Source organism: Myotis nattereri, assembly GCF_964212035.1.
Source record: "Myotis nattereri genome assembly, chromosome: 17".
Classification (NCBI taxonomy): Eukaryota; Metazoa; Chordata; class Mammalia; order Chiroptera; family Vespertilionidae; genus Myotis; species Myotis nattereri.
The window spans coordinates 4716013-5179656 of record NC_138092.1 but is presented as its reverse complement, the minus strand read 5'-3'; the positions used below and the strand labels follow the sequence as shown (position 1 = coordinate 5179656).

Genomic DNA, 463644 nt, shown 5'->3' with positions numbered 1-463644 from the left:
TGGGAACAGAAGCCAGGTGACACCATCATACATGCATGTCATTTTAAAGTCAAATACATCGAGAAAGCTCATGAGAAAAGGGATCAGTAGCCTGCTGCCCTCATCCTCTCTACTCCTGGTTTCTAGTTCCTGCTCTTTTTTCCTTATTTCATCCATGTTTACCTTCACATCCCTCAATTTCATGTTGATACTGCAATGATTTGATTTTTCAGATTCAAGTACATCTAGTCACTTCCTCTTGTTGATGAGGGTTTCATTTTCCTACTCTTTATAGGAGCCAAAGCAATTGATAAAAAGGTAATACTCAACTCCAACCTCTTCTGGTCTTCCATGCAGGGCAAGGGCATCATCCAAATCTAGTTCCCTCTACCCTCCTGCCACATCCAAGAGGGGAGAGAGAGCACTGAGAACCTCTTGTGAGTTCACAGCCTAGGGCACAGGCTCACTAAAAAAAGGAAAATACTGGGACCCATCCATAGGACTATAGAGTGCTTCCCTTCTCATACATCTACCGCCATATCACTAAAGGCGGGTTTACCAGAGTTCCTTTATCACATGTATCATATCCAACTTTCAACAAAAGCAAAAATTACAAGGCATATTCAAAGGCAACAAACAACAGTTTGAAGAGACAGAGTAAGCTGAGAATCAGACTCAACTGTAATATTGATGTTGACATTCTTAGACCGGGAATTTTAAACCACTGTGATTAATTTTCTAAGAGATCTAATGGAAAACATAGACAAAATGTGAGAGCAGATAGGTAATATAAGCAGAGAGATAGAAAGTCTAAGAAAAAGTAAAAGAGAAATGCTAAAGATATAAAAATACTGCAACAGAAATAAAGAAATGCTTTCTTTGGCTCATTAGTAGACTGGACACAAGTGAAAGAAAAACCTCTGCACTTAAGGAAATCTCAACAGAAATCTCAAAACTGAAAAGCAAAGAGAAAAATGACTAAAAACATGAAACATAATATCCAAGAACTGTGGGACAACTACAAAAGTTGTAACATACATATAATGAGAATATAAGGAAAAGAGAGAAATTAACAGAAAAAATAATATTTGAAGCAATAATAAATAATGATTTTCCCCAAATTAATGTCAGACACCAAACCACAGATCCAGGACCCATGAATTCAAACTGCAGAAAATGACAGATAAAGAAAACATATAAGAAGTCAGAGGATATTGAAGGAATTCAGATACTTCTTTTTTTTTAAATAATTAAATATTGTTCAGATTATTACAGTTGTTTCTCTTTTTTCCCCCCATAGCTCCCCTCCACCTGGTTCCCACCCCGCCCCCTGCCCTTACCCCTTCGTCCTCCCGCTGTCCTCATCCATAGGTGCACGATTTTTGTCCAGTCTCTTCCCACATCCCCTCCCACCCCTTTCACCTCCAAGAATAGTTAGTCCACTCCCTTTCTATGCCCTTGATTCTATTATAATCACCAGTTTATTCTGTTCATCAGATTATTTATTCACCTGATTTTTAGATTCACTTGTTGATAGATGTGTATTTGTTGTTCATAATTTGTATCTTTACCTTTTTCTTCTTCTTCCTCTTCTTAAAGGATACCTTTCAGCATTTCATATAATACTGGTTTGGTGGTGATGAACTCCTTTAGCTTTTCCTTATCTGTGAAGCTCTTTATCTGACCTTCAATTCTGAATGATAGCTTTGCTGGGTAAAGTAATCTTGGTTGTAGGTTCTTGGCATTCCTCACTTTGAATATTTCTTGCCACTCCCTTCTGGCCTGCAAAGTTTCTGTTGAGAAATCAGCTGACAGTCATATGGGTACTCCCTTGTAGGTAACTGACTTTTTTCTCTTGCTGCTTTTAAGATTCTCTCTTTGTCTTTTGCTCTTGGCATTTTAATTATGATGTGTCTTAGTGTGGTCCTCTTTGGATTCCTTTTGTTTGGGGTACTCTGCGCTTCCTGGACTTGGAAGTCTATTTCTTTCACCAGGTAGGGGAAGTTTTCTGTCATTATTTCTTCAAATAGGTTTTCAATATCTTGCTCTCTCTCTTCTTCCGGCACCTCTATAATTCGGATGTCGGTACGCTTGAAGCTGTCCCAGAGGCTCCTTACACTATCTTCGGATTCTTGGATTCTTTTTTCGTTTTGCTTTTCCGGTTGGGTGTTTTTTGCTTCTTCGTATTTCAAATTTTTGGCTTGATTCTTGCGATTCTCTAGTCTGCTGTTGGAACTTGCATAATATCCTTTATTTCAGTCAGTGTATGCTTAATTTCTAGTTGGTCCTTTTTCATACCCTCGATGGTCTCACTAGATTTCTTGAGGATCTCACTACATTTATCGGTGGTCTCACCCATCTTTTTGAGGGTCTTACTAAATTTGTCAGCGGTTTCTAGAAAGTTCTTGAAAAACCTTAAGAGTGTGGTTTTGAACTCTGTATCCAATAGTTTGCTTTCCTCCATTTCTTTCATTTGTGACCTGTTTCTTTGTCTCCACATTTTGGCTGCTTCCCTGTGTTGATAGAGTGGCTTTGTGTGCTTGGTGTCCTATAGGGCCCAGTGGCTCAGTCTCCCCAATTACCTGAGGTGGGCACTCCTGGTGCACCCCCTTGTGGGCTTTGTGCACAGTCTTGTTGTAGTTAAGCCTTGATGGTTGTAGGTATCACTGGGAGGAATTGACCTCCAGGCCAATTGGCTGTGAGAATCAGCTGTGTCTGCAGTGGGAGAACTTCTGTGCTAGAGACACCCCTCCGGGGCAAGACTTGCTTCAGTGGGGCTTTGGTGCTCACTGACTCTGCCCCCTGAATGTGTCCTTTATGGATCCGAAGAGCTGCAATCTGGATGGTCCCACTCTGACCACTGGACACACTTGCTCCTGGATCTCCAAGGAGGTGCTAATCTAGCCTCTGCCTGAGGCTATCCAGTAGGAGCCAGGTGTGAAGCAATGCAAGTTGCCTGGGGCCTTGGGCCAGCTGCAATTTGTTAGGTAATTTTCAGATTGCAAAGGGCCAGGCCTTTCATATGCAAAAGCCTCCTGTGCGTGGCTTGGCTTGGGCAGAGCTGGGTCCCAGGGGATCAACAGGGCGGAGCACGCAGCTATGGCTGCCCTTAGAGGCCCTGCTTCTCAGTGTCCTGGCAAACACTGCAAGCACCTCTGAGAGAAAGCCACCTTCGAGTTCCCACCAATGCCAGACAGTCCAGTTTCTCCCATATGAGTCTGGGTCCCCAGAGACTCTCCTGGAACTGGAGCTCAGAGCTTGAGACTCCCTCCCAATTGAAAAAGAAAACCGTGTCCTCAGCCGCCAGCCCTCTCCGCATGCACCTCTGTACCTCTGTACTTCCACGTTGCACCTCCTCTGAGTCTTAGTATGCTTTTCTCTTTCCTTCTAGTTGTAGAATTTCCACTCAGCCAGCCTTCCTGTGGTTTTGGAATGTCCGTTCAGTCTTTTAGTTGTATTCTTGAAGTGGCTGTGCGAGGCAGCAATCTCTGGTGTTTACCTATGCCGCCATTTTGGTTCTCTCAAGTCAGATACTTCTTGTCTGCTGTTGTTTCAAAATTTTTTTTTTTTTTTTTTACTTTATGATTTTATACCTTGTTCAAGTGGAACATGACAATAAGGTATTTGAGGATATAATTAAGACTCCACATCTTGCAATAAAAGAAAGATGTATTTTAGTTTACTTGAATTTTCTTAAGCTTTTTTGTTATTATGTAGCTCTTCCATTTAGTATCTATTGTGGTAAAAAAAAATGTAGTGTTTCACCCATTTTTATATGTATAATATGGTACTATATTTCATTTTCATTTGTCTAGAGATATTTTCTGATCTCCCTCGTGGAATCTTCTTTGACTCATGGGAGGTTCAAGAGTATATTTCTTAAAATGTCCATATATTTGTGAATTTGTTAGTTTTTCTTTTGTTATTGATCTCTAGTTTCATTCCATTGTGGCCAGAAAAGATATCCGGTGTAACTTCAGGCTTCTTAAACTTGGTCAGACTGATATGGAGGCCTCACATGTGAGCTGGGCTGGAGAATGCTCCAGGTATGTGGGAAGAACACATGTGCTACTCCACAGCATGTTCTGTCTATGTCTGTTAGGAAATATAGTTCAATTAATCTACATGGCGCTGCTCAAGTCCTCCGTTTCCTTACTGATCTTTTGTCTGATTGACCAAAACAAAATTGATGCAGCCATGACCCAGAGGTGATATGCAAACTGTTTAATGACATCACAGCCCATGGCCAACACTTAGCACCCAGCTGGCTGGGAAGAACTGTGACAGTGGTGGCAGAGTGGGTTGGGGAAGGATGACACAGGATTGTCCTTTGTTCTCAGAAAGCCAGTTTCCCAACCCAAGCAGATGGAAACCCAAAGTTGAAGGTCAAACACCTTCACATTGGAACAATGTTTCACTTGTTCAAACTTCCCTCCTCAAGACAAAATCACCGACCTTGGGGAAATTAGTTCACAATCCCATTTTTTTTTCTCGAGTTTCTAATTCTTCTAAGTGAGGACAAACTACATATAAAATGTGTATAATCATACACCCTGAGAGGAGACTCCATCCACAAAAGGGACAAACATTCAAGACCCAACTACATCAAAAGAACCAAATATCTCAAGTAGAGGGCCTCCGTAGAACTCCCAGTCCAGGAGACATGAGAGACTACACCATTGGATCCCACAAAACATCTAGTACATAAGACCAATTCAAAAAATCTGGGTGGCATAGCAGTTTGATCTAATACAGTGATGGCGAACCTTTTGAGTTCGGCTTGTCAGCATTTTGAAAAACCCTAACTTAACTCTGGTGCCGTGTCACATATAGAAATTTTTTGATATTTGCAACCATAGTAAAACAAAGATTTATATCTTTGATATTTATTTTATATGTTTAAATGCCATTTAACAAAGAAAAATCAACCAAAAAATGAGTTCGTGTGTCAGAAGTGTCATAGGTTCACCATCACTGATCTAATACATAGAAAAAATTACAAAAGAACAGCAAAAAGGAGGAGATAAAGAAACAACCCCCAGAAGAGTTCTTCCAGAGAAACCAAGATGGCACCATAGATAAACACCAGAAATTGCTGCCTCGCACAACAACTTCAAAAATACAACTAAAAGACAAAGCAGACATCATTCAGAACCACAGGAAGGCTGGCTGAGTGGAAAGTCTACAATTAGAAGGAAAGAGAAAAGCACACTGAGACTCAGAGGAGGTGCGGAAGTAAAGTGCAGAGGTACGGAGGCACACATGGAAAGGGCTGGCAACTGAGGACATGGTTGTCTTTTTCAATCGGGAAGGAGTCTCAAGCTCCTGACTGCTCTGAACTCCAGTTCCGGGCAAGTCTCTGGAGACCCAGACTCATACTGGGAGAAACTGGACTGTCTAGCATCAGTCAGAACTCAAGGGCGGCTTTCTCTCAGAGGTGCTTGCAGTGATTACTGAGGAACAGTGAGACCTGGGTCCTCTTAGAGTAGGACTGAGAATCAGCCATAGATGCTTGCTCTGCCTAGTTAATCCCCTGAGACCCCGCCCTACCCAAGCTGTGCCCAGAGGCTTTTGCACATGAAAGGCCTGGCCCTTTACAATCTGAAAATTACCTAACAAACTGCAGCTGGAGCAGAGAGACACAGAACTTCCAAAAGAAGGCCCAAGGCCCCACAGCAGCTTGCACTGCTTCACAGCTGGGCCTCATCTGGGCACCTCCAAACCCCAAACAAAGAAGAGGAAGCTGAAGATCTCTCCTGCTGGGTAGGCTCAGGCAGAGGCTAAATTAGCACCTCCTTAGAGATCCAAGAGCCAGTGTACCCAGTGGTCAGAGTGGGACCATCCAAATTACAACTCCTCAGATCCAAATGGGACACACTCAAGGGGCAGACTCAGTGAGCACCAAAGCCTCACTGAAGCAAGTCTTGCCCCAGAAGGGTGTGTCTCCAGCACAGACGTTCTCCCACTGCAGACACAGCTGATTCTCACAGCCAATTGGCCTGGAGGTCAATTCCTCCCAGTGATACCTACAACCATCAAGGCTTAACTACAACAAGACTGTGCACAAAGCCCACAAGGGGGTGCACCAAGAGTGTCCACCTCAGATAATTGGGGAGACTGAGCCACTGGGCCCTATAGGACACCAAGCACACAAAGCCACTCTATCAACACAGGGAAGCAGCCAAAATGTGGACACAAAGAAACAGGTCACAAATGGCAGAAATGGAAGAAAGCAAACTACTGGATATAGAGTTCAAAACCACACTTATAAGGTTTTTCAAGAATTTTCTAGAAACCGCTGATTTATTTAGTGAGACCCTCAATAAATCTAGTGAGACCCTCGAGGTTATGAAAAAGGACCAACTAAAAATTAAGCATACACTGACTGAAATAAAGGATATTATGCAAGTTCCAACAGCAGACTAGAGGATCGCAAGAATCAAGTCAAAGATTTGAAATACGAAGAAACAGAAAACACCCAACCGGAAAAACAAAAAAGAATCCAAAAATATGAAGATAGTGTAAGGAGCCTCTGAGACAACTTCAAGTGTACCAACATCCGAATTTTGGGAGTGCCAGAAGAAGAGAGCAAGATATTGAAAACCTATTTGAAGAAATAATGACAGAAAACTTCCCCTACCTGGTGAAAGAAATAGACTTCCAAGTCCAGGAAGCGCAGAGAACCCCAAACAAAAGGAATCCAAAGAGGACCACAGCAAGACACATCATAATAAAATGCCAAGAGCAAAAGACAAAGAGAGAATCTTAAAAGCAGCAAGAGAAAAAAGTCAGTTACCTACAAGGGAGTACCCATATGACTGTCAGCTGATTTCTCAACAGAAACTTTGCAGGCCAGAAGGGAGTGGCAAGAAATATTCAAAGTGAGGAATGCCAAGAACCTACAACCAAGATTACTTTACCCAGCAAAGCTATCATTCAGAATTGAAGGTCAGATAAAGAGCTTCACAGATAAGGAAAAGCTAAAGGAGTTCATCACCACCAAACCAGTATTATATGAAATGCTGAAAGGTATCCTTTAAGAAGAGGAAGAAGAAGAAAAAGGTAAAGATACAAATTATGAACAACAAATACACATCTATCAACAAGTGAATCTAAAAATCAGGTGAATAAGTAATGTGATGAACAGAATAAACTGGTGAATATAATAGAATCAGTGGCATAGAAAGGGAGTGGACTGACTGTCCTCTGGGGGGGCGGGGCGAAGGGGTGCGGGGGGGGGGGGGACGGGAAGAGACTGGACAAAAATAGTACACCTATGGGTGAGGACAGTGAGGGTGGGGGGTAAGGGCAGGAGGTGGGGTGGGAACCGGGTGGAGGGGAGCTATGGGGGGAAAAAAGAGGAACAACTGTAATAATCTGAACAATAAAGATTTAGTTTTTTAAAAAAAGAAAGAAACAACCCCCAAATGAAAGAAAAGGAGGAAGCACCAGAAAAGGAACTAAATGAAATGAAGTCAAGCAATTTGTCAGAGAAAGAATTCAGAGTAATTGTTATAAGGATGCTCAAATGTCTGGATGAGAAATTCTTCAAGATGTGTAAGAATCCAAGGAAATGAAGAATGATATAGCTATAATAGAAGATTTCAACAGTAGACTAGAAGAAGCTAAGGACCAAATCAGTGTGATAGAAGACAAGGTAGAAGAAAACACCCAGGCAGAGCAGCAACTGGAAAAAATAAAATAAAAAGCAAGAGGAGAGTTTAAGGGAGCTCTGGGACACATGAAATGAAACAATACCCACATAATAGGGGTGCCAGAAGGAGATGAAGCTGAGCAAGGAATAGAAAACCTGTTTGGAGAAATAATGACAGAAAACTTCCCTGACTTTAGGAAGGAAAAAGTCACTCAAGTCCAAGAAGCACAGAGAGTCCCAAACAAGATGAACCCAAAAAGACCAACACTAAGACACATCGTAATTAAACTGGCAAACATCAATGACAAAGTAAGAATCTTAAAGGCTGCCAGAGAGAGACAGAAAGTTACCTACAAGGGATCTCCCATTAGACTATCAACTGATTTCTCAACAGAAACACATCAGGCAGAAGGGAATAGAATGAAGTATAGAAAATGATGCAAAGCAAGGGACTAAATCCAAGAATACTCTATCTAACAAAGCCATCATTCAAAATCAAAATTGAAATCAGATGCTTCACAGACAAACAAAGGCTAAGGGAGTTTATTACAACAATGCGAGAAATGATAAAGGGACTACTGTAAAAAGAAGAAATAGAAAGGGAAGAAGGAACACAGGAATAAAAATTAAAAATGGCAACAAATAAGTTCCTCTCAATAATAACCTAAAATGCAAATGGGTTAAATGCTTCAACCAAAATAGAGTAGATGAATGGATAAGTAAACATGATCCATATATTTGCTGTCTACAAGAGACCCACTTCAGAATAAAGAACTCACATAGAATGAAAGTGAAGGGATGGAAAAAAAATGTTTCAGGCAAATGGAAGTGAAGAAAAAGCTGGGATAGAAACACTTATACTTGACAAAATTGACCTCAAAGTGAAGGCCATAACAAGAGATAAGGAGGGCCACTTCATAATACTAAAGGGATCAAGTCAACAAGAGGATATAACTCTTGTAAATATATATGCACCCAATACAGGAGCACCCAAATACATAAAAAACACTTCTGGAAGATATCAAGGGAGAGATTGACAGCAATACAATCATAGTAGGAGACTTTAATACCCCATTGACATCACTGGATAAATCTTCTAGACAAAAAAAAAAAAAATCAGCAAAGAAACAGCAATCCTAAATGACTTACTATAACAGGTAGAACTAATTGACATATTCACAACATTTCACCCCAAAGCTACGGAATATACATTCTTCTCAACTGCACATGGGACATTTTCAAAGATAGACCACATCTTAGGACACAGCCTAAGTCTCTACAAATTCAAGAAGATTGAAATCATATCAAGAACACAATGGCATAAAATTAGAAGTCAACTACAATAAAAACAATCAAACACATGGAGGCTAATTGCATGCTTTTAAACAATGAAGGGGTTACCAAAGAGATCAAAGAAGAAATAAAAAATACTCTGGAAACAAATGACAATGAAAACACAATAATCCAAAATCTATGGGACACAATGAAAGCAGTCCTAAGAGAGAAGTTCACAGCACTACAGATCTACCTCAGAAAAAAAACAAAACAAAAAACAAACTGGTAATTAGTTATCTAACCCTACAACTTAAAGAATTAGAAAGAGAGCAACAAGAAAAGCCCAGAGTAAGTAGAAGGAAGGAAATAATAAAGATCAGAGTGGAAATAAATGACATAGAGACAATATATATACACAAAAGATCAATAGAACCAAGAACTGGTTCTTTGAAAGGATAACAAGATTGATGAACCTCTAGCCAGGCTCACCAAGAAACAGACAGAGGACCCAAATAAACAAAATCAGAAATGAAAGAGGTGAAGTAACAACCGACCCCACACAAATACAAAGGATTGTAAGAAAATACTACAAACAACTCTATTCAAACAAACTGGACAACCTAGATAAAATGGAAATATTCCGAGAAAAATACAATCTTCCAAAACTCAATCAGGAAGAATCAGAAAACCTGAATAAGCTGATAACTACTGATGAAATTGAAACAGTAATCAAAAAACCTCCAGCAAATAAAAGCCCTCATCCAGACGGTTTCACAGGGAAGTTTTACCAAACATTCAAAGAAGAACTAACACCAATCTTCCTCAGACTATTCCAATAAATTCAAGAGGAAGGAACACTTCCAAGCTCTTTTTATGAAGCCAGCATTACCCTAGTCCCCTAACCAGATAAGGACACTACACAGAAATAGAATTACAGGCCAATATCTCTGATGAACATAGATGCTAAAATCCTCAACAAAATATTAGCAAATCACACCCAGCAATACATTAAAAAGATTATACACCATGACCAAGTAGGATTTATTTGGGGGATACAAGGTTGGTAAAATATCCGCAAATCAATAAACATGATACATCACATAAACATATTGAAAGACAAAAACCACATGATCATATCAATTGATAAGAAAAAACAATTGACAAAATCCAATACCCTTTTTTGATAAAAACTCTCAGCAAAGTGGGATTAGAGGGATCATACTTAAGCATAATAAAAGCCTTATATGACAAATCTACAGCCAATATCATACTCAATGGGCAAATACTAAAACCATTTCCCTTAAGTACAAGAACAAGACAGGGATGCCCACTTTCACCACTCCCATTCAACATAGTACTGGAAGTGCTGGCCATAGCGATCAGACAAGAAGAAATAAAAGTTATCCAAATTGGAAAAGAAGTAAAACTGTAATTATTCACAAATGAATGATATTGTACATAGAAAACCCTAAAGACTCCATCAAAACACTACTAGATTTAATAAATGAATTCAGCAATGTAGCAGGATACAAAATTAACATTCAGAAATATATGGCATTTTTATACACTAATAATGAACTCACAGAAAGGGAAACTAAAAAAACAATCCCATTTACCATTGCAACATAAAAACTTAAGATTTTTGTTAGGAATAAATTTAATTAAGGAGGTAAAAGACCTGTACTCAGAAAACTACAGGACATTGAAAAAAAGAGATAGAGGAAGATATTAAACAAGTTTCAAGAATATACCATGTTCATGGATTGGTAGAATCAACATCATTAAAATGTCCATACTATCCAAAGCAATCTATAGATTCAATGCAATCCCCACTAAAATACCAATATTTCACAGACTTAGAAGAAACTCTCCAAAAATTTATATGGAATAAAAAAAAGACCCCGAATAACTATAGCAATCCTGAGAAAGAAGAACAAAGTTGGAGGGATCACAATACCAGATATCAAGTTATATTACAAAGCCACTGTTGTCAAAACTGTTTGGTACTGGCACAAGAACAGACATATAGACCAATAGAACAGAACAGAGAACTCAGAAATTGACCCAAGCCATTATGCTCAATTAATATTTAACAAAAGAGGTAAGAGCATACAATGGAGTCAAGACAGTCTCTTCAATAAATGGTGTTGGGAAAATTGGACAGATACATGCAAAAAAATGAAGCTAGACCACCAACTTACACCATATACAAAAATAAACTCAATATGGATAAAAGACTTCATTGTAAAATGGGAAACCATAAAAATCTTAGAAGAATCCATAGGCAGCAAAATATCAAACATATATCATAGCAATATGTTTACCAATGCATCTCCTAGAATTCTTACCATTTGCAACAGCATGGATGGACCTGGAGAGCATTATGCTAAATGAAATAAGCCAGTCAGAGAAAGATAAATATCACATGGTCTCACTCATTTGTGGAATATAATGAATAACATAAACTGATGAACAAAAATATATCCAGAGACAGAAGCATTGAGCACTCTGTCAAACCTCAGAGGGAAGGCAGGGGAGGTGGTAGTAGCGGGGGGAGGGGAGTAAGAGAGCAACCAAAGGACTTTTATGCATGTAAATAAGCATAACCAATGGACACAGACAGTAGTGGGGTGAGAGCCTGTGCTGGGGTGTGGGGCAGGCTATTTATCAGATAGTGTGTGTTTATAATGTGCTTTTACACTATATATATCTACACTAATAAAAGAGAAACATGCAAATTAGTGTCACTCTGCTACGCCCACCAGCCTATCAAGATGAGTATGCAAATTAACCCAACAAAGATGATGGTTAATTTGCATATGCAGGCACAGAGCAAAGACTGAAGATGACTGAAGACTGAATAGGCTTGGCTTCTTGGCTGCAGCCGGAGCAGAGAAGCCAAGCCTCGCTGCTGCAGCCGGACCAAAGAAATGGGTCCTGGGTGCCGGAGGAAAACCAGTGCCAGCAGCTAGGGGAAGGAAGGCCTATTGTGCGAATCATCATGCAATGGGCCTCTAGTATGTATGTATGTGTGTATATATATATACATACACACATACACACACAAATATGTATGTGTGTGTATTATATATATATATATATATATATATATATATATATATATACACACACACACACACACACACACACACACACACACACACATATACATGCTAGAGGCCCAGTGCATGAAATTCCTGCACAGGTAGGGTCCCTAGTTGCTGCGGCCTCCTTTTGTTTCGCACCACCCCCTGATGGTCAGTGCACCTCATAGAGAGCAATCCAACTCCCAGTCAGTTGAACTCTCAAGGGGACACTTTGCATATTAGGCTTTTATATATTAAGATGATGTATATATAATGTGTAAAAGCACATTATAAACACACACTATCTGATAAATGAATTTACTTTATAATTTAAAATACTATTGTTGGTTTTTGTGAGTTATATCAATCCTATAAGCCTGAAGACATTTAAACCTCCCTCATCAATTCTCCTCAGGAAGCCACAGCATTTAGGGAACTTAAACCACTGAGGTTTGGTAATAGGGGTCCCTCATTTCTTCCTGCATAAAACTGAACCTGTAGATAGTACGGCAGCCACCCCTTTAGATTTGTCAGAATCCATCCTTTACCCAAAGCAAATGTAATACCACATAATTAAATCTACTTTCTATTTTATTGATCAGGGTCCCCACCTCATACCTTGACAAAAATATTCAGAGGGAGGGAGAATTTCCCCGAGATGTTCATGCTGCTGAGATCCTGCAGCACAGGGCTGTTGCGCAGCTCCACAGTCTCGGTCACAACATACAGATTCACCCCTGCTTCCCGGCACTGCTTCAGAAAGTACGGCTCTGGGTCCGGCAGTTTCCTGTGGGGAGGAGAGGGTCAGAGTAGGAAGAGATGCCTTCCCGGTTGGCCCTGGGTCACCCTCCTCCTCAACACCTGGAAGGGGTGTGCCTGCCACAGGTAGAAAGATCCTGGCACATGGGGTAAGTTACCAAGGAAAGCGAAACATCTTCTTTGCTACACAGAGTGGAGGGGCCCCCATTTTCTGATAGGGGCGTGGGAAGGAGAGTACGCAGGCCATATTGTGAAAGGCATAAGAATTTCCCAAAATTATATTGGTCCTGTTAGAGGGCAGTTTATAGATGCCCAGTGCCTGGGCCTCCCACCTGAAGAGGCCGGGAGTGGACAGGTCCACTTGGTTGACAACAGTCCCCAGGGAGCCTGACCATTGTCCAGAGGCATAGTGGGATGGGCTGGGGGCAAACAGATAAACATGATGAAGCAGGAAGTGCTGGATGAGTTTCCAGGACAAGCACATGGGGATGTGGACAGAGTAACTGGCAGGTGGCTGGGAGGGCTACCGTGAAGATGCAGGTCTGGGTGGGGACATGACGGGTTGAAAGTACTGAAGACGGATTTCATCTGCATTTCTGTTCTCAGGCTCAAATCTCATTCCACTAAAGGCCCCACTGGGTTGGTGCCCTGTATAAAACCGCGGGGAATACTGAAAGATCCTTGCATTGCTTTTCAGTGGAGGAGGTCACAGCCTCCAGTGTGAGTTTTCCCGTCGCCCTTTGGAGGAAGTCAAGGCCCTTACCGTGTCTCTAAGATGTTGTGTCATCTGACATTCACTCACCTCCAAGCCTCACTTCTGTCACCTTCATCCTGGTTGGCTAAGCTCCCACCTCACTGACTTCCCACAGCTTCTGGAAACGCCAGGCTGGTCCAAGCTGGTCCTGGTCTAGGCTTCAAACCCCTCATCTGGACCACTTTCCTCCTGCTCTTTGCTCCCTTTAGTCTACAGGTCTCAGTTCAACTGTTAGCTCCACAGAGAGACCTAAATAGGCCCCTCCCTCCAGCCCCTCTTCTACCAGCTCCTGACACTACCCACATCCATTTACCAAAAGTGACTTTCTTTCACTGACTTTCTTTTCACATTTCAAATTGTCCTCAGAAATAGTATCCCTGAAATTGGAGCCTCTTAAACTGCTGAAAAAATTATAGGACAACTTTTATTTTCCTGCCACATACTCTTTTATACCATAAAGTCTTTGTAAGTGTTAGTTCTAATGAAAGTCTTACAACACACCAGAAATACAGAAACAGTGCCATGCCCTGTCAAAGTAATTTTCAGTCTCAATACCCTGTGATTTTTACTGGTTGCTTACTTCAGTATTTCTTTGCACTGACAGAAATACTATTTGGGCCTGGTCTGTGTGGTTCAGTAGTTGAGCATCAAACTCTGAACCAGCAGGTCACAGGTCAATTCCCAGTCTGGGCACATGCCTGGGTTGCAGGCTCAATCCCCAGAAGAGGTTGTGCAGGAGGCAGACAATCAATGATTCTCTCTCATCATTGATGTTTCTATCTCTCCCTCTCCCTCTCTCTGAAATCAATAAAAACATATTTTTTAAAAAGAAAGAAATACACTTTAAATTGAAATCTCTGTTTCTAAAAGGTCTTTTTTCACAGGCACTGAGGTAAATTAAGTCCTAGGACATTAGGTCATACTTTGTTTAAACAAAGAGTTTCAGAGCCTTTGCCTCACCTAAATTAATAATTTAACTTATTCTTTATTGCTTATTTTTCTCACTCACTGTATGTCCCCTGCCCCAGTAAATACGTTTTAGGGCAGGGATTTTTACGTCTTGGCATTACCCTATTCTCTCCAGAAAACAGCATCGTAATGAACAACTGCAACTTTAATGAAGACTTATTAGATAACTCATCACCACTCGCTGAATGAATGAATGAATGTGTGAATACCCAAGAAGGGCGGCATGATCTGGGGTGTTATTTTCTTCATTGTGAGCCTCTTTGCCCACAAGGAGACCTCCGCATGGGGCCCATTGACCAGGTCCCTCCCCCTGTCCTCACCTCTTCTGAAGCTCTGTCCAGGTTTCGTGTGGGGTGCTAACAATCTGGTACTCGAGGGAGGACCCTCGGCACACAGCAGTCTCCTCTGAGAAGCCCGCTTCTGCCCCAGCATTCACGCTCCCAGCCGCCTGCTGCTTCATGACCTCGGTGTCACTGAAGTCGGCAGACACTTCCACAGCAGCGTCTGGAAACAAACAAGGTACCTGAGGTTCAGCCAAGAATTCCCTCTGCAACAGCTTGGAAATGGCATGGAAATGGCACGACTGAGCCCTAGCTCGCCCCAGCTCTCCCACTCAACTGAATCTCAACTGAGAAGCTAACTCATCAGCCAACATTTTGAGTGTAAATTACTCCTGAGGACGTTTGAATCCACCCAGGAGCTGGATAACAGGGATACTGTCCTAACCCTAAGGAATGATGAGGTCCCCTGGGTGGGTGTCTCAGCAAGTCTTGTCTGCTGCACCCCTTCTCCCTGCACCCTTGTTTTGCAGCCCCTGTCTCCTATGCCCCTGGCTGACAATACCTGGAACCGAAGAACCTGGTTCAAGGATGTGCATGAGGGAAACATCAAGTGGAACATCAGGTAGTTGCCAAAACCGAGAGCGAGCCTTCTTCCTCTGTATAAGAGAAAACCGGCGTATCTTGGTGGCGCTCACCAAGCATTTGACAGGTCTGAGCTCTTGGTCTCCGATCTCTTTGACCAATTTCTTGGTAGTTCTCCCAAACATGGAGGGCATGTTGCTAGGGACAGAGAGAAGGGAAGCACGAAGATGAGGTGGGTCTTACAATGAGATTAAATGAGTTTTCATGTGTCATTCAGAGAGTTGTCAGTGACTTGACTGTGTCATAGGCCTTGGTCATATATTCACAGTGAAGTCACATGCATGTGCAAGTGAACCCCGTTAGCTTTAATGGGCCCTGGGTCTTTCTTAAATAGCTGTCCATCAGAATGGTCTTTAGTGAACAGGTGAGATACTGAGACCTGAGTCCCTGCTGGGTCAGGGGACCAATGAGCACTTGCTTAACTTGTTAGAAGTGCCAAAGAGGAGGGAAGTTCCCCTCCAAAACCAAATGTACGCACTTCCTTATGCCACCACAGTTCCATCAAGCTGGCCACACTGTACGATGGTTAGTCCCCCTGGAGGAGTGATTGTTAGTGTGTGAACTACCTGTGTTCAGTGCTGCAAAGCCCATGCTTTTTAAGTTCTTACCTAGTTTTGCTGTGACTGAAACAGAACAAGAATGTGGCCGTCACAAAGGTGGGCATGAGATGATTAAATAATGCACAGACGCCTGCATTGTTGTGCTAAGTGGACCATGATTCACCAGAAAATTATGAAATGCCTCATTGCTAAGTGTCAGGAGCTTTGGATGGGTACTCATCAATCTGTACTAATCAACCTGTACTTGTCAACCTATAGTCATCCACCTGTAGCCATCAACCAGTACTCATCCACCTGTAGTCATCCACCTGTAGTTGTCAACCTGGATAACACTCTCATTCTGATTTTAAACACTTTCCATTTCAAAGATTAATGACAGTAGAATGGCAGAACAGGACTTCTCAGCCCTCATCCCTCCACGGAAACAACAGCTCTGACAACTACTTGTGGATAAGAGTTCCTCTATGGGTGCCTAGAGTCCAGCAGATCAAAACCTCCAGGAATAAATGCATTTAAGAGTGGAAGCAGAGCAGTTTCACTTCCCCATGTCACCCCTCCTCCAAGGCAGCATAATTCAATCAAGACTAACCCCAAAGCCCATGCTTCTCCCCTGGGAATAGAGCACACGGAGCCCACTCCCCACCCTGTAGGACACTCCTAACCCTATGGCCCAGGCTTCTCCCATGGGGGAGTGAGAGCAGTCAGCCCACCACCCCCACACCCCTATGCAGGACACTCCTAAGAGGCCTGCTTCTTTTTCATCCCACCCACAGCGCTGAGGCGGGTTGGCATGGCTGAAGACTCTGAGGGCAGGTAGATGGCACTGATAGATGAGTGGGTAGAGAAGATGTACATTTACACAGTGGAATATGACTCCACCATAAAAAGAATGAAATCTTGCCATTTGTGACAACATGGATGGACCTAGAGGACATTACACTAAGTGAAATAAATCAGAGAGAAAAAGACAAATACCATATGATTTCATTTATATGTGGACTCTTAATAAAAAAAAAGAATAAACAACACAAAACAGACCCATAGATACAGAGAATAAGCTGATGGTTGCGAAAGGGAAGAGGGTGAGGATGGGTGAAAAAAAGATGTGTCAAAGACACATCCCTTCATCATACCTGCTTGTGTGTTGTTACCCAGAATTCTTTTGCATTAGGAAGAATGGTAAGAAATGCTGATTTTTTTTTGGGGGGGGGGTGGTGGTTGTCAATCTAAAACAAACCAAAAACATCTCTACCCATTTCTCAAACCTATTCTGAACATTTCTCTCTCTATAGTATTGTTATTGCCGAAATGAGCTAGTTAATATCAATAAAGGGAAAAAAGTGAAGGGAAGGCCAGACATTATAACATGGTTATCTGGGCAGCTTCACCCTCCCTAGGGAACCACTCCCTGCAGGTCACTGGGGGAAGGTATAGAGCAAAGGGGGAGATGGGCGCCTGTGTAGTAGAAGTGGGGGGATAGGGTGGGTAGGGAGTGTAGGGGGGTGCTTGCCTGTCAGTCTAGCCTGGGGAACAATGGATTGGCTAGGGGGTGACCCCATCAGAAGCATGTGAAATCTTGAAGAGTTAATTGGTTAGTTTGGAGAAGCTCCTGGTTAAAACCCCAAAGAGTTCCCTCTCTCATTCGCTCTTGTTCTTTCTCGCTCTTGCTCTGTGACCCACCCTCAGCCATGTGCTCCCCTGTTCTCTCTTCATAGCCATGTTGCCTTACACAGCCCCATGGTCCATGCCATGCTGACCTCACACACAAAATACCCAGCTGGGAACACAGCTAAGCTAGCCAGGTGCTGGATTGGACTGGACTTTAACATGGAACAGAAATTCTGGGCAGTGGCCTTGATCCTAGCCCTGCTGAAGGCAAGAATGGACTTCTTCCATGACAAGACAAAAATGGGATCTTAGAGGGGAACCCCCTTAATTTTACATCATCAATAAAGCTTTCCATGAAGCCCCATCCTCCTGTGGGGGCCTCAGGAAATTCTTTTCCTCACTCCAAGAACCCCATTTCCACTTATAACAGTATCTTTTTATTCATCCCCTGGTCCCTGGTTAGAACTTACCAGTTGTATATTGTCTTGTCTTATAGAGAAAGGCTCCAATGCGTAGGGCTTCTTCCAATCTCCAGAGCGCCTGAGGTCAAAATCCAGAGAACAGAGAAGTGCGACTGCTCGTTGTGTTTTCTTCCCACCAGCAGGTCCCTGACAAGTTCCAGGGCAATATCCTGTAAGAAGCAGCAGATGAAGCCCTCATCTCCTCCAGACCAGGTCTGGGGCTGAGCTCTGGATCAACCAGTCTTACCTCTCAAGTCCTTCTCAGGCAAGTGGAGGCTAGAATCTGGCAGGGTTTCTATATATACTGTATCTGCCAGCTGTCCCATAGGACAGTAGATAGGATCTCCAGAAGCAGAGCGTGTCTGTTCCTGACCCAGAGAACAGCCTGAGCAAGTCTGATTTGTGGGTTCATTCACGGATGAATGATTGCTGAAACAACTTATTTGGCTACATGCCACCTTAAACACACTGTGTAAGATGTGGCCGTGTGTCAGCAGGAAAGGTAGGAATAAGCTTCAGGAGAGAAGAAGAGGTACATGCAGGACCCTGGGCAGAGCCTTGGTTCAATCAGAATTAATGCTACCCCTCCTGTGTGTCATGTGCTGTACAATCGATCTTACAACAATCTTTAATGGTAAAGAAAAAGGAGATTTTTAAAAGGACAAACCAACCTGCCCCAAACCCATTTACTTTCTAATTACTTTGTGATCACTCCTGTGGCCTCATGGACAAAGGGAAATGCCTGGCAGAGGGGAGCCTGGGGAGCAGGCAGTCCCAGCTCTGATGCTCAGAAGGGCAGCTGAGGGTGCTTCACAAGGCACTTATCCCCTCTTCTTCCATCCACTGTTCATGCAAGTCCCACACCTGTCCTTCCCCACCTGGGGAACGGGACAACCACTCCATGCGCCAGAGAACTCACGGCTGTGCTTTCTACACGACCCACCAACCCGAAAGATTTCCCCGAACTGAATTTACTTTCTATAATTTGCATTGTAAAAACAACAGACTCGAAATATACAGTTTTGTAGGTGCATATACCACTGTGCCACAGGCCAGCACCTGAGAGCCCTGCCCTATTATGTGACATTCTAGAAGCCAGGAAACGTGACTCAGCTGTTTGGGGCGAGTTATGTGAGTCCAAGGAAGCCTGCAGGTTTTAGTAGGCTTCGTTGAACCAGCATCACCATAAGCAGCTGCTAGCTTTCCTTTCCCAGTTCCCTGTTCTCCATCGGGAAGCACCTCCGATATCCCAGAGGAGGGATATAAACGGGAAACCTGGGGCAGTGAGTGCAGCCACAGCTGAGCACCCCTGGTCCTGCACTGGGAACAGCCGCCAGTGGGGAAGCAGCGATCCTGGAAAAGCAGAGAAGCTCCACATTTCTCCCTGCAGTGTGCAAGCAGCACCCAGGCCTCCCTCCTGGCAACCTCGCACAGGGTCTTCTGTTTGTGCCCACGTCACAGAGAAGTGCTTGGTCCCCTGCGTAAGAGTAAGCGACGCCAATTTCCTTAAGGTTTCAGGGGAGACTGAGCTCGGGTGGCCATTGCCCAGCATGTTATCTTCTTGAAAATTCTCCACTAGCTCTTTTCTGGTTGGCCCTGTTCACAGGTTTTCATGGAGACTTTTCTCAGCCCCTCCCTGCCTCACACCTGCTTCCCCTCCCCCTTTCTTCCTCCTCTCTTCCTCCTTCCCCACCCCAAGGCCTTACAGGTTTCAGTCATGCGCTTCCAGGTTTCTGCTCCCCCGCATTCCCTCTCCCTGTCCTTACACAGAACAATGGAAGCTTCTCAGAGCCCCACCCTTGCCGAGCCAGCCAGTCGGCCAGCGAGTTTCTAGGTTTTGGGTCTACACCTTCTACACATTTTTTCAATACCAGTGTTGGGGTAACAAGGGCAGTAAGAGAGTTCCCGACTCCACAGACTATTAGCTTTAGTGTGGGGACACCAACCATGCACCTTCTAAAAATGGAAGGTAAGCCTGTCCTTACACATTCCTTGAGAGCACGGTGACCTATATTTCTAGAATTTCTTCCCTGGAGGCCTCCACGACAGCTGCCCCAATTTGCACCACTCATGCTTCCTCCCTCTCACCTCTTGCTTCTTCATCCATCACCTCACTCCCTACCAACCAGCCCATTTCAGAATTCCTTTCCTGGTTCCGAGTGTCAGAGCTATAGGAAGCCATGTCACACCACTCTCGTAGACATTAACTCTGCCAGGGTCTACCTGATCGCTTTTCATCACTTCCAGGACCAACAGCCTGCCCCACCCACTATCAACACTTAACCTGGGTTATCCCAATCCCCTAACTAGACTTCCTGCTTCTGCCCTGTCTACTGTCCACACGGCAAAGGCATCTTTTCAAAAGTGCATCGAATACCTCCCTAGGGATCTACCTTTGTACTACCTGCCAATCCCACTTCAAGTAAAAACGGTCATGATAATGACCAACAATGGCCTGCATGCACTTGACCTCACGTTCTGATGAATTCTGACTCATTCCAGCTGTTCATATGGCAGGAAATTTCTTCCTTTGGTTAGTTCCTCTACCTAGAATCTGTCCCCCCAAATAGCTACAGAGTTCACCTTCTTTTGTTTCAGTTTAAGTCTTCAAGTCACTTCTAAGGCTTTCGCTGTCAAATTGCAAACACACCCATCACTCATTAATTTATAACCCCTCCTAACCTTCCTTCTAGGCCTCCCTTGGTTTGAGTTGGGGCAACACACAGGCTTTCCATTGAATCTCCAAACGGGGGTCAGGGCTCAGTAGGGCCCAAAGTCTAGGCAAAGAATCTGCCCAGCCTGAAACTCACCTTCTGCAAAGCGTGTCTCCTCCTCACCATCTGTGATGTGAAGAATGTCCAGGTGGGAAGAAGCCAGGTCAGCTGAGCCGAGGGTATCCCTGCTGGAGCCTCTCACATCCCCGCACCTGCAGCCCCACACTTCCTCCTCCAGGCCAGTTGTGCCAGCTTTGCTCAGGGTGCTGTGGGGACCCCTTGCATCAGAATCACCTGGGACTCTTATAGAAACTGAGTCCCTGACCTCACTCTATCTTCTGAACAATATCTTCTGAATCAGTCTCTAAAAGGGAAACCTGGAAGCTTATTTTATTACTATACTTTTCCTATTTATTGAGATATTATTGACATATCACTCATAAATTTAAGGGGTACAATGTGATGATCTCATACACACATGTATTACAAAGTGATTACAAATTAGGTTAACACCTCCATCACCTCACAAAATTACCCTTTATTCTATGGTGATAACATTTAAGAATGACATTTGGGCCCTGGGTGTGTGGCTCAGTGCTGAGAGCATCAGCCCATGAACCAAAGGGATGCGGGTTCAATTCACAGTCAAACGCACATACCTTGGTTGCAGGTTCGATCCCTGGCCACGGTCAAGAGCAGGGAGCAAGCAATCAATGTTTCACTTTCTCTGTGCCCCCTCCTTCCTTCCCTTCCCCTCTCCAAAAATTGACAGAAAAAAAAATCCTTGGGTGAGGATTAATTTAAAAAAAAAAAAGACATTTAGTTGTCAAATTAACTTGCTCTTACCATTAGAGGAGGGGTCAGCAAACTTTCTGTAAAGGGCCAGACAGTATTTTCACCTCTGAGGGCCACATGGCCCCGATCACAAGAATTCCCTTCTACTATCGTGGCACAAAAGTAGCCCAAAATGATACATAAATAAACCAATGAGGCTGTGTTCCAATAAGATTTTATTTATGGACATTAGAATTTGAATCTCATGTACTTTACACGTGCCATGGAATATTGTTCTTTTGATTTTTTCCAACCTTTTAAAAACATAGAAATGCTTCTTAGTTCACAAACACAGGCAATGTGGGCAGGCTGGCCCGCAGACTAGCTGGGAACCCCAGTGCAGAGTTAGTTCTCCCCAACACGCAGGCGTGCACTGGGCTGGCGGCAGGACCACAACAGTGATCCTTGGTCCCGGCTGTGTCATTCTTGTTTATGCTTGTCCACTCAGTTCACTTGTCCTGCCTGAAATTTGTGGATGGCACAAGATCCTCAGGGTGCGGAAGGAACATCACCCATGGCCATTCTCGAGTTCTAAAGATCAAAAAAATTACCCTGAAGGACGTTATGGAGGGGGGCTGGTGGAGATACCTGTCCTAGTTGCTCCTGGCTGCCATAACGAATTCCCACGAGTGGCCTAAAGCGACAGAATTTATTCTCAGTCCTGGAAGGCAGAGTTTGAGATCAAGGTGTCCGCAGGCTTGGTGCTGAGGCTGAGGGAGAATCTGGCCTGTGACGGGTTCCTTGGCTGGTAGCCGCACTGCACCAGCCTCCGCCTCCATCTTCACGTGGCCTCCTGCTCTGTGCCTGTCCCCTTCCTTCTTCTTACAGAGCTGACGCTAGATTTAGGGCCACTCCAATCCAGGGTGACCTTAACTATAGACTTTAGTTTCAGCTACAAAAACCCTTTTTCCCAATAAGGTCGCATTAGCAGGTTGCGGGGGAGCATACCTTTTGGGGGGTTCACGATTTAACCCAGGACAATACTCTTAGAAGGGCCCAGAAGGACCTGGAGAATGCTATCCCCAAGGCTGGTGCTCGAAAGATCAGGTGGATGAGGGAGGAAGATGACAGGCTCAGGGCCACTCGACCAGAGCCATGGACATGGGACATGGCATGCAACAGTCTCAACAGCAAACGCAGAGGCGGCTGGGAATGGGCGAGCATGTGCTGAGCCGTGAGGCTGCCAGGCTCCATCGTAAGGGCCACCACTCCTGAGCTGCCCTATTGAGCCAGGTCTGGACAGAGCCTCCAGGAGCCGCACCCACAGTTAACCCTTTTAATGGTGTCAGAGCTTCAACACTGTCCTCATTAAAGCACCAGCCTGCGTGGACTAGACAGCCTTTAAGCAGCATCTCGCACCTGCACATTCACAAAGTAAGGTTTTAGGGCCTTGAACGACAAGCATGCTCGTTTTCTCCCACGCAGGGGATCGGGGCCTTCAGCTCCTCCTGGGAAGCCCCTCACGCTCACTCCCCTCCCCGCATGAAGGCTCTTCCTCCCACTCTGCGTCCTGCTGCCCATCCCCCTCGCTCCTGGGAAACCAGACCACGCAAGAGTGGACGTCCTGCAGTTACTCCATCCACACGACGTAAGCAAGGCTAGCAGTCCATCATCGCTGGTCTTACTGGCCTCGGCAAGCTTAGGAAAGCAATGAAAACGGGGTACACACAGACAATAAAGAGAAAAATGCTATTCAAAAGACCCAGCTCTCTCCTAAAAGGGAAATTGTGTAATGTGTACATGCATTTCATAAAAACACAAGGGGAGAGCCCTGGACGCCTAAAACCAAACCTCAGGAAACCAGGCCACACTTAGAAAAATGAAAGCTGATTTTTATTTTATCATCAACAGCCATTCTTTAAACATGAACATGCATACGTAATACTCTACGCACACATCACAGTTTTAACGTTAGTTAATAAAGGTTAAACACACAACATACATCCTTACAAAAAGGTCAAAATGCAAACTTAAAACTTTAAACAAAAATCTTACTAATTTAAAAAAAGTTTGTGTTGGGTACCATCTGTACAACACAATTAATTTAAACATTTTCATTTGGCTGCACATGAAAAAAAGCGGCAGTAGAAAATAAAGTCATTGAGGGCTTTTAAATAGCAGAGTAGGCAGTTTCGCCATGCAGGAGAAGCAATATTAAATATTAGTTTTCAAAAAAAATCCACATTTAAAAATATTTAGTTCAAGTCATAGAATTTCTCTCAGTGGAGACCCCAATGCGATGCATGATTAGCTGCCTCAGGTGGCCTGTCTGAAAGGCAACCCCTCCAGGGTATAACTTGACTGATTTTGGCACAGAAAAGAAGTCTTAAGAACAAGAACATGATTAAAAAAGAGGGCAGAGGAACAGAGGGAAGAACTAAAGCGAGAGTAAATGAGAGAGTAATTGCAATCACTCAAAACTGTGCATCCGAGTCACTGCAGGCGCTCGCGCTGGAGTGTCACTGCAGCATGGACTTAATTTGCTTGGAGGTAGTCTCATCGTTCAAATGCTTTGTTGTGTACCTAACGGGAAGAAACACCCATTGCAGGGAATTAGAGAACACACATCATCACTGGCATCGGCTCTACGACAAGCAGAGGGACTGGCCAGGCAACATTCTCCCAGTCAGGCCTGTCCCTTCCGGCATCAGCTGGCTCAGGCTCCGCACTGGTCCTCCCATCGCCTTTCAGACGCAGAGCCAGCAGCTGGGAAACTGTTAGAACTGCCCTGTTGGGAAGATCTGGTTAAATTCTAAAGTAAACAACTGACTGTAACTTCTCACTCAGAGGAAAATTGTTGTTCTAACTCAGGGGTCGAAAAATTGTAGCCTTTGAGCCAAATCCAACCTACTACCTATTTTTGTATGGCCTGTGAGCTGAGCATATTCTTACATTTTTAAATGGTTGGGGGGGGGGGCATCAAAATAAAAGTAATACTTCATGTTAACATGGAAATCATACGAACTGAGTTTTTAGTTTTACTGGAATGCAGCCATACTGAGTCACTTCAGCATGGCTTATGGCTACCATCTCACTACGAACGCAGCGTTGAGGAGCTGGGACAGGGCCACGTGGTCCACAGAGCCTAAATCAGTGATGGCGAACCTATGACACACGTGTCAGAGGTGACACACGAACTCATTTTTTAGGTTGATTTTTCTTTGTTAAATGGCATTTAAATATATAAAATAAATATCAAAAATATAAGTCTTTGTTTTACTATGGTTGCAAATATCAAAAAATTTCTATTATGTGACACGGCATCAGAGTTAAGTTAGGGTTTTTCAAAATGCTGACATGCCGAGCTCAAAAGGTTCGCCATCACTGGCCTAGATCCCTGCTTCCTCGCTGCCCTCACAGAAAGGGCAGCGGCCCTGCTCCACATACTCAGCTTCAGGACAGTCTACCTACCACATCCCGTGTCCCAGTTCTCCAGGCGCCTTATTTCCAGGCAGGGGTGTTTTGCTCTAAGTTTGTAAACACAAATTAAGAATCTAAAAGGGAATCGCTAAGAGTGGTTCGTATTTTAAAAGAAGATTCATGACAGGATTCCTGTCAGAAGGAGCAGAAATCCAATAAGCAAGCCTACTATGTGCCAGGCGGCTCCAGGAGCTTACAAGCAAGCAGAGGGAGAGAGATGATAAGGTACCTGCATGCAGAAGGGTAACCTGGCTGCAAAGGAGGGAAGCCCGAGCCGGGACCGACCAGCTCACCCAGAGGCTGCGGGCCAAGGGCGGAGAGTGGGGATTACTGAGGGCAGTGAAAGCCAGGGCAGGACACGAAGCAGGGGGGCGATGTGTGACTTCACTGATGGTCTGAAAGGGTCGCTCTGGGCCGAGGGAGCAGAAGGAGCAGCAGAGGGACAACCGGGGTGCTGTCACGCGGTCCAGGTGACCAAAGCTCAGACCAGACGAGGAGCAATGGGAACAGGCTCCCCAGGCTTGAACGTGGGTATATTGTGGAGCTATCTCAGGCAGAATCTAACGCTGTATCAATCTGCCTTATAAGAATTTCACATAGACAGCTGCTTTAAGGAACGTATCATTTAAGCAGGCCCATACACAGTCTCTCCGAATTAAAGAAACTTAAACTCCATTCCTATTAAGTTCATTCCCAATCAATTTTATCTGCACTCAAGTAAATGCTTAGAGAGGTAAAGAGACAAACATATGCTTCCTAGGCAGCTGAAGCAACGTTACCAATAGGAAGGGGATCTTTACATTCCTGAGTGAACATTTACGTCCACAGCCTTGTGCTCCTCCCACTCTGAAGCGCGTTCTCACACGCACTTTTCCAACCCACGTGTGCCCGGACACACACCCACCTGAGAGCATTGAGAAGACCTTCTACACTATTAGGAGGCTGGTCCTTAAGAACTTTGATACAACCTTTCATCTAAGGAGAAAAGAAAACAGAAACGGTGAGACATCTTTTTTTCAGCTAACATGACTTTCAAAACAGTAATATTTACACTAGCACCACAACCACAGAACTCACACTACAGATGTAATTACTCTTAAACAGAAAAAAAAAAAATCTTAAGTCTTATTATTTTCAGTTTGTCAAACAAAAAAAATTTTTTTTTGTCAGCTTGCTTTTCTTTTCTTTTTTTAAATTTTTTAAAAATTGTTTTATTGCTTAAAGTATTACAAAGAGTATTCCATATGTCTCCTTTTTTCCCCCCGCCCTTAATAATCCCCCGGCTTCCCCTACCCCCCCAGTGTCTTCAAAATTTTTTAAGAACCAACTCAGTCAACCTGAAGCGCCACCAATGAGAAAGCCCAGGTGAGCTAAGGAAGGACTTCCTAAGGGTGCTGAGTGGCCTTTAAAGGATGACACACACACACACTGGCACGGAAAGGAGGCCCCTCTAGATAGACACCCCTGGCAACGTGGGCTCAAAATTCCCAAATCCTGCTCACCATTCACGAGCCATTGTATGATTTCATTTCCCTAAACTTCCTTTCTCTTAGGAGTATTTTCCGAGGTAAATGAAAGATTAAGTGAAAAATTCCTGGGACACAGGAATCACTCAATAAATGAACTCACTTCTCTTTCCATATGATGGGCACTAATGAAGGCAGCCAGCAATCCAGACAGGAGGTGCTGAGAGCCTGCCCCGCTGGGAAAGGGAACCGGAAGACAATTCCCACCCAGCCCTGGTTATAATTCTGATGAACCAGATGTGAGAGGGCGAGGAGAGAAGTTACAAAACAGAGAAACCCAGGCCAGAGCCCCAGATTATTAGAACTGGAGGAGGGAAAATGCATGGTCTTCACCTTTATTCACTGCAGCACCTTTACTGGCGCTTCATATACAGGTGGGGCAAAAGTAGGCCTACAATCATCCGCATGGAAAATAATGCAATTAACTAATAATTACTACAAGAATAGACTCTGTGTTTCGTGTAATTATAAAGCGAAATCTACTTTTACCCCACCCTGCATATTTAGATATAAATCTTTTGTCTCAAATAGCCTTTGGTCAAGAGAATGACAGGATACAATTTTTTCTTATGTCTGATTGTTTATATTGCCCAATGTGCAGGAGTGTGAGGTTTCCCTACAAGGATGTGCTCTAAGCGACAATACTCCCCCGGTCATTCTCCCGCCGGTACACAGGCTGTAGGAGCGCCGCCCGAGGAGGCCAAGGGCCCCCAGGTCACAGACTAACGGTGCTGCCTGCCGGCTCTTAACGTGAAAAAGCCTCTGGCTTTCGGTTATAGCAAGTGTTGGGAATTACATAAAACAAGGTCACTTACATCAATTTTTGAGGTTTTGGCAAATGCTCCCACGGGATGTACATGGTCATAGAGTATGATGACGCCCACCATTACCCTCAAGCAGAACGACACTGTCTCTTCGTTTGTGAACCTGCTTCTGTATTCCCTGGAAGGCAGAGAAGACATGATGCATGAGGCTCATCACAAATGAATGAGCTGATTCAACTCTCAAGCTGACGCGGGAAGACGCACTGTTAACCTGTAAGAGGTGCTAACATGAAGCCGCCCCTCTCCCCTGCCATGGCGCTCCCAGACAGGTGTGTGCAGCAGTCAGCACTTTCCTCCCATGGTCTCTCTATGCACCTGAGTTTACTGCCCATTCTGCTAGCAAAGATCAGACCATTTTTGAGAAACCCCAAGTAGCCCCAAGTAAAGGTTTGGGAATAAGTGCTATCACCAATATGATGAAAAAAGTCACTAGCTTAACAGAGCGAGTGTGTCTGGGCTGATTTATCTAAACACATTACTGTATTAGTGGATTTTAATTCTCTAAAATTTGATTGTATTATTCTCTCATTTGTCCATATAAAAGGCACCATGTCCCAGCAGAAAGAGTCCCAGCCCGGGATGAAGGGTCCAGGCGTGTGTGGGGTCGGTCACTGTGCACAATCCCTTCACTCCCCAGGCCTCACTCTCCTAACGGAGGAGGAAGAGAGGAAGGAGGGCGATAGCCGCCCTCTTGCTTGTAAGGTTTTCCTGGGAGGCGGCATACAGAATAGGACTCTGGAAAATGCAGAGCTCCACTGAAACGACAGTTATCCAGTAAGACCGTATATTCAGGATCCAGGTGGAGTCTTTCTGCCCATGACAACAGGCGGCAGACATCCTGAACGGCGTGAGAGGAGAAACCCATAGGGGACTCAGGCGAGTGGTGAGAAAATGAAGACTGAGAACTCATACTGAGAAAAAGGGGTCAGCAGAAAAATTCAGGAGAGAGAATGTATGAAAAGCAACACTGAAAGAGCGTTAAAACTCCTCCCCTTAGCCCCAAAGCACCAGAAAAATCTCCATTAGGAAGAGTCTGAGTTAGTCTTGCTGGTCTCAGGCATCTTAAAAGCAGCTGGACTGACACTTAACCAGAAGTTCCATGAAGCTGCCAAGTTATTTTAATTTTGCTCACATATTACACTGGTTGCCTGGGATCGCCTTAATTCCCACCTTACAATTAAGACATGTTCCCATCTGGACAACCATCCCACAGGATTATGAAAGTGAGAGACCAGCCGACACGATACTCACGGCGTTTCCAGCATCACTCTGCACACGCTGGCCATGGTGCTCAGACAGTCCGTGGTATTTTCTATGGGTAAGTTTTTATTCTGTAAAGGTGCACGGAGAACAAAGAGTAAAAGTGAATTAGTACATAGGTGTAAGCTAAAACCTAGCATAACATGAAAGACTGGCAACTTTAATATTTGGTTTCTACTTTCAATTTTGTAAAAAATGCACTAGATTCTAGGTACTGCTCTAAGCTCTGGGGAAACAGCTACCAGCCAGGCAGCCAAGGCCTCTCTCCTGAGAGGCGTGCAAATTGGGGCTGGTGGAAAGAGCGCAGCACACAGACGGGGGCCTAGAGGCTCGGAGCTAGGTGGATTTCATCTCCAGGGAACTGGGAAGTCACTACAAACATGTAGAGCAGAGGAAGGAAATGAGGTTTCTGTTTTAAGAAGACTTTGCTGCTCTTTGGAGAAAGGACTATAATGGGCAAGAGTTCTTATAATGGAATAAGAACAGTCAGAACATGACTGCAGTAATCCAGGTGAGAGGGAGGTGGGCTCATGTGGAGAGGTAGCAAGAGAGGGGTTCAGTTTTCAAATTCAGCATTTATTTTGGAGCCAATAAGACTGTCTGATGGGGCGGACAGAGGGGGTAAGATAAAGAAAGGAATTTAGGATAATAAGTCATAGTTATTTGTATAGGACCTCGGAGATACTGCGGGTTCGGTTCCAGACAACCACAATAAAGCGAGCCATACTCTTTTGACTGGTGGGAGGTCTTGCCATCAATTTGTAAAGAATGCAACATTTGTGAAGTGCAGTAAAGTGACGCATAATAAAACAAGATCTGCCTTTACAGTGGTACTCTTTTTTTTTTTTTTTAAATGTTTTTATTGATTTTAGAGAGAGAAGAAGGGAGAGGAAGAAACATCAATGGGAGAGAATCAACATCAATCAGCTGCCTCCTGCACACCCTATAACAGGAATCAAGCCCTCAACCTGGGCATATTCCCTGATCGGGAATCGAACCACTGATCTCTTGGTGCGTGGGTCGACCCTCAGCCAGTGAGCAACACCAGCTGGGCTACAGTGGAACTCTCAACTGAGACAGGAGAGACTGGGTCAAAGGCAGGGTTGGGGGAAAATCAAGACTTTGGTTTGGTCACAATACCATTGGGGTGTCAACCATACACCCAGAGGAAGGCTGCAAACAGGTGGGTCCTTGTGCACATGTGGGCCTCAGGGAAGGGGGCAGCACTCAGTGCACATATCTGGGAGTCTCCCAGCTTAGAGCTGGTATTCAGAGTCTCGGGACGTGCTGGGACCATCATGTCCACAGACAGGCAGAGGAGCGCCACAGAGAAATTCCAGGCAATGCTTACCTCTGATACAAATTTTGTTGTGGCATCACTTAAGGTTTTCAGCATCGGGGTTGCCTCGGCATAAAACAAAGACATTCGATTTGCCAGTTCATTATTTACTTCATTTTCTCCTTCTGCCTGCATGGAAAATAAGAGCACCTGACCATCAGCTCAGAGATGATTACATAGGGTCTCATTTGTACAAGGACTGAGGCAGTGTTGTCTCATTCATGCTTGCGAAATTAGTTTAATAAATATTCTTAAACTATATTTTAGACTTTCAAGTAGTCTTCAAAAATAAAGATTTAAAAATGACAAAAAGAATTTTTTTTTAAATAACCTCTTTAAAAAATACAGAGTGGGACAAAAGTAGGTTTACAGTTGTTCTTATGAGAAAAAATACACTAATAATAATACAAAAATAAGCTCTTTTTGCATAATCACAAATGTAAATCTACTTTGCCCCACCCTGTATTTTAAATGATATTAAGCAGTGAAATAAGATACTGACAGGCTGCCTTCTGGGCACAAGGGATTACTCTACATTCGAGAGAAGACAGGAAGGTGACTATGACATCGCACCCTGACCCCATTGGGAACACACAAGCATCCACAATAGCATGGAGGGTGAGAGAGACTAAGTTAGACCAGAAGAAACTAAAATGGACTCATAGAAGGGTTGGGCTTTGGTAGACGATGCTGGGCAGGTTCACCCAGTCGATGCAAGTGTATTTCCACGTAACTGAATGCGTTCAGGGTACTAAGAGGCAGCAACTAGTGGAAGACAGGCTGGGAAGGAAGGTGGGGTGGGACATAGAGGGCCTTAAATGCTGCCTAACATCTTATCTGTGACGGTGAACCATGTAAAGCGTCAGAGAAAAGGAATGACAACATCCGTGTTCTAAAGAAAGCTAACTGATGACCGTGGGCAGAGTGGACCATAAAATAAAAAGCCTGCAGGTCAGACAATGAGCTCTCCGGCATCAGAATGACTGCTGAAAGGAGAGTGCGAGGGGCTTTCACCTGGGATGCAGAGTTAGCAGATGACACGGGGAAGCGCTTGGAAAGATGCTTCACTCGACAAGGACCGGGCTGACTTATAACTATTGACGGCGAATGACAGTGAAAGGTGACTGATGTCTCTGGCCTTGAGGGATGGCTTTCACAGAGCACTGAGTGTTTTGCTTTTACTTTATTTGCAGGTGATACGGTGATCTCACAGCAGGAACTGGGCTCTGCACAATCTAACTAATGCAAAGGCACAGCTGCTTCTTGGAAAAGAGATCTTCCCCCAGCCCAGGACCTGTCTTAGGAGCAACCACCTCATAAAACACTCATTCAATAAAAAAGGGGGAAAAAAAAGAATGGTGTCCTTTGGTATTTTTTAACCTCTGATGCCACTCAGCATCTTTACATATTTATGTAGTATTTCTTTATTAAACCATCTACTAGAGCAGCGGTTCTCAACCTTTGGGTCGCGACCCCTTTGGCGGTCAAACGACCCTTTCACAGGGGTCGCCTAAGGCCATCCTGCATATCAGATAGTTACATTACGATGCATAACAGTAGCAACATTACAGTTATGAAATAGCAACGAAAATAATTTTATGATTGGGTCACAACATGAGGAACTTTATTTAAAGGGCCAGAAGGTTGAGAACCACTGTACTAGAGGCTAGGGCTGATCCTAGAAATTTCTCTCTTTTCCACACAAGGTAGGCCCTCAACATACTGAGAAAAAGATATTTCTTCAAATTTAAGGTTTTACTCATGACAGACATCTGACTCCTTGGCGGTAGAAAGGGTATGAAATCGCTAAGAGGAGGAGGAGTCCAGAGGCTCACAAGCCTGAAGAAGGCAGGAGCGGTGCTCTGCTAGGCAGGAGCAGGCGCAGAAGCCACTCCCTCAGCCAGCCAGACGCAGAGCCCATGACTCCAAGGCCACGCTCTCCCCTCTGCCAGCATCAGTACCACCCCCCTCCCAGGGCTGGTTCCTCCTCGGAGTATTCCATTCGATGAATATGGGACAAACTCAAAAGCACCAATTCACAAATTGTTATGTCGTTAAAATGAGACTACACAGAGAAATCCGGTACTAATGTCACACAGACAAAAGTAATTTTATTGTAGTCGTAGGAATTTAAGGGAAAAAGTGTGTGTGTGTGTGGGGGGGGGGGGGGCGGGCAGGTTGTTCAATACCATATGGTTTCCTACATTTTGCTCTTTCTTCCCACACCTGTGGTTGCCCACAGCTTACTTACTAGCTTTAATTTTATCAGAATGAATGAGCAAATGAACAAATAAAAGAAGAACTTGAACTGAGAGATGAGTTATTATTACCACCCCTAAGTCAATGTGTTAACTTACTGGAACGTTATTAATCCGCATACGACTCAATGTTCTTCTATAATAGCTGAAATCATTCTGTATGGCAGGATTTGTCATCTAAAGAAGACAGTTGTGAAAGAAAAATGGAGTAGATACTAAATGATACTGAAAAAATTAAGTGAAAATCTACTAAATACAGTTTTAACTAATGAAGTAGCATTCCCAATTTGTAATAACATTTTAACAAATAAAACTGGTATCACCAAGATGGCTTTTTTGCACACATATCATGTTCACAATGCAGTCGGTCCCCAATGAACATATAAAATGTACAGATTGTTTTTCAGTCATGGTCAATAAGTTTCCCTTCTTTTTCTCAATAATTTCACGTAATATACTAAAAGGTGGTTTGCCAAAACATAAGACGAAAAGAAGAAAAACTCTGCAGGCACTTGCTTTGGAATTACACCAGAAGTATGCACGCATGGTCAACAGGACAATCTCCAGACTGACTAACATTTTGTATGTAAATCATCTGTGCTCCGAATGTTAATAAAAGACAACAGTTGTCTAAGATTTCATCATAAAACGCTGAAGTTAGAAATCCTGCTCTTCCATTTTCCAGGCAAGGTATCTGAGACCCTGAGAAGTCAAAGGGCCTGCTCCCAGCTGGCTACTGTGCAGGGCCCAACGTGGAAGTCAGGCTCCTGCTGGGAGAGCTAATGCTTGTTTCTACTCACACTCCTCCAACAGTAGGAGGTAGCAGACAGGCAGGTAGGTAGGTATATAGACAGGTAAACTGAAGGGGTTGGAAATACCTGAACATTTTTACATAAAAGAAAATTGAGATAAACTGGGTGAGCAGAAAGGAAAAAAAATATATCAGAAAAGGTCAATATTCCTTCAAAGATCTTTTTAAAATGAAGTTAAATGAAGGCTGAATATTGGGTAATGTGCTATGCGTGTATCAAAAGGCATGCCATAATTTTTATATCCAGTTTTCCATTTTTGCTAAGGACATCAGACATCACTTAAGCACATTTCAGCTAGGTCTCCAGGCGTCCCTCCTGGTGCTCTCTGAAGGACTCGTGCTTTCATACAGTCAAGGCCAGCAGGAATCCTACCTTGAGTTCATCAAACCGGAGTGTGAAATGAAGGATTTCTGCAAACTGCTTAGCGAGAGCCTGCTCTCGCTCTAGGTGCTGGGTGGGAGAGTATGGGGTACTTGTCAAGGCTCCCAGAAGACCTCTTAATGCTGCTTCTAAAGAAAAAAAAAATTTAAATGTTGTTTGTATCTTGTGATATTTGTTAATTAAAAAGTGAACAATTTATAAATGTTGTGATTTCAAATCCCATGAAATTAAGTTCTCTTTAAAATCCAGATCATCTAGCCGAAACCGGTTTGGCTCAGTAGATAGAGCGTCGGCCTGCGGACTGAAAGGTCCCAGGTTCGATTCCGGTCAAGGGCATGTACCTGGGTTGCGGGCATATCCCCAGTAGGAGATGTGCAGGAGGCAGCTGATCGATGTTTCTCTCTCATCGATGTTTCTAACTCTCTATCTCTCTCCCTTCCTCTCTGTAAAAAAATCAATAAAATATATTTAAAAATTTTTTTTAAAAAATTAAAAATAAAATCCAGATCATCTAAATACAATCACGCAAATTGATATTATTTAATAGAATAAAAACCTTAGAGAGACTAATTCAGTTTTGTAATCTATAAACTCAAATTCAAAGTAATGCAAAATGTAATCTGAACCAGGATCAGAGAGCACCCTTTACACTACATTTACCAATCCGCAGAGTTGTCAGTTATGAAATGTCATTGTTACCTACAGCTAGGTAACTTCTACAGTGGCCTTGTGTCCACACGGTCAAATCTGTCCATGGCTATGAACGAAGGACCAACTTCTCATACTTTGAATTTGCTGCTTATTTATAAACAGAAACTGCTTTCTTTCAGTTACTTAAGGAAACAAAATCTTTGATTTAATAATTAGCTGAGTTTAAGAAAAATGGTCCCTATAAAATAAGTGCTACTTTTGGAATCCCAAGTTAATAAATACTGTGTTTAAAAACGTAAATAGTTCATTCAAAAAAGTGATAGATATTACACTAATTTAGATTACAGAATCAAAAAACAATGCTAGATTCTATTCTGAATAAAAAAAGCTTAGAGTCAGATGGTGATCGGAAATTAATGAATAAATGTCAGGTCAATAAACAAATATTTCTTAATGATTATAAATTTATGTTAGATCATCAACCCTTAACTTAAAAAAATACCAGCTCTACTATTCATGTAGACTTAATGGTGAACCAACACCCATCCTGTGAGCTTAACCCACTCTCTCATTTAACTTTCAGCATCAATTCTGACATGGGTATCACGTGGATAAACTGAGTTTCAAAGAGATTAGAGCCCAAAATTGTAGCTAGTAAATGCCAGGTGTTTCTGACTTTACAGCCCTAGTCTTTCTACCACATTAAGCTGTCTCTCAAATAAAGCAGCATTCTACCTAGCCATCTGTAACCTCATAAAATATTAATCTGATTACTACCAATCGTACATACTTCTTATGTATCTATTATGTGCCAGATACTGGGCTAGATACTACAGACATTATCTGTCATCCACACAATAACTCCAAATGGTAGATAGTATCCTTTTTATAATAAGTAAAAAAACCATATTGACTGTCTACTATGTGCCAGGCACTAGAGAAACAGGGATGAAGGTAGTCAGCTCCCTATTGCCACAAGGAGCCTGAATATATAGAGAAGAAAGAGAAATTATTACATTTGTGATGTGTGTTAAGAAGAAATACACGGTATAATGAAAAGGTATAAAAATAGGACCTCACCTAGTTGAAGTTCAGAAAAAGACCTCCCTGAGTAAGTGACATCTGAGCTGAGAATGGATTGTCCACTAAGGATGAGGAAGAGTGTGCAAACAAACAAGGCCGGGACCAGAGCATGACATAGTACTCATATTGCAATACCAATACCAGTGGATAGAGCGCGTGGAGATTAAAACAATCTCTCTCTATATATAAAAGGCCAATATGCAAAGTGTCCCTCCAACCATCCGATGTCGCTATGATACGCATTGACCACCATGGGGTAGACGCTCAACGCAGGAGCTACTGTGACATGCACTGGCCATTTACAAAGAAACAGCACTGTGGACCTGGTGCCAACAAAGCAACACTTGGCTTCCCCCAAGTGGAACACAGGCCCCACCACCACCCTGGAGTGACACCCCACCAAATTGCAGCCAATCCTGCTGAGACCCCATGGCACAAAATGCAGCCCATAGCCCAGCCCCAGCCCAGAAACAGTCGCTGTGGGTGCCTGTTAATGACGTCACATAGCAATGCCCGGCTTCCTCTCCCTAGCAACTAGCCTCCTTGCAGTTTCTTCAGCCCAGGAACACGACTTGCTTTATAGCCAGGTGGAAACATTTCACACTTTAACCAAATGTCTGTGAAGCGTTTTCCCATGCCTCATCTCATTTGATCCTCACAGAATTCCTGGAATAGGTAGATAGGAGACTCCGTAGAATCCTATTTTATTTTCATTAGCCAGAAAACGGAGATTTAGAAAGTTTAGAAACTTGACCCAACTGAAAAGAAGTAAGAAATGGTGGAACTTGAAAATGACTTCAGGTTTTCTCACTGCGCAGAATACAGTCAAACACTGCTATAGTTAAATATTTTCACCCTTTGTTCTCCCTGCATGATCTATAATAATAATCTGCTTCATGTTGATATTTACTGCTGTGTTGCTGACAATTACCTGAAAGAGAAGTTGGAATACTTCACTGGGCTAGAAAAAGTTTAGCTAAATCAGAAAATAGGTCTAATTAAGCAAGTTTATCTATATATATAAAGCTCTCGCTGGCGCCAATTGCACATGTGTGTTTCCATCTGTCATTGTTGACTGTGAATTTGGTTGACCCTTCTATTATAGAGAAAGGGCGAATATTGATATTAAAACATTTCTTCTAATTAATTTCCTTTCAATGTGCACAAATTTGTGCACCAGGCCTCTAGTATGCACATAATGTGTGTGCCATATGAAGCATCCTGGCCTTGTTATCCTGATATCCCTGAATAAACTATGTAAGCAGGGGCATTACAGGTTAGCATTTAAATTCTCCACCTCACCTGCAGTGTGGAGAATGGATTGTAGGCCTATGGCTGGCTCATAGAGCTGAAACATGGATATGAAAAATCAATCAAGAGGAATAACATTTTTTGGCTACTCTGAAAAATGGTTTATTTCTCCCAAGATTCATTCTGTGTGCCAACATTAATGTAAGTAGAAAACAAAGTCTGAGAGAGATGAGAGCAGGAAAAACCACTTAAGAAAACACACCCACCAATATTATAAAAAAACTGGACTGTTACCAAAAAAATTTGCATTTACTAGATTTTATAAAGTCTCAGGGTTAATTTCAGCATTCAAAGCACTCTACCACTCTGGTAGATAGGAGACATTGCCCCCTAGCGATGGAATCAAGTCACATGGCTGAGTTCGGATGGCCAATGAACTTAAGAGAACTTCTATGCATGGCTGAAGCTCAGGACCAAGAAGGGGAGGCCCCTGCAGAAAGTTCCCCTTGAGAGACAAGAGCCATTTAATCTCACCAACTGCCATCCACCTACTATCAAAGACCAGTCACTGAATCCTCAGAAGAGAACCCAAAGGATGTGGTCTGTGGGGGATTTAAGACAGCCAGCCAAGAGACATGACCGTAATTACTGTGGGCACTTTGGGACCTTTTAATAGATTTTGGTAAATTTAGTCCAGTGACAAGGACTCAACGTGGTGCATAAACTCACTCATTATGACCCTTGGACGTGGTCCCTGTAATAAGTCCCTGGAACAGGAGGAAGACCGAAGAGAGACAACACAGTTTGTCTACTGTCTGATCACGTAACCTCCCTCAGGTTATGTCCCAACCAGGAAGGCCTGACACCAACAACCAAGAACAGGGTGTTTCCCAGGCCAGCAAGGTTAAGGGCTATGGACAAAGCTCAGTATCTTCCAAATTATTCAGTGACCCCTTCCCTGTCCCTCCATAAATAAGCCACAAGGGATCAAGGTCCCTCTTCTGGAATGCACCCGTGGTATATCTGCAGTACACAGGCCAAGCCACCCTTTCCTTGAGATTGCAGGATGCTGAAGGACCATGCTCATTTGATGCTTGTGTGGTACTCTGTGTGTTGTCTGTGGTGTTTATCCTCATCTCTGGCTCAACAGTGAGGCAGGAAGAGACGAGACTAGAGAGGTTTAGTGGACATAAAGCAGAAGACTCAACAGACTGGAGGGCCAGACAGGATACTAAAGTTCAGAGAATTTAAGTGATGTGGCCAAGACCACACAGCTAACAAACCAGAATTCAAACATAGGCCATTATGCCACCAAAACCTAAAATCCATTTATTGCTTCTCCTAAATACCCAACACCCATTTGATATAGCAGTTATGTATATTCATTAATGCATCATTCATTCAACAAACATTGAGTTGCTATGACAGGCAAGCAAAGATATGCATCCTGTAAGCAAAAAAACTGGAAACATTACTAGTCAGGTTACTGGACAAGACATGAGGAGTAAGCCATCAGATCTTAAATGCATACTTTGCTCTTAACTTTACAGAGGTCCCCAGAGTACCATGATGAAGGCCCAAGGCTTCCAGGTGACAGCATGGAAATTGATGCTCTTTGCTATTTATTACCTGTGTTACCAAATGCCTCTGCTGAAATGGAACACAGCACCCACGATGAACCCATACCAGGAGCCTGATTCAATTCCAGTAGATAAAACATAAGAAAACATGCAAGCCTGACTGGTTTGGCCTATTTTATAATTATTCTTTTCTGGTTGGTAAATGTTGAGACTAGAATGAGCCTTAATAAGACGAGTGCACCATCTAAAGCAATTCAACTATAAATGCAGCCAGAAACCAGCAGCACAGAAAACTCTCTAAATATGAAGGAGTCATAACCACCACGATTACAAGACCAAGGCCTGTGGTCTGAAGCTACCAAGCTACAGACTATGTAGATATTTGACTGAAAGGCAAATGGCGTGAAAGAGCTGACTGCTGTGCTTGGGAAAATAAATTACAATTCTTATCTTTAGTAAGAAAAGGATAATTTACCAAATACTTCTATCTCAACTATTACTTGTCTTCACATTTAACAGTGCATACTGTATCTAAGAAAAATAGCAATTCTCTTATTGTTTTAAAAACATAGGTTTTTTTTTAAAAAAAAAAGAACTCCCACTTTAAAGGAAAAGTTACAAACACAAATGGCCAAGTAGCTAATATAAAAGAATATGAAAAGCAAGATATAAAAACTAGGAAGCCATGGGAACCTACTAAACTAGAAAGCACATGCTCTACGTAATAAACAGAGATGCTTGTCACTTAGCTCCGGCCAACTGAATGCAGATCAGCTGACCAACTGGTGCCTACGCTACTGATTTTTTTTTTTTAAATATATTTTATTGATGTTTTACAGGGAGGAAGGGAGAGAGATAGAGAGTCAGAAACATCGATGAGAGAGAAACATCGACCAGCCGCCTCCTGCACATCCCCCACCGGGGATGTGCCCGCAACCCAGGTACATGCCCTTGACCGGAATCGAACCTGGGACCCTTCAGTCCGCAGGCCGATGCTCTATCTACTGAGCCAAACCGGTTTCGGCTACGCTACTGATTTTATTAAGCAACTGGAGACTTAACAACAAAACACAAACAGTTACCACTTTTAAACCTGGCATCTGATGAGGAATTTTTTTAAACTATGGCCAAAAGAAATCACATCTCAGGCCTAAACTTAGCTCATGAGTTTGACTCTTATCTTAAAGCATGGTTTCTTACCAAACTGCACACATTCATTTAAAATACATGACATGTTTATGAGAGTCAAAACTCAAAACTATATAAAATATGTGTCAAGAACTTCAATTTAAGTTTTTCAAATTTCAGACATACCTATCCTGCTCCTCCCGTATGGCCACAATTTCACACAGAAAGCCCTTCCAAGGTACAGCTTTCAAATTACACCAGCAGCTCGATGTCTAGATCTTACTTTGGCCACTTCACCAAAGAAGGGAATTCCAACTGTGTTTACTGGTTGTAGTGAAGGCACAATTCGGATCTCACAGTAGCTTTTCCCATTGGCTCCCTAGTGCTCAACTTGTAGTTTTAGATACATGAACTAACTGATCCTAATCAGCAATAATTTTAAGAACATCAAAATCTAAGTATTCCAGAGCCTATGGATAAGTTCCTGCATGTGGGAGAAGGTTTGCTGGAGAGAACTTCTACCAAGAGGTTTCTCTCGCTAGTATCCTTTATACTGCATTGAAATCAGAGCTTTCCTTATGGAATAATGTGTCGAAGACAACAGTCTAAATAAAGACGTAGGTTTATGCTGTAATATCCTACAGTCTAACAAACTTGCTTCACATATGTAGCACATTAATATGGCAATGTGAACATAAAATACTCTAAATTACTTCTGGTGGCATCAACAAACGTATTTTTCACTAGGGAAGTCATAATTACAAAACTTTCAACTTACCTAACCTCTGAGAAAATTCATAAAATTTCTTTAATTTGCCTACTAGTGGGACAACAGCACCCCATGCCTTCTCTTGTAACTTCTCATCTGCTGGATGCTGGATGGCCTTCAAAATCCAAAGGGAAAAAAAAAGTTGAGTTCTAAAAGTCACAGCAGCATTCTTTTTACATTAAAATATATGTCTTAGCAAATGTTGGAAACGCTGGTACAATCTATAAAATACAGAATAATGGACCCAGGAATGCTGAGAGTGGGCCTTCTCAACTCCCTGGATACTTAACCCTATCATAACACACTTTTAGTTATCCTTGCAATGGACATGGATATAATGAACTAGGATGACACAATACATGCTTGTTAAATATATTACACCTTGATACCTTTTAGAGCCACAAAAAGAAACCATTGCCGTAACCGGTTTGTCTCAGTGGATGGAGAATCGGCCTGCGGACCGAAGGGTCCCAGGTTCGATTCCAGTCAAGGGCATGTGCCTTGGTTGCAGGCACATCCCCAGTGGGAGGTGTGCAGGAGGTGGCTGATCGATGTTTCTGTCTCAATGTTTCTCTCTCATCGATGTTTCTAGCTCTCTCTCTCCCTTCCTCTCTAAAAAATCAATAAAATATATATTAAAAAAAAGAAAAGAAACCATTTATATTGTTTTGCATATCACAGACAGGCTTTCTTAGCAGTTTTCTTTCAAAAAATTATTTTAGTAAAATAAAAAGAGGCCAAAAAGTTAGGTAATGAATGAAATAAGATGCCAACTGTGGAACAGGGTATGAAACTTTGAATAATTCCAATTCCAGGGTCCAAAGTAGCTTTAGGAGACTTACCAAATTAAGAACCAAATCAACCTGAAAGAAGGGATTCAAAAATTGTCACACTTATTTCCTATAACTAAAAAATACTATTCTGGAATCCAAGTTTTCTTGGGTTTTCCCGAATAAGAAGGTAAAAAATAGTTTCAAATCGGAAAGGGGAGGAAATAAACCACAATCTAGAGACCCTAATATAATATAAAGCCTTTCTCTATGCCCAGTCCTTCAAACCACTAGGCAATCTTTTATTAATTTAGAGGGTTCTTCCCAAAGAAATGTATTTTCTTGTTTTCATCTTTATTTTGCTTATAGATGCTTTTCTTAACCCTTTATGAAACAATCTTTTTCAGCAACCTGGTTTGCTTTCTCTGACATCTTCAAACAAGCTAAACACACCATCTGAAAGCTGAAACTCACACCCATGGCGGGGCGTGGGAGCTACTCATAAACACGATCAGGAGGTACTGATGTTTAGATTTTCCCAAGGCGCTAGCACTCTAGCTCTGTCTACACAAAACCAAAAAACAGGAACACAAACAAAAATTGAAACCAGGTAAATTTAGAAGAAGCTCTGAATAAATTAGCTACGAACTAAATAAATGGGCTATGTATTATTTAAGCAATTTGCTTTATAAGCTTACCACTATATGCAAATGTCCTTGATTGTTTAACATAAAAATTTTAAATGATACTTAAACACTATAGGAGTCCAAAGTAAATTACATTTATATGATAATGTAGAAATATTTTAATGTTAAAAATATCTGACAATCTTTATTTCATATGAATATTTCAAAGGAACTATAATATTATCCTGCTGTATATGAAAAATCCTTTTAGCCTCAAGCCCAGTCTCAGTAATGTTTTACAGCAAGTAGAAATTTGTTTATTTTATTTATTATTCAGGAAATGAGCAAATAGATAAAAACTTTAAATTTGCTTTCTTCTCTTGAGAAGCCTAGCCAACTTTTCTTGCAAGGATCTAAAAATGATATTTCAAATATCTGCTCATTCTCATACTATCAAATGCTCCAGCAAATGCCACCCATTGTCACAACCGAGCACAGTTAACTGTTTCCTGGCCTTGCTGGATTCAGAACTGAAGCCAATGGCTGCCCTGCCACGACAACATGTCATGGTTCTCCTTAAAATGCTGGTTCCTTCTCCTTTCACATCAGCGTTACTGCTGCTAGAGAACGTTTTAGTACAGCACCAATCACAGCCCAACATGCACAAGGGTGCTTGGTCACTGTCAATGTGAGGGTGTCATGGAGCAGGTATTCTCACTCTCATTTCCAAAAATATTGAAACCGCCAGCACATATATCAATTTCCATCTCTAGTAGTTTATCCTAGAGAAAAGCATTGTTTATTTAATAAACTGTATCCTAAATGAGGAAAAGAGGCTACCGTGGTCGGCAAACTGCGGCTCACGAGCCACATGCGGCTCTTTGGCCCCTTGAGAGTGGCTCTTCCACAAAATACCACATGCAGGCGCACACATACAGTGCAATTGAACCTTCGTGGCCCATGTGCAGAAGTCGGTATTTTGTGGAAGAGCCACACTCAAGGGGCCAGAGAGCCGCATGTGGCTTGCGAGCCGCAGTTTGCCGACCACTGGGCTAGGAGGTTTCTTTGTGTAGAACAGGACAGATGAGTATGTGTTTATGCTGAGGAGAAAAAGTCAGTAAAAGAGAAAAAAAACCCAGATGGAATTAAGAGAAGAAAGAATTGAAATTCCAGAGGAAAATGGAGAAGAATGTTAGAGAACATAGTCTTGGGAAGAAGGAAAGAGACTACGCTTCTCCTAAACAGAAGAAATGGAAAATGAGATGAATGGGAAGAAACCTGGATCAGGTCAGAGGTTCGGGAGAAGCAAGTGGAGGGAGACCACACTGAACATTTGCTCTGTAGGGAAAAGTCAGACAGAGTTGGGGAGTCCAGACCACAAGGATGATTTCAGCGTTTCCCAGGGAAGCTTAGGAGGAGCGGGAAAAACAGACAACAGAACAAAAAGCTAAAGAAAGTTGTGTTCTCTCCTCCCCTCCATAAAAGTACCAGTAGGCCCCCCATGGGTACAGTAAATTTCAGGTGTGAGAGCAACCAATAACACACAATTTTCTTTAATATACATAAACTACATATTTATAGAACATTGTTTTCCTTTTACCCTTATATTGTGCAACCACTTTTGAAATAATGCAAGTGATCTTTCTTTAAATACAATTTTTACTATGCACTAGAGTTCTAAAGTATAGAAAACGAGAGAGATTAAAAAGAGGGCGGGACACAGTGCATTCTATTGACTGGAAAATGGGCGTGCTTTACCTCTCGGATTTCATGGCCAGCTCCTCTATATGACTGCAAGTCCTCCAAGATGCCTTCTGCATCTTTTAACACTACATTCACCTGATTATAAATTTCCTTCTCGGACTCTGTAGGCTGGGCATCTAAACAGCAGGAAAGCACAAGAAAATTCACAGTCACATGAATTTTTTAGTACACATAAAACTCTAAATCCAAATTTCTAAAGATGACTAACATTTTATTCATTTAACTTTGCACTTCTTGGAAAAGATTGATAATTTTTCCATAGTTCTATACTTGAAGTAGCCTCAAGTTTGTAAATATCACAAAGCAGCAAGGGAACACCAAACATTATTTATTGTAGATACAAATAATGACTTGGTATGTTAAGTGAATTTGAGAATTATCATTTAAATTGTGATAGCACGAACTGCCTTTTCATTACAGTCGTCACTATCAGGAATGACTGTAAATTCATGAGTAATGATCTATTTTAATGCAAGAGAAATGAAAGGCCTACTATAGCTTGCTAATCTATGTTTAAGATGAAATGACTTTATTCTCCTATAAAGTTCATTTTAATGACTGAATATTGATATAAAAACTTTTAAAAGAATCCTTTCTAGATGCTGCCCTTTTCTAGGACCACTTTAAATTCTGTACCAAATGAACTTCTCTGCTGATGAACACAGGGTCAAGATTCCAGCGCAGAAGAGTTCAAAGTATGAAATTGCTCCAGAATCACTGGGCCGCTGAAAGCTAGATGCTTCAGCTGCAATGTTATCACTGAACTTTTTAAATGCTAAAGCAAAAACTGCGCTCCTCCGTCCTTGAGGATGAGTGAGAGAAAAATGAAGAATTACAGTTACAAAAAGCATGACAAGGAACACAAACATATGGGTATTTCCACCACCTGCAGTGTTAGCCACAGAACATATGTTAATGTGACTAAATCTAGATTTCTCTCTGCTAGACTCGAGGTAACAGAAATTCTGTTTTTAATAACGTGGTCATTTTTTTCCTAAGGATAAATCTTTTTATTTAATACATTTCTTGGGGAGAAGGGGTCGGCACTCTGTGAGGAAACAGAATTTTTCTTGTATCTTTTCAACTAGGCCATGTTACTACAGATAAGGCATACAGCACTTAAAATGATAAACATTATGATTACCATAATGTTTTAGAGAGGAATTATGCTGGCAGGATTTCTCCCTGCTATATTTTCTCTTATGAGGGTAGGGGAGGAAGACCAAATTTATAATATGAATTAAGAACATTTCTGATCTCTGTTATATAAAACTAGTACTTAAGAGTTTTCTGTACCCTACCCCCTCCCCACAAATACACAATGATCTATATTTATTCCTTTCCTTAGAAAATTTAAGAAAACTAAGTTGACACATGAAACTAGGACCCCAGATGCCTAACTACTGTAACTTTATTTTGTGCTTGGGACAAGTCATAGTTCAATCCCACTTATTAAACCTGCCAACTAGTCAAAAACATACCACACATTTTTAAATCAACAATTACAGTACCAAATTTTAATTTCAACATATTTAAGACAGTACTACAAAAACATAACACAGTAACATTTACATGCAAAGCCAACTTAACGATTTGTGTTCACATCTGTTCCCTTATTTTTCAAATTTCTTTTCAGAAATCATGCACTTTTTGAATGAAAATTCTATTTGACAAAATAATTACATAAGAGGAGCCAATTAAAAACTGTGTCCAAAGCTATACAGGTATTACTAGGAGTGAATACTGATATTGTAGCTAAATGACTTTAAAAATCAGTCTGTCATTTAGCAGTAATATCCTCTCACATTTAGCCAGACCTTGTTCTCCAAAGTCATGGTTAGACACACACTTTTAAAAAGTACACCTTGTAACTTTTATACTTACACCAGGTGCAGCAGAGAAAATACTCTTTACATGCAAAAACAGTCAACTTTATACTTTTTCACGTGGGTTGTGAAACTACAGACAAACACCAATAGGAGACACATAATTTAAATTCATGAAGAGGGAATTCATGACAAAGGACAATATTTTGACTGTTAGAGACCAAAAGGTATTTGTAAAGTTTGCAATTACTATGTATTTTTGGTGTGGTGACTAGTTGTTAAAAGAAAAATGTGACAGTGAGACTTACAGACAAAGAAACATTATCAAGTAGATTTGAATAGACCTTGGGAGTGATTCATGATTATTAAAGATTTAATAAATAACAAGAAACTTAAAAAACAAAGGCAAAGACTTCAGTTTCCCCTAAGGGTGGGACAGCCCCCAGCACCACACTGATTGAACAGTTTTAGACTGCCACAGGAGAGTCACATTGATAATTTTGAAAGCTGCTGAAGACTGCTGTAGAAATGAAGACAAACAGAAAATAGCAGACAGGTAAGCACTACTTTACTGAGAGCAAGTCATGCAAAAGGTGAGATACTAGGGAGGGGGAAAGGCTATATAAAAGAAAGCATTTGTTCAAAAAAATGGTATCATATAATGCACCCAAGACTTGTCACTTTGATTTTTCAGAGCAAAGAATTAAAAATTGTATTAGTTAAAGGAAAAACCTGCTACTTAGCCGGCTAACAAAGGGATAGTCATTTGATTGCAAAAGGATGTATCTACTACTGGGAGTAAGCACAGTGCTAACTCACCAGGCTTATTTAAAAGCTGTTCAAGGGCAATTACAGCATGTTTCCGTTGCTCTTACTGTTTGAAGGTAAAAAGTAAATACTGTAATAATTTCACCCCACTTGCCTATAAAGAGTCACTGAAAATAAGTGTTAATATTGAAGTCGGGCGGGGGGAAAGGGGAAATCTGTAATACTCTCAACAATAAAGGTTTTTTAAAAATTGAAGCTGTTATGGTACAAAAAGAGGCAAAGATCAGTTACAAAAGAAAAAAGATAAAAAGCAAATCACATAAAAATGATAATTGTGATAAAGGGTCTATCTGCTTTAATCTTGCATCCATTCATTCATTCGCTCAATAAATATTTATACTCTAACTCCATAAATATCATCAAGGCAGGGAGCTCAATGTATAGTAGATACCACTGAATGGTATGCAAACTCAGTAACTAGCAGATTTTCTATAATAAATATTTGTGGCATGAATGATAAGGCACAGAGATGGTAAATATAAATATAACTCCAGCATGAGTTAAAGGACACCATTATGCATTTTCATGTTTGAACAAATAAAATCCTGTATCATTTTAGAAAAAAAAAAATAAGGAAAGACCATAAGAATAAAAATATTTCAAAGTACAGAGCAAAAGCAATAGAAAATATACAGAAGTTAAAATGGCAAATAAAGTTAGACTAAAGAAGTGGGTATCAATAGTTGTAAAAGATGGAAAGGAGGGGAGACAGGTAACACAAAAGACAGAAGAATTAGAGGAAATGTATGATTAAATGGAAAGGCACTAAAATAAAGAATCATAGGAAGTAAGGTTCTATTTCTCATTTACAAACATTCACCTATTTTTACTCTCGCACTGTGGTCTAACTGAAAATAAGTGAATCAAGAGTAACTAACAAACACTGAACTCTATCATTTACAAAGCACTATATAAGATTGGCAAGGGTCATAAAAATAAAAGTCCCTCTTCTCCTAGGAACCACAGATGAGTGGAGATACACACACACACACACACACACACACTAGTTATTTGGCTAACAATTTGTCATTAGAATGACTAGTATCTTAACAATGTCATTATAAAATAATTCCACGAACAAGAACAGAGTATACGGGCCCCATCTCAGTGCTTTTTATATATGCTGTCATTACCATAAGTGCTGCCAAATTTTATGGGGCAAATCGGAGCTTATATGTTAATGGAATCGTTATCAAGAATTTCATATAAAATCTTATCCTATAGGTATAGCTTGTTTTAAGAAAGAGACACTCTTTCTAGTACTTCAAGAACAGGTAACAGTATGTTACAATGAACATGGATTGGCATTTCATGCCTTAAAGGCCTTTATAAATACTCCTTCTTCAATGTCCTTCACTAAATTTGCCTGAAACGTTCTATTGCACCTCCACAACACAACTCAAACATCACCATCAGAAAGTCTACTCCCTGCAAGGTAAAGTCAATCCCTTCCTGAGCTATACCTGGGATGTAAACTATGTAAAGATTATTATTAATTTGCATTTCTATCTATCCCACAAGACTGAGAACTCTCCAAAGGTAGGAGTTGTATCTTTGCATCTCCGGCACCTACTTGTCGGCAGGCAGGAGGCTCAGCATAAATGGATGTTGAACTGAAGTGAAAAACAGCACGTGTGTGCACATGCTAAAGTTAAGAGAGTAATGACTTACAGTAAAGACAGTCTTTATTTTGTACCTACAGTCTAAAATAAACCTAAATTACAATGGTAACCTAATATTACTGTTCATCTAGAAATAAAAATGTAGAACTTGATATTTTATTCAATAAGAATGTGGCTTTATTCTCTGTAATCATAAGGAACTGGCACATCAAATATGTTGCCCATTTTTGACCCATCTCATGGGTCACTCTAGTAGCCAAATCATAAGGTAAACTTTTACCATAAAAGTTTTTTTATAAAAGACAAATGAATGAAAGATAAAACTGATTAAGTTAGAATCAAAAGAAAACATATTTTAAAAATCTAAATAAGAAATAACAGGCAAACTCTGGCCTAGGATACAGAATGTTTTTACTAAATTGCACTTACAGTATACCAGTAAGTGTCAAACCAAAAGTTCTACATTGGCTGATATAGGCAACAATGTCATTCTTTAACTTACAGCTGCCTGTAAGAAGTTAACACTTTACATGTAGTTCTTCATGATTGGAAATTGTTGTTGTTAGCAATTCCGACCTTTTCCTGGCACTAAATTAACTATTTAAATTTAAGGATAACGATCCAAACCTATCCCAGATTAGGAAACCAAGACCAAATAATATTTTAAACACTACAGTAAACTCATACTTCTCACTGGACCACAACCTAAAGCTTGGTTTATAAAAAGATCAAGTGCCAAGTCTTGAACAAGATCTTGACTGTGTCAGAGCCAAGATTCTGCAAATGTAAGGAATTTGAGACAGAGTAAAAGGGAGACAGAATAGCAGAAAAATATACAAGACCAAGTTTGAAATAGATGCAAATAAACTAAAATACAGCTTTAATGTAAGTTGCCTCATCTGAAAGAATAACCTTCAAGTCAGCAATCTGCTCAACATCCCCAAGCTGATTAAAATTCATGCTAAACATGCACTTATAATAGTCTTGTTAAATTGTTGAGAAGGGTCAAGAAAACCAGTATTTATTTAACTACATGTTCCCCTAAAAACCCACAATTTATTATGGTCCTGATATTAGCATTACTACTCTTTGCTAGCTTGCACACACTACCAAACTATGAATAGAACATTGATAGAAATGTAATAAAATTAGAAAAGTATCAGAGACCATAAATTATTCCATAAAATGTAGAAGAACAATAAATTAATGTGTGCATAGGAACTGTCCTGGTTTTAAGAAAAATATTTAAATTATTCATAAAGTAGCATGAATTGAATAATATCACATAAACTAAACTGAAGTTGATGAAAAATGCAGTGACTCTCTGGGGATTTATTTTCAGGGATTTATTTTGTTTTTAAAACCAGAAAAGGTCTTAAAGTTTAAGTACTTAAATACCTGTTCAAATGTTTTAACCTTAGTGGTATTTAAGAATTCGCATGATTTACAATCTAAGGCTCTCTCTTCACCCTTTCCTAACAATTTCCTAATGATCAGTTAAAATAGCAACATTCACACTAAAACACCAATTTAATATCATTGTTCTTGATTTGACAACCAGACAAGCTAAAGCAATACAGACAGACAGCCAAAAAAGCAAAAGCTTTTCAACATGCATGGGGTCAATGACACTTACCTGCCACCCTTAGACCATATTACAATAGGTCATGCAACATAAAACAAACAGAAGGCAAATTACTTAAAGGTCTGTGAACCCATTATTTTCTTTATAGAGTTAGAAAAAAATTAACTCCTGAAATAAGTACATATAATGAGTTTCTTAACTTTTCAAATTAATTATATACAAAGATTAAATAATTAAGGTTCACACTTACCTTTTAATATTATGCCAATACTAAGCTTTGAATGGCCTTCAAGAACCAATTTGTATTAAAATACTTCAATAGTACATGGAGTTAATATTTAATTTTCCTAAACTGCAATAATTCCCCTCAAAAATTGCTTCTATTAACAAATTTCCACCAAAATTTTTATAGAAATGTTTTCATATGAGAATCTTAAATGTTTTCATTTGAGATCTCAAATTGTAAAATAATGCTCAACTAAAGAGATATCTCTTGTAACAATTCAAATAAAAGCATTTTACAATTTAGTCTATAAAATAGGATTTCCAGTTCTAGAAGGCACCAGAAATTTTACTCAAACAATTCATAGCTCAGTCATGCAAAGCAGTTAAACAGATGGCAAAGTGGAAACATTCATTTAGTGCAAGACAAACGCAGTCTACTGCAGGCAAAGAGAAATAGATATAAAATCATCTTCTCACTTTCAAAATCAAGGAAAAAATTTGGCCCCTGCTCAAGGTCTGTGCATGTCAAAACTTTAAGAAGATTCCCCATGTTAAGGTACCTGTCAAGACAAGAATGAGAAAAGAGAAAATATCCCTTTATGAAAAAGAACATTGGAAATGGATTTTTTGTTTCAATAGCAAAAGGGAAAATGTTCATTAGGCCATGAATTCGTCCTTCAGGTTACCCAGACTGTGCTCGGGCGACAGCAAACCGGGCTCGCACGGTTGATGTGGAGGACCTAGAGGTGAAATGTGGCTTCCTGTACATAATGGCACAACTGTTGCTCTGATTCTTCGCAAAATTCTCCCAAGACAAGTCTCATTAGTGGCCTTATAATGAAAAATTCTCTAAGTATTCCAACAGTGCTAGTATTCTGGAAGAGAAATTTCTGATCAAGAATTATTCACATATAATCTTGTTCAAAATTGCGCCGAAAAACAACAATTTATTTCAAAGCCAAATATCAAGAATTTTGGCCACAGCTCACCTTTGCATTTCATTATAAAGGAGTAGAATGTTAAACTTACTTCCTGTATGCCATGAAATAAAGCGGCTATTTCTATCCAAATTTGGATTTGTAACTGGTGGCAGTCATTTAAGTACTGATTCTGATGCGTAGCACACTTCGACGGTATCCAGCCGCCGATGGCAGGAATGTGAGCATGTCACCAAGGCATACTAGTAGAATGTTCATCATAAGGCTCCTTGCTTCATGGACTAATGAAAGGACAGCACTGGCTACAGACTCAACATGATTTTAGCAAATGAAAAACTAAAGAATTATATGTATGATGGTGATGTTTGCCTACAATTAGGGAAAAAAATCATGCAAACTTTGATTCCCCATACTTCATTAACAAATGTTCTGGCTGGCCTTCACTGTGGTGTGAGGATCATTCACCTTTCACCTTTACCATTATGCACCAGCTGTGAAGGGCTAAAGAGACTTACTTTCAAAGTCCAAGAAAAAATGTGCTGCATTGTGGTCTATGTCCCTGGTTAGCACCTTAATGAGATTACCCATGCCAGCAAACCTAAAAATAAAAATGGCAACATCATTTAGTTCCAGTAAAAAAGTTTAAGCAGAGGCCTGGGGTTCGGCAAAGGCTGGCTTGCTCGGAATTACCAACAGGTGCAGGTCTATGTGCTCCTGGCACTGAAAATGTGGCACAACAAAAGCACAGGTGGCTCTGAGTTTACAGCTCTTGTCCTCTTTTCCACAGATCAAAAAAGTTACATACAGCAAGTTGGAAAAAGATCAGATTTTTACATATAACTTGCAATACTTATATTTGGCTAATCTGTGGTAGGTTACTTCTTTATAACATTTGAGGCATATATTCCCAGTTTAAATGAACATCAAAATAGATTTCTCAAGTAAGTAAATACTGAGACCATATTTTTAAATAACAGGGGTATTTTCCTTCTGTAGATCAAATCCTTTGGGAATACAAGGAAAACAGTATTCAAACCATATTTAACCATTCAAGACTAAAGGCAGTTACCAATAACCTACTTAAAAATTTTTACCACACATAAAACAATATTTCTTACATTTTCTATACTCCGAAAATTAATCAAACATTTTATTGTTTAACTCAGACTGATTATTCAACAATATTAACTAGATACAACCATACAATGTATGTAACTTAAAAGTTAACACAGCAAACCAGTATGAAGGATCCAGAATTACCATAACTTAGTAAGTTTGCAGAGGAAACAGTAAAAATAAGGTATTGGCATAGTAAATCTTGCACGAATTCTCCATGACTCAGTGTGGATGGATGTGGAGGGCGGTGTCAGGACCATCAGGAAGCCAGATTCAAACCTGGAAGTGGCAGTAACTACTGGAAGTCAGACTACAGTGCACAGACACTCCTCCACCCCCAATCTCAATACTTTTTCTCCAAATATGGAACTGCTGGCAAATATAAATGAAACAAAACATAAAAGCAACAATATTTTTTAATCAATGAAAGGAGACATCTTATTATTCATCCCCATACAGGAAGTTTGAAAAGAGTCAGTACTTCTGGCCACCTGTGCTGATACCTCTTCCTCTACCTACTCCCCAGACAATGGCCTATGTCCCTAACTTTAAACTCCACAAAGTGGAAATAACAGTACATGTATAACAGTTATTTGTTGGACTGACACACACATTTCTTAGACAATTTTAAGGACAATCTAATTTATTCACAAATACGGTAAATAATGAAGGGTCTCCTTTCTTTCAAAACAATCTCCCAATGGGAGAGGTAGAGATCTGTCTTATTTTTTATATCAAAATCCCTATGACATAGAGGTTCACTGGAAATAGTTTGTACAATGTTTTACACAAATGGATTAGCTGAGATCAACACTCAGAGGGAACTGTTTAAGCTTTAATTCTCTTATCTATCTATCTATCTATATGTAAAAAAGCCTAATATGCAAAGTGTCCCCTCGGGAGTTCAACCAATTGGGAGTTAGACTGCTCGCTATGACGTGTGCTGACCACCAGGGGGAGGTGTGGAATGAAGGAAGGCCCTAGCTGGCAGCAGAGGAAGGGAGGCCCTGGCTGGGAGCCAGCAGCCACTAGGGACACTACCTGTGCACAAATTTTGTGCACTAGGCCTCTAGTACATGATAAAAAGTTTAATAATACCAAACTTTTACAGTAAGGAAAATATAAACACTGCTCCAAAATCATCAATCACATCCAAACAATTACTTCAAACTGGCTACTAAATTTATTCAATAAGTTTTAGGAACCATTTAGAAATAACCTATTTCACAGCTTTACTTTTTAAAAGCTTTCATATATATATGGAATTTCTGTTTCCAAATACATAAACTCTCTCACTAGAACTGAGACCAAATATACAACAGATTACCCTAGTCCCGTGGTCGGCAAACTGCGGCTCGCAAGCCACATGCAGCTCTTTGCCCCCTTGAGTGTGGCTCTTCCACAAAATACCATGTGGGGGCGCACTTACAGTGCAATGGAAACTTCATGGCCCAAGCACAGAAGTCGGTTTTCGGCCTGGGCCAGTCTATTTTGAAGAAGTACTGTTGATATTTGGCTCTGTTGACTAATGAGTTTGCTGACCACTGCCCTAGTCCTATGAGACCATCAAGAGGTGCCGGAGGAAGAGAGGAGGGAGAGATTCCTTTCCTTACCTTTTTACTTGTAAGCCACAGGTGATTCTCAGAGAAACACTGAAACTAGCCAAGTTTGTCTGCTCCACCTTCTTATCTCCCCTTCACCATTTAGTCCTACTTTCGAGGCGTCCTAGCCAAATGTGACCCTAACCCCTTGTCACCTGGCTTCATACTTGGTCTGATCTATTCACTCTCCCCAAGTACTCAAAAATTTAGCATTTCTTACCTCTTCAGTCCAAATAGACAGTTAGATCTGATCAAATAATGGAATGATACCCTCTCCCCTGGGAAACTGACCGTTAGCCCATTTCACAACATTCCCTTTCCTTAGACCGCGTTCTATTTGCTAAGACCATTATCTTTCTCCTCTGGACTTGCCCAGGATCCAGACTGCCTAGAGAATTCCCCTCCGAAAAAGCCCGCCTAGTGTCCTTTAAAATCTCTGACTCCCTGGTCCCAAGCTGCTGGCGCCATTTTGGGATTCAGCCCACCTGTTTCCAGATGACCTAATAAATTCATAATTATTTACCACTTTTGGCCTCATGCGTACCTCCTTTGGCGACCCTAATAGACTCTAAGTTTGAAATGGCCCAGTGTATCTAGTAGTTTCACAACCTCAGCACAATTAAAACTGGGCCTGTCTCACATTGTAGGACCCTTAGCAGCAGCATCCTGGGCCTGTAGACACTAGAGGCCAGCAGTAACTCACACAACAGGTTGGAACAACTGAATATAACTCCAGATATTGCCAAATGCCACAGGGCAACATCGCCCCTGGCTGGGAACCCCAGATGTAGTACAACAGCAGCCCCATGCACCCATGAAAGATGCTGTGCCATCACCCATACCATGTGTGTCTCATTTCAAAGATCTGAAAACAGTTCATTGTGTTATCAGCGGTCATATCTTTTTTTTATAAGGAAAAACAAAAAAAAGTAAAACCACATCCTAGTCTTGCACTGTTTAACTCTTCAGCCAAAAACAAAACAAAACCTTCCATCCCCTCGGTGTGGCTGATTTCAATGAATACGATATGGTGGCTAATTGTTGGTTCTGGTCCATTGTCAGACTGCCTGGATTCAAACCCTAACTCTGTCACTTCCCAGCTCTGGGACTTTAGTCAGGATTCCTGACTTCTCCACGTCTCATCCGTACAATGTCCACAATAATAAACATCACTGCAGAGGCTTCCTAAACTGACAGGGGGGTACAGGAAGCCTGGCATCTACTTGCTGCTGCGGTATGGCCACGGCAGAGCTAGAGGATCTGCTCCAACAGCAGAGCCGGCGGAAAGCAGCTCTGGAGGGAGTGGCAGCCTTGTTTCCTGCACACACACACTCCACACCCCCAGCAGCCAGGCAGTCACATAAGAATGACGCCAGCGGATGTAATACAACAGAGGCCCCATGCAGAAAGCCCCAGAAGGTGTCCTCAAGTCCTTGGTTTGTGATTCCATTCTTTCCCAGGTTCCAGCTGCCATTTCCCTCAGTTTAGCTGCTAGATTTTCCTCAGGTTTTAAGATACCCTCATTTCTTTCAACCAACTTTCCCTTTACCTGTTTAGCTGATCTGGGTTTCGGTCATTTGCATCTAAAAGAGTTCTGAATAATAAGACTTCTAAGCTTCAGATGAATACATAAATCTGATGCAAAGGATAAAATATATATAAAAGAACTTTCCGATTCTATACAACTTGGTCCAAAATGCTACTGATTTATTCTAGAGGCACTATTTCAAAGTAATTGATAAATATATTTAGAACAGTAAACTGCGAGTCGTACGATCAGAATTTAGGAGGAAAAAGCTAAAGAATTTTCTTTCAGTTTACTTTTTATTGTAATTCTTGGATTCAAACTAAATATTGTAGATATTCATTGAGTAAGCTAAGGAGAAATTTAATACATAGAAACCAAGTGTAATTTATAATTTACTTCCAGTGTTCGTGATATTTCTGGTGGGATTTTGTGGCAGTGAGCTCTTACGTTGCATGTTGGTTTCAACACTGGCGATGCATCTGGAGAGGAACTCGCTCTTCCTGGCCGGCGGTCTGCGGCATGTCTGAGCTCACAGAGGCACTTACTAACTACAGCAGACCATTCCCCACAAAGCACTTGAAGTTTTCGTAATTAAAACAGAAGCCAAAAGAAACACAACTCTAAGCTCTGCACTACAGTTAATACACTAGTTCTCTCTAGAAAGTTCCTACCAGGTGCAGTTGCTTTCTTTCCTCTTTTAAACTCCAGGCTTACCAGTGCTGTCTCCTCTGCCTGGAGGCTAGTCCCATGGCAGGCTGCTCCATCCTTCCTGGGGCCTTATCTCAAGTGCCCTCTCCAGAGAGCCTTCTCTCTGACCATCTTATCAAGGGCAGTGGCACCCCTGCCCGTTATCTCCTACCACATCCCCCACTTACTCTTTCAGCACCCACAGCACAATCTGATTCACTCTTTTGGCATCAGTTTTCTTCAGTTCAGTTTATAAACTTAATATTTCCAAGTGGGGGATGAGAAGGAAGCAAAACTCAACAGTGACTAGCTTCATTCTAAATCAGGATTTCTTAAACTTGGCGCTATTAACCTTTGAACCACATAGTTCTTTTCTGTGGGGTCTGCCCTGCGCATTGTAAGCTATTTAGCAGCACCCGGGATTCCAGGTTATCTCCCCAGCACCGGTGTGATAACCAATAATATTTCCGGATTCCAGGTACTGCCAAATAGCCCCTGGGGGCACAAGTGTCCTCCTATTAGGAATCAATACTTTCAATGAACATCCTGTTTTGTCCAGTGATCCTGCTACATACCTCCCATCAACCTCCTCTCCCACTCTGCCAGGTGACCACTCCACAGGCTTTTTTTAAATCGCCTCAAACCTCCAACAATTTATCCTCCATGTGTGAAATGCCTTCATTACATTTTTTACCAATAAAAGAAAGAAAAAGAAACAACCACTCCTGGTTTGAAATGCTTTGTCCATAGACCATCAATGACAAGCTAATGAACTCCATCCAGCACACTGCTCCTCTAGACCACGCATGGAAGGCTTCCCTGACCAACCCATCTGTCCCGTCCCCTCTCCCATCACCGTCACCTTCCCAAATGGATGGTCACCACACTCTAACACACAGTCACCCCTTTGGTTACCTGTCCCCCACGGCCGGGTGAACCTGAAGAAGGCAGGGCTTTGCTTTGTATAGTGCTCCATCCCCACGTCCCAGAACAGTGGTTGGCTAACTGCGGCTCGCTGGCCCCTTGAGTGGCTCTTCCACAAAATACCAACTTCTGCACATGGGCCACAAAGTTTCAATCGCACTGTACGTGCGCGCCCGCAAGTGATATTTTGTGGAAGAGCCACACTCAAGGAGCCAAAGAGCCGCATGTGGCTCACAAGCCGCAGTTTACCGACCACTGTCCTAGAACAATGCCCAGGATGTTGGAGGTAGCCACAAATGTTTGTTGAATAACTGCATGATTAGAAATCCGCACAGAAACAAAACTTGGTAAAATTATAGGAGTGTTCCAAGGAGGAGAGAGGAAAGACCAAAATAAATACTGACAATTGAAAACTAAGTCTTTTTTAAAAAGGCCTTAGAATTTTAAAAGAGCTCACTGCCTTCTCAATAAGATAGATGAAGACAGCCTCTGTCTGTCTTTCTTCCTTTCTGTAAAAGCCATAAACTTTGTGTACAACTATTAAGAATTTTCAAAATGTTGATTATTAGGGAAATCTGCCCTTATGTTGTATGTTCAGAAACTACAACACACTGTAATATAATAAAATATATTTTGCATGAGCAAAAATAAAGTGCATCACTTTCATAATTCTTCTTCCAAAGACAAACTACCAGATATACAAGAGATGCTGGAATTGCTTTGTCATATAGTCAGCCAAGCAGCTATTACAGGTTAAAAATCTGCTTTAACACTTAAAAAAAGTATTGATATTGTACTCTGAAGATAATAACAATGCCAACACAAAAAATATTACTAATAGGCAATGGTGCTTTCAGAGACTGTAATTCATCTGCTGGAACCTGCTGAAGAAATAGCCAAAATGAGCAATTACAGAAATATCACATGGCACATGCCAGAAAGCTCCTTCTGATCAATCTACTACACAGCAAATAATGCCAGGAGGTGAATGCAAAGTTGAAAGGCAGGTGGGAACTTACAGTTTTGCTATCTGGAAAGCCACTTACATAACTCCAATTCCACATTTTTAGATCTCAGGTGATTGCATAGAGCAGCAGGTACAAGCTGAAACAGTAGAAACCTCCAAAAAAATTCAAATGATACCAACAATCTCACATTAGCACATCTGCTTCTGAAAATATTCTCCTTCCCCAAACATGGCACAAAGCCTTACTGTAGAACTATTTCTATGAAGCTGCAACATCACCTTCTGAAAGCACAGGTGGATTTAATATTGCATATGAACAGCAGAGTGACTATGAACAGGAGTGTAAAAACAAAAAATGTTTTAATATGTCCAACCTTCAAAATCTGACTATTAAAATTAATAACACTGTAGTCATTAAATTTTGATAAATTTCCAGATTTATTAACGTATCTGAAAAGCTTATTCTATGATGACTTTGGCCTTGGTCTTAGCTGAATATTGACTTGACTGGCCCAATGTGTATTTGGTGCACCTCTGCTACAAGTAAATCTTCCACAGAGTGCAGAGTAAATGTCCAATAAGAACCTACTGAATTAACTTCATACCTGTACATAGTGGGATGCAGTGGCACCACTTTTCTGAAGGATCAGCTGGGTACACAATTACTTAAAGGAGAGGCATAATCATACTTCCTTCCGAACTTCTGAAACGGTGCGACTCACATTAGGAACATGGCAGCTGAAGGTAGTGAGTGGACTAACTTCAGGGAAGGCCTTTAACACCACCAAGAGGTGAGAGCCAGAATAATGGAGATAACCACTCAAGCAAGCCTAGTAGTAAAGCATTTGCAATAGCTACCTGACAATATGCTGTTGTCTCTAGTGACTACACCGCCAATGCACATCACACCTTAGCCTTCTTCCCACACCCACTTCACTTCCTTCTTTCCCCTTTCTTCTCAACAAGGGAAGTAACTAAACAGTACCTTCTGTTCTAGCACAATGACCAGTAGGCAGCAAGTATTTGTTCATTAAGTGGCATAACCAAGATCTCCCTTCTTCTCTTGCTCTTCTGTTTTCTGACTTTTGTGTGGTCAGCGTGCTTGAGTAGAATCTGAGCCCCCCAGGACTTCCACTCTCTCCCCACTCATGGTTCCACTGGATGTGATAAAGTGAGCAGACGTGACATCCCCTCCGGGACTCCATATTCCCCGGGGTTTTCCTCTACCTGTACCCCTAGACAATCTGGGCAGGAGCTATCCAAGAACCAGAACTCTGAGAAGCAGCATGAAAATGTCCTCACTGTTATACATGTATAAGTGAGTGCTGAGTAGTCAGAGGTGGACTGTGACTTACTTTTCTATTATCTCTCACCCCCAAGCCTAACAGCAGATTGGCAGGTGAGAACAAAGAAGGTCCCCCTCTCTCTGTTTTTCAAATCCCATCAGCATTTCCTGTCAGCAAAAGACAGGCATGGCTCCAGGCTCTGGCTTCCTGTGAACTGGAGCAGCAGTGCAGGACCTAGCCCAGCCGTGGGCAGGCCCAAAGGCTGGATCCGGCCCTTTTGAAATGAATAAAACTAAAAAAAAAAAAAAGATCGTACCCTTTTATGTAATGATGTTTACTTTGAATTTATATTAGTTCACACAAACACTCCATCCATGCTTTTGTTCCAGCCCTCCGGTCCAGTTTAAGAACCCATTGTGGCCCTCGAGTCAAAAAGTTTGCCCACCCCTGGCCTAGCCCTTCAGAGGTCTGAGCTTCCAGACTTACGGGGTAGCCCTCCTCCTCCCTTTAGTTCCCCTGCTTTAGAAGTGGTATTTGCTTCCTGTGGTTACCATTAATATCTAAGTTACCTCAAGTGACTAAAAAAGAACTGTATATTTGGTCTTTAATCCCAGCTCCTCACACAAGGCTCCTAATCCCCTGGAATTTCCTGGGTGACGGAGGCTCTCATTTTAATGAGGTGACTCTTGGCAGGCCCCTAAATAGCTTCAGGATAGAGGCGCCTTATCAGAAAGCATGATCAGAGGGAAGGAGCTTTCAGCCCCAGCTCCTGGCCTCTGGGAAAGGGAGAGGACTGAAGACTGAGCTGATCACAAATGGCCAATGATTTATAATCAGTCCTGCCCACACAATGGAACCTCCATAAAAATACTTTTTTAAAACCCTAAGTGACAGGGTTTGAAGACGGTCCAGGTTGGTAAACACATCTGCATGCTAGAAGGGTGGCACACCCCACTGCACAGAGCTCCTATGCTCAGGACACTTCCAGGCCTCACCCGATGGACCTCTCCACCGAGCTGTTCATTTGCATCCTTCATAAAAATCCCTTACAGTAAACCGGTACTAGGAAGTGAAGTGAGCTCTGGGAGCCATTACAGCAGATTACTGAACCTAAGAAGGAATCATGGGAATCCCCAATTCACAACTGTCTGGTCACAGTGCATAGGTCTAGGACTTGTGGTTGGCAGCTGGAGTGGATGGCAATGTTATGGGACTGAGCCCTGAACCTGTGGGGTCAGCACTAATGCCACGAAGTCAGTGTCAGAGTCAGAGTGAATTGCAGGACAGTCAGCTAGTGTCCTGAGAGCTGGAGAACTGGCTGGGGGGGAGGGAGGCGGGGGGAGAGGGGAAGGGGTTATCCCACACATTTGGTGTCAGAGGTGCTGTGAATACACATGCTCGGACCTCAGCATCCTCTTTTTGCTCAGGCTTCCAATGCTCATGTGTATCAATCCATATGTTAAATCCCCGATTGTAAAAACCTAGCAAGGTTTCTGCTTTCCTGGCTGAAATATGACTGACACAGAAATTCTAGACATTAGCTGAACTTTTAACCTTATCAAAAGTATCTATTGTCATCAGGTACTAGTGTAGCTATTAATCAAGTGACCCGTTGATTCTCCTTCCATGGCAAAATGGACAGGAAGAGATGCAGGAATTGGGCATTACTGGGTGCCCAGCTGCACAGCATCATAGTAGCACTAAAACCTCTCCATGAATCCCTAGCACGTGTCAAGATCGACATATTATATTAGTCTAGTAACTATATGGAGTTAAGCTACTTGCCTTACAGAAATGTGACCTAAATGAACAGTGCAATGGAAACTGGGAGACTTGACTTCTAGTCCCGACTGTATCACAAAATATGTGACTTCACACAGGTCAGTTTACTTGTTAGACTGCATCTCTCACAGCTGCTGGCTGTGACACTACATGCTACGTTGCGTCTTTCCTAATGCTGACATCTAGTGGATATACTTAGAGTTAGTATTTTAAGGGAAAAAATCTTATTTAAGCTATTTTAAATAAAGACTCACTGGAATGTGCAATACATATAGTAAACTAGGAGGCCAGTACCGCCCCTTACATAGAAGTGAACCATAATAAAATAGCATTACATCAGACTGTTGCAACATCTTTGACAGATTCAGAGATTACTAATACTAGTACTCTTCCATGCCTCTAGCCATTAAAAATTAAACCACCAATGCAAATTACTGCCTCAGTTGAAAATTTAGAACAAGAAAGCAAAAAACTGCTTCCTGCTATGTCTCCCAGCAGGTACAGGCACAGGGTATGAGAAGGTCTAGTACAAGGTTCCAAGGTAACTAATTTAGGAGTGCGCAGAATGGTGAGTGTCGGAAATAAGGAAAAACAAGAAAAACTTAACATTACCCATTTCACAAGAATTTATTATGAAGGTTTCCCTTGGAAAAAAAAAAGATTCGATTATAAACAATCACCATTAAGTGCTCTACTTTCAAATGACTTAAATTTTAGACTTCAGTCAATTTTTAGAAACCAGCCAATAATAAAATAATGCACAATTAATCCAATATACATCTTGCCCTCACGAATCACACAAAACTTGTATTAAGCTGAAATTCACCCACTTGTTAATTTCTCCTCATTGGTACCAGTTCTCACTGGCCTCCTAGAACCAAACAAAACAATACCTGTGCCACCTGAGAACCTATTAAATATTTGAAATACCTTACCATATATTAAACTGAGGTCAAAAGAAAGTCATCTATCTATCAGACTAAATACATACACTCATACATGCAAAAAGTTACAAGCAAGCTGTCTCCTATCTAGTAATTGTGAGGATTAGCTTCTGAAAGAGAATAAAGTTTAGGGGGAGTTATTTAGGAAATACTCACTATAAGGACCTTCTTAAACAGAGACTAAAGGAACTAAGGGCATAGAACCAGCTTTCCTGGAGTTGGACTATAATTTCACCTTTGTAACCAAAGTATCTGACAGAGGGCCTTGGATGCTGTAAGCACTAAACGAAAGTAAAAGTCAATGAATGAGATCTTACTGTGTGCCACATACTATGCTAAGTAGTATATGCACAGGATTACCTGGTAAAATCCTCAACCATTTTATGAGGTTGGTTAGCATTACAATCCTCATTTTACATCTGAGCAACCTGAAGATCAGAAGGATTAAACATCTTGCTTCAAATTCACTCCAGCAAATCTGGGTCCCAACAATTCTCTTAACCATTTTGCCATACTGCTTCCTACTCATAAATGAAAATACACATAACTCATCCAAAAAGTTTTATAATATTTCAATTGTTCCTAACAGAAATTAATTCAACACCAGTATTAAAATTTCTAAAGTAGAAATAAAATTCTGAGAGATTAAAACTTTAAGAAAAAAAAATGATGACTAGAAAAGATGACAGAGAGTACTACAAAATGTCCTTCAAGGTTTCCCTACCAGGTCTTTGTTTGAGCCTGGCACACTAACGGAATTCATACAGTGACATCACAGGCGGTCACTGCCACATGTTTCCCTTGCTCCTGAACTGCAATTAAAATCATTCCCTTAAATATAACTCCTCCAGGCTCATCACAATCAAACAGATCACAGAAGCAAAATAAATTTTCTCTTCTTGGTAATCATATAGTTTTTAAGATATGTACTTGAATAACTCTACATTTATAAATCACTATCTTGTATTATGCTTAAAAGACTCTAACACAGGTCATTACATTTTGATATTGCAGAAAAGATGTAATTATAACTGAATGTTTTCATTTTATCATTTTTAAAAATACTATTTTACTTCAGTTGGACAGTGGGGACAGATTCCCTGTGTAAATTTAAAAAGCATACTCCATGACTATTTTCAAAGGATAAGGCTGATACCTTTCACTAAGTAGCACTGTAAGCACCGATTCACCACCAATCCCCCCGCAAAAAAACTAAGATTAACAAAAAATAGGAGGTATTCCAATGTTTTCCTATAGTGGAGCTTATTAATTTTAAATGGATTTTTCAAACCATTAAAAGAAATACAGAATACATGTATCACCAAGTTTTCTGAATTAAATGTTATCTAATAATTATAGCTTTGAAAGCGCCACACAAGGACAATATTTATTTAAACCAAAGTTCAATTCACTGAACGACTGTGAATATTTTCACCACGTGTCTGAAGTACGAGGAAGGAAGTGAAGGGAATGAGAAAGGATACAAAATTCGAGCCCAAAATATAGGGTTCATGAAGTGACTTGAAACCATGTAGCTCAATTCTCTATAAAAGAAAGAAACTGAGGACTAGAAAACTTGGTGACTTGGGCGAAAGCAGCAAATTCGTTTTTTGAAAGTAGGGCTTAATCCATTGACCTTGGCAATGCAGCTTTTGAGAACATCTTTAAAATATGGCATCAGGGTAGGATCACACTGATAGAACCAAAACACCCAATAGCCGGATACTCACCATGTTCCCTTCGAAACAAAGATTAGTGCTATCAACCAAATTTCAATAGATCTGCCATTCCCTTTATTGGTAGTTAGCTACAAGGTGGTGAACACATTCAAATTTAGTGACACCACTCTGGGCTCTTCCTAACTTAGGCTGGCACATCGTCACTGTATAGCTCTTACTGCAGATGTAACTGAAAAACACTGATGATGTTTTACAAGTCTTGACCTTGATGTGTGTGTTTCTGTGGTAGGCAATTAGACAGACATGAGCAGAGCAAGGACCATGGACCAGGTTCAGAAGGTCACCAGGGTGGAACGCTCAGGGTGCCTAGCAATAGGCAAAACTGGGAAAACAAGGACCTTGCCCCCAGCGTAACCTTTCCTCCCCTAGCATATCGCTGGTCATGCAGTTCAGACCTCCTGACCTTTCATATCATAGCTGGTCATGAGGTTTGGATCCTCCCCTGACCTTTCCTCCCCTGGCAATTTGCTAGTCATGGGGGAACCATAAAAGGGGTCACAGAATAGCTCTTCAGCACTAAGCTCCCAGGACATGAGGTTCTGACCCACATCAAATACATCTAGGCCTCAACTGTGTTTCAGCTCCAGGCCCAGAGAAGCAGCAACACCTGACAAGCCCCACAGTGGCTGACATCAGGACCAGATGCATGGACTAATGAACCCCGCCCTGGCGCAGACCAATCAGTGGAGGCCAAGACCTGAAAGTCCTGCCACCTGGGAAACTGATGAATATTCTACTGAGATCCTTCCCTGGGACCTCCCCTAAAACCCCCACCCTTAAGAGCCCTAGGGCCTTAGGGAAAAGCCACTCTCCCTCTCCCCTTTCTCTTCCCCCAGGTGCATCACCGTAATTTACCTTTCTCTCTCCTAAACTCCAAGGCCCTTCTTGTGCCTTTGTTACTTTCCCTGGGCCCATTTCTACTAGGCTCACTTCTACCTCTGTGATTTTCTAAATAAACTTTCTCTTATAGTTTGAGTCTGGGCTCTAAATTCTTTCTTGGCCATAACTCAAGTACTGAGATTTTGGAACCAAGATCCAGTCTGACTCCACTGGTGTAACCTTCTGGTGCTTGCCAACATTTCCACAACATAAGCATCAGAGCACTTACCATCTGCATCCTCCCATGGAAACAAATGATGGCATTTCTCTGGTTAACTGTTGGCATCTTGAACTATTTTATGTTAACACTAGAGGCCCGGCCTATGCCCTCTTGCAGTGTGGGACACCTCGGAGGATGTCCACCCCAGTGGACACCCTCACCCCATGGAGGTTTAGCCAGCCTGGGTGAGGGGCTGATGGCTGTTTTCAGGCTGGCCACACCCCCATTTAGAGTGGGGGGTCCCCACTGGGGTGCCTGGCCAGTCTGGGTGAGGGGCTGAGAGCCGTTTTCAGGCTAGCCAAGCATCCTGGCAATGTAAGCTCCCAGCCTCTCCTTTTTTTCTTTTTTATTCTGGGATTTATTTACCTTCTATAATTGAAACTTTGTTGCCTTTAGCGGAAGCCTGCGGAAAGCTTGGCTTCCTCTAGCGCCAGGGGCAACCCACTCCTGCTCGCTCCAGCTCCGTGGCCACAGCTAGCTGAAAGCAGGTATCTGGGGTTTGTTTACCTTCTATAATTGAAACTTTGTTGCTTTCAGTGGAGCTCAGAGCCAGGCCACGGCAGGCGGGGAACCTTGGCCATCACCGGAGCAAGCAAGCCTCCTGCTCACTCCAGCTCTGTGGCTGCTGACCGCCATCTTGGTTGGGTTAATTTGCATATAGTTGCTCTGATTGGCTGGTGGGCGAGGCTTAAGGCATAGCGAAAGTATGGTCAATTTGCATGTTTGTCTTTTATTAGTATAGGATGTGTAGTTCATGTTCCTGAAACTAGAATGTGTGTTCTTCGGAGGCAGGCAAACTCCAAGGCTTAACACATCATCTACACCATTTTCCACAGAATGCTGTTTCTGTGATTATTAACCAGCAAACAGAAGTTTCTTCAAAGCTATTTCAAAAACTTCTAGCCCACACCATCAGGATATTTCTTAATGTATGGATGTGTAGTGCTACTTTTTTAAGATTAGTGATACAGAACATAGAAAACTGCACTATCAAATACAACAAAGAATTTGTCTGGCTGATTTTCACTAACAGGAGTCCTTAATCTGGGGTCCAGGAGGAGAATTCAGTGCCTGTGAAGTTGGATGGGAAACTCTCACTAACCTCTAAGTCAGTGGTTCTCAACCTTCCTAATGCTGCGACCCTTTAATACAGTTCCTCATGTTGTGGTGACCCCCAACCATAAAATTATTTTCGTTGCTACTTCATAACTGTAATTTTGCTACTGTTATGAATCATAAATATCTGACATGCAGGATGTATTTTCATTGTTACAAATTGAACATAATTAAAGCATAGTGATTAATCACAAAAACAATATGTAATTATATATGTGTTTTCCAATGGTCTTAGGCGAGCCCTGTGAAAGGGTCGTTCGACCCCCAAAGGGGTCTCGACCCACAGGTTGAGAACCGCTGCTCTAGGTGGAAGTTAGCAATCCTTCAAGCAAGATTCTAGGCAACAAACCAAAGAGTATTAGAAATACCTCTGAACTTGTCATCCACAGAAATCAGAGGTAATTTCAAATTACATTACAATTACAACTGCAAACTCATTACTATTTAAAATTACAGTATTTAGCAGAATTGTCCCCTAAGCTTATTTTCTATCAGAAGCATAGATCTATCAAAATTTTGTATTTTTAATATTTGTTAACTATTTCAATATTATCTGGTTCCTTTTTTAATCATATGTATTTTACTTCATAAAATAACTGTCAGAATCACTATTCTGAGAAGGGATTCAGAGTTCACTGATGACCACAGAGGTCATGGTTCCAGAAACCGTGAGAGCTCCTGCACTGCGGGCCAGGGCGCAGGTGAGGGCTCCAGTCCACAGGACCATTACAGAGCTGTCACAGGGGCCTAAGAAAAGGCCAGGCACCTTCTGAAAGGAAGTATCTCTACCTATGACTAGGAGGAGCACCAGAAGAGATTTAAGCTGGTCATTTTCACTTGAACGCAAAGAGTCTGTAGAAAAATTACACTTTCAAATACCCATTGACTTGTTAGAATTAAATTAATTAGAGGACTATAAATGTTTGAGTACTCAGGACCCATTTTAAAAAGGACCAAAACCAATAATTGGTAGAATTCCCATTAAGAAATATGTAAAAGTGTTCTCCCTTCTTCCAAATAAATACATAAATTAGTAAATAAACATACTAGAATTATGGCTTAGACCTCTTCTGATCAACCATATTGGTGATAGCTGAAATGACTTAAAAGGGAATTTGCAAAACAAAACACATACCTCTACTATGAAAAGCTGTAAAAAAAAGGTCTAATTAAATTTACATTTCCCCACTACTTCCTAGACTAAGCCAGAAACTAAACACTACAGGGTGTTATTTCCTAAAGACATTTTTTAGCAATACAATATATGTATAGAACATTTCCTTATATTACGTTTAGCCAATGTAGTTCTTAATTTAAATCATGATGTTTGTTGCATTTGAATAATCATTTCCCCCAAAGACATATTTACCTTCAGCCAGTGCTGGTGATTCTGCCCTCGTCCCTCTACCTGTTTAAAGAAAGAAAGGAAGAAAGTCTAAAACATTACTATACTTTAAAACAACTTTATTTTATTAAAACTAACAATAAAATTCATGAATGCAACTACATATTATAAGTATATGCTGTGTGTGTGTGTGTGTGTGTGTGTCCTTGGATTAACTCAGCAACTATTTACAGAGGACCTACTAAGAGTAAGGCATTATATTACACTCTGGAAAACACCAATAGCTGATAAAACACTATAGTTGTTACCCTCAAGACACTCAAAGACTAATAAGTGTACTAAGAAAAGTACACTATTCTCATTATAGCTTATGAAACAAGATAACAAGGGAAAAATTAGTAATTCTTTTTATTCTTGTAACAGGGGCTTAAAATTATTAAAAGAAGCATCCTATATAATAAAGAGCTAATATGCTAATTAGACCGAACAGCAGGACGACCTTCCAGATAAAGCCAGGGCTGCGAGGGCCGAGCCCCCTTGCACGAATTTCATGTATGAGACCTTTAGTATTTCTATCTTCTATCACAGTTTAAGGTCCTTCAGTTTCAATGCACTAGTAAAATGTCAGGTTTATTACAGGTGTGAAGATTATATTCCATGACAATAACCTATTATTTGCCAGAGGCAAATCTCTGCAGAACTCTTCTCTCAAACTCCCTAAATGCTAACATGCCCCAGCTCAGTCCAGGTCCTCCCCTCTCCATGATCTCACTTCATCCCATGGATTTACGTATCATATATCTCAAATGTATTTATTCCGTCTCAACATTTCTCCAACACCATACTCTCATACCACTGCCTGCTCAGTACATCCACTAAGATTTCTAGTAGATACCTCAAACTTAACCTGTCCAAAGCTGAACTCATCTTCCCCTCTCAAACCTATGGCTGCAGTCTCCCCATCTCAGCTGATGGACCTCTCTCCTTCCAGTTGCTCAGGTAAAATCTTTGGATTCCTTTACAACTTCTCTTTCTCACACATCCCATATTCCACTCAAACCCCCAGTACCTGGAATCTTCACGCCTCCTATTCTATCTCCTATTAACTCAAAGTTGAAGGTCAGCTGCATTTTCAGCATTAGACCTATTACTTCCGTGTTCAAGAGCCTCTAGAACGGATTGCAAAGTGAAACACATATGGGGTCGGCAGGAATCAGGTTGCAAGTGCCAACTAAGGCAAATAAACATGTATGCTTAATCTTGGGGGGCCCCTGCTACTAACATGCCCTGCTGCTGCGTATACTTGTAAAAAAATTTTAAATGTTATTAACTAATTAAGTAAATTTTCTAAACAGTCAGGAAGCCAAAAAAAAGTGTCAGGGGGCTATACTTGGTTAATGAACCATCATCAGTTTAGAACTTCTGCTCTAGAACTTTGCATTGTCTATAAATTATATTTAATCATCCTAATTTTTCACTTTTCTCTACTAGTTAGGAGATGAATCGGAGCTGTTTATGTTCAAGACCTAACCACTCTGGTTTTCCTCAAAAGCTCCTCTTGGATCAACGTTACTACAAATGGAATGAATAAACACTTTTTGCTTTTTCTGCCAAAGGAAAACTTCCTTCCCTAAGGCTGACTGCAGCCACCCAGAAATAAACAAAACAAGTGGCTTGGCTGGCCACCTTCATACTTTCATAAACCACAGGGGGGAAAACCGGTGCCGCTTGCATAAAACCGTAGAGGAAAAATCCAATTTATCCTGTCTAATTCTTAATAAATCAAGAAATAATAAGACACTATAATTATTTTCATCCTTCTTAATCAAATGTCAGGGCATAAACAGTGGTTATTAGATAATATGTAAATTAGATAATCCAGGCATCTAAAAATAAAATTCACAAGCCCAGAGGTTCTTCAAATAAGTGTTAAAAATTTTCTGTCTCCAGCAAAACATAAAACGTAACAGTTATGACTTCAGAACATTCTGTTACACATGGACAGCTCTGCAGTGTTTCAAATGATGGTATAGAGATCCAGCTGGTTATGCAACACAGACCGTTCCTTCTTTGGTGTATGATAAAATCGAATTCAATTCCATTTGTTTAAGTTCTTGACATATGCAAAGCAATCTCAAAAACCATCTTAGAAACAGAATAAAGCACTTGAATTTAAGAGCCTATTGACCATGTTTCCAGATCAGACAACATCATAAAAGTGCATTATTATATAATTCCAACAAGTACAGTCTCTGGGTTTTAATTTTAGACCTTCAAAAGGTTATTCTATATCCATTTGAGGAAAAGAAACATACAAGTCTATGAAAATTTTCTGGGGGAAAAAAAACACAGAAGAGCAAATGAGAGGGATCAGTCCTACTCACCAATAATTAAAATTGTGTGGAATTGATATATATATATAGTGTCAGGGGAAGAGAACAGAGAAATCAGATTAGGTCCAACTGTGCATAGGCGTAAAAAAAGTATAACCACCAAATATTTACCGGAAAGTCAATTATGTACATAATAACAAAGTAAGTGCCTAGGAGATGCAGCGATGAAAAGAGCGTGCTCTCTAAAGCATGTAGCCTTACTGTGGCAATTAACATGTTCAAGGTAAAAAAGAAGTAGTGTGGCCTAAGCGCCATGGCAGCTGAGAGGATTCAGCGAGGGGCAGAGCATGGAGGTCAGGTACTAGGAAAAGGCTTCATGAAGCCCTGGTAGCTGACATAGGTTTTGAAAAATAAACAGGATTTGCACAAGCAGGAAAAGGAGCTAGAGGTTCACAGAGAATATTCCACGTGAGGAATGTATAAAGTAATCATCACAGGGCGATGAAGAAAGAAAATGTTATTTAATGTAAATAAATGGTACTGAAATAATCCCATGGAAAACTGAGATGAAACCTTCTCAGCCTATAGATACTAGATAGATTAGAATTTAATTTCTCAAAACTAAATTGCAAAATATAGAAAATACTATCTTACTGATCTTTAGAGGAATTATCTGAAGCAGTATATGAAATTTTAAAAGAAAAGACAAGACCAATCATTAAAATTTTAGATACAGAAAATCCAAAATGTTTCAATAGTTCATGTAAATGCAGATAAAATCACACCAAGAGAGGAAAAGATTATTTTGGTAATTTGTAAGAGAAAGCAAAACAGTAAATATACATGGAAAACCTGACATTGTTTCTGGAATGAGAGAGACCTGGGTTGAGTTTCCACTTTCTAAGTTCTCTGAGCTTCTGTTTTGTTATTTGTAAAATGGAGATTTCCACTTATTTAAAGAACGTTATCTAAGCACCAGTTTCCTTTACTAAAAATAAAAATCCCCTCAGAGCTTATGTGAACATTATGGAAATGCCAGGCTGCGGAGCAGGGGCACTGCCTCTCTCTTACTGCTCCATCCTGACACTGCCTAGGCCTGGCCAGGACACTGCAGCGCCCGCCCGCCCGCCAGCGAGGAAAACACAAAAAGCAGAGCCCCAATTCCTGCGTCACGGAGGCAAAATGCCCAGGATGCTCTCAAACCACCGCCCTCTTTAGCCGCACACAAATGGCAGTTTTGTGTGTTGGTTGCTCCACTGTTCTGCCAGCCAGCAGGAGGAAAAGCAAGGCTTACAGAAGGATGCGCCTTCAGAAGGAAGCACTAAAGGCACCTCGAATCAAGATGAGTGGGGAACCATCCCAATCAACACATTGTGGTGGATAAATAAACAAATGAAATGTATCCGTTAAATAAAGAACTAAAAAACCGTGCTTACAATGCGTTCTCTCTGCAATGGTGCCTTCCTTTTGTGTGAGATAGTCCACACTGCTCCACGCACGGCGATGAAAAGGTCTCCTCTGGGGTCTACCTTTTCTTTAGGCCTCTAATTCATATGCTTCCTCACTAAACACTGACACAGCAGTAAAACTACTTTTCATTACTTCTGAAAATCCTTCACATTTCAAATCAAAGGTGAAATCCTTAGCTACACTAAAACTACCATTGCTTACATCCTTGATAGTACCCTGTAGTCATACTGAACCCATTAATCATTCCGTATTTTTAAGGAATATATTTAGAGGAAGCAAAACACATGTTAAGGAGAGTCAGAACATATTTAAAACTATAGGAAACACTTGCTATAAGGAGGGAAGAGGGTTATTAATATTTGTGACTACCTACTGTGTATCACACATTTTACAATGGACCATAACTTTTCATAACCACCACAAAACAGTTGTTACCCTATTTATAAAAAGTAAATGCGGAAAATCAACCTCAAAAATAACTTTACTTGTCCACATCAGTGCTAATAAGAGGTTGATCTGACTCAAGCACAGATCTGCCTAGTCCCAAAGTTGATGACACTTTATTCATGACAAAATGCCTCAATGGACACATTCTCCTTATAAAAATTCATTTTCATTGATATTTTTCTCATTAGAAAAACAATTGTAACCATTACCCTGAACAAGCAGAATCTGTGGGATGTAGCCATAATGCAACATTTTGTCCTACCACTGTGCTCTAAAGTTATTCTGTGGCAACAGTAATGTCCCTGAACTCTTATTTAGGCAAGACTAGGACACTGGTCATTTTCAAGTTATAAAAATGATCTGAGTTTAGATATTAAGAGACCCAGTTTAGTATAACCATAAGAAGTTTTCATCCAAGGTTCCAGCTTCTCCCCGTCCCAGCCCTGCCTGTGGCAGGCTAGCCTGTTCCTAGTCTAGGTGGCACAAGGAGGCTGCCTCACCCCTCCCCTTCCACCTCAGGTGTCACTAGAGGGCACAGGCGCTCCTCTTGGCTGGGTGCCAAGTGTTTAAACCTGCTCTGTCAGGGAATGCTTTCAGGGATTCCTTGCATGCTCTCACCACTCCAGCCAGGGGGATCTCTTACTACAATTCCTGGCCCTGGGGATCTCTCATTGCAACAATTCCCATGATGCAGAAAGACACATCTCCTCTGGGAAACCAGTCATTTCTTTCTCTAGCGCCATCATCCCACCCCCGTGCCCATACCACCCTGATCCTGTGGGCTTCCCCTCATAGTGGCCCTCATCTGGTCTATGGGGAACATGTACTCTTGCCCCAAAGAACTTCAGGAGGACGGGCAGTGCCCCCACACAGTAACCTTGCTGTGCTGTGCTGTGCTGCCAGGACAGCCAGCCTTTCTTACACCCAGGCCCGAGGGAGACAGACTTCCACCCAGTGCCTCCTAAGCTCTCCAAGTCATTACCATAAAGCCCCTCACTTGGGGGGGAGCACTCAACTGGGAGGGAGGGGGATTAGGGGAAACACCAACAACTTGGTTCAAAAACTCTTCCAATTTACAACAAATCACTTCAAAAACTCTTCTAATTTCCACTTCCTGAATCTTTATACCAGCAGATGGGATGTTAGAAGTCACAAGATCTATTTTCTGCTTCTTTCTTTAAGCAAGACTTGCAAGGTATTCTTACAACTCACTATAGAAATGTGCATCTATTGACTTAGGGCCAACTCAGAATAAGAGAGTTTCATTTTTAACATCTTATTACATAATATACTATTTAACATTTTTCTAAATTTTCCACAAAAAGCAGAAGAAAAACCCATAACCCCACCACACAGTCAGCTACCATTAACATGTGTTTACCACTTTCCTTTATGTAAAGAGTTCATTTGTCATCTAAAAATTTCTTAGTTCAAGTTTTAATTTTTTAAATCTTGTACAAGAAACCTCATTTATATAATCTCATTGGGCAAGTAGCTTCCTGCACAATATAAGCATGCCTTTTTCAAACACTAAATTTCCACTAAACCGATGGGAGGATGGCTTTCCGAAATCTGACTCATTGTATCACTCCCCAAACTCACAACCTTTAATGTCTCCCCAAAGCTGGAGATTAAGCTCCAACCTTTTTAAATTAAGTGTAATCTATAATAATAAAAGCATAACATGCTAATTAGACCAGACAGCCCAACCCCTTCCGGACGAAGCTGGGCCTGCGAGGGCTGAGGCAAGCTGCTGGGGCTGCCGCTGCAAGGGCAGAGCTCCCTGCATGAATTACGTGCAATGAGCCTCTAGTCCAGCCGTGGGCAAACTACTGCCTGCGGCCGGATCCGGCCCATTTGAAATGAATAAAACTATTGGAAAAAAAGACCGTACCCTTTTATGTAATGATGTTTACTTTGAATTTGTATTAGTTCACACAAACACTCCATCCATGCTTTTGTTCCGGCCCTCCGGTCCAGTTTAAGAACCCATTGTGGCCCTCGAGTCAAAAAGTTTGCCCACCCCTGCTCTAGTCTATAAATAAGAACTCTTACACCTATTGCATCTCTAAATGTGATTTTAAACCATGTATTCATCATGAAGAATGATACTATAAGAAAAGGTGAATGTTAGGGGAGTTCCTGGTTTTGACCTGCTCTTAGAGGAGAAGTGTTTCAAAGTTTGGTCCCAGTCTCATGATGGCCACGGAGAGTATCTCGGGAACAGTCTCCACTAGGGTTACAAGACTGAATTCACAAAGTGCAAAAGAGCAAAGGTCGGTCCTACTTTGTGAACACAGTGAAGTCCAGCCCCTGTGGGATCAATCCCGTATAACTGCAAATGAAACCCTCTCACAACACACACATTTACTGGCTCCACACTCACCACGACAACTGCCAGAAGTTAATCTAATACTCAAGAGCAGATTTATGGAAACTTTCAATGTTTAAAAGTGGATTTAGGGATTAATTTTGTTAAAGTTTCACACATAATTTGCCATCCAGTTGAAAAGCAGCCATTAAAAAATTTGTTTTAAAGTTATCTTTCAGCAGAGGAAGTGAGAACTAAATTCCATTTACCATGCTAGCAACGAAAAAGCGTTCATAGTTCTTACCCAAAGAATTTTGTTCTTCTCACAAGTCTATGTCAGTAAAAACTAACGGGATTACAGAAGTGCCTGAAGAAAGCAAATAATCAGTTCTCTCTTAAAGCTGACAATAAACGTATTCACTCAAAAAGAACACAAGAACAATGAGCGTGGGCAAATACTGATGTGTCTTTATGTGTAACTGTGAGGATATGTATGCGCTCACACAACATGCATGTGTGTGCAGAAAAGCTAGAAAGATGTCCCCCAAAATAGTAACTACTTAGATGGTGACTTTTGCTTTTACTTTTTCTATTGTTTCAATTTTTTATAAATATGAGGACATATTCTTAAAAGAAAAGAAGAATGCTATTTGTGAAGGACTGGATTCCACCAAAATTCAAAATCCTTGCACCTCAAATAATACCATTAAGAAAATAAAAAGAGCCCTGGTCAGTGTGATTCAATGATTAGAACATCAGCCCACACACCTATGCACCAAAGGGTCATGGGTTCAACTCCTGGTCAAGGGCACATACCTAGGTTGCAGTCCGATCCCCAGCTGAGTCAAGATGCATGAGGGAGTCAACCAATCAATGTCTCTCACATGGATCTCTCTCTCTCTCTCTCTCTCTCTCTCTCTCTCTCTCCCCCCTCCTCCTCCTCCTCCCCTTCCAATCAATGGAAAATAATATCCTGGGGTGAGGATTAACAAAAACAAGCAAACAAACAAAAAGTTGCTTATAAAGAAAGAACTCAGAATATTATCTAAAACTAAGTCCTTAAAAGATACATATTTAATAAGCTAATAAACTACCAAGAAGGGGTCAGTGACACATACCAAAGACAGAACCCTGGCCAGTTGTCACCATGACACATACCATAATGGAACTTTGGCACACCCATTTCAAAACGTTGCCAACCCTATGCTACATAGTTTGATACTGCTTCAACATACTGTTCTATAAATAAAAAGGAAAATCTTTAGTTTAATATATCCACATTTTTAATATAGTAAGTCCCAATTATCAAAGACTATTTCCAAAATGCTACAGTCCTTGATTGTGAGGCATCAACCTGCCTTTACCCACTAGCAATTCAGAACTGGCACCATCACAGCTAGATTATTTTACATCTCCAAGTCTATAAATTCATGTTCACTTTAGCTCAATAAATGGGGGGAAAAAGAAGCTGACTTACCTGTACTTTAAAAAACAACTTGGTAAATATATTTATGTAACACCAGAACATATTAAATATTTAAGTCAAAACAGGTTCAAACGTAACAATCTTCAGCAAGTAAAGTTAGCTTTCAAAATAACAATATTGGATGCTTATTTACAGAAAGTAACTGGAAGGTTGGAATTAAATGGCACTAATCCTATCCTATCCTATATAATCAAAGGCTAATATGTAAATCGACCGAATGGTGGAATGACCGGTCCCTATGATGTGCACTGACCACCTGGGGGCAGACCCTCAAAGCAGGAGCTGCCTCTGGTGGTCAGTGTGCTCCCACAGGAGGAGCGCCGCTCAGCCAGAAGCCAGGCTCATGGCCGGCGAGCACAGAGGCAGCAGCGCTAAGGATGTCTGACTGTGGGGAGCAGGCCTAAGCCATCAGTCAGACATCCCTCGAGGGCTCCCGGACTGCAAGAGGATGCAGGCTGGGCTGAGGCCCCCACCTCCCAAGTGCATGAATTTTGTGCACCGGGCTTCTAGTTGATAAAATAAAGCCTTATCCTTTAAAGTGCGCACACATATACATATACACACGTGCAAGCACACACACACACGCATGAACTTACACACAAGCACACATGTGGAAAACTGCAAGTTTAAAACTCTCCCAGCTAACTATGCCAGCCTCTCTTACTTCCCAGGTCTCTACTGTCCCAAGATCTAAAGGAAAAGAAGCCTAACTTTAAAATGCTGGGCTTAATTAACATTGTCTTGTATGTTAGAATTTGCCAGAATTTTAAGTAGAGAACTTTAGGTAGACTGATATAAACAAAAGAAAAGTAATCTCATACCTTGCAACCCAAGGTGGTTTTCTCATATTTCACTTTAATGTTCCTGAAATTCTTAAAAGGTCAATATAATTTTTTTTTTCAAATCAAAACATGTCTAAACGTGTTAGTCATTACTTTTTGAGTAAATGTCATTACCACTTGCCTTGGAGAAAATCTCAAAATTCCAACAAGATCACTACATTTAGGTTTGCCCCACCCACCCCCAACAGATCAAGGAAATGAACAGCAATAACACTGTGTATTGCATTCTTACTATGTGCCAGGTACTTTTTTTGACTCAGATTTATTGAGGTATAATTCACCTCTGTTGGGAAGGAATTGTCCATAGGTCTGTCGTTTCTGAATGTGCTGCAAGCTGAGAGTGCCGACTACCCTTTGCTCTGGACTACATTCTCAAGGGTATCTATTTAGCAAACAGCCTTGAAAGACACAGTGTCTCACTCTGGAGCAAAGGACAGGCATGCCTAGGGTCTGGTATGATAACACACTACACTATAATATAAGGCATCCTTAAGCAAAGGACAGGCCCACTACAGCTCATTACAAAAGATTTGGGTTCCCTAAACTCAGGGCTTCTCTCCAATAACACAGTCCTCTATGTGTGCGAGTCTAAACTCAGGGTCCAGAAACCAGCACAAATGCTGATACTCTGCCTACTGCTATTACTGAGAGGAATAAATGGTCCTTCATCTCTTCCACGGGAGTCTCGTGGCTTCACCAACAGCCATTAAAATGTGGCCAGGTAACTTATTAGCTTGTAAATAGGGAAAGATCTCAGACAGACATGGTTCTGGAGAGTGTGGGCAACAAGGACAGGACATGGACAGAGCCATGACTTTCCAGCAAGGAGGAGAAAGGCCCAAGGGCAGAGTTCTGGAACAGGAGACATCTGGGATCGGAGAGCTACCTAGTTGGGGTGGGGAAAAGGATCCCACTGTACTACCAGTTCATGAACTGGGAGTCGAATTAATGTTTAAAAAGTAAGCATTGAGAAGTGGTCCTTCTCCCCTGGGCTGGCAGAGGGAGGGATGTGTCATGGCGTTGGGGCAGCAAGCCCTGGGTACACATTCGGGGTGAAAGGCAGCATGGCCGTGACTGCTGAGCCAAGGAATCCCCAAAGCTAAAACAGATTGTGTAAGTAATCACGGCCTTCCTGCCAAGAGAGAGCTTTATATAAACCAAAAGTATCAGAAGTTCTTTTGGTTGAACTACGGGAGAGTGACCAAAAATGACTGATTACTGGTACAGAGTTCCTCTCTCACTCTGTGCCCCTCTCCATCCCTCCATACATGCACCTCCAAACTCTTCTGCTTTACAGAGAAAAATAGGAAGGAATGGGGCTGAGGTCTCCTTGACCCCCAAGAGGGACTGAAGACCATAATACCCCTCTGAGGCTATTCAGAGAACCTTAGAAAGGGACTCAGAAGTTTTAGGGCTCAGCCCTAGCCGGTTTGGCTCAGTGGATAAAGCATTGGCCTGCAGACTGAAGGGTCCCAGGTTTGATTGTGGTCAAGGGCACCTGCCTGGGTTGTGGGCTCCATCCCCAGTAGGGCGGCATGCAGGAGGCACCCGATCAATGATTCTCATCATTGATGTTTTTATCTCTCTATCACTCTCCCTTCCTCTCTAAAACCAATAAAAATATTTTTTAAAAAGTTTTAGGGCTCTCTTGGATATAGGAACCCTGGTGATCACCACCCTATCTGACCCCGTGGAGGGAGAGGACATCCAGACTCAGCTAATACAATTTGGACAGGATTTACAGTAGGAAAGGGAAATTAAAGTAACCGATGGATGGGGCTCTTTGGGGCAATTCAATGTCCTCTTGTAGCCTCTACATCCTAATGTGTAATAGGAATCAGTGTTACATGGTTGTACTTCCTCCTCCTGCAAGTTCACAGGGATTCTCCCAATCAGGAAGGGCTGCGGGTAGAAAAGTGTTAGTACCCCCTGAGCCTCACAACCATAAGGACCATTTTGGGTTACAAGTGACAAAGGGAGGAAGTGTCCTCCTGGCGGTGGCCCTGAGTTCTGGCCTCTGCCTCCCGGACACAGCCATCAGGCACATCTCTGCTGTAAGGCAGCTATTAGCTGCCTACTGGGCTCCTGGGGAAATGGAATGCCTGACTCATGGAAGCCTTGTGAGTGTCCAGAGTGATATTTCCACTTTGGGGTTGGGTCAACTCATTCTCAATGACTAAAAATGTGGGGAGTCAAGTAAAATGCATGTTTGTGAATACGACTGGCTTTGCCTTTGCCCCAGCCGCATCTCGACTGCACATGAAAAAGTAGTAGCAAGCCTTCTGGGGAAACGTATCCCCTACTCTACCAGCAGAAGCAGAGTTGCTGGCTCAATGGAGCCAACATCCAGTAAATCATCAAATCTTATAGATTTAACATCATCCCTCCATTGTCAATACTCGAGTACTGAACACTGTCAATTCTTTCCTGGACGTGAACAACAGCCTTTTAACTCGCCTACCTGTTATTCTATCTTCAGCCTCAATCCATTCTCCAAAAACTGAGAGAACAATCTTTTGAAAAGACAAACTTGCCGAAACCGGTTTGGCTCGGTGGATAGAGCGTCAGCCTGCGGACTGAGGGGTCCCAGGTTCGATTCCGGTCAAGGGCATGTACCTGGATTGCGGGCACATCCCCAGTGGGAGATGTGCAGGAGGCAGCTGATCGACGTTTCTCTTTCATCGATGTTTCTAGCTCTCTATCTCTCTCCCTTCCTCTCTGTAGAAAATCAATAAAATATATTTTTTTAAAAAAAAGACAAACTTAGGTATTTCTTTTTATCCCCCCTTAAACATCCTATAATGGTTTCCCCACAGAGTTCAGTCAAACTGACCTGAACTTAACATGACTCAAGCAGCCACCCTTATGGCTGGCTTACTGTCTACCTCTTTCCCAGACCACATTACTGACATACAGAACCAGAAACCGTTTCTAAAATGTACACGACCTGTCTTACTTCCAGACTTTGCCTCTCCCTCTTCCTAACTCATGCCTTCTCCCCTTTGCCTGGGTGGCTACTGGTTCAATCTCAGTTTAGATGGCATTACACACACCATGGGCTTTTATCCTGACTCAGAATATTAAGTATTTGTGGGAGACACACCATCACTGAATTCACATGGTCTATTCTTCTGTCTTCTATTCCAGCAGTCGCCAACCAGTGGTCCGCGGACCACTGGTGGTCTGTGAGGTCCGAAAGGTTGGCGACCGCTGTTCTATTCTACTGTAAGAAGGGACCACTAATATTTTATTCACTCTTTTATAAGCCTGCTTATGTGCTCAATAACTGTTTGGGTGATTAATGGCAATCACATACCAAGTATTGTGCCAGATGTAAAAAAAAAAAACAAAAAAAAACCTCAGGTGATCAAAAACAAACAAAAAATTGATCATTTGACTTATAAGTGCATTAGATTAATAAATTATATTCTGCCGAAACCAGTCTGGAAGTGGATAGAGCGTCAGCCTGCGGACTGAAAGGTCCCAGGTTCGATTCTGGTCAAGGGCATGTACCTGGGTTGCGGGCACATCCCCAGTAGGAGATATGCAGGAGGCAGCTGATCGATGTTTCTCTCTCATCGATGTTTCTAACTCTCTATCTCTCTCCCTTCCTCTCTGTAAAAAATCAATAAAATATATATAAAAAAATACATTATATTCTGCACTCCCTATTACACTGCACTGAAATATAAAGATTTCACAAGAGTGTTGTAAGGCACATAACACAGACATTACTATTCCCCTCTTACAGGTAATCTGAGAATCTATCAGACAAGGGCAAACCAGGGTTTAAGCACAGTGTTTCTGTCCATAGAACTACAATTTCACAATGAGCAGAATCTCTCACTAAGAGTATGAGTCAACAAACTACAAAGTCCACTTCAAGACCCAATAAATCTCAGATTTCATTTAAATCTGTGCTTTTAATTCACTATTACCCTAAGAACAGAGAAATGACATAAATAATCCCCAAATAATATCTGCGAACAGTCATAATTTTTCTCATAGTGTTTTCTGTAATTATGTGACCTAAATTAGTATTCAGGTTAATTTGGGTGATCTGAGAACATGCCAATTCATGACTGGAAGAAATATTCTAGGCAGAGTGAGTGTCTGCATTAGTCTACATTTAATATACACCAGCCACATCACACCAGGAGAATACACCAAGAGATGATGTGTGTGGCAGAAAATGACTCTACAGGGTTAAAAGCTTCGCTGTGTTGCACACAATGGTACCACTGAACATTACCTTTTCAAAATAAATTAAATAGCTACAAAAATATATCTTCACATTAAGTATTCTATTTAAACAAAATGACCCAATATCTTTGAAAACAGCCACTCTCACCCAAGGTGCCACCATCAGGATGTAGGATGCATCATAAGAAATGTACATATTTAAAGAATTGAAATTCTAAGAATGGTTTCCTTGTTTATAAAGTTTACAAATGTCACTCATTTGCATTCCAATATGTTGGCATGAGCGGGTAAGGGGTGAGCTACAGTTAGTGAGCAGGAAATTATAAGCTTTATAATGCTCCTGAGAGTAGGGAACAAGCAAACATTATCCATCCTGTGTTCCAGCTGAAAAAGCTTTGAGATTTGCTGTTTTAAGTATGCCTTCTAAATATATATCAAATGTAGGACCTCAAATTAGTACTTTGAAACAGAATTTTAGTAAAGACTACAAGTCATAGAGGTCTGGGTTTAAATGACAGCCTTCCTCATCCTACGTGGGAGTGCACTTGGACAAGTCACTTAAAACTGTCACAGTCTTTCTTTCCTGATGCTAATTAGGAATTAATAGGAATTAACCTACATCTTGCAGGGTTGTCATGTGTTTGCTATATTACAGCACAATGATTAAGAGCCAAAACCCAGTTCTATCACGTCGTAGCTGTGTCATTTTAGTTTAACCTGCTTCCAAGTCTGTGAGCTGGGAATACTATTACCTACCTGACAATGTTACCATAAAGATTAACCATCTTACAACACTTCCTGGCAAGTAGTAAACACTACATAAGTGCTAGTTACTATTAACGTCATTGTCTTCATCACCACCCCTGATATGTTAAGTAACCATTGCCACATGATTGGATTACGCCTTCCATTTCTGCTATGTGAAACATTCCTTGAAAATTTACCTAGTTTAGTGAACTGATCATATGAACACATACATCCAAGAATTTTTATCCTGACTTTTAGAAACTTTTATTGCACAAGAAATTATCTGAATTAACTATTGCTTAGGAATGCTGACAAGATCCACATATCAGATACCCATTCTAAGTGAACAAATCCATTCAATGCACTAGCGCATAACCCAAAATGACATGTCTATTGTCCTTTCTCCCCCAAAGGTCTCAAAGCATTTAAATAATCAGATACAGCAATCCACAAAATATACAAGCTAACTGAGAAAACTGCAGCTGAGAGTAATCAAAACTTTTAACACATAATTACAAAATGATATTATAGTGGAAAACTCTCTGACCTTGCCATTCACTCAATTATTCAAAATATTTATTAAGTATCCACTGTGTAATAGGCAGGCATTGTGCTAAACTCTGGTGTAGCAACAGAAAAGGAGACCAAAAATAACAGTGGGCATAATATATAACTAATGTTAACATTTACAAATATTATAGTTTTGTTTTCCTTAAACAGTGAAGGAGCACATTATAGGCTCTAGCAGTTGAGTGCATCAATGCTTAATGAGTTAAGTAACCTCATCTACCAGTAAGTGGCGGTCCAGTATTTTCCCCAGGGAGACGGAGTAAAATGAAATAACTATTGCTCTAGACTCCTCAATTACTTACTAAGTAAAGGTAAGTGGCCATTTCTAATATGAGCCAAAAAATCTCAAGAGTGACACTATTTAACATACAAGTTCATTCTTATGTACTAAGGATGTCAAAAAACAAACTAACAAAAAAACACAGTACTGTCCTCTCACTTTATGAATGTCCACCGGACAGTTTTAGTTACTAGTAACTGCAACATTTTACAAACGGGCTATCAAATACGCCCCAGTTATCAAGCTGTGCTAGGCACCAACTTTCCTGTTTTTATTATTTAATACAATTACTAAAGAACTAAGAGGATCGGTGCGTTTTCCTCGAGGTGCATTAGTCTAAAGTGATTTGCAGTAAGTCCCCGAACACCCAAGTGAGTGAAATTCCTTCCGCTGTGCACCACACTCCCCTGGAAGGTCAGTCCGCCAGGCTTGCAGGGCTGTAAGCACACAACACGGACTGCCACACACTTTCCACATGAGGGTTAAGGAGTAAAGAGATCGCAACCTCCATGCATTCACAGGAGGGGAAAACAAGTGCGAACAAATTCCAAAAATCCGCCTTATCCAGAATGGCCCTTTTTGGTACGGCAAGAATCCTGGCAATTCAAGAATCCTGGCAATTCGTCTGGACTCCGCACGCCGGGGGAGGGGGGACGACTCAGTAACTGCTGCTGACAGATGAGAAAAAGTCTCACCAAACAAACAGTCTTTACAGGTAATGTTGCCAATCGGGGGAGGAGCGAGGAGGAATGTGGGGGAGCAGCAGCAAGGGAAACGAACAATCTGCCAGGTTTTACATTCAGAGGAAATCCACCATAGATATTCCTCTAGGGGAGGGAGGGAGGGAGAGAGAGAGAGGAGAGAGAGAAGAGAGAATATTTGGTAGGGCCCATAAGGAAAACGCACACACACAGCAGTGGCCACTGCCACTGCCGTCGGACAGTCTCCGATGTGGGTCATTACAGGGAAACTGTGTTTTGGAAACACTAAGACCAAACCCTGGGGCTGAGGATCTGGACTTGAAATGCCGGGCATTCAGAGGTCAACGCAGGATGGGAAGGAGGCGCACAGGTGGGAGGAGGGGGTGGCCGACGGGACACCAACTTCGACGCGGTGCCCAGGCGGCTGGGTGCTGGGTGCTGGGCGCCGGGTGCCGGGTGGGGCGTGGCCGAGTCCGCGGGAGAAGGGGGTGTGGACCGGGGGCCCGGCCCGGGGAGAGCCGGAGGGAGGACAGGCGGCCGCGCGGAGGACAGAGCGGTGGGGGGCGACGCGGGAGGAGGGCAGGGGGGCCGGGGAGCCTGACCTCGGGGGCGGCGGGCACGCGCGCGGAGGTGCGAGGGGAAGGAAGGGGCGGAAGCGCGGAGAAGCCGAATGAATGGGTGCGGGGGCCGCCGGGCGGGCGGGGCGTCCGCGGAGGTGCAGCCGCAGCGCCGGGGGTGGGCGCCGAGGCGGGCCCAACACGCGGGGGAGCCGGGGGGACCGGGGAGCCCCGCGCCGCCGCACCCGCCTCCCCGCCAAAATGGGGTCGAGGCGCAGGCCAGCGCCGGGTGCGAGGGAAGCGGGGAAACGGTCCAGAGGAACCACTCACCCTGCGCTCGAGCCTCCGGGCGCTCAGCCCCGCTCCTCCGCCCTCCTCGCGGCGCGGCGGCGGCTCCTCAGCGGCGCTAGGGGGAGCCGCGGGCCCGGAGCGGGGCGGCGGCGGCGGCCGGACCGGGAGCCCCTCCGCACCTGCCCCTGTGGCGGAGCCGCAACGAGCCAAGCGGCGGCGGCGGCGACGGCGGCGGCTCCGAGCGGGGAGGGCAAGTGACCCGGATGTACAGGGTAACAGCGAGGAGGGGGAGGGGGGAATGCCAGGAAGTGAGGGCGCCGCGGACCTGTCCGGCCGTGCGCATGCGCCACGAGCCCGCCCCGTAAGGTAAGCCCGGCCCCGCCCCCTGCCCCCGCCTCAGCGAAGGGGCGGGGCGGGGCCAGGCCGGAGACAGGTGGTCGGGCGGCGTGGTGAGGAGAGGAAGGGGGCGCGGCCACCGCCTCCGCGCCACCGCCCTCCTTAAAGGAGCAGCACCTCCGCGCGGAGACAGCATCTGGGTGGGTCTGAGTCTTGCAGCCTTTTCGTTTTACAGAAGGGAAACTGAGCTTCTGAGGGGACGGTGACCTGCCTCGGGTCAGCGAGCTCAGAAATGGCAGGCACTGGACCCCGGGACTCGCAGACGAGGACTCAGTGCTGAACCCAACCGAAGTTGCCACGGCCGACCCTCCAATCCTGTAATGGCGGGGGTGGTGGGCATGCCTTGCCCCCTCCGCCAGGTACTGAGCCTTGTCCACTCTCCGGGGACGCGGCAGATGCGCTTGGCAGGCTCCCCGGCGGAGAGGTGCACCGTTATCCCTGCGATGGTATCTGGAGACGCCCTTGGGAGGTGTTAAATGATCGCTCTGAGAACAGAAAGCAGGCGCCACTTGAGACTTGCACCGTGCCACGCTTAGCTCTTTCAGATAAATGAGACTTTGTTCTGCAGTCTGCTCTGTGCAAAAATGTCTGATAGGGAACTTGCATGTGGCAGAGGGCGCAGACTCTTCCTTTTCCCCTAATTCCCCTTTCACTCTTAGAATATAAATGCTCCCTCTCTGCGTACAAAACCGGAACATCCCATGTAGCTAGCTCATCCTAACGCTCTTCTGCAACACTCAAGTGTAAATGGTTACAATGTTACCTCTCCTGGGGAGTATTTTCAGTTGATTGCTGGGCAGATCATTACTATGGAGATAAATGTTTCTGAGCATTTGGGGGTCAAGAGCCCCACTGAAAAATCCCCTGAAAGTATGGTCTTTTCTCCCCAGGAAAATGCACATAAGCACACAAATTTGCGTGCAATTTCAGAGGATTTATGCGTCCAGAAAGCCTATCTATGAAACCCTGATTATGAACTCTTATTTCAATCAAATAGGATCCCAGGAACGATCTGGGCCTTACCATATGTGGCCAAGAAGTCACTCCTTACGTCATATACAAAAGGGTAGCTTTTTACCATATTTAGCCTTTTGTCTTCCTCTTGAGTTACATGGAGACCGAATGGTATTGGCCATATCACAAAGAAATGTGTTGAAGCACACACTAAAGTCAAGAGTCCTAGGCCTCAGATTTTTACCCTAATATTTTAGGATATCATTTTAGGATGATCTGGGGGATTCTATACTATATTATAATCTTCATCAATTTCAATTAAACTGAGGGAGCTGGTATTTATACTGCAAACATTAGTGCTGATAGAACAGTCTTTAAAAACAAAAGAAAGAATACACTTCACAATCCAAGGACTTTGGTCCAATTTGCCTGACACAATGAAACTCTTAAATAACCCTTGTTCAGCCCCGGCTGGTTTGGCTCAGTGGATAGAGCATCCCAGGTTCAGTTCCAATCAAGGGTACATGCCCGGGTTGTGGGCTTGATCCCCAGTAGTGGGCATGCAGGGGGCAGCCAATTAATGATTCTCTCTCATCACTGATGTTTCTATCTCTCCCTCTCCCTTCTTCTCTGAAATCAATAAAAAAATATATTTTTAAAAAATAAATAACCCTGGTTCATAAAGACCCAGTGTCCTCAATTTGAACCAGAGGAAGAGTTCACACACCTGCCCAATACCATGAGCTCTGAGTAACCACACACCTCTAACCCAACCTCCCACAAAATGAAATCTCTTCCATAGTCTCCTCAACACATCAACATGCAGTGTAGCTCAGATGTTTACAATCATGGGGAGCTCATTATTGCAACTGTCGGCCTCCTTTCATTGTCAGGAACCTCTTCTTTTACGCGGAGAAGACATCGGATGCCCAACAATTTTCATTCATTGGTCCTAATTTTATCTCTGAGGAGCAATAGAGACTTGATGCCAGTCTTTGGGGAACGTACAGTCCAGCAAAGAAAAACAGTCCACTGAGGAATAATAACTGTAAAAGAGGTTGAGTCCTGTGAGGAGTCCCTTTCAAAGGCACCTTTCTCCTATCAGCCCTAGCCCCATGCCCGTGCAGGAACCCATGAGCAGGTTCTGCCCCTACCTCATGTCAGATGTCCTGAAAGAGGCACCGACAACAAGACCCCTATGAGAAATGCTGCATTTCTTCTTCCTCCAGCCTTTCTTCACCATTCTGCATGAATGTAATCACATTTCAGCTGAGGTCAAGCTTCCAATGTTATGGGTTGAGAAAAACAAGCAGAAGGACGGGGGGGAAAAAGGAAGTTTGCTAAGACCACTAGGCCCTCGGTGATGATTTAGTCCAGTGGTTCTCAACCTTCTGGCCCTTTAAATACAGTTCCTCATGTTGTGACCCAACCATAAAATTATTTTTGTTGCTACTTCATAACTGTAATGTTGCTACTGTTATGAATCGTAATATAAATATCTGATATGCAGTATGGTCTTAGGCAACCCCTGTGAAAGGGTCGTTCGACCACCAAAGGGGTCGCGACCCACAGGTTGAGAACCGCTGATTTAGTCCCTGCAGCTTGCTGGCATCTTTTTGAGTCCTTACAATGAACCAGGCACTAAACTAAGCCCTCGGCTTGCATTTCCTCTTTTGCTTTTCACAACCACCCTATATGGTCTTATTATCACGTCCATTTCATAAATGAGAAAACCCAGGCTTGGTATGAGGCATCCAGAATTCAATCCCAATCTGTCAGATCCACAGTTTGTCTGTTTCTCCATCTACACTAACTTGACTCTGTCTGCTTTTATAAATCTTAGAAGACCCTGATGCTTTCTTTCAATGCTGTTTGACTTGAAACTTTTATTTATTACGAAAATCAACTTCGAAACATTATAAAGAACCAGTTGTTTCATTCAGTCATTGATGTGTTCAATCAGCACACATTTGTGCTCCTTTGCTACGTCCTACGTACCATGCTGAGGGTCTAGGATGGAGGGACAGTAAGACGTGTGGTCCCTGCCCTGAAGGGGCTCAGAATTTGGTGAGAGGAAGAGTTGTAACCTCACAATTACTAGAACAACACGGCATGACTCGTAATTTAGGAGGGTGACGGAACCCACTCTCTCTGGGACACCTGTGAAGACTTCAGAGAGGATGAGCTTGGTTTTGAAGAGATAGGGGAAGGGCTGAGAAGAAAAGGCACCAGAGCAGAGGAAGGGGGGTTCATGGCGTGCTGGGGGTAAGACCAGGGTGGTGAGATTGTAAAGGACCTCCTCTTACACCACGCGAAGGAGTTTGAACGTGCCTCCTGATGGCAACAAGTAAGTGGAACCTTCCAAGAAAGGTGACATGATCAGATGGGTTTTATAGCAAGATCACTCTAACCACAGTGTCCAACTGGGACCCCGGTGGGAGAGAGAATGGAGGCCAGCAATGAAGGTGTTGTGGGGCCCAGGAGAGAGAGAGCATGAGCCTGGAAACTGGCAGGAGAGAAGAAGAATGGGCCCCAGAATTAAGATACTTAAGAGTTTCTGACTTGTTGAATCTGGGGGAAGCAGCAGCAGGAGCTGTGGGGCGTGACCCTAAGATTCCCCAATCAGCAGCCTAATTGGATGGTGACCCCAGCCAATCCCAAGACCTCTACACAGCTCTCACTCCTTCTCATCCAGCCTTTCTGCACATGGCTTCCGCTGGAATCTTCAGATCTGTGCAACTCTTCTTTCTCAAGACGCTTTCCTATTTCTACAGTCCCATTTATCATTTTAATGGCTGCGGAACATTTCATCGTGTTGAAATAGCTCCCCTTCCTTCCGTTGCCGAAGGTCCACTCCCGACATGCCTGGTTTCCCCTGGACTTGTTCAGCTCTGGGCGTTTTGCAATGAATGAGTTGAGCGAGGAAAGAGAGCTTTGAGGTGAAGGGTGGTGGAAAAGTGTAGCCTCGAGGGCCAGCGAATCAGCAACTCTTGGGCAACTGGATCGCATGTGGAAACGGCAGAGCTCTGGAAAAGAGCCCAACAGCCATGGGAATCCTGATGCCTAACTCTCCGTAGAAGCTCGTTGTCAAGTCCTAACCCCTCTCTAATCCACTCGTTCACTTATTCACGCATCAGCAATGAATTCTTGTGAAGCAGAGGGCAACAGAAAACCGCTACAACGACCTCAAAAGCTCTGGATTTAGCCCTGCTCCGGCCTCCCCAGCCCTCTGAGTGACCTGCAGGGTTGAAACCTGTTTGACAACTTACGCAAGTTATACAACCGGCCAGGACTCGGTTTTCCCACATGTTCACTGTAAGGATTAATTCAGATCAGACGTGTGAAATACGCGCACAGAACCAAAGCATACATTAAGTCCAATCATCACCTTCCAACTTGGTTCCTTCCCTGTGCTCCCTTGACCCCCAACATTTTCTTGAGTTTCTGAGCAAACCCACCAGGCAACAACCCATGTGCTTGAGTTCAGATCCTGAATCTGCCAGGGTGAACCAGGCCACCTCCCTGATCTCTCTCACCTTCCACTTCCCTTCTGTGAAATGGGCCTAAGGACCGACTTCACAGGAATGTTGTGAAAAACTCTCCTAAATACTGTACAGGAAAATACGTTCAAAACCCCAAAGTACTATGCCTTTATGGACCATATTCCTGCTGCTATTTAGAGATATCATTGGTCTCCTGGTTTCTCCTCCTTAAAAAAAGAAAAAAAAAGAAAGAAAGATGACCTCAGCATAAATTCCCAGGATTGTAATTACTAGGTCAAAGGATCTGACCATTGCTACGGTTTTTGACTTGTATTGCCCAACTGCCCTTGGAGAAAACTCCGAATAGTTGGTGCCATTGTTAACTCAAATGCACTGTGTAATATGTCGAACGCCTAGAATATAGTTTTGGTTGCCTGTGTACCCAGGCTCAGTCCCCAATCTAACATTTAGGGGCTTCTGTCCGTTGATCCCTCCTCCTCTTCATGGAATGAATGAATATCGACTCTGTGAGGAGAAAGGCGTCTTCGCAAACATTCCAGCCACAGCCAGCGGTTCAAGGTTACGGACTAAGACTCCAGGGTCCCTCCTCCTGCAGGCGCACCCAGTGGGTGAGCTGAATGCGTGCAGGAGACGGGGAGGAGGAGGCCCAGGAATCCCGGCCTGAGGGATGGCATCGGAGCTGCTACTGAAAAGGAGCCCAAGGACAGACAGAGCCGTTCGCACCCAGCGCACTCCTGCCGTTTAGCAAAATATAGTCACCAACCTCTCAGGACCCTCAAGTGGCCCTGATGGCCCCAGCTCCCCACAGGCGCAAGATCCACCCGTGAGCCTCAGCGCATTTCTGAGTGGGACACGTTCCTCACGGTGGACAGAGCAGGCTTCCCCAGCCCTCTGCGCGACCCGCAGGAAGGAAATAGCTCCCAGCGGCCCTTCCCTGCGACTCCACTATGCTTTCCGGCCTCGGCCTGTGCACGTCGCTGTTTCTCCACCTCCAGGTTCAAGGGCTGCCCCTGAAAGGAGTCCTCCCTCCCCCTCCCCCTCCCCCTCCCCCTTCCTAAAGTCACCCACCTCCTTCAGTCGTTCCCCAGTATGTCACTGGCTTTTTTCTTTTTCCTTCACAGCACTTATCACAACCTGTAATTATTTTTCTTTTTTAGCTTAAAAATGTTGTCCCTAAAAGAAGCCTCTCACTAAAACATGAGCTCGGTGAGGGCAGAGGCGAGGGCTACCTGCCATTCCAACACCTGTCACGGTGCCCACCCAGCTCCTGGGAGACCCCCAATGACTATGTAGAAAAGAGAGGTTCCTGGCCCCCCCATGCCATTTTCACCCAATTATATGAATAATACATGTGGATTGCAGGAAAAAATAATTGAAAACACAGATAAGCAAAAAGAAAATATAAACCTTCCTGACCCAACTTCCCAGGCCATGTGGATAGCCGACCAAAAGGTTTTGTATGTCAATACAAGATGTAAAACTACTGCATATATTTCTATAAAACTGGCTCATATGCTGAATTGTATTCTGCTGTCTTTCATCTCACGATCTACCTTAATCACCTTTCCTTAATGAAGGTGCTTCGGCTACCTCGCTGTTCAAGGCGACATACATAACATTCCGCTGAGTAGCTGCACCATGAAGTATCTAACAGATCTCCCCGTGCTGAGCCAAAGGGGGGTTTCTTCAATGTCAATAACAGTAAAACGTTTTAATCCAGCACTTCCCGCTTGACAAGCTTCCCATTTTTTTTCTCAGTGTTTGTATTGCTTTAGAGCTTATTTCTACAGAACTGCACTCCCCACCGCCCATTCACCACCTGGAGTTATTAGAGTCCCAAAAGGAAAGCAAAAAAAAAGAAAAGGAAGGAAGGTAGGAAGGAAGGAAGGAAGGAAGGAAGGAAGGAAGGAAGAGGGGGGAGAGAGAGAGAGAGAGAGAGAGAGAGAGAGAGAGAAAGAAGGAAGCAAAAACGGTTTGCAGCCGCAAAGGCTGAAGTATGAGGAAGCCAAGACGATGCCTAGGAGTTCAATTTGGGACTCTGTGCTGATACAGGCAAATGAAATAAAGAGCATGTTTCCTTGCCAAGATTTTAATGGTGAAAAAGAGGAAAAGAAAGACATTCTGCATCTTTCACTTTTCCCTCCTGAGGCAAGTTTCTCCCAGGAGGGCCAGGCTGGTCGCTGGGGTCACCTGTGTTGTAAGCAGTTTGCAGCCCGAAGCCCACTGCCCCCCCACAGAGGGGAGCAGGCTGCAGAAGAAGCCATGCGGTCACAAGCAGCACTTCTGGCCCGCTGTGTGGTCAGTCACACAAAGGACTACACCCCCCTGAGCATTTGGGGCAGGAACAGTGGCTCCCCTCCAAGGAAGGGCCTCCCCACACCCACCTGGTGAGGCAGACCCCACTCCAGCCGGACTGCTCGGTGTCCCCGGGCGCTGGCCGCCTGTGCCTACCTGCCCACCCCACTTCAGATGGAGGGCGGGCGGTCAGGAACAAGAGACGCCTGTGTGCCAGGCAGGGGCCTAGCCTGAAGGAGGCAGCATTGAGCCCAGCAGGTCAGACCCCCTGCTGTGAGGTCTTGGACCCTGGGGGGGCCCTGTGCTACTTGCTGGGTTAGAGCAGAGAACAGGATTGTAATTAGAGGGTGATTTCTTTCTGTATTTCCTTAGCTCTGTGAGTTCCATGAGGGCGGAGGCCATGCTGTTTCGTCACCAGGGATCCCCAGGGCTAGCAGAGAGCCTGGCACCGTGCCTGGCACAAGGCCCCCACCCAACAGTTGCAGCTGGTCAAAGAGAGGGCATCAGTCCAGCTTGAGTGAACCCAGGCCTAGGGCCCTAACCCTACGCTGAGGCCAGGGAATCAGATAAGCAGGCGAGTGAGATTTCAGTCCTCCCCCAAGTAGCCAAAATGCTTAGGTCACTAGCCGTGTGACCCGATGGCTGAAATACAGAGCTGTAGACAGAGCCATGGGAATATCAATCATGAGCCACGTGCAGGGGAAGAGCTCTGAGTTGGGGGCCATGGAAGAAAAGATATTGGGTGAGGTTTAAAAGACATCTTCCCGAGAGAGAACCAACATGGTCCACGTGAAGCAGCAGCTTAACAGGTATCGCTAGCATCCTCTCTCAAATCCCGGTGCCGAGCGCGTGTTAGAACACAGGGTTAATGAGAAAGATTTGCCCAGTTTTAAAGCAGAGGCGGTAGGGAGGAGGACGCTCAAGCTCTGGTCTTGTCCGAACCCACAGACTCGGAGAAAAATACCCGTGGTGTCCATTTCAGCATTTATGTAGCATTTTTACTGTATAGGCCACTTGCGTTCATGAGTTTCTGAATGAATCGCCTCATTTTAGACGAAAAAGGAACCTCAGAATTCACCTTCAATCCAACATTTTACGCTTAAGAACATGGAGGGCCCAAGAGGGGCGCAGGGGGGCTCGCAGGAGCACAATCCCCAGGCCTGGCTGGGTCCCGAGTGCGGGTCACAGGGGCTCCTGTCTACACTGTCAGGGAACTACGAGTTCATTTCCACAGGTTAGTCTCGAACACCAGAGCCCTGTAAGAACTCTCTCCTGGCGCGCAGTGTGCAGCATCTAGCATCGTGTCTGGTGCTCGCTTCCAGGGCGAAGGAGGCGGATTACAGCCATGTGCTTATCTGGCCCTTCATTACACACCAATCTCTTCCAAAGTAAAACAAAAAAAACCCAAAATGTTAGGAGGCATGTACACCAAATGATGCAGCAACAAGTAGCAATGCAGGTCTCATGAGTCTTCCCAATCACCCATGCGCGTTTGGGGATGGTTTCTTTCTTGGTAGTAATCATAATCTGATTACGGAGCTCCTGCAAATACTATTTCCTGCCCTTGTGCCTTTTGCCCATGCTGGTCTGTCTGCTCTGAACTCCCTTCCCGACACTCTCCACCCTTCAGGCCAAACTCAGACCTACCCACCAACGCTCCCGTCAGGCATGTCTAGGGGCGCTGGATAAACGTTTCAACATCACTTCGTTCCCGCCTGTACCTCATGGTACCACAGAGCCCTACTCACGCCCGGCAGTCCTCCTGGGATGAGTGCAAAAGACTGGCAATGCCGTGAGGTTTGTATAGCACCGGGCTCCCCGTGGAGAAAAGCGCTCCAGAAACACAAGGTCATGTTTTATTAATTGATTTACCCTGACTCCTTGAAACACACAGAGTGATTTTGATGGATGAATCAACCAGTCCAAGATTAATAGCCTGGTTTTCTACACTCGTTTCTCTTTCCAAGCCACAGGCCAAAATACACTCACCCTCGATTTACACCTTTGCAAAATGTGCGTTTGCATATTGACTCCTGAATCCACTGTGGTTACTGAAAGGATGGCTACATCCGCCAGGTTACACTGTGGTAACAAACAACCCCGAAATCTCAGCCCCAGTGAGGACCACGGTGGCCACGCTGGGGTCAGCGACGAGTCGAGCAGCGCCATCTTTCTGGCCTTCACCTGACAGCCTGGATTAAGCAAGTCTGGAGTTAAAAGATATGACCCCTGTTTTCCTTCTCCAACCACCTAGGCCGTGGTTGGCAAACTGCGGCTCTCGAGCCACATGCGGCCCTTTGGCCCCTTGAGTGTGGCTCTTCCTAAGTCTTAGAAGTACCCTAATTAAGTTAATAACAATGTACCTACCTATATAGTTTAAGCTTAAAAAATTTGGTTCTTGCCCTGACCAGTTGGGCTCAGTGGATAGAGCATCGGCCTGCGGACTGAAAGGTCCCGGGTTCGATTCCGGTCAAGGGCATGTACCTTGGTTGCGGGCACATCCCCAGTGGGAGATGTGCAGGAGGCAGCTGATCAATGTCTCTCTCATCGATGTTTCTAACTATCTCTCTCCCTTCCTCTCTGTAAAAAATCAATAAAAATATATTTTTAAAAATTTGGCACTCAAAAGAAATTTCAATCGTTGTACTGTTGATATTTGGCTCTGTTGACCAATGAGTTTGCTGACCACTGACCTAGAAAGCTGTCCGGCAGGTGAGATGTCAGGATGTTTATGAAACACCCAGGATGGCCTGGCTGGCGTGGCTCAGTGGTTAACCATCGACCTATGAACCAGGGTCACGGTTCAATTGCCAGTTAGAGCACATGCCCTGGTTTCAGGCTCGATCCCCAGTGTGGGGTGTGCCCACCAATGATTCTCTCTCATCTACCTCCTTTCCTCTCTGAAATCAATATAAATAAATAAATAAAACACCCAGGAGTCTTCCTGAAAGCCATCGGTAAACAATAATGATGTCTAATACCAATGTCATTACCATTATCTCTACTCCTCTTCAAGTAATACTGGTGACACTATTATAATTCTCATAGACCAGTGGTTCCTGAACCTGTCCTCACACTGGAGTCACCTGGAGAGCTTAAAAACTACCAGTGTTTGTGTCCCGCCCCCTGAATTGGTGAATTCACTCAGTGTGTAGCCCTAGTTTTGGAATTTTAAAAATCCTCTGGTGATTCTAATGTGCAGCCAAATTTGACCACTGAGGCAGCAAGATTCATATCTGCACATACACGTATTTGAGGCCAACACGCATACATACACATATACACACAAGCTGGCCTGCTCCCAGGTTCCGTGAATCCGGTGCCTCTATGACAGCGGTGGTCGCTGAGTTAGGTTATGCTGCAATAACAAAGAACCCCTACATTTCAGGCCTAATAACAACCGCAGTGGTCACCCTGTGGACTCAACAAGATGAACCAGCTACCCTGCTGTTCTGGTTCTGACCCAACACCAAAGCCCATGCATTTTAGCCTCTGGCCTTTCTCTTTTCCTCTTTACTTTTACTTCACACCTTTTCCAGGTGCAGCTGAACAAGTTTGCCTGGCCCAGCATAAACCAGGACCAAAAAGTGATGCTGGCGTGGACAGACTCGGAGGATCTGAGACTGGGAGAGGGTCACTGAAGGCTCTTGGCCATTAAGACTGTGCTTTGTTCAACTCCTAGCCCCAGGACCCAAAACTCAGCAGACAACATAATAGAACTTGGGAATGTAAAGTCATTATCATCAATTAATAACCTCAAATAATAAACATTAAAAACCGACACAGGAACTCAAAAGGCACAGCATCTAAGCCCTAGCCGGTTTGGCTCAGTGGATAGAGCATCAGCCTATGGACTGAAGGATCCCGGGTTTGATTCTGGTCAAGGGCACATACTTCTGTTGGGTTGCAGGCTCCTCCCTGGCCCAGGCCCTGGCCAGGGCGCCTGCAGGAGGCAACCAATCGATGTGTTTCTCTCACATCAATATTTCTCTCTGTCTTTCCCTCTCTCTTCCACTCTCTCTAAAAATCAATGTAAAAATATTCTCGGGTGAGGATTAAAAATTTAAAAAGCACATCATCTAAGTTGTGCTTATGCATCAACTTGTCATCAACCACTGTTTTGATTTCCCCATTTCTGCTCGTTTCTCCCAGGATAAAATGCCATCTGCCGGGTGGACGTGAGTGAGGTTCTCCTGACAGCACGCTTTCACCTGGGAGCGAAGCGCAAGGCACGCCCGGTGGGTGCAGGGAGCAGTATGACACAGATATTTTGCCACCAGCACAGAAATGATTTCCAGCAAACCATCCCCTGCTCTGTTGAAGATTATGTCTCTACAGAGTCTGCAGAAAACCTGAAAACCCAGCTTGTCTGCCCTTGTTTGGGCGTTTAATCTAGGAACCATACTGGCTTTTCCATAAACTCTTAACCCCCAAAAATGTCTTCTGTATTTCAAACCTGTGAGCTCCCTGGAGCCCCAGGGGAAGGAGCATTGTGTAGGATTATATAATAGTCACTCTGTTGCTTTAAAACTCAATAGTAGCCTCGGGCAGCAATGTTAAAGGAGAGAGGAATTTTGGTAAAATTATCTGAGTGCAACCATCTCTTCTGATGCACTGAGTGAACAATGGTTCTGCTCTCAGAATCTCATTCAATTGTCTGTTGCTTATCGAGACCTGGGAGAGGCGTGTTCCTCTCATCCAGCATTGGTTTAGAGAAAAAAGCAGGCAGGATTCCGCTAATAAAAGCTTGATGTGGAAAGCAGTAACTGCTTCCGGTGGAGAAGTCACTGGAAGAACCTCTGTAGGGTCTCTGGTGACGATCTACGTTCGCCATGACCGTCATACGGAGGAGAGGAAGGAATGTGTGACCTACAGCCTCGCTGTCCATCTCGGCATGTGACTGCCATCAAACAACGTGACCTCTCTGAACTTGTGTCCTGCTCTGAACTCGTACGATGGAAAAACTGATCTGCTAGAGAGAGACATCGTTAGAACTGAGAAAACCTATGTAAGGTGTCGAGCACTCAACAAAGGGCAATGTCCTCCTCTGATCACTGCCAACATCGCAGGAAGCTCACTAGAACGTGAGCTTTTGAAGAGCAAGGACAATGCCTGCTCAAATTTCAACGTTCAGATCCTACACACTGACCCTTTGGACCCCACTCCTCTCCTACCAGGCGGTATCCTTCGGTCTCCAATTCCAGGGGTAGATCCTGAATGGCTTAAGCCAGAGGGGAGGAACATCTGGCCCGAGGGCCATATAAGGCCGGGGAAATCATTTGGTCTGGCCCTGCCAAGACATCGGAAATGAGTTAATTCAATGTTTGACCCAATATAGCAGGCTAATATATAAGTTGATAATTTTGTATGGCCCTCGAATGACCTGGTAAATATCCAAATGGCCCTTGGCAGAGAAAAGGGTCCCCACTTTGAAAGCCAATCGGTGTTATCTCATTTCCTCTGCCACCATGATTGATTGAGAGATAGGGTTGTGTCCCTGATATGATCCAATCAGAGGGAAGCTAAGACACAGTAGCTCTTTCCCCAGATCTGAACAAACCAGTATGTGCTCTAAGAGTTACCCCACCCAGACCACCACATGGGACAGCTCTCCTCCACACTTCTCAGAGCAGGTGTATTCTATGTGCAGCCACCTCCCTGCTGTGAAGACAGTCAACCTGAGAATAAAGCCAATAGACAGAGAAGCGCAGAGCCCAGAGAATCACAAAGAAGTGAAGCTGGAGCCCTGATCACAGTGTGCCTGAAGCCCACCCTACCTCTCCACTTTCTGGTTATGAGAACCACTCACCTGCTCCTATCAATTATCCAACTTGAACTGGGTTTTTAGTTCCTAGCAACTCAAGCATCCTAACTGGCACGTCCTCCTGTGTGACCGAAACACCTAGCAGGGAGGGGGTTGTACAGAAACATCATTGCTCTGGCAGCCATTGAACTCAGAACTCAGCAGGCATCCTCATCCATCTTGGTCACCCAGTCTCTCAGGGACGAAAAGGGTTTCTGGATACAGGCCCTCAATAATCCTTTTTAAGGAAGTGAATGGAATGAAACTTACCAAATCACCCGGAGTTTCAGAACCTTTTAAAGCCCCATCACCCAGAAGTGTCTGGATCAGAGGAGCATGAATTGGAAGCTCATAGGACCTGGAGCCACCAGACAGTTCTGAACTCAAATCAGCTCGAACTGAGGTAAGCAGGTATAAATAGGGAGAAATGACTAAAAGAATACATACCAAAATACTAATATCAATTAGCTCTAGAGCAAACATGTCAAACTCGAGGCCTGCAGGCCGCATGCAGCCCACAGCAAATATTTTTGCGCCCCAGCCAATATAACGGTATGCGAGAAACGTTTTAATAAAAATTTGTAACTTAATTTTTACAATATCCTGTTATACATAATTAATAATAACGAACTACAACATTCGCTAATGACTGATGACTATAATCGTGCTACATTCATTTCCCTTACGCGCCTTACACACAGACGCACCATTTCTATCAAATATTTTAGAAGCCAATGCCAAGTCATTAGTCTTGGACTGACTTGTTGGGTGTGCGCAACAGGAAATATTTCGCGTTCGGCGAACAAGAAAAATAGGTTTATTTGCATTACACTTATTAACTTGTGCAGTTATTCAGTGTCTGGTAAGTTAATGTTCAAGAAAAATATTCATTTTTATTCAAATGTTCTATTATTTTATGTGAACAATGACTCATTTATTTCAGCCCTTGGTATTCAGCATGTCTCTATCGAAATAAACCTACGTTTCTATGAAAATTGAAGCTTTTGTGTTTTTTTTGGCCCACATACATTTAAACCTTGTTTATTTGGCCCGTGTTAGCCTTTGAGTTTGACATGCTTGCTCTAGGGGGTAGGATTATGGGAAGACTTTTCTTTTTCTTTCTTCTGTGCATTTTTTCGTTTTCTAGAATGAACACATATTGGTTGCCTAAAAAAATGAAGATAAAAGTGGGGTAAGATCACTCCAAGTGTCTAGTCCAGCTCCTATGATACAAAGTAGGGACCCAGCAAACGTTCCATCTCCAGGAATGCCCTTCCGACACTTGGAAACAGCTCGGGTGTCTCCTGTGTCTCTTCTTAAATATTTCAGCGCAGTCATCGCCACCCTTACATGACTTGATTTCAAGGCTCTCTTTTATCCCTCCTCTCTGCAAAGGCTCCATCTGTTAAAGTCCCACTCAGGGTATTGTATAACCAGCTCACAGCATCGGCAGCAAGCTCCTGGCTGCTCATTCATCTGTTCATTCATTCATCGAGTAAATGCTGATTAAAAACCTTCTATATTAGACATCCTGGCTTTTACATAGCTCCCCCCCTCCCCCCGTCCCCACCCCCCCAGCCCAATACACAAATGGTTTTCAGATTTTCTTGGGAAAGGTCTTCTTCCCTCATCCTCAATCCTTGTGCTCTGGGAGGTGCAGATAATACTCCAGCTTCTCAAGGGGGCGGGCATTTGGTCCAGGTGGCCAATCAGAGCATTGCATTTGCCTGGCCACAGGGATTAGTTCAGGGATGAGCAGGTTACCCAGAGGCAACCAATCAGAGACATTGGGACTCAATTCTGAGATTTTGGTCAAAGTGTTGGAAAAATGGACTTTTTTTTTTTCCTTCTGCTAGAAATGCTGACAGCCATGTCGCCACCACAATCCAAAAAGAAACGGTAGGCAGCGCTGAGAGATGGAGAAAAACTATGAAGCCTGAGCAACACCATTTAAGCCTTAAATTCCATCCCTGGACTTTTCAATGACAAAAAGCCAGCAAATCCCCTTTCTGCAGAAGCCAGTTCGAGGCGGGGTCCTGTTTCAAGGTCCACAATCCTGAGTAATGAGACTTGAAGTTCTGTGACATATGCCACCCGCAGGCCATGCACAGATGAAGCAAGAGGATCCATGCCATCTTCCCCGGCACTCATTCTGATGTGGAGATAGCTAGAACAACTGCTCTTGTTTAAAGCCAATAAGATAACTGCTTTAATTAAATTCCACCCAGTGCAACAGGAGCACAGGGAGGGGGGAGGAGGAAAGGGCTCCCATAAGAAAGAGCCTTGAAACCAACTCTGTGTCGGCTCTCAGGCAAGAAAGGTAGGATTACTGTTGGGGGGGGGTCAAGATAACACTGCTGAGGCGCATTCCTCTCACAGTAACCCAAAACCAGGACATCCCCCACTGCACTCGGGGCAATGGACTTGAAGTGCTTAAGGACACTTTCTAAAAGAACCCACAAAATACCGTTGGAGAGATGGCAGATGCCCTGGTTCAAAGAGCCAGTGCAAAGACAAATTTCATTGGCGCCCTAGCTGGGTTTCTCAGTGGTTAGAGCATTGGCCCTCAGACTGAAAGTTCACAGGTTCGATTCCGGTCAAGGGTCCATACCTCAGTTGCAGGCTCGATGCCTGGCCCTGGTCAGGCATGTGGGGGCGGCAACCAATCAATGTGTCCCTCTCACTTCAAAGTTTCTCTCAGTCTCTTCCCCTCCCTTCCACTCTCTCTAAAACTCCACGGGGGGGAAATACCCTCGGGTGAATTTCGTTCGGATGGGACAGGTGATGTCACACTCTCAAGTCATGCTCAGGTGAGTGTCGGTGATTTTGACTCTAGGAACTTCATTTTTCACCCCCCTTTTCTCGCCCATTTGGATTACAGTTGGTTAAATCATAACAACATCTTTGCAAAATGAATAACCTACTTACTGAACTTGTTACCAAATGATGAAAAGGGAGAGGAGAGAGAGAGCCTCTGGTTCCAGGAAACATTTTGTGACGGGTGAGCAGCGCGCGGCTGATGGCAGAAAACAACAACGACAATGCCAGAAGCACCCTGGGGACATCCATTTTGCTGAGAAAGGCCCTGAAGGTCAGTCTTTTCAAGTGAACAGAGCTCGCGTCTCCTAGACCTTTGATGGTGCACACTCCACAGGACAGCTGTGCAGACAAAGTCAGTCAGAAAAGGAGGACAAAGTCTCCTTGCCTTTGCGGTTTCAAAACACATCAGCGATTGATTCGGTCCAACAACACAGCTCCAACTGTCCAGAGCAAACAAGCGCACCCTCGGGAAAGTTAATATGGACAGAACACGCCCGTGGGGCCTCGATAGAGGAGGCAGAGATGCGTGGCAGGCGGGGGAAAGGCTTGAGATGCCGTCCCAGTAACTTGAACGTCTAAAAGGCAGCCCCGTGGCCCCCGTTTCTAAAACACGTCTAAGATGGCTGTCGAATTCCACTTCTCTACTTGCACGACACGCGACTTTGCAAGACTCAACTTTCCCTCTTCATGAAAATGGGGTTATCATTTCTCATACCTGGACTGGGCAGCTCAGGGGTCCAGGCAGGGCCGAGCGAAGGAGAAAGTCACAGGGCATGGGCACCTGAGGACCAGACCATGCCGGAGTGCCCGGTGCTTGGCACATGCTCAGTAAATGCTGCAGTTTAGCAACATCACGGAGACCTGCCAATCTCGTCTAAAAATAAGAAGGGCTTTCATGTTGAAAGCTCCCAAAGTACAGTTTTTTTTGGTAATTAGTTTGGGTTTTTTTTAAATTTTATATTGATTTCAGAGAGGAATGGAGAGGGAGAGAGAGAAACATCAATGATGAGAGAGAATCACTGATCGGCTGCCTCCCGCACGCCCCCTACTGGGGACCGAGCCAGCAACCAAGGCATGTGCCCTGACCGGGAATTGAACTGGTGATCTCTTGGTTCCTGGATGGACGCTCAACTGCTGAGCACTAGTTTGTTTTTAACAACAACAACAAAAGCAACTATATGCTTTTTATATATTATATGCTTATGTTTGAAAATGCAAAGTATAAAAGGATATACAGTAAGATATCTTCCATCTTAGACCCACAATCCTTTTTTCCTCCAAAGAGGTAAACAGTATTCCCACTTCTTGGTTCTTTCTAGCCAGAGTCCAGGCATCACCATGCATCTGTGTGTGTGTGTGTGTGTGTGTGTGTGTGTGTGTGTGTGTGTAAGCATGTATACCTCCCTCTGTTTTTTTCACACACAGGGGTATATCACATACACTTATATGCATACTGCCCTCTTTTTAACTAAAAAAAAGTAACCTGGAGAGCATTCCTTTTGAGCATACACAACCTGCTATTTTAAACAGTGGCCCCGTATTCTACTGTAAGAAGATACCATGTTTCAGTCCATTAGTCCCCAAGGAACACACATTGCAGCTGCTTCCAGGGTCTGCTATTAACAAACATGCTGCAATAAACACGCATGTGCACAGACATGGGCAACTACAGGGCAGGTGGGGTTTACAAGATAAAATCCTTAACATGGAATTGCAGGGTCAGAAGGTACAATGCACTCGAATGTCGGTAGATAGCACGGAATTGCTCTGGGAAGATGTTGTACTCATTTTCACTGTCACCCAGAGTGTAACAGTCTCTCCATCCACATTTACACACAAAATGACTTTTAATACAAGGGAAGGAAGGGGGCAGAGCTCCACTCTTGCCCCATTGTCTCTCCCTGCCCCTGTGATATCACACGTGGCATTCCTACTCCTGAAAATTCCACACTTGGATGCCCAATCCAAAGGTCAGAGTTGAAACGAGAACAAACAACCCAGCCTCTGGGGTGCTGGAGCCGGCTCACCAGTTCCAGCCGGCTCACTGCCTCCTGCACACCCCGTACTGAGGACCAAGCCCCAAGCCCGGGCATATGCCCTTGACCGAAATTGAAGCCGGGACCCTTCAGTCTGCAGATCAACGCTCTACCGACTGAGTCAAACCAGCTAGGGCTCTCTCTTCATTTTTGACAGTCACAGACTTCCCTTTCTGATGAGCTCCCAGGTTATCATTCATATATTTCAGTCAACTCTGCGTTCATATCAGGAAGGACTCATGCAAATCAGCACCACCCACCATGTTGTCACATGTTCCAAGCCACCAAATCTGTAATAACCTCTCACCCACATGAGTTCTTTCCACATCACAGCTGCCTCTTACTCAAGGGTTACCTTCTAAAGTCAGCATCCTATATAATAAAGAGGTAATATGCAAATTGACCCTCACGCTGTAACTGTCACAAGATGGCGGCACACATAGCGGGAACAGGGCAGCAGGGACAGGGCCCAGCGGCTGCTCCACGAGGCCCGGAGGCGGGGCATCGAGGCGGCACTCCAGGATGCGAGGCCGTCCCATGGTGCAGGGGGGCGGGGTGGGTCCCGGGTCTCGCGCAATTTCGTGCAATAGATCACTAGTGTAATATGAAAATGGAAAGGCGTCAAAATTCGCCTTGAAAAATCCCATAATAAGGTCTCACCATGGAGACTAATAAACCCATCTCCCATTGAAGTCCAACAAGGCCCATTTTTCTTCAGTCTCCGATTTGGTTTCTTAGGTTGAGCACCAGGAGACATCGCTGGCGTGGGTTCCAGGGCCATGTTGCATGATAATTAAAATCTATAAATACGAGAAAGGCACTCGATGGCACAAGATGCTCACGTTCTAAAAAGCCACGGGAACAAAGACCGACAGAAGGAACAGAAGGTCTGTGTCTCTCTTTCGCGCTCACTCCAACAGAGACGCCAGTTGGGTGGAATGACAGGATCGCCCACGCTATTGAACGCGTTATTTTTATCTCCACTGGGTTTTGTTTTTGTTGAGCAAGTATATTTGGATCTGGACGAGTTAAAAGCAGGAATCTTTGATCTGACAGAGATATGACTTCCCTAAGTCTCAACAACAGTGACTGGCTCTGGGGGCAGGATGAACTCAAGGGAGCATGAGGGAATTTGTAAGCCCTGCTTTGGGTGGCAACATGGGTGTGACATATTCAAAGCTGGTGTGGCTCAGTGGTTGAGCATCGACCTATGAACCAGAAAGTTGCAGAATCGAACCATGAGGTCACGGCTCGATTCCTGGTCAGAAATCAGGGGCTTGATCCCCAGTGGGGTGTGCAGGAGGCAGCCGATCAATGATACTCTCTCATCATTGATGTTTCTCTCTCTCTCCCTCTCCCTTCCTCTCTGAAATCAATAAAAATATATCTTTAAAAAATCTCATCAGGTTGTATGATTGATATGATTTGTGCATGTTATAGCACGTTAAGTTACACCTCAATTACAATAAAAGTTGACAGTATGCGTGAGAGACGGCTGTGTAACAGTCATCATCAGTTGATCGCCATTCTATGGTTCAACCTCCCAGAGGCTCCTCAGCCCAGTGGAGAGTGGTGAGGAGACCAGGGAGTCTAGGGAAAGAAGAGGCAGAAGAGGGAAGTGCCCTGTTGTGGGCAGAGGGCACTCAGGCTCCTGCAGCGGGTCTGACACAAGGAGCCTTAACAAGAGTGATACATTGCCCAGCCAGTGTGGCTCAGTGGTTGAGCGTCAACCTATGAACTAGGAGGTCACAGTTTGACTCCCAGTTTGATTCTCTCTCATCATTGATGTTTCCAACTCTCTCTCCCTCTCTCTGAAGTCAATTTAAAAGGGGAAAAAAAAGAGTGACTTGTTTCCAATAGTTAAGATCACTGGTCCCCTGGCCAGACCACTCAAAGGCAAAGACTAGCTATATGCCTGCAATAGACTGTTTGTGCTCCCGCAAAATGCATGCGGGGAAAGCTAAACCCCAATGGATGGCTTCTGCAGGTGGGAACTTTGGGCGGTGATTAGGTCACGAGGGTAGAGCCATTATGAATGGGATTAGTGTCCTTATAAAAGAGACCCCAGAGCCCTAGCTGGTGTGGTTCAGTGGAGAGAGTGTCAGCCTGCAGACTGAAGGGTCCTGGGTTCGATTCCGGTCAGGGGCACATGACTGGGTTGCAGACTCAATCCCCCTGGGTCGTGCAGGAGGCAGCCGATCAATGATGCTCTCTCATCGTTGATGTTTCTATCTCTCTCTCCCCTCTCCCTTTCTCTCTGAAATCAATAAAAAAGATATATTTTAAAAAAAGAGACCCCAGAGGGAGCCCCCCAGGCCCCTCTGCCCTGTGAGGTTATGATAAAAAGATGGCCACCTATGAACCAGGAAGAGAGCCTTCGCCAGACCCCCAATCTGCCAGCACCCTGATTCCTGGACTCGTCTGCCTCCAGAACTGTGAGAATTACATTCTGTTGTTTACAGGGTCCCCGTCTGTGGTATTCTGCAACAGCGGCCCAAATGGACTAAGACAACCACTTGCTGGTAGAATGAACTTGGGCAAATTCCTTCTCTTATTTCAACTTTCTAGGGCTGCTGTGAATTTAAACAAGATAATGCAGACAAAGCTCTTAGCACGGGGTGTGCTTTCAACAGTATTCAATAAATGTTAGCTGCGAGGATGAGTGATGACAGGGGGCTGGGCGTGTCTTCTTCCCTCCAGAGGTACAGTTCTGATGGAAATTAATCACCTGACCTGATAACCTTGTAGGATCTCGATAAATATTCACGGAGTGGACGAAAGAACGCACGCGGATTCAGATTTCAACAGAGACAGCTCTCGTTTCTACGGAACTGAAATCTACGTCCTGGCTAAAGTTACCACCCACTTTCATTCTTCGCCATAGTGAAGGGGTCAAGGGCACCGGTCGCAGCCCAACGGCCATGGTCAGCGAAGGCTCCGTTACTTACCAACTTGGTAACCTTGAACCAATTACTCAAACTCCAGGCTTCAGTTCCTTCTCCTGCAAAACCAAGGCAAAGCGAGGATTAATTAAGGAAGTCACAACAGACCTCAGCAGACTATACGCCCCAGTATATCCTCTAGCCACCATTATTTTTCCCAATACCAAAGCCACGGCCAGGAAATGAGAAATACCAACTCCGAATTCCAACACTTCAGACCACAGAGTTCACAGAGCATGTTTCCCAAACATTTTTTTTTTTTTCATTTAATGTGCACAACAGTCTTAGGTATTACAAATACATCACTGGAGATTCAGAGAAGTTGAGTAACTGGCTGAAGGTTGCACAGCAAGTGAAGAGCGAACGCCCAAACCAAACTCCTATGACTGAGGGACAGTCTGGCTGGACTGCTTTGCCCCAGGGACAGAGGGAGGGGCCGGGAGTCTAAGCTAAAGGATGCTGGGACTCCGGGCTCCCGCAGCCTTTGGTCCCAGCAACATGCTCCGCTCCACTTGGCTGTGAACCGATGTCAGTCATTCTACCCCTGAATCACTTCCTGTTCGGGCTTCTGCAGGGCAGAGGAAGGAAAACAAACCCGCACATCGCACCACCCTTGTCACTCCCCCATTTTCCAGGGAGATTCTGATGAGAAACTTATGAATCAAAGGGCGCTTTCATGGGAACCACGGGGAACACCCCATTCGAACCCACGCTCCGGCATTTAGTGTGAAGACAGGGGTAAGGCCGGCGGTGTCTAGAGACCCTCCCTGTTGCAGCGGAGAGAAAGCGGACACCTCGGTGGCCTTTCCTGGGATGCACTCTTCAGCTGCCTTGTGCGCTCTCTTGGCTTTTCATGAGGTGTTGAAACTGCCAGAAGCCACTTAACCTGCCTCATTTTATTCACAAAAGACCTCGGGCCCTGCCTGTCTGTGTGTCATGGCAGAATGCCATCGCGGATCATCGCAGTCGCTTCTGCTGCTTCTGCCCCAACACGTTATTTTCCGGTTTTCTTTTCTGTGGTTTAAAATTCCCTTTTAAATAATAATCACAGAGCTGCTCAGTGGCCAGAGAAAGTGGGGATCCCATTTAACCATCATCAAAGCCAATGCGTGCAATACTCCCCCTCCCCCCCGCCCCCCCCCCCCCCCGCCGCATGGGTGTGTGCACACCACGCACACACGCGCACACGCGCACACACAGATGCCCAGAAACATGGTTACAGTTCTCCTGACTCCTCCTGCTCTGAGGGATTTTTTTTCTTCCTTTCTTTCTGATTTTTTGACCACATTTACAAAATTGAAAATGGGGAGAAGTTGTTCCCTTAGGAAGAATTTTAGGACCTGGGGCCAAAGTTCTAGAAATGAGATTAAGTGCACCAGTTCACGCTCACAAAACTCTTTTAAGAGCACGAAGAGTAAGCTGGTCACGGCATCGCTTAGAGGTAGCCCCAGGGGACAGAGTGTAGCTCCCCTAGAACAGTGGTCGGCAAACTCATCGGTCAACAGAGCCAAGTATCAATAGTACAACGATTGAAATTTCTTTTGAGAGCCAAATTTTTAAAACTTAAACTATATAGGTAGGTACATTGTTATTAACTTAATTAGGGTCCTCCTAAGGCTTAGGAAGAGCCACACTCAAGGGGCCAAAGAGCCGCATGTGGCTCGCGAGCTGCAGTTTGCCGACCACAGCCCTAGAAGAAAAGTGGTCATCTCCACCAAGGGTGACTTCCATTCACTTCTGCCACATGGGCAGAGAGACCCGGACTATGGCTCCGGAGGCTGGAGCCGATCTTGTCTCCTCTTTAGACTCCCACCAGGGGCTGCAGCCCCTGCTCGGTCTCTCAGAGCTCTGTGACCTTGGCGGGTTCTCCTCTCTGCGCCCCTGCAGCCCCTGCTGCCAAATGAAGATACTCACTCATTCAAGAACGACCCTCAGAACAGAAAGCGATTCAGGGGTAGAATGACTGACACCAGTTCACAGTCAAGTTGCACGTGTGCCAAGGAGCACCTGTGATGCACCAAGCGCGTGGCCATGGAGAGAATTCCAGGAATGAAGCCATCCCAGCCACCCCGGAGCTCTCACCCATTAGTGGGGCAATGACAGGCAGACGAGTAATTACAATGGAGAATGAAAAAGTGATACAACGGGGGGGGGGGGGGGGGGGGTGTACACGTATTGGGCGGTCACAGAAAAGGGTCTTCAGTTACTTCTCTAGGAAGGTGATATCTCAGCTAAGCTCTAAAAGACAAGTTAGAATCTGCCCTGCCAGGCAGGAGGAGTCCAAGGGAACCTGCAAAGGCCCACAGAGACGTGCCAACTCAACACTTCTCCCCACCGCTCTCCAGGTGACACCGGGGCTTTGTCTCCCTGAAAACAGACAACCCCCTCATTACACCAATGAAGAACCCCAAGTCCAAAAGAATGATAGGGCTTGCCTAAGGTCTCTCAGCAAATGCGATATAATGTTTTTAAGAAGTCACGTTCTTCAGTGGAAGGCTATCGCGTCACCCTTACAGAGCAGTTTATTTTAGGGGGAAGTGCCTCGTGCTGGCGGGTCTAAGGCAGCTGTTCTCTATCTGACCACCAGGCAGGACCCAAAGTTCCCAGGGACGCAAATCTGTTTAGGAAGATGCCCAGGAAGTTTTTTTAGGGACTGGATATGTTTTTGATGATGGATCCTTTTTTAGGTTAATTCTCTACTATGGGATCTAAGGCTCTAACAATTTTTCAAAGGAAAGTTGAGCTCCCCAAACCATTTGCTTCCTTCATGGTTTTTTTTTAATGGTTTGATCTGAAACAACTTTCCTACGACATCAAAGACGATTTTTAAAGAAGCCATTTCAATCTGTAACCCCTGAACCCAAAGAATTCTTCGTCGTTCCCTGTGTCCTATTAAATATGAAACCCTTTTAGGCACAGATCTGTACCCTGTGCATGTGTATTCCATTAAAAGGAACTACTTCCAGTGCAGATAGAGTTCTCTTTTCTGGAAAAATACAACACACACTTATATTGCAAGTCACTGACATGTTTCTGATAAATATCACAGCAAAACCCAGGCGACAAATTAAGTGCATCTGGAAATGCGGGGCCTGAGACCTGTAGAGCACCATTTTCTAGCCCACTTCGTTCTAGAATTCTACACTTCCCACATCCCTGTTCACAGGACACAGACAAGGAAAGCGGGCCCACCCAACCCAGCAAACTCCCTCCTGAAGTCTGCAACAGTTGCTTTTTTTTTTTAAATATATTTTTATTGATTTCAGAGAGGAGGCAGAGTGAGAGGGAGATAGAAACATCAAGGATGAGAGAGAATCGTTGATTGGCTGCCTCCTGCACAACCACGTGCCCTGACCGGGAACCGAACCGTGACCTCCTGGTTCATAGGTAGACGCTCAACCACTGGGCCACACCAGCCAGGCTGCAACAGCTGCTTATGGCCCTAGAGCTCGGGTCGACATGCTTCTGCACGTGAAATAGCCTTTCTCATGGTCTGAGTGTTTCTACCTCTGCAGTCCCCAGAGGAGGGAGGGCGAGTTTTAAAAGTACTGCTCCTGGGTCCCGACCTTGCACAATTAAACAGACTCTCTGAGGACCGAAGCCCAGCACCAGAGTTCCCAAGGCTCCCCAGGTAATCGCAGCAGCAAACGGGACTGGGGAGCACTGGGCCGGGATGGATAACTCATTAGTCAAGGGAAGCCCATGGGAAATCTATCTGGAAGTGAAAGACTCGTTGTAATTAAATAAAATAGCAGATGCAAAACTACCTAATAGTGCCTGCTACCCAGAAGGCACTTAGTAAGTGTTAATTAAACAAAAAGTTACAAATCAAATAATTACTCCTCCGCAGTCAATTCATCTTCTAATTTTAGTAGCTTCTTTATTATTTGCTGGGTTTTCTTAGCCATAATTCCTTCTATCCCTGTTTATAAAATTATAAACTTACCCCCATAACCCCATTCAATTACAAGAACTCTGTAGTATTTCCCACAATCCTTAATCACTGTTTTAATACAATTTTCTCCCAGAACAGTGGCTAATATAAGCTAAATTCTCAATAAATGTTAGCTATTTGTAATCATTATTTCACAGTATCATGATCTGCTGCCTATACATTTTAGACAATGTTTTTTCATGAAGCCGTAGTACTTGCAGCTCTATGCCCAAGTGAAAAATTTGCCTTTACCCTTATGAATTCTCAGCGATTTGAGGGGAAAGGAAGATGCTACATGGTAGAGTGCTTAACATATTGGTAAATATTCAAAATAAATATCTTGAATCTTTAACCAATCATCTCTGTAAATTAATAGCATTGTCATTGTGTACTATTACCTTCCTTTTTCAAGAGAGACATGGAGAGAAACACATTAACAGATGAACACAGTGAAGATGGTATTTCTGAACTAACAGAGAAGCGATTATCCAACAAACACTTTCTGCAAGTAAGGGTGCATCGTCTTTAAAGACACGTGAGTATTTACTTGAAAAAGTGCCATTGGCAGATGTATATATAGACTATTACTTCGGGGTATCTGGTCTACCTGCCTGACTTGACAGGTGAGTGAAACCGCAGTGCGGAACGAAGGGAACAGCCTGGGGTCAGACCGTCAGCTCAGCAGAATCAGGACCAGTTACCACGCTGCCAGATGCCAAATTACCCAGGGACGATCATTTCGCTTCCTCCCACGACCCAACTCCTTCACCTGGCTCACTGCTTCCCAGGCGTCCGCTCTCAATTCAGGTGCCCGGCCCAGAGGTGAGTCGGGTAAACAGCTCCAGGGCAGTTCCTGGACATCCTCCTCAACCCACTGAACTGCCAGGTGGTGAATCCATTGGGCAGATACCTGTGTTTCTGCGGGGCGTGGGCAGATGTTGTTTGCTGAGCTGCACAGTCTAAGCACAGCCATAATGGAACGGAAGTTCCAGACATGAAACCTCACAGAACCCCAAACTCCACATTTCAGTGATCGAGAGACAACTCTGCCTGTGGACCCAGTGTTAACACCCTAGTTCTGTGGGTCCATTTCATAAATGAGATTCCTAGCTGTCCTTGTCGCTATAAAGCAGGATGTAAACAGTGCCTAATGAATGTATTTCCTTAGGAAAACTGTTGTAAAAATTTTTATTAGGAAAGAATTCCTATTTACTTAACACTGAACTTTGGCCTACTTTGTGGCAGACTGTAAAGCACACAAATTGAGGGGTCGCTGTTTCTCACTTCTCTATCTTGAAAATAATTGTGTCACAGTGCTTGCCTGCTACATACTATTAATTTATTATGAAAGATTTTTAAAGCAAGAATTTCATTCTGGAATTAAAATGTATTATAAGTTATGAGTGGTGAAATTGTGAATTTAATTTTGTGAAAATTATCTAAGTCAAACTTTGTAGAACCCTAATTACAACCCGTGTGCCTTAAAGTGCCCCCCAATGTGCCGTTGACAGTATCTGGGCAGGGGACCCATCACAGACCCCGCCCGCCACATTGCTGATCAAATCTATTAAAACTAGAGGCCCTGTGCATGAATTCGTGCATGGGTGGGGTCCGGCCAACCTGCCTGGCTGAGGGGAGGGGACGTGGGCGGTTGGCGGGCCCCGCCCCCTGGTCAAACTCCCAGTTGAGCTCCGAGTTGAGGGGACAATTTGCAGATTAGCCTTTTATTATATAGGATATTTCAAGCCCAGTTAGTGTGGCTCAGTGGTTGAGCATTGACCTATGAACCAGAAGGTCACAGTTTGATTCCTGGTCAGGGCACATGCCCAGGTAGCAGGCTCAATCCCCAGTGTGGGACGTGCAGGAGGCAGCCAATCCATGATTCTCTCTCATCATTGATGTTTCTATCTATACCTCTCCCTTCCTTTCTGAAGTCAATAATAATATATTTTTAAAAAATAAAATTAATAAAAATAAGTAAATAAAAGCTGCACTGTTCACTACATAGCACCTGCCCACGTGGCAGCTGAGCACCTCCACTCCCACTAGTGTGACTGAGTTTATTTTATTCAAATTTAAACTGAAATAGCCACCCGTGGTGGGGGGCCCTGTACTGGACAGCTCAGGTCTGGTTTTACGCACATGGAACTGGACTCCATCCCAGTGCACAGGAATGAGGTCTGGAGTCTCAAGAGCTTGGTCCAGTCCTGCCCAGTCGTTTGCTACTGTGTCTTGCCGCTCTGGCTGTGATCCTCACCAATTTACCATGAGACTGTTTGGAAAGTGGCCGGTCCATTGCAAAACTTCAAGAAATGGGATTTCTTGCCCTAGCCGGTTTGGCCCAGTGGCTAGAGCATCGGCCTGCGACTCACGGGTCCTGGGTTTGATTCTGATCAAGGACACGTAACTTGGTTGCAGGCTAGAGCCCCAGTCCTGATGGGACGCATGCAGGAGGCGACCAATTGATGTGTCTCTCTCACATGGATGTTTCTCTCTGTCTCTTCCCCTCCCTTCCACTCTCTCTAAAGATTAATGGAAAAATATCCTCAGGTGAGGATTAACAAGACAAAAAACAAAAAAGAAATCGGATTTCTTTAGAAGCAGCAGCTAAACCAAATCTGTAAAAACGCTAGAAAAATCGCATTCGGAACCGAAGAGTGCCCTGGTGACATCATTTCTACCAGATCACCAATCTCAGCAGGTGTACATCCTGACTCTAAACTGCCCTGGCCGTCCTGCTGGGCTGGGCTGGCCATGCCTTGGTTTCTGCCCTGGCCGGCGCCTGGCTGTCACCGAGTCCATCAGAAGTTGCTGGGGGCGGGGCGCTGTGCAGCAGCTCCTGAGAGCGTGGCCCTCCTCAGCCCGGGAGGAGGCTGCGCAGAGCAAGCCTGGGGTCCTTCTGCGCCCACGTGCGCTCCTGGGAGGCCAGCAGCACCCAGGGGCGACCCACGGGGCACTGGGGACCGGCGAGCCCGCCCTGCGCATCTGCAATGGACCCGCCCCTTGCTGCCCCCCGGGGCGGGATGCTGGGAGAGGGGAGCTGCGGCTGCGCAGCCACTGCGGTGAGCTCTCCGAGCCTCTCCCGGCCCCGATGAATCCATCTCCGGCAGGAATGGGCCGTGGGGCCCAGGAGAAGTGAGCTGCGGCTCAGAATCACCCGGGGAGCTTTTTAAAACCAGCTTTCCCAGGAGCCCTGTGTGCTCAAAGCTCCCAGGCGACCGGGCCGCCCAGCTCGGGGCGGGCATCGCTCCTCTGCAGGCTGGGAAGGTGATTCCCACCAGCGGGGGAGAGGGGGGGGCCGGGGGGTTTGGGGGGAGGGGGGCAGGCACCGGCTGAGAGAGGCCCGGTGACAGCTGGAAAAAGGAGTCCTCTCGTTAACGGCCCCTCCCTCGGGAGGCTGGGACTCCAATCGGATGGCTGCAGGGCTCGCAGCCACAGCTGGGACACCAGCTGCCCAGGTCCCTGCGCCCCCAAAGGCAGAGCATCCTGCAGCTCCCCAAACTTCGGTCCAGCGCCTCCCGTGCAGCACTGTGGGGAGGGGCTTCCTCCCACAGAAACCCTGAGCAACCGAGGGCAGGAGCCCGAACCCAGGCGGCTTTGGGTCCAGTCAACCCAGGGCTGCTGCTGGCACCAAGGAAGCCCCATTACACGCTCCTGCTGTGGCTGTTACCCTCGTGTCCCTGAACAGGAAACCAGCTCCGAGAGGTGGCATGACTCAGCCAGGGTCCACCAAGCTGCAGGCCGGCAGGGCAGGGCAGGGCAGGGCCAGGCCAGGAACTCTGGGCCCATTCTCCTCCCCATGCTGTCCATCGCTGCCCCCTCCCTCGTCCCCACACACACCTTCTTCTCTCCCTCTTCCAGCCACCGTGCAGGCTCCGCCATCAGGAGAAAATCTCCTCGGAGTCTAAGGGCGATCATTTGTAGGGTCCCACCTACACTCAAGACCAGCCGGGAGGCCTTCTCAGAACACCTTGGACCTACAGGGTGAGTGGCTTTGCACACTTCGGAGTCTGGCGCACACAGGTGGCTGCTGACAGCTGGGGGATCTGGGACACATTTCACGCCTGCCTGGGCTCAGTCTTCTTGGCTATAAAATGGGGATGATCATGTTTACCAGGAAGAGGGTGAGGAATATTGAGAAGGCCACCGTGGCCGGCCAGCAGGGGCGTGGGCAGAGTCCTAACAGGTGGTAGCGATTACTCAGGCGGAAGGCACCACCCTCATCACCCACTCCACACCCCAGATGCCGGCCCGCCAAAACCTCCAAAGTTTACACCCTCTTGCCTTACTCACCCCCTTCCTGTCCCCACAGGCTGCCCTGGGCCAGCTGGCCCACCCTGGAGGGCCAGGTGACCTTCGATGTGGCTGGAGGCACCATATGAAGTCCCCACCCATCCCAGGGTCCCCCAGAAATAATTAACAAGAAGTAACTCTCCTATTCCTCATCCCAGATTCCTTAATTAAAATCAAATATTTGCATACGAAGGCCTATAAACCTGCATTGCTCACGGGGGAGGGACTGCTTAGCAGTGGTTCTCAACCTTCTGGCCCTTTAAATACAGTTCCTCATGTTGTGATCCAACCATAAAATTATCTTCGTTGCTACTTCATAATTGTAATGTTGCTACTGTTATGGATCGCAATGTAAATATCTGATATGCAGGATGGTCTTAGGCGACCCCTGTGAAAGGGTCGTTCGACCGCCAAAGAGGTTGCGACCCACAGGTTGAGAACCGCTGGCTTAGAGCAAAGACAGTGAGTATGGACAGAGGTGGCCCAGTCCCATCCCAGAGGAATGACCTTGAACTTGCACAGCACCAGGGGTGAGCAGGGGGAAGCCCGTTTCCAGAGCAGTTTCCCCTGCTTTTCTCAACCAAGAACCACGAAAGTCAATGGCCCATCCCCTCTGAGTGTGCGAGTGTGAGGGGGGTGGGAGGGATGGAAGTGCGCAGTCTACCCAGCTCCACCCTGCCAGCAGGAAGTGACAGGCTGCTCCGCGCCAGCGCCAGCGTGGCTGCACCAGTTGGTAAAACACCGAAATACTCAAGCAGGTTGGGAAGTAGCTGCTGTGCAGAGCCCTCTCCCTCCGCGGCCCTCCTCCAGCGCTGCCAGGCGCCCCCCAGGACCCAGCCAAAAGTACCCTGAAAGGTGCCCACAGTTACACCTGCTGATCATCACCCCTGGGCGGGGGGGAGGAGGCATGAAAAATGCAAACAAAATTCTGAGGGATTCAGAAGAGAGACAAGGACTCAAATGTTTGCTGAAGGAGAGAGAGGGAGGGGAGGAGACACACTGAGGCATGTGGCAGTGGCTCCAAGGGCATGTCCCTCCCTCTGGGCCACTCAGGTCACCCCTGCCACCGGCTCCTCCCTAATCAGGTAGAAGGAAAGTTAGTGCCAAGCTCTCACCTTAGCCCCAACTGGGCAACAAGAGGAACTCAGGGCTGAGCTCCCTGCAATGCCCCCAGATTCCATGTCCCTTCTAGCAAGGCACCCCATTTTCCTACGGGGCATCCTCAGCCCTCCCTGCAGGTGCTCCAGGGGGCCAGCACGTTACCTAGGGTAGGGCACTCAGCACCAATCTTCCAGAACCAATGGTTGCTTCCAGAACAGTCATGTGACTCTAAGTGGCCAATAAGAGTCTTCTTAAGATTCAAGAATGGGCATGTGGTGGCTCGGCCAGTGTGGCTCAGTGGTTGAGAGTCAACCTGTGAACCAGGAGGTCTCCATTCCATTCCCAGACAGGGCACAGGCCTGGGTTGCAGGCTCCATCCCCAGCAGGGGGCGTACAGGCGGCAGCCAAACACTAATTCTCTCTCCACTTTCCCTTCCTCTCTGAAATCAATAAAAAATATATTTTAAAAAAACACACTGAGCCATGTCAGCCACAGGGCAGCTCTGAATGTTCTTTCTGCATTTTGTGCTGCATCTCACGGGTGTCTGAAACGGGGCATCGTTTCCTGACAGAGTGAAGGGAGCTTCCAGGCCTCAGACCGGCGCGGTTTCTCACCCCCTCCACCGCCCTCCACAAGGCCGAGGCTGGCGACACAGACAGTGGCAGCTGCTGCTTGTGCAACAGGAGGCAGTCCCTACTTCCTGGCCCGACCCAGGCAGAGGGGCTCCTTGTGAAAACGCCGTTCTCCCCGGGCCCAGCCAGCTGCCCCGAGGTGCGTTCACGCGCAGTGTCGTGTTGTTTTGTTTGTATCTCACTAAGGAAAGAGCATCGTGCAAGCGGACGAGGATTTCAGGAACAACCTGGAGTCTGAATTTCTGGCTTTCACTCACGGCGTGGCCTTGGCCAAGCCCTTAGCCTCTCGGACCCTCCGTTTTTTTCATCTTCACAAATGGCAGTAACACCGTCTGCTGATCAGGATCTGGGTCCCTCAAGCTCACCTGTAGGGCTCGGCCACTCTGCTGACCATGGTCATGGCCTCCGAGGCACCGAGCCTTTCCCTTCCTCCCAGCCACGTTCCTCAGAGACGAGGCTCAGCCCAGCCAACGCCACCCCACCCATCCCACCCCGGTGCAGGGCAGGTCCTAGCTGGCTGCCTGCCTGCCCAGGGTGACTGACCGCCCCTTGCGCAGATGCCCTCAGGCCCCGCCAGCCCCGGGCTCCTGCTCTGCAGCCTGGGCATCGGGTGTGGTCTGGGAGCCCCATGGTCAAGGTTCTTCTCAAAGGCCTAAGACCTCCAACAGTCACCTTGAAATTACTCACTGTTCCTCAGGGGATCAAACAGGACTTTAAGTCACTCAAGTCCCTATGGCCCTGTCCCGCATGTTGTGACAAACAGAATATGTAAGGCTCACAAGACTCCTTTACTGTCCGATCTCTGTCCAAAATTACACTTGTGGCCCACGGACTGTTGTCAGTGAGGGACAGAGTGGCCTGCTGCCCAGGTAGAAGGACCAGGCTCTCCATCTGGACCCCGCCCCCGCCAATTACACCTCCCCAGCCCCCCAGGTAGGCATCTGTCTACAGACCGAACCTTCTGTGTCTGCTCCAGCCCCTCTCCTCATCCCACCCAATGGGGAGTCTAGACTCGTCCAGACAAGGGGGAAGCGGAACTCCCAAGCAAAAGCTGGGCCCAGGAGGTGGCGGACCTGCTGGGGGAAGACAGGCCTGGCAGGAAGCCGAGACTCACCCAGTGTCTCAGGGCTCCAACTTCCTGCCTCGTGGTTTATATTCCAAGTCCCACCATCGGGTCTCACCATGCAAATGCCCCCCACACACCCGGTGAGGAGAAGGCAGGATGGAGTGAGGCTCAACATTCTGGCCCTCCATGACTATTTATGCATGGGCTGGGGGGCTTAGACTGCAGAGTCTGGGAGAGTCCCTCCTCCAGCTCTGGTGGCTGCAGCATTCCCGGGCTGCTGCGCCTCCTCCACCTTCAAAGCCAGCCTCTGCAGGTCTCTGCTTCTGACCCTGTGTGTCCCTCAGCGCACCCCCTTCCCTGACTGTGACCCTCCCGACCCCCTTTTACAAAGACCCTTGGGATTGTAACGGGCCACGTGGATGATCCAGGAACTTCTCTCCCTCTCAGCATCCTTAACTAAGCCACATCTGCAGGGTCCCTCCTGCCACGGAAGGCAGTGTATTCACAGGTTCCAAGGTTAGGACAAGGACATTTTTGGAGGGCCCTTATTCTGTCTGCCAGATACCTCAATAAAGCCGTTACAAAACCTAAAACGTCGCCCGTGTGGGGTGCGGCCAGCACGTAGGGCTCATGAGGGTGATCTGTCTGGAACCCCCACCGCTCGAGCAGCCCTCAGGAGCCCCGTCCCAGGGCCCCACACCCAGCACCAAAGAGCTGAAAGGGTCCTCATATTGGCTTCAAAACCTAGGAGGGGATGACAGATCCTAGCAAGAAGACTCAGATAATTACTCCAGTTCAAGATGAGAGAGGGGGAGGGGGAGGGGGAGAGAGAGTGGGAGGGGAGGGGGAGAGGGAGGGGGAGGGGAAGTACTTTTCATTTTACTGTTCTGACTATGTCAATTCCACGGGAAAAGTTTCCTGCCTGCATGCATCTAAGGCCCTGCCCTTGATGTTCTGAAATTTCCATCTCATCAATTATTTTATTAAATTTTTTTATTTTTATTGATTTCAGAGAGGAAGGGAGAGGGAGAGAGAGAGAAGTAGATGATGAGAAAGAATCACTGATCAGCTGCCTCCTGCACACCCCCTACTAGGGATTGAGCCCATAACCAGGGAATCAAACAGTGACCTCTGGGTTCATAGGTCAACAGTCAACCAATGAGCCACGCTGGCCGGGCTCATTGATTATTTTAGAACCCAAATTAAGTTAGTCCGCGGACGATCTCTGACTTGGGCAAGCACCTAAGTCAGTGATGACGAACCTATGACACGCATGTCAGCGGTGACACACAAACTCATTTTTGGGGTTGATTTTTCTTTGTTAAATGGCATTTAAATATATAAAATAAATATCAAAAATATAAGTCTTTGTTTTACTGTGGTTGCAAAGATCAAAAAATTTCTCTATGTGACACGGCACCAGAGTTAAGTTAGGGTTTTTCAAAATGCTGACACGCCGAGCTCAAAAGGTTCGCCATCACTGCCCTAAGTCGATATGTTAGGAGCCACTCTGAGCCACTCCCTCAGCAGGACCGCGGCCAGACTGTCCTCTTCGAGGTAACGTAATGTAACGGAGGAGAGCACCGCGGACTCACTCTGCTCTGGGAGCAGCCCTGCTGCCCTGTCACCCATCACTCCTGTGCCAACGCTGCCTCTGCCTGGCGCTCATCAGGGTGAGGCCTCCCCAGCATAGAAGGGGGCTTTCTCCGCCTCCATCTCTTCCACGGATCAGTGTTCTCCCAAGTGCCTAGCCCAGCGTGGGCACAAAGTAGGTGCTGAGGAAAATTTGCACATGCAGGTATATGCACAGCCCAGCGGTTCTCAACCTGTGGGTCGCGATCCCTTTGGGGGTCGAACGACCCTTTCACAGGCGTCGCCTAAGACCATCGGAAAACACATATATAATTACATATTGTTTTTGTGATTAATCACTATGCTTTAATTATGTTCAATTTGTAACAATGAAAATACATCCTGCATATCAGATATTTACATGACGATTCATAACAGCAGCAAAATTACAGTTATGAAGTAGCAACGAAAATAATTTTATGGTTGGGGGTCACCACAACATGAGGAACTGTATTAAAGGGCTGCGGCATTAGGAAGGTTGAGAACCACTGGCATAGCCTGTATGGGCATGTTCTATGTATGTAAGCCGTGGACTCAGAGGCTCCCCACGCTGGACACGAGGAGGCCTCTGTGTCTGCACCGCCCCGGAGCCAAGTGCGAACAAAGGAAGTGTTTCTCCATCTTTCACCACGGAGAGCAAGCACCAAGCAGAATTTCAAGCCTCTGCGATTGCAAAACATCTGAAGCAGTAGCCAGAGGTCACGTCCAGGCATTAGGCTTCAGCTAAGATCGGGGTAACTGAACCGCCGTCACCTGAAGTTCGTTCATGCACCCATTCCTTCTGCCAACTGCCCTACACTACTGTCTTCCCAGGGCCTGGCACACAGTGGGAGCGGAACCATTGTCTTAAGTCCCAATGGAAACATCTGGGAGGATGGGGCCCATCCGGAACCAAAACCAAGGGCAGGTAAGACTCTTAGGGTGAGAATTTGGCCTTATCATTCCCCCTCAGCATCTCGGTTCTCAGAGAGCTTAGGTGACTTTCCCTAGACGTTCTTGCCGATCAGACCAGCTGGGCCTCTACTCCCACTCTCTTCATACCGACTTCTATCCCGACTCGACACCCCAGCCAGCTTCTGGCTCCCCCTCTCCCCAGGGACCAGAGTTCCACCTGCCTCCCTGTGATCAACTCACTGTTGGGGACCTCATGTAATCTGTCTTTTCCACCCCCCCTGGGGAATGTTTATAGGATCTGATGAAGATGTAAGCCTGTGATGAAAACAAAGAATGGGTTCCTAATAATGGAACGCCAGGTAGTCATTCATTCATTAAACAAGTATTTCCTGAGCACGGATGCCATGCTCCATCTAAGACCAGACACGCAGGCATGAACACAGGCCAATTCACAGCCCTCTCAGGGCTGACCGTGAAACAGTGTTACAAAAAGGTGGTGTCCTTGTGGTGGGTGGATGGATGGATGGATGGATGGAGTGCCAGAAGGTGTGGCTCAGTGGTTGAGCGTCGACCTATGAACCAGGAAGTCATGGTTTGATTCCCATGCCCCGGTTGCAGGTTTAATCCTCAGGGGCATACAAAGAGTAGCCGATCAATGATTCACTCTCATCATTGATGCTTCTGTCTCTCTCTCCCTCTCCCTTCCTCTCTGAGATCAATAAAAATATTTTTAAAAAGGAAAAGAAAAGATGGTGTCCCTTTGGTGAATGAATACATGGATAGATAGATGAATGAACTGCAGAAAAGATGGTATCCCTTTGGTGAATGAATGGATGGATGGATGGATGGATGGACAGGATCCATGGCCTGTTGGGAGGAGGGGTGGCCATACAACTCTTCACCCCCAGGTCACTCTGTTAGCTATTGGGGAATCCCTGCCTTCATTTATTCTCCTTTCGACATCCATGGGGCATGAGCAACAGAGGGAATGAGCCCCCTTTTCCAGTCACTGCTGGCTTCCTCGTTAAAGTCAAGGATTTGTGTTTACTCAGCATCTATGAACACAGAAGCAAAAAAGTGTGTAAGAGAAAGCAGATGAAATGTGGGTAAGGACCAGCTCATAAAGTCAGGGGAAAGGCTGGGAGTTTTTAACCATGACTCTGATTAACAAACGTGCAGAGAACTAGGGCAGGGAATGTGCCGCCCGGGGCTTCCAGGGCACAGCGTAACCGTGACTTCCTGCAGAATTAATTGGTCCCCGATGAGAGGTCCGCGCCGAGTTCCTCCGGACCATGCAGCGCATGTGGTCTTCCCTCCCGGCTCCTGCCACTAGGCTGTCACATGGCTCCTCAAGACTGCACTGACGCCCTAGCCGGTTTGGCTCAGTGGATAGAGCGTCAGTCCGAGGACTGAGGGGTCCCGGGTTCGATTCTGGTCAAGGGCATGTACCTCGGTTGCAGGCTCGCGACCCCCAGCCATGGTCGGGGAGCATGTGGGAGGCAGCCAATCGATGTGTCTCTCTCACAAAGATGCTTCTCTCTTTCTCTCTCCCCCTCCCGTCCACTCTCTCTGAAAATCAGTGGGAAAAAAGTATCCTCGGGCGAGGATTAACAACAACAAAAGACTGCACTCAAAGTCCCATGGACGTGTGGGTCAGTGGGGGACAGCCTTTGGAGAAAGACTGTGTGCTGGGATGAAAGAGCCTCCCTAATGAAGGGTCAGACACGGACACTTCTCAAACATTCAGTGTCATCTTGCCTTGCAGGGACTGTCTCCTCATCGGGCCACTGCCCTAGATACTGGCCAAGGCCCCCTCCAATGGCTGCTTCCCCCAAACCACACCCTTCCTCGGTCCAGGCAGGAACCTGGGGTGTCGAGAAGCACCTCTCTGCTGAAACGCGGGAGTCGGGGCTGAATTGGAACATGGGTGGCAAAGACGGCGGCGAGGAGCCCCAAGGAACCCCCAGGAGTTGCCTGGAAAATAATGGCTTCCCAGAGATCAAAGCGGGAAATGAGGGGTGACGCCCCGGGCCAGCCCTAATGGAACCCTAATGAACAAGTTTCCACAGCGGAGGACAGCAATGGGAGGGTGAGCAGCGAGCCCGGAAAACAGCCCGTGTCTTTGATGAGGCGCTGATGAAACCCCCATCACTGCTTTCATCTGGCTCCCCTGGGACCTTCACTGGCTCTGCACCATTTTCAAAGAAAATGTTCCTGAATATACATGATTCCCCAGCACCCCACAGACAGGTCGCCCTCCTGCCTCCCCCCTCCTCCTCGGAGAGGCAGCGCTTTCATGTCAGACAAGGCGGCAACCTGGGCTCTCTTCTGTTCCAGAGGCTTTCTCACCGCGTCTGCATGGGCAGGTCCAGCGGCTTTCTGCCACTGAGGCTGGAGCCAGTCTCCTCGGCCTGGGGCCGATCTCACAAGCTGAGGCCCCAGTAAACATCAAAGAGCTCTCTGGAAACAGACTGGGTTTTAACACCAGAGTAGAGTCCACCCTGGGTCAACTCCCAGCCGGCCTGGATCCGCAGCCATTCTACACATAAGTGATCAAGAGCAAAACACACCAAAGGACTGCTCCGAAGCTGAGTCCATCCCACTCACACCTTGTAGTTCCTTGAATGCTGGACTACCTATTTTGTTGTTGTTGTTGCATATGCTGTTCCCTTTCTCTAAAATGCTGTTCCCAGCATTGGCCTTCAAATTCAGTTGAAACAGTCGCCTTCTCTATCAAGCCTTCGCAGGCCTCTCCAGAGTCCAGCTCGACATGCCTGAGTGCATGAGCCTGGCCGAGCCTGGTGCTCAGCTAGACGCGATGAGGAGACACGTCCGTATCTGGCTGGACACCCTCCAGGCTAGCGTCTCCAATAACCTCTTGCTCCCAACACTATTTTTAAAACGTTACTGTGCAAGATTTAAGATGTATAAAAAGTACCTAAACAATAATCAGACCACCTCTTATCTCACCACCCAGCTTAAGGAATAAAGTAGAGTGGAATAGCAAGTCCCCTGGGTACCCCACCCCCACCTACCCCTCTCCCCAGTTCCCCAGAAGTAAGCACTGCCATGCATTTCTTTATATTTAACTACAGCTGACTGTGCCCCCATAAATAATGCATATCATTGTTTTGCAAATTTTAAAATTTTCATAACCTGAGCACGTGGTGTGTTAATACAACGGCTTGTTTTTATGTCCATCTCCTCCACAGTACAGGGCCCTCTGCTTCCTGCAAATGGCACCCAGCCCAGACCCCGGCACACGGCTCATGCTTACTGCACGCGTGTAGGAAATGCAGGGCAAGCCCGACTGCTGTGGCTCAGTGGTTGATTATCGGCCTATGAACCAGGAGGTCAAGGTTCAATTCCTGGTCAGGGCACATGACCAGGTTGCAGGCTCAATCCCCTGTGGGGGGCGTGCAGGAGGCGGCCGATCCATGATTCTCTCTCATCATTGATGTTCTCTCTCTCTCTCTCTCTCTCTCTCTCTCTCTCTCTCTCTCTCTCCCTTCCTCTCTAAAATCAATAAAAAATATATATATATTTTAAAAGAGACAGACCTATTACCCAGGGCCTCACACACACCCAAGTGCATCCTCCCCACGCCTAAGTGATGCCCTTGAAATAACCTGGTTATTACTTAACAGAAGAGGGGTGAAAGGGGAAACCAAAAATATATAGGCACGCCATTCACACAGCTTTGCCAGGAGGGAGGTTCAGAGAAGCGAAGGGACTTGCTTAAGGCAAATGGCAGGGCTGGTTACACACCGCAGGGGCGAGGCCAGTGGGTTCCCGCAGCCCCTGGGAGCAGCTGACACCCACGCCCGCAGGTAATTAAAACCCTGGAGCTGCCTTTTCCCGCCGCGCTTAGCACCCGGTGGGCCACCGGCAAGGATTTGCTGAGCTGAGCTGATCTCGCTGGGAGGTGGCGATGCGGAGGATTAAATGAGATGATGTGCGCGGTGGGGGACCTCTCCCACCAGCAGCTCATGTTCTGCCTCTGACCCTGGAAACGGCGAGGGGGAGGAGGGGACCCTGCCTGACTCAGCTGGGTCAGCCCGGGGCCCGCTGGGCCAGTAGCTGGAGCCTGGGTCCCTCCCTCCCTTCTTCCTCCAGAACCGCAGGACAGCCTGACTTACACGTCGCCTCCTCTAGGGGCGCTCAGGAGCGCACCGCCCAGACACCGGACAGGAGAACAGATGGGGACGGAATGGGGAAGAAGAAGGATTTTCTGGACATGCAAAAAACGCCTATCTGAGGTGCTAAAAATGTGTTCCTCTTTCACATCTAATCATAGGAACACATATATACACACAGTCAAATTATGAATCTTGGCAACTGAAATCGCTTAAAATATGGCAATTTCCATTTTCCGCCCAAAGCAGAAAATGAATTCATACCCTTATTCATCAAAGGTACGTTTGGCGCCCACGCACCCCGGCGCCTTTCAGGATTCTGTGCCTCTTGAACATGTGGCTGAGGAGAGCTGAGCCCAAACCTCTCCAAACAGCAGGCAAAGGGGAGGAGTGAGCCGGGTGACTGCAAAGACCCCCTCAGAAAGCAACATTTTATTTTTATTTTTAAATATATTTTTATGATTTCAGAGAGGAAGGAAGGGAGGGAGGGATGTTGGGAGGGAGGGAGGGGGGGAGAGAGAGAGAGAGAGAGAGAGAGAGAGAGAGAGAGAGAAACATCAATGATGAGAGAGAATCACTGAAGGGCTGCCTCCTGCACGCCCCACACTGGGAATTGAGCCCGTGCCCTGGGCATGTACCCTGACCGGGAATCAAACCGTTTACCTCCTGGTTCATAGATTGATGCTCAACCTCTGAGCCACACGGGCCGGGCCAAAGCGACATTTTCAATACCATACAGGCTGTGTGGAGCCTAGTGCTCCCTTAATGGTCGGAGCTCAGCCACCTGCCCAGGTGCCCTGTCCGCTCCTCTGGGGTTTCTCAGCACAGGGCGCAGGCAGAGGGAGACTCTGCCTCTGCTCCATGGAGGTCAAGTGCACCCCTCTCTCTGGACGTGCAGAATGGGGGAGACCCGAGTGCTGTGGACATGAGGTTACCTGTCTCCCCTGGGAACACACAGGACAGCAGCTCACCACTGACCCGGAAGCTGCCCTCTGCTGGGACCCTGACCTAGACAACGCCCCCCAAACAGAAAACTACTATGCTTGCCATGGCCACCAGTCCGTAGCTGTCACTCATCCTACCTTCCCCCAGAATAACGTCCAGAGGACTGGAAGAGAGTTGCCGGTATTGGGGTCCCTCTGGATGCCCTTCGCCCCACCAGCTGCTAACCAGGAGGGAGTGTTTGATTCTGGAAGAGGCACGTGACCTCTCGACCCCACGTGACCTCGTGTATGAGACGCTGACAATAATGTCTTCTCGTAGGCCCAGCGGGGTCTGATCCCTGACAGCTATTGTGTTTAAGAATTGCTAACAAAAAAATAAAAAAATAAGAATTGCTCGCTCTCTCTCTCTCCTGTGGCCTTGGGGCCGGCCTGGTAGCATGTGGGCCTCAGGAATGCCTGGGTGCTGTGTTGCTAAGTCTGGTCTGTTTTGTTGCAGAGCATTTACGAAGGGATCCGAATTCTGGTTTCTTCCCTTCCCTGGAAACAGTGGAGTTCTAGGTTTCTTAGAAGAGAAGGGAGCCGAGGAGAGAAGAAGGGACAGGAGTGAGTGACAGAACAGCATTATAGAAAACATGTCAGAAAGAGAGAAAGGAAAAGAAAGCCGTCGGCGTCCACGTCGCCCTGCCACCACCTCAACACCATTCTTGTATTTCCTTCCAAGCTTTTTCCTATAAATGACTGCTTTTCTCAGCTCCCTCCCAGCCTCCGCGGCCCTCACACCGAGTAACAGCAGTATAACTGATGCAAGAATTCAGTTACTGCCAGACACTTCAGTGGTTTCCAATTTCTTTTGTTATTGTGAAGATCTTTTTAAAAAATATATTTTTATTCATTTCAGAGAGGAAGGGAGAGGGAGAGGGAGAGAGAGAGAGAGAAACATCAATGATGAGAATCATTGATCGGCTGCCTCCCGCACACCCCACACTGGGAATCAAGCCCGTAACCTGGGCATGTGCCCTGACCGGGAATCGAACCGTGACCTCCCGGTCCATAGGTCAACGCTCAACCACTGAGCCACGCCAGCCAGGCATATGGTGAAGATGTTGGTGCAACCCTGTGTCATTGTCTGTCGCTCCCTTAGAGAAGTTTCCCAGAAATGGGTTCTCTGGGCTCTTGGTGTGAATTGGGCGGCTGCTTTTAGAGGACCCCAGTGGCCACCGGCAAGAAGACGCAGGTGCCTGCGTGGGTGACACCTTTCACAGGCGCCCGCCCTGCCCCGCAGCGAGCACAGCAGCCCCGCTGGGTTTTCTCTGGCGCCAGCTCTAAGGGAACATTCCCGACTCTGCACATCAGCACTTCCAAGTCTGCCTTCCTGGGTGGCAGCTCAGTAACGCGCAGGGCCAGCTCCCTGCGGAGGACGATGCCCAGCCTCCTGTCGATCAGGAACAAAAGATCGGGTTTCCTTTCTCTCCGTGTTCAGTGTCCAAGGTCTTGGGACAAAGATGTTTATGTGGAGAGAAGCATTTTCCAACCACACTCCGGTCACGATCACAGGCAGGCGCCTGGGGGGCGGGGGACGGGGGACGCTCTGAAGGCCAGGCCTTGTTTATTCCGCATTTACTTCTGCGAGGGTCAGGTCAGAAGTATGCAAATGTCTTTCTACACTTCCCCTGCCTTTCACCAGTTTCACCACTGAAACTGAACCGTTGAGAAAGGGTGCTTAGGAAAGAGGCTGGTCCCCTGGAGGCAGGGCCTCAGGGCAGTGGGTCACCTCCAAAGGCTGGGTCCCCCCCAAACCCCCTGTGGGCCCAGGAGCCCCTTTCAGATCAACCCCAGAAAAGGGCCATCTCCCTGAGGCTCAAGGACAGGCATAAAGGTTCGAAATAAATCTAGAAGCTGCTGGGACCAGAGAGACTGCTTTTATTCAAAAACAGCGAGTCAGACCTCGCCAGGCCAAGGGCGGCTGCGCCCTTCCTGTCCGCTGGGTCTCCCAGGCTGGACAGCTAGGCCCCCCCAAAACCCCTTCCAAAGTCATCACACTCAAGAGGGGAGACCCCAGAAATCACTACAGCACACGTGTCGGATTTGTCACCCGACACTGGATGGGGCAGCTGCACGCTCTGAAGATGTCCCGACGAGCCGCAGGTACAGTGCAATGCCGTCGCCCGCTCCTGGTCCCTCGTACTTTCAACAAGTGGCCTAGGAGACCTTTCAAACTCCCGTGTGACTGGGCAACGCACACCACCGCTCTGGGCCTCCGCTGGCTGCCTGAACAGGTTCCCGCCTCGGACGAGAACCAGCTCCCCAAGGGGGATTCCTAGAAGGGGTGACAGTGTGTGGAGATGCTGACCACTCAGCACTCGGGGCGGGTGGCCCCCGGGTCAGCCCCCTCCAGCTGGGCGCCCTTCCCCTTTCACCACTCATCCTCCAGCCCCCGCCCTCCAAACTCCCTCCCCCGTGAGGGCCACGGATGGAAGAGGTGGGAAGGATGGGACTGGGCGATCCTCAATGTCCCTTCCGTCCCAGACCCACCGCCCAGGGTCAGAAAGAGGTCGTACACGGGCAAAGGACGTCTGTACTGGTGGCTTCTCTAGCCGGGTCCCACGCACAGGTGCCACTGCGTCGGAATCACGTGCGAGCGCTCGCTAGCATGGCGGATTCCTGCCCCTCCCACCCTGAAAGCTGAGCAGGAATACTGGGAAGGGGGAACGCAGGCACAGAATATTCTGGCAAGTTCAGATACTGCAAACGGGAGGAACGCTGCTGGCTGAGCTATCACTCCTGTATCGACCTTAATTTCTCAAGTCTATAGGAACCCTTATCCAAGCACTGGGATGTCCCTTTCAAAATCAGTCTCCCCAAAGCATGAACCCACAGCACCCTCTCCCCGCCACATCTTTCCATGTGAGGCTACAGAGTAACGCACAGGATGCTACACGTCCCAACACCAAATGCTTCGAGGTATATTCATAGCGTGAGTCAGCTTCACACTGAATTCACCAAAACACGCACCACTCAAATTAGCCCAAGTAAGCGACTTGCAAGAGTAACTTATAAAATCTGAACCTCCCTGGCTGACCAGTTTGCGAAGGTGGCTGGCAATTCCGGTGGCCGAGACGCCCACCCCCCGCCCCCGGAAACTACCCCCCTCTTCCAGCTGCAGCCAGGGCACCGCAGCTGCTCTTTGGTGGCCTATGTTTTCTGGCGATTTTTCCAGCTCTAAGTTTTCTCAGCCTCCTTGTCTGTAAGACAGGGATAAGGTTACCTGCCTCACAGACGTGTTGTGAAGGCAAGAAATAAGATATGCAGTCCTGGCTGGTGTGGCTCAGTTGATTGGGTGTCATCCCAGGCACCAAAGGGCTGCCAGTTTGACTGTGAGTCAGGGCATATGCCTGGGTTTGTGGGCTCGATCCCAGGCAGGTGGCGTGCAGGAGGCAGCCAATCGATGTTTGGCTCTCACATCAATGTTCCTCTCTCTCTCTCCTTCTCCCTTCCTCTCTCTCCAAAAACCAATTTAAAAATCTTAAAAAAAAAAAAAAGATATACGAAGTAAACATTGCTCATGCTCAATAAGGAAAACTTGTTATTTATATAGGGAAGACCAACAGAAGTACCCCAAATCACAAAACCCCACAACATGATGTTTATGGGAGCTGTGTTATCAGGGAGGCTTTGGTCTGGGCTGAAAATGCCTGTGCAAAGGGGTCGGAAATGCAGCCTCACTCCCAGTTCCTGCTCCTCCTGCATCCACCGGCTGCTCTGTCCTCTCTGGTGTCCAGCGAGCTCCCTGCTATCTCCAACCCTAGTCAGAGGGTGTCTCCAATTCCTGAGTGACGAGGAAGGGCCGAGAGGGGCTGGGCTTGACTGAAACAAATCCAAGATCCTTCCTCTTCAGCCCTATAAGATGTGCGTTGGGTAGCAGTGGGACTCAGTAGTCATTCCCTACCTGGACCCATCACATCGTAGGTACTCAGAGTAGGGCCTTGCACACAGTAGGTACTCAATTACGGTTGCTGACAAGCAAGGTGGACCTGATTCCTCCACAATGAACTGAACTCAGCACAGCCAGGAAGGCATGTTCAGAAAAGACTGCAAGAGACCACTGTGCGCTCACTCGCAGGACTCTTTGATCTGTAAGTGCCTCGCGGTCCCTGGGGCCCCAGGAGCTCAGAGCACTACCCAAAACCAGAGTTCAGAGCAGACATTTTAGGATGTTATTGCCCGAGTTTCACTTCCACACTGACTTCTGAATTCTACTTCAACTCTGGTTTTGAGCAAAGCTGGGGCCAGTGCACAGACCTGCCTGAGTCTTCAGGCTCCTCTCCTGAGTCCCAGGCCCTGGGGCTGCATGGACCCGGGGACTCCAAGCACTGAGCCCCTAGTAGATCCCAGCCCTAAGCCAGGCACATGCAGACATTTTCTGAGTCAAGAGCCACAACAAGCCACAAAACAGGTACCTGGATGCCATTTGCAAAAGACTCCACAGTTAGGTAGTCGGGTATGAACGGAGACATACCTGGCCCCAAGGCCCATGGTTCTGCACCCCACCACAGTCCCCTTTCAGAGGAGAACCCCAGAGGGGCCAGCCCTGGGGTGCAGGTTTGCAGAAAGCCACACATTTTGACATTATCTTAAAGAAATACCTGCCCTGCCATCATGTTCATACCCCATAGCTCTGCCAGAAGGATAGCCCTGGCCTAAAATTAGCACAGAACAATCAGTTTTCGCCCACCTGTGACTATGTCTTGGGGGAGGGGATATATTTTTGGAGAGTTTTTGCCAGGGGCTATGCCAGGAGCTTTCGTGCATATTATCTCACCTAGTCCTCCAAACATCCGAGAGGCAGGTGAGATCAGCCAGTGGCAGCTCCGGCTCACCCAGCTGCCGTGATTTCCCGAGGTCACACAGCCAGGGAGCGGCAGGGCCAGGGTCCCTCAGTGACTCAGTCCAACAGTATCTGCTGAATGAGCTCTGGGTTGAAGTGGCCAGCCGAAGACTCGCTGAAGCAGATGAGTCAAGGATGGCACTTTCTTTCCCTTGCTGCCCTGCCTCTTCCCATCCTTAACTGCTGGGCAGGATTGCACCTCACTGTCCTCCCTGCTTCTTCTTTTTTTTTAAAAATATATTTTTATTGATTCCAGAGGAAGGAAAAGGGAGAAATAGAAACATCAATGATGAGAGAGAATCGTTGATCAGCTTGCTTCCTGCATGCCCCCTACTGGGCATGTGCCCTTGACTGGAATGGAATCCAGTCCACAGGCCGAAGATCTATCCACTGAGCAAACCGGCTAGGGCTGCCCTCCCCGTTCTTATCCGAGGGCGCTGGTGGGGAGGGGAGGCCCTTAGTCTCTGACATGGTGTCTCTCTTATCCCATGTTGGGCCTCCTTTTCCTCCGTGGATTTAAGGGCTGAGGGTCCTGCCGAAGGAAGGGCAGGAGCAGAGGGATCTTTTGCTCTGGGGAAGGAAGTCCCGCCCCAGCATCCCCTTGGCCTCAGAGCCTCATGGGCAGATACCATGGAGTCCTGTGAAAGCCTGGCTTGGAAGGCAGAAGACCTGGGTTCCAGTCCTGACTCTGCTTCTTGGGCAAGATGCTTCCCCCTCTGGGTCCCAGTTCTCTCATCGGTTAAATTAAAAATACTGGATGCCTGCCCGGCCACTGTGGCTCAGGGGTTGAGCGTCGACCTATGAATCAGGAGGTCACGGTTCAATTCCCGGTCAGGGCACATGCCCAGATTGCCTGCTTGATCCCCAGTGTGGGGCGTGCACAAGACAGCTGATCAATGGTTCTCTCTCATCACTGATGTTTCTCTCTCTCTCTCTCTTCCTCTCCCTTCCTCTCTGAAATCACTAAAAATCTATTTAAAAATAAAATAATGATACTGGATGCCTACAGCCTGAAACTGTGGGCACGTGGTGCTCACTCAGTCCTTCCAGACCACAATCACGTGGGAGGCCCCGTGGGCTCACGCTCCCCCCCTTCTTCCCCGCCTGCTCCGTCCCCACCTCTTGGGAGTGTCCTGCAGGGCTCAGCAAGCAGCGCTGGCTGACCACGGAGGCGCTCCTCTCTACGTCCTCCGGGTTCTCCCCGTAGTCTGTTGAGACCTCCAGCTTCTCGTCATGCGTGTCTTGGACGTGTCTGCCTCCTCCACAGGCTGAGCCATCAGCTGCCTCAGGAGCCCCCGGTGTCATATTCAGATCTGTATCCTCAGTGTCCGTCCGGGTCCCGAATGAAGGCGGGGAGTGGGGACCTCGCAGCTCCCCCTACTCCGAGTGTGGTCCACGCACCAGAGCGTGGGAAGAACGCAAACTCCATCACATGGAAAAGTGTTAGACGTGCAGGAACTCGGCCCACCCCAGGCCTGATTCAGGGTCTGCAAGGGGATCCCCAAGGTTTAGGGGATGGTACCCGCCAGTGTGGGAAGCACTGCTCCAAACTCCCTCCCAGCTCTGAGGTGTCCCTACCCCACATCCCGCACACTGAGTAACCACAAAGCCTCCCAGTGCACTGGCCGGGTTGCTAAATGGTTAGCGCATCATCCCATACACCAAAAGGTCGCAGGTTCGATTCCCAGTCAGAGCCGGTGCAGGAGGCAACAGATTGATGTTTCTCTCTCACACTGATGTTTCTCTCTTCCTCTCTCTAAAAATTAACAGAAACATGTCCTTGGGTAAGAACTTTAAAAAAAAGCTCCCCACTTCTGGGCCATCGCAGGGCTCAGGAACCTTCTAGAAGCCTGACACTAACTCACAAGCAGGATCTGAAAGGTGCAGCCCAGGGTGATTCCTGGCCCGGGGGACCCACTGGCCCTCTGAGTCTCAACGGGGCCTAGACAGCTTTCAAAAATGTCGCTTTGCAACCAACATCAGTTTCCACCCTTGGTTCTGTGGGTTTGGCTGCCCCCACCTTCCCGCCCACCAGCCCCCATACACGAGGGGCTGCACAGCTGCCAACCCCCGACAGCAGAGACAAACAGCCCGCGCCCACCTGCCCCTCCTGGGCCTGTGTCTGCGTTCAGAATGGCTCCTCCCTCATTCTCCACCCTCGAGATCCCTTCCATGGGGAAAGAAAAGGAAGCCTTCCAAAACACAGTTTCGGCTTTTTAATAAACCCTGCCATTCCTCTAATGGTTTCAGATGATCTTAAATATTTATAAAAATCACTCTCAGCAACGCTTCATTAAACAAATGTCCTCGCCGACTTCGATATTTATGTGTTCATGAACGCGAGGCTCCTCCCCTGAGCAGATGGCAGCTAGGAAGTCTTTGAAAAGGGGGGGAAAGAAATCAATGGGAGAGAGCGTAGACTCGGGGACGCCCCACTGCCTCCACCTGACAGCTCTGTACCGTGATCTTTCCGTCCCAGGAAGTGCTGCCCTGCGACCACCAGCCAGCAGTGGGGTTGGAAAAGCTTGGAGGCTTGAACTTGAATCTGGGACGAAGCTGACAGCCATGGGCTTGACTCCCAGAGGGGACCAGAGCCCTGCAGGTGGAGGGACAGCCTGGCCGGCGTGGCTCCGTGGTTGAGCATCGACCTATGAACCAGGAGATCCTTCCTGGTTTGATTCCCAGTCAGAGAATATGCCCCAGTTGCGGTTGTGGATTCTATCCCCAGTAGGGGGCCTGCAGGAGGCAGCTGAGCAATGGTTCTCTCTCATCATTGATGTTTCTATCTCTCTCCTGCTCCCTTCCTCTCTGAAATCCATAAAAATATAAACATTTTTTAAAAGAATAAAAACATTTTTTAAAGGTGGAGGGTAGGACAATGGGACTGGGGTAGGCACCAGAAGAGCCCAGAGGGTAGGAGAAAAGTAACCAACACTTGCTGAGCACCTACTACGTGCCATGTGCTGGGACCTACTATGTGCCATGCACTGGGCTGGGCGGATCTCCCTCCTACCTCTGGGTTGCTCTTCACTATACCCTTGCAGGTGCAGATTATTCGTCCTCATCTGAGAGGTGAGAGGCCCTGAGAGAGAGTATCTTGCCCAAGATCACAGAGCAAGTAGCAGCAGAATCAGAATGCTGCCTCCAGCAGTAGAAGCGGATAAAGGAAAATACAATGGACCTTAACCTCATGTGTCGTGGCTACAAAATCATCTTTCTCCCAACCTGCTAAGCCAATCACCCCTTCCCTTTAAGATTGCCAGACTTGCCAAGCCAGCATGGCTCAGTGGTTGAGGACCTATGAACCAGGAGGTCATGGTTCGATTCCCAGTCAGGGCACATGCCCAGGTTGTGGGCTGGATCCCCAGTGTGGGGCCTGCAGAAGGCAGCCAATCAATGATTTTTTTTTTCTCTCGTCATTGATGTTTCTATCTTCCTTCACCCTTCCTCTCCGAAATCAATAAAAAATATATTATTAAAAAAAAAAAAAGACCGTCAGACTTCACTGCCAAAGTTCTTTCTTTTTCTTTTTTTCTTTTTATTTATTGATTTAGAGAGAGAAAGAGAGGAATGGGGGGGAGGGGACAGAGAAACATGGATTTGTTGCTGCACTTATTTATGCATTCATTGGTTGATTCCTGTATGTGCCCCAACCGGGGATCGAACCCGCTGAGCCCAGCCAGAGCCAACTGCCAAAATTCTACGGAAGCGACAGAAACTTTGTCCATATGAGAACCTGGGGGCGTCAGGCCTCAGCTGGAAGGAGTCGCTGTGAATGTGATGAGAAGATATGACGTGAGTGTCAGACACATGAAGAGCTGACTTTATGAAAGAGAGGAAAAGGGACCCTCTTCCCTCAGAAATGGATGAGGAACAGGATCGCGATGATTCCTTCTTCATCAGGCCGTTAGCACATGTCCCCAACAGGGAGCAAGAAAAAGAACAAAATTGCCCCCCAACCCTCCAACCCCCACTCTATTACTTCTCTGGAGAAGGTCCAGTTCAAGTTTACGGAGGGAGGGATGGTTCTGGCCTTGGCAATGCTTGGGCTCTAGTTGAGGAAACAGTGATAATTACTCTTTTTGTTGTTATTAATCCTCACTCGAGGACATTTTTCCATTGATCCTTAGAGAGAGTGGAAGGGAGAGGGAGGGATAGAAAAAGAAACATCGATGTGAAAGAGACACATCCATTGGTTGCCTCCCACAGAGGCCCAGGAAGGGGATGGTTGGGGTGGGGGTGAGGGGGTGCCTGGGATCAAGCCTGCAACTGAGGTAAGTGCTCCTGACTGGAATTGAACCCAGGACCCTCCAGTCTGCGGGCCAATGCTCCCTCCACAAGTCAAATAGGCTAGGGCGCAATAATGACTCTTGATGATAATAACAGTCACGATGACGATAACCATTTACGGGGGCCTGTGCTAAGGGCCTCACTCACTCTACCCCAGTGAGCAAACCACCCCACCATCCACCGTCCCGTCTCTTACTGGGAAACCAGTGAGAAGGCGGACGGGGTGAGGTGGGGAGTACTGCGCCTGTGTACAGGTGAGGGGGAAGGGCTATGAGGGGCTGGTGACCTGTTTAAGGCTTCCTGGCCAGCCTTACAATCTAAAGGGTAACAGTTTCAAATATGACTTCTCTCCAACACCACGCTGCCTCCACGAGGTTTGAAGGAGGACGGTTTCCCTGAAGATGGCCGAGTCCCAGACGCGAAGCCACAGGCAATCAAGGAGACCAGGGAAATGCTGAAACTGAGGCCACGGCTCCTGGCTCCCGCATCGCCCAGGGGTCCCTCCTGTCACGGCCCTGGACCCTGAGGTAAGAGCTGGCAGAGACTGGGGTTGCACAAGGAGGAAGCTAGACGCACTTGGGAGGAACCGCCAGAGAACAATGTCAAGGTCACCTACAGGCCAGTGTGCTGACCTTGGGGTGGAGACAGAATGTCCCTCCACCGAGAGCAATGGGGAAACCATCCCTCTTTTGCTCGTTCTGCCAGAAACCACGTACATGTCCAGTCTGTGCCAGACAGCCTGCCAGGTGCCAGGGAAACACAGAGGCCATTCAGATGGCAGCAACGTCCACAGGACTCTGCCCCCTACTGGCTGAGGGTCCTGGGCCAAACCCTGCACTCTCTCTGCACTCTCTCTAAGTCTCACCAAAGGAGAACAGGCTATTACTCAGGTAACCATGGCCACACCACTTCTTTTTATATATATACTAGTGGCCCGGTGCACGAAATTCATGTGCATTAAAAGGGAAAAGACCCAGACCCGGCCGGCCCCACCCCCATTGGGCAAGACCCAGACCCAGCTGGCTCCCCCCCACTCCCCCCTTCCCCATCAAGCCCCACCAGCAGGGGACGCAGCGTCATGTCCCCGCCCACCTGAGTGCACCTCGATGTGCACACAGCCTCCTGCTGATCTGTCGTTACAGCATGAGGGTGTCATGACCATTAGCATATTAGCTCTTTATTATATAGGATACATATTTTTTATTGATATCAGAGAGGAAGGGAGGAGAGAGAGATAAAAACATCAATGATGAGAGAGAATCATTGATCGGCTGCCTCCTGCACGCCCCACAGGGGATGGAGCCCACAACCCGGGCATGTGCCCTGACCGGTAATCGAACCGTGACCTCCTGATTCACAGTCAATGCTCAGCCACTGAGCCACGCCGGCCGGGCACCACGCCACTGCTTAAAAACGAATCTGCACTTGCTCCAGCTGCAGCTGGCCGGGCAGAGGTGCCTGCCATTGCTGCTCACAACGAGTGGCACTCAGGCTCAGCTCCTGCCCTCCAGAGGTGACAAGCACGCAGCTGGGGACCCCAAAGGGGCACAGAAGCCTCTGGGAGCCGAGAAAGGACGGCTGTCGGAGAAAGTGAAGTTACTTGAAGATCTTCCAAAGTGAAGGCAGAAAGGCATACCGGGCCTTTATCTGAGGGCCATCCCAACAGCCACTGTGCACGAAGGCACCCTAGCCTCCCGCGGCCCATATGCTCTGTCCCTCCCAAGGATCTAGAAAATGCAAATTACAATGTGCCTTTCCCCCCTTGGCTCCCCCCAGCCCCGCACACACAGGAAGAAAACCCAGGCCAGCTGACCACTTCTGCATGCCCCACCGAGGGAAAACCCACCTCGCCCAGCTTCCTCCACACTTACAGGAACCCCTGGGCCTGGGAACGGAGCCCAGCTGTCAGCCCTGGCGGCCCGCCGCAGCCTCGGCCTGGGCCAGGCATCTGGCCCCAGCCATCAACACGATGCTTCCCTGTCATTTCCACCGAATGCCATCTCCCAAGGATGGGAGAGGCTGGAGTCACTGCAAGCTCCTTTTCACAAGGAGTCTCTCTTTTCACCAGATAATCCTCCGTGGGCAGGGAGGGGCCAGTCCACAGACTCCAGGTGGCAAACCTGGCTCTGCGGGGATTGTGGGATGCAGATGACAGAGCAAGGAAGCCAAAATATGTGGAACCACACCCACTCACCTCTCGAAATTCACATCCACTTATTCATTTCACAAATATCTGTGGGGAACCTCCCATGTGCCCCAGGCAGCCCTTCATGGCTGTGGGGAGGCAGAAGTGAACAGTGCCTGAGGAGGACACTTTCCCTGACTGCGCCCCTCCTGGTCAGGAAGTCCATGCTTACTTTCTCTAGAGCCAACTCAAGGCAGCCCATTTTACAGACGGGGCGCCTGAGACTCAGAGAGGGCAAGCGACTTGCCCAAGGTCACACAGCTATTCAGTGGCAGAACCAGGAATTAAACCAGAGGGGCAAAGTCCACCTGACACTCCCCCGCACCAGCACCTTCCACTCAGTCCCTCCCCCGAAGGCTCCATTTCTTGCAACAGGGTGGGGATCAAAGACCGCCCCCTAGGGCTCTCGCCAGGGAAGTCCTGGGTTCCTCTTTCCTCCCACCCCAACACAGGACACAGGTTCCAGACCCAGAGTGTGTGTTCAAGCCTCAGTCTAAGAGCCCTGTAGGCTACAAGGGCAGCCCCTGTAGGTTGACACTGAACTTCCATTTAAAAATAAAGATAATGAAAAGATAAAGGGCAAAGAGGAAGTGCTCCTTAAACAAGGCGGGTGTTCACCCCAGGAGGAAGTCCTGAGGCCAATGGAGATTCTGTTCACCCCTCTAGTTCCTCAATTCTGAGTGACTGGCCTTGCAAGCCCCCAATGGAAGTTCGCTAGGGGCCTGACCTGCGCCCGGGGTCAGACCCTGCGCCCTCACCTGGCTGGCAAGGGGGAACAGGGGGGGGCGGGGACAGCCACCCGGAGCCCCCTCCATCCCGGCGCGGAACTCCGCTGCGCGCTCCCCGCGGCTGGGTGGATCCGGCGGCCCCGGCGTGCGCCCCTCGCGTCCTCCCGCCCCCGCCCAGCCCAGGAGCATCCTCCCGGTGCCCCCCGCGGGCCCTCCTCCCTGCGGCGCCCCCCCCCCCCCCGAACCCTAGCGGCGCCCGGCGCGGCCCGGCTCGCACCCCCACCGCTCCCCGCACCCGCGCCCTCGCCGGTACCGATCGGCTCCAGGGGCGCGCGGGCGGAGCGGGCGGCGCGGGCGGCGCGGGGCCGGGGCCACGTACCTGGTGCGGGCGGAGCGGGCGGCGAGGGAGCGCGGCGCTGGGCGCAGGAGCCTCCGGACTCGGTGCCGCCGCCGCCGTTTCCGGGTTGGCGGGTCGCACGTCACCGCCACAGGTTTGCGAGCGGCCCCGCCGCGGCGGCAGCAGCAGCAGCAGCGGCCCGGGCGGGTGCCAGGCGCGAAATCGCTATAAAAGGAAGCGACGCCGCGAGGAGGAAGAGGAAACGCTGTTTACCTTCGCGGAGCCCCGCCGCCGGCGCTCGCACAAAAGGAGGACGGCCGCCCAGCGCCTCCCCCCGCGCCCGGTCCCCGCGCATCGGGCCCCGCGTCAGCGCGCGCGGCGCCCGGGGACCGCCCCGCGCCGGCCCCCACCCCAAACCCGGCGGCGGGGCTCGGGGCGACCCGGTGCCGATGGCTCGTGCGCCCCCGAGCACGGGCGCCGTGGCCCGGGGCTGGGGTGACCTTGGGCGAGTCACAGCCGGCGAGCCCGCGGCTGCGTGGGCTTCGCTAGGGGCCCGTCGCCCTCCCGGCGTGGAGGGGGACACCCCAGCTCTGGGAGGCGCAGACAGGGCCCGCGGTCACAGCGTGCCGGGCGGGGCGCCAGCTCGACCCCGAGTCCCCTGACCTTCGGGCCAGCCTGTTCCGTGCCAGGTCCGCATCCCCCTCACCTGTAGGCTGGGAATGATGGTGATCCGTGTCCAGCCCGCCTCGCAGCGGGGTCAGTGAGAGTGTGTGCATCCAGAACATTCACTCAGCCCCCCGCCCCCCCAGACATGCACAGAGGGCCTACCAAGTGCCGGCGGTTCTAGGCCCTGGGGACGAGGTGAGGGGGGCAGCAGTAACAGCGGCGTTGCTTAGTGCTGGGAGGAAATAGAGCTGCACCGGGAGGGGGTCTGTGCTCTCGGAAGGGGCTCCCCCAGGACTTTTAGGCCAGAGATTCCCGGACAATAAGCTCCTCGCTGTAACTACAGCTTCCGGTATAATGGGGACCCCATCTTTCCCCGTGTCTGTACCAGCAAAGATTGCACTTTCCCCACCTAACGGACCGCCTAGGGGACGAGGACTTCCCTCTGCCTCCCTCCCCAGCCCTCAAGCCCATCCGGTCACTCTTGAAATTCAACCAAAATTTCCCAGGAATACAGACAATGTCCTTCAAAACACCTTTCCACTGACCTCCATCCGGCAGGGCAAAGAGTTCCGGGAAAGCTTTCGTAATCTCCACCTTCCACACGGCTCTCCGGCTCTCCCGCTGTGCCAGGGTCGTGCGTGGGTGGGCGTGCCAGGGAACACTGCCGGCCGACTTGCCTGATGGCAACTCACTGGGCTCTTTAACAAACATGGCCAAAGCCCTGTCTTGCCCGGGCGCAGGGCCAGGAGCTGGGCACTGAGATGACTTCCGAGGGGCGCCTGGTCCTGAGGGCCAACGGGTGCCGGTGGCTGCGTCAGTAGGAAAGCGGCACAGAGGACAGAGCGGTGAGGAACTGGAAGGAGGGAACCAAAGAGGGAGCAGGTGATGGCGATCAGGGACCCTTCCTCGACGTTCTGAGAGGCATTGAGGCAACGTGGGGAAAAGAAGCACCTGGAAGCCGGCTCCAGCATCGGGCATCGGGGCTCTCACGCCTGCGAGGGGAACCGATGCCCACCTTCGCCTGCTGGGGCGGGAGAGCGCAGCAGCTGGGTCTGGAGCCCTGAACACGAGGAGAAGCAGGAGCAGGGCTTGGAATCAGAGCTGAGCTGAGTCTCTTTCTTGGCTCTTACCGTGGGCAGTAAACATTCCAACCATTTCTGAAGTACCTACAGGTGCCAAACGTTGTGCCCACCTGATTGAATTCTCCTGACAGCCCCGGGACGCAGGTTCGGCACGCCCGGAGTTACACAAGACGCTGGAGCTGGAAGAGAGGTGGAATTTGCTAGAGGTCAAGCTCATTCCATAGCGGTGGAGCCGGGCGTGGACCCCGGATTGTCTGGCCCCAAACCCCAGCTCTTAGCCACTCTGAGCCTCAGTTTGCGCGTCTGTGAAATGGGATTAACAAGAAGGACTTCGTTAGGTTCCGGGAGTTAAATGAAATAGCCCGTTAGTAGGAGCCAGGGGAGAGCTGTCACCGCTGCTGTGATCACAGCGGTATTTGAAGGCACGGGGGTGAGGGACTTCTGGGACGCCGGGGAACTGCAGACAGATGGGCGTGAACGGAACAGTGTCAATGTGGGGGCTCAGGGAGCAGAGGAGAATGAGGAAGGTATCGGCAGCGGCTGGAATATGCTTACCTTGCGCTCCAATCAGAGACGCCTCAGCTGAGGGCCCAACTCCTGTGGACGCATCTCGGGCTCTGGTCTCGGCTCATTCAACCAGGGCCCGGCAGGTTGGGCACAGTTAAGCCAAGGGACACCCGGGGGTGATGCCTGGGAAGAGCTCTGGCAAGTGGCCACTGCAGAGACCTGCTCTGGTAACAGAATCCCACGGACCGCGGGATTTAAGCAACAAACATTATTTCTTGTGGTTCTGGAGGCCTGGAAGCCCGAGGTCGAGGTGGCAACAGGTTTGGTGTCTGGTGAGAACCCACTTCCTAGGTCGTCAATGGCATCCTTCCCTGTGTCCTCCGAGGTGGGGAGGGAGCCCGCGGGGGTCTTCATTATAAGGGCGCTAATCTCACTCATTAAGGCTCTGACCAGGAATTGAACTTTGACCTCCTGGTTCACAGGTCGATGCTCAACCACTGAACCACACCAGCCAGGCATGAGTTATGTTTTTAATTATGAAAGTAATTAGAGAAAAGACAAGGAGGCTGATGGGGGTGGATTCATCTGCAGCATGGCGCTGGAGGAGAGCGCTCCGGAGACCCTGGACCAGACCCTGGACCGCCAGAGAGAGGGACAGGCAGGTCCCGGAGCAGATGACGCCTGAAACATCGCTGGAGGCAATAATGACAAACTGAAGCCGTCCTACGTCCTACTGTGGGCGCACCCTGAGGCGCAGGGCTCTTTGGGAAAGACTGTCATGCTGGGAAAATCGACGGCGGCAGAAAAGAGGAAGACCACGTCGGAGCTGGTGTGATTCCATGAGAGAAGCCACGGGCAGGAGCCCGCGGAGCCGAGCTGGCAGGAGGACAGGACATCACTCATCCCGAGGGTCGCCAGGAGATGAGCTGACTCAGCGGCATGTCACACACACTTAGTCATTTACCTCTTTTTTTTCCTGACGTTAACTGGGCCCCAAAAAATGTGCGTGCACACACACACACACACACAGGAGTTGGCTGAGGGTTCCAGTTGGAAGCATTCTGGCTACTTAGAATCTGACTTGATTTGCTTTGGGAAACAGGGCCTGGCACTCACTCCCCACCGTCCCTAAGCCTCAGTTTACTGGTCAGTAAAATGGGGACAACCATAGTCTAGTTCATGGGGCCTGATGAGGACCGCATAGGACAGCGCCACTCGAGTCCTTAGCTCGGCACACGGCGCACGAGGCGCTTGCTGGCGAGGTCAGGGGTCGTTCCTCTGTCACTGTCACTGTTGGGAAGTGGCAGTGCCGTGTAAGAGTCACTCATGCAAAAGCAAAGCCCCTGAGGCTCTAAGAAAAGGGATCAATAGTGAAAGTTTGGGTGACACATGCAAATGAAAGCCAAGATGTGGCAAATGGGGCAGAGAATCCTCAAAGGGTTCATGCCACCTACGTTGGTACAATTTACCTTCATCTTCGACACACATGATTTCTTTCAATATATTGTCATCGCTTCTCATTTCCATTCATGATTCTAAGCTGCTTAAGCCACTTCCGGCTATTCCCCAAGCACCAGCTTTGTTTGGCTGATAGCAGTGCGGGCTGTGAAAACGACTCATAAAAAAGACCGGACAATTACCTGGGGCTTTCGAGTTCACAGAAGGATTCTACATACGTTCTCTTTAACCCCCAAACCCTGGTCCCCGAGGTGAGGCAGGTGCAGTGACTGCCATGAGTCCAAGCTCCCTACCCAAAGCCATCTGCTTAGTGGCAGAAGCTGAACTTGAACCCAGGCTCCGGACTCAAAGCCTGTGGTTCGCTCCAAGCTTAAACTCTGGAATTCAAACTCAGAATTATTACCTAGTAATCAAGGCGCTGGGAGACGCCTGAACATGGCAGCAGGCATCACCACCAGGAAGAGACTTTGCCAATAAAAACAGATCTGCTCAGCCGCGTGGCTCAGTGGTTGAGTGGCAACCTATGAACCAGGAGGTCAAGGTTCGATTCCTGGTCAAGGGCACATTCCCTGGTTGTAGGCTCAATCCCCAGTGTGGGGCGTGCAGGAGGCAACCGATCAATGACTCTCTCTCATCATTGATGTATCTCTCTCTCTCTCTCTCTCTCTCTCTCTCTCTCTCTCTCTCTCCCTCTCTCTCTCTCTCTCTTTCTCCCTCTCTCCCTTTCCTTTACTCTCTGAAATCAATACAAATCTATTTAAAATAAAGATAAATAAAAATAAAAACAGATCTGAGGGAACTTATAGCCAAGATAGAGTAGGTGACAGGGACTGAACTGGAAAAAAAAAAAAAGGGAAAAAAAATACTGTTTGGGGACGTTGTAGGCAGCAAGGCCGGTGAATCCTGAGAGAGGACGAGGAGGGTCAGGCCCTCAGCCTCCCGGCCCATTTGGGACCCCTCTCTAGCCCCCGAAAGCCCAGCCCGCCATCACCAGATCCCCCGAGGGTGCGCGCTGAAGTGATGTCTGCTCTGCCCGGGATTCCTACAGCGACGCGTCTCGCATGGCATGGATCGTTCGCTGCCACGCAGGTGCCATCGGGGACCCGATGGTCAGGGGACCCGGGCAGAAAGGCGTCTCCCATCACCTCCCGCCCCAGCCCAGGCACCACGATCTCCAAGAAACGGGCCCCGAATCATGCCTGGGGAGAAGAAGGCCTCATTCTTTCTGTGCCTTTTATCCTTAGAAAGAAAAGAATGTCTTTACAAAGAGTGAGGTTGGTGCCCATGACACTTCTGTTTTACAGTTTAAAGAAAGTGAACCGCTGGCTGCGCCGGCTGATTGGCGGGAGGAAGGACCGCCCTCTTCCTGCGAGGCTGTGGTAAGAACAGGGAGAGCGCTGATGCTGTCCCCGGAGGAACAGCTCCTGTGCATAAGTCACGCTCCGGGCACATCCAGGCAGCGTCAGAGGAGCCCACAGGACAAGCGAGGCCTCCCAGCCGCTCACGGGTGGAAAAATGACACTGTCTGAGCCTCAGCTCCCTCTTCCTTTGGGAAAAGAGAATCATAAACCTAAGACAGTATTTTTAAGATGTCTTTTTAAAAAATATATATTTTTTATTGATTTCAGAGAGGAAGGGAGAGAGAAATAGAAACATCAATGATGAGAGAGAATCATTGATCAGCTGCCTCCTGCACTCCCCCCACTGGGCATGGAGCCTGCAACCCAGGCATGTGCCCTTGACGGGAATCGAACCATGACTTCTTGGTTTGTAGGTCGACATTCAACCACTGAGCCACGCCAGCCAGGCTAAGACACACTTTTTTTTTTTTTTTTTAATATATTTTATTGATTTTTTACAGAGAGGAAGGGAGAGGGATAGAGAGTTAGAAACATCGATGAGAGAGAACCATCGACCAGCTGCCTCCTGCACATCCCCCACTGGGGATATGCCCGCAACCCAGGCACATGCCCTTGACCGGAATCGAACCCGGGACCCCTCAGTCCGCAGGCCAACGCTCTATCCACTGAGCCAAACCGGTCTCGGCTAAGACACACTTTTTTAATAGACGAAAGTTCGTTTTAAATGTTGTTGAGGGAAAAGCCTCTACGTTACCCTGGGATGACCTAGTGACACTGTCGGCTCCCCTTGTTTCATGTTCTCCGGGACATCTGCCATCAGATGTTATTTAACTGACTTATGCTCCGTTGGCCCTGCTGAGTGTAAGCGTAAGAAAACGGGGGACTTGTCTACCCCGTTCCGAGCACCCAGCGCAGGGCCTGGCGCCCCGCAGGTGCCGGTCAGTGTTTCCCGGGAGACGGACAGCGGAGGCCTCCCTGAGCCCGGCTGTGCGTGTCTCAGGGCCGCCTGTGCTTGACGGAGGTCCCAGGCACTCTCTCACCACCCTCGGGCTGACACTGCACAAGGAGGGGATCCGAGAGAAAGAGGGAGAGGAAGAGGAGCGCATTGACCCGGCTGAGCCCGGAGCGAGGAGGGCGGGGAGCAGGCCGTCCTGACCACGCGTCTGTCCAGGACAAAACCAGTGGGTTTTCATTTCTTTCAAGTTCTGACTTCGGCTCGGCCCAGGGATGGAAAGAACGTCGGTCTCTGTTCAGGCAGCTCTTCACTCCAGGAACTTCACGTCCTTGCTCTTCTCGCCACCAAACTCAGCACATCATGGCCCCCCTCCAGGGCCAGCTCCAGTTCCGATTCCCACCCACTCAGTCACGGCCGATGGTTAGCCATGTTTGCTCCCGATCTTGTCCTTCCTTCCTTCCTTCCTTCCTTCCTTCCTTCCTTCCTTCCTTCCTTCCTTCTTCCCTTCCTTCCTCCCTCCCTCCCTCGCTTTCTTCCCACCTCCCTCCCTCCCTCCCTTCTTTCTGGGAGGAAAGGAGGCCAGGAAGCACTGTGTCACCTCCCATGCCCATCACCCCCTCCCACCTCCTAGGAACCACTAGGCTGAGTGTGGAATTCATCATCCCTGCGTCTCCATAAACAACACATAGAACTTTGTAGCTTTAAAAAAGCCTCCTGTGCATGGTTTCATTTCGTCTGACTCCTTCTGCAACTGTCTTTTTGGCCCAACACCCTTGGTTCCTGTTGCCACACGTAGCCCAGGCCCATCCGTTCAGTGATTCACGGCTCACACCGCCAGTGCGTGAACCCTGAGGGGTCCCGTCCCTCCAACTCATTCCCTACACCCCTCCCTGGAGGGCAAGCTCCACGGGAGCGGCATCGCCTTAGGCACCAGCACAGCCCCCCCAGTGTGCAGCCGTGCCCTGGAAACCTGGCTAACTCGGCCCAGGAATTCATCAGCCTGGAGAGTAGTACTCCATTGTGTAAGGGAACATGGCTGTTCTGCTTCTGCCTCGGGGGTGGCCTCTGCCTTTAGTCCAGTATTTCCATCTTTAAAATATATAATATTTTTATTGATTTCAGAAAGGAAGGGAGATGGAGAGAGAGATAGAAACATCAACGATGAGAGAGAATCATTGATTGGCTGCCTCCTGCATGCCCCGCACTAGGGGTCAAGCCCGCAACCCAGGCATGTGCCCTAACTGGGAATCTAACTCTGACCTCCTGGTTCATAGGTCTCCGCTCAACCACTGAGCCACCCCAGGCCCGTATCTCCACCTTTCACAAGTGCCTGTGCAGGGATGTTCTTCTCCGTGCCTCCTTGAGCACGGGGAGGAAAGAGTCTCGGTGTGCCCAGGCGCGCGGGGCTGGGAATGGGCGGGCGGTGCAGCTTCCACCTCACTAAGCATCACTACTGCTTTCCAAAGCGGTGATGCCAAGACTCGTCCCCACGTTTCTGACATATTTTATATAAAATATGTCCTATAATTGCAAAAAGATTACACATATTTTATTTATATTATATATAATATGATATATACATTTATTATACAATCTATACAGATATCACAATTAAAAAGCACAGCTGTATAGTTCTGGCCTCAGAACTATGGCACTCAAATCCTTCTAAATTTTTTAGAAAACATATTGTTATTGATTCCAGAGAGGAAAGGAGATGGAGAGAGAGAGAGACCAAAACAAAAACAGCAATGATGAGAGAGAATCCTTGATCAGCTGCCTCCTGCACGCATCCTGCTGGGGATTGAGCCTGCAACCTGGGCATGAGCCCTGGACCAGAGTCAAACCCAGGACCCTTCAGTCTGCAGGCCAATGCTCTACCCACTGAGCCCTAGCCAAACCAGCTAGGGCTCAAATCCTTGTAGAATTTTTCCATGTATAATCCATGTACGTAATAGAAATCTTTCTCTTTTGTCACTTGGAGACTTTCCAACTTCTTCTTTGTGACAACCGTTAGCATTTCGTTGCCTCGATGCACCACAGTCTTAAAAATCAGTCCCCTGTTGGTGGTGGTTAGGTTAGGCCCTAAAATATAATGTATTAAGCACATTTGTGTGTTCTGTAGTTCTGGGTGTGTGTCTGTGTGTGTGTGTGTGTGTGTGTGTGTGTGTGTGTGGCTACATATAATTTATTGGGTGGATGGACCATAATTACCTAGTCACATGTATTTTTAAAATAACAGCATAGTATACATCTTTTCTTTTTCTTAGGAAAAATTCCCCAGGAGCTGGGATTTTGGTCAGCGAATTAATACTAGTATTTGTTGTGTCTCTTATGTATTGCCAGGAGGATTACTACCATTTAGACTAACCCCCCTCTTGGAAACGGCTCTATTTAAGTATTGTGGGCATGGGCTTTGCTGACTCGACTCTGAGTGGGCACACGGGCACGGATGGTGTTTATTATCCTCTGTGTCCCTGGGCCTGGCACATAGTAAGTGCGCAGTAAATGCTCCTTAGGCAAGCAAGGCTCCTGGGAGGAGAGGCACCGACCAGATAGGAGTCAGTGACAATGACCAGGTCACCACCCAGGCTACTTCCACCTCAGCGTCCTCTTTGCTTTAATAGCCACATGTTTTTGTTGGTTTTTTAAAAATATGTTTTTTATTGATTTCAGAGAGGAAGGGAGAGGGATAGAGATAGAAACATCAATGATGAGAGAGACTCATGGATCAGCTGCCTCCTGCACGCCCCACACTAGGGATCCAGCCTGAAACCCGGGCACATGCCTTGACCGGGAATCGAATTGTGACCTTCTGGTTCATAGATCAACGCTCAACCACTGAGCCACGCCAGCCGGGCCCACATGTTGTTTTGACTTAAAACCCCCACACAGTGGAAACCCATAAAGGTTACTTTCGGAAGGCCCGTCCATCCGGGACCGCCCACCCCAAGCCACCTGGTGGATGCGCTACGAGTGCAGATTCCTGGCCCCACTCGCTCCACAACCGACCGCTGACTCGGCACCTTGGGGCCGGGCTGCCAGGCGTGCAGGTTTCTTGTTTTATTCCCCCGAAGGTGAAGCAGAAGAAAAACAAGATGCAGGGATTGGACAGAGACGAATGGGTTGGTTGGCAGGGGAGCAGGGGGGCTCCCCAAGGACCTCCTGCCTCGAGGGCATCCGGGGCGCTGGGGAGCGGGCACCTGGCCCAGCTGGGTGTGTCTGGGCCCCGGAATCCGCCTCCGGGAGGGTCTCTGGGCCAGGTGCCGCCTAGCAGCTGTCAGCACTGCCGGGCCTGACTCACGCAGGGAGGGGCTTACCGGCAAGGGCCCCAGGGGCACAGTGAGGAACCTCGATGGAGTTTCGCTTTTATTTTCACTCACAGCTCGGCCTCTGGCTGTGTGACCCCGACTCCCCCATAAGCCTGTCTGTTAAGGGGAGCCCAGCTTCAGAACCGCCAGGCCCCCAGCCCCCAGGTTCTGAGACCACCTGCCCCTCCCTCCAGGCCCCTTCGCAGCCCGGCTGGGACGCACACTGGCTGTGGGAGTCACCTCCGTGGTGGACCCGGGGCAGTCCAGGCCCCAAGGCTCCCGGGACCCGGGAGGCGCAGCGGGGCTCCCTCTGTGGGTGGGGTGCTGGGTCCTGGGGGGAGACGGAGAAACTTGCTGGGCCCAAGGGCTGTTTCCTCTCGAAAGCAGAGAAAAATGCACTTTCTTTGGTTTCAGTGGTTGGTAAAGTTCTTATTGGCCCAAGAAGCTGAGAGCATGTCCGGGCGTCTCTTTTTTAATAAAAATAGAAAAAGCAAGAGCAGCGGCACGCAGCCTGGACCCTCCACGCTGCCCTGGAGGAGGCGGGCTGGAGCCCCCACCACGCGCTGCTGCTGCGCGCCACCAGGACCCTCTGCAGGTGGAGGGCCCCGGGGCCGGCCAGGCTCTGGCATACACACAGGGAGGGCTGCCCTGTGTGGAGCCCCTAACACAGCAGTTCTCAACCTGTGGGTCGCGACCCCATTCGGGGGGTCAAACGACCCTTTCACAGGGGTCGCCTAAGACCATCGGAAAACACATATATAATTACATATTGTTCTTGTGATGAATCACTATGCTTTAATTATGTTCAATTTGTCACAATGAAATTGGGGGTCACCACCACATGAGGCACTGTATTAAAGGGTCGCAGCATTAGGAGGGTTGAGAACCACCGCCCTAACGTATACCAGGTCTGGGTCTTCCACTTTATTATTTAAAACAGTCACCAAAGCAGAATGTGCATGTAGTCAGACATTCCACGGGAGGGTCTCTTCTCCAACGTTCCAGGTTAGCCCTAGCTGGTGTGGCGCAGTGGATAGCACGTCGGCCTGTGGACTGAAGAGCCCCGGGTTCGATTCCAGTCAAGGGCACGTGCTCAGGTTGTGGGCTTGATCAGGGTGTGCAGGAGGCAGCCAATCAATGATTCTCTCTCATCATTGATGTTTTTCATTCCCTCTCCCTTTCTCTCTGAAATAAATAAATAAGTAAATAATTAACAAACAAACAAACATGTTCTGGGTTGTCTGTTCGCTGTTCACCTTGCAGTAGCCCCACATCTCACCGCCCAGCACACTGGGGCTCAGAGCGGCCGGCCGACCCGCCCACATTCCCTCAGCCATGCGGGGGCCATGCGGCATCGAACCCGGGGCCAGAGAGCCCAGGTCCACATCCATGACTCCAGAGGCCGCAGAAACGCTCGGCGTGGCCCAAACTGCTACCCGGGAAACACCCACGGCCGCCTCGCACACTGAGCTTCCTGGCGTGGCTTCTGAAGCCTTGGGGGGAGGGCGGGGGGTGATTCTGAAAGTCCCATCGCCTTGGAGGCATGTCCACCTTCAAAGAGTGGAAGGAGGGGGTAACCGGAGAAGGGAGAACAGCTTTGCAAACCATGTATCTGAGAAGGACCCGAATCTAGCCCAGTGGTTCTCAACCTTCCTAATGCCGCGACCCTTTCATACAGTTCCTCATGTCGTGGTGACCCCCAACCGTAAAATTATTTTCGTTGCTGCTTCATAACTGTGATTTTGCTACTGTGATGAATCGTCATGTAAATATCTGATATGCAGGATGTATTTTCATTGTGACAAATTGAACATAATTAAAGCATAGTGTTTAATCACAAAAACAATATGTAATCATATATGTGTTTTCCGATGGTCTTAGGTGACCCCTGTGTAAGGGTCATTCAACCCCCAAAGGCAGGGGTTCTCAAACTTTTTAAACAGGGGGCCAGTTCACTGTCCCTCAGACCGTTGGAGGTCCTGACTATAATTTTAAAAAAAACTATGAACAAATTCCTATGCACACTGCACATATCTTATTTTGAAGTAAAAAGCAAAACGGGAACAAATACAATATTTGTATTTGCATGTGGCCCGCGGGCCATAGTTTGAGGACCCCTGCCCAAAGGGGTCGCGACCCACAGGTTGAGAACCGCTGCTCTAGAACATAGAACAAACTGCTCCAACTCGATACCAGAATTTCAAAACGGTCCCAGTTTCTGCTGGCGGCGTCTCCAAAGAAGGGGCACAGATGGCCAGGGAGCACATGGAAGATGCTCAGCATCCCGGTCGCCAGGGAGATGGACCTCAACACAAGGAGCGGCCGCTGACACATTCACACCCGGAGCAACACGCGTCCGGAAAAGGGCGGTGGCAGGGGCGAGCAGCGTATGAATTTGCACAACCGCTGGTGGCCAGCGCCCAGAGAAAGAAAGAGAGCAGTATCTGCCCCCCGCACATCCCTCTCCCCAGCAGCCCCTTCAAGCCCCCCTTTGGGTAAACACGACGCTGCCCCGTAACCATAGAGATTCCCTATTTTTGTACAGTATGGAGAATCCAAGGTGAATTATTTCGAGTCTGGCTCTGGCGCCGACATGGTGTGGGACAGTCGTCCGTGCGGCGGTGGGTGGTGGGACCGTGTGCGTCCTGGTTACTGTGGACACGGTGAGAAGAAAGACCGATTTGCTCAGCCATCCTACTGGCGATGGGCACTCGGGCTGTTCTCAGGTTTCTGCTCTCCCAGGTGGTCCTGCTGTGACATGGACGCGCCCGCACATCCCGGCCTGGGCGGCCCGGGCTCTCAGGTGAGTTCACTGGACGCGGCTCCTGGTCTCTGCCTCTCGCCCTGCCCTCAGCTTCCTTTCTCCTTCCTCGCCAGCCGGTCACCAACCGGCACCTTCCACTTTGGCGTGACCCCCGGAGTGGGCACGTGGACCCCAGGCCGCCGGCACGAGTCCGGAGGGCGAGCGGGCAGCCTGGGTGCGCTCGCTGCCCCGTGGGCTCCAGAGCTGCCTCCCGGCGGCGGGGGCGACAGGAGCCCGGGCAGGGGAGGCGCGGACTGGCACCCGGAGCCGGCCCGGCCGGGAGCCCTGGGGTCTGAGTTTGCCAAGCGGCTCCAGCTGAGCAGGAACTGAGCTTGCCCGCCAGACAATGCGTTCTTGTGGCCCTGGGCTCGCCGCCCGTGGAAGAGTCCCATTGTGCGGACGCCTGCTCACGGGCCGGGAGGCAGCCCTGTCCCTTCGAGTGGACAGAGCCGCTGGGGACCGGCTCCGGCTCGGAACCTCGGCCGGTGGGTGTCCTGGGCCTTTGAAAGTGTGATGCCCGCCCGGCCGGCGTGGCTCAGGGGTTGTGCATCGACCTATGAACCAGGAGGTCACCGTTCGATTCCCGATCAGGGCACAGGCCCGGGTTGTGGGCTCGATCCCCAGTTGGGGGCGTGCAGGAGGCAGCCGATCATTTCTGTTTCTATTTCTCTCTCTCTCCCTCTCCCTTCCTCTCTGAAATCAATAAAAATATGTTAAAAAGAAAGAAAAGGAAGGAAGGAAGGAAGAAAATAAGATGCTCCCCGTGCCATCACCTGCTTTCAACAGCGGGTGCTCGTGCAGATGCTTCCACAGGTGTGTGCGACCACTGACGGCATGTCAGGCACCGACCAGATGGTGACTGATCTCTCACTTGTCACCAGGGACGGTGACGTTTAAAGTCCCTGAGAGGACAAGTGCTGAGAACTCCCCTGTGCTGCCAGGAGTCGAGCATCAGGGGCCACGCTCTCTCCCGGCACCGCCTCGTTATTACAGGATCCCCACCCTCACTCTGCACCGATATCCCAGTGGGCAGAGGACACCGAGGCTGGGGCTCGGGCTCAGTGCCATGGTCCTCTGATCCCCACACCTGACCCTTAAGCTCCCCCCATCCTGCCCCCCTGGGCAACAAGTGGCCATGATGTGCCAGGCCAGGCCCCAGAGCTGCCACCCTCAGGGGCGGGCAGAACTGTGGAGGCAGAGGTGGGGGTGGGGGGTGGGCACCAGGCCCTGCTTGCTGGCTCACACTGGGCCGGGGAAGCCAGAGCTGAGCCTGGGGAAATGCACATCGGCTTTTAGGGATGGGTGCCCCCGCAACTGCTCCCCTCCCCCAGCACCCGGTGGGCATCTGAGCAGTGCTGTATCCGCAAGGCCATAGCCTCTGCGCTCTGTGCTGCGTCTAAGAACCGGTGTCCCCAGGTCACACAGGGAGGGGCCGTCACAGGAGGCCTTTCCACGCCTGCCCACGGGACACATTTGCTGGTAAGCAGCCCAGGGGAGGGCGTAGGGGAGGGGAGCGGCCTATCCAACTCCAGATCCCCCATCCTTGTCACTGCCCCTTAAGGTGGCAGGCGAGTGGCGGCTGGAGGTGTGTGGGGCTGGGCCATAAGGAGGGGCTCACCATTATTAGCAGGACCCCGGGCAGAGTTCTGGACTCTGGGTGACCCTCCCTTTTTTGGAGTCAGTTCTAGATTCTTAGGGGCTGAGCAGTGGTCCGGGGAGGACCTGCGCTCCTGCGTGCCTGGGCCTCCCCTGGGGATGCTGCGAGACCCCAGGGGCAGGGTCCGGGAAGCCGACTCTCATACCGAGGCCCCAGGTGATGCTCCCAAGTCTGAGAGCTTGGCCCTGATGTGGTGTCAGGCCAGGGTGCAAGGAACACAGTGACCATCCCTTGTCCTCAATCTGCTTGGACTTACCTGTAAAGCAAAACTCAAAATTCTGTCCTCAAGAACGTGAAGCCGAACCAGGCTTGTCCCTGGCGGTTTGGCAGAAGGTCACCGCTTCGGCCTCTGAGCCTCTGCTCGCGTTTGCTGTGTGGTAAGATTTTTGCAAAACAGCTGCTTCTGAGCTGTAATTCCTGCTTCCAGGAGCTTAGCAGCTTCGGCGTCTGCCTACTGTGCTCACGGATGACACTCGCTCACTGGCTGTTCTCCTCGGTCACATCCTGCAGGTGCAGGACACCCCGGTGCCAGCCCATCTGGCAGATGCTGTGCCTTCTCTGAATGGGAAACGCCACCGTGTCCCGTGGTTTCCACTCCCCCGGCCGGCGGACCTGTCCCTGGGAGGGTGACCGGCTTTGACCCCGCTTTTCCTCAGAAAGGGAAGCCCAGGGTCACAGCCGGGAGCCGCGAGGGCCCGACCTTGGGGTTCAAGTCCAGCCTCTGCCCTTCACGAGCAACTTGACTTCGCCTTGGCTTCCCTGAGCCTCAGTCTCCTAAACTGCAAAATGGGGGCAGTCAGAGTTCTACCGCGAAGCGTTGTCCAGGAACGCGACCCTGCTGACAGAGCCCTTGGCCTGCTGCCTCGCCAGCTGTCCCTCCGCCTGCGCCAGCTGCTTGCCTTCACCTGCTCCCCCGCAGGCCTAGGAGGAGCGCACCCAACTTCCTCCAGCAAGCTCTCCGGCCCCTAAGTGACTTAGTCACCCCCTTGCCCCACCCACAACCTCCTCAGGAACCCAGTGCACGGCACGGCTTTGCACCCACAGTCTTGGCAGCATTTCAGCAGAAAGAATGTTCAGGGGTAGGCAGTGTGGCTGAGCTGACCTCACCTTCACCCGGCTGTGGGCTGCGAGGCCAGGTTGGAGGTGTGGCACCCATCCCTGTGGGGGCGGGGTGCACACCCTCAGCCAGGCCCTGGCTCGAGGGGTGAGCCCATCGGCAGACTGCAAACAAGACGGCCATTCAGGACAGATGAGGACATGTGTGTTGGGCAGGGGGGGAGGGGAGGCAAGTACAGCATGTGGAATTACCCTAGTAATTATCACCTCCACCTACCCAGCCACAGGGACACCCACATCCCCGGAGAGGGGGGGACACAGGGTTAGGGGAAGAGCAGGCTGGGGAGGGAGTGGGGGGAGACCAGGGCTGCCACTGCCCCAGGACTTACTGTGACCGGGAGGTCACTCCAGCTCCGTGAGTGATCTCCTTACCTGAAGGCGTGTCTCAGGAGGATGTTACCTCGTGGAGGACTGACGTATGTACAGGACACGAGGGAGAGGGCTGTGTGTGTGGGAGGGGGGGCCAGAGGGGCCTCACGCACTGGTGGCTGCCTTCCAATGGTGTGTCCATCAACTTCACAGAGATCCTGTCCCAGGTTTGCAACATGCCAGCATGGTGCCCTCGTGCAGTCAGATGGACACCCCGCTGCCCCGCTGCCTGCATTATCCAGGTAATCATGTCGGTCTCTCCCTGTTCCTCTCCCGGTCCCGGCCCAAGCCCTCCTCCCGGCAGCATGTGCAGGGTGGGTCCTGCCCACTTGTTTGGAAGGAAACGAGGAGACCGACACTTCAGCCTGCCGTGCCCTGGCCCCATCAGCTCTCACCGCTGTCTCTGGTTAGAGCGCTGTGGTGGGGACTGTCTCCATGTGGCAGGATCCCTGTCTGGGCTCCTGACTCAGGTATTTATTAACCACTAGAGGCGCGGTGCACAAAATTCGTGCATGGGTAGGGTCCCTAGGCTTGGCTGGCGATCAGGGCCCATCTGTGGGGCGACCGGCGGGGTGATCGGGGTCCCCCACTCGCACCCACCTTGGCCGGCCTGGTGCCGCCTGCTCGCCGGTCATCTCCCTCTGTGGGGCGACTGGTGGGGCGCCCCCCTGGCATTCGCCTTGGCTGGCCTGGGGCCTGCAGGCAGCTCCTGCGTTGAGCATCTACCCTCTGGTGGTCAGTGCACATCATAAAGACCAGTCGGTCCACCGTTGTCAATTTGCATATTAGGCGTTTATAATATAGGATGACGTCTCCTGCCGGAAGTGAACTGGAGCCTAATTTACCGGCTCCAGGAAGCAGAAGGCTCCTGCCTCTCATGGGCTGTGAGGAGGATGCAGGCAGGTGTCCAGCCCTGGGTCTGCTCCCCGCAGGGCAGCCCCAGGCTAACAGCAACTTACAGCACGTGGTCTGAGCAGGCACCACCCCTCCCTACCCCCGCCCCCCATAAACAGGGCCATATGTGGGTGCTGGGGAGGTGGGAGTGGGAAAGGGGGGGCAAGATGTGGAGGGCCATGTTGTGTAAGACCAGGAAACGGATGCATATATATATATTTTTAATTCTCACCGAGGACATTTTTTTCCCATTGTTTTTTTTTTGGCGAGTGGGGAAGGGAGACAGAAATACCAATGTGAGAGAGACACATTGATTGGTTGCCTCCCGCATGCCAGAGTCCGCAACCCAGGTACATGGCCTTGATGGGAACTGAACCCGGGACCCTTCAGTCCGCAGGCCGATGCTCTATCCTCTGAGCCAAACCAGCCAGGGCCAGATGCACATTTTCACGCATCCAAACTGAGCTTTTACACGGGAGCTGCAAGGCCCTGTGTTATCTCCACCCCCACCACACAGCCCAGGGGTCCTGGTCTTCTCCAATCGGAGGAGGAGCGGGCAGCTCACAGAATGGCCTGATGGCAGATGTTCGGGATCAACTGAGAATATGTTTATTTAAAAGCAATTTTAAATATTAAAAAAAGTAGAAATGAACACATACAGTACTGAAAAAACACTGTCACATTAAATACACGTGAACGGACAAGAGTACTGATGTCCGAGGGAAATGTCCAGGTGGGAGTCGGGATTTACCGAGTGGTCCATGGGAGGCTATACAACAGGCTGGAGTCCTAGGCAATAAAAAAATAAATAGCATCGCTGTTCAACAGGAAAATAAGACACGCTATTTGCAGAACACACCGTTCCCCTCTGGGGGAAGAGAGCACTCATTAGCTATTTTTTCCCCCGTAAGGTTCCACACCTTCAAAATACTATCTCACGTACAAAACTGCAGATAGTGGCTCACCGAGTTTCAGAACAATGGTCAGATATCAACTCAACTAAGACCAGCAGAGGCGCCCCAGGGCCAGCGGGCTGGAGAGCGCTCAGATTCCTAATGGGAAACGGAGACAAACCCGAAAGGAGAAAGGGTGCTCACGGTGCTGGGAGGGGGAAGAGCAGACATGGATTCCCCGTCATCTCAGACATCTAGTCTGTGCGTGTTTTAAGAAGCCAGTTATTTTGAGATCAGTTAAAACACTGTGGGCTGCAAAGATGAGTTTTTTAATGCAACTGAAAACGTGTAACTGAACCGGGACACTGAGGGACATGGGAGGGTGACTTCCTGCCCTGACACCAGGGTGGCCTACGTCCTGAGGCTGCAGACACCGCCGGCCACACCCCAGGTCCCTGGCCGCGGGAGTCACAGCTGAGGGGGGCGGCCGGCCTGCCACGCCGTTTCCTAACCCAGTGGTGGCCCCAAGCTCTCTTGGCGACCATGTGCGCGGAACCGCAGTGACGGTCAATGACGGCTTTCCCTAAGGGCTCAGGAGGGATTGTGCTTTTGTGAAATGAACACGCCTCACTCACTGTCAAGATGATCTGCTTAAGAAAGCTGCTTCCTGTGCGCTTTGCCAACCGAGCAGTTTAAGCGAATGCGATGGCAGAACAACACACGGGCCCTGGTCAGGGCACAGCCCCACCGGTGGGGGAGCGAACCCGCTGTATTCTTTACAAATTCCTGACTCACGCGAAAGGCCGGCGCAGCCGCAGCGTTCCTGCCGGTCTGAGCCACGCACTGGGTGAGAAGGAAACCGACAGGGGCCTCATGGGGGGGAAGAGCCTTCCCCACAGTGGGGTGACAGCAGCCCCAGGACCTCGGTGATGGGCTGACTTGGAGTTGATGTGTCTACCGAACAGGGCTTGGGGCTGGGGACTTCCTACGATCAGGGTTTAACCAAGAGCCAGGAGGAAGAAAAGGTCGGTTTCAGCACCTGGTTCGACGGTGGGAGACCGAGGGCAGCGTGACTTCTAATCCGTCCTCCTCCTGACTAATCCCTGAAGGGTTTAAATGTGTCAGGGACAGAGCTCCGAACATAATGTAGATGGATGCATGAGATGCTTTCACACGGGAAGGGTGCTAAATCATAACATGACGGGGAGAGCCACACGCGTGAGAGAAAGCCACGGGGCTGACTAGACACAAACATCGTCGCAACCTTATCATCTCTGCTTTTAATGGCAATCAGGTTAAAGTGTGCAAGCCACCGGCTCCGCGGTCCTTTACGGAAGGCAGGCTCCGGAGGCGTCTAACGCATGCATGGCGAGGAGGCTGAGTTCCTGGCAGCCCTCGGGCCTGAAAGAGGAACGTCACCGAGGGCATTAGCTTCTGTCCGAATCGTCATGAAGGCTACGTCATCTTTGCATAATGAGGTAACGTCTCGGGCGGGGACTGCTCCGGGGACGTCTGAGTCCACTGGCCGACCTGCGCGAGGGGTGGCGCCGTGCGTGCCCCCGAGGCTGGGGTCCTGACTGTTCTGCTGAAGGGATCACACTCACGTTTAACCGAGCACTTGCTGTCATAGATGCCCGGTGGGCGCTGGAGCTGTAAACTGTGAACACAGACAGCAGGCGGCCTGTCGGAGCTCAGGGTCTCCCCAGAAGACAGGCCGCCCGGCGACCGTGCTCGCTCAGTAACGGGGAGAACACCGCCGCTGGGCACAGTCCACGCTGTGCCTTTGGGTGCAGCTGAGACCACTTCTGTTTGCAAAGCCGGCGGTTCCTAGGCTCCTGCTTGCTTGGAAAACGGCAGAGAGAGATGTAGGTGCTAGATGCCAGGATGGCTTTGGCAAACCAGGAAGACGCCGGTCCCAGGCTCCCATTAATACTGGCAAAGGCGGAAGATAACAGGGCATTTATTTACAACACACACCACGCTCCCTCCTGGGCGCCCCGGGCGGGCCAGGTTCTGTAACAGCAGCTATATACACGTGTGCACAGGGCGCCGCGGAGACGGCGTCAGCCATGAAGGGTATGGACAGTCTCAGGTTCTCCTTCTCGCTAGTCGGACAGGATGTGAACAAAGGACACAGGAAAGACACCTTTCCTTTCGGGCTCTCCCTCGATGTGGCCGATCTGGGGGGAGAAGCAAGAGGCGTCAGGTGGAGGCAGGCCCGCTGGCCCAGGGCCCGGCAGCCCGCGGGAATCCTCACTGTCTACAGCAGTGGTTCTCAACCTTCTGGACCTTCAAATACAGTTCCTCATGCTGTGACCCAACCATAAAATTATTTTCGTTGCTACTTCATAACTGTAATGTTGCTACCGTTATGAATCGTCATGTAAATATCTGATACGCAGGATGGTCTTAGGCGACCCCTGTGAAAGGGTCGTTTGACCGCCAAAGGGGTCGCGACCCACAGGTTGAGAACCGCTGGTCTACAGGAAGGGACCTGGAGAGCCCTACGCTCAGTGAGAGCGTCAGTCAGAGGGAGACAAGCACCACAGGATCGCTCGCATTTGGGGAATCGCATGAACAAAACTAACAAAACAGACACAGGCTCAGAGACGGAGAGCAGGCTGGCAGCGGTCAGAGGGGAGGGTTGGGTGGAAAAGGTGAAGGGACAGAGCAAACACATAAACAAAACACTCACAGACACAGACCACAGTGTGGTGATGCCAGAGGGAGGGAGGCGGGGGAGGCAGTGAGGGGGAAGGGGGTAAAAGGTGATGGAGGGAGACCTGGCTTGGGGTGGTGGACACACAGGTGGGGGAGAAACCAAGAGGCCGCGTGCGTTAGAAACAGAATGAAATGTGTGCTCTTAGGGGCTCGGCTGCTCTCCCTCTGGGCGAGCGGGACCCAGCGTGCTCAGCCTCCTGCCTGTAACACGGGCTAAACACCCTTCCCTCGGCTGCTTGTGAGATGCCAGAGAACGCCCCGCGTCTGGGAGGGCTGCTGTGGACTGGGCCTGTGTCCTGGCTGCTGTGGGGGAAGATGTGTGCAGGTTCGAGAGCACTGTGGCTCCGGCAGGTTCCCTGGCTGCTGCCTGAGCCTTGGCCTGTCTCGTGCAGAAGCTTCTAGCTGTTACGTCTGTGGGAGCTATTACGGGAGGCCCGTCGTGGGAAACGTAACAAGACCTGCACGCGGCTCCGATGACCGAGGGGACGGGCTCTGAGAGCCCGGCCAGGTCACCTGTCGGTCCCTCCGTGACGGACCTGCAGCACAGAGGGCCTGGAGCACGGCTGTGTCCAGCCCACGGCAGGCGAGCACCAGGCTCGGGACTGGCACTGCCCGCTGACGCGCCACACGCCTCGGGCAACGTGTGTTTCCCAGAGCTCTGGGTTTGCACCGGGAAAATGTGAAGAATCCCCCAGGTGTGACCACGGCTGAAGCGCATCCCACGTGAACTCCCTGACCCACAGCTGCTCTGGCAGGTGAGACAGGGACTGATGGTCCCCACCAGGAGGGCAGGGACCCGGGGTGCAGGGCACAGCTCCCAGCAGGGCGGGCAGGGCCCCGCGGGTGCAGCCCACGCCTGAGGGAACCGGGAGGGGAAGGAACGGTGCGGTACGTACCCACCACTCCTGGTCCTCCTCCCCGGTGACGATGATCACCTCGCCCTCGATGAAGGTCAGCTCGTCGTCGTTGTCGGCCTGGCAGTCATAGATGGTCTTCACGCGTCTCACCTTGTTTTTCCCCTGCAGCACAGAGACGGGCTGTGAGCCACCAGGCCTGACCAAAGGGAGCACAGGGCTCGCTGGCCATAGGCAGGGGCGGGACCTCCCTGAGCCTCAGTTTCTCCGCTGTGAACGTGGAGCAGGTCTGCCATGGGCTCCGTGTACCGAGACATCTCAAGATGCCACAGTCCCTGTGCCTTCCCCTGGCATCAGGGGAGAGCCCGGCCGGGGCGAGCGGGCATCGGCCATCACTTTCTCCATGAGGGCAGGGGACAGTCCGGCTCCACCAGGGACACAGCACGCCCCCCCGCCTCCCCCGGAAGGCCAGGATGACGCAGAGTCTAAAAATGGATTTGGGAAGCATGATGCAAAGCAATCTGCAGCTCCCGCCACTCGACGTGCAGCGCAAACACATTTCCCGGCTGCATGCGAAGCAGCGTCAGCAGGAGCTGGCCCGGCACCGGCACTTCCCCAAAGCTCTGAGGTTTGACCACCCTGACTGGGGCTCTGATCTGCTGAACTTCCAGTTCTTTGCAAACAGGAAGATGGAAATGGGGAAATGACCTCGCAGAGGACGTGCTGGGCGCCCAGCGCAGTCAACAGTCAGCCACAGAAAGAGCGGCCCTTCCTGTGGTGCCTGGTTTCTCCCTCCGTGGCCTGCTGACCCCGCTCCTGCTGCCTGAGCCCCCTCCCCCACACCCCGGTTTCGGACCCACCGTGTTGATCTTCCTGGGCAGCGGCACGGGCATCTCGGGCGTCAGGTCATTGGAGTCCTCGGAGGCCTGCTTCTGGATGGCGTCGCGGGCTGGCACGTTCGGGGAGAGATCCACCGAGTGCGACTTCGGGGCGACGTCGGAGGGCGAGGCCTTGGCCAGCAGGTCCGCCAGCTGCGGTTTGGGAGGCAGGTCCTTCATCTGTGGTTTGGGGGGCAGGTCTGAGAGGTGGGGCTTGGGGGGCAGGTCGCCCAGCTGAGGCTTGGGGGGCAGTTCTCCTGGCTTAGGTGGCAGATCTCCGATTTGGGGCTTGGGCGCCAGCTCGGTGGGCTTCGGGGGCAGGTCTCCAGGGGGCTTCTGGGGTAGGTCTGCCAGCGGCGCTGATTTCTGGACGCCTTCGGGCGGGATGCTAGCCTTGTCCAGGGAGAGGTGGTGGCTGGTCTCGGTCTTCCGGAGTGCCACTGCGGGAACAGGCCAGAGAGGGGGGTCACGGGGCGGACAGGGGGCACCTGCTGAGCACGACCCACGTGAGCACCTGGAGCTCTTTTCAAACAGACAGGAGCGGGAGCCTGGAAGCCTCCCACGTCACAACTCGTGTTACACTCAGGGACGCAGGAAAGGATGTCAGAACGAGTCCACAATTAAAAACCGCACAACCATGAACAACACAGGTGAAAGTCGGAAAGTACAGAGTTCAAAGTTCCCAGAAGTCCATCACCTAACTGTAGCCATTGCAAATAGGTTTATGTATTTCCTTTTTGACTTTTTAGTGTATTTTCCAGACATAAAGCTTTTCTCTGCTTTCATCTATACACTGTTTTGCAAGAGCATTTGCCAGCTAATAAAAACTCCTTAGCGTCAGTAGGAAGAGGTTTCTCTCCCCCCACCACCCATCACATTTTGGGGACCCAGGTACATGCGCTCATGAATAAACATGACGATAAACCATAAACGGGACCACAACATCTACACTGTCTGCAACTCTGACTTATTCTCCACTGAATAGGTTTGGGTGCATTTCTAAGTCGGTTCCTCCTCTTCCCTTCGGCGCTGGGCTGCGTGCCCACCACAGCCTGGGACGGGTGCCCGGGGACCATTCCCACAGCTCCTGGCACAGCTCTGTCCCGGAAAACTCAGGACTGAGGACACGTCTCCGAGTCCAGCTCCACCACTTACTTTCCAGCTGTGTGACCTTGGACACTCACACAACCTCTCTGTGCCTCGCCTTGCTGCCTGCTAACACGTGAGTTACTCGAAGCAGGAACTGGCCAACGGGAGCTGGCAGCTCTCAGCATCCCACTAGAGCAGTGGTTCTCAACCTTCTGGCCCTTCAAGTACAGTTCCTCATGTTGTGTGACCCCCAACCATAAAATTATTTTCGTTGCTACTTCATCACTGTCATGTTGCTACTGTGATGAATCGTCATGTAAATATCTGATATGCAGGATGGTCTTAGGCGACCCCTGTGAAAGGGTCGTTCGACCGCCAAAGGGGTCGCGGCCCACAGGTTGGGAACCGCTGCGCTAGAGCATCTTCTCACTGTCAGCCAGGTTTCCCGGAGCCAGGATTCGCATTTTCACTCGTTTGCAGCCCTGGCTCCTGGCGCAGGGGCCAGTCACACAGGGCTCAGCAAGAACACAGCTGACTAAGCACGCTGAGTGAGTCAACGAAAAAGCTGTCACCCTAAGAATCCAACTCAGTGAGAGAGACAGTTGTAAAATTAAAAAATAAATAAATAAAGGAAGAAAAACCCAGAGCAGCGATGGACCCTGGCCAGGCACCCTGATCCTAGAAATCCACCCCAGAGCAGGGATCTGGGCCAGGCACCCTGATCCTAGAAATCCACCCCAGAGCAGGGATCTGGGCCGGGCACCCTGGTCCCAGGAATCCATCCCAGAGCAGGGATCTGGGCTGGGCCGGGCACCCTGATCCTAGGAATCCATCTCGGAGCAGGGATCTGGGCCGGGCACCCTGATCCTAGGAATCCACCCCAGAGCAGGGATCCGGGCACCCTGATCCTAGAAATCCATCTCAGAGCAGGGATCTGGGCCGGGCACCCTGATCCTAGGAATCCATCTCGGAGCAGGGATCTGGGCCGGGCACCCTGATCCTAGAAATCCACCCCAGAGCAAGGATGGAGCCGGGCACCCTGATCCTAGGAATATATCCCAGAACAGGGATGGAGCTGGGCACCCTGATCCTAGGAATCCACCCCAGAGCAGGGATCTGGGCACCCTGATCCTAGAAATCCATCCCGGAGCAGCGATGGAGCCAGGCACCGAGATGTCTGTGCTACCATGTCAGCACGGCACTGTTTATGGTGAAGAAAACCCCAAAACTACGTGACCACTAAGTACCAGAGACTGCTTAACATATCCTGGCACCAGGCAGTGGAATACTAGGCAGCCAGGAAAAGTGACCCGTTAGGCAAATGTGTTTTATGTACCATGTGAAACGTTTCTGATTTACCAAGCAACAAAAATCAGTTTAAACGGAAACGTATGGGAAGCACAGAAAAGTGAGTAAAAGGATGGGCCCACCAGCTTGTCTCGGTTGCTTGCATTTTCAGGTGGTTTTTATGTTCTCCTTTTTGCTTACCTGTATTTGTCAAATCTCCTAGAATGAACAGGTATCACTTTTGTAATAAGAAATGTATAATAATATTTCACGCAGAGCTGCAAAGGAGTGCAGGGAGAAAAGAGATGGTCTCTCCGCAGACAAGAGAGGCCTTACCTTTCTGAGGTAGTTTAGGCAGAACTCTCGGGCCAAGGGCAGACTTCGCGGAACCGGTGCTAATTAATAAAAACAATCAGTTAGGACCTAAAAGTGTCATAATATCGGTGGTGATAGGTTATTTAAGGAAATCGGAGGCGGTGCTGAACCATCTAAGAAACCCTTGCCAGATCTCTTTAGCAAAAGGATACGGTCTAGTTTCCATCAGTCAACGTTTGCCCGGCTGGGAGGGTGTTTCTGAATGATTCCGACTAACTCCTCCTCCTCCCAGCCTTTTCCTAGGGCACCTGCCGCAAAAGCAGCTGGTCCTGTCCCCGGCCACCAGCCCCACTGTCAGAGGAGGAGACCGCGGTGACCAGCAGAGGCCCCGAGCGCTGGTCCCCGAGCGAGGCTGGTGGGTGAAGGACATGGAAATCCAGACGCAGCTCTGCTGGACTCAGAGCCCTCACGTCCTCCTAGATGACCTCCCTCCCCTGGGCTTGGCGCCTCTGGGAGCCCGTGCAAACGAGCAGGAAAAGGCCCAGGCCCCTGCGACAGGAGGCCACTGGTGTCGTGCGAGGGGTCAAATGTTAACCCACGGCCTTTAAGTGCCGGCGGACAGGGGGCATCTATCATTGGGACCACTGCTTCCGTTTAAGACGGGGCCGCAGCCACTCGGGACACAGGAGCGCCGGGCCCAGAGCGATAGCAGCCACACGCCATCGACCCGCCAGGAGCTGCTTTAACCTCCCGCTCCTCCCGCGCTGCCCGTGATGTCCCCAGAACTGGCTTTTCCCTCCTATCCCAACTGCCTTTAGAGAACAGGGAAAGCCAAGCCAACAGGCAAAGACCGGGGCTCAGAGAGACGACGTGCGCGCGTCTCCCATGCTGGCCCTCGGTCCCCGGGGCCCGCGCGCTCTCAGCCACCTGAGGTCCCACCCGCCTCGGGCAGGGTCCCACTGTCATTGCGATAAAGCCACCAGGAGCTGGAAACGGTGAACGCCAGCGGGTTTGCTTGGCACGTCTGGGCAGTGATTTCCTCAGGTCCTGCAGGCAGGGCGGGCTCCAGGGAAGGGACCGGGGAGGGAGTGCGCAGAGCCAGGGTCTGCGTCCAGCGCTGAGACCGCAGGCCAACAGTGACCCTCACCTATAAAAGTGCGCCCGTGCTGAGCGGCCCACCTCCCAGGTTGCCAAGACAAAACCAGTGGCATTAAAGAAATGCAGGCTTGTGTTTTAAGCCTTGGCTACACTCTGGAAAGCAGTGCCCACACACGCCAGGTGACTTTCTCCCTGATTTTGGGTCCGGAAGTGGCCTCGTGTCCTCATCTCAGCCCGGGCCTCTAGCGGAGCCCTCGCGTTGGGACTGGGCAGTGCTGCCCACAGACAATGCTCCAAAGCACCTAGACTCATAGCCCTAAGCCCGAGGACCTCTGCTGTCGGTCCCATGGAGGACTACCTTTCATCCCCACGCCTGCAAAATGGAGCCCAGAGAGCAAGTACCAGAACAAAAAGACTTCAGGTGGAAAACTGAAAATAAAAACTCATTCTGGCAGACTGACTCCGGGACGTGAGGGCTGTCTCACCGGGAGCCGGATGGAGGTCGGTGTCCACTCCCAGCCCGCCGGCAGCACCAGGCCCAGTGACAAGGGGCCGCGAATGGCCAGGCTGTCGCCGTGACCAGCACAGCTGCAGGCCACGTGGAGGAGACCGGCACTAACGCCCATCTCTGTGATTCTGCCCCCGCAACCACACGCCCAGCAGGACAGAGCTGGCTTACCTCGCCTGCTGAGACAGCCCCTCAAACTTGTTTGTGGTCTTACTTGATGAGGATGGACCCATATCGTTACCTACAGGGAAAAGAAAATGTGGAACGTCGCAGCCTCCGACAGAGAAACGGAATATGGGGATGTGGGTTTGGCAGACAAGCACCCCTGAGGTTCCAGAAGGAACTGGAAAGACTGACTCCCAGGTCCACCTGCTCTCCGTGGCCACCACCGCGCCCCAATGGTAACAGAACCATGGCAACGACCGGTCACTGAGAACTTCCTGTGAGCACGGTTCTGTGCTAAGTGCCTCACAGTGATCTGTTCATGGGACACACAATACAACCCACCACCCTCCTTCTTATAGCGGAAGAAACACACGCAAAATACAGTCAAGCCCCAGGTCAAGGAGCTGGTGAGGGTCAGCGCTGGGACACGAGGCCGAGCAGGCCACATGCAGGGTCTGCCACTCCTGCCCCCGAACCACAGGGCAGCGAGGGGCGGGCAGAGGGCGGGCTGGGCCTCGCGGACAGAATGTTCTCTGGCCACCTGAGGTGACCTCCATCCTCCAAAGACACTGTGTGTTCACGTCTCTGTCACTCAGCCCTCTCTTCCCCCTCCCTGCTCACCTGTCTCACCTGTCCCACCGCCCCCGCAACACCTGTCCCCTCCCTGCAGCACCTGCCCACCCCCCCCAACACCTGTCCCCTCCCACTCGCGGTAAATTCTTATGCAACCTTCAAAGCCCATCTCCAAAGCGGGTTTCGGAGCACTCTTCCCCAGCCATTGCGCTCGCTCCCTGCTTCCTTGGTGCCGTGCCCACGGCTCACAGGAGTGGTGATGGTGCGCACGCTGGAGCTGGACAGGCCGGCTTAGAATGCCAGCCGTGCCGCTGGCCAGCGGGTCTGAGTGGGCTACATGGCCTTTCCTGCGAACCTCAGCTCCCCGACTCGGTGACTTACCCCAGGTGACTGCGCCTTTGTTGGAGGGCCCGTGAGGTAGTGGGCTGGGAGGGTCCGACAGCGCTCGCTTGTGTCCAGGTGGTGGTGGCGGGGGCCGCTTCTTGGACAGGGTGGAGGTGCCGCCGGAGGTCTGCATGCCGAGGGGGAGCGTTGAAGGTGGGCCAGTGGGACCTGGAAAGGCACCGAACGGGCAGGAAGGTCAGTCCCGGTCTCATCGAACAGCCGGTGTGCAGTCACTTCACACATCGACGGCGGCACGACAAGGGGAGGGACAAAAGCGCAGGCCGGAGGTGGCCCATCAGCCCAGTGATGCCCAAACAGGGTTTCTAAAAGTTGCTGGTGAGAAACAGTGACAACAAAGGGGAGGTGAGTGTGTCTCTTTAAGAAACAGGAGACCAGTGAGCATGACATGCCAATGCGTTGAGATCACTTAGGTCCAACGGGAAAAAAACCACACACTTTGAACAATAAGTCACTGGAATCGTGGCGGAAGCTACTGAGGAGGCGGCACTGCCAGGGAAATCAATGAGCCAGAGCAGAACAGGCCGCTGCCTCAAGGGCCGCAGGCTGAGGCTCGAGGCCACAGAACAGGACTCTTCTCTCCGCCACAGCCTTGCCTTTAAGTCCGTAAACTTTGCCCAAGTTTTCTTTTTTAATATATTTTTATTGATCTTAGGGAGAGGGGAGAAGGAGAGAGAGAGAAACATCAATCTGCTGCCTCCTGCTGCCCCCTACCAGGGATCGAGCCGGCAATGCAGGCATGTGCTCTGACCGGGAGCGGAACCACCACCCTCAGGTCCATGGGAGGATGCTCAACCCAACTGAACCACACTGGCAGGGCCCGAGTTGTTTTTAATGACTTGTTTAAATAATGGAGGATGCTGAAGTAAAAAGAATTACTCAGAAGAAAAAAGAAATCCAAAAACTCTTTCTTCCTCCAATTCTGATGATTGTTCTGGACTTCATAAACCACCTATTATATTAGAAACTCAATAGGTTATATACATTAGACATTGGTTTCTATAGATTTAAAAAAAGACTCAGGTTTCTTCAGAGACAAAGACAGGCTAGTAGTGATCTTATGAATATTACACACACACACACACACACACACACACACACACACACCATTACTGCAAAAATGTTGACTTATTTAAACTGATGTTTTAAGAAAGAAAAAAAAGTTTGCTGTTAGTTTTGTTTCTAGAGAATGACACTGAAGTGCTGGTGGGTCCCAGGCAGTACCTGCTGGGCACTGGGCACATGTCTCTGTGACTGTCACCAGGCGGACATTTTAACTGTGTTCATGAATAACTGCTCCCGCAAAATTAAAAGTCAATAAAAAAGGAGAGAAACAAAGAAAAGCGGAGAACACGGCCACACCACATGTGAACACAGGACGGGAGGTACCTGCGATCCAGACAGGCTCCCAAAGAGCTTTCTACAGTCTGCGTGTCAAAGGGAAGCTCAGTCACTGCCGGCCTCCGCCTGGTGACGTAGCACTGACGCTTCCCATGATCAATTACCGATCAGTACCGACATCCACTTAACCATTTTCTCAGTCGGTAACTGGTTTCTCGCTTGGCCTTTGGGATTCAGTGGCCCTCTATGTACTTTATCCTCTCAATCCGATGATGCCCTCCATCTCGAAGCCTGCCGTTGCCCCAGATCAGGGCAATCCCAGGACCACTTTATCTTTGAAGCGCAGTCACTGTGACTGCACCCCTGCACTTGTCTGAAGCTTTCAGTTTCCCAAAGTGTCTGCACAGGCCATTCCCCTTGCTTTTCATAAAGGCCCCGTAAGGAATGTGGGTGGGCAATTACGGCCCCCGCTGTGCAGCCAGGAAAGTGGGGACCTGGAGACTTTAGGGTGGCAGGCACACGGGGCGAGCTGGGACCACACCCCAGGCCTCTGGGACAGGGAGGCACTCACCCCCTCCCGCAATGCTGCAGTTCCCCAAAGCCAGGGCAGCAGCGAATGCAGTGTGAGGAAGTGCAACTTCCTCCTGGAAGTAAACGGGGACTGGATAATGGACAAGTTCATCGCTATCGCCACCTAGGGACGCGCTGGGGCACTGCATCCGAAAGGTCATTCAATTGGTTCCAAATCCTGTCAGGAACCACACATCACCAGGCAAAGTGCTAAGGGAGCGATGTCTGAGCAATGCTGCCTGTGTGCGCAGGCGATTTCAGGGGCCATCAGGCCAGGGTCGTCCCGTAACCACAAACCGAGCAAAACCGAGCCTCTGGGATCATTTCAAAGGGAAGAGACCGGTGCTCCTCATACCATGTCAGCCTTTCTTCCCATCAGCTACGGCGTCTGTGATGACAGCTTTGTTTACGTGCAGATGGCCTGTCTTGCTTGCCAGGCCACAGGTTCTGGTGTACAGTAGTTTGGATCTAGTAATTTAACACTGAACTAATGGATGAATAGTTTGAGTTCAATCTCCCCCAGTAAGGCTCCATCTTTAAAAGCCAGGAAATCTATCCACTGAAATCCAGAAAAACTGCCCTGAAGTCGTTCAACTACACCCACACATAGATATTTTAAAAAATTCATTCCTAGAATCCCAACCAACATGCCTGTCAAACCTCCCCCTCCATTCCTGAGTCCCGTGGAGCTCCCGCGCGTTCACCACGCCACCTGGAACCCACCTTCCTGCTGCATTGCCATCAGAGACCGCGGCTTGGAGCGGAGGACAGCCAGTCCCTGCAGGGAATCAGCTGAGGGACTCTGGCCGGCTCAGCGCCACCGCAGCCTCCAGCTTCTCCTCCTGGGAGGCAGCAGTCCCTTCTGATGGGAGCATCCTCCCCGGTCAGGTGGGCTCAAAGGTCATCTCAGGACGCCTCCTGGGACCCAGCCCTCTGCCCAGAGCCATTGCTTTTATCTCTGACCTCCCACGAGGACCGACGTCACTAGCTTCTCTGCCTGCTTTCCTGCCGTCAGCTTCCTGCGGGCAAGATCCACAGGCCTTCCCCACTGCCCGCACGCTCTGGGCTAAGGAGGGTCCGTGGTGGAAGCCAGGCGGATTCCTTTCCAGAGTCCTCATACCTCTGGTTGTTGGTCAAACAGAAAACCCAGGTCTTCCATGCGGGGAGACCAACTGAAATATAACTTGTTCAAAGGAAAACAAGACCCAGAAGAGGGCTTACAACTTTTCCTGGCACTCTCTGTGTAACTTCAGAATTCTAACACGCCACCTGTGTGTGAACGACACGGGTTGCATCTGTACAGCTGTGGACAGTGCGAATGACAATTTTCCCACTTTCCCATGGTTTTCACAGTATAGAGCTAAAGAGTAGAAACTTTGTTACTTTACAGGGTAAAGACAATGGGTTCATTCAGAGAGGAACTGCGCGTGGGAAGGCAGGCGCCGAGGTGGGGAAACGGGCACCTCGAGCTGGAGTGTGCAGACAGACGGACCCAGCGCAGACCGACCAGGACCCCACACAGCAGGGGGCCCCAGGCCAGCAGCACGGCGCCCACGCAGCCCTGCCACACGCCAGGCTGAGCTGAATGCCCCCTTCCTCCTCACCAGTGTCCACACCTGTCCCAGCTCAGCTGCAGTTTGGCCGCCGCTGTGAGAGGCATGGAGTCGCACACTGGGAGGAAGAGGCAGGTCCATAGCTTACCGTTAATGAAAACCCGGTGAAGCTGTAGCACTGGTGTCTGTTTTCAAGGGCCTGCTCTGGGGGACAGTCTCATGGTGCTCGCCACACTTTCCAGATTCTAGGGGCCCCCAAAGCTGCAGCCCAGCAATCCTAGCAGGAGCCCCCCAGCAGCCCGGGCTCTGCTCTCCTAGAGCCTTTCTCCTGGGTGGTCGGTCTCTCTGGGTTCTGATGGCAAGTCCACCAGGAGGGCAGAGGAGATGGACCGTCTTCCCCGACACACAGAGGGAGAATCTAGGCGATCTGGTCGGACAGGTCCTAAGGCCCATTTCAATTTTCTGTCCCATCGCAGCCACCGAGTGACCTCAAGTCCCTTAACCTTCCCTGGGCTGTCGCTGTGCAATGGGCTGTGGACTGGCCTAACCTTTCAGCACCCTCTTGCTCTCAGATATCCTGGTCCTATGACCTGATTTTAGCTGAAAGATGAAAGACGCAGTGATCCTGGCGAGCCTGGGAACGTCTATCACAGCGGTTCTCAACCTGTGGGTCGCGACCCCTTTGGGGGTTTAATGACCCTTTCTCAGGGGTCGCCTAAGACCATCAGAAAACACATATATAATTACATACTGTTTACAGTAGCAAAATTACAGTTATGAAGTAGCAACGAAAATAATTTTATGGCTGGGGGTCACCACCACATGAGGAACTGTATGAAAGGGTCGCGGCATTAGGAAGGTTGAGAACCACGGGTCTATCTAGTCCTCAGGAGCGCACAGTGGGGTGGGAGCTGCACTTAAATCACGGCTCTGACCTCATCCCGCTGGGCCTCCCACCGCAGAGGGGGAGCCGCCAGCGCGCCTGTCTAGGCTCCAGGACGGCGTAAGGGCCCTGAATCGACGATTCTGCCGCTGCTGACAGCTCTGCCCGAGCACAAGGAGGCTTTGCTTGGAGGCAATGAGGTCAAACTTCCTTGCATTTTGATGAGGCAGCTGGAGTTTCCGGAAAATATTCCTGAGCTGGATTCAGAATGATTCCTCTTTCCCCACTCAGTCTGAGGATTGGGGGACTTTCAACTTTAGTGTCCGTCTCCGCCTCCCCCGAGCCGGCGCCCTTCAGAGCCTGCCTCACTCTCAGGGCAGGGACTTCTGCCAGCAGAGGCCTCGGCGGGACGCGCCACGGAAGGTGGGCAGCCCGAGCCACCCAGGCAGGACATCCTCGCTTTCATGTAAACGTGTCTATTGGTTAAACAGAATGAAACGGGGAAAAGTAAGGGCCACAAGCCAGGGGGAGCCACCTCCGCACTGTGCACCAGCCGATCTGCAACTACGTCCTCTACGAACTCGCTCTGCGCCTGACTGCTTCCCAAGTGCACGGCATGTGAGCGCAGCGAGAGGCGGGACGCAGCCCATGCTTCGGGTCCCTTCAGCTTCCCGAGAAGGCCGCTCCCCGGCTGGGGAGTTTCACATGATGCCCGCACAGCCCAGGGCTAAGGCCCAATCCATCGTCAGTGGTTTACAGAGGACGTGGACGCCTGACTTAGGTACGTGCCAGCAAACGTGAGGAACAGTAAGAAACACACCGCTGGTGAAACTTCTGGCTCACACGTGCTGTCACGGTCACGGTCACTGGTTATCTTCGATGAGAACTATTCACACCAAAGCCTCCCTTTAACTTTTCTCCGTTACGTTATGATCTATGAGGCCATTCGGGTCTCTAAGAACACAGCTCCCATTTATAGCACCATCTCAATGGAGAATAAGCTCTGAAAAAACACTGTTTTGAATAAAGCTCACATTTCCCAGAAAATAGCCCCAGTGTGATTGCAATAGGCCCGCATTGTGTGCGGAGAGGCCTGGAAGCGCGTGAGCCGCTGCGCTGCGCTGTGCAGGGGGAGCCCTGGCTGAGAACAAACCCCAGGCTCCGGCCCGGGGCCTCTCGACTTCCCCGGCTGTGGGACCCTTTGATGTGGGCATTTCTGGGCCTCATCTGTCCCCGTCCCTGTGAGGGAACACGCCGACTTCCTGCACAGGATGGTCTCTGTGGACCCAGGGGCGCAGGACAAGCACTTGTTGCTAGAGAACAGAGCGGTGGCCTGGCATTAGCCTCTCGGGGGCATCCGACACACCTGCCAATCACCTCCTCCAGGGAGGATTCTGCTGCACGGCCTGCCTCGTCGAGGGACGGGAGGATGGGCTCAGGCCACACAGGGCCTGGTTAGCATCTGCACAGCCGAGACCGGAGGTCACATACTCAGCGTCTCTGAACCACTGTCCCTCTAGTCCCCACAATGCCAGCCACTGTCACACCCCACTCACTGTGAACAGGAAATGAGAAAGACTGGGTCTAGGGCCTCCAGGGCTCCACCTGTAACTAATGCTGCCGCCACACTGTCTCCAGAAGAGAGGCATGCTGGTCTAGAGGAAAGCCACTTTCACAAACAAGAATCCTTACGAAAGAGGAAAGAGCCCAGGTCTTGGACCCTATGTGGACCTCGGATTGAATCTCAACTCTACCACCTACCAGCTACATGACCTTGACAAGCCACTCTACCTCCCTAAGCCTATTTCCATATCTGCAAAATGAGTATGAAGAGCACACCCGAGACAGGACTGCTGTGAGGTTCACACAGAATGTGTGAGGTGTGCCCACAACACTGCCTACCTGACTGCTGGTGCTGGCACCCCACTCCAGACTCTGCCACCCACGTGCACCTGGCAATTCTACCTCCAGGCTGCGTAACTCCTAGCCCTGAGGACGGAGCCACGAGGCCCTTCTCAAAGCCCGTACCTTTGCCGGCGTTTCGAGGAGGCAATGGAGGTGCCTCCGAGGTGGGTGACGTGGGGGAGTCTGTGCTCGTGGAGGTGAAGATCTGGTTGGTGAAGGCGCTGTAGGAGAGCCGCTGCTTGTCCCGCTGGGTGCCGAATCCCGGCTGCGCCAGCTTGTCCTGGGGGGAGATGCTGGAGGAGTGGCAGAAGCTCTGGGGGCGCGGCGAGCGCTCCTTCTTGATGGGGCTTGGCTGGAGGGAGAGAACAGTGCAGAGGGTGAGACAACCATCCGGACGCCACTGCGGGCGGGCTCCAGGGGGAACCTGGGCACCCACAACCCTGGCCCGAGAGGACCACACAGGACAGGGAAGACCTTACGCTTCTGATCCTCGTGTCACCACTGCCAGGGTCATGTTAGGGAAACACTGGTTAGGGGTCAGCAGCGGCCAGAAGCATAAGGTCCCAGTTAGGTTTAGCCTTTAATCTGTAAGTCCCTCCGGGTGCAGGCCATGGCCACCAGCATTTGAAGAGAGAACAGTGGCCACATTAAACGCTCCTTTGTGGTCAGCCATTTGAAGCCGAGATTCTCAATCCTACCTCTCTTCTCACTTGCATCCACGTAGAAGTAACCTCATCCACACCCCTGGCTTTGACTGGCCCCAATGCTGACTCAGACCTGCAGGCCCAACCCCACCTCCTGGATTCAAAACCATTTTCATGCCTGTGAGGTGCCCTGGGTCTGTATCCTGGTGACAGCTTTAGCATCCACTGCTTTCCGAGTCAGGACCCTCCGTGTCTGCCAGTCACTGGCTGTGCATGGAGAGCTCAGGGACGCCCCTCGGACTGTGTGCACAGGACCCTTCAGCTCCCACAGGAGCAATGGCCCCTGAACAGCCCGATTCCGTCTCGTTCAATCCGTTTTCCACACAGACGCAGGCAGGTAGGAAACATGCCCTTCCCACAAGAAATCTCTGTTGGCTCCTCACTGCTACTGGTTGTTAATTTGAAAAATTCATTGGCTTTTCCAAAGCCGAAAGGTCACATGTGGCCCACAGAGCCTCCCTGATCTGGGCGGCCTGACCCTGCGGCGGCCTCCTGCCTCTCTCCACTCAGCCCACATGCAGGTTGCCTCACACACGGTGCTTCTAACCTTTCCTCAGACATCCGGGCTCCAGCATGACCCCCAGGCCTTTGCACATGCTGCTCTCCCTTCCTGGAAGAATGCATTCCTCCTCCTCTGCCCGGCAAGCTCCTCCCTACCTTAGGAGCCCATCTCCACTGCCCGTCCTTGATGGGTCTTCACTGCTGTGTCCTCCGAGCACTCCTCAGCAACCCCCCAATTCCCATTATTAGGGTTTCCACTGTCGCTTCTAAATGTCTCCTCTAAAGTGGGAACGCCTCAGGGCACCTTTGTCCGGCCAGCTCTGGCCATTCCTCACATCCTGCCTGGGAAGGAGCATCGCCCCCACACGCCCAGTGAAGGGTGCGCAGCCAGCCTCAGAGCTCGCTGAGAACGACCTCTGGGAGCTGGACAGAAGCAGGTCAGACCGAGACCGCCTCCACCAGCTGACACTGCAGACGAGTTGCAAAATATCCGTGTGCCAGTTTTCTCCTCTGCAGCAGGGACAAGAGCACAGTGGGCGTTCCTAAGAACAACCTGGGGGAACACGGGCGACATGCCTACCGCTGCCCAGTCCACGTGCGAGTGCTCGATAAACAACAACTTATTCTTTACTCGTCAGCCGTTTTGAGGGCTAATTTTATGTGTCAACTTGGCTAAGCCCTGGTGCCCAGGTGTTTGGTCAAACAGCAGCCTGAGAGTTGGCTGGGAGGGTGTTTTTTAGTGTGGTTAACATTTAGATATGGAGTGAAGGGGATACCCCCATAATGGGGTGGGCCTCAGCCAGTGAGCTGAAGGGCTTCGGAGAAAAGACTGAGGTCCCCCCACCTGCCCCCTGAGGCTCCAGAGGCCTTCGGACTCAAGATTGCCAGGATTCCCAACCTGCCCATACATTTTGGACTTGTCAGCCCTCAGGTGCATGTGAGCCAACCCCCTAAAATAGATTCCATGCTCTCTCTCCAGGGATACGCGTCCCATTGGCTCTGTTTCTCTGGAGATCCCTGACTGATGCAGCTGCTACGTGGGACCCAAAGGAGCACCCGGTCTGAGCCAAGAGAACGGCGCTGGTGCATCAGGTCCTAAGACCAAGCGACCCCACTCAGAGTCCTGTTAGTGCAGAGAAACGGGGGGATGCACTCAGAGCCCCAGAGGCCGACTCACTCACCTTGTCGTCCAGGTCGTCGTCGCTCTCATCCATCTCCTCCTGTCGCAGGTTCCATTCGTATTCCACGTGGACGTGTGGGTTGAACTTTCCGGACTTAGCCTGGGAAAGCTGAAAGGAACAGCGGGAGCAGCCACTGTCATTCAAACGCCAAACACCCCAACGTTACAGCAGCATTGAGCAAACCCCACCTATTCCCGGGTCCCAGTTAACCACCAGCAGCAGCTTTGGAAGCAACCCCCTGGCTGTCCACGCTGGACCAGCAGACAGCTCAGAGAAACCGCCAGGAATTCCACGCATGGTCTATTTTAGTTTGACAACGTGACTTCTCTCCAGGATGTAAAGCTTTTTAAAATATTATTAAAATGGCCCTGGCCGGTTTGGCTCAGTGGATAGAGCGTCAGCCTGTGGACTGAAGGGTCCCAGGTTCGATTCCGGTCAAGGGCATGTACCTTGGTTGTGGGCACATCCCCAGTAGGAGGCGTGCAGGAGGCAGCTGATCAATGTTTCTCTCTCAACGATGTTTCTAACTATCTCTCTCCCTTTATCTCTGTAAAAAATAAATAAAATATATTTAAAAAAAATATTATTAAAATGAGTCTCAAAACAGCAAATTCTTGGCTGGAAGGCAAAAGCACAGTCAGGGAAGTGCGAGGGGTGGGTCTTTCAAGTCAGACAGTCCCAGTTCAATCCATGTTCCCTGTTCTTATTCACACATGGGGGCGGGACACCCAGACCTGCTCGGAGGAGTCTCGGAGGAATAGAAAAGCGCCACAGGGGCCTGGAGCTCGGTAAGGTAACCTACCTTTCCTATCTCAACCTTCCCCAGGTTATGAGCACCGTGTTCCGCTGCGGCCTGGAGCTGTGAGCAGGGACCAGTGGGAGCGGAAAAGGTGAGTGCATGCAGGGACGCGAGGGGGAGAGCAGCGTGCTTAACATTTAAAGACCATCGTACTCTGCCCTTGGCTGGCCCAACTATTTGGCTTCCCAGATAGGTCTTCCTGACCGGGAGCCACAGAGAAAGCCGGATGACCATGACCCGTAAGCCCGGGTGGTAACACCACCTCTCACCCGCCTCCCAGCTCCTCATCACAGCTGCCCTCCAGGGACAGGTGGATGACACGTTTATTGTGTTTTCAAATGCAGCCAGAGTGCTTGTCGGAATTTCTTTAGCCAAAGTTAAAAAAAAAAAATTGCTTCTTTTATCTCCAGTTCCAGTTTCAGACAATGCCACTTCAGGGCAGCTGATGTCTATTAGCTTGCTTACCACATTTTTTTCTTTCATTTTTTAAAATATATTTTTATTGATTTCAGAGAGGAAGGGAGAGGGAGAGAGATAGACACATCAATGATGAGAGAGAATCATTGATCGCTGCCTCCTGCATGCTCCCTACTGGGGATCGAGCTTACAACCAGGGCACGTGCCCTTGACTGGAATTGAACATGGGACCCTTCGGTCCACAGGCTGACACTCTATCCACTGAGCCACACCAGCCAGGGCTGCTTACCAGATCTTCGCATTGGGTGGCTTTCAGTCTCTTTGCAATGTCGAGGGCAGTCTCTCCAGCCTGGTTCACTGAAATGGGGAAGAGACATGTGCACGATTAGGACAGGCCTCGAAAAGGCAGAGACCATGATCAGATTACGGGCAGCAGGCAAGCTCGGGTCCAGCCACGGCTGCTGAGCCCCACGCGCGCGTGCTCACCCACGTCCACGGTGGGCTTGCTCCGCAGCAGCAGCTTCAGGCACTCGGGCTTGTCGAACAGGCTGCAGTAGTGCAGGGCCGTGTTCCCCTGGGCCGTCTGCTTGTCCAGGTTCCCACTGAAAAACCAGAGCGGCGGAAAAACGGCTGCCTCTCCCACCAGCACTGCGGGCGAACCCCTTACGTCTGGGCTAACAACGGAGTCCAATTTCAGACCCATCTATCATAAACGCAGGAGGTTTCTAACATTTCACCCAAATTCACAAGCAACACAGGACGCCAGTGGTCAGCGCTGAGTGTACTACGAGACAGCACTGCCTCTTAGCTTTCCACCTGTCTTAGCTCATGTAACCTTCACAAGATGCTACTGCAGAGAGGACACCGTGTGTGCGTGTGAGGTTACCAAGACACGGATGATGGAGCGAGGATGTGAACGCAGGCAACGTGTGTTCTTCACCAATGGTCTTGACCACTGCACCTCTAAGGGGCCTGGGCACTGATACAGCTTAGCTTGGGTCACTTGTGGGTTCAAATGTCCTCATGAGCAAGTCCAAAGCCCCTGTGCTGACTATTACACTCCCATTAGCACGTCCCAAGTCTGAATCAGCGACCGAGGCAGCCACACGCGCTGCTGTCTTACAATGAACATCCTGTGGACCTGCCCTGTTAAGTCTTTTCTTTCCCAACCTCCCAAGTGCAGAGGTTTTGGACCCAGAGACAGGATTTTACATTTACGTAGACCAGGGGTTGGAAAACCATAGCTGCAGGCCTTCTCTGGCCCTCCATTTGTTTTTGTAAATAAAGTTTTATTGGAACACGCCCATGCCCACTCATTTGCATACTGCCTTCATAACTGGCTGCTTTCAGAACTGCAATGGCAGTGTTGAATGCGACAGAGACCTCATGGCCTGCAAAGCCTAAAGTAGTATCTGGCTCTTTAAGAAGGGTGTGCTGATTACTGATCGCGGCTGCTAACAGCACTGGTCTGTGCTAACTTACAAGGCCCATTCAGAGCAAACAGAAACCATACCAGTTTTGGACAAGGAAGTCAACCAAATGGAGAGATGTCTGGTCTGCAGTCCGGACTGCAAGATGAAGGGCGGTCTCCCCGAGCTCCTGCAAAGGACAGGCAAGTATAAAAAATTATTAATAACCCCCCTTCCCTCTCAGATTGTCCTGATTCAGACGGGGCACTTGGTGTGTTACAGCCTCATTATAACAACGAGCCATCTTTGAAACGGACTGTCCACGTTCCTCTCGACCCGATGATGTCAGCGCAGCCTCACCTGCCCGGGCTCCAGCAGTGGCTCCATGAGCTCCACGCCTTCCGCGTAGACCTGGACGAGTGCAAGTAAGTCCCGGGACCTCACGGCTTCCAGCAATTCGTTCAGTTTAGCTGACGGAGATGAACAGGTCTTCCGCGAAAACCGATGATCCACATACTTCGCCGTGATATACTCCTTCCGTGCCGTCCTAAACAGAGCACGAGACGAAGGCTCGTCATTTCCCAGGGCTGAGAAAGGGTTATATCTTTGCAGACCAACACTTCTTTCTGAGAAGAGTTATTTTAATTAAGAGACTTCATTATAGACCTACTGGGAGATCTGATGATGTCAGAGTGGAAGAAACGTGCTCCTTGGACGTGCCCCTAATAGTTTTGTGAACTTGGTGCCTGAATAACCACCCAGAAGGGGCTGGTCTAATCTTTAGGCAGGCGTCTGCTTCACAAAACCTTTGCTGATCGTGAGAAGAAAGAATGTTATCTTTCTTCCTAGTCACCCACAGTATTAAACAAATTTCAAGTGCAAAGTCAATGTAAAAATTTTTGAATAGTTTTAAAGATTCACTTGACTCAAAACTAAAAATGATACCAGAAGGTGTGTATGGAGGAGTCTCACAGTCACACCACCCAGAGCAAACACATAAGTTTGCTGGGTATTTCCCGGGTTTCGTCAAGCAAATATGTCAAGTAAGCGTATCTTTATGTATTCGTCGCTGTCCAAATCCATTTGGTGCCTGAGTCCAGACAGTAAATTGTGAGAGTTCAAAAGTGAGGGATAGATCAGCAAATATGCCCGAGATTCAGTTCCTGAGTTTGGATGGCATGTCTGTGACCAGAGGGATTTACGCACTCATTCCCACGCCTCCTCCTCCCTCCCCAAGCCAGGCAGCCAGACATGAGGTACGTAGTCAGATGCCTATGAACAGTGATGGCGAACCTATGACATGTGTGTCAGAAGTGACACGTGAACTTATTTTTTTGGTTGATTTTTCTTTGTTAAATGGCATTTAAATATATAAAATAAATATCAAAAATATAAATCTTTGTTTTACTATGGTTGCAAATATCAAAAAAATTCTATATGTGACATGGCACCAGAGTTAAGTTAGGGTTTTTCAAAATGCTGACACGCCAAGCTCAAAAGGTTCGCCATCACTGCTATAGAAGGACACTCGCTTTGTCCCTCATCTTCCTCCATGACACAACAGGAATGAACCCCCAGAAGTGGGGCTGCTGAGTCACAGGTGAACACACTTCTGATGGTGACAAATACAGCGAGCTTGCTCCTCACGGGCAGCGTGCCACCTGGATCCCCACCAGCAGCGCCAGGGACCCTGGGATGGCTGCTTCCCCAGTCTCGCCGCGGGGCTGTCACGCATCTGGACCTTTGCCAACCTGGCAGGCGTCTCCCACTGCTGTTGTGTCTCCTATTTATCACAACAGGCGCGATTTAGAGAATCGTCTCATGAAGCTTCACCCTCCAAGCAGACGCCACTCCCGAGGGGGAGGTGATGCTGAAAATAACCCGTGCGTTCCAGAAGCATGTTGCAAAATACGTTTCTTTGCTCTGCCTTTTCCTCATAATGGGGTTTCCTCTTGGGGGGGGTGGTACTATAACCACGAAGATGTTTTTGGGGAGGGTTGAAAAAACAATGATAGGTGGTAAAGAATTCAGTATGTTAGAAGTACTTACATGTCACTCATTGGGGTAGGTTTTGGTGAGGGGCTGGGTAAATTTGCTTCCATAATATCATTGAAACTATTGTTCCCAATAGTCTTGGCCAACTGTAACATAAACACAACATAGCAAACTCGTTACTACTGGTTTAAAAGTTCCCTATTATTGCTGAATATGTACCTTCCTTCACTTGACTCAGGATACAAGCCATCCATCCATCTCAGTGGTTCTCAACCTTCTTAATGCCGCCACCCTTTAATACAGTTCCTCATGTTGTGACCCCCAACCATAAAATTATTTTCGTTGCTACTTCTTAATTGTAATGTTGCTACTGTTATGAATCGTAAATATCTGATATGCAGGATGTATTTTCATTGTTACAAATTGAACATAATTAAAGCATAGTGATTGATCACAAAAACAATATGTAATTACATATGTGTTTTCCGATGGTCTTAGGCGACCCCTGTGAAAGGGTCGTTCGACCCCCCATAGGGGTCGCGACCCACAGGTTGAGAACCGCTGATCCATCTGGTCAACAAGCATTTGCTGAGCACTTACTACGTGCCTCACTTTTGGTTGAGGGGTTTACTCTAATTGGACAGAAAAGAATTTAGAATTCCTTTATATTTGTGATACAAATTAAGATGCGGCCCTGGCCGGTGGTGCTCAGTGGTTGGAGTGTCAGCCCACGAACCGAAGGGTTGCGGGTTTGATTCCCAGTCAAGGGCTCATACCTGGGTTGCAAGATCATTCCCTGCGCACCACCCGCCCCCCCACCCCCGGCCCGGTCAGGACATGAGTGGGAGGCAATCAATTGATGTCTCTCTTTCTCTGCCTCCCTCCTGTCCTCTCCTCCCTCCTTCCTCCCTTCCACTCTATCTGAAGGCAACGAAAAAATATCTTCAGGTGAAGATTAAAACAAACAAACAAAAAAGATGCGGCAGGCAACTAATGAAGAAGCTCCACGCTTCTGGGTTCAAGAACCTTATAAAAAAATTTATCCTGAAGGCCCTCTGGTCATTCAGATCATGTGGGCATCAATATAAAGTGTAAGAACGCTCATTACAGCCATCTCTAGGGAAAGGCGTGAGTTCATCATATGGCGAGTGTTTAGCATGTGGATTCTTCCTGCTCCCAGTTATCACCCTGGGCTTCATTAATCGAGTCAAGGAGATGGGGTGATGCCGTTTCCACACTAAAGGAGGAAGTTTCAGGTGCTGGCCCTGAGCCTCTCCCCTCCAGTCCTGAGTGACTGGGGAGCCGGTATCAGAATACTTCCTAAGTTCCCTGCTCCCTAAATCGAGGGGCTCCCACACCCAAGACAGACCCCGTTGCTCACGGGGTGCTCAGAGGACACGGCTGCCGGCTGGGGGCCTGCCTCTGGGGTGCTGTGCACCGGACAAGCGCCTGAGGAGCTGGGCTTCCGGCTGTGGGGCCCAGGCTCGCTCAGGGTTTGCTCAAGGGCCTCGGGTCTGAGACGGAGCCTATGTCACGTCACTCGCTTTCATTGTTACAGACCAGTTGGTATAAATCCAGGCCACCAGGTTCAAATTTTGCAAGACAGGGCTTCTGACCACAGGCATTCTGGGAGATGCCCAGGGGGCCTTCCCAACCGGATCTATGTACTGGGGGGACCCGATAAGGCTCCAAATTTGGGTGAATCATGATGGGAAGGGTAGGTGATAAGCTCACACCTGCATAGTCCTTCCCTTACTACCTAACGAAGTCAAGGCTTAGGAGTGACTGGTTTTAGGGCAGGAGCTAACAGGCTACTCGCAATTCACGAGTACTTTTAGAAACAAACAGTAAAAACAGAAAAACTCTTAGGTCATTGTTTCGGATAACATGAGCCCATAGGTAAAGCGAATGTGGGAGTTCAGCGCTTACCTCCCTTTGTGCTTTTCAGTGAGTCATGTACGACTAATTCTGAAAGAAAAAACAGCTTTGAAAAAGCCCACCCAGGAAAGAGAGCCAGTAGCTGAACTAAGTATGGAAATGCCTGACTCACCAGCTCTTCGCACAGGAAACGGAAACAGTCAACATTACATACCACAAAATTCACATCTTAAATAACGATGCAAATTAAACAACATTCAGGAAGTAGAAGTCTGTGTACTCACCAGAAACAGAAACCTCAAAGCAATATGCTAAATACATTCACGACAATAAACGTATAAAGTTTTCTTCCAAAGTACAGGCCACTACTCACCAAGAGTTCAGAAGTTCCCAGTTTGTCTAGTTCCAAAGACTGAATGCGGGAAACATGGACCCCCATTTCCCTGTGGATTCCAGAACATTCTATGCAGGTCAGAATACCCAAGTTGGTTGAAAGCCAGGTGGGTTCTGTGGAGAGGATTGTGAAGACAGTGAACAAAGTATCTAATTGTAGTGTGCCAACTACAGAGGATGCTAAAACAACAGCGGTAAAACGTGAAAGAATTATGGGGGAAGACTTAAACGGAAGACATAGATGCTTGCATTTGGCCGAGGGCCTATGATAAAAACCAATAGCTTGTTAGAGAGCAAAAAGTGTAACAAAACACGTTTTTAAAAAATTTCCTTTCAATACTGGATTGAAAAACCACATGAAGTTCTTTATTCTTGTGAAGCGTGGGAAAGACTTCCATGAGGCCTTTGGAAACACCTGGAAGCCTGGTGGGGGCGCTCCCTCCGCACCTGCACCCTCCCCGACAGGGACAGTCCAGCACAGGGACAGGCTCTGCAGCAAGCATGTCAAACTCACCGCCCGCGGGCCGCAGGTGGCCCACAATGAATGTTTTAGCGCCCAGCCAATATAACGGTATGTAGGAAACATTTTAATAAAAATTTTATAACTTAATTTTTATAATATCCTGTTATACATCATCTACACTAATAAAAGAGAAAAATGGTAATTGGTGTATGGCGATACTGTTTTCATTGGCTAATCAGGGCTATATGCAAATTAACTGCCAACTAAGATTGGCAGTTAACTGCCAACAAGATGGCGGCTAATTTGCATATGTAGGCACAATGCAGGGAGGCGAAAGGGAAAGCAGGAAGAAGCCCCCTGCCACTGACAGTGATCTGAAATCCAGGGGGGAGCTAAGAGCTGGGGGGCAGGGCAAAGGCAGCCCTGGGGCCACCTTTGCCCTGCCCCCCAGCCATGATCGGAGAATCAGGCGCCTTTGCCGCCCTGGCCAGTGATAGCAGGAAGTAGGGGTGGAGCCAGCGATGGGAGCTGGGCACGGTCGAAGCTGGCAGTCCCGGGATCTAGGGGTCCCTTGCCTGGGCCCAAAGCGAAGCCCACAATCGCGGCGCCCCCCCGCTGCCACTGTAGGTCCCCACTGCCTGGGCCGGACGCCTAGGCCAGAGGCGTTAGGCCTGGGCAGGGGCGGAGCCTGCAACCGCGGGGAACTCGGGGTCCCCTGCCCAGGCCTGACACCTCTGCCGGAGGCCTCAGGCCTGGTCAAGGGGCCGATCCGGTGATTGGTGATCGGAGGGTGATGAGGGTCAACTCCTCTGGCTGAGGCATCAGGCCTGGGTGGGGGGCGGAGCCGGGGATTGGGGGGATATGATGGTCCCCTTGCCCAGGCCTGAAGCCTGGGTCAGAGGCGTCAGGCTTGGGCGGGGGGTGGAGCAAGCGATCAGAGGGAGATGGGAGTCCCCTGCCCAGGCATGATTCCTGGGCCAGAGGCCTCAGGCCTGGGCGGGGGCCAGAGCCAGTGATCGGGGGGAGATGGGGGTCCCCTGTCCAAGCCTGACACCTCTGGCGGAGGCGTCAGGCCTGGGCAAGGGGCCGATCAGGCGATCGGAGGGTGATGGGGGTCAACGCCTGAGGGCTCCCAGTATGTGAGAGGGGGCAGGCTGGGCTGAGGGACACTCCCCCCCCCCCTCCACACCCAGTGCACGAATTTCGTGCACCGGGCCCCTAGTTGGTAATAATGAACTACAATGTTCGCTAATGACTGATGACTATAATCGTGTTGCATTCATTTCCCTTATGCGCCTTACGCGCAGGCGCACCACTTCTTTCCACTAACACTAGCAGTGACTATTTTAGCAGCCAATGGCCAAGTCATCAGTCTTGGACTGACTCGTTTGGTGTGCACCAACAGGAAATATTTCGCTTTCAGAGAAGAGCATAGGTTTATTTGCGTTACACTTCTTAATTTGTGCAGTTATCCAGTGCCTGGTAAGTTCATGTTCAAGAAAAAATATTATTTTTATTAAAATGTTCTATTATTTTATGTTAACGATGACTCATTTATTTCAGCCCTTTGTATTCAATATGTCTCTATCGAAATAAATCTATGTTTCTATGAAAATTGAAGCTTTTGTTTTTTTGCGGCCACATACACTTAAACCGTGTTTATGTGGCCCGTGTTAGCCTTGGAGTTGACATGCCTGCTCTACAGGCATCTTTAACCCCGAGTCACAACTCCCATGAGCCCATCATCTCGGTGACGGCCTGTCCACAAGTGCCTGTGGGTGAGAGCTTAGGCTCTCAGAGACCTTAGGCTTCTGTTTCTACAACCGAAAGGCTCCGGAACAGCAGGAACAAACATTTCTATTACCCGAACCTGCAGGGTCCTCCCTGTGGGCCAGCTTCCTTTCCATGGGTCAGTGCCTGGGCATCTACACTCCTCTGCCATGTCCTCCACCCAGGGAGTGCCTAGCCCACACATCACGGGAGTGGCAGGAAACGAGTCGTGTCTCTGAGGGGCCTATGCCATGTCGGACTGAGAAGCCCATTTTCACAGGTAAAACATCATGGGTTGTAATGTTTACGAGCTACAGGTTTGCACCCATGTTGTGACCCCTCCTAGATGTGTGACCTTAGGCAAGTCACTTCCCCTCTGAGCCCCCCATTTCCTTCACTGTAAGATGGGGATAATATTAGCATCTTGCTCACAGAAGTTCTGTGCAGATTCAATAAGATACTATAAGCAAAGCAACTAGCAGGGTCCTTAGGAAGCCCTGAATGACTGTGAGCTACTGTCAGCTTCTAGGTAACGCAGGTGCTATTTGGAAATAGAAGATTCCAGGTGATACGGAGGTTGGGAGGCTTCACTAGGCAGGAGGAAAAGTGATGTACCACGTGTCAGCCCCATCTACACGATTTCTTTAAGTCTTTGTAAGAACTGGGGTTTATGATCCCATTTTTAGGATGAGGAACCTGAAGATCAGAATAGTGAAGGGACTCGGCGTGAGGCTGTCCAGGCTGCGAGGGGCAGGCTGGCAATTCAAAGCCGGGATGATGGACTCCAGGTCCAGTGCTCCCCCATTCTGCCCATGGTGCCATTTAACTGGACCTCACTAGGAAAGGTAGCATTCTGGCTGGGGACCACGTAGGGAGAGCAGGCGGGAGCTTTCTAGGTACAGCAAACAGCCCGGTCACTCACGCTGGGAACCGTGTTGGGTGTGTCCGTAAGGAGGCAAGGGTTTTAGATTCCTAGCTCAGGCATCTTCCACAGGAAGAGGAAAAGGCGTTTAACAAGCCAGCTCTGCTTTGGGGACACAGACCTGAGGAGCCGCAGTCGCAGCAGACGTCGTTGCCAGGCAGCCGCTGGACGTCCTCGATGATGGCTTTGGTCAGGTCTTCCAGGCTGTTCTCGCCCGCGCTCTGCTCTCCACGGAAGGCCATGGTCAGGGCCTCCTCTTTGCTGTTTGTCAGCACTGATATCCACCTGTGGTCAGAACAGGGGAAGGAGACACTGTTTTCTCCTTGCACTGCAACCAATCTGACTTCACCAAGGAACACCAGGAGACACCGCTCCCCCTAACAATCAAGTAGGAAGAAAAGGAAAGCAATTAAACCTAAAGGAAAGAGAATGAAAGGATGGAAAGCAGCGAGCCAGAGAGAACGGCAGATGAGAGGACAGATGAGGGAGGCGGAGGGCTCTATCACCGAGGACCTGCAGGGACATCTGGACACAACAGAGTGGACGTCAGAAGGAAGAGGACTCAGCGAGGGACCAGCCCAAGGTGAGGATGAGAAAGAACTGGTGACAGGAGGCAGGAAAGAGCTCAGCAAAAGGCACCAGTCCTCTGGAGGCCAACTCAGTGAGGCCCTTGACATGGAAACAAACAGGATATTTCATTAGAAGTCGAGAAAAGTTATGCTCAGGAGCCCTGGCCGCGTGGCTCAGGTGGTTAGAGCACCATCCCCATACACCACGGTTGTGGTTTGATGCCCGGTCAGGGCACATACAGGAATCAACCAATGAATGTGTATATGGGTGGAACAGCCAATCAATGTTTCTCTCCCGCTGTCCCCCCTCTCTAAAATAAATAAAAATTAGAAAAAAAAATTTATGCTATGAAAAAGGTATATTAATATGGAAACATGCTGGCATTTTAATATAAAACAAAAAGTGAAGGCTATTAAATGACATATACAGTATGATCACAGTATGTCTTGAACAAAACACATTTGCCACCAACCTGTGCATATGATAACCTAAATGCCCAACAACAGGGGCTAATTAAGGCCAGAAATAACCCAGCTACTGAAATTTAATTTTTTCTAATTTTGATGACTTTGGGGAAATGCTCACAATATAATATTTTGTGAAATAAACAGGAAAATTGTTGCACGATATAACCTAAAATTAAAATGCATGTACGGATTATATATTTTTGTTTGGGGGAAAAATGGCTAGAAAGAAATTCATAAAATATTAATACCGCTTGTTCCCGAGTGACCTTCTGTAGGAAAATGGAGATGGATGGCCTGACTCTGTGCCTTCCTGTAATTTTCCATCTATAGGGAGCTTGTATCACTTTCATGGATGAGGAAAAAGAGCCAAATTTATTTTTTTAAGGAGAAAAGAAAAAACATTTCCCAATCACAGTTTATTCTCACCGATTGCAGAGTCAGGTAGTACCTATTCTCAGCGGAGAATACAGGGGTCCGGAACGGAGTCTGTATTTTTTTTTGTGTGTGTGTGTCTTGTAGGATCAAATGGATATGAAACAAAGGACTATCTACAAAAGGTTTTGAATTAGTAATAGAGACAGCAATGGGAGGGAAGGAAAGGACAAACCAAACTACGTGGAGTCCCTGAGGTGCAATTCATACCTTTGACTCCAGGTGGCGCTCACCTTAAGTTTGTTGTGAGAAATGCATTTGCACAGCTTTAGCTTTTCTACTGCGATGTGGAAAACTACACCTCAAAACCAACACTCTAGGGATGGGGTGTGTGTGTGTGGGGGGGGGATGTCACTTAATAACTTTTAAATTAAACTGCATATTTTCTATCATTTTGTCTCAAGTTAAAAACTACAAATTGATTTGTTAAAAACAGTTTAAGAGACCGGACTCAATAGGACCGGACACCACATGCTACCTTTGGCACTGAGCTTACTGAAGTTTCCCTGGCTGCAGGGTCTCTGTTCTGCTTTCCTTAAGCCTTCTGATGTCCTGCCTATTTAGTATTACAAACACCTACTATGTGCCAAGTACTTAGAATTTTTTAAATGCAATCCTCCATCCCGCCTCCCAGGGCCTCCAACACCTTACACATGAGGAACGTGAAGCCCGAGAGGCGAACCCACTTGCCCGGGTCCACAGTGGACTGGTGTCCAACTGGGACAAAAAACGCTTCTAATGGCTCCCTTTTTCAGAGTTCCTTCCATTATGCCATTTTTGCCTCTTTATTCGAGAGCTCATGACAAGTAAGGAAATAAAGAAGTCTGTCATGAAAATCAGAAAATACGAATATAAAGGACAATGAATTCTCTGGAGGAACAATTCAAATTTGGTGAAATGGAATGGCTGCATTTCAAAAGGGTGGAGAATCATAACAGCTACTTCTGACAATTAAAGAAAAAAACCTTTAGATTATTTTAGAGTAACAGGCATAAAAAATGCAAGAAAAAGAAGAATGCATGATTGTATTTTAACACTTTCAAAAGGGCAGAGCCGGGACCAGGGGTCAGGCCGGCCCACCTCGAACATGCAGCTGCTCTTTTTACTGCCCCTGAGCCCTTCCTCGGTGAGAAGTGATTTCTTTGTTCAGTTTTACTGGACACTTTCCTCCGTGTAACTTGGAGGCGAATGAAGAACAGAGAGAGAGCAGTGTGGGCTGGCTGGAGGGGAGAAGCTAGCGTGGGGAACCGCCAGGGGCGGTGCTGAGTCATAACGGAAATCCTTACGCATGTTGTACAGGACGGAGGCGCGCGCGGTGCCATTAGCTCAAAACTACTTACGCTACGTAATCCTGCTCATCTTCTGCCTGAAAGTGATACGTCCTATTATCTAAAATACAAAAGAGAAAAGAACGTGAAACCTTAGAAAGCAGAATACCTTCAGGTCTAATGTAAATTTTGCAAGTTCCTAAAAACAAACAAACAAAAACCCACAGTAAAAGTAGGGTTTTAAAATTATTTTGTTTTTACGCCACTTTGTTTTAGCAGTTACACAGTTCATGTTGTCAATACTATTTTTCTAAAGTGCCCAGAAATGCAATAAAATAGCTGCCAATACCACGCCGATACCTGGCACTTAGGAAAAAGAAGTGGGAGGGGGGTGGTCCTACCTGCCCGAGTGGGTTCTAGCGACAGCTGCAGAATGCCCGCTGCCAAGGCAGTATTTTACTTTTCATTCTCAACGTGCCTTTTATTGTGTTTCTTTTAAAAAAGACTTTCCTTTTCGGAAATAGTTCCTAACTTGCAGGGCAGCTCTGACAGCAGGGCTCAGTCAAAAAGCTCCCCGCTGGGCTGCTCTCTGTGAGGATCAGCTTCAAGAAAGAAGGCCTGACCTTGCTCGATGGTCACCTTCAGGCCGCTGCCCAGGGAAGGAGGGCGTGGCCTAACTTCGACAGTCTGGGCAGGTGAATATAAGGGAAGCTCTTGCTTAAAATTCAGAATCCGCTAGAACGCTTCAACACAGTCAAGTCAAACTAACCTTCACTCAACGAGCCAGCCACGCACTATGTGGCCGCTCCAGGCTAGGCATTCACACCCCCGCCTCCTGGAGATGGTGTTTGTGCCCAAGAACACACTATGGGCAGTAGAGCCCAAGGGTCTCAACTGAATCTCTGCTTTAATGCTGTGTGACCTTGTATAAGTAACTGAACCTCTCTGAGCCTGTTTTCTGTCAAACAGGAACCAATGGGGCTTTTGTGAGGATTGGCAATAACATATATAAAGCACCCAGCACACACTGGATGCTCAGTAACTGGTCAATCACCTACAGGTTCTGAAATGGAGAGGTCTAGGCTTTTTGAAGTCATCTTATAAATCTAACTTCTCACTAATAACCCAAGAAACCTCTTCGTCATAAAATCAGAGGGGCTCCGAACTTCAATAGGTGCTCCAGAATCCAGCTCAGGTGCCCCGCCAAGAGCCTCGCACGCACCAGTCCTTGGGGATGGAAATGGGCAACATCAGGATCCACAGGAACTGACCCAGAGAGAAGAGGGACTCACGTGAAATCAGGTCAAAAGACTTCTTGTCCTCGGCGTTTGGCTTCACCTGGCAGGTGAGAAGGTTCAGCTTGGCTGGCTGCCTGTTAGCCTGGAACAGAGAAAACGGAATTGTTACCTGCTGCACCGTACCCCCGCCTGCCAGGCCAGTGCCCTGCGGGGCAAGCATGCGGTTTCAGGCAGCAAATTTGATAAAAGTCTTTCCCCCCTTCAGTTCGTTGTTCCACTTATTTCTGCATTCACTGGCTGATTGTTGCATGTACCCGAGCGAGGAGTGAGCCCGCAGCCTCGGCACACTGGGCCAACGCTCTAACCAACTGACACCTGGCCAGGGCCGAATGTGATAGTCTTATTCGGACACTCAGGATTCTGAACCTCACTAAAAAAGAAAAAAATTCTGGTGGTCTACTAAATGTCTGTTAGCTGTACATAAATACTATATTGGTGATTAATCAGAATGGAACCAGGAAAATCCACCTTTAAATGAGTGGGCACGGCCCATGGAAATGTACCTTTCTGGACCCCATGCACATCCAGGCCAAAGAGTCGGCACTTCCAATACCGCATCCAGCTGTGAAATGTAGTGGAGCACATCTCATTCATTCATTCATTCATTCACTCATTCATTCAGAATGGCCCCAGTCAACAATCACCCCAACCTGGTGTCCCAGATATCCACAAGTTTTGGTTGCAATGTGAAATGTACAGACCTTCTCTCAAGTACAAGGACAACTACCACCCTCGAGACACAGCTCAGTGAGCCCCCACATCTGAAGACAGACAATGTAGCCAGGATTTCACATCACAGATTTATCAGCACATCTCTTGGTCACACAGATAATTTACACAGACCCTGTGGTGTGTGCACAGCCACGTTAATTTAGGCTTCGCCTACGTGGAGCCTTGCCACGCAATCATTCTGGTCAACACTCGTTCTTGACCTCCCGCCTGCATCTGTTCAAGGTCACACGCTGGCCAATGCTGAGGCCAGCCTGCCTGCTTCCTGCAGGAGCTGACCACGGACTGAAGCGTCTGAGTGCCCGGGCTGGGCGTGACCGGAAGCCCACTGACGCTCATGATTCTCAAAATCCCCACGCCAGCAACTTTTCCACCCAAGCACCCCAAGTTTTTAGAAAAAACAGAGGGCGGGAGGTAGGGAGACGTCGCAGTGACCAAGTGAAGCCCTGAACCACAGAGACGGCGTGTGTTCGAGGCGATTTCAGTGACACGCTGCAGTTCTGGCTCAGCGATGAGCAACGGACACTTCACCTCCTGTCCACCTTCTTGTGGTCTCTGGACAGTTTTCGAGATCTTCCTTCTCTGGGGTTTCAATGAGATTCGACACAGAAAACAAGCCCCTTGTCCTGTGCCCATCGGCTCCAAAGCCAGCTGTCCGGGCGGAAGTGAGAGCCAAGGGATTTCAGGTTCCTCACACGTGCGTCTGACGTAGACATGGAAACCAGGAGAGCCCTGTCAGGAGAGTGTTGCCTAAGAGGAAACACACTGGATGCCAGATCCCGAAGGAGGAGGCGGGCCATGGGACTGCCGCTCTGCTTAGAACAGACCTGGAGTCTGGGCTGCCAGCGGCCTCAGACTCCTCACCAGCGGCTGCACCCACACCCAGGCCCCGCCGCTGTATAAAAGGAGCTGTCGGTCCTGCAGCGCGTCTGTTTGGATTCCCAGGTGGACGACAGGGCACCTGATGCCCTGAAGGCAGCCATTCTAGGGAACGGGCTCTCTGGGGAATGCTATGCTCCAGTTTGGCATCCACGTGTCAAGGAGGATGTGGAAAAGCTTAGGGAAGACCGAGAGATGATTAAAGGACTGGCAAATGGGGACTTTGAAGATGGGGAAAGGCACTATTTAGCCCAGAGGAAAGATGGCGAGGGAGCGACTTAATAACCATCTTCCAGCCCATGGGGCTGTTCTGGGCAGGTTGGCAGCTGTTTTCCATCTGCTCAGACCAAGAAGAAAGGCACTCGAACTGCAGGCGGAGGTCGGAGCCAGACGCAAGGAAGGACTTCCAAGCTGAAGCTGATGAAGCATAATAAGAGGTTTCAAGTTTCTGAACCGAAGGAGAAATCTCTTTGAAAAACCTAAGGATTTTCTAGACACATTCACCTCTGAATGTGGCAGAGGGTTAACTAGACGGTTTCTTTTTTGTCCCCAATCCAGGTTACTCCAGTGTTTCTGAGCAACCTTAGCGACAGATACAACCAATACAGACAGAAAACTTAAAGAAAAGGAAAAATATTCCAGTTCAGCGTTCACTCATTCAGGGGAACAACACAGCACCACTCATCTCTACGCACAGACTCCCTCACAGCACAGCGCCTGAAGCCTTGAGGATAAGGGCTTGATTCAGTTTGAGCCATTTCATGATTGGATTCCCAAGGGATGGACTTTGCGGCCTCCACATGAACTTCAGGGACACAGACACAGCCTGCCTAAGCACAGTGCTTGTTCTCCCCCAAGACAGCTGACAAATGACCATCACCCCAAGTGTGACTTTGAGGAGCCAAAAAAAAAAAAAAATTCCACACAATTCTGACAATCTGAGCAGCCGGCACAGCCAGTGCCGAGCCGGGAATATGAGAAAATGGAGTGGGTGCTCGACCTGCGTCCCTGGACCAAGGCACCAGGAGGCTCAGGGGTTGTTACTCCTGTAATAACAGTCATTCCAGATTTGTATAACTTTCCAGAATTTCAAAGCACTTTCTCGGGGTCCAGCACTAATTTGTAGGCATATTGATTAAAGCCGGCATAACCTCTCCTGCTGGCTCAGCAGGCGGAGAACAGAGTGAGGCTAAAATGACTCGCCCTGGGATTCATCAGAAACAGTTCAGATGAAACAGGAAAGAAAAAAGAACCAGAAGAACGAGGAAACATTTGCCAAGACCTTCCTAAAAACCTCTGCATGTGACCGCCAGGCTCCTGTGGCCACTTACTCTGCTGCTCCCCCTGCTGGGCAGGAGGGGCGCTGGCCTCCACCTCCTGCTCCCTTCCTCCAGGTGGCTCAGACTCTGAATGTCCTGAGTGCTTCCTGGCCTGACCAGCCTCCCCTCCTGTCCTGCTGCATGACCTTCCTGGCTCTTATTACCCCGTATTTGCTTCGTGTCGTTCTTCCCACTAAAAGCACACATTTCTCTGTTTTGTTCACTAAACCGTGCCCGGCACACAGCAGGCACTCAATAAATATTTCTCGAAGGAATGCATTCCAGGGGCCTTACATATACGACCTGTGAGAGAAGTCTTTTCAGTTTCTTTCACTAATTCCGATGAAGAGAGGGGGTGGAGAGGTTAACTAACGTTCCCACAGCCACCCAGGAAGGAGACGGCAGAGCCTGAGCCTGAACCAGGTTTGAGGGGCCCAAAGCCCCATCCCTCCTCCTGCTTCAGGGCAGGCCCGGGAAGCCAGCCACACGCTGTCCCTGGAACAGCGGGAGCCAGGCACGTGGGAACGTCTCCTTCTGAGAGGAGTGAGGGTTAGAAACAGAGCAAGGGTTAGAAATATATCATATTTTAATATATTCTCTGGTCATCTGATTTCCCCTCATTTACTTCCATAATTGATGAAAAAAGAAATTTCAGAAGGCTATTTGAAAACCTCACCCACTCATTCATTTGATAAGATAGCGATTAAGCCTCTGCCCATTCTAAGCACGCCTGGAAAGCACGTGGTCCAAGCCAGCAAGCAGCTACGGGAAACAGCTGACCACGGATGGACCCAGGACGTGCTGGGCCTGAGCTCGAGCGCATTTCAGTAAGTGGTATTTTCTTTCCTCCTCAAACAGCGGGAAATCGGAACGCGGCTGTGAATACTGAAAACCTGCCGATGGACTACAGGCTCGCATCTCACTTCTACGTCCTGTGGGCAATGAACTGGAGGGCACCGCCTGGCACAGGATGCTGGCGCGCACCCTCGCGCCTTCTCTCCGCCTGCAGGGGCCTTTGTCACGACCTCGGTGCTCTGCCATTTCCATTCCCGCTTGATACATCTTCCATTATGGTTTTTAAAAATTAAAAAATAATTCCTTGCTCATTTTAAAGAGCAAAATTGTGATTCCTGGTCTCACTGTGGATGGCTTTGACTACCACCAAGAGGGAACCTTTTTTTTTTTTTTTAATAGATGGCGTTTTATTTATTTTTTAAACATATTTTATTGATTTTTTACAGAGAGGAAGAGAGAGGAATAGAGAGTTAGAAACATCGATGAGAGAGAAACATCGATCAGCTGCCTCCTGCACACCCCCCACTGGGGATGTGCCCGCAACCAAGGTACATGCCCTTGACCGAAATCGAACCCGGGACCCTTGAGTCCACAAGCCGACGCTCTATCCACTGACCCAAACTGGTGCTGGCGAGGGAACCTTTTTGACAAGCGTATGGATTTTGTCGAGACAGGACTTTTAGTTGGAAATGGGGGATGCAAAACAAAAATAAAAATTCTAGACAGATTCTAGACATCAACTGTAAGGATGCAATGTGTATGTATATACGCTGACAATCTGAAGATAAACAGAATATAAGTGATAATAACTTAGCTATTTTCCACTTTCTATTAAATTGCCTTTGTTACTAAAAAATGGGGAGTCACTATTGAGGCAATTTTATTATTCACGGTTATACTTATAGACCCTTTAACATAACGGTGGGCTTTCTGAGTAATTTAAATAAACAGTAACAATGAAAAAGACTGGACATATTTTACACCCGTTGTTTCACTTCCTACATTACCTAACTAGTGCTCTGCAAAGAACATTCTCTGCCATCTTTGTAATTCAGAAAAGTAGGCTTTCGCAACAACCAGTATTATCTCCCAAAACATTGGATTATCAACTAAGAGAAGACCTGATTTGGTTTGGGAGAACAGACAAAAAGTCCTGGTGGAGCCCTGGCTGGTTTGGCTCAGTGATTTGAGCATCAGCCCGAGGACCAAAGGGTCTCGGGTTTGATTCCCGGTCAAAGGCATGTACCTTGGTTTCAGGTTCATCCTGGGTCCCTGTGGGGGGACATGTGGGGGGCAACCAATCCACGTGTCTCTCTCACATCGATGTTTCCCTCTCTCTGTTTCTCCCCCTCCCTTCCACTCTCTCTAAAAATTAATGGGAAAAATATCCTCAGGTTAGGATTAACAAACAAACAAAGACCTGGTGGAGTGACAGAACAGCAGGGCCGACACCGCAGGACAAGACAATATCCCACAGTATCTGACCCGCCTCCACACGTAAACGTGCCTGGGGAACATTCTGGCGCCGTGACAGCACGTGTTTGCCAGTTTCTAGTCCATGCGGCCCAAAGGCAGAGCCGGCGAGCGTGCGATCGCAGACACACTTACTGTGGCGTGGGAGATGGTCAGCATGCCGTTCTTGACCGCGCACTTCCTCCTCTGCCACACTTTGCGGATCCTGCAGAGCCAGGCAGACAAGCTGGTTTAGGGTCCGTTCACTCGGGGACACGTGGTCACACAGCGTCATACGTGTGTCATTACAGCACAGAACCACCCGAGCCACAGCAGCCACACGCTTTGGCTGCCCCTCACTCTCCCAGGGGGAGGGACTCGGGAGGAGGCCTGCCCAGGAGGCTCACGACTGCACTGGTTCTGGTCTGAGAGCAGGAGGAACTAAAGCACCACGGGCACTTTCACACAGAGCATTCTGTACGAGTTTAGAAGAAGGAAGTGTGTATGTACTCACATGTATGTGACTTGTGTAGGTTTCTAAGGCATATCGCTGATTGAAAAATGCAAGCTGTTTTAAGATAATTCAGGTATGATCCTGTATTGTTTACAAATAAAAACCTCACCCAGGAGGTCACAGTTTCGATTCCCAGTCAGGGCACATGCCCAGGTTGCGGACTCGATCCCATGTGGGGCGTGCAGGAAGCAGCTGAGCAATGATTCTCCCTCAGCATTGATGTTTCTATCGCTCTCTCCCTCAAAAACACTTGAGACTCTCTGGGTAAAGAAATATGTGTATGAACACACAGAAGAGAGCCTGGAGGGCCTCCCAAAGGTGACAGGAGACTCCTCCCCTCCCCTAGAGCGGGACAGCAGAGACGGCAAGAAATGTACTGTTTCTCGTTAGAAATGGAAGGGGCTGCTGCTAAGCGGGCTGTGATGGAAGAGGGAAGATAGGAGTCAAGGCTGACGCCCAAGGTTGGGGTCTGGGCGGTCAGGTGGGCACCCCAGGCAGAGAAACTGCAAGGAATAAAAGCGGGGGGTGGGGTGAGGTGGGTGGGGGGTCAAGAAGTCAGACCACCTGCTTGCTGTACGTCCTCCTCGGTTCCTGCCTTCTTAACACTGCAACACTGTGCGTCACAAGTCTCAGGTGCCACACAGAGACATCGAACAGCCACTGCTTCCTCAAGCAGCAGGCTCATCTGGGACTCACTGTAAGTGTCTTTCCCCCATGGGAGGCGGGCAAAGCCCGTGGGTAATCTGACCTGACGCTCGGGAAGGGAGCTGAGGCACCCAGGGCACGAGGAGGGGCTGTACGTACCCGTCACTCTTCTTCAGCAGGTACCCCTTCTTCTCGCTGCCATACTCCTTGTTGCCCTGGAGCTGGTGCATGCTGTATCCCCCCTGGCGGCTCTGGGAGTCCTAGGAGAGACGAGTCACAGGTGAGTCACACGCTGGAGACGCCTCTCAGGTCCCTGCCTCTGCTCTGCCTCTGAGCCTCAGCCCGTGGTGGTCAGGTCCTTGCCTTTATTTTACAGGAGGAAGCCAGGCAGTCACAAGCAAGTTCAAGGCGGAGCTGGGGCCTGGGTCCGGGCCTCCTAGCGCCAGTTCAGATCCCAGCTCGGCCTCAAACATGCGGGGACTATTCTATGGCTACCCCAGGTCACACCGGCAGCCAGGCAGGCACGCGGAGGACCGCAAATCCAAGTCCATGCAACCGGAAGGTGAGTGCTCTTCCCTGGGGGTACCTTTCGTCCCTGCGCACGCTCTGTGGGGTGTGGAACACCCACGATAAGAAGCGCACCTTCTGAGTAAGGTAGTAAGAACTGTTAATAAAGTTCTTGCTCTGTAACTAACTAGTGCTCTGCAAAATACACTCACAACCACGCTTTTAATGAAAAAAAAAAATGAAAAAGATTGTATTGCAGTGACAAGTGTATTGTGTAATTAAAAGGATGACAAGGGTCGAGAACAACATGGATACCACCGAGCTTGACTTAATATTGGGGCGCCACTGAGCTTCCCGGGGTTTTTGTAAAGACGGCACCACCAGACCGCCGTTACTGGGGAAATGCAGGGAGTAATCTAATGTGGAACTAACTGTACAATGAGAAACGGGTTGCAAACAGAAATAGGACAACACATTCTCACAAACAGCGGTGACTTACTCTCCTAGACTTCGATCAGGAAGGGCAAGAGCAACAGAGAAAAAAGGCAGAACATTTGAAAATATAGTTAATTTCATTGACAGTCTTATCACTCATAATTTAAGCACTTTTTATAACATACAGAGAAAATATTATAAAGGTGACACTAGAACTCATATGCACGCATCTTTAGAACCATGATAAACTTTGGCACAATAAAGTATCTATATTAATTAAATTTTGAGTGAGAACAGAAAAAAGGCAAAATAGAGAAACAGGAGGTACACATTCCCAAGATGACACGGTTGACAAACCTCAAAGTGTGTGCACAGAGAATCAGCACCCCAGTGAGACCCAGTGGGAATTACTTAGGAAATCTAAAAAGAGCCACCGCTCAGTTGGTTGGAGCGCTGTCCGGAGCACCAAAGGGTCCCTCCGGGCTTGATTCCCAGTCGGGGCACATACCCAGGTTTCAGGGTCGATCTCCGGTCGGGGTGCGTATGGAAGGCAACCGAATGATGTTTCTCTCCCACATCGATGTGTCTCCCCCTCTCTCTAGGATCAATCAGAAACATATCCTTGGGTGAGGATTAAAAAAAGAAAAGCCACAACAAATTTCAGAAGGATTCTTTTTGTTTTGCTTTTCCGAGTGAAGAGAACTTAATATATCCAGTCCCTAGGCAACCCCGGACAAGGGTCGGAGAGGAGGGGAAGCTCTGAGCCCGGGTGCCTACTGATGGCTGGTGCACAGCAGGCCTGAGGGCAGGAGCCGCTTTCTGGCCTCAGTGAGGACAGCGCTCCTTTAAGGCTGTTCTACATGTGACGAGTTCTGTGCTCAGAGGCGCATCCCGAACCCCGACAGCCGGGCACCGTGCAGGCCCTGAGGGCACTGCCCGGGACACAGCCCGTCTCTGAGGCGGGGACTCACTCTGCACTCACTGTGCTCTCCCGAGCGAGGCCACGAGGCTGCCTGCGCCTTTCTAGGCAGCTGAGTCTACTGAACAGGTTGCAAACTCCAGTCATTCTCTTAACCCGAGTCACTTCTTTGTCTTTAACCGGCCAGATCCCCTGCAGCTGAGCCTCCCCAGGGCCCAGAGCTGGGGACTCCACGGGACTTGGCTGGCGCTGGCCTCCCTGACAGGCGTGCCCAGGCCTCTGGCTGGAGAGCTGACGGAGGGACAGCAGAGAGCAGCTTGCCTCTAGAGCGCCCCTAGTGACAGTCCCAGGAACCACAGTAGGGACACAATTAGGACACAGAATGGATGGGGCTGGAGAGGGTGGGGGCGTGGGACAAAACACAAGGCCAGATACTGCAATCCACAGAACTGGCTGCCTGAACCTGACGAAACCGTCAAAATCGCTCCGCTGTGGGTTTGGACTCGGGGATTTTCGCCATCTCTCTGCCTCCAGAACATGAAGCACAGAATCGAAACTCTCCTTGGATCCCAATTCTTATTAAAAGTTGGCACCCTTTCACCAAACTGCACTTCTCTGTGTCTGCCCACGTAATTCCTGCTCTGTCGGGATTTAAAATTATGATTGTTCCATTTGCATTTAAAAATTATGCCTCTCCAATCTCAGTCCATTTGCTAACCTTTAAAATAAGTCCTATGCTTAAAAAATGAAAGCGCTTACATATTTAACAAGAATTTAGATGCTGATAACTTAGGAAAACTACTATATCCTGTAAATGTGCCATTAAGACTTCCCTTACTTATAATTATTACAAGCCTAAATACACTCTAGATTCTGGACAACAAACATATCGCATGGGCCTTGCTTCACATTAGACAAAGATGCTTTTAAAGGTAAAGGAAGTGGCTGAACTCCAGGCTTTGACCTCAGAACATTATTCCATTAACCCGAACAGGGAAGAAGCAATCTGTTTCAGAAGTCTAGCATGAAGCAATCCCAAATTAACTGCTAATGAGTTTTATGGCTTAAGAAAGTCATACAAACGATGCTTTCTGCACTTTGAGAAATAATGGTCATTCAGCTTGCGTAGCAGGGCACACCAGATACGTGAAAAGAGGGTTTTCTTTTCTGAGAAAGAAAACCTTGGAGAACTGTTAACACTAAATGAAAACAAAAGAAAACAAAATTGAGGGAATGAAGTAGGTGCTGAATCCTTTGCCAGCATAATAAAATTCAACATGTATTCAGGAAAGAAAATGCAAATGAAAAAAAAAATCATTCAGGCAAAATGAAACAAAACTAAAAACAATGAATTTAAAATAAAACCTTGGGGAAATTGCATGAGGTGAGCCAAGAAACGTAAGCTGTAGAATGAAACACGATATCATTTTTTAGTTCAATTTCCCATTCTCTGTTAGCAGCACAGATTACCTGACTTTATTAGAAAACCTTTGAATGCATTATTAAGGAGAAAAATCTCCAGTCTTTTTAAACTGCAAGCAATTACACACTCATTGGTTTAATGGGGTCCTAAGAGTTTCTGGCACCCGATCTGAGGACAGACCTCTGTTAGGGGAGCTTCATCTCTACTGTATGAATGGGGCGGGCACAGGCGTCCTTCTGTCTCCGTGTACTAAATATTTACCGAGCAGCTTTGGTGCCCGGCAGTGTGCCAGGTGCTGTGAGGACAGATGAGTCAAGCCCAGCATCTGTCAGACACCTGCAAACCCCAGGACGGTGCGCTATCGAGAGGGGCTCACACAAAGCTGGGGGTTTGGGGATAATTTATGGACATCATCTTCAAAAATAAAACATTTTCATCTCAAAAAATACTCATGTAGCAAACAGTTCTTCGGGGAGGTTGCGCTACTATAAAAGCTTAAGATGCCTAATTCCATAGGACATCTGCCACAAGTCATTAGAGAATTTTATTTTCACGAGAAAAAAAAATATGAGTCTACCCCAAATCTGGGAGTCCTAGTTACAACACAAGTTCATGAGGCTTCCTTTAATTGAGTGGAGTTCGAGCCTGGTGGTGGGGTGAGGCTGTTCAGTGATTTCTTGGGCCTTACTTTCTCGGGCCAGTCTTTAGATGACTTTACACGCTCTGGAACTGGAGAACTAGGGTGAGAAATCTCTGGCCGAAAATTTCCTTTCATGTTTAACGGAAATCATTAAAAATCACTACCTTCTTAACATAGCTTGCAACGAGAGATGATAAACAGCATGAGAATGGACTAGGCAACTAGGCATGCTGTGAGAGATCAATTTTACTTGTAAAATACTCTGGACGCGGTGCTAATGAAAACTCATCATTGAGCGATTTGGCACGAAGTTAAAATCAATCAAGCCGCGTGTGTGCATTTCCGCATGTACACACTCCTTCGGCTTGTACTGGTATGCAACTTTTCCTTTAGTTATTAGCATGAGCAGAATACACCGGTCTCTATGCACAACCGAGAGCCTACAATAGCTTCTTTTCTTTTTCAAGAAAGCTTCCATATGTAGGAAGTAATCCCTGTGGCAAAACAGGTAGGAAGTGGTTAAGTAAGTACAAGTCAGTACAAAACCTTGCAAATTTCTCTAGACAGAGATCTACCTCTTCCCCCACAATCTGGATCTTTCTATTGCTCTTATGCTGAGTGGTCGCACCCTCAAGGTGGCCTGCGAGGCCGGTGCAGGTGCTGGCCGAGGCAGCTCTGCATGATGTGAGCGCACAGCACACACGTCACCCGGCACTGACACCTGTCCACAGGTGAGCGGGGGCAGAGTTAAAGGGCTATGGCCTCCTCTCACTTCACAACGCCCAGCGAATGTAAAACTGGAGGCAGAAGCAGCGAGGGCTCCAGTGGCCCAGTGAAGCACCTTCAGGACTGGTGCGCGGGACCAGGGGTGCTGGGCTGGCTTCCCACGCTCGAGGGGGCTCACTCTGTTTTGTTTGGACTCATGAACACCTTTCAGAAATTTCAGATGACAAATAGTTGGCCATTGTGAGATAATATCAGAATTAAAAATATTAAAAATGCTATATTTTATAATTATTAAATATTGCATTGAAGAGATCACACTTAAATTCAATGCATAATAATGTCACGATCCAAATAGGCACGTTTCTACCTTCTCCATGTGGCAACTGGGGCTATTTCACTTACTCTCAGCTCGAAGCCCGTCCCCTCCAGTGGGCATCCCGGGTTTTCTGCCCATAAACCACATCTCACGCCTCCACCCACCTTATCCCAAACGTCGCCCGCTGGCGCTGCCAGGCAGTTCTGCATCTCTGCAGCTTCCTCTCGCTGGCATCTCTCCCACAGTGTCCACGCCACTTAGGTACAACTCCTGTTCACACGGCTGACACTCTCCACTTTCTACCAGATGACGGCCCCCTTAACGGACAGGACTAACGCTTACTGCCTAGCACAGCTGCTGGCACACTGCAGGTACTAATTAAACGTTTGCACAACAAATGAACAAATACGATTTATGATTAAGGATCTGAGCAGCCATCTAACAGCTACCATGCTCCGTATACTCCACACCTCAGTATCCAAAGACTCGCTCCTCCTTTTTCCTAAGTGGGGGGCACAGCTTCTACAGGGCTGTGACTCAGACTGTTTCTCTATTCCCCCGCCCACCTGCGGCTGCCCAGAAAGAGAGACGAGCTAAGGAGCACAGGGGTGTGCGCTGCCCTGCCTCTCCCTCCACAGCTGGAGAAGACACACGCCTGAAACACACATCTGCAAAGCCAGGACAGAAAGCCGAGCCATGGAGCGGTAGGCTGGGGCTCAGGACACCTTTTCCGTAGGAGGGAAGGGAAATGAAACACGGCTTCTAGCCTGGGCAGTGCAGTAGGTGCACGTGTCTGGTGTCTCGCCTGTCGCACCCCACCCTGGCAGGAAGCTGTCAGCACCCTCGTTGCAGGTTGGGAGGCACCCACACCCCACCAGGAGCCCCGCCTGCCCGGCCAGCCCTGCTGGAGACGCTGAGCACCTACTTCTTTCTGATCGAGCTGAAGAGAGGATTTTATTAAGTCCCGGAGGGCAGTGAGCTGTTTCTTTTCTTCATCCTGGGTCTGTTTTATCTACAAGAGAAAAAAATTACTTCTGTCACTTATCTTTTATATGTTTATGAACAGCGTTTCATTCACCCTGATATACCACACATCGAACTACTCAATGATATAGCCAATTTCCTTACTCAAATCCTTCACATGGTCTCATTTTTTATATAAGAGGCACAATTTTCTCATCTTATGAAGGTTCCAGTGGGTTTGAAATGAGTGAATAATGCAACATGCTTTCTTATTAAATAATACCTCTAGGCTAGATAATTAAAGTTCCACTTTAAACAAAGTTAAGAAATAACACGGAGTTATTTGCTTCTGGTTTTTCCAAAGGCGGTAGTGATACCACGATGACCTTGAAGGCCCAGAAGAGAGCTGGGGACTGAGGACCAAACCTACGGGCCCACGCACATGTGAGGGCAGAGCCCTACCCGCGGGCAAAGGCTGGCTGCTTTGTAAACACGGGAACCTGATCACAACCAGAGCCACGTTCGCTAAAAGAAAAGCAGGAAAAGTACACAGCTATATACTTTCTAAAGTTATACAAAGACACACGGTATTATCTGTAACGCTAAAAACCTCATTGGAACATAAGTAGTTGCACTCATAAAACATATACTTTCACGACGATTCATTGCCAAGTGGTTTATGGGAATAAAGGTTGACCTTTATACATATGTATTTAGTATCTTTCCTCAAAGAAGTTTTCCTTTTGCTTTTATAAAAGCAAAACCTAAACATGAGAAAAAAAAGAGAGGAAATATAAAGCAAGCAAGCCCCCCAAATCCATAAACTTGCCTACTCAGAGGCAGTTCATTTTATCCTTTCACAACCAAAACATTCCTTTTGCGATTGCTGACGGAAGGGCACCGTGATGTGACTGAACCCTGAACAGAGAGTCATCTAGAAGCAACCGTTAGACTCTCCTTCCCGCTCCTCCCATGCTCCCCAAACACACTCTGGAACATTCCATTACTGACATCTGAGTCAAACTGAAGGTTTATCTGTCTTTATTGGACACATCACTTAACTGGTCTTCTTGTCTTTAATACTCTTCTAATACAGATTTCACATTTCCTGATACTTATCTACAAAGCAAGTTAAACGCATGTATTTTATAAAGAACTTACATTATATAAGTCAGCAGCCAGTTTTTCAATGTACTGTTTCAATTTGTCAGCCGTTTTCAAGCCATCTTGAAAGAAACTACAATGGAAAACATCAGAGACTTACCCGCAGTACAAAAATGAAATGAACCATAATTACCTAAAAAAATCCAAAAATACAATTTACCCTCTTACCATGTATCTACACAAAACACGTATAAAACGGATTTCAGTGTTTTGTAAAAGATGTGCCAACACACATGCCTGGGTGCTACTGCCACATGCCAGCAGACGTCACACAGACAACGCACTGCAGTCGCTGTCACCGCACACTGACAGCTCCCCTGGTTGTGCCTTATTTGAGCTCAAGAGAGAGAAGAGGACACACTAACTAGTGGGGTGTCATGGGCCCCAACTGGACACTCTAAGGAGAGAGGGATGGGACCAGAAATAGAGGCCAGAGGAAAGTCAGTCCCCACACGCACCGAGTCCCCACACGCACGTGAGGCACGGGATGTGGGGTCAGAGCACCGATGACCCGGAAGGCTTTATCCTACCACGGACATAAGCGGTGCCTTACTGCACCCTGAGGGGTAGCAAGCCTGGCATGGCTGAGCACTGACCACACGCCCAGCACGCTTGGCACTTCACATAAACTGTGTTTTTTTTTTTGAAAAAAATACATATTTCTTTATTGATATCAGAGAGGGAGGGAGAGGGAGAGAGAGATAGAGACATCAATGATGAGAATCACTGATTGGCTGCTTCCTGCATGCCCCACATTGGGGATTGAGCCCACAACCCGGGCATGTGCCCTTGGCCAGAATCGAACACGGGAAACGGGTACATTTTCACGTAAAAATTACCAGAAAGCCCACAAAAGCGAACCCGGAAAGGAAACAAGGAGGGAAAAGGCAAACGTGGTGTCGCAGAGCCTCAAACGTCATAAACAGGGGGCCTGGCCAGGCGAACAAACAAAAATGGGGACCGTGGGCGCCTCTCACAATATTCCAGCAACCCAGGCACAAGTGCAGAGTTCCTACTGCCCGAATGATGGCGTTCACCTGATGCAGAGGGTGAAAAATATCACAACCCCCCAAGCAGGAAAATGCGGTACAAATGACGCTGTAACCGGTGAGATGCCGAGGAAGGAGGGAGGGAAGCGGGGCACTGGGAAGGCCTCTCAGTAACAGGGACAGTGTCTGCAGGAGGGGCCGCAAGGCCGTCACAGTAACGCCAGCCTTTCTGAGTTGCAGCGTTTCCAGGAGCCAAGCAGCTGCACTAATATGAGTGGCTGATTGATAGAAAACACTGACTATGGACAAGACCACTCACTGCCTATGACCTGGCTGTGGGAGGCCTTCATGTCACTATGCAGTGACCGAATGAAGACCAGAGGAAAGAAGCAAGAAAACCGAAGTGCGGGCCCTTCCTCGGCTCCGAGTCACCACGGCCACCTGCCACTTACTTGCACTGCGCGTGGTAATACTTGATGAGATTCTGCAGCAGGTCCACGCCCTTTTTGGTCTTGATCTCGTTGACTTTAATGAGATACTGTGGGAATAAAACAGAAGTGGATGCTGTCATTGCCGACAGGGCTCTCTGGGCAGGGTTTCGGGGGGCAGCCCCCCCGTGTGAATCTGCACCAGGTACTGGCCTCGGCTATCTTCAGGGTGTGTGATCGGCACAGGCACTAGTAGACATTGGTTAGCACGTCAGCATGTTATAAACACCCGTGATTAGTTTACTAGACAAGCAGAAATCAACACAGCAAAGCATCCTGGGATAGCTGACTTATTTCCTCTGGTGCAGTGGCTCTCAAACCTAGGGTTCACAGGGTCAAGACCTGCAAGATGGGCTATTCTTGGCTGAAAACAAGGGAATCAGCGTGCTCTCGAAGGGATATGCCACGAGGCATTAAAACTTTGAGACAAAGGAGGTGAGTTAGAATTTTTGCTAATAAAAATGAAAGGATGAAAACAACGCTTTCGTAACTTATGCACCAAACATCACAAGCTCTGATTTTCACAACTGGCCGAGGATTTCTGCCAACACTGTTTGCCTCTTGTTCACGTGTCTCATTGTGTGGGAGTGTTCATGAGCAGACAAGTTCAAGAAGGAGCCAAAGGTTTATTGGGGTGGGGGAAAAATTAAGGAAGGAAACCTTAAAAGTGAGAAAATCCTATCCATTTTCATAGTTTCCCAAAAGCACAAAAGGAATCCCATGAGTCAGTGTCGGTCAAGGACGCCGGTGTCCAGTGGGAACACAGTTTGAGAACCACTGCTCTAAGTTGAAGGCAGCATGCTTTTCGTTGCATTTTTTTCATGAACTCAGAGGCGTTCTCAATGACCCCTGCATTTAAGCTTTCATTCAAACTAGACACAGGGTTAAAAACAAACAAACATGCTCGACACCTGTACCAGTGAAACCTAAGATTCACCCGTGTTACCAAAATTTGCCTTTTCCACACTCATTCACAGGCAACAGTGAAATTCTCACCAAAGAGTCCTGCTTTGGCTTAGAGCCCCACAGGCCCCAGGCTCAAAACAGGAGGCAACAGTGACAGGGCCGATCCCAAAGGCTTGGAGAAAAATGAGATTAGAGTCCTTAAGTAACTGTCCCTCCTCTCCGGGTCAGACACAGCCGCTCTCAGGCAGGAAGGCTGCTGCCCGCAGGAGGGCCCCGCTAGCGAAACTCCGGGCGAGGGGCTGAAGTCCCTCCGCACCTCGCACATCTGCAGCTGGAAGAGGCGCCGCTCCTTCTCCATCTCCTCCGCGATCTCGGCCCCCGTGATCTCCGTGCGGATCATCCCGTGCTGCTTCGCATGCTCTCTCTTCTCCTTCTCAATTTTCGTGCTGGAATGGAAGCAGATGCCACCATTAACACACACGCACATGCACACACACGCACGCACATCTTCCTTTCGATGAGAACCACGTGATCATAAGAGTTAACATGCAGGATCATCTAAGAACTCTTTATGTTCTAGGACCGTGGTTGGCAAACTGCGGCTCGCGAGCCACAGGCGGCTCTTTGGCCCCTTGAGTGTGGCTCTTCCACAAAATACCACGTGCGGGCGCGTGGTACAGTGCGATTGAAACTTCGTGGCCCATGCGCAGAAGTCGGTATTTTGTGGAAGAGCCACACTCAAGGGGCCAAAGAGCCGCATGTGGCTCGCGAGCTGCAGTTTGCCAAGCCACAGTTTGCTGGCCACTGTTCTAGGATATTCACAGTACTGACCACCAGACACTTCAAGGCCTTCTATTTCTATGTAACTACTGTTGTACCATCCAGATCTGCAGTACGTCAATGGACAAAGCACATCTTGTTTTGTTGTTCCTGCGTCCCACAGAGGAGCTATACCCCACAACAGGTCTAGAGCAAGTGTTTTTCTCCCATTTTGTGAACTCACACCCCCTTCGTCAGGCCTCAGTTCTGTTTGGGCCAAGTGCACGCCGCCACCTGCAGGCAGGGCAGTGCTCGGTCCACCCGTGAGCGTTCACGCCCTGCCCTCAGAGAAGGACGAGGCGGCCCACGGCCTCCATCTACGGCAGCGGGCCACGGCCAGAGCCTTTCTTCCCAGCTGCATCTCTAACTGTCAGTGCACCACAGTCCTCCGAAGACAGCAAGGCTCCGACGATGCAGTTGTTACTATTACGTCAGCAATCATGAGAGTAGTTTCGGAGAAAAATATTTAATCCTCAATGTTTCTTTTGCTTGTCATGTTGCTGTTACTGCCGCCTTCGGAAATGCTTTTATTCTGTTATGTTTATAGTTGTCGGGTTTTCAGCCAAGGTTTTTATTAAGTGCTGTATAATATATTCCTCCTCCCATCCCCCGCACAGCCCGGTGTCAGGCGACTTGGGATCATACTAATAAAGGCACGTGCAACGCTCCGCGTGGAGGTGCGCCGGGCCCACATCCAGGGCTCCGCGCGTGGCCTCCCCGACCCCTTACAGGAACCCGCCAGGCAGGCCAACCTTTAGCCCTTACAAGCAGGCACGACACAAGTTTTTGTCCCTGTAAGTTAAGGGCTCTGTCCTTTACCCAGTCAATCTTTTTCTTAGGAAAATCATGACAATATAAAACAAAGAAAAAAAACAACCACTTACAACTTTGTCTCATAATCTTTCCAAGCTTTGTCGAATGGCTTCTTGAGATCCTTAGAAAAAAGAAAACGAAACTGAAATTAAATGTACTGTTGTTTAAAGGCGAGTAAATAATTCTGAAATAACATCCTAGCAAAACCGCTCTCCTCTGTGGGACGCTGGAAACTTTATACAAAAGCCACCTGCACACACATCACACCGTTATTCCAGCGAGAGGCTTGAGATCGGCAGGGCGCGCATCCTGGCCACACGCCAGCGATGTGGGACCCAGGGGGCCCGCGGGTCCAGCAGTGAGGGAGCCCAGCCCTGCGCCACCCACCAGGGCCCTCCGCGTTTCCTCCAGTGTCTGGTCTTGTTCCTCGGTCAGTAACATCATGTGAAGTGGCACACTCTTCCGTGATCCTTTTCCAACAACACTTTTTTATGCTAAAAATGTTCCAGTGCCTTTCAAATACAAGTACCCCTATGATCTTAAAAGAGAAAAAAACCCCAATCTTTTCAAGTTACAGTGAAAATCAGATTCCAGACACTCACTCCTTTGACTCCCTTCAGGTCTCCTTTCAGCAGGGAGTCCAAGGTGAAGATCACATTGTGGCTCAGCCCCTGGAGCTGAAGACAAAGCAAAGGTGGAGCCGTTAGAGGGAGCGTGCAAAGGGCAGGACGCCGCTACTGCGGGCACTCCCCACACACCAGTGCCAGGCAGCAGCTGGGGCACCTGTCGGGGGGACGCCTCCAGATCAGGCGGCCTCGCTGGCCCTTCTACATCTCCTGAGCGGAGAGCTGCTGCCTGGATCCAGGCCGAGTGGCTGCAGGGCCTGTGCTTTGAACGGGGTGCTGCAGGGGACCCACACTTGTACAAACGATGCCTCGGATCATAGCTACAACTTTCCTGGCCCCTCCTACTGAAATGGCAGATCTTATTTTTTTAAAAAATATACATTTTTATTGATTTCAGAGAGGAAAAGAGAAGGAGAGAGAAATAGCAATAGCAATGATGGAGAGAATCGTTGATTGGAGCCCACAATCCGGGCATGTGCTCTGACCGGAATCAAACCGTGACCTCCTGATTCATAGGTTGATGCTTAACCACTGAGCCATGCTGGCCGGGCAGGCAGATCTTACTTTGACTTTTCTTCAAATGCCTCAGTCAGAGCAAGGAGAAGGTTATATAACTGGCGTTCACTTCCTTGCTATATTCTTAAAAAAAATTTTCCTTTTTATATTCCTTTATGGCATTTACCATGATCTAAAACTATCCAGTTTGTTGATGTGTGTATTCTGTCTCCCTGACCAGAACATATAAGGTCAACGCGGGCAGATCCGTGACTGTCCTGCTCACAACTGACTCTCAGCGCCCAGATTTCGTGAAAAGGACAAGGTATTTAGGAGGCGCCGTCTACAGCTGGGGTGCAGCTTTCGTCACTGTTCTGAGCCAGTGCCTGGGTCTCTTGGATTTAAGATGGTGCTGACTCTACAGAGGAGAGAGATGAAGCTTGTCCATCCGAGGGAGGGATGGACAGGTGCAGGCAGAGTCAGCAACACCAGGACTGAGATGGCTGTAGAGTACACTCTCTTCAAGGAGCTCCCAGTACAGTCCGCCCGCACTAACAGCATCAATGAGTTCTGCACCTTGAAGCGAAATGAGACCGCGAACCCACGTACACCACAGGCTAACTGATCTAAACAAGGGTTAGGTTCCCACAGCATCCCGTCAGCATTAAGACAAGATGGACCTGTTAAATCGTGGAGAAACCAGTTTTAGTAGCATGGAACCAAGACATCATCCACCATTTACCAGGTGCCTATTCTTGGACACCCTCTGTCCTAGGGGCTGGGGAGGAAAGCCAGATAAAACACCACTGCTGCCTTCAGAGACCTCGCACCCCAGGGACGGGCAAGCGCAGGCAGAATGCAGTCAGCAAGGCCTCTTCCGCCTAAACCCCGCGTGCTGCAGCAGAGGAGGAGGGAGAGGCGGTGTGAGAAGGCCACGTCACTAGCGGGCTTTGTGAATGCCCCACCTGACATCACCTCTACAGTGAGAGATTCTACCAGCGGTTCTCAACCTGTGGGTCGCGACCCCTGAAAACACATCCTGCATATCAGATATTTACATTACGATTCATAACAGTAGCAAAATTACGGTTATGAAGTAGCAACGAAAATAATTTTATGGTTGCGGGTCACCACCACATGAGGAACTGTATGAAAGGGTCGTGGCAGTAGGAAGGTTGAGAACCACTGTAAGCTGTCCTGCCGGCTGCTGTGAGGACGGAATGAGCAGTGCACGTGGCAAGTGCTGGCTTACTCCCCGCCACTAGGGAGCGCTGCGCACACGCTTGTCTGTAAAGGCTCTGCACAGAGAGAACAAGGTATTTCTGAAAGGACATGGCAAACCGCTGAGGCCAGGTCCCTCCGGACACTGGGTGGGCAAGGGGAGAGGGGCTTTTCACTCTGTACTTTTCTGCACTTTTTAAAGGTTTGGTAATACGCACTATATTGTTTATTCACAAAAAGTAAAACTTCTAAAACAAAAAATGAAAAGATAGCAATTATAAACCATTCCTTTTAAAAAAATATTTTCATTGATTTCAGAGAGGAAGGAAGAAGGAGAGAGAGAGAGAAACATCAATGATGAGAGAATCATGGATCGGCTGCTTCCTACACACCCCACACTGGGGATCGAGTCCTCAACCTGGACAGGTGCTCTGACCAGGAATCGAACCGCGACCTCCTGGCTCATAGGTCGACGCTCAACCACTGAGCCACGCCGGCCGGGCTATAAACCATTTCTAATGCCAGGTCGCCAATGCCTCAAATCCTCTGTGAGATGAAGCAGAAAAAACACCACCCCAGAATGCCATCGCCGCCCTGGTCTGAGAGCTGTGTGAGAAAGTAACGGCAGAATTATGAAATCCCGTGGTCAGTACTGAACGTGGGGTCTGAAGGAAGAGTCCCTCACCAGCCAGGGCCTGACCACACAGCGAACACATGACACACGTCTCCACCTCGCAGTGGCGTCATGGCGCCGGCTCGGGCAGGGCGGTGGCTGCAGGTGCCCTGGTGGGAAGCCTCAGGGGCTGAGAGCTTCCTGTGGTTATCCACACACACTCAAGTGGGGCTGATAAGAAAAACCCAGCAGGCAAACCAGTGTGCAGTATAGATCCAGTGTCCCCAGTGACAAGGACACAACTCAGAACTCACAGAATCTTCCCAACCTACTCCCAGGAAAAGCAGGTTCATTGATAAAAACTGGCAAAGGAGGCTGCGTTCGTGGAAAGGGAATCGGACCCACCTGTCATTGTAACGACACAGCGAGACGGCAGAGAAGGCAGGCCCATCGCTCGAGGAGGAGATGGTCAGGAATTGCTCACTGGGAGGCCGAACCAAGTCTCCCCTGGCGAGTCCGTGCAGAGGGCTTGCTTTCCCCCTATCGTCAGGCATTGCTCTGGGACCGAGAGGAAGCCCGTGACTTTGCTGATGGGGGATTCTGTGACTTTCCTGTCTGTTGTTTTGTGTGTGTGGTTTCAATTTATTTTCTAGTTCCCTCAGGAACACTTTTCATGGCCTGAGCCAGACCTGCAAACTGTTGTGTAACAACAGCATCTCCACAGGCGACTGCAGAGCAGCCAGCAGAATACAGTGACAACACGGGGGACAGACTTCCTGTCGCACCTCCACTGTCTTCAATGATTTTTACTAAAAAGCCTTGCACAGCCCAGCTGGTGGGCTCAGTGGGTGAGCCAGGAGCTCACGGTTCGATTCCTGGTCAGGGCACATGCCCCAGCTGCAGCATCGATCCCCCGTGGGGCGTGCAGGAGGCAGCCAATTGATGATTCTCTCATCATTGATGTTTCTATCCTTCTCTCCCTCTCCCTTTCTCTCTGAAATCAATAAAGTATTTTTTAAAAAGCCTTTCAAATCTATCACATAGCTATCTTCCATTTGTTTTCCTAAAATTCTATTGATTCCATTCCCATGGACTCAACTATACTCCCTTTTCTTCCCTTTCACGGTAATGGTGAATTAACAAGTTCTTTACGTGATTCCACATGACATGAGGCTGAAGAGCATGTTTTAAAAAGTACATCCTTTCCATCCTTTCCATGTTGTTGAGCCACCAGCACATTCAACCCCCTGGGGGAATGACGCTGAGGGGCGGTAAACCCAGCTGCTTCCCAAACAAACTGCCGCCCGCTTCCTTCCTCCCAGACGGGCCGTTTCTCCCGGGAGCACAGCCATCGAGCCCGACCACGAATTCGGGATAAACCAGTTGGGAGGAAGCTGAGGTCTAGCCTTTCATTGTGCAAAAGGGGTACTGCAATTAATACTGGTTTTGATAAAAATAACCATTTATTCCTTACAACTGTTTAGACACTACCAGACAGGGTACCAATAGCCCCCGAAATCCCGGCTGTTGGTAATGACCTCACAGATGGTGTTCCTCTATGGACACACACACACAGACACCCCCATCCCCACCCCGCTTCTGTCCTGATCTTTTCTACCTAACTTTAGAGCTTCACCGCAATGAAAGGACCTCGCTTACCTGAATACCGACCCATCTCTCCCCTCTAAAAGTGATGCTTAAGGGAGGCCTCACCTGTTCTGCTCACTAACTGACCAGAGCCCATGGCAGGAGCCATGAAGCAGTCGTGGGTTCCTGTCCTGTGCTTTCTGGCTACCATGTGGGCCTGTGGTGGGTGCCCGAGCTGCCCTAGGAGCCCAGGTGAGGAGCAGCGAGGGGCAGTGCGAGGGCAGCACCTCCAGGATACCTCCCTGCCGTGACCTCTGTTAGCGACTCATCACTGGCTGGCTTTGTCACCTGCATTAATTCTGACACCTCCCTCCCCTGCCCGTGGGTTCTCTCTTCTTCCCTTCACAGGCAGAGACGGTTTCCTGGAAGTTAGGCAGCTGCGGATCCAATGAAAACAATGACCAGCTCCCAGCAGGTCAGCCCGTTTCCCTGGGTAAGTTGGAGAGGGATGGGCTGGTGAGAGCTGCTCTCAGGACACGCTGGCGTGAGGGACCAAGGGCACCTCCAGCCAGCACCTTTGACAACTGGGAAGACAGCTCTAGGCTGGACATGCCTCCACCCGGCTGTGTCCCTGCTCACTCTGGCCCTGAGAACATGGCAGGCCTATCAGGTCTGTAATGTACCTTCCAGTTACTATAACCTTATACATAATATGAGCTCTGGGGACACATTAAACACAGCAGGAAAAATGCTGACCAACGGAAACCGCAGCAGGGACACACTCAGACTGCCTCAGCAGCAGAGCGTGGCCCCCAACCCAGTAACGAATTAAAACGTTAACTGAAGAGTTCCCTGTGATGCTGAGGAGTTAGAAGGGTCACGTCATCACTTTACTGCAGTATAAACACCACCTTTTGAAAAAGTCTCAAATGTCGCAAGGAGAGCTTCTTGGTGTGAGCTGAGCGAGGAGACTGCAGGATCCTGGCTACAGGCAGCTTCTGCCCATTTCCTAACCAGCTGGACCAGCGAAGGAAGGGAAAATGCAAATATTATAAAATGAATTCACGCAGTGACAAAGGCCAGCACCTAAGTAACTATCATCACACACACGCAGAGGCTACAGAGACGCTCTCGAGTGTAACTGCAAACAGCGAAAGCCGGGAACAATGGGAAGTTCACACCAGGAGACTGGAGAAGTGAGTGACAGTGGAATGACGGGCATGCTCCACCGCTGCGGGCACAGTCATGGATGGGGCGGGGCCTGTGGGCTCTGCAGACCTGGGGAGGGAGGCTGCTGGTGACGGGCTCCCACCCCTTCAACCAGGCCACTCAGCTCCCGGAGGCTGTATGCTCCTAATTAAACAAAGGGCCTTGGGCTGTAATACTTCACAAAATAGGAAAACATTGCAAAATATATAAATAAATGAAAACTGGGCTATAAGATAGCACTACAGTGTAAACCCAATGTTGTTAAAAATTTAGGATTAAAATAATACATATAAAAAAGATGTATGTGTAAACTGAAAAATGGTTAGAGGACACAGAGAGATAGATAAATCTCAACTCCTCAGGAGTGGAGGTTATTGGTGATTTTTATTTTAGTCCCTTTCCCCCTGTATTTTCTAAGTTTTCAAGAATGAACTGGTATTATTTTTGTATTCAGAAAGTTATTAAAAAGTATTACACAGAAGCACAAGAGGGCGATATGATCAACCAGCAGCCTGTTTCTCACCCAACTTGTGATTTGATTTAATACAGGATGCGAACCAGATGGAGTGAATAAAGGTAAAAGCAATTAATTAGGTAATGGATTCGGAGGAACAAAGGTACAGCTTCCCTACAGCCCAAGGGAATTCTGAATCTCTGTCCAGAATGACAGTCCTCATGAGTGGTTCTCAACATGTGGCCCTCAGGCCGCCAACAGCATCAGCACCCCCATCAGCACCCCCTGGAAATCTGTTAGAACACAAATCTCAAACCTAGTTTGACGCTCGGAGGGCGTGGTGCAACCACCCCTGTGTAAACGAGCTTTCTAGGCGAGATGATGCGGGTCTTCTGGGCACCACTGCCTAAGGGAGCCCCATGTTCCCATAGAGAAGACCGCCTGCCTGTGGTCTGAGACATAACCACCAGGAGGAGAGAGCAGAGGTGAGTGGCTGCTCTGGAGCCCTGGGAAAGGCCTAAGGAAAGGCGGAAACCCAATTACTCTATTGTGCCAAAAGGCTTCCAGAACGGACAAGACTGAATTTAAGGGAAAAGCACGGTTCTCCTGGAAGTTTTACAGAGAAAAATGGGTAGGTGTAGGGGAATCGGGAAATACGAGACTTCCTTAATGTAGAATGATGCATTATGTTCTGACGAATTCAATTTAAGTCAACGATGGGTTGCGTTTAGCGTCATCTCCCTACATCAAGAATCAAAAGGAAAGCACTCTTTTCCTTTGCATTATGTGCAGCATCTGATTTCATTTCAGGATAACTGTAAGAACAGGCGGAGTAGCGAAGATTTTAAGGCCAAAATAAATGGGAAAGCAAGAGGGAAAAAAGCCTATCTAGCTTCATTATGGTTTGAAAAAGACATCCCGACCCTAAAGATTTCTTTATTGTGTTTGAAATAATTAATCACTTAGTTTGCAGCGATCAATTTTCAGACATTTAATTTCATTTCCATGCGTGTCGTGTATAATTTGTTATGTGTAAACTAGAACAAAACCACGCTTCAAATCACATTTTCCTTGCCTTCGCTGAACATCTCTATCACACATTACGTTTTACAACAATAAGCTTTTACTTAGCAAGCACCTCCAAGACACAAGTTAAAAACGTAGTAAGTTAAATCAACAAGCACACAGGCTTGCCACGTACTGGGAGAAAGCAACACCTCACAGCAGACGTTGTGTCTTCAGTTAACGGGTAAGAAAGCAGGCTTCTGTGCTGCCTTTGTCTGCACGGCCCTCCCGTGCTGGGCCAGGTCTTCCCATTTGAAGTCTCACTTCACTTGATCCTCATTGAATATTTTAGAATTCAAAGAATTTATCTAAATGGTGGCTGTGGAAGCCACCATCACTTGTTGTATCTCAAGGCCACCCATGCAGAAAAAGAACCTCCTTCGACCATATGCCTGTGATGCCAGGAAACCAAGTAAGTTTCCTCCACTTGTGGGCAGCGAAAAGCAGGAAGCGTACGGAATCTGGCCCTATACCCATGCCCATCTTCCCTATGACATTAACTGGCGCGTCCGTGTAAACTATTACCGTATTCTGTAGCGGCAATCTCTTCGACCGAATGTGACAGTCAGCTCAGCAGAGAGCCTGGCACAGAGCTAACCCATAGTTAAATGCTGGCTGAGCCAGGGCCAGAATCTGCAAAGTCTCTTCTAATGTTTAAAGTACCGAAGTATAGTATCTAACGATCAATGCAGAATGCTGTTCAGTGTTCCTATTTAAGGAAAAGAGCCTCTAAAAGCCCAAGAGAATAGTTTCATTAGCATTTACTCATTATCTGTGGCTCAGCCCAGGGGTCTCTCGCCCCTGAGGCCTCTCATAATATCCCTGTTTTCTGGATAAATGTGCGAGTGAGCGAGTGAGTCTGCCTCTGTGACCTAGCTGGAGAAACGGTGGACAGAGACCTGACCTCCGTTTTATCTGACTTCAAAGTCGTGGGGTTTCTGCTACTCTCTGAGCTTCCAATTGCTTAACACGGTTGGGCAATCAGTCAAGAGAAGGGCCCATTCTTTCTAGTGGAAGATGTAGGGACCCACTCGTTGGAGACGGAATGAGTAGGCCGTTCCTTCATGTTTAAACCTAAAGGGACTAAATGGAATAATAAAAAAAATAAAGAGGCACCTGGAAAGAAGCAACCAGCCTCAATATCAGACATTCCATATTGAAATGCAAAGAAGAAATAAATTCTGAAAGCGTAGGTGAGAAATGGAATAAGATGGAAACAAACAAAAAAGTGAAACGGATCACCTGACCCAGCACACCACCTACACCAGCCTTTCTCAAAGGAATTCACAACGCTTCTCAGACAACCAGGGTCGGGTAAGCCAGGAAAGGTCTCTGAACCCGAAAAGTCCCTTTATCGTAGGTGGTGCTCTTCAGTCTTTATCCCACTTTATGCAAATACTCACGCATTTCACTGCAGAGGTAAAACTGCGCTGAATTATGAGGGCCTAGGCCAGCCGTGGGCAAACTACGGCCCGTGGGCCAGATCCAGCCAGTTTGAAATGAATAAAACTAAAAAGAAAAAAAAGACCGTACCCTTTTATGTAATGATGTTTACTTTGAATTTATATTAGTTCACACAAACACTCCATCCATGCTTTTGTTCCGGCCCTCCGGTCCAGTTTAAGAACCCATTGTGGCCCTCGAGTCAAAAAGTTTGCCCACCCCTGGCCTAGGCCCTAGGAAGTCACCAGTGTGAGTGAGTGTGTGTGTGTGTGTGTGTGTGTGTGTGTGTGACGTAACATGCAATCCGTCACCTTCTGAGATCTGTAGAATTCTGAATTTTGAAACATCCTACCCCAAGGGTTTTGGATAAGAGACTGTGGACTGGACGCTATGTACACCCAGTGTCTCTGTGTATAAATGTGTAAAATTGCTTCAGAGGACATTAGTTAGAAGTTAGAACGACACAATGATCTTTACTTTCTTATTTAATTTACTCCATATTTCTGAAACTTTTATATGGAACATGTTCGTTTATAACAGAAGGGAAAGGAAAACCTCCCTCTTCACCGCCTCCACCCGCAGGGCTGGACGGCTTTCCAGAGACTGTCCCACAACCCGCAACAAGCAACACGAGCGGGCAGTGCCACACCAGGACACGAGGGGTGTCTGGGGTCACTGCCCCTCCCAATGATGCATCGCCATTCTGCAAAAAGAGGGGGTTTCTTAAGCCCAGGGCACCCAGTGGCTGCCAATTCACCGCTGAGTATACCCAAGCTCTCTGCAGTTTTCAGTGTTTCAAAGAACTTGAGAAATAATCTGCCAGTGATCTACATCCAGCCTGTGCATTTCCAGCTCTTCCCTTTGAGGGGGAAGAAAAGAAGAAGAAAAAAAAGATAAAAGCATCCTCAACCCAAACCACAATGCCCTGCAGCCAGAGACTGCAAACAGGAAATGCCAGGCTGATGGAGAAATCTTCGCTGGGCTTCACCGGCTCTGAAGCAATGCCGCCCTCGACCTGCTGGGGGCGCTCGGGCTCTGAGGCAAGCTCTGCTCTGCAGAGGCTCAGGGACCACAGAGCCAGAAGCAGAGGGTCCTTCTGGGCCCCGCCTACTGATCTCAAACAGGGTTCACATATATTTTCTAAAACTACTGCTCCACGGGGGTCTTGGGGCCAGTCGTTTCCCTCTGCCCATGGAGAATCTATTTCCACCCACGGGTACTCCTTCCCCGCCCCGCTCTGCGGTTTGGTGATTGAACGGAGGCAATGGGCTGACTCCCGGCCTTGCCAGCATCCCAGGCCATGCCGGCCCGACACTGGGAACAGAGCAGCCCAGGCAATGGCCTCACTGCTTTCCTTGAAAAGGTTAAAGGAAGGATGGGAAATAATTTCCGTATTGTGTTAATCACATGAATAACAAAACATACTTGGAAACAGCTAAAACTCAACAGCATCCTTTCTTTTTGTTCTTTAGTTTTCCTTTTTTTTTTTTTTTAAAGACAAGGACGCTGCATTGTAAAGAAAGCCTCCTTCATCAATACATTAACTACACAAGGGCATTCAAAGCAGAAAACCAGAAGATAGAAGGCATGGAAACAAGGAAGAGCCTCTGCTTCAGTAGAACAAACAATGCTGTGTCCGCAGACGGCTGACTAGGAAGGCATCCTTAACTGAGGCAGGGTGGGTTCAGCGAGGCTGGTGAGCCAACGAAAGGAGTACTTATAATAATGTCTTAAGATGCTAAGTCACCTAGCATATACCCCCAACCAAAAGCCATGCACTTAAAACCTTGACACCAAAACCTTGTAAACATCATCGATGAACCAGATCATGTCCACGATCCTGTGGCTTCTCCCCACTGAGAGGCGGCATTCCCCAGCCACACTCCACAGGCCACTTCTGGGAGGAAACAGCTCACCACTTCACCTTTGCGAGATGCTGACCACAGAAAGGGCTCTGACTAGAGGGAGAAATCCCAGCGAAAGGAAGAGAGACTACAGACTGCTGGTGAAGGAAGAGCAGAGAAGTGAGGTTGGGATTTTGGCTCGTGTGGATGGCAGAGTCACACAGCGCGAAGGGACCTGCCGTGTGGGGAAGAGTGGGAATGGATTGGTCCGGGAAACGTGGAAGCGATGGCCAAACAGACGGGGTCTCCTGGAAATGACAGGCTGGCGAGATATCCCTGGGAAAAGAGCGACCTTGGGGAAAACAGCTTCCTGCCCAGCCAGCCCTCACCAGTTACCACCAAAGGGATGTCAGTCTGCTGTCACTGCCTTTCTTCCCACCGCGCCTCCCTTAGAGCTCTGCCACCAGCGAAGAGGCAGGTGAAATGAGAGGGCCCTTCTGAACAGAGACTGAGATAATGTAAGATTTACAGGAATATCATGAATTTATCAAAAAACCCCAAAGGATAGAAATACGTATGTATGTGCTAAGATCAAAATGATCCTTTGAGAGTTTTTAAAAATAAGACATATTCTATCTTCAACTTTTCTTTTCTTTAAGATTCATTGACACTTTAAGACTAAGTCAATGGCCTAAATCATCAATTAAAGTTAAACTGCAGGAAGACAGACACATACACATGTATATTTATCCAGCACAATAGGGGAGAAATATTCTGATGTGTCAACTATTCGGGTTAACGTTCTACAGAAAAGGTTTCATTTTCCCAAGATTCTCTCGTGAGGCCACAGTGCCTATCGGGGTCAAGGCATCGAGTGTGAGATCTGGATCCTTACAGGAGGCCAAGGAGCACTTAGCGAGAGACAGGGGAGGGAAAGGACAGACACAGCTCCAGCTCCAGCTCCTCCTCCTCCTCCTCCTCTTCCTCCTTCTCCTCCAGAAAAGGCTGGGGAAAGCATGGGAGAGCTTTTTCTGGGGCACCTTCCAACTTCCCTGTGCTCCTGCCTCTGGGGACTCCGGAGAAATGAGACCCGATTGAATGAGCTCACAGAGCAGACCTTTCTCAGTGTGGCACAGTGTGAGGCTGGTGGGCACAACCTGGGGGTGCCCAGACAGTACCGCCTGGTGACCAGGTCCCCACCCCCAACTCTGTGTCTCCTCCCAGGGTCAGCAGCTGCAGTGCCCAGGCCTTAGGGATGCTTCGGAAACCCCAGATTCCCTGAACCTCAAAATCTTTTTCTCGGTAGCGGGTTATAAGGATGAGGGGCACTGGGAGAGGTTAATTAATTTGTAAATCCGGGATCGAAATGCATGGTCATCTGCACACACGTGAGATGGAACGTGTGTGTCCGACACAGACAGTGTCATCACTCTTTCAACCAACGAAAAGGCAAAGGCTGCTAAAAGTCATCCGAGACAGAGACAAAACAGTGGGAGAAGGTGGAAGGAATTCAGGTCAACCTGCTTCTCTCCCACTCTACAAACCTACCCGCTATCAGCTGGGCGGGAGGTACCAATTCCAGGAGTCTCACCATGGCATTTCTTTACTTGTGACTCCATACTTAGGACTCAAAAGCTGTTTGGCTGTAATTAGTAAAAAAAAAATCACTTATGAAATGGCTTACCAGATTTTTCAGCAGGGTGGACAGTTCCTTTGTAAGAGTAGAAAATTTGACGAAAGCAGTGCCAAGATCTGGGTTGTCTCGACTTAAAAAATTACTCCCGAACTTATCCAGAACTTGGGCATAGTTTTCTTCATTTTGTACATGGTCTGAAAAAGAAGACGACAGAGGAGCCTGAGCTGTTGTTTGCCACAGAACCGAGCTGTTGTGAACACTGATTGATCACTGGGAACTCCCAGCAGCAGGGAGAAACGCCGTCTATTATTCACCGCACACGTCCAGGAGGTGGTCAGCGGGCACTGAGTGTTCTCACAATGGAAGGCGGTCTCCCTTTCGCCATCACAGCGTTTAGTTCACTTCTATCCCCATCAATCCATGGACTCCCCACAGGTTGAGGGGTCAAGTAATCATCATACTTTCAAGCAATTAAGAAACCACGATGATCAGGAAATGAGAAAATTCTGCTTAGAAAAATCAACCCTGGAATGCCAAAGCCAAGCCCTCATGTTCTAACATGAATCTCCTGCAACTAATGTTACTCTCCTTTCATGTTTTCCGAGTGCTGGCCCTGAGGTGCAGCCCTGGTAAGTGACGTGCTAGGGGCCTGCACACCCGGCGCCCGCGGGAAGGCGTCCTGCAGCGTGGGAGGGGCTGGCACGTGCCCGTGGGAGCGCTCCGGACGGCACGCTCACTCTCCACGTCTCTCCTCCTGCCGCGAGGACAGGGGGCATGGATTTGTACAGAGGCCCACGGGAGATGCGTAATGTCTACTGAATGAATAAGTGAACAAATATGTACCTAACTACTAAGACGCTGTCTCTAAAGGCTTATAAATTCAACACCTTTCTCGTTATAAAGCCTTTCTGAGTGGGCCGCGAGCCTTCCTTGCCCGCGATCCCGAGCCTCCTCCGTGGTGTTTCCCGCCGTGTCGTATCATGTTTGTGTGAGGGGAGCTCTTTCCAGCCCCGGACCGCGAGAGGCAGGATGGCCTCCGGCTCACCTCTGCGTCCCCACCCAAGAGCCAGCGCCGCGGGTTTTCCGTGGGAGGCCCAGGAAGCGCTGGCTGGCTTGGATGTGCTGATCTCCTTTTCAGGAATTTAAGACACATTCCCTTCTTAAGCCTCCTAGGTTGTTCGATAATCCAGATGAAATTTTAAAGTATTTCACTCTCATCCAGCCGGTGTGGCCCAGTGCCTGAGCATCCACCCATGAACCAAGAGGTCCCCAGTTCGATACCCAGTTCGATACCCGGTCAGGACACCTGCCCGGGTTGCTGGCTCAATCCCCAGTAGGGGATGCAGGAGGCAGCTGATCAATGTCTCTCTCTTATCGATGTTTCTATGTCTTTACCCTCTCCCTCCTTCCTCTCTAAAATCAATAAAAAATTTTCTAAAAATATTTCACTCTCGAAGACCCCCCGTCAATCACAGCGTGAGGGCAACGGGCACTGGAGAAGTGGGACGCGGTCTGCGCTGGGGAGGCAGGCTCAGCACAGCAGGACAAGTGTCAGGCCGTCCAGGGAATGGAACGCGGCCGCAGCCTCCCGATGAGCAGCACATTAGACACTCACGGCGCCTACAGTGGAGGTCAGCATTTCGGGCTAAGACAGTACAGAGAAGACGCAGCCCTGCTTGCTGCCGGCATTCACACTGAGAAAGGCTCAGAAACACACCAAGGAAAGGCCACATGGGCGGGGCAGACGGGCGCCCGGGTTGGATCTCTCTCTGGAGCTGCCGCTACCCTGACACCTTCTGCTGGAGGCCAAAGCGTTTCCGCTCGCTGAGACTCCCACTGACACCCGACAGGGAAGACTCGGCCACCTGCCTGCCAGCTGCTTCCACCAGAAGGGTCTCCGTGGTAAATAAAGTATCAGGTTTTTGGTGTGTTTGCTTGAAACGATAAAATATTTCAAAGGAAAACCGAAGACCCACGTGCCTACCAAACAGTTAAGAGCCCTTTCTGACCCAATGCCTTTCACAGCGTCACAGAGAGCCTTCCCAGAACTCTGCACGGGGAGAATCACGCTTCCGGGGCAGACGGAACATAAATGTGGTCTGAGAGCAGCAGAAGGGGAGACTAGGTATGTAAGCACAGGCGAGGGCAGGGAGCCTGTACGTTCTGCTAATTCCACAACTGAATAACCATACAGTCAATATCTACATCTGTATCTATGGACATGCGTGTGTGTACACATTAATCACATATGTATGCACACATATCTATATAAAACGTCCTAGTGCAAACATATTTTAAAATACAAGAGCTAATTCGGTGAACTAGATCTTGAAATAATCCTAGTAATCCTACTGAGGGTAGAAATGTTGGGAATTAAGTGTAAGTTGCTTAGAACAGGGCCTGGCACGTATATCAGACATCATTACCTCTACACCTATGCTGACAGAGAGATGTATCTAACATCAACCAGCATAGCCACTTATGCCTCACATTTTAAGGATTTTTCTTATAGGCTGCATCATAAATCTAAGAACGACAATTCACTGGGAAGCTGATACAGACACACACAGCCCTCTGTACAAAGTTAAGGTTTACCAAGCAGGTCTCCAACAGGCTCAGTGAGGGCAAGGATCCAGCATGCTGGTGGAGAAAACAGGGAGCCCAGGGCGGAAGGTGGGGAGGATTACAGAGCACAGTAAGCAATTTGAATGGAATGTAAATTCAGGGGTTTAGCAAAGAAGAGGAAAATACAGGGCTTTGGTGGGGCTGCAGGGTGGGAAGTGCTGTCACAGACATGGGTGTGACTGGATGGGAGGCAGGAAGTGGCCCGAGCAGTTCAGGGCATTCCAGAGAGCAGGACAGAGCTGTTTTAAGATGCCCACTACCTCCAACTGCCAGGGGCCTTGTGGGAGGTTGGTCAAGTGGGGGCTGGGGAGAAAGGAGGTGGGGATGGAGAAATCTGAGCCACCAATTATGGAGATCCGTGCTTTTCAAGTATTTGTCCGCAAGTTCTGGCATTCCTGGGATTGTTGCAGAAGGTAAGATAATTCTAAGAGCTAGGGGACTCTTTTCAGATCTGAAAAAAGGACAAAATAATATTGTCTTACCAACCAAACCAGAAAGGGCCACTCCGTCAGGATTTCAACTGCTCCGGGGAGATGAGCCCCCTGCACTAGTCACGTGACATGTTCCGTCAGGTGGAAGGGCTTACACACACACACACACACACACACACACACAAACACACACACGTCCCAGCATTAACCCTGCAGCAGTAACTACACGGGGACTTCCTTTTCCAGTAATAGGGCGACAGCAGCTAGTCTGTGATTCTGTGACTGTAATTATGATGCGTTGGTCAGCAGTGCCCGTGCAGTGGCACCCGTCACTGTGAATAGCCCCAAACACCTTTCAGGCAGTTTTATAGACAAAAAAGAGAAACTCAATGGTGAGGGCAGATTAGACTTTAGCTTTATTTGATTCCAAGCCCCATCTTTTCACCACTGCTTCTTTCAAGGTCAAATGCAAGTGTAACCTCCTGGGCACACCTGCTTTCATTCTCTCCTGGGCCTTTTGCAGTGCGCAGTCTGCTGCGTCAGCGGATCTGTTGTATACCCAGGTGCCAGCGTTGGGCTGGGCACACAGTTAGTGCTCAGTAAAATGCTCACCGCACGTAGTGAAGTCTCTGTGAACAAGTCTTTTTCTTTCCTTCAAAACATACTCAGCGCTGGCCCTGTGCCAGGCACATAAAATACAATGAGCTATAACTGCAATAGGAAAGCCATGTAATACGAGCCATGAATTATAGCGCCAGGCTAGAGAGGGAAGTGGTACGTTCTTTTATACTATTCTACACATACTGTGTAGTACTAATCCCACTTTTAACATTCTAATTAAATTTGTTAATAAAATTACAAAAATAATTCTGACATTATCCTAAGACGTAGAAAGACAAGAATTATTTCCCTTCCTCTTCTCTAATCTCATCTCCTTGAAATAAGCAAAGCTGATCATCTTGAGTGAAATCTCAGAACTTTCTGAATGCTTAAAAAATATACACACAGACACAGACACAAATATAAGGGTTTTCTCCCCTTTTCTCACTTAAAAAACAAACAAACTGATGGGATATTATTACAAGACTCTATAGCTTGCTTTTTTCCTAGTGAACAAAGATGAAGAAACTCAGTACAATGAAATGCAATGAATTATTTTCACCACGATTATATTCCATAACAAACTCTACCACAATTTATATAACCATGCACCTCCTGAGAGAGGACTTAGTTTTTGCAAACGAAAAACAAGGCTGCAATAAATGTCCTTATACACAAGCTCCTATATGCGGCCACTTTATCTCTGAAAAGATATATTCACAAAAGCACGAATTGGTGAGGGGTAGGGTGTGCACTTCAAATTTTTATTAATATTGCTATGTTTCTTTCCAAAGAGGCTGGCTGTGGCCATCACATCCCCAAAGGAAACACATATAGGAAAGGTTCTCTTTCTCTATAATCTCACCAGCACAAAGATGTCATTTTTTAATGTCATCGGATGTAAAAACTTGACTATCGTTGGCCTGGGCAATCTTTACTGAAAAGACTTGAGTTTCCTGTCTTATAGTCCTAAACCTTCTAATGTTTAGTATTTAAAAAACACACATGCACGTCTTCAATCCAATGTAACGTATTTCTTTATATAGCACGAGGAAGGGTTCTGACATTATTTAAAGAATGTTCCTGCCCTGGTCAGTGTGCTCAGTGGTTAGAGTGTCGGCCTGTGCACATACCTGGGTTGCAGGTCAAAACTCTAGCTCAGCCTCTGTAAGAATCTGCCCCAACTCCTAGGGTGTATGTTATCTGAAGCTCAGCATTGCAGACTTCAATTTCTGCAGAAACTGACAAAATCCACTAACAGAGCCCCGAGAACCGATGCCAGCGGAGCTCCCAGGGCTGCGCCTGCATTTACAGGCACTTGCAGAAGCTCTGCTACGGCCAGGCCATCCCCTCTTCCGGCTCCATCACTCAGGCTTCCTAACTGCCAGGTGAAATCCACATCACACTTCGGTTTGCTGGTGGCCCCCAACAAAAGCTAGAAAGGAAACCACCAGTTCGTAGCCGATGCCGGCCTCCCACCGTATGACCACCCATCACTCAGTGGAGCCACACTTGCTTTTCAATGGTGCAGTTTAAAAACACCTCCCCACATTTTATTTTTAATCACAAGCTTTCACCAAGCACCTATGCTGGGAGACAAAGGTTATTTAACTCGTTAGGTTTGTGGCCTAGGGTACCTGCCTTAGTCCTGTCAGCTTCAGCTCCTTGGTCTATAAACCACGTGTAAAGTAAGTGAAGAACCCATTAAAGACGGGTTCCTGGCCTAGAGCAGGGGCTGGCCTGGGCAGACACCTCTGCATGTCTCTCCAGACAGTTTTAGCTCAGGCACACCTGTCAGCAAATCATCTTAAAGCACACCTTTCCAATCAAAGCTGACTTACTAACCACTTATTATGTATTTTTTTTTTAAATATATTTTATTGATTTTTTACAGAGAGGAAGGGAGAAAGATAGAGAGTTAGAAACATCGATGAGAGAGAAACATCGATCAGCTGCCTCCTGCACATCTCCCACTGGGGATGTGCCCGCAACCCAGGTACATGCCCTCGACCGGAATCGAACCTGGGACCCCTCAGTCCGCAGGCCGACGCTCTATCCACTGAGCCAAACCGGTTTCGGCACTTATTATGCATTAATACTGTACAGATTACACACATAGATCATGTACTAACATACTAGTTGTATCAATTAATGGTTCCAAAATCCCCTAAAATTGACTGAAAACTTCTGTGCCATGCCACCTAAGCATGCCGTCTGTAATTCAGAACTCATACAATGGAAAACAATGGAAAGAAACATGGCTAATTAGTGTTTTCTTCTTTTAGCTCATCTGAAATGTTTATTAACACAGCAAGTGTGTTAATAAACATTTTACCTTCACAATGAGAACAATAAAAAAGCAAACAAACAGAAAATGCCGTTTTCCCAGGGTGTCCCAGAGTGGAAGCCCCTGCAGCTCCCCAGCAAGAACAAGAGCAGGTGTGCGCAGTGACCAGGAGCACGGAGATCTGAGAACGCCCTCCTGCTGTCCGTGAATGCAGGCGACAGACTGGCCAAGCCAAGTCATCCCCGTCAGCCCCGAATCTTTCTGTCTCACAGCATCGATTATCCACGAGAAGCGCCTCAGCATCAATAACCACGGGCTTGATTTCCAGACCCAAACAGGGCGTCAGAAAATCGGTAAGTAGTTACCATTCTGGCTGAAGACTCAGCTGGCGAGTCCCTCCAGTCCTAGAAGCAGACTTTAACTTTAACATGTGTGGCCACATCCCAAGCACAAATCAATTCAACACAGAATGGTCACAGAGCGCGGCTGCCTTCAGATGGCGTCTGTGTGGAGCCTGTGATGGGCCTGCTTCCTACGTGATGCTCCACGTGGTGAGGAGAGCATGTGCGAAAGAGGTCAGGTTGCAGCAAACCCGGGGAGAACACCACTCAGAGATAAAGCCCGAGGCCAGCGCCCCTCCGCTCTCAGCTATACTTTAGGCGCAGCATTTTTATACAGGAAGAAACAAGCCTAGTTTGGTGAGACATAAACCATCAAAAGTGAGGTCCAAATGCAATTTGCAATAAGAGGCAGCAAGCTGTAGGCAGGCCTTAGAATCTTGACGGTAATTGTTACGGAGAGTCTGTTCAACGAGAGTGGTCCTTAAAGAAACTATAGCAAAAAGGATTGTTGGGAACGACTGAAAACCACAATGGTGTCTTTAACTGATGAGCTTTAACTCAGTACAACTGAAAGAACAAGAGAGCAAAAGCAATGTAAGAGCAGTGGGGCCCCCATTCCAGTCAATGGGCATGTGAGTGGGGGGTGGGGGGTGGCCGTTAGGGGTGCGGGGGCGGAACTGGTGGCAAACTGTTCTTTCCTCACGTGCTCACGGTGGTGTGTGTGTGTGTGTGTGGGGGGGGGGGGCGGGGAGCATCTTCCTGGACTAAGGATTACTGACTTAAAGGTGTGTGTGTGTGTGAAATACCAGGGCTCCTAAAGGAGTGTCGGCATTTCATAAGTACCAAACGAGTGATATTTGAAGTGTACTCAATCGGCAAGCCAAGGACTTTCAAGGGTTGTTTTGACTCCATGGGCCACTTTCTATACATGCAGACTTTAAAAACTTCACTTCAAAGTGTGGCTGGAAGGTAAATACATTTATTTACTTTACGATGAACTGTAAATTGAAGAGTGCAGAAATCACTGCTGTTCTTTTGATTCTGTTACCCACTCAGCTCCCAGCACTTCATATAGAGTTTGACCAAATGTATAAAATGCCAATGGCCTATATTCAGGTGTCTGAGACCCCCACCCCGAGCCGAGGACATGCCTTGCTTAAGGCACTTTCAGACACCGTCCTATACTATCACCTCCCTGTGAGCCAAGAGTGTCCTGTCAACCCCCACGGCTACATGCTCAGTGAGGGCTTCAGCAGCGAGGCACTCACATGAAACTTTTATAATTAAAGGTCTGTAGTTGATAATCTGACAAGAGTAACTCGTATCAGACTAATGCTCCTGTCAATAACAATTAAAAATGATGGACAAAATACTTAAAACCACCACTTGGAGCCACGCTCAAGGGGAAGCAAATTAGGCTCCATCTTTTGAAAGAAAAAGAGTCAATGACTGCAACTTATTTTAAAATCTCTATTGTGTTCAAGAAACTCGTAGCTTTTAAAAGCGTGTGCTATCAGGGAAGTGAGTGGGGGAGTGAGGAGGGGGGCGAGGGACACACACCAAGGCACAGTTTCTAGATCAGCGGTCGCCAGCTGGTGGTCCGTGAGGCCCGAAAGGTTGGCAACCACTGTTGTAAATGACAAGCTACTTCTCAGATGAATGACGTTAAGACTTCAAAACTTAGAAAAACGGAACGGCTTGGAGCATTTTCCCTTGATCCACAGAGTCCACAGAACTCGTGTTTTGTTTTTAAAATATCCTCATACACAGCAGGGACAGCAAGAGGAAGAGACCAACTCCCAGAGCCATTTTCCAACTAAAGCACTTCCAGGGAGATACTGGTTTTCCTGCTGTTATAATACCGATAAGGCCTATGTGTAACAATAAAAACATATTTTAAGAGTAAGTCCCTCCACCCTTCTCCACCATCTTTTGAATCATCCAAGGGGGTGGGGGAGACAAGAGGTTGTAATCTCAGAGCAGAAACACAGACATGCTTCCTACATCTTTCAAGAGCATCAGATGGTTTTGTGTCACTTAAGCACTGTGAGAAAACAGAACATTATGAAAACACACTGGGAAACAGATACCAGGGTGCAGCCTCTTGTGGCTTCTTTGGACGAGGCCAAAGCCCTTGGCCGGGAACCGCGCGGATTCCACGGAGCCTGTCTCATGGAAAGATCTGCCGGGCCGCTGTTTTACTCATCCAGCTATTTGGTAAGAATTAAATGTCCTAGTGCTGCCCACACAAGCTGACCAAACCCCGGGTGTGTTACAGTCGTTGGTGATAGCAGAAACCGCCAGGTTCCAGCAGTCCGTGAGATCTGAGTCTGTCCTCACATTTTCACGCCTCCCAAAGTCGTCCCATGGATTACACTGCTGGGAGGTTACACTGGATCAATGGGTGCAGGGATAATCACGATCCGTGAATACTTAAGCCATTCACGGAGAGCTCCTCAGGGAGCCATCCAGCCAACAAGTAGCAATTCGTTCCCCACGTGGTGAGCCCCGCCCGGGGTCAGGTAGAAGGTGGGCACCGAGCACCTGCAAACAGCAAAGGTGGAGCCAGCGAGGCCCTGGCTGCATCACCTGCTTGGTGTGGCACCTGCATACGTTAGTCTGGCTCTTTAAGCTTCAACCTCGACATCGATAAAATGGGGGCAATGGAGTCCTACCTCACAGGCTTGTCTGGCTTAGCTCAGCAGAGCATCAACCCCCAGCGAACGCCATGTCCTCCGAGAGGTCCTCCTGAGGACCCTCTTCGAGCTCCATCAGATCTCTCTGCCACTCCCCTCTGTGCCCTGGGAGCTTTCCTTCACGCACTTCCCAGGCCCTCACTATGACACCTTCTGTGGAGGACCTGACTCACACCTCTCCCTCCCTCGAGGCTGTACAATCATGGAGACGGCGATCCGGTCTGATTGTCCACCACACCCACACCCAGAACAGTAGCCGTGCTCAATAAACATCTGCTGAACAAACTAATAAGCTACACTGACAAACACACAAAGTACAAAGATGAAGGACATGGGACAGTCCTCATCAGGGAGCTGACAGACCAGCTGCACATTCCAGTCACCAGGGAGGAGTTTCATTTTCATCCCCATACCAGGGCCCCCCCCCTGCGGAACAGCTCTAGGCGCGTGGGCCTGAGGGACCCCGGCTTCTGTGTGTTCAGAGCTCTCCAGGCGATGCTAAAGAACAGCCAGAGCTGAGACTCCCTGGTCTCATGCAGGAGAGACTGGGCCACAGTTACAGTACAATGGGATGCATGTTCTGCAGCAGCAAGACCTGCGTGTGTGGGGGTGGAGATGCCTGTGTCTGCACGCCCCAGTGCCGCAGGGCTGGGCACAGGTGACTGCTGAGCACAGAAGGTGGCCACTGAGATCGAGGACCTGCATTTTAAATTATGATTGTAATGGATTTAATTTTAAAAAGCCATATGTCGCTAGAAGCTAATTTACTAACTAGTACAGACCTAGGGTGAAGGACACAGAAGTAATCCAGGTGAGGGTGAAGGGGGTGGTGGTCAAAGCTCACTTCGCTGTGGCCCCAACCACAAGGAGAAAGGCAACCGGACTGCACACGCCCTGCACTCTCCACCCGCACAGCCAGGGACGAGCTCCGCTCCTGCAGCCAGGGCAGCGGTGGCCAAGGAAACGCTTTAAAGCAAAAGCACAGCCCTGAGCAAAAGAGCCTGCGTGAGCCGCTGACTGATGTGGCCACGGGAGGAAGTGTGTCTTCAGCAAGGACACTTGGGAAAAAGGAGTCGCATGGAGCTCCAAGCAGTCAACATGGCAGCACTGCCCAGCTGCACATCAGGGCTCCCTTCCTCCCGGCTCACAAGCTGAGCGCCCGGAGCACAAACGGGAACATTACGGAGAAGTGACACTTATTCCTGAGGCAGATAATGGCTCATTAAGCTCTTTAGAACATCAGAGTGGCCCACGCCATTTGTGGAATGTCTGAATTAATCAGAGGGGACCATGCTACTGCTTCCGCTGCCAGTCCCCCATCACCAGGTGCTAATAAGCACCTACTACGCAGCAGGCAGTTCGTCAGAGGCCTTAAACACCACCTCATTTTGCCCGGATAATATTCTGCAAGTCAGTTATTATTTTCTCACTTTGTGGTGAGGCAGTTTAAGATTTAGAGAAGGATAATAGAGACCATTATAAACTTTTGAACAGTAATAGATACAGAGGCAGAGCTGCCTCAAACAGATTGTCAAACTGCAGCGGGAAGGCCGGGGAGGGTTGAGGGACAGGAGGTAGGGGGGTAAGAGATCAACCAAAGGACTTGTACGCATGCATATAAGCATAACCAATGGACATAAGACACTGGGGGATAGGGGAGGCTAGGGGACTGTCTAGGGAGGGGGGGAAAAATGGACACATATGTAATACCCTTTGTATTACTTTAAGCAATAAAAAAAAAAAGAAAAAAAAAGATTTAGAGAAGTTAATAATTTACTTGACTTTAACAAGTGGTGACAAAGCAAGGATTCAAACTCAGGTCTACACTGCCTTAGTTTCTTTTCTTTTTTTTATAAAGGCTGTACAGCATTCTGTTTATAATATACTTGTGTATTTAGCAACCCCCTCCCCCCCATTTATTTTGTTTTTCCAAATGCTCCGATGAACCAACTTGTACATAAATTTTAAATATACTCTTAGTAGTGCATAACAGACATACATACATATGAAAAGGTATATAAATCCTAAGTGCAGCATTTGATAAATGATCAAAAAGTAGACATAACCATGTAATCACCCCCAAATCAAGAAACAGAACCATGCCAGCACCTCAGAGGCCCCTGTGCCGCCTCGCAGTGACCCATCCGCCTCCTCCCGGACAGCGGGTGCCTCTGAGGCCCGCCACCCCGTGGGAGTCACACAGTGCAGCAAAGACAGGAGTTATAAACTGGGTGTGTAATTCGGGCCAAGCCTTAAAACAACACTTGGTCACTACGTAAGGAGACAACTGTCATTTACTACCTTAATTAGAAGTTAGTGTTTTATTGGACGTAAGAAATTAGACAGAGGTACCAAGGAACCAGGTGTGAAAAGTGTGAACAGGAAGATTATAGAGCGTCACAGGCCCCAGGGCTCTCAGGGCCAGAGACAGGCTTCCCGTTCAGGAGGCGGGGTTCCCAGCCCGAAGGAGAGCAGGGCCGGAAAGCAGCCAGGGCCGAGGTCCGCCTCGTTCCATGTTCCTTCCAGCACTAATCTCATGATGATCATGAATATGGTGTAAATAAAATATAAAATGTATATGAAATATAAGTGTATGGCACGTACTGCACTCCCATGAGGTGGCTGGCTCTTTGCAGATATGAGCTCATTAAGTCCCTTCAACAACCTTGTAATAATGCCGCGATCCCCGTGTTACGGGGAGAAAATGGGTGTTCAAAAAGTGCAGTGACTGCATGGGGCAGGGCAAGGATGCCAAGCTCCCTGTGCCCCCCTTCAAGCCGGTGCCCTTCCCATCAGACCCTGCTGCCCTCCCTTCAGGTTCTGTTATGTTACAGAGAAGAAATTTCATAGGAAACCTGCCCTCTGGGTCCGCAAGCTGGCACTGCAATAATGACAGGAGATGTGAGGGAAGAGACCTGGAAACTCATTTTCTGTTCCTAGCCTCTCCTTCCCTGGGGCTCTGGGACCTACCATTCACTTCCCTGGTTCCCCGCAGCTTATCTTAATTTGGTTTCCTTCTTAGCCACTGACAACACGCTTTTATCTTCAAGGTGACAGAGTCACTGGCCCAGAGTGAAAACATTTGGCTACACAGGTTACCTGGCATGCCCTCGGCCACAAGGCAGGAGTAGCCGGAGGTGCGTCCAGGGCTCCATCTAACGTCCTCCCACACCCCCTGCCCCTCTCTGACTTTCACTGATTTTCTCCCATCCAAGTACTAATCAGGCCCGACCCTGCTTAGCTTCCAAGATCAGACGAGATCGGATGCATCCAGGGTAGCATGGCCGTAGACTTTCACTGATTTTCAAATGTGGAAGGTACCCTCCAGAGAGGAAGATCCTCGTGTGTGTAACTGAGGCCACTGGTTTATAGATTGACACAGAGATTTTAAATATCTCCTATGTCACTTGTGACAAAATTACCTATGATTTCACTAAGTATTTAACAAATGTTTTATTACAGTTGACAGTCACCATCACATTACTTTCAGGCATACAGGAGGGTGGTTAGACGTTTATATAACTTTCGAAGTGATCCACCATCCACTAAGTTTTTAAATGTATAATATCACCCACTGCAACTCATGTTTTACTTTTTACTTTGGAAACAGTAGCAGGGTTGGACTGAGAAAAAAGAGAAACTGTACTTCTTTAACCTACTGCTTTTTCCATTTGGAGCAAGTCTTCCATAACCTCAGCATCTTACCAACAACAGAGAAAACTGCAGACACTGCCTATAATTCATGCTATCTGCTCTGACGAGTACTTACCTTGACCAGAATTATAGATTGCTTTCACAGACTTCTTCACCTTCTGCAAAGCTGTTCTATCTTGGTCTAGCGCCTGAAAGAGAAAACACAGGGGAAAAAGATGTTGAAAAACGTGGTGAGTTCAAAAATAAAACCTCATTCGTAACTACATTTGTTTTGCCGAGTACCATAGCAACAGCAAGCTGACGTAGTTATTAACAATGAAGCATTTTAAATGCACGGTCCTTCCACAAAGCTCAGTGTCGAGGGCGGTGGATAATGCGGCGGCTGGTCGGTTATCACTCTAAGCCCAGCTCAGGAGAGAAAACACACGGCACCTAAGAAACCGTAACACCCGCCCGCCTCCTCCCGAGAATTTCCAGCATTTCCAGCCCGGATGGGAGAAAAGCAAGCTTAACAAATGAATGACTTAGACCCAACAAAACACATCTTATCACCTGATGGTCACTTCAGCCAGAAAGAAAATACTCAGAGTTTGTTAACAGGAGTGCCCTGAGAGCTTTTCATCGCACTTTAAACTTGAGGATCTCTTAGTGCTAAAACAAGTTTAAGGCATAATAACCGTTTGTTTTAAAATTCTGTTTACTAAAAAAGCACAGCACGGGGAATGCCTTTGAGTGGTTTCTCACAGGATGAATCCAGACATCAGTCCACCCGCGCTGTGAGAAGAGGAGGCAGAGGCTGAGGAAGTCTAACTGGCCCAGTGTGGCGGAGCTGGGATGACCCTGAACCTGATCTAGCCACGACCTGGTCCTGCGTGCCCACGGCACCTGCAACGCACAGGCACTAAGGGAGTCTCGTCTGAAGGGGGGACTACCACCAGCTTAAAGAGACGAGTCCAGGTTAGAAAATGACAAGACATGTAGGTTGCAGGAGTGTGTGAGGGAAAGAGAGAAATGCAACTACGCGCAGGTTTAAGCGATGGCAAGGTCATTTACAAAGCAATCCTCGCCCGCCCGGTGTGGCTCATTGGTTGAGCATCGACCTATGAACCAGGAGGTCACAGTTCAATTCATGGTCAGAGCATATGCTTGGGTTGTGGGCTCGATCCCCAGTGTGGGGCGTGCAGGAGGCAGCCGATCAATGATGTTTCTATCTCTGTCTTCCTCTCCCTTCCTCTCTGAAATAAATAAAATCAATTAAAAAAAATAATCCTAGTGATCACCATTTATTTTTTATAGATGCGTTACTGCCATTTTTTTTTTTTTTAAATGAAAGCCCAGGCCTTAGAGAAGTGAAACAGCCTGCCACGGGTCACACACCAAGTCAGAGAACCAGTCCCCGCCCCGCCACTTCAACCAGGGCACCCCTGCGGTCCAGAAGCCTCGCCCATGTTTCCCCTGGCGCTTACCCCCTCAGCTCCTTTTGAGAGAGGAAACAAGGTCTGCTCAGGAAGAGAATAACCATCCGTTCAGCTCCTGGGTCTAAGGGGAGCTCATGAGTGGGCATCGATGCCCATGCACACTTAGCCAAGGGCTGTGGAAGATTTCAGCCGTGACCTTCTAGGAGACCAGCTATCCGCTACCCTTCTATTTCCCCTGGGAAAAGCCCCAGAATTTATGCCGAATTTTTACCAACTCATCTATAAACTCATAGGGTATCAAGTTCGCACTTTCTTTCTTTCTTTTTTTTTTTTTAACAGAGAGTGGAAGAGAGAGAGGGAAAGACAGAGAGAAACATCGATGTCAGAGAAATACATGAATTGGTTGGTTCCTGCATGCACCCCGACCAGGGCCTGGACTGGGGAGAAGCCTGCAACCAAGGTACCTTCCCTTGACCGGAATCGAACCAGGGACCCTTTGGTCATCAGGCCAACGCTCTATCCACTGAGCCAAACAGGCTAGGGCCGCACTGACTTTTAAAAGTTATTAAAAGCATCCGAGTTTGACAGCTCCATCACAGTTAAGTGCGGGTGACAAGTCCCTTTTCACACTCCGGTATTTGGCCCCTGGCAGAAGGAGCCAAGGAAAAGGCACTTGTAAGGGCTGAGGTTTAAGAGCGCCCAGGGACACTGTCGCTCAATCACTCAGGACAACGCCTTCCAGAAACAACACGCCTTCCAGAAACAACACGCCTAAATGTGCAACCAAGCGGCATTCCTTCCTGCAGGGCCAGCAAATGTCACCTTAAATAGCAGCTGAGAAAAGTGGTGGGTAACAGGGGCTGTAACATTAGCAGATCTCTCAGCCCATCCCAGGTGTGTCACCCCTGCCTGCATTTCTGAGCAAAAATCTGAAGGTGAAGAACTCAAAAGGGTGAGAGAGAGGAAGAGGAAGAGGAAGAAGAAGAATAAATTAACAATCTCCAGGAGCATATGCTCAGCTCTAATAACAGAATAACACTATCCCTATTTAAAACCTTGCCATACAGCAATGTCACCTTCTCTCCTGACTAAAGAGCAGGGGAGTTAACCTAGGAGGGCTCTTCCAACTTTGACATGGAGACTTCTGACCTTTTTTTAAAAAAACTTGATTTTAGAGAGAGAGGAAGGGAGAGGGAGAGGGAGGCACGAGAGAGATCTCAATCAGCTGTCTCCCTTACACACCCCGACCAGGGCTTGAAGCTGCAACCTGGATGTATGGGACAATGTCTCAACCAACTGAGTCACCCGGCCAGGGCAGACTTCTGGCTTTTATTTCATGCAGAGACCTCACAAGTTTGGTCATCTGAACACACAAAGACGACACAGGCTGTTGGGAGAGAGGGTACCAGAGAAACCACCTGGACAGAAGCATGATGTGAGAGCTGGCAACTAGAAGGATGCAGGAAAAGGATAAAAAAGGGAGAGGAGAGAGGGGAGAAGAGAGGGGGCGAGGGAGAGAGAAGGGGGGAGAGGGAGAGGGAGAGAGAGAGGCAGACACCAGGATGAAAAGTTCCTTCAGATCCGAGACTACGACATTGTTAGAGACCCACTGGAGCCCCACCGCTTGCTCCCACCCAGGGCATTTGCACTAGCTGACTGCTCTGCCTGGAGCTCTCCCCTCAGCCATTCCGATGCCAGGCTCTGTCTTCTCACGCAGCCTCAGATGCACAGCCCCTCCTCCAAGAGGCCTCCTGGTCGCCCTGGAGCATCTGTACATTGTTCAACAGCATGGACAACATTTATACATTTTCAGTCAGTTTTGTGCCTTAGGACTGGTATTCAACAACTGCTTAAGAACACTTTATTGAGACATAATACGTATACTAAAGAGGCAGTGGAGATCCTATTGTTACTATTCATTAACATGTTCACTGTTAGAATTACCAAGTCTATGGCACCTCCTTTTCAATATACTCAAGTGGAAAAAGCTGCTCTTATTCTGGGTAGGTGTGATTTTTTTAAAATAAGCATGAATGCTAGGAGCTAGAGCTTATGCGTATAAGTAGAGAAAGGAAACAATGGGTGACGATAAAATAACATGGCAGGGTTTCTCAGATACACCCCGAGGTGGACAGGCATCTCATCTACCCTCCAGGGTGCTGAGCATTCAATGTATCAATGGACCTGGAGGAGGCTGACAGGAAGCCTTGCGCAGAGCAGGTGCTCAAAACCTGCTGGCTAGAGTTACCCCCCCTCTGAAGGGGCTCCTGAGAGAGGAACCCTAAAACCCATGCAGCAGTCACAGCAAACATCTCCGGAACAAGTACTCCTGCCAGCAAAGGGATTTCTTCAATGAGAAGAATTTTCACTCACTTAGGAAAAAAGGGAGTGTTTCTATTTTATTACTTTACTAGAGGCCCGGTGCACAAAATTCGAGTGGGGGGGGGGGACCTTAGCCCGGTCTGCACCCTCTTGAAATCCGGGACCGCTGGCTCCTACCTAACCGCTCGCCTACCTGCCTGCCTGATCACCCCTAACCGCTCGCCTGCCTTCCTGATTGCTCCTAACCATTCTGCCTGCCTGCCTGCTCACCTCTAACTGCTCGCCTGCCTGCCTGATCACCCCTAACTGCCTCTGTCTCGGCCCCCGCTGCCACAGCTTCGTCCGGAAGGTCGTCCGGCTGTCCGGTCTAATTAAGCATATTACGCTTTTATTATTATAGATAGTTGCACTCAGAGAGGTAAGCTCGAAATTTTGAAACTTAAAAAGCTGCATTTGTCCCCAAGTCACCACAAAGCAAATGCTCACCTCTGTGTGATTCTCTTAAAGGGGAAACGAGGGGCAGAGACTTTGGCCTCATTTTGGTTAAACACTGGCTGCTTCGGCCTTTGACTTGTTGGGCAGTCATGCTACCTGGTGATTGGAGCGGTTAGGTGCCTAATTCACATTCTCTAAGCAGGAGACAGAGACATGTTCTCACGCAGCCTCACAGCCAAATAAACAAATAATTTATCTATCGTAAGGCCCCACACACAACAATGTGTAAGTCTATAACTATAATGTAAATCAGAAATTAGCCCAGAGAATAATCCAATGTGATAAGGAAGAGCATTGTGAATAAAGGTGCCAGAAGAGAGAATGACAGGGAAATATGACCACTACCTCAACAAAGAGGAGAGGAGGGCTCGGGCTAACCATGCGAGTACTTGCTCTGAGGATCAGCAAACTTGGTTTTTGTATCATTCGCTAGCTTACTCATATTAGCAGCTGTGCCTGGCATATACAGAACACGGCCCTGCCAGGCACTGGCCTACGTGTGCACACCAAACACTGCATCTACCTCTGCTTCCCCAGCTGCATGGCCCCCCTCCACCTGCTGCAGCAAAACAACAAGAAAACCTTCACTAGAATACTAAGTGGGAGGCCTGCACTGCTCTTGATAAGATCGATGAAAGGAGAAGTTATTCATAAAATATTAATCCTTGCTCGCCCGGGGCTCTGTCCACATTTGCCGTATCTTTTAGGTCTGCGTACCTCTGTCTCTTCCCCATTCAATAAACTAGAAGCTCTCAAAGGATAATACTATGTGTGTTTCTTTCTTTGCATAGAAGATGCTCAGTAAGAATTTGCTGAATTGAATGAAAGGAACACACACACACATGAGGAAGAAAGGGTGAATGGACTCATTGTTACTAGAATAAAATCCAGGTCCTCACTGCTGCCTGCCAGGCCCCCTGGGGTCCAGCCCGCTGCCCTCTGCCCTCTGTTCCCACACTCTCTACCACTCAAGTCTAATCCACACCCACAGTTTTTCTGAGCCCATCCAGTGTGTCCCCGCCTCCGAGCTTTTGCAATTGCTGACCTTTCTGCTGAAATCCTTTTCTCAAAACTCCCCCCACATCTAAAGGGGCCCGGCCTGCTGCTTCTCGCTCCCTCTTTTTATTTTTTCAGTGTTCCGTTCAATGCTGGAAGCAGAGCCCCTGTGAATCTGCGAAGCTGACGTGTGCATGGGGTGCTGGGAAGCGACCATGGGACAGCTGTGCAACCCAGCATCACCGGAGGTTCGGTCTCAAAGGGGCAGCAGGGACGAGCTGTAGACAGGCAGCAGCAGCTCACAGGAAAGGAAGTAAAGATGCTATCACTTGTGAATTTCAAGATGAATGTGAACCGAATGAGGCTGCTACACAAGGGGAAATGATCAACCTAAAAATTTTTTTTGATTTGCATAATGAAACCAAAAAATGGAAAGTTAACGTGTCATCCACAAATACAGGTTTTAAGCCGTTTGAGCTATTTTAGACTCTACAAAGGGTCCTTAAGACTCAGGGTCTCCTGTGTCCACACAGGTTCAATCAGAAACATCTTGGTCATCTACGCTACCTATGGCTGCATGGTTGCACGGGGTGGAATTTAACCTATAGACAGCGAAGGTCTGTAGATGCTGACCTACTAAGGTATGGGCCCCACAGAGAACTTACTTCACAGCAAAGATTCCATGTAGCACCTTCAGAAACACATTTGAAACATTCTGAGGACAGATTCCATCTAGGCATGAAAATACCACCCACCTATCAAGCTCCCCAGACCAGAGAAAAGGTGCCACAGAAAACGGTAACTCACAATGGCCCCTTTCCCTGCTTTCGCAGGCACTGCCGGGGGGTGCGTGCACATCTGGAGGGCAGGAACCACGCTAGGCCCGGAGCAGGGGCTCTGCAATGTCAGTCAAATGAACCTGGCCCACAGCAGGTCACTCAAGTGTTTAGATCCTGCCGAGGGCTGAGGGGTGGAGAGGAGCACCCACAGATTGGGCTGGTCCGTTCACAAATATCTCTGCACCCACATGCCAAGGCCCCCACTAGCTGCGGAGATACCTGATGAAGATAAGACACTTTCCTTCTTCAAAGTGGGAGACAGAAACCAAGCAAGGACACACCGACATCCCGAGAAGAGAGATGCCTGGTGTTCAGAAGCACCAAGGAGACCAGATGCCTGGAGCACATGGCCACGCGGGAGATAAAGAGATGGACGGGCCAGGTCATGCTGGGAGGAGAGGCGTGGACAGGAGTTTGCTTGATTCTGAAGGCAATGGTTAGTGAACACAGAGCCTCTGGGGTTTTGGAAGAAAGAGGCGGCTGACCTACCTTCTTAATAGTGACTCTGCTGATGCGCTGGGAATGGGAGGTAAAGGAACAAGGCTGGGAAGGGAAGAGCCCACAGGCTGGGTATTTCACAAGCAGGACTTCCCTTAAGAACTTCTGTGTGGCTCAATACACTTCCTCCGCCTGGACCACACCCCCATCTTCAGGCTTCCTCCAAAAATATGCCTGTCCCCTCCACACCCATGCAGTGCTCAGTGGACGGACCAGGAAGCTTGGCCGGACCCGAGGTCACGTTCCTCTTGCTTAACCCTCTGTACCCAACAAGCCACTAAACCCGCCAATTCTCCCTCCCAGCACGGTTCAGGCCATCGCAACAGCGCCTGCCTCCAGGACCTGATGCTGCCCAGCCAGAGCCTGGCTCCACCCCGGCTGCTCCCATGTTCGCCCCACACCCCCGTCAGAGCAGCCTTTCCCTCCACTTAAAACCCACCCAGAGATGATAAGGCCCGTCCCCACCGCACCCCAACCGCTTCACAGACTCCCTTCTGCAGACGCCCACCGTGTCCTCTGACCTTTCTCTTTAGATCCAAATTCACGGTGCCCCACGCCCCGAGCCGCCTTCTGGCCTCTGTGGCTCTATTTGTGCTGATTCCAGTAGCTGGAATTCTCTTTTCTCAACAACACTCCTGCCTTTGGCATTGCCTTCACCATCTCCTTACCCATCTTACGTAAAGACCCAGGCTCAACCGGCAGGACTGGGCTTTATCACGTCTCCCGCAAAACGCCCCCTTCCCGCTGCGAACGCCTCTCTTCATGCCCAGCGACTGTTTCCTCCATTCCTACCTCCGACAAATGGTAGCAAATCGCCTTCTAAGATGCTACCTGTGTACTCAGTTTCCTTCCCCCTTGTGGAGCCAGCCTTCTGACTCCTCCCCAGGACTTCACTGATCGGGGTCATCGGGAACCCCAATCCGACTCCGCTCCTCAGACCTGGCAGGTTCCCAGCTCCCTGATCTGTAAATTTGGAAAATGGGACCAATCTGCAATCCCTCCTGGCTCTGATTTTCTGAAAATCAAACATGTTTTGTCTTAGAGATATTATGTGCGCTGCTTCAGCTAAGCCTGTTAGCAGGTTAGATTTTGTTTCAGATGGAAGACATTTTAATTTCCTGAAAGTGACACAGCTGGCATCAACAGCGAGAGCCCCCAGGGAAGGATAGTACATGTACGATTGCTATGCAAAAAGGATCAACCACAGCTCGGCCTCACATTCTAATCCCAGCGACTTCTGCATCCCTTTGTCACATCCTGTCCTCCAAGACACATTTCCAAAAGGTCACCTTGAATGTTGTATCAAAAGACTCCATCAAGCATATAAACAGGCACTAATAATGCTTTTTTGCAGGTGAAGAAACTGAGCCAGAGCAAGTGCCCAGGGCCAGAAAATGAGTAAAAGACCACAGCCAGCTTCTGAGCCCGAGAAGTCTAACTCCAAAGTCCTTGTTCTTCCTGCCACACCTGATGGCCTCTCCATTTATAAAACACTTCACGCATTATCATGCCCAAGCACGCCAGGCGCTGAGCTCTGTAAGGTGGCCCCTCTCCCGGTTTGCGGAGGACAGAAGTTGGAAGGGAATACGAGTCGTGATCCATTGGTGACGTCTGTGTCTCGGCTGAGGTTAGGCCTCCTGTGTGTTCTCCAAAGGAAACCTCAGAGCTGCTGCCTGCGGGTCTGGTCAGCATTACGTGCTGCCTTTTATTAAGAAAGACAGACTTCATTCCACAGAGGAGACCAGGAAACCCCAGCGGCACATCTGCACGGGGACTTCTAAGAACGAAGAATCGCTTCCCGTGAAAAACATGATCGTTGAAAAGACTAATTTACTATTAAAAACACAATGAGATGAACTACAGTGGCATTTCCGATCCTGTGAGCTGTAGAAACGGTTTCAGAGAGAGGCTGGGAAGTCTCCTGGAGAAAAGGGAGGCGGAGACAAATGTGTGCAGCACAGCATATGCGAACCACAGCTCTCCTCCGGGTGCCCACCGCACAGCGAATAGGAAAGACTGCGAGAGTTCGAAGAAATGGGTATCAATTTATAACCCAACAAGCCACAACTAAAATAACTCAAATGATTAATTAAAATAAGAATACTTTTTTTTTTTTTTTTTTTGCACACCTGCAGAACAATGCTGGGACATCAATACAGCAAACTCTGTATTTAAAAAAGAAATCGAACAAAGTTAAACCTAAAAAACTATACTAGGTATATCGCTTAACGAGACCTAAGGATTTTCTAATGTCAACAACAGATACTATCAGGAAAAAGATAAATTACTTCAATCAGTATTTAACAAAACCAAGCTAGAAGAACTAAGAGGAAAACACAACTGCAACAAAAACAAAAGGAAACGTTGGCATCTGTAATTAGTTTGTGGAATTCTTACTTTGCTGGTATAGAGATCTAGAAGAATAAGGACAAAAGACATCAACACGAGAAACTGAGAATAGCAAACATCCGCAAATAATTTCAATCACACGGATGATTTTTAAATTCCAACTAAAATAATATTGAAGTGTCTTTTTATCCTCCCACAGCTGTGAAAAACAGGAAAAGTCATAAAAACAAGGAATGGAGATACTTCAAAGAAATATCACAATCCATAGAAAGGACAAACTGTATCCCAGTCACAAAACTGCTCTTCTATTTCTCCCAGTAATCCCTTTCGCTCCTGTCAAAACTACCACCCTCCCTCCCTCAATAAGAAACAAAAAGGAGATACTACAAAACACGTCAGCAGGTTTTACAGTATAAATAGTTAGAAATAACCTAGACCCAATTATTTGTCAAAATAAAATAGGAAACAAATGGGGGGGGGGCTTAGAATATGATCCCTAAAAATTATATATGCAATTAGAAAGGTAAGAATTGCCGTTTACAAGGGATCTATTATGTGATATGTGCAAATGCTATGAAACACCTTTACAACTTAAAAGCACATCCTATATAATAAAAGCCTAATATGCAAATCAACCAAACGGCAGCACAAACTGTTGCTATGATGTGCACTGACCACCAGGGGGCAGACGCTCAACGCAGGAGCTGCCTCCAGCCTTCAGGCCTCAGGTCAGCCAAGGCGGGTGCCAGCAGGGGGACCCCCCAACCCCTGCCCCCCCACCGGTCGCCTTGCAGATCAGCCCTGATCACCAGCCAGGCCTAGGGATCCTACTGGTGCACCGGGCCTCTAGTATATTATAAAGATATGAACTATGCAGCAATGTAAAGTTTAGAGAGGTACACAGAGATGTTTAAAAGCAGTTGTTAGCTGGGACTGTTATAATTAGAAAATTGTTTTCTTTTAAAATAATTCCCTTATACAATATCATAAGGTTGGCTTAGTGTTAAAATTTTTAAAGGATATCTTATAACACAGTCAATGTCTGCTTTTTCCTCAGCAATTGCAAGAGACCCAACAAGATGTTAACTTTCATAGAAAATGAGGAAGAAATAGTACATACTCTCAGTAATTTCCTTGCAAACTGTACATTTAAAAAATTAGTAGAATATTGTGTTTCAAGAGCTCCTGTCTGGGCCAAATAGAAAACAGTAATCACAGCAATTACCTTGGGAACCTCTAATTTCTGCTGTAGTTCTAAAGTTCGGCATGGCACACCCACCCACAAGTACCACGGCCTTTTCATCATGAAGCAATTTCAGCTCCCTGCTTAGGAAAATAATAATTATAGGTAGAACGAGGTATTTAAAGACCAAAAAAAGTTATGAATACACCATTTCCATATTATATCATAATGAGAGTTCCTTAAAAGAATTAAAACCTAGACCAGAAGGAGTTTCCTGAGTCACATCTTTTCAGGATCTTTAGAATTTACCCCACCTCCTAATAGAACAGCTTTTGCTGGCAAACAGGAACCAATGAGCTAGTTCAGCCGTGGGCAAACTACGGCCCGCGGGCCGCCCGTTTGAAATGAATAAGACTAAAAAACAAAAAGACCGTACCCTTTTATGTAATGATGTTTACTTTGAATTTATATTAGTTCACACAAACACTCCATCCTTGCTTTTGTTCTGGCCCTCCGGTCCAGTTTAAGAACCCATTGTGGCCCTCGAGTCAAAAAGTTTGCCCACCCCTGAGCTAGTTAGTCTGTTAGGAACAGATGAGGAATCACTGAACTAGTCTTTTAGCTCCTTACCAGCTCCGAGGCTCTATAATGTCCCACTAAACCTGTATGTCTTGACCCAATGATTCAAAATATGGTACTGAGGGCTTACCGTCACTTAAGCTTAATCACACAATTTTATCTAAAATCGAGAATCACGTGACTGCCGACCAGGTGCTGGGATTTAAACATGGTGGCTAAGAGCACAGAATTTGGGGCTCGGCTACTAACTAAGCACCTGGCCGGGCCCAGATACTGAGCCCATGTGCCTCCGTTTCCTCCTCAGTAACCCATCTCACAGCTGCGTGGATTAAGTGAGCTAATCACGTAAACGAAGAGCTTAGATGGTGCGTGGAACAGAGGCAACCCTCGAAGCACCTCAGCTAGAATGTGCAGGGCAGGCACTTTGATCTATTTTTTTCTGAGGTTCCCAGGAGGCACGGAGTTAGCAGGAACCACTTTCCATGGCTGCTGGTGTTACCCTGGGAGGAAAAGGAAAGGGATGTGTAGCTCTAGAATCATCCCCTCTTCAGATCGGCGATCTCCCTAGAATGTACACAACAGCCCACGGTGGTGTGGGAAGAAAAACATTAAAACTTCTCTTTGTATTTTCTGTTTTGTAATTACACAATATTAGTACCGAAGAATGTGTGTGTGTACGTGTGTGTGTGTACATGCAACGCATGCTCAGAAAGGTTTTATAAATGAGATGCGCAAAACCACTGCTGTGCATGGACACTAGGTATTACTTCTCTTAGCTACGAACCGCGCTGTGGGAAACGCACACTGAGACGGCGGAATGCAGCCCAGGAGCTGTCTGCTGTCTGTACAGAGACGACCCCACTGTCCAGTGCTCAGCAGGACACTGACAGTCACCATGGGTGTTTCTTCATAGCAGCAACCACTCTACAGCCACCAACACAGCCATCGGTGCTTTGGGGCAGTATCCAGTGGCATTAATGTCACTCCCAAATAAGACAGCATTCCGATTTCCTTCTCACTGTTACCGTCTGCATCGGACGTGCCCAGCTGCCCAAATGCCATCACCACCTTTCCTTTCTGAGGAAGCGAAGCTCAGGGAGACCAGGCGACTTTTTCTAAGCCCATCCAGGTAATAAGCACTGTCTCAAACCTCACGCCTCCCAAGTCAAAACCAATGATTTAAAAATAATTCTGTTCACAGGTGTCCCATAACCTTAATGCGACTTCGCTGCTGAAAGCAATAAAAGTAGACATTTCTCCCCAAGCTGATGTCTCCTGCCACAAGGCACTCAGAACGCCTGCTTTACTGGCAAAAAGGAAAACTTCAGAACATTTTGGTTTTGGTTAACATAATACGAAGCAAATGAAAAGTAAGAATTGTAAACTTTACCCATAATTCCATGACTCTAAAACAATTTTATCTTGATTTCATGTACATGATTCCTATGTAACTAAGGGAGGTTTCACATGTGGTCTGTATTCTGCTTTTTTCACTTAACACTATTCCACTGCCTAGCATTCCAGCACTCTGGGATGTCATCTGTCTCCTATCCATTCCTGTTACTGCGAGTTAACCTAATGACCAGTTTTTTCACTTTCAAAATAAAAGTATTTATTGTTTGTAAGACCACCTCTCCAGCAAGTTTGTCAAAGAATCAAGTTTCTTTGAAATAAGGGCAGTTTTAAGTTGCGGATGTGTCTAAACTTGATTATAAAGGACTAGCAGGCACTAATGATACCTTCTAGTGTATTAATAATTCACATGCCCCCAAGTCATAACACTGACAAACGGTCTTAGGTTTTTGACTTCTAAAAAGCTATCACATGCCAGAAATGTCACAAAGATCTAAGGAATCCTCTTGCAAATTACAGTTGAGTACAATTCAGGATAGTGGTTAACGCAAAGTGTAGGCACCTTAAAGGTACAATGGTTCATGTGCACCATCCTCCACTCTAACTTCCCTCCCCACTCTACCTCTCACACACAATAGTTGGCCGAAACATGCACCCTTTCAAACAAAGCTCCCTAGGGATGGCCATACTATGTCACAGAGCCAATGGACAGACCGGGGAGGCAGTAAGAGCCTGGTAAACAGTAGGTGCTCCATAAGTGGTACATTTAGTTCTGAAATTGGAACTCCATGCGATTACGGCTGTCTCCCTCACAGTTGTATTCCAAATGCAATGGTCCTGGTTCTCATGCTTATACAGATAATGGATGGTTACTGACTGACTTGTTGATTTCTTCCTTGAAAAGGAAATATCCAAATATCCTCCTCTCAATTCTCCTGTTCCTTTCATTGCTTCAATATTGGGGTAAGTGGTATGAAAGCATTTTCCCTATTTGTCCCATCAATTTGAAAAATAAATTCCAGAAGGACATCTGTCCATTTACTTATGGAATTTTTTTGAATGTTTTGAAGGCCAGGGGTAAGAAGAAAGAAAAAAAAAAAGTCTCCCCACAGAGTATGGTTCACAAAATCCATGACCTGAGTTAATTTAAGAAATAGCAATCTGCCTGTAATTCAGAGAAATAAGGTGATGACTCACGCACTAGGATGGCTGGAGGGTTCTTCATGCCTTGGGAGTACTCAGTAGGGGAGAATGCTCCACTGGGATTTTCCCCAAACTCCCATTTGTTCCCAACAAGCTTCAAACATCCTCGTATTTTCCACTCCCTTTAAATGTGTCCTCTTTCCATTCAGCCAATAACTGAAGTAATTTCTCACGAGTTACTGCCGAGGAAAGAAAACCTCAGAGTGGACGTCTGAGTGCTTATAATTCACTTTAAACCCCGCCAGACCTCTTGTGGGGCTATACGGGCACCGCCCAGGACATGAGGCCTCTCCTGCTGCCTGACTGTGTGCTCCCATCTGCGCTAAGACCAAGGAGTAGATGGCAAACGAGACAAAGCAAGCATGGCTCAGATCCAGCAGGGGTTGGGGATGACTACACAAGATTTTCAAACAAAATCGGCAGAAATTAGAAGTGCTGTCCTTAAATAAAACCTAGTGAACCGTCACTATCGTGTCACGCTCGGTCTCTAACCAGCTATGCCACGTGGCCTCACGTGACTTACCAGGTTTCAGGCTCTGACAAGGGACAGGAAGGGGAGGGAGGTGGGAATTATTTACATCTGGACAGTGTCTTCCTAAATGCAAGCCACCCGCTTCGCCTGGTGCTCGAATGAACAGACAGTGAAACGGGAAGAAACGCATAGGGCAATGGATGCGGTGGCCACGAGCCTGGGATCTTCCCAGTTTTCAGGCGGTTCCTGCCTTTATGCCACTTTCACCTACATGAGCCCTTCCTCCAGGTTTGAGAAGGACTAGGAAGAGGTGCAGAGGGATGGGGTGCTATCATGCATTCGGGTAGGGTCAGGGGGGTGGGGCAGGCTTGGGGGAGCCTAGGGTATCTCCGATAATGAGAAAAGACTGCCAGGCATCACACAGGGGATGTCTAACACCCCTCCGGTCTGTCCAATCAGACGCTGATAACCCCTCCGGTGGAAGGACCCTCAGGCAGCCATGGAGTTGACACAGAGTAAGAACCTTGGACAATAAAATCTCAATGCTACGAGTAGAGGAGGCCAGGGGAGTTGGGGTAGGGGATTCTGGAGGGGACGGGATTCCAGTCAAGGGACCTCTCTCCCCCCCTTAGTTTCTGTTCTTAGTTTCACGACTACTGACATTTAGTGCCCAGCAGCTATCACAATTCTCACACATTGTATATGCACAACAAACACTTGTAGGTGAATAAATAAATATGGATAACAGGTATAAAAGGGGAAGAAAACAAATGAACTTTAGAATTACTACACAAAAAGGACTGTATGTTTCAGAAATAAACGAAATAGCTAGACCCAGACAATATAAACCACACATGCTTTTCTCATTAGCTATCTATCAGCACGCGAGAAAAAGATGTTTTTCATAAGTTGTCTCCATGTCCCCAGTGCTGCTTAAAAAAAAGTACATGTGGGATTGCGAATAGGTTACAGGTCTAGTCACTGTCGCTCTCAGTGAGGACTTGGATGAAAAATAATTCTTTCTTAAGCATGAAGAAAGTAGTCTTGGAGTGTCAGCTGGAACTTCTAGTTTCTCAAATGTCTTTAACTAATATTTGGAACCCCTCGCTTTCCATGATCCATGTTGGGATAAAGGCTATCACAAAAATTTGAAAATATTTAGAAAACAGGCTCCACTGAAAATTCGCCCCGAAGCTCCGGAGAACAGACCTCAAGCACAAGTTTATCTTCAGATGGATTATGAAATGCTTCACATTTTTTACTTCTGCAGAAGGGTAAACAGAGAGGCCTGTTCCGTGACCCCACGGCCAGGATTTCCTTGAATGACATGCTCATGAAAAATGCGACCCGTGGAAGTCCTGACTCACTGAGCCAGAGTTCGCGGCTTTCCGCCCAAGCTCTGCCTTGCATCAAGAGAGGAGAAATCTTTCTGGAACAACGAGTTATCCTTAACCCTTTGCCTCAAGAATGTTTCCACGTTTGTGTATCATGGGAACAGAAAAAGATCCCCCCCAACTCTTACCATGTTTATCAATATACTTTATCTGGCATATAATGTCTGATTATGTGTGTGGATCACAACAGCTACCTCCATGAAGGCCCAACTCAAAGGTCACATGAGGGAGAGCCAGGTTTGGTAGCAAGGGACCACGCACGTTCCCTCTGGCTACTGCGAAAGGACCAGGGAAGGGAGCTTGACCAGGGTTTCCTAGCAACCCATGAAGTGGTTGGAGGAAAGAAAAGATGAGCTGGGCAATCAGATCTGACCCTCTCAGCAACTCAAACTAGAAAAGAGAAGAGAGAAAGTGACAGCGGCAAGGCCACACGGGCCAGTAGGTGCCTTAACGATGACTCAGACTATGACCAAGCAGCAGAAAAAGGTGTACAAAGCTGAGGCACGGCCAGGCCAGGCCAGAGAGAGAGCAGGAGGCAACACAGAAACGCATTAAAGAAGTCACTGAGAGCTCGCCAGTGGTCTGGCCCTAACCCCCGCCCCGCCCCCCCCCCCCCCCCCCCCCCCCCCGCTCACCATCACGGCGTTGCAGTACCTTGAAGGGAGCCCCTGCTCACTAGAGAGCAGGGCTGACACGCGCTCTCTGCGACTTCATCTCAGAAGCCCGCAGTATGATGGGCCTCTGCAGACCGCAGAGCTATTAGATAGCAAGATCAGAGAGCCACGTTCAGCTACGTCTCGCTCCAGGCTACATGTTTTCCAGAATAACGATCCATTCTGAGTGCCTTCTATGAGTCAGGCACATACAGACACGGATCAAGTTCATCATTTCTGTCCACAGCCTGGCAAGGCAGGCGTTATTCATACTTCACATACAATGAGGACACGGAGGTTCAGAGAGGCCAAGCAGGTACAGGAGTTACGATTCCCATGCGGGCTCTTGCTTCGTGGACTAGAATTCCTGCTGTGCGAGGCGAGTGGTAACCCCGCTCCGCCGCAAACACAGCACAAGGGGATCTTTCTGTGGATACATCTCCTTCACAAGAGCAGTGAATTCAAATGACTGACAGAGTTTTCTCCTTGTGAAACCTCCCCTCTGGCGTCTGGAGAGACTGGGAAAGGCCCTCTCTCTAGACCAGCGGTTCTCAACCTGTGGGTCGCCCCCTTTGGCGGTCAAACGACCCTTTCATAGGGGTCGCCTAAGACCATCCTGCATATCAGATATTTACATGATGATTCATAACAGTAGCAACATTACAGTTATGAAGTAGCAACGAAAATAATTTTATGGTTGGGTCACAACATGAGGACTGTATTTAAAGGGCCAAAAGGTTGAGAACCACTGCTCTAGACAGAACCCCGAGAAGCCACAGCCCTGAGCTGGCCAGAGCAGCTGACATGCAGTCTTTCCAAACACCATGTCTCTGTGTGGCTGGCTGGTGGAGCTGCCCAGCACCTGACAGAGCACCGTGGAGGCACAAGTTCCAGGAGATGGCGCTCCATGCCACCCACCAGAGTCCCCGCTCCAAGTTTCACGTCCATGTGCAGATCATCTCCGCTTCGTGTAGGAAATGTCGGTTTTGATCCCAAGGAGTGCACCCAAAAGAGGAAAACATGGCATGTGATTCAAGTGGACTACTGCCTTGATGGTCTCAGCCAAATGCAGGCCATCTTTGGAGACGCAATGATATAGAAGCGGTTCAGTAAATTAAGAAAAACCTACATGGTGATATTATGTGGCCCTTAAACTACCAAAGATGGCAAAACGAGACAGCAGTATTTGTGCTATTTTCTAAAGTGAAAAAGCAAACAGTTTAAACCAACCCGTGCAATTAAAAAAGACGGAATGGTAGTAAATGAAATAGTTAGGTTAGGCTGGGGGGATGAAGGGTGAGCTTTACTCTCCAAATATTTAAAAAACTCATTACTGTTAGATGTATGCTAAATAAATACATTTTAAAAAGGCATTTGGCTTCTTGGTGAGTCTCCAGTTCAGGAGAATCATTTGCAGTCTCCACAAAATGACACTACTGTTTGTCTAACTGAATTCTTTCCCCTGACAACTTTGCCAACGTTAGCTTACATTCTGCAGGACAAGAGCAATATCGAGCTCCTTAGCATGATTCAAGAAATCCGAGGGAGGACTAGGGAGGGGAGGGAACAGTCAAAGGCTCTGAAACCACTAACAAGAAAAGTACTGTGGCTCATGCATAAAACCATCATTGGCCTCCACGACGCAGGATCGGTCCAATAATACATTTCTGTCTCAGACTTCTTAAAAAGTGCACTTGAAGCCAGGACAGGCCTTGAATTTCAAACACACAGAACTAAAGGAATGCCACGGAGGGAGAATTAAGGTCAACCGAAATTGGCCTTTTGTCTGGGATGCATTCTTCAGACCTAGGGAAAGGCAGAGTGTGGTTGAGCAGTGGGTGAATTTGAAAGTAAAATCCGAGGTTTCAGAATTACCCACACAGCCAGAGACAGAATGGCAATGCAGGTTTCTGTGATACGGTTTCCAAATAAAACAGCCATTGTGCGACCTTGAGCGGACCTCTAGCTGCAAGGAAGCGGACAACAAAATTGTTAACAGGATGTCCTGGGAGTACAGGTAGTGACAGTTCAAATGAGTGTTTACACACGCTTGCAAGGTCAGCAGCAGGAAAGGAACAAGAACGTTCAACATGTGCCAACACGCTAAACTACAGTTCAGGTAACACAGCTGACCCTGAACAACTCCGGTTTGAACTGCGCGTGTCTACACTTAAGAATTCTTTCAATTGAGCACAGTTCAACTACCTGCACAGTTCAGACCCACACTGTCCATGGGTCAACCTGGAGGTTGGGGATCCTGTACGCAGAGTGCCTACTAGAAATTCCAACTCTGGAAGTTAGATACCCTAACCCCGTGCTTTTTTTTAATATATTTTTTACAATATGTTTTTATTGATTTCAGAGAGGAAGGAAGAGGGGAGATGGAAACATCTATGATGAGAATCCTTGATCGGCTGCCTCCTGTATGCTCCCTACTGGGGATCAAGCCCACAACCTGGGCTTGTGCCCTGACCAGGAATCGAACCCTGACCTCCTGGTTCATGGGTTGATGCTCAATCACTGAGCCATGCCAGCCGGGCAACCCCATGCTTTTAAAGGGTCAATCGTATATGCCACCTACCAGAGTCCCCTCTCCAAGTTTCACCGCGATAGATGGTGATCATCTCAACTTCGTGTAGATAGTGTTGGTTTGGATAACTGTGTGTGACTGGCTCTCTCTCTCTCGTGTGCCAGGGATATCTGTTTCCTACCACAGATAGGTCCCCACCCGGACAGGGTCACATCAGCTGAGTCACTCTCCTGGGGAAGTGGAACCGCACATAAAGGTAGGGGCACTGGCTGCAAGCCTAGGTCTCTGCATTCAAAGCCAAGTTATTTTTAGTCATTGCAGTATTTGGTCTCTGGATCAGATAAACAGGCCAAGTGTCTGTTCCAAGCCCACCCAGAATCACAAGATTTTGAGGCATTACTTCAAAGTAGAAGTTATCAAACATCTAAGACAAAAGTCCTAGATGAAGTCCCTCCCCATTTGGACCCAGGCTTCCCCCTCCAGTCAGAGGAATGATTTTGATCACAGGACTCATATCCTGATCTGTTAATGCACTGTGCTCTATAGTTTGACTTTTTCTGAATTCGCAGAACTTCGCTTGATTGTTAACACTTTTCAGTCCTACTTGTGATCTCCAACACAGACGGACGGGGCTTTGTATGTAAAGCATAAAGAAATAACTTCCCTCATTAAAGAGGTTCACTAGGTGAAATTAGCTGTACAGAAGAGTTCCTTAAATAGTCAAAGTTTTCCATTAAAAATAGTCCAAAGCCCTAGCTGGTTTGGCTCAGTAGATAGAGCGTCGGCAGACCAAAGGGCCTGGGTTCAATTCCTGTCAAGGGCACATATCTCGATTGCAGGCTCCTCCCTGGCCCAGGCCCTAGTCAGGGCTTGTGCAGGAGGCAACCAATCGATGTGTTTCTCTCACATCGATGTTTCTGTCTTTCCCTCTCTCTTCCACTCTCCCTAAAAATCAATGGAAAAATATCCTTGGGTGAGGATTTAAAAAAAAAAAAATCCAAGAAACTTGTTTTCCATTCCCAAGAAATTATACCTCTTATAGTTTTGACAGAAAGAATACTTAGTACCTCAGAGAGAAAGAGGGAAGGAAGCCAAAATCTATAGCAGCATCTCTCCCATTTCTGCACGCTAAGCTGATTCTGGGGCTATTCATCTAACTCTGAAGTTCATCTTGCAACCCTGCTTGGCCCACATCCCGTATCCCTCGGTTTCTTCTTTTTGCCTCCTTCAGAAATGAGGTAGAAGCTACTAGGTTTTTGAAGTGGAACTAAACAAACTATAAACTATTAGGCGGCTTACCCAATGAGCTGAAGTTGCTTTAATTATTGGGATTTCATATCATTAGGTAATGGTCCCAGTGCAAACATGCATTTTCACCCGCTTATCTTCCCTGGTAAGTGACTAAATTCACGCCACCACTCTCCTATCTCCTGTTTACAACAACTATGTGCCATTTTGTTTGGATTTCATTCTTTTCCACTTTGTTATTTTTACAATGCATAAAATCCTCACGGGAATAACAGCTGCATGTCTTTATATTGTAAGAGGAATAACAGCAAGAATTACTGAGTTACTAACTAAATTCCTAATGATCTAACAATTGGAGGTCTAGCTTTCTCTTATTCTTGATTTTGTTGTCAGTGGCTCATCTTGGTTGGTTGGAGGAAAGTATGTGCCAATTTTATGTACTTCATGCAAGTGCTTGATTTATTTCAGAAAAACAACAAAAACAAAAAAATTTCCTCCCAAAGCAGATTCCAGACGGTCATTCATATTCAACAAGATTTGTTGAACGCACCCCCTCTTCTTACCCTCCCCTCAATTTTACGAGTCAAGCTCTTTACATAAATAATCTCCCTACATAGTCCTCCCTGTCAACTAATAACACTACTTTTGTTTTACATGAAGAGACAGAGTTAGAGACATTAAGACTTGCTAGAAGTCGGCTGTACATTCAAATATCACTTTTCTATTTGTTTTCCAGTACTTTGTTTTTCCTTCAGTCTCCAACATTCAGAAAATCGAGCTAATTGGTGGTGTCCAGTATTCCCTGCCATAATAAATCCTTTTGTCTCCACCATTGTACAGAATTTAGAATGCATATCACAAACCCTTTATGCAGTACCAGAGCAACATAAAGACAGAACTAACATAACAACAATCACACTTATTTAAACTGACAACAGGGTCATCTGTGGCGGCAGGGCTGGGAAGGGGAGGAAGCCACCAAGTCCATCGCTCTAAAAACGGTTTCTCCAAGCTACCACGCGTCACACCGTCTCTCATCTTCCAACCTCACACAACACCAGTGACGCGAGGCCAAATACAGCCAGCGAGCAAACGAGATTTGCACAAACATAGAAAAGAGGAACATGAGCAGTTTTCTTGTTGAAAATGTGAATTTTTCACATTTCAAGTTTTAAAAGGGGTCAGATGAAAATGGCTCTTGCACCTGTTCGTTCTTGAGGGGTGCTTTCTGCCCATTCATTTACATTGTTTTCTTTATCTGTAGAATACTACTACACACCACAAGAGTGCATCCATCTTTGCTTGTTTTGTAAGAAGCACAGAAAGATAAAAGTCACTACTGTGAGGTTGTAAATGTGCCAGAAGGAGAAATGCTGTCCTTCCCTTTTTAGAGAACGCTGCAGACAGCGGGCAGTGCGTCTGCCTGGGACCCCCGCACATGGGGCGGGGGGAGTGGAAAGACTTTTTCTGCCGTGCTCGGTGCGGGTGCCTCGCGGTATTTCTCGTGAGGCTGCAGAGGCTGCAAAGGGTGACGTCACAAACTAACCTCAAAAAAGGGATGGCCTAATGGAGAAAGCTACAATCCTACCACTCATTCAGCAACAAATCAATACAGGGCAGTGGTTCTCAACATTCCTAATGCCACGACCCTTTAATACAGTGCCTCATGTTGTGGTGACCCCCAATTTCATTGTTACAAATTGAACATAATTAAAGCATAGTGATGAATCACAAAAACAATATGTAATTATATATGTGTTTTCCGATGGTCTTAGGCGACCCCTGTGAAAGGGTTGTTCGACCCCCAAAGGGGTTGAGACCCACAGGTTGAGAACCGCTGATATAGGGCTTATGTTTTTTAAAAGGATTCCTTTCAGCATTATAATCATCACTCACTGCTTTAAACTTAGTATGAAGAAAGCCTATAGTCTAAAGCTCTTTCCTTTTTGAAGGAGAAAAACATCAAAAGCCATCTAAAACGCTGAAGTGGAGAGGCCCCTGCCAAGGAGCAAAGGCGGGGGGGGGGGAACGCCTGCTGGCTCTGCACCCCAGGCTTCCCCAGCTGCAGGGGAGGGAGCAGCCAGGGCTGCCCACACTGCCCTATGTGGGTGCAGGTGGCACAGATGAAACCCACTGATCCCGTCCGCTCTGATCACGGAGCTCATTATTCTCACCCCTAAGACTTGTTCAAAGTGCCATGACCCCCAGCTCCCTCCATGGGAGAAAGGGGGTGGGGAGGCAGGCAGAGCTTGAACCTCAGTGCGGAGACCTGGGTTCTAGTCTTGGCTCAGCCACTAACTGGATTGGAGACCTTGGCAGGACTTTATCTGTTTTGGTCCTCAGCGTCCCCTCTATAAAAAGGGAATGTTTGCAGCAGCACTCCTGTAGGTGTGAAATTCTGCAATTCACAGCACCTTAGCCACGATTCATTCTCCCCGTGGTAATGTGCACCTCCTGCTCACACAGCTTCCCGTTGGGGAGGACCGGTCAGAACAGCAGGTCTTGTGATGATAGAGGCTTTGAGATCATCACTCTAGAATGGAGGGGTGACGTGCCTGTCCCCCGCGCAGGAAGAGGGGCCTTGCGGGCATTTCTGAGTACTTTACAGTGTAAGCCTTCACTTACACTGGACACGGGGGTGTTTGGGGTGTGGGATGTGGCATAGAAATGGGGAGGGTATATCCTTTTCCTTGGTGGAGAGGAGGTAATATCTAGTTGAGAAAGAACCAGGTGAAGAATCAGGAAGCTATGGGTCTGGCCTGAACCCTTGCACTGGCCACTCAATCTACCTTGGACTGTCCTTTACCTCCATTACGCCCAAGTTTCCTAAATGGCAAGAGGGAAAGAGATGCTTAACCCCTACTTGTGCCAGTGGGTATCAATTTGACACGGCAACTTCTCTCTCCCAACTACCGCCTACAGCTTTCACTCTCAGGGAGTCGCCTTGGGCATTCACATCTGATGATGTGATATTTTATTTTGTTCAAGTCTGATCGGCAGAGTCCATTTCCTTGGGAGCAAGAGGAATGGGTGGCAATGCACATCTTTTCCTTGCAGTTCAGTGCAGAGCAGATGTGCGCGGAAGTGGACTGAAAGGGTCAGACGTGCTTCGCAAGGCCCACCTCAACACAGCACAGAATATGACTGGCTCTTAGCTCTGCCCACTGTACTTCTTCTTCCCCTCACTTGGAGGTGGAACCTCTTTCTCTTCCCCATAGTTCCCACCCACACCCTTAGCTTGGAATGGAGACTGACTGGAGAGGCACGGGGGCGTAGACTCCTGAGACCACAGATCCTTATTCAAATACTGTGCACTTTGTAGCAGGCTGATCTTAAGCTAGTTTTTATTTTCTTTTTTAACTTTCTTAAGACTGTAGCTTCATCTATAAAAGAAGAAGGGTTAATCATAACCATCTCTAGGTTTTAGAGAGGAAATCAGAGAGGCTAGGGAGCCCCAGCACGCAGAGAGATGGTCAACAGCCGGTGGCTTCTTCTCCTCTCCCAGGTGCCTGAAACCCACGGCTGGGAGGTTTCCGCGTACGGAGTTATATTTCTGGCCCCAGGGAAAGGAAATAAATGGGTGAACAAATGAAGCCTGTATGGGGTTTCTACAGGTCCAGCAGCTACAGAAAGCCCACTAATTCATTTATCGGAGGTTCCTGGAAGGCAGCGGTAATGGCTCTGGGCTGCCACCCACTTAGGCACATCCAGCGGCTGACGGCAGGTCAACGCCCGCCTCTCAATCACAGTCCCGCGGGACGTGCTGGCTGCGGGCGCGCAGATGCTCCCCGCGAGCCTGCAGAGGAGCCAGAGAGCACTCTCCCCACAGAACGAGCAGAGCTAAGTGCTCACTCTGAGCAGTAAAGTGGTTATTACTAAAGGAGCCATCGCAGACGAGATCTATTTCGCTTGCGCTGTTCTAACTCGCCAATGGAAAAGGCATGCGGAAAACTATATGAACGACACCACCGGCACCAGCAGCAAAAGGACAGAGATAGTAACAACCAAGCCAAGCGGAAGCAAGATGAGTTCGGCAGGGGCTCTGCCACAAGAGCATCTAATGCAGTGGTTCTCAACCTTCCTAATGCCGCGACCCCTAATACAGTTCCTCATGTGGTGGTGACCCCCAATTTCATTCTTACAAATTGAACATAATTAAAGCATAGTGATTAATCACAAAACAATATGTAATTATATGTGTGTTTTCCGATGGTCTTAGGCGAACACTGTGAAAGGGTCGTTCGACCCCCAAAGGGGTCGCGACCCACAGGTTGAGAACCGCTGCTCTAAGGAGAGTGAGCAAGGACAGAGGCGAGCTCCGGAGAGCAAGCGTCTCTGGAGGAAACAGAGTAAGAGACTCAGACCAGACCCTTCCTCAAAGGAATGGATGCTCCTACTAACAGATGTCGGAAGTCCCAGGGCCCGGCTGCCAGGTCTGCATTGCTATTAGTAGGGCACAGTGTCCCTAAACACAGCCAAGTCCCAGGGCCCAGCTCCTCATGTATAAAAAAGGGGGCAGGGAGAGAGGGTAAGGTGAAAGGTATAAACTTCCAGTTACAAGACGAGTAAGTTCTGGAGATGTAATGTACAGCTGGTGTCTACGGTCAATCACACTGTACGTAAGGAGGCAGCCAGACAATGGCTGCAGACAGCAAGAGAAAACCACCGGTGACCATAAGCCACGCTGGCCAATGTGGTTAAGACAACAAAAGATACAACAGTTGAAGTCGGTGAAAGAACCAGAAAATTCAATTCAATACAACAAAAACAGATTTAAAATACCAGTTCCATTTTTGCAACATGGAAAAAATGTTTAGACAACACCATCTTTAAAAATGTAAGCACCCCCCCCCCCCAATTTTTTTTTTAAACCAAAAGGACTTACACACAATCAATGATACTAAGTGTTCTCATGACAGAAATCCAAAATCGGTGTCACAGTACTCAAAATCTGACAGCGTGGCACCAAAAAGGAGTGTGATGGGTGGGAACAGAGGAAGTAAAGACACAGAAATGTACTTTAGGAAACAGCACCAAAGGGTAGCCATCAGCTCAAATCTGGAAATGATTTCTGTGAGATCTCTCACAGGAGTTCCCAAATGTGTCCCCAGATGACAGGAATGCCTGTCTGCGTGTGTCGTGCCCGCTGACTGCGAGCTTTTGGCCTTGTGGGCCCACCGCACGGAACATGGCAGCTGTTTGCAGACTGCCAATGGCCTTCACAGAGGTGGGAGGAAGCCTGTCCCCTCCGGGTGGGGCTCAACTGGCCCAATAAATAAACTCGCAGCAGGGAAAGGAAGAAATCCTGGTTCTCAATGAGGCTGAACAGTTACTTCCTGCTGCCACGAGACAGGGTCTAATGAGTGTGTTGAAAACCTGAAGGAAAAAAAAAAATCCAAGGCCATGTTAACATATGCAAATGACCACTAACATCCAGCAATGACCGGCCCTTACCTCCACAGGATGCTAAGTAGACAGTGTGGAGGGAGCAACAGGGTGAAGAACTCCAGGTGGCTTTATGCATGCTTGTCACTGTAGTTACAGGAGCATTTCCAAAAGAATGTTCTGAGCCCAGGTCGGCAGCCCACACGTGAGCACTATTTTATTATTTCGGAGGGACATGGCAGGTAGAATCCTTCCTGTGCCCCACGAAAAAAGAAAATGACCCTCTCCAAAAACAAATGGCATTTTCTGCTGACATCCACCATGTCCGAGTGGAAACAAAGAAAGAGACCCACTGGCTTCTGTTTCATTAGAGACACATGAAGACAATATCTGCAAATGAGGAAACCTTCTTTGCAAGAGTCTTCCATGCAAATGAACGTTTCTTTTGTCTTCTTTTTTTTTTTTGTATACATATTAGACTGACACACATGATAAAAGAGATGAGAGATAAAGGACAAAAGACCCAAAATAACTTGCTAAATATAAACAGGGAGGGTGAAACAGGAGAGACAGCTGTTGTTTTGGGGTTGCCAGCATCCGTTCACCCTTCCTGGGGGCAGAACCAGAACTCAAATCCAGGTCTTTGATCCCATACTTTAAAGTCTTTTCATAAACGCCCTCACAATTCAAGGGCCTTGGCACGTTCCCAAAGTCCTTCCTCATCCATTAGTTGGTTCAGAACATCCCTTTGAGACAAACAAGACAGGAACCCTCAAACCCATTTCATGGATGAGAATGTTGAAGCGAGGGGAGTGTTCTAGGTCACACAGCTCATAAGGACTGGAACAGATCCAGGTTTCTGTCAGGATCTGCTTGTCAGGTCAGAGCAGAACACCCAAACCTCCAGCACTTGACTCACAATGAGACTGAAAGGGGAAAATTGACATGTTCACAAGTCCTACACCCTCCCCTGAACGTTGTGGTCGCTTTCGCCCAGAAGTCCGTGGGGGAGGCGAAGGAAATGACTCTTTTCTCCTGTAAGTTCTGAGTCATGCACCCACTCCTGCCACGCTCCGCTCCTCTGCAAGGGGCGTCAGCGTCCCCCGCGATGGTGCCTTGAACCTGACAGCCAGCGAACCGGAGGACCTGACTTGCACCATAGCCAATGCCAAGGGCAGGTATTAAAAACCACTTCTGCAGGGATATGTAACTGTATTTTAACGTGGAGGTGGGGGAGCCCCATCCCGTGGCAACAAAGCTCACAAAGCAGCGTGGTGCGGAAAACTGGTCTGCTTTCGAAACCGAGCACATGGGCTCCGCTCCGCAGCCTGGCTGCTCCCTCGCTGTGTGCTCTGAGCAAAACTCGCCTCCCGGCTTCAGTGCCCTCGTCTACAAAATAAACAGATGTGGCCAGATGCTTTCTAGATCGTGCTTGACTGTAAAAATGTTCTATAATTTCTACAAGGAACATCAGAAAGAACCAGAGATGAAGCAGTGGAGAAAGAAAACCAGAAGTGAAGGCAGGAAGGAGAAGCAGAGGAGGGTAGGCAGAAGCTGGTCCGCTGAGGAGTTTGGGGTATTTATAACTAATGGTGGAACCAATGCCCCTCTTGAACCAATGACCAATAACCAATATAAAACTGAAGCTCGAAAAAGGAGGTGGGAACTCACTTTCAGTGAACATCAATGATGGAACATGAGTTTAGAAACATGAGTCTGTGTCTTAGTTCAGTAACTTGCACTGTTAACAGAATATCTCAAACTGGCATGTGTATGTTCCTTATTTCATTTGGTCATTGAAGACACAGGCAGTGGTCCTGGCCAGGTAGAATGTTGGTTGGATAGAATGTCATCCTGACATGCCAAGGTTGCAGGTTCAAGGCAACCAATGATGTGGTACTGCCAATGAATGTATAAATAAGTGGAACAAGAGGCAACCAATGAATGTATAAATAAGTGGAACAACAAATTGATCTCTCTCTCTCTCTCAATCAATCAATCAATCAATTGTTTTGAAAAGAGCTGATGTTCTTGCCTTCATTTTGTGGACACGGCAACCATGGTTCTGAGGGATCAAAGGACCTTAAAACAAGACCACAAGGCCAGTGCGTAGCGCTGATAGACTGAAATAGAGATTATTTTACCAGTGCTCTTTCTAATATTCCTTGCTGTCCCCTTTCCACCTTCTCTGTTCCTCATCTATGGATATCAGAAGAATCCATCAGTATAGAATGGTAATTGACCTCTGGCCTAGAGAGTGGTGAGCCATACACTCAATGGTGATTACAGCTGCAGGAGAGAGTCTCATTGTGATAATGGTTATGGTGCCTTCTGACAACCAATCAGCATTATTACTGGAAGGAGTTCTCCACGTACACTCTGCCATGACTGATAGATCAGGGTCAGTCTTGTCAGCATTTTCAGTACCTGGACAAGGACTTCCTTAGAGCATGATTCATGCAATGTCATTGGCTCACTCTAATGAACTCTTCCAGCGTTGAGAGTTATATATCCAAGACAATAAAAATACACTCCAGAAATTGTTTCAGAATTAAAGTTTGTAATATAAATGACCATATTGAACCATTAAGTTAACAACAAAAAAAAAAACTATCCGGTTACTTAGAATTCAGAACAATTACTTATTCAAAGCTAGGAAAAATACCAAAAGTGAATTTAATTTTCTGCGTTGGAATTCAACCACATTTCAAGTTTTATTGAAATTAACAAAACAAGGAAATGTGAATTTGTCATTCATCTGCTATGTCTGAGTGTTAATAGAATTGTTCCATTTAAAGTTACCCACAATACACCTGGTATAGCAATCACTGGTTTATCTAAGAATGGGTGAATGAATATGTACATTTTTGGAGTCACTTTTTCCAATTAATACATAAAAAACAATGTTATTTTTCCAAATAACCAACAGGTTTAGACTATGTGTGTGTGTATATACACACAGGAAATACAACCTACCTGCTGGCAGTACTGAATGGGGGAAAAGGGCGGGGTCAGGCACCCTGGGCTGTGTGACACTGGATTGGTTATTTCACCGCAACAGTATCTCGTTTGTAAAACTGAGAATGATACGCACTCCAAAGGGCTGTTGGAAGGAATAAGCAAGCCTACCACTCAATAAAAGGTGCCTATTACTATCAGAGACCTACAGATCAATGAAAATAATGTTTCTCTGCCGCTTATGGCTTTTCCTCCTGCTTTTAAGGCCTTACACATCTCTTCATGGTCAATGCCTTGACGGTTTCTGGGTTTCCCCCGAAGAAAGACTGGTGCATGCTTACTGACTGGATTGGAAACTTCACTCCTGGGGGAGGGGAACCTTCTTTGGTTCTTGGTTTCTTAATTATGCCAGGGCTTCCTGAGAACAGGGGTTTGTGAATCAACGATTCCAGGGTATAGCTGGGATTTATGAAGAAAGCATCACCTCTCAATGAGAACAATGGCTTCCTCTGGTTATGCTTGGGAACCACTGACAATGAACCAGGGTGACCACACATAGACTGAGATGGAGGATGCAAGGGCTGCGAGGGAGGGGTGACTTAGCAGCACAATTATAAGTATCTTAGCAACCACTGACAGGCCATGACAGCTTTGAAAAGAACAGAACATCTTTCCTGATATCCCCTTCCTCCATAAAGACAATGGCATCTCCTTGGAGGGAATGAAAGCGATCATTCCTTTCCACTCCCTTTCCCCACTCCTCACAGTGGACGGCTGCCCACAAAGATTGGTCCCCATGCCTGCGAACTCCCCCAACCCTAGTCAAGACCCAAGAAAGTAAAGACCAGCTCTTAAAAGCATGGCCCTAGTGGTTCTGAACCCTTGGGTCTTCCTTGATTACCAGGCTTCAGGGGATGCTAGACCAAAAAGAAAAGGAAGGCCTGGGAGCCTGCTCACCTGCCTACCCAGAGCATCAGGGGAAAGGATCAGCAAAGGAAACACTGAGGCAGACCAGCCCATCTTCCTTGCAGAACTTCCAGAACACACACACACACAAATGGAAGACTCAAGGAGTTTTGAACCATTAAGTTAACAACAAAAAAAAATAACTGACTTGGTTATTGGACTTGGTGGACATGGAATTTCATGAATGAAGAGAATGGTAGGTGCCCGGCCAACACAAAATGACCTTATCACTCGAATCATCTTTGGTGGTCTGCATAAAACCAAGGGGAAGTGCAATGATCATCCTATTTATCTATTCCAGAGCCATCTTTTTTTTTCTCTTTAGTTTGTTTTCATTACTGAAATGGAGACGTCATCATATGTGAAGCAGCTGAAATACCCAGCCAACGGTAACCCTGCGCGCTCCGCAACGGGGCACAGCAGGCTGACTTGGTTTCTCTGAAAGCTCTGGGAAGGCATCCTCGCTCAGTGGCCCTGCAGTCACATTTGCTGGAAAAAGCTGCCGTCAGTGTCTGGGCAAGAACAGACTTCCTCTAACAACATGAACTATGTGCTCAAGCTTCTCACAGTGGCAGGTCTCCTGCCTCTGGTTTCGGCTCTAACTTCACGATGTTTTGTCTCTGCTGAGAAAAGCACAACGATGCTCTGAACAGTGATTACAAAGAAACAGAAACAGAGTAAGGAGCCAAGGCCTTCGTGGCACGAGTACAATAAATAACTTAGGGCCTGGCCTAGAAGACGGAACCACTGCCTGCTCATGACAGGTTTCTGAAATACCTCTGCTTTTAGCCCTTCGTTATTAAAAACCTGCCATGGGCCAGGCGTGGACCTGGTAGAGGACGTGTGTGTGATCTCCCTGACACCTCACAGGCAATCTGCCAGGCAGAATTACCACCTCTGTTTTCCAGACGAGGAGAACAAGGCTCAGAGAGGCACAGTAACTGGCTCCAGGTCTCACAGCATCCAAGGGCAGAGCGAGACTCTGAAACCAGGACCACCGAGGGCTTCGATGAGCTTTGGTGAAAAGGGGGCCATAATAAAAAGCGGCTACAAAACGAGTTATTCTCACGCGCTGATGTTTATCTCACTGTGTAATGAGATGCCACTTCCGCTCACAGTTTAAGCCCATCACTTAGTTTGATATTAAAAAAACATACCATTTACCAAACCGAGAGTCGCGGCAGGCAGAGCCCTTTCCGACACTGACGGTGCTGTGGTTTCAGAGCGTGTCTGGAGGCCAGGATTCCTGAGGTGGTAATCCTGCTTGAGCAAGATGCTTCGCCTTGCGTGCTATTTCCTGCTCTGTAAACGCGGGTGGCCGTAAGGATGAAAGAACTAGGAACTGTGCCTGATAAAAGGTCAGTGCTCCGGGCGGGTCAGCGCCATCCCCTTCATGGACCAAGGAGGGTGATCAAGACTCAGAGCATCCAGCAAATTTACTGAGCTTTACAAAGTTCTAACTGAAGGCACAAGTGAGCCAACACCCTCACGATGAAATGACACGGAAGCAGAAGTCTACGCCCTCGGGGACCACTAAGCCAGACACCCACTTATTACCCAGATCAGACAGGCTAACGTTGTGATGAAACAGCTCAAGAGAGCGCAGGCCTGCAGGTTATAGATGCAGGAAGGGCTGCAGGGGGCAAGGGGAGGGGCAGTGCAGGGCGCAGGAGGGAGTGCGTTCCTAGTAATGGGACCGCAAGGGACAGACAGAGACACGGGGTGAGTGATGACAGGGAAAGCAGAGGCTGCAGAGGCTGGTGAGCAGAATCATTTTATTCTAACCTAACAAAGCTGGATCACATAAGCACCTAGAGACTCCGAGCCTCACGCATCATCTCAGTATAGTTCCACCCAAGATAGTGCTTGAACAGGCGAATCTAGGCTGGGTGGATGGATGGACCACTTGGAGGATATTGGGGAATAATAACAGATAAGATGGGGTAGGTGAGGTCACTTCAGATTAGTGAGACCTCGGACAGACAGAACAAGTGCCAACACAGAGGGTGACATGCACTCACTCATTTGGTCACACCCTCCTCTGGTGAATATTGCTGACATGCTGTTCAATCGGTCTTAGCCATCCATCCTCCACCCATCTATGCATCATCCATTCACCCAGCCATCCATCCTCCATCCTCCATCCTCCATCATCCTTCTAGCTGATTTCTGTGGGGAAACCTAGTTACACTGATTTTTTCAGCCCAAGAAAACAGTGTGATGCAGTGACAGGGACATAAACTAAGAGCCAGGACTGACACCCAGCGCTGTGGGCAAATCCCCCAGGCCTCTGCGTTTGCATTTCGAATGTGCGAACTAGGAATTAGGCCTATCTCACAAACACCAGAGCTTTCTTGGAAACAGGGGCGTTGACACAATCATGTCATGGTTTACAGAGCAGCATTAACTAGCTATTTTGCATTCTTTAACTGAGTCAACTCTGACAGGGCCATGTCTGAATCTTGTCAACTTTGAACCCCTGGCCGTTTGCACTCAGCCTAGCATACAGGAGGGACTTCGAGAGGGCTGATAAGTTGATCTGGTGTTTCCCGAAAATTTCCAACATGCACTCTGTGGTCCTACTGGGTCCCTGCGATGACTTTCCTCCTGCCCAGGTCCTTCCCCCTGGAATGCCCCCCACACAGTCAATCAAACACCAAGCAACAGAGACATCCCAAAGCCTAGCTGGCACTCAGGCTCTGCTCCAGTTCCCCTGTGCCAGCCCCAGCCTCATTGACCACCCAATCAGAGCTAATTAATGCGAATGTGGAAAGCTTACCTTCTCAACCAAGCTGGAAACTGCCTGAGACTTCTCATTGGTGCTTTTTTTTCTGATAAAGCTGGGACTTTAAGTCTATTTCTAACCTTTTCGATTCTAGTATCTGACTTCCAGGGCACGAGTAGACTCTGTTTGCCAGAACTTAATCCTTCGAATAATGCCATTCTTTTTCAACAGCTACTATAGAAAAACGTCCCTTGCTGAAACAACTGTAATCTAAAGGCCATTTTTGAGAGAACAGAGATCCTCTGACAAGTATGACCTCTGTTGCTGTTTATCAGGAAATGTCTCTTTGGAGCTGCAGTGTCCTACCCGTGTTCCTGCATTTACAGAAACCAGCCAGCTCTTACACATACATGCTCTCCAAGGTCAAGGGGAAAGGGGGCATTCAGAAGTCTGGCCTGCATATCAATTCAACAAACACACGCTAACCACCTTCACTTAGAGATCCATCCGGGACTCCCCTTCCTTCCCAGGTTTAACCATAGGATTCCACGGCACAGGTGAAGCCTTCTTGGACATGGGCATACCTGAGCCAGAGCTACATGATGCCCCAGACTAGCCTCATCCACATGGGCTGTGGACCTAACTTCATAAACAACCCCTTCAATCCTTCCAGCTATTCCTCATTCCAAGGGTGGTCATTCCGGTTCATGAGGCCTTTGGAAATGTCAAGCCCTGTCCACCAACCCCAAACCCCTTCTTGATCTTTGCCTTGGGCCAGTTCCTTGCAGGTTCTTTGAGCCACAGCAACATCTGCATTTTAACACAGAGGATGCTACTTCTCCTTCCTTTCCTTTTGCTAGGAAGGAAGGCCCGACCAATTTTAGTATCGTATCAAATATACTTTCTCTCCCTTGCTTTGACAAGCGTTCAAGCTGGCGACATGTCGCCAGTTAAAGGGAGTCAGGATTAGAAGGGCTCTTATAATGAGTCACTCCCATAAGACCTTCACCAGGAGGAGCGACCTATCTTCTAAAACCAGAGAACATTCTGCAGGCTGAGAAACAAAGATGAGCTGCCAAGTTGCCATTTCAGGAATCCAGTTATCTTGACGTTTCCCCTGGGGCTTGCCTCTGCCGCAGCTAAAAATGAACCTCAGATTCTGGTATGTACTCACATACCCCTCCAGCCAAGAACGGGGGAAAGTGGTATGTAAATGGAAACATTACAGAACGCTCCTAGAATGTGCATGTCAAGTTCTCCTCTGGAAAAAACTCATAGAGCTGAAACCAGGATTGATACCCAGAGAAAGAGTGCTGAAGCCAGAGAGCCCACGGTAGAGCATATATTCCAAGTAGATTTATTCCAGGGGAAGCAATTATATGAGACCCAGGCCAAAGGGTTGCTTATTCATCTGCCCCCCGCCTCTCGCTGCCTCCTTGCACTGTCCTCATTAACAAAAAGGTCTGCAGAAAGCCATTCCCACCCACTTCCTCCTGAGAAACAAGAAGGGAAGGTCTGAGGTGGTACCACCCACAGGGCAAACACACTTACTTCCTGTCCTCCCATCTCCCACAGGGTCCCGGTGAGAACAGAGATGAGGAGGGAGCAGAGGAGGGAGATGGGGTAGGTAAGTGTGACATATGAATGAGCCAGTGCAGGAGTAAGGAAATGAATGGTGTGAATAACTGAATACATTTCATTCACACCTTGAAACAGAATTCAAAGGCCCCAATGGCTCAGCAGGAGGTGAGAGTCACTCCCACATACATTTCCAGGTGAATGAATTCCTTAGAGCCAAGCCACCTCAGGTTCAAGTTCTCCCAACTGTGGAAAAGCCTGATGACACGGGCTTCCTAGAAGGTTGCCTGTTCTATTCCACGGCTTACAAGGGGACAGGGAGGAAAGATACCGTGCAAGTGTTGCACATGCGCGCAGCCGCAGTCGCTGCTGGTTCATTTGATGTGATGGCCCAGATCATCACAAGCCCTGAGTGAGGTTCCCCTTCCTTCCAGTGCTTTCCCTGAGCTGCTGATGGGGAGCCAAGCTACAAATCCTAGTGTTACCTCTCATCTGTACCCTTCCTGCCCAGCCCCACTTTCAGATGCTATTACAAATCTGCAAAAAGCAGCAATGGGCGGAAGAGAAGGGCGGGACAGAGTCTGGCTCATGCATGCATGCATTCATACATGCACCACATATGGAGGGCCAACATGCGCCAGGCTCTGGGGCTATAACGGTGAACAGGACTCTTTGCAGGTCCGCAGGGAGCTTACAGGCTGTCTGGGCAGGTGGGGGACACGACAGGGAGTTAAGACGCAGTGATCAGCCTTGTAACAAAAGCCTGAATAAAATCCCACGGGAGAACCCAGTTCTCTGACCCCAAGGAAGGTTTTACAGAGCAGGGGTCCCCGGAGCTGGGCTTTACAGAAGAGCTGGAGATAGACGGGAAGCCGGGAGCAGGAGGGAAGTTGCTTACTACTGTCCAGGCTCTAAATCAGAAACAGCCACGAAACTTTCCAAAACTTGATTACTGCAGAATTCCATTCCTGATCCAGATTCTTCTCCCCCTCCCATCGGCCCGTGTGCACAAGTACAGCCACACAAAGCAGAGGCACTGACGGAGGGTTCCTGGGATCTCACCGTGGACACATCAGATGATGGGGGGCAGGGGGAGCACGCTCTGACCATGGTTTTAAGACCTCTGCTCAAATACTGCTACTGATTTTACTGTGTGGCTCTGGGCATGCCACATACCCTCTCTGTGCTTTCCGTTTAATTCTCTAGAGAGCAGAGCTAGGACTCTCTCACAGGACTGTGGAATCAAAGGAGAGGACGTATATCAAACCGCTTTTAACGCTAATGGACTATGGCTTCCATCAGCAATCATGCACCTTTACACAGTTAGCTGCTCGGTCTGGAACCTGTTGCTTACAATAGGTGGCAAGCATTAAAAAGTGAGAAAATGGGACCTAACTGGTAGCCCTGCAAACAACTGGCCGTGACTGCAGAATAATATTCTCATTCCTGGGCTCAACATCTACAAATGGTCCTTCCATCACCCTGAAGGAAGAAGGCAAAGATCTCGCATCCTGAAACCTCATCAAGGAATCGGTGGTGGGCAATGGGACAGAAAGCATTAGTCTAGTATGAACACAGCTACCACTGACTCAGCGTCAACTACATGCAAGGCACGGTACTTATTTCCTAATATATAATATTTGAAATCTGCAGGTTAATTAGTTAAGGAGATGGTCCCTATTTCTCTAGTGCAGCAGTTCTCAATCTGTGGGTCGCGATACCTTTGGCGGTCGAACGACCCTTTCACAGGGGTCGCCTAAGACCATCCTGCATATCAGATATTTACATGACGATTCATAACAGTAGCAACATTACAGTTATGAAGTAGCAACGAAAATAATTTGATGGTTGGGTCACAACATGAGGAACTGTATTTAAAGGGCCAGAAGGTTGAGAACCACTGCTCTAGTGAGCACTTGCCCCATGGGTCGTCTTTAACAGACTGCAAACACCTGGTGCCCTTCACGTGTGCTTGCCCTCTCCAATCACCCCCACGCTGCAGGCACAGGGGTCCTTCTAAAGCTAATCCAGAGCGTGCTGGCCCCTGCTGCCAGCGAGGCTTTCTGTGGCTCTCGGGATAACGCCCTCTCTCCCTCTATCCCTGAGGCCCCAGCCGAGGTGTCACCTCCTCTGACTCCCTCCTGTGACCCAGGGGCTTAGGTGGGCCCTGCCCAGGACCAGCGCTCTCCCCCTCACAGCACTGACCACAGTGCGCTGTAAACTCCTGCTTCCCTGTCTGTCTCCCCACCAGCCTGCAGGGCCAGTTACCTCCCAGCACCCAGCAGAGTGCCTGAGCCACAGTACAAACTGCAGAAACAAACAAAAATCTCGGCTGATGAAACAAACGGCCTCACCACTGAGGGAACTGTGGAGGGTGGGGACGGAGGGCCAGCTAAAGGAAGGGGCTAAAGGGGGGGGGGGAGGGGGAGTCCAGCTGGGTGTGTCTGCTTCTGCACATCTGCCCAGCGGCTGGGTGTGAACATGAGCGGACGCAGGGGCACAAGCGTGCACAGTGCTGTGTGCAGATGTGCCCACTTGACACTCCGTGGGGCTCAGGGGCCCTGAAGAGATGGTTAGTTATCTTCCCAACGTTTCCAGGTGTCGGCAAGGAGAACACGTCATAATGCTGCTGCTAAGCACGGGGATTGATAACATGAGGGGAGTTCACAAAAGAACTCAGCGATGCTGGTGATCAGCATCACTAACAAATCACATCCCCCACCTCTGGGTCGTGTGCCAGCATGACACCCCGAACCCCTTTTAAAGGATGCATATCCAGACAGGACGTTTGCTAGGAAAGGGTAACACATGGGTCTGGTGACTCTATGATTTAAATAGACACTGCTGTCGCTCCCCATAAATGTGACAAGTACGTGTGGCACTTCAACAGTGGGGGGAAGTGCAAAACCATTGAGGATTTAAAGAGACAGTAGTCAAGAAGATGGAAACGTCACCGAAACTTTCCAGAGTAAAGCAAGTTCAAGGTCAGAAGCAACAGCAGCAAGCCAGGCAGTTCAGGGGGAGCACACTCCTGTTAGAAAACATTTAAAGCACGACAATGCAAGATCAGAAGTAACATGCTCCAGCACAACAAATAGTAGGAGAGGAGGGAGGGATTTTTCACGCAGATCATTGCCAGTGGAACAGAGAACCACTAACAGAGAGGGTGGACTGTGAAATGAGCCACATATGCAGGAAATGGAAGTTAATTAAACGAGGAGTCAGGCAGTTCCTTGAAAAACAACTGAGCCAAAACAGAGAAGGAAAAACAAACAAGCTCTAACACACAGAGCTTCTTGGCCAAAGAAGAAAAAGAGAAATTCACACACACACACACACACACACACGCAGGCACGCACAGTCAGCACAAAAGAATTACAAGCTCCCAGAATGTCCCAGTGATGGGGCATGAAACAGGCCAACAGCAGATGTGGCTCTCGGCCTCAATGAAATGCGCGAGTTTAAAATCAAGCCACGTCAGACATCTACACGCACTCAGCTTGTCACGTTTCTCCTTTTAAGAGGAGGATGCTGTTTTTGTACCACCCGATTTTCTCCGTTTTAGAAGGTAAGCCTCTGCCCCGAGTAGCTCATATAACCATTTTGCACAAGTTCTGCCTGGGCACTTTCAAATCCTGCCAACTGCCCGTGCCGGTTTGGTTCAGTGGATAGAGCGTTGGCCTACAGACGGAAGGGTCCTGGGTTTGGTTCCGGTCAAGGGCACGTACCTTGGCTGGTTGGGGCAGGTGCAGGAGGAAACAAATCAATGTATTTCTCTCACATCGATATTTCTCTCTGTCTTTCCCTCTCTTATCCACTCTCTCTAAAAATCCATGGAAAAATATACTCGGGTGAGGATTAAAGAAATAAAATAAATAAAATAAAATCCTGCCACCTAGCCCCGCCCAGAGAGTTTCTGATTTAACTGGTCTGGAGCGTGGCCTGGGGTTTTTAATTGTTCCCGGCATGAGCCTACTGTGCACGCGCGGTGGGGGGCCACGGGCATAGCATTTCGCAGGTTAGCATGGCAACTTCTCTGTTTCTGGAACAGATAATGAGGTTGTTCTAGCAGGAAGCCTCGCTATACTTTCCATAAAGAAAACCCGTTCCCTGCTTTATTTACCCCCTGCCTGAACAACTGGCTTGTTAAAATAAAAGCCCACCCCTCCGTCGGCCTCGGCTGAGACAGGGAAGAGGAGACACCATCCAATCCTTTACCTTCTGCCGGGTCCAGGTCTCGGCAGAGCATCTGTCAGGGATGATGAAGGGGGCCTCCCTCCTCGCCATCCTGCGCTGCAAAGCACAGAGTGCCACTATCGCTAAATCAAACCCTGCCTGACGGGGTTTCTTAGCGGAGACATTAATTCCCTATGATGCAGTTAAGGGGATGGTGCCAAAAAGCCCATTAGTTCAGAGGAGTGCACAGCGACCCAGCATAAACACAGGCCATGACACGAAATAGCACCTTACATTTTACCCAGACCATCCTCATGTATGTGCTTGCATAACTCATCAGGCTACCTCCCTCCACCTCCTGACTATGGAATGACCTGCAGCAATGCCTCCTCCTGGGGAAAACCTCCCCTCAGTGGGCACACAGGACACGGCGGCTTCCTTATTCCACCACAACCCACACTGTGTGTTCTGCAAGTAGACATTCCGGGTGACTCTAATCCACAAACACTGCTGCTCCTTCCTGTTATCTAGTAGCATTTCATACCCATTTCCATTAGCCAACAGAAATGAAGGGACATTGTGTTCTAGTATGAAGCTCTGAGGAGGCAAGGGCTTTGGCTGTCGTGTTCACTGCTGTGGCCTGAGCTTCTGGAACAGGGCCTGGGTTACAGCTGCTGCTCCAGATTCAGTGGCTGAATAACGGACCCGCACCTGCTACACGGAATGGTCACGGCTGTTCGCCAGGAGCCGCTCCCGGGCAGGAGCCTGCGCACACCGGTGTTTTCTCCTGCTCCGTTTCTTTATTTGATTAAACCTATAGCACATGTTCACTAGGAAAAAGATGAACCATCTTGAAACTCCGGCATCCAGAGGTGCCCAGTGCTGCACTCTGAGCGTATCACTTACATTCTTTCTTTACAGGAACATACAACGGGATGGTCCTTCCTTGTTGTTTCATAACCTGCTGTTTTCACTTACTAGTCTTGGTTACCGTTCCAGGGTGATGGGTACCCATGGGCGCTGTTGTCACTGCACTCCATTCAGAGATTTCACTGACGCTGGCCTGTGGGAGCGTCTCTGTTTCCCCAATTCTAGACGAAGCCCGCAGACAGGATAAAATTCGCAGCGCAGAATGGCGGGGTCAGAGATGTGCTGAGAAGACCGTGACTCCATGAAGGCAGAGGTCTCCCCCACACCCGGAGCGCAGAGCCCGCTGCTGGGTAAGTACTCAGCTACTAGTAGGTACTAATCTCTGTGCTCCAGGACCCTCATTCCAATGGGAGGAAAGGCATGCAAATGACCTGCCCAGAGCTGTGGTCTAACACTGTGTATAACATGCGCACACATGCACACATGTGCACACATTGACACCCATTTGCACAAAATAAAAAAAAAATTATTGATATTGATATTGAAGGGAGAGAGAGAAAAACATTGATGAGAGAGAAAAACATGCACTGGTTGCCTCCCTCACGTGCCCTGACTGGGATAGAACCCGCCACCTTTTAGTGTATGGGACAATACTCCAACCAACTGAGCCACACGGGCCAGGTCTCACTGCACAAAATTTGAAAAACCACGCATACCTGTCCCCCTTAACCAGGTAAAAGGCACTGTACCAACCTTACATAAGAAAATTCTCTGTAGATTAAATAACATAACGGAAATCAGCCAGGGCTGCTAAAAATATATACATTTTAGAGAGGGTAGGGTCAGGGAGGGTGTTGGGGTGGGGGTGAGTCTCATTTCCCCCAAATATGGAATATCTGCCACTGTGAACAGCCATCTCCACAGTCGAAAGAGATGAGAGAGAAATGCTAAAAATGAACAGGCAAACATCCCAAACAAATAAAAATGCTGGCTTCTAACCCAACGCTGCGCTGCCAGCTGTTCGGGGGACAGGAAGAGCGACCGAGAGGGCAGGCGGCCGACGGGCACTGAGGACAGCCGACTCCTTCATCCACAGCAGCGGCCATCTGCGGGGACGAGTCCCCGCCACAGGAAGCCCGGAGGCGGCGGCCAGCCCTGGGACAGACGCCTCCGGGGCGGGTGTGCGGACAGCTAGTTCATTAAGCAAACGGCTCCCTGGAGAACACTGGCTTTGGGGTCTGAGACCAGGACAAGCTGAGTCACCAGAGGACATGTCCCTGTACCTTTATCTTCTGGGGCAGCCACCTCCAAGGGGAGAAAACAATGCAGATACGAGAAACCGGAAGACAGAGATGGAAATTTCCCTGAGGCCAGAACCTCGAGTGACCCCGTGCACTCAGAGGGCTGTCACTGAACTCAAGTGGAAGGATGACAAGACATTTAAGCCACCACGGAGAAAAGGAAGAGCATTTGGGTTGAAAACAAAAGAGTCCATAAATAATGCAGAAGGGAAGACCCCAACAGTACCTGATACACTGAGTGCAAGCGTAGTGCTTGGGCTTAGAGACAAGCTGTGATCTGAATCAGCTCTGGCCTGTCACTCACAGAATGACCGAGGCCGGTATCTGACATCTCTGGGCCTATTTCTGCACCCACAAAAAGATTTACAATACGCCTGGCTCCAGGGATTGCTGGAAGGTTTCCTGATGCTCTAGCCCACCAACTCAAAGTTCTGGTTGAAGAAGTACTTTATTTCTACCCCTTATCACATATTTAGAACCGGGCCTCTCACCCTGGGCCCTACTGGCATTCTGAGTCGGATAATTCTTTGATGCGGGGGCACCCTGTGTAATGCTGGATGTTTAGCAGCATCTCTGGCTTCTTCCAAGTTGATGACCACCAACGTCTCCAGAGAAGTAGCCAAGATGTCCTTCAGCAGGTGAATGAACAAATGGGGGTGCATCCGACAATTCAGTGATAACAAGAAACGAGCCACCAAGCCCAGAAAAGACATGGAGGAACCTTGAATGCATGTTGCTAAGTGAAGGACGCCAATCGGAAAAGGTTGATACTGTATGAATCCAACCATATGACATTCAGGAAAAGGCACAAGAATGATGAAGACAGTTAAAAGATCAGTGGTTTCCAGGTATCTAAGAGGAGGGGAGGGGGATGAGTAAGAGCAGCACAGTGGTTTTTAGGGCAGCGAAGCCATTCTGTATAATACAGTAACACTGGATGCATGTCATAAATTTGGCAAAACCCACAGAATGTGCAACACAGAGTGAACTCAAATGTCAACTGTGGACTTTGGTTAATAATGATGTATTAATGGTAATAAATGGACTTCACGATAAGCTGTCTTGGCCTCCGCCACACCCTCAAAGCGGTACCCTAAGGATCATCACCAAGAACCTCACAACCAGTAGGCCCTCCGTAGCTCTTTCAAGGCTCTTTTTTTTTTTTTTAATATATTTTATTGATTTTTTACAGAGAGGAAGGGAGATAGAGAGTTAGAAACATCGATGAGAGAGAAACATCGATCAGCTGCCTCCTGCACATCTCCCACTGGGGATATGCCCGCAACCCAGGCACATGCCCCTGACCGGAATCGAACCCGGGACCCCTCAGTCCGCAGGCCGACGCTCCATCCACTGAGCCAAACCGGTCTCGGCTCAAGGCTCTTCATTAGTTGTGTGGATTCCTCTCATAGAGATCTCCTCATTCGGATGCATTCCATCCCCCCAGACAACATTCCCACAAGGCCCTCTGCTTACAGTCCTGACATCATCAGAGGAAGCCCTGCTTGTCATGATTAAGCAGGACTCTCAGGCCAAAAAGACCTGGGTCCAAGTTCCATTCAGCCACCATGACTGACCATGAGACCTCCAACAAGGAGGTCAATATTAGTTAGGCCTTAGGGCTCTCACCTGAGGAACAGCGAAGATAATGCCAACCGCATGGGGTTCCTGGAGGATTCATGGGAGTTCGGTATAGAAAGGCCTCAGTACTGCAGGGAATTGAGCAAAGAGCAAGCACTTGCTATGCGTCAGCCTTTATTAGGAGTGTCATTATTTAACAAGTCACTGCAAATGTACATCATATGTGACTCCCTCCCACCAGTCATTTGGATAATGGCTTCTTTTTAAATGTCCCTTTCCCCACATTGGCAATCCCTTTAGCCTTTGATAAATGCCTGTTTTTTTAAAAAAACCACAAAATCAATTCAGAAGCAAAAGCAAAACCTTATCCATTGTTATTAGCGCAAAGCCCCCGAGAATTCACATGATCAATCGGTCAAAGGCCTGAGCAGACCTGGTCCTTCATCTTGTAAACTTTGAACAAGAGAGGCCAAGAGATAGAGGCCAGGAAGCGTGGTGCGCGAGGAGGAACAAAGCCAGCTCTCTGCACAAGATTAAATGAGCAGGTGCACGGACAGAGGCCTGGAGCTGGAAAGCTACTGCATACACACACTTACAGTACACTTCTTGAAATAAATTTGAACGCACCACATAAATCTCTTAGCACTCATGCACCCACCATGTAACTTAGCATTTATTTATAGTCTCATCTTAGTGGTGCTTTTTCTCCTCCAATTAAAACTTAAGTTTCAGGGCAGAGAGCACAGAACCAGACAAAGCTAGAAGCAGGCAGTTCATGACAGCCAGCTACCCTGGATGCTCAGAGCATGTGGGGCCATCCTCACCGAGACCACCCACCTTCGCTCCTATCGAGGCCCCGAGCTGTCTTCTTCACAGCAGTATCACCACCTAAACTGGCCTTTAACATTCGCCTGCTCTGTCTGTCTCCCTCTAAAACGGACTCTCTGAGAATTCAGGGATTTTGTCTGTGTTTTCCCACAGCTGCAGTCCTCAGCACTTAGGACAAGTACTATGATTCAGTAAGTGCTCAATTTAACGTTTCTTGAATGAATAATTATAGTGAGTGTTCAGTCACATTTAACTAACTGAAGGTCACAAATTTTTATCTGATCCCGTGGCAAAAAATAAAGAAGGTCCCCAACTGGGGGCTGCTGACTCATGGCAGGTACACACGACGGCAATGAGGCAGAGGTTCAGGTCTGAGCCACACCAAGTGGACCAGGAGTGGCTGGCGGCCCCTTTCTCCAGGGGCTCAAAGGGATCTAGAAGTCCTGAGCAAACTGGTAAATCTCATCTGCTGCTGCCTCTGGTTTTTCTCTTTTCTTTTCCTCCCAACACCCAATATGCACCCTTCTCTCTATGGAAAAGATACATCTATCTATCTATATCTATCTCTCTTATATCTATATACATACATACTATACATACATACATACATACATGAATAGTGCTCAACATTCCACGTCTCCCCTCCACCTCTCATTTGATCTTCTAACAGCCTGTGAGGCAGGAGGAACAGGGGATAAGCATCCCCATCTTCCAATTCCCACTCTAATTTGCCAACGAGGCTCGGGGAAGTAGAAACACTAGATCAAGGTCACAAAGGAGTGAGTGCGTGCTGAACTTGTAATAAGGCATTTCTGGCTCCAAAATGCTCCCTCCTCCTCCTATTGTAAGCTGTCTTTCCAAATACATAAAATGGCTTTCTAAAAAAGGTTAGTATTAAAATACACTCGAGAGAAGAAACATTAGCACAGCTTCAGCGAGCAGCTTCTTCCCCCCAAAGCTGTCTCCACTTCCTGACTCAGAATCAATTTAGGAAATGTTCGAATTTGAAATCCATAACTCAATTTGCTCCTAGCAATACATTCTGAATTTGCAATGCTACCACCAGCTTCTTTAATTAGTACAGAAATATTTTAAACACATGTAACTATCCATCTTAATAAGCTTGACAAGTCACAGCTTTAAAATTCTACTCCAAACTTAAAAGATATTCCAAAGCTAAGATTTTCACAATTGCCCAATTCAAAAATCTAAGATCCTAGAAGGTTTTCTCCAAGTGCATTATAAAAATAGATTCTCGAATCCAAACTCAAACTCAAAAACAACCAAGCTCAGGTTATGATCAAAATGAGAAGTCTGAATACAGGCAGACCCAAGGGGTGAAGTGAACTACTCAATAAATAAACTGTGAATCAAATAGACTGAAATCAAACTGAACATTCATGATTCCATTTGTGTGTCTACATACAAAAATAACTGAACCCTTTGGAATAAGATACAAATGTTCTTTTAAAAATTATTGTGGGGTCAGAAGCAAAAAATCAGTTAAGTGCAAGATCTTTTGATAAAATGACACAATGTCGTCAAGTTTATTTAACATTCCAGACAGGGAAGAAAGGGAGGAAGGAAATCCCAAATACAGATAGTTCAGAAGTCATTTTTAGGTCTTTTCGGCAATAGATTTCATTCCTCAAATACATATTTTTTTGACAGATGTAAAAATAATTTCAAGTCCCTCAGTACACATAACTAACAAGGCGTGAATGTGTGTGCAGAAGGAGGGAAAGGAGTCTACAACCCTCGTAGTCAAAGGAAGGGGACCCCTGTGGTTCCCTACATTTGCCACAGACAACCACACCCCTGGTAACTTACACGCAGAGAATTAAGGGGTCAGGAAGCATCATCTACAGATGCACCTACTCTGCCTCGGGGTGAGTGTGCTAAGGTCTGGGACTACCCATCCTTAGAGTGCCTGCTATTTAACAAATATAGAGCTTGCTTTAGGATGCAGTCCCTATGTATACAAATGCATACAAATATATATATTCTTTTTTTTTTTTTTTTTTTACTGATTCCAAGAGAGGAAGGGAGAGAAACATCAACGATGAGAGAGAATCATTTATTGGCTGCCTCCTGCATGCCCCCTACTGGGGATCGAGCCTGCAACCCTGACTGGAATTGAACCTGGGACCCTTCAGTCCACAGGCCAACGCTCTATCCACTGAGCCAAACCGGCTAGGACTTTAAGACATTCAGTCTTGGTGGGTAAAATAATGGGCAGAGAGAGACAGGTAAGCAATATATTTCAAAGGAGTATGTATTACAACACAGGTGTGTACTAAAACTCAGGTGTACAAGTTTCCAACACGCAAGAGGAGAAAGGCTAAGCGGGTGCAGTGTGAGAGAGAGGTGGGCGATGGCTTGTGAAGAGTGAGGGGAGATTTCGGGTGCTCTGACCCTTGGACCAACTCCTCAAGAGCTGGGTGACGTGAATGAACACATCCCGGCTGAAGCACAGTGTGTGGGCAGCTGCTGCTGGGGATGAGGCGTTAAGCAGACAGGTGTGGAGGCATGGGGCAAGGCCAGGAGGCCCCATGGGCTGTGCCAAGAGGTGTGGCTGTCACTGTGCAAGCGCTGCCACCACAGACTCCACGTGGAGAGCGCACGGACAGGAAGACGGACACTGGGCTCCGCCTCGAAATGCCTAATTCTACGCTTGTGAATGGAGGAAAGTGGGAAGGCTCAAAGCAGTCAGAGTTTGGCTCGAAAGGAAGCAAGGAAAACATATTTTGGTTCCTCCCAAACCGGACTTCTACCATTAGTGACTCACTGCCCCATGAACTTACAGCCACAGCCACAAAAAATGGAAGATGTGCCCAAGCCAACTTGCTAGGTGTAGCTGAAAATCTCAAAATCCAGAACTCCAGATGGGCCTTCAAACACGTGATTAAGATGTAAACGCCAGGGAAATCCCAATGATAACAGACAGCAATGAAACAGAGCTCTTCCTGAACTGTGACAGCCCACCTGGCTAGTTCCCACCCTAGAATGGTCCCAGTTCTGCCATCTCCTAATAATGACCTGGCACTCTCTCCCTATCATTTCTTTGCCTCAGTTTCCTCATCTGCAAAATGAGGATCATAATATCTGCCACAGTGGGTTTGGGGAAGGGAAATGTGGGAGTGATCAAAGGATAGAATATAAAAAGCTTTTTACAAATTCCGATTCTCTACAAATGAGAGAAATAACTGATTATAGGCTCAGCTGACGTCTCATGGCACAGCAAATCATCAGAAGAAGGAAGCAGATTCAAAGCACTAAATAAAATTAAAAGGGCTCTTTTAATTAAACAAGACAGGTTTGCCCACACCAAACAACCACTTATTTTTAATAGCATAAAACCACCTCTCAGCCTCTCCTTGACCCCAGGAGCCATCAAGCAAATGCTAGGACAGACAGGGGTGAAGAGTGTAAACGTCATGGTGATGGATGTGTCATGAAGTGGATTAAACCACAAAGGCAATTAAGCCATAAAAGCGGCAGTGGCGATAGAACGAGACAGAAGGCTCCGAGAATCACCTCTGGAAGATTTCATTAGCTCAGCCACAAAGTCCTGCTGAAAAGCACACCCACAATCGAGTTAAAAATGGGTCACTTTATTTATAGTTTCCATCACCAAATAGCATTCCTCAGTCGGGAAAAAAAAGGCTCTGACAACTTCCTTGAACAGGCAAGTGAAACAGGGCTGCTTCACGCCCGTGAGAGGAAATCAGCAAGGAATCTGTTTAAGTTCTCCCCACACTCAGCAGAACATTTTCTTGATGGGCTCAGCGCAGACGCTGTCCCGGGTCGCCGTGCACCTGAGCTGCACTGTGAATAAACAGGCTGCACACGCTGCCAACACCGGGTGCAGGTTCCACCTGCCCAGAGCAGCGCGGTGCTGGCTGTGCGGGTGGAACCAGCCCTCGGCATCGGCGTCCTGGGTGAGGTTCCGTTGTGAGGAGGCTCGCTGGACGGGGCAGGGGCTCCTCCTGTGGGGAGGGCAGCGGTTCTGTGGGGACACTGACGAGGGCAGCCTGTCTGACCGGGTCGCAGGCTGGGGAGTGAAGCCGGGTCACTGCTCAGCTGCAAGTGGAAGCCGGGCCCACACACCCAATGCAGCTGCGGTGATCCGAGCGCTGGAATGGGGGCAACCTTTGCAAATTAAAAATAAGAATCCACATGGATGAAAACCTGGGACGCACAGAAGGCTAAAATAGCAACGGCCAATTCTATCACTTCCACTGACACCGTTCTGCCCTTCCCGGCCTTTTTTGAATGCAAATGCATTTTTAAATTTGTTAAACCATTACTTTAAAAGGGCAAAATTAACAATATATATTAGGTTACCTACAGTTACAAAAGCAAGTGCTCATAGCCAGGTTAGATGATTAAGACTCCAACTAACAATGGCAACGTTTTAAAACAATGGTAATTTCATACGCCCCGGAGGATTTGCTATTCATAGTGCTCCCTCAGTCTGGAACATGTATGTGCAGGTAGTCTTGCTTAGTCACCTTGTCAAATTCTAAATGACCGCCACCCACTGCAGAGATGGAGGCGACGTGCCCGGGGGAGCAGGCCACCACCCCGCAGGATCCCTATGCTGAGCCTTGGCCCTGGACCTGGATGGTGCCTTTGAAAGGGGGCTTGAGCACTACCCAGACCAGAACAAAACTTCATCGAACGCACTTACACAGAACTCGGTACGACGAACAGGAGGGAAAGAAAACATCTGGAGCTCTGGTTATGAAGAAGCGCCACACCTGTGCTCACCCGGGGGCTCTCTGTGAGGGGAGCATCCTGTGTTAGGAGCGCTTCCAAGGGAAGACACAGGCTGACGTGTCAATCACATGACACGGTATGTACACGCGATTCAAAGGGTTACGGCAGAGGGATGGGGCCTTGTCTCCAGCCCCTCTGAAACACATTAATGTTTCACAGGGCCCAGCATCCGTAAAGCACCTGGCACGGGTGCGGGCTCCTGGCAGGCCATCAGTAAGTGGCAGCAGGTATCGGTGTACTCACCTTTACTGGATCTCTAGCTCAAGGCCGACCCAAAGCACGGGCTGCTCACGAACAGGGCTGACTCTACTGATCGCCTGGACCATCTCCTAACGGCTGTTCTCAGGGGGTGCTGAGGTGTCCCTTCACCCTGGGGCTGTTTCAGCTCCCTCCCGAGCCCGCGACACCTGCTTAAAGCGCAGGGCAACACACACGTACTACGCGCTGGAGTGGAATGAAGTGGTGTGGCTTCCTTAATTTACGCAAGTTGTGTGAGTCTCTGCTTAGTCTCACAAGCCTCAGTTTCCTCATCCAGAGAATGGGGTTAACAATGGCACCTACTGACTTGTTTTGCAGTGAGGAGTCAATGAAAGTGTGCTAGCACGACATGCTGATATCACAGTGGCTGGCGCAAAGACAGTGCCCAAGTAAAAACAGCTCTTGCTCTAGCGCACAAGGCCTCATTAACGAACACCTCACTCCCGAGAGGCTTAAGATCATTGGGCTGGGCAAACACAGACCTTCCAATGGGGGGTGGGGGTGGGGGGACACGCACAGACCGCCCAGACTACCAGGGAAGACCACAGAGAGAGCCTGGAGGCTGCTTGCCACACACACCTTTCTGCAGAAGGGCTGCGTCCCCACTCTGGTCAGAGGTCTCCCTCCATCCAGGGCACTGCTCTGGTGGGATTCCCTGCCTTCCCCTGCTCCCGCACTCCCGCCATCCTAGAGGAGGGGAAGGCAGAGAGGCAAGAGGGAAGGGAAGCTGAGCCGCCAGAGCCCGGTCATTTGCTCACACCTCTGTCTCGGGAGTGAGCTGCTCACCTTCTGTCCTGCTTCTCCAACGCTGGACTCAGGCCTCCGGTCCTGGAGCGCAGTTTTGGGACGTCCACCTGCCACAGACAGGAGCCAGGCCCCCAGCACCACCTTTCCAGTCATAACGATGGCTCTCGGCCTCCCACCTGCCTCGTCCCTTGGTCTCACTTCGGTTAGCCCGGCACTTAGGGAGGGGAGGATTACTGGGGCCTCCTCCAGTCCCAATGGATGCGGCATCCCTCCTCGTGGTTTGCAAGATTATTTCTCACTCTCTTACTGAAAAATCACAACAAACACAAATATTCTAGCTCACAGCCATTTTTGCTGTTTTAACTTTTTACCTCTAAGCTGCGTATCAGTTACAAGGAAGCCTGGAGCCAAAGGAGTTAGCAAGGGGGCAGCATGGGCTACAAACACCTGGATTCCTGAACACCTTTACTTTGTTTCTTGGTGTGTGTGTGTGCTTGTGTGTGCGTGTGTGTGTGTGTGTGTGTCCGCACGCAAATGGAGTTCAGAATGTTAGCGTGGAATCAGGCAGCCAGCCTCCCAACCCCGTACGGAGAACACTGCCTCAGAGAGGCCAGACAACAGAGCTCCGGCCCCATCCACTGGTTTCACACAAGAGCCGAAGGTCCGGCCAAGAGGAGAAAGGAGCAAAGCTGAGATAAGAAAGTGCTCTTTCCACTACATCACCCGTCTCTCTAGCTCTTTCCACCCTTGGCTGAGCAGGGCACCCGGTAACACGGCACCTGGTCCTGCCCACGACCTTGAGCTGAAGGACAGACACACTGACTTCTTTTTGCAGGCGTTGAGGGGCTGAAAAGGTGTTATTCTATCCTCACATGTTCTGGGATGCCAACACCACTGGACCCGCTTGCCCAAACGGCTTACCCTTCAGGCTTACCCTTCACGTGGCACGGGTCAAATTCAAACGGCGGCAGGAGGCCAACCCCTGCTGCTAGGCCTTGGGGCTCTGAGTAAGTTCCAGGCCCCATGGAAAAGGAGGTGGCCTTTCCTTGGCAAGAATAAACAGGTGTTAGTTACTAGAGATGCCTTCTGGGCCAGCGCAGTGCACAGCACGGGACATTCATGCAACGTGTGACCTTGAGGACGTCCCTTCCCCTCTCAGGGCCCCAGGGCCCGGATTAGAAGGTCTTACAGCTCCTTCCTGAAAGAATCATTTCTTGTATTGTGAGAGCTGGGTGCTGAATACAAGGGGGCTCGGGCTCCCCTTCTGCCTTTGTCTCTGGACATTTTCCAAAATAAAAACTTTTCTTTAAAAAAACTGTAGACATAGATGTAGATGTGTGAGTTCTGCAAAAATCGCAAGGGGAATGAAAACAAGCTCACAAGCCATCGTGACAGCCACAGTGGACATGTGCTCAAAATGAGGCTAAAGAGGAGAGATGTGGCCTCTCCCCTCAAATCCCTTCTATCTTGTTTCTTTCTTAAATTCAAAACATTCAGCTGTTTGCCGTTTCTCAGGCGTAAGGGTCGATCCTCTTAAATGGTCATGAGCCTCATACAGTGATGACTTCACAGCTCTTCTCACGAACTTCTGCTTTGCTTATTTCAGTGGCCCTCAGAGCGTGGTGCCTGGACCAGCACCACCTGGGTACTTGTTAGAAATGCAAGTTCTCAGCCTCACCCCAGACCTCCTGACTCAGGAACTGACGGTGGAGCCAGCAAGGTGTTCTAACAAGCCTTCTAGGTCAGCGGTTCTCAACCTGTGGGTCGCGACCCCTTTGGGGGCCGAACGACCCTTTCACAGGGGTCGCCTAAGACCATCGGAAAACACATATATAATTACATATTGTTTTTGTGATTAATCACTATGCTTTAATTATGTTCAATTTGTAACAATGAAATTGGGGGTCACCACAACATAAGGAACTATATTAAAGGGTCGCGGCATTAGGAAGGTTGAGAACCGCTGTTCTAGGTGATTCTGCTGCACACCGATGTTTGGGGACCACTGGCTCGTTCTGTTTGAAAAAGGCCGTTCTTTAAAGTGAAAATTGGGTGGACCTGGCATGAGAATGACTCACTTCCAACCCAGAGAGTGGGGAAGGGGAGAAGGACTGTGTGCACTTCGGTGCCAAGTTGATGACTGATGAATAAACAACCCTCTACGGCCTGCAGATAATTTTTAAGTAATTTTGGCAGGTCCCCCAAAATATATAGTGTCCATCCCTACCCATCGCGCCCCCCCCCCCCCCGCCAAAAATAAAAATCTGGAAGGTCCACTCCCTTTCCTCACCTTTGCTGAGCTGACCCTCACTGAGATAACATACATTTAGCCTTTCTCCCAAACCTCTTGCCTCAGAGAGGAAATTGCTATTTTGCTTTGCCATCATGGATCAAAGAAAATAGTCTTAAAGTAATGGCTGCATGCAAATGTACTGCAGGGTTATCTGCAGAGTAACAGATTGGCCTCGTGGTGTTCTCAAAGCACAGTTATGCTGCACACCCAGGAGCTGCAATTGGCAAATGGGAAGCTCTGTTAGGGGGCAGAACCCGAAATCAATGTCCTCAAGAAAATGAGGATTCGGGTGAAGAAGCAATGAACTTCACTGCCTGAAACTATCAGCCCCAGAATCTTCAAAGCTTGTGAGTTTTTACTTTAAACACTGCCCACATTCCGAGTAAAGTAAAAAACTGACGTAATGCTATCCGATGACCATTGAATAGTGTTTGCGGAGGGAAAGGGACAGGGGTCCTCCAATATGAAGAAATCTTGTCTGCAGTTAATGCCACCTCACTAGCCATGAGGTCCTGTGTCGGCCTCTCGCCTCACGTCAGGATAGCCCTGCAGATGGCTGGCTTCGTTGCCACACTTTTTTGCGGTCCACCCCTCGGATGGCAGGCAGCCCACCAACAACCAACTCAGTGTGACGGGAAGTCAACTTGAAAATGGACGTGATGCGTGCGCACGAGCATTATCAGTGGAGGGCCAGACTGAGTCACCCTCAGTGGCTCTCTCAAGACGGTCAGGAGAGGCCATTTTTCAGAAAAGAGTCATTTGCAAAGCTCTCGCTCTGGATCACAAAGATAAGCTTGCTCCTTGCACTCACACTCTACACGCCATGCTACTGAGCGGGCAAGGCGTTCAGATCATGACAGCCTGGACTTTATTTTTTAACCCACACATCACTTTCATGAGCCTCTCTAAGCACTCTGAAAAGATGACGAGGAGGAGGAAGAGGAAGAGGAAGAAGGTGGAACAAGTATTAAGAGCCAGCTGCCCTGTTAGACAAGGTGCAGAGCTCTAGTTTATTTAATCTCTATAACACTGCGAAGTGGGTATCATTACACCCACTTTATAGATGAGACCACTGAGGTTTGCAGAGGTAAGAAATGGTCCGAGAACTTCATGTGTCTACTCCAACTCCACAATGGGGAAGTAGAGGCCCAGAACCATGAAGTGCTGTGCCCAGGGTAACAGAGCTCACACCCACGCTGGGAACCACCCACGCCCACGCCTGCGCAGCGCGAGACTGGCAAGCTTTCTGCAGGATGGCAGGGTATGCTCCCCAGTGGCCCCGTGAGGTTGGGACCTGCATAAAAACCTGCTCAGTCCGGCCAGGACGGAAGTGCTAGACAGACAAAATGCTCTAGCTAGCACCAATGGAAGAGAGCTAAGCCCCAGACAATACCAAACATGTACAACCAAAGACTGGTTTAGATGTGGTCAGGATAGGCAGACAACTGTTTGAGCCACAGCAGACTGACTGACTAGATTGTGTTCAGGCCAGGAATCTGTGCTCACCTGCTTATGCTCAACCTCTACACTCGAGAAAAGGAGACCGACAGCCTGGGCTCCAACCCCCAGTCTCCCACAGCTAAATGGGCGACCCCTGATAATAACAAGTGATAAGTCACATCGGGCTCCCACCTCGTTTGCTAGGAGGCTCAGAGGAGGACATGTGCAGGAATGTCTGCAGTGCGTGGAAAGAAGACCACGGAGCCGCTGGGCAGGCGGAGGGGGAGTGTATCAGGAAGAGGTGGGCAGCCCCTAATCATGCTAGTGGCACAGGGGGTCGTTCCAGGACTTACGTAAAAAGGAACAAAAGAATGTCTGCGAATCCTCCATAAAATGGCCAGTCCCTTGGCATGTAACCAAGAGACACCATGTAAAATAATTACCATCTCCCGTCTGGGAGCAGAGTTGAGATCTCGGAACAGAAAGGTGAACTGGGTCCCAGGAGGTAAGAGCCAGGACTGGGGCCTAGGGCAGGGGACAAGTCTCAAAACCAGGGCTACCTACAAACCATGTTCACAATGAAGAAACAAGTGGGAAGAAAACCCTACAGTGTGAGCGGAGACCCTACTGCGTATTCCAGGACCTACCACCATTTGGAACATCTTACACCTGCAGACTCATTCCTATTTGCTGCATCATCTCTCACTCTTCCTTTTAAATCCCTATGGTTGTCTCTAATATCATGTTTTAGGAAAGTACCACAAATACGTTAAAACAAAGAAACCTAAAAATATATTCATAAATTCTGAATTTCTTCTCATATAAAACTCAAATGAATACGACCCAGGCAAGTGAGGATTCATTTTAGTCTTCACTCCCCCACCTGACATACATGCTAACTCCACACAGTCAATGGTCACCATACAAACACCCCTTCTCAGCCTGTAAGAAAACCATCGCTATTATCACCCAAAACGCCATAACCCACCACCAGGGTTTGAACGACAGTACCCAGGGAGAGGGCTGAGCGCCGCTGCCCGTGCCCATGCTTCCGCCACGAGTAATTCACAGTTAGCAGTGAAGGGCTAGGCCTCGTCTGTGAACCAGGATGAGCCCATGTCCTACATGAAGGCTTTTTACAGCCTCCTCCCCAAATGGAAAAGTCAAGCCCATCACTTCTTCCTCCTCCAGAGCCGTACAGGTGCTACCCTCACACCTCCCAGAGTTCAGCGCCCTTCACCTTGAAACCGGCCAACTTCACTGTGTCCTTCTGAGGCTGGGCCCCGCTGCCTCCCCGTCCGTGACACTGGTGCTAAGAGTGTCTGGCACTCAGAAGTTCAACAAATGGTCGCTAAGTGGGCAAAGGTATGAGGACTAAATCAGTGAGCCATCCAGGCAGCACGCCCCCGAGACCCTGCCCCCGTGCTGTCCTTTCTACACCAGCTCTCATCTAGCAGCGACAGCCGCTAACCCAGAGCACACAGAGGAGACGGACATGGGGCAGGAGGCCCTTCCTCAAAGAACCGATGAGCCGCCCGCTGACACAGCAGCAAGAAAGACCCTCTAACAGTGGGGAAGGGGTGCGCCGAGGGGAGAGCTGAGGAAGGGCTGGTGAAGAAATGGTTGCGGCACCATTAGTTACTTTTACAGAAGCAGCTAAAATAAGGAACAGGAAACTGTTTGCAAATGGGTGTGCAGGAAGCACCCATGGCCGTTTCTACGGCGAGATGAAATGGCACAGTACTTGGTAGTGTAACGAGATGAAATGGCACAGTACTTGGTAGTGTAATGGAATCCACGGAGCAGATGGTTTTCTGTGGAGCACCTGCTGTGTCATGGGTGAGGGCGGGGGCGCAGGAGGAGTGACCGGGAGATGCCCACTCCATGCAGGCATCCGGTGGGCACTGCCTGGGCATCTCCATCCATCGTCAGCAATACAACGGCCTGCAGGTGAAACAACCCACTGCAAGGCAACTGAATGCCAGGGAGACGGTCGGTCGCTGCTCACTTTATGCACTTTTGACACTGCGCTGGCTCACCCCCCAGCAACCCAGCGAGCCGGACTGTCATTTCCTTTTACAGACGTGGCAAGTGAAAGTCAGCTTCCTTTCCCAGAGTCTTAAAACCCAAGTCTGATCACAAGAAAAAACAAAACACTATTGTAACTATATAAGGGATGGTCGTTAACTGGACTTACTGGGGTGATCATGTTGTAACGTACACAAGCATTGAATCATTATGCTGCACACCTGAAACCATGTCAAGTACACCACAATTAAACAAACAAACCAACAAAAACTAGTATGTGGTAGGGTTGGGGATCAGCCCATGTTTGTCTAAACTTCAAATAAGGACCAAACGCTTGAATAAACCTTTTCTCTCCTTGGAGATAAGACATGGAGTCAAACCACACCAACCGGAGGGAGAGCAGGCCAGTGGAAGGCAGCTTGGCAGGTCAGAGCAGTGGGGCCACGGGGCTTGGGGTCTCCCCAGGGCAACTCGGGCCGGTTTCAGGAGAAGTGGGAAGGGAGGAACCAAGCAGCTATAAATGAAAAGGGGAATTCAAAGCCCGGCTCCTGCTGCATCTGAACGAAATTTGTAAGAAAAGGAACACGGTTTGTTAAAACTTAAGAGCAGCCACTCCTACAATCTGCACGACCAGCTCCGCGGTGTTTTTACAATTCCGCTTCCTCTGTGGCAACGGCTGCGGTTACGTGTAAGAGAACCTGCAGGGCCCCGAGCGCCCTGGTGAAGAGGCTAAGATGGCAAGCAAGCTTGCGCAGCCAGAGAGAAAGAGTGGCACCGCATTGAGGTCGCTGTCACACTGGGTCCCACAGCCCGAGCGGCCCCCAGCTGAGCCTAATTTTAAAACAGCCATTTCTGTCCTTAAAAAAAAAAAGGGGGGGGGAGTATGTTAAGAAAAATCCCTGGCACTTCTGGTACATATGAAGCCATCAGTGAACGAAGACTGAAAAGCCAGGGGGAGGAAGCAGTGATTCTAAGGGTGATGGCGACTGGGACGCAGGGGTGTGGGAACACCGGGGCAGCCAGCACAGAGCCAATAGTCCCACGCCCTAAGAATGGGGGTCCGAGCCTGCCTTGCCAGTGGAGAGGGGACACACTTGTACCCCCTGCTGGGACTGATGTCACATTTCTGGGAAGCGTTTGGCAATGTGTCACAAAAGCCTTAAGCCCAACACCAGAGACAGCTTCCTGCAGGGGTCCCCGGGAAGAGGAGCAGAGGAACACGTGCGTTATCATAGCAGAAGAATGAAAAATTCAACATCAGTAACGGGAATGTGAATAATAAAGCGGATATATCCATACAATGGAGTATTATGCAGCCACTAATACAGAGGCTAAACATTTTTAATGAAATGAGGGAAAAACTCGGTAAGTGAAAGAACTAAATCTGTAGATATAACACAGCCCTATAACTACTCATACAGTAATTATTACACGTGCTGTACATATCCCAATTATTACTCCTTAATGCACAGAAATGTAAATCTGAACATATTCCTGTCTGGTTAATATTACCGGCAGTCTCAAGACTGTGGTACGCAAGCTTCTTTATATTTTTCTGTTTTTATAATAAGGCGATTAGTACTTTGGTAATCAGGAAAGCCAACATATTTTAATGCAGCAACCAAATTTATCCTGCCTATCAAGCAGTCTGATTTCACGGCCCAAGTGGAATATCAATGAGCCTATGTCACGTGCTCCGAGGCTGTGTGGTCATGAGAAACAGAGAGAAACAGACGTGACACCCAGACTTACACACTGAGAAGATGAGGACTGTCTGAAGCAGGAAGGGTTAAAAACAACATGGTAACCAACCAGTTCCAGCGTCCACGCTACGGGACAAGTATCTTCCCTCTCCGTGTCAGGTCATAAAAGAGAGAAAATTCATAGCTTCTCGTAGTTGCTCGCGGCCCACTCTGCATGGAAATTTATCTATGGAAAGGAGTAAAATTACCTACCCGGAGACACGATCGGGTCAGCAGACATCAACACCATCGCCCTAGTTCACTTCGCCAGAGACAGCAGCACGCCCAGTCTTCAGTTAAAGGCACCAGGACAGTAAAATAAGTAAGCAACTAACAAGCCAGCCACCTGTCTAACTTCAAATAGAAAACCTTATGATCCCCCTCCCATACATATATAACGCAAGGATGTTGGCCCAGAAGACTGAGAACCCTTTCAATTTTTAAGCCCTGTGATTACAAGACATAAATTTAATTTCTGGCATATTAAGCCAGGTGGTCCTAGAAGAGCAGCTACGTCTTCCAAAGGGTAGTCAATTTCCTGCAAACATGCGTGGATTATAGTGGAGTACAGAATAAGCCCCCGTGGCTACAGACAGGTGACTGCCTCCTTTTGCTAAGATGCTATGCTGCCTCTGTGAGTAGGACTGGCTTTCAAGTTCAGCTCCATGCGACCATCTGAGCTTATAGATTTCAGGTCCCGCACTCAAGCTTCTGATGGGTGGGGAGAAGCAGGCCATGGGGCAGGGTCGAAAGGACAACCAATGCATTGGGCGTGCAAGTCCCATCTCAGCCAACAGGAACGTGACCTCTGAGACCTCAGTGTGGGACCCACTGGATCAGGGTCCCTCCCGCTCTCCCACAGCGTACCCCTTCCAGCGGGTACATCCTAAAGCACTTCCTCTATGTACAGAACCCCAATAAAGTGTCTGATTTATCGCCAATACTCATGCATGCTTTGCCTTCTCCTCTGTATTTCTATATACTTCTACTTTAAATAGGACGCTTTTCATGTCAAATACTTTACTGGTGTGGAGGAGAGAAGGTTCCGCGACATGCCGGCTGCGGGACCCTCCTGCTAGGTCCAGCTAGAACGGAGATTGCCGACCCCTCCGCTGTGCCCCAGACATGCTGGTTCCTGAAACAGGTCCTTGCCCTGTCCTGGGCAAGCTAGTAAGGAGTTTTTCCCTTACCTGGGGTGGGTCACGGCCCGGTACCCCTTTCCATCCTGCCCCGTCCTCTATAAGCCTTTAGCGCCTGCCACGTGGCGTGGAGCATATCCATGGCATCAGGCCGCCGTCCAAAATGTGCCTCGTATGTAAGTTTCCTTAATAAACCCTCGATGTAGTAATACGGGGATTGTCAGCCCTTTTCTCTGATCTCTCCCGCCAGGGAAATTCTACTTAACAACTGGTAATGTAAATCGCCCAAGTGTGAGTCCCCCCTCCCAATCTGATGCTTCAGGAAGGTACCCCAGGCTTGTCCTGTAACATCAGCCACCTCGTCCAGTCTATCACATAAACCCCTGGAGAGCTCACTCCCTAGCATGAGGTGCATGGTTCTTAATAATCATGGAATTTTCTGTTATAACTTTTTATGATAAAATGAAGTAACTTATGTGCAAGTGCCCGGCTCCTAATAGATGGCCAAAAGATCGAAGCAAAATCTGAATCCAACGGATGTGTTTCCTTTATCAAATTAAACTTGCTTTGAAAGCATGCAGCAGACTGCCCTGCACGGGGTGAGCAAACCATACATATTGCATTGGGGACGATCTGCTGACACAGGGCTTCATCGCTCCAGTTTCTTGTTGAGAAAAATGAGGCATGGAGGAGACACAAGATGCAGCAGTTGGAACAAAATGACAAAACAATTCAATGAAACAACTTCTGAAGGGAGTCCGACTAGGTCGGGATGCACAGTGACAAACTATGTAAGAACCTAAGACATAAAAATTCACTCTCAAGTTTAGTGCCGAGAAGAAGTCTCGCCGCAGGTGAACTTGATGCCATCTGGGGTAAAAAGTGAAAATGCTGTAACTAAGCATCTTAGCTGCAAATAAATTAGGGAGTTAATACAATCTGCTGAAACCAGGCGTCCCGGTGCCTGCTTCCTCTTACAGGCGTATTATGTGGCTCTCATGCCCGACTGTCTCATTTTACCTGGTACCCGAACCTTTCGGCTGCCACATTCTTCAGGATGCAGGTGCAACACATAACCAACTAAATATAGACCTGAGGGCAAGGCACTGGAGAGAGGAAAGCAAATATTGGCCTTTCTAAAAACAATGCCTTTGGACTTGATGAGGACTTAGCTCAGAATAAACAACGCAGCCTGGATTCAGTTCAACAAATATTTATAATGCGCTGATTATGGCCAATGCCCGCGCTGGGGATTGTGAAGAACATATAGAACACACAGTCCTTGCCAAGGTGAGTTTACAATCTGCCAGGAGAGACAGAAAGCACATATAAATAAGCAACGAAGGGTACAACGTGAGAAGGGCGAAAGGAGAGCTACGAAGCCCTGTGATGCTGAGAAGCAGGGGGAGGCCATTTCCAGGCCAAGGGAGACGGAGGACGTTTCAAGGACACAGCACCTGTGTCGGGGCTTTCTTAGGACACTTCCCATCGGACCAGGACCACCCAGACCTCATGACACAGAGGCATTTGTGGAACCAAACTCAGTGAGAAAGACCAAGACAGGAAAGGGCAACACAAAGAAAGTATCAATGCATCTGCTTCAAAGAAGAGTTGTGAATGACAACTACTGCACCAGGACAGAAGAACACGGGCGTCTCCTTAAACACCAGGAGCCACCCACTCCTGGTGAGAACGTGGTAACACCAAGAACGCTCTTCCGGCCCATCACCCAAGGTCCGGGGGGCATGTCTCCGGACGCTGCAGCAAATGCAAGCGTGATTTTACACTTTGGACACTTATTCAACGAGGGCAGTTGAGAAAGGGGTGGAAACACTACAGTGTTTGTAAACACAGGTATTGGGAGGAGGGAATCTACCTCCCTGGGTCCACTTCTCTGAAAACAACAGATAACCTGGGAGAGCTTTAGCCAACCCTGGGACACTGGGTACGGCAGCATTAGCTTGTCCGCGCTGTCAGACAAATACTCTGCTAACGGCATGCACTCTACTTGCAAGTCCCGGTGCTGCCTGGGAGGAACGTGAACCATTATCCCTTTATTTGCCGTCAGCCAGAATGTTTCCTCCCTCCCTAGGTTCCCACAGCCCTCTGCTGTGAACTGCTCATGGCTGTGTCATACGTGTGCACTGCTCATCGCTGTGTCATGTATGTGCATTGCTCATCGCTGTGTCATGTATGTGCACTGCTCATCGCTGTGCCATACATGTGCACTGCTCATCGCTATATTAGAATGAGGTGGTCGCATGTGTAGAGAAGGCACCAGCACCATGCTGGGCACTCCGTTGAGGCGGGTGTTGTCCCTCTGGCCTGTGAGGTCCTGCAGGGCTTGCTCTCGACTTTATATCCCAGGGCCTACAAAAGCCCCAGGCACAAACCCTACCTATCTGATTCAGACCCAGAAACACTGAGCTTCTCCCTTCTTACCCGGGGCTCCCAGAGCTGCCTTGATTCCTTACAATGCCTCCCTCCCTCATTCCTCCAGGGGCTCAAACATGCAGGGCCCTCTCCCCCCTGCCCTGCCAGGTCTCTTAGATGCCAACTAACCAAACCCTCAGGGCCAATCATCCGATCAGCTTTCTGCGAAGGGCTGGGAGCTTCCGATCAGGAAGACCTGGCCAGCGGCGGCATCCCTCCCTGTCCTGAAGGCTGTTTGTTAACCTTTTCTTTCAGAAATATGAGGCTAGCTTTTCTTTTCCAGAAGCAGGAGGAGGTTAGCCTCAGGGGCCGGCGCCAGGGGGACTGGGGAGCAGCTGAGGCCCCCTGGCTGTCCAGAAAGCTGGTAGGATCACGAGGCTGAATGAATCCCACACCCAACTGGGGGGTTGGTGCCACTTAAGTAATTTTTCAGAAGCTACAGTTACAAGTCTGTGATGTGCTAAGGCGCACCCCCTTGTTCTCTAAGAGGAAATGGAGGTGCGGTGACACGAACTGGGAGTCACTTGGCTGGAAGCGAGGACATCGGACCGCCAGGAGCTGACCGCAAATGCACCGCATGACTCGTGTATTGGAGGAGAATTAATTATAGCCTTTCCGCGCTACATCAATTTTGGAAGCAAAATTCACAAAATCGGTGAAAATGCAGGCCTCTGACTATGGATGCTTGAATAGGGCTCTGAAGTTCCAGTGGCGCTCACAACTTCATCTGTTTTCACCAGGTGGTTAAGATTCTTGTAACAAACACACACAGGGCCCACATCCTCACCACTCCGTTTGCGAAGTGTCCCCTTTAAAGAACAGAAAGCCCTGGGCTAGTGGAAACCTGCTTCCTTAGCTGGTGGTGGCAAAGTGTGGGCAATGATGCTGGAAGCACAAGGCGTGTCCAATGGACCCTGCACTCTGCAAAGGCAAGCAAAAGCGACCGAAACCTGGAAAACAGGCTGACAGCTGAGGCCACACGCCCGGCTGCTGGGGCTGGCAGCCCTGCTCCCAGGCCCTTCCAGTGGTGAGCTATCCCTTCCTATCTGGGACCTTCACCTTGACTTAGGGGCCAGAATTCCAGATTTGTCGGGTGGGAGGAAGAGCTGGGGGAATCCCAGCAAATCAGTGAATGTGTGGGCTTCCAACCCTGCCTTTTCTGAAAAGCTAGATGAGTTCACATCTAGCTCTTTTTGGGACCAGGTCTTTTTAACTGGGAGGATTAGACACATCGGAGAATTCTTCTTTCAAAGCATTCCAAAGCTAACCAGAACGTCTAACCCTTGGCTCAGGGAACACGGGTTTCTGGCTCTGAGGCCAACTTCAAACAGTGCACAGTGAGAGGGGCCAAGGCTGCCCCCGCTGACCTCGTGTGGCGCGGGGTAACCTCACCACAAGCATCCTTTTGAGAGAAAGACATCGGGGCCGTTTATCCCATTCTGCTCTCCCTCGGCACATCAGAGATACCTGTTCTTAGGCTACGTGCTCCCTAAGCTCAAACACACCTGTCTGAACGGCCATCTGTTGACTCGCTCTTGTGTCGAGCTAGGCATCCTGGGACAGACAAAGATGAAAGCACAGCCTCTGCTTCCAGTTTGGCGATGGGGACCGCCGCCGCAGTAACTAGGTACAGACATAAAGCAGAGGAGGCGTCACTACCACACACTCACGTGCCAAGTGTCCGACACGAGTCAGGAGTGGCTCAGGCTTTCCCAGCACCGTGTCACCCACTCCGCACAAAGCTGCTGCGGAGACCAGTGTGTCTGTCCTGGTACTAACGAGGACAACACCGCGGCTCAGAGCGGTCTGAGCGGCTCTGAACCAAACAGCTCAGCAGTAACCACGGCCACGTGGGGCACTCAGTATGCCGGCCACTGTGCTGTGTTACACGCCTTACACGCAATTCTCAGTCCATCTTCACAACAGCCCTTTAAAGCGAGGTACTACCATTATCCCTGATTCACGAAAAAGGAAACAGACAGAATTTAAGGAACCTGACACAGCAGAGCCGCCTTACTGCCTGCATAGCATGTGCCCTTCACCACCTTCTCCATTTCTCTGTGGCGGAGGGTGTGGGTATCAGAGGAGGCCTGAGGAGGGATGGCACGTGCCACCAGGTGCCGTGCCTTCCTGCCCACTCCCCAGAGCACATCCCTTCCTGCTGTGGCCCGAGCAGTGAGGAAAGGCCCAACACGCCCGCGCACCGCCGGCCGTGACAAGGAGCTTGCTTCACAGGCCTGCTGTCATGGCCATGATTACGGTCCTCTGCGCCTGCTTGCAAAGCCTGAGGATTCAGATGCCTGCAAAGTCCACACTTTTCTACTTTCATTCCTTGATTTTATAAAACAGTCAATGCTGCACTAGCATCCCCAATTTAAGTATAAATAAGCTAAAATGCCTTGAGCAATTTTCCACCCCAAATAAAATACAAGTTTCTATGCACAGCATACACAGACCGATGTACTATGAACGGTCGCCGTGCAACGCTGCTGAGCTGCTGCTGCAACAACTTTCATTTCCACCTTCCCCGACAGAGGCCTGAGCAACCCAGTCACCACTGATCTAACTGAACTAACAGTGTGCACATCTGAGACCAGCAAAGGGCAGAGAAAACACCAGGAACAACAAATGAAGGTAAACTATTCTAAACCCGAATGGATTAAGATAGCCAGATGGCCAATGTGCAGAAACAGATTCTCGTATGATAATCCCAGCATTTGAAAGCAAAGCATGAATTGAATGCGTCTTTCCACAGCCCTTTCCCCAGCCCTGGGTCGTGAAACTGATCCCACAGTGGACTCAGAGACAGAGATGGCCTGTTGTCCAGGATCTTTCCTCCCCAAGTCACCTCCACGTAAGCCCTTTATTAGCAGACGCTGGCACATCAGACTCACTCCCCCCTGCCCATCAGTCTGCATCACAGGAGACGGTTTAGATGGAAGTGATGGATGCCCCAGAGGCAGGCATCCAGGAGCTGTCTTTCTGTGCAGATATAACGAGTAATTTCCCTGCCCTCTGGTTCCACCGGGATGTGTCCTTGGGCCTGAGACCGTGGCACCATTTGAAGAGTTGGTGACATCCAAGGCCCTGTGCTTGGTCTGCCTTCCAACAGCTTCGCTCAGTGAGTGGGTCGTTCCCTGTCCCTTGCCGACTGCTGCTGCCCCCTGAACAGCAGGGGGGGCCTCAGAGTGGTGGGGCTCAGGCAGGTCTTCCTTGGCAGGTCCAGGAGCAGCTCACAGCACAGGCCTGAGCACCACACGAATCAGAGTTCACGCTACCTCCTCATGAGAAGTATGTGACTCCCGGTGCCTCTACTGAAACAGCCAGAGAGGCCCAATGTGAACATCACCTGTATTAATGACAATAACCTGAATGTCCAACAGCATGGGATGGACATCTGCATGTCAGAACACTGTGCAGCCATTAAAAATATAGGTTATTTTAAATCTAGAAAAAGCACATTCAGAGAGACTGGGGCTTGGGAGGAAAATGGGGAATGACTGCTAATGGGTACAGGGCTTTTGTGGGGGAGTGATAAAAATGTCCTAAAATTAATTGTACAACTCCGTGAATGTACTAAAAACTACTGAATTTACACTTTAAATGCATGAAGTGTGCTATGTGAATTCTATCACCATAAAGCTGTTATAAAAATTGATAGCTTGGGAGACTAATGACAGAAATGGTCAATATATAACATTAAGAAGAAAAAAGGCAGGTTTTAAGACAGATGAATGAGTCCCACCTTTGAAAAAACCCTCACAGACTCAAAGTTTTATCGTCTTCCACTGATTCTCCTTCCACAACCATGAGGCCAGCTGGTCAACCTGACGGAGCACCTAAACTGCCCAATGGCCACTCTGGTGAGTCTCTTACCTGCAGTTCTCATCCACAGTCACAACTATCTGAGACGATGCTGACGGAAGAGGAAATGACCACGACATGTGGAAACAAAGGACCCGATCAAGCTCATACCAGTACATGGTGGCATGAGACTCGCAACCAGCATGATCAGACCGAGCCTACACGCTCCTCACCACGGTGCCTAAAACACAGTGGCCGGCAGGCTTCTAAGCAATGAGAGGAGACTTAGCCTTTGTATGTTTATTACAGTACTCGGGTGTTAATTTTCCAAATTATGGAGGAAACGAAGATTTGGAATTTTGCCGAACAAAACCACGAAGTTCTAGTATCTACCCTCGGTGGTGGGCCCTGGGCATGAACACCTTGGCCACACCACATGGCACCAAGTAGTTCCCATGAGGGAGATGGGCGGTATTAAGACAAACACATGAAAAACCCAATTAGTCAGTCATGACAGCAGAGATTCTTAGCACTTGGAAGAGGCAAGGCTCCTGGGCTGGCTGGAAATCCAGGGCTTTACTTTCCTTGACCCGATTCCTGAGCGTCGGACTACGGTATCTTCCTAAATCCTTCCGTTGAGGCCCCCGCTGCTCTCCGAGGAACCTCATCTCCATGCAGAACAGACACTGGGCGGCTCTTCCTCACAGTGAAGTCACTGTGGGCGTGTGGAGTCTCCACCTGGGCAAAGGCCAGTGTGTCCCCAGTGCCACCATCACTACTCCTCCCTGGGCGACACAAGTTCCCTAAGCCACTTCTGCAAGATGACTTCCAGCTCTGTGATCATGCTGAGCTCTGTTATTCCTCTCAAAATATGCATCTGGCCCTGGATGGTTTCTCAGTGGTTAGAGCGGTGGCCTGAGCACCAAAGGGTCATGGGTTCGAGTCCTAGTCAAGGACACTGGTTGGGCAGGTACAGGAGGCAACCAGTCAATGTGTCTCTCTCACATCGATATTTCTCTCTCTTTCTCTCTCCTCCCTCCCCCCTTCTACTCTCTTCAAAAAGCAATGGGAAAAATACCCTTGGGTAAAGATAAACAAACAAACAAACAAAATACATACATGGCATCCAGCGGTGGTGCCGACCTGGCTGGCAACCTCCCTTGTTGAGGACACCACAGAGCTTCCCAGCTCTGACTCGGTCTCTGTCACTTACGACTGTGTGCACTCGCACAGCTGTGACGTTGCCAAGTGCAGAGCAAGGATCCAGGACCTGGGATTTATTCTTCCCCCTTCCAAGGGGCTCTTGTGTGAGGGGCCCTTGGAGGTCAGCTGGCCCATACACATCACCTCACAGATGACGCGAGTGGCCTGGGAGGGTGGCTATGCAACCGCTCAGGTGCCACCAGTGCCCCCGGTCCGAGTCCAGCTCTCCCAGGCAGGTATGCGACTGGCTCATCTTCAATGTGTAGCTAACCCAGAACTCCAGATGCTTTCAAACTTTAAAGGTGAAGTGTCCTTCACATTTTAAGAAAAACAACAAGTGCTCTGAAATAGCACCTAAACAGCACATCACATAGATGCATCAATTCTTACCATAAAAAAATTCTGACCACCTGCTGGCTGCCCACTTCCGCACTGGGGCAGCCCCAGATCGCACCATCCCGCTTCTCCCTGGAGAAAAACCCACGCGGCTCTGCGAGGACCCACATTTATTAATCAATTGAGCAACACAGCCCTGTTTTTTCTAACAATCTTCGAGTCAACACACCCAGCAACCCTAAATCACCACTTCCCGCCTGTCCTGCCCGCAAAGGGAGGGATGTTTGATGTTACAGCTCGTGCCCTGGCTTTCAGGGAGAGGCGCTTGTAAACTAATTCCTCAATTTGTCAAACAGGACATTTTCACTGCAGCCGGACCCAGCTGGAAATGAATGTCTCCCACATGCACCCCCCAACAAAACATAAAGCACAGAAGGCGTTTAACAGAGAAAGACAGAGAGAGATCGACGGCTTCATCAAATCAAACTGAACCGGCATGAAATAAAGCCAACAGCGCTGCCACGGGGATGCGGACTCCCACCCCCCACCCAATGGGAGTCGCCATCCCACCCTGTACCTTCACTTGGGACTTTGCTGCTCACCTGTCCCTCACGGTCCAGGTAGGAAAGGACCTTCTAAGCTCCCCCCAAGTCAGAATCAGTCGTGGCTTCACTTTTACTTCACTTGTATTTTTGGAAGTATTCCAGAAGGCAAGAACTTACCTTTTTCTTATTAAAAAACTCTTTTTGGCCTGGCCAGCGTGGCTCAATGGTTGAGCGCCAACCTGTGAACCAGGAGGTCACAGTTCGATTCCCGGTCGGGGCAGTGCTGGGAGCCCTGCACTCCACTCGCTCAGCCAGAGTTCAGCACACAGCACATTTCAACAGTTTCTTCCTTTTAAACCAGAAGACAAGGAACCAAACTGGAGCAGAACATGCCACGACGCAAAGACAGTTATCTTGATATGATTCCACCAGTTCTCACAACCACTCTGACGGCTTAGAAATGGCTTCTACCTATCAATCCCAGAAGGAAAGTAGGGGAGGGAGGGGGTAAGGGGAAGAGATCAACCGAAGGACTTGTATACATGTATATAAGCCAAACCAATGGACATGGACAACGGGGGGATGGGAGCATGAGTGTGTGTGTGTGTGTGGGGGGGAGATTGGGGGTTAATGGGGGGGATGAGGACACATTTGTAATACCTTAATAAAAAAAAAATAGTAAAGAGGTAAGGAAAAAAAAAAAAAAGAAATGGCTTCTAGCTGTAGCGTGTGCCCAAAATAAACTTTTACTTAACAATTTGGAGGAAACAGATCGCACAATGAATGGAAGATCTGTTATATTTCCTATGTGTAGTGATTTCCTGTTCCTTTCACACTTTTGGCAGCCCGGCACCGCACTCACAGAGTACTTTTTATGCTACAACATCAACAAAAATCCCCTTTCAGACTCAGAAAAACTGGGCATCTCTCAAGCACCAACAGCTCTCCATTTACTAACATAAAACCGCAACATGACCAGGAACAATCACCCCACTAACAAAGCACTTCATTAATAAACCTCCCTTTAGAGTATCCAAACACACAGATCTTCACTCCTCCCTCTCGGAGTATGGAGCCTCGGCCTTCTCCGCCGCTACCTCCTGTGCTCAGCCTTCAGTCACACTGCTTCGTCCGTCACCGACCCGAGAAGCCCGGAGATGGCTGATTCCTTCTCCTCCCTTCAGAGTGGACTGGAGTCCACAGAGTGAAACTGCCCTCCTGCCCGTTACTGCCCCCACCCCTCGCGAACATTCTTCTTCCCAAACTATGATCTCAGACTGTGCTCTCTTCCTTCTCACTTGATGACACTGACCTCATGCTCGCCACCAGAATGACCACTAACTGGACCCCGATCATGCAGCAGGCCCTCCACCGGGCCTTGAAATAGACTCTTTCATTTTAGCCTATCATTCAACAGGTCAGTGTTGGAGCCCATTTTAAAGATGGAGACACTGAGGCTGAAAGAAACTGGAGCACACAGAGATGGAGTTGACTGACAAACAGTGAGCAAGGTGGCCAGGATCCTCCGATTCAAGCCATGGCCACACTTCTACTCAGAACTGACCAAGTGAATGACAGGAACCACCCTATTCATGTATGTTGGGATGTGGAAGGACTGTGATCCAAGGCCAGAAACCCACAGTGTTTGAGAATCTACAGCCACCCACGTGAAAAGTGATGGAAAGAAAGAGCCAGAGGCAGGTTCTGGGCCTGACTTTGCCTCCCATGGGGCTAAAGGGTAGAGCAGACCCTTCCGCCGGGGATGTGTCCCCCTACCCCACTCGGGTGAGTCCTGGGTCTCCTTGGCCAGAGTCAGACAGCTGGAGGTCAGCTGGGAAATGCAGCTCCTGAGAAAGCCCCGCAAACACACAGGTGACCGCTCTGCAAGCAAGAGCCTACCCACGAGACTGCTGGCAAAACTGCTCCGGAAACTATTACTGCTCCTGCGGTGCTGCTGAGTCAGTCCAACGACTTGCAATAAGTTTCCAGGACGTTAAAAAAAATCGCCAACTCCAGGCAGCTTAATGATTATGAAATGTGATTATTGGGAAATGAGATTTCCAAGTGACACATGGGGCACGGAGGCCCAGGATGGGGGCAAGCTGCGTACAATGGAAACTACTCGACTCCGATCACTGCCCACCTGGGATTAAGATACTACAGAAAGAAGCCTCAGAAACAGCCCTCTGAAAACAACCAGGTCTCCTCCTATGACCCAAGATAAATGTCTGCCGAAAGAATGATCCATCAACCAAGGCAGTGACTCCTGCCTCACACTTAAAATCCCAGTCGGGGAAAGGCGGCCAAGTGAAACAAAGGTGTGTGCGCACCTGTGTAAGGCTTCAAGCATGTCAAACTCGCAGTCAGCGGACCACATGCCGCGTTCATTTAAAAGAGGCATGCGGCCTGGCGGCTGCGAGTTTGACGTGCTTGCGTGTAGATCAAGGTTCTCATCCCTGCTAGTCACAGAGTGCTCGGTCCCCCAGCAGCAGCGGCATCACCTGAGAGCTCGTTAGAAATGCAGAGGACTGGGCTTACCCCAAACCTACCAGGTCAGAACCGGCACTTCACCCAACTCCCCAGGCATTTTGCACGCACACTGCAGTTTGAGAAACAGGGCCTCGGTCTATGAAACACACACAAATAGCTACTTGCAACTTCAGTGAAAGATTCTAGGGGGGCAGAATGGGGAATTTCACTCTGCACCCAAACCAGACAGGAGCCCCAGGAGAACAGCTGGCACCCATGCAGCACCAGACAGCACTGAAGAGGAACTATCTCTTTATTGAACATTTCCAGTTAGAGGCAAAAATCCCCTCCCGTCTCAGCAGAAGAGAACAGGACACAGTGAGCTGACCAGTGACCCTCAGAGGCAGCCGCTGAGCGGGCAGGGACGGCACCGATGGGTCTGACCCAGCAATGGGACAAAGGGGCCTCTTCCCAGTCAAGTCGGCCAAACCAGTCTTCAACAAAACATCAATAATTAAGCAGCACTCCGCTGAAATGAATAATGCAGTAAGTGGACTAGGCTAGGGAGCTTCCCTCTTACTTTAAGGGGCTTGAAATATGGCCTGTGGGTGGCTTGAAAAATGTTATCACGGGATTTTTTTTAAAAAACAGCCAATGCACACCCAAAATGCACAGCTTGTCTGTTAATCCGAGTCCACAACTGGGCACCAGAACAGGAAAATTCACAATGTTTCTAATATAAAATCATTGGATCTTCAAAACAAACAAAAACATTTTTCTGGAAAAATCACCCACACAGAAGCCACTAGCAACTAAACATATGGCAGCAAACTCAGAGGCCAGCTCCAGGGAAATGATTCAGTGGACAGAGCGTCTCCCCCCAAATAGGCATTCTTTGCCCTGGGGGGGAGGGGGGGGGGGAGGACCAGGGCAGTCGGCTCTCCTCCTGGCTTTCAGCCCTGGGCTAATGGAAAGAGAACCGAGTGGAGGGAGGGGCGAGAGACAAGAGTTTAACTTCCAGCCCCACCACTTATACTAAGCTCCTGGGCTCTGCGCAGTTCCTAGAATTTACCCATCAGTTAACAAAGACAACTGTGACACACAAGGCCACCCAGATCAGAAGGAAGAGATAATAGGGAGGAGGGAGACCCCCCAACCCAGGCCCTAGAAATGGGAAAGAACTACAGAAATGCAGGAATATCCTTCTTCCCCTCAAGGATAGAGATTAACCAAAGAACTTACATGCATAACCCATGGACACAGACAATAGTGAAAGCCTGAAGGGGGTGGGGGTGGGGGGGGGGGATGTCCCTGGAGTAAAAAGAAACATCTGTAATTCTTTCAATAATAAAGATAAATTATTTTAAAAAATAATAAAAACTGAAAATAGATCTACACACACACACACACACACACACACACACACACACAAGATACTATGGCCCATGCCCCTGGGGGCAGAGGCTCTATCCCAGTGATGGTGAACCTCTTGAGCTCGGCGTATCAGCATTTTGAAAAACCCTAACTTAACTCTGGTGCCGTGTCACATAAAGAAATTTTTTGATCTTTGCAACCATAGTAAAACAAAGATTTATATTTCTGATATTTATTTTATATATTTAAATGCCATTTAACAAAGAAAAATCAACCAAAACAATGAGTTTGCCTGTCACCTCTGACACGCGTGTCATAGGTTCGCCATCACTGCTCTAGGACCTGCTCCCTCCCCACTCTACTCATCCAGAAGAGACTTCCTATGTCCGCTGTCTTCTCTTCAGGGTCAGGTCTCCCTCCCCAAGGCGCCCCACAGCTAATCAGATCAACTTCCTGCACTGATGTGCTAAGGAGAACAGCCTGGATGTGGTCCATTGCTCTCAAGCACTACACATGTACGTTCATTCATTCTAGTCTGTGCTGTGATCCCACTGTCTACATGACGGGTGCTGGGCTGGGAGGAGAGACGCTGGGCGGACTGCAGGAAGGAAACAAGGTAAACAGAAACAATCACTGTAATCCATGTCTATGGGCACTGATGTCACTGCCGGGGCCGACCCCAAACAAGGGTGCCACCCGGACCAGAGCTCAGGGCAGACATGCAAAAGGAGCTCTAAAATATACCACGGAAAAAAACCACATCCTAGTATCCCCCCAGAGAGGAGTTCTAAGTGGAGCAGAGAAGGTTCAAAGGGCAATTTCTCTGTAGGATGAGGAGCGCTGCATGGGACATGTCAGGTTAACACCTGTCGCTGACCCGCCTTCTATGAGGAAGGTGAGCTCACCCTTGTAGGGCCTTGTTTGCCCGAGGGAGGTACGCAAGCTGGGGCCAGAGCAGAACTGCTCAGGACAAGAGTCCTGAGGGGTCTCTTTCTCTGAGGCTGCTGCTGAGAGGGTTCCCTCACCTCAGGCCGCCCTGCACTTGGAGAAAGAGGTCACTGGTTAACACGGATGCAAGGAGCCACACCTGCTCTTTAAATAGGCACTGAGTAAGTAAAATTACAAAAGCCGCAAGACACAGTGATTCTGCAGATTTCAGTCTAGACAAAGACAGGCCTGTAAATTAGCAACAAAAACGGAGGGTGGGGGTGCCCTGATGTTTGCCGAGGGCACAGGTTTGAGCATTGAAAAGATGAGAGGGGGGCTTCGTAGAGACCCTGAACCAGCTCTTCATATCTCTCTCTCTCTCTCTCTCTCTCTCTCTCTCTCTCTCTGTTTCTGTGTGTGTTTTCCATTTTTTTGACATTTAATATTATTTTGTATTGGCTTCAGGTGTACAACACACTGATTAGACAAACATGTAATTTACAAAGTGTTCTCCTAAATATTTCAAGTAGCCACCTGGGAACCGTACATAGTTACGACAATATTATTGGCTGAAAAAAAAATATTATTGGCTGTATTCCCTGTGCTGTATTTCCCATCCCTGTGACTACTCTGTAACCACCAATTGGTACTTCTCAATCTCTTCACCTTTAGGAGAAGGCATCCCTTCATCGTATCAGATGGTAGATGACAGGTAACACTGCCCTCCCCTGTGGCCCACACATCTAATATGTGTCAGAGAAAGGAAGGATTTCAGACCAGAGAAAAGGGGTTGAGGTGGCAGGGGAGGGATGGTCTCATGGCAAACCCCTGGGAGGAAGGAGGAAAAAGGAAGAGGGTCTGGGTGGGCAGTTGGTGCCATTGAAAGTCTTTCAGGCAGGCCAGGTCCACACAATGGAGGAATTCTAAAGTTCTTTAATAAAAACCACCAGAACTGTAATGGCCAACATCTCATCTCCTGGATGGATCACTGGCTTGCTGAAGCAAACTGCTAACTCCTCAATTCCTCGCTTATTTTCATTCTGAAAACAATTCTTGCAAAACAGTTGCCTGAAGGAGACCAACTCCACTAGCCCGGTCCTTCTGTTTCCAGATTCTTTGCAAGTAACTGAAATGAGGTATCTCACAAAAAAGATGCGGCCCCAAGGAAGACAAGCTGCAGCCACTGCATCTACAAAGAAAGGCCCCTGTGCCCAGGAGCCGGGCGTGGCGGTCGGTGCAGGACACGGAGGTTGGGGTGACTGCCAGCCAGTGCTGGGCGAAGTGGCCGGGATGCTCTCTGCCCAGGTGGGCACCTTGGCCAGGGCTCTGCCCCGCACAGCAATGGTTCTCAAACGTTTCAGTCTCAGGATCCCTTTCTTAAACAATTAGAAAATCCTCAAGAGGTTTGCTACTGTCAGAAAGTGCGTTATATCCATTGGTATTGACTATAAGAGAACTTAAAATGGAGAAAATTTTCCAAACTGAAGAACACACATTAACTAGCTGTCCTAGGGTGACACCATCACAGCAGTCCAAAGAGAGTGTATCATAACCCCTAGGATGAATGAGAAGTTCTGAGTGCTAATTAAGCATGCTAGTCCTCCCCAAATGATCAAATCCTAACATGTCCATGACAATTAACAGAACAAAGCATGGTGACTGCAATGGGCTGAATGTTTGCATTCCCTCCCATTCATGTGGAAATCCTAACCCCCAAGCCGATGGTACCAGAGGTGAGGCCTCTGGGAGGTAATTATGTCAAGAGTATGGAGCCCTCACAGATGGGATAAGTGCCCTTATAAAAGGGGTCTTGGGGAGTTCCCCCGCCCTTCCTCCATGCCGGGACGCGGAGAGGTTGGCATTGTGCAGCCCAGAAGAGGGCGCTCTGAGCCGGACCACGACTCCCAGCCTCCAGACAGTGAGCAACAAGTCCGGGTTGTCGATGAGCCACCATGCCGAGGTACTGTTCCAGAGGCTGAACTAAGACAGAAATCTAATCCCGCCAGGAAATAAAAGCTGGGTGTGGATGGAGGCGCTGGTGGGCGGCTTCCTTCCATCCCATGGAAACTAAGGAACTAAAGGCTGCCCCGACCCACCATGGCGTCTCTGAGAGCCTCTCTGCCACTCTGTTCTTGTATTTCCTTTGGTTTTGATAAAAATCTTCGAACTCTGTTCAACCCCCAACCTGAAATCTCTCCTTTTCACCAAGTCATTCTCAGCTCTGAGTCTGAGCAGCCAGCGGCCACTGGCCAGCCTTGCTAACAGGACTCCTTGGTCCTATAACCTACGCACGAAAGGGTGAACACCAGCTCCCCATGGAGACAGTAAGACTCCACAGCTACCACTCATATCCAGTATTTCCTGTGCACCGATGCAGAGCACCAGGTGCCTACCAGGTATCTCACAGCCACCCTTTCAATAGACGTTATACCCATTTCACAGGTGAGGAAACAGGCTGAAAGGCTGAAGTGACTGGCCCCCGATCACAACCCGGGGCCCTGGTGGTGCTTCACTTCCTCCTCTCGCTTCACCCTCACGGCCGCCCTGTGCAGGGGAAGAGTATAACTAAGCTCAGGCACCTCGGGCACAGCTCTGGGAGAGGTGAGGGCTGTGGCACTTTATCAGGCATTCATACCTCCCACTGGAGTCATCGTAAGTTTTCCCGCCAGGAGAGTTAGCTGACACCCTGGTGAGGAAGATATGGGTCCTAAGCCAGGGCAATCACGGTGGGGTGGAGGGGAGGAGAATGGCCTGGAACCTCACAGGAAACAAGAAGTCGTAAGGCACCCAAAGGGTCGAGAATAAAGCACATATTCGCAGGTGATGCTGTGAGCAGGCACCCAGGGCACAGAGATGCTAAGAAACTTGCCTCAAATGGCACAGTTAGTAAGTGGCAGTGGCTGGTACTACATAGCACCCACCTTAAATGGTGGATTCAAGGTTTAAATGAGTGAATGCAGGTCACTCAGGCTGGCATCTGACACACAGCAAGCACTCGTTGGAAATGAGCTGCTCACAGCACCACACACACAGGAAGTGTGCCACAAAGAGGAGCCAGCACAGCACAGATGTGTCGGGTAAGTAAGGGCATTATCCAACTATACTGAATAGCTTTCGTGCCCACAGCCGCCCAAGCACACTTCCAGCGCTACCTCCAAGACTCCAGCTGGCCGTGCAGATCTGTGACGTTTCTTCAGTCCTGCTCTGGAAGGCGCGCAGTGGGGGTGGGGAACCGTGCATGCTGGCTGGCAGGGCCCGGTCCCACCACCTTCTTCCTGTACCATATCTCTGAGCCTGGGTTTCCTCAGCTGCAAACCGAGGTCAATCACATGTCCCTGCCCACCAGCACGGATGTCCTGATGCTGCTTCGGCCGGCTAATGGCTCCAGCAGATCACAGCCCCCTTGCCTCCCGCCCCCCCCCCCCACACACACACAGCTGGGTTCTTCTTGCTGAGTGCCGGCTCCAGAACTGGGACTGCTGGCCTCACATGCAAGCTCACGGGGGGGGGGGGGGGTGCGGGGGGGCAGGGCAGAGCAGAAACACCCCTGTACCAGTGAGCTCCTACTCCCTAGCCTTGCAGGGTTGCAATCAGGGAGTGCCTGAGGAGAAGGTGGAAAATGAATCCCCAAGTCCAAGGAATTCTAAGTAGGCTTAACAGATACAGATAGAGATGCTTCATTGGGGAGACTATATGTATATATGTATATGTGTATATATATGTGTGTGTGTGTGTGTGTGTGTGTGTATGTATATATCCTATATAATAAAAGCCTAATATGCTAAGTGTCTGACAGTTCAACCATTTGGCCAGTCGCTATGACGCACACTGACCACTAGGGGGCAGACCCTCCAACCAGCAGGTTAGCTTACTGCTGGGATCCAGCCGATTGGGACTGGGCAAGACGGGCTGGACACACCCTGGAGCCAACCTCCTGCAGTCCCTCTCTGGCCGGCCAATCTCCCATGGTCCCTCCCCAGCCTCTAAAATATTTCTTCTAATGAATGTCCTTTCAATGTGCACAAATCCATGCACCAGGCCTCTAGTGTGTGTGTATATATATGGTCTTTGCCACGGAAAAGCCATGGGTAGCCAAGTCACCTCACCAGGAATCAGCACTTCAGCAGCACTCATCCTCTGAGGCTTTAGGCGAGTTCCCTGCTCTGGGAGATGGTTCTTCATCAACCCCTCAGAGTAAGCTAAGTCCCTGACCCTGCAGGGTGATGACAAATAAAATATGCCGGCAACCTTTGCAGCTGCTAAAGGATGGGGCTGTGGATGAGACGCGGACAGATAGTTCAAGTCTTTGTAAAAACAAGTTTGAAGATTCAGCAAATACAAAAGTGTCGTGAACAGAGCAGGGGCGGCAGGGGAAGGTACTGAGAAGGAAGCGGGAGGAGGAAGGGAGGGAAGGCCACCGTGGCTGTCACAGGGTCAGCGTGGGGCACTTCCCTCCCACTCGAAGGCAGTGTTCCTTTTGATTCATTTCTGGGATTTTTTAAAATTGTCTTCCTTCCTGACAAAATGATCTCAGGGCTCAAACCCAAACCAATGACCAAAAACACAAAACACAACGTGCTGACGCATCAGTGTTTCTATCCATGGAAACACCAACTGAGAGGTCTGCCTGGCCCTTGCCCTGCCTGGGCAGCGGCTACAGCATCAGGGCTGATGAGGAATCTCAAGATCCGAAGGAGGTGTCTGACCTCCACGCTCTCTAAGGCTCGCTCCTTCTGGCTCTGAAATGGCAAGTTTATATACTTCCCCTGAACCCTTACAAGTCCTGGAGTCCCCCCGTCCCCCTCTGGTCCATGGACTCTCCATATTCTCAATTCTTCCTCGGTGCACCTTTGCCTAAGTTCTTCAAGGCCTCCCCACTGCGTGCGCGTGTGTGTGTGTGTGTGTGTGTGTGTGTGTGTGTGTATGTGCGCGCGCGTGCATACGTGTGCTCGTTTGCTCGTCCACATGTGGATCATTCTACTGTCCTGTCCTCCCAACAGCGACGTGGCAGACTCAGAACCCACGCCTCGGCCTGGTGGTCCTGGTGACGGAAAGGCTGAGCTGGAGGAGTGACCCCAGGGTCCCTGTTTTCCAAGCATCGCACGGTCGGGAGGAAGAATGGGAGGCTCCGAGGCCACGGGGAACTTCCCAGGGAACGAAGAGCCGCTCGGTCTCTGCTGAGAGCCAGGACGCAGACTGACACAGCGATTTACCCCACGAGGCTAGGCCCTCAGGAAGCAACCACTGCCGCCTCAGAAACAAACACAAATGAACTCGCCCTGGGTAACAGTGTGCTGGGCGAGGGCGGACCCCCCTTCACACTGACGTTGCCAGGGGATGGGCACGAGCAGAAGTGAACTCTCTGATGGGTAACATGTGGAATTCATACTCCTGGACTCAATGCATAAAATGTACACATATAGTAAAACTATGCATTTATTTCTCAGCGGCTACAGTGCCTCCAGCAGTGGCGTAACAGCGAGGAGACAAACAGGTCTGGTTTGCAGCTTAGCTCTACTGTGTGCCAGCTGTACCGTCGGAACATTTACTGATCGGCTCTAAGCACCTACTCTCTCCCTAAAAAGTGGAGAGGCTCCTGCAAAGCTGTTGCAAGGATTAGAAATATGTAAAGAAATTAATATAGCCCTACCCGCCACAGAGCAGCTTAATAAACTGTGGCTATTACAATACTGTAGTGGCTCCTAATGCTTCTGAAGATTTGCAGCGTGGGAATGAACGCTGAAACATTTCCAGAAGGCTCCACAGTAAGAGTAGGTTTGCCCTTATTGGGGGGGGGGGGGGGAGTGGGGTTTTTTAACCACGACTTCGCGTGATCTAGCAATGCCACATGACTGCGGGGGTGCTGATAGATCAAACCTAAGTCAGAGTCCAGTGACGATGCATTACAGCAGGAAGTGAATCTGACACTAAATCCTCAGCTTCAGAGTAAAGCTCAGCCCCCACCCCAGCTGGCCTGGGTAGGCGCAGGGCCCCAGGAAGGCCACCCTGCTCCCCAAAATGGATGTGTGAGTCAAGAATCACATACATGTCAAGCTCCTGTCCATCACTCATGCTTGTGAGAGTAAGTCTGGGTGAAGCGCCCACAGCGTCTAGCACCACGAATGGACCTGACCAAGCAGCAGTTGGGAGGCCTTGGGTGAGAACTACAAACCGCCTGGAGACCTGGGAGACACATGGGTCCCAGGCTGGATCTTGGTCTTTTCCCTTCAACAGTACAACCTGAGCCGGGAAAAATGCCCACCACCAAGCCCCAAGCTCCTCATCTGAAAATTCAAGCGTCACATCACAGAAGGCTGTGAGGACTGATGATAAAATACACGCCAGGAGCCTGGTAGCATTCCCAGTGTTTCCACCACTGGTCACGCTGGGACCCGAGCATCCACCTCCGGAGGCTGATGAGAAGATTAAATGATGCAACGTCTTGAACTTGGCATTGTTTCTAAAGGGCTCACCAGGCTGAGCCATGGGGAGAGATAGCCACACTGCTCAACCCCTACAACCACCTCCCAACAGCCCTCATCAGGAAGCCTGAGCCCACAGCTCTGCTGGTTCTGTTGGGTCAGGGCGTCAGCACTGGTAGAGTGCACACAGCTCTGGGAGAGGTGAGGGCTGTGGCACCTTATCAGGCATTCATACCTCCCAGTGAGTCATCGTAAGTTTTCCCGCCAGGAGAGTTAGCTGACACCCTGGTGAGGAAGATATGGGTCCTAAGCCAGGGCAATCACGATGGGGTGGAGGGGAGGAGAATGGCCTGGAACCTCACAGGAAACAAGAAGTCATAAAGGGACAAGGAGGATGAAGAAGGGAACCCAATGGACAGGGAAGACCCCAATCATGGAAAGACCACGGGCCTTAGAGACACAAACTCCAGCTTCCCACTCACTGCACACCTGGGTCACCTCACCATTTCTCTCTACACTCAATTTTCTCATCTGCAGAATGAAGTGGGCACTGTTTACCTTCAGGATTCTCTGAGGACTCTTTAGGATACTACCTGTAAAGTATTCGGCTTGGAACCTGGAACATTCTACGAAGAGTTGAGCCCGACTTAAAGAAACCCACTCTGAGCTGAAATCCCCCTGGAAAACGGCTCCAGAAGCCACATCTGCCGATCGGACTCCCTAAGGAAGCGGAGGCCCAGCGCACTCTGAGGACGTCTCCGCCCTGACAGTGGGGTCTCTCCAAAGCCTCTGGAATTGAGAAAGCACCACCCCAGAAGGCACTGCGGCTGGGCTCCAGGTTAGCCCAGGAAAGCCTCCCTCCTTAGTCAGGAGCCCATCATGGAACCAATTCACACAACAGTGACGGGGCCAACTCAAGGACATCTGAAACACAACTCGGCTTTGGGAAAAAACCATGTGCCACGTCTCAGAAAAGACCATCATTACAAAAAGGGCAACTGGGGAAATTTGAACACTGCCTGATATTTAGTGATATGGAGAACATGTTCAAAAAAATTTTTTAAATGTGATCATGGTACTGTGGTTCAGTTGTTGTTGTTTTTCAAGTTCTTATCTTTTAGAGACACATCCTAAAATATTCATGGATGAAATGAAACCATCTTGGGTTGATTCAGGAAAATCAGGGGTGGGGGCAGAGAGGAGCACAGGGCCGGCCAAGGCAGGTCAGTGCTGAAGCTGAGTGACAAGTGTGTGAGAGGCATACCCATCGCTCTACTTTTGTGCACGTGTAAAAGCTAAAAACAAACCAAAGAACCAGAACAGGAGCATGCCCAAAGGGAAAAACCACTTGAAGGGCTGAGCCACTAAGAAAAAAAGACCATGAAAGGTACATGCATGTGTACGGGGGATACTAATAATGCAAAGTATTAAAAAATTACCCAATAATAAACGCCTTTTTTTTTTTTTTTAATGCCTAAGGTATTCTTTAAGTTACCAATTACTTGACAAAACCTCTCGGAGTCTGTCTCTCAGATGGTGAGCTATGGCAGCGTGAGGAGGGGATGACATGTGAGACGCGAAGGCAGAACTGACCACAAGCGTCAGCCTGCTGCTGTGTCAGGCCTGTGGCCTTGGACAAGTCATGGTCACTTTCTGAGCCTCACTTTTCTCCTCTGTGAAATGAGGAAATGGTGGCTTTGTTGCCTTACAAAATGTTGTCTGGATAAAATGAGTCAAGTGATAGGAAAGCATTTTGTAAGTCGTAGCAGAGTTCTTGTTGGCAAGCAAACCCAGAGCACAGGGCTCCTAAAATCATATGATCCACTGCTCACCGTTTACAAAGGAAAGCCAGAGAGCCGACTCTGAAATACCAAATCTCTCATTAATCCCTCCAGTGCCACCTCATGAACTGGCTGCCCGGACAGCAGCTATAAATGACCTACATTCAAATGCCTCCGACGCAGGAAGCAAGTCAGGGGGGAAATATTTGCCTTCCCACCTGCAGGAGACTGTGTGTGTTTATGTGTGTGTGTGTTTCCACTGGGAGAGTAAACGAGCGTGACTCTTGGATTCCAGGGGAGGCGGCGGAGGGAGGGTGTGGGCCATGGAGCCCCGCAGACCCAGGTTTGATTCCTGGCTCCATCACACCCGGTGACGGGTGAGTTAGAAACAACCCACGTGAAGGACTCGGTCCAGGGCTGGGACTCAGAAATAAGAGCTACCACGGTCCCAGACACGGCTAACCAACGACAGTCCCAGACACGGCTAACCAACGACAGGCGGCAGGCTGCAGACCCCAAAAAGCAGACCAAGAACTTGGCCGGGCATCCAGGTTTGCCATGAGTCTGTGATCCGATGTCTTACAAATTGAGTAACTGAGGGTTTTCCGACTGCTCTGTGTAATCGCTAGGCATGTAACTAAAAGTCTAGAGAGGCAGACAGCAGTATCCGGGAAACCTTTACCAGCGCTGCCCTCAACAAGTATAAATCACATGCTGTTTCACCACAATCTTCACTATTTTAGTCAAATTTATGAGTGCCAACTAGGTAAGGAAAAAAGAGGGAGGGATCAATCCATGGCCCTGAGGCACTTTCAATGTCAATGTACTAAACTGAAGACAGGTTTGAACATGAGTAAGTACATAATTGAGCTCATTAGCCAATCAATGACAATCATCCTCAAATCAGAGGGAAGAAATGCTACTTCTGTGGCCACCCAATTGGTATTTAATAGCCAGGAAGTTCTTATTCAACTCTAACCTAAATACCTCATGCCTCACCGAAAGCCTACTTACTCCCTGATGGTTCTACGTTGTTACTCTTCTATTCACAAGCATTTTTTCTCAAGGCCCCATGGGAGGTGGAAGGAGCATGGGGTAGGCCGAATCCTTTCTAAGGCTGGGAATCCTTCCTGAGCCTGGCTCGTCATCGGTCAGCAGGGGAAAGCACCGGCCAGCAGAACTGCTGGGTTCAATTAAATGAGATGATGTGTGTCGGGCATCCAGCACAGCACCCAGCATACAGTAGGTGCTTAATTGTAGTGTTCGCACAACCTGAATTTGCTCAAACTCTCCTCACAGATGCAGATGCCTGGGATGGTGATGGTGTGATGGGACTTGGCACCACTGTACTTACCGGGAGGCAGCGCGTTCACCCGCACGGCTGTGAAAATCTCAGTTATTAAGGCGGCAGCAGCTGCTGGGCCAGCAGTGAAGGCTTATTTTGCTTTGCACTTTGTGCAAATAAGAAGGGAGTATCTAATTTTATGTAAGTGCTATTAATGCGAATAAACATTACGAGGAAAAGGAAATGGGCTTCATAAAAAAATGATTAATGAAACACAAAGGAAGACTCCTCACACTTTGAGAAAATGAAGACGCTCACATTTTATTCTGCATGTCACTGGTCAGCGGAGAAGCCACTTAGGGGAGGAAAGCCGTTAGCCCTCGGCAGACCTTTCAGCAGCGCCTGTTACTGCGCACAGAGAGGCGGCCAGGCAAACCAGAAAAGGCCCCGAACCCGGCCCATCTCCCTCCCCCCGCCCCCCACCCCCACCCCCACCCCGGCCCCATCTCCGTCCACCTCGTGGCCACGGAAAGCTATTTCTGCTCTCTGTGGATCGAGGCGGCAACGGGGAGTTTCTCCTCTGCCCACAGCCTGTGCGGAATGTTGGTCTTTCCTGACCACATCAGGAAAGCTGCAGCTAGAGGCACAGGGCTGACCACAGCCCTTCAAAGTGCCCAAATGAGTACCGCGGGGGGGGGGGGGGGGGGCTTGCAGAGAGGGGGGCAGAGAAACTAACGCGCTCCCAGTGCGGCTGGGGGCCAGGCCCGCTACTGCCCAGGCTCTGCTGCTTCTCCTGAGAACCCTGAGGCCCTGGCTTCTCCACTCGGTTGTCACTCTGAAAGCGGATGAGGATGACGGGGCCAGAGAGCTCGGTCCTAGTCCCAGCCCGGCTGTGTGCTCTGGGTGGACGACCCCCACACCCAGTCCCTGCCCGAGGGAGGCTTAGCCCTGCCCATCACCTAACCCCGCCAACATGGCCAAGTGCTCACCTGACCTAAGCTGGTCCCATCCGATCCTCCCCGCCGAGATTCGTTCGGCTGGACTGGGGCACTGGGCTGGGAGCACGTAGGGCTGGGGCTGCCATCCTCTGCCGTTCCACCCCAAATAGAACACCCTAATTTCCCACTATTCCTGCCACTCACGTTCCGTAAGTCCTTCCAATGAACCCCCATGTTGCCTGATTTAGCTCTATTTTGTTTTCTTGGGGTGAGGTGGAGCCTGTTACTCATAACAAAGGAGTCCAACACCCTTGGGTTTTCTGGGCCTCGGCTTCCTCCCCGTAGAAAAGAGGGAATGGACGGATGGTCTCGAAGGCCCTGCCCAGCTCTGTCGAGTTTTTCATAATAACAGAGTCACCGTGCCAGGTGCCAGGCTGCACACTGGGGACACGGCCGTCCTTGCCCAGCCCCTGAGCACAGTGCTACAGAATCCAAGCTACCCGGGCTGTACTCACAGCAGAAAGAGCTTGGAAGAGCTTCTATTTCCCTCCATCCAAAGCACATCTGGCAGGAACAAAGATGGCCTAGCTCACCGTAGCCAACTCCGCTTTCCGTAAGAGTTGGTACCAAAATGCCATCGTGTTTTGGGCTTTTCCTCCCTGGCACTGGAGGTTCTGCTGTTGTCTTCCTAGCTCCTGGGTGGCTAAAGTGGGTGCTGTCTTCTATACTGCAGTTCTTTGGGGAAAATTATAGCATAGTCCCCACATTAACATTCGGTTCTTACATAAGTGGATGCAAACGGCACCACGTCCGGGGCTGCTCGACATGCTCCAGGCAGGAAGAGCCCGCCGTGAACTCCCGATTCTGTGAGGACCAAACGGGATCAGGTGCCCCAGGTCTGACCTGCCCCTGCCCCACAAATAATTAAAACTCAGCCCACTGACACTGAAGAGTCATGAGGCACACAGAGACTCAAGTTCAAGGATAGATCCTGTTCACTTTAAGGCGCTCCCTCCAAACCAAAACAGAATTCCTGTGGTCTCAGTGCTTCACGCTGGAATCGGGAAGGCACACAAGCCAGCGGCCATGGCCAGGGCCAAGGCACAAATGCACCCCCAGCGCCTGCCCACAAATAACCACAAATACCTGCATTCATTATGCAACCGAGAAAGTGGCTCCTTACCCAGAAGCCCCAGCAGAAGTCAAAGGGGCCAGCACGGCCCTGGCTTTGATGCACCGATGGAAGGGACATGGTGGAGGGGAGGAAACAGAAAGAATCGGCAGCGACACAGGAAGCAGGGACAGTGCGACGCACCCCCCTTACTTGGGAGTAGCACCCACAAGGACTGAGTATACAGTAAAAGCGAGTTGACAGTCTGTTTCAGATCAAACTGGCTTTGATCATGACCCCGAAAGGTCAAAGTGTTCAGTGGTGCCTCTAGTCCCATATCTGCGCCTCCAATATCAGGTGCTTGACGGCACACACCGGCTCTGCCACCTGACTCACCACCCACCTTCCGAAATGAGTCCACCGAGTCTCCTCCTCACACTTACACACTCAAGGGTCTAGTCCAGTAGCAATAAACAGCGACAGCAATGAGGACGCAAGAATAATCTTGCTCAGCAGGTGTGGCTCTGCAGTTGAGCGTTAACCCAGGAACCAAGAGACTGCTGGTTCAATTCCTGGTCAGGGCACATGCCCGGGTTGCTAACTCGATCCCAGTAGGGGTACGTGCAGGAGGCAGCCCATCGATGATGTTTCTCTCTCATTGATGTTTCTATCTCTCTATCCCTCTCCCCTCCTCTCTGAAATCAATAAAAACGTATTATAAAAAAAAGAATAATCTTTTATTGAGCACTCACTGTGCCAGGCACTGTTCTCAGCACCTGACAGACACTGACTCACTAAGAGGTAGGTACTCTCTCCAAGAGGAAACAAAGACACACACTGGGAGGTGATGGGGCTGCAATTAACCCTGCAATTAACCTCTTCCTCCTCAACCCAAATGTCGCCACTGCTATCTCCCCATGGAGGAATGCTTCTGCCCGCCCCGCTGCCGGCCCCACAGGAGGGAGGCTGACTAACGTGACTGCTCCGACCCCGCCCTGCATCAGGCCGCACTTTACCAGCAATGAAGCCACCTGAGCGCCTCACCTGCATGATCCCCTTCAGTACTCAGAACAACTCCACTTAGCAAACCAGGAAACCGAGGCTTAGCTGCAAAGTGATCCCCAGCCCATCACTTACTCATGTTTAAGTAACATGTGGGAACAGCTGAGGCCACGGTCTGGCTCCAGCCCCCAGGGACTAGGTTACGTAAATGGAAACCACCTCTCCGAGGCTCCCCTGACTCACAGACATAAGGGCACCGATCCGGGCAGTGGCTGAATGTCCAAGCCCACACCAGTGCATCCAGTGAAAGCCTTAGCCCGACACCGGGGAGTCCTGTGATCTATGCTGTGGCCTCGCACGGATCGTAGTATGTCTTGTGAGAGAGCAGACTGGCCTGCAAGGTCAGGTTCCTAAATTCAAGTTCACTTTCCGCCCATCCTACTTGGAAGCAAGTTCTAGGGAGCAGCAAGGGAAGAGTCCCCCACATCACCCGCAGAAACTCCAGCCTCCACAGCCTTTGTGAGCAGAGTGCAAAGAGCCAGGGCTGGGAGTCAGGACCCCTGAACATTCAGATCTAATTTCCTTCCCATCGTTAGGCTGCGGTCTTCTCTCTGAGCCTCGGTTTATTCATATGTAAGAAAATGACAGAACGCAATCTGACATTGGATGGTAGATATGGAAGATGTTTTTAAAGCCTAAAGATGGTATATAAAGGGCAAATAGCATTAGCTCGGAATACCTGGCCAACAGGTTTCAGCCTTGTTTTAGAAAGAGCTTGAGTTCAGTTCCTTCTCTCTTTGCTTCTGCAGGCAAATGCATCTTCCCGGGCTGACCTTTGCTGGTGATCTCTGGGTGGGGTCAGAGGGTGGGGCCAGAGACCAGAGCTGGGAGTGGGACTGTGTACCAAGGGCAGGCTTGTCCACCTTTTGCTGTTTTATCTTCCAGAGATCAGGGATAAGCTAAGGACATGGTCTTTACCTTAAGCAACGTGCAGGGCCAGCCTGCATTTTCTGTAAACCCTTCCTGAGGCCACTTTCTCAGTAGGACTGCACCCGAGCCGAGCAGCTGCTACATAAATAAGCACTTCCTATTAAGTTTATCACTTCCAACATTTCAGAGAACCAAAGAGCTTGCATTCCGGAACACTGGGAGCCGCGGAACGAGCTCTCTCCTCAAGCCCTGGCCACAGAGGCCCTGTGGGTGAGAGTCCACGCAATGACGCTAGAGGACCTGAAAGCATGGATGATGCCCCAAAGAGCCGGGGTCAAAAGGAAGCACAGAGGAAGCCTGGCTGGCATGCCGGAAGATGCCACAGAATGGGATTCATTCCCAAACCCACTACTTACTGTGGTGCAACCTCAGGCAAGGCCTTATCTGCGGGGGGCGGGGGGTCAATGAAAATAGTAGGGTGAATGCAAGTGTTAAATATGAACAGGGCTTGCGCGCAGTAGGAAAGCTAACAACTGGTCATTGCTGTTGCTGTGACAGAATGAATCTTGATGGTGAATCTACATGCTACACCTTCGTTCTCATTCAGCCCCAAATCCCATGCCTTCTGGAAAGGCTGCACACCTGGCCTGCACATCTGAAGCCAAGCGAGCCTCGAACGCAAGGCCCACCCTTGATTGTTGGCCCCTAAAGAAAACTCAGACCACTTCTCAAGGGCAAAGCTGTTGATCTGCATATCTTCAGGGCCTAGCACACTGCTGGGCACATCACAGGCACCGTGTTCAGGGACTGGATGCTCAGTGGAGTGATTTAGCTTGTGTTGCTGGGGTGAATGCCCGTGGTCTTTCCTATGCACTGCCCTTCTCTACCTCGTTAAGAGTGACAGCCCTTTTTATCTCCTTCTCAAAGGCCATTAGTTTCCCCGTAACACAATCCAGATAACAACTCCAATACCTCAGCTAGGCTCGGCAAAGCGATGTGTACATAGCAGGTGCTCCCCAAAAATGTACTGACACCCAAGTGAGTTCCCACATCTGAATCTGAAAAACCGTAAGTAAATATTTGAAAGCAGTGGGGGAACATGGTATAGTTAAGTATTGCCATTAAGAACCCCCTGGAATGTGAACATGAGGAAAAACTAAGCCACTTAGCAACTTAGGCACCGCTGTTTCATGAGACAGAAATTAGAAGGTGCCATGAAAGCAAAGCCTCCTATGTCCTCTCCCAAGCCAGTGAAATAGGCCTTTGCGGACATTCAGAATGTCCATGCTGTCTCACCCACTTACGGATTTCCCAACTCCATTTGCTTATAGCCACTGGACCCCAGAGACAAATCACTTCATCTCCAGGCCTGTTTTCTTCCCTGTAAAATGGAGATATACGACGGGCCCTTCCTTCCTACAGCCCATAGGAGGGTTAAATGAGAGCATGCATGCCATCTGCCCACGTCGGGCCTGGCACAGAGCAGCTGCTCAATAAATGGGCAGAACATGCCTCCTCCATCGTTACCACGGATAAAAGGCTGGCTCGATATTAAGTAACCAAGCACACCTTTGCTGGACTCTCCCTTTCACCAAGCACTAAGGATGGACCAATCCAAGCCTTGATTTTTTATTTAATTTTTTGTTAATCCTCACCCGAGGATACTTTCCATTGATTTTTAGGGAAAGTGGAAGAGAGAGGGAAAGACAGAGAGAAACATCGATGTGAGAGAAACACATTGGTTGGTTGCTTCCTGAACGAGCCCCGACCAGGGCCTGGGCCTGGAAAGAGCCTGCAATCAAGGTATGTGTCCTTGACCGGAATCGAATCTGGGACCCTTTGGTCCGCAGGCCGATGCTCTATCCACTGAGCCAAAGAGGCTAGGGCCCAATCCAAGTCTTTAAGCAGAGGGTCTCTCCTACTGCCTCCCCCGACAGTGGTCCTGGAATGCCTGCTTGCTCCATCCCCAGGAAAACTGTCTTCTCCTCGCCTCCTAGTCATTTACTCATAACTTCCAAATGGTCACGAGTGAAACAGTGCACGTCAGTGTGCTCTGGCTGCTGAATAAGCAAAACACTGGCTTTCTGCTTGGAAAACACTCTCGCACCAGGATGAAACCTTGGCAGCCAACCCACTCCTGCTTCCCAAAGGCAGCCACTCACTGCGTGCCAGCCACATCCTGACTCCCCAGGTCCTGGGGGACCCTTCGCCCCCAGAGGCGAAGACCAGAGGAGACTCTGCCTCTTTTACCATATTTCTGACCTGCTTCCTAGAGTGCTCGTACGGAGAGATTTCAGCAAAGGCCCCGACATCTGCAAAACACACCCTCTGCTAGTGACGTAGCAAAAGGGGAGAGAGTGGGTTAAACGCAGATTCCAAGCTTGGAGCTCAATACTGGTTTTTAGTTGAGACTCACGCATGTTAATTAGGAACCCAAAGAGCAAAATAGTAAACGAACCGAAAGACATTTAATTACTAGAATTAGAAAAGATTTTTTTTACAAGAAATAATCCCAAGCTGCTCAAGTTAATATCTATTCCTGAGTTTCCACATCACCAAAAAAGCACCCAAAAGTTCTATTCCTAAGAATAACCACAAGATAACACAAACAGTGTTCTAAAGTAGAGGTCGCCAACTGGTGGTCCGCAGACCACTGGTGGTCTGTGAGGTCCGAAAGGTTGGCGACCACTGTCCTAAAGGTCCCAAGTATCTCACTTGTAAAGCACATACCAACAAGATTTGGTGGTTTGCTCTGAAACTTTTAATATTCTGAAGGCCCATATTTTTTAAGAGCTGAATTCTGATCCACTTAAGATACATGCAATAATGTACCCCGACATACATGTAAGCTCGGGGGCGGGGGATTCGACCCTGTGGTTATCTATATATATAAAAGGCTAATATGATAGGTGTCCGTCCAGGAAATGATGTCATGGCTTTGCCGAGCTACCTCTCCCTAGCAACTAGCCTCCTTGCAGTTTCTTCAGCCCAGGAATACAACTTGCTTTATACCGAGGTACAAACAAACATTTCACACTTTAACCAAATGTCTGTGAAGCATTTTCCCATGCCTCATCTCATTTGATCCTCACAGAAGTCCTGGAGTAGGTAGATAGGAGACTCAGTGGAATCCTATTTTCTTTTCATTAGCCGGAAAATGCAGATTTAGAAAGCTTAGAAACTTGACCCGACTGAAAAGAAGAAATGGTGGACCTTGAAAATGACTTCAGGTTTTCTCACTGTGCAGAATATAGTCAAACACTGCTGTAGTTAAATATTTTACCCTTTGTTCTCCCTGCGTGATCTACAATAATAATCTGCTTTGTGTTGATATTTACTGCTGTGTTGCTGACAATTACCTGAAAGAGAAGTTGTGGTGCTTCAATGGGCTGGAAAAAGTTTAGCTACAACAGAAAGCAGGTCTAATTATGCAAGTTTATTCTATGTATATAAAAGGCTAAGATGACTTGTGCATGTGCGATACATATAAAGCTCTCGCTGGCACCAATCACATGTGTGTTTCCATCGTCAATCATGAATTTGGTTGACAGTTCTATTATAGAGAAAGGGGGAATAACGATATTAAAATATTTCTTCTAATTAATTTCCTTTCAACGTGCACAAATTCGTGCACCGGGCCACTAGTCTATCAATAAGAAACTAAAGGGTATGTTTCACATTTATGCAAATGAAAATCACTTATGAGTTCAACTTCATGGGCTATGATTCAAGAGTTAAAAGACACAGACTGGGGACAATGACTTCCTGACCAGTGCTGTACTCAAGTTCAGAAAAGAGAGTTACAAAATTATTGTGCCATTCTGAGTGAAACAGTTACTGTTATATTTTTGAGACCATGAGTATTATCAATGTATTCTAACATGACACTTTTAAACTTCTAGCCTGGTTCCAATTCCTTCTCAAGTTCATAGATAACCACATTTGTATTAAGACTGATCTATTTTTCTAACCTTGCAAAACAGTCACACACACCACACATACACACCCGCCTTGCATTTGCTTTTAAATTTAGTTACCTAAAACTAAGACCAAGAGCAACATTTATCATATCCTCTGCGGTTGCTGAAATTATGGGCACATACCCCTACAAATAGCATCTCCAACTACTTACTCTTATCACACCCCAAACAGAATGCAGTAACAGTATCTGAATGTGCAGACAGGGAAAGTTAAAACAACCGACAGTGCTATTAGCAGGCACCGAAGAAGTTATCGAGAAGGAAAATAACCGCTCAGTCTAATCAATGGGACATCCTTTAGAGGCATGTACAATTAGTACAGAAAAAAGGATGCAAAATGCTCTGACATCAGTATGTTCCAATTCATCACAATTAAGTGAAGGACTGAGCCCTCATGGGGTGGAATGCCTGGCAACTCCATGTAATCCTGGACACTAGGCATCAGGCTAGCACAAGGCTGACTGTTCACAAAGAAGGAAAAAAAAAAAAGAAAAAAGATCCATTTATCTCTGGCTTACAAACACACCCAGTTCGGTGATATTTCTCCAACTGAATTTCAAAATTCAGTTCCATCACCATCATGAACTTCAGAAAGAACGCTGGAAAGCATCCTCAACTGGCAGAAAACCTTCAGACTAATTTGCAGTACCTGGCAGGCAAGATGGGACCCAGTACCAGCAGAAATCTCTCCTCCTAAAATTTAGGACCTGGGCGGCGGGGGTGTGGCTCCCTGGCCCCAAATATCCCCAGCTCGGGAATCAAGACACTCTGAATGGCTCAGTGGTTGAATGTCAATCTATGAACCAGTAGCTCGAGGTTTGATTCCAGGTCAGGGCGAATACCCAGGTTGCAGGCTCAATCCCCAATGGGGGGACGCGCAAGAGGCAGATGATCAATAATTCTCTCTCATCACTAATGTTTCTTTCTCTCTCTCCCTCTCCCTTCCTCTCTGAAATCAATAAAAATATATTAAAAAAAAAAAGACACTCTGACGGCCAGGCAGCAGCTGCAAGTGGAGGCAAGGAGGGGGTCCCAGGAGGGGCAGGGGTGAGGCACCGACCACCTACCTGGACCTACCTCCTCCAGCAGCGCATGCGTTCCTGCAGTTATGCTTCAGAAGACCAGAGCTACATGCAACCTGGTCTGAAGAGCAAGCAGCAGAAACCCGTACCAAGGGCATTGCCCAAGCTTCTCAATGTTAAAGAGGGCTCCCCAGATCTCAAATAAGCCAACCCAGGAGAATCCATCTGGACAACACGGTCTGCTTCCCTCACTTCCCCCAGTGCTGTCTTCTGCAGCTGAAATAGGTATGGCTTGCTGGGAGGGGAGTGGTGCTTTACGGCACTTACAGCTGGTGCCAAGCTCCAAGGCAAATGCCCTATTTTCATGGAGGTTCAGAGGCTTTCACAGCCCTGGGGTCCTCCCTTACCTACCCCTCTCACCCTATCACTAATTCACTTAACATTGTAAAGGAAACCACTCCGACCTTGGCCCTGTCCGCAGACACCCACAAGGTTCTCTGGAGGGTCTGCCTGGGAGGAGCTGTTCTTCTGCAGCCTCTGGTCTCAGCTCTGACACTTCCAGGCAGCAAGGGCCTCTGGTCTCAGTTCCGGGCTCTGAGTGCCCTGCAGGCAGGTCCTGCTGGCGCAGCAGCTGGGGCATAACTGAACCCTCTGATGAGGGGGCCGTGGGGGCTTGTCTGCACAGATCTCTCTTCCACCCAGGGCTGTAGGCCCCGGACTAGGTCAGGGATTCCGGGGTGGGAGCAGTCCCAGCCGGAGTCCCCTCTCATTCCTTTAGGATTTTTGCCGCAGCCTTGCCAAGCCCTGGAGCAGTGCATTCACTGACCATCTCCCTGCCCCTTGCTACTGACTTTGGCCACGTTGCTTCCCCTCCCTCTGCCCCCGGTGGCCTGGCGCCACCTCCTTCTCGGGTTATGACAGGGTCAGGATGATGTGGAAAGCATCTAGCAGACTGCCCGGCACCCAGGAAGGGCGACAGATAGGGAGAGGCCGTCCTTCTTCTTCCCGGGGGCAGGGTGGGGGGGTGTCCAGAGCCCGCTCAGCCCTCGGCCCACCTCCAGCCTCCCGGGCTCAGCACCCGGGCATGGGGGGCAGGCGGAGGCTGCACATCCCAGGTCCCCCTTGTACCCGGGAGCGGGGGTCCCGGAGGGGGTGTGGCTCTGCAGCCCCAAACATCCCCGGCTCAGAAATCCAGGCGATCAGATGCCAGGCAAGCCGGGCAGCAGCTGCGAGCGGAGGCTCCGCGGGTCCCCGCGGGGCGCGCTGGCCGCGACCTACCTCCTCCAGCAGCGTCACGGTGTTCCTGCAGTTGTGCAGCCGCGTGGTGAAGCTGGACGTGGTGGGCGAGTTGTAGTCCTCGGTGGTCTCGGCGATGAACTCGGACACGGAGATCTGGTCCGGCATCCTGCCGGGGGGGCGAGACACAGGCGCGGGGTGAGTCAGGGCGCGGGCTCCGGGGGCCGCGGGCCGTCCGGCGGCTCATGAACGCCCCGCGCAGCCCGCACCCGCGCCCGGCCTGGCGCGGCTCCCGACCCCGGCGGCGGCGGGAGGAAGGGCGGGCGGGCGGGCGCAGCAGTCGGCGGCGGCGGCGCTGGGCGCGGGGCCCTTCAAACTCCGAGCCGCGCGCGAGGCAGGGGGCTCCTGAGGACCCGCCTCCCCGGGCGCATGCCGGCGGCGGCTCCTGGGCGGCGGGGGAGGGGACGGGGCGGCGGGATGCGGAGGGGTCGGGCCGGGCGGCTGCGGGGCGGCCGGCGCTGCCTCCCCAGACGCTCTGACAGGCGGCGGCGAGGACACCGACTGACTGAGCACAGGCTCGCGCGGTCGGGTGGCCGGGCTGCGGGCGGCGTCGCTCCCGCTACAGTCACGGGGACAAACAAGGAAGTGGTCTGCGCACGCGCCGCCCCCCCCCTCGCCCCGGCCCCCGCCCCGCCCCCGCCGCCCGCGGCCACGCCCCCGCCCGCGCGCCGCCTCCCAGGCCAAGTTCCGAGCGGGCGCCGCGGGGCCGCCCCCAGCGCTGACTGCAGCGGGCTCGTTACGCCAGCGATGGGCGAGGAGCGGCACCCAAAAAAGTTGTGCGCGTTCTTTTTTAGTCCCGCGTGGGTGCCGGAAGCGAGGGGGAGAGTCGCCTCCTGCCGCGGGGGCCGCGGGGCGGCCTCGGCCGAGCGAGGAGCCAGCCGGCTGCCAGGCTTGCAGCTGCCCGCTGGCCGGGCTCCCGTCCGCACTCCCTTCGCGGGGCTCTGGCCGCCACTGCAAGGCTAGTTTGTGCAGTTGGCTTAAGTCGCTAAAATACCAGCTGAAAACAAATGAAAGGGTTTTGATTTTTTTTACTATTTTCTAATATTTCGTTGCCCTTTTTTTTTTTTCCCTAACCCGGAGGAAAGACCGGGGTCATGGGATGTAAAACGCATTTCCCGAGGTGCAAATGGTGTACACCGCTAAGCAGATGCCAAATTTCTGCGGAAAAAGTACCAACAGATTGCTCATTCCTCGGCCCCGGCAGATGGCTATTTTTTTTCACTAGCTCAATCTACTTAGTCCAATGAATCCATTTAATTTCTCACCATTGATTGCCAGTGAAATTGGTTCAAAAGAAAAAAAACACACCTAGGCTTTGGGGAAGCAACACAAGATTGGCTCCTGTCATTGGAGCCAGTGGGAGCTTTCTATGGCCACCTCAAAACTCACCTCAGCCCTGGCAGGGGAGAGCAGTTTGTTAGGGGAGTCATCCCCATAAACCCAGGTTGAGGTTAAATCTGGGGCGAGGGCACATACCAGAGAATTATGCTAAGCGAAACAGCCAGTCAGAGAAAGACAAGTATCACATGATCTCACTTATATGTGGAATCCAATGAACAAAATAAAATGAGGAACAAAATAGATCCAGAGACATTGAAGACTGATGAGTTTCAGAGGAAGGGGTTGCAGGAAGAGATTAACCAAGGAACTTACATAAATAGCGCAAAGTGAAGGCCTAGGGAGGGCGCAGGAGGGGGTGCGGGTGGGGTCTAGGGTGAGGGGGTAGTGGAGAAGGTCAATGGGGGAAAAGGGACATCTGTAATACAACAATAAAGATAAGTTAAAAATAAAATAAAAGGCCCCCCCCCAAAAAAGCAACAAATGAATGCATAAATGGGGAGCAGCGGGTCAATATTTCTCTTTCTCTCTCAAACAAAAACCTAAAAAACACCTCTTCACCAAAATCATGCTAATGCGCCCCCTGAGGGCAGAAGGCTGGCCCTGCGGCCACCCCCAAGACTGAGTTGCTGCTATCTTGATCCATTAAGTGTGTCCTCTGGTCTTTAACCCCAACTATAGTGGAGGCCCCCCCCGCCCCCCCCCCCCCCCCCCCGCAAGGCAAGGGGCCTTGCTTTTTGCATTGGGCCTGGGGCAGATCATAGCCAAAAGGTTGTAAAATGAAAATGCGTAACTCACTTATTGTTAACAAATACATCCTGAGGGCCCTGGAGATTCAGTGGTGACAAGGCCCACACTCTGGTGAGCTTACCTTAGTAGGGCAACAGACAGCCTAAAAATGCCAGATAAAGTGGATCACATATAAAATAAGAAGGTAATGGAGGTGTGCGGAATGTTCAGACGAGGCCTCTGTGATATGAGCAGAAAAGGAATTGATGGACTGAATCCCATTGATATCCTGTTGGCTAAGGGACCTTGGCCTTCATTGGCCTCACATGCAGAGGGAAGATAAGGGCGCCAACCCCAGGAGGCTGTTGAATGATGATGGATGAGAAAGTGCTTTGTGCACAGGAAAGCCATTATGAGAGTTTCAGGTGTTTTGTCTCCTGCAGCTGAAGGTTCTGTGACTGGGAGCAAACATGGCCCCAAAGAGCTTGGGCTAATTAAGTCCTGTGAGTCTCAGCAACCCCATGCTGCGCCATGGAGCAGGTGAGAGCGCAACAGTTGACACTTAGACTTCCATCCACTCCAAGAGGGCCTTCCTCTAGGCTGGAAATCAATTCAGACTTTGACTTTGCATTTCTTCTATTCTTCCCTCTATTCCAACTTGTCATCTAAAGCCGGTCACCTCTGCTGGGCTGGTAGCTCCTCCCATCCCTAAAAGCCAAACGATGGCTCAGTAACTATGAGCTGTTATTAAAGCCTAGAGTAAGTAAATGACTGCCTCAACTCCAGGAGCCCTGGATTGCAGAGCCTCCTCTCATAACAGATGCTGTCACCTTGGGCCTTGGTGCCATCACTTGTACAACAAGGGGGATGTGTCAAAATGACGACACAGATCCCTCCCAGCTGGAGCTGAGCCTGTGCATGCCCTCAGCTCTGCAGACACAGGAAATAAAGGTGCTTACAAGCTAAGCTACCTGCCATGGTAAACAGCCAGGGATTTCTTTCTTGACTGAATTCACCACAGAGCCCAAACTTGCTGCCATCAATTGGTGTTTCACTTTCATTGGAAGATTATGTTATGGATCTGCTCCTCCTCCCCATCTCCTCCGGCCAAGAAAGGGCCGTGTGAGCAATGTGATGCTGTGCCCCGGTAAGGCTATACCTCCTCCGCCTGGTCTGCAGTTCGATTTCAAAGGTTCACACCGTATCTGGGGTTCATGGGCCATAATCCTCTTTAGATCTGAAACCATGCCCCAGTGCAAACCATCAGCACCTCCCCTCTTCTCAGGTGCCCTGAACACCGTGCCTGGGTATCTGAAGCAAACAGTGATGTGGGCAGAACTTAAAATGCTGGGTTTTGGTGTGTGCAGCTGCTCAGAACAGACATCATCCTTTCCAGAGCCAGGAAACACACGTGCACACACGCACACACACACAAAAACACTTGTGTGTGCCCGGCTTTGTATTAAGCAGGTGTCATCTCTTCGTCATCTTCATAATCCCCATCCAAGAGTATTCAGCACCTTGGACTCTTCATGCCAGTTCTTTACTCTGAGCGCCGTGGACGGGGTAAGACAGTGGTCCTTGTAGAATGGTTTTCATCTCATTGAAAAGAGGCCGTGAGAACAGCGGTGGGTTATTCTCAGGGACAGTGGTTGCACTATTGATGCCACTGTCGTCGGGGAATTGGCTAAGTTATAGTTCCAGTTGCAGACGTCCCTCACCCATCTGCCAAACCAATGACCAAGGAGGTGCATTTACAAGATGACTGACAATGTTCCAGGAGTGAAGAGTGGGGGCGGGAGCTTAGGCTGCTCTCGGGGTACAAGAAACCCAGAGGAGTTATTGGTGCCCTGATCAACAGTGCTCGCCAGCGTCCCCGGCTGATGGGATGGAATTACAGCCCTCGTCAAAGGGTCCCCATGTCTTCATGGGACAGGGCAATGGGGAGTGCAGGCTGAGAATATGCTTTGTGTTACATGGACGTCGGTTGGCATCTCTCCTCCGTCACTTATTTAGCCTTGTTTTCTCATCTGCAACATTAGGGTAATAACAAAACTATGCTGGAGGTTGTTACATGAAATAAAATGAGACGATGTGGCTAAGACAGTTGACGCACAGTGAATAACCAACCAGGGTTAGTTCCCTCTGAACTCCCTTTCTTTGTGAAGTTGGACTATAAATACATCGCTTGGCATTCCAAGACTCAGAAACGTCTCTAAATTAGTCACCTGGAGGAGGAAAGGAGAGGGAGGGGGAGACTGCACAGCAATTCCCAGTGTTTGGGCTCTCGGACTAGGGAATCGTTTTCCGAGACCTGGCTGATTCTTGTATATATCCTTTGTGAAACAGATCCATGAGTAGACGGTGTGGGACTTGGGAAGGAAATAAACAATATCTAGAGAAATAGGCTAACACACCGAGAGCAGAAGTGGGTTGAAGTAATAATATAAGAGCCTCGTTCTCAGAAGGCTATTCTGAGCAAGGCAACTTCCGGAGGCTAGAACAGGGCATTTAGTTCGCAGGAGCATCAGTTACAGGCTGACTCTCGCAGGAGAAAGACTTGGGTTCCCATCTCTGCCCAGTTTTAGCTCTTAGGCTTCGCTAAAAGCAATTCACTTCTCTCGGCTACTAGACCTTTCAAGGTAACTCATGTCTCTGAGGCTCAGTTTCACATCTGCAAAACGGGGGCAATGAACGGTCCCTATGCCTGAGAATTCAGTGAGCCTAGGCACATTAGGAGGGTCTGAGACATAAGCGGACAATACCTTTCAGATATCCTGGGATCCTGGAAACCTTATCTGGAGATATAAATTCTGATGTTCTGCTACAAACAGACACTTTTGCTAAGTACAGATTCTGGACACACATGCCCTGCTTTAAACTTCGGGGCAACTTCATAAGGTAAGAATCATTATCCTAAATTTACCAGAGAGCAACCTGAGGCTACTACGCTCTAGGTCTAGGATCCTACTTTCTGAGCTCCAGCCCCCTGCCAGGCACTGCACAGGTTGTTATGCAAGCAGGGTCTGAATTCATTCACGTAACAGTCCCGACATGGGAGCATTACAATAACGGAAACGGAGACACAATGAAGTCTCCCAGCGAGGTAATGTCCCTGAGCCAGCCGGGCGGACTAAATCCAGGCCTTTCCCACCGCCAGCAAAATGGGTCTCTTGATTACACCGCGTGTAGCGCTTCTCTGTTAGATATTTTTCCCAACCCAGACAACCAAAGGAAGGATTCTCATTTCCTTATTTCACCTGGTAACGTAGGAATTCGTTTTCTGTCATCTCAGTGAAGTAACAGAGGGAAGGAAAGCGCTGCGGGGGCGGGTGGAGGGCAGGATGAATCTGACGCCACGTGTTTTACGGTCAGACTTGTGAGTGCCGCCCAAGTGCACTCGTGCAGTTTCACATAAACTAATAATAAAAAGTCTAGCCCCAAGTGCACTCAATGCAGCGGGAGAGGGGCTGTGTAGAGTGTTCTCAGAAAATAAGGAGAACACCGTCTGTGTGGAGAGGCAAAAACCACTCCCTTTTAGCTCCCTGCGCCCTGACTGTTCCTGGTGGAGTGAGGAGGGAGAGGCAGGCAGGGAGCTGGGAAACCCAGGAGACTCGGCTCCTAGTGTAAATATCAACTGAATGAACTCAGGACGTATGTCTGTTCTGTCCCGTAAAAGAGTAGTATCAACTAACCATCGCTGTGGGCAGTATATGCCCTTGCACTATTCTCAGTCATGGCAGGCACCATCTCCCAGGACACTATAGAACAGGTACCGGCCCATCAGCGTAGCTCAAGGGTTGAACGTCGACCTAGGAGCCCGTCAGGGCACATGCTAGGCTCGATCCCCAGTGTGGGGCGTGCAGGAGGCAGCCAATCCATGATTCTCTCTCATCATTGATGTTTTTTTCTCTCTCTCCTTCTCCCTTCCTCTCTGAAATCAATAAAAATATATTTAAAAACAAACTAATAGAGTGAAACAGGTACCCGTATTGTTCCCATTTCATTTGTGAGGGAAACCTGGAGCTTAGAGGTCACCTTGGCGGATGGTAGAGCGAGGCTGACCAGTGGGAGTTCACAGCCCGTGTGATCAGCCACCACAGATGCTCAAACAAGACAGTGGTTCGGTTTCTGTCAGAGCCTGCGTGTTATGCTCTTTCCTCCTGGGGAACTCATTACCAGCCCAACTCCAGTGCAAGCTCCTCTGATCTGGACCGCGCTCCCCTGTCCCCACTCCTCTAGTTGGGATTCATCTTCGCACGGATGTTTGCCATACAGCCTCTCTCTCTGTAAGTGGAGGATGTTGGCACGGCTCAGAAGGACTTCAGACGTGTGTACACATGGACAAATAGCTCTGTTTGTGGCAGAGCTTGGCTCAGATCTTCCTTGTAAGTTTCCTGCACTACAGAATCCCCAGTGTCAATCCTCCAGGGCACTGGCGAACAAATCCTATCCGTCTCTGCATCACCTCCATCCCCCAGGAACGGAAGGAGGGACAGGAGGTTCCTGGAGCCCAGGCTTGGCCGTGACAAACATCATCTCTTGAAATCTCCCCAGTAGCCTAGGGGGCACCATGCTTGCCCTTGAGAGAACTCAAAGACATGTACAACCTACTCAAGGTCAACAGCTTATAAGTGGGGAATGGCTCTTCACAGCCAGTCTGAATCCCAGCCCTGCAGGCTCTTCCTTTCCCATAGAAGGTACTGCCCATTGCAGGTCTCCTGGGAACCCCCAATAAGTGGGATGTGGAACCAGCTCCTTTCCATGAGCTACATCATTTCTAGCGTAAGTAAAACCACCTCCAGGGAAGAAAAAGTATGGTGTGATATGGGATTCCTAAAGGCCTGCCATCTGTAAGAGCGAGGGCTTTTAAATCTCACTCCATTTCTGGAAAACATGAATCTGAAAAAATGAACAAAAACTTATAGAACATCCAGGTCCCTTCCCTTCTCTCCCCTCCCCTTCCCTTCCTTCCTGATGAATCTGTTTTGGTTTCAGTTTAGTTATCACCTTAGCCATGCCCACTTCTGTGCTCTCAAGACTGAAAACATGCTTCCTTTTATAGCCCTTTTCTCCCTCGTACCATTTCCCAAATATTTCTATTTCTCCAATTAGACTGTGAGGTCCTTGAGACCAGGGGGCTATCCATCCACTGCTACAGCCCAAAGTCCCAGGTGCTTAAGAGATAATTAATGAATAGACAGAAGGAAAAGTGAATGAATGGATGGATGAACAAATGAACAAACTAACACTTATAGAGAGAGGCGTGTGAGAGGACTCAGGAGAGGAGAACTAGAAAGAGGAATCCTGGTTCTTCGAGTCTCTTCCGTCATCTAACATCATTATAAACTACCAGGGCCTCAAAGACATTGCAGGATAATGTAGATTCCAGTCCTTCCATCTTCCAGATGAGGAAACTGATTCTCAAGTGGCTGAATGACTTACACAGTGCTCCCCAGCAGATGTGTGGGGAACCAGGGCCAGATCCCAGGTATCCTGGTTCCCAAAGCTTTTCCCACACTGTCACCTTTCCCAGCTACATTCCAAGGAAGGGATTAAAGACCTTGCCTTCAGAGAAACATCTGAAACTTCCATTTAAAAGCGGATCACATGTAGTCTTTGCATCACGGTATCAAGGAATGCTTAAGACATTTGCCTGCTATTTAAACACTGTACTCATATAAAACTTGGCACAGGTTCACCTCACTGATGGCCCTGACCTTCAGCAAGAAGACTGCGAGTACAGTGAGACCAGAGTAGTGCTCCCACCTCCTTTTTCATTCTCTCATCTTGTTCTCTTCTTTCTTGCTCTCCAAGGCCAATGAAGCTGGGGAGCTTGAGGGCAATTAATGCCAGTGAAAGGGTCTCCTAAGTCCTCCATCCCACCCCTTGCCCTTCCTTAAGAGCCCCTTTATAAAAGATAAGAAGTCAGGAGAAATACTAGTAAGGAGAGAGATATTTTGTGGCCTTAACAGTGCCAGTCGGTCATGCTATTTTGTAAACATGCTATCCTATCTCCACCCCCAGCATCTCTACAGCACATGCACAGCATAGGTGAGGTGCCTCCTTTGGTGAGCCCACTTTCCTATCTGGATGAGCAAGGTCTTCCCCACTGGGCATTCTCAGGTGGGAGATCATGATCTCCCGGGCCCTGAGGACATTCTCCAGTGGGTGCAGAGGAATTAGGTTGGAACCCATCAGTTCAGTTCCATCCCATAGTTACTAAGCAGCCCGATAACCTTTCCAGTGGTTAAGAGTACGCGGTCTGGATTCAGATTGCCCGGGTTCAAATCCCAGCTCTGCTACTTAATAGGGATTGCTAACTTTAGGCAAGTTACTTAATGTCAGTTTCTTTACCTTTAAAAGGAGGATAATGAGAAGATCTCTCCCTCTCTCTCTCTCTCTCTCTCTCTCTCTCTCTCTCTCTCTCTCTAATAAGGTTGTTGTAAGGTATAAATGAGATAATCCATGTGAGATGCTTAGCACAGTGTCTGGTATATAGTAAATGATCAAGAAAGATTAGTTCCTAATATCATTATTTGTATTCTATACACAACCTGTGCTAGACTCTTCGGGAGCCAAAAAGATACACAGGACATAGCCCTGCCCTCACATGCAGACAGACATACTGAAAGGGCGAGGACTACGCCCTCCACCTTGCCCCAGGGTAAGGGCTATGCCCTCTACCTTGCCCCAGGGTAAGGGCTATGCCCTCCATCTTACCTTGGCCATGTGCTCAGCAAGGCTTCTTCCCGGAAGCCAAGCCGCTGCTGGCCACGCCCAGGATTTCTCTGGACTGGCCAATGATAGTCAAGGGAAGTGCACGCCATCACTATGACCACATCCTGTGTAATGAGACACCGACTCGCGCCTGGCCAATTGGCAGGGCCCACAGTCCTTTCTCCTCCCCTTACCCCAACCCCCTATAAAACCTCTCTCCACACAGAGTTTTCCCTCTCTCTCTGCCACCTGCTGCTGCGCCAGTAAGGGGGGGCAGGGGAGCCAAACCTAGGTTTGAAATGAAGGACTCTTTGCTTTTGCATCGGACTCGCTGGCTCCCTGATGGGCTTTTTGGGGACCTTGAAATCTGGGCACAACACATACAAGTTGTTAGCAGGACTGATGAAGGGCTCAGAGAACTCAAACAAAATAAATGTGCATTTCAAATATGTGACCTGCGAGTGTCAAGTCCAAAGAACGGGCCATTCCATGTATGGAGATCTCTTTTATCTGCCCAAAGCCCAGTCAGACCTGTTTGCGTGAGCACTTTTCGGAACTGCTGATCACCTGAAACACTCGTCTATAAGAAACATCGGATGAGTGGCAGCTACCTGTGACGTCAGCACTGAGTTGGAACCTGGGGCGCCAGCGAGCTCAACTACTTTTCCTCGGCCGAACCATCTCACCTACTTTGGCTTCCCATTCCTGGCAGTCAAAACCAGAGCCTGGGACAGAGTCTGGGAGGTCTGTCCTAGGCCACTAACATCCATGAATTTTTTTTTTTTGGCACCAGTGTTAACCCTCTGAGTGCCAACCAATATTCTGGGAACTATGCTAAAATTGCCAAGGCATTTTTGCTGATTTTACAGCAGTTTAGGAAAAAAATTATGAATCGCAAGTAAATGAAGTTACATATTCAAAAACTTAAGGAAACCTTTACTACATTTGTTTTCATCTTTGACATATATTGTTTGCTGATTGTATTATAAAATACTAGTAGAAAAAACAATTGCCGATAGCATTCCCGACACTTTTGGCGAAAGACAGGAGGAGCACCATCGCGCTCCCTGGCACTCAGGGGGTTAACCAACCCCAAACACCACATGGCGCCCAGCGCAGCCTCCAGTGCTGCTTGAAGGCCAAGAACAGTCTGGAGGTCATCAGTTCTGTGCCCCCAAGGGGGGCCCCCTAGGTTATATGATCTGGCCCTGGCCCGGTGTCCACTTATTGCCTTTCAAAAACTCGCTTTCACTTGCAAATGTACTTCACCCTACGTAACAATGAGCTTCACCCTACATAACAATGAGCTGTATTATAACAGAATTTTCCCTTAATTCTGTCAAATGTGGGGCATGGTCCATTTGCAAAAGGAAAATTGCCCACCTTCTGTAGTGTTCTCTTAGCATGTGCTATTTGGTTATCGTCTTTCTCAGAGGTGAACATTCTGAATCACATTAGGGGTTCCAATGAAGAAAAATTGCCTCTACAATTGCTAGCAAACCTTTTGACGGACACATCCAGCTTCTGTTCCCCGTTTGCCTTTTACTATATTTTTACTGATTTCGGAGAGGAAGAGAGAGGGAGAGAGACAGAAACATCAATGATGAGAGAGAATCCTACATGCTCCCTACTGGGAACTGAGCCCGCAACCCGGGCATGTGCCCTGACCAGGAATCGAACCGTGACCTCTGGGCTCAGGGGTTAATGCTCAAGCACTGAGCCACACCAGCCAGGCTGTTCCAGGTTTTTAATTTTGTTTTGTCATTGAAAACTTAGTCTTTTTGCTCTGGCCGTTATATAAACTAATTTATAAAATTACTATGTTTAAATGGACAGCAGAGAACTCAGTGTTGACTGGATCTACAGGTGACTGTTTTCAATATCTTTCATTTCTCTTTTGTGAACAAACTGACTTTTCTCCTATCCCCAGCTCATTTCAGCATCTTGAACTTAGCAGTTCAGACTTAACTTGTAGGACATCCATTCTATTTTCTGTCTGCCCTACACATCCCCTTCTTTTAGGAGCTATACCCTCCCCCTCCTTGACTCCATGTGACTCTCTAGAGACTGTCAATCATATATCTCCATATTCCCAACCAGAGGTCTGGACCCAGGCTGTCCAATCAGAGCATCCCAGACTCCTGATGGCAGCATTGATGGGTCTTCCAATAGGCATTTAACTCAAGCAAGGCCAATCAGGGAGCTCTATGGATGCCTGAGATGGATGCCGGGGTAAAGAGCAATGTCCCTTTTTCTAGAACGTCCAGCTCAAAGGACTCAGCTAGCCTTCAGCTACTGGTGACCATAGTTGTCATACAGGAGAGAGCTTACTTAGTAAGAGTGATGCCAACCAAAGGATGGCAAGCGATGGAGAGAGGAAGGGAGAGTCTTGATAACATCACTTGAACCACTAGATTTATAGAACTATCCCACCCTGATGCTGGTCCACCCGTGGACTCCCCAGGGATGTGAGCAACCATACTTCTATATTAGCATACGCTGGTCTAAGATGTGTTTCTAGCAATAAAACTAAGAGAGCCCTGGCTAATCTTTTTCTAGGTCCCAGTAGCATCTTCACAGTTATTAGATATGTTACCTTGGATAAACAAGTCACTGCCTCACCTGTCAGATGGGAATCATTATATCCACCCCAGAGGATTGCTCTAAACAGTCAGATAATACACATAACAGAATGGGAGACAATATTTGCAAATCACATATGTGATAAGGGTCTAGTTTCTAAAATATAGAAACTCTTACACTTCAACAATAAAAAGGCAAATAACTAATTTTCAAAATGGGCAAAGCACTTGAATAGGCATTTTCCCAAAGCAGATATGCAAATGGTAAGCGCTTGAAAAGATGCTCAGGATCATTAGTCATTAGAGAAATGCAAATCAAAAGCACAATGAAACATCACTTCACACCCAGCAGGATGGCGGTAATTAAAAACACGGAAAACAAGTGTTGGAGAGAATGGAGAGGAACTGGGACTCTCACGCATGTTGGGTGGGAATGTGAGATGGTGCAGCAGCTTCCAAAACAAGCTGGCGTTTCCTCAAAAGGTGAAACGTGGTGTTACCATTGACCCAGCAGGACCCCACCGAGGTATATGCCGGAGAGAAATGAAAACACACACCCACACAAACACTTGTACGTGGATGCTTATAAGGAGCGTTATTCCTAATAGTCAATTCGTGGAAACAACCCAAATGTCCATCAACAGATGAATGAATACGCAAAACACGATCCATCCATACAATGGGATATCATTCGGCCACAGAAAAGGGGATAAAGTACTGACACAGGCTATGGATGAAACTTGAAAACACGTTATGCTAAGTGAAAGCTACAAAGGTCACACATTATGTGTTTCCATTGATAGGAAATTTTATAGGAAATGTCCAGAGGGCAAAGCCGCAGGGTGGGGGGTGGGGGGTGGGGGAATGGCTGTCAGTGGGTAGGGGTTTCTTTGGGGAGTGCTGACAATGCTTTGGAATTAGAGTGTGGTGATGGTTACACAGCTTGGTGAATATACTACAAGCTACTGAATTGTACACCTCAAGAGGGTACATTTTATGTTATGTAAATTATACCTCAATTTAAAAAATAATCACTATGGTAATATGGGTTTAAGGCCCAAGGTATCCATTAATAACAACTCTAATGGCTACCACTTAGTACCGGCTGTGTATAAAGACATTTACAGACATGATTTTGTTTAAACTTCACAACAACTCTACAAAGTGGCGATTATTCCCCTCCTGTTCCATGGAAAAGACATGGAGGCCCAGAGGAGTGGCCCTGAAGCTATGTTTGGAGGAGCCGAGTAAGATCCACCCACAAGTCTGTGGGACTTCAGAGGGCAAGCCCTCCCTACCACACTGCAGTCTGTATGAATAGTACCTTGCAGCACGCGGCAGGGATCCTAGCCATGTCCCCTCTGTCCACGCGCCCTATCTTCTGTTACGGAGCCTCCTTTGATGTAGGGCAGGAATGTGCTCAGCTACAAGACTCATCTTCAGCCTCCACTGCAGCTGGTGTGGCTGTGCGCCTAAGTCCAGCCGGGGACATAGATGCAAGCCGAAGTGCGATGCAGGACTTTTGGGAAAGTGTCTTAAAAAGAGCTAATTCGGCAAGAGAAAGACCCTTGCTGTCCTTCCCCTCCTCTTCCAGCCTGCTGCCGGTAACGTGGATGTGATGGCTGACGCTCCAGCAGCCACTTTGGAGCAATAGGTAGTATGATGAGGATGGCAAAACCAGAGACAGAAACAGCTTGGGCCCCTGATAACCCATGGAGGCACCACCTGACTTTGGTCTATCTCCTGACTTCATTAGTCTGAGAGAAAGAAGAAAAAACCCTAATTGCTGATGTTATTTGGACTTTTGTTGATATGCAGCTGAAATCTAATTCTAACTTCTACTGGGCCCATGAACATGCTGAACCAACTAAGAATGAACAACAACAAAAAAGCTCAGAAGTGGTTAAATTACGAGAATTCTATCAGTCCTTTTCCCCAACTTATTCTCTATGTTTTAGATTCTATATTCAGAGACTTAGGTAGGATACTGAATTATTCCAAGGACAGTCACCGAGGCTTATTTTGTGAAGTTATAGAATCACTGAGAAGATGGGTCTCAATTTACCAAGTACAGACAAAAACATATTAGGAGCACTTAAATGTCATCTCAGGAATTGATTCAGAAATACAGCCACAGAGGAGCCAACAGGCTCCGTGCGTGGGTTTCTGAAGAAGCAACTTTACTTACATACAACCTTTGAACAATTTGATTAAGAGAGAAGAGACAGGGCAGATTCCAAACTGGAAGTAGGATGATAAAGCTCAAAGAATGCTGTGCTTAACATCCATGTTCTGCCCCATCCTTCAAGGGCAACCTTAAAGTTCCACAATTGTTTTCCCTGCTAGAAAGACAAATGCAGTGGCCTTCCCACAGCTGAAATAGAATCAGAGTTTTGTTGTTTATTTACTTACATAAGATAGATGTGATATTTATTAGTCGATGAATTAGTTATAACTTGACAGCAGGCTGGTACTGTATTGTGGGGTCAAGAATGGGTTTTCTTTCATTATCCATCTTTCCATTTAGGGTTAAGAATTCACGCCACAATGACAAGAGTAAGGACAAAACATTTGGAGGAAGAAAATATTTTTCACTGATTCCATTGCCTAATGTATCTGATTTTGTATACACTGTGGATGGCTAGAGCTCATACCCCAAACGGTCTTCATGAGGGTGAAAAATTCTACTGTCCTTCTGTATTACAGGCAGCATTTGTGTATGTGTGAGTGAGTGAAAAGACAGAATTCAGATTATAATGGATTACAGTCCTTCCTCCAGACCTTGGGTGGAATTTTTACTCTTTCCTTTCTTAATAGTGCACACACACACACAGAAATAACATGGACAGATACACACACACACACACTCAGAAATAACATGCCGCCCCCCGCCCCCCGCCACACACACACATACACACACACTCAGAATCCCAAGTGCACACATGGTGGGCAAGCAGACACTTACTGAAGCTCAGTCACCACCACTGATTCCTGGGCCACACCCCAGCTCCTGGCTGCAGAGCAAGGCTGAGCTGGGCCCTCAGGAGCCCACAGACTCTCAGAGACTGTGCAGGTGGCCCGCCACGCCCACTGGCTACCTTTCCTGTCCTGCTCCAGACCCAGGCGCCTGATCTGCTCCCAACACCTCACAGGGCTCCTGGGCCCTCCGGCTCCGGACTGGGTTTGGCAGCTGGAGGAATAAGAACGTGCAGGGAGGGGTGCCTCCCCCTCCGGCTCCTGCTGCTCAGCTGCTGTCTGAGGACCCTACACAGCCTCTCTGCCTCCCGTTGCCAGAGGCATCCCCTCCCTCACCCCTTCAGACCTTCTTCGGAGAAGCCAGGAGAACCCCACCATCTCATACGCCTCCCCGCCCCTCACCCACACCTCGGATGAGCCCTTTATTAAACTCTGCTCAAAATATCCGATTTTGAATGTGCTGTCGGCTTAATGCTGGGACCCAGTCTGACCTGGGAGGCAGAGAAAGCAGAGAATTCGGGATAATGCAATAAGAGTGCTGTTTCCCCACGAAGTACGAGAGCCCTGGGGTCTGAGTGCTGGTGTGGTGCATCCTGGCCCATCACTTACGATCTGTGAGCCTCTTCCATCCTCAGCGTCCACCCTGAAAAGTGGGTTAACACTGGTGCCTATTCATAGGGCGGCATGAGGATTAGGTCAGATAATACATGTATTGGTTAGCTGGGCCCCTGGCACTTTGTCAATGCTGACAGATAGCAGAGGATTCTTAGAGTTAATGTGCAGTACCTTCGACATAGTAAGCGACCAACATGTGTCTGTTGAAATGACTGAAGTTCAAGGAGAAATAAGTACAGGGGACATGGAGAAGCGATAGGGCAATGGCAGAGAAAATCTTGAAGGACTGCCTGGAGGAGGTGATGCTGAGCTGACTCCTGAAGAGTGAGCGAGTTGGACGGCTGGCAAAGGGTGTTCCAGGCAGTGGGAACAGCAAGTACAAGTAGGTGGAGGTCTGCAAGGTGTATCAGATGTGGGGCCCTGCAAATAGCTCAGTGCAATGAGAGAAGGACGCGTGCTGGCAGGGATCAGAGCCAAGGATGGAGAGAAAGGCAGGGCTGCCAGGGAAGGCCTCGGATGTCATGCCAAGGACTGGACAGTGCCTTTAAAAGCAAATTGAGCTGCTAGGGTTGATGCTGAGAAGGTTCAATCTGGCTGCAATGTTGGTCCCGACCTGGCACAACGTGAGCACACAGTAGGTGCTTTGCATGCTTAATGAAGAATGGACGCACACCAGCAGTTCTATACAGCGAGACTGAGCATCTCCCTCACACATGCCAACATATAACATGCCACGATCCAGGCAACCCACCAGTCACAGGTCTCCCCACATGTTCCTCATCTGATCGCTTTAATATTATGCCCCATTGTGGAATAATAAAAAATGTATTTGGTCTTTGTCCCTGGTTTCTGGCACAGAGCTCCTAACACCACTGGAATCTGCAGAAAGCAAGAGGGTCTTTTGTCTGCTAATGAGACGACTCCCAGGTAGGGGGCTGAACAGCTTCAGGATGGTGACCAGAGAGACACCCCCCGCCCCACCCCCAGGAGGCAGAGAGACTGGAGTTCAACCACCGATGGCTGATGGTTTAATCAATGGTGACTGTGTAATGAAACCTGCACAAAGTCCCTCAACTACAGGGGTGGGGAGCTTCTGGTCGGTGACCACATCCATGTGCTGGATGGAAGGCAGGGACCGGAGAGGACATGGAACTGTGCACCCCTCACCCAACACCTGCCCTTACTGGCCATTCCTGAGTTGTATCCTTTATAATAAACTGGTAACAGTAAGCCAAGAGCTTTCCTGAGTCCAGTGAGTCATTCTGATCAATTATTGAACGTGAGGGGCTGTGGAAGCCTCTGAATTTACAGCCTGTCGATCAGAAGCACCCCTGAGACTTGTGACTGGCGTGTGAGGAGGGAGCACTCCAGGGGAGCTGGGCCCCTAACCTGTGGGTCTGTGCTAACTCCGGGTACTTAGTGTCAGGACTGAATTGATTGCCGGACACCCCGTTGGTATCCAGAGAGTTGGAAAGTTGCCTGGGGTCAGAGGTGGTGTTAGAGAAAAAAGGACATCACACCCATAAACACTCGATGCCATGCACATGCTGGACACTCCCTCCCTCCTCCCTGCAGCGGCCAGACACTCCTGGGAGCCACTGGCAGAATTACACGGGCAGAGCTCATCTGGGTGGCGCTGTCCTCACTGACTCAGCTGCTGACTCACTGTGGCTCTGGGCGTGGCGGCTGGAAGCACGCAGACCAGCCAGACACTGTGCCCCACGCCGGGCACAGAGGCCTCGCTCCTTGGCCTCTGGCTCACAGGTCCAAAGGCTGGAGACGTCTGGTCAGGAAGCCCGTCCCTCCACTCACCCACACGTGTCCCAGGGACGTGCTGCACAGCTGGCCCCCGTTTCTCCTTCTATGAGGCATCTATGCATCTCAGGCGGGGCCCCCAGAAGCCGAGCCTGAGACAAGGATTCAAGGGAATGATCCCAGGTACATGGGCAGGAAATAGCTGTAAGATTTCAGGCACTGCATTTAAAAAGTTAAAAGGAACGGGTGGGATTCTTTTTAATAATAAGTATCATTTAACCCAATATATCCAAAATATTACCACTTCAACGTGAATTATGAATATCACAGTTGATATCCTTTTGTTTCAAAGTCTTAAAGACTGGTCTGCGTTAGACTCACAGGGCATCTCCATTCGGACCGGCCAGCTGTCAGTCTTCAATGGCCACTTGTGGCTGGTGGCTACCATATGGCACAGGGTTTGGGCAGCAGCGAGGAACCCTGACTCCGGCAGACAAGGGATTACAGTGATGGCTTCCCAGGACTTGGAATGAAAGCTGAGGCAACTGTCCACCTCTCCCGACACAACTGGCTGCACCCGCACTGTGCTAGGTGCTTTCATGAACCGGCTCTTTCAATCCTCGCTGCAGGAGGAAAGGGAAGCTCATGGGGTTAGTGGCATGCCCAAGGTCCCAGAGCGAGGAGGTGTTGACATACAAAGGACTGTAACTGACAAAGGGACCGAGTGCAGATGACCCCAGTGGCGACCCTGGATCCAGGAGTGCCTGAAGTCAGCTCTCACCTTGGGCTTTCCTTTCTGCGCCACTGCTTGCCACTGAAAGATGCCCAACTGACACGGAACAGTGCCCTAGGGATGCGGAAGGATCTGCCTAATCCCCCATCAGTCTGGGTACCACAGTCTCCTGGCTCCCCTCCGACAGGCCACCCACCTCTTACGGCTCCCAGTAAAGACGGCCCTTCGTGCACAGGCCACATTTGTCTACACTCATCTAGACTCTCAGCTGAGCCCCTGGGAAGGGAACTAGAATCTTCTAAGATTGCATGTGCTGACAACAGGGTAAGTCAACTTCCCATCATGCCCCTCAGGTCCCGTGAGGCCTTGAACACCAAATTAGATAAAAGCAATCCAAAGGCGATCCATCGGAGACTCAAACCAGAGGACACACTCTGAGACCAAATGGACTGACCTCAAGTTGCCAGCAGGGAAGGGCCTCTCTGATTAAAATACAGACAGAACCCACTGTCTCCTCCACGCACGGGACAGCCCGCACGAAGGACGGGCCAATTACAGCTTTTCAGGTGCAACATCAAAGCTGTCGGCTTCGCTGTGTAATTTATGACCCGGTCGGCAGACAAGCATTCATTCTGGGTTATAATGGTCACCTCCCCTTTCCTGCGACCCAGAGAACCCACCTCCTATCTGGTGCTGAGGAGGGGGTTGGGGGCACAAGGGAATTCAGACAGCAGCCTGGGCCACCACGCCAGCCACAGAGCCTTGCCCACGGTGGACACATGACGACCACTTGCAATCTCCTGGTGAAAACTCCGTTTCCAATCTTCTCTGTCACCAAATTCCCAGTTTGGGAACGTCTGACCACCCTGACCCGCCCTGGAGGAGCAGCCAGAGCAGACACCTCGGCCACGGTCTGTGGCCTGAGACTCTCACAGTCAATGATGCTGCTGCGGATGGGAGGGGGCGCGGCGAGGAGCCTGGCGGAGCCCACGCAGCCAGTCCTGCTAATGGCCTGTCTGCAGCGACTCCCTGAAACTCATTTGCAGCCAAAGCCCCCTCCGCTTGGCTCTGCCAAGCACAGCCTCGCTGGGGAGGCGGTGGCGTTGCGGTGGTGGGGGTGGTGGTAGGGGGTGCTATCGATTCTCAGGAAACCTGAGAAGTAGCTTTTGAGCATCGAACCCCAAACATCTGCCTGGAACCCCTTTCAGGAGCTTTGGGCACGATGGTAACCCCCACAGAGCGTCCCACATATCTCTCTCTCTCTCTCTCTCTCTCTCTCTCTCTCTCTCTTTTTACAAAGAAAATGGTTCTTTACTCAATTCTGTAAAATGCATTAGATCATAGTTTCCACTTTAAACCCAAATCAAATCAACTCTCGCGTGGATTGGATATCCCAGGCTGCTGTTTCCCCTAAGATTACCTTTGTAAGTGCTAACGTTTTGGAGAAATGTGAAAACAGAGACCAGCGAGTATAAAAAGCCCAGGTCCCACCCAATCTTTTCTTTCTTCCGTCCTCTTGTAAACTGAGGTAACACTGGGTGGCAACCCTAAGCTGCAGGTGTACAGCCCTGTAATCTGATATCTGTACACACTCTAGTGCGCTCACCACCCAAAGGCTAACTTCCCGCCATCGCCATACATCTGACCCCTTTCCCCATTCTGCCCTCTCCCCGTCCCCCTTCCCCTCCGGTACCCACCATCTGGTGGTCTGTACAATGAGTTTGTTTTTGTTTATTCATTTCCACCCAATTCTCAATCACCTGCACGCCCGCCTCAGTCCCGCCTTGCTTGAGAAAGGGCTCTTATACAAGTAACAGGCCTGGAATTGGCCTTTTATGTTCATGATTGATTTAGCAGGGGCCACTGTTACTGAACATCCACTACATGCCAGGCTCTGGGCCAGGCTCCAGGGTAATGTTAGTGGACAAGCAGTCACCACCACTGTCTGTTGGGAGCTTGTGGTCGGCGGGGGTGGGGGGGGGGGGGAGCGACAAGCCCAAGTGAACACACAAATGATTCCAGACTGCCACGAGGGCTAGGAAGCGGCCCACGGAGGCGATGGGGTGGGGAGGGAAGGTCCCTGAGGAAACTGAGGCTGGGACTACACGAGAAGGGTGTCGCTCCTGTGGGGAGCAGGGGGCAGGGGGACAGGAGGTGCAGGGAGAGGGGCCCCATAGGCAGAAAGCAACACGAGGCAGAGTCCCGAGGCCAGGAAGAGGCCGGTGGCTGACGCCTGGGAGGGAACGGGGCGGGCAGACAAGGGAGCAGGGCTGGGTCACGCTGGCCCTCGCAGGCCGCAGTGAGGAATCTGGACCTCACTGGAAGTGAGGCGGCAGGGGCGCTGGGACACGGATGGCTTCCAGCAGAGGCCTAGCGTCTCATGAAGGAGATGCTGGGAGAAAACCCCACGGTGGGTGTCTAAGCTGGAGCCGCCTGCTGGACTTCCAGATGGAGTATAATTAGGCATGTGGGACACTGAGGCTGGAGCTCAGAGGGCAGGTGTAGCTGGAGGTCGGATCTGGAAGCAATCAGCCTACAGAGGGTCTTCAACAACATCTGGAGTTATCTGGGGTGAGGGGCACCCTACTCTGAGACCGAGAGAGAGGGCAGAGTCCCAAGGAGAAATCCGGGTGGGCTGCCAGAGGGAGAAACCGTCAGCTGGGTCAAATGCCTCCTGGAAGCCGAGTGGATTGTAGAATAATCCCAAAGCTTTGAGATTTGGGGACGGGGGGGTGGGGTGGGGGGGGAGGCTTATCTTAAAAGGCTTTCCTTAGGGCCTAGGGACGTTATCGTAACGGGTGAGGACAGTGGGAATTCTAGGCTCCAGGACCAGACTCCCTGCAACTGAATCTCACTCCTGCCAGTTCCCAGCCACGGGCCTCCTACAGCTCTCCAACCCCTGTGAGCTCATCTCTTCGATGGGAAAACAGCAGAACCTGACTGCCAGCCTCCGAATTACGAGACAATACATTTCGATTAAGCCACTGAGTCCGTGCTACTTAGTTCCTGGAGCCCTAGGAGACAAGCACAATATTGTCTCATCCTTCAGCCCCATTGAAACAGAGGCTATGCTCTGTTCATCTCGGCATCCCAGCAGCTGGCCCCTCCCTGGCTCACGGCAGGTGCCCAGAAAGTGTTTGCTGCGAGAGCGAGCGAAACAATTAATAACGTATCAACTCAGCAGGAGGAGGGACTGTCTTTGGTCTCTACTAAGAGACTGGAGCGAATTAGGTGCTCAATACATATTTGTAGAATAAACGTTTTAAAATGAAAGGAGAGTCCAGCCGGCGTGGCTCAGTGGTTGAGCTTTGGCCTATGAACCAGGAGGTCACGGTTTGATTCCCCATCAAGGCACATGCCCAGGCTGTGAGCTCGATCCCCAGTGGAGGGCGTGCAGGAGGCAACCGATCTATGATTCTCATCATCAATGTTTCTATCTCTCTCTCTCTCCCTCTCCCTTCCTCTCTGAAATCAACAAAAATACATTTTAAACAATAAAAAATAAAATGAAATGAAAGGAGAGAAGCTCAGGAAGGCTTTGTAATGAGCCTCACTCATCTGTTTTCCTGGCGTCCAGGGTGTGGCACATGGGCGCTGCTCCACACACATTGAAGGCTAAGGGAGGGAGGGAAGGCCGGCAGGAAACAAACCGAATCACCACACTTTCCCAATCTGTCCGGGCAGAAGCGTCTTCCTCTCTGCATCGGACTGAGGAATGGCCGACGCCCTGGAATTACGGCTGGATTTCAAACAGCCTCAATTACAGTGAATGTGCGTTCTCGGTAGAACTGGAATATTAGTGTTTTTTCTAAAACACGTTTCTTTTCCTTCTACTAGTACATACAGAAGTCACAGGCTTCCCACCCAGCCCCCCCAACAATGTCGGAAACGCAGCTCGGAGTTCAGAGGTCAGTGCAAGGGACACATTTCCCGTCCATGTGTGGTGCTCACTCCCTGCCTGACCCCTGTCCTGCGGCCGAAGAGGGACATCAGCTGTGCTCAGGGAAATTCAATTTGGCTGACAGCTGGCGGCACACTAATGACAGGGCGTCCGCCTTGACCTTGGGAAAGGCAAAGGCAGTGGAGGGGTGGGGGGCGGGGGCAGTCACAAGAGTTGCTCCTGGGCTTGGTGTGGGCGCATCTAAAGTTTAGGTCAGTTCGTTTCTACCTACAGAGAAAATCCCTAAAAATAAGGCCAACTGAATTCTCCTGCTGGCTCAGAATTCAATTCCGTTTCCGTTTGCGGCTCATCCCCCGCCTCTCCTGGGCCTGGTAGCATTTTGGGTGAAAAAAGGAAACACCTTGAGCTTCCCCAGGGATGACAACTGCATGGTTGTGGGTGTGATTTTATTCCTTCATTCATTCCATCAACCATTCATTCATTCATGCACTTATTTTAATAGCCTAACAATGCAAGAGGCCCTGGACTTGGCCTTGATGGTGGAGCAAGTCTCTGTCTGCTCCTGTGGGTTCCCCTTCTCAGCTTGGAGCTCTGGTGCTCCCGGGACGCCAGGTGGAGGCTGGGGTCTGTCACAGTGACCAACAAGGAAAGGAGAAGCTGACCCCTTCCCTGGGCCGGTTAACAGAGACCAGAGGGAAGGAGCCATCGTGTGCCTACAGTCTTACCCACTGGCGCTGCACCTCTTCTCCCATCACGGAGTGGGGGGAGATGCAAATCGAAGTTACTCGCCTGGCTGGATCTAGGTGCCCCAGGGCGTCCCACACGGAGCCTTGGCCAGTGGCTGTCAATCTGTATGATTGACATCTTTCCTTTTCCTCTAGACAGAAAGTCCCCTGAGGACGAGGCCCATCTGCTGCTGGCATCATGTGTGCCAAGCACCCTAGCCCAGCTCCTCGCACATAAGTAAAGTAATAAGCAATTGCTTGACCTATGTTATAGGGATGAGGCAACAAAGAAAGAAACATCTGAGATAAAGGTGTTGGGCTTTTTGTCATAGTTAAGAGAGTGTGGGTTTGCTGTATTCTTATTGTATATCAATATAATATAATATTATATATATATGGTAGGTCCTCGGTTAACGGCATTTTGTTAGGACATCAATGAGATGCTGCCGGAACTTGACCCTTATTTGCATCAATGAGCTTATGGTGAAACTGGTTTTGTTTTATGTTGTTTTGCTTAAAGTTGCAGAACTCAAAGATGATGGTACGTGAGGACTTACTGTACATAAAATGGTCTATGTCATAAGTATCCCATTCAAGGAATTAACTTCTACACCATGTAACCGGCACCCGGAACCTCCGGTGCCCCCCCTTCCCCTGCACTACTTGTGTCTGCAAGTTTAGGGAAGAGAGAAATAGACCTGCATCTTCTTTAAGTCAATGTTCTTTTAGATTTTACACCATTCAGAGCAAAACCTCATCCTGAGTCATGCGCTGAGTTACTGCAATTATAATTCACGTCCCCAAAAGAGACACCTGTGAGATCAATGTCACCTTTGTGTTGGACTCTTGATTTAAAAAACAAAACCAAATACGACATGACTCCAGGTAACCCTGTAGACGCCAATCTTGGAAGATAAGCAGTTCATTCATCCTGGAATGTGGTAACAGTCCCCTGTCACAGCCTCTCAGGACGGTCTCCCTCCCTCCGGCCACTCACCTCTCCCATCCATTCTGGGTGCTTCTGCTGGGCTAATTATCCTTAAAAATTGCTTTTCTCCTAAAACTTGAATAATTATAATACTTTATGTGCCTACTTTATAGAAGATGCTATGCTGTATACCTTTTTTTATGCATACAAAACCTGAAAAATAAAAATCACCGCCTTTCATAGATAAGAAAACAGAAGGTGCAGAGAAGGTTAGCGACTTACCTGAGGTCAGACAGAATGTTGGTGGCAGAGCCCCCTCCAGCACCCATACTCTTTCTACCCGCCACTGACTCCCGGGGAAGACCAGCCACAGCACCTCAACCCTGTGTGGGGTCCCCTGGTCACCTTAAGACCCTCTCAGGCTCCGTGCACTTCCTCTGCCTAGTTTTCATGGATCTTCCTGTCCAGTGTTATTTTTTTCTTCTTCTAACCCAGACCTCCACCCACCGAGGTAAGAGTCCTTAGACTCCATCATGTGTCCCTACACTCAGTATTCCCAGCTGCAAAATGGGCCGATTCATACTTCTACCAAGAGGCAGCCTGGCATCGAGGGAAAAGGCTGGAGATCTGGAGTCAGGACAAACTGACTTCAGATCCAGCTGGGCACGTTCTTCATCTGTGAAAATGAACGGCGTCACTCAGACCTGGTGGGCTCGCTGGGTGGACTGAGGAGGGAATATTTCTGAAAAGCCACTCGGCTAGAAGAGTGCCCATTATTGTTGGCTGGGTCCTGGCTGTTCCTAGTTCTGACTTCATTCTGGTACCACGGCCTCCCACCTTTCCTTCTGCATAAAGGAGACAGGTCAGGTGACCCGAGGCACTTGGGTAAGTCGACAGGTAGACAAGTACCCCCCAGCAATCTGTTCACCGTGATACTCACATCCAAGGGCTTGAGTTGGGTCACACTGTGCACTTCAATGCCCCCCGCCCCCCAAAGAATCCCTCCACACTCCCCAGGCCGGGCCCTCCGGGAGGGGGGCTGAGACCACTCACCGATTCCATAGTGTGTCTCTCGAAAAACTGGAGAGCCTGCAGGCTGACGATCTCATGTCTCAGGTGTCACACGCACCAGAAGACGACCTGCATGGGGCAGGGAGAAAGGGACAAGAGTCATCCAGGGGCCTGGGCAGAGCAGCGTCTTGGGAGTGTTCTCCCCGCGCGGGGGGCTGCCCAGACACGTGCAGGGACACAGCCAGGCGGCCGCATCGCAGCAAGCCACGCTCGGGCTGACACCGCCATCGCTCAGTGCGCGCGAGGGCTCGGGAATCATCATCTTGCGTTCTATTTCTAGCTCTACAGTGCAGAGCAATTTACAAGTCATTAACTTCCCTAGACCCAGGCTCCTAAACAAGAAATGAAAGGGTGCTGACAGGTGCCAGAGACAGACAGACAGACAGATAGCTGTGTGCCCACAGGAGAGCAGAGGTGTCCCGAGCAAAGGGAACCAGCCCCAGCAAGGAGGGAGATAGAGATGAAGATCCACATTTCAGCCCCTCCGAACCCGAGAGAGGATTTTAATTAATGCGTGCATATCGAAGCTTAATTAACCGCTGAGCGGGCAGAGTGCGGGAAGTCTGGGATGAAAGGTGTTGCATAAGGGAACCGCTTCCGATTCGCAGGATGGATGGGAAGTCGAGGCGGGGCTGTGGGAACAAGATGAGCGAAGGGACCTGCGGAGTCCTCCTCCAGTGAGCCACACCTCAGATCCCCGGCTCTTCCATCTGGGGCCAGACACAGGGACACTCCTGACCCGCCATCTCCGTCACCCCTGTATCCAATCCATCCCCACGCCCTGTCTCCCTAATTCCCTAAGGATCTCTCAGCCCATCTCCCTCTCTCAGTCTCCACTGGCACAGTCCTGGACCAAACCACCATCCCTCCATCATCCTCACTGGGGCCGCTCCAGCTGCCTAACTGATTTCTTCTTCGGAAAGCTGGTCCCCCACACGGAAGTGAGAATAACTTTTTTCTTTATGTATGTTTTACTATGGAGATGTTTGTAAACACAAAAATAAAGAAGAGTACCGAGAATCCCATGTACCCACCACCCAGCCCCAATCACCATCAATTCATAATCTATCCAACCTCATCCGTACCCTAATCCTCCCTCCCAACATGATTATTTCAAAAAAATTTCCAGCCATCTTATTATTTTACTCATATATTGTACACCATGTATGGCTAAGATAAGGTCTTTTATAAAAAAATATAACTGCAGTACCACTGTCATACCTAAAAAGGTAGTTCCTCAATTCACCAGATACTCAATGTTCAAATTTCTAATAGTGTCATGAATGTTAAAAAATTTAACACTCGTTTTTAAAAATCCAGATCCAAACGAGGTTCACACCTTATAACTGGATGATAAGCAGAATGAAAAATTAAAAACACCAATTTGACTGTCATCCCCCACCTTCCACCCCCAGCTTAACATTTTCCAGTGGCTTCTTAGTGCTTTTGCATAAAAACCCAAATCACTGAACAAGGTCTGACTCTTGCCCACGTGTCTGGCTTCTGCTTGTCCACCTGGGCTCACTGCTGCAGACACATGACCTTCTTTCAGATCCTGGAACCTGCCATGGCTCTTCTGCCCCAGGTCCTTTGCACACGCCATCTCCTCATCCTGGGAGGCTCCCTCACTCACCCTCTTTTCCTAGTTAACTCCCGTACTTTCATCACACAGCGCCTTCCACAATATTAACAAATATTTGTCAGATATTTCAAACTTCTTTCAAACTTAGATGCCAATGGCGACTGACTGAATCTTTTAATGACAGTGTGAATCACGTATTTAAATTAGATGGGGCACTGACAGTCTTATCCCAAAGTTCATATGGAAAAGCGATGGACTCGGGAGAGCCAGACGATCTTGAGAAGGAAGGACAATGTTGGAGGACTCACATTTCCCAATTTCCAAACCTCCTGCTAAGCTAAGTAATCAACAGTGTGCTCCCCAGGAGAATCGCAGACCGTGACCTTCCTGTGACATTCACCTCCTGGGCAAGACTTTACCCAGCACACGGCTACGAAAAGTAAGGCCCTGTCACTGAAAAAACAGTCCAAGCCTCTCCCAGCCACTATGCCTCTTGCTTTCCCTGCTTCACCTACATGCACAAGCTGAGGCTGGGTCACTCTCCTAACTCCTCACTCCATCCCCTTTGTCATGGACTTTGCAGCACTTCCCACAACTGGTGGTGATTTCTCTGTCCCCCTGGATTCTGGACTTACTTAGCCAATGGAAGGGGGAGGTGCCAATGTGTGGGTCCCAGGTCCCTTCCCTCGCTCTCCTACGATGGGCCATGACGCCAGTATGTCTCCCTAGCCCCTGTCCGCTGCTGCCTTCCACTCTGGATCCCAGACTGATGCGTGACAGGGGGACAGATCTGAACCCACCCTGAAGTCCAGCCTGTGCCAGCCCAGGCCAACGAAGACCCGCCAAACCACAACTGACCCACGGAACCACGGGCAAGAAAGTAAATACACCCTCAAGCAAGCCAGTGCAATTCTGCGGTGTTTGTTACTTGGCAGAAATGGACTAATACACATGGGCACAGCAACTGACGGGCACCAATGAGCATCCACATGGGCTGGAAGAAATGGAAGCCTGGCACACAGAGAGCACAGGTATGGTGCCCACACAGCAACCCCGCAAGGCAGACGCTGTACGAGCTTTACAGATGAGAAAAGCGAGGCTGAGGAGTGCTGTACTGTGTGCAGACAGTGAGTGAGAGAAGTGGGATCCAACCCAGGCTGTCCAACTCAGAGAGTCCCAGCCAGGCTCTCCCTCTATAAAAGGGTCTTGCAGATCCTCAGAGACAGCTGTCCCATGAGTCCCTGGTCCACCCTCCGCCCCCCTTGTTCCATGAGAGCCTCCCAGGACAGAGTGCAGAGGCCACTGGGCTGAACTGAAGTCAGATGCTCTGGGTTCCAATCTAGCTCCACCCTGAGCAGAGCTGAACCTCTTCAGCTCTCAGGTCCCAAGGTTTGTGAGACGAGGCTGCTAACCTTAGTCCACCTTCGTCACTAGACGGGTGTGAACCTCCGGAAGATGGTGTGAAAGAGCCGTGTGAGCGGTGACACCAAAGTCAGCTCACACCCTGCTCCCGAGACTGAAGCCACCCAAATGAGATCAGCTTCTACGTATGCGTCAGGATCGCACCCCACTGCTTTGGGACCCATTTATACTTTGAGACTGATTTTTCCCCTCAAACAGATAATTTATTTCCAGTTAAGTAATCCAGGTCCATCACAAAGAATAATAAGGCACGAAGCTAAAGTATTTTATTATTCCAACACCTAGAGATAAATACTGTTAGGATTTTAAGGCTATTACCTTTCCGGGACTTTGTCAGGGTGAAATAAATAATGCATTTCAATTAAAATGATTTTCATAGAACCAGGGAACTACCGGTAACTAAGAAAAATCCGTTTGTATTCATTCATTCATTCATTCATTCATTCATTCAACAAGTATTTGCCCTGTACCAATCCTAGGGCAGGGACTCCCTAGATGCCTGAAGGAGGACCAATAACAAAAGGATGTTCATGATCTCAAGGAAATAACAGCCATCCATTCACTGCCTTTTTAACTCAGCAAATATGGAGCACCTACTGTATGCTGGGCACTTGCTAATAATGCCAATAGCAATAACGCCAACGATAACACCAACAGCTTTCTTGCTAGACCCTACACTATAACCTTTTGTCTTATTATTAAAAGTTGGCCCTCAGAACAAAGGCCCTTGGATTAGACCTCAGAGCCTGGCTCGTTGGTGAGTTCTGTATCCTTTCCTGCTTCCCTTCCCTCGTCACAAAAGTTGGGATAACTCAAGTCCTCGCCTCATCCAGTCCGAGTGAGCGTCAGTAAGGGAAGGCAGCTAAAGCCCTGAGCAAAACGACTGCTTCCCAGGAGTCAATGGATAAAGGACACGCGTGGTGGTGGTATTATCTCATGTCACCCGCACAACCACCCCACAGGAAGCTGAAACACAGGTGTTTGTGAAGGGATCTGTCCGAGGAGCCTAGGGACAATCCCACCCGGGACCCTCTGAGAGTGGAGAACACACCTCAGAACTGTGCCACCCGGTGCGGGGGCGGGGGGAAGGAGGAGGTAAGGAAGCCAGGGCATTTATGCACCGATGCCTGGGCATGGCCAGGGGAGGGGCTCAAACAGATTCCAAAAGCCTGCCTGAGACACAGGCACTATCAGTGCCTTCCGGACCAGGCCCACGTCACAGGCAGGGAGCACACAGCGCCCATAACTAAATGCTCAATAAACACATCGGTGAGGGTGTGATCCCAACCCCTGCGGTCTTCTCTGCACCCTCATTCCCGCTGCTGCCAGCGATGAGAGATTTAAAATGTCTACCTGCCAGAGCGAACCAGGATTCATCACCGTCAAGCCCCGCGTGTTTTATCCACCCACCTCTCTGCTTTCCCACTGAGGCTCTCCTCTGTGACCTGCAGAGTGACAGTCAGGACAGCGCTGCCTGCGTGCCCGGCAGAAATGAGAGACATAAATCATTTGGTGCACAAACCCGTCTTTGGTGCCAAATCCCCGAATAGGTGCTGAGTTTTATTCAACAGACGTGACTCTGCGGATGTTGGGACTCGCATCCTTTCACAGAGGATGTTAGGGACACCTGAGTCATCGGCAGCTGGCTTCGGCTTGGACCGTTTCTCTTTTCCCATAACATCACGGCAACCTGTCTTCCTATTTACGGTGTGATTTTTTCCTGTCCCATGGAAACTGTACTTAGAAGGTAGCCCAACACATATTTACGCCAATCTCCCTCTTATCTATCCGCAGCCCAACTTGTCTAGCCCGCCCCTTGAAATTCCCTTTCTTCCAGAAAGCTTTCTCCAACTTCCCAGCCCAACAATCCATCCACTTCTGATCTCTTACTCTATTAATAATGGCAACAATAACAACAGTGACCCCTTATTGGGCAATTCCTGGGTGCCAGACCCATCCTGGGCGTGTTCACTATCTCATCCAATCCTCACCACAGCCTGCAAGGAACTGACTGTCTGAACTTTACAGATAAGGAAGCCGAGGCTCCCAGAAGTGGTGACATTTCCCAAGTCACAGGCTAGTTGGAGGGCACATTCAGGGTTCTGACTTGGAACGGCTTGACATCGAAGCTCGAGGCTTTACTCACTACGCTAAGCAAGGCAGCTGGGTTATGACTGAGTACATCCCCTTCTGTATTCCTTTCTGATTGTATCGAACAGCTGAGTCAAGCCTCCTCTCCTGTGGCGTTCCTGAACGGTGAATCCAGAGATGTCCGCGGGTCACAGGGATTTCCTACCAATTACCAGGCCTCTCAGTTTCCATACCCACTAGCAAGCAGTAAGTCCTGCCTCCCTACCTGCTCCGAGGAACCCCAAGTTAGGCACCTGTGGCCTCTGTCCAGGGAACTCTGGACTCGTGGCATTTCTCCCAACCCCCCTTCACCTGCCCACCAGCAAGTGTTCGGGATGGGCAGCTCCTACGGACTCTGTCTGCCCAGGATGACCCAACCAGGTATATGGCACAGAAGGAAGCAGACCCCACAGAAACCTACCCACGAAAGCCAGGACAGGTTGACGTGCTCTGCCTGGCAACGCCCACACCTCTGGACCTGGGGTCCCGCCCCTGCCTCACCCACTGGTTAAAATAACAATCAGCCCTAGCTGGTTTGGCTCAGTGGATAGAGCACTGGCGCACGACTGAAGGCTCCCGGGTTCGATTCCAGTCAAGGGCATGTACCTTGGTTAGATGTTCCCCGCGCAGGAGGCAATTAATCGATGTGTCTCTCTCACATCGATGTTTCTCTCTGTCTCTCCCACTCCCTTCCACTCTCTCTAGAAATCAATGGGAAAATATCCTCAGGTGAGAATTAACAACAACAACACACACACAAAACAACAACAATCAAAGATGGTTTGGTCTCTCCTCTTCTCAAAGAAGAGGCCACTGTGAAGGACCCATGGTCAGAAACACCAGAGCCGCCGTCTTGCTGGCTAAACCATGACGACTGACCTCACGCCTTACATCCTGTCGCTGGCTGTACTGCACCCGGGGCCGGGCAGTGAGGTGAGTCGAGCAGGTGGAGTTGACAGTCCAGTGGGGGCGGGAAACAGGTTTAGAGACAACAGACAGGATGAACTCTCGCCGAGATGTAATCTGGGTGTGGACACAGTGTCCTGGGCCCTGCCTCGTAAACATGTGGTAAGGGCCTTCCCCAGCTGGAACGTCCCGAATGAGAAGACTCTGTTGGGGAAATGCATCTGCTCATCCACTCATTTACTGAAAAAATATGTGTGAAGCTAAATATCAAGGATCTCCTGATGGTTAGCAAGAGAGACCGGCTCTGCGAAGAGCCCGTGTTGAAGAGAACCAGACTGTAGTCAACTAACCTCACAGGTGATGAGAAAAAGGTGAGGGGCTGGGTGCCATAGGAACCTACACACCAGAGGTAGTAAGTACATCCTCAGCATTTTAAAAAGTGGCATCCTGCCCGGCTGGCGTGGCTCAGTGGTTAGCATCGACCTATGAACCAGGGGGTCACTGTTTGATTCCCAGTCAGGGCATGTGCCCGGGTTAAGGCTTGATCCCCAGTGTGGGGTGTGCAGGAGGAAGCCGATCAATGATCCTCTGTCAGTGATGTTTCTTTCTCTCCCCCTCTTCCTTCCTCTCTGAAATCAATAAAAATATAATCTATATATATATATATAGATAGATATAGATATAGATATAGATATAGATATAGGTATATATAGATATATATATCTATATATCTATATATATCTATATATATATAAAAGTCGCATCCTGAGAATTTTGTGATTCTTAAAATACGCAAATGCCAGAGAAACAGCCTCGGGGACACAAGGAGAGAACCAGGAAGTCTCCCTGAGCACCGGGCACAGGGAGGCCAGCGAGGCTCCCTCACCAGTCACATGCCCCCCTCAAGCCAGCAGAGGACTCAGCGCAGTCTGTGCCACTACCAACCGCACGTTTCCTTCAGGCCCCCCGGGAAGAGCTGCAAGCGGGGAATGTGAAGTCTCTGAGGATTTGCCTAGGGTTTGTTGTGTTACCAACTATTTAATTTCATTTTTTAATACATTTTTATTGATTTCAAAGAGGAAGGGAGAGGGAGAGAGAGATAGAAACATCAATGAAGAGAGAGAATCATGGATCAGCTGCCTCATGCACACCCCACACTGGGGATCAAGCCTGCAACCCGGGCACCTGCCCTGACAGGGAACTGAACCGTGAACTCCTGGTTCATAGGTCATGCTCACCCTCGAGCCATGCCGGCCGGGCCCAACTGTTTCAATAGCGCGGTCGAGGTCCTTCCGCACATGACGCGTGCACTCTCGGTGGGCACGCTGAGCACAGAGCCGCTCCCCTGTGCTCACTGTGAGAAGGGAAGGCGGCCTAGAGCTGGGGGAGTCCCCCGAGCAGTGGAGAGAGAACAGCCTTTGGGGCAGGAAGACATACCTTCCCACACGGCTCGCCCAGGTAATGGCTGTGTGACCTTGGGCAATGAACTTCGCCTCGCTGAGCCTGTATCGTCTTCTGGAAAAAGGGAATGGGAGCAGACTATGCTAGGGCCCACACCCATTGTCTTGATGCTCACATTAAAGGCCAAGTACACCAAGCCTGCTCTCGGCCACCATGGGCAGGTTGAAGGGCCAGGGACGAATGACCCAAGGTACAGTGCCCAGACAAGGAGGTGAGAAATGCTAGCACAGAGCAGAGGTGTGGTGGCCAACTGCCACCACCGTGACAACCCACAACTAGGAAGGACATCAGCAGCCCCAGGTCCTGACTCAGCAAGGCTGACACCAGGAATGTGGCTCCTATAGCTGGTCATCCTGTTGTCCATGGATACTGAGGCCCGAAGTCACTTGCGGGAGCAGCACCCCCAGGTCTGCCTCCACCGCCCCAGGAAAAGGGAACCAGGACGGAAAGGGCTTTGCCCGGAAAGGAGTCCAGCCCCAGCAGGAAGCTCCCATTGCTGGCTGGGGCAGTCCCAACCCTCCAGCTGCTTTCTGGAAACCCGTCTCTGCCTCTGGGGAATGTTACTACCTGTGAATTTACAAGGATCAGCCGATGTCTCCAAGGTTCTTTGGAAAATACTCTTTCCCGAAGGCAGGAGAGGACTCCTTCCTTCTGAGGAAAATCACAATCTTTTCTATTTCGATGTTGCTTGTCTCCAAGATGTGGCAAGTGATACCTGCTCTGAAGACAAAACCATCGAATGAAAAGGCCGTTGGCTCCTGAAAGCCTCTGGCTTCACAGTGCCCGGGTTCGCGGACAGTTGTGTTTCCAGGGAAACGGAACAGACAGAGCACCCGAGTTCTGAGGCTCTGACTAAACAGCAGGCTGCTGACATGGGCCCTTACACCTTGTCACAAACACAGCAAATCTTACATGAGCAGGACTCAGATGGCTTGCAATACGCAGCCAAAATGGAAGGGGAAAAGGAGGACCCTATGGCAGAACCAAAGGCCACAGAGGAAAGTGGGAGTAGGGGTTGAGAAGGAAGAAGGGAGGGAGGGAGGGAGGGAGGGAGGGAGGGAGGAAGGGAAGGAGGGAGGGAGGGAGGGAGGAAGGGAAGGAGGGAGGGAGGGAGGGAGGGAGGGAGGGAAGGAAGGAAGGAAGGAAGGAAGGAAGGAAGGAAGGAAGGAAGGAAGATTAGAGAGGGAAGAAAAAGAAAACATGGTGTAAGCTATAGATCACTTTTATTATTAGGGAATACAGTAGCAATCAACTTCAAGTTTAAATAAAACAAAACGAACAGAAGCAGACCAAGCTTTTATGTACCTTTCTTTCACAACAACCTTGTGGAGATATAATTCACATTCTGTCCAATTCACCAACTTAAAGTATACAGTTCGATGGCTTTAAAATAATTCAGAGTCATGCAACCATCACCACAGCAGATTTTAGAATATTTTCATCGCCCCCCAAAAGAAACCCCACACCCATCAGCAGTTACTCCCCATTTCACCTCCACCCAGTCCTGGCAATAAAAACAACAAAACAAAACAAAACTCTGAACTGCCTGTCTCTATAGATTTGCCTGTTCTGGAGATGGCATATATGTGGCGTCATACAATAGGTGGGATTGTTAAATTCTGTCTTTTGTGGATCATCTACAGACAGACCCTATGTCCTGAGCTCCTGGTCGAGCTCAGGCCTCTGGTTCTAATGGAGTCAGGCCTCCCTCCCTGGACTGTTATGGTGGCTGAGCCAGAGGAGAGATGACGGGGCCGGAGACTCTCGGAGGAGGCCAGGGAGGGCAGCACCGACTGGAGAAGGCGCGAGGCCCAGCATCAGCCCTGCAGCCGCGAGGGCGTGAGTCACTCCAGGAGGCCTCGCCCTGGCATGGTCCCTGGTGGAAAAATCGTGGGCTTCCATGAAACAGACGGTTCCAAAGAAGCCTCGGGGCGGGCCACGCGGGTTCCCCAGCATCCTTCCTCATTCCTGATTGCATCTGGGATTTCCCTCTCCCAGGAAGCGCCTGTTCTTAAAGCGCCTGGCTGTGGGCCCAACTGGTTCAAACCTTCCCAGTAATTGCCAGTAATTAGTTCAGAGGTCTCGTGACCCGAGGTGGGTCAATGGGACTTGAGGCTGGAGGTTTCTGGGAAAGCTCTTTCTCTGGAAATGGTCTTTTCTCTCTTCCTCCTTGAACGGTACAATGGAGATGTGAAACCCGAGAAGGCGGCACCACACCAGCCTTCACACCAGCCTCCGGAAGAAGCCGGCCCAGGAAGGACAGACACAAGGACCACAGGGAAAGGGAGCCGGGCTCCTGGACCCCCTGCGCCGCACGCCCCTCGGGCTCCCCTCTCCCCAGTCTCCCCCTTCTCGAAATGGACCCTTAGGGACTAAGGATGCAAGGGCTCCCTACCCCTCTGGTTTGCGGGACAGCTTTAGCCAACAACCAGGCGACAAAGCGGGGAGAGTGAGGTCTGCGTCTCCCCTGACATCCCCCCACCCCGCGCCCTCTCTGCGGTCACTGTGAACTGGCTGCCACACTCCACTCCACTCCCAGCTTTGGCTGGGCCCCGGTGCACATCCTGGCTGCCTCCAGGTTCCGGTAACTTCTCCTTCCCTACCCCGCAAACTAGATGTGTCACAGGAGCCCCAGGGCCACCTGCCCTGGCCACTGCACAGCCCCAGAGACTCGCCACACCTGTCCAAGGATCCCACGTGTGGCCCACAAGCACAGGGAAAGATGCTCAAAGGCATTAGTCATGAGGGAAATGCAAATCAAAACCACAGTGACCTACCACCTCATACCCACTAGGTCAGCCATAATACTAAGAATTTAGAAGACAGCCAATAACACGTGTTGGCGAGGACGTGGAGAAACCAGAACCCTCATCTGTTGCCGGATCATGCAAAATGGTTCAGCCACTTTGCAAAGTCTGGCAGGTCCTCAAGATGTTAAACATAGAGCTACCAGGCGGCTCATCAATTCCATCGGTAGGTACATGCCCCAGAGGACTGGAAAGGGGTCTTCATACACACACTTGTAGGTGACTGTTCACGGCGGCACTGTTTACAAGAGCCGGAAGTGGAGACAACCACATGTCCACAACAGACGGATGAACAAAACGGGGCCCATCCACACCATGGGACAGTGTTTAGCCATAGAAAGGAATGGGCAGTGATACGTGCTTCACCCGGGTGAGCCTCGGGAAATGATGCCAAGGGCAAGAAGCCAGGCACAGGTCACGTATTGTGTGATTCCACTGACATGAAACATCCAAAATAGATAAACCCACAAGAGACAGAAAGCAGACTCATACTGCTGGATCTGAGAGAGGGGGTAAAGAGAGGGTTGATGGGAAGTGACTGTTTCATGGGTGAAGGGTTGTTATTGGGGGGGGGATGAGGTAATATACTAAATGCCACTGACTCCCATGCTTTAAAACAGTAAGTGGTTAATTTCATGTCAGTTTCACCTCAATTTCAGAAAACTCCTTTATGAAATGCTTCTTGACGTCTCTTAATTCAAGGGTGTTGTGGGTGTCCAGGGGGACAGGGACTGAGCGCCGTTGCCCCCCTCATACACTGGCAGTTACAGGGGTCAACGCACTTCCTGGTTGTCTCATTTGCTCTGATCGCGTTCCATGCAGCAGGAAATTCCTAACTGACATACCCACTCAGTCACTGAGGCTGGGACCTCAGTCAAGTGCTTAAGCTTCTCTGAATCTTAGCTTCTTCGTCTGTAAAATAGTGCTAATAATAGCAACTTCAGCCCTAGCCGGTTGGCTCAGTGGATAGAGCATCGGCCTGTGGACTGAGAGGTCCTGGGTTGGATTCCTGTGCAGGACAGAGTGAGGGACAATAAGGAGACGGTCAGGATTGGCCTCCTGGAAGGGGAGATACTCAAGTTCAGGAGAAGGTGTGCATCAAGGAGGTGGACATGGCAGGCATTCGAGGCAGAGGGACCAACCTGAGCAAAGGTGTGGGGGCCTGTGTCGGGGAAGAAAAATGTGAGAAAAAGTAACACGATCTGAACTAGCACTTTCTAGACGAGGCCTTGTTTTCTAACTCAAGGCGGGGAAGCCTTGTGGGTTCATCTTACACACGGACCAGCTCAGCCTCCCTTGAGCTCTGGTTTTTAGAAATAAAATGCATAAATCCAGTCACCGAAAAAGAGTCATTTTCCCCTCTCTGGACCCAGTTTTCTCATTTGGGTAATGAGAGGGTTGGCTGATGATATTAATATCAGAATGTCATAACTAAATAGAAAGCGGTCTGAATGTGGATGATAACCATTGTTGTTCACAAACTGTAATTTACAAGGTGATTTTGAGCATCTGCATACAGTCACCTCCTGGCTCCTGCCCCCTGCCCGGCGTGCTGTTTCTCTCTCCGCAATGTCCTCTCTTATGTTGGGCTTCTCTGCGGCTCCTCCTAAATTCTTTCTGCCCACTAGCCCCACTGTCCTTAGAAATCCAGACATTTCCCCTGTAATCTTCGCCCTTCCTCCTTCTCTGTGTCCCCGAAACTCTCTCCCACAGCTCAGCCTCTTGGAGGGGATTCCCAGCACCGTGGGAGTGGTCTGGTGATGGACAGTGGTCATGGCATCTGGGCTCCTTGTCCATAGAAGGGCTTGGAGCTGGGGAAAGAGCTTGGAGACACTGCGCCTGGGTTCAAACCTAAAGGTTGCTTGTTAATTCTGGGACCTCAAGCAGGTCCATAGGCAGGCAAAGGCCTCAATTTCCTCACTGTTGCTTCATTCTATTACTCTTAACAAGGAATTATAAAGGGGACGCTAGAAATGCCCTCAATGTCCACTGCTTTTCCTCCCTCACACAGGAAGGCGAGCCCTCCGAGGTGGAGCAAGTGACTTGAGGCCATAGTTGTCGGCAAAACCGAATGTAGAACCTGAGTCTATGTGAAAGTGCGCTGCTAGGCCAGTTGGCAAGAGTCTTTACAGTCCATACTCATATCACTTTCTACTTAGTTGATGACATTCTGATATATAAAGACACTGCAGAATGCTTCACTCAATGATACTAAATAAATACAGGTGGACCCAAAGTGCTACAATTATAATAAAGTCATGGAATTCTGATTTGATCTCATTAGCCAACCCTCTCTTTATGCTGATGAGAAAACAGAGGGGAAAATGGTGTTCCCGAAGATACAAGTTTGGTTTGCGCTAACATGAGGATGCAAACCCAAGATTTCTGTTTTTAGTCACTGTTCCCCCCCCCCCCCGCCCCTTAATATCCATGCTAACCATCAAATAAATTAACCGCTGGTTCTCTCCAAATAATTCAGAATATCTTTAATAGAAATATATAACAGAATAAGGTACTGAAGGGGTAGTGGGCAATGTTCATATGTAAAGAACTACCACAAATCAACAAGAAAAAAATAGATACCAAATAAAAATATGAGTAGAAGACATATACAAATAACTCATAAGTGAGGAAAAACAATGGCTCATAAAGAGATAAAAATATTTTCTGGAATGCCGTTTGGTACTATCTGAAACTAAAATATGCCTACCCTTTGACCCAGAAATTCTACCTGTAGAAATCTGTCACAGTAAATATTTGGACTTTTGCCTACATTCTTGCAACAGCCTCCCAATCTGTCCCTGCTTCTATTCCTGCCCCCTTCAACCCATTCCCTACAAAGCAGACAGTAGGATCCTGGTAAAAAAAAGGTAAGCCAAGATCATATCACTCCTTTGCTCAAAACCTTCCAAGTGCTTCTTTTCTCACTCAGAGTAAAAGCAAACGTCCTCAGAATGCCCAAAAAGGCATTTTGTCACTCCTACCCCATCACCTTTCCCCCTTATCAATGGATCCCCATCATTCACTCCCCTCCAGCCTCACTGGCCTCCTTGAGGTTCCTTAAATATGTCACACAGGCAGCTACCCCAGGGCCTTTGCACTTGTTACCCTCTGTGCCTCAAATTGAGCCTTAGAGACTAATGATGAAGAATATAGAAGTGGAAGGGATGTCCACACCAGTGTTCGCTGAGTTAGTGCCACAAGCCTATCAGTCAGACACCTGTGACCATCTTTCTGTTCAGTGTTTAGGTCAGATGATGATGATGATGATGATTCTCCTCCTCCATCATCATCATCATCATCATCATCACCCTCATCTCCATCATCGTCATCATTAGTTGGCTTGCGCTACCATAACAAAGTACCAACAATGACTGGCTTAAAGCAACAGAAATGGATTCTCTCACAGTTTTGGCAGCTGGAAGTCTGAAATCAAGGTGTTGGCAGGACCTCGCTCTCCCTGATGTCCTGGGAAGATCCCTTCTTGCCTCTCCCTAGATTTCGGGGGTTGTCAGCAATCCTTGGCGCTCCTTGGTGGGAGACACATCACTCCAACCCCATGGCCACTTCTCCCTCTGTCCTCACTTCATCCTCTCTCTGTGCATGTCTGTCTCTGTGTCCACACTTCTCTTTTCTGAGGACCCAGTCATGCTGCATTAGGCCCCGCCCACCCTAGTGACATCACTCTAACTGCATTACCTCTGTAGAGACCGTATAAGGTCACATCCTGAAGCACAGGGATGAGGACTTGAACTTTTTTTTTTAATATATTTTATTGATTTTTTACAGAGAGGAAGGGAGAGAGATAGAGAGTTAGAAACATCGATCAGCTGACTCCTGCACACTCCCTGCTGGGGTTGTGCCCGCAACCAAGGTACATGCCCTTGACCGGAATCGAACCTGGGACCCTTTAGTCTGCAGGCCTATGCTCTATCCCAGCCGTAGGCAAACTACAGCCCGCGGGCCGGATCCGGCCCGTTTGAAATGAATAAAACTAAAAAAAAAAAAAGACCGTACCCTTTTATGTAATGATGTTTACTTTGAATTTATATTAGTTCACACAAACACTCCATCCATGCTTTTGTTCCGGCCCTCCGGTCCAGTTTAAGAACCCACTGTGGCCCTCGAGTCAAAAGTTTGCCCACCCCTGCTCTATCCACTGAGCAAAACCGGTTAGGGCGGGCTTGAACTTTTTTGAGGATACGATTCAACCCCTAACAATCCTCACTATAGGCCAGGCTCACATCTCCACTTGTAGTTCCCATGTGCAGGCACCATTCCCACTGCCGTCTGTGTACCACAACACGGAGTTCTCACCTCCAGGAGGTGAGAGTCTTAGCCTCTCCATTTGACACGTAGCAAAACTGAGGCTCGGAGAGGCTCAGGACTTGCCCGAGGTCAGCAAGGAGCCACTAACAGGCCGATTAGGACTCAACCTAAATCCAGGATCCAGAATCTTATCCAATGGTCGACACCACAGAAGCTGTTTCCTGGTGATGGGACCACCCTCTGCACCGTTTCTATTTCAGCTCCAACACAACTCCCTTCTGCACATGCTCAGCGCGGTTACTTCCTTCAGACTCGAAGTCTAAAATATCATCGCTGAACTCAGCTTACCCCAACCCGCTCCCAGCCTGTTCCAGGATGGGAACACCCCACACATACATATGTTATGTCCATTAAGATTCATCCAGAAAAACGCATGTGTACCTCACTGACTGACTCATGCAGCCCTACTTATGCAAACACTGGAATCCACTGTTGTCTATGATAGCTGTGTGGAGGGCTCCCACCCTTTTGCAGAATGATACATCTGGGAACCCTGGCACCTGCCCCAGGAGGTGGCTCCTGGCGGCCCAGGAAGTCATAGGGCGGGGCATGGAAAGGGCGAGGGGCATGGGGTCAGGAAGCCACGTTAAAGTCTTGAACTCTATTTCGTCCTCCACATTAAACACCCCCTAGTATCAGGGCCCCACTCCTTTGGGTCCTTATAGGACAACTTGAAAGAATTCCTCAAATTTATCAAAAAGGAGGCTGTCAAACTCTCAGCTAAAAGAGAAGGAAGGAATCATTCACTCATCAAACACAAGAGATGCATCTGGCCTGGCTGTTGTGGCTCAGTGGTTGAGCATCGATCTATGAACCAAGAGGTCACAGGTCAATTCCCAGTCAAGGGCACATGCCCAGGTGGCGGGCTCCATCTCCAGGAGGGGGCGTGCAAAAGGCAGCCTGTCAATGATTCTCATCATTGATGTTTCTCTTTCTCTCTCTTCTCTCTCTCTCCCTCCCTCCCTCCCTCCCTCCCTCTCCCTTCCTCTCTGAAATCAATAAAAATATAATTTTTAAAAAAAGATACATATCTGGTCTACTGTGGGGCGGGGGGGGCACTAAGGATTCACTGAAATGAATGAGACTGCAGGGGAGAAAGAAAACCTGTGGGGTGTGTGTGTGTGTGTGTGTGTGTGTGTGTGTGTGTTTCAGGCAGGCACTTTAATGTACTTCCTCACTCATACATCACTCATCCATTTCACAGGTGAAGGAAGAGAGGCTCAGCAAGTTCAATGACTTGTCCAAGAGCACTCAGCAAGTACACCGAGAGTCCAGGCTGATCCCAGGTCTGAGCTGCTGAAAAGCCAGCTGCTTTCTTTCTCATCTGACCATCCAGGTATTGGAGAGGGAGGCTGAAGCTTGTCAAGCATGAGGGTGACCCTCCTCTGAAGTTTTAGGGAGCCCCCCTGGCAGTGGATTGGAGAAAGGAATAAGGGGAGGGCAGTGAGTTAGGGAAACGACAGATGCCTCAGGGGAGGTCACCTGGAAGCCAGGCCTGAGCGGGAACTGTGGGGATGGGCAGATGGACTGGACTGAGGGTGCTGGGCCAGGCTGATGCAGAATTGGTTTGATCTGGGAGAGGAACAAACAGAAAAGTCATGGGTAACAGGCTCTGAGAAAGTCCTCCGTCTGCTCACGGCTCAGACCTAAGAAGCAGGGAGATCAGGGAAACCCCGTCACGGCTCTATTTCCTCTTCCTCTTACACAGGAACGGCAGAGCTGAGGTCGTGGGAGAAGGAAGAAAGGAGAGAGGAACAGACACACTTCTCCGTCGCCCCATCTTGCACTGGCCCTGGAAGCCAGCTCTAGAGGGGATGCACAGACTGGCAGCGCCAGGACCCCAGGGGCGTGGCAGTCTTGTCAGACACAGACATGACCAGCCTCGTGGACAAGCCAGAAGCTCAGGGTCATCTACGGCTCTCCCTCCTCCCAGGCCCCGCATCTGTCCAATCCCCAAACAAGCCCGTCCCACTGCCTAGGGAACTCCCCATCCATCCTGGCCGCTCACGCCCAGACTCCCACAAGTTCATCTTCAACCATCTTTCTAAAGGGCAGGAGTCCGACCACTCCCCTGCCTCAAGCCTTCAGTGGCCCCTCACTGGCCTCGAATGAAAGCCCAAGCTTCAGGATGCAGCTCCCGCCTTCTTCTCCACCCCAATGCACCCACCTCAAGCCTTGGGGCCCAGCCATATCAGTTCCCAGCACAAACTGTGCTATTTCTACCATCCACGTCCTTGTGTAGGTGGTTCCCCACACCTAGAATTTCCCTCCCTTCCCTGTGCCCTTCTTCCGGCTAATTCCTACTCATTATCTAGGACCCAGCTCAAGGACACACCCTGTAGCAAGTCTGTGACCCTCCCTGCAAGGTGGGGTCAGGCACCTCTTCCCAAGCACCCGGAATACCTTATGTTCTCAGGTGACCGCATGTCTGCCCTGTTCACAAAGGAGCTGGCACACAGTAGGCACTTCATAAAGAATTAAAGGGGAGAGGGAAGGAGCGAGAGAGGGAGGGAAGGGCAACAAGCCTTATAGGGACTCAAAGAACACAATAAGTACAACAGGGAGGATCAGGAAAGACTTCACAGAAAGGGTAGGTGGGGAAGGTAGGGAAAGGGCAATTCAGGTGAGGGGAGGTGGGGGGAGGGGGAGAGGTGTAAGGCAAGACTGGCCCGGCCAGCTTGGCTCAGTGATTAAGCATTGATCTATGAATCAGAAGGTCACAGTTTGATTCCTGGTCAGAGCACATGCCCAGTTGTGGGCTCAGTCCCCGGTGAGGGGTGTACACCACAGGAAGCAGCTGATCCATGATTATCTCTCATCATTGATGTTTCTCTCTCTCTCTCTCCCCCCCGCCCCTTTCCTCTCTGAAATCAATAAAAATAAATGTTTCTTTAAAAAGAGCAAGACTGTAAAAGTGTATGATGTGGTGGTGGATTTCTAACACAGTGGTGGCTAAGCAGGGGAGGAGTGGGGAAGGGTGCAGGGACCCAGAATCTTCTAGAAGTCATGTGAAGTGGCTGGCCATCCCACTGCTTATCACTTTTGGGGCAACAAGTAACAGGAAACTCCGAACAGTGTACAGGTAGGGTGGTCGGTGTCTCATTCCTGCCACCTTTCTGCTCTGACGCGCTCAACATGCTCACCCTCGTGGTCCCAAGACGGCAACCACAGTGCCAGGTATCACACGCCAACCCCGCCGTGTCCCATAGCAAAGGAGAGGCTGTGTCTGAATGTCTCTTTTTAGGATGGAGAAAAGCTCTTTCCCCACCACCTCCAGCAAACGCTCCTTCATATTTCAGAGCCAGGACACTCAGTGTCTAACCCAGTCGCTGTCAAAGGGGACAGGACCGCAGTGACTCGCCCGTGGGGCTGGGACTGGACTGCTGAAGATCAGTGTTCCGGCAGCAGGGAAGAAGGGGAAGGGGGGGTTGATGAGCAACCAATAGTGTCCCCTACACCCTCTTGCCCACTCGCCTCCAAAGTGCACCGTTCAACAGAGAGGAGCGGGCAAAGCTCCCACAGCTCCACCCTCCTGCGGTCTATTTTAGGGCTGAGGAAGTAAGTGTCCTGGAGAGGAAACACGCGACAGACTATTCTGGAAAGACCCATAAACAATGCCGCACGCAGCTCGCTCTTCGAGATCAGGACTTTGGGGGGAAGAGGTAGGAAATAGCAAGGATGACTCTATTCCAGAGAGAAACCCCAAATGCACTTTATTTCTTTATTTTAACTGAGTTTTGTGTGTGTGTTTTTGGTTCATCCTCACCTGAGGATATTTTTCTATTGATTTTCAGAGAGTGGAAGGGGGGATGGGAGGAGACAGAGAGAAAGAACATGGATCTGAGAGACACGTCGGTTGGGTGCCTCCTGCACGTATCCTGACCGGGGCTGGAGATGGAGCCTGCAACCAAGGTTCATGCCCTTGACCGGAATTGAACCGGGACCCTTCAGTCCGTGGGCTGATGCTCTATCCACTGAGCCAAACCAGCTAGGGCTTAACTCAGAGTTTTACCTTTCCCCTTGGACAAATATTTTCCTTGGGCCTCCCAGATAACCACCAGCACATTCCTACCACAGAGACTTTGATCGACTAGTCTCAGCCTTAACGACCTTCCCCACTCTGTCCACTTACTGAGATCCTGCCCACCGGGGACGAGTGAGCTCCCAGGTACCTCCTCCCTCAGAACTGACTACCCCTCCGGGGTCACTGTCTCCCCTCCCTGCACACGCGTGGCTATTCTTCTGTAACTTTCCCATGATGTGGACATCGGTCCTAAATTATAAGCAGTTTCACGTCTTTCTCTTCTAGTCAATCACTTGTACGAAATTTTAGTGCGGGGACCTCGATTTTTCATCCTTGCACCCTAGGAGCCTGGCACAGAGGCGGGTCAGCAGGAAAGGTCTGTGCAATGAAGACTTGACGTTGACGTCCTTTCATGTTTCCGCTGCCCATTGGTCATGCCAGTGAGAATGCTTATCCTGTTAGGAAGCCACTCACTTCTGTGAGGACCAATCATGTGCCCCGCACTCAGCCGCTCACTGTACTGCTTTATTGCACACCGTGTTGGGAAACCTGCACGCTCTCACACAATTTACCAAAAAGGAAACCGAAGCTCAGGAGGCCAAGCGAAAGGCTGAGGGCAGACCCTTCCCAAGGCCACAGAGGAACGAGGGCATGGAATTCAAGTTCAAGTCTTTAGAGATAATAATGCATCATGGTCAAGGGTGTGGCCACTGAACACAGACCAACTGCTTCAAGTCTTGCTACCGATGAGTCACCTGACCGTGGGGAAGTTAGTTGGCCTCTGTGCATCTCAATTTCCTTGTGTATAAAATAAGGATAAAGATAATGCCTATTTCACAGGGTTATTATGAGGATTAAATGAGTGCATGCACAAAAACTGCTGAGTGACATGTATTAATACACAATGAGTATTAGCTCTCTCTACTGACTCCAAAGTCAGTTGTTTCCCCATTGCATCGTGACAAATGCTTCTACCCTCCACCCACCAGGTTACCTCAGGCAAGAAAGGACAGATCACTGAAGGCTCCCAAGTTCCATCCAGAGGAGCAGCCTCAGAGGACAAAAGGTCAAGGGTCAGAGGCAACGCCATTCATCAACTCCACCCCCCAGTGGCCCTCAGCTGCTGCTCAGCCCTCAGTTGTGGGATTCCAGAGGGGCGTTCTGAGGGAAAGAACATTGCATGAGGCAGGAGCCAACACAGCTCCCCGATGCCCAACTCTTGACCAAACAGAGCAGCCCTTCAGTTAGAGCAAGCCCTGGGCATGGGGGCAGAGCCCAAACATACACTGCCAGCCTGGGGTTAAATGTCTGGGGTCCAGAAGTTATCACAGAAACTTGTCCAGGACCCAGAAGTGAACTCTCCGGGGTATGCACCACTGTGCCCAAACCAGAGGGTGCAGGAAATGAGAGAACCGATTAACAGAGCAATCTGAAAGAGGCTGCCAGCCTGGGCAAAACCAAGATATGAGCCCAGCCACATGGCCCAGTGGTTGAGTGTCGATGAATGAACCAGGAGGTCACGATTCAATTCTGGGTTAAGGCACATGCCCGGGTTGTGAGTTCGATCCCCAGTGTGGGGTGTACAGAAGGCAGCCCATCAATGATTCTCTCTCATCACTGATGCTTCTATCTCTCTCTCCCTCTCCCTTCTTCTCTGAAATAATAAAAATATACATATTTTTAAAAACACAAAAAAACAGCCCTGACCGGTTTGGCTCAGTGGATAGAGCGTCAGCCTGCGGACTCAAGGGTCCCAGGTTCGATTCCGGTCAAGGGCATGTACCTTGGTTCCGGGCACATCCCCACTGGGGAGTGTGCAGGAGGCAGCTGATCGATGTTTCTCTCTCATCGATGTTTCTAACTCTCTATCCCTCTCCCTTCCTCTCTGTGAAAAATCAATAAAATATAAAAGAAAAACCCACAAAAAAACAAAAACATAAAGTAAGAATGAGAAACTTTAATGAAAGAATTCGACCCAAGGATGAAAGGGCAGGATGATCTGAAAGAGAACCAACGAACATTTCTAGAAGTAAAACAGAGTCGGAGAGGAGTTAAAAACACAATGATGAGAACATTCAACAAATGTGACAACACAGCTGAGCAAGGGAAGCCAAGGCACATGGTCATTTGCATGTGCCGGGCACAAGGGGGCAAGAGGAATGACACAGAGCCCCTCCCCCACACCACCCCGGCCCAAGCCCCTTAAAAGACGCTCAGTCTGCAGGTGAGGCAACCATCTGAGCAAAGGCACTTCCAGAGGAGAATGGGGCCCGTGTGCCGTAGGCTTTCCCTACATCCTCTCCGCCCGGAGCAGAAAGGGCAAGAGGAGGAGGAAGGGCAGGGTCCGTGGGAGACCCCAGAACCTCTGGCTCCCTGTCCACCAGCCACTCCACTCACCCATCCTGTTCTCTGTCAAGAGTAATAATAGCACAAAGAACCCCAATATGCCACGTTCACCTATGATTAGTAGTATTTTACTCCATTTGCTCTTTTTTCTTATTCTCACTCACATATAATGTTTACAATATTTATCTTTTTTTTATTTTTTTTATTTTGGAGCCACTGGAGGGCAAGTTGCATCTCTCATGGCCTTTTACTAGATCACTTCCTGCATTTCTACGCCAAAGGATAACTGTTTAGACACAAAACTACAATGAAATAGGCACCCAATATGCCACACGCAGGGTGTTATGAAGGCAGCATCCTCAATGGGAAATTCATTATTAGCCCTGATGAGGGAAATGCAAGCTAAGCCACACTCTCTGCTTCCTGTGCCTGCGGCCCCCTGGTCTCCGGAACTCCCTGCCACATGGGGGGTTGGCGGTGGGAGGGGGGCGGGGGGGGGGGGTGAAGCGAAGCGCTGACAGCCGCTCTTCTTTATCCCACGTTTAACCTGACTCCAACCGAGACCCCTCTGTTGGAAACGCACTGCTTGCTAACTTTTGTGTTTTTCTAACTGTGCACTTTCTCATTTCCTGTCTTAGAGGAGGAGAGGAAGAGGAAACGCCAAAAATATTCCAAGGCAAGCTGGTTTGTGACATTTCCAAGGGATGGGGACGGACGGGGCTGGCAGGGGGACCTGGGCAGCAAGGGGCCTGAGTCTGCAACCCAGCCCACTGGTGGTGACAGAGCTAACGTGGACCTCCAAGTGCCTGCGGTCTCAGGGAGCCGGCTGTTTCTGGGGAGTCTCTGAAACAGAAGCCCATTTTCTCCAGATAACTGAGAGGATGCTTGAAACCTGGTCTTAATTAGCCCTCAAAGCGCCACGTCTACATGACACATCATAGTGTGTTTTCTTTAAAAAAAGTAATATTTTTTTTATTATTTCAGAGAGAAAGGGAGAGGGAGAGAGAGATAGAAACGTGAATGATGAGAGAGAATCACTGATCGACAGCCTCCTGCACGCCCCACAATGGGGATCAAGCCCACAACCCGGGCATGTGCCCTGCATGGGAATCGAACCGTGACTTCCTGGGTCATAGGTCATCGCTCAACCAGTGATCCATGCTGGCTCCGGGTGGTGTGTTTCCCTGCTGTTCACCCTCCAGCTATTTTCCCTCTGAGGGTCAGGATGGGTTTGTCCTGCCAAAGGCACACACTTTCCTGAGTCTCCCGCTTGGGGACCAGGGCTGGCTGAGGTTGAGGATGCCGGCTGAGGCTCTGGGACCAAGGTTTTAGGTGGACAAAATGTGGAGGTGGTGGGATTCATGATGTGCAGAAAATGAACCACAGCAGACATGTAACGAGAGTACCAACCCATCCCGCGCCCCACTCGGTCCTGGGAGTGGGCACAGGGTCGGTGGGCCGGGAGAGCGTTTTCATGGGCCGGTGAATTCATTTTTTCATGAGTCTGAGTGAGAAGAGCGGTGTCCCTGGGTTGAAAGTAGACTATTTGGCCTGCAGCCCCAAGAGTGCAGTAAAATGAATCCTCAACTCCAACTCCTCATGTGGAGCCCAGGGTGGAGAAGAGCTTGAATGTAGGAATGAATACATCGCAGTGAAGGAATGAACTTGGGGAGGACAGTCAGGATACAAGTGGAGACTGACCCCTCCCATGCATCACTACTGTTGTGAAGAGTTCCCTGGCCTCCTCTCCCCAGCGCTCCCAGCACACCTTCCCTCACCAGCTCCCAAAGATGTCCCCATCCAAGTCCCCAGGACCTGCGAATGCGTTAGGCTACATGGCCTTGGGGAATTAAGCTGAAGATGGAAGTAAGGTTGCTAATCAGTTGACCTTAAACCAAGGACATCGTTTTACATGGGGAGTGCATTCCAGGCAGAGGGACCAGAATATGCAAAGTCCTCTATGCACAAGAGAGCTTGATGTGTTTCTGGGAGTGAGGGACGTCGGGAGAGGGGGAGTGTGGCCTGATATAATATAAAAGGTCTTAAAAGGGAACAGGGAGCCCGAAGGGAAAACCAGAAAGGTGGGAGCATAAAAACGAAGACCAACATTGCTGGCTTTCAAGATGGAGGGGGGAGACCATGAGCCAACGAATGCAGGCCTCTAGCAGCTACAAAAGGCAAGGAAACAGTCTTCCCTTGAGCCTCCAGAAGGCAGAGCCCTGCCGACACCCTGAGTTTAGCCCAGCGAGACTCAGTTCAGACTTCTGACCTCCAGCGCTGTACGAGAATAAAGTAGTGTTGGTGAAGCCACTAAGTGTGTGGTGGTTTGTTAATGTGTTACAGCAGCAAGAAGAAACGAACACGCCATTTGTCATCATGCTTATCCTAACATAAATTTCAGTATATGCCTATCTAACTCCCCTCAGTAATGATGACAATAATAACTGAGGCTAACATGTGTTGAGCACTCACCATGTGGCAGAGTTTTTCCAAGAGTTTTACCAAGTTTTTCATAGATGCAAGATATTACAAAAAGGTCACTCCATGGAACACTAGGATGAAGGCAGACACAGGGATCTGGCAGTGGGGGAGGGAGTTAGAGGCATCTTCAAGGGGATGAAGACACCAGTGTATTTTAAAGGGTGAGTGGGAGTCAGCCTGGAAGAGAGGAAGCATATCGCAGGCAGGGGGAGAACGTAAGAGAAAGGAGACGCAGTGCGTGTGCTGGCAAGCACCCCGGTGCTCAGCTTCCGGCTGACCATTTCTGCATTAGTGTCTCCAGCCCCTAGGTCTCCCCTGGGATCTAGAGCCACATGCCCTCATGCCTGCCTGCAGACGCCACCTGGATGCCTTGGCATGGCCAACAGGGAGCCTCCTCTCTGCAGGAGCACGCTCCTCCTCTAGTCGTCCCTGTCTCCCAAAGTGACCCCCAGCTGTCCCAGCCACAATCATCTTGGAGACCGTCCCCCGGCCTCACCCTCATTGAATCCATCACCAAATCCCACCAATTCTATCTCCAAGGTCTAATAGGTGACTCCTCTCCACCTCCTCCCCTCACACCTGGCCCAAGCTCTCACCATGGCTCCTGGATTAGTGCAATGGTCTCTTAGCTGGACTCCCTGCTTCTACTCTCCGTCCTCTGTGATCAACAGTTCATCAAGCAGTAATCTCTTAAAAACGTCAATCAAATCCCACTCCTGGGCCTACTCTCACCAAGGCTTCCCTTTGTTCTGATGGGAGGAGCCTCCCCAGCATGGCCTAGAACCGCTGTGTCACCTGGCCCCTGTCTCCCTCTAAAACCTCACCTTATGCCACTCTCCCCATCGCTCCCTTACACTCTGCTCTCCCCCTTATCCCCTTCTCACTCCCAGGAACACATCAAGCTTTTTGTGCACAGAGGACTTTGCACATCCTGATCCCTCTCTTGCAACCTCTCTGCCTGGCCAGTTCCTTTTAAACTCTTCAGTCTTGGAGAAGCCTTTCCCTGGCCAAACTGGGACCACTCCCACCCAACTTCACGGCGGTCATGATTTCGATCCCTCATGTGTTTCCTCGATAATAAGAATCACAGCCTTTCATCTGTTAGAAGGTACCTGCTTCTTTACTTTTGCCTCGCTCTTCTACTGGAATGCAAGCTCCATGAGGGTAGGGCCAGGCCTGCCTGGTTTGTCGGGACTTCCCACACTGCTTGGCATGTGGAGTAGACTAATGAAAAGAGAAAGTGTGAGGCTGACACTGAAAGATGAGGCTGGAAATAGAAGGCCTTGAACCCAGGGTCTCATCCATCTTTGCACAACTGGCACTTCCCACAGGGGAGCCACTCAGCAATGCACACTGGGTGACAGGAGCATGACCAGTCCAGATGAATCTGAAAAATGCTGTCCCTTCTGGGCAAGGCTCCCAAAGGGGCTCCCTTGCCTCCTCGGGACTTCTTAGGAGGTAACACGTCTAGGGCTTACAGCAAGGGCTCTGTAAGTGCTAGCTGTCATTGTTACTATTGCTTATGTGGGAATGACTCGTGCATCCCATAGAAAAGGCTTCTTCTCGAGCCCGTGCCAGATACAGTGGGTGGGAGAGAAGTGGGAGGAAGCGACACAGGAGGGGAAAATGAGAATAGGAGGCAGGGTCTAGGCAAAGTCACTTCTTTCCTCCAGACTTCAGCCACCTGAGTGCAGCCTGGAGATGCTGACTGGCAGGAGGGTCGTCCCCAGGCATTGGGGAGGGCCCTGTTTGGATGCACAGTCATCTGGGGGCCTGAAAGGCTCCGGCTGATTTTGAAAATCTGGCTCACTGTGGCTGGTGAGGATTGGGGAGGTGGAGAGAATTTCAATTTCCTTCACCAAATGGCAAGCTTGTGAAAAAGTCCTTTTTCTCCAACATTATCACATACTAAAATTGAAAACCCAGCCATTCGGAGGAAAATAGATGGGCTGCTTCACTCACAAGATACAGGAGGGCCGAGAATCAAGTCTGGAGAATATCGCAGGGTACATTGTGTGCTGAGACGCTGCCCTTTTTTTGGACCTGGAAGGTTCTATTTTTCACAAAGGAATGGGAGCAAGAAAAGTAATTCCCTATGTAATAAGCCACCCATTTTCATATTCCAAATCCATTTGGTGGCTGAATCTCCAAATCCATTTAGTGGCTGAACAGCATGGGTTAGAGAATTTTTTTTTAACTCTTCATCTCAAAATATGTGGTTTGAGATAACAGCCTATATTATAAAATTTCGGTAATAGATAAGACAGAACAAGAGAAGACACTAAACAAGAAAGGTGATAATATAAAGAAGACATTTCCAAGTGATTCATGTCTGACAGATCACAAGCCGACATAGTGAGAGGAGAGAGGCCATGTGACCTTGGGTACCTCACTGCACCTCTCCCAGCCTCATCTGTATAAGAAGGGGCTCAAACAGCTGTTCTCCAAGATCCTTTTTTCTTCCTTAGAGGTTGAAATCTGATGCTTCCAGAAGACCTGCATCTTCCTACTTTACTCTGACCCTCCAATTGCAAATCAGAAAGGGCCTGGGGTAAAGGCTGCCACGGAGAGAAAACTGGCCTCAATACTCGGTCACGCTTTGCAATCCCCAACAATAATTACTCAGCGGCCCAGCCCTGCCCTGCCCGGCCTCCCAGAGCCCAGGATGCCAAGACAACCTGGTCGAGTCTGTGGGAAAAGCGGGAGAAAGTTCTTGTTCTTTCTCATCGGTGCAGGTAAAGCAGAGGTCGCGTTAACGATCATCTGGACTCGGCCCTGCACCCCCACCCCCCTGCCTAGTGGAAAAATAAATTATGAAAGGAAACCGCGGCAGGAATGCCCGAGGACGCTCGGGATGGCTGAAACCGCAGAACGCCAGACGCCGGGGACTTTTTTCTTTTAAACTTCAAGTCGCTCTTAGAAAATGCAGCAGGTCCCCAAATGCACACGCGTTCAATCACAAGCCACTTCCCAGGCTCCTGGGAGCAAACACCAAGCCCCGAGCGGGAATCCTTCCCCCCTTGGGTTTCATTTGCTTTGAGCAAGTGGCCTGGGGTCTGCAGGCAGCGCCTCGTCCCCGCCTGACCGGGGTCCGGGGACCTGCGGGCCCGGGAGGCCGGGCCAGGTTCCAGGATCGGCGGGGAACTTTCCTGCATCGCGCCGGGGAGACAATGCCCGGGCCGCGCTCTGCGCCGGGAGGGCCCCCATCGGAGGCGCCCCGCCACCCGGCGCTCAGTCCCGGCCCTGCTCGGAGGGTGTGCGGAGCCCCCCCTCCCCGCCCCCCTCGGCGCCTCCTCGGGGCCCTGCAGAGCCTGGGTCTGGAGCCCTCCCCGCGGACAGGGGCAGGCAGCCGGGGACCGGCCCAGCGCCCCGTCCCGGCTCTTCTCCACGCGGGCCCGGCGGGGGCTCCGCCGACCCCGGGCGACCCCGCCGAGCCGGGCTGGGCGCCTGCAACTCACCGGGACCTGGCGGGCCGCTGGGCATTATTCCATCGCGGGCTCCGCGCTAGCTCCCCGGCGGCGGCGCACACGCCCGCGCCCCGGCCCCCTCGGCCGAGCGATCGCGGCTCTCGGAGCGGAACGCAGGGGCGCCGCCGGGAGCGGAGGGCGGGGCGGGGCGGGGCGGGCCGGGCTGCCCGAGCGCGGAGTGCCCGCCCGCGGCGGCGGCCAGGCGAGGCGCGGGAGGCGAGCGCGGGGCGGCGGGCGGCGGGCGCAGGAAGGGGCGGGCGACCATGTGCCGAGGGGAGGAGGCCGCAGCGACGCGCGGCTCGGACGATCCCGCTCGGCGGCGGAGGGCGCGGGTTTCAGGAAATCCAAACACTTCGACAGGAAATCGGGATCCTGACTAAGCATTCCCGCTCCCGCCAGGGGCTCCCGCCGCACTTAACCCTTGGCCGGCCGGCACGCAGGCAGGGGTTGGGGGGGGCGGGGGGGGCCAGGCGGTGTCGCTGGCACCTGGCGGGGGGCACCCCGGATTCCTGCGAGCGAGCTTGGCCAGGGCCCGGGGCCCGGCACCCTCCCCTCCGCCTCACTGCCCCTCCAGCCTGCCTCCTTCTGGCCCAGGGGTGGAAGCCATGGGATGTGTCCGCATAAAACCTTGGCTTTGGGAGGTAGATGCCTTTCTAAGCCCCCCCCCCACCCCCCCACCCATTGCAGGAAAGGGCCTTGGCCTCTCTCCCCCATCCTGCAGAGGATGAACTTGCAATCTCCAAGCTCCTTCCCGTATTTTCAGTAAAAGAAATGACTTTACCTGTCTGCCCCCTTCCCCTTCTCCCACTTTGCTAATTTCCTCGCATTTTGCCCAGGGCCAGGGCCAGTATAGCTAGTGCCACGGTAATAGGATGGACTTGGGACTCTGATCCGGGTTGGGATCTGGCTTTGCCTTTTCTCCAGCTGTGTTACCTTAGGTCCGTCACGGAACCTCTCAGAACCTCCCTACCCTCAGATGTGGAATGAGCAGGGAATACCGCTCTCACAGGTTTCATTTGGGAACCCAATGTTTAGACAGGGACTGACACCCTGCAAATGCTCCAATCCAGGGTAGCCATGGCGGTCCTTCTTCCCAGGAGACCTCAGAGAAAGGAGGGTTCTCACGGAGGGCTGTGCACCATGCCCATCTATGCCTACGCACAAAGCCTTGGGACTTCCTTTCCCTCCTAATCACCACCTGATTATTTTTCTTTGCAGCGTTTCAGAAACTGCCCTCAGCAGAGGCAAAGGTTAGTGGCTATGCAGACGCCCTTCTGGTGAAATCTGAAACTCAGCAAACTGCACAGAACTGGGGATTTTGTTCTTAACCGGAGTCAGGACACTGGGGGGATTTGTGAAGAAGTCTGGGGAGGCTACAGAGGCGGAGAAAACCGAAGTAAATCTCTGTGCAGTCAGCCCTGGACTAGGCGGCCAGCGGGAGCGATTTGCTGCAGTTCCCCATGGAAATGCCACATCCGGGGGTTTTCCGCGTGGAGGATGCAGCTTGGTGGTTTTGCTGTAAATGTTTCAAATTCCTTTGAAACCCAATCAGTCTTTGAAGAGGGAACAATGTGCCTATGAGCAAAAACCAAAGCTCAAAATGAACCTGCTAGGAACTGAAAGTGGGCTGGGTATCGGACCAGACACCAGCTTTAGACCCGGATTCGACGCTTTCTTGCACCTCTTTTTCGGTGATCAGAGCGGTGGGAGCTCTGGGTTGGCATTGGGAGTGGAGGGTCCTGCCCCAGGGCCTTTGCAGCTGCTGCGCCCTTTGCCTGGAAGAACCTTCCCTCCGCTGTTCTTGGCACTCAGCCCACAACTCAAAAGTCAGCTTCCCAGGGGCTTCCCTGGTCATCTGATCTCCTTGTCTGTGGACCTCTACTCCCGCCCACACCTCTCTCCACGTCAGGTGCCCTGCTTCACTGCTCCATGGCCCTCCTCACAATCCCATTTTTCCTGTCTTTCTGGCTGCCTGTTTATTGTCTGTTTCCGACAAGCTGCATGAGAGCAGGACTGCGGCTTGTCGCCATCAATCAGTGCCAAGGCAGTGCTGGCCCATAGGAGACCCTCAAGAAAGACATGGCCAGCCCGACAGGTGAGGCTCAGTGGTTGTGCATCGACCTATGAACCAGGAGGTCACAGTTTGATTCCCAGTCAGGGCACACGCCCGGATTGTGGGCTCGATCCCCAGTGTGGGGGCGTGCAGGAGGCAGCTGATCAATGACTCTCTCATCAGTGATGTTTCTCTCTCCCTCTCCCTCCCTCTCTGAAATCAATAAAAATATATTTAGAAAAAAACGAAACCAGAAAGACATGTCCAGTGAAGAAGGGGGCCGAGGAGATGAGAGCTGCAAGTTCGCTCTGCCCTTTAGCTCCCTGTAGCTTCTGCTTTGCTGAGAGGCTTTCAAATGGGAAGGCCCAGTGAGTGGCAGAAGCGCCTGTCGGCTTTATTAGCGGCTCTGGAAAGTGAAAACGGTAAGTAATTAAGACTGGCAGCTGACCTAAGTGCCATCTCATTGGTACAGTCCCCTAATGGCTCCTCCTTGGTGCTCCCAGCACTTCTGTTCACTTAAAGAATGTATTTATCGCATTACATGCTTGCCCAGTGAGTGCTCGCCTGCATCGGAGGGCAAACTCTGAGCTGGAGAGAAAGGAAAGGAGCTGTACTTATTGACCACTTACTCTGAGCGGGGCCCTGGGCGATGTGGATTTGAACTCATGAAAAGGCTATTTGGTGAAGTGCCTGTGATGGGCTCAAAAACCTTCTGGGCACTCGATCAGCAAAGATAATCTTCTTGCTCTCTAAGAAAGACAGATAAGAAAGCTCTGTTTAGAAAACAGAGAGGTGCCCTAGCTGGTTTGGCTCAGTGGACAGAGCGTCGGCCTGTGGACCAAAGGGTCCTGGGTTCAATTCCAGACAAAGGCATGTACCTTGGTTGCAAGCTCCTCCTCGGGCATGAGCCCTGCTCGGGGCACGTGCAGGAGGCAACCAGTGTGTTTCTCTCACATCGATGCTTCTCTCTGTCTTTCCGCCTCCAAAAGAAAGCAGAGGGGTAATAACTATGAAAGAGGTGTGTCCAGGCTCATGGGCTGTGTGGAGCATGGGGGAGGGCTCCTAAATGGGGAGGGGGAGGGGGAGATGTCTTAGTCTGTTCAGGCTGCTGTAACAGTACCGTAGAGGGAGCCACTTCTAAACAACACACATTTCTTTCTCCCACTTCTGGAGGCTGGGAAGTCAGGCATGGGTGTGGACAGGCTTGGTTCCTGGTGAGGACCTGCTTCCCAGTTCACAGACAGCCTCCCTTCACGGTGCCCTCACGTGGTGCAAGGAACACGGGCAAGGTTGCTCCCTGGGGTCTTTTTCATTGAGGCACTAACCCCCGTTCATGAGGGCTCCCCCTCGTGACCTACCTGCCTTCCAAGGCCTCACCCACTCCATTACTTTGAGGGCTAGGATCTCAACATATGAATTGGCGGGAGGGGCACGAGCAGGAGATTAGAAACCACTTCCAAGCAAGTGGGAGCTCTTGAACTCGGTCTCAAGGAAGAAGTGAGCTTGATCTAGCCAGGTGAGGAGGCACAGGCCTGCCAGCCAGAGCAAAAGCCACCTGTGCCGGGGCTGCTCAGCTCAGGGTCCCCGGCGCCCACCTCAGAGCTCACCTGAGGCTGCAATTGGTGCCATCTGTCCAAGGAACTGCCCCCCGAAGCATGCACTGCTCCTCCTCTCTGCCCGAGGCCTTTCTCCAAAATGGTGGGATCTTTGCCAGGCAAACTGCCCAACAGCCGTGGGGGCGCCCCCAACCAGTCAGTGGATAAATGTCCCAGCCGCCCATCCCTAAGGAGGGACAGTCCTACGGCGCTTTCCGCAAAGTCCTCAGATGGACCCCAGCAGTAACTCCCTAGCTCACGCTTTCCGCGTTCTCTCTCCTCCCCGCCTCACTTTCTCACTCCCTTATTTGTTCTTCATGGGATCAATCACCTCCCAAATCACCCAGCTGCACCCAATTCCTTGCCTCAAGATTTGTTTCTGGGAAACTCATCCAGGAAAGAATTCATTCATTCATTCATTCACAGATATTGACCAGACACCCCCTGTGGGCCTGAGCAAAGACTGAGCATGGGCAGATAATATATTTGGGTAACTCTATGAGGTTCAGCACAGTCTGAGGAAACAGTGCATGTTCAGACACAGAAAACAACAAGACTAAAAAGCTTTGCGCCATTTTACAGTTGAAGAAACTGAGGCACAGGAGTGTTGAGTCACTGGCCCCAGACCAGACACTGAGTGCATAGAGGAGCTTTGGAGTCCAGCCTTGTAACCACCACCCTCTGCTTCCTTTCCTGGCGGTCAAGGCTATGGGTGCAGGCGGCAGTGAGCTCACCCATGGGGAGGTGGAGAGTGAGAAGGAACTGGGATAGGGATTGAACCCTGAGGGACACTGTAGGTGGCAGAGGAAGAGGTGCCCTTGAAGGGAGGGAGTGGTCAGAGAAAGGAAGTGGAGGGAAACCAAGGGTCAAGGGACGAAATTGCTTTTAAAAGGAAGGAATGGCCAACATGCTCAAATGCCCCAGAAAATTCAATCAAATGAGGATTAGAAAGCAAGTGTCATTTTATCCGGCAGTCAGAAGGCTGGTAACTTTTGCCAGAGCTGTCTCAGGAGAGTGGGGGGATTGGAAGCCAGATTGCAGTGGGTTGAGGACCGAGTGGGAGACAGCAAGTGTAGACAACTCTGCAGAAACGGGCCCTCTAGCTGGTGGGAGGTAAGGGCGGAGGAGGCTTTAAAGAGGGTGGGCGAGTGAGCATCTGTGGTCGACGGGAAGGTCCCAGAGAGGGGGAGGTTGAGGAGGAAGGGCGGGTCCTTGATGGAACAGGCCCTGAGGGTGCAAGGGGATAGGATCTAGAGTGGGGAGGCGGGGACAGGCGCTGGACCGGAAGAGGGCCAGAGGGAAAAAAGGTTCAGAACTTTCAAGTTCCATCATGATCACACCCTGAACTTATAGCCTAGGAGTCAGGTGGGCTCTTAAGGGCCCCCTCGTTTAATTCTTCATGAAACTCATGCTCTGGGTGAAATGAATTCATTCAAATGTAGATGAATAAAAAGTGACTTCAGCCTCATCACTGGAAAAGAAATAGCATAAGAAGCTATTTTGGCCCAAAGTAGGTTAGGGAAGTAGGAAGGAGAGGATGAGCAGGGGAGACACAGAAGCCAGAACAGGCACAGCTTGGTGACTGATGGTTGGAGAGGGGTGGGGGTGGGGGGGTAAGAACATGCAAGGTGGGGACAATGGTGCTCACCTGTGAGGAGGAGGAGGGGGAGGGTGGTGTTTTTAACTGTGACAAAGAGCAGGGGATGGGAAGGCTTTGAGGAGGAAGATAATGAGTTCCTGTTTGTGCTTTGTGCTGGGGAGGCAGTGTGGGTGGCTGGGAAGAGTGTGTGGCTCGGCTGGGCTGGGGAGGAGGGGGTGGTAGGGTTGAGGGTGGTGGGAAGGGGGAGACAGGGACCTGCACAGTTGGTGAGTCGGGGAGTAAGCACCTAAAAGCCAAAACCCTTTTCACTAGCTCCTCAATCTTGTTTCTAACTCAGGGTTTCTCAACCTTGGCCCCGTCAACATAGTAGACCAGAACGTTCTTTGTTGTGGGGGCTCCCTGCGCTTTGTAGGACATTTAGAGCCTCTCTGGCCTCTACCCACTGGATGCCACCAGCAGCCCCCCTAGTTGTGACAACCAAAGTGTCTCTAGATGTTGCAACATGTCCCCTGGGGGGCAAAATTGGACCCAGTTGAGAATCACTGCCCTATCATCTTTTCACATCCCTTGTTGAAAATGTGCAAGTCTGGATCAGCTTTTTCAATCCCCGTTGTGGAGTCAGGTGACCTGGGTCTAAATCCTGATCACTCTGCTGGTGTTAGGTTGTTTTGTTTGTGATTTTCCTCTGTGAAATGAGAGAGAGGATGAAGAGAAGTCACCCATGTAAAGTGCCTGCTCAGGGTGGAGCACCCCCAGTCAGCCTCCGATCGTCACTTACGTCACTGCTCATATTCGTAGTGCTGTGTAGGCCCAGCTGAGACATGAAGCAAGCATCTGAAGTTTGGGCCTGGAGATACAGACATCACAGATGTGTCACAGACAAGAGGGCACAGGGGAGGCTGTGGACATCTACAGCAGGGCCTGGAGAAAGAGCAGATGGAAAGAAGCGAGGTTTAGCCCTAACTGGTTTGGCTCACTGGATAGAGCGTCGGCCTGGGGACTGAAGGGTCCCAAGTTCAATTCCGGTCAAGGGCATGTACCTTGGTTGCAGGCACATCCCCAGTAGAGGGTGTGCAGGAGGCAGCTGATCGATGTTTCTCTCTTATTGATATTTCTAACTCTCTATCCCTCTCCCTTCCTCTCTGTAAAAAATCAATAAAATATATATTTTTTTAAAAAAGAAGCGAGGTTTAAGCACTAGCCCCAGGGAACACCTCAATTCACTGAGCAGCTGGAGGAAGAGGAGTCTGTAATTGAGATGTAGGTGGTCAGAAATGTAGATAAGGAACCAGCTGTGCATTTCTCATCCGCTGACCTTTGGGGGGTGGGAGGTACGTCAGCTGATCGAGGTATTGTGGAATGATCATGATGTTGATGCTATCACTGAGTGCTCACCTTGAATCAGGTGCTGTGTAGACATCAATGCTTACTGACCTCTATGTTCATACAAGTGTTATTTACAATAGCCAAGATATGGAAGCAACCCAAATGCCCATTCACAGCGGAGTGGATAAAAATGCTGGGGGACATATATACAATGGAGTGTCAGTCGGCCATAAAAAGAGTGAAATCTTACCATTTGCGACAGCATGGGTGGGCCGAGAGGGTATTGTGCTAAGTGAAGTAAGTCAGTCAGGGAAAGACAAATACCATATGATCTCATGGATATGTGGAATCTAAAGAGCAAAGTAAAGGGACAAACAAAATAGAAACAAACTCATGGAAACAGAGATCAGACTGATGGTGGACAGAGGGGAGGTGGCTTGGGGAGGAAGGGTGGAAAAGGTGAAGGGATTAAGAAGTACAAATTGGTAGTTACAAAACAGCCATGGGGATATAAAGAATAGCATAGGAACACAGCCAATAACATTGCAATAACTATGTATGGTGCCAGGGGGGCACTTAAAATATCCAGGGGACCACTTGTAAAGAGGACGACTACCTAACCACGATGCTATACACCTGAAACTAATACAAAATAATATGGAATGGAAACTGTAATTGAAAAATAAAATTTTAAAAATACTCATTGAATGCTCACAGCAAAGCTATGACGTAGGTGCTACTTACTACCCCCAGTTCATAGATGAACACACTGATGCATAGAGAAGAACAGCGATGAAGCAGGGTGAGCCGTCAGAGGTGGGATAGAAGGGAAAGGGCCTCTCATGCAGAGCAAAAGCAGAGCCCCTACACCCTAGTGCACCATCAGTGGAACAAAGATGCAAAGGGCTGGAAGGCAAGACACACAGGCCCCCACGAGGGAGACTGTTCAGCTGTGCCTGTTCCAGCCACATTGGCACACAAGACAAAACTCAGTCATACTAAACCTATCTTTATTTTAAAACTTGATATTTTGGTCATCTTGTGATTTTTACATTGATGTTTCCTTTTTAGAAATAATGCATTAAGCCCAGCCCATGTGGGTCAGTAGTTGAGCACCACCCTATGAACCAGGAGGTCACAGTTTGATTCCTGTTCAGGGCATCTGCCCAGGTTGTAGGCTCAGCTCCCAGTAGGGGGCATGTAGGAGGCAGCCGATCAATGATTCTCTCTCATCACTGATGTTTCTATCTCTCCCTCTCCCTTCCTCTCTGAAATATATATAGATACATACATATATATATGTATGTGTATACACACACACACACACACACACATACACACACACATACACACACACACACATATATATAAAATAGTGCAATAAAGTATTTTTATCTTGATTACTGAATTTGTTGGTGCCCCCTAAGATGGATTTAACAAAATGCCAAATTGTCCCCAACCTCCTTGTCCTCACTGCTTACAATTTAGGTTCCAGCCTGCATCACTCCCTATCCCTTAGCTGGGAGAGGGCCAGAATCCCCATTTCAGCTCCACAGAACAAGAGCCAATGGGGAAGAGGTAATTCCCCAGAAAACCAAGTACTTTGAGGAAGAGGAAGCGGCTACTGACGCCAAAACCAAACCAATGTCCACTACAAGAGGTTCCTCTTTGGACCACCTGGGGATCCTTGGTGCAGAGAAGAAAGCCCAGTGGGAGTGGCAAGGGGAGGGAAGGGGAGGGGAGGTGGGGTCAGCACACAGGGACATACAACTGCCCTCAGTTGCCTGGGTTTAAATTCTCACTCAGCTACTCACAGTGTGACTTTGCCTAGGAACTTCAAGTGTTAAGCCTCAGTTTCCTGGCTATAAGATAGGGATAATGAAAGTACCCATATCACAAAGTTGTTAGGAGGATTAAAGGAATTAAGCCACGGAAAAGTGCTTGAATGCAATAACTGTTCAGTGTTCTTTCTTTTAATTGCAGCATAAGCATTTTTATTATTTCTCAAGCTACAGAATGAGAGAGAGAGAGAGAGAGAGAGAGAGAGAGAGAGAGAGAGAGAGAGAGAGAGATGGGAGATCAAGAGAAGAAGTCAGTGCAGAGGGACACACAGAAGCATGAGGTGAGCCATGACACTTCCCTCCCCCACCCTCCCCCCAAGCTGTGAATACCTGTTAAACATTCTCACGTTGAACTTGCCAATTCACACAGAAGTCAATGACTGGGGAAGGGTCACACATGCGTGGCCAGCTGGGAAGGGACAGAATCCAGATTTCCTAATGGCCAGGGAGGTGTTTCCCCATAAAAACCTGGCCACCATACTCTATCTAGTCATTGTCAATCCTGGAGTCACCAGAGTTGAGCCCAGGCCACAAGAGTATGAGCTGTGATGAGGTCTTTCCCATCGCAGTGTTCCCGAGACCCCTCTTTGCAAAAGCTGGACCTGGGTCCTGTAAGATGCACAACCAATGGCATTTCCTCCGGAGATGCTGAGCATCAGGGAAAGTGCTTTCTGTCCTTAGGTTATTAATTTTAAAAGCTTCATTTGTAGCTATAATGGAGCATTGTGATAAAAGGTCAGACAAGTGAGTCATTGCAGCAACCTCTTAAGGGAGGCAGACCCTCCTCCCTTTTGTGTCAAATGAGTAAGGGCTTTACCCTCTTCTCCACCTGGGAGTCCCAGGCAGCCCCAAAACAAGACTTCCCTGACCTTTTGGGGTGGGTCCGACCCCTCTTTGTCGCCAAGGCATTGGCAATGAGTGCTGGGCACTGCGGCTCTTCCCTGCGGACCCTGAGGGCAGGGGCTCTCTTATTCACCTGCACACACCCAGCACCTGTGCGCACCCCGCCCATGTCTCAGGGATGAGTATCTGCACGCTTTGTGAAACCGCCACTATCAGCTGCGTGAGAAAACCGCCTCCCTGCCTGAGTAAGCAAAGGTGGGTGAGGAGGATTTCAGAGCAGCCTTCTCAAGCCCCTACCACGTCCAGGGGGAAGCAGCTATGCTGCGTGTGTTAATAACAGGAAGGAGGAGGATCATAACCGGTAAGAGTTGTTGCTTGCTCTATGCCTGACACTGTTCTATGGATTCTCAGGCACTTTCCAGTGATTATCTCATTTAATCTCAAAATAAATTTAGGAGGTAAGACTATTAATGCGTACATTTTACAGATGAAGACACTGAGGCTCAGGAAAGTTGCACACAGATGATCTTTGGAGCAATTCACTGTTGGCCATGTGCTCTCCTGCTGCAAACTGAGCTCTGAGGATCAAAACACGGCATGGGATTGGCAGACTCCAGCTAAGGAGCTTATGGTGTATCCGAGCCATAGATCTATACTGTAAAGTAATAGGCCCTCTAGTTGTCGCCTACTGTTTCAGAAATAGAAAATCCTCCCCCGAGTCTTTTGTAAATGGTCCTAAATTGAACTCAGCCATTGTATCGTTACCACCAAATTCTGCAGTTAACCAACCAGCCTGGAGATTACTTGCTAGGTTGCAGCCACAGAGGTGTTTACATGTCCATGTTTTAACTCTAGGCCAGACTTTCAACCTGTAAATTGCTTATCTAGCTGATAGTAGCCGCTAGGAAACTGCCTGGTGCTATTTCAGGGAAATGAGAAAGTGAAAGGATTCCCCCAAATCCAGCTATTGCCACCCCAGAATAAAGCACTAACAACTGAGAACTAACATTGGTCCAGTCATTTAAAAATCACACAACATATTCTCGTACAGCCGCTGGCCTGGTTTTTAATTCCCAAGGTAGGGAGAGGAGAGGACTGCTGTGAGAGTTAGTAGTTTAAAGAAGAACCCCAAAGTCTCCTTCCCTCCAGGGCTATAACATTGTCCTTCATTCAACAAATCTTTGGCGAGCACATGCTCCGTGCTAGGAACTGGACTGGTGTTGGAATGTAATGGTGAACAAAACAGACACTGTTCTGACTCATGAAGCTTATGATCTAGTTGAGGAGAAAGACCATAATTAAATAGACACAGATAAATGCAAATTTACAACTATTGCAGTGCTACCAGAGAGGCAAAAAGTGCGACGCGAGCCAAAAGTGGAAGGATTTACCCGAATCAAGATAAGGGAAAATGTTTCTGGGAGAGGATGAGTAAGAGTTAATTAAGCAAGCAAAGAGGAAAAAGTGTTTAACCAGCGGGAAAAACATGCACTGAAGCCCTAGGGTCAAAGGGAGTGTATCAGCTAGCTTCTGCTGCCTAACAAAGCACCCCAAAACTTAGTGGCTTAAACAACAACCATTTGACCCTGAATTCTAAGGATTGGCAATTTGGCTGGAATCAGCTGGGCAGATGTCCTCTGATCTTCCTCACTTGTGGTCACCTCCCAGGTCAGCCGAAATGGCTTATCTCCGTTCTGTGGTTGCTCCTCCTCTAGCAGGTATGCTGACATAGCAGCCGGCCGGCGGAGGTCTGAGAGGAATGGGAGAGGAAGCTGCAAAGGCCTTTTACAGCCTGGCCTCTGAACTCACACAGCCCCACTTCTGCCACGTTCTATTGGTCAAAGCATCTTTCAGTATCATCGATAGCATACAGATTTTTTATCAATGGAAGGGATTTCCAGTGGAGTCCTGTCCGGGGAACAAATAGCAGGTGGGTACCAGATGTTACCTGAATAAACGCAAGGATGATCACAGCACACGCCTGTCTTCAGCATCTCCCGTCCATGAGATATTGTACTAATGGTCTGGAACTACTTTCCCCACCTGAGGTTCTTTTTGACCCCTAGTCTGTGCCCCCTCCAAAGTGAGGTCAGGCTTATCTACCATGTAAACTGGAGATTATAACCTTTGATGTTTGCCCAGTGCCTGCCAAGCCTATCACCAAAATCACCAGGAGGGACTGCTTAAACTACAGACTCCTGCCCTCCACGCCAGAGTCACTGTCAGTATTTCTGGGCTTGGAAACTGGGATCAGTATTTTCAAAAAGCTGTCCCATGGCGTTAGATGCAACTGATCCAGCATTTGGGAGCCACTCCCTGCAAGGTAGTTCAGATGCAAGTTTTTAAAAAAAGGTTTATTATAAAATATTAGCAGTATTATCTCATCAGCTCAGATGATGCCTCTTTAAGAAATAGTCCCACCAGAAACCTTCCCTCTGTACCACCCACAGTACAGGTCTTCTCCCTTCACCACTCTATCCTGTACAGACTTTTTACCATTTTATGACTCAATACTTGTTATTAAATTCTGTTTACATATCTGCCATGCACTCCCCCCATCCCCGGCCCATTCCCCACTCCCAGTGACTAACTGTGAGGTCCTCGGAGATCACAAGTCATCATACTAATTGCAGTGCCTGCCAGAGGGCCTGGCACAATATGGACCCAATGCTGGATTAGTTGATTCAATCCAATTGGTTCAATAGTCCATTGATAGATAAATGGATAAACAAAATGTGGTATATACATGTATTATTCAGCCATTACATGGGAGAAACTTCTGACACATGCTGCAGTGTGGATGAACTTTGAGAACACTATGCTGATGAAGTAAGCCACTCGCACAAAGACAAATACTGTATGATGCCACGGCCATGAGTATCTTAGAAGTCAAACTCAAAGAGACAGAGGCAATGGGGTTGCCAGGAGCCGGGGGTAGGGGGGGATGGGGAGTTACTGTCTAACAGGGACAGAGCTTCAGCTGTGCAAGATAAAAAGAGTTCTGGGTGGATGGTGGTGGTGGTTGCACAACAATGTGAATGTACCTAATGCCACAGAAAGTATACTTAAAAGTGGTACAGCCAGCCGGCGTGGCTCAGTGGTGGAGTGTCGACCTATGAACCAGGAGGTCACAGTTCAATTCCCAGTCAGGGCACATGCCCAGCTTGTGGGCTCCATCCCCAGTTGGGGGCTTGCAGAAGGCAGCCAATCAATGATTCTCTCTCATCAATGTTTCTCTCTCTCTCGCTCTCCCTTCCTTTCTGAAATTAATAAAAAAAATATTTAAAAAAAGTGGTACAGTATAAAAAAATTTAAGATGGTAAATTTTATATCATGCGTATTTTACCACAATATGACTTTCAGGAAGACTTGAACCACCGAAAGTATGGATGGTCACCAGGCATTTGCGAATAAATACCTCCACGGTGGGAGCGTTTCCTGAGACGATGAGGTTGCCAGGGACCAGCTCATGGCCTCTATTATAACCAGATTCCTTAAGATAATGGCTCTGCGCATATTTCATAGAGCCACTCACTGATGGGTGACAGCCAGCTGAGGCTGGGCCAATGCTGCTAGCTCTCCATCTATCTATCTCGGCCTGGCTCCTGAGGCTTGGCCCCTCTCCCGTGTGCTTCTCTAGTCCGCCTGTGGTCTTGGCACTTGGAGACGGACGTGGCTCTGCCCCGATGGCTGTCTCTGTCCCAGACTCCCAGAGCTGATGGGCCCTGCCCCCGACAGATCCAGAGGACTCAGCTCCCAGCCTCCTTGGAAGAGAGAATCAGATCGAAAGTTCTTTCTTCAACAGAGTCACGGCTTCTGTCTTATCACCCCCCTTTCTATGGCCCTGACTCCACCTTCCGGAAAAATGCAGGGCAAGGCAGCCCTTTCCCATCCAGCAGCTCTTCAGACCTCCAACAGACTCTGATACCCCTCTGCCAGTATCCCCCAGGTCTTCGTCTTCTCGGGTAACAGAGTGCTAGCCCCTTCTCCACCCAGGTGCCCTCGTCTGACCCCTGGCAGTTCACTAACGTCTTCGTAAAACACGGCTCTCCGAAGCAACCACGTTCTCTAGGTGGCACCTGACCAGCGCAGAGAAGAGCAGGTCAGTATTTCCATGACGTGGACCCACATTTGCTGAATCCCGAAATGAATCCCAGTATCCATTCTGTTTTTTAACTTGTTTAACCACGCACTTCCCCTGTCGGCCCAAAGGGCAACCAACCAATGTCGTTAAAACTTCAGATCATCTGGAATATTTATGATTGGCCATGGAGCCATCTCAATAGATTTCACAGCGTTTCACTCATTTCTTGGAAACGTTAATGATTTTGAATCCGGACCTCTCTAGTCCTTACCTCATTTACAGTCCCGTCTCAGATTTCACAGGCTGAGGTCCACTCTGGCAGACCTCCCCTCCTTCCCCTCAGAATCCAACCCAGTTATTCCTGAGATCCCAAGAGGATCTCTAAACAGACCTCTCCAATGGATCCGCTTCTCCAGGCCCTTTGTAGCTGTCCTCTGCCCTCCAAGCCTTCCCATCAGGTGCCTGGCCCTGCCCTGGCTCCCAGCACCAGGCACCAAACATGGAGTCCCTGCCCAGACTGATGTCAGCCCAGTGCCCTCAGAGCCGTAAACTGGACACTTGGTTCTGTTCACCCTTCATCTCACCAGGCCCCCTCTGCCACTGTCCCCTTCTGCAGGGACGGCTCCTGTCCCTTCACTCTTCATCAGCCACCCCCAGTCCAAACACAGGGTGCCAAGAGGCTGAATGAGTGGAAGCCTCCTTTGAATTCTATGCCGCTTTTGGTCTCTAACACGAACTAAGCAGAAACAGTGATCCAAGCACAGCTCTGCACCCCTAGAAATCACACACCACATTTCCTGTGCCCCCACTCCCTATTCTACTCAGATGAACAAGCTGAGATCCAACAGGGAAAGTTATTTAAACAGAGAGAGGGTGTTAAATTGTGAAAAGCAGAAATGAAACCAGTCTTCTGAGAGTCCCCCATCCAGGAAATCATGTGGAATCCAAAATTCCTAATACAGTGAGGCACTCTCATGAAATTTATTTGAAAATTTCAAGATATTTTTTAAAAGTCATTATAGCCTGGTTGGTGTGACTCAGTGGTTGAGCATCGGCCTATGAACCAGGAAGTCATGGTTCAGTTCCCAGTCAGGGCACATGCCCAGGTTGCAGGCTTGATCCTCAGTGTAGGGTGTGCAGGAGGCAGCCAATCAATGATTCTCTCTCATCACTGATATTTCTCTCTCTTCCTCTCTCTTCTTCTCTGAAATCAACAAAAATATATTTTAAAGTCATTACAAAATCATGTTTTGTGTTAAATCCCAATCCATCTTTCTCCCTCACCCCTATCTTTTCCTGTTCCTTTCCATTCTACACCAATTGGATTTCGGGAAAGGAATCTAGCAGTGATAATGCTAGAAAACATGAACATTTTTTTTTAACTGTAAGTTGAACAAGTTTTTCCTGAGGGCAAATGCTAAAAAAAGATTAGCAGGTGAATCTCATGTTTTTCTGACACTGAGAGCCACTGTTTCTTTCCTATTGGATTTGCTATTTTCTCTGAATATCATCTCTGAGTCAGTCTTCTACTTGAACTGTGGAAGAGTCGTTAGTCCCATCTGTGCCTCACTTTACTCAGGTGTAGAATGGGCTTCCGTTGGGCCTCTAAAGGCCTCTCACTGGAGAGTGGTACCCGGTAAGCCAGGTGACAGCATCATTCCACCCACCCATTTCCCCCACTGATTCATGTACTCATGGGGCATCACCTAGGCTCACTCATTCAACAAATATTTCTTGAGCACCAATAACGTGCCAGACACTGTTCTTGGTTCTTAGGATATCTCAGTGAACAACACTAACTCCCCACTCCTCCCGTCACCCCAGCCTTGGCAACCACCCTTTTACTTCCAGTCTCTATGAACGGGAGATGCCGAAGACAGTATCTTGGTACCCGTGTAAGTGGAATAATTTTATTTTTGCCAGATGAGAACCTGGAGCTCAGAGGTGAAGCCACTAGCTCAAGGCCACACATCTGCCTGATTCTAAAACCTAAGCCTCTTGCCTTGCCCAGGGTTCTGTAAAGGTGCCTAGGCAACACCACAGGAAAGGCGAGGGGATGACCCCAACTCTCCACTTCAGCCTGAGCTACAGCCCCTTTTATGTTTTATAAGATGTATTGTCTCCATTCTAGAAAATACATTAATTTCCCCTCATTTGAATGTGTCTGTGTCATCAAAAGAAGCTCACCATCCAATTCCCGACCAAGTGTATTAAATCAATGGCAGGTTTTATAATTAATTTCCTCCTTTAGGGATGGGGAAACTGAGGTCCCATTGTACAACACAAGATGGTGAGCAAAGAGCAGGCGTAAAAGCTGAGACGGGAGTTGGGGGGACATTCAGCAAAGGTGGGACATCAGGGTGGGACACCCTGTACTTGAAGCAATATTACTAAATGTTTCCAAATTTAGAATTGTCCTATCTTCCTGGTGGATTTTACCTTTTTTTTATCTCTTATAAATGCTTCTTGACTCAAGTCTGTATTTTCTGATGCCAGCTTTTTTTTTCGTGAGTGTTTACATTATCTTTTTCTGTCTGTCATCTTCTTTTCTGTACCTTTAAAATGTGTCTCTTGAAAGTACCATGTACATAGTGGCTTTTTAAAAAATCCAGCCTGACAATCTTTATCTTTTTATTGTATAATTTAGTTCAGTTATACCTAATGTAATTATTGGTATATGTGGTTTGTGCATTTGTGTGGTAATTTGTAATTTGTCAAGATATGAGTTCTGGCCTCACATTATATTTGAAACCCTCATCTTTACTTTGTTTCCCACTGATAGAAAACAGAGTTGCCGCAGCTACATGCAACACAAATTCAGAGAAACATAAGCGAGGAACTCTGCCACAGCGGGAAACAGAAATACCCCAGTGTCCACAAAAAAGAGAATGAACCAAACATCCCGGTAAAATCATGTAACTCAGAATTTGCGTTCCTGTTAGCCTGAGTCCCTCGCCTTGTCCATGATCTAAGCCTTTTCCTAGCATGTAACTTAGGTCTGGAAAGAAGAATCAAATGAAACAACAAATGTGATTATATTATGTCAATTACGAAGAACTAAGCTACATGGAAGGCATTATTATTAGTTTAAAAAAAGGCAAAGGGAATTGGTGTATGAAATGCTCAGTTAGTTTAAAACATTAAAATCATTTAAAGCCATGCTTTTACAAGGCTGCCTAATTGCAAAAAGCTATAAATTCTCTTGGGAAAACAACCATTAAAAAAAAAAAAGCATGACATTTCAAAATGGAATATAAGTCAGGACTGACTAGCTCATGATGGTTATTGTAGCAGAATTGTTATATTGGTTTAATGGGGTGCTTTAAAAATACAATTAGATGTTTAGACTCTGGCGGAATAAAAGCACACAATGAAATGGAGAGAGCAGGTATATTGGGAGATAGTGTTGCATAAGGCCATTATTTTGGTGAACTTTATTTGAATCAGGATGATTCATAATTGTATAATTAGGCACTTCAATTTAAACATGAAATGCAGTAAATTGCGCAAGTAGCAAAAAAGCACCTCTCGCTGATATTTCTCATTGAAACAGGGTGATGAGACACTGACGTTGGTTTCTGTTTTGTTTTTTTTCTCCCAGACAGCAATTTTGTGATTTGTTGATAGCCTGGTGTTTGCAGACATTTCCTCTGAGTTTGGAACATGAACATTCAGAGAGCCAGTTCTGGATTTGCTTACCCTTCCCTGACGTCTGGGTCTCCTTGACAGCTCATGTCCCATCACGGCCATGGCACCCTGCAGGTTCCTGAGTGGCCACAACAGCAGTGCATTGTGGGAGCCGCTCATAGACTTGCTGGGATATATGGGAAGGGTCTTTGCCTGCAAGGCCGACTAGCTTCTAGTCCATGGGTGGGCAAACTTTTTGACTCGAGGGCCACAATGGGTTCTTAAACTGGACTGGAGGGCCGGAACAAAAGCATGGATGGAGTGTTTGTGTGAACTAATACAAATTCAAAGCAAACATCATTACATAAAAGGGTACGGTCTTTTTTTTCAATAGTTTTATTCATTTCAAACGGGCCGAATCCGGCCCGCGGGCCGTAGTTTGCCCACGGCTGTTCTAGTCAGAATGTCAGACTGGAATCAGACTGGCTTTCCTGTCCCTTCCTCCTACCATCTTTGTTCAGCTGTCCCAGTCGGGACCAGTCTTGGGAAGAGGTGCATCTGTCCCCCAAGAGGCAGCTAATTCATTCTTTGGCGATTAGCTTGCACCGCAGCCTCACAGATTGCTCCTACAGTGCCTTATTGGAGACTCCCCACCACACTAGGGCTAGATACTTTTTTCAGCTCCTTTTTTGCAAATGAGAAAACCACAGAAGGAGGGTCATGTGTCCAAAAAAGTCTCATCAATGGTCCTTCAAGTTAGACTATTCCATCTTCCCTCTTCCGGCCTCTTATGTTCCTGAAAAGACAACTTGGCCCTTCTTAAGAACAGTCCAGAAGCCCCTGTTGCCATAAGATAAAAGCCAAGCCCCTCAGCATTCACAGTCAAGGTGTTTCCCAATCTAGTTCACACTGACCTGGCCACTCTGGCCTGGGGAAAGGGGGAAGGGGAAAAGGGGAGGGAACCATGGGTGACAGGGAGGCCAATTGAGAAGATTTTCAAACTCTCCAGGTACTTAGTGAAGACCTGCATTAGTAGGTGACAGCAGTCCCAGGAGGCCAGTAGGGTGGGCCCTAATCCAATCCAACAGGTGCCTTTATAAAACGAGGAGATTAGGATGTGACACACAGAGGGACAACCATGTGGAGACACAAGGAGAAGGTGACCATCTACAAGCCAAGGAGAGAGGCCTCTGATGAAACCAACCCTGCTGACACCTTGGTCTCAGACTTCCAGCCTCCAAAACTGTGGGGAAGTGAGTGTCTGTTGGTTAAGCCACTCAGTTTGAGGTGCTTTGTTGTGCAGCCCTGGAGGACTAATCTGTGAGTGTCTGCTGGTAGCTGTGAGCTTTAAAAGAGAGAATAGCTGTGGGAGAGCGTTCACTCACTTATTCTGTCCACAGTGATGTACTGAGGGCCTACTATGTGCCACTCAGTATATGTGCCACATAGAAACACAAACGCATGGTGGCCAATATTATCATTATCAAAAAGAGGCAAATTGCTAGGTGAATTTCATCAAACCTCCTTAGTTCACAATGGCAACTGGAACATCTCCTCCTTGGCCTGCTCCTCAGGGAGCGTGAGAATGATATAGTTTCAGACGTGATTACAGGTCTCTTTCCTGCGTTACCTCATAGCCTTCCTTCTCACGCCAGAGCTCATAAATCTCACCCCCCTGAAGTCCCCAAAGGCCTTACCGAAAGCCTGAGGCCACATGATCAATGGCACGATTGCCGGCCAGGCCTCTGGGATACAAGATCTTGTCCTTTCCAGGTTCCAGCGTGAGTCACCCACTGGCCCTGCTGCAGGGCCAGACAAGGAGCTCCGCAGCATTAGAGAAGGGACCCTGCATCCCAGCCCAATGCCAGGGTTGGGAGGTTCCCCGAAAATCCGTCATCTGCCTGGTCCATCTCATCTCGAGACAGATGCACTGACCCCTGCCCTAGAGAGAGCCATGGCCACCCACCCTGACTGTGGGAAAACAACATCTAGATTCCAGGACAGATGCATCTCCCCTACAGGAGTCTTCTGACCTCACTCTCTTTCCCCTTCGATCAGATTGAATGCTGTGCCTCTGAGGCGCTGGGCACAATGCTGGCATTAGAGTACAGAAGTGAACCGACAGGCTTTGCCCTTGAGGAGCGCGCTGTCTAGTGGGTGAGACACACACGGACACATGGCGACGATGCTCCCTGACAGGGGTTACGCAATCGGCACAGAAAGTGTTGTGGGGAAAGGGCTAAGACGAGCAGATTCCGTCCGGGTGTGAGTGCTGTGCAGCGGTGTCTGCGTTAAGGCTGCCAGTGTTCCCAAGACGCCATTGATTATGAGCTATTCTCTGACCCAGGGACAGCTTTTGGGTGAACAATCAGATGTACTGCCGCAGTGGACGTTCACATTGATTCTAAGACACATCACGGAAATGTTAACATTGTGGAAATAATGCTGCTGGAACGCCCTTTCTAACCCTGGGAGCTCCTACACCTGGGTGGGGCCTCCAAAAGTCTGTTCCCAGCCTGGGTCCCAGCATAGGGACCCAGTTTAGAGCTTGGAGAGATGGGAAGGCAGGAGGGATCCACTGGCCGGGCACTGGAACTTAACTATCCAATGCTGGGACTAAGATGAAAGAAAACATTATTCCTGTGCTTCTTCCAAGAAGATTACAGCCCATGCCTGGCCAGTGTGGCTCAGTGGATGAGCATCAATCTATGAATCAGGAGGTCATGGTTTGATTCCTGATCAGGGCATATGACTGACTGGGTTGTGGGCTTAATCCCTAGTGGGGTGTGTGCAGGAGACAGCCGATCCATGATTCTCTCTTATCACTGGTGTTTCTATCTCTCTTTCCCTCTGAAATAAAAAAATAATAATACAGCACATGATGTAAGAAGTATTTCGACAAAAGGCTTACAGGGGAGATCTCCCCAAAGTTCCCAGACTGCCAGCTGTCCTCCAAGAATGCCCATTTGTAGGGGCATGAGAGGCTTCGCCCGCCTGAGGCCCCACTCGTTTCTGTCCAGCTCTGGCTGAAAAGCAGCATTGCGAAGCAACAGGGGAAACGTGCACCCAGAGGCGGGGTGCGAGGTGGAAACTGGGGGTGGGGAGCGTGAAATGCAGAGCAGGCCTGTTGAGAATGGAGAGGATGGTCCTGGGGATACTCCCCAGGCCCTGGAGCCTCCTGCAGGGGCTGCACAGGGCACCGTCCCAGGGTGGGAGGGAGCTGTTCAGGGTGCGGAGGTTACTCAGAAAACACCCATCTTCCAGAAGGTGAACTCTGTGGCTCCCTCGGGACCAACTGGTGAGTCTTCTTTTCTTTTACCACCAACTACCTCTCTAGGTCACCACCTTTACCGTGTGTGTGTGTGTGTGTGTGTGTGTGTGTGTGTGTGTGTGAGAGAGAGAGAGAGAGAGAGAGAGAGAGAGAGAGCAATTAGAGGCAATCCTAGCTCCTCCGTTGACCACTTCTGTGACTTTGGACAATTTACTTAGTTTCTGCATCTGTATGATGGGGATAATAATGGTACCCACATCATTGAATGATTATTTAGAATAATATAATAATGCCTGGATAAGTGCTCAATAAATGTTTCCTGTTTTATTTTATTTTGTATTTCAATTATAGTTGACATTCAATGTTCCCTGTTTTTATTACTTGTTGGCAGTGGCAGGGTATCTGATTAGACACTTATAGCTGATTTGTTACATGTTCAATGATTTGAAAAATGTTTTTCCACCCATATGCTTCTAAAGAGCCTCCATCTTTGAAGACCATGGTCTGAGAGATGTCATGTTGACCTCTTACCAGGAAGACAGGGAACAGGACTTGGGAAAGCTGGTGGTCAGTGAGGACCATGGGCAGTGTGTAACCATTAGGAACACTGGATATGCACACTGTGAATGCTGGCTGAGCTGATTGCTGTGTGACCTTGGGCAAGTTACTTGACTTCTCTGAGCCTCAATCCTGCAGCTGCAAAATGGTCATTAGTAAACATCCACCTTATACCCTTGGCACACAGTACGGATGAAATGGTAGTAACAAACAAACAAAACTAAAATGCCTGGGTTGTGGCCGCAAAGGACAGATACCTGTGCTAAACGTACTTTGGAATGAATGGACCCTCTGTGAGTCCATGGGGGCCAGCGGTCACTGACAAAGCTAACTGAATGACACCCTGGCAGAGGAAGATGGTAGTGGCCTGCGCTTGCTGTTACACTGGATTTTTGGAGACGCAGGTAAGAGGTTGTTGGAAGAGACACCTTTTGGATTGTTGTTTAACCGTCCTCCAAGTCGCTTTCCACTTGGACTCCTTTCTGCCAAGATTTTTTTAAACTTCACCTCCGTAAAGATGAGGCCGACAAGATCTTCTAACAAGAAGCAAATTATCCCGCTTGCAAAGCACACGGGGCCGTGTTCAGACCTTGGATGTGTGACAAGGATCCTGCTGGCTTTGGCAGGGAAGGAGGACCTGACTGGAGACAGGTGAGGCGGAATCGCTAAGCCTCTGAGCTCAGCCATTCAGCGCAGCCAGCATTTACTCTGCTTCTCTTCACTGTGCTAGGCATCGGGGATGTATAGACTGGCTCAGACTGGGCCCCTGGCCTGTAGGAGCTCACAGTCTAGCGGAGGGAGGTCCAGACAGAACCCTAAGCCCCGGGGAACAGAACACGCACAGGACAGGAATCCCGTGCGTGGCCAGCGAGGACAGGAGGCAGGGGAGCGTCCTTTGATGGGAGGGCACATCCCACCCTTCCCCAGTCTTCGGAGAGCTCCCAGCTCCCCCTCACTATCAATGTGTTTCTTGTCTCTGAACGTTCAGACCACATCCTCATGCCCTTGTCTCCGAGACATGCCACCATGCTTTTGACTGGCGACTTCTTTTGGGGAGTTTTTAAAGATACAAGCTTATTCACTCAGCACACAATTATTCGGCCCTGATTTGGCAGAAATATGGCAAATGGACCAAGAGTAAGAAAGCCCCTGGGGCAGATGCTAGAGGAGGAGGACACTGCATGGATTCAGGGCCACTGACATGGACCTGAACCAACTCTGCTCTCCCGGGCGGGAGTGGACAGTTTGACTCGAGTCCTATATCGTGTTCTGCAAACATTTATTGAGCATCTCCTGGGTGCCAGGCACTGTGCTAGGCATGAGGGATGCAGAGATAACTCAGACTCAGCCCTGGCCTCTGGGATCTCAGAATCCGGTGGGGGAGGCAGATGGACACAGTCAACTGCTGTGATGAAGGCAAGAACAAGATCTAGTGAAATTCCAAGGAGGGCAGGTCACTCAGAAGGCCTCGCTGAGGCCTGTGGCTGGAGCTGGCCATAAGGGGTGGGTATGAGGCCGTCTGGTGGAAGGATGTGGAAAGGGGCGGTGGGAGAGAGCATCCCCAGCCAGAAGAAGCTGTGAGCGCCAACGGTGGGAAGAGAAGGTGATGTGCTTGGGAAACATGGTCCCGCAGGGAAGAGTGGGAATTGAGACTTCAGGGGACAGTGGGTGTCAGAAGGAGCTGTGTTTCTCTTGGTGAAGCAAAAACAATCCCCAAATCCACGCACTGCTGGGTAACAACTGATAAGATCTCCGTGGACCAAGAAAGCCCAGGGGGACACTCCGGCAAATTGCAGACCAGCTAATGCAGCCTCGAGGCTGGTGGTGGAAACCTACTACACAGGCAACAAAGTCACAGCCTTCAAAGCCCCTTAAAGTCAAGTTCCAATCAGCACTGAGAAAGGGCCCTCTCTGCACTGCGTCCTCACGGAGACCCTGAGACATTTGTCATTTTCCCATTCCCTTCATTGTTGCCTTTCATTTCCCTCTCCTCTGCCTTTAATGGCTCTCCTTCGAAGAGCTGGTGCAGAACAGCCCAGGTGCAGCCCTCCGATGACACTGAGTGTGGGGAGGAACTGTCATCAGAGCAGCCTGCCAGCCGAACCCTGCGTTTGCTCGATTCTATCGCCCAGCAATATTCATCTTCGGAAACACTGTTCTCATAAAGTCAGATTCATTTTGAACAGAGTGACAAGCACGGCGGTAGGTATGAGCAGACACGGAATTCTAAATCACTCGTAGGTGTCCATGACGACAGTCAACGCTACGCACTCAGCACTGATGGAGCAGCGAAGGTGCACAAGGCGCCTCGCTGAGGCCTGGGAGGAGGCGGGAGACCCAGAGGTGGATCAGACGTGGAGCTGGATCGAGGAGCCTGAGGTCTGGGAGGGGGAAAATCCACAAATAACTGCACAGGCAGACAGTGCTGAGGACCTGAAGGGAGGGCGGGAGTGTGGCCTTGCCATTCAGAAGAGGGAGGTTAGCTCCAGGCCTGGGAACAGGCCAAGGCTTTGTGGACGGTTCCACCTAAACTGAGCTTCTCAGTTGTTTACTCAGCAAATACTAGTATATGCCTGCTGTGGAGATGTGAATTCTGCCCGGGGCTGGAGACAGGTGGTGCTGGGGAAGGCAGAAGAGACTGCCCTCGTGGGGTTTATATCTGCTAGTGGGGAGGAGGCCAGATAAAAATACAAGTGAACCAGTAACAAACAGGAAAATGTGGATAAAATAAGTGAAGAAAATGAAACAGGTTAATGCAGTGCACGGTGCCTAGAGCAGGGCTGCTGTAGACTGTGATCAGGATAGGCCTGAGGGTAAGGAAGAGCCAATCTTGCAAGGGTTTGGAGGGAAGGAACGGGAGACAGAGGCAATTGCAGGTGCAAAGGCCTGAGGCAGAGTGGAGGGAAATGTGGGTGGGAGGTAGCTGGGGCCCCTGGACTACAGGCAGGACCCTGGGTTTTACTGTAAGTGCAACAGGAGACTACGGGAGGGCTAGCCAGGGGGTGGGTGGGTTAGTCATATGAAGATGAGACGGGGGCTCATTCAGGCAGGGGGACGAGCAGGATCCTGTTTGGGAACATGTGAAGAGGCCATTTTAGAGAAACATCCTGGGAGCCAGAGAAGGGCCAGATCCAGGAGACCCTGGAATGACAGCAGCTTGGCCTTTGGCTCGGAGAAACATAACCAGAAAGGAATTCATTCTTTAGATTCTGGAGAGCCTATCTCTGTTGCAGACAGCCACCTGTGAGTTATTTCATCTCTGCAGGCACGTCCTGCACAGAAATGCTCAGCACCCCAGAGCTCCGAGTTTTCTCCCAAACCAACGAGATGTAGCGGGTTTGCACCTGCAGCCCTGAGGCCCTGGGACAGCGTAAGTGCCTATCCTACCTCTGTGAGCCCTGGGCATGTACTTCCTGCCTTACACACACACACACACACACACACACACACACACACACACTGTAAAAAATACACATATTTGTGAGTACACTTACAACCACTGCCTCATATACTTAAAATAGGTGAAACAGATAGCATGTGAACTGTATGTCAAACCACTCAAGGCCCCAGTCTTTTTAAAAATGTTTTTATTAATTTCAGAGAGAGGAAGGGAGAGGGAGAGAGAGAGAGAGAGAAACATCAATGATGAGAATCATTGATCAACTGCCTCCTGCATGCCCCCTACTGGGGATCAAGCCCACAACACAGGCATATGGCCTGACCAGGAATCGAACTGTGACCTCCTGGTTCATGGGTTAACCTTCAACCACTGAGCCACACCAGCTAGACAAGAATACAGGTAATTTTTGCTCACAGTGTCGTCCCCAGCACCTGGAACAATGCCGGGCACTTGAGTATGTGCTCAGGAAGCATAGGTTGGATGCATAAAATTCTATGATGCAGTTTCTATTTACAGGTGAGGAAATGGAAACTCGAGTAAATGACTTGCCTAATGTCACCCAGATAGTAAGTGACAGACCTGGTACTTAAACCAAAGATTCTAATGGCCATGCTTTCCCATGGCCCTGCAGTGGCCCTGGGCACCAGGGGGCCGGCACCGAGGGAGGGCTCAGTGGTGCAGAGAGAGCTCGGAGAGCATAACCCAGGCAGCACTGCTGATGTGGGGACTCGCCCGAGGTGGGCACTGCTCCCGAGTCAGGATGGAGCCTTGGAAACTGGCACGAGGCCTACCCTGTCCAGTGGGTGCGTGGCCCTCGTAGTCTGAGCTCTGCTGAGAGAAGAGGCATCCATTCCAGGCCTTCTCTTTGAGGTTTTGTCCTCAGGAGCTTGAGGGCTTAGCTCTGCGAGCAGGGACTGTGGGAAATTCCTCCTCTGTCTACAGGACAAGCAGGTACCTGCAGGAGAAGCGGGATCTGGAGCCAAAGAGAGGAAAGCTGCCCGTGAAGACAGAATCACACTGGAGTTGGACCAGCTCCCCAGGGCGGCACCTCAAAGGGCCGCCTGGCCCCGCTGCCTGCCCAGAATGCCCCAGAGGCGCTGGGATGGGAAATCCCTTTGGTTTCAGTGGATCCAGGAAACAGAGTCACTGGAATGCAGGCTCCCTGGGGAGGGGAGGAGACCTTTCCTGAAGGAAGGACTTTTCAATACCTTGTTTGGCCCCTCATCGCCATGGAAACGGCAGAGGGGCCCAAACAAAAAGCAGGCCAATCCCGGGCTGGCGTGGCTCAGTTGGCTGGGCATCGTTAGATTGCCAGCTGGATTCCTGGTCAGGGCACATGCCCCAGTTGTGGGCTAGATTCCCCGGGAGTGGGGCATGCAGGAGGCAACCGATCTATGTTTAGCTGTCATATCAATGTTTCTCTCTCTCCCTCTCCTTTCCTCTGTCTCTAGAAATCAATAAAAAAAATTATTTTCTTTAAAGCAGGCCGGCAGAGATGGTCTAAGAACAAGATTTAGAATGTCTGGGGTAGAAGAGGCTTCAGAGATCATTAGGGACCCAGGAGTGACATGACTTGCCCAAGGCCACAAGGTAACTTCACAGACTAGGCCTCAAATCCCATCTCACGATGCTCTTTCCTACCCACGATGAGCTTTCTTCAACCAGAGAACAGCATAAACCGAAGCCTCCATTTAAGGAAGGCCCATCATGTGCGGGCACAAGGCTGAGTCCGTTCCACAGACCAGTATCTCAGTGACTTCTCACAACACCGACAGGTACGCACTGTGGCCCCAGTTTACAGACAAGGTGATGACTCTTAGACGGCCTGAGTGTGCTGGTCAAGGTCACACGGCTGCTAAGTAGCCGAGCTGGTACATACACTAGGGTACCTGACCATAGACCCCGGACCTCGGCCACCATTCTTTCCCTTCATGGTTCTGTCTTCTGTCTCCTCCAGTGGCCTTCCCTCCAGGCCCAGGATGGCTCCTCATCTATGTGCCAAATACCTGCCGGCTTCTGATGTTTAAGTGCACATGGGGTGTGCACCTAAGAACATGACAGCAAAGAGGACACCTTGGGCCTTTTTTGAAACAGCTGTCTGGATGAGTAAAATAATTCTCTGATTGCCAAAGCAATCTCAATGCTCTTTGCAGAACACTGAACAACTGTGACTAAGTAAAAAGGCTGTCTTCTGGGAATTGTTCATGTCCTTGTCCACTTGTCCCTGGATGCTCTCAACGATTGCCTTATCAGTTGGCTCAAGGACAGCACCCTTGACTCTCATAATTGTGGTAGACATCTCCCGCTCCCAACCTGTTGTTATTGCCTTTTCAGAAATGCTTTTGAAACTTGGAAGTGGCTGCCTAGATCTGAGCAGATGGGTCCTTGGCCCTGCAGACACCCATTCAAGAGTTGGAGCTGCCGACTGGCAGTGGCAGGCGGACAGGCCTGGACGGTGGCTGCAGCCAGCGTTTGTCCATGGCTCTCAAGGCTCTTCTCCACCAGCTTTCCCTGGAAATAGCAGTCCTGCCCTCAGAGGCCCCAGGGCGCTGGTCAGAAATGCCATTACTACTTATTTTTCTTTCCTGGGAAGTGCAGGGCTCTGCTTCTGGGGCTGAGAGCCAAGACTCACAGACCCAGGGAGGTTCATCCCCGTCCCCAGAGCCTGTTGCATAACCCTGGATGCAGTTGACAGGAAGAGAGTCTGTCAGCATCGCTCTCCAGGCGCACAGCGCCACTCAGGCCCCACTGGCCAGAGGGCTGAAGGCAGCATTTACAGTGCAATTGGTGTGGCCGGAGAGCCATCCTAAACTCCTCCTGGTTGTATTGCTGTTTATAAAAAGTGGTTTTCACACCCACACCAGGAGGTAGGCAGGACAGGGTGTGTGTGTTTTTTTTAAAAAAAAATCTTTATTGTTGTAAGTACTACATATGTCCCCCTTTATCCTCTATTGCCCCCTTCTAGCCTGCCCCCACTCCCTGCCCCAGGCCTTCACCACCCTATTGTCTGTGTCCATGGGTTATGCATATTTGCAGAAAGTTCTTTGGTTGATCTATTCCCACCCACCCACCAGTTTACTCTAGAGATAGAAAATCAGGCTCAGGGCAGCGGCAGGGCTGGGGCTAGCCTTTGAGCTCTAGTGAGCTTTTGTGATGAGGGAGGAGGTCCGGATATGGACAGTCATGGTGGGGACATTCTGAGAGCTTGGGAGATGAGGAGGAACGAGAAGGAGGCATGTCTGTGTGTGCCAGGGCCGGAGCCACAGGCTTCCTCTATTTTGCTCATTTTCTGGACCCGTTCTGGTCCCCAGGGCTGCCCTTCCCCCAGCCCCAGCTGTGAAAACAGGCGCTCAGGCAATGTGGGCAGGACAGGCTACAGGACATGGCCATCAGTGCAGAAACCTCTACTGGACAGTTAAGGGCCGAGAGGCTTAACCCAATTGGAATTTAATGTTGGGGGAGACTACTTCGCAGGTGCTGCTGTGACTATCCTCGGAGGCACCTCCTTCCTGTTGCTCTTTTGTGGTGGAAGAAGCTTTGGTGCTAGCTCAGTTAATTCACCAGAAGAAAGACACGTCCTTGAAGGGAGCCCAGAGCTGGCCTCTCCGGGGCTCCCCTCTGCGCTAATGCCATGTGGTGAGTTTCAGTGGAGAATGTGGCTCAGGCCCTGGGACTGGCAATGACAGCAGGCTTACACACAGGCACACGTGCACACACACATGCAAGCACCTCCTTACAGAAGTACACGCCCATGCGCACACACAGCCCCCAGGCGGGGTTTCAGCTGTGGCTGTAGGATTTCAGTTCCCAGACTGCACCGTGGAGAGTGCAGATTTTGGCATTTCAGGCTCTCAGGCATTCAGCTCCCTTTCCCACAGTCTGTGGGAGGAGCCGGCTGTCTATGGCACAGAAGGAGGGGGGCGAAGCTGTGGGTGGGGAGCCAGTGAGGCTGTGGGTGGGGACCCAGCCACTTAATTAGCATACTCTGCTCTGCGCTGGGAAGCCTTCTCCAGAGTCTCTGCACCATTCCTCAGGGCAACAGGAGAACAGTTTGCATCCAAGACTTGGTACTTAGAGGTGGCACAGAGCCAGCCAGGGCGCGGGCAAGGAATCACGTGGGAGGTGAGGGCATCACCTGTCGAGTGGGGAGAAACCAAGCCTGTGGACACCTTGATCTTGGGCTTCCAGCCCCCAGAACTGTGAGAAAATATGCCTGTTGTTTAAGCCACCCCGGGTCTGGTATTTGTTACGGCAACCCTAGCAGAATAACAGAATATAAGAGGCCTGGAGAGACCCAGAGAGGACAGAATGCGATAGGACAGAGGGTGTGGAGAGGTCAGGCCCCCAGGCCAATGTAGGGATTTGGGTCCTTATTTTAGGAGCTAATGAAATATTATTAGCTTTGGAGGAGAGACAAGGGTATAGAAATTAACACACAAGTAGAAGTTGATGATTACTTCAAGAAAGTAAGGGGATTTTGAACCTTCCATTATGGCATTGAGCTTTTCTTGTGTGTGTGTCTCCCTCATGCTAGACTATCAGCTCCATAAAAGCAGGGACCAGGCCTGTCCTGTGTGTTGCTGACTCTTCGTTGCCCAGAACAGTGTCTGACACCCCAACTGGCGCTTGCTAACTATTCCTGGAGTGAATAATGAAGGGCGTTACCAAGCAGCAGAGTACCATGAGGGCCCAGAGGGAGGAGAGAGTGCTCCGTCTGGTTGGCTAGAGAGGGCTGGACTCAGGACCAGCTTCAACCACATCAAACTCATGGCCGGTGGGCCGCATGCCTTAAACAAAGCATGTGAGTTTGTCATGCTTGAGCTACATAATTTTCCAGTGCAAAATGAAGACACAAGTGTGCTTGATCGACATTAATTAAGAATTTCAAGATGGTGACAGCAGAGCATTAACCCAAACGTGGGTCCTTCTGAATTTAGGGGCCTGTGTGACTGCATAGGACACATGTCCATGAGACAGGGCTGGTTGGAGTGGATCCTGGAAAGCTTCATGGAGGTGGCGGCATTAGAGCTGGATTCATCTGGGCCTGGGGAGGGATCTTCTCAGAGAAAGGAACAGAATGGCAGAGGCAGGGAAGTGGGCAGGCATGCCAGGGAAGTGGCAGATACTTTCTTTTAACAAAAAACCAAAAAACAAAAAGTACTGCACGGCCAGCATGCGTGGCTCAGTGGTTGAGCCTGGACCTATGAACCAGGAGGTCACGGTTCTATTCCTGGTCAGGGCACATGCCCAGGTTGTGGGCTCGTGTGGGGTTTGCAGGAGGCAGCTGATCAATGATTCTCTCTCATCACTGGTGTTTCTCTCTCTCTCTCTCTCTCTCTCTCTCTCTCTGTCTCTCCTTTCCACTTTGAAAGCAATAACAATATATTTAAAAAGAATAAAGGACTAAGCCTCCTTCCTCTGAGCTGGATTTGGGGGCGGGTTTTATGAATCACAGATGAACTCCGGTCCAGGGGGGGACATGAGAGATCATTTTTGAGTTTCATTAGGGCTTGATGAGATCTAAGCACCAGGCAGCAGCTCGGCCCTGACTGGGACGGGCTTTTTCCCATTTCTCTCCTTGGCAACTAAACAAAGGCATCAGCGAGGAAGGCCTTGCTCGCACACAACCCCCTGGCATGGGGCCCGGCGACATCAGCAGCCGTGCCACCTGGCATCACCCTGGCGCATCATGCTGCCTTGTGTTTGTCACACCAGCGTTGGTGTGAAGACACAGCATTGCGGGGGAGGAAAATACGACCCGGGTGTGCTGGTGGTGGGTTATGGTCTGGGGGCTGCGTGATGGGAACCTGGCGAGGAGGTGGCCTGGTCAGAATAAACAGCCCGGGTACCACCGTGGGCGCTCTGGGGGCTTAGCCGGTAGCAGTTCCCTTACACTCCGTCCTAGCCTTCCAGGGCTGCCATAGCAAATAACCACAAACTTGGTGGCTCACCACAACGGAAATTTATTCTCAGCGTCCTGGAGGCTAAAAGGTGGAAGTCGGCAGGGCTGTGCCCTCTGAAGGCTCTAAGGAAGAATTCCTCCTGTCACTGCTGAGTCCATGATGGTTGCAGCCAATCCTTGGCAGTCCTTGCCTTATAGCTGCACCCTTCCCGTCTCTGCCTCCCCCATCATATGGCGTCTTTCTCTCTGTGTCCAAATTTCCTTCTTCTTCTAAGGATACTAGTCAATGCATTAGGAGTCACCTTAGTCCAGTATGATCTCTTCTTAAACTTGGTTATATCCACAAAGACCCTATTTCTGAATAAGGTTACATTCACAGGTATTGGGGGTTAAGAGTTAAATATATCTTTTTTCGGGGGGGGGGGGGACATTATTCAACTCATATATTTTTTTTTTTTTTGCTTCTGAGATATTGAGTCATGAGTAACATCTAATCGATTTTCTAGACCCTCTCTCTTGTCCCATTTGCTCAGCAGCTCTGTCAAGTACATGGGAGGAAATGTTATGCCCATTTTACAGTCAGAAAAACTGAGTTGCAAGACATTTTGAGTGACAGCCAAGGGCGCTCATGAAGCTGTAAATACTACTCACTAGTTAGGAAACGACAGGCACTGGATGGAGGGAGGAAGGGAAGGAAGTAAAGTAGCTATCAGAACTGGAGAAATGACATTAGCTACAAGCACCAAGGGAGAAAGGTTTCTGAGAAAGGTTTTGGGGTCACGTTCTTGCCTGCTCAACCCATCAGCAACTTAACACTTACTGAACATTTACCATGAGGTGGGCACTGTGGTAAGCTCTTTACTGAATCCTTTTAGCTAATCCTTGCATCGAGCTGGTGCTGTGGGCATTATTACGCCCTGTGTACAGGGAGGGAACTGAGTGAGGTCCATGGGGAGCCAGGATTCATACCCAGGGGGTCTGAGTTGCAAGCTGCCACTCCCTGGATGGGCCACTTCACTGCTGGCAGGGACTCGGCAAAGGTTGGGTCAATCAGGGTCCTGTTTGGATGCCACGCCCTACGGCAGGGCATTACTGTGGATGGGCTGAGCTCAGAACCTCACGGGTACCTGTCAGATGGGGTGGAGAAGTGGGTCATGAAAGAAGGTGCCCAAATGGGCTACAAAGTTGCTGTAAGAGGTGAGTCGCATGGTACAGACCAAGAGTTAACCAACTTTCCCCATTAAGGGCCGATGGCAAATATTTCAGGCACTGCAGGCCATATGGTCTCTGTCACAACTGCTCCGCGTAGGATACACAAATAAATGAGTGTGGCTGTGTTCCCATAAAACTTTATTTATCAACACAGATTTGAATTTCAGATCATTTTCATGTGTTACAAATACTATTTTCCTTTTGATTCCCACCCCTTCACTCCCCTACCTTAATCACTGCAGAAACCATCCTTAGGCTAAAGGCTGTTCAAAATCAAGTGGCAGCCCTGGCCAGTTTGGCCCAGTGGATAGAGCATCGGCCTGCAGACAGAAGGATCTCGGGTTCCATTCTGTCAAGGGCATGTGCCTCAGTTGCAGGATCTTGGTTGAGGCGTGTGCAGGAGGCAACCAATCCATGTGTTTCTCTCACATTGATATTTCTCTCTGTATTTCCCTCTCTCTAAAAATCAATGGAAAAAATCCTTGGGTGAGGATTAAAAAACAAACAAACAAACAAACAACAACAAAACCAAGTGGTAAGCTGGATTTGACGGGCAGGCTGTGGTTTGCAGACCCGTAACAGACTCAAGCTGGGGCTTGTTTGCTGAAACATGCACGGACTTCACCGTGAGGGGAGGATATAAGGGAACATGTGACGAGAACGAAAGGGGGCCCAGTGAGTAGCATGGTTTCTGAGGAGTGCACTTCATCTAGCAAACCCCCAGGGCTACTAGGATTCACGACCGCTCCATAAGCACAAAAAAGGCGGACCTCTGAGCCAAGCGTGCAGATAAACGCCCTTCCCAGAGCTCTTGCTGTGGCAGCATCCAAGTGCCCAACTTCCAAGGTGTCCGCCACCAGTGCACGGGGAAGGCAGGAGGGGGCAGTCCCTGAGCCAAGCGTGGGGCGCCCTCTTCACACCGTTAGTTCTCAGAAGACACCCCGGGAGGCAGGTGGGGGTTGCGGTGCTGGGACCCCTAACCTGTGGTCATGGGGCCGAGAAGGAACGTGTTGGCAGCAGCCATGGCTGTTGGGAGACAGGACAGGCTGCCCCCAGAGCAACTGGGCAGAGCAGTGAGGCATGTGATGCGGCTTGTGAGTGGCTGTGCGCGGAGGGCTTAGACTGTAGAGCCTCTCTGCTCGTGAGCAGGGAAGAGAGGAGAGGGAGCCCATTCTCTGGAGTGGGTCCTGGGGCACTGTGCTAGGCCCTCTGTAAGAGGTAAGTCCCATGGTACAGACCAGGAAGGGGCTGAAAAAGCTAGCTCCTGCCTTCACTTTCAAGTACCAGCATTCACTGGCTGTGTGACCCCGGGGCAAGTAGCTGGACCTCTCTGAACCTGGTATCCTACATATAACAAGAAGGACAGCGACCATTTAATGCAGCAGTTCTCAACCTGTGGGTCGCGACCCCTTTGACAGTCGAACGACCCTTTCACAGGGGTCTCCTAAGACCATCCTGCATATCAGATATTTACATTACGATTCATAACAGTAGCAACATGACAGTTATGAAGTAGCAACGAAAATAATGTTATGGTTGGGTCACAACATGAGGAACTGTATTTAAAGGGCCAGAAGGTTGAGAACCACTGAAACAGTAGGACTGTTGGGAGGATTTAGATGGGATGTAACCTGCCTAGAATATCCATGGTACATGCTCTGTGGATTGGTGTCTAATGCAATGACCACACATCTGCCAAAGCTCAGGCACAGCCTCTGCTGAAGGTCACTGGAAATCCGGCCTGGTTGGGGCGCGGGGATCCTTTGCCACCAGATTATGGAGTTAAATGTCTTCCTCCTTGGCTTTCAGCGTCTGGGGAAGGTTTCCTTTGTAACTTCTCTTTGAGGAGAAAAATCCAGCCAGCTGTCTTTGCCTCTCTCTCCCTCCCCCAGTCTCATCCCTTCCTGGGGCAAGACACAAGGAACTCATCAGACATCCCAAGGCAGAACTACACATTTGCAACAACTGAGAGGCAGAGGAAAAGAAAAAAGAAAGAAATTAAATCCAGCAATTAAGTTCTAATTGCACAATTACTTCACTTTGTGGCTCTGTGCCAGGGTTGGGAGTCTTGCTCCCACAAACGGTGTTTTTTGTGCAAACTGGCAGAGGGGGTGGTGAGGGAGAGGGGGCTAAGGAGGTGATAGCAGGGGACAGGAAAACAAAGGCATTTATAAATGAAGGCTTCTGGCCAACAACCTGATGCTAATGCTCTGACTGGCAGGGTGTGGGGTGGGCTGGGGAACCCGGGGACCTTTTCAAACTAAAATAGGTGAACACACCTTGAGCATTTTTTCATGTCTCTTGGCCATCTGTATGTCCACTTTGGAGAAGTGTCTATTTAGGTCCTTTGCCCATTTTTAAAAAATATATATTTTATTGATTTTTTACAGAGAGGAAGGAAGAGGGACAGAGAGTTAGACACATCGATCAGCTGCCTCCTGCACACCCTCTATTGGGAATGTGCCTGCAACCAAGGTACATGCCCTTGACCGGAATCGAACCTGGGATCCTTCAGTCCACAGGCCAACGCTCCATCCACTGAGCCAAACCAGTCGGGGCTGCCCATTTTTTAATTGGATCGTTTTCCTTCTGTTAAGTTGTATGAGTTCCTTATATATTTTGGATATTAACTCTTGATCAGATACATCGTTGCCAAATATGTTCTCCCACAGGTGTGGCGAGAGTTTTTCCAACAGGGTGGGGCAATTGCTTCTGCTTGGAGGCTAATTGTTATTCTCGTCTCTGAATAGGTCTTGGAACTCCACACAGTGGGGCAATAGGGTGGGTCAATTATCTTCCCCCCAGGGAAAACCGCCTGGATGGAAAATGTCTTCATGAGAAAGATGACCTCCGCAGCGTGAGGGAAGACTCAGCACAGGAAACTGGGGTGTCTGCCTTCTGAGCTCTAATCCCAGAACCCCCAACCCTGGCTCACACAGTTCTAGTCATCTCTGCCCTCCTGCTGCTGGAGCACAAGGTGAGTGGCTGCACATGGAATTCTGTGTGTTGGTCCTTTAAGAGGGTGACTGCATTTCCAGCTCTTTCCCTGGCAGACAGCGCCCCTGCTGCTTTTCGCATCCAGATGTTACATGGGCAACTTTCTCAGTTCTGGTGCTCTCTGCTGGGGGTGCCAGCTTGGGGATTAGATCCCAGAGTCCTCAATGGCAACCCCCCATGGCTGAGATCTCTCAGCTGCTATCTGTGGGGGCTCGTCCAGCCCTTTCACACCTCCACCCTTCCTACCAGTCTCTATGCGGCCTCCACTTCCCGTCAGGGTTCTTTCCAGTGAGTCTTCAGTTGATTAGTCTGTGGGCTTTCTTTAAGCGAGTCTGTCTTCTAGTGAGAGCACCTCTCTGCAGGCCTGGGGCGGGGAGGGAGGCCCCCTCTGTTTAGACATGAGTAGGGTTCCCTCCTTTTAGACACAGGGTGTGGGACCCTGATTAGGCTTGAGTGGAGGCCCTATTTTCCACACCAAGAGCTCTAGGGCCTTGTGCTTGGCACTGGGCAAGGAGCCTGGCCGTGTCCAGGATAGGCCGTCCTGCATGGCTTCGAGAGAGTCAGGAGGGGCTTGTAGAGGCCAATCCACTGTGTGCATCCATGTTTGTGCCCTGAGAAGATATGGAGGAAAGAGAATCCGCCGCTTCAGTCAGTCGTTTCCTTGAGCTGCATCTCTGCCTTTCCATTCATTCACTCATTTACACTTTTCCCTCACTCACTATTCTTCAACTAATATTTGCGGGTCTGTAATTTACACAAGGCACTCTAACTTGACATTATGGGAGACAAGGAAGATTTAAGACGGATCCTGCCCTCAAGGGGAATGGAGGTGAGATGTGAGTAAGATAATCTGGTAGTTCCTTTTTTGTTTTGTTTGTTCTCACCCATAATCGTGGTGTCAATTAATGGTTGTCTCCAAAATTTATAAAGATAACTTGAGTATTCACAAAAGTTTTAAAAAAAGCTTATTGTAAAATAAAGTTTCTATTTTTGTGAATGAAGATAGAAGCTGTTATCTCTGGCCCTGAAGCTACAGCCATGTACTGAACTACGGTACTCAATGTTTGTTATTGCTGGTACTGGCTTTTCTTGTTTTAATCTGTGCAATTTTGAAATTGGATTTTCCCCTCCTTTTTCAGATAAAGCTGAAATTGGATTTTCCTCAAAGAGGTTAAGTAACTTGTCCACCGTAACACAGTGAATAAATGCTGAGCCAAGACTTACATCCAAAGCTAGAGCCTTCTCCCAAATCCAGGGCCTGGGGTAACCTCTTTCGTCCCACTTGGGAGCGGCCCAACTTGCCAGGTCTGCCCTCCATGGCGGCCCTCCAGAAAGTCCAAGGACATCACTGGCTGTTGGCATCCTCAGAAGGCAGCCGCAGATGCATGGTACAGATGTGAGCCCGGTGGTCCAGCTGCTACTCAGTCTCCTGTAGGCAGCCCCTCAAATGGCCCACTGACACCCACCACTGCATGGCTGCGTAGCCACTGGATGTGGTTCTTAGACTTCTTGGCGATGAGTTGGATGCTCTTGAGGATGTTGGTGATGTCATAGATTTGGCATTTCTGCACTTTCAGGCTCTCGGCTGCCCAATGATTTGGCAGTTCTTGAGCATCTACTGTCTTAGCTCAGCCTATCCTAAGGAAATGCCAGACTGAGTGGCTTAAGCAACAAATGCTTTGGTTCTTGTTGATAGCTATCTCTCTGGTTCGGAGAGAGAGAGGACAGTGGGGAGGAAGGGAGGGAGAAAGGGGGGCAGAGGAAGAGAGAGAGAGAGAAAAAGAAAGAGAGTGAGAGAGTGAGCTAGTCTTTCTTCTTACAAGAACACTAATCACAATGGACCAGGGCCCCACCCTCATGACCTCATCAAACTCTACCTCCCAAAGGCTCCATCTCCAAATACTATCAGAAAGGGGCTTAGGGCTTCAACATATGAATCTGGAGGAAATGCCAACATACATGTCATACCACCTACTATGTGCTAAGTGTTACCCCTGATGCTTTACACAGGTTATTGTTAAACCTCATACCATCCCTCTGATACACATATCACTAACATTGCGACTTTGCAGATAAGGAAACTGGTACTTAGGAGAGGTTAAAATGCTCCTTCTCCAAGGTCCTAGAGTAAGTCAATCTGAAAGATCTGGGACTGGAACCCAACTGAGTTTTGATTCAGAAGCCTGTGACCTTTTCATGACCTGAAGATAGAAGATGACATGTGTTCATTCCAGCAGAGATGAAGCCACACCAGGAGTGATGGAAACAGACACAAACAAACATGGCTGTCCCGCTTTCTCCCTCTCAGTGGAAGAGACCCAAAGGAAAAGGGGGAAATGGACAGGATATAGCACTAATGCCACCACCAGGGAGGGAGCAGGCTCGGCCCTCTCGCAGGACCCGGGCACCTTGGCTGAGCAGCTGGCAAGGCAGCCGCGGGGTGTCCTGGGCTTGCACCAGCTGAGCCCCCACCAAAACTCCAAGAGAGAGGAAAAAGGGAGAGCGTGCCAGACTCACGCTCCACTGGGTTGCCAACGATGAAGAATTGCTCTGGAGGGAAATTCCATATTATATGTTGCAGCCACCACTGCAAGCTCCGGAACTCCAACTATAAAATAAATCAAACGCAGGCCTAAGATCCGCCTACACCGCTCAGAGGAACCTTCCAGACCAGAGCCACAGAAAGGAAGTGGAGGGGAGAAGATGAGAATCTGTGTCCCAGAGGATCATCTACCCTCTGCCCCCGACTTCTCTGGCCTTTTCTGTTGCTGTTGCTTCTCCAGCAGCAGCTGATGTCCAACCACAGGAGACCGAGCCCTCACTGCCACCCTCCCCTCCCAGACGCCCCTCCTCTGCGTGTCCAGCTTGTTCTTCAAGGGCCTGCTCAAGAATCACCTCCCTTGGAAAGCCTCCCTCGACCACATCCTTCCTTAGGACGACGCATCGATTTCTTTCCTATGACCAGCCAGCCAGAGGGTACAGTGGTCAAGATCATGGGCTGAGTCAGACCTGGTGCGATTCACAGCTGTGCTACCAGCTCTGTGACCTTGGGCCAGAGATCTCACTTCTCTGAGCCTCAGGCTCCTCATCTGTGAGCTGCCTGAGTGCCCACATGTGCCAGCAGAGTGTTCTGAGGCTTTGATGCAGTCACTCACATGAAGGGCTTGCACACTGGTCCTGGAACTTAGTAAGCACTCAGTCAGTTGGTGCTTATGATCGCGGTCCTGCAGGACTTTGCATGGACCTCTTTCGGCACTGTATTGGGATTATTTGTGTATGTGTTCTCTCGTATAGGACCTGAACTCCCCAGTGCAGGCACCATGGCTCATTTGTTCCAGTTTGTCCAGCGCCTGCCCAGTTCCTGACCTACCATGAGCTTATCATCATGTTTTGCAGCCAGAAGGTAAGATTGAAGATGGCAACCCAGCAGAGAAGGAAGATGTGCTGTTGTGTCCGTCCAGTTAGACATCCAGCTCTCTGGCTACAGACTTAGCCTGCAAAGTGAGGTCCGAAGGCGGTGAGTGGAGGCCAAGTCATCACGAGACAGGGTTGCTAAATTTTCCCGTGGGGTTTGTCCTGGTGTCCAAAGGGATTTTTTAAAAGAGAAATTTGAACTGGAGTGAATGTCTGTGTCCTATTTTCTCTCTGTCCTGCTCCAGCCTCCTGAGATGTTGCACATCTGGATCAAACCACAACTGGGTTTTTCAGTTCCCTGCTCTCAGCAAAGCTCTAAGAGAGAGGAGGAGAGAGAGAGGACAGAGTGGTGAGAGAAGGGGCGAGGAGGCATGGGAGCGAAGGACATGGAGACATTGGGAGGCGGTAGAGAAGGGGAGAAAGGAGAAACAGTGCATAGGAAGTGCATGAGCCTTCACAAGCAGCACAGCTCACCGGGGAGGCTGCACAATATGGCTCCTCCCCACTCTTGCTGCTGCCCAGGTGCAGCCTTTCCTCATTTCTTTTGGGGCTCTGGTGACACCTCCTCACTGGGCTCCTGGCCACCAGGCTTGCCCCCCCCCCCCTTCCAGGACTTTCCTCCATTCTATCTTTCCTAGAACTTTTCTATGGATATGATAGATCATTGTCTCTTCATGATAATCTAATGTCATTATTGCTATACTCTAAAGAGCACTCAGTGGCTCCTCAGTCTCCTGTAAATGAAATTCTGAGTTCCCTGGAATTTCATTTAAGACTTGCAATGCTCTGGCTCCTGCCAACATCCGGCTCCAGCCCATCTCTTATGCCACTGCCACTTGGTACGAGGTCCATGCACTTGGGCCCTGCTAACCCTGTACATTACGTTCCTGTCATTCTGATCTTGCTGTAGCTTCTTGGATGCATTCCTTGGTTCTCCCTTACATTCTTGCCAGATATATATACTCATTTTTTAAGACTCTGTCCAGACATCATGGTCTCCTTGAAACCTTTCCCGATTCCCACATCCCTGGCCTCTGTGCATAATTATCCACTGAAACCAGTATACATCCCTGCATGGCACCAGCAACATCTGAGTACACTTTGTCATAGCAGCCAACCTTTGCTGGGTGCCCGCAAGGTGAACTAAGAGCTTCATATCACGATTTACCTGAAGCCTCAAAACCACCCAAGATGCAGGTGCTGTTACCACCATCTCCATTTTGACAGGGGGAACTAAGGATCAGCAAAGGTGATTAACTTGCTCAAGATCACACAGCTAGTGAGTTCAGAGTACATATTTAAACCCAGGTTTGTCTAATTCTAAAGCTCAAGCTCTTAATCACCGTTCTCTGGAGCAGAGAACTCCAGATGGTGATCTCTTTGAAGTGAGGGATGAATTTTCTCTGCCCTTGTAGCCTCAGAACCTAGCAGAGAATGCAGCACCTAAGAAAACTTAATACAAATTAGGTAAATGAATTGGGGATCATCATGCTTCTTTTACAGAAAAGAAAACTGGGGCTCAGAATTATTAACCCAGCTGCCGAAGGCCACCCCACTAGCCAGCGGCTGATCTGAAATTAGGGCCCAGGTCTGTCTGCGCTCAGATGGTGCTCGTTGCACCACACACACTGGCCACAGGGTGCTTCTCCCTCGTACAGAAAAGCTATTGTTTACAGGTTAAAACAACATCCATCATAACAAAAACCACCATCACAACCACTGGAAAACTCTGTTTCCCACGATTAACCCCACGCTGTGAAAGGCCTATGGCAACAGGTGCAAGGCTATGGGAAGAGTGAAAAGGAAGGGACCAGCCCAATATCATCGAAGTCACGACCATCACAGCAGCAATATCATCTCTGACTCCAAACGCTTGGCGCGCGAGAGGCACTGTGCTAAGTGCCCTGTTAGCGTGAGCTTGCTGAACCTCCATAACCACAGGGACTCTGTGGGTCGCCATTGGAAAAAGAGCTGGTGGAAACCCAGGTGTATCTCTCTGGTTCTAGAGCTGGCGTTCTTAATGCCATGGAAAGAGTCTTCTTGCTTTTGCCTTGGCCGAGCTGCGCCATCAGTGAACAGACCCAAAGTGTCAGAGCTTTGCCACTGGCATAAAAAGAGGCCACCTGTTGAGCCCTAGCCGGTTTGCCTCAGTAGGTAGAGGGTTGGCCTGTGGACCGAAGGGTCCTGGGTTCCATTCCGGTCAAGGGCACGTACCTTGGTTGCAGGCTTCTCCCTGGCCCTGGCCCTGGCTCTGGCCCTGGTCAGGGATTGTGCAGGAGGCAACCAATGGATGTGTTTCTCTTACATGGATGTTTCTGTCTTTCCCTCTCTCTTCTACTCTCCCTAAAAATCAGTGGGAAAATATCCTCAGGTAAGGATTAACAAAACAACAACAACAACAACGGCACCTGTTGAAACAGTGGGCCTGCTGCTGTCCCAGTGACCAGCCTTGATTCTCCCAAGGCACCAAGGACAGTGGGAATTCATGGGGACACTGCTGTTGTGTTGAATACGCCCCAAACACCTTCTAGACACAAAACTTGCTCATCCCTGGGGGAAAAGATGACAGCGTGGGGGTCTTTTGTGGGCAGAGAGATACCTAGACAGTGAGAAGAGGGCAAGTTAGGAAATAATCAACCATCTCTAATTACATATCATTCCCAAATTCTGTACCAACCAACAGAAGAGAATGAAGTTGTGGCCAGAGATGTCCATCCCGTGAGACAGGCTGTCCAGGGAACCTCCTGGGCAGGTGAAGCAGCTCAGGGCTGAGGAATCCCTGCCTCTCCTCCCCCTCCGCTAAATAAAAGCCAAGTAAACAAACACGCCCTTGCAACTACTGCTGATTCCCGAAACGCCCTCCACCTGGGACAGAGTCCGCCTTTTCACTGTTAGAGTTTATTTTTTACATGAGTCTTGTTGTCGATGTTAAAAAAAAAAAAAGTAATGAGAGTATCTTGTAAAGGAAATTTAAACAGCACAGAGAGGCACACAATAAAAAACAAATCTTCCTCCTACCTCCGATCCCAGTGTCCTCAGCCCCACATCCTTCCTTAGAGCCTGAGGAGCGAGCAGGGGCCTGCTGACGCCTGCATTACACCCGTGTAGCCTCCAGACCTGGAAGAGGATACATTTCTATTGTTTTATGACACCCAGTTTGTGGCAACTTGTTACAACAGCTTCAAGAAACGAATACAAGGAGTGAGTGTGTTAATGTTGGTAACCATGGTAAGTACCCTGTGTTTGTTAAATTATTTTTTAAGAACCGCAATAGGTGTTATCTTTATTCCCCTTACAGAGGAGGAAACCGAGGCTCAGGTCAAGCCCGTACAGGAATAACGGCACCTCTCTTCTGTATCTCGCTTTCCCATTTACTTGGGCTATATAATTTTACTATTTATTTTATTTGTTTAAATATATTTTTATTGATTTCAGAGAGGAAAAGAGAGGGTGAGAAGCGGCAGTAATGAGAAACATTGATCGACTGCCTCCTGCACTCCCCCTATTGGGGATTGGAGCCTGCAACTGGGCATGTGCCCTTGGTCGGTATCGAACCCGGGACCCTTCAGTCTGCAGGCCAACGCTCTATCCACTGAGCAAAACCGGCTAGGGCTGGACTATATAATTTTAAAACAACCAAGGCTTCCTGAGCGTTGTAGGCCACCCTGTTAAAAAAAAAAAAGAAAAAAAAAAAAGAAAGCCTCTGATTGGTCCAGAACGGGCGGGGCTCACTTACCTGGCAGGCACCTGCTTCTCTGCCTCGCACAGGGTCTGGCGACTCTCCAGGGCGGCTGTGCCATCTGCAGGGCCCCTGCCCCCGGCTGGCAATGCCACCAACCCCAACCCATGGCTTCCACAGCCAGGGAAAGACCGTGGTGCCACAGCACCTTCCCTCACCGCCCATCGGCCTGCACAGGTCACATGGCCTCAGCTTCTCCTGGCCCATTGGCCTGAACAGGTCACATGGCTTCAGCTTCTCCTGGCCCATTGGCCTGAACAGGTCACATGGCCTCAGCTGAACTGCAAAGGTTGCTGGGAAATGGTCGTCTAGCCACGTGCTCGGGAAGTGGACGAGACAGGCTTCCGGGAGCCTCGGGCTTGGGCTCAGCCACAGCCTCCGGCCACTAACGCTGTGATTTCGGAGGTAATTTAGCGGACGCATCTCCGTGTGTCGTTGGTCGTTTCTTTAGTGCCGTTTCCTCCGCTTGGACAGTGCGGGGGGCCGGGGGCGCCAGTCCCTGCGCCGTGGAAAATCCTGTGTAATTTGGACTCAGCAAAAACGTGGCTGCGGTCGGCCCTCTTGTCTGGGGATTGGCTGCAGCCCCCCCCCCCCCCCCCCCCCCCCCCGCCTCTCCCAAGGCCCGTCTATGAAATGGCAATGGAGCGTGCACGCAGCCGCCCTCTGCGCCCGTGGACCCGCAACCGCGCATAGCGTCTTCAGGCCAATGTTGGTTGAATTGACGGATGTGAAATCCCTGGATGTGGAGGGCCTACTGTATGGTTATTAAAAAAATAATCGTGCATAGTTGGACCCCAGCAGTTCAAATTCGCGCTGTTCCAGGCCAGCTGTCCTCTTGTTCCCCTTGCTGGTGAGTAGACTCAGAATCCGTCCTTTACCCCTGGATTCCACCGGCTCCAGGAAATGAAAGGTGCTGCCTCGCAAAAAAAAATAAAAATAAAAAATTGATGTGTCATTTGCACTTCGGGCGCATCTCAATTGGAATGTTAAGGTTTCATGGGAAAAACAGGATCTGTATTTCGATTTCATAAAACGTATAGTCGAAAAAGTAAATTCCCTTTCGCAAGTTTTTCTAAACACACGTAAAAGCTTCCCAATAACTAACTCGTGTGTGCGTTTTAAAGTTGAAATTAATTTAGTGTGGGTCTCATTGCAAGCACTCGATAGCCACCTGTGGCCAGTGGCTACTTTATCACACAGCCCAGTTCTAGCGAATGTAGACAGATAAATAAAGTAAGTAACATGTGATATGTTAGATGGCAATATGCTAAGGAGAAAAAAAAATCAGGAAAGGGGGTTTACCAGGATTAGGATGATGACTGCCAGACTTAGCAAATAAAAATACAGGAACTCGGTTAGACCGGCACAACAGATCACGTTAAAGTATAAGTGTGGCCTATGCAGAAATGTCCCAAATATTGCATGGGACATACTTATGCTAAACAGTTACTTCTTGTTTACCTGAAACACAGATTTAACAGGGTGTGATCTCACTTGCATTGGGGCAGGATCTCTGGAGCTGCTGTGGGGAGAGCCGATGGAAGGGGCCACCGGCGGAGGCAGGGAGGACCGGGAGGCTGTTGCAGTAACCCAGGTAAGGGGCTCTGGTCGCTTGGACCAGAAGCCGTGTGATGCTGGATATGTTTTCAAGTCAAAGTCGGCTGCATTTATTGACTGGATGGGGTGACAGAGAGGTAAGTCGAGGACTCAGATATTTGGCGTTTTCGTTTGCGGAGATAAGGGTTAACGGTAGGGGAGGGGTAGAGAACAACAGTTTGTTTTGGAGTGAAGTTGGCAACACCTGTTGGTGATATCTGTTAGAGATGCTCAGTTGGCGGCGATCAGGGGAGACACCTGCCTGGAGAAAGTTGGGAGATGGAATTGAAAGCTGTGGGACTAGATGAGATCTCCCGGGCAGTGAGTCTGAGTTGACAAGAGGAAAGGTCTGTGGACCGAGTCCTGGGTCATATATGCCAGACACAGAAAATCACATGCCGTATGTGTGAGTCTGTTTATATGCAAGATCTAGCATAGGCCATAGAAACTGAAAGCAACATAGTAGTTGCCAGGGTCTTGGGGGAGAGGGGTTGGGGCGTGACCACCTGATGGGGTGCGGCGTTTTCTTTTGGGGGTGAAGAAAATGTTCTGGAACCAGGTAGTGATGTTGGTCGCGCCACACTGTGAATGTGCTAAATGCATTACACTGCACGGTTCAAGATGATTAAAATGGTGAATTTTATGTTTGGTGTGTTGTATCACAATTTAAGAAGAATGAAAAGCTCACTCCGGTCTCCGTGAGCAGAGAGGGGATGGGAAAGAACAGAGACCAGTAGGAAAGTTCCTCCAGGCTCTGCCACAGGGTTTGGCACTTGCCTTCCCTTCTCCAGGCCTCAAACCCTTCATTCATAAGAGCCAATTCTCACAGGGCTGTAGCAAGGTGAGAGTTGGAATACTTGTGAAGTGACTCAGGGCGCAGTCCAGGAAGCTGGTTGGCTGTTCTACCTTTTATTTAGTGATGTGGGTACCATCTGAGCCAATGAGAAGGCTTGTTGGCATAATGCATTGCCCCTACTCAAAGACGGGAGCATCTGATTGGCTTATCTTGGGATCAGTGCCCACCTCCTGGGCGGGAAGGTCACTTTGATTGACAGGCTTACCAAGAGTGTTAGAGGGGTGCTTCCTCAAATGGAAACTGGGAGGTATTTTACCTGGAAAAGGAACAGTGGATGCTGGGCTGGGAAAACAAGACATATCGATTAAGATAATCAAAGCACAGCATTTCCTGTGTACCTGGCTCCATGCAGGGCTCTGGGGGGACCCGAAGCAAAGGAAGTCTTGATGCTGAGCATTTTTGATTTGTATTGCAAAATAATTAAATAAAATGTGGAGCAGCCTAATGAAGGAGCTGACTGGGGTTCCTAGGCTTGGATATTCTTTAATTCTACAATGTGTTGGGTCTGCCTGTTTGCTTCAGACTCCTTCTTTGCGATTAGTATGATTAATTAGGCGAGTCTGGCCTTGTGTGGTTCAGGTGGGAACCTGCTGTGAGCGCGCCCCTTTCAGAGTGAGGATTCTCTGCAGAGCTGGCTGGTGTGGCAGCTGCAGCTCTCTTGCTCTTTCCTGGCTCTGGTGCTGCCTGGTGCCAGAAGCCACTTCTGAGTCATCCCTCTGTGACCGCACCTTGGGACAGTGCGGTTTCATTCCCCAGGACATGCCCTGAGCTGAACGCAAAGGAGAAAGGACGAGGGTGGGGTGCATTCCTGTTTCCTTTGGGCTCACAGATCCTTTGCCCAGATAGGATTTTAAAAATAACTTTTATAGTTGCTTTTATGAGTACGAAATAGATAGTCTCATTACGGAGAACAAGAAAACAAAACAAACAAAAACCACACAAGAACAACAGGAAGAAGAAAAGAAATAAAATATTACCCTCAATCCCTTTATGGCCCTACCAGGCTGTGTCATCACTTGGGAGTCTATTTTTGTCATTTTACTTAAATGCATATCTATCTATCTATCTATCTATCTATCTATAGCCATTTTTCTAATTCATAGATATTAGTGAATATTTATTAGTAGCAGTACTCATTTCTGCTATTTGTAGAGTGAGTTGCCATTGGTGAACTCTCAACATTGAGTCTCAGGTTGGCTGAACAGAGGGAGAAATGCATTGTTAATTTGCATGATCACAATGATAAATTAAAATGAGGCCCCAATATCATGATGGTTAAGAGCGTGACCTCTGTGGTAATAACAGCTAACATTGATAATGTTGCCTCTGTGCCAGGTACTATTCTAAGCACTAACTCATTTATTCTTTACAGCAAGCAGTGAGTAGGAATGGTGATGCGTATTTCCATCTTACAGATGATGAATTGGAATAACCACTCCTGTTTCTCCTCTACTCCCACACTCCCAACACTTCTGTCACCGTGAACCTCTCTGACCCCAGCTGGGTATCCCATAATGCAATTTAGTCCTGACACTAACAGGAGTTAGCACAGACCCCACAGGTTAAGGGATCCCTCCCACAGTGTGACTGTATCTGGAGATGAGGTCGTTAGGAGGTAATTGAGGTTAAATGAGGTCATAAGGGTGAGCCCCTAGTCTGATAAGATTGGTACCCAAGACACAGTGAGAGGGCATCTATCTGCTAGGCAGGGAGAGGGTGCACACCAGAAATCAAATCTTGATCTTGGACTTTTCTGTCTCTAGAACTATGAGAAAATAAATTGCTGTTGTTCAAAGCCATCTAATGTATAGTATTTTGTTATGGCAGCCTGAGCTGACTAATACACAGGTATTAGTCCAGGTATGTCCAGGTGGCTGATTTATGGCTGGAGTATGTTCTGGAAGGTTGAGCTATCCATTCCTATTGGTTGCCTTCCATGCTTTTCCAGTTGTAACGTGTTTAGAGTATTACCCTTGCGTGTAGTTAGATGTGAACGCACCTTACCCATGCCGTCCGAAGTGATCTGTCTGAAGGTAAGAACTGTTTCCCAAGGCCCCAGTAGGTGTTGCGGAATGACTGAATTCACCTATTCGTCCTCCACAAACAAAAAGATCATTGTCTTTAAGGACGTAAAGCCCTGGATATCCCTGTGATTTAATGTCCCTGTCCTCACCCTAGCCTTGGTGTTGTTGGTGTGTTTCTTGCTATGACTCTGTACAGGGCTAGCCCTGGGCACACTGTCTGGCCTCACGTTAAACGTTTGACTTAAGAAGCTGGAAACACATAGGATTTGGGGGCAAGAGACTCAAATGTCATGTGTGAGCGCTATAATCGACTTCTATTTAATAGAGAATTTGAAACTCCTAAATAGGTATCAAAGAACGCCTTATTTGTCTATAGAAGTGGGGTGGGATAATAGAAAGCATGTAGACTCTAGGGTCAGAAGGTCTGAGTTTGGGTGCTGGCTTCACTACTTACAAGTTTGTTATCACGAACTAAAGTCCATAGTTACATTAGAATTCACTTTTTATGTGGCCCATTCTATGGGTTTTGACCCATGTGTAATGACTTGCATCTACCATCACAGTATCATACAGAATACTTTTTCTGCCCTAAAAATTCTCTGTTCTTCACCTTACTCTCAAGTCCACTGATCTTTGTGCATATACTCTACATGCAGTGTCCCTGCCAACTAACGCACACACCACCCCCAGAGCCTGACACCTGACCAGCCCTTTCTAATTCCTGCCCTGAGTGGGAGCGAACAATAAGGGTAGGAGAGCATGTCCCCCTCCTGGAGGCTCTATTGCTTTGCCCCCTCCTCCCCCCAGGACTGTAGTAAGAATAATCATGTCTACCTTCAGGGTTGTTACATATATGAAAACTAAAAACCTCTACAGATGGTAACTATCACTGCAGTCTCTAATTTTGATTTGGGTAACTCCATCTGAGATAAGTTAGTATTTAATATGCAAAAGCGTTTGCTAAGTAAATCCAGGGACAGCAGGGGAATGTTTAACTTAAGAGCAGGAGCTTTTTAAAAGCAATTAGCCCCTGCCCTTTGTGAATGAATGTGCCGCCCAGCCCCACGGGGCCATTGCCCAAGGCTTCATCCTCACCTTTTGCTCTCCTCCCTCCACTGCCATCAGTGAACTCTTATCTTTTGTGGCTTCTCTCATTTCCTGTTGGATAAATTCCAAGTCTGTCATCAGTACCATCGTGTCACCTGAGTCGTGGTCAGTGTCTCCTGGACAGTTCCACTCAGATGTCCTGCCTTCACATCCACTTCAGAAGGGTCCACACTAGCTCCTCTGAGGCTCTGGAGAAATTAGGACCCTTGTGCATTGTTAGTGGGAATGGAAAACGTGCAGCCTCTGTGGAAAGGAGTATAGTGGGCCCGCAAAAAATTAAAACTGGAATTAAACCATATGATGCAGCAATTTAACTTCTAGGTGTTTGTCCAGAAGAACTGAAGGAGGGTCTTGAAGAGATATTTGCACATCAGTACTCATAGCAGCTTTGTTCACAATAGCCAAAAGGTACAAGCAACCCAAATGTCCACTGGCTGACGGATGGATAAAGAAACTAGTATATGCAAACCTACAGTGTAATATTATTCAGCCTTTAAAAGGTTGGCCCCTGAGTCCAGGGAGTACGATGAGGTAGATATATATGGTTTCAGCTGAGCCATCTTGGGAGGAATACTAGGGATATTAGTCTTTCATAATTGTATAACAAATTACCATGAACTTAGCAACTTAAAACATTACACATTTACTATCTCAGTTTCTGTGGGTCAGGAGTCAGGGTATGTCTCTTATGTGAATGGGGACCCAGGGACCCTCTGCTCAGGAACCTACAAGGAAGGTGCAGTGTAGTGTCAGCGGGGCTGTGTCCTCACCTGGAAGCGTGGACGGGGAACAATCTGCTCTCAGGCTCACTCAGGTTGTTAGGTCAGTAGTAGTGCCTCTCTTCAGCTCAGAGTCTTACATAACAAAATGTAACCACACAACCATCTTTACCCTAATCAAGGTAGGGATATCCCATCACCTGGCCATATTCTAAGCAAGCCAAGGTGAGGGAATTGTACAAGGGCGTGACTCTTTGTGGGGGCGAGGGGCAAAGTAGGGTGTGTTTGTTAGTGGGTTATGAGACAGTGACCGAATTTTGCCCTGAAACCACCATGGACTAAATGTGTGTCTTTCAGTGAGCCATTTCACTTCTCTTGTTATGTAGTTGCATTTCTAAATTGGAGCTACCACTTTGCTCCCTTCCCATGTCACAGTTTCTGGGAGGATTAAATGAGATAACGCAGAAGCTACAGAACTATGAGACTATAATGTATTAATGACCATGAACTGATTACCCAGATGAAGCCGTTTTCCATGGTCTTACTTGGAATCAAATAAAAGTTGGGTTGCACAAATTTTCCATCATTCTGTCGTCAGGAGCTTATAAATGTACTTAGAAAACAAAGACCGTGTTTAGTTTTATAGGGGCATTTATGGCTTAATCAATTATGCTAATGGAAAATGTATATGCAAAAGTCTTGACAACTAAGAGACTCTTGAGGGTGCTTTTTCAGACTTATTTAAAACATCATAAATATAGATTATACGACTTATGCATAATATTCTTTAGCCATAGATGTCTGCCAAGTAAATGCAGGGCTGGAGTCATGCAATAAATTATGAGTCAAAAGAGCAAACTCATGATTCTGGTCCTGCCAGAGCAACAGATGGCTCCTTGGCCTTAGGAAAAGGAACTGACTAGATCTGAGCCTCAGTCACCTCATTTGTAAAAATGAGGAGGGCGAGCTCTAACAGGTCTGAGGTGCCTTCCAGCTCAAAGATTCTGAGAACCACACTGTTGCCATTTTCTGATTCAACATATTTAGGGTTTTTGGTTCTAGTAAGCAGATCTAACAATCCGGTACTCTCTCCTGAGAGTCTGTCTGTTTCCATAGCAACTTGATTGGAGGTTGACTGTATGGTGGGTGCCTTGGGGTGTTGTCCCATCTCCCTTCGGGACCAATACATTCAATTGTCTGGCGGCTGCCCATGTTGTCTGCGGATGGCTCGCAGCTGAGCTCCTCCCCAAGCATCACTCCTGCCTCAGAAAGCTGTGTGGCTCAAGGCCATGCCCGCTCTCTCCCAGCAACTCATCCCCAATGACCTGTCCATGCAAGAGTCAAACAGTAGCAGGATGGAGGCCTGACCCCCTGCCTTCATTTGGAGCGATGGCCCATGACTGTATTTAGGGTGAAAGAATGGGAAATGGAAAGGAAGGTGCTGTCGTCATCTTTATAACAGGCCAAGCAGACTTCAGGGCAAAGAACTGCGAGATATAAAAAAGGAGATTGTGTAATAAAAATAGGTTCAATTTGTCAGGATGATATAGCAGCTCTGAATTTGCGTACACTTAATAACAAGTCTTAAATATGTATAAAGTTAAATTTGGCGGAACTACAAGGAAAAATACACAAATTTGCTATCAGAGTGAGAAACTAACACTTTTCTCAGTAAATCTTACAATATTTTTTATAGAGAGAATATAAAGACAGTTGGGTCCTTTTCTCTACTGTGGTTGATTGAGATTTGCTTTTTTATTGATAATGTTTCAGGAACATTTCTTTTGCCTTCACGATCTGCTATTTGTCATGTCCACGTTGGGAAGATCTATCAGATTTCTTTCAGGTTGAGCCATAACATGAGGAAGGATTTTCCACAGACTTGCTTTTGTACCTCAGTTTTTCTCTGTTACCCCATATTTTTGATGCCAGGTACCATAGAAACCATTTATATCTTGATAAACAATTTTTGGCATGGGACAGTGTGTCATGACTCTGGGTGGGTTGGCGTAGTGGGCAGTAAGAATATTTCTGATAGTCATTCCTTTCTGGAACAGCTAGCAATAAGGTAACCCTCCTTGGAAGTGGCTGCAGCCACATAAATATATCCCCTCAAAGTCACACTAAATAAATCCACATTTCAACTTAAATTGAATTCTCCCAATGATGCAATTACTCCCATGTCAGTCAACATGAGGGAAGTACGAAGGAAGGAAGACTACAGTGGAGACAGTTGTCTTAACCAATCATGGTGAAGATCTTGTATATTTTGCAAATACTTGTGACTATGGGAGTTCTTGGAAGGAGGCCTATACCAAGGAGAGGCCCTGACCATTACAACTGGTTAGCTTCATTGCAAATCTGTCCTTGCCTGGCACATACAACCTCAGTAAATATGTGCTTAATGAATGAATAAAACCCACCTGACCCAGATTCTCATTAATTGGAACAGATGCTAGCCAAAAACAGCCACTATAGCTCTCCTGGTGAGTACCAGGCGACCAGTGACACACTATGGAGTTACTTTGGACCAAAAAGCTACCTCTTGAAATATGTTAATATAAGCCAGCAACTCTGTTCTTCTTAAGATTATCTTGGCTATTCTAGGGTCTTTCCATTTCCATCTATATTTCAGAACCATCTTATTCATGTTTACAAAAACTCTTTTGAGATTTTGATTGGAACACTATTGAATCTATAAATTAACTTGGGAAGAATTTTCATCTTAACAAAACTAAATATTTGAGTACATTAACATAGTATGTCTTTCCTTTTTGTCTCTCTTTAAAACTTCTTTAATTTATCTCAGCACTGGTTTGTAGTTTTCACTGTCGAGATCTTCACACCTGCTCTTAATTCATTCCTAGATACGTGCGACATTCTTTAGTTTATCAGTGCTTCCTTATTGTGACAGTGAGGGCAATGGCCTTTCTTACTTTTTACATTCTAAACATAAGCAGAATCCAGTTACAGTACGCTTTTAACACCTATATCAATTCATTTTAGGTACATTTCATAATTTACTTTAAGAGTCCTTTATTGTTAAAGGTTTGGGTTCTGTCAATGCTTTTCACTTATAAGTAAAACTGAGCTGAGCACGTAAATGAAATATGTTGAGCCAGCTACTGTTCTTAGCACTTTGCATTAGCTTATTTAATCCTCGGAAAAGCCATGTTGCTCATCTCTGGTGCCTTCCCTGGGATAAGTCCCTAGATGTGGGATTGCTTGAGGAAAGGGTGTGCCTGTTCCCAAAGCCCTGGTGGAGCAGTAGGCACTTCAGGCCGGGTCACTTTGGTGTAGCCAGGCTCACAGTGCTGTACAGTCTGTACTGTGGTGGCCAGTACTTAAGCTTAAAACATCCAGCCCATAGGAAGCCCTACAGTAACTCTTCATCTCATGGGTAAGAGGGTGAAGGAATGTTTAGATGAGCCGGGTGTTTGTTCACCTGTATTCATAAACTTCAAACTATAAACACAGACATCAAGAGAGTCCACGTTGGTTAACGGCTTATACCTTGCAGTTAGTTAATTAACATTCATTATTAGAGACACGCCGACTTTCATCATTAGAAAAATGGGTCAGGACATCATTATACGAATTGTGTCAGTGTCTCCTCTAATCTATCTAAGATTTCGTACTCATTTGCATACTGGACCACATTTCACCTTTTCTCCAGGAGCTGGGCACATCACCTGTGTCCATTATACCAGCTCGCAGCACAAGGCATGTTAACTTTCTAAAAATCACCTGGCTTTTGCCTCCATAATATTGCTATGATGAGCTCAGGAGGGCCATGGCCATTGGGTATCCCAGAAACTATGACCTGAACAATCACACAGAACACAGAGGTAGGCCATGTTAGGAGTCAGTTTTCCAGGGGTCTTTCTTCAAGTGTCTGCACACCTGGGAGCAGAGGCACTGAAAGCTTTTGTTGCCACCCATCTTTCCAAGGCTGTTTGCATAACAGCTAGCCCTGGAGCACGGACACAGTGTCTCCCTCTGGGCCAGAGGGCTGATTTGTTTGCTGACCAGTCCTGTCTCTCTCCGGGGCAAAGGTTAGGCAGGTTGGCTTACAGCTCCTTTAAAAGATTGGAGTTTCTTAGTCTTTGGATTCCTATCTAATAACAAAACCTGCTGTGTGGAGAGGAGTTACCTGGCCCCTACATCATTGCCCCTGGGGAAGAGGTTCAGGGAACCAGCACCAGCGATGGCATTCTGGCTCCTAATGTTACTGTGAGTCATAAGCTGTCTTTTGTCTCTGACCCAGGCGTTTCACATCTTCTGCCAGACCTGAGAATTGTAGTAGCTTACTTGTTAGATCTCAGGTAGGGTAAAATCCAAGGTCCTTCACAGTTCTTAACACAGCGTGGGATTCCAGAGCTGAGAGCTGGGCTGAGTCCAGAGTTGGTAGTGAAGGTCAAAAACCATGAAGAAGCAGGCAGGGCTGAGTCACTTCCTGCTATTTTCACAGTCAGCTCAGGCATTGGGATAAGCCTCAGACTCAAACTCAGGGCCATTGCCAGGTCTCTGATGTGGGGCCGAGGGGGGCAAAGGAAGAGTGAAAGGGGGGTAGGAGCTGTTAAATGTAAGTTAAGACTCAACTTAGTCGATCCTTATTGCTGGTCATCAATCCACAGTAAAATCAAAACAGGATGGTGGCGGGGAAAGTGGTGATGGATCCTGGACAAACTCTGGTCTTCCTCTTTCATCATCCCAGTCTTCCTTGCACCCTCCTTACGGGAAGGGCGGTGAGGGCCTGCTGTGTTCCCTTCTCCAGGGTTGTGTGAGGCTCAGATGAGGTGTGTATGAGAAAGCTCTAAAGCAAGAGGTCGAAAAGTAAGGCTGTTATCCTTGCACACTGCCTGGTGCTTGGTTAATGGAAATAATTAAATGTAGGGCGAGGCTGAAAATGATAATGGCCACCATTTGTGTGGCACTTACTGTTCTAAGAGCTTCACAGTGATTTATCATTTAATTCTCAGCACAAACCCACAAGGAAGGTAATATTATTATCTTCATGTTAGGAATGAGGAAAATGAGCATGTGGGGCTCAGAACACAAAAAGAAGACATAGTTCAGTAACGGAAGTGAGACAGAACCATGGAAGGGTGTTGAAATATATTTCCTTGTCCCACCTCCGTGTTTTTGGATGTCACCTATGCAGCTCCCCCTTTCCAACTCCTTCCAAGACACATCCACAGCAGAGAGGCCGGCCACTTGCCCAGCCATTCTTGAAAAAGCCTCCTGGCTCTGTGTTAGATGGTTTCCACCTTAGAGGCCTCCCCCAGGAACTCCGAGCTTTCCCCATCTCCCCCATCTGTCTCTCACCCTCCAGGCATCAAGAGGCAGGACTGCTTTTTCTCACCTCCCAGTCTTGCCCTGGAGTTCCTTCCGGCCTTCTTTGAACATTCAAGCAAGGATGGAACCTTGATTTTAAAAAGTCATATAGTGCACCGAGCTGATTTGGCGCAGCGGTTAGAGCGTCGGCCCAAGGACTGAAAGGGTGTGATTTCAATTCCAGTCAAGGGCATGTATCTCGGTTGCAGGCTCGATCCCCAGAAAGGTGTCCCAACTCTATCGTATGAGGAACTGTTGACAGATCTGAGAAGAGGGCACAGGGAGGAGATGATGCTTAGAAGTCCTATCTTGAGGAGGGACAGGAAGATTAATTTGTGCGTCTTCAAAGGGCAGAAGATACAGAAAAGGACATTCAGGCCAATGTACAGAATTCTTCCCCTCATGGCACTCCTGATCTTCAGGAGTGATCCAACCCTGATGGTGTTTAAAGAGTACAGGGCAATTGACATCAGCTGGGGAGGCAGCTTGGTATGGGATTTGGATCTAGAGCAGCCGTGGGCAAACTATGGCCCGCGGGCCGGATCCGGCCCGTTTGAAATGAATAAAACTAAAAAAAAAAAAAGACCGTACCCTTTTATGTAATGATGTTTACTTTGAATTTATATTAGTTCACACAAACACTCCATCCATGCTTTTGTTCCGGCCCTCCGGTCCAGTTTAAGAACCCATTGTGGCCCTCGAGTCAAAAAGTTTGCCCACCCCTGATCTAGAGAGACACAAGTTCAAAACCAGACTCCAACACTTTGACACTGTGTGATCTTGGACTAAGAGCTTGACTTCTTGGAGCCTCTATTTTCCTTGTGTTTAAAGAGAGAAAACACCTGTCTTGCAAAGTGTTGTTGTTTTTTTAAAGGATTAGAGATCATGTAAGAAAACTGCCTGGTTTCCAGATGGTTTCTATAAATGGTAGCTATAATTAACCTTCATGAGGAAAAATGGATGTTAGCATCAGGTGGATAAGGGTGGGAAGGTGTGGACCAGATAATCTTGAATGTCTTGTCCAGTGTGACCCTGGACTATTCTGCCATTCATGCCTCATCATTGTCATCTAACACATGATTATCTTCTATATATTTATGTCCCTTGTCATTCCACAAAGCATTTAGTTGGCTAAAAAAGGAAAAAAATAGATATGCTAATGGGAGGAGAAAATATAAATAACTGATTATGGCCACAGAGCAATGGTTCTAAGGGTGACAGGTGCTTGAAAACACTGATCCAAAGAGGCATCTTGGACCTGGCCAGGCGTCCAGTTGGCAGGGATCATCTCCTCTCCCACGTCGGGGCCTGGTGCCAGTTGGCTGCTGCTTTGGTGATATAGAAGGCTCCATTTGGCTCCTTTTCAGACGAGTTGAATGAGCATCATTAGAGAAATGTAAAAGGGGGGTGATAGACGACTTGGATGAAGTCATAGAAAGAGCGTTGATCAAATTTGCATTTGACTCAAAGCTGGGAGGGAGAGCTGAGACGCCGGGTGATGTAAGATTCTGAAAGATCCAGGCAGCCTGCAACAGTGAATTGAAATTAACTGGGTCACATTTAATAGGGGAGAATCAAGGTCCAGCATCGAGATAATAAGATGAATCAAGCATTGGGATCGTAATGACAGGGACAGACGCTAAGATGGAAAAGATTGATGAATTGGCCCTAACAAACTATAAACATGTGCATGTCAGAAACACTGTAAACAAGACGAAAGGCAAACAGTAAACTGGGAAAAATAATGGCAGCATAGATGATAGGGAGAGTGAACCTATGTGTTTAAGAAGTCTTTCCAATCAGTAGGGAAAAGAAAAAGCTGCATTAGGAAAATGAATGAATATAAACAAGCAGTTCAGAAAGACAGGAAATCAAGCGGTCAAACAGCATGTGAAAACGTGTTTACCCACAGCATTTAAAAAATGCGAATAAAAACAAAAACAGAATACTTTTCTTTCCCTATGAGATTCGCGCTGAATTCAAGGAGTCAGGGTAATCAGTGTCAACAGGATTCAGCCACTGCGGGGCAATGGGGATTGGCACGGCTTCCATGGAGGCCAGTGTGGGGGTCTGGGCCGAAAGCCTTGAAGATACCCAAACACCTTGCTGTAGAATCCCACTTTTAGGGATTTGTCCTAAGGGGAGAAATCAGGGAAGAGTACAAAATTGTAATCTACTAGGATGTTCATGCATGGCATCATTCAGAACAGCAGAAAGTTCATAAAAACCTAATGCTCAACCTTGGGGTGTTCGTCAATTCGAGTAATCAGAAATAACACACAACTGCAAGGAGTCCCCGATGTGAGAAAATGTTCACGTGTATTGCTGTGGCAGACATAGACATGTACCACTCAGGTCCAAGGCCAAGGAAGGCTTCCATGTCCGTGAGCTCCTGCAGGGTTCGTGCCCACTGTGGAGAGCAGGCTCGGCGGAGGCACATCCTCCCAGCTGGCGGACATCTGGTGACTATCTGAGGGAGGGTAGGAAGGCCCGGCCTTTTCCCAGCAGGGCACAACATTCTGGCCCAGCATTGCTGCTCTAGAGCGCCCCACGAGGTCGGCCCAGGCTCTGTCCAGGTTGCTGTTGGGAGGTAGTTCTCCATGGATATTTTCATACTTTCTTTTTCTTTTTTTAAAATATATTGTGATTGATTTCAGAGGGGAAGGGAGAGGGAGAGAGAAACATCAATGATGAGAGAGAATCATTAATTAGCTGCCTCCAGCACACACCACATTGGAGATTGAGCCCATAACCTGGGCATGTGCCCTGACAGGGAATCAAACCAGGGACCCTTCAGCCCCTCTTCCTCTGTAGAGCAGTGATGGGGAACCTTTTGAGCTCGGCCTGTCAGCATTTTGAAAAACCCTAACTTAACTCTGGTGCCGTGTCACATATAGAAATTTTTTGGTATTTGCAACCATAGTAAAAAGAAGATTTATATTTTTGATGTTTATTTTATATATTTAAATGCCATTTAACAAAGAAAAATCAACCAAAAAAATGAGTTCGTGTATCACCTCTGACATGCATGTCATAGGTTTGCCATCACTGCTCTAGAGGATGGGGGTACGGTGGGGTGTGGCTGAAAATTCCAGGATTCTAATCTCAGCTTGGTTTTTCTGATGACGAGCCCCCTTCCAGAAGCCACTCAGGAACCCACCTCAGTCACCTCAATAGAACAAAGATGTTCTTATCACTTGGGAAATCAGGTTTTCAGGAGCTCTGTGCCAGGAACCAGGGGCAGAGACCAATGTATATTTCCAGTTATCTCAGAGCAAGTTAGTTAAATTCTCTGTGCCTCAGTTGCCACACCCATACGTGGGTTATAGAACCCTGGGAGCCCCATCCATCTGTGAGTCCCAGATAGCAGGCACGACCTCTCAGCCCCACGGTGAGCTCCTAATACAGTGCCTGGTCCTCACAGGGCCTCACTCAGTATTTGTTGAATGAGGAAGGCATGCAGAGGCTTGAGTCTCATAAATGCTTACTGAGATTAACACCACAGATTTTCATCTGTCCGGCCGTGACAGTGTTGAGGGGACACCTTCCCTTGTCCTAGGCTTTGCATCTTGACAAAGGGGAGAGCCGATGCAATGAGCCTGCATGAGCTGCCAAGGGTCCAAGCGTGTTCTTTGTGGAGCATGAGTCTCACATATAAACTCCAGCTCTGGCTCACAGTCAGCTGTCCAAGTCCAAGTACACCCCCCACACTCCTGCCCCATTAGACTTAAACCTCTGAAGCGAGATGGATTTGGAAAACCCTTGCCTGGGGTTTAAGGCCTCATCCTTCAAGGAGGACCACCCAGTCTCCACCTGCTTGCCAAAATCAATATCTAATGCTCAAAGAGCTTTACAAACTTTGGTTTTAATTCCCGTCTTCATTTTTCATGGGTGACACAATCTTTCGGTTAAAGACACCTCTCTCTGTTCTCGGTCCTCTCTCCTCGAGCTCAGAAACTGCTTCTTATTCACAGTGCCTGGCGCAGACTGGGCACTTAGCCCTACATGGCTGAGGGAATGACTTAAGGATGAACCAATGAACAGATTCAAGTTTGATCTGACACCATATTTTTCAGCAGCCACAGCACAGTGGATGCTCATAGCATTCACGCAGTCAGACATGTCTCAGTCAGTCCTGAGGGCATCGTAGGCCCCAGGCAGAGTGTGGAGCGATGGAAACAGCCAGGAACCTCTCAAGCGTTTACTGTGCCCCCAGCAGGAAAACTTGAATGAGTGACTACATTCTTGACTAATTTGACTATCTTAGTTAGCACAGCAACATACACCACGCTAAATCCCATGGTCTCCCTGGAGAAAAACTGGGGTTACCATCAAGGAATGAGGGGTGCGCAGTGAGCTGGAAGGTTAAGCAGAAGAAACTGCAGGACACAGGCAGAGAGTAAAATGGAGCTGGGAAGGTCTGCTGTTTATGGAGAATACAGGACAAAACCAGAAGAATGAAGAAGAATCAGAAAAATGAACAGAGTGGCCATATTCGCCAAGAACCTGGTCCGGGTCAGGACAGCAGGGATGGATGATGTAGGAATCTCTAGAGTGGGAGTTGTCAGGATGAACCCGAGACAGAGTTGGCTTGACTATGGCAAGTGGATTTGGACATTCCCTCCAGCTGTGGTTGTGATCAGTTCACAGTGAGACCACATTCCTTTTAAAGTGGCAGTGTCTCCATTCTTCTGTGTGGCATATCCTCCTCCAAGTCATAGTGGTCTCACCGGGAGTTCCCGGATTCAAGGTGTTCAGACCATGAGCTTGAGCAGGTCCTTCCTTGATTGCTGGCTCATGGGTGAAATGCATGGAACCTGTGGAGTCTTCCTCCAGCTCCACTTTGCTTCTCCCCTCACCCCGGCTGACATCCACAATGGAATGTATCACAGTGACCTCACCAATGGCTGGAATATTGAAGTAAGTCCATGCTAACTGGTCAAGCGCTCCTGCCCACACCACCAATGACCCTTCCATGAGTGCCCCCTCCCTGCCATCCAGCCCATTGCTGGTGCCCTTCGGGATGATGCTGGGCTTGGCAGAGGTCCTTCAGGACTTCCTTCAATAGCCTCCAGTCCATCTGGTGGATGGCCCTTGGGTACTCATTCTTAAACATCTTGAATATCCTCCCAACCTCATCACATCAATTGCATTACTTTACTGGTAATTGTTTCTGTGTCTCCCTCACCCCAAATCCTTTTTCCAAATTGCAGCCAAGTAATCTTTCTAAGATGTAAATCCTTTGCTTAAACCACTTTGAAGGTTTCATGCCGGCCTCATTAAAACACCCAGACTCCTAACCTCTCTTGCAAGGCTCCCATGAACCCCCTCATTTCCTCAGTCTCACCTAAGCCCATGCCCTCTCCCACCTGCTCCTCCAGCTCTCTGAGCGTCCTCCAGTTCTTCAGAGGTCCTTGGTCTCTCCCCTTCAGCCCCTGCTCAGAGCCTCCCTCCCTCCCTGTCCAGCTCTGCTCCCTCGGAAGCCTCATCATCACTAGAGAGACACTCCCTCGGCGAGTCCCCGAGTCCCCGTGCTGTAGGAGTCTCCCTACTAGAGCACTTGCCACATTTACTTTTCATATATGTGTCATGTCTGTCCTGAAGCCTGTACCCTCCACAAGGACAAAGCTATGCCGGTCCTATCCACCATTGCATGTCCTCCATCTGCCCTAGTTCCAAAAATACGGTGTCGGTAAGATGGCATTTATTTGGCAAATATTTAGGATGTGAGCCCCTTGGGATCCTGGGTCTTCCAGAAGTGCTCTGTTTTCTCCCATTGCAGGGGCGTAATTAAGTGCTCAATGAATGTTCATTGTACCTCCGAACAGAAATAGACTTGGATGCAAGAGAACCAGGTTAATTCCGTGCCGGCCCAAGCACCATCCACTGAGCTAATTCTGTGCCAAGCGCTGGGCCCAAAACTGTCCTCACAGTGCCACTTTAATGGGCTGCAGCTATAGCCATAGAGCCAGAGCCAGAGAGAATGAAGAAACTAAACGCAGGGAACTTAAACGACTTGCTCCGAGTCCCTTAGCTTGTGAGGGGTGAAGCTGAGATTTGGACGCAGTTCTGTCTGCTTCAGAGCCATTTCCACATGATCACAAGTACCGCTTTGGACCACAGCACAATTACTCATTACCTGGGAGGTGCTGCAGAGGGTGGGGTGAGGGGAGGTGTGTGTCAAAAAGCGGTGCTTCTCCTTTAAGGACCTCTTGACTAAATTCAGAACATACAACAGAGAAGCTGACAAAAAGAAGGATCAATTCAAAGACCTCCCCTTTAATCCTTAAACACTCCCATCATTTCCCTGCATAGCAATGTGGTAGGAATGTTTTTGCTCTACAGGCTGACTCTTGGGGTTTCATTCTCAGCCCTGCTTCTACTGGCTGTGTGACTCTGGGCAGACACCCCACCTCTCTGAGTCTTGGTCTCCTCCTGATGATGGGGAGTAAATGAGATAATGATGAGAAGTACTTGGACCTCAGTAAATGTTCAATAATCGATATAAATCAGGTCAACAAACCTAGGCTTGGGATTTGGGCATCAGTTGTCAAATGGACACAGTTGTTACTGGGCTTTCCTGGCATCCAATTTCTTTCTGTTCTTCCCTAAAAGAAAAACCACAAGCAAATATAAGGAGCAGAGAAGCAAAGCAGACTTCAGCTCTCCCTCCAGGACTGCCTTCCAAGGATTATTAGCTCAGCCATTTTCCATCAACAAAAATAAATCGCTCAGAAACATCTGGGCCACATTCGTCAGGAATCCGCTCTGTGCTGGTATTTTGCTTTCAAACCCAAAGTCATGTGGACTACTGTGATGCTTTGAGAAAACACAGGGTTCCAGAGCCCGCCTGGTCCCCCTGTGCCCCGTCTCTTTTTTCACTTTGGGAAGGCTCATCGGCGATGACGGCCAAGCAATGTTTGGGTGGGCTTGTAAAAACAGAAAACCCACTCTGGCTGCAGATGTCACCTTCTCCTCAAGCTCTCAGGCCTGCGCTGCGGGCCCCAAGCCCATGCGGGCTGGTGGAGGGAACTGGAGTCTTAGGGTGCCGTGGGGACTGGCAGCAGGACTGCGGTTCTAGCTCAGAAGGCAGGATGAGGGTGGCGGAAGCCCTCTATCACACGTAGTTGGCTAGTCCTCCTCTTCCGCCGCTCCCAGATCCCAAGTAGTTCTCACAGTTCCTTACGATATCCATCAGCTGAGACAGTGACTCGGCTGATCCCAGCGGGTCCCCTGGGGGCTTGATGGAGTCGGGAAATGCACGGCGGGTGCTGTGGGAGGCTGGTGGAAGGGAGAAGATGCTGTCATTGTCCATGGGCCTTTATCAGCCACATGACTGAAACCTCGGCAGGGGAAATAGGGGAAGGCTTTACAACTTACAGGATGGATTGTCAGGAAAGAAGGGTGCCTCTGAGATCATCTTAACTGACATTCCAGTTTATAGATCAAGGAGCTGAGGCCCAAAGAGCAGAAGTGCTTTTCCCAAAGCCATATATCTGAGGCTCCAAACCAGTTCTTGAGACTTGAAAAAAAATCCTCACCTGAGATTTTTTTTTATTCTTTAGAGAGAGAGGAGGAAGGGAGAGAGAGAGAGAAACATTAATGTGAGAGAAACATTGATTGGTTGCCTCCCATAAGCATCCTGACCAGGGATCAAACTGGCAACCTTTTGGTATTTGGGATGATGCTCCAACCAATGGAGCCACCCGGCCAGGGCAGTTCTTGCAACTCATAGACTGACTGTCTCAGAGCTCTCAGGAGTAATGGGGATGAGATACCTAAAGAATGGTTATTGTGCTCATGTCTGATCAGATATGGTATCTGATCAATGTGATTGATGAAAGAAGAACAAGAGAATCTAAGTAGGTGTATGTGCATGTGCGTGTGTGTGTGGAGGATCACACAGTCAACTAATAACAATGACACATTATCTTCCCTAAGAGGGAGAGGGCTGGGCCGATAGGGGAGGGATGGGCTGGGTGTAGCTCAAGAGAAGCAGCGCCTGGGCGGAAGGCAAATGTCGTAGCCTAGGGATCAATTAGTTGAAAAAGTTGTGATTTGGTTTTCCTGTGAAATGACTGATTTTATCTTCATTCTGTGACACTGAATCGGGCCTGTCAAGGCCCATCACCGTAAGTAGGAAGAGAACGCCAGCTAACAGCTGAGCGGAACCAAGTCCCTCTTCCCAAGGCAGTTCCAGCAGTTTGCTGACTCTTCTGCCTCAGGCCCTCCGTGCTCTAAGTCATCTTCCTGTCACCGCCTGCCAGTTTCACACCTGCCACCAGGTCAGTCTCCATAAAGCACACTTCCATCCTGCCACTGTCAGGAAGTAGATTCCTCCAATCTGGGGGAAAGTGTCTTTCTTGCTTCTGCAGCTCATGGCTCCCAGCTCCCTGCCCACAGCCTCCTGGTGGAAGACAGAGTCACTGTGAGAACTCTGCCTCCATGGCTGGGTAAACAGGAGCACAGTGAGATTGAGTGCTTAGAACCTAAGGGCCACCCAGCTACCTGTCTCTCATGATTCCCAAACCCCTGCTCACCTATTCTCCCCACCTTCTCCATAAAGGGACAGCCTACACCAAGTTCAAAGATTGACCGTGCCACCTGTATCAGTTACTCTCTCACTTTCTGACCGCTTCTCTTCCACCCTGAGGAACTCACCCCACCTTACCTGACCTGAAGCCCCCTACTACCACCCCAGTCCTCACTGGCTCCCCAGGGTCCAAGGTTATGACTAGTTAATCAAGTTAACTCATCCGAATTGAAGAAATCCAGCACTAGCATTAACCCAGATATTCAATCCTAAAATTTAGCTGAGAACTTCATCCCAAGCAGAAGGAAGGGTGCAGCCGTTGGAGGTTTGGTGGTGGGTAGTGTGCAGGGGAGCTGGGGCCTTGCATTGACCTTCAGGTAAGGGGAGGGATCCCTAACCTTTGCTATCCAGTCTTGCTTGAAGGATGTGATGGGGCCGCAGTGGGAAAAACACTGAACCAAGAGTTGATGGACTTGGGTTGTAGGCTTGGCTCTGTCACTTGGCAAAGTTGTGACTTTGGGCAGATCATTTGTCTCCTCTCTGTCTCAAATTTCCCCTGTCTTAAAGAAGAGACGGCCCATATGTTTCCTAAAGTTCCCTCTCGGTGTGACTTTCTGCAACTCGCTAGCAAACCCAGGCTCATTGAATCAGCACCAGCTGTGAGTGAGGTTCCGTGCCCAGCGAGGTTCCTGGTTGGTTCTTTAGCTTCCCTGCTGTATAACCTTCTCCAGGGTCAGGAGCTGTCTTCTGTTTCTGAGGAAAGATCTCAGCCACCATTCCTCCATCCTGGCAGCACCATTGGGTTAATTTTCCTCCGGAGACAAGAGCTAAAAATAAATTGTGCCCTGCTCCCTGATCAGTCTGTACCTGCTGTTCCTCATAAAAGACAGCAAGGTCAAGTGAATATAGGACTGTGGAGGCTACTGGGTCCTGATGCTGGGGCAGGGGCCCATGTAGGCATATGGCCAATAGGTTGGCTGCACTCTGAGTATTATTTTCAAAATTGAAATGGAACCTGCTTTAGGCCAGAGCATTGTAGGTGGTCTTGGTTCTCAGATCATAAATCACTGGTGGTAACTATTTTTCCTGGCCTCTCTTATGATCCAGTATAATGTTATTGTGATTGGAAGGGTGATGGTGAAGGGATCCCCCCCCCCTTTTTCTAATTCCCAGGGTCCCTGAGATGCTTGGGTATGTAAGTCTTAGTACTTTCAGAGTCCTGGGGGTCATGTGTGATATAGAGAACAGAGAAGATTGAACCCTCTGGGTCTTGGTGTAAGTTCTTCATGACCTGGGAAAATCACTTGTATTTTCTGAGCCACATTTTTCTCATCTGTAACAAGAGGAGTTTGAACTCATGGCTCTCTATGGGCCCTCCAGATCGAATACTATGGGTCTCAACGATTTTATGATAAAATGTTCTTGGAATCAACTCAGAGGATCAAGTCTACTTTTTTTAAAAAATATTTTTTATTGATTTTTTACAGAGAGGAAGGGAGAGAGATAGAGTTAGAAACATCGATGAGAGAGAAACATCGATCAGCTGCCTCCTGCACATCTCCCACTGGGGATGTGCCCGCAACCCAGGTACTTGCCCTTGACCGGAATCGAACCTGGGACCTTTCAATCCGCAGGCCGACGCTCTATCCACTGAGCCAAACCGGTTTCGGCATGTCTACTTTGACTTGCACTTGGATCTCCATTTGTCTTTCCACCTTCATCTCCAACGTCCCTCGACCCACCCCTCTCATCCCACCCACCTCTCTTCACGGTGGCTTGTTCTCTCATACATTTAAGCTCTGGCATCAGCAGTTAGGTCTAGTTAGAATTCCACTTAATTCTTTTCCAACCCGTGAAACCTTTTCATCCTTTAAGCCCAGTTTCCATGTCACTTGCTCTGTGAAGGCATCTTCCTCTCCCTCTGGCTTATGGGTGAATGACTGTCCTCTGGGTGTCCCCAAACTGCAGGAAAACCCATCTCCTATAGCATTCATGTAAAGTGCGTGGCACAAATTAGAGCCCGCTATGGGCTGAATTGTCCCTCCTCACTCAAATGTGTATGTTGCAGTCCTAACCCTCAGTACCTTAGACTCGTGGTCGGCAAACTGCGGCTCACGAGCCACATATAGCTCTTTGGCCCCTTGAGTGTGGCTCTTCCACAAAATACCACGTGCAGGTGCACGTACAGTGCAATTAAAACTTCGTGGCCCATGCACAGAAATTGGTATTTTGTGGAAGAGCCACACTCAAGGGGCCAAAGAGCCGCATGTGGCTCGCGAGCCGCAGTTTGCCGACCACTGCCTTAGACTGTAACTATATTTGGAAAAAGGGTCTTTAAAGAGGTAATTAAATTACAGTGATATCATTAGGGTGGACCCTCATTTTCTGTGCAAACTGTTGAAACTGGCATGGGCACAGACACGTCCAGAGGGAAGGGCATGTGAAGACCTGGGGAGAAGACGGCCATCCCTCCACAAGCCAAGAAACGAGACCTGGAGCACACCCTTCCCTCACAGCCCTCAGGAGGAACCGACCTGCCATGTCTATGTTTATGTGGAAAGCTCAGCTATTTTCTAGCCCCAATTCGATCTCTCCTTCCAAATCCCAGCAGCACTGCCCGCTCCTTTATTTCAAATCAGCAGCCCTAGAAGCCTGTCCTCTTCAGCTCCGCCTCTGCCCAGCTCTGTCTGCGTCTCAAACACGAAGCTTTCTTTCCACCCAGACAGAAACTTGGATGTTCCCTCACAATCAAGGGTCACAACATCTCTTGGGGCCCTTGGGTTGTTGACATCATTCCTTCCCGGCAACAGCCCTCCCTGGTTGAATTTGAAATCGATAGCACCTTTGAAAATTACATATGGAAACCATGCCAGCCCTGTCTCCATCCCAGGAGGCATGTAGGCAGTGAGATGACCAGCATTCTGCTTGGTTCCCACGCCATCATTTGGAACTCTGGGGCTAGCAGGTGGGAGGTGAGTCTGTAGGCTTATCTACAGAATACTTTTTCAGACATGGGCTTCTAGGTCATTGCTGAGGCCCAGCAAGGACCCAGTGCCTTTTCACCCTTCTCTCTACAGGAGTTCCTGTCCCAGCATCACGGCCTGGCTTCCTCTGTGGGGCCAGCAGAAACTTACCGTGCCTTTCCAGGCCGGAGTCATCGGTCCTTTCATCACTCTCCTCAGCATCTCTTTCGGGAACGTGGTAATTACTGAGTTTGAGATTATGGTTGTCCTTGGGGTGTTCACTTGAGCCATCTGGTCCCCAAGATGTTCCCAAGTTACCTTGGTACTGAGCAGGCTTTCGCAATTGCCCTGTGAGTTCACCGGAGCATCCCATAGACTGTCTGCTCATTGCCCTTCCTGTGTCTTTGGCTTTCTCTCTCTCATTATCTCCTGGGCTAGGCTATTCTGCCACACGGAGTTGATGTCATTGCATTAGGCAACACCCCAGAAGCAGAAAGAGAAATGTCCAATATGAGAAAGAGGTTTCAGATGTGAGCCCCAGGTCTAGCGCTCAGAGGAGACCCTCTGATTGCAGGCGTCGATGTGTAATTCACCTGCTGCTTACTCAGATGGCTCCGTGTCCCAGGGTGAGGACCAGCAGAGATGAACATATATAACCATATACTCCAGGTAGTGCCCGGTGCTCAGCTCGTGGGTAACGCAGACCAGGAGAGGATGGGGTAGGAAAGGTCTTATGGAGAAGGTGATGGCCATTTTGCCCTGAAGATATCATAGTGGCATTGAGTGATGGTGTTGAGTGGAGTCGAAAAGTTAGTCTCTGGGTGTTGGGGTGAGAGGTGAAGATAGAGTAGGTACTGGGCTGAGAAGTGGGAATCCACAGGCAGGGAGTTTGGGATTCAGAACAAGTCCGAGGTAAGGAAGCCGGGAATGCCACCACAGAACGGGAGCAGCCCCGTTCACATTCGGTTAGAAAACCATGGTGCCTTCCTGTAGCCAGGACCTGACAGGTGCTGGGCGTGACGCTTAATGAGTTCAAACTGTGAATTTCATCCGAGGCTTTGACTTCATTATGTGTTGGTTTAATGCCAATATTTTCCCCACTGAAGACACCTATAAATATTTTCCCACAGTAAACTGAATATTTCATAAAGGTCTTCCAGTACAATGAATTTATTAAATTACTTTTTTTGTTTTTGTATCAAATAACTAGCTTGCTAAGTAGAGCAGATATAATTCTAGGCAGAAGCAAAAAAGGCTATTTTAATCAGAAAACATAGGGTATCCTTGCCAGTCTTTCTGAAATGTTAAACATAGCTCAAGTAGCTTATTTCTTCAGTCACGGTCCCCAGAGTGGGAAACACAGAGTAAAGAAGAAAAAGCAGGCGTCTTTATCTGTTGTTATGGATGGACATTTGCATCTTGTGGCTACCAAGGAGCAGAGAAAAAAGCCTGTGGTGGTCGGGTTGGCTCGGGGATGGGGCCCAGTTATTTTTGAAACCCCATCCAGATGTTGCTGGGAGGGTATTCGGTAGATGTGGTTAACATCCAGTCAGCTGGCCTTCAGCAAAGGCGCTCACCCGATAATGTGGGTAATCTTCGGGCTCCAGGCTCCTGATATTTCCACCACAACACCAGCAAATCCTGCTCTGGTCCCCGACAGAGTCATTGGTGTTTGATGCTAACTCAGCTGAGGGCGATGTGCCCGCTAAATGCAGTCGTTTTCCTTTGCTTGAGTAGCTCCGTCTTGCAGATGGAATGCAGGGCTCTCTGGGAGCCTCTAAAACCTATAAGTCACTGTGCTGTGGCCAAGATTGGATGCTGCGCAGCTCCTGTCTCATTACTCAGTGAGATGCAGGGCCTTCATTCCCTCATTCTGCTTCGCAAACAAACACTCTATCCTACTCAGATGCCGCCGAGACTGTCTGCACCCACCTACAGACAAGATACACTGCCGAGGAGACGTCCAGAAATGCTGATTGGGGAAACTTAATGTGTGCTGTTTCTAAAACCAGTGGTTGATTGGAAATGTAGTACTCAGAATAATGGAATAGCTAAAAATTTGAGCAAGCATGAGCCAGCCAAAGGCTCCTAATGTACTGTGAATTAATCATCAATCCATATATTGGTAGACAACAGCATCAACACATACATCAGAGCAGTCTCAAAAAGCCTTAGCTAACCAGGATAAGTAAACCCATTCCAAGGTGACATTCACTTTATGGGGAAGAAATTAAAATCTCCCAGGGTATTTCTAGCTCAGCATCCACAGGAAAGAGGCATGCAAGCACATTATTTGCTAAATGAATTGAAACTCTGGTTAAAGTTTTATGTACTGCTGTGAAACCTTACTTCTCGGTTCTTCACTATTTACCAGGTAGAGAAAATTGTCCTTCAGATGAGTCCATGAAGGGCACGGTGGAGGCAGATTCACCACAAAAATACTCATGCTGCCCTAACTGGTTTGGCTCAGTGGATAAAACATCAGCCTGTGGACTGAAAGGTCCCAGGTTCGATTCTGGTCAAGGGCATGTACCTTGGTTGCGGGCACATACCCGGTGGGGAGTGTGCAGGAGGCAGCTGATCGATGTTTCTCTCTCATCGATGTTTCTAACTCTCTATCCGTCTCCCTTTCTCTCTGTAAAAAATCAATAAAATATATTTAAAAAAATACTCATGCTATCGTGAGGCCTGAGTAGAGCCTTCATGGGCACCCCAATGCAGTCCAAACATTCTTTTATTCATTGAATGTTTATTATGCACCTGCCTGTGTAAGCACCACTGTGGTAAACGCTGTGATTACAAAGAGAGACTGGGTAAGGTCTCTGGTCTCAAAGGACAGACAGAAGAGGAAGTATTTTACACGTTGATGAAGGCCAGAATATGAGGGGCTATCTCTGCTTCATGGGCAGGAAGTTCAAGAGAGAGAGGGAGACCACGTGGAAATATGAACTGTCCACTTTAGTTTTGCCTGGTAAGGGGACCTGAAATAATGGTTATCAGACCCTTTCCACCTCAGTCGTTAAATGGTGGGAAGGGGGCAGCCAGGGGTGGAGAGGGAAGCCGGATGGATTTCTGTGGTGGAATTTACCTCCTGGAAACATGAAGACCAGAGAAAAGAATCTCTCTGACTACGAGGATCTGGGCAGATCTAACATCTCCAGGACAATTGTCCCTCCATCTATAAAGTGGAAATGAGAATGTATCTCCATCACAGGCTTGTGAGTCTCAAATGAGGCCTCAGTGCCCTATCATTTCCATGTGCTCCTGTCCCCTGGGGGTGGCCTTTGTCTCAGCCTAATTTATCTAATTAGCATTATGAATGGCTGGATGGCAGGTCGCTGGTTCATGAAAATGAAAGGGTAGGCAAGCTTCTTTGGTGGGAGTTGGTGTCAGATCTCATGAGACTGTCGGCAGGTGAAACCCAAAGTGAAAGGCATTTATGGGCATCTTATAAGGGACCATCTAAGGCAGAGGGAATACTGCCATGGAGATATGTTGAGAGTTTCAGGGAAATAGCAAGGAAAAAACAACAAGAAACAACAAAACTTTGGCTTGGACTAATATAGTAGGAAAGACATAAGACATTTATAACTTGTCATCTCTTCTCCAAAGAGTGTGACCTCAATGCTTTTCAAAGCCATAGTTATTTATTTTTCATTTAAAAATATTGAAATACTTTCAAATGTATGGAACAGTAGTAAGAACAGTATGAACAATTCTCAACATTCCCTCCTCCTAGGAATCCACCCACATTTTGGCAGATGTCCCAGTGACACCCCGGGTAGCAGAAAGAATCCAGTTCAGAATCGGTCACCTTCCTTGTCACGTCTCTTCAGTCTCCTTCAAGGTGGGACAGTTCCTCAGGTCTGCCATGACGTTCACGGCTTCAACATTTGTTTCTTTTCCATTAAGTAGGACATTCTTTCACTTCAATTCACAGCAGTGATTATTCTAATAGTAATACAGCTTGTTAGTAATGGGGTGGACGCTGGCCAAATTCAAGGTTTATGGTGACGTTTTGACAGTGGAAAATGCACTTGTGATATCTGGTGTTTTCTCATGATTCATTGACTCTCCTTGGATGATAAAATTGAGGGGGAAAGTACTTTTTAAGCACCATGGGAGACTTAGTTTGTAGACTGTCCTTCATTGTGAGTTTTTGGCAGTAATTTCACAAGTGACTCTGTGATCTTGTCACTGCATCTTGCCAAGTGTCACATGGTGCTGCGTTTAACTTTTACTGATATCATTAACTTAGATCCTAAGCTCCATCAAAGTGCCAGGTGCTCCACTGTAATGTTCCCCGGCCCCCCTTGGATTTAATAAGCACTTTTGTGGGGAGACACTTTGAGACTCTGTAACTGTCCTCTTTATCATTCAGGGTCACCACCTATGGATGGTTCTTGCCTGAATTAATTTTTATGATAACAGTTGCCAAATAGTGATTTTTAAAAACTCCATAATTCCTTCTATGTTTATTAGTTGGCACCCTATGGAGAGGAAGAGCGTTCTATTTTTCTCATTCATTCATTTATTTATATATGTTTTTATATATACTTATACATATATATTTATCAATGTAGGGGTACACGTTCTTAATTTATTCAGTGGCACCCGATCCATTATTATTATTATTATTATTATTAATTTTGATACTTAAATTGTCCTGTGTCCTTTTGATGTGGCTTATCTTAAATTTATCCTGGCCCAGTTCTGGAATGAGCCATGTCTCTAAGAAGCCTTAGTTTCATTTAATGGAATGTTATTTTGAAGCGAAGATCTGGGCACGAGGTGTGTACGTTGCTACTTGGGTGTTATGCTTCCAGCCTCGCTCAGTCTCTAATTTCATACCGCACATGGTTCATCCTCGCTTTCCCTTTTTCCGTATGTGTGATTCCCTCCATAAAAGTAAATTCTGGCTCCCGTTAGCCTCCAGAATGGACTTATTTGTTCACCTCCTCTCACATCTAACCCATCTCCCAGGCTTGCGGGGCTGAACCTGCTTGGCTGCTTTCCTCACTGAGTCCCAGTCCCCATGGGGCCATCCTCCTCATCCAGGCCTGCCAAATGGAGTTTGGACTGAATTATTCATGAAGGAAGGAGGGAAGACAAAGAACTAGAAATACGTTTTAAAAATAATATCCAGTTAGGTCCTGGATATAGGGATGCGGGTATGTTCATATGTAGACAGAATATATATGTAGAATGTTTCTGTCTTAAATATGATGCTCAATTCCTGATATATAATATAGCTGATAAGACACATACACACACACACACACACACACACACACACACACACACACGGAATCATGCTCTTTGACCCAGAAATTTCACTTCCAAGTAATTATCCTAAATAAACAGATAACTGGACAAGTGTAATAAGCATCAATATTTGTTACAACATTATACATAACAGCAAAAACTGAAAATGTTCAATAAACTATGGTTCATCAACATGCATCAGTAAAGGTTGCATAGATTTATGCTTTTTGTCACAGAAAATGTCAGTAATTTATTGTTAAATGAAAATGAGTTAAAAAGAGTAAGTGCCATGCATTCCTTTTAAATACACATGACATATTTATAACTATGGGAAGGAATCTCAAAGGCTGTTCATCAAACACTGTTTTCTCTAGGTTGTGGACTTTTAGACTGTTGTGGTGTATTATTTCATTTCTCTTCTTGCTTACTATCCACTCAACAATGAACATCTGTTGTGTAATGTTAAAAGAAGGCCAAAAACAATGACAGGACTTAAACTCAGTATCCTGCTTGAAAAACTGGCACTGACCCCATAAACTTGTACCAAACCCACACCATCCCACTGTCTACCACTGGGCAATAATTATTCATGATTCCCACAGAGCTCCCTGCTCAGGAGTGAGTGACAGCCAGAGAAATGATAGACAGGGCAGCCAGTATTATCTCTAAGGTGCTGGAACAATGCTAAATGCTGGGAAGATCATTGCTGGTGCTGTTGTTGTTATAATCAGTATTCATTTTCTTATTATTGACTTCAAAGAGAAAGGGAGAAGGAGAGAGCTAGAAACACCAGTGATGAGAGAAAATCATTGATCAGCTGTCATCTGCACACCCCACACTGGGGATCAAGCCGGCAACCTGGGGATGTGCCCTGACCAGGAATTGAACCATGACCTCCTGGTTCATAGGTCGATGCTCAACCTCTAAGCCATGCCAGCCTGGCTAATCAGTATTCATTTTCTTTCTTTCTACCGATCCCTGTTTTCTAAATTGAGAGGAGAAAATGCTAGGTTCTGTTTGGCTCTTTGGAAGCTAGACGAGAAGCATTTGGAAAGGCACCGTCTCTGAAGGAACCTAAAAAATGGTTGAGAAGATAACATCCCAACACATTCACATCACTCAGCAAAGAAGGCCAGCTGCAGCCCCGGAGAGAGGGGAGACTGGGGGGCGGGGAGTCGGGGAAGGTCTCAGGGCTGTAACGCGCATCCTTGTTAGGTGCTGACAGTACATTGTTAATTGCTTTTCAGATGCTGTGACTGGGTTTGTTCTCACTTCATGATGAGTATGAAGTGCGATTTTAGAAACCAATTAGAAGGATGCTGAGACTAAAACCCACTGTGTTCATATTTTTAGAGATTCTGCATAGTTTAACAGCCTCTAAAACCCATTTTACCCAAGACAAGAATATCCCCAAGACAAATATATGAAAGGGTGGGTGGGTGGGTGTTATCCTCTCTGGTTCCTGTCCTGGCATCAGGGAAGAAAAAAAATCAACCTCATGAATGTAGGCTCAACATAAAGGCCAGGTTTAGTTGGTTTTGCACACCGATGTGGTCCTAGTGCACTTAGTAGGAGCTTCATAAATACTGAATAAATCAATGCACTCTCTCTTTCACTTTTAACATGCAAAGTAGTTATATTCCTTTTTCAAGGGCACTGGTGGACGTGAGTAATTCACAGTGTGCTTGACTTGCACTATCACGTGTGAGGGTGTGACAGGATATGACATTTGTCCTTGGAACCCAGCCCCTGTCATGCTAAGAACCCACTGGAGGTGAAGGTGCAGAGCCTCAGAGAGACATTCGGCATCTGGCCTCAGCCTTTCAGGAATTGGATCCCCAAATTCCTTAATTTCCTGACAGTTGCTCCCCGTCAGGGGGACTAATTGATGTTCACGCAGTGCTTCTAAAACCTTCCCACAGAAATGCCCCCAAAAGCCGAGCCACATGACTGTTGCAAATTTCGAATGTTTTCATCTGAAAAAACAAGTGAATTTTTCCCTATTCTATATTATAGCTATGTTTGTTTAAATATAAAGATTGGGATAGCTTCCTCCTAAAATAGCCATCCGAAGTTAACTTTTCAAAGGCCCCTTGTTACCCTCAGAATATAATCTAGATTCCGCCAGGACCTTCTGGAGCTGGCTGGTTCCTGCCTGCCTTCTGGTGTCACCTCCTCTCACCTCCGTTCCCCACCTGCATTCTCTCCTCCAGCCGTCGCTGATTCCACCCATAGCTGTCAGAGAAGACAACTGGGTACATGGGGCCTTTATGAAACCAGGGCCCTGGGGAAGCAGTTTGGGAAAGTCATGAGTTCGTGGCTGGGCCTTTCCCTGGGCCTGCCCAGTGTTGGGTAGGCTGGTAAGGATGTGGGTAAGTGGGGTTGCACCCTGCTGCCCAAGCACCCAGCACAGGCATCTGGCCTATAGCTGCCTGCGGCGCATGGTTGTTGAATTTAGTTTAACTAAAACTCAGTGTGGAAACAAGGCCCTGATTTCAGCCAGTGAAGGAAAGTAATTCGGTTGTCTGGCAACAACATTGGTCTCTCAGTTCCAGACCCGCAAGACAGCAAATCTGTCTCCAAAAGGGGGAACTGAAAAGGAGGAAGTGGGCGGCGCATCCCCTTTCGGAGGGGCAGCGCTGGCCCCGTTTCAGGGAAGTGTGTGCGGATGGAGGTGGCTCTGCGATGGAGCCCCACTCCAGCTGTGACAGCTGTTGGCGATGGATGCGCATGGCCCTGCTCCCCAGGAACCCGCTTCCCTGCTTAGCCTGACCCTGCGCCATCTCAGCTCTTCCGAAGAAGCATCCGGGAAGATAAGCATCTCCGTGGAGGGGAGCGCTGGGAGGGAGACAGTGTAGGAACAGTATGCCTTTGGGCAGCTGCCATTCCAAGGGGCCAGTCCACTCAGAAGAGTGTTGGCGACATTCCTGCTCAGGTTAGACTTCTTCCTGTTGTCCATCTGACTCCTGGATGGGGCTGCTCTGGCTGGGAGGGCTGCAAAGCCTGGCCGGACAGCAGGCCCGAATCACGGGGTCACCATTGGGTGAAAGAGATGGAGGCGTGGGACTGGGAGTGCATTCACCCCAGCTGTCGGGGCCCAGCTCTGTCCCAAGTATGGTCTTGGCAAGTAATCGCACCATTGCCGAGGGGTAGCGGCTGAGGGCATCTGCCAGTGGATCCTCTCCTGGAACCCCCAGACCGCCTTCCCCTTCGTCATTCCAAGTTGAAAGAAAATGGAAACCAGGCCTCATGTCAGGCCCGGGACAGCTGGGGCTGTATCTTTTCCATCTCGGCTTTTCCAGAAGGTTCTGGAATGGTGCATCTATCCAATATAAACAGCTGTGGGACTGAATTGTGCACTCTTTCCGTGGGTCACAGGCTTTTCCCTCTCTCTGCCACTCCCCTCGCCACTGTGAGCACTTGTCATCCTCACGCCAGACCTTCACGGTGGACACCCTCACCCCGGTTTCTCTGTCGGAGAAAACAGCGGCTCAGGGAGGGAGAGACCCATGACCGCTTGCCCAGCACGAGAGCAAGGCTGGAAAAAGCCCCGTGTCCGGGCCAGAAGCAGCTCTCCATTCCGTGGGTGGCAGGAGGCGTTGGGCAGGGGTGGGCATAGTGCCCACCTCGAGCCCACTCCGGGCCTTGCTGCTGTACCCGCGTCTGTGGTCTCCAGCAAATTGCTGCAGTATGTGCTCCCTGGCACCAGCCCCGAAGACCACCCAGGCGCTGAGGCAAATGAAAATGCAGCCCCCGACCTCCGCTCACAGCCGCGGGTGCCTCTGGGAGCCAAGCACGGCCTGTGGTCTCTGGTGCCGGGTTCCCTCCCAGGTGCCTCCAAGCAAGTAGAACCAAGAACGCAGTCACACATGCAGGGGGAGGGATTTCAGGGCGGGGAGGGGACTGGAGCGGGGCTCTCACAGGCCGAGGACCCTTACCACCCTCCTGGCACTGCCTGGGATGTCTGGGTTCCCAGGCACCCAATGCCTTTCTGTAGAACTGGGTGAGAAAACAGTTTCTTGCAAGTCAGAACATTTAAAAAATATTTTTTATTGATTTCAGAGAGGAAGGGGGAGGGAGAGAGAGAGAGAAACATTAATGATGAGAGAGAATCATTGATCAGCTGCCTTCTGCACGCCACACACGGGGGATTGAGCCCACAACCTGGGTATGTGCCTTGACCGGGAATTGAATCGACACTCAGCCACTGAGCTACGCTGGCCCGGCAGCAGGTCAGAAAATTTTTAGTTATTAGGAGGGCCTGTGCTCTTTAAGTACCCCCTGAAGTTCTTTTGTGAAGAGAGTTCTGGCCCTAAGGTACCCTTTCTGTGAACCCTGATGCGCATTTTGGGTTTGCTTTGTGCACTTCCTTGCTGTGTTCCCATGAGCCCCGCATGTTAGGAGGCAGAAGACCTGTGCAGCTCACACAGTTTGCCCTTGACCTTGGGCAAGTCACTTAACCTCCAGACTCACTATGAAATGATACAGTTTATTTCATGATATGGGTGTCAAGGAGGGTTGATTCACAGTCTAATAGTGTAGCAGTTGAGCACTGCCATCTGCCCACCGCCACTGCCCTGGTTTGGGCCTTTTCCATGCCTTTTGGGTTTCTGACCGCCTCCCTCACTTCAAGCTCCTCTACTACATCCCCTCCTCCTCTCTGTTTCCCCAGCGCAAAAGTGACTATTTCCTTTTCTGCTGAAAATCCTCCTGTGGCATCCCTTCTCTGCGTTTGAAATATAGCCAAGAGGTTTAACATTTGGTGCGAGGTCTACGCTGCGGGTCATACCCACTTGTCTTGGGCCAGCTCCGTCGTTGGGCCACCTTGGGGTTGCACAGCTCCCAGTAGTGCTGGTTCACAGGTTGTATGGTTTCCCCTCTTGAGGCCCAAGCAACTGTGTGTCCTCTGCACAGGGCCTCCCTCTCAGAGCAACCATGGACCACACCTCACACCTTTCTCGCCCTTGTGCGCATCACACCTTTCTCGCCCTTGTGCGCATCACACCTTTCTCGCCCTTGTGCGCATCACACCGTTCTCGCCCTTGTGCGCATCACACCGTTCTCGCCCTTGTGCGCATCACACCGTTCTCGCCCTTGTGCGCATCACACCGTTCTCGCCCTTGTGCGCATCACACCGTTCTCGCCCTTGTGCGCATCACACCGTTCTCTCACTTGTGTGTATCACACCGTTCTTGCCCTTGTGTGCATCACACTGTTCTTGCACTTGTGTGTATCACACTGTTCTTGCACTTGTGTGTTGACCTGTGCTCCTCTCATTGGAGTGTGACCACTCTGGGGGCAGCCTCCTCCCTCTTCTCTTTCACATTTTTATCTTCACTGGGAAAGTGCTCAGTGAGTGCTTTTTGGAGGAAGGCACGGATTGAAGGAATGAATGGAATGATTTAGATAACATGACTTCTAAGGGAAGTTGTAGGCTGGTGGTTTAAACAACAAATATTTCTCACCGCTCTTCATCTTCCAGTCCAAAGATGATGCTAGGGGTGGGTTTCTGAATTTGACAGGCTAAGTCTCAGCTTGCAGACTTGGCTGGTCCCATGGGGCATCATTGTTCCATGAGCATAACAGGTGACTGTGGAATGACGATACTGCTTTCAGGTCCCGTGGAGAGTTCCCTTGATGGTCTCCGCGGGGCAAACCTCCCCCTCTGCGGTGGTGTGACTTTTTTAATGGACATAAATCACTCAGAACTTCTCCTTATGAATAAGATGGGAAAAGTGCTCAGAAACACTCTTTCTTTGGCTCCCCAAGTGAAATGGAGGTAATAACACTGATTTTCTCCTTGGGCTTGCAGACAAGCTGTAAAGATAATTTCCAAAGAAACATTCCAAGCACGTCTTGAGCAAAAATGGCATAATTTGACGAAGCCCTCGACTTGGGAGGAGAGGAGGGAGTGCTCTGGGAGGGCCCGCTCTCATTTGCAGGGTGAGGTCTGGCATGTTGCCTTAAACCATCAGCTTCTTTATCTTACAGAACAAAGATAGCATTTCTAGCCAATTTGCAGAGGACTTAACACTTCAAGGGACTTTTGGCCTTGTTATCTTTTCAGACCTTACAATACTTCTGCACAATTATCAGGGGCAAATATTTCCAGCCCCATCCTACAGGCGAGGGAGCTGAATGATTTGGAAGAGGTCACACAGCTAGAAGGAGGCAGTCATCCCACACTCCGCCCCTGCACTGAGTGTCAGCCAGGAGACATACAGAACCTGCAGGGCACACACATGAGGTTGTAAGCAGCTGTTTCAGTGCCTATGGTAGTTCTTACTGAGGTGAAAGAAGGGAAATGCTTACTTCCCAAGAATCTGTTGTGTGTTAAACTTTATGTACTTACCTTTTTCGGAGGAGCATGATGGTGTGGTTTAGTCAGTTCAGGGGCTCTGACAAAATAGCATAGACTGGTGGCTCCCACAGCCCACATTTATTTCTCACAGTTCTGACTGGGAGATAAATCTAATATCAAGGTGCCAGCAGGTTCATTGTCTGGTGAGGACCTTCTCCTGGTTCACAATGTCCATTTCCTCACTGTGTCCTCACATGAAGGAAGGGGAGGGAGCTCTTTGGGACTCCCTCTTACCACGGTGAGAAGAGCACGCACCAGGTAGCCTTTGTTCCATCAGTCTGGGTCCTGGAATGAAGACTAATGAAGCAGACCTGGACACAAGTGGAGCCTCAGGTCCTGGCCCGGCCCAGCCCAGAGTGTACTGTAAACATTCGTTGTGGTCTGTTACTGAAACCGGGGATTGTTCGTTAGGCATAGTTATAACAACAACAATGGTAACGATGAAAATCTGACTCATGTACAATTCAAGCTAGCCTAAGAGGAAACAATCTCTTAGTTCACATAACAAGTCTACTTTAGGTGAGAGGCTCAAATTGTTGCCTTTATCCATCTATCCATCCGTCCATCCATCCATCTATCCATCCGTCCATCCATCCATCCATCCATCCGTCCATCCGTCAAGCCATCTATCCCTTCATGCATGCATGCATGCATCCATCCATCCACCCACCCACCCACCTACATATCCATCCATCCCCCCCCATCCATCTACTCACCCACACATCCATCCACCCATCCATCCGTCTATTAATCTATCAATTTTTTCACCCCTGCCTATCTCAGCTTCTCTTTGTTTTTGACCTCACTCCCTTCTTATGCAGGTCCATGTTGTGCATTTGCTAAAATGGAATTCGCAAACACAATTTCTGTAAGATCCTCTGGGAGAAAGAAAAGTTCCATGGTCCAACAGATTTGAGAAAGAGTGCATACTACATTTCAGCTTTAGAAATTCAGAAAACATTACTGGCAAACAAACAAACAAACATGGAAAACATAACAAAAAATGATGAGAAGTACCTCTAGTATAGAAACATCTTGAACCTGATTTATTTAATGCAGTATTTCCTAAGTTTATTTGACCATCAAAAACTGTTTAAATCTGTAGACAATTTCTTGGTATGTACTTGTGGGGAATGGTGGTGCATTGGGGAGACCACTGGCTTGGGAGGGAGAAGGCTTGTATTTCAGTCTTGGCTCTGCCACAGACTTACTCTGCACCCCTTCAGGGAATCTCTCCTGTTTCCGAACCTTGGGTCCCTATTCACAAAATAGAGGGGTGGGACCAGTGGGCCTTGTAAGATCTACTGAGGCCAACAATCTGTAATTCTAGCAGCATATTGTGTTTCATGGAAGAAGTGGTGATATGACCTACAAAAGAATGGCCAGGAAGGGAAACACCATAGGGAACTATGGAGAATATTCAGTCAGTTCTTCAGGTCCCAACATCATGGTCCAACATGTTCTCAGTAAAGAGGATGGTGAAGGTTCCATGGTGATGCTCTAGTTTGTTCAACTTGCCATGGATATGGATATGGAGCCATATCCTAGACTCCTCTTGTATTCCATCACTGCCCTCCCTCCTGAGGTCCCCCTCTTCTGTGTGCGGCCTCTGAAATGGGCTGCTGGTCATTCTCAATGGCGTTCAGTTCAGCTGCTGGGTGGAGGAGGAGGGGGCGGGGAGTCTGTTTTGAATCTCATATTAGTCAGGATGCTTTTGGTGGAAGAAACAAAACCCTGACTCAAGCTGGCTTGAACAATAGGGAGTTTATTAGCTCACATATCAGGAATTCCAGGGGACAGGGCGGGTCCAGAGCTGGTTGAATCACCCATTCAACAATGGCATTTAGGAGCCGATTCTGTCTTTGCTCTGCCACCATCACTTGGCTTCTTTCTCAGGCCGGTGACATGATGGTGGCAGCAATCCATACATGACAAGACCTAGAGGAAGGAGGGGTCCATTCCTTTCTGTGGCTCTTTCTTAGAAGCAAAGACATTTTCCCTCGAAGCCATCAAGCCACCACTAACCCCGGAAGACTTCCTCTCGTGTTTCCTTGGCTAGAGCTGGAGGATGGCCATTTCTAAACCAGTCGCTGGCAGGGGGAACAGGATGACCCTTAGGTCCATCACGCCCATCCCTGGAGCTGGGAGTGAGGTCCGCTACCATTCAGTCTGATGTGGGAGAGAGAGAGAGAGATAACACAACCCGAGTTTGGATAGGAAGGAAGAACGGAGGAATGAATGTGGGGTGGACAACCTATAGTAAGATTTTAAGAGTAAAAAGGAGAAGGAAAGAGGTCCTTGGAATTATCTGCCTTCAATTAACCCTTTAAAAATTATTTTTCAAATTTATGTTTCAAATACAGTGGACATTAATTAGTTTCAGGTGTACAACATAGTGATTAGACCTTTATATACCTTATAAAGTGATCACCCCAATACGTCTAGTACCCATCTGACACCATGCATAGTTATTACAATATTATTGACCATATTCTCTGCGCTGTACTTGACATCCTCAGGTCTGTTTTTATAACTGGCTGTTTGTACTTCTTAATCCCTTCACCTTGTTCACCTATCCACTAACTCCCCTCTCACCTGGTGACCATCAATTTGTTCTCTGTATCAATGAGTTTGTTTCTGTTTTGTTTGTTCATTTATTTTGTTTTTTAGGTTCCATGTATAAATGAGATCATATGGTATTTGCCTTTCTCTGTCTGACTTAGTTCACTTAGCATAGTACCCTTTAGGTTCATTGATGTTGTCACAAATGGTAAGATTTCACTCTCTTTATGGCTGAGTAATATTCCATTATATATATAGTATGTAACACATCTTCTGTATTCATTCAGCTATTGATGCACATTTAGGTTGCTTCCATATCTTGTCTGTTGTAAATAATGCTTCAGTGAACTGTTGGTAGGATTATAAATTGGTACAGCCATAATTAAACTTTTTTTAAACAACAAATATTAACCTATTGCTAATATTTCTCTTGTACCACATTCTGTTCAAAGAATGTCAGTCTCCTTCCATAATTTCAGTGTAACTCTGAGTTACATGACAAAAGGCTTTCTCTTATTTAGCATCTGGACTTGCCGGGCTCCAGGGAAAGAGGTGGGAGAGGGAGAAAACTCAGTCAGCCTTGCTTTAATAATCCTGTTCCAACTCTGTATGTTTTCCATATGTTAGCAGTCTTATGCACAAACCTCCTATCCCACATAGCCAGCCCGAGGGAGTGTGCCCCACATACAAGCGCTCGCGCTCTGTGGGAGTGAGGGACGATGGTCCTGTTCCAGCAAAGAGTAGGCCATGGTTCGGTGTGGCCGTAGAGTTCTCACTTCTCCAGCCTGACAGCCTGGTTGGGCAGAATGGGAATGGTACCCCACGCTTCCTAGAGATGGAATCTCGGGCAGATTGTTGAACTTCCTCCTGCCTCAGTTAGCTTGACTGTAGCAGAGAGAGAACAGTATTTCCACCTCTTCCAAGGATGGTGCAGATGAAGAAGGGATGGGCTTAAATGTCTCACGCAGGGGATGTGCCTCTTGCCTGGGGATTGTCATCACTTTTATGATGGTGGGAATTGAGCTTTTGTTATGAAATCATCTAGAAACATCCCAGAGCAGCCAGTAGAGTCGAGCCGATGCTTCCAAGACCACGGAAAGCAGGCCTCGCTCCTCCTGGTGGCACGTCGTGGGCGCTCCCCCTCCCGAGTGACACAGCATCACGTGGCAGGAGGAGCGAGCCAGAGCCAGGCTGGCACTTGGTTCCGCAGAGGGGCTCCGGCTGCCAAGTAGGCTTTTGGAAAACGTCTTGCTCCCCCTCCTGGAGCATATTTTGGACGCCTACTTGTCATATTGCAAAGTGTATGTGACAAAACAATCTGGGATCTCGCTGACAATTATTCCCTTCACGCCGAGGCTTGGAATCGCTGGGCTCGGAGTGCGCTGCCAGCCTCCAGGGCGTTGGCACCACGGCAGCCAGGGATGGAGCCTCGCCCGGCAGGAGGGAGAGTCCGCGGGGGCAGGAGCAGGGACCTGGGTCACCCCAGATGGACCCTTTCCTTTGTGTCCAAATCTGGGCACTTCACAGAGGTTTGCCCCCGTGGCTGGGGGAAGTTTTTTCCAGCTCTGGTGAGGGCAGAGGAAAGCAACAGATCATGGCAGTATGTACATGTATTAAGTAAGCCCTTATTATTTCCTGAGGCTGTGGTAACAAATGACCCCCAACATGGCAGCTTAAAACAACAGAAATTTATTCGCAGCTGTGGAGGCCAGACGTGTGAAATCAAGGCTCCCTCCAAAGTCCCGGGGAGAAGCCTTCCGGCCCCTTCCAGCTTCTGGGGCTCCAGCATCCTTAGCTTGGGGCTACACAATTTCAGTCTTTGCTTCTGTCTTCACCAGGCCTTCCTCCTCCTCTGTGTCTTCTCCCTTTCTCCCCTCCCCTAAGGACACCTGTCCTTGGATTTAGAGCCCACCATAGTCCAGGGTGATACCATCGTGAAAATTTTAAGTTAATTATATCTGCACCCCCCCCTTCCAATATTGTTGACCCTTGAACAACATGGGTTTGAACTGCGTAGGTCCAATTATACATGGATTTTTTTTCTGAATATGTTTTTATTGATTTTTCAGAGAAAGAAAGGGAGTTAGAGAAATAGAAACATCTATGAGAGAGAAACATTGATCAGCTGCCTCCTGCATGCTTCCTACTAGGGATTGAGCCCATAATCTTGGCATGAGCCCTGACCAAGAATCAAACCAGCAACCTCCTGGTTCATGGGTCAGTGCTCAACCACTGAGCCACCCTGGCTAGGCTATGCACATATTTTTTTCCCCCAATAAATACCAGTACTGTTTTTGATATGTGGTTGGGAGTCCGCGGATGCAGAGGGCTGACTGCATGCATTGATTATGCCATTTATATAGGAGACTGGAGAATCCATGGATATTTCTATTAGTGAGGGGTCCTGGAGGGACCTTTTAAGTTTTTTTTGAATCAAAAGCTATACATGGATTTTTGACTGAACAGGGGTCAGCAACCTTAACCTCCATGTTGTCCAAGGGTCAAGTGTAATGCCAAGTCATGCATTGTGGGTGGACAGATCTTCTGTAGGGCCACCATTCACCCCACTGCAAGGCCTTTCTGTGTGGCAGGTGCTGGACCAAAGAGACCTGACCCAACCTCATTCACACAAGCCTAAGGATTTGCACTGTTTGCAATCCCTGTTTCCAGATGAGGACCCTGGGAGGGGTGGCTGTGGGCAGGAGGGCCAGCTCATCTGGGCGACCTGTGAAATCACTTACTCATTTGGCCTTTCTCCTCATGGGGGACTGATCTTTGCAATCATTGAGTTCCTCCTACATCATCTGTCACCCTCATAGTAGCTCTAGGGGGTACCTATTAGTATCCAGTTCCATCCACCCTACAGGGTGCTAGAAACACTCAAATAAATGAGGTAATAAGATGAAATAATAATATCCAGCATGTACTGTGTGCCACAGACAGTTCTAAGTGCTCTATGTACTCTGTCAGATTGATAGTGTTATTATTGCTGCTCCCATTTCACAGAGGAGGAAAGTGAGGCATAGGGAGGGAAACAACTTGGCCAAGATCATATAACTGGCAAGTAACCAAGCCAGGCTTCAAACCCAGCCACACCGGAGACTGTGTTCCTGACCACGACACCATGTCGTCTGCATCACCTCTCAGACGCTGGCTATTGCACTTGGGTCCTGATAGGCATTCAGTCATGTGCATTTGTTTTGCTTAGTGTTATATTATACCAGTGCTCAGGAACGCTACTTTGTCATCAGAATAAGTTGCCAGCTTCAGCAAGGTTGACTATCTTCTTTGCCCCGGGCAGCCAGCTTGAAGCCCTGCCTGCCAACCTGGGCTCTCGGTCCCATTCATAAAGAACGAACGCATTCATTCCTCAGACCCTATAATTAGGTATGTCCTAGCATTTTCAGCAGCAATAATGGTAATTAGTTTATCCCCAAACCATGTGGCATGATTAGTGTTTTCTATGTGATGTTGGGTGGATTTGCTCCAGAGTCACAGAGAAGACCTGCAGGTAGAAGCTAAATTTACACTTCCTGTGTGGGAGAAGTCAAACCCGATAATTACTACTTTCAATTCCCTGCTGAAAACGAGTCAACAAACAAATCACCTCGGTCATTAGCCTTCATCGAGGCAGGATCATCTGTGACTCCGCTTGGAAAAGAAAAACAGCATTGGCTCTGGAGTCGGGTGTGGTCGGAGGGATGCTCTGCTACTTTGCAGCCCCCAGGGTCCAGAAAAGGTGTCTTTTCTGGGGAACAGTGTGTCCACCTGTAGTGTGTCAATGTGGGGCAGCCAGCTTGGACCATGAGGTACAAGGTGGACCAGCAGAGGGTGACAGCGGAGTACGATGGGCAGATCTCGTCCTCCATGATGCTGCTGACCTGATTTAACAAACTGTGAAGGGGCCTTACTTCCACATGTCTTTGTATCAGAGAAAATGAGTTCCTTTATAGTTGAAACCGTTGTGAGTTGGGGTGTTAACTGATGCACTGGACACTCATGAGGAGCAAAGGGTGCGGTGTATATACAATGTTTTGTGCGCCGTCTAAGATAAAGTAGCATGAAGATACAGGGAGGGGTCCTGAAAGTCAGAATCTGGAAGGGGGGGAGAACGGTGTACGGAGGGCAAAGATGTTAACAGTCATGCAGGAATGGGCAGTATGTAGTTGGCCCTCCCCAAGCCAGATCAGACATCACTAATCAAGCACAGAACCCTTCCCATGGCCAAGCCATTATCCTGGGGCAGTTGTGGGGCTCACCTCATTTATTTCCCATCTCTGAGGGATCACTGTCCTTCCTTGTCTGATATCCAATGTTTCATATATTTTGTTCATCAATAAATTCATTATTATTAAAATATATCAGCATTATTATGTCTTATAATTAGAAAACACATTATGTAATGGTATATAATGATTACATAATACATATACATACGTATATACAGAAATACAGTCCTATAATGTATGATATAATTAGTATTGCTATACTAATTATTTAACTATAAGTATAATTAATTTAAGTATTATTATTATACTAATTATAAGAAATTAACAATAATTCAAGTCTTGGTGGTTTATATTTTCAAACAGACCAAGGAATGACTTGGTCTCCCATTAAAGGAACATAGATAATATATAGAGATGCATAACTCTTAATGTGTTATAGAATTGTTATGATAATTATGAATGTCCTCGTGGTTTGCACTTTAACACATATTCTTCACTGTGAAAGAATGGCTTGGTATCCCGCCATCAGCCGGCCTCCAGCCGAGCCAGGCGCTGGGCGGTAGCTGTCCACAGAGATATGCGTAAGCTTGGGTAAGACCAGCTGAGCCCAGACTAAACATTATGGACTTGTGGGATCATGAAGTAAATAAATGGTTGCTTTTTTAAGTTACTAAGTTTTGAGGTGGTTTGTACACAGCAACAGAGCCCGAGTGATATAAACATTTTGCAGAAAGCTCACTGCTTTTTGTTAAAAGTAAACACTGCTTCTAAATATGTCCTTTGGCCAAGAGCGCATATAAGTTAGGAAGGGTGGCTATTGAATAGGAAGTCAGAAACTAGGATTCTGTCAGCCGTTTTAGGTTCTGCAATAGCCCGGAAATTTCTAGAAAGGTCACGAAATACATATACTTAGGAATTTGTCCTCTGGCTCCACCACTCGCTCTCTCCCTGGACTCGGTGTATTCAGGTATAATGAGGATGTAATGGAGTAGGCATTCCCACGCTGATGGGACCGTGAGCAGACACAGTCATTTTCATTCATTAAGTAAATATGTATTGAAATATACCCCGCAGCCAGGCACTGTAATATGGGATAAAGACATACAGTTTCTGGCCTCCAGCAGCCCACAGCTAATAAGGGGTTAACAGGAAAACAGTTAATTGTGAAAGCAGCTCATATATAAAAATGAAATATTGGAAAGGAATTTGGCAATAGATACCAAAGGCTTTAAACTATTTTTACTTATTGGTACAATGATTTCTCTTCTGGAAATATATTCTAAAGCAATGATCCAAAGTGAAAAAGAAGCCTAATTCACCAAGGGTTCGCCTCTCCATATAGATAGAGGAGAAATGTATTACTTACCCACGGCAAATCAGCTCTGCTCTATCCACTCACTAGAACAAGCCCAGCCATGACGACTGTGTTTACGAAGAGTCTGCTCTAACAAAGTAATGAAGACATTTAGGACATCTGCTAAAGGTTCTGTTTTGACCAAGATCCCACAGCTTCAGCCTAGAGCGAATTCTAGTCCCTAAGCTCTCCCGCCTTAGCACTGGGTCCCCTCTGCACTGCACTCTGCAGGAGCACAGAGATGAGCCAGGGTGTTCTTGCCCCCGGGGATCTCACTGTCAAGTTGGGACAGGAGTGGGGGCCCTTGCTTCCTGGCGCAGCCTGTTCTGCTCTTTCCCTTGGCAGTGACTCAGGGGTGGTTGGGAGCTTCTCACCCCTAATCCCTAAGCCTTCATCCTCCGGGTTCCCTTCCCCCAAATCCTGTCCCTGTCCCTTGTTCACTACATGGTCCTGGGATAAAGCACGTTCCCTTTGTCAGGCTCATTCTCACCATCTGTAAGGGGTGGAGGGGTTTCGATACCTACCTGACAGGTATGGGGGGTACAGGCTGTATTTTTCAAAGATGCCAGCACCAATGCCTGTCCCATCCCTCATGCACTTCCTGCAAGGTGGATTCGACGTTCCTCCATTGAGAGGTGAGGTCTGTGTTTCCTTCCCTTGAACTTCGCTGGACCTTTGAGACTGCCTTGACTCACAGCCTGTGGCAGAACTAACTCCTCCTGGTGCCCGAGGCCAGCTCATGGAAGGCAATGCAGTTTCTGCCTGCTATTCTGTCTTGGGTTGTGTTCCTGTGAGCCCTGAGGTAACCAGTAGAACATCCTGGAGTGCAGATTAGAGAACAGAGAGATAGAGATAGAGCGAGAGAGGTGCAAAGAACCCAGTATTCCCCTCCGCACCCCCTGTGTGTCTTCCCCCTCTCCCCCCCCCCCCCCCGCCCCCATTCAAATCAAGTCTTCCAAGCTCAGGAGTGAGGAGCTTGTGGTTGACTCCAGCCTGGGCTTCCAGGTTGAGCCAGCGATGCTGGATGGAGCAGCGAGGAGTGTTTATGCTGAACTCTGCCCTCTACTGCAAATTCGGCAGCAACTTAAGGTTGTTGTTTGAGGCCACTGTGTTTTGGAGTGGCTGGTTATGCAGCCATGGTACCTGGCACGGGTTGTGTTAACACAGCACGTGGAGTGCTGAGCTCTGTGCCTGGGAAGCCAGGGTTACGTGAGATCACGGCGGTAACTCAGGATGGAACCACCTAGGACCCTGGGACTCGGCTTCTGGTTTTAAGAAATCAGCATCAGAGTTTTTTTAGTTACTCACCTTCCCTGGAGGTAGCTCTTAACCAATTGCGGGAACTACAAGCCCACAGGAATGTAAACCTCAGTTCAAAACACACCATAAACTGACTCATTGTCACGAGACTATTAAGAAAAAGTTGAGGATATGCTTAATTTTCCCGGGCTTCCAAAGGCAATAGGGAACTCTTTTGAACGGAGCCCTGTGTGTGCCGATCTGTCCGGAATCAAACCCTTCCCTCACTTAGCGAAGGACAGTTTTTGTGTTTCATTGAACCTGGAGGCGAAGAAAATTGCTGGGCTAGAGAAAGGTTTGGAAAAGCAACATCAGGCCGGGGCTATTGCATGAGCGAGGGCGGCTCCCCTCAGCATCTTGTCCGTCTTCCCTCCTAGGCCCTGACTGTATAAAATGTCCACGGGACTTCCGGTTCGATGACTCCTAAGGGGCGTGGGAGAAGCCGACCGGCTGACTTTTTCGGGGTCCTGTAGGTAAAGCCCGTGGCTTCATAGGCGAGAAGTGGGAAGCCCGGAGTGAAGGGGACCTGCAGAGCTGGTGCAGCGCTGGGAGGGGCCTGAGGACACCCGACTCTTTCCCAGTCACAGGCAGCCTGCTTGCTCCCTGTAAAGCCACCTTGACAAGAATGTAAACCCCCAAGGAAGGCTCGAGCCAGAAACAGTTAAAAGGAGGCGTCAGGTGAAGAGGGACCATGGCAGTCAGGGTCCGCCGGCTGTTTTCCAAAATTCAAGTCACCCAGCAGCCTGTAGGGCTTGAAGGGTAAAGGCTGGAGGTGTGTGGGGTGTGTGTGTATGGGGGTGGGGGTGGGGTAGTGGGGGGTGAGGGTGGGAGGATGGGTGGAAGGGAGACCCAGTGGTCAGATCTGGTGAGTGATGAGCAGGCCGAGAGCCGAGAGCCGAGTTGTTTGCCAGTCGAGGGAGCGGAATGCAGGAATCTTTCGGCACTGACATTGCTCAGAAGAAAGTGAGTGTGCGAGTGTGAGGAGACCTGAGGGAAGAGCGTTCTAGGCAGAGGGAACAGCAAGATAAAGGCCTTGAGGCGGGAACAGGCTTTGAGTGTTTGAGAGCAGTGAGAGCCGGTGTGAGGGAGCCGATGAGCAGGGCGCCTATCACAGGTGGTGCTGTTGGGGAGAGACTCAGGGTCAGGCCCGGGGGCATGGTGTAGACCCTGGAAGGAGTTTGGGGCTTGCTCAGCGTCTAGTGGGAGGCTGCGTGAGGGCATTGAGCCTGGGAGCTGGGGCATGGAGGCTTCTTTCAGGACAGGGACCATGACTTCCTATATTATCCCGCACCTGACGTTAGAGCACATCCCAAAGCGAGGCGCAGCCCTGCCACGCCGGAGGGAAGACGCTGAGAGGAAGGAAGGGTGAGGGTGGTGGGGCCGTGTCACACTGCGCCCTAGTCCTCATTCCAGTTTTTCAGTTCCCGACCTCATTTCCTCCCGTTTCACTCCTGTGACTAAGCCGTGAGGAAAGCATCGCCTCTATCTTTAGATGGGAAAGCGATGCTGAGAGGTTGACTTGCTTGCCCAAGGTCACTGCCGATGATGGCCGCGCTCGATGGGAGCCCCGGGCCTCCTGACCTCCAGTCCAGGGCTCTTCTGAAAGCCCCAGGGCCCTGCTCCGGGGAGCCAGCTCCATCCTTTCCCACTCTGAACGCCGCCACCACGGGCAGGCCCCCGGAGGCCTCTCCCTGGATGACCCAGCAGACACGTCACTGCAGGCCACTTCCCAGGAAGCAGAAACGAACACTCCCAGGCCCCGGTGCACTGAGTGAAGAGTGTGCCAGCGGACATCGCCCACAGCGGAGCCACCTGCCTTCACAGAGCAGCCGTGGAAGCGTTACACGCTGGTGCTGAAACCCACTGCCCAGGGGAGAACATTCTACAGCAGCGGTTCTCAACCTGTGGGTCGCGACCCCTTAGGGGGTCGAACGACCCTTTCACAGGGGTCGCCTAAGACCATCGGAAAACACACATATAATTATATATTGTTTCTGTGATTAATCACTATGCTTTAATTATGTTCAATTTGTAACAATGCAAATACATCCTGCATATCAGATATTTACATGATGATTCTTAACAGTAGCAACATTACAGTTATGAAGTAGCCACGAAAATAATTTGATGGTTGGGGGTCACCACAACATGAGGAACTGTATGAAAGGGTCGCGGCATTAGGAAGGTTGAGAACCGCTGTTCTACAGCAGTGTTGCCCCATTGTGCCCGAAAGGAAAAGCCCTTCCTGGGCCCATTCTGCTGTTCACAGGACACACCGAGGTTTGGGAGCCTGTGTGTGGCTGCCTCTCAGGCAGATGTTTACTCCCACACTGTACCGCCTGGGCACCTGAAGGTCTCCCTGCTCTCGGGTTGTCTAAACCTCTCAGAGGGTAACCACCTCACACCCCCTTGGACTTAGCTCAGTTGCTCATCATGTAGTAGCTGCTGTACAGCAGACGGGACACTCCCGGGAGGGCCTGCATTATGTGCAAGTACTTAGTATTTCTGAGCTCTGGGAGCCCAAGATCAGGTCCTAGCTGGGCTTTAATATTCCCATTATTGCTGTGGGAAGGAAGCGCCCACAGTCCCCGATGCTGCCACCTCGTGGTGAATCGGAATATAACCAGTTCTTTAGGGAAAGTAGGTTATTTATGAGAGGATGAGAGATCTCTCTCCCCTCCATGTGGCACAGAAGAAATGCCATTTGAGGGCACAGCAGGAAGGTGGCCTTGGGGGATGGATGGAAGCTAAGAGGAAGAAGCCAGAGCTCAGCCCATCCAGTGTGGCTCAGTGGTTAAGGGTTGACCTATGAACCAGGAAGTCAAGGTTCAATTCCCCGTCAGGACATGTGCCCGGGTTTTGGGCTCCAGCCCCATTGTGGGGTGTGCAGGAGGCAGCCAATCAGTGATTCTCTCTCATCATTGATGTTTCTATTTCTCTCTCCCTCTCCCTTCCTCTCTGAAATCAATAAAAATATATTAAAAAAGAATCCAGAGTTCAGTAGACGTGCCTTTGAGCCCATGTGCTAACGATTTTCAGTTTTCTCTCCTATAAATTGTGGATAACCAGACTTTCTGGCCATAGTGTTATATCAGTTAATACATGGTCCCAGTGTCAGGAACACAAGGAGCAAGAAATGTGTGTTAGATGCTTGGTGGACTCTGGCACCTCGAGGGGTGTAGGGCTTTAGTGTGGTAGCCCAGGAGGCCCGTAGTGTACGTTGGTGCCCAGGGTGACAGGGGAGGGTGGTAGAGGAGAGGTGCCTGGTGTTGCACAAGTCCTCGAGAGTGAGTGGGTCACTGCCATCAGGCAGAGCGCACTGGGATGGCATCCTGACTCTCACCGAGTCTCTGGCAGCAGCCGTGTGCGAGATGTGGCAGACACTGATGGCTCCTCACCCACAGCCACTGCCCTTCCCCGGGTTAAGGAAGCCTGGTTTAGTCTGCAGGTGGGAAGGGAGTCTAAGCCAGTGGTCGGCAAACTCATTGGTCAACAGAGCCAAATATCAACAGTACAATGATTGAAATTTCTTTTGAGAGCCAAATTTTTTAAACTGAAACTATATAGGTAGGTACATTGTTATTAACTTAATTAGGGTACTCCTAAGGCTTAGGAAGAGCCACACTCAAGGGGCCAAAGAGCTGCATGTGGCTCTCGAGCCACAGTTTGCCGACCACGGGTCTAAGCCAATTGTGTTCATCCCATTGCCCTTTGTGAATGGTTAAGGGCAGCTGTGTGATGCGTGTCTCTCTCTCTCTCTCTCTCTCTCTCTCTCCCCCCGCCTCTCTCTCTTGCATCCAGCCTGGCTGCTCACTGCTTGGTCATGTGGGTCTGCCACTTTACTCCTTGACCTTGGGAGGCCAGCAGAAGCCATCAATGCAGTTTCCTTCCAACTTCTTCGCCAGAAAGGCAGAAATGTCTGGGTCCATTCCATGCTGGGGGTGGGGCGGGGCTAAGGGAGGCTCAGGAGCAACCATTTAGGCTGTCTCTCAGCCTGACTGTCTCATCTGTGTGGCTGTCCCGTGCTGGGGGTGGCTGGGACACCAGGGGTCTCTGGCAAAGCCTTTGAACTATCTCACTTTCTATGTTGAAATTCTAGAGGTCGCAGCCACTGCATCCGTGTCTGGTTGCTTGCTCCCCTACCTCACTCTCCTTTCTCCGCTGGGTTGGAAAGGCTCCCAGTTTCCCCGGGTTTCCGATGGGGCTTCCACAAGGTCTCATGCTAAGCACTGTCTGTGCCCCGCTTAGGAAAACCTCAGCGTTCCCGTCAGGCAGGTCTGGCTTTTGATATGGTAATTGGCACTTACGGAATATCTTGCTATAGATCTTAATAAAGTATGACTTTCAAAATATTGTCTCAAAAATTCTATTTTAGCAGGCAAAATCTGAATTCCAAATGTTCTTCCTTCCTCTTTGCACATCTGCTGTAAGAGTCCTAATCCTCTTGCCCAGGTAAAAGAAGTCACAATCTTCCTTGCCAAGGCAGATGGACGCCTGGGGATGGTGAGAGAAGGTCAGATACACAGAAATAGAAAGTAAAGGCGCACGAGCGTAAAGAGGTACCACTGCTGCTCTGGGGGTGTCTTTAAGGAAGAGGATTATATGTCACTTTCTCTCTGTACTTCCTCACGGTTCCTAGCACATAGTAGGTGCACATGTGGGGTCACCTACTTGTCCCACCTTGCTGGGACTTTTAGTTTTAGCATTCAGTTCATGCCCAGGGCCTCTCAGTCCTTGGAAACCTCGCTGGAGACAATTCATGTTTATTGTTGAAGGTAAGATGGTGATTTCCTTGGTGTGAAATGATTATCCCATAGTAATTATTAGTCTCTGGCGGAAATGATAGCATGTTTGAATTCCGACACATGTTTCCACTGTAAATTCTGAATTGCATAACAGTGATTTTGCTCTGCCAACACATAATTGACTCATAAGGCCTCTCACTTCAGCTAACATAGGATTACCTCTCACAACAGCAAGACACGCAGAGCCCGCTCCATGTATTTGCTGGTTGTTTGTGCTGGCACTTCGGTCTTTGGGCAGAACAACTACTGCATGTCAAAGGACCGGAGAAATGGTTGACTGTGGTACAAAAGGGAAAGAAAGACCTACTCTTTTTAAAAATATATATATTTTTATTGATTTTAGAGATGAAGGGAGAGGAAGAGAGATAGAAACCTCAGTGATGAAGGAGAATCATTGATCAGCTGTCTCCTGCATGCCCCCTCCTGAGGATTGAGCCCACACCCAGGCGTGTGTCCTGATTGGGAATTGAACCGTGACCTCCTGGTTCATAGGTTGGTGCTCAATAACTGAGCCATGCCAGCCAGGCAAGACCTACTCTTTAATAAAATCTCTAAAGGTCTTGTAGTGATAGCTTCAAATAGTAAGTCATTGCACCATGTGAGAAACACCAGGACACAGGAACGAGGGGGGACTCTTGAATAATTTGCAGTAGAAGGGCACCCTTGCCGTGGTGCTGGACTCAAAGTGGTGGAGGGTAAGGGACTGCGATTCAGGAGACGGGGTCTCATCCAGGTGTGCCCTCTCTTAGGTCCAGGATTCTCTCCCCACCCCTATGATGGATTAGAAATCTGGGGAGCCTGTCACTGCCCTGGGTGAGCTCCTGCTGCCAGTTTTCAGAGGACTGGGCACTGCCTCCAGTCCCAGTGTTCTACTGTCTTGGCCCAGATTCATCCCTGTCCTTCATGCCAAGGATGATTGGTTCCAGCCAGAATTTGTATGATGATCAGCTGGTGGAGTTGTGCTGAGAGAGCCCGTCAGCCCTTTCCTTAGGCACGTCTGTCTCTCAGTCATTTTAAACTCTGTCGATACATGTGTCTTGGCCCTAAATGTAGCAAGTAAGCTCCGTGCCAAAGGAAAAGCCTTCCAAGAGGAAGGTGGTCTATTTAGAATCCTAGTCTGTTTATGGGAACCACCTGCTGTGACTCTTGCCTTTGGATTTGAAAGAGCTTAGCCACCAGCCCTCAGGCTTGGGGGGCGGAGTGGGTGGGGCGCGTGGCGGGACCTTCAGCTGTCCGAGAGCCTCTGGCCAGGAAGGACCCCTCCTGGGCCTCACTTCCTTCCCCCTGAAACTGGCAGATCCAGTCTCTACAGGGTCCTCCCAGCTCCAGTCTTCAGTGATGAACAAGGGCTCCTGCCTCTCCCGTGCTCCCCTTCGTGGCTGACATCTGAACCTCTTTCGTTTCTCAGGCATCTCTCTTCCTCGATCCCTGCCTGTCCTCACGCTGATCCTGCTAATGGGGATGGGATGGATCCTCCAAATTGTTCCCATGGCTCGATGGACAAACCCATTTGACTTGCTGGGTGACCATGGGCCCATCTCAATAGACTCACTTCTATACGCATTTATGAAGGGCTCAGTATGTGCCAGAAGCAGGGCCCCATGGTGAGGATGTGGAGGGGGTTCAGCAGGAGAGACAGACATGCGTGTGCCATCCACACTATTGAATGATTGGTGGCCCCAAGGCCCTGACTCACCAGCAGAAAGGCCCATCTGGTCACGTAAGTCACTGGCCAGGGCTCTGAACCATTGCATGCTGACCTACCACCAGCTCTGAGAAGGGAGATGAAATGTAAGGTGATAAGTGCTCGTAGAGCGGGAAGTTCACCAGTGAGAGAAGCGCAGTGCAGGCTCCTAACTCAAGTTTCAGGAGGAAGCATCATGACAAGCTTGGGAAGGAAGCAACATCTGAATTGAGTCTTCAAAGATGAGTGAGGGTTGGCCAGAGGAAGTGATAAAAGGGGAGGAGACCGTGTGTCCTCGGGAAAGTTTGTCTGGCTGTCTGAGCTTTCGCTCCTCATCCATAAAATGGGTACATGCTATTTTCTTCTAGTGTTGTGCTAAGATTAAATTTATTAGACTTGAAAAGAACTTAGAAACATGCTTGGCATATAGTAAGTGCTCAATAAGCACTAGCTCTTGTCCTTTCATTTCATTGATTTCAAGATGCATGTTGTTCTGCGGGAGGATAAGATCTCTCAACTTTGCATGTGTCTATGGTGGAGCGTACTTTACAGTTACTGCCAATCACATAGCAGATGTGACAAGGTTATCTTCGAGTACACATGAACTTGGGCACACTGTCCATGTTGTCCTGATTTCCATTGCATGACACACATTGTTGACTTAATGGGTGTTGAGTTTAGTTGCCACTTAAAATATATCTAAAAGAATACACTGTCATTTGATATTGGATTAAAAAGTTATATCTGCTAAAAAGCGTGAAAACAGCAGCAGGAGGGAGATTTGAAATTAGTGAAGCAAATATTTATTGGCAGGATAACAACAATTCTATACTTACTTGCAAAGCAAAACCCAGTGCCTTACAGGCTCAAAGCAGGAAGACACCTACCTGAGATGCTCCTGCTCTGTTTTGTTACCATGATACATGCGACCAGGGTTGCCCCTCAAACACAAAGAATTGCAATGATGGCAATGGAAATTGCCCAAATCCTCAAAACAGATGAGAAACATTTCAAAGCAACAAGATGCTGGTGTGACCGATTCATAACCCCCACAGGACTGTGTGTCACCATTTAATTGGCAGATAAATATTTCCTTCGAGGTAGACAAGTAAAGGCACAGCTTCTCATTGATGGTGCGTTGTATGTGATGAGCTACAATCTTGCTGATGGTGTTACTATTATGATGATTATTCCTTAGCTGATGGGGAGCCATTAAGGAGGGGGTTGGCACTGTCACAGTTGTGTCTGAAGAAAAGGTCTCTGTCATCAGTTCCGCATCTGTGGCCAGAAGGCATCGGATTAGGTTCTCTGAGGACTTTCTCCTCTGAGCGTCCATGTCTGTGTCTGTGAGATCTCAGTGCCAAGTCTATCTGGTTGGAGCTATTCCTTGCCCGCAGAGCACTCAGAGGCTCATGTACTGGACAAGACCTGCTGGCTCCCTCCCTGGATGTGACGGTCGGACACCTATTATTGCTAATGGCAAGGCGCGCTGGCCTTTGTCCTGGAGGCCACCGCTGGCTCAGGGCAGAGAGTTTGCAGATGGAGTAGCAAGCATTGATCTGCAGTTCCCTGAAGCCAGTACAGACAGACATGCGGTCCCTTGGTAGAAGATGCTGGACATGTGCCTCGCTTGAAAGGGCCATTAGCAGATTAGCATCCTCCAGTGGAAGCCGGGACTAGGGAATAAATAACTTTCTTGAGGGAGATGCTCGGAGAAATTATGTTAACCCCATTGACCTCAGGATCTTGAGTGAGTTCAGGTCCATCTGGACAGGCAGCCGCTTAACCCCTGAGGGGACACGCTATGGATTCTGGTCCGCTCCGATTCTGCCACATTCTGCTGGCGATTGTGACCTGCACTTGTTTGCAGGGAAGCTTGCTTTTTCCTACTTACTACTTTTTTCTACTTAATAGCATGTCATGGACATTCCTCCAGTTCAAAACACACACACACACACACACACACACACACACACACACACCTCTCTTTATTTGTAAGAGATACATACTATTTCATAGCATAGATACCATAGTTCTTCAACTGATTTCCTGTTGATGAACACGGAAGTTGTTTCCAGGGTTTTGCCATTGCAAATAACCGTACAGTAAATATCTATATGTATTTTGTATGTATACACTGGATTCTCTCAAAACAAAGCAAATGATGGGGAGAACATATGTATTTTTAAATAGATGCTCCCAGACTGTTTTCTAGAAAGAGAATTGACACCCCCTTCCGGGACTTGTGACCATGTCCATTTTCTTCTGTCTCAACTGAGAATAGATGTTCTAGTTTCTAAAAATGGTTTCCAATCTCCCGCGACTCATGGATGAGGCTTACAGGGAAGTCATCCTCCTTCTGGAGTCCTGAGACCCAAGAACGAGGGCCAGATTCCCTCTCCCTTCTGGCTTCACAGCTCACTCTGCAGAGCACTTTGCCTACTGTGCATTGGTTACTGTCCCTCCAAGCCAGTGCGGCCTGGGAGGGGAGCACATGGACATTCGACAGGAAATGCGTGAGCCTGGATGTGGCGTCTAGCGTCATGCCATTGGGGGAGATGCGATATTAAGTTTGTATTGACTGCTTCACTTAACGGTGTTACAAGGGGGCCTGCGAGTTGCATCTGAGCTCTCTGCTCAGGGGAAGAACAGATGGGAGGGTGGGGAAGGGAGATGGAGAAGTCCCAATCAATGGGGCAGTTGTCGCCTTGTCCCTGTAAATGGGATTCTCCTCTTGGGGGTTTTGGAGACCTCTCAGCTGTCTCTTCATGTCTCAGTAACCAGCTCTTTCTAGTTTCTTCCTTCCAAAGCGAAGCCTGCATTTGCTGCTCCCCTAAATTGAAAGTGATAAAAGTAGCACTTTTGCAAAGTGCCAGGGAATTCTGGAGAAGTCTGTAGAGAGAGAAGTTCGACACTCTTGCTTTTTACACATTTGTCATGTGGAGTTCAGCTGGCCGATCCGCCGGGCCTTGTGGGCCAGCTGGCTGCTGCGGGCGTGGGGGTGGGGCAGGGAACTTGGGATGGTTAAAGAGGTGTTTCTCATTCTTCAGTTTTTCCAGTAACATATACATGACATTGACCTTATTGATTATTTTCCTTTAGTCAGCTCTTTTAAATTGATTCACTATTAAACCTACCTCTCCCATAAAAATAATACGGTATTTGAAATCTGGTTTTGAAGTCCTCAGGATATATATAAAATTTCCCTCCACCAAAGTGCAGAGATAACATAACTCTCACCCAGAATTATGCGGAGAACTAAATAATCGTTCAAGAGTAAATGCAAAGTAATGCTATTTTTAGCCTACAAAGAGGAAAGGAGGTTACAACTCAGATGTATTTGCTGGAAGAACTACAGAATGATACAAATTCATCAAGAAGAAAAATGAACATGGAAGAGAGAAGATGTAAGAAGAAACCGTGAACAATGTATGTGAAAGATGAAATATGTATGTAATTATCTACAGTGAGTTAAATCTGCACATGACACACACACAGCTTTCGTATTTAAATCAAATGATGGAATTAAAATTTTGGACAATAAATGCATGAAAGATGGGAATGGGGCTTGTAAGGATTTAAAACATGCCAAGATTCTTGTCTGATTTTAAGTATGTAAGCGATATTCAATCAATTTGGACTTTGTAGGGAAAATATAAAGTAATATTAAATAAGTAGGTTGATATTAACGAGCATGTTAAATATTTAAGCATCATTACTGCTTGTGACAGATTAATTTAAAAATTATGCTCAATTCTTTGCCCATCCTTTGCAAGCAATTTTGCAGGTACTCCCCTTAAAAGGAATTTCTTTCCTTACCCCTTGAATTTGAGCTAGTTTTTTACTTTCTGGACCAAGAGAATGTAAATTGAACATATAATTTGAAGAATGGAATGAATATATTATTTTAAAATAAATTAATTTTATATTTCTCAAGTTTTCAGACATATTGTAAATAACATAATAGGATGAATAGCCTAGAAACAGTTTTACACAGAAAATTGGGAGCTTGATATATGATGGCAATGACAGTGGGGAGAGGACTGTTTAATAAATGTTTAAAATGTGGTTGATGTAATTAGCTTGTCAGAAGGAAAAAAAATGATTCCTACTTCAAATTATTTATAGGAAACATTCCAGAAGGCTTGAAATTCTAAAAGTAAAGAACCCCAACATTTTACAACTTTAAAAGCACATGTCAGAGAGTAAGTTTCAAATTCAGAGAATGTGCTCATTAATAAAGGCTAGTTAGGCCTTCTTGGGATTAGAAATAAAATAAGAGATGATGGTTGTCTTATGGAAAAGTCAAGTGTTTCTTTCTTACTCATGCCACAGTCCAGCTCTTGGCTCAGACCTGTGCCATCCCTTCCAGATCTGCTCCAGCAAAATGATGCCTTGCCCACTGACCCCTCTCTTCCCACTTAACCCAGTTCTGCATTTGTATTGAGTCAGCAAGACCAGTAGGGAACCCTGAATCACATCTAGAATCCTAGCTGCAAGGGAGTCGGGGAAATGTGTTTTTCAGATTTCCAGCCTCTGCAGCACCAGAAGAAACCTTGGAAAAGGTTGGGACCGATAATGAGCCAGCTGAACTTCCTGTATCAGCCACACAAATCTGACCTGATGATGCCTCCCTTCCAACTCCCTGCTTTGTGATTTTGGTTGGGCAGTGTTTTTGCCTAAAACCATATGTGTCTACCACTGGGCTCTTCCCCTCCATGTTCAGCTCAGTGGAATAGGAAGGGACCATCCTCTTTCAGGGCCACATCAGCAACCTGTTCAAAGTTCTTAGAGCCCCCTGATTTTTTCACCCAGCTCTTATTACAATTGCAATTATACAGTTATTTTTCTCAATGTTGAGTTACTATCTCTCTGCTAGCCCAGAGGTCTCTGGGGGCAGGAACCATGTCCCTGGCTTGTTCACTATTGTCCCTAGCACCTAGTATATGACTGGCACTGTTATGTAGGCACTCAATACATATTATTTGAATACATGAATGGAAAAAAAAGAGTACTAGTGGGTATGCTTCCTTTATCTGTGTGTGGATGTTCCATTGGAATATAAGGAATAGAGCAACCTATAGTCAACATTACTTTTGAAAATAA

At 48.5% G+C, this 463644-nt stretch overlaps 3 protein-coding genes across 23 annotated transcripts in view; all 3 read right to left on the bottom strand.

Annotated features, from left to right (window-relative positions):
- GSDMC (gasdermin C) overlaps positions 1–15533 on the bottom strand; it is a gene marked incomplete at both ends in the record, with an annotated part of 29189 nt that extends 13656 nt beyond the window's left edge. Inside the window, 3 exons of the mRNA XM_081111484.1 lie at positions 12613–12781; positions 14797–14980; positions 15320–15533. Coding sequence (XP_080967610.1) covers positions 12613–12781; positions 14797–14980; positions 15320–15533 — 567 coding nt within the window. The remainder of the gene's footprint in view (positions 1–12612; positions 12782–14796; positions 14981–15319) is intronic.
- A 7854-nt stretch (positions 15534–23387) lies between these two features.
- Positions 23388–135512, bottom strand: CYRIB (CYFIP related Rac1 interactor B). 19 transcript variants are annotated; one of them, XM_081111478.1, is made up of 13 exons: positions 135433–135512; positions 103170–103222; positions 66201–66239; positions 49582–49664; positions 43013–43134; positions 39868–39973; positions 33388–33524; positions 32303–32380; positions 29958–30074; positions 28598–28677; positions 27338–27464; positions 25901–25971; positions 23388–24099 (listed from the first exon to the last, which is right to left on the bottom strand). In XM_081111478.1, exons 4-13 carry the CDS (start codon positions 49652–49654, stop codon positions 24036–24038), a joined length of 975 nt encoding a protein of 324 aa, XP_080967604.1. In that variant the 5' UTR covers positions 49655–49664; positions 66201–66239; positions 103170–103222; positions 135433–135512; the 3' UTR covers positions 23388–24035. The 19 variants fall into 19 exon arrangements, with proteins under 19 accessions (XP_080967604.1, XP_080967606.1, XP_080967591.1 ...); XM_081111480.1 differs by lacking the exon at positions 135433–135512 and adding an exon at positions 135071–135224; XM_081111465.1 differs by lacking the exon at positions 135433–135512 and adding an exon at positions 134264–134592.
- A 15471-nt stretch (positions 135513–150983) lies between these two features.
- ASAP1 (ArfGAP with SH3 domain, ankyrin repeat and PH domain 1) lies at positions 150984–339465 on the bottom strand (the record flags this gene model as incomplete). 3 transcript variants are annotated; one of them, XM_081111281.1, is made up of 29 exons in its annotated part: positions 150984–153470; positions 154908–155030; positions 155726–156183; positions 158456–158514; positions 160212–160281; positions 161160–161330; positions 167556–167784; positions 169819–169926; positions 170621–170677; positions 171324–171391; positions 171521–171636; positions 172548–172633; positions 172804–172990; positions 174493–174584; positions 176690–176823; positions 179986–180149; positions 182674–182722; positions 183894–183981; positions 189230–189299; positions 190392–190492; positions 196124–196210; positions 197323–197398; positions 198767–198852; positions 200025–200154; positions 201412–201461; positions 201943–202017; positions 213582–213727; positions 226283–226355; positions 315337–315462. In XM_081111281.1, 29 exons carry the CDS (start codon positions 315460–315462, stop codon positions 153396–153398), a joined length of 3354 nt encoding a protein of 1117 aa, XP_080967407.1. In that variant the 3' UTR covers positions 150984–153395. The 3 variants fall into 3 exon arrangements, with proteins under 3 accessions (XP_080967407.1, XP_080967408.1, XP_080967409.1); XM_081111283.1 differs by lacking the exon at positions 170621–170677 and adding an exon at positions 339410–339465 and having other exon boundaries at positions 150986–153470; positions 315337–315463; XM_081111282.1 differs by lacking the exon at positions 170621–170677.
- Positions 339466–463644: the final 124179 nt, after the last annotated feature.

Coding starts and splice junctions, on each gene's coding strand:
- CYRIB (XM_081111478.1), bottom strand. CDS start 49,654: ATGGGGAATCTTCTTAAAGTTTTGACATGCACAGACCTTGAGCAGGGG. Junction 33,525..39,867: donor TGAATTTTCTCAGAGGTTAG/GTAAGTTGAAAG, acceptor TTTTTTCTTTAG/AAGCAGCATTAAGAGGTCTT. Junction 32,381..33,387: donor TCCGGTTTGATGAACTCAAG/GTAGGATTCCTG, acceptor TGTCTTCTTTAG/ATGACAAATCCTGCCATACA.